This window comes from Epinephelus lanceolatus, chromosome 19 (genome assembly GCF_041903045.1).
Source record: "Epinephelus lanceolatus isolate andai-2023 chromosome 19, ASM4190304v1, whole genome shotgun sequence".
Lineage (NCBI taxonomy): Eukaryota > Metazoa > Chordata > Actinopteri > Perciformes > Serranidae > Epinephelus > Epinephelus lanceolatus.
Window position 1 is genome coordinate 20,230,254 of NC_135752.1, and position 454,480 is coordinate 20,684,733.

The following is a 454,480-nucleotide window of genomic DNA, read 5'->3' on the forward strand; positions in this document are numbered from 1 at the left end:
AGCGAGTCAATCCCCTTAAACCGCCATGTTAAAATGCCCAAATATAGAGCAGAAATAAACATGTTAGCAGCCTGGTACAAAAAATGTTTTTGGTCGCTATAGATAATTTCCCCCTTCATGACAACTATACAGGGAATAATTTCTTACATTTTATTAAGGCTTGAAGTCACGCATAATTAAGGGTGGGACGCTTTCAGTGACAGGTTGTCTGAGGATAATGTCCTTGTCTTCTCAGTCACATCCACAATGCGCTCCTCCACAGCGTCAGAAAACAAGGTCACTTCGGGCTCCAAAAAAAACCAAACCACAAGATGGCGATGGCCGAAATGCCAGACTCAAGGCTTCAAATAGGAATCCAGGAACCGATGGGTGATGTCACAGTGGCATTTGAAATCTATGGTCCCTCCCACTAAAAACATGAAAGTAACAAAATTAAAGACATTTACACCCTAAATTGATGGAGAAAAGCCACAAATCGGTGCATAAAATAAGTTTGATGCTTATACTTTTCTGGTGGACGACCCCCAAACTCCTTTTTTTGTATGTTTTCCCCCAGTGTTGAAACAAAACCTACGCCCTTGGATAAGAAGATTGAAATGATACGAGCATTTGTATGACAAATAAAAAGCTGCAGCCAGCAGCTGGTTAGCGTAGCTTAGCATAGACGGAAAGAAAGCATGGCAGTGACTCCAGGAAGTCACTGCCCCCAGTACAGAAATTCAAAACCCTCAGTGAAACCCCTATTTGTCACTTTTACATATTAGTTTTTGTTCATATCAAACAAATGGGGCTGTTAGCTAGATTTTTTAGTGTATAGGACAGGGCCAGACTCATTGCTTCCCCCTTTTTCCAGTCTTTATGCCAAGCCAAGCTAATCGGCTGCAGGCTGTAGCTTCATATCAATCCAGGCAGCAACCTGTGGGGCTGAAATGAAAAGTCAACATGGGGGTGCCCAAAACTACAGTTCCTTGAATGGCTGCTTGAGGCTGGCTCCAGAAGTGATCAATCCCTACAGACCCCCATGGTGAAATGCCAAACTTTACAGCAGATGTAAACATGTTTACAGCCTGATACAAAAAATGACAACTGTAGGGGGGTATATGTTTAAATAGCTCACCCATTTACATTTTATTAAAGGTCCAGTGTGTGGGATTTAGGGACACCTACTGGCAGAAGTGGTGAATAATACTTATAACCATGTTTTCACTAGTTTGAATAACTTAGAATAAGAATTATTGTGTTTTCCGTACAGAGCAGGTCCTCTGTCATGGAGTCTGCCATGTTGTACAGTAGTCCAGGATGGACAAACCAAACAATGGCTCTATCAGGCCATTTTGATTTTGCATTCATTGTGTTGGCCACTGTAGTTCTCCTACACGCTTGGCACATGGGAGAAGTTTCAGTTAATCAACGTCAACACTAACTGCCACTACACTCTACACACTGGACCTTTAAGGCTTAAAGTGACGCGTAATTAATAGGCATGGTCGCTTTGAGTGACAGGCTGTCTTCAAATGGCGTCCTTGGGCTCTCAGAAAGATTGAACCATCGCTCCTCCACAGCTCCACCCTCTCATCTGGCAACAGCCAAAATACCACATTCTGGGCTTCAGAACAGGAGGCCACGAGCCAGTGGGTGACATTACGGTGGGTATGTACATTATCTATGGAGTCAATACATTTATTGTACAGACAGCGAAAGTGGTATCTAGGTATCTTCTTATGAAACTCTTAAGAAAGCAAATTAGTGAATTTCCCACAATGTCAAATCATCCTAGTGTATGAATAATGAATAAATGAATGACTTCATTTAGAACCAAAATTTGGACAAAAAAAACATAATAAAAAACAAACAAGACAAAGATAACAGTGTCCGAAAAGAAGTATGTAGAAGTAAAACTTATATGTCCCTACCACTTTCTTACAATTCTTATTTTAACTCATATATTTTTTCAACAAATTCCCAAATTAATTTACAGCTAACATGCATCTATCCCCAGTCTATTTACCATCCAATTAAATAAATAAGTAATAAACCCAGTTTATTTACAGTCCAAGTGTCACCCAATATCCCAAAGTGTTTTTAAAATTTATTTATATTTGTGTTTTGTTTCAACTCATCATGCAGCCCACTCCACAAGTCCACCCCACACACACAGACTCTTCTTAGTTGTACGGACACATTGTTTTTTTTCAAAATTAAATTCTCCTCTTGAATTATAACCTGACTCCCTGTCAGAGGCTGAGCTATTGACAATAAGTTAACTGCAGCATAAACAGCTCAAAGCAAAATACCTGCTCACTCACTTACCCAGCTGAACAAATATTAATATCCTGTGTAGAGACATTCTTTTTAGAAATCTTGTGAAGACTGAGGATTTATTAAAAATAGAATCATGCTTATATATTAAAAGAAAAAACACAACTAATGATGGATTTCAGTGAAAATCCAAATTAGCTCATGAAAAAATTCCAGTGTCTGGAAATGAGCAAGCCCACAGAGAGTTGCAGGCAGCAGACATATTTATTTAAACCCAAAACAAAGCAGCCCACAACCTCAATTTTTGTTCAGAAGCAGCTGTATGAATCACTGAAATGTGATGAATGTTCAGTGCCGGCGAACCCTCAGAAAACACAAACAAACATTACCCACTGAGAATGCCTGCATCTTGCATGATGATGCCCTGTGTTGGTATCTTTCCACCCTGGTTCACACCAGATAAGTGCAGTGCGTGCTGATAGAGCCGCATGTTGTTCCACTGGTTGGTTCTTCAAGGGTTTACAGGACTGACAGGTCTATTCCCATCTGAATGTGGAGGGATTGTCTCTCTCTGCTGCACCTGAGCCTCCCGCTGGCTCCGCATTCACACAAGAAAAACTTAAAACCCCAATAACAGGCTTTGTTCTCTCTCAGATCCTACACACCATGATGGATATGGGACGGCTCAGGCTCTGACACTTTAATCATTTTCACATAGTCTTTAAAAATGTGGAAACACATGGTGAATAGCAGCACTGGCATCTGGTAGTTTCATACCTGAGGCAGTAATAGTTGCCATTTGTAAAAAGACAGACTTGATTAAAATGTTTTTTTTAAATGTTTGCATTATGTTTGCAAATACAATACTATCACCTCCTCACCTTCAAACCTGCCATTATTTTATGAGACAGGAGTGTGAGAGTCTGCTGCACATTACAACTGCAGACCATACAGTTGCAGTTATAAGTAAAAAAGCTAATATATGCCTTCTGGGTTGAAAATGGAGCGATGGTGGTCATTCAGTGGGGAGTGGATCATGCCGGCCCGAGGGCTGACACAGTGGAGAGCACCTCTGTCCTGGCATCCATCCTAACATCCTACCATCATCAAATTAAGCCTCCAGGGAGGGCTGAGGGCTGTCTAGAGAGGCAGCCGACCTGAAAGCAGGCAGGTAAGAGACATCAGAACCGCAGCTGCTGACATCCGGAGAGTCAAGATGGAAATATTGGGCGCTGAATGGAGGGAAAACACTTCTAAAATTCAAGGACTGATTCCGTCAGTCAGTCCTTGAGTGAGGGCCCAGACCAACAAAGCAGAATTCGTCTAGCACCATAGGACAAGTGAGGCAGTTCATGTAACTGGTGTACTCTCACTGGCACTTTAACAGCAATATATTCAGCAAAAAAGCTCTAAAAACACAGCAAGCAGCAGACAGACACAGCTACCATGCACTTCTACTGTAGATAAACTACGTGTCTAGATGTGTTCAAGTAAAAAATATTTATTCATGGCTGCTGGAGGCATGTTTCCTGTCTCTAATGTGTCCATCAGCGAATAATAATCCAGGATTTCGAGGTTGGACCAAATCAGATTCCTATACCGCCCTCAGCCAGTCCCAAAACATGCCCCATGTATTCGAAGATATGCAGAGGTGTACAGCAATTGATGTCCTCATTATTTTTTAATACATCACTTGAATACATGATGATGTAGAAATTCAATAAGCACTTTTTAGGTGCTCTTTTGGCCCTCATTTGGCCCACACAGGGTGGCGAGAAGAAATGAATTACATCGCTATTGGTCATGATGATTCATGATGAATATTTCATCAGGATGCCAGGGAATTCTCACAATTGCTGTTAATGACAAAGCGTGCCATCTGCCACAGCAACAGGTAATTTAAGGAATCCATCATAATCTGTTGTCAGAGACCTGAACAGAGAGTGATACAGTAACACCGCGAACAGGCTGCAGACAATACCCAAACGTCTGGTTGTCTGTTCTCTGAAGACATGCAATAAGTTTACTTTCTGAGCTCAGTATGTTGCAGTCTGCCCAGATGCCTTCCTGCTCTACTGGGAGAAATGATTATTAAATGCAATGATTAATACATTCAAGAACTGTATTTTATCATCGCATGTTAATTGAACATGTTTTACAGCACAGTGACGTCATAACCCTCCGCAAACAAACCAGTGCATTAAACCCTTGGTTCACGTATAAACAGGAATGTGGTGCAGTCTGACCGCACCAAGGACAAATGAGTGTCAGGGAAGTTGACTGAGCCAGAGCAGGTGCTCACGGTGAATGTGAATTGTGATAATGCATTTTATTATCAAATATTCATGAATCACTGCGAGGCCATGTCGTACGCCGATGTCTAATTGCCAATTACACCTGTAGCTCACAGATCACGATGGTGGAAATGATAATGAGTCCAACAGCATAACAGAAATTGCTGAAACTCATGCATTAGGTCATTTCTCATCTAGAGCCGTAAAAATAACAAATATCTTAATGAATGTGTTTTGAAGGACAGTTAAAGGAGCTCTTGTGTTAGGGGATAGGTATAGGAAGGTGAGCTCAAGAAGACTTTTATGAAGAACATCACCTTCATCCAGACAAAAACAAGAACACCAGAGGTGAAGATTAAGAGATGTATCAACAATATTGACATCTTAAGAGCCTGCTTTACGGTGGAGAAACAGGAGAAACACACAACCTTTGCTGTCAGTACATGCCCTTTTTTTGTGTGTGCATTCAGGTCTCCTCTACATGCTATACTGTCTGAATAATCCTCTTCCAGGGGATACTTGCAGTTTGAAAATATTCATGTTGAACAAATATATATGAGGCATTTCACGCAAGATTTGACCCCAACTGACAGACTGTGTGTAGACATGTATCTTCAATGTGCCAATTTTTCATCAAGTACAGAAGAACCTCCTCATTTTTTATCTTTGTGACAATTCACCTTTTAGATTATTCACTATTTTTTAAATATATTTTCTAAAGAAAAGAATAAGCCAGCTAACGTTAGCCACCCCACTGTCCTTCTCTTCATTCCCCTTGAGGGGAGCATGTAGCAGCTTGGGACACAGACCTTTGGTCAGCAGTGCCAGGTGTCACAGCAGACTGGTGGTCAGCAGCAGCACAAGTGGTGTTAATATAGACATTGCAGTCAGTGCACTTGCACTGGGGCCCTCAGGTCAGGGGGGCCCAACAGTGTGTTGGTTGGAGCAACACATTCTCACTCCAACCTCGTCACATATTGACCTTTTGGTCATGGACTTCTCACATCCACATGTGACGTGCAAGGTATCCTGGGTGTGTTGATTGAATGAATGAATGAATGAATGAATGAAACTTGAATGAATGGAACTTTATTGTCATTATACAAAACATGTACAATGAAATTGTGTTGGCTTCTCTCTATATAAATAAATAAAAACATTTAAGAAAAGGCACATATTAAAAACAATACAAGACATCAGCAGAGCAGCAGTATTAAAGTGTCAGTGCAATAAGTACCAAATTAAAGTGCAATATATAATAAATAATGAGTAAGAGAATGAATTATAAAAACGTTCTGATGTTCTGGGACACCTTGTCAAGTTCTCTTCTTTCAAGATACACTTCGTTTTCACAGGAAATTTAACATTTACATACAGTCTCTTTCAAAATAAACACACTACTTCAGTACAACACTGCGATTTTTTTTCCCTTCAACAACAAACACACATAGTTAGGTTTAGGCAACAAAAACATTTGGTTAGGTTTAGGTAACAAAAGGAGGTGGTTGGGTTTAGGAAAAAAGAACAGGGTTTGGCTTTAGAATCCTACAGGACGTGAACACTGCTCTCTTGGGTGAAGGTCGGTGTTTGTTGGACCCATCCACCACACCTCCCGCCAGCCCCACTCGGACTTTTGCTGCCTTAACTTTCGCCCTTGTCCCGTCTCGTTTCCCCCAAAAGCCGCTGAGCACTGTTAAATTATAACGGCAACCAGCCGATGTTAAAAGATGCGGGGTTTTTTTGTTACTTTCTGACGCCATAACTCACTGCCCAAGTGTCAGAATTCAATGGCCTTGAATTGAGACTAGCTCGGTAGAGAGCTGGCCCTTGCAAGAGAGTGAGAGAGATTGCCACACCAGAAATATGCCTGTGTTAAAATAAATTATTTTGATAGAAAAATGTTTCCATTTACTATATATCATTGAAAAGGCAAACCCCATCTCTGTCATCAGTGTGTGTGTGTGTGTGTGTGTGTGTGTGTGTAATAGTCAGTAGCAATCAATAACAACATTCATTCATGTAAATTAATATTTTCTTTGGTATTTTTGTCATATACAGATGAAATCATGGCTGCTGGGTAACATGTATGTTGACATCATCCAGTGTCAAGTCTTTTTTTGATCATGTGATGAGACAAGATGTTACATGGTAGCTAGTTTAGGTGCAAAACCTGGCACGAGCGCCTCTCATAATAGCCTGCACAGGGGCCTGTCGTAACTACGTTACTCTGTTAGACAGCACTGTGTCTAACTTGTTAGCTGATCCCGTGGGGAACTCAAGGCTGTCTGGTCCCCGAGAGCTCAGGTTTGTGCTGGTTAGGGGTTCATCTTTGGAGCTGCTGCCTGCTCTACTTATAGTGAGGTGGTGTGTAGTGGCAGGGAGGGAGTCGGGGGACGAACAGTGATTCATGAGGCTAAACTATTGCAAGCCTATGGCAGTCAGAGATACTGAATATTTTTTTGCTTTTTTTTTTCCAGAGCAGTTAATTAATGATTGCGATCGGGATGTACAGAGAAGTTCAACAAATATATAAAAAAAAATGCTTCTAAAATACATTGCCTACCATAACTTTAATATTAATGAGCAGATTTCTTGCAATCCACCAACTGGAGATACAGGGTTTTGTTTGGATGGTGTTTATACTCTAATATATATACATTATTTACAAGATACAAGGACAAAGATTCTCATTATTCTTTCATTATCTCGATATTATGATTTTAATATTGGTTCATCTGTCTACCCTATATGACATCTGCATCTGTTGCCCTCCCAGAAGTTTCTCCTCTGAGTGTTTTCCTTATTGTGATTTGGGTCTATATAAATAAAATTTACTTGAATTACTTCTCCACTGACTGCTATCTCAGATGCAAATGTATTGCAGTAATAATCCAAAGCACTTTTGGTACCGTGCCTCTAACAAAGCCAGCAGAAGTAAGACTCACAACAATAGGTATCTGCTGCTCGGGGAGGTGTTACGATTCTGATCACATAAATGCTGTCTGCAGTTCGACCTCATAGTTTTCTGAAACTAAAGGTTCTTTAGTCAATTACAAAAGCAATCAATAATCCCAAATGAATCTTTGACAGTAAGTTGTTTTGATGTAGGAGCCATTGATGAGATTTTTGGATCTTCTTTCTGCACTGTTAGTTTTATAGATTAGATTTGCCATGCGAAGAAAATGTTGTTCCAGTTTGTTTATTTAAAATATGACCCTTGTTTCTTTTAAAGAAACATGAATCTCATTACAAGTAGCTTAGTTAGACATCTTCTTAACTATTACAAGGAGTGGGATAATAATGCAGACATGCAACTGTATATGAATATAAGTTGTGCTCGAAAAGCAGTATGGGCTTGTTTGTGTTGCTTCTTGAATGTTTTACACAAAGCTATCTATTTCTTGATTACCTTAAGTAGGGATAATTTGCTTTGAATTATGGGTAAATTAAGACATTTTTTTCCAAACTAAAAACTCGAACTCTACTCAAGTAGAGTATATGTATGTGTTTAGAATGTACCGAGCATACAACTGGATAAATGAGATTTTGATTATACTGCACAAATTGTGTTTTGCTGTTGTTAAACATCATCCCCAGTGTCTTCAGTTCATGAGGAATGCTTTTTTTGGGTTCTCTTTTCAGCATGCAAGAAAATCACAGTATTCTTCATGAATTTAAGGTAACACATGGTGACTAACTGATATACAAATGGTCATTTTGTGGGTGAAGTATTCTTTTAATGTGGCAGAGCTCAGTAGCTCCACTAACTTGTCAATCAGGCTCAAGATAGTTTTCAAGACTCTTCCAAACTATGACCACAGGTTACAGCTTTTAACAACCCATATTCATGTTTAATGTTAGGCAGCCACCTCTAGTGCCATAGCAATTATGATAGGAGTGAAGGAGGAAGTCAGGTGGTGTGGTATGAAGAGAGATAAATTCTACATATGGAGCTGCTGGGAGAGGTTTGCCTAAGGAGCTTTTTATGTCAGAAAGGACTTTCTTGGTTAGAGTTAGGGCAACAAACACAGTATTGGTAAAATTAATAGATTTCTTCCTGAAAAGATAGTCTGCAAGAAAGCTGTCTAAGAAAACTTACCTCATGTGCAGAAGAGAATGAGGATGAAGAGCAATGTGTAGTTTCTGTTGGACAAGTAGTTGCGAGCAGTTAGCTTAGTTAGCTTGCTAAAGTATTGGCTTGTCTATTACAACAAATGCACTGTAATGTTAACACCCAGGGCCGCTGCTGGCCATTTGATTTGTTGCGTTTTGTAAGCAGAGGAAATATATTTTCATTATCAATGTTACAAATAAGAAACCAGAAATTTATAATAACAGTACATATAATACACTATAGAACTAACTACAGAACAAGCAAACGCAATCTTCTTCAATAAAACAAACAGCAGAATGGTAGGATACGAAAGGATATAACAGAACATGAATACCTTTATTATTAGAATAAATATAAATAAATATTAGGAAAAACAGAACTGTGCCATTAGTCACACTAAACAGAAAAAAGTGACCAAAACACATAATCCTTTATTCTCCACTACAGAGGAACTATAGAACAGGCACTTTTCAGCAGTTGTAGGAAGCTCTACGGAGGCACGTCTGCAAAATCTGGCTCCAAGGTTGTTACTGAGGTCATTATTTGACAGATTCTGAGAGAATTCTGCATCGACGCTAATGATAGAAAGACCACCAGATGTTCCTCACCCATTGTTGAATGCAAATATGTTTTAATGAGCTTAAGTTTCTGCACAGTGCTTGGCGAGCTCACGCTGCAGCTGTACTGTGTTCACTGAAATGGTAGTGCAGCGCAAACCGTGTTGTGTCTGAAAGGGCCTTAACTGGGAGATTAAAGCAATAGCCTACATGTAATTATGATTGATGATGATCATATTGAGCTGTTTTGGTGCCCCCTCCCGCACTGGTGCCCTACGCACAGTGTGTGCTGCACATGCCCTCAGTGGTGGCGCTGGGTCCTACAATCGTAGCTAACACAAGCAGTGTAGAGAGGAGGGTACGAATTTGAATGTTGTGGTTAAGAGCAGTTACCAACAATTCCTGCGTAGTTTTACCTTTAAGTGTACAAATTTTTTGTGGTTCGTGCTTTTCAACATATGAAATGTCATTCTCATTGTATGAACCCTTATTTTAAGATTCAGTACTAGACTGATGCAGTTGAAAACATAGCAAGATTATCATACCCTGTGTGTAACTAATTACGTGCCTTACCCTTATTGATCCCGTAGTTGAAATTGTCCAGGAGCAGGAGCACGGATGCAAAATACATCCATGAACAGGAGTCACCATGGATGCAGGGGTCACTTGCAGGTGCCAGGTGGGAGCTTCTTGCGAGATTTTGAAGTATCTCATCTCCTCGTTCAGAAAAAAAAATTACCACGAAAACCAGAAAAAAATTACCACGAAAAACAGGGAAAAAATTACTCAGAAAAACAGAAATTATCACTCAGAAAAACAGGGGAAAAAAAACAGAAAAATAAATAAATTACCCTGAAAAACAGAAAAAAATACTCAGAAAAACAGGGCTTTTTTTATTTGTCAAGTGAATGCAATACGCTTCCGTAGCTCTCTGTCCAATCAACATGTCACATTTTATCAGTTAAGTGGTAAGTAGAAATAAATAGGTCACCAGACGTTATTAAACAAACCACCCATCAACTGACACAGCTGCCATCATGTTGTCTAGAGGACAGAGTGTCGATGCTATCTCTGGCCCTCTATCCTCACTCCCTCCATTTAATCCTACAATCAGGAGAACATGGCCGCTGCCACCCGAGCAGATACAAAAACATCCTGACAGGTGGAAAACAGCTTTAAGGGTATCTTCATGTTCAGTAGCAAGGCCCTGGTGGAGGACGGGTCTCCTGGGAAACATACAGAGAGAATACGTGGGAAAAGAAAAGCTCTCTGCTGCTCTTTTATTCTATTTCTTTTACTTGTGTTTTAACCGTGTAGCAGCCACGCACACACTAACAGATATTCAGTACAGAATAACAGTAGTCATTAAGTTGTACAGATCATTACCCTCTGCTTCAGTATTGTCCCCTCACTGAACTATTTATTTCACATTTGATGTGATGGTAATGTGAGTGTTCTGCTGCACACCCCCAATAAAATAGTTTCTTTTTCTTTTTTAATTCCAATATCCAATTAGAGTTTCCCCTCTATATCCCTGGGACAGACACAGGGCTTACCCCACGGGGATTAAAGATTTTAGTTCATTTTACAGATGACAGAAGACAGATTCCTCCAGTAAAACTTTCAGCTTCCTTCCCACTTTTAAAGTGTAACAATCAGACTGAAACTTTTGTGTAAAAACACACTGTTGTTTTATTGTGGGGCCGCCGTTAAAGCGTAATGTCTTTGTGCCACGCAGCAAATCACTGCACAGATTATTCCATCAATAAAGATTTTACCACTAGGACTAAATTATTGGACTTTGAGTGGCTGCATTTGGAGTCCATCTTCATAACCTGCTGCATCCAGCAATGAAACATTAACGGCAGCTAATGACCTTCACCAAGAATGAGCATTAAGTGCACATTCATCACACACTCTGAATACATATACAAAGCTCCGTGGCTTTCACTTAACATAAATAAATAAATACATGAATCCCTCTGCTAGATTAATTTAGCTACAGTCTAATCTCAGAATGAAATGCCAGGATACACATCGCTGCAAGAAAACGTTTTACTCAAACTATAAAGTGTGAATAATCACAGATAATAAAAATAATCTATGCATATGTGGATAAACACCAGCATGTGACGTGCCGCGTGCTGATCAAATTAACTTGTTTACCCATTTGTATGCATGTTTTATGTGTGTGTGTGTTCAAAGAGTATTGGTCGTGAGAGTCGGCGAAGACAACTTTTGCTCTCTGTTCAGTCATGGAAGCCCTCGAGCGGGTCATTAACCACGGATAGTGACACGGTGGTCGGATGGCTCGCTGTTCACTATACACCAGGGGGTGACCATCAATCATGGTAAGAGGCGCAGCAGACTGACAGATGCTTGATGGGTGATGACACTAAATATGCTGTCATTTGGCCAGAGACTGAAGCCAGACTCAGTCAGCGAGCCCCGTTAAATGACTTAAGCAGCGGATGGAATCATCGTGTGGCAGGAAGATGTATGTATGTATGTATTCTGTAATTCACACTCTATTCCTCTAGAAAAAATCCCTCAGCAGTCTTGTAAAGATTAATTGAACTTCCGGGAGTAAAATATTACCATCAAGGAGAAGCTCTTGAATTGTCATTGGAGGCCAGGATCCCATTAAACGGGATCCATAGTTGTTGTGAGATGTGGAGAGCCACACTACATGCGGCTGTAAGCAAGGTCAAGGATAATGGATATCTTTGTGTATTTTACTCCTATTCTTGATACAAACTGCCTCATACTTACATTGTGTTTGGCCCAAAACCGTGACCTTGAGGCTAAACTGTTAGCCCTTGGGGATCTTGTCTTGCACTAAAGTCAATTATGTTGCGGTAATGCATTATGTTAGGTAGCATTCCCCAGACAATCAGTCATTGTCTGCACAAGCTGGTTGCACTGGCTCATCCTCCTCATCTCCCATTCCATTACACTGCTGGTGGAGACCGTGTAAGGACCATTCCTGTTTCTGACAAGGTCACCCTGCGCCGTGAATGGACAGTCCTTTGTATATTTACGGTTGCATGACTCAGGCTCAATTACGGAAACTTCTCATCTTGGTAAAGAAATCTCCGTCACCGTCTGCTCAGTACGGAGCTTCTCTCAAGGCTTCTCTGCGTAACCTGCCTAAAAATCAATATATTTTTAATCATATTCAGAGTTTGAAGATGACTTTTACTTTTTGCAAATTACACTGTACTAATGATATCTCTGCCATTCAATCCAGATCCAACAAAAGCTTCTGCCTCACACTTTGTATAATGATATCACATGTCGCTGGCAGATTGGGCGAAAGACGGAGCAGAAAGGGAGCTTTTACAAAAGGAGCATTACGAGTCTAGTCACAACAGCGCTTTGAAAAGCCAGATCAATACCATTTCTGTGACCAATTTTACAGTTCTCTGGGTCAGTTGCCTCTGGAGTAATAAAGCTGTTTTCTCCACACATCCCTCAGTCTTTGCTGTAGAGTCACTGGTGGCAATTTTAAGGCAATACGTCTGATAATCCCATGAGCATGTCAGTGTTTTCTGGTCCACAGTTGATCAACACAATCAGGATAGCTTTGGGAAGACATGAGGGCAGAAAAGTCAACAAGTAAATTGAATTGCAAGTTTCATTCTTGGCTCAGAGTCCGGCTTTGTATAAGACTGTGGCTTAGACTATTGTTGAAGAAATAAATTATCTCACAGTTGCAGTTCAAAGATAATCCAGATCTTAAAGGTCAAGTGTGTAGGATTTAGGGGGACATATTGGCAGGAATATAATGTAATAGAAATAAATATGTTTTCTTTAGTGTATAAGCAACTGAAAATAAGAACTGTTGTGTTTACGTTACCTTGCAGGTTGTTGTCCACAGAGGCTGTGCTGCACAGTAGTGTTTCTATAGTAGCCCAAATCAATTACACCAAACACTTCTCTGAATAGAGCCATCTGCATTTTCCCATCAGCCATTGCAGTTGTCCTACGTGCTGGGAAAACAGGAGAAATTTCAGTTGGTTGCAGTCTGCAAGATGCCTCTAAATCCACTTGAGCTTTATTTCACTAGTCAGCTACCATAGTTAGCAGCCCCTCTGCAGCAAGCAGCTTTGGAGGGATTTTTGAAAGTGATTTTTTCACAGTTGTTACTGGTTTAAATCACAGGTATGTTTGTTTTGGAGAGAAAGAGACCTCTGCAATTCAGCTCTTAGTAAAAACCTCCTGAACATCTAAATCTTAAGTTATCAGAGAAACCAGGTGAGCACACATTAGCAGGTGCTGGGCCAGCAGCCTGTCTGCGGCAAGCCGTATAGCATCAGTGGAACACTGATTTGTAAAATGAAACTGCATTATTCAGTGTTCTTACTGTTAAATCACAAGTCTCCATCCCACCTGCGCTCCTGACTAGACCACTCCCTCCAAGATTATAAAACTCCACCCTTCAGGTCTGTGACTTTCTTTTTCCTCTAGACATGCCGGGCAGTAGAGTGTGGATACCCGACCTGAGCCCAATGAGACCCGTCGAAACCCGACAGGCCGGGGCAGGTTCGGATAACAAATGAGAAATTTTGCTCGGGTTCAGTTCGGATTCGGCCCACTTGACATGCGACTGTGTTGTGCTATGGCCTAGTCAGTTTCTGGAATTTGCTATTTAGGTGACAACGCCTGAACACAACACAGGCCAGTAGTTACATTTCAGGCAGGAGGTGGTAAATATTCAGAATGAACTAATGAAAATGGACTATACTAGACAAAACTTGCTATCATCCATCCATCCATTTTCATCTGCTTATCCAGGGCCAGGTCGCGGGGGCAGCAGGCCGAGCAAAGCACCCCAGACATCCCTCTCTCCAGCAATGCTTTCCAGCTCCAAGACGTTCCCAGGCCAGACAAGATATGTACGGTAATCCCTCCAGCGTGTTCTGCCCCGGGGCCTCCTACCAGTGGGACCCACCCAGGAGACATCCTAGTCAGGTGCCCGAACCACCTCAACTGACCTCTTTCGATGCGGAGGAGCAGCAGCTCTACTCCGAGCTCCTTACCCTATCGCTAAGGCTGAGCCCAGCCACCCCACTTGCTATCAGGAAAGTTTAAAACTGCTGAAATCCATGCAGGTAACCATTTCAGGTAACAAACTGCGTAAGGCTTGGGTCGGGGTTGGACTTTAAAATCAGAAAGTCTGTCAGGGTCGGGCCGGGCTCGGTTATAACAGTCTTGGATTGGGTCGGGTTCAGTCAGGAAAATGCACCCCAAGCCACGCTCTACTGGGCAGAACAAAGAGAGGGCTGATGTGAGTGGAATATAGATTTTTAACCTTTAAAAAAATTACTTAATTAATCCTCTATGTATTATTTGAAGTTGACAGATTGTTTTGTGTTTATTGTTCTGTGATTCCTAAGTTTGAACTTTTTTCAAGAGGAATAAAGAGTATTGACAAAGTGGATGCATTCATGTTGTAAGTTAAATGATACCCTAATTTACAAGCATTATTTCAAATTATTATTAGGGTTTAACACTATACAAAGCAATAACATTATCTTTTAATCAAAAGAAAAAAATCATCCAACAACCACCACAGAACTATTCAACCACCCTGTCTGCAATAAAATGTTGAAACGGCTCCCTGGATCCTGTGTGTTTGAATGTGCACCCCAACATCAGATGCTCTGTGGCCAGCGGCAGCTAGGACTGAACAATGAATCAAAATTAATCGAAACCGACATTCAGAACCTCTAATCGATGTAATCTTGCCCACGTCAGTGATTCTTTTTACTTTTCCTTCTGTGTATATTCATGTACTGTCCCCTTAAAAATGGATTACTGCGTGTGTAGTCATGTGACTCCACCCCCTCCAGGGCCCTGACAGCTTGTACCAAAGAGAAATGCCGTGCTCGTCATTTGGACATATTTTGGCTTTCTCAAAGACGACATAGAACAAAGAAATCAAATGTGAACACTGCGGAAAAACTGTTTTAGTGACCAAAGATGATACCACTGATCTGTTTCAGCACTTGGAGCACAATCACGTTATTGAATATGAACAAAAAATAGATGAGAGGAGGGCATGGCACAATATGAAAAAGATTCAAGAGAATAATTCTATAACTATACAGTTTTTTTTACTTACCATTTTTAATCACCCGGTCTGTTTGTTTTGAAAATGAAAAGACCTCTGCAGATAATTCGGCTGCTGGTAAAAAACCTCCTGAACAGTGAACACTGAAAGAATCCTAACCTGGAGAAGTTTCAGCTGGTTGCTGCATCCTCACTGCTAGATGCCACTAAATCCTACGCACTGCTCCTTTAAGGAGACTTTCACAATAGCTGATCGAGCCATGTTCCACCTTTTGATTTTAATCTTGATGAATCAGCACCGCCTCAAAGGAAGGGTTTTTGGAACAGATGGATACTTTATGCAGGGGTCGGCTGTGATCCTTCCTGCCCTCCCCTTTGCCCTCACATCATGCGGGTCCTGTATGCAGTCAGCTGACAGCCAATCACCAGCGTATAAGAGCACACAATGCTGGAGTTTGTCCTTGGAAAAGCAGAGAAGGTGGACCAGACGGTGGACCAGGATGCAACAATACTTATGATTGTGATTCTGTGAAATTAAACCAGGATGTAAATGTTTTTGCCCACTAATGAAGCTGTGGAGCATTAATTTATGAGCAGGTCTTTGTTTTGTCTACAGTACATGTTTGTTTTACTGGATGCACATGCACAACACAAGCAAGGGAGCTGGTATAATATTTATGGAGGTAATGGGCTGTAAAAAGGTAGTAGTGTGCCAATAAAAGAGAATAAGATAACCTCATGCTGATGTAAACAATGCAGAGGTTTACATAAGGGCTTTATGAGGTTTGGAAATGAATTAAATATGTTTGTTAGGCCTTAAGGATGCACACAGCGTGTTTTGTTGAGAAACACTGGATATAAAAAAAATCTCTTTGTTTACAATTAAAGCTCTACAGGGTACCTTCAAGTCTGTTGCTTCTTCATTTTCAGAGGAGGAACGTCCTCTGGCTGGATTTCTTAATGAAGCAGCAGATGCTCTCATCACGGCTTCCTGGGTTCTAGCAACCCTTCAAACTGGATAAGTGCCGTCTTCCTGTCAGGATGTCCAACGTAATATAAAACAGACAATTGTTGAGGTGCCATTCAGTTGGAGGAGTTTAGAAAGATGTTGTCTCAGCATGATGAGTTTGATTATGAAACAAACAAACAAAGCATTACCCAGATAACTCCATCATGGACTGACAGATTTGTCCTGAGGATCTTTCATCTTAAGACTGCGCCACATTGCAGACAAGGCAGCATCTGTGTGGAAAGCACAGAAAGAATGAGGTATGGTTGTATGGATAGAACACAAAAAAGGTCAGGTTGGAGGTTTCTTATATTTCAGTACATAAACTTAATCATCCCTCCCTGCCACACAGGATGGACTAAAAGCAGTTAAGGTTTTAGTATGTAATAATGTGGCATACAATTCAGCACCACTGCACTTTCCAAATAGAAAATTGAAAGCTGTAAAGCTGTAATTGAGATTTTTGGGGATGTAAGTACTTTAGGAAATGTCCTTCGTGCCGCTCATTCCCAACAACACGATGATCTGATGAGCTCATTTTTCTGACATTGGCAGTTTTGCAACTTTCTCAGGTTCCTCTTTTTTATTTTTCCATCTGGACTGATATTAGCTGATGTTGTGTTTTTCAAGAAATGGAAGTTAACACGCGTGTGGTCTCCCCTGCCTGATTTCGTGTCAAACTCTCTGCAGTAGTATACATAATGGTAGGTATGTCGTAGGTCAACGGCTTTCTTTAGATGTCCTCGACTAATGTCTTTCCTGCAGGAACAGTGAGCTGTGTGTTGGCCACAGTGTGCTGCACAAAAAAGTTACTAAGAGTGTCTGCAGCCGTTAGCAAGCATCAAAACAAAGACAGACGTGCAAGCAGAATACAAAACAAGGCTGGAACACTTGGACAAGAGGACCCAATAGACGACCCGACACAGATCTGGGGCTGCAGCATAGCAACAGTGTTATAAGATTCAGAAGTGACATATATTTGAGTTACTAATGTTTTTATCAGTGATATTAACACTTTCAATAATCTGCTGAATCTACCTCTGTTGCTCTCCTAACATTTATAGTGTAAGTCTTCCTAGCTTCTGATTGGTTGGTTCAGTAATTTGTGAGTCAGGAACACGGAGGTGTTGTTGTTGTTGTTGTGAGGCTGATGAAGTGTGCAGGACAGTAAAATGCTGCTTAACTTAACATATCCATCTCCATCCTGCTGTCTCTTCTCCATCACAGTGATCCAGCCACCTTGTATTGAACCATCCCGCTACAGTATACTCAGGGAGCTAATGAAGGGGAATGAGGAGCAGGTGTGCAGATGGGAATGGCGATCGGGTGGGAACACACTGTGGAGAACTGCTTGACAAGAAGGGGGCCAGAGGGTCGGAAAACACAAAACTAAACACAAAAAAGCTACAGAAAAACTGTAAGCAGGCTGTCATCATGATGATAAAGCAGGAGGTAAATCAAACAAAAAGATTTGCCATAAATAAATGCAGGCAAAAAGCTGAGTCACTGTGACATTGTGCTCACAACAGCAATCACTTCCAGGTAGATAACTGGCAATTCGTTCTAAATGCAAAGATATGTGAAATCAGCAAACTTGTTTATTTGTTGTTGTTTTCAACCAAAACTGTTACATTTCAAGATATATAGGCAAGGAAATGCAAATTTAAAGGCATATTATCTTAATTTATTTATGCAGCACATTTTAGCAAAGCAATTCAAGTGTTCTGCAGATATTAAAGCATCAAGACAAAGTGCAAATGAAACACATTATAAAAGGACATTTAAATGCAATTAAAACCTTAATTAACAAGCTTGAGAATAGTTAATATTAGTTATAGTTGACCTATGATTCTGCTGTGCTTATTTTATATACTGTGTTTCTTTGCTAGTGTCTTTGATAAACCAATCTACTTGTCAGGGCTGCAGCACAATGTATTTTAGCCACCTAAAGAAATCCATATCAGTTTAAGTGTACGCTATATTTAGGATATTTTCACTGCTTTACGTCACACACTAATAGATGGAGACAGTGGTACCAGTAACTCCTGTGTTCTGTGAAGTAAAATTATTGTTTTCGTCAATGGAGACTGATGGCTTTGACATAACAGCTTCAGATCAGTTTCAGAAAGGGCTGTAGGCAAGGTAAAGTGGTCACTATAGCGTACACTTAAACTGATATTAATTGATACTCTGAAGTTGTCGAAAATCAGCGCTTGGGAGCAGTGACTTGCGGAGTCAGACCCTGACAAAACAAGCCATCCTTTAAAGTTGGCATGATAAGCAGCCGATTGCCGTTATTGGTTAATGGTGCTGGTGGCGTCAGGGGGAAACGTGGTGTGACAAGGACGAAAGTTGAGGTGACTAAGTAGGACAAGCAGGAGGGATGGTGGATAGGTCCAGCAAACACCAACCCTCACCTGGGAGAGCGGTGTTCGTGTTACGTAAGATTTTAAACCCAACCACGTGTTTTAGTTGTTGAAGGCAAAAAATTGTCAACTTGCTTAGTTGAACCGACATAGTGCATTTATTTTGAAGGAGACTGTGAAAACTGAAGTGTATTTTGAAAGAAGACAGTGCATGTAACAGGCAGAACTTGACATGGTGTCCCAGAACGTCATCAACCAATGCACCCAGGGTACCTTGCACATCGTGTCTGGATGTGGAAAGTCCATGACCAAATGTCGATATGTGACGAGTTTAGAGTGAGAATGTTGAGTGAATGAAACACTGTGATTCCATCTATAGGAAGAGCTGAGGAACTTACAAAGTTTCCATGACACCCAAACCAAAAATTTCTGATTGATGTGATCATAGAATACAGTAAAATGTATAGATTATCAGAGCTGTACCCTTCTGTTAGTGTGTTTTGTGTTTTGTGTGTGTGTGTGTGTGTGTGTGTGTGTGTGTGTATGTTTTGTGTGTGTGTGTGTGCGTGTATCAGAGTGAGAATACTCTGAATATGAATTTTGCATCTGTATCGAACACGTCTCACAGACTTGACACTTTATTGTGTTGGAGAGATGTGTTGTCTGCAGGGAGAGTGTCGGTCAACTGATCTGTGGCTCCAGAAACTGGCTGTACAGTACCCACAAAGCAAAATATTAAACACAAGTTGCTAAACACACTAACTTCGTGCTACATACTGACTGCATACAGTGAACTCATCTTTATGATATACTGTTCCTGCAGTTAGTGTAGAAGAAATCATTATATAATAAAATACTTGCATCACTTGCGCTTGTACCTCTCCCACATCAATCAAGCTGTGACTCCAGAATGCCACTGCTAATTAAACTTAACAAGGGCATTTTTCCCCTAAAGATATTAGTTAGGGTTTTATTTATTTATTTATTTATTTATTCATTATGTCTCCATGCCATGGCAAAAACGTTATGTTTCCCAGTTGTCATTCTTATGTCAATTCTCATTTTAACAGGGTCATCAAAACATCCTTTTTTTCATCTTCGAAACATTGCTAAGGTCAGACCTTTTTTAACCCAGGAAGATGTCGAAATACTCACTCACGCTTTTACAAATCGTGACTAATATTTACATTCAAATGTATTTGCAGAAATGCTTTTTCATTTTAAGAATGTGGCTGCATCATTTGATTCATAAATAAAATTAATCATCAATCATCCTATTTGCATTTTAATTTTCTTCTTCAAGACTGCTCATTCTTTTACTTAATTAAAATGAAAAAGAAAAAGTCATTTGAGATTAATTTTCAAAACATGCCCCAGCAAATAGATACCAAAATTCAATTTGAAATGTAAAATTTGAAAATTAAAAGGCATTTGCAGAAATGTTTTTTCATTTTAAGAATGTGTCTGCATTATTTCACTCATAAAGTTAATAATCAATCAACCTATTTGCATTTTCATTTTCTTCTTCAAGACTGCTCATTTTATGCCATAATCAAAAATAAAACAAAGAGGACATTGCTATTTCGTTTTCGTGGTCTGCCCTGCAAAATAGTGCCTATAATTCGAAAATGATTTGTCAATCCGAGCGGCGCAGGAGAGTGACGTCAGTAGCCGCTCTTCTTCAGCTCTGTGCTGACCGTGCTACCCATCTAATTTGGTAGGGGGCAGTGTGTACATTTGATATATGGATGCATCACAGATCATGGCACTCTCTGAGATTGTGCTTTCTAAACATCGTAATTTCCCAAAACTGAATAAATACCACATATAGCAACACAAAACTGCTTTGCTAGCTCAATCACGTTGTAACTAAGATATCTAACTAAAATATTTTTTTCATGGACTGTTCATTGAGTTACAGAGTTAATACGTCTGCTGACCTGACAGTCATTTAAGCTAGTAGCAAGTGCCGTGTCTCTCAGTGTTGCAGCCAATTTAGATTTGTGTATGTTTGTGTATGTGAATGTGGGTGTGTTTATGGTAGGCACTATGGTTGCTACGGGTTACCTGCACAGCTGTGGGCGTAGGTGGTGATCAGTCACCTGCAGAATCACATTACCCCACTGCTAAGGTCACTACACTGGGCACTTTGGGCTGCATGTTTGTATGAAAGGTGCTATATAAATAAAGTTGAACTGAGTTGAGTTGAGTTGGCCATCCATCCATATGTACGTCTGTTAGTCTGTATATTTCCATATGTATGTGTGTTCTATTCTCATGAACACAATATTGCAAGAACACCCCGAGAAAATGTCTTCAAATTTGGCACAAATGATGAACTGATTAGATTTTGGTGGTCAAAGGTCAAGGTCACTGTGACCTTGCATCCGTCTCATTCTCGTTAACACAATATCTCAAGACGGCCTTGAGAGAGTTTCCTCAGATTTAGCAAAACTGTCCACATGTACTCAAGAGTGAACTGATTAGGATTTGGTGGTTGAAGGTCAAAGGTTAAGGTCACAGTGACCTCACAAAACATGTTTTTGGCCTTAACTCAATAATTTGTGTGCTAATTGTGACAAAATTTCACACAAATGCCTAATGTGATAAAATGATCCAGTGAAGGCAATTTATATCTAAAAGGTCAAAGGTAAAGGTCACTGTGACCTTGCATCTGTGTCATTCTCGTTGACACAATATCTCAAGACGGCCTTGAGAGATTTTCCTCAGATTTAGCAAAGCTGCCACGTGGACTCAAGAATGAACTGATTAGAATTTGGTGGTTGAAGGTCAAAGGTTAAGGTCGCAGTAACCTCACAAAACATGTTTTTGGCCTTAACTCAATAATTTGTGCGCGAATTGTAACAAAATTTTACACAAATGCCTAATTTGATAAAATGATGAAGTGATGACGTTTTATATCTAAAAGGTCACCTTCACTGTGACATGATGATATTCTGCAAAAACACGTTTCTGGCCATAGCTCAACATCATATCTCAGGAACAGATGGGGAGACATTTGGTCAGATACTGAATTGGTGACACTAATCTCGGGCGTCCACCTTGAAACTGTGATGAGTGTATAGATCCTCTGTGCTGCTGTGGGGGAGATGTGTGTGAAGTATCATGCTTTCACAGACATGAGAAACTTGACTGATGTGCAGAGGCATACAACCGTGAGGCAGCTATTCTAGTCTTTTTTTGTTTAGCCATTTCAACACCATCCAATTACTTTTTTTTTCTGACTGTGAGCAGCATTTTCTTTGTGCATCGTGGGAGAACAGGATACAAGAACACAGGTACTGACCTAAATCAATTGTAGCAGGAAAAGCAAAGGTGCAGCTAATCTAATTAACAATGACTCAGTTCTACTCAAGTGCCCCAATAAGCTGTGACAGTGTGACAGTGAGTCAACTAGTAAACTTTTATTTCCGACATCAAGTTTGTGCCTTGTCAAAGGCAACAACCTACTTTCAGCAGCAAAGTCCTGAAACTAATTTTGTCATTTCCTACAGTGTGTATGTCAGTTCAGGAGGACTTAAGCTCAGCATTTCATATGCTGTTTTTGTGCAGTAGTGGCTGGACCAGAGGTCTAAATGTAGAAACGATGTTGTTTCCAAGCAACTGAAATACGCCTTGAAACAGTCTATAGCTATTACTTATTCGGCCCAAACATTGCATTAGGTCACATAAATCACTTACTCAATGGTCATTCACTCTCTCGGCCCTGCTGGTTTTGCTTGTCTTTTCCAGTTTATACTGCAGATCCTGAAGAAAGTCTCCAGCAGACCCTGTCCAGGTGAGAAGTAAAACTTTCGTAATGCGCACACAAGCAATCTCAGGGTTGGAGTCAGTGACAGCATCCAACAAAAACTGCCCATGCTTAAATTCATTACAGCAGAATGATTCAATTTCTGTTGGCATTTGAGGGCAATTTAAGCAAAGGCACCAGCAGTCAGTCTTTACTCTCAGCAGCTCAGGTTCTGGGTCCCTGCTGACCATGTTAAATAATATTAGTAATGATAATAATACATTGTATTTATAGACACTCGGGGTCACCCTACAGGAAAAGATAGGGAGAATAACAACAGATTAGCAAAACAAGTTGACAGTGAATAAAAGACCTGAGAGTGTGGGTGGGGTTGTGGATGTGCAAAAGTTGAGAGTGAGAAAGAGGAGCTAAGTTGTGGATGGTGAAGGTGAGGAGTAAGATCTTAAAGTCAACGTGGCATTTAACAGGGAGCCAGTGAAGGACAGGAGCGATGTGACTGATGGAGGGGGCTCTGGTGATGATGCGAGTGACTGAATTCTGGACCAGTTGAAGTTTGACTTTAGCCAAATGCATCCATGGTTGTTGGGACTTCCATTAATGGGTACAGATGACTGTGTATTTAAAAATGATTAAAGTACAACTGAAAGCTTTTACACAGACACCTATATTTTCTGTACGTGTTTTAAACAGCTGCTGTCACTACAAGCAACCAAGTGCATTCAGCTGAGAGCCACCAGTTAACACAGTCACTCATGAAACCGAACACCGGCCAAATCCATGTACTCTGATTGGAACAAATATGGCTGAATATGACAGTTGGCCAAAACACAGTAAAATGCATCCTTGTCCATTAAGTCCTCTGTAAAGTACTCAACTTTTGGGATGCCATTTTGGCCATTGGAAAATGTAGCTCAATGGAGCACAGTCTCCTTCAGCTATTCGTGCTGCTGCTGCTGAACTTTAAATCTGTTCTCTTCTCTGCTCCTGTCAGCTGTCATTTTATGTGGAATTGTTGCACCCTCCCTTCACCCCATTCACCTCAAGTCACCTTATCCAGGGCATAGGACAAGCTCATCAAAAGCCCATTCCTCTTCACATGCAAATCCTCAGCTCCATCCTAATCTCATCACCACCATTACCACTATCAGCGTCTAGACTCCATAGGGGGGGGGGTTCCCTATTCTACTACGTCTTTACCACCCTCCTGAAATAGATGACATCACGATGGGGTCTAATCGCTAGACTTTTCACATTTCTCATACTTGTGTGCACCTATGAGAACGAGTCTCTCCTGATTGAGATATTAATAGCATGTGTGGAGTTGGTACAGAGCTCATATTTGAATTTGAAAGTTGAAACTTTTCTGACTCAGCCTATTTAAATACCCTTGACAACAACTAAAAGAACCAAAGACAGCTGTAGGATATGTTCAATTAAATGTCTCTTAAATGGTCATCTTTGAGTTACTGCCTTTAAATGATCATCTGGAAATGATCGTCTTCTCAGAACTGAGTCATAAAACATTAAAATTGCCTTTCACATTGCAATTATCCCTCCGGCTATTAGTACCACAGTTTGCTTGGCTGTTTGGTCAGACAAGGACAGTCCCCATATTTTAATTTTGCCTCTTATCATAGTCTGTAATCACGTCCTCTTGATGCAGATCTCATCAAAGACAAAAGAGTGAAAACTCGCTTTGAAGGACACTCTGACTTAACAGTTTTTACCCATCTGCTGTAAAAGATAGTATCAAAGAAAGCAGGCTGTGAAAACTGATATAAAGAAGTCTCTATATGAAAAGGATGGTAGTAAAAGCATCTACTTGATGGTGGTGTTTGAATTTAGCCGCATCTCTGAACCCTCTTCTCTTATTTTTCCAGAAATCTCTGACAGATGTTTGCAGAAACACCTGTGCCTCCTCTGTCCGCTCCTCAGGCATGCTTTTAATGGTTTCTCTCCAAAATATGTCTGAGGCTGAGAACATCTAAGAGCAAGAGAGGGAGAAAAAAGTTTTGTCATGGCTTTGGAGTTACAGATGACCTTTCAAATTAACTGTTTCCATTAATTTTCTTTAACTAGCCGTGTAATTGCATACTTCGTGTTTCTTTTATCCCGCTCTTCTAAAGCTGCCTCTCTGTTTCAACACCCCCTGTCTTTGTCAAAGAGATTTAATTGGAAAAATGAGACATTGTTTAGATTCAAACACCGGGTTCTCCACAAAGGCGTTATTGTGCGTTACCATTTTGATTAACCTCTTCTTTCTGTTTTAGCAGAGCGTGTTCTTCTTCTACTGTACCGTAGCTGTCTTCAATCTCTTTGCACCATCTTCTGTACTCTCATGCCCTTCAAGCAAGACCAATTCATCTTTCCATCCTGCTAATCTGCTGTCATCTCTTTCTTCATCAGCGATTTCTGCCCCCTTTCTATCTGGCCCTCGACATCTTCAGGTTTCTATTCACCGACAAACTGTGACCCCTCTCCTTATCTTCAGCTTTAGCCTCTGACTTGGCCAAGCTCACTGAGAACCAGTGAAGAGTAGAGACCAAAATGCCAGCCACACTCTTAAGGGAATAGTTTGACATTTTGGAAATACACTTATTTGCTTTCTTGTCAGGAGTTAGATGGGAAGATCGATACTACTCGGAAGTCTGTTCACTAAACATGTAACCACAGCCAGCAGATGGCTATCTTAGCATAAAGACAGCAGACAGAAACAGCTCAGGCCATTAAATGACCATTATCAGTGATTAGAAGTGTCACACCTACTATTAAGTTCATAAGGTCATTATCTGGCCATGAAATAGCCATTCACTTCCACTATAGGCAGTAACCTCTTGTGGCCTTAATAATTATGACGGGAGCAAAGGAGGAAGCCAGGTTGCATAGTATAAAGGCTAAAAGACTATTAAGACTTTCACTCAAAAGGGCAATGTTTGTGAAACCAACTTATTTTAAGCAGAGATGCTTGTTTAAACTGACGTAGGATGGCAGAGGAGATACCTGCACACCAATACAACTGGGCTGGACAGCCACAAAAAAGGTTGCCAGGCTGAGATCAATGCCGAAAAAGTCAATTTATTTAGAGTATCTGTGCACAAAAAGAAGAGTGCTCACAGTGCAAAACATAATAAAAAGTGAATAAAAACAGCAGCAAACATTTCAGTCCTTTACTATCATCAGTGCCTCTGACATGAGTGCTTCACAGAACAGATATAGACACAGACTGATTACTACCAGGTGTGATGAATCAGTCAGCTGGTGCCACTAATTAGATGAGATCAAGAGGCCGTTTACACGTTGCCGGCTATTTTCATAAACGGACATTTCACCGTCTCCGTTTTCAAAAAGATCTTTGTTTACACTTACCCGTGTATATATACACAAGAGCATGCCAAACCTGTAGGTGGCAGTGTAACGAGAAGCTCAAGCCTTCCATGTATCCATTGTCACCATAGCAACATAGGTCGCACTTTTTACACAGGCGCAAGTTCCGGCGCATACTGTGACGTGGGCTGCCTTATAACTCCGTTTATCTGCGTTTATCTCAGTTTACATGCAAACGCGCAACCGGAGTTTTCCAAAATCTCCACTCTGGCCGGAGTTTTTAGAAAGACTCGTTTTCAGAGGAGAAATCTCCGTTTGCGTGTAAACGAAGGGCACAAACGAAGGAAGATGTCTCCGTTTATCAAAATCACCGTGTACGTGTAAACGGCCTCCAACTCTGAGGAGCAGAGGCCTGACTACCAAATCACAATGACCTTTCCAGTGAGTATTGTACTAATCACAACATCCACAAACACCAATGTATGATAGCAGAATATGAAAAGAGAGAAAATACAAAATGTGATAAAGCATATCCAAGAGGGCCCCATGACTTTAACTGACATAACAAATCTTTTTCTAAATCTAATGCATGTAGTTTTCACTTAAACCTAACAAAAGTGAAGGTTAAACCTAATGAAACTGCAGCTGTCTAAAACATTAGAAATACAAACAGCCATTTAACGGTCTGATAATGACCTTTTAATCTTACAGTAGGTGTGACAGGCCTGCTTCTGTATTATTAGGCTAAAAACCATTTAATGGCCTTTCAATAGACTGATAACATCCCAATCAGGTGTAGCAACACTGTCTTCTTATCTCTCTATCCATTTTGTGTTTTGTATGTATTAAACAAAGGTCCATACATGCTAGAAGGCAGATTGTGTTACTTTCTTTTACTTCATATTTCAGTCCCCTGCAAAACATAGCAAGACCAGAACATAGTTGGAACTCACACATTATAAAACACAACTTGCAACTGTCATGCACATTTTAAGATGAAGTTATTCCACACGGCTATGTCAGCAGCAGATCCTTTGACTAAAATTTAGAGCACAGACAAGCAGTTTAATATTCAGTTTCAGCATGGACAGGGCAGGAAACGCCACGCACTTGGCCATCTGCTCTTTTACTTGTTTGTGTTTCTTGGCATCAGCCTGTATATCCAGCTCGCACTAGCATCTGTCAGTGTGCAGCGTATTTTTTCAGTCTCTGCTGCAACTGTTAAATTTACTACGAGACAACCAGACCAGCTAGCCACCTGAGATGGGGAGGCACATGGACTCACAACAGTCCTGTGAACTATGGCAGGCACGCATATAACTATTCCATTCACGTTGTAAATTTAATGAGACTGTCGTTACCTAAGTTAGCGATAGCTGCCAGCTATCATCTAACCCAGCCCAACACTGGTCAGACAATGACATCGTGTCCCTGACTGAAAATGGTCCCGGTTGGATGCCAAAAACTGCAACGTGGTCAGGAGGCAGACAGCCAGATAGTGACAATGTCTCTATGTCCAATAATGGTCCACTCAGACCGTCTCTTACAAGGAATATTGATCATATTATTGCTACTAAAGTGAATGCATGTATCTTTGTTTTATTTAATACAATGATATTTTATTGGTTGTGAAATGGTTGTGATCAGACAGCAACACTGTGACATCCACTTTGTGTCCAAAGACTAGAATTAATCAAGCCCATTTTGTAAATATAAAAATAGATGTTTATGTACTTGTAATATATATTCCTGCATCATTGTTTTAAACCTTTGATCTTTGTAAGAGCCAAAAGTCTTTATCTGAGCAGTCTCTGATTGCACATGGGAGAAGTAACCTCAAGCAGGGATGCATCATAATATCAGTATGTCATTGGCATCGGCCCATATTGGCTTTAAAATGAAATATCAGAATCAGCCAACATGCTTTTTCTTAATTTGCACAATGAATGAATATTACATACATTGAAAAGTATTGTATTTCATGTCTCCATCTGTTACATATCGACATATCGGCAAAAAATCTAATATCGTGCTTCCCTAGCTTGTAGGGCTTTTTGCTAGAAAGTTAGGTGATGTTTTATTCAAAGCTACAAAGTCCATGTAGATACAAAGTTGTGGTGCATGAATGAAATGAATGAACGCACCAGTCAGGACACTGAAGTGTGAGTCCCATGTGGGATATTCATTCATTCCTTCATTCATATTCTGTAACCGCTTATCCTGTTAGGGGTCGCAGGATGGCTGGAGCCTATCCCAGCTGACATTGGGTGAGAGGCAGGGTAAACCCATGACAGGTTGGCAGACTCTTGCAGGGCTGACACATAGAGACAGACAACCATTCATGCTCACATTCACACCTAGAGTAACCAGTTAACCTGCATGTCTTTGGACTGTCATATTTAGCTCACAGACATCATGTAACTTTTAGCACAAAAAGCAAATATTCATAGTTCCCAAAATGTAAAACTATTCCTGGGAAGGCTGTTGATTTACTGTATCAGATGCAGCACAAAGGAAGCCTAATAATCAACATTGTCAAGGAACAGATGCTAAACATAGATCACAAGGACCTTTAAAGGGGAATATTTCAGCTCTGTGGCATGGCAAAATGTCACACTGAAACCTGTGTCACACTGAAATAATTTGTTTGAGTTAAAAGAAGGATACGCAGACTGTCTTTAGGGCGAGACGAGAGCATGCTTAAAATCAAATGGAACAGAGCCAGAGGTGAGGGAACTATTTATTAGATATGAGACACTGGGGAGAACTAAATTTGTGACCTCTCTGAGCAGTTTTGTGGTGACAGTGTCTCAGGGGAAGAAAGGGGAATTCATGTGAGAGGTCATTTCATGTGAGGGATGGTGTCTCTGAGAGTGTCTTCTCATATGGGAACAAATGCGTTCGTATCAGCGTCTGGATCACAGACAGGCAGTTTTCATGCAGACGAGTATCATCAATTTCTATTGTTCAAAATTAAAGCCATAAGTTTCAGTCTTTGGTGGAGTAGCAGGGAACTTTGTTAATGTTATTCTGAAAAGAATATACATAGTCAGGACAGCAGCACTTGAGCAGGACTGACCCATAAATTGGTATGTTGACCTACATTCCCAGATCCGCCATGTAAGCACTCAATTGTGTATTTGGAGAATTAGGTCACGAAATACTTCTGGCTTGCCCAGCAAACATCAGAGGATGATCCATCTGAGCAGAATAAGTTACATAATTTGGAGTCTGATCCCAGGGCAACAGACGTAAAAAGGCAATATCATATTGCTGTATTAAACATTTCAGCTACCACTAAATCGGTACGCAAGCCACTGAGGGCATTTGCAAAACCATTAGATATACGAACATGTGCAAATTGGAGAACGATTGATAAGGAAAAGATGATTATTTTTTACAAAGCCTGACCTAATAAAACATGAAAGTTTTCTATCAGCCCCACCGCAGAAACCCCTGGATAAGATGTGATACAAAAAGCTATTGATTATGAGGATTATAAAGGTGATGTTGGTGAATGGTAGAAAAAAAAGAGAGGAGGTTGACACATTGATAATCTGCATGGTTATTTCCCACGTGTGATGTCCTCTGAGTCAGAATCCTATTGGACTGACTCGTGTATTCCATGTATCCAAGTCACCCTCTAATAGACACCCAATTTCATGGAAATTAAAAGGATTGCTGCCTTTTGAAATGTAAATTGGGTATGCAGATTTGGGATGAATCAAAATCTGCCTCCCTAGTTGACACAGAGTGAAATAAGCTTTTCATGACCCGCTACGTCTGTGCCAGTTGTCAACTCCAGACTCATTAAGGATCGGACACAACTCCAGGACAATTTTATCGGAGAGGAAGCAGCATCATAATCATTGCTTACCAAAACAAGGCATACACTCAGAATGTAAGTCTTTGGTCACAGCTGACAGCTAATGTCTGGAAATGACTCATTTTCACACAGCATCTCTGTGCAGCATTTCCCCCTAATAAGACAGGGAGTTTTAGGGGGAATTCTTCAATGAGTCATACTCTTGGTAATCTTGCATACTGTACACCTGAAAGTTTCTGTCACATACACAGCTCTGTTTTTCCCCACAAAATGCTCCATATTGTCATGAATTGTCAAGCTCCCTCATATAAACCAAAGATTCTTTAGGACAAGGTATAAAATCTTCTCATCTGTTGCTTCACTTCTGTCTCAGTGTGCTTTGTCTCAATAATGAGTGTCTCAGTTGTAGTTGAACACCAAGTTGCGAAATTTTGCAGCAACAACTTCCCTTGATTAGTGCAGACAAACAACAGTTTCATTTTGGAGATAATTTGATTATATTGTGTAACATAAGAAAGACAACATCATTATCAAGTGAACAATTTTCTGTTCTTTGAGATCTGGCTCATGATTGCAACCACAGGGAATTTTCATTTGTGTTGATTTTGTTTAGGAAAAAACTGTACTTTTTTAAGATCTCGTGAAAATTCATCTTTTGTTTTCAACCTTCATTTTTGCCCTCCTCCACAGATTCTGTTTTTACATATAGAGAGCTGCAGGGATGACATTTCTTTGCAGGCCGACATGGAAGTTAGCGTCGCCCCTGGTTCCCTTGTCAAAAATCCGATGGGATTTTTCCAGACGATACAGGATGCCCAAATTTAAAGTGTGTTTTAAAATTTCATCTGTGCCAACCTTAATTAAGATTTTAACCCCCTTGATGCCTAGGGGTTTTGTTGTGTTTTGCTTATGGTGCTCTGTTGTGTGCTGGTGTTATGTGCAATACAAGAGTGGCTGATGTGCAATACTGCTCTGTGTAGAGTGTGTTTTTATGTTTTTTTTATGGTGTATGCTTTTCATTTCTTCTGGACTATTATTGTGAGGCAGCAATACTTGTGCAGCTCCTGAGTCCGAGACAAATTTCCCTGTGGGGATAACGAAGTATATTGTGTTGTATTGTATCGTATCTTATCGTATCATCGCCAGAAGTAAAAAGCTATTTTTACGCTATAAAGAAACTACACTACAGTCGTATGGCTGAATGTCACCACCACAACAAGGCTGTAAGGGTGTAGTTGGCATCATGACGTTCTGTAGTCTCATTTAGCCACTTGTTAGCAATCACCTTAATTAAACCACCTAAAAGCTTAAAAATTCAGGAATGGAGGATTTATTGACGTATTTTATGTCAAAGAACAAAACACTGAAATCTCTTACATTTTTGTGAATCACAGACTGCATTTCAGACATTTAACGGAAAACTCATAACTTTGAGACGAGAGAAGCAAATGTGGAGAAACGCCAACTCATTTACGTGTTTTCAGACTTATTGCTGCACCACTCTATAGTGTTGTTGTGGTACTAGAATTTCTGAATCATCCATTTTCAATACCACTGGGAAAACTGACATTGAGAGCATACTGTTTAAAATTTTTATTCAAAGATTGGTGAAATGGACCTGCACTTGCATAGCACCTTTCTAGTCTTCCAACCACTCAACGAGCTTTTACACTACGAGTCACATTCACCCATTCACACACACACATCCATACACTGGTTGCCAAGGCTACCACACATGGTGCCACCTGCTACTCAGTAAACATTCACACGCACCCGCACACCAATGGAACAGATTGGGAGCAATTCGGGTTCAGAATCTTGCCGGAGGATGTTTCGACATGCGGACTGGAGGAGCTAGGGATTGCATCGCCGATCACCTGATTGGCGGATGACTCGGTTTACCTCTGAGACACAGCCGCCAAATAAAAAAATGCTATACTATGACGATGATGACTTTTCTTTTCTAGGTTAGTAGCAGAGAACAGAAGAATGACTGTAATAAACATTGACAATGAAAGATAGCAAGAAAACACAGCTGGTACTCATGTATCAACACTGCAGAAAATGAATACTGAAACAGATTCAAATACTTATTTATATTATATTTCAATATATATGTATAAATCACTCACTTTTAAAAACACTACTGATGTATTCACTATGTAACTTTGTCACAATGTAAACACAGGCTCAGGTCTGCGCGCCAAAAATCATTTCATCTGATTTTGCAGTTAACCTGCTCCTTAAACAGGCATTGAGAATAATTATGAAGAAATAGCTAATCTTCCAGCTGATGGTCTTGTTTGCTTATGTAGATCATATAGAAGCATCAATATTATATTGTGACTGTTTAATAACCAGTTAAAAACTCCTTGTAGCTGCTTTAATGCAAACAGAAGAGCTATTAAACATGTTTACTGTGCCTGCTCATAAACATTAATAAACACAAGGTCATTGTCGGTTGGTTTGTTCGTCTATGCAGGTGAAAATAACTCCTACCAACTTTCTGAAATCCTTATCCAGTTTTGACATGTTTGACAGGTTATTCCTATGAATACCCCGTTATTGATCTCATATGGTGCATTGTGAATCCAGCAATAGTAACAATGATTGCCATCTGTGCAACACTTGGTATTCCGCTCATGCCCGCCAGCTTCCTTCCACTGAGCGGACAGTCATCTCAAAGCAAAGTGATTTCCAAACTAGACAATTCCATGCGCTCGTCTGCATAAATCTATCAGTAGGGAGATCTTTAAAAGATCTACATCTGTCCGCCTCAGCTTGACTGGAACAGTTGGCTCTGAGTTTTCCAACTCTATCCTCAAATGATGTTTTGTAGAGTAAACAAAAAAAAACAGTTTCATGAATTAATCACATTTGCATCATGGGAGATTTTCATACCTTGGGCAAAAATCTATGGCGTGAATGTGATGTTTAGAAGAGAAATTGATGATTGATGACCAAATGTAATGACCTTGGCCTTTAAGACCTTTTAGATTCAAGGTCTGGAGAAGACCCAGAAATGCTCTCTGAGGATTCACATGCCATAGCAATAAATTAATCACCCCTCCTCTTTATGTCAAAACAGGACTTGGGATGTCAAAAATGCTCTCTGTAGCACTCAAAAATGGGTCAGGTAAAATCTCTCTCTTTACTAATGAAGTCCCTGTGCACCGGGCCTCACACCTGCACAGTTTCAATTACCACAGTGGCAGGACAGGAAATCCCGACAGCGGCAGTAGAAGCGCATGCGAAGCAGCAGATGCAGCGGTGTAACGTTGTTACTCTACATTAGGAGCAGTGAAATGTATCAGCTGTGAGTGAGCTGAGTTGAACATATGAAGATTACTTTAGGAAGTTTGTATTTAATTCATTGCAAGACAATTTATGCATTTATGTATTTATGCATGAATGGTTTTCTGTGTTCATCTCCAAGCCAAGGGTTTATTTGCTGTTTTTTTTTTTTTGCTTATAAATATTTTTTGCTGCAGCCAGTCCCACTTTGGATTGAAATTCTGCTCTTGTACATTTTGTGTCTCATCGCAAGTAGACGTGCATTCTCCTGCTGTGCGACTACTAAATAAACTATATTTTTTTTAGTCTGTCCCATGCTTTTCAGCCAAGTCCCAATGCTGCAGGACTTTTTTGCACTTTTGTTCGTTTAATCTTATGCTCTTGGCAGAAAAGATCAAAGCAGTTATGCAGAAGCACATGTGTGTGTTGACGTCAGTGGGCAATGTCTTGCACAGAGAAGCAGTGTTGACAAGATGCCAGAAACACATGTATATTAAACAGTAATCAGAAATTAATCTCATATCTATGCAGCTCTTGTTAAGGTATCGAATGATTAACTTGATTTATGTACAGTATAGCTTCAGGTTTTTCTGTATGCATAATGAGCTTTCAGTGAGATGCAGAATTTGCTCAACAGATTCAATATTATTGAGTTCAATGTTTATTCAGCTCCTCCCAGACCTTTCATCTGCTTAATGTCCCTGCTCTCCTGCGGGTCTGTTATCTTTGGAAAATGCCTCTGGACGAGGACTGTTCCTGATAGGACACTGGCCATCGGTACCCGCGGGGGGGGATCAGATGCTTTGCCAGAACTCGCGGTCAGCGAAGATTATCTGGTTGTGTTTGAGCTTTACAGACTCAGTCTTATAACTCCCCGGATTGAGTCACACACTGATCTGTCCTATCAAACGGAGCAAAATCATGTCTGATTGATACTGAGATTCATTTCTGAGAGGCAGGTTTAGAGTGTGGGGAGATGGATGTGCAAAATTGCTGAGATAATAAGCTCAAACTTCCTTCCCTACAATGAATATGAAATAAAAGTCTGATTAATGTAACTTTTTTTATGACACAGCATACATATACTTTGCATTCACCATTGCAACTCCAGTGATAGATTCTAATGTAGCACTATTTCAATGCCTATCCGGTAATGTGCACATTAAAATACACTCAGTCTCTCTGGACTGTGCTTGTTGCTGCAGGATACGAGTTTGCAGTAACAGTGATATTTCAGGAGCTGCTAGGATTGTGTGATCATTAAAGATACATTAAAGGTCCCATATTATGCTAACTTTCAGGTCCGTGCTTGTTTTTGGGTTTCTACTAGAACATGTTAACGTGCTTTAATGTTCAAAAAACACATTATGTCCTCATACTGTCTGCCTGAATATACTGGTATTCACCTTCTGTCTGAAACGCTCCATTTTAACACCTGTCTCTTTAAGCACACCTCCTGAAAAAGCCCAGTCTGCTCTGATTGGTCAGTGTTTCAGGGTCTTCCACATCTGCCCTCTTGGCATCTCTGCACTGTCACTGCAGCCAGGGAGGTGACTGTAACGGTACTTTCTATCTTTAGAGACCAAACCACAGTGTTCGTTTACAATAATTTCCAGGTAGAAAATCCCTACATCACGTACATTAAATGAAACAGCACTGATCAAACACTGCCTCAGCTGGTTAGTTTTTAGCCAGCTAAAAAAAAAGCCCACTAAAAAAGATCAATATCAGTGAAAGTGTACACTGTATTTAGGATATTTTCACTGCTTTACATTGCTGTCAGACACCCTTTGCCAAAGGGAAACTGAAGCTGTTATCTCAAAGCAACCAGACTCCATTGACAAAAACAGTAATTTTACTTCTGTAACAAAGGAGTTGCTGGTCTACCTCTGCCTCGGTTGGTTAGTGTGTGAGGTAAAGAGCTGAAGATATTCCAAATATAGTGTACACAACACACTGGGTCTTTTTTGGTGGCTAAATAGCTCATGTTTTGCTGCAGCCCCTGTCCACAGCTCTACATTGTTTAAATTCTATGCTGGTAGATTTGCATTATCAAAGATGCTAGCATAGCAACAGAGTACATAAAGTAAGGCGTCTTCTAACTGTAACATCTTTAAATGTTACAGTTACAGCTGAAAGAGCCTGTTATCTACCCAGAAGTGATTGTTGTTGTTAGTGCGACATCATGATGATTCGGTCTATAGTGTGTTGTGACATCACAACTTTAAGGAAGTCCTGATGGATCATTTAAACGCACAGTTTCTGAATACTGTGTGCATTTCCCTGTGGATTGAGCCTTATGATACTCTTCCAGTATTCAGGTGCACCTATACCTGTAACCTGGATTTTGTTATGATGCTTCCCTGTACTTACTTCTTGTGTCATTGCAGTTCCCTGTGTTTTCCTGCCTGTCATCAGCCTGATTGCCTTTGTTCCTTTGTGTCATAGCTTTTTAGCAATCTTTGTGTTTGATTCCCTGGATTTTTTTTTTTATAACTTTGCCTGTTTTGGACATGTAAATCTGACTTTTTACAACATGGGACCTTTAAGATTTCACCATCAGAGGATTCTGATAAGTCTGTTTGGTCCAGCAGGTGATAATAACAGTGTTCTTATATCAAGGGGTAGTGTGTGAAGAGAGAGATGATGGTGTGCTAGTGGTTCACTGGGCCAAAGTACAAACCATGAAACCGTAACATGGGTTTGAATGTGGCCCAGGTTTGTTACATCAGTTTCAGTTTTCATCCCCGTTTTCACTTTTAGTTCTCAAATACTTCCAAAATACAATTAAAAAAAAAATAAACAGAAAGATAAACAAATAATGAAGAAATTATACAGTGCATGCAAAAAAAGTAAAATGGAGTCGACTTCCACAGATTGTGGATTAGGTAGAGTAAAATGCAGTGTTGCAATTTAAGAAAAATGTTATTAGGTGTGTTATGTTCCCTCCTGTCTTTGTAAAATAACTACAGATGCCTTTATACCACCCAGCTCCTTGCCAGGCTTTGCCAAGGCTGCCTTTTTCTTCTAATCATGCCAGATCTCATTGCACTGTCATTGAATTAAGTGGCAATTTCAGGCCATGAGAATGTTATGTGAGTGAGAAACCTCTCCTAATCCAAGCATGCAATTCTATGAATAACAATGGCGAAACTCCATTCTGGATAAGCCATTACATCTGTCTCCCTGTCTCTAATTTTGTCTTTCTTTTTCTTTTTGGCTTTCATGTCTTTTTACCATCTGCTCCCATATATGTTCTTCCCTTATCCCTATATTTATCATATCTTTAAGTTACAAATGTAAATCCCTGAACAAGTCACTCAGTCACATCTCAGGAATGCAAACAATGCGTGGTTTTTATGATGCACCTGCAGGTGATTATATTCTCCTCGTACCGCCCGGCCAATTAAGGAGTGGCATTGTTCAATCGAAGTGGGAAGATTTATGTGCAGACAGCAGCTGTCTGATTTAGATATAGCAGCGCGATTAAACACACTTCTCATGAACAGGCTGGTCTTTCAATGCAATTGCCATATTAATCTCCTCTATGCACATGAGCTCTGACATCACACAGAGACATCAGCTTCCAGGAGTGGACTGCTCTTTCAATCATGTAGATTGCGTGTGGGTAGCGGGGCTCATTTTGCATTGTGTTTTTGAATCAGGACACCCAGATGCTACTTGAGGTCATTTTGTTTTTAATTTCTGAAAGTGATATGAGACAAAGACACCGAAAGATCAAGAGAGCCCGTCCAAAGAGAAAGCATTGTCCTTTTCTGAAGCGATATGAACCCGGAGTCATTTTGAGCATCCAGATAACTGTCCGCCCCCACAGAAGTCAAGGGCTTTAGACTCATGAATGATAAGACCATCCATGATAAAGCAATCTAAAATGAAATAATGAAATGCTGCCATCTACATATGAAACGGTCAGAAAATACAGTCATGAATTCTCTTTAAAATGTGAGTTCAAAGCCATCTGAGCTTTTTCAAAATAGATTAATTTATCAACATTAAGCTACATTTAGCTAATAAAGATGCTTGAAAAAACAAGGAGCAAATGGAGGAATTCTGGCAGGATGAGCAAAACAAGCCAGTGTTTCTAAACCTCTCCCCTGCCCACTAATTTAATGAGAACTGTGTCTGTCAAAATGTCTGTCCTCTGTCGTATCCGTGTGGTTTCCCTCCAAACAAGCGAGGGGGTCACTGCCTCCTCTCACTCCATCTGTCATGTTTACAGGTAGGGTTGATTTGCTGCCACTGCAGCCTATTTACACACTTGATTATTATAGAATACCCCACTCTGGCTGGTTTACATTTATCGTCAGGACACAGGGGGACAAAATTGGGTCCCAGTCGTCTTTGCAAAATGACTAAAAAACAATGAGATATTCAAAAAGTTTCAAACTCCACTCGTGGCACCTTTATGTCATTGTGGTTGGGATGAAATCACTGCAGGCAGAATGCAGATTATTTGTCAATTTGCACATTGTTTCTTGTCAGTCTCCATTTTTCTGCGGTTGTCTCAGGTCAGCCTCGGCCTCGCTGCAGAGCTGAGTAGATTTCAACAGCTACTTTTCACATAAGTCACTCTTTTCTGTGATTATTTTGTGAATGTATTCTGTGGATCCTTGTAGAAGGTGCTGTGCCGCAATCAGATTTTGATTGACTGCCTTCTGCTTCATGGGATCCCATTAAGTTCCTATTGCTTTTCGAAAAATGTCATGCTGTAATGGGGCTCGAGATGTAAAGTCTCAGCAGCACCAAGCCAAGTTTGTGGAGCTACGGTCCAGAAAATACGACTGGGTCCACAATCCCAAACTGCGTGTCTCCTTAACTTGATTTATTTGTCTCTCTATCGAGGCAACAGTACTAAACAATACATACATAAAAATGACCAATGGCAGTAATCGAATTTGATAAAGTAACAAAAGGTGTGTAGACATAAACTGGTCTTATAGCCAGTGGCATTACGATGGACCCTAGTGCACACTAGCGTCCACGTGTTGTTTTAACACAAATAGAGACTTGACAGTGGACAGCAACAACATACATTATACCGCACAATCATCACTGCATATCTGACAAAAAAATAAATAAATCAAACAAAGACAATAGACAGGACAATAATCATTTAATTGAATAGTTTTTATAGTTTATTCATATATGTTTTATAGCTTATTTAGAAAAAGGATAACATTTTGTTTACAATAGTTACTGACTGTTCAAAAAAATAAAAAATAAAAATGAAAACCATGATGCAGAGGGGTTTGTCTTTTTGAGGACAAATATCGCAAATGTCACCATTTTTAATCATTCCTCTTTGAACACAGGTTTATTTCAAAGGTGGCAATATAAATCACTCGCACGGGTCCCCTCTCTCTACAGGCCCCTCTCTCCCAGGGGCTCCAATGCAATCGCACTGCCCATTATATCCCCCTAAATCCTACACACTGGACCTTTAAATTTTTATCAGTACAAGCCCAAAATGTCTCAAACATGTTGATGTATTCTGGTCCCAGTCCTCATATTTTCCTGTTCACTAATTGGGGAAAACAGAACTTGACCTCGTTCTTGGCGTCAGCTGTTGGTCATTTAGTTAATTAACCAACAGGAAGGAGGTTAACAGGGAGAAACGGCTGCATTAGAGGAATGAAACTTCCAGCTTTCCTCACTGGGTTTGTGAGTTTATAATTGATACAGACTTCAAATATGTTTCACTATTAATATTCTGTATTTTCATGCAGTGGGCAAACAGTAAAAAAAACATTCCTTGAGATGCAGTGCAGCTCAGATATGTGTGAGAAATCAAATCCTTCGAATTGATTTCAAGATACTTGAAAAATATCCTAAAACTAAATAACAAAGTATTTCTAACTTTCATAACTACACTAACAGGTCCCTTATTCTCCTCCCTCAGTCTTGCCTCTGCAGGTCTGTCTTTGACTGAAAGTGAATTCCTCACCTTGAGAAAAATGACAAATTATTCATGACTGCACATTAATTATGCCACAAAGAGACCTATCTTATTCAGCAGGGGATGTTAATCCAGATTGAAGCCTGACGTATAAAAACAACCTGCTGTGACTCAGCCTACGCACACACAGGTTCCTCCTGCTGCACACTTGAAGGCCCATTCTCATGGCTTTTCTTGGAAATCTACAAACAGAAACAGTTCAGAGAACATGCCTGTCACTACGGAAGAAATCCATCTCTGTCACCTGTTTGACTGAGCAGTAAACACAGCAGAACAACATGTCTACTCAATAACCCGCCAGCCGTGATTTCCCTTTATTTACTTTGTTTTGATGTGACGGGGCATCACAGGGAACTTTGAAGCTGTTGTCGACAGATAACAGATATTAGGTTGAGGGATGCACCGTGCTGTTATGTGATCTTTTGCAGCTGAATATCATAAATTGTGCTTAAACAGAGGTTGTCAACCTTTCACAAAATACTACAACCTTGCTTTATTCATTGTTTGCTCTTGGTTTTTCAATACAGACGTGTAGTTGTTGGCCCTATGTGTTGTCAGGGTCCACCCACACAGGTGTTGTCACTTCCTTTACCTGATGAGACCTCCTTTCAGCGCCGTGGCATGAAAATTATTCATTTATTTACCATTCACTGTTTAAAGAACTCTACAGAGAGGACTTCTCACATTCCTCAAGTTATTCTCTCATGTGGCAGCCATCATAAATCACTAATCATTAAGACAGCACTATGAAATGGGGATCAAAAATTAGCTAAAAGCATCTAAAAGTGCAAAAGAAAATCCTTTTTTAAAGAAACCCCACAATCAAAAGTCCATATTTTTCCTCTTACCTGTAGTGCTATTTATCAGTCTTGATTGTTTTGGTGAGAGTTGCGGAGTGTTGGCGATATCAGCCAAAGAGATGTCTGCCTTCTCTTGTTGAATATAATGGAGCAATAGATGTTCAGAAGGAAGCGTGCATCTACTGCTAGCTCACTTAGCACTACTGAGCCAGCTAATGTTACAGCTCAGCAGAGCAGGACACTATGGTCCGAGATCAGACCTGGGGTTTGCGTTGGCTGAATTCTAGTTGCTACAGTGGGTTACTGAAGACTAAATGACATCCGTGTCCCTCTGCCACCACCACACATAGAAACTGTGGGAAACACTGAAGTATAGTCACAGTCAGATATATTACTTTGCAAACTTGCTACAAAAAACCTCGTGTTATTTTTCATGGAATTACATGCTTTTGCCTGTGTAATGTTACTTACTAAGGTTTACTTACCCTTGGGCAGCAGACGCTGTATTCCACCATATCTTCTTCTGATTAGATGGCTCATCCAGCTGTTACTGTCGTTGCCATGGTAACACCCATCCACAAGATTAGTGAGCTTCTGAAGAACCACTTGTCTTTGTTTTAGTTGTGAGTTCTAATATCAAGAGTCTTTCTCAAGAAGCATGGGTCTCTCGTCCATGAGTAGATGGATGCTTCCTTCTGCGCAGTGACACAGTTGGTGGGTGTAGTTCGGTAGAAAGAAAATAGTTCCTACATTAAACTGCTCACAACAAGGTCTGTGGATTATCTTGAGTAACAGGGTCATGATTTCTGGAAAGAGACATTGCTGTTTAGTTTTTCAAATGTTTTTATTTTGTGCTTTGAGCACCACAAGCCGAGTGCCATCTAGTTCTATTATATTTGAGAGAAGGCAGACATCTCTACAGCTGATATCTCCAACACTTGGCAACTCACACCAAAACAATCTAGACTGATAAATAGCACTACAGGTAAGAAGAAAAATATGTATTTTTGATTTTGGGGTGAACTGTCCCTTTAACATCATTTTAACACACTGGTGCCCCTGTGTAATTCTCATTATATCTCCACAACTTGAACCTGATCAGAGGTCTAATCAGACAGAATTATTGAAGACACCTGTGTGAGTGTGCAGGGCTTAAATGTCTGCAGGTTAAATCGTGGCCTGATTTCTAAACAGGCGATCCTTTCAGATTAAAAACACAGCTTGGTAAAGACAGACAGGATAATCACTTTATATTTAATATAATTTTGATCTATTCAATATTCAAGCTGTGTAACTTGTTTGGCTCATTAAAAAAACATTAAACATATGGAAAAATACAGACATGTGGCAAATTTTCCAACTTTCCAACCTTTTTGGAGAGTGAGGCAGTGCATAAAAGTTGCCCTCTGGATCAGCTGAATTTTCCTGCTGCCCACATCTGATTGACCAGATGTAATACTGTATGAAAGAGTGCTGGGATTTGGAGATCACTGCAAATTTCTCCTTGAAGCTTTTTCTTGAAACTCATTTAGAAAAGCTTCCAAGCACCACGGAGCTGCATATAAGGGTGACGCATTTTGGATTTCAGATGCCATGTGTCAAGTGTTGCTGCCTGACACTCTGTGATTGATTACCCTACTGCTACCCTATTATGGATCTACTGCCGCCGTCACAGACTGTGACTGAATAATAATGACCCTGATAAACAATTAAAAACCGTGTTTGCAGCTAGAACACAACAGACGTCAGACAGCGAGGGTTAGCCTGGGTCTATCAACACGGGAGAAACTCTTTAAAGGGGCTCAACACATTGACCCTGTTCTTTATGTTTTTGCGTCCAACAGCTTGTCTGCATGTTCAGCTTATCGCAGATTAGCCAAGTAGATATGTTGCAGATGTAGGATTACAAGGTGTATTTAACTTCGACATTCTCTCCTAACAGATCTCAGGCTTATGTGGTGTGCACACCCCTGCCAAGAAGACTCATAAGAGCTAATCATCACTAGCAACACACACTTCCTGCCATCCTGCAGGAGAATCACTTGTAGTAGATCCACCACTAAATCCCCATTCATCTTAGCCTGTAGCTGAAAATGATTGTGGGTGAAACAGCAGACACAAGCTAGTCTGTGTGTTTAGTAAACATTCAACAGCTCCCCACCTCACACAGGTCTCAACTGATGCCCATAAATTTGGCTACAGGCATCACAATCCACTGACCTTGACTGCATTGCAGCAGGTAAACATTACAGCCGATCACTGCCGCGCCACAGCACAGCATGACACGGGCCGGTATCTCAACACAACAGGTCTTTTCTGAGCGCTAAGCAGGGACCCGGGGAGAGGCTGAGCCTCGGATAACATAATATAGCTGCTCGAGAGCCCATCCTTCCTGCTGAAGCACTGCACGTCAAGCCTTTCACACAGTGTGGGGAAAGTGAATAGAAAGATAAAGGAGGAGACACACAGGTCACAAACAATATTGCACTGATGCAGAGGGACCACAGCACCGAGCAGGAGGGAGGAAGAGGGGGGATTCTTCAACTTTCAAATCAGAGTCAGCATCTTTGGGGTGCACCAATTCTCTGACTAAACTGAATGAAAGAATTTCTTCAAGGTGAACATGCAAGACAGCATTTGTTCCGTACTGGCATTAACCTGGCACAGACCCAGGGTGGCTCTATCTATCACATCAGGGGCTCCATCATTTTTTAAGCACCAGAGGAAATAGCCATTTTTCAGCCTTTTGCTGGAAATACAACTGCCCTTTCATTATCTGAATTTCGACAGGTGTTACTTTTACACTATCTAAATCCATTCTGAAGTCAGTATGTTATCCATCTTCTGATCATTTCTTGTTTGATTTAAATATTAACAAGTGTCCTTTTCAAACTACAAAGCTGCTGTCTCTGTGGAGTGCTTCCTGTCCCCCATGCAAAAAAAAAAAAAAAAAGCAACAGGAAGATAAGGAGGAAACCAGCTGAAACTCCCTAGATGGCCAAAATTCGTTTGAAGCTCCCCCTGACTGCCTTCAGGAAGCTGCACAAGACACAGGAACTGTTCTCAGACGATACTTTGGGTCACATCTGTTTTAACCAACACTTAATAAATAGCAGGGATGATTCATCATGAAACAATATACACAGCGGCATGATTTAGGTTTGCTCAGTTGTACAGTGAGGTAGGTTTTGTTTGATGACATCTGCCAGTTGAAATAAATAACGCAGTGACTCTGCAGTGTTTGGTACAATCATCTTCTTATTGTCTACAATAGGACATATTATTCCACATATCAAAAACTCAGGTAAATACTTCAGGTAAATAGTGTATATTTCCTGGCAGGTATGACCGAGGAGCTCTGTGTGTTTACTATCACAGCACTGACCTTGGCTCATGACAATGCATTTTTATGTAAGCTTACACGAGTGTCTTGTTTACTTTCTGAGGTCGAATACAGAGAACTGCTGTGTACTCAGACCGCGAGGAATAGGTGTTTTTTTTTTTCTTTTTTCTTTTTTTTTATTCAGAGTGGGATATTACATTGCTTACACGAATACAACCTTAACCCTCAGTAGCATATATTGAAATTTATTGAATGGGGTGTTATTTTGTGGGCAGATGCTGTTTGCTCCCAGGTGTCCGTAGCCAACAATGCTATTTGCACCCGGGGTGAATGGCCAATGTGGCTATTTACGACCGGGTGTATAAAGCATCATGGCAGAGGCAAGCACACTAGTGTCCATAGCCAACAATGCTCTTTGCACTTGGGTGTATATTTCTGGGCATCCTGGCAATGTCGCAATATGACGTTAGTGTTAACAAGTCTATTCAGCTACTGTGCTTATGTGTATGTATACAGTGTGCAATCAGCAGCTTTATACGTCCTAAAAACTGAAAATAAAAGTCAGCTTAGGCTTAAAATAATAAGATAACACTGACTTTTAAACCCCAGAGTCCTGTGCTTAACCCATTCACCCATCATAACTTATTCCCTCTGTGGACTGTGTCACCTTTTATACTACGTCACCTGACTCTCTGGCAGTACATTTGTGAGTTTTTTCTCGGAAATTTACGACTTTAATTTCAGAGAATATCAGAGATTGGTTCGTACTAGCCCTGACCGTGACCTCTTTGCCCTAATCTTAAACACTTCCAACCTGTACACATCAACATGACAAATATTAACCAGTGACAGCCTGCAGTAGGGATGGGTATTGATAGCCGAATAGCTGCAGTGTGACTATTCTCAACCGGGCAAATAGACACTCTGTATTTTTTATGTTGTGCCTTTGTGTGTTAGCTTTGTTAGCACATCAAAGTTTACCAAAACAGATAAAGAGGAAGTAATGACCCTCTGATTTAATTTACAAACACCATTACCTCTCCACTGTATACATACACTATGACTTCATAGTTTAGTCTTAAAACTTGCATTCATTCTAATGGCCAGCAGGGGGTGCAAACCAAAGTCTGATTGTGTAAAAATTGATGAGAAAATGCCCCTCTTTTGCACTTGATGTATTATCTTAGTAAACATTCGCCTTACATGTTCATGTTTTCAGCATGACGTTCATTTCGTAAATGATTGTCTCATTTAGAGAAAAAAGATAGATAATAAAGCAGGATATGCTTTAGGGCATTGCTACCTTTTGATTGACAAGTCACTACTAAGACACTATCCTTGGATTCTCAATCAGATCTACCACTCACTCCTTCATAGCTCCACCCTCTCATCCAAATATGGTCATTTCTGGATCCAAAAAAATCAAGATGGTGATGGCCATAATGCCAAACTTGAGCCCTCAAAACAGCAGTTCACAAACGAGCGGGTGACGTCACAGTGGATACTTCCACTTCTTTTACACAGTCCATGTTTCAATATCAAATTTAATAGCAATCTGCCGACAAAAAACAGAATCTGACCTGGTGCAAGACAGAGAGCAGGGGGTCTCAACAACATCATTAGACTTCACCTGCTGGGGACCAGCAGCATATGTCATGGAAAACAATTTGATTATGTTTCTGACCAGACACAACAAAGACCAATGGACAGACATTTAAGATGAACAACAACCATTTGTCAGGTTTCTCACCTTGGTATTAGAGCTAACAGCAGTTCTCAGTCCTGATCCCAGTGCCCCTGTTTGTTTGGCTTACAGTTACCAGGTACCCTAGGTAATGTGAATAATGCTAGAGTCAGTCAACACATTTTGGATGACATTTTTAGTAATTCAACCATTTTTAAAAGCTGTTTTATGTTCAAGTCTTATCAGGTTACATCTCAAGTCACATCTCAAGTCCTTAAGGACAGAAGTCATCACGAATCACATGCAATACAAGTCTTCAGGGTCTCTAAATGCTTAAAATGACAGCATTAAAAAATTGAAAATGTTCTTCACACATCTACAGCAGAGCAGTTTGTACATCACAGAAAGGAAAACATGACCAAAATGTTACGTGAGAACATGTTAAGGGCTTGAAGATGCCATTTTCCATATTCTGCCATCAGCTTTATTTATGATGTTATATGAAGAGCAGAGACACAGATGGGTAGATTCTGTGGAAAAAAAAAACAAACAAGCACCAGAGCAAAAGTAAAGAGACACATTTGAGTGACACAGACAAAAAGTTTAGGTAGGGGGTTATGCATCTGACCATGTATGAAAATCTGCAATGAAGACTCAGAGAGAATCATTCCTGCTGCAGATTTAACTACAACAATATCTGTTTTGTAGCTTTACAGTATTTCTTAACATCCAGGGAAATATTTTGTTAGCGTGTTCACAAGGCTGTATAAGGCTGGATTGCCAACTTAACAGAGTGGGCAGCTCTCCCAGGTTTACTGCATGTCAACTGGTTTGGTCTATTTAATTAATTGCAAATTTGTTTTAGAGTTTGTACTATGAAGGTACCTGTTTTTTAATTCCCTCTGTCCAAATAGTTTTAGAGCTTATTATTTCCATTCATATTCTGCTCAGATGCATATTTCTAATAAACCTGTTTATAGCCAGGCTGGTGAAGTGGCCTTATGGATGGCAAAGTACAGACACTGATGGTCCCCAGAGGATGAAACCTACAGAGTTTGGCGATCTCCTGGCTTTTCATCTAGCAGGTCAAAATTTCCTCTTATTCTGTGAAATATCTCAACGTCTATTAGTGGGGATGCACGATAATGTCGGCATGTCATCAGTATCTTCTGATATTGGCTTTAAAATGAACTATCATAATTGGCCAACATGCTTTTTCTTATTTTGCACAATGAATAAATATTACATACATTGAAAAGTATTGTATTTCATGTCTCCATCTGCTGGTGGGCCATCAGGATAAGAGTATGCATGGGTCATATGATGTGAATTCCACTACAGACATGATTTGGTGGTCACTAAAATTAGGGAGGGAAAATGTGGAGATAGATATCGGTTATCAGCCACATGAGCTGTTACATATCAGCATATTGGATGTAGGCAAAGACTCCAATATCATGCATCCCTGTCTATTAGATGGATTGGCACAAACTCTTGATACATTTCTGCAAACCATGAACACCTTACATTTGGACGTTCCATACGTACCATATTAATGTTTGTTAAGTATATGAGCTGACTTTATCATCAGGAGATGAAAGGGACATTGGATGACGTGTCACGGCTGCCAAGTTGCAGACTTCTGCAGAACACTGTTCAAGACCAAACAAGGAAACTTGTTGTGTTTCAGCGAATCATTACTGTGTTGTGAGTGGCTTTTAAGCTCCAAAGGTGAGTGCTCTGTAGCAACTTGTCACTGCGTTTCCACTAGCTTTTTAGGCTCCATTTGTGGGTGTTTTGTGCCAACCTGTCTCTGGGGACAGTGCCACGAAAAGCTGTTAGTGTTTTTACTGAGACATTGCTGCTTTTCCTGCCAGGATTGTGCCCTCCAATTAGAGTATTTCAAGCCAACATGAGCTTGTCCCAACCATAACCAAGTGGTTGTAGTGCTTGAACATAACCACACGTTGACCATATTTTTATAGAAGCACAAAGTTTCAACGTAAACGTACACATTTAACGTATCCATGGTTTGGAGAAACGTTCAATGCCAACATTTTTTCTGGTGATTAACTTGCTTATTCCACTACTGGATTGCTTGTTGAACTAGTGTTAATGGGAAGGACATGGAACGGCCTTAAACATCCAAGCAAGTATTTCAAAGCTCTTTTAGGAAACTGGTGCGAGGACTTTTCATCCTGTTTTCAGATTAACTTAGGGGTCACATCAGACCAGGAGAGCACTTTATGTTGACATTTAAAAGAACGGCAACTTTGGTTTACTCTAAAATTAGTAATCAAATCACGACACGGGGGACAGAACCTGGCCCAGATGGGTCGACTGTAATTCATAATCACAGGTTCCCCTGCTCCGTCCAATCATCACATATTCATCTGCAGTATGTGGTCTACCACCTCTGTGACGCCCCTTGTCTACTCAATATTCTCTCACTTAAGGTGTGAACAGCTGTCCTTGCTTTTGATGGCAAAACGTATGCATCTCACGTACTGTATATACTGAGGGAAATTTTGAAGTCGTCTTTTTTTTTTTTAGCTATAATGAAAACTTCTACATGTCTTATCATTATTTTATGCATATTTTCCTGCAATTTAGTGTCACATATTTTGCATCATTGGACTTTAAATTTAAGCTCAATAGACTTGCATGAAGTTTATGATTTGAATTATGTGAGGTCAACCAGGTTAAAGCATCACTTAATCCTAAATTAACATCCAAGCAAATCAGTTAATATGCTGGCATTCAGAGGGAGAGTTCATAAACACTTCTCTTATAGACTTGGATTACATTTAAAGTCAGAGCAACGGGACTGGATCTGTCAGATCAGCAGCTGTGAGGGTCTTAATGGAACAATATGGATGCTATTATTAGTATTTACACACATGACCTTTGCATATTATTATTCCTTTACCATGAAATCAGTGGAAACACTCAATTTTGTGCCACTTAAGCAACATTCCAGCTTATAAAACATTCATTTCCTGGACTTGATATTTAGATAATTACATTTGCAAATAAGACATTACTGTGTATTCTACAGTAGGTTAAAACTGAGCTAACTCTGACACACTCTCTGTTTAATAACAACAAGGCCAAAACGCCCTTCACCAATAAACATTTTATTTTAGATAGCGGGCAACAGGGTAATCCATCTTAAGAGAGCACACTTTTTTTGTCTCCCAGGAGCAGCAGGAAAACTGCAAATTTTATACAGTTAGTAGCAGCTCGGTTTCTTCTCTGTAACCTCAGGGAAACTCTGTAACAAGGAGATACATAGAATCTTACCGTAGCAGCCTTAACTAGGCATGGCAGGTCTGTTTCGCTTTGAATTTCTCGGTGTGCATGGAGCTCTAGTGAGAGTGATACTCTGCATTTAAAGAAGATGGACGGTGGTGTCCTTTACTTCAGCCTTTTTCAAAACCAGAAACACAAGAACAGAAGTGTACGAATGGATTTAACAGTGTGTTTATCCGCTCTCATTTGCAAATGTCAGCATGCCCTGCAAACTAGCGGTCATGTCTAGATGGTAACCCAAGATTCGCAAAAACAACCACAAGATTTCATGGACCCTGTTTCAAGTGATCATTTTAACGCCAGCCATGATGCTATTCTAACCCTGAACAAGTGCTTATTGTGCCACAGCGTTGCTTATGGTAGTCCATCGTATCCAATGATGACATTCTCCTTCTTCTTTTGGTGAGTTCTGAGGTGACTATGAAGTCCAATGCGTGAGCCACAAGGTCTATTATAGTGAGGGCATATGAAGTCAGTAATTGTTGTCGCCTTGGCTGCAGTGACCATCTTCTTCCCCTGGCGCTTCCTTTCCCTCGCCTCACTCCTCTCCTCTTCCAGGTGCTGAATGCCAGCTTGGCAAAGTCTCCTCCAAAGAGGACGGTCTGTGGCAGTGCTTTCCAGCTGTGTGTATTGTATCCCACACTTCTTGAGCGTTGTTTTGAGCTGGTCCTTGTATCTCCGCTTTTGACCTCCTGCAGTTCGCTGACCATGGCGTAACTGACCATACAGCAGTTGCCGTGAAAGTCTGTCCTCTGTCATTCTGATGGTGTGACCAACCCACCGCAGTTGGTATTGAAGAAAAGTGGCCTCCATGCTCTTGGTACCAGTTCTCTTCAGGACTTCCGTGTGTGGTACACGGTCGCACCAAGTTAGTCCAAGGATGCGCTGGAGACATTTGATGTGGAAGTTCTCCAGCTGATGGATGTGACGGCGATACAGGGTCCACGCTTCACAGCCATAGAGTAGGGTGGAGACACAGATTGCCACAGCAAAATCACAATATACAATATAAAACAGCGAGACAAGAATATTTTAAAGCAGCTCTATGGGTGTAAATATAGACTGTGCAGGTAGTGCAGTTGTACTGGGCCCCCGTGAGAGAGTCGGCCCTCCAACAATGTGTTGGGTGTAGAATGGGCTCTTATGAGTGATTGCCACTTTGATAAAATTGTGTCCAAAGACAAAGTCAGTGAAAAACAGTGCAATTTGCTTTATTTGCCCTTGAAAAGGGCAAACCCATCTGTCATGTTTATTTTTTCTTTTCTTTTTTTAAAAAATATTCCAAAATAAGATGCTTATCAACAATTAAATTGTTAAATTAAATTTAGAATTTCTTATTTTCTTTGGTATTTTTGTTACATACAGATAAGTAATGATGATTGCTAGGTAATATGTACATGGATGTTATCCAATGTCAAGTCTCTGATCATGTGATGAGACAATATGTGCATGATAGCGTGCACTAGGACCCAGCATAATAGTGTGCACAGAAAGAAACAATTGTGGTTCAGCACCGTTTTGAGGAACTTTTTAGCTCCTATTTCAGAGTTGTTACTCTCCCAGCACGAGGAACCATGAATGACATAGGTGTTTAGTGATTGGTCAAACACAGCCAATGCAACACATGGAACTGCAAATTTTACAGTCCTGTTAGCCATGTGAACAGCAGCCAACACAAACACAAACAACAGCTCATAACAACAACAAAAAAAGTGTAAGAAAATGCACAAATTGACCGATTTTGACTTGTCTATACCAACCACTGGCCGGCTTGCAGTAAGTCACTATTAATGGTGCGAATGCAAACATGAAAAAAGCCCTTGATGGTATGTAGTTCTCAGGCGAGCTCCTCTCAGGGATTCCCCAGAACCGTTAGGTCCGAAACCGCCTCAAGAAGAACATCATTAACTGACTAGGGTACTTTAGTTTGAGCTGTGTTCCCACCATTACGTAAGTATTCCCCCAGTGATTGGAAGCCAGTCCTGGAGGCCATCAGAGTCCAGGCTAACGTTAAGCCCAGTTCAGACCAAAGATTTGGGATAAGACAAGTTGAAAGAGGCAACTACTTGCAATGCACCATTCTGTAACTTTCTAAAAACCTGCCAGTTCACACCAATGCAACTAGATGAGATGGTGTATCATCTCTATGCAACAACCCTCCATACTTTGTTTCTGATTTTCAGCTTTTCAGGCTTATTGTGTGGCTGAATATAATTTGTAGCTTCTTAAAATATGAATAAGGACAGTGATAGTGAAATGCTGGCTATGGTTGCGTTTGTAGTAGTGATGAAATGGCAATGTGTTCATAATAAATACACCACAATAACATAAATAACCAGCACCAATTAATCAGTCAGTGAGAATGTGTGTGTGTGTGTGTGTGTGTGTGTGTGTGAGGGGCATAAGTACATACAGCGAGCAGCAACCCACCGTCCGACACCGGCACACCATTAAGATAGAAACAGAAGGCTCAGCGGGGACAGATCACCTGCCGCAGCAAGCGAACACGCCATCTGCAGTCATTTTGACTTGACCAGATGACTTCACTACAAGCTGATTGGCTGCTGAAACAGATGATGTGCTTTAAGTTCTAAAACCAACTGATGGCGATTTTGCTGGTGGAGCTGCAGGTGGCACCATCAGCCGGCTTAAGTCAAGCTCAGACCTGCCGGTTCACATCACTGCAACAATGGTTTTGTCCTGTTGGAAATCTTTGGTCTGAATTGGGCATTAGAGGCTCTGTCCTGCTATTTGTTCGATTAAAGCATTGTTAATTGAATCAGTTCGCGATATACTTCAAACAATAATAAAGCTGAGAACAAATGGAGTTGAATGCAAATGCAAATGTGGGTCACTTGACATTTGGTGACACTATGGTGGCATTTCTACTTTTTGCCGATGACGCTCTCCTTTGGATTCAAGGGATTGTGACCTTCGATGTTCTGTGGTGATGTTTGAAGCTGAATGTGATGCAGGAAAAGGTGAATCTGGGTGAGGAGGGAGCAGTTGCCACAAGTGGAGGACTTCAGGTGAGGTATTGAGAGTGATGGGTTTGTGAGATTGATAATCAGTTAGGGGCAGCGGCCGGCAGGCTTTGTACGAGCATGTGGCGGTGAAGTGAGAGCTGAGCTATAAAGTAAAACTCTCAATTTTTACCAGTCAGTCCTCAATCAAATCCTCAAAGCTTTGGATAGTGACAGAAAGAATGCGAGTGCAGATGAGGTTTCTCTGCTGGGAGGCTGGTCTCCCTCTGGTTTAAAAAGAGCTCAATGATTCTGGAAAGCCTCAACATTGAACAACTGCTCCCTTTGCATTGTGAGAAGGCAGCTTAAGTGGTTCAGGCGTCTAATGGAAATGCCAGGCTCTGTTTGGAGGTGTCCTCAGGCATGACCAACTGGGAAGACACCCCAGAACAGAGCCAGGACACACTTGAGGGATTAAATCTCCCATCTGGCCTCAGAGAGATGAGGCTTCCCCCCAGAGGAGCTGGAACAAGTTGTTAAGGAAACAACCATTTTGCAATCACTTGAAACTGGATAGCTTTGATGGATTCTTTTTTTAATCTTAATAAAGTCTTCCTGATCATGATATAATGACTTTTATATTTCTAAAATTTCACCGACCTTTCTACAACCTCACTGTCTTGCACTGTAACTTAGTTCTGTCTTTGGCTGTCTCTAAACTGCTTGTACCCTGAAATTGATTTCTTTCTGTCTGGAGATCAGAGCATGCCCCATCCACGCCTCTGCAATCCCTTTTTTATATTGACAAACCAAGGGCAAAAAGTAAAAAAAGACACACTTTTCTGTCCTTTATCTGATCCCTCTACCAATTAAAAAGAAGACTTTCCTGCTCTAATGGACTGGAATAAGGATAAGATTACGATGACACTGCATACACTGTCATCCCACTCACTGTCGGACACTTTGTTTGTGAAGTGTTTTTTTTTTTCTTTTCAGGCACATAAACAGAAGGTATTTTCCAGCTTGAATCTTTCTCATGAGGTACGGACGATAATTATGTCTCACTCAATTCTCAGCACCCCGTCTGGATGTTTTGATTTCAAAAGTGGGTCACCTCTAAAAGTGATGAAAGTAATTAACAGTGCCCAAACAAAAGCTTGCTTCTCAATCTTATTTCATACCTGTCTATATTAGTGTATACCATCCACAAATTTGTAATGCGCTCATTTATATTAATTCATTTGTATTAATGTGAAACTAAAGCTGTTGTTGGTAGCTTTAATCTAAGGAAAAGATAACACATTTTTCACATTTACTGAAACTGTCTCTGTATTCAAACAGCACTTAATGGGACAGAAAATCTGTGTAAAAAAAAATCATATTCCTCTGCCTACTCTGTCGCCTTGTAGCGCTACTAATGGCCTATACTGCATGCGAATGAAAACAACCAATCCGAGCCGAGGAGTCTCTAATGCAGCTGTCAGTCACGTCAGTCGCTCAGTGAACTGCAGTCAATCTGTCAAACTAGGCAGCACTGATCAAATATAAATCAAGATTCTGTTGCTGCATTGCCAATGTCTCACCTCAAATGTTTTAAGAAACATATTTTGGTGTACTGGTTACTGTGATGCGGGTGCTGTGCCGGACAGTTGAGGTGAAGATGGAGCTGAGCCAGAAGGCAAAGCTTTCGATTTTCTGGTCCATCTACGTCCCAACCATCACCTATGGTCATGAGCTCTGGGTAATGACTGAAAGAATGAGACTGCTGATACAAGCGGCCAAAATGAGTTTCAGAAGGGTGGTTGGGCTCAGACTTGGAGACTGGGTGTGGAGCATGGACACCCGGAGGGAGTTTGGAGTAGAGCTGCTGCTCCTTTGAGTCAAAAGGGGTCAGTTGAGGTGGTTCGGGCAGCTGATCAGGATGCCTCCTGGATGCCTCCTGTTATAGAGGTGTTACAGGCACATCCCACAGGTAGGAAGCCCCGGGGCAGACCCAGAACATGTTGGAGGGAGTACATATCTAATCTGGCCTGGGAACGCCTTGGGGTCCCCCAGGAGGAGCTGGAAAGCGTTGCTGGGGAGAGGGACATCTGGGGTGCTTTGCTTGGCCCGCAACCAGGATAAGCTGGTTGAAAATGGATGGATGGATGTTAAGCTACAAAATGAGAAAATTTGCTCCAGCAAGTGGGCAGTGCTTGGTTTTCACTTTCTCATTTTACAGCTAAACAGTACACTAAAATATTTCTGTTTCTGATTCATATTTGATCAGCCCTGCCTAGTTGGACAGTTTGACTACTGACTGTCAGCTGCATTAGAGACTCCTCATTTCTGATTGGTTTTCGGTACACCACAGTAGATTCTAACAAATGCCATTAGAGGTAATAGAAAAAGCATGAGGCGCATGATTTTTTTGATCGATCTGTCTCTTGTACTTTTTTAAGAGTATAGTGACAGTTTCAGTGAATGTGACACAAATCTATTTTCATAAGAGTTACAAACAGTGACTTTAAAGGTTCAAAGAAAAAAAACTTCAGAGGCACCACAGATTGAAGCTTCACTTTAGACCTCCTGTTTAGCATTTACAAACAGAATCCAAATATTTATTTCATAGTTTATTAAACCCTATAATGTACTTGTATGCAGCTATAAGAGCATGGTTAAGTGCTTATTAATGTACAGTATTTTTTTGGCAATTATGACTTCTCATATGAAGACACATTTTATAATATTAGCCTGAACTTGTGTTTTACTATATTGTCTTTCATTATCTTTTCATACACCCTCCGCTTATGCATGTCCACAGGATGAGTTACAGTTGTTGACAAATATATTAATAAATATCTGCTTACAACTACATTTTATTGTGTCTTATAAACCATTTACTACATGTGTGAATACTCATTACAAATACTAAGTAGGAAAACTTAAAATATTGTTACAGAGTCTTTCTTTAATGAGCTTTTGTCTAAGAGAAAAGGTTTCATCAATCTTAAATTAAATGTGAGCTGTCATATCAAACAATCTTCCAATGTTATTGTGAGATATAAAGGCATCATTTTCAAACACAATGTTGGGGACAATAAAAATAAAAAATATTGCAGTGTGTGTTTCTCAGGTTGTGGATAAAATCACTCAGCTGAAATTGGTTTTCTATTCTTTGCATGAGGAAATGGATCAAAAGCTATCACGCAAACTTCATAAGTAACCAAATTACACCAAAATGAGTTTTTGATGTTAATGCAAAGGCTCGTCTAGTTGAATTTCTGTCATCAGCGGCTCGGAAAACAGCAGAGGACGAATATTTCATATCCATTAAACTGATAATTATTCTTCATCAACATCTTTCCAAGTGAGCAGAACAAACAACAGATTCCATCAAAAATTCAGCTTTACCTGGTTTATTTTCTGTTTTTGTTTGAGTGCAGGCAGCCTGCCAGTTTCTTATGAATCTCATGCCCCGATGTGAGTGTGTTTGGTGTGTGTGTGTGTGTGTGTGTGTGTGTGTGTGTGTGTGTCATTGAGAAAGAGATGTGTGTGCGGATGTGGAGAAGGCAGTGTGTTGCACATGTATCAAGCGTATTTCTGTTCTGGTGAAAGGAAGAGGCAGACAGGTGAAAAGAGAGATGGAGAAAGAGCGAGACATGTCGCAGCACCCTCAGGACGTCTCCTCTTTCTGAGCAGCTGTTGTCTGAGAGCTGGAGGCAGCACTGCGGCGCCCTGTCAACTCCTTCTCCCACAGAAGCCCCCGTGCATGCAAAACAGGCTCAGGCTGCCCTCTCTCCTTGGTCCTTGGCCACGCTTTTCCGCCCCTTTTTGTCTCCGTATATAACAGACACCTCCTTATTCACCCCCCCCCACACACACACACACACACCCCCCACCCCCCCCTCTGAAGCGGAGTCTTTATTCAAATCAATTTCAAGCCATCAAACGTGGTGCGCTCAGTAATAGTTACAATGCACACAAACACAACGCGCTGCAAGTGAGACAATTTTATGGGAAAGAACATTTCAAGGGCAGAGTCTGATAAAGAAAAGAAAATTGTTGTTATTGTTTTTTTGCAGGCCAGATTGATTGTGTACAACTAGATGCATCAATTCCCCTGCTTATAGGAGAAATATTTGAATATGTTCTGATTTGGTCAACCTCCTTCAACCATGAATACCCTTCGAATTTATTCCCAGCTTCCAGAGGCCCATGCCTTACCAATATTTAAACAATTTGAAACATTTATAAGCTTTATTATTTTTTATTGATGGGTTGCTCATATTCTAAATGGCTTAACAAAACAGACCAAAACTAAATCCACAATATGTCATGGTCCGTTATTTAACATGAGGAATATGACCTTGTGCATTCATCTGTTTTTAATTGTATGCAAAGATATAATCTACTCTACAGTTAGTGGTTAATTCATTCATTCATTCATTATCTGTAACCACTCAACCTAATCAGGGTCACGGGGGGCTGGAGCCTATCTCAGCAGACACTGGGCAAGAGGAAGGGTGTACCCTGGATAGGTCACCATGACTATCAGAGGGCTGACACATAGAAACAGACAACCAATCACGCTTATATTCACACCTACAGGCAATTTAAAGTCACAAATCAACCTAATGTGCATGTCTTAGGACTGTACAGAAGCTGGAGAACCCGTAGAAAACCCACGCCGACAGGAAGAGAACATGCAAACTCCACACACAAGGGCCCCAGCTAGCTGTTGGGTTTGAGTGATTTGTGGTTGAGCCCATTAAAACTGTTAATAGTTGTTTTACTGCACAAGGCGTGGATCAACCAACTTCACAAAGTGATCAGTTTCCCTGGGATCCCAGACCCCAGTGGTCTCCAAAAACCCTGAAGAACTTGCACCACCAAAGTACAATATCAACTAAAGCAAGTCATGCATATCTTGATCTTGAGTCTCTGTCTTGTAGAGTGTGTCACAGTGGAGGACTTAATATTAGTTGGTTAGTTATTGTGCTCATGTGTCGCAAATTCTTAAACACAGTAATGTTTAATCAATGGATTGAATGGCACACAGAAAACGTAGGGCCAAGAAATGTTCCAGCATCCACTCGTGAGACCACAAATATGTTCCATTTATATGTTATTATGTAGCAGATACGTTGAAACTTTATGTTTTAACAATGGTTAATGTGTGGTTAGGTCTAGGCACAGAAACAACTTGGATATGCTTAAGAAAAGATAATGTTTTGGTTTGATATACCTGGTTTTGGGGGCACAATGCAGGCAGGAAATGCAGCAATATCTCTGTACAAAGCAATCACTTTTTGAGGCACTATCTCTGCTGGAAAAAGAATGATGGTTTACTACAAAACATCCATTTAATGTTGCCTAAAAAGTCACTTGAAACACAGCAATAACTCTAAATCACAACAGGGTATGTTGTTTGTTGGTCTCGAAGAGTCGTCTGCAGCTTTATAGGCATCTCGCCTAGGTGTCATACCATCCACCACCTCCTCCACCTCCCAATGACAACATCAGCTCATATACTACCTCGCTTCAGAAACACTGTAACATATTTGTGGTTTGCAGAAACATACAATAACATTTTCTTCTAGTGACTGAGCTGCAGCATCACAGGTAATGGTTGGTTCCTGCATCTATGGGTAGGAGTGAGGGGAGGGTGGAACAAAGGGGCCCAAGAACAAGTTATTACCCTCCTGACTTGATAACTGGCCATATAGTGCAAGGACAAATGTTATGACACCGTTTGCATTTTATCACAGTCACACAATATTAGCACAGAGAGCATAAAGAGCTGTCACAAGCCGATCAGGAGGGGGGACTCGAATTAATCAAGTTGTATCGTAACAAGTATAAAGAGTTCTGGTAACCTCCCAGTGCTCACGATATAGCACTGTTCTATTACCGCACTTTCATTTACTTAATAATTGATAAGTGTCATAAGGGGCTTTAATATTTCCTGATAGACAGTTTATGAGGACAAGGGAAGGTGGCAAAACTATTTGAGGTCTTGAGCTTTGAAAGTGACAATTTCCTAACAATCCTCTGGTGTGAATACAGTTTTGCGCAGGAATATTATTCACAAATATGTCTGACTGAGGAGAAATGTAAAGAAATTGAGACTAGTAGGATAAGATTATTGTTGTTCAACTGTGTTGCTATTGTCCTTACAACGCCTGCTGATTCACCATTAGCAGTGATACCTAATTGCTCATGACTGGGGGATGCAACAGTTAGAGACAGTGGGGCTTGACAGCTTTGGAAACAGCTGCGGAGTAGAACAGGTTGGGATCAGCTGATTATACTTTAATAAAGACTCACACTGTGCCTTACAAATACTGATACACCCTGTGATTAACAATGCATTAAACACAATCAATGTACACAGAAAATGACACTATATGGAGCCGTAAATGCCACCCTAGACTGAGATGAAACAAATAAAGAGTCGTTAATGCACACACACACACACACGCACACACACACACACACACCTCTTTATTTACCCATGCTCTGATGAAAACAAAACAGATGTCAGGGATAAATGACCGCTCTATACTGGTGTTACATAGTTGACAAAATGCTGCCACCATGTGGTGAACCCTAGTGCTATATAGTTTTAATCAATAATATATTTAGCATCTAACTTTTTTTTTTTAACTTTTGTTATTTCAATGATTGCACGTACAGTCCTGTTATGAACAAGTTTCTTTCAAAGTTCAAATATCAGAGCCAGGACTGCAGTCATCAGGCTGTGATAATTTATGGAAATTTCAGATAGCAGATAGTGTTTTGGACACATTTTCCCAAAGTTGCAGTTCTGCATACGATGAAATACAAACTCAATCAAGAAAAAAATACAAGAAATAGAATAAACGTTTGATACATCAGTGGAATATTTTCTGATAAAATCAAACACTTGATAGTTCAACAGGTGCAAATCCTGCCTGAGCTCTGGAAGGTCATACGGATGAATTCATATGATTTTTTTTCCCTTTGTTTGTCTGACAAGCAAAAGTCAGTTGAAAAACACTGCAGCTAATTGTAGGGCTTGTGGTGCGGTTAATGACATATTTTAGGTGGTCTGGGTCTTTATTTAACAGTGACTCACACAGGGGACAAACTTGTTGCTAACTGCTGACTCCTCTGTGGTTTGAAGCATTCAGACTTGTTGTTCTTCAGGCCACACCCCAAATGTCACAACAGGTTTTTATCCAGAGAACAGTGGCCTGATATGCAACACACATGATGGTTGAAACCAATGCAGCAGCATTTTTTTGCCCAGCAGTCGTGTAATCTGAGCCAGTCCAAGGCACAGGGACTGACGCAGATTGTCAAATTTGTCACGCTCTGGAGGTTTTGACAACAGGTTCAGTCATGCAGTCAGAATCGGATATCAGAAGTTAAAACTTCCTTCTTTATAAAAATACAAGAAAATGCTGTTTAATTCTTAATTTCTACAGTGACTTTAACTTCCAGATCAAGATGCAAGAAGTCATCAGAATGCTACAATTAACACTGCACAATGTTCAACCTTCTTCTGTCATGAAGGGTCAAACTTTGTTCATGACACAGGAAACAGCAGTTGACAGTTTTAATCATATCAAGGTCAACAATGAACTTTGAACCTCAACTTTTAAAGGGAAACTTTAGTGCTTTTCAACATAGACCCTATTCTTCCATGTTTTTGTGTCTAAGTGACTTATGGTAACAGCAATTTTTGAAAGTGGTCCCGTAGTGAGAGAACGCTGGGGGCTGCAAAACGGGCTGCAATGTAATCCTTCAGGGCTGCCAATGTATGTCTACTCAAAGTTCTTGTTTTTACCACTGACAGGCTCACATTATTATAGGTGTCTGACAAAGAAATAAAACATTTTTCTTTACCTTTTGCTTGATCCAGTCTGTTTGTTATTTACTTCTCAGTAGGGTCCTTTCCATAATGTTGTCAGACACTTACAGTAACAATCCGAGCCTGTCAGTGGCAAAAACAAGCACTTTTACTGGACATACACTGATGGTGTGTTATTGCTCTAAAGGGTTATATTGCAGCCTGTTTTGCGGCTGCTGGCTGCAGCGTTCTCACTCAGTACTGGACCAATTTAAAAAACTGTTGTTACCATCAGTCACTTAGACAAAATAGAGCCCGGCTGAAAAATGCTTAAGTTTCCCTTTAAGCCAACATGAGAAAGTTCTTGAAGCAAAAATTATAAAGTTGAATATTTCTATGATAAGTGGAAAACTCTACCTGTGAATGCAGATCATGGGATATTAGTGAAAGCTCTTAGACAGCTACTGAATTAACCTTGAGGTGAGATTGTTTTCATATTCTCATATTGTACAACCCAATATAAAAATGGTACATTTTTATAGCAACAAAATCGCCTCAAAGAAAAATATTGTACGTCTTGTCCAGTATCACTGCACAGAGGGAAACATGGGCAAGAGGTTCATGCTTTTGACAGCACAAGATGTAAACATTAATGGCGTCCTCCTTGGCTGTGTCGTAATGTCTGTTCCTTCCTGGATTATATTGAGTAACCAGGTCATGGTTTCTGGAAAGAGACTTTGCTGTTGAATTCATCATATGTATTTTTGGCATCTTGTGAGAGAAAAAATCCGAGTGCCATCTAGTTCCATTATATTTGAGAGAAGGCAGACATCTCTGCAGATGATTTCTCCAACACTCTGCATCTCACACCAAAACAATCACGATATATGATATATAGCACTACATGTATGAGGAAAAATTTGCATTTTTGATATGGGGTGAACTGTCCCTTTAACATCTCATTAACAACAACAAAGGTAAGAGGAAAATATATAGGCCACTTTTGATTTGGGGGTTGAACTGTCCCTTTAAAATAAGGTTTTGTGGTTGTACAGTCTGTGTTTTTTGAATAAAGTTTTGTTGCAAAAATAAAAACAGGTGGGTGCACCTGTGGAGCTTGCAGGATTAAAATCAAAGCCTAAATTATGCTAGACATTCATTACATGAATATATACAAATAATTCCATCTTTAAATGACCTGTGAAATCTGAAACAGTATCTCTCATCTCTCAGTCACCTAAGCCTGTGTTATGATATCTGAGAGCCTCTTCTTACTCTCCACCTCCCCTGCCTGGTACAGTCCAAACAAACACACTCAATAGTCGCAGCCTCTGAATAAATAAAAACAGTCTGGATAAATAATTCAAACGGCAGCCTGTTGTTCCTCAATGTATGTCGTCATCCGGACGGTAGTTGCGGAAGTAGCCTGCACACGGTTTGCAGAGGATGAGACCTGCCCGGCGACCGCACAGGGAACAGAAGTGCCGTCTTCAGGTCTGTCATACATATACTCAGGTGGAGATGGATCAGTCTGAGACATGATCCTCTGACATAGCCTTATCTTTCATTTCCAACACTTCGGCTCATCTCTAACCTGTCTCCGGTCCCGGTAAGATCATCCATCCAAGAGGCATGGGTGCGCTGCAGTCCTTACCTGGTCAACAAGAATACGCTGATCTGGCGGAAAAGACCGGCTGTAAGTAGTCACCATTGGTGTTTGCGTTGGCGTTAAGCGCTTAGTTTTATTAAGACATCAGCCGGACATGTAGGATGTGTCAAAACATGAGCTCACTGCACCGGAAATGTGATTTTAATTCAGCCTAATTTTAACCTTAAAGGGGAAATCTGACCATTTTAACCTTAGCCTATGACACATGTTATGTAAACACATGATCATTATTTGCCTTTAGTCTATAAGTACATATGTAAAGCATGAGGAGAACCAGTCTGTGTGGTGCAGCAGTGATGAATAATTCACATTGTAAGTGAATGGAAGTGTAACTTTAGTCAGTTTACAGATGGAGGTGCTGTTAATAATAGATCAGACACTGCTCTGACAGCTTTGACAGAACAATTTAAGAGCGGACATGTCTATTTTGACTGTTTGCTACATGCAACAACAGCTGCTTTAATGCACCTGTAGCCTCGTCTGAAAGAGGTGGTATAGCTGCAGGTGACAGACAGCAGCCAAGTGTTTTACATAGCATATGAATATTCAAATCTGCTCTCCTGAAAGCCTCCAGTAAAACTTGTGGGTGATTAAAGAGCTATTACCATCAGACAGTCAACAAACATACTGTCAAAATGACTCTAATAGGTGTGCTTTGTGTCTCACTGTTGTTTTCAGTCTCATTGGAACAGATCAGAATCTTACACAAAAGATTCAAGCAGCTGAGCAATGAAGAAGAAACTCTGCAGTAAGCTTGTTTTAATAATTTTTCAAGCACTGAATTGAATTTCTCAGTGTCACCTTCAGCTTTCCCTTCTGTTGTCATTGGATTTATTTCTTTAAGCAAACCATCCTGGCGTCTCATCAACTTTCCTTGGAAGTGGAAACCCGCCTAACAGGCTTTACGTCTGCACATACAGCTTGCAACTTGTGGCCATGATTATATATTAGAGTATCTGATGATAGCGTATGCCACTCCTTATTCCACCCTCAGGAGAGATCACTTCAATGGAATTCCAGATCTAGCTTGCAATCCCATCCGGGCGCAGATCGTAGAGGCCTTCTTTGACAGGAGGTACAGTGACAGATGGTTTGAAAGCTGCCTGAACTTGTAATACATATTAAGCTAATAGTCAAAAGTTTGCTTCAAGTGTATGAACTGCACGACCTGAAGGCTGATGTCTTTATTTCTGTAGAAACTTTCGGCAGAACGTCGAGGGCACGGTCGAGGAGATCGGCTTTGAGCAGTTCCTGGTGGTCATGTCCCATTTCAGGCCCCCGTCACTGCAAATGACAGAGGAACAGCGCGAGAGCGTCAGGAAGGAGAAACTGAGATGTGTGTACTCAGATCACATGATCACATGCTTGACATTATCTGTGGTTGACACACATCTGCTGAACTGATAGCTGCTTCTTTTCTCTGCAGTTTTATTCAACATGCACGACACAGACAACAATGGGACGATAACACTTGAGGAATACAGACACGTAAGCCTCCTCTCACTTCTGCTGACAAAAATACATCTGTTAATGACCTTTAGGCGGTGATGGTTACAACAGTCTGGACTCACAGTCTGAGGAAATCATCATGAGTTCATCATGTGGGTTTATCTTTTTCTGCTCTTATCAGCATCGTTCGATCATTTTCAGCTGAATTTTGAAGGTGATTGAAGATGCAGATTGTCTGTGGTAGGAGGAAGATATCTAACACACATTTGGTTAGCATCGCCTCTCCAACACTTGAGAGTCAAGTGCCTTTCTGCAACACAACTGCAAACTAATGAGGCAAGAGAGGAGGCATTTCCTGCCATCGTAGAAATATTATTTTACTTTAACTTATTCACTTCTGTCCAGGTGGTGGAGGAACTGTTATCTCTTAGCGAGACACTGGAGAAGGACACAGCCAAAAGCATTGCTGATGCAGCCATGTTGGAGGTGGCCAGTATTTCAATGGGTCACATGGTATGTAAGCAGCTGGAGGATAACTCAAGATAACATTACTTTTTACTCACTGTTTGTCTATAACTTGCCTTTTCCACATGCAGGAACCTGATGAATTCTATGAGGGAATCACATTTGAGCATTTCCTTAAGGTTGGTACACAGAACACATACTATTATATAAATGTCTGCTAAAACTACTTTCTTAGCTGGTTCACTCATTTTTAATGTTATCACTCTTAAATGGGTGTTAGTAGTGGTTGTCAGTGTTGTAGATGTAGGTTAGAAGGCTCCTACTACATCAACTACTATGTTTAGAGTGCCATTATCACCCTGTTAAATGGCCGCTGGCAAAACTTTATGTCTCAGCAAAGCTGTTGTTAATGTGTGGTTATGTTAAGGCACAAAAACACTTGGTTATGATTAAGAAAAGATCATGTTTTAGCATATAACGTTTGAGGGCAGAAATGCAGCTGTAAATGCAGTGATGACTTGCTATAAAAATTCGCCCACCTTTAGGGGCAGAAACTGCTGGAAATGTTGCAACGGCTTACTAAAAAAAAAACCTGTTTGGGGCAGAAACGCAGTGATGACTTGCTAAAAAAATGCTATCCTTTGGGGATGAAACCCTGCTCAAAATACAGCAACAATTCCTAAAAAACACCCATGTTAGGGGGCAGAAACTCCACTGGTAATACATCTACAGAAAGTTCTGGGGGCAGAATTGTGTCTGACGCAATGATGTGTTGCTAAAAACACCCATGTTGGGAGGCACAAATACCACTGGAAATGCAGCAATAATTTGCCTTAATAAGACCCACGTTAGGGGGCAGAAACACCACTGGTAATGCAGCGATGAGTCCCCAAAAAACACCCATGTTGGGGGGTAGAAACCCTGCTGGAAAAGCAACAACAATTTACTTTAAAAAAAAAAAAAAGACCTACACTGAAGGGCAGAAATGCCCCTGATGTCACCCCCGTTTGGAGCAGAAACACAGCTGTAAACGCAGCAATGACTTGCTAAAAATCTCCCACCTTTTGGGGCTAAAACTCCGCTGGAAATGCAGCGACACGTCCCTTAAAAATCACCCACATTTTGGGGCAGAAACACCAGCGATAGGTCCCTAAAAAACACCCATGTTTGGGGGCACAAATGAAACTGGAAACGCAACAATGTGTCGTTATAAAATGCCCACACTGAAGGCAGAAATCCTGCTGGAAAAGCAGGAACAATTTACTAATAAAAGGCCTATGTTTGGAGCAAAAACACAGCTGTAAATGCACCAACAACTTGCGAAAAAAAAAAAAAAACTCCCACCTTTTGGGGCTGAAACTCCACTGAAGATGTAGTGACAAATCCCTTAAAAATCACCGACATTTTGGGGCAGAAACACCACTGGTAACACAGCGATAGGTCCCTAAAATGTATCCATGTTTGGGGGCAGAAACGCCACTGAAAACACAGTGACAGGTTGTAAAAATAACACCAGTTTTGGGGGCAGAAATGCTGCAATGTGGGGCCACAAACACCTCTGAACACGTCTCGATGTCTTGCTAAAGAACAATCGGTGTTGCAGTTTGACAGCCATCTTGCCTGTGTCACGCCATCCATCATCCCCTCTGCCTCCTGATGTCAAAGTCAGCTCATGTACATGTTGTCACATAATGAAAGTCACAGCCATTTAATAGCTGATGACAACATTTTGAACATGCTAGTTCTTGTAGCTTGAGGCTTCTAACATATATAGTATCTGCTACACTGATAACCACTACATACTCTTATTTAATGGTTAATTACCATACTTTGAAAGTGCATGTAAATAAATAAATATTTAGTTCCAACCCTAAGTAGAATCAGTCCTAACACATTCAATGTGACATTAATAGCAAAATACATTTTAAACAACATAAAAACCTTTTGTTTTGTTTGCTTTTTGTCTTTAGTTGCTGAAAGGCTTTGAGATTGAATCAAAAATGAACATTCGCTTTTTGAATATGGACACGACAACCTTGTGCAAGTGAGGCTGGTACACTAAACTATGCAGTGACTTTTGGGAAAACTCTGAAGACGCATATATATGGCTTCACCGTCTTTTGTTTCCAGTTTGTCGCTTGCAGTGAATAATATTGCCTTACTAATGTTTGAATAACTATGCAAATGAAATGGAAACATGTATGCTGCAGGTGTAGAAGTAGTTCATTAAACTATAAGCAATAATATGAGAATATCAGTCAAATAGCAATCAGCCTGTTTGTAGCTGAACTAAGCAATAATCAGATATCTGAAGGAACAGACAGTATGACTATGCATGCAAATACTGATGCTCGAAGAACCTTTATAAATGTCAATGCCATAAATCAATAACTCTTAATATTCAGGGATATAAAGGTTTGTCTTTAAATATATATGGGTGTGTCTAATAATAGCAATACAATCATTTGAAATGCCTTTTATTCATGTAACAAAGGTGACACTTGGTGCATGCTCAGCACACGACATTTGCACAATAAAAACCCCACAAAACAGATCTGACTTCAGTTCATTATGTAGTTCTGATAAAAAGGAAACGGGAGTGCTGTCATGCAAGATTAAATGCTTGAAGGCAGTATCTGTTTCATCCTTGTTTAAGATGCTTGATGGTAAAAGGTGTGGCCTAATTGCCCGTAAAACAGCAGACCCTCTGTAATCCAACTTATAATGCAACATGTGAGCAAAAGCTTCGGCAGCCTCATCACGTCAGAGGTTTGAATAACTTTATAGCAGAGGCTAACATAAGCTTGTTTCAGGAGCTACTATCAGCAAACTATTACTCCAAAGTTTTGGTGTGAATTTTGTGGCAAATATACAGATTTATTAGCAACATCATAAAGAACAATAATCTAATTTAAGTCTTCATTAAGGTCCAAAATCATTAACAGGCAAGTAGGGGTGAAAAAGAAAAATCAGTATGAAAGGACTTTAAGAATTATTGCAGTTGGCAGGTCTCTCTCCTCATGTTTCTTGTCAATCTCTAGTGTCACTATCAATAATAAAGCTGTCATCAGTACCTGTTTATTTTGTCCGCAGCTCTTTGCATCACTGTATGAACAGGTACTGAGTCATTGGGTGGTGTGTTGGATGTAAACTTTCACTTCATGTTTTAATATTTCCTGTAAATGCCAAATGACAGACTGTCTAGAATGTCCAAAGATACCTATCAGCACTGTGGTGCAATGTGTTCAGTCATGGGTGTATACTGCCCTCCACAGGTCAAAACATGTAAAGCATGATGAATGATAAATAACCTGATGCATTAAATATACTCCTATGTCATTTCTTTAGTTGGTGTTTTTAAGTTAGGAAATGAATAATGCACGATGCAGTGCTTTTAAACATGGCAGATGTTGGGTCATTTAGTGCAGGTGCTCATAAGCTGAATTACAATTACATTTAAAGTTTTCATTGTATCATTTAGGCTTTTTCTTTGTAAAGCTGTCCACATTTTGCAATAAAATATGACCTATTTAACTGTGGTTCAGATTTTTAATTGCCTACGTGTCTTCTTTCATGGACAGTCACATTGTAAATAGATCTGTCTTTCAGTATGGTCATCTTTCTTTGGTTCTGTGGAGAAATGTCACTGTAAATGTGCAACAGGATCCACCTAAAACACTAAAACAGCAGGTTAAAAAGGCAGCGTGCAGTGTAGTGTACAGGAACATCTGTGTGGGCTGGAAGTCCCAAGGTCAGAATGGAAGACGCCTCCTAAGGTGGTTGTGAAAGGCCGAGCTAAGATCCTGTGGGACTTCCAGATCCAGATGGTCAAACAGATGATGGATGACCAACCGGACATTGTGTTGATCTACAAACAACAGAAGAAGGCAGTGGTGATAGATGTAGCAATCCCGAGCAAAAGCAACATCAGATAGAAGGGATACGAGAAGCTTGAAAAACACCAAGGGCTGAAAGAGGATCTTGAAAAGATGTGGGGAGTTAAGGCAACAGTGGTGCCAGTGGTAATTGCAGCACTCGGGGCTGTGACCCCCAGACTGGGAGAGTGGCTCCAGCAGAGTCCAGGTCCAACATCTGAGGTCTCTTTCCAGAAGAGTGCAGTCCTAGGAACAGCTAAGATACTGCACAGAACCCTCAAACTCCCAGGCCTCTGGTAGAGGACCCGAGCTTGAGGAAGACACAAAGCCACTGCCCATGGGGGATTTTTATGTGATGTGATAAATCATAAGTAATGCGGATATAATGACTAAGTGGGATATGTGAAATTGTAGAACTGTCTGGTAAGTTCCGAAAATGACATCACTTTACTGTGATGCAGCGTTTAAAACCAGAAAAAGACAACACTTAGGATATGAAGATATCAGAAATCTAAGAGAATGTCTAGTCTTATTTCACAATATTGATATAATATTGGTATATTGCCCACCCAGGAGGAATTAGAATGTAGGAGATTCAAGTGCACAGTTTTAATGACACATGAGATGCCAATATTTGTCTTTGGTTCAGACAGAAATATTTCAACAACTATTGGAGGGATTCCCATCAAATTTGCAATGAAAAGTCAAGGTCCTCAGAGGATAAATTCTACCCACTTTCATGATTATCTGATTGTCCTCTAATGCCACAAGCAGGTCAAAGTTTCCCCTTACTCAGTGAAATATTTTCAGGTATATACCAGAGGGAGTGGCACAAAAAACAGTTAAGATTCATGGTTTCCAGATGATGCATCCTCATGATATTGGTAATCCCCTGACTTTTTTTTGTAGTGCCATCATGAGATTGAAATCTTAAAGTATGAGATAAACTGCCATAAAATTAGATCTAAACATTGTGTCCCCTTAGGATAAATTGCAATAACCTTGGTGATCCCCTAACATCTAGCGCCACCATCAGGTCACAAGTTTAATTTGTTTCAATACTCTGGTTTATGGCCAAACACCTGTAAAACCAAAGACATTCCCACCAGCCTCAGCTGTACTTTGTGTTAAGTGCTAATTAGCACGTTAGCATGCAAACACATTAAACTAAGATGGTGAACATAGCATGGCTGTAGTCTCATTGTCTTGTTTTTAATTGCGTTCATTGCGGGGAATACCTGATGGAAAACAATGCAAGTTAGAGTGAGTTTTTTCTTGACTTTGTTTCCAAGGTCAGGAAAAGTTTGACAAACTGTGCAGAAGTCGACACATGTTCACCGTGATGTGTTGATAACAGGTGGATCTGTGGTCCTGGGTTCAGTCTCCAGACCAGTCCACTTCTGTTGGGGTTTGCATGTTCTCCCCTGCTGGTGTTAAAACTATGCAGGTTAGCTGGAGTTTCTCCAAGTCAGGTGGATTAGAGTGTTTTACAGGGTCGTCTTGTTACAAGTCCAAGGTGTCTGCATTTTCACAAGCGCTGTATCTGCTGGGGTAGACATCACAGCTCTCTGTGGTCTTGTTAAGCACTAAGTGGGCAGTGAAAATGGATGAATAATGTAGACTGAAGAATGACTGTTGCCCTGAGGTACCCTCTGTGTTTGCGCTTTAAATAACGCCGAGTTATAACAGGGAACTTGATTCATGACCCAGAGTGAATCCCCCATCTACTTCCAGTTTCCTGCGAGCTTGTGATCTGAGGAAAGTTTAGTTAAGCATTACTTAATTACAGCCAAAATATTTGGTGTCTATGTTACATATATATATAAATGCGTATTGAGATGACAGGTTGGCATGCAGTGTCTGTCATACATCTATTTAAAAAAAGGTGTTTTCTGCAAAATGTCAACTTCTCTTCTGTTTTCCCCATCCCACCTTTCACACACTTGCATCTCCAGCTATATGAGGATGCAAGTGCACAAACAACACATACAGTTATCTGACCCACACACACCCACACCTTGTGACTGGCCAGACAGCCCGCCAGTTTCATGAAATCTTTCCTATCCGATACTGCCTTGTGTTGAACACATGCGTCATTCTGAGCTGATATCACACAGTCAGCGTCTCAGCAGCTTCCTGATTTTCTTTTAACCCCTCTTGATGGACTTATTCTTTGCAGAACAAGGCACATGATGCTTCCAGCACAAATGTGACTATTTTTGTATATATTTTTTACACGTTTTGCACGGAAAATCTTTGTTAAAAGTGTGGAAATGGGTATTTTGTTACTCCAACCGAGTCTGGTAAATAAGAAGACACATGCAGTGCTTAAAAATCTGTTGTGGAGATGGTCTTTTTTTCCAGACACTACCATGTTGCTGACACTGTACATTATTGATGCAACCACATTAAGAAATGAAGATCATAAAGAAGTACAGCTGCAAAGTATCTTTTAATAATTCTGCATACAGCAAATAAGTTTACATCAGCAAAGTAGAACCTTACATAACATATTAGACAAATTAAATATACATAACTCGCATGGAGACACCTTCACACTCTTTCAACAGCATTCCTCTTTTCAGAAACAACAAAATAAATATTAAATACCATAAATAGGCTTTTTTACACCGATGTACCCGCCACCTTCATACTCACACATCTTGAAAAGTCTTTATCAACCCAGTGAGTACAAGTGTTGTTGAACACTAACTGTCTAAGGCCAGCCTTAGGTCATCCTCAGAAGAGTGTGTTGAGCTGTATCCGTCTGCACACTTTGCTTTTCAGAGTCCTCAGTTCCCGAGAAACATTCGACACCAGCTCCTTGTAGGTCTTCAGGACCACGCAGCCATAGACCTTCTGCTGGAAGACGTTCTGAGGTGGAGGTAGCGTCGTCGGCCGTCCAACTGGCTCTGGTAAAGGCAGGTTTGGGAAGAGGCTCTGATAGAAGCTGTTTATGAGGGCAGCCAGGTTCCTGCTGCGAGCTGTCACACGGCTAAGCTGGGTCAGCAGTGGGCTGGTGGGTGACTGTAAGTCCGTCTGCTGCTCGTACACCCGTTTGAAATGTGGGAAGAAGTCTTGCAGATGTGTGTAGATGCTCACTATCCTCTCCGAGGGCTCCATGCCGGAGATGTTGGGATCAGGGACGTCGGGGACTGACACCTTGCAGAAGAGCTCTGACATTTCTCCCTGAGAGGCTTTCTGCAAAAACAGAAATCAAACACTAATTAAGCTACACATCTTAAAAAGAGGAGCATGAATAGCTGGGAAATTTTCAAAGCAGGGTGGAGTACTGAACAAGCAGATGAGGATTTAACAAAGCAAAATAAGATACAGCACTTTTATGCCTGTACTCACATATGTTTTGATTAGGTCAACGGATTCCTTCTGTATGAGTCTGGTGAGCTTCAAAGTCTGCTGCAGAGAATTCCCACACTGCTGGTTTCTGCTCGCTGCCACAGTTCTTGTTGAATCAACAGCCATAACCAGCAGGAGAGAGAGTAATGCTGCGGAGAAAGGAACTGGTCAGTTAAGGTTAACCTACATCCCAGCGGTGAGGGGAACTTCATTGTAACAAAGCCACAAGTGGAAGGCAGGGGTGACAAAAATAGACTTCTCAAATACTCAGCAAAGTCAAAAGAGAACAACAGAAGTCTGCTTTAATATCAGCTCAGACATTATATAGAAACAATCTGTAATTATGTTTAGATGCAACAAACTTTGTCAGATTCTTTAAATACTGGCCAGATTCTCCAAACAGTTTAAAATCTAATTACTTCATGAAAATAACTAGGCTGTGCTCAGAAACTGTGAGACAGTTGAATATGAAACTTGAGTCAGTTTCACAACTGGTGCAAGGCAGTGAAAAATAACCACAAAAACATGCACATTTACAAGAAAAGATGCACCTTTATAAAAAAAATATTTAATAGAAAAGTAGGTGTAAATAAACTTACTTGTTGCTGGTTCCATAAACTGTTGAAAATGCATGCTCTTTACATGACCATTCATTCTCCACTCAGTATCACAGGCAAATTGCACGGACTCGTCATAATCACACTCCTTTAAAACTTTTTTAAAAGACAGAAACCACACATTTGTCATAGGAGGAAATGACGTGCACTTTGTGAGGCAACCAAATTTCCCAGAATTTCCTCCTTTTTTTTTTCAGATGTGCATTTTTTTTTTTTTTGTCTTCTCTTTCCTCTGTATCAAAGAAGTGGGCAATGTCCCAACATGCCTGGTCGCACACCAGGCATGAAGGGACGTTGTCTAATTATTATGACTTGTGTGACCACACAGTGTAGCGTTTTTAATAGCACTTCCTTTTTTTATTTGGGCACGGAAAAATATACTAGAAACGTGATATATTTAAGTCGCTTGAGAAACGTGAATCTTAGAAAGCCATGTCAGGCATGCATAAACATAATTTAAAGGACTGAGGTCAGCACTTTGACACAGTTCCCTGTGGTGCTTTTTTACCGCCATCTAGAGAGTGTGGGTGTGAGGGTGAGAACTTTGGGCGCTGAGGGGAGCTCACTTTTACTTTTTCACACCCACTGATTTGTACAGTTATGATGTTTCTCATGCAGTGGCTTATATTCAGGTGAAACATGCAGGTGTTCTTTTAGAAAACACACTTTAACAGTCTAATATCAAAAAGAGATTGTGTGGTTCTTCCCATGTCTTCGCCAACTTTCATAATGCAACAACAAAACCACACTCATGCAGTTTTTGGTGCTTAGATGCTACAAAAAGTGGTGTTTTAAAGCAGAATTGGGTCTGAAACAAATGAGATGTGTCATGAAAACACTCCCTGAGAAGCAGTCTGAGATCATAATGACAGTTTTAGCTGCCTTCTCTTGATTTTTATGCAGATTTTTCTGTCATTATAACCGTTAACAACTGTTTCTCACACCACGTATGCCTCTATGCAGCAATATTTTCATGTGGGCATTTGTGCAGGAAGCTGGCAGTAACAGGAAATGCATTTCTCAATCAGAAACTTTTACAAGTGCGTAAAGGGGAGGGTCTGTTGAGCCAAAGTAGGCAATATGTCAGTGTCATCACACCACAAGTTCAAGCTTCTGATGGGCCGTGCTCGCCCTTAACAGAGGATGATTTCATCGTGACATATGGTGGTGTCGCATCCCCCAGTGACTTGTTTAAGCAAGTGTGTGAGGAGGGAGGAATTCCAGGAGGAATATGTAAACTTTGAAAATAACACAAACAGGGTTTTTCACGTGTTGTCTAATCTCATCTTCGTCACCACCACCACAAACTTCTAGAAATGAGGGCCACTTCTGCTTCGAGTCACCCTATGATGTGTTTAGCTAGCCCTCTGCAACACAGGGTTAATGAGAGGTCACGCTACAAGACAGGAACACGCTGAGAGCTGACCTGATGTCAGTGTTTTTAACCATGTTTGTTTCAAGCATCCACACTAGATGCCGCATTGCTGTCAAACCACTGACTGCTCGAGAAAAGACAGGGGGAACTCGACACACCACAACACTGTCAGCACTACTTCAGGTAAAGGCTAACCACTCTGCTGCCACCCTCGGGGCTTTCCAGTTGCCCCAGGGGATAATAGAGGGGTTGTGGTGAGGCAGGCAACGGTTGCAGATGGTGCCGCAGACGTCGACAATTCAAGGAAACTTCAGTGGTATTCTTGCCAATATATACAGTGCAGGCATGCCAAGAAAAGCCCCCAATCAACACCCTAAATCAAGCCTGTTGACCCTGATATGTGAGGAAGCCTTGAAAACACTGGAGGCTTTGCAGTGTAACTTCCCTCTCACCTCCCGCTATTATTTAAAGGCTCTGGTTTTCACAAGTTCTCTTTGACCTGCACGTGTGGATTTACAATAAATTACAGTAAACAGCATTTAAAATAATGTAGGTCACACATCAGACCGAAAAAAAGCGAAAGTGAGAAGCCCCAGTCCACATAAGTGAGAATTACAGGGAAATTCAACCACAAACAGTAAGAAATGCACTGTCATAAGATGCAGGATGTCGATTGAGACTCCCTTTTGTTTTCAACAGAATCTCTTTTATTTCGTCTTTGAACTGCACAGGAAATGGTGAATAAGGTTGTTTAGGAAAGTCCCCTTTTATTCTAACTAAATACATCTTTCTAGTAAACTTAAAATTCACACAAATTGTAAGGTTCATAACCGTTCTGAAGCTCTCAGGCAAACCTTATTCAAGCACCCCAGTAGCACTTTTATTTATGGAACCATTTGTTCGCAAGGCTTCAGTTATATGCGACCAGACAAAAAGGCCTTACTGCATATGAGAAACTTTTTTTTTTTTCATCAAATTTCAGAAAGTTTGTGAAAATGTAAAAGGCTGAAAAATCTAGAGGAGCCATTCAACGTCAGAACACACTCTGGTCAAACAGAACAAATTCAGAATTTTTTAGGTTTTCTACGTGTAAAACAAGAGCATTTATATATTGCCATCAGAAATAGAATGTCATTATATTCCTCTATTTAAAATACTTTGTTAAATTCAGGGGGACGTCTTCCACCTTTCAGCCCTGTGAGGAACATGACTGAACATTAATACAAGTCGTGGCTCTCAAATGAAAAGAGGAAACAGGTGAAGTAATACCTGCCGAACGTAACAGGGTTGCATTCAAGACCACCACATTAAACAATGTTTCAAAAACTGACCCGTGATAAAATAGTATTTATTTTTTCCATACATATACTTCATTTTTAGAGGGTTTCACTGCATGGGGTACTCTAAATATGTCATGAGCGTTTGAAAAACTTAGTAGTGTTTTGACTCAGAGGGGGTTTCAAAATGCTTCATGTTTACATTTTGTAAAAATCAATCGTCTCTCCAAGACAAAAAACTACAAGGCTAAAGGTGGTATTAGAAATTAAGCACCAAACAATTACCTTTCCATTCGATATAAATGGAAACATTGTGCAACCTGTTCAATGACCATAATGAACATGGCAAAAAATATGTAAATCTGATCATTAGACACTAATTACTCAAATGCAATCTGGACCCACACGTTGTGTTTGCTTTTGTGGAGCCGTCGATCAGTAAACGATCACCGTGCTGATATTATAAGAAGTCTGTGGTTCCATCCACCAGCATTTATACAATCTGAGAGTCTAGTGATTTGACTTAGCAATATATTGAGCTATCGTATGACCATATCTCTATATTATAAAACAAAAACGAAGCAAAATCTTTATCGTTAAGCTCTGTTATCAGTAATAGACCAGTGTCTCTGCATGTTCTAGCTATATTCTCATGTACAAATATTCATATCAAAAGTTATACAGCACAATTCTCACCATTTTCCTTTACAAGAACTTTGATTAGTGAACATTAAATGATTCACAAGTTTTAGATGAAACCAAAACAATATGGTGCCGGCCTCAGTAAATAAAATATAGAATATAACAAACACGGAACTAAAATCTGCTTCAGGCACAACTTAAATAAAGGCATTTGTGAAAATTATCATATCAAATATGGCGCCGCTTATGTCCAGTATCCATAGGCTTAAAATGAAAAAGAAAAAAAAAAAAGAAATGCTTTTATTTACAAACAGCTAAAATCTCTGACAGATTCATGCTTCACTTCACAACCTGAATTTGTCCTTAAAGTGCATGCAATAATAAGCAGTTTTACCAAGTGGGATCTTGAGTTGTGATAAGATAAACGGATTGATCAAGCTAACGCCAAATTGATCCTACATATCAAATAAAAAAAGAAAAGGTAAGAACTGTTGCCTAGAAAAGTGAGGGACCACAGTATACTGTATGCATAAGCACAATATGGAAGTATGACCAAAAGTTTTTTAACATTTTAAATGAATAAACTCTGACTTTATCCAGTGACCCCATACAGTAATATTCACATTCAGAGCATAAAATAAAAAAAAGAACATAATAAAATAAAAGTAATAAAAAAAGACAAAGCAGCTTAACACCACGGGGGAGTCCGCAGCTCACATTCCACAATGTCCCTCCATGTAACACACACATTAAGCATCATACGAACATGATGGGATTCTACTTAAACATATCAAAGTGCCAATTTTACTAAAATTTCCTGATTTATTCAATTCATACCAAAAGGAGGAAATGGCATGGAGGAAAGAGTCTGTTATTTTTAACACATAAGTTTTGAGTTACACTGACTAGGTTTTTATTGACATGTTGTTGTAGATTCTTTTGTTTTACTTTCCCCCTTCAAGTTTCACAAAAGAAGTTCTCATTGCACGTGACACCTCGATTCGAAGATGCAATATCTAAGAGAGAAGAAAAGCAATAGAGAAAGTTATCCAGCTTTGCCACCGTGGTGCGTGACAAACGGGTCAAGTGGACGCGAAAAGGGCACGGATATGTTGTCCTCTAGAGATAAATCCACTTTCATCTGTTGTCTTCTTTGGGGAAGTCCAGAGATCCCAGGCTTCCAAAGCCGAGGCTTCTACTTTCTGTGTCAAAAGCGTTAATTTCTCTGTCCTGACGTTCCAGCAAGTGCTTGATCTTTTCAGTGCGCTCCTTCTGAAGTGCGGCCAGTTCCTCTTCAATCTGTAATCGAAGGACATGCTGGGAGTTATTTTGTTACGTGAACTCTTAACTTTGAGCTTTGTTTTGCCCTGCCAGAGAGGGGGCTTTGGTGTCAGTAACTTCAATGCTTTTGCAGTAAGGTGTCACAAAAGCTCCAGATTAGTTTCCATTGGCTGTAGGTGATAGTTGTTTTTTTTTGTTTGTTGTTTTTTACCATTTTCAGACATTTTATAAACAATTAATCAATAAAAAATGAATTGTGAGTTGCAATCACCTCATAATGAACTTCCTTATTTAACTAAAAGCATATTCTTTGAAAGCCCAATCAGCAGATGCAATGGTATTTACTGAGCACTGTACTGAGCACTCTACTGATAGTCCCGGGTGTATGAGCCCTGTCCATTTTGTACATTATAGTGGCTCTTCTCTCAGATCATTCTTGGAGTGTTGGATGATAAATATATTAAAATAAAATGAAAATGATAATAATTTATTGACTATTTTAATGTTTTAATCCTCTTACCACTGACTTTTTGTGTCAGCTCTGTCTTCTGCACTAGCTGGAATATGAGAGGTGTGTTACTAACTTCAACTGTGGAGATGTGCTTAATAGTATTTCCTGAATTACCTTCATTTTAAAATATAATATCTTCGTGTCACATGTATGAAATGTTCCAAAACAATCACCTGAAACGTGCTGCCTAACTGAATTATTCAAACAGCTCAAGCCACAGATCTTGTATCGGAGGGTCAGGTCAGGTTGTCGAACTAATTGGTCATATGTGCAGGTGGCAGGGCAGGTACAGTATTGCATGTCCTGATTTGGGTTTGGGAGCAGGTCTTGAAAACCAGGCCTTTAGAATACTCTTCCCTTGGACCAGAGTGTCAGCTTTGTACACAAAATATTTCTATAATAAAATTAATTTAGTGTTCACCGTGTTCAACATATCAGTTCAGCTTGCTAATTACTGTAAGACTTCAATTAAAAGCCTAGTTAATTTTTAAACAAGTAATATTCATACTGGCTTAAATAAACAATTTGATTGTATTTCCTGATCTTTGCTGAGCAACAGTTTTGTGTGGAAGGTATTAAGCCTGTCCCAAATGTAGGCCTGTTGATTTCAGTGCTTTAAGCAAATCATAACCTGGGCTATTAATTGAAGTTATATGGTAGCACTAAACACAAAGTGCAGCTGAGGCAAAATATTGGACATTTTGGCTTGATGGTGGCCCCCTAATCCTGAGGAAGACATGAATATATGAACCAGATTTCGGGACAATCCATCCAATAGTTGAAGATTTTTCGGTCTGGACCAAAGAAGTGGACCAAACATCCAACACCACCATCCCCTGAGCCATGCCACTAGGTCCACGTATGGCTTAAAATATTTGGGGGAAAAAACTTTTTTCAATTATTATTTCTTCTCATGCACACAGCATTGGGGTCTGTGGGGCCCCTAACAATGAGGCAGTGAAGCTAATGAACAAATAAAGGCCTTTAACCCTTTAAATGACCCTGTGGCTTTTCTTCCAGCACCATTCCCATGACCAAACTTCTCAAAAAACCAAACTTCTTTGCTCTGTTGTCCTCCAGTTTGAAATGCCCCATTCATGTGCACCGCAATCCTTTAAATTCACCCTACTGTTGTAGCTGTCTACTATGAGCTTTACCAGTAGGACGAGGGTGCGACATGTCACCTCCAACTGATTCCAGAGTTCCAACCAACTATTAGGAGCCACCCACTGCTTTCCCATGCATTGCAGGTCCAGAAATGCATGTCCATTTCCCAACAGAAGTGCTGCTGTTAACATATAAGGTGTCTCTCCAGACATTTATCTGTCCTGAGGTCATTCCTTTGAACAGTATGTTGTCATGCTGGATTCATTTAAAGTATTTTAGAATGGCTTTGAGCTTAAACCTACCTTCTGTTCAAGGTGCGCTCTGCGTATGGAGACCTTCTGCTCAAGTTTCTGCTGCTCTCGCTCGTGTTGGGTCTCCATCTGCGACTTGGTTTTTCTCTGGTAGGCGTCCAGGAGCTCCATCTCTTGCTTCAGCTGCTGCTTTAGAGCTTGGCACTCTGTCTCCTGCTCTGCATCTAATCGCATCTAGAGACCCAGCAAGACAGAGGTAGTTACAAACACATTAACAACAAGCATAGGTTGGGCCTCATTTATCAAACTGCAGGCCAACAACTTTTTGCAAAAGATCTGAATTAAACAAAATGAAGTTTTCAAAAATGGATGCACATGTAGTCATGAGTGTTACCATCAGTCTGAGCTGAAGATCAAATGTGCTGTACGAATAAATACACAACAAACAAATCATGAATGAGGCCCACTTTTTGCTATTCATGACAAGATGCTTCAGGATCCTCGTACCGCTTGTGAAGCCATCATCTCATTGATGCTCTGCTCATACTGCTCAGCCAGTATGGCCAGCTTGCGTGTCTGCTCCTCTTTTAGGCTCTTCAATATGGTCTTATGGTCACCTTTGGGAGAGACCTCCAGCTGATGGTTTCTAAGAGCTTTGTACTGCTTGTTCTGCACCTTGCAAGTATCCTGGAACTGTTTCTTGATCTGCATCTCCAGCGTCTACAGAGGGTTAACAGAGAGACAAATGTTAGCGTCCTGTTCTTTCAGCTTACACACAATCAAAAGTCATCCAGTTATAGGTACAGCATAAACCAGATTTTGTCACTAGTTCAATTTGACCTTAACATGGATGCAAAATAATTCTACTGTTTTTTTTTAAATTACAGTAAACACTTAGCTACTCTCTTGCAGTATCCCTCTTATTTGATTGACAATGAAACAATTTGTGGATTAAGTGGTAAAATGATTCATGGATTTATTTGCAATGCCCTTGAACAGTTCAGTTTGCATACCTAAAGTGACCCTTCACTGCTCAACATTGTAGCTGAAGCAAACTAGAACCATCACCTTACAGTTGCAGTGGCGCACCATCACAACAGGCAAACTGGGCAAATGTTTGGGGCCCCCAGTGTCCACTCATGTTAGCACATTTTCCGATGACAGCTATAAACCCCTTTAAACATCCCATAAAGGCACTATACTGTGGACTGTCAATGCCCCAAACCCCCCTAAATGGGGCCCCTAGAAAGAAAGAGAAAGAGAGCATGAGGCGTGCCCCTGATGTGACAGTGAGGCTGCGGTGACCTGAGCTGAGGGCATGAAGTTAAACGTGACAGTGCAATGTGTGTGCAATTTAGGCTTTCTGTCAGTGAATAGATGCTACAACTCTTAAAGACCAAAGCCAAGCTTCTGTCATGCTTGTCATCTGCTGATTAAAGTGAAGAGGGCTAGCAAAGGAGGAAACCACCAGGACTAAAAAATGAAGCCAACAAAGAAGTGCCAAAAACTGCAGTTCTGTATGTGGCCACTTTGGGTTGAAGCCAGAAGTGAGTCAATCCCCATACACACTCATGTTAAAATGCCCCAACTTTACAGCAATAATAAAAATGTTTAAAGGCAGGTACAAAAAATGTTTTTGGTCTCTATTGCTAATTCTCCCTTCATGACAACTGTACAGGGGGTGAATTTTTATATAACTTCATATAACCTTTTACATTTAAATAGCACTTAAATTTACGCATAATTACGGACAGGTTGCCTTGAGTGACACACTGGCTTCGGATAGTGTCCTCGGCTTCTCAGTCAGATCCTTTCCTTGCTCCTCCAGAGCACCACCCTCTCGTCCAAATATTGTCACTTCTGGCTCCAAAAACCTAGATGGCGACAGCTGGAATGCTAAACTCAAGGCTTCAAAACAGGAGTCCATAAACAATACGTGGCATCACAGTAGCTAGTCAGCTTCATCACATGGAGCAGTGACAATCACCTGAAGCTTAATATCAGCAAAACCAATGAGCTTGTGGTGGACCACCAGAAGAACAGGACAGAACACAAAGTTGTAGCCACGACAATGTGGACGCTTCACACACATATTTAACCTGAAAGCACAAATGATCTACACGATCAAAACAGTTGTGAGGTGAACACCCAAGTTTGTGTCACCAATTCAAATGTCTCCTTTTCTGTTCCTGTGTTATGGCATTGAATCATGGCCAGAATTTGAGGTTGACCTTTGACCTTTTGGATATAAAATGTCTTCACTTCATCATTTTATCCTACTATACTTATGTGTGAAATGTTGTCACAATTAGCATTTGAATTATTCAGTTATGGCCAAAAACGTGTTCTGTGAGGTCATAGTGGCCTTGACCTTTGACCTTTGACCAACAAGATCTAATATTAAGTTCAGTTTAAAGAAATTCCCTTCAGGTGTTCCTGAAAATTTGCATTCACGAGAAAGAGACGGACAGACGGACACGGAAGGAGCAGTTGTCATGGCAACATTGTTAATGATTGTTACTACAGATTTCTGATGGGCAATTTAGAATAAGAACAGAAGATACATTTTAGGCCAACCAAATGTCAGAAGTGCAGAATAGTCGAGGGGACAGCACCTGCAGAGCTTTCATATCAAACCAATTATGTAATCCTCCTGTCATGAAACATGTCCCGTCCCTTTTAAAGACAAACTTGTTAACTTACTGAAATGAAGTCTTCTGGATAACAACTCACTAAATAACCACACAGTGGCAAAGAGGAAGTTCCACACACCTTGAGGTTTCTGGGCTGCTGCCGCTGCTCCAGAGTGTGTTTCCTGTGTAGTTCTCTCTGCCGCCGGCCGTTGTACTCCTCCTGGTTTTCCAGCTCTGTCTGGTGCTGCAGCCTCATGAGTTCAATTCGCAACTTCTGCAGCATCTGCAGCTGCCTGCGCTCCATGTCCTGGGTGGACTCGTCCTGCCGGATCATCAAGGCATGTTCCATCTCCTTCTGGGTCCTCTTCTTGTTCAGCTCCTGGGACGACAAGTTTGATGTAATGTCATTTTTAATGACAACAAATTCAGCCCCTAAATATTCTGATTTACTTTTGGGCACTAAAAGGTACCGACAAGAGCTGGGTATTTTAGCACCATTTACTACATTGCACATAGTTTCTTATAAAAGCTTGACTGCTTCCACTGGTTAAATTTGGTGTCCCTCTTTATTCCGTGTCAAGTCTTCTTCTTTTATGCTTGTTTTTGCTGATATATTTCAGAACTGAAGTGTCTTCTTTTATACACCTATGCAGATGACACACAACTTTAAATTGTAAATGGACGTACCTTTCAAATCGTCCGTCTATTCAAAGCACCTTAACACTACATGTCACATTCACCAATTCACACACAATTTCATACACTGGTGGTCAAGGCTGTCATACAAGTTGTTAATCAGTTAACCATTCACATGCACTCATACAACAGTTTAGGGAGTATCTTGCCTGAGGATACTTAGAGGAGGAGACGCCAGTTGTCCAATTAGTGGATAACCTGTTCTACCTCCTGAGCCACAGACCTCCACTTTCTTGTGGGAATTGTTTATCCAACCGAGGTGGTAAGTTATCCAGATTGTTACTTGTAATTAGGAAATGACGGCTGAAACAACAGGCACACTAAATATAATAATAATTTTAGCATGCATTTTTGTGCCTTTACTCTGTGTACCTGTACGTTAATGTTATAATTCACAAAAGTATATTCATTTTTTAATTGTGTTAGTGATGGTGGCTGACCTCTGCTGTGAAATACAATGTTAAAATGCAAAATTCTGCATTCTAGTTGTCATTTAATCTCACAGTTTAAAGTATTAGAAAATGCAATTTCTTATAAATAGAAAATTGAGAATGTTTTATAGTGGGGGAATGAGCTATTTTGTTCAGCATAACAAGGGCTGTTCTGAAGGCCACCATGTGTACCACCTTGTTAAGACCCTTTTCCAATGTGGATATCTTAACTGGTTCCAGGTTCATAATGTGACGTATGTCGTTTTATTTTTTCTCTTTTATGTCATAAAAATGTAAATTGAATACCTTGAGATTTCTGTTGAAGTCAGTCAGGGTAGCAGTTTGTAGAAATCACTTTTTTCTTATCAATTAAATGTCATGAAGTCACATTACCTCTCTCAGTTGCTCCTGTTCAAACTCGTGCTTCCTGACTAGACTCCGGCGTTTGAGGGCCCTGCAGCTCCGGTCGTAGACCAGCCTCTGCTGGGCCAATAGATGAGCTTCCTCCTCAGCCTGAGAGCGCTGTATTGTTTCTTTGTGCCTGGACAGACGCTCCTGCTTCTCCTCCTTGGGTGTACAAGGGTCTTCGCTCATCTCCTTTAACACAGACACAAATAAAAAACACAAAAATAACAGAACAGATTGAAAGGAGTGTGAAATATCTGAAGACACTCATAGAGAATTTGTATCATGTTGAACAAGCATATGAAGTCATCAACTTTGCAGTGTTTTTGTTGGTGATATTTACTTCTTTGATCTTGTCTTTGCAAAGCCTGTACTCCTTTTTCTGATTCTCTAAGAAAGTAGTCAGCTCTTTCTTTTGCTGAGCAACAATCTGTTGCTGGATCCTCCTCTCTTCTGCTGCAACTGCCTTCATCTGTGAGGACACATTCAAACACTCAAATCAGCACCCTTTATTGATCTCCTAACACACAGACTCAAGTTTGGCATGAAGTGAATTCAGTCACTCTGTAGTTTCTGCCTCATTCACAAACAGCACCTGCTGATGAGGCTGTACCTCTTTGTCTGTTTGAGCAGCGTGGCGTTTGGCCAGTCTTTCCAGCTCAATGTAAGTGTTGTTCGCTTGTGTCTCTAATTCCTTCTGCAGCCGGAGCCTATGCTCATCCATCTCGGCCTTTAGCCTGTTCTCCAGGGCGATCAGCTGCTTCTGGTGCTGCCGCCGCATGCGCTTATACCCAGACATCTGCTCCCGCAGCTCAAAGTCCTGCTCATGCTCCTGGATCTACCTGATGACCTAGACGGAGGCACACAGGAAGCAGGAAGTAAAAGAGACGGAGCAGGGAGAGAGAAACAACTGCTGTGGGGGAGACGGGGCAACAAAAAGGGAAGACAGACAGATGGTAAGTCAGAGGCTAGGGCCTAAAAACAGACCACATGCAGTTGTGCAAACTGGAAAGTAATTGGTTTGCAGATTATTGCACATCCAAGAACTTGATATAGAACTCTGATAGTCCTTCAGGGTTGACAGTGTCAGTGCCTTCCAGCATCAGTGTCACACAAAAGAGGTAAAGTTTAGCAATATACAAAGGCTCTGCTGTTTTAATAGCCTACTAGAAAGCAACATGAATTGATCAATCACCTTAGCACCAAACGTAACATTTATGATGCCAATATCAGGCTCAGGACCAATCTGTAAAATGACCATTTAAGATAGACATGTCAGAAGATGTGCAAATGCACCATTTACAACCTGACAAAAAACAAAATCTCATCAGTAACAGACATGAGGCAGAGATTTATAAGGAATAGCCTACATATAAATGCAATGCACACACATAAAAGCAGAGGCAGAGAGGGAAGCTGAGGATGGAAAAAATGACATCCATTAACAGGATCTGGTTGCCATGACTACAGATGTACAGCTGAGAACACAGACACCCCTTCCCTCCCCTCCTCACCCCCCGCCACCAGCACGCATACACGCACACATACACTGACACACGCGCGCGCGAGCACACACTCGTATTTTTTTTTTTATGCAAACGGAGAGAGGGAGAGAGAGAGAGAGGAAGCTGCGTACCAAAGATGCTGATTTGATGGTGGCAATGTGTTCACAGATCTTGCAGTCGAGAGACCGGCTCTTGTGAGAAGTAGGCCGCAGCTCTGGCCTGGTGTCCCTGTGCACAGCCTCATCCCTCACGCAAGCATGGTCCTGCAGGGGGGGAGGAAAAGGAGGAGATAGTGGGGCTGGGTGCTTCCCAGGCCCTCCGCACTCGCTGCTTCTGCTAGAGCTGCTATTATTGCCGAATCTCCCTGAATGCAGCACACATCCAGCTTTAAATGCATCCTTCCCCCGCTTGTTCCCCCGCTACTGTCTGCAAGTTCTTCCTATGAGAGAAAAGGGCATTGCCAAACAATTGCAGGCACCACCGAGAAGGCAGCTACTGGATGTAGTCGTTTTTTCTGGCGTCCTCCTCTTCCCAAAGAGGAGGAACCAAATGGCTCCGGTGGATAAGGGTTGAATTATGCAATGCCTACCATTGATAATCGGAGAAAGATAGCACGGGGATGTATTTTACTGCCACTCTTCTTTTCCGTTTCAAAATGCAAGAAATGTTTGGGAGGAAAACCACTTTCCCTGTGTTCCAGTGATCGCATGTGGTGCCATATTTAAAAATGTTGGAATCAGATAAGGCACATCCAAACATGGTTTTCCCTCGAATATGTCGCTTGATGATCCGTTTGTATTCCACTCGAATTTCTGTCCTACATTTACAGCGCACTTGGTCATGGTAGGTGGTTCTGGTGCCTTCTATTCATCTCTTTCCTCTGTCCCTCTTCTACACTCCCCCTTCCTTTAAAGAGACACCACAATACTACAGGCACATCTCGACGAGCCTCAAGTTATTTCACATAAGGATCCATCACCAGATTATTCTCTTTAGAAATAAAAATTGATTCGTGACAGCAGTGTGACATGTCAATATTTTAAAAATAAAATTGCGTTGTTATCATTATTGCTGGATATTTTCACCAACTCCACTCCTTTATTTTTAAATCATTCAGCCTCATCATATTATATACGGAGCAGCTGTATGATAACGTTTATACTTTTAGACATAAACATATCTTTTCTCTAATACTTCTTTTTTTCAGAGGGAGATTGGAAAATAAGATCCATATTGATGCAACAAAAAGATAAGAAAATGTTTTTCTCTGTGGACTGTGAACATTATTTGTATTTTTGCAGTTATGATGAAGCAAAGAGACATTAATAGGCTACATTTTTGCGTCTTTAATTATTCCTGTCATTACTTCATGTGGCCACATGAGGGCGAAAGAAACAAATATTTAAATGCAGTCACTGTTAACCCTTTTCCACTAACATGGAACCGGTTCTGGTCTGGTTCCCGCACCTACTTCTGAACTGCTCAGAGCATTTCGACCAAAAATAAGCTGGTTCAGAACCTGAAAAGTGAAGTCACTCTGATGTCATCGAAATCTGGTGCTTGGGCAGTGACTTGCAGCGTCAGAAACCAACAAAACGTCCGCATGATATGCGGGCAGTTGCCGTTATAGTTAAATGGTGCCTGGCAGCATCAGGGGGAAATGCAGCAGGACAAGGACGACAGTTAAGGCGGTGAAAGTCCGAGTACGGTGGATGGCTCCACCACAACCCGGGTGAGAAGTGCTTGCGTCCTGTAAGATTCTAAAGCCAAACCCTGTTCTTTTTTCCTAAATCTAACCAAAGTTCTTGTTGCCTAAACCAAACCTAAAGGGAAAAAAAACACGTTAATTTGGGGTATTGTACTGACGTGTGTTTACTTTGAAAGAGACTGTATGTAAATGTTAAATTTCCTGTGAAAACAAAAGCATATTTTGAAAGATGTGCATGCGTGAATGCCTGGCTGCCGTAGGCTACACCTTTTTCTGCCCTATGGCAACTCAAGAGGGTCATACTATAGGCCTATAGAACAGTCTGTCACAATAGCACACTAAAACTGATCTTGATTTTTTTTTTTTTTTGGGGTCTTTTTTACATGGCTAAAAACGAATCTAGGCAACGTTTGCTCAGCGTCATACAGTTGTGTAGCTTAACTGACACTGATTTTCTACCCAGAAGTTATTGTAAATAAACATTGTGATTCGGTCTATAGGTTCCTTTGTAGCAACCTGGATGCCCTGATAAGTCTGCGTGAAATTCTAATCCCCTTAGCAACCACTTAGTGACAGCGTACCATTGCAACTTCTTTAGATACAGAGAAAAAAATCTAGCAATAATCTAGCAGCCCATATCAGCCACCTAGACTGTTCCACTGGAATTGCATTGCTTGGCAACAGATTGGATCCATTTTTATTTCCTGTCAGCTGATGTAATTTACATAGCCTACACTGCAAAATATCTCAACCAAGGGAAATAAAAAAGAAGGAATGGTCATGATGACAGTGACAGTGTTGCAGGAGTCAATGGGGCAGGCACTGCAAATCACACTTTAACCCATTATATCTTTGTTGTTCAGTCTTTGACGAAAATTCCTTCCACTATATTAAAATACTCACAATACATGACGTTATATTATGTTCCAACCCTCACCTATGGTCATGAGCTCTGGGTAGTGACCAAAAGAATGAGATATGGATACAATCAGCCAAAATGAGTTTCCTTCGTGGGGTGGCTGGGCTCAGCCTTAGAGATAGAGCAAGGAGCTCTGACATCCAGAGGGAGCTCGGAGTAGAGCCGCTGCTCCTTTGTGTTGAAAGGGGTCAGGTGAGGTGGTTTGGGCATCTGATCAGGATGTCTCCTGGGCACCTCCCATTAGAGGTGTTCTGGGCATGTCCCACTGGTAGGAGGCCCTGGGGCAGACCCAGAACACATAAAGCATCTATAGCAACACCTCAGTTAAATCTTAATCAGAGAAATTTTGCTCACTAGTTTGTGCTGCTGTTGATCTGACTACTTTCCACTTGTGTCTGTTGGTGAGTGTGTGAGCAGGAGCTGAGGTTCATGTTCCTGAATGTGTCATGATTCTTTGTAGTCTTAACTCTGGGGTTTCATGTGTTGGGTGTCTTGTTTGCATTCTTCCTCATTTCATGTTCATTTATGTTAAAACTATTTCTTGTTTTGTTTTTTAGATTCACTCCTTATGTATCATGTGTGTTTTTATTTCCTGTCTTTGTGTGTTTCCCTGCTTTAGTCTTTGTCAGTCCCACCCTGATTAGTTTCACTCACCTGTTCTTACTCCCCCAATTAGTGCCTTTCCCTCGTTTACCCAGTCGCACACCTGCCCTGTGTTAGCCTCATTAGTCCTTCCCTGCTTCTGAGTTTTTCCCAGCCAGTCAGCTCCCTGCCTGTTCTTCTGCCTCATGACTTTACCTCACCTGAGCTGCCACCCTTTTTCTCCACCTGCGATTCATCCCTTCATCAGACTAGTTTGTATTTAAGTACTGGTTTTCAATGTAGTCTTGGCTCCTTGAGTTTGGTTATTTGATGTTCAGTTGCTGTTTCTGTGGAATAGAAAGTGATCGATTTGAGCTCCTGTGATCTGTTGTTTCCTGGGTTTGGGTCCACCTTCTCCACTCCACACCACACAACAGGATGTTTGTCTTGCTGTGGGTTATTTAAGCATCAAGTTACACCTGTTAAAACACTTACACTTAACCTGTGTATAAATCACAATTTAGCTTAAAGGTCTTATGTATGACTAAAGAGTGTATGCACTCAATATGATCTATAATACTGGAACTTTTACTGATCTGCTGTTTATCTGATCTGTTTCAACTGAAACATACAAACAACACTGAGCACATTTTTTGGCTTGAGGCCTGATAAGTCCAGTGGTTGAATTTATGGCTTGCATTTTTTTCCTGTTGATAGTGAGGTTGATGATGGATGGAGGAAGGATGACAGGCAATCTGAGGGTTCTGTATGTGAACATTGGTGATGAGGTTGCAGCAGAAAGTGACTCCATGGATGCACAGAGCTTCTGCTGGATGTGTTAATGCATGTTAAACTTTTTTAGTTGTCTTAGATGATTTCAAGACATTTTAAGCTCGTCTTTATCTAAACTGACAAATTATTTAGTAAGGTGAAAATTTCCATTGTGAGGGTCTGGAGAGACAAAAGAAACAAAGGAATGAAAGAAGGAAGAAAAGAATGTTGTTTTGCAAAACTTGAAGGGATTTTCCCACCCTGCTTGCTTTAATCCTCAGTCAATAACAATCCAAAGCAAGAGCAGGGACATGTCATCACTGCAGGCTTGAATTCCTCAAAGGACAGATTCAGGGTGATGTGTTAATTAATACAACAAACCTCATAAGATATGTGAAGAAATTGGTAGCATCACTGAAACTTTTTTTTTTTTTTTCACTTTTTTTTGTCACTTTGATGATGCATCTATCTTCTAAATCAACTTGTAATTTCATCCCATACTATTTTTATTTTCTAAATACAGGAACATGAAGGTCATGACACTTAATTTTCCATCTTTTATCATGTACTAAAAATACATTAAATCATTTTTTTTTTACTTTATTAAACTGTCCTTGAGTGATTCTATTCTATTTGCATGCAACAACCAACCACTGGCAGGACAATCAACAAACCAAGCCGAGAGATCAATCAGAATCCCTCATATTTGTGCACATATTTCAGACAAAATCCTCATTTTTCACCATATTTTCTGTGTTTAAAGCAATTATGTCCATGTCTTGATATACAGAACAAATATAACACCCTAGTTAAAGTGTAATACCAACTTATGGCACTAAGTGTCACTGTTTACTTTGAAGTGTCCTTTATCAGATCCGCTCAGCACCTGACTTTGACCCTTTCAGCCTCCACTGCACTCCAAGCTGCTGCACATTTGCTTTAAGGTTTGTCAACACATGTATGGTAGAAAATCATATGGTTCAAAACAGATTTTTGGCGCATTAGTGTTTGAGGGTATGTGTTTACAGCAGTACCTTTCAGGAAGTAAATTCAATGTGATAACTTAAGAACAGCTGACCTTCTCTCTGTCAAGGTCTGTAGATTAATGTCAACATGAAGAAATAAAATTAACTTGAATACCACAGACAAACAGGAAATAAGACAGTGTCCAGATACTGCGTTAAATATGACATTGGTGCCCTCTTGTGGACTGTTTGACCTTAATAGGATAATTTGACCACAATTTTTTGAAAGCCGTGAGAAATAGAGCAATGTATAATTGATTAATACAGATTAAAGTGGATCCTAGTAATCCCTTAATCTGCTGACAAATGCATCAGTAATGAGAAACACTATAGAAAATTACTTTCTGTCTTTATTTATATGGCTGAAGCTGTTTAATACATTTGTATAAGATTATACATGAGGACAGCTTCATTAGGCTGGTTATTCCATACATGAATATACAACTTTAAGGACAAACACACACAATGAGTCTATGCTACAACCTTTACAGTGTTTCTCTTCCTCAAAAGCAAATTAAAATTCAACCAAATTAATTGTTAATTAGATTGTCATGTTACACAGAAGCACAATGCAACCTTTTTATCATGAAGTAAATAAGATGTTTAGATATAAATAGTCTATTTCCACTGTCCATTATTGGCCAGTATTGTCATCCATAAGCTCCACAGTCCCTCAGGTCATGTAAGGTCACAACTACCTGCTGTCAGCATGTATGTTTTCGTCTAATAAGGATATTAGAAATGATGGCATGTTGTTAGGAATGCAAAGTCATGCTAGTCCTTTTCAAGAGCTGACAAGCAAAAATAATTCCTTTATTCAGAGTCAGAGTCAGTATGACGATGAGTCTGCATGTGATTTTGAAACCAAAAGTGATTGCAACATGGTGTTCTACTGGTGACTATGCACTAGTTTTGTCTTTTACATGCCAGTTGCTACAAAAAGTTGCTGCACACAGCTTGGGCTACATCCCGATTGTAGTTTCAAATTCTTGCTTACTGGTTTCACTTTTCACCGTCCTGCGTCTGCCTGATCTGAACAGGTATGACAATCTCATTGGCTGAGTCGGTGATGGATGTCCTGGGGGCGGGGGCCTCTATGGACAGAACTCCATCACCTGACAGTGAAGAACTGATGTGCTGTGAGTCTACCCCCTGCGGCAGCCTTGAAGAAATGAGGAGAAAGTTTATTTTGTCCTCTTGCCTCTTAGACATTTCACCATTTGTTTGCAATAATAAGACTTAATGCTTAACTTAACTTAACTTAACGCAATACCCAGCAATTATATTGAATTTCACCAAGATCATTTTTCAACATTTGTCACATTCACAGAGAGAACTCACTTGTATTTCCGGGTGAAGCACCTTGAAACCGATCCATGCTCATCCTGCCTTTCTTCATGATTTCCTTGTAACGAAAAACAGAAATAATTTTAAAAAGCTATGTTAAGAAAATAATGTTAATGATAAAGCACAAATTGATTAGATTCATTAGGATGTTTTTACTTAAAGGAGCAGTGTGTAGGATTTAGTAGCATCTACTGGTGAGGATTGTAGATTGTTTCCAGCTGAAACTTCCCCCATGGGCCAAGTATGAACTCCTGGGGCCATATTCACAAAGCTTCCTGTACAAAGAGCTGTTCTAAGAAAATTCTTTTGTTTTCTTAGAATTTCCCCTTAAAGTTAAGACTAGGTCCTTGTAAAGATAAAAGCTATTCACAGAGCATCTTAGACCTTAAAAGAGTAGGGAGGACTTTGAGAGTTTCGTAAGCAGAGGAGAAAATGGCAGAAAGATTAAGAGGTACGAGAAATATTCTCAAAACACTGGATGACAGTGAGTTAATGAAATGCTAAAGAGTTGATGGTGCAGGGCTAATATTTGTGGTAGATCTCATTAGAGATACACACACATTTTCCACCAACGCAATAACTCTATAACACCAGAAATAAAATGATCACAACACTAAGATATTTGAACCGGAAAAATGCAACAGTGCAGCAGTGATGACTTGAGTCTGTGTCAACCTTCCATCAGCAGAGTGATCACACTGACAATGACAACATTTTCAGTCTCACATTGTGATGCAGTTCATCTCATTTCCACTGGGTGTCCACACCTCGCAGGCTCACACAGGGGTGTGTCTGTGACAACCAATCACAACTGTTAAAAGAATGCTTCATACCCAGCAAGGGGGTCAATGACACCTCCTCACTAAGGTAATACTTTCTGTCCCTTCCTTGCTCTCCTAAATCACCCCTAAGCTAGGAATCCTCACTATTTTTTTAGGCTAAGTTAAATGTTCTCTGAGAGTGTTCTCAGAATGGTTGTGAATACAGCCCCAGGCCCCTGGGCACCAGTATGCAAAAGGCCCCACCAACTCTCCAATACAGAGGTAAGAAACACAGACTTTGTGGTGGTTTTGCCCTTTTTGTTGTTGTTGTTGTTGTTGCTCTGCGTGTCTTTGTAGTCATTACGCATCTTTTTGTGGTAATTTTGTGACTCCTTAATGGTTTAGTTTGGTGACTCTTTGTAGTCGTTTGTTTCTTTGATGTCATTTTGTGTGCTTTTTGCTTCTCTTTGTGGTTGTTTTGGCCCTCTCTGTACTTATTTTATGTATCTTTGCAGTTCCTTTGCAGCTCTTTGTGGTCATTTTGAGTCTCTCCTTTGTCGGCATGTGTTAATTTAGGTGATATTTTGCAGGTAAAAGACAGGGCACTGACACTTTGAGCCCTTGGGCCTGTGCTCAGAAGACCTGTCCAGTAATGCATGTCTGCAGAGGTCTCTTCCTCTATAAAACAAATGGACCCTAAAGCAGTTTCACGTTTACAGACTGTGTTCAGCTCGTCGCAGAAGGGCTGCTAACTATGGTGGCCAACACGGGAATCCAGATTCAGACTTTAAAGAGGTTTTTACCGGGAGCTGAATTATTTGCAGAGATCTCTTCCTCTCCACAACAAATGGAACCTGTGATTAAAACCAGTAAATAAAGCAGTTTCATATACAATAAATTCATGTTTTTGCATCAGCAAAGACACAAATGGCCCTGTGTAGAGCAAGTGTTTGGTTTGTCTGCTCTGGGCTACCATAGAATCATGGCAGTGCAACATGGCAGACTCCATGGATGAGGACCCACTCCTCATGTAGATATAAACAGCTCATTCTAAGGTAACAAAAACATATTTTTAGGTGATTATACACGAAAGAAAACATACTTATAATATATACATTATATATATACATATCCCCCTAAATCCTGCACACTGGACATTTAAGTTTTCTCACATCTCACAAATAGCACATGCAGAGTACCTGATATTTGCAAGTACCCTTCCTTGGTCGTGATTGTAATCTCCTCTGGTGAGAAGTGATTGACGTCCAGATTAATCTTCCAGCTGTCTTGCCCAGTTCGGATCTCTGACACCCCGCTCGTAAGTTGCCTCAGATCCTTTTGGTTCAACGCCGCAGGGTGCTGACTGCTGAATGGAGGCAGAAGGGGAGTTTGTGTGTACCCAGGCCAGGAGAAAGCTGCCAGTCTCCTCTTTGACCACTCTATCCAGTCCAGATCACTTGGATCCAGGAATGGAGGGAGGCCAAAATCCTGCGCAAAGATTCGGCTTGGCTGTGTCCAATTTGGGAAGGGATCCCACTTGACATCTCGGCGGAAAATGGGACGGGATAGTATTTTATTTTGGTCCCCCATATCCTAAAAAATAAGCTCAGAATGAAGGGAAAGGATGGTGAAACTGCAAAGGCTTAGAGCTCCACCCTAACAAACAAATCGAGATTGATGATTTGGACTCTAAACAATAGGGCAGCAGTATTTTTATTCCCGGCAGAAAGTGAGCACGAGGTCTGAGGAAAAGGCTGCTCTGGCATCTGTAGTGCTCTCCTCACACACTTTATATACCCAGCTGATTCATTCTAGCACTTGTCCAACGTTAAGTGTGATCTAAAGGATGAGAATGACTTGTATGTCATGAACTGTGGTGTCACTCCTCCGTTGCCCCTGGACCTGGAGAGGATAATGCTAACTATTCAGTATTTATATCTCTGGAGTGTCTGTGGCAAGTTGTTGGTGAGTGACTCTGGAAGCAGCAAGCAGACAGTTTATTCAGCAGTGGCCTCTGCAGTCTTGTCACATACTGGTGCTCATTGTCCATAGAAATCACAGCCTTGTGTTATGTGAGGGAACAGCACGTACATTCAGAGTCACACCGTAAACAACAGAGTTACTTCCAGTTTCTCAACACAAGACTGAAGGAAAAGAACTCCAAACAACCATTATTCTGTTGTGAGCATGTAGGGCAAATTACAACGTTAATGACATGTTTACATTCAGGACAAAGTGATGGACGGAGGCGCTGACGCTGTCGAGTGCTGGTGAGGAATTTTGCATCCAGAGCAACATCTTCATGGGTGTTATGTTATGCAAATAATGAAGTGAGCTTTAGAGAAATAAATCATACCATTGGCATTAGAGAGGAATGGTATTTATTTATGAGGCAATATCTGAAGCCTTTCCATCTGCACTCATCCAAAGCATCAGACCAAGATATTAACTAGATAGCCTACTAGACTATTGTTAGCAGCACCATCTTGAATTACCATCAAATAGGCTATTTTAATTTGTATATACTTCAGATCATCGTGATAACCTTGGTAAATATGAAGAAGTTTCCTCTTTGAGTCACAGAGGGATACAGTGTCTTGCAGGCCAAACTGTAGTGTCGCCATCTGACAGTCCACAGATTTTGTTACCTTTTTAGGACACATGATTTCTTCCTCATCAAGAATGAAACTGTGCAGCTTCTTACTGAAAGCATCTTATTCAAACGCATATTATTTGTTTTCCATGTTCAGTGTGACATTTGTTTGCAGGGCTTCCATCATACGTGCATTCAAGGCCCGCATATGACAAAACTGACTGTTGAGGATTAAAAAGAAAAAGTTAAAAGGACTATTTTGTTGAAAGGTTAGCCCTTTAATGTCCTCACCAAGAAAAAATGAAAGGAAAAACTTTTCCTTTGCATTTTTTGTTTGCTTATAATAACAAAAATCAATCTTAATTTTTTTTTAGCAGACCCCATAGTTTTTTAAATATAGGCCTCTACCACACAGCTGTGATGGCCCTTCATGGTAATGGTACAACAGGAAAAAAGTTACAAATCATGTTCTGTTATAATGTTAGAAATATGTTAGTTTACCAACATATACCAATTTGTGACCATGGAATTAGTAGTAATACCAGTACTACTATTATTTCCATGTATGTATTCTAGATTTTTACCATTGCAGTACTTCAAAAGCATCTCAAAAATGGTGAAAAAAAATCATGTTGATAGAATTGTTTTCATCAAATATATAATGGAATAATATTAAAGTTATGGTATTAACAACAATGAATATTCATTCATTCATATTTTTATTTCATAAGAATTGCAAATTGATTATCTTAGCATCACTACCTTTGCCATTAAAGGCCAATTCATCCATTTCACTGAGCATAGCTTTAGGCAGTCAAAAAACATACGTATATATATAAAATGGATAACATTAAATGTATCATTTAACAACAGTAAATGATCAGAAGATGTTTTATTTCTTAGCAGATTGTCAGTTTTAATTATATTAGCTTAGCTTCTCTGCCTTTACCATTAAAGGACAAATGAATTGTTTTGCAGAGCTTTTTTTATTTTTAAATTATTTGACCCTTATTAGATTTTTATTTTTTGTACAAGGTTACTCAAACCTGTTCAGTAAGACCTCTGAAACTATAATTTGTTAATAAACATGCCTACCTTTGAAAATCCCACCACGCTGAGCCTTTGTGTCTGAAGGAGGTGAACTGACAAGGCATATGATATTAAGACACAGTGACATCTAGTGGATTTTTTTAGCATGACGTGCCTGAACCAAATGTAGCTCAATCAGGTTGAGTTAAAATTTAACAAATTTTTCATTAAGATATAGTGACTCAAATTGTGCTCTACCAAACAGTTAGGATGTTAAAGGGTTAAAGCTTCTTCTGTTTTTTGATAATTATCTGGTGCATGCATAATATGGCTTCTTGATAGTAGGGCTGTGTCTGTGCTTTATAGAGCGGGGATAAATTTTGTGGCAGGTTGAAAATGTAGTCTGAAATCATTTGTATCCCACTGCAACTTTTGCTGTAAGGAGAAACTTATCCATATTCTCTAAGAGTATAGGCCTACCTCATTACAGTATAAAACAACAATAGGCCTACTAAAGCAATAAATTACCACTGCCAAATATTATTGTTGTTAGTTTTAACTGATAAATAACGAGAAAAGACAATAAGAAACATTTAAATACAAATTGTAGTGGAGTATTGAGATAAAAGGCCGGTCAGGAACATCTCAACAACAACATGTTGTTATGTCTGTAGCTTGGCAGAATGCACAGTAAAAGAAGAAAATCATAAATCACACTGAGTCTGAATTATAGTTACACAATAAACTGTATTTGAAAAACTTTATTGTCCAACATATTTAAACATAGCAAACTGTATGACAGTATTCATCAGCATTTGATGACAATGCACAAAAAACAAGCATTTCATTTTATAGTTTTTTTTTCTGTTTCTGTATATACATATATGTGTGTGTTTATATACATATATATAAATATACAGGTGGCCTGAAAAGCTGACCAAAGACTTTCTTTTTCTTCAGTAGACCAAAAACAATGATAATGGAGTGTTCAGACAGTGGCAGGTTTTTTGTTTTTATTAATGTTTCACCTTTCATGAGACTTTTATCAGTTATTGTTAACTTATTGAACAGGCTTACAGTATGTTAGAATGCTTTGCAGTGACAGTGTGTCTGGTCAAAAGTGCAACACAAGTTATAATTTAAAAAAACCAGTGCAATAATAGCCATGTAAAAGATGGAGTGAATAGTTACTCTTTAACTGAGCAGAGACCTTTGTATGTTTAGTCTGGATCATGGCTGTGCTTTACAAGATTTACAACCAATACAAGATGTCTCTTTTGTGTTATGTGTGTCTTTACCTACTGAAAGCATATATTTGTGAACGATTAATTTTAAAGGTACACAGTTTCCAGTAGCTGAGGAGTTGTGGTTAGAAGGCTGATGTCATCTCATTGTCTTGTTTTCTAAAATAAAATAAAAAAGAATAGAAACAGTTAGAGGGTAATGTACTTTCATTCTGTATGAGGAGACTATACAAAGCTTCTGTGAAACTTTTCCACATTCATTAAATGAGTTAATGAATTTAAAAGATGTTGTCCTACAGATTAATAATGCATCAGCTGAAGATACTGCACCTTTGCTTTCTCTTGGAGTGGAGTACGATTGTTGTTATAATTAAAATCAGTGCTGCAGCTCCAACAACTGAACCGGCCACAATTCCTGCGACGTTACCTGCAAATGACAAAGATGTTTTTAAAATAGAGGAAGTTCCTAGGAAGTTTCATTACCTTTTTACATTTAATAGTTAACTGCATAGATTCAGACAGAAAGTGAGAGTACATGCAACAGTGATCCCCAACCAGGTAGAACTTCGTTCTGCTGACACAGTCATCCCATGCCTGTACTTTTTTTTTCATGTCCAGTTCAGTGGAACACATTGGCTTAATGTTGTATGTCTCCTAAGTATTTTTTGTGTTGCTACTGATTAAGGGTGTAGGTTCAGTTTCCACTTTGAATTGGTGGGGGACACATTTGAATAGGGGGTTTGTGGGTCTTCTGCCAGAACATTTTGAGCGTCAAACACTTATTTTTATGCACCAATGTGCGCCTTTTATAGACCAATTTATGATGTGTATATGTCTTCAATTTTGTCAGAATAAAAAGCCTTTGTTTCTTTCATGTTTTTCTTGGGGGGAGCATTCCTCTGCATCCCCCCTTTTTCCCCGAAATCTACACCTATGCATTGGAATGTATTGAATTAAAAATCCAGTATGTTAAGTGTACCCTTTGAGTGCATGTATTTGCTTCAAACAAAGGCAAGAAAAAATTAATTCTTGTCATTTGTGATTGGCCATAATATACTTCCCAGCCATGCAGGCAGCTTAACTGAAAGCATGGTTTTTGGTATGGCAATGTCTGTTGATACGTCTGTTGTGTCCCCTTTTTTCCCCAGACTGATTAGCTGGATTGGCAAAAAATCTTGTACCAACATTCATGGTGCCCAGAGGATGAACTTTACTGACTTTTATTATCCTCTGAGATTCTGACTACAGGTGAGATTAACATTTGTAGATTTGAATGAAATCTCTTGTCAGCTTTTGGATAGACTGCAACAAATTTTTGTACAACCTCTCATTGTCCCTGAGAGGATTGTAAACACTAATGATCCCTAAACGTTTCATCTAGCACCATCAAGTGTTCAGGTTTTAGTTTAGTATGCTTAACACAGGTTTATCTCCTGCGAGTGTCACCCACCAGGCGGATAAGCCACCTAAGAGTTGAAGAGGTTTGTTTCTAAGAACACACAAGAAAACCTTCCCGAACAAGTCAGTAATTATACACAGAAAAAAAAGGAGCAAATTTTCTGTGCCAAATATGAGCACAAATACAGGCACTCAATGGCATTAAGAGCACAAAAAGTTTTTGAAAAGCAGCTACTCTGGACTGGAACAGGTCTCACTTTTCTGCATCCGACAGCTTCCCTCCTTTTTCCTGTGAAGCTGCGTGTTTCTCGTAAGAGTGGGACAAATGGCCACATTAGTCACCTGCCACTGATGTTTCTTGGATGAACTGCACACTGGCAAACATCAGTGTCTGCTCAAGTTTACGGGAAAAAGTGGCTGAGCCTGTGAACGCCACAGTTGTGACATGAAAAAGTCTCAGGCGAGCGTGAGTGACCGACCGACCTTTGGCACAGCAGCACAGCTTTTAAGCCCAGTGTCATATTTGATTGGAATGCAGCCGCAATTCTTGCTTACATAAATATCTGTATAAAAATGTCATGAGTGATTTGATTTTTTTTTAGAGCTGATTCGATGGATCAAATGATGCACAGAAGGATGCACACACACATACATTCTCAAATACAGACACATTTGCCACTGCTGATTTGTGAAGATCAGAATTATCAGACAAAACTTAATAACTTTTTCATACTTGGAATCACGCAGGATGTGTCCTGTCCAGACCACTGGCCGTTCGACTGGCAGACGCGCACTTCTGATCCTTTGAGTTTGTACCCGTCATCGCAGGACAGCTTCACCTTAGCTCCTTGTAAATATGTGGTCCCCTCCTTCTTCCCATTAGTTGGCGGTGAAAGCCATCCACAGGATATCACTGCACAGCAAAACAACAACTGTGAAGCCATGCAAATATCTATTATAATCACTTTTTCATTGTGTGTTTTTATAAACTCACCTGGCTTTAGATCCTTCACAAGGGAAATGTGACTCTGGAAAGACATTTTGGTGGCATTTCCCATTGCTGGACTACGGCCTACCAGGATGTCATACCTACAGGACAGAGATACTGATCAGAAAGTGAGCTGCTGTAGTTAAGAAAATTGTTTCACTTCAGTGCATTTAAACAAAGTTGAAGAATGCATCATCAGGAGCTAAGATATTACTTTTATTCCCTGTATGGGGCAAAATCTAAAAATGCTGCGTCCTACATTTCCTTACATGCTTTTTGTGAGACCTCTTTGCTTGGTCATTACCCATGTCCTTCAAACTCATACTTCCAATATAGAATGCAACCTTTTTGTATTCAGCAGGCCGAAATTATGGCCTGTTCTCATTCCCAGGTTGTCAAACACTGTCAGATATCCTTAACATGTAATATTGACACCAATGGCGCAACTGACGTAGTGTAAAGAGCAAGAAAGTCTGCTAAGGACAGGGGGTGGGGAGGTGGATAAGAAACACTTTAATTGAAATCTGGATCATTTCTCTTGATCCGTCTTGGCTGAGCTTTTTGGAAAAATTCCACATGCAACCACTAGGTGGTCTGTCAGCGAAAGAGGACAAACAAGTACAGGTGCAAAAAGCTTTATCTAAATATTGAAATGAAACAGGTTTAATATCCAGACTTTAAACTTTTTTGAAAGATTAAGGTTTTTTTTGTTTGTTTTATTTTTTAAAAGAAATAAAGGGGAAAAAAGACTTTCACTGGGGTATCAGTTCTTGTCACATGTTAAATCAAAAGTCAGAATTATTTTTATGTAACATTATGTAATTTACGCACAGCCCACACTGATATCACATGATGTATTTCTGTCACTGTATTTTTATTATTTTATTTATTATCTAACCCATTTTTAACAAAAATAAGTCTCACTGAGGTCAATGATTGTTTTTTTTACAACCGTACTTATTTTAACCCAAAAAATGACTTTATTTCTAAACCTAACCGAGTAGTTTTGTTGCCTAAACCTAACTGTGACCATTTCACAACATTAACCACGTGTTGCAATGTTTGTCAGCTGTGCATCACGTAGACACACTAAAGGGTGCTGGGTGCGTTGTTATCAGACACCTATGGGTGTGACAAAGTGTCAGTGACCTGGGACTGAGGACAGGTTTGATGACATCACAGTGACATCATCAGGGTTTAGAAAGTTCCCCTCAGGAGTGGTACTTCTAATGATGTGTAACCCTCCCCATATAGAGACATGACTTCATTCTTACTGAGATAGCCAACATTATTTAAGATTTTCTTGTCATACCTGCAGAACTGAGCGCCCTCTCCAGAGCATATCTCAGCTGCTTGATTGGCTAATGGATCATCTGGACTCTCAGGGACAGAAAACACCGGAATAAAGGTGTGGTCGTGTCTCGGATAGTAGAGATATGTGTTCAAAAGATAGTCTGAATCATATGTGAACAAGGCAGACTTGTTGGAGATGGCCCCTGTAAGACAGAGAGAAACATTAGACAGTTACCATTAAAAGTGCTTCAAGTTAAGTGGAAACTTTGCAACATGAAAATTCAAAGGGTGTATCCCAACATGCAGGGGACATGACCCCTAACAGGAAGCAGTATGACAAGATGAGGTGTGACAAGAGGACCTTAAACTTTGACCTGCGTGTAATTTTTCCTGACTAATATCCAAGATAATTCAGGAGTCAGGAATAGATTTATGACTACAGGTTTCCATTTTTAACCTGATAATAGTCCTGACCTTACTCTCCTAGTTGCCTTATATTGGCCTTGACTACATTTGTTTTACTTATTGATCAAATAAATCATTACCTACTCAACCATTTCACATCATAAGACAGTGAATGAGTTGCTTCTTATTATGTGGGTGGTTTCATCTAATAATCCAAATCTCATGTGATTCATAGTCTATGTAAAATATACAGATGTAAACACCACATTAATTTTGAAGAACAGCACATAATCTGCATTGTGAGATTTTTTTCTTACAGCTTGCCCCAAAGCTGAACACCTCCTCTGGATTGCTGTGGTTCTGCACAAGTTGGCCGTTGGTGAGAGCGAGATCATCCCTGGGGTCACCGTTCATCTTTCCCAGCAGTCCCAGGGTGGAGTTTTTGAAACCCTCTGGCAGGAGCACGGTGGTTGTCATGGTTCTCTCTCTCAGTCGGACTTCCACCCCGGCTCCACTGGGGAACATCACGGTCACATTTGTAGAGGACGGAGAAAACACAAACACACCTAGAAGGGAGATTAAGTCAGAATAAAGGCAGTTCTTTTAGTTTTAACAAGATGATATCGAGACCTCACTTTGAAGACCCTGAGAGGATATTTTCTCAATCAGCATCTTACTGTGTGGGTCCTACAGGAACACACACATTTATGCCAAAGTTGGAACAGTTTTTTTCATTTCACAATTCTGCAGGGGTGGAGGAAATATTTAAATCCTTTACTAAAGTAAAAGTAGTGACACAACTGTGTAAGAATACTTAATTACAAGTAAAAGTCCTGCATTGAGAATTGAAAAAGTGAAAGTACAGAAAATGTGTGTGTTGTAGCAGAAGCGTAGCTGTTCCTTCCTGCACTGTTGCCGTTGTTTAGCTCTGTTTATGGAGTTAGCACCGTTAGTTGCTAGCCGCCGGCTCAACCACCTCCATGTTGAGAACCGTATCCAGACCACTCTTACGCTTTGAATTTTGCATAGAGCCTATAGACTGTATGAACGACATGAAAGCTCCCCAAAAGTGAAGCCAAAAAATTTGAGTCTTATAAAGGTATACTAGGAACTATTAAATTCTAATTAATTTCTCCAAGACTTTCTTTTTCCATGGCTAGTTTAGCTAGACTCAAGAATAGCCACTGTCAGTAAGGATCACGAAAAAATTTCGAGGAAAAGGCGCCAGGCCGTGGACGTGTGACACACCAACACATTTTAGTTGACGGAGTGTCAAAACATTTTTTTAATTTGGTGTATAGGCAACACATTTTTACAACTGGGGAATGTATGAATTATTTTAGTTCTACAATAACAACAAATGAAAATGAAAATCTTAAAAAAATAACTTTTATTCATTTCCATACACTTGTTTGTCAAAGCCATAGGGAGTCACTGGAGAGGGGCTAAAGAGCCCCATGTGGCTCTAGAGCCAAGGGTGCTGACCCCTGGGATAGGACATGGGCAAAACTTAGAGATCAAAGTTTTTCTCAAAGATTGTGTCTGTCAATTGAGGTAGTTCTTATCTCACTGACGTACGTTTAAAGGTTAATCTCTCTGATAAATTTGGATATAACGAGCGATTTGATGCTATATAAAGGGGGTTTGATGTCATGATTGACAGTTGCATGTGCCAATTGTTGTGCTCACAATCAATGGTGCTGCTCGCAATTGGTCAGACAGTATGGGCAGAACATTGATACCGTGGAGACTCTGGCTCCAAATGATGTCACCAACACAAATTAGCAGCGTACCTGGGGTATACTGGTAACATTTTATGCAGTGGAAGGAAGTATTGAAGGAAAATTTCATAAGTAAAAGCACTCACACGCAAAAATCGACCCTGTGAGTGTTATGTTAATATAAAGTACATTGGATTACTGGATTATAATTGATACATTTACTGAATGTGTAAGCAGCATTTATTGTTGTACTTGCTCAAGGTGGAGGTCATTCTTAATACTTTGTCTTAATCACAGTGTCACAACTGTGTCCAAATTCCCATTTACTGTCAAACAAAATCTAAAAAGGGAAGACATTTTATAAGATTTTATCAGGGATACGAAAATAATAAGCAAAAAGTTGAATCAGGGTCTCACCGTGCAGGTCCATCCAACTCTGCTCAGAAAAGGAGAGGGTTCTGTGATTCTGCAGCACTTCAAGACTGTTGTGACCGCTGGCCAACCGCACCTCAATAACATCAGAGAGTTTTTCCTTCATGGCTACAGCCGTCAACTTTGTTGCTTTTATTGAGGTTTCTAACAGTGGAAGAATCAGATCAATGATGCAGGGATGAGGAATTATAATAGTGTATGTACAGTGTGTTTTAGAAATATTTGTCACACTTATCAAGTGATATTATCATTGCTGAGAAAGACAAACTTTGAAAAGCTCAGAGCCTTCAGTAACTCACCGTTCACAGGCTCTGTTCTGCCTTGGATTGTCAGCATTTTCTTTCTCGAGGTCACCAAAGTGTATTCCCCAAAGCCGTTGAAGGAGTAGCTGACACCATCAAATGTAATGAAGTGGGGATCTCCAAACACCACAGCTGGCATTTCACACAAGAATTTAAGTCTCCACACAAAACAACAATAATATTATGAAACACATAACACCATGGTTAAAGGTTGACTCACCTGAGCTGGGTGGCTGGTAACGCCTGCAGTCACTGGAGGGCCGGTGTTTGAAGTAGTAGTGGCAGTTGTCAGACCACAGGCAGCAGTAGTAGAAGCTGAGGACGTCATAGACCCAGTGGGACTGTCCAGGAATCCGAGGGGGGTTGTTGAATGGAGGTGAGCCCCAGTCGTGTGCTCGGTCTGGAGTGCTTCCCCCAATGGAGTCTCCTGTCAAAACCTGAGCGCCGGTGCTGTCATAGCAACACTGTTGTCCCGCTGCGTACCTAGGACTGTTGATAGAAACATGTCAGCAATTTAATCTAAAGTTAGGCAGTAATGCTTACTATGTTTGACATCTTACTTTAGAGTGTTACCTTGCTAACATTTTTTTAATTTGAAATGAAAACAAAGTACACCTGAGACTGATGGGAGTGTCATTAGTTTTGCAGGTATTCAGTCATAAACCAAAGTACTGAACAAAGTCAAATTTTGACCTGATAATCTTGAGGAGGACATGAAAGTGTGTACCTAATATTGGCAATAATGGGGTTTCTCAGCAGTTTCCATAACAGAAACGCTTATCCTCCAATCAATAGAAAAATGCAATTTTGACAAATCTCTTAATGTTTTCTAAACATTCTCTGAAAGTTTTGATACCTAATCACAGCATGTATTTTTCTACTGTGTTGGTGGCTTAATGTGGTAAGTCTATTTTCGAGGGATTTTTGACCATTTATATCAATTCTCAAGTGGTCAAAAATGCTTAAATTTAGCACTAAAACTATGTGACAAATACTATCGACCTAAAAGTATCTACAAAAACTTTTGAGACATAATTGAGCATGGAAATGGCCATCATATACTTCAGTTATAATGATCTAAGCCCTTTTACAGGCTCCTAACCAAAACACAATGTTTAATACATATGAATACCCAGAAAAGAGTTGAGTTGTATCTCAAATTATTCTTTAGGTGCCCAGCTTTGAGATGATGTATACCACTTAAATGTGGCATGTACTGTTGACCAATTATCTCCCCATAAACATCCTCCATCCTCCCCATGAAATCTACTGGTGTAGATTACGCATAATTTTTTTTACATTTTATTTACTGCAGTATTGTTAAAAGTTACATCAATTTTTTAATTAGTTGTTTACCTTGTAGTGTAGTACTACTTTCAGGATGCTTTTGATATATTTTTAGGTATGAATGTACAGTTATGGGCAGGTGGCTCCATTAATCAGTGCACAGAGTAAAGTTTTACTGTGTCAGGTGTCATTATTCAAGTTAAGCTTTCATAAAGAGGGTGGGTGCAGAGTTTAACCATTAGTGCACTAACTTACAAGTGAGTACAAGGAGGATTACGGGGGTATTTACTACTGTTTGCTTCTGGGGTGAGGCAGGGTGGGCCAGGTGTGGGCATTTCTTTGAGGTTATATGTGTAATTAACAGCTCAGATAAAAGAACAGAAAATAAAGATTAATTAATACAGGCTGCTTTGTAAATTAGATAAATACTTTGTGTTTCAAAGTATTGCTTTTGATGTAAATGCAGTTGTAATATTTAGAATATAATATTCTGCAAGTCTGAGTGAAGAATTCACCTTGCCTGTATCGCCCTCACACAGTGAATACTCCCAGGGTGGTATGTGCACACACTCCCCTTCTCCATATCGCAGCCATAGTCAGTCTGAGGAGAAAGAGAAAGCCACTGTGACCAAGCAGCCAACCATGTTCATATGTATACTGTAATCCAGAGAGAAAATAATCCTCATCAATACACACATGCAGATCAGAGGTGTACTACATCAGTACATCAACACATACATGCAGATTTAACACTGCATGTCACTCAACAGTCATTAGAAGACAGTAATGGCTTTGCCTAACCCTTACTGTAAATGTGTCAGATAAAAGGCATAAGATTGATGCTGAGACGTGGTCAACATTCCAAGAATGCTTGTAAAAACATTTAGGGGAGACCGCTCCTTGACTTTGAACTGATAAGCAGAGAGCATTAGTAAAAGGCCACAGCCACTGACAGTCACCATAAACACATAAAATCATTACATAGTTAATGTAGCACATAAAAACACTGTTATGATGTCTCTTTTCTGTTCATCTGAGACATATGAGTGCATGTGTGTTATTTAAATTGTGTGATGATTGTCTATTTAAGCCTGCGTTGACATAACTTATGATGTTATGATTTGGGTTTGTTGCCTTTATTATAGGGCAGCTGAAGATAGACAGGATAGGAGGAAAAGAGAGGGGAGGAAATTGAGCAGTCATAATATCTTGTTTAGACATTTGTTTCTAAAATCAAAGGGTGAGCTACCGAGGCACCACTGCCTAAATTTTAATATTTCACTGCTGGAAAGATGCAGTAGACGTAAATACTTTTAAAATTGTTGCTAAATGACCTGAGAAAACAAAGAAAGGGGACTGTGGCATTCACTTTTGCTCGAGAGGAAAAAGAAAGAAAACCGCATCTGCCAGCATGCACTTTGACACACCAGTGAGCGCTTTCACTGGCAGGTGGCAAAACACAAGCTTGGCTATTTTCAAATCATAAACAATATGCAGGTGGCTGGTAACAAATGATCTCGAATCACAGTTGAACAATATATTTCTGAACACATTTTTAGGCGAGAAAGAGGCAACACAGTAACACAATCTTGGTTCATATTTGATTAGCACCACCGCTACCGTTTTTTGGGTCTCTGTTGTTACAATACAGTACTTCACGATTTCTCACATTACAGCCAAACAGTGCACTAAAATATGTTCTTGAAGACATTTTAGGCGAGAAATGGGCAATACAGGAAAAGGATCTTATGTTTTTATTTGATCAGCGCCGCCTAGTTTTGACGTTTGATTGGAGTTTGGTCTGTGTTTGAGCGAGACCCCAAGAGCCAGGAAAAAAATGCTGATTTACATGCACTACCCATGTTATTATGATACAAAGCTGGTTGAAAATGGCAAAGTATCCCTGTAACTGCATTTATGTGCATGAGGTAATTTGAATCATCTCACAGTGATTTTGGGCCATTATTTTTTAAGGCTGTCTCATGTGATTGCAGCCAAACTTGCTGCTCTTCCCACTTACATGAAACCTCCCAGTGTCTGCTCTCGCTTGAGCCAGAGTGCAGGGGCAGTCTATGATCTCGCTGAGGAAGTTCGGCAGCTTATCTTCCAGCTTGTCCCATGCTAGACATTTATCCAGGGCCCAAACTGTCGAGTTCTGCCTGAACTTCTCCTCCAGATGCCAGGCCAGAGCGTGATCCTCGGTCCATGCGGCTTGTACATTCCTAAATGGCATGACAAATACTGTACAGCTGACAACCAGAATAATACAGTCTTTCTATATTATAGGAAGGATTGTTTAAAAGATATTGTATTATTGATTCGTGATGATTCTGAACATGTGAAATTGTTTCAGTACTCATTTTCTGCAGTATAGATACGCAGATATCAGCTGTGTTTCCTTGCTCTCTCTTATTATTAATGTTTACTACAGTCTTTCTGTGTTATCTGCTACTAACCAAGAAAATTCAAATTCATTCAGTCAAATTTGTCAATTTTTCCTCATGGTATCGATAATAGTATCAAATATTGATATTTTTCAATGTATTGTATTGAAGTTAGAGATTCCAGTATCATGACAACACTAATAGGAGGTGTACTGTACATACCACATGCCATCAGGGTACTTGCTGGGGCTGATGCGTAGAGAGCCAAGTTCCCAACTTGCAAAACCGTTCTCTGCTGGTTTAGGCAAGAAGCTAAAGGAGCCATTGTTGGGCTGATCTTTTGCAAGTGAGTACAGGTATTTCCACTCACCCTGCCAGTTGGCTGAGTAGGGTTCTCCTGCAGAGAAACATTTAACAGAATCCTTTGTTTTTACTTAGCTAATAGTCATGTGATCTACAAAGTATAAATAAACAGGTGTACTCACCTGTCTCCCTGTATCCCCAGAGCTCTATATTGACCCTGTCCGCTATGACCAAAGAGGTATTCCACGTCATCTCAAGAATGCCTCCAACATCAGGTGTACCATAGTACTGCCATTTTGTTGAGTTGACCAGAGTCGCCTTAAACTTAGCATCTAACTTGCCAGTATGAACTGCAGCAACACATTTGAATCAAATAATGTTACTGTCATTTCAACACCAAATAGAAAACTGTGTTTTAGTTTTGAGGTCGTCCTCTTAAGAATATGCAGACAGTAACTGTACCTGAGAGCCAGCTGCCAACTCTGTTGAATGTGGTGCCATTATCAGAGGAGATGTCCAAGGGAATCCATCCTGTTTCATACAGTAGCGGGGAGATACAATGGCCTCTACTGTGGTCATCCACATACCCCACAGTATTAGTACTGTAGTTGAACCTGCCATTAGATATAAAAGAATGGTCAGCAGGTTTCTATGAAGTAAATAAAGTTGTAATTTCTCTCAATCATTTAACTAATCAAAGATTTAACCAGAGCAGGTTCAAGAACAAGGATGGGTTACTGAACAGGCCTACCAGGCACAGGCCCAGGTGCACAAAGTGACAGGGCTCCTGGGCCTTCACATGCAAAGTGTCACTCAAATCAACATGTACAGAGCAGGAAGAGACACAAAATGACACAAAAGAGACATAGAAAGACCAAAAAGATCAAAAATTCCCTAAAATAGACACAAAACAACCACAAGGAGACACGAATCTACCACACAGACACAAATCCACAAAAACCAACAACTAAAAAGAGATTCAAAACCACTGCAAAATCTGTTTGTCTTGCTCCTGTCTTGGGAAGGTGGTGGGGCCCTTTGCATATCTGTACCCAGTACCCCATGTAAAGGAACAGATGGAACATTTTTCAGATAGTTTATAAAGTAACATTTCAACAGCTTATTAGCTGAGATTCAATCAGCAATTGAACTATTTTGCTTTGTCTATATGTGTCTATGTGAAAATTCAAGAACACACACTTATGTACAGACAAAACAAAACAGCTGAATCTCAACTAACAAGCTGCTGAAATGTTACAGATACCCTATAATTTATCTGTGGGTGGACTGTCCAAATTGTAACCCAAAGTCTTACCTGCATATGATCTCTGAACTATTGAAACTCGCTTCAAGGATAGTAAAATCTGTCCCACCCAAAATGGACCCAGAATATGGAAGGGCTTCCACACAGTACTCCTTATAGTCTGTACAGCAGGTCTTCAGGGACTCGCATGTTGAGTGGCATGAACATGAGAAAACTTGTAGCCCACAGTTTCCTTCACATGTCAGTCCTGTCCGAAAAAGAGATGTATCTTAAGTATGGAGTGTGGACTGTGCCAGCATTTTTTTAAAAATTGATAAATCCAAAAGCAAGTTATAGTTATAGGTTGGTATTACTTTAAACGACAGTGACAAAACACAATGTATGTGGCAATTCAGAAATGTGTGGGTACTTACCTAATGTCCTGCAGATACATGAAACCAGGAGGACAAATATTACTGCTGTTAGTCTGTCCATCATAACAGAGTGAATATGCCAGCTAAGGTTTCTGCTGCTCTCTCAGCTCCTTTCATCCCAGGTATATATACTCAGCATTTTCCTAAACCTTGGCTCTTCTCAACAGAGGCATTTACAAACATCTGTTTAATCATCAACCAGATGTCACTATGATAGGAACGCACTTTATCCTCACATGACTATCTTTGACCTTTGATATCTCACTTCACTGCCAATTAGTGCGTAAGATTTATTGAAGGACTAATTAGTTTTAGGTTGTATGTGACAGGAACTCATCTTGGCTCTTGGTCAACGTTACTCATTATAGTTAGATAAAGATTCCACTTGTAAAGACACAATTATGAAGATAATAGCTAAATATCTTATGTTTGGTGCAGCAAAAATCCATCCTGTGAAATGATATTAAAAAAAAAAAAAAAAATCATTGCAATGATATGAAAGACATGACATACTGTGTATTTAATTCATTATTAAGATTATGTACTGTGTCAGTTAAAAATATAGCAAGCTAGCCAGGCAGGTATGTAGGGGATAGCAGGGTTAGTTGGGATATTTTTTCATCAACACAAATGAATCTTCTATTACTCACAGACTATTTGAGCTGTAGTGAAAATAATTTGATCCCTGAACAAGTATGTGTTAAAAAATATTATTATTATTTTTTATCTTTTATTTACTTTTTAAGTTTTTTAGAGCCCAACCCAGGCGTGAAAGGCACAGTTTCATTAAATGTGCATTTTACCTCCTGGCCTCCTTTTTAATCCCTGGGACAGTATAGGTTCTGGGATAATATATATATGTATATATATATATATATATATATATATATAAATTAACACCTCATATTTATGATGTCACATTATTAATGTGTTTCTTTGAGTAAAATGAAAAAAATGTAAAATTATTATATTTTCATAAATTACTGAGATATGGAATGTGCCTGTCTTCTGAGTCTTAACTTCATTAGCACCTATTAGCTCAATGTTGTTAACATAGGCTACAGTTGGGTTGTATGAGGTTCATGTAGTAAACATTCACTCAATGACTTCACGATGGGTTTTAATCAATTAGGAAAAGCCTTTGTCTTGTTTTTGTCTTTTTTGTTAATCTGTAACAAGGTAGGATCTATAAGCAATAGATCAAGCAATCTGTCCTAACTGCCCCAGAGTAACTATCTTTACCATCCCAGGGAGAGCAGACACACATTGGACTCCTGTGCAGCTATCAACAATAAATCAGACAGCTAACACTAACAACAACTGATATCCACTTTACAACAATGTGTTTTTTTCTATGTGCCATAACTAAAACATTAAGATAGAAGAAAAATATACAAAAGAGCCAGAAAGTGAACTTCCATGGTGTAGATTTCAAAACTGTGACTAAAATGTGGGAAATAGTCAGAGGGCTCTCACAAGGGTGTGGCTGAGTATGAGAATGGTGAATGCCATAGGTATTGTTGCTTTCTAACTGGCTAAAAAGTCACTTTCCCAAGTGTCCCCCTGTCCCAACTGACCCTATACTGTCCCCATTAGCGTGTTACATTGCTAACATTGTGCATGGTGAACTTAAGTTGACATTTGAGAAGGCAGGGGAGCCACACAATCATAAATCAAATCCAGTCTTTACATTTTGTTACTCTCAGTCAGCATTTTTCTTCATACTATAAAGAAGATAATGTGTGCTAACACAACAAAGAAGAAACAAACAAAACAAACAAAAAAGACTGCATTTGAGCAAGCAGTTGTCAGCCTGAACGTTGCCAACTTGCTAAAGTGCTGACAACTTAGACCGATGAAAGCTTCTTTTTTTCATGAGGAACCAAGAATAGTCTTTTGAGGACTGACAATTTTCCATTTCTCTCTGAATTTAATATTTTCTTTTCATGTTGGTATTTGTGTTGTCTAGGTGAGTGTGCTGCTGATTAAGTTACAACACTGCCTTCACTGAGACAAAATTAATAATTCAGAGGAAATTACACTTTAATGCTTCATGTCCTTATTTGTGTCTTGGCCAACAAATTGGCATCACCTTGAAGTAGAGGGCAGTAGTAATATAATTCTTCACATGACATCATCACAAAACTGTGTTGGATTCCCTCTGAGGTTTCATTTAGCAACCTAAATACAATCTGAAGACCTGTAGGGCCTGCAGTAGGCCCATAGGGGGAGCTGCTACCCCAGGAACCATCTCATAGACTTTCAAACATGCATTTGAACTGTGCTGGTGTATTTTACTCTGTACTAAAGTATTGTTCACCCCAAAATTGATTTGTCTTTCACACGCAGTGCCTATCTTGATTTAATATGTTTTAATGTAACAGTACAACATGGGTGAGGTATTCATGGCTGCACACATATATTTTTGTCTATTCTAAACAGGATTTCAGATACATTTAATACAAAAAAAGATTACAAGTGCCTCTGGTCATTAAGGGCAGTTGATTTCCATGACTCTGAGCTGGGATCAGATGATTTAATCTCCAGACATTAGGAACAAGCAGACCAACTCATATTCTGGCGAGGCTCTACTCTTTGCTTGTTGTCTACTGTCTTCAACTAAGATATTGGCAGTGCGTCATTGTCATTATCGGATACATTGATAACATTGTCATAAAGATGCAAAAATTAAAACTCAGCTGACATACAACACAATTGGCAACAACCATGGAGCAGGATTACAGAACAAACACGGCTGTTGCTAGAATTTGCAGCAACATCATCCCAGATCTCTGGAAGCCTCATCTGGACCTGCTTCTCGTAGATTCCTAAAGAGGGAAGTAAACGGTTGATCAGTTGTTTATACAAATTATAATTTTACATGTCATAGCATGATCCTTTGATGAACTCACCACCATCAAATGGCCGTTCTTTGCCCTGTAGACCATAGACTCCTGACCACTCTTGAAGTCCACAAAGCCTTCTCTGCCAGGCTGGATGTCAAATCGTACACTGCAGGTTGGAAAAACAATTTCACACTAAATTTATCACTGCTATCATTTTTACCATTTTACCATTTCTTAGCTTTCAAAATAATATCAATACATAAATTCCAGATACTGTACCTGCCCTGGACCACTTTGATGGAGTTCTGCTTGTTGGCAATAAGACTCAGCTTGGTCAGGGCCTCAAACAGGTAGTCACACTGCAGAACCAGATCCCCCTAGAAGAAACAATGACATCAGTCCACTCCCTGTTAGGACATGATGTATTTATGATCCCTAAACCTGGAAGAAACAATTCATTAAGTATTGTTTCTGATATACTCTGGGGTCAGCATCACCCTAGGGCAGCTCAAACTAAACTGGGCATTGTGCTCCATACTGTCTCCAAACTGTGTCTGAATGATAAAGTGAAAGCCAATTCAAAGGGACAGTTCACTCCCAAATCAATAATATATATTTTCCTCTTACCTTTAGTGCTATTTGTCAGTCTAGATTGTTTTGGTGTGAGTTGCAGGGTACTGGAGATATCGACTGTAGAGATGTCTACCTTCTCTTGAACATAATGGAACTAGATGGCACTCAGCTTGTGGTGCGCAAAGAGCCGAAAAAATACCTTTAAAATACACAACAGGAATGTCTCTTTCCAACCAACCAACAACTGAATCATCATGCCCACTTCCTTCTGCATGATGATTCAGTTGTTGGTTGGTTGGAATGTCTCTTTCCAACCAACCAACAACTGAATCATCATGCAGAAGGAAGTGGGCATCTACTCATGGATGAGAGTCACATGCTCGTGATGTAAATGGGACACTGGGAGTGTAAAAAAAATATCAATACACTTGAGTATTGCAGTATTATGTTTTATGATACTGTATTGGCGCCGAAAAACACCATATTCAGATTTTTATTAATAGTTTACATACAAAGACTTGTGGCAGTGGTTAGTTCTGTGTTGTGTTTAAAGCCTCGACAGCAGATCCTTTAGTGTTGTAATCTAGTTTCAGCCATTTGACTCTTCCACTCCGTATTGCTTGCATAAACACAAGGAACACAGGCCTATGAAACAGGCAGAGTCATGAGGGATGTACCATTAGCAATGACAGTTTTGCTCAAATTAGATTTTAAAAGTTGCAATATATCACCTTGCTTACATTATTCTAATATATTTCCATATATTGAATCAAAATCCCTTTATTGTGATATGTATCCTATCCCAAGATTTTTTGATACACAGGCTTTGCATCCTCAAATGAGGTAAAATATTTGCTAGCCTAGTGGTGCTACATAAGCTAGCATTGTTGAATGCTTCCCTCTGTACAGTGATACGGTTGGCGGCTGTAGCTTGGTCAAAAGAAAATAGCTCCTATATGAAACTGCTCACAACAAGGTCTGTGGATTATCTTGAGTAAGGAGGTCATGATTTCTGGAAAGTGACATTACTGGGGAATTTTTCATTTTTTTATTTATTTCTATTTTGTTTTGTTTTGTTTGTTTTCCATTTGTGAGCAGCACAAGCTGAGTGCCATCTAGTTCTATTATATTCGAGAGAGTGCAATAATCTCTACAACAGATATCTCCTACATTCAACAGCTCACACCAAAACTATCTTAATTGATAAATAGCACAACAAATTAAGAGGCAACACATGTAGTTTTGATTCTGGAGTGAACTGTCCCTTTAAGTGAATGCTTTGAGTCTAAGGAATGTCTGTATTGGCTTTGCAGATTGGATAAGAATGTGGCACAAGTGATTTTGACATTTAAAAAGAGAAATATTGGTACTTTTCCAAGTCATTAGATATTTATAGATGCCATTCTGTTGATGGGCATACCTTTTGTTTGATGTCATCACATGTAACATGAAGGATCAAGAAGTTGTCACTCAGGTTGCTAACTGACACACCTTAAAAAACAAACAAAAAAAGAGTTACCTTTAAACCCTTAATCACATGTGTTTTTGTTTTTGTCTCACAGGACACCTTTCAGAGAGATGTAATCTATCCGCTGCTTGATCTTGGCCTCCTCAACCAGGTAGGCAGCTTCCTGGGTGAAGATGAGCTGCCGGAGACGAGGCCTGAACCCGTTCCTGTCGTACTTCACCACTGGCACACTGTACTGTGGGAGGGAAGCATTCACATCTTTAGAGTAGATGAAGACGGATAAAGATGTGAAGTAAACTCCAATGTTAGTTTACCTTGATGTGCTCATATCGAATCATCTGAAGCACTTTGATGTTGATGTCCTCTGCACCTTAAAACAATGACAGAAACTACTGAGAATCCATGAGAGAGGATTTCACAAATATACTGCCGGAGATACTGAAACCTGCATAATGCACAGAGCTGGTATCAATGGTCTCTACAGGCTATTATAACTATTCTGTTTGGTCAAATTGCAAGTATACTGTGCTTGTACACACAAAATCACAAAGTTAATACTATATTCTCATAAGTACGCTCCATTAAAATAAAATAAATCTGCAGTCTTACCTATCCTGGTGTCCACAAATGGTCTGCACACACTGAAGGGGTAGTTTTCTTTCTTTCCTTTGAACATGGAGCTCGTCTGTGCCTTTAACACAAGCTGGAAGCAGGTAAATAGTATGAAAACAGGAAGAAAGTTAAGTTAAGATACTATACAGTCAGTTTGTTTGGGACTCAAATGTTGCCCACAAATTTATTTCCAAAAATAAAGTTATTGTTTTATATGTAAAATGTTGTAAGTGCATGTATTGTGGTTCTTACGCTGACGCTTTTAACACTCTGTGTGACAGAGGGTGGATTGTACCTGTGCTTTCCTTTGTGGAGTGATCCCTCGAACATACTTCCGTACCATGTTGCGAATGTACAGTTTCTTCAGCAGCTGGGAAACCTAGAAAAATACAGTTTGACACCTTTACAGGGTTCAACTATTAAAAGCGCCAACCTGCATCGTCATGCATGCACCCTTATACAAAGAAACAGTTGAACAAAATGCATCACCCACCTCCTGCATTATAGGCGGAGGGGTAAGCCAAGAGTCTTTTTCAATGACTGTTTTGGGAAGGTTGTCCTTTAGCCGTGTGAGGTAGTTCTGCCTCACGTACGCCAGGTACTCACTGTTGTCAAGGGAGGCTGGCTGATTTCTGGTCATGAAGCCTTTAATGAACCTAGAACAAATCAACAGACAGGTAACCTCACAACATATACTTACGATACTCAGCATTATACCATCAAATAGAATTCTTTGTGTGAACTTACTTCTTGATGACCTTGACAGCCCATGCTCTCTTTTCACGCTCCTTTCTGGCCAGCAGACCTCTCCAGCAGGTCTCAATCTTAGTGGCTATTTAGGTAAGACAAAAATACATGTTTTTCCCCTTACCTGTAAGGCTGTTCATCAGTCTAGAATGTTTTGGTGCAAGTTGCCAAGTGTTGGAGATATCAGCTGTAGAGATGTCTGCCTTCTTGCCAGTATTACAGAGCTTGATAGGACTCAGCTTGTGGCACTCAAGGCGTCAAAAAATAAATCTGAAAAACTCAACAGCAATGTCTCTTTCCGGAAAGCATGACCCAATTACTCAAGATAATCCACAAACCTTGTTGTGAGCAGTTTCATGTAGGAACTATTTTCTTTCTACTGAACTAAATCTGTCAACCATATCACTGTGCAGAAGGAAGCGTGCATCTACTGATGGCATACCTAGGACCAGTTGAGCTAGCTAACGTTACAGCTCATCCAAGGAGGACACCATTTAGGTTAACATCTTGCGCCTCTCGTCCATGATGCACGCTTCTTTCTGCGCCGTGATAAGCTTTGCAGGTGTAGTTTGGTAGAAAGGAAATAGTTCCTACATGAAACTGCTCACAACAAAGTCCGTCCTGGTCACGGTTTCTGGAAAGAGACATTGCTGTTGAGTTTGATCAAATGTATTTTTTGACACTTTGAGCACCACAAGCGAAGTGCCCTTTAGTTCCATTATATTCAACAAGAGAAGGCAGACATCTCTAAGGCTGATATATCCAACACTCTCACAACAAAACAATCTAGATTGATAAATAGCACTACAGGTAAGAGGAAAAACATGTATTTTGGATTTTGGGGTGAGCTGTCCCTTTGCAATGCTCATCATGTCAGCCATTCACCTATATTTAATCAAGGAAAAGCATTTAGTTTGTGCTTATGAACAACTCTTGGGGCATTTAAACACTCACCAGCCTCCCTCTGTTTCCTGTAGTCTCCTTTGACTCTGTAGCCTTTGTACTTGGCCTGAATCCGTGTTGCTGCAACGATCACAGTCACAGTTTCACCCCCAGTAGTGTTTTGATGCTAAATGTAGTATTACAACTAAATGTACAAACACAGTCTCACCTAGCTTATGTTTGCAGTCCTGAAATGCATCTTCTGTTGCAAACAGAGTTCTAGGGTGCCGGATGAAAATTTTCGTCCTTGAGGGAAAGAGACAGTAAGAAGTTCTGGTACCTCTTTCAGGTGAGCCAGTCTGTGGCACCCATGTGTTAACATCTGCCTACCTGCCCATCTTGTACTCATCATATTTGTAGCCCAGGTGTTTGATCAGGCACCGCACACCTTCTGCTGCTGAACCTTTCCAGTTGGGCCAGGTGTCTGGGCACAGAGGCTTATACCTGAGCATAGAGGGAGACCGCTTAGTCACACGCAGCTTTATAGTTGATACCAACAGCAGCAGACAAAAATCAAAACATGCCAAATGTCTTCTGCGACCAGAAGAATTGCTTCATGTGCATTTTGATAGAAAACAATAGTGACAGTGCGGTCATAGCTACCTCTGGAGAAAGATCTCATATTTGCGTCGGTAAGCAAACCCGGCACGCCTGACCCTCAGATGCTCCATCAGTCCCAGGTACTTCACCTGATGTCTCACCAACACATCATCAAAGCGCCCTGCAGGGGACGCCAAAGGTCATCTAGAGAGCTGAGGGGTCAAACCTGTCTGGTCTAACTTAATGTGCTGGCTCACTGTTGGCTGAGCATACAGTAAAAAGTATTAGCTCAGCTTGGACTCTAAGATCCTCTCACAAATGGAGGATTTTCAGGACACACCTGGCTGCTTGGCTTCATTGGGTTTAATGCAGCGGACATACCAGGGCTCTTTGGACATTAGGATCTCAGTCAAGCCCACCAGGCTACTCTTAAACTGAGTCACCACCTGCGGAGTCACAGAAAGATGGTGGGTACACAAGTGTCAATGCTCTGTTTATAGAAGTTTTGTAAATGATTAAATCACTATCTGAATTGTCTCTGACCGTTTCAGGTCTCCTTTTGCTGTCTGGTTCAGTAGAAGGAAAACAGTGTTTGATGATAGCATTCTTGGACTGCCGCATGACCTTATGGACAATAAAAACACTGTATAAGCACCCAACATGTCAGACATACAACATATACCTTAATAATAATGTAATGTAAAGCTATGCTCCTCTACTTTTATATTTATACTATATTTTAAGCTCTATGTTGGTGTGTTATGGTAGCAGTACAGTACAGTAGACTAAGAGCAAGTATTGTGTAATGAAGAATCAAACACCTTTGATTTCAACCTGGCTGGTTTCATATTTAAAAAATTAGATTAAATTACCTCTTTTCCATTTCGATACAAGAGATCATTGTTTTTGTCCAAGAATCCTGGAAAAAAATGAAAAACAAAGAGAAACTTAAATTATACAAGCTAAAATTTTAGCACACAAACTATATGAAAATACACAAGTGCAGCTCAAACAATCAGTCGATTGATTGATTGATTAATTCACTGACAGAAATATTTTGATAATTGTTTTAATTATTTTTCATGCAAAAACATTTCATAGTACCACCTTCTTAAATATGAGGACTTGCTGTTTTCCTTTTAATTATTTTTGATGTATAATATTGATTTAATTTTTTCAGCATTAATACTTAAATACATTTTCCTGAATGTACAGTACTTACACACATTTACTTATGTAACATTTTCAATGCAAGACTTTTACTAGTAACAGGGTATGTTCTCAGTGTGCTTTTATTTTGGTCATATGAACTTTGACCCTGTTAGCTATATGGCCTCCAGTTATGCTAACTGTTAGCCGGAGAGGCTGAGGAGAGGTGAGTCCACAGGAGTGCTCCTGTTAATGGTGATACAGCCGCTAAATAGCTGTGTAAGTCTTACTTTCTATGTGTCAAAAACCTAGTCTGATGTTGTTTTGTATTTTAACTGTTCTTAAAAAGGTAATTTTATCGAGTACAGCACTTTGTTGTAACATGCTAGCTTACCGATCTCAAGCTAAGGTAACGTTACCATAGCAACTGGTGTTCATGCCGCCTGCTGTCAGTTATCCACATATTTCTCCATCCCTTGTGTTACAAATGTTTTGTATGAAAAATTGCATGTATTTACACCACATATCTTGTAAGAGTATTCTGAAGCATCTGTTTAGTTAAAAAAAAAAAATCAATTTTATTCATTATAAATCTTCATAAATGTTACTAGTGAATCAAATATTGTTATTTCCAGGCATATTGTTATTGAAATGAGTCAATACTGACAAAACAACACTATATGAAAATACAATTATTATTATATCAATGTTATATTGTAACTTTATATGGATATTGGTGTGTAACTGACACCATTGAGTCAGTTTGCTAAATTCCTGAATCTTCTCTGCTTGTGATAGTGTTATACACATTGTGTTGACATTTTCCCTTGCGATTTGTTTATGGTTTTAAAACATCCATTGTTGTCACATTTATAACTCTTTTTTTTACTCATGCCTGCCAGGTTAGCCAAACATTAACTGTATTTTTGATAATGTGTTTAATGCCTTTGTTGTAAAGCACTTGCTCGATTTGGTAAGTGCTATATAAATAAACATTATTATTATTATACTATTTTTTAGCAATGGGCTAGTGTTACATAGGCTCGTTTAATGCTTTCATAATAGAAAAAGACATAATTCAAAATACAGAAGTATTTCATCCCTTACCAACAACACAGTATGTAACCTCCCCAGCGTAGTGCAAGAGGCGGAAGTCCCCTCTGTCCAATGTTTTCCTCGTCTTTTGGTCTGCAAGTTTATGTCTGCAGGAAATGGAAGATAGTGTTGGGTATTATAATGTTAGTGGTCATGCAATGTGCTGGTCTGACCATGTGCAGACTTGAGTTGCAACGGTATGAGATTTCTACGGTATGATAACCATCTCTGAAAATAGTGCGGTATCATGGTAATGATAATGGTATGGAATTTATATCAATCAGAATAAGCCATAAAGGAATGAAAACTGAAGGGTTATTTTTGGTTGAGCAACCATTTTATTACTATAATTGAAAACTTTAAACATTTTGTTAAAGGGGCGATTCTCTGTCCAGTTACATTTTTTTAACATCATAGATAAGCAAATGTACATGGTATAATAACTGTCAACTTTTATATCATGATACCTTGAAACCAGTATATCGCTGTGACCCTTGTGTAGACAAAGTGCACTTTCTGTAAAGCAACAGTGTGGAGCTCACGTGACAAAATGAGGGTGACCGCTAATCTTTTCCTCCATCTTCTCCAGGAAGGTGAGATCTGTGGCCTCACCAGGACGTAAACACTCCTCGTCCTATGTGAGAGGACAAGCATCAATAATTCAGCCATGTTCCAGTTTATGGGTTAGTGTACTCTTGTCTTTCTGTTGGATTATATCTTTTTACCAATAAAGAGATGATTCCTCTGTGTTTCTCCTCCACAAGATCACAGATTATCTTGTTGTTGAAAAATGGCACTGGTTCCCACTGTGCGTAAACACACAGAAAAGCATCAGTGGCTGGGAACGTTATTTTATTATATGTAAGTTTATTTTTACACATTAGTAGCACTGTGAGCCACAACCGAATACAAAACATAAGGATTAATTGCATTATTACCTCAATCCCCTCCATCTCGTACTCCTCCTGCTCTGACTTGAGGGTCAGCTGGATGAAAAGCTGCTGCAGCTTCTCGTTGCAGTAGTTGATGCAAAACTGCTCAAAGCTAAAATAAATCATAGGCACTGTCAGTATCAGATTATTCATGTCACTCTGAATCAGCACATCTGTGCACCATCTCACCTGTTCACATTGAAAACCTCAAAACCATAGATGTCCAGCAGACCAATCACTGTTTTCCTGGAGGAATCCTGCAGATGATTCACACAGATATGAGATAATCTGCTATTGTGAAGCCAGGCCTCAACCTCATATGTTAGTGTTACTTTAAACCAATAAAATTACATTGTTTGAAAAAAAAAAAAAAAAATCAGCCCAAAGAAAAATTAGCCAGATGTGCTGTTTCTGAAATTGGGTGTTTTCACACTCACAACCAATCAAATGGCTGCCTCAGGCCTGCTAAAATCTCATAACCCCAATTTTCTCCCCTATCCCGTGATCTTTATGAGACAGGCCTGGGTTAGCAGGATTAGAAAGAGTAGATTGCTTTATTTTCCTCACCTTGTTAACTAAAGATTCATTAATCTTGTTGACCAGCCAGTTGAAAGTGCGGCCGTAGATGGCTTTGGCGAGGGCATCCCTGGCATAAACTGCATGGTCCGCGGAGAAGGGACTGAACACCTTTAACATCAGAGTAATGTAGATGATTACAAATAAATACTGCAAACATGTTAAACATATTTTATACTTTAAATTAAATTAAATAGGGCTCTTCTGAATAGTTCGAAGCTTCATTTATAACGTTTATGTTTTTTAGGGTGGTGTTCTACAGTTGTACCGAATGGACCAACAAAATATTGGCTCTAGATAGGGCGATTTGTGTTTTCACATTGGCCACTGACTGTACTTCTGCTGCATGTTTGATGTACAGGAGAAGTTTAAATTCTGCAACTTCAGCTAATGATGTCACTCAATCCTACGCACTAGACCTACAGCTCTAAAATTAAATGATACAAGTCTCCTTACCTCCTCTGTTTTGGCTTCAATCTTCCTGTGGGTTAACCCCTGTTGTAGCACCTGAGAAGGAATCCCCAGCAACTGCACAGCAAATGCAAAGCAAAAACATGTAGCACCAAATCTCTTCCTGGTCTCCATCATAATGTTGCATGGAGACAGATGTATGTGCAGTTTGTTTGGGGCTCACCTTTGACACCCAGTGCATCTCCTGGTTGTTGTTGAGAGAGGCGTATCCTCGAGCATCTGCTTCAAACTTGATGTTTCCCAGATGGAGCACACTGGCAATTATTCCAAACAGGTGCTGCATTTACACCCAAAGAGAAACGCTTCACTTGAATCAGCAGTGAAATGTATCATGCAAAGTTTAAATAAAGATTAACTGTAACATCTCACCTCAATATCACTCTCACCAAACTCTATGACAGAGAGAGCTTTCCGCACCGTCCTCCAGTCACTTTTATCATTGATAGAGCTAACTTTGGCACAATCACCCTGGAGGAGACAAAGAACAAAAACTCTGAGTCAAGAGGTTTTTGTTGCAGCCGTCACCAGATAAATGAAGTGTTTGTGTTTCTTTTTCCACTGACCTGCACCAGGTAACTGTAGTGCTGGCTGTTCCTCTCCAGGCCGAGCCAGCGCAGCAGTTCTTCCTCTCCCCCCTCCACCAGCTGATAGAAGATATGGAAGTTTCTCTCTCCGTGGTTCTGGTGGACCACACGGGACTTCTCCAGCAGGTAACTCAGGATGTGACCACCAACTGCACCACCCTGAGGGAGAGAGGTAATCCTTAACCCCTACTCAGTGCTTTGTGTGACTGGTTTGATCATCACATTGCTGTGTTGTATTATCTTGACATTGTAATTTGCACATTTCAGTCCACCTGGTGGTCAAATTGGATGTCCATGTATTTCCCAAAGCGACTTGAGTTATCATTCTTCAGGGTTTTGGCATTTCCGAAAGCCTGGATGGTATAAAACAAAAAATGCCTTATTTTAAGATCATGTTTTACTCTAAAAACGGTTTAACATGACAGAAATATTGGCACAAACATCCATGTCACTGACCTCAAGCACCGGGTTGGAGAGAAGCAGCCTGTCCCGGATGTTGTTCAGGAGTTTGGTACTTGGACAGCTGACAGCGTAGAATTGCAGGATTTTCTTGGAGGCCTCGGTCTTGCCAGCTCCACTCTCCCCTGAGATCAGGATGAAGTGGTTGTTGAACTCAGACTGCATGGTGCGGAAGACGTTGTCTGCCAGGGCGTAACTGAAAGTACAGTAACAGGTCAAAGTCATCCCCCTTAAAAAAATCAGTCCCAACATAGACATACAATCTGTCTTAACCACAATGTAGTTTTGAAAATTCCTGTGTAATAACATCCTCTCTTCCTTTACACCAAGACTTAAAAATAAAAACTTCATATCGTTGTTGTGCCGTTATCAGATGGCTAGCTGACAGAGGATAGATGAAAGGAAATGAGGGGGGAGAGAGATGGCGCGCGACCTTCAACACAAGTCCCCTGTCGCTGTGGTTCATGGATGGTACCTTGACCCCTCAACCACCATGACGCCCTGCATTTATAATTCATAAACTCTTGTCATGTTGACATCCTTCCCTTTTTTCCTTATAATGTGATAATGCTTCATTCAATAAAAAGTTTTAGTATACGTATAACAAGAGTAAGAGCCTACAGTTGCACTACTGGCTCTGTGAGGCTAGACTTGGATACAGGGGTACCTTTAGCTGAATGCTGCTGTGAGCACGCTAATGAACTCACAATAACTATGCTGATTTTCAGCTGGTAAAATGTTTATCATGGTCAAATATTAGTTTGCTAGTTAGCACTAAACACAAAGTACAGCTGAGGCTGATCGGAACAGGAATATCATTAGTTTTGCAGGTTTTGCTTTTAAAGCAGTTACAGGGATTTTCAGCTGTTTATGAAACAGTCCCAATTTAATACTGATGCATCTGAATGACCTGCATAAGCAAACAACAGCATAAGTGAGAAGATTTGCTATTTCTGTATAGTTGTTCCTACCGCCTGGCCCGAAGTGTAATTCCCCGCAAAATCAGATGACACAATTTACATCACACAGATTAGAGGAGCCTATGTTGAAATTTTCTCAGGCAAAGTTTTGCAGTGAATAAGTACATCAGCCAGTTACAATGAAACTGGAGGAGTATTTTCCATTAGAGGATTTTATTTTTTAAGTTATTTTGTGGTTATGGCTGATACTTTGACCAAATAATTTAAAAATCTGAAAGGAACAGTGATAGAGCACAGGCAAAAAAACACAAGAAGACCTCGGTCTTTCATTGAACAGATGGAGAGATTTGCAGGATTTGAATTTGCCCTCTGCCTCCAAGACAGGTATGTAAGATGTCTGTTTTTTTATTTATGAAATTCATTGTGAGTTGGTGCCATGCTATTGTCCTGACAGCCCATTATTCTGAATCCCCAGTATTACAAAAAATATACCATTGGATTAAAAGCCCATTTTTCTGACAGCCCATCATCCCAAAAACAAATGCCTTTTGCTCTGAAGGCCCATTGCTCCGAAAAATACACACACTCCCTGTGGTTGGCAGGCCTGTAAAGAGTCAACCCTGCCACAGTTTTTCCCACTATAAAGAAGGTATCATCCGCCCTACCCTGCTTCTGCTTCTACCCTGTTATTTTTACCCTAACCAATCTCACTGTAGGAATGGTTAGGGATGGCCTTAGCAAGAAAAAACATCGGCACCTGGGAACGTCCAATGATCACTTTAGGAGAGTGTGCTTTTTCGAAACAGTGGATGTATGTTTTCATGATAACGAGCTGTTGGACAACAGGGCTTTCGCTCCAGCGTATTGGATTTTATGGCGATCTATTTAAACATTTCACTTAAAACCAAGCATATCATCATCATGGTGGTGCTAGAGGAAAAATCAGGGAATCACCAAATTCAGTAGGATATATCCCCTGGGGAACATGAATGTCTATACAAAATTCCATGGCAATCCACCCACCCTACTGTGTGCAAATACACAGTATGAATAAATAAAGAATAAAAACAATCTTACATATGGGGTGGCAGCTCAAAGAAGTTCACACCCATGTACGTATCCATTTGCTTCTTGCTGTAGATGTCTAACTCTTTATATGGGTTGACCGACACCAAGAGAGTCCCAATGTAGGTCTGCAATAAGACAAGGAAAGGAAGTCATATTCTGCAAATCTTGCACATTTGATAACACAGGAGATTGTTTTTCTCCAACATAACATGGCAACAAAGGAACGCTTCCAGCAGTGTCATGTCCATGTATCACTCTGCTGATAAGTAATTTTCCTCCTCTTATCAAAAGCAATAAGTTTGGTTAATCACTTGTCATGACCTCACGAACGGCGGTGACCTTTAGATTGCTCACTCCGCAAATAAAAAGAACAAGAGCTGCTGTTTCAGCAACACAAGGTGCTGGATTCAGCAGAAGGCGCTGCAGCATTAGGACCTCAATGGGTTGAAGGTCGAGGGCGTGAAGTTTAATTAGAGTAAGAGAAAGAGCCGGGTTATCCAACATTACACCGCACATGAAGACTCACGTAAATGAGATTCTCATGGAAGCGTTTCCTCAGGTTGTCCAGGAAGGCACTCTCACTCGTGTAGGCGTCCAGGAGAACAAAATCCTGGATGCCCACGCGATCCCGAGCTGTCAGGGAGGCCTCCATGTTTCTCAGGATCTGGTTACACCGCTCCTCCAGGCTCTGCGCCCAAACAGGAACACATCAGTGACACAACAAGGTAACATGTCAAAACTGTGTCATGCACTAATGATTCCTTGATGATGACAATTTGTCGCAAAATCTACTGTTATGAAGTTATTTTTTCCCAGTTTTCATTCCTTCTGTCAAGACCTATATGTCCCATCCTTTTCCTCTGTGTCCTGTTTTCCTCAGTAGACATCAGTTTTTGTTGAGGCTGTCACCACTCAAGAACACATACACACACATGCTCACAATCAGGGACAATCTAGGATATATATATCCCAGTGGGCGACTCATTTCCAGCAGTTTGTCTGTATATCTGTGACTTCCAGGCAGAGCCCTAAGTGGCCTTGGCTACATCCTCTATGCTCATGACAAGTCTAAATTCTGCCACCACTATCTAATCTGCTTCTGTGCTCTCTTAAGAGCCATCAGTCTTGTTCATGGCAAGGACGGAACGAACACGTCATACTCCACCTACACTACAAACTCGATATATTCTACAGTTTAAAACACGATTAAACAATAACTGATGGTGAAATCTAGACCTAATTACAGACATGATAATATGTATGAGCACAGGATATGATCTGCCACTTAAAGACACACAACTGAAGGAGCGCCAGGTAAAATAATCAATGCACTTTAATTATGGTGCTATCAAAGAGCCACCCAGTATTATGCTTCAGTAGTTTGGCTCTCTTCACTGCCAAGTTGACCTGTCACCAAGTCGGAGTAACTGACACTCGCAGATCATTCTCCAGTGAGTCAACCTGCTGCTCTACTGACCCAGCAGAAAATTACAGCACAATGTCACAATAAATCGTGTCCTGAAAACCACATGTGATCGTTAAAATGCCCAACAGTGTTTTACAGAAGGAAAAAAAAAATGCAAAAAGTTACCTACCCTGGAGGTCCCTGGTGTGTGTGTGGTTGTACCTCTGTACCCTTCTTGAACTGAACATCTGGTTTTTATTGAAGGGAAGGGACAGTAGTATGACAGGAAACACTGACAGATTACAGTCTCCCCTTCCTTCAATAGGAAACCATTAATAATGTAGTGAGCACGCAACAATGGAGGAAAATCTCATTCAGAATATGTGTTTGTGCATGTGTGTTTGTTTTTGGGTTTGTAAGTTACTTTAGATGTAACTTGACCACATACAAATACTTGTGAAGAATTTACTGGATGAAACTTTTCATCAGTTCATGATTTTAAGTCTGAAACACAGAGAGTTGGATGGTGGAAGGCGGGGAAAGGCTGTAATGTAAGAAGTAATTCATCGAAAAAATTGGAACTTATTGATCCTGCTAATCAAATAAAAAACTCCACAATCATACTGCTTTTACAAAATATAACAGATATGCTTCATGACTAGAAAAAAAGTCTCTTTGTATTTGTCATATCATAGAAAAGGGTGTTTTTTTTTTATATACTGAGACAAATTTGAATTACTAAAAAATCAGTCAAAAGTATTAAATTAGGTCTCAAAATTGTAAAAGAATGAGCAGTATCCTCTGCTCTGAGATGCTGATGGTGTATCTGCTGAAGGAGCTGAGTAGCAACAGACTCTCATTTAGAAGCTAACGCTAGCTTAAAGCACACACCGATAGCAGTGAGCAGTAACTGCCAGGCTGGGTAGCCAATTCAAGCTGGAAAACTGGTACTACATCAAGGCTGTTTTGGTTGTGTTTATGTGATTGTGGCATTTAACCAAGTTGTGTATTCATGAAATTAATTATTAGACTGAAAGAGAGCTTGTGGAAGTAGTGAAATCCCATGGGCTGAAACATAACAACACTGATGCTATGCGCTCTAACGTTAGTTTTCATATCACAGGGGAGGGGTTACGTTAAGGATGGCTCAAGTGCGTCAACAAGCCATGACTTCAGGCCCACCCAAAAAATCCTGAGCATGAAACTGGCGAAAAACAGTTTAACGGTCTAACTCCACAATGCAGCATGATATAATTCACAGTCCTTTCACGTTTGAAACTAGTATTCTCTAACATGTATGTGTTCCCAAAGAAATGGCTGATTTTAATTTAGTTTTACTTTAATTTGAGGATTTATAGTTTGCAATTAGTTTACTATGTATAATGGATGATGGGGATGAGGGTTTAGGAAAGAAGGGAAGAGGATCGAGGAATGTGGCTTGTCAAAGGGGAGGTAAATGGTTAAGGTGTGCGTAAATACTTCAGTGCAGAAATGGATGCGAATGGGGCGAGGTCTTTGTTCCTGGACTTAGTTATAAAAGTTAATTGTTATACCTTTTGTTTTCAGAGTGCTGTACTCATGTTTTACAAAATGTTTGGCAGCATAAAAGACAAAAATGCTGATTAAAAAAACAGAAAATTAGATATTGCTGTATATACAGTACATATTAAATGGCACAGTTTTTCCCTCATTGGCTGAAAACAGTACAGATTTGCCTGTTTGACAGAGCAGGCCTTTTTATCAGAAATTGACACAACAAAAGAGAAAAGTCAACATCTGGTAGCAGTTTTGTGATATGAAAAATTGATAGCCTATAAAACATACTTCTAAATACCTGACATATCCCTTAAATACTGGCTTAAGGTGGTAACCTGAAAAATATTAACAGGCGCAATTGAACTTCATACCAAATGCATGTTCTGATTTCATCACAGAAGTGCTCTCTCCCAAACTTTTCAAACTTTTCTTCTGAAAAAAAGGCCCTCTAACATGCCAACAGTTTTTTGATTAATTGGGTTTTGCTGTCAAGGCACTACGTATCTTGCATCAAAAGCAAAAGCAAACAAAAAGAGGTCGAGCAGCAAGCCGCTGTGTCTGTCTCAGACACTCTGCCCTGTTGTTGGCACTCTGTGGCTGCCTGTGTGAGCAGGCTGTTGGCCAGGCACCGAGCGCTGGGCAGAGATTTTCTGCCATTCAAAGGAAACGTGACCTCTGCCAAGCACATGGCAGATGGTGAAACAACACTGTGGTGTAACAGGATGGACAGTTTTGTCAAAGAAAAGACTAACAAAATAAGAGGTGACTTTTCCTGGCAATATTACCATCTAATGTAAACTGGACAACACTCAGGATGTTTAAGATTTAAGATGTGAACACAGATGAGCATATCAGTCATATGGAAGGTAACACACAAAAAATCCCACATGAACAACTTCCATAAACATCAAATTTTGATGTCAGGCTACAGCGGAACAGGAAAGTCTATCTGACCCAGAGACCATCACCTGAGAGGGCGCTCCATTGTCCCTGTCTATCCAGTATGGTGCAGGATCCTGTTACGTAGCCACAAAGTGGCAGTTAGGCTCCTGAAAGAGATAGCGCTCCTCGTGGGCCATAGACTGACACCACACATCACCCAGGGCAACACACATTTAGGGGGCTCCAGGTGTCTAGAGAAACCTGAGAGTCACAGGCCTCCATCGTGCCAGTCATGTACAGTACCTCCTCTGTTGCTACTGTTTCACACAAGCATACAGTAACATGCTATGAACTGATTAGCCTGTGAGACTAAATGTGTGCATCGCTCACTGGCACAGAGTCAGCAAAACATTTAATTCTCGACAGTAAAATATGGTTAGTTTCTATTTAAAGCAGCATTAATTTCTTTTTTTGACCACGTGTCAGTGAAATTAGCTGAATACAGAACATTCACATATTATCCGATCAGAAAATCATTGTTATGAACCTATTAGCAAACTCCTCATTCAACAGATACAGAGCAACATTAGCATTTTTTTTAGCCGTGTTTCTGGCCACCTGATGTCCAGTAGTTACTCTCTTTTAGCTCTGTTGTTGGTCTCCACCAACTGCTAAGGGAAATACAGTACAGGCCAAAAGTTTGGACACACCTTCTCATTCAATGCGTTTTCTTTATTTTCATGACTATTTACATTGTAGATTCTCACTGAAGGCATCAAAACTATGAATGAACACATGTGGAGTTATGTACTTAACAAAAAAAGGTGAAATAACTGAAAACATGTTTTATATTCTAGTTTCTTCAAAATAGCCACCCTTTGCTCTGATTACTGCTTTGCACACTCTTGGCATTCTCTCCATGAGCTTCAAGAGGTAGTCACCTGAAATGGTTTCCACTTCACAGGTGTGCCTTATCAGGGTTAATTAGTGGAATTTCTTGCTTTATCAATGGGGTTGGGACCATCAGTTGTGTTGTGCAGAAGTCAGGTTAATACACAGCCGACAGCCCTATTGGACAACTGTTAAAATTCATATTATGGCAAGAACCAATCAGCTAACTAAAGAAAAACGAGTGGCCATCATTACTTTAAGAAATGAAGGTCAGTCAGTCCGGAAAATTGCAAAAACTTTAAATGTGTCCCCAAGTGGAGTCGCAAAAACCATCAAGCGCTACAACCAAACTGGCACACATGAGGACCGACCCAGGAAAGGAAGACCAAGAGTCACCTCTGCTTCTGAGGATAAGTTCATCCGACTCACCAGCCTCAGAAATCGCAAGTTACCAGCAGCTCAGATCAGAGACCAGATGAATGCCACACAGAGTTCTAGCAGCAGACCCATCTCTAGAACAACTGTTAAGAGGAGACTGCGTGAATCAGGCCTTCATGGTCAAATAGCTGCTAGGAAACCACTGCTAAGGAGAGGCAACAAGCAGAAGAGATTTGTTTGGGCCAAGAAACACAAGGAATGGACATTAGACCAGTGGAAATCTGTGCTTTGGTCTGATGAGTCCAAATTTGAGATCTTTGGTTCCAACCGCCGTGTCTTTGTGAGACGCAGAAAAGGTGAACGGATGGATTCCACATGCCTGGTTCCCACTGTGAAGCATGGAGGAGGAGGTGTGATGGTGTGGGGGTGTTTTGCTGGTGACACTGTTGGGGATTTATTCAAAATTGAAGGCACACTGAACCAGCATGGCTACCACAGCATCCTGCAGCGACATGCCATCCCATCCGGTTTGTGTTTAGTTGGACGATCATTTATTTTTCAACAGGACAATGACCCCAAACACACCTCCAGGCTGTGTAAGGGCTATTTGACCAAGAAGGAGAGTGATGGAGTGCTGCGGCAGATGACCTGGCCTCCACAGTCACAGTCCTGAACCCAATCGAGATGGTTTGGGGTGAGCTGGACCGCAGAGTGAAGGCAAAGGGGCCAACAAGTGCTAAACCACCTCTGGGAACTCCTTCAAGACTGTTGGAAAACCATTTCAGGTGACTACCTCTTGAAGCTCATCGAGAGAATGCCAAGAGTGTGCAAAGCAGTAATCAGAGCAAAGGGTGGCTATTTTGAAGAAACTAGAATATAAAACATGTTTTCAGTTATTTCACTTATATTTTTTTGTTAAGTACATAACTCCACATGTGTTCATTCATAGTTTTGATGCCTTCAGTGAGAATCTACAATGTAAATCGTCATGAAAATAAAGAAAACGCATTGAATGAGAAGGTGTGTCCAAACTTTTGGCCTGTACTGTATCTGTCTCCAACTGCTAAATGCTCAACAATGAACATTAGCAGGACGGTAACATTGTCTGTTGTTTGGTGCTGAGCAGGTAGCGTACAGTGGTTTCTCAGAGCAATTTTGTCGAAAAATGCTTCTGCGGCAGAGTGAGCCAAAACAGTAAAGTTGTGGGCTGTAAAACCAAAACAACAGGCTGAAAGAAGCTAAAATCGGGTAATAGTTCTTTGTGAATTTGTCACAACAAGTGAGTTCTTACACATCACATGTAGTCATTTATTTCATCGAGGATATAAAAACATTGATAAGTGCAGCTTTAAAGCCAGTACTTTGTATTTGGAATTTGAACATTGACAGTAACACGCACCTATATCCAAATATTTGGAGCTGACGGATGAACGGACTGAGACACACGGACCAGTTCTCACCTGTATTTCTTTCTCCTACAATTACAGAATTATGCCTCTAAGTACTTTGACAGATGATACAGTCACTTAAAAAAATCTACATAGTGGGTTTAAGCAGCCAAGATATACAAGCAATGTTTTTGAAATTACCTCCTTTACTTCCAAAGCCATGTGCGTCATGGTTGAATCTTGTGAGATGACCCTGATAAATCCAAATTACTTTGAACGTCAATCCTCCAGGTATAAAACTCAGACAGACACAGCCTGCGGTGACTGTTTTAGCAGCCGATGAGTTCACCCATAATGGGGTCTCTTAAAGTCAGCACCGATATTTCACCAACAATCAACTGTCTCCTCTGCTGCTCAGGTTTGCATCGATCCCTGATTCAAAAACTGTTATGGAGCAGGCCAGATACCACGGCCCAGGACAGAGAGGCTGAAGAGGAGGAGGAGGAGGTGGAGTGTGGCACTGCTGCTTCCTGCTGGGCTGGTGTCCCTGCATTGTAGGTAATGAGGCAGTAATGAGCTACCTGGCTCTGGGAGCACTGTGCTGCTTAAACATTCATGGAGCCCAGGCAGCAAACATTCATTCAGCGCTTCACCTGAGTGTTGAACGGGTACACTATGTGTTTAAGGAAGAGTGTGTGTGTGTGTGTGTGTGTGTGTGCAGGTATGTAATACAAGGATGTAGTAACTGTATCCTCCCAGAGACCCGTCCTCACCCTCCTCCCCACAAAATTACAGCACAGGTATTCGATTACTGATCTTTGATTAGGCAGATGCATTTCAAACTAATTACTAACTGCTCATCAGAGTCACATCGATTGGACCAGTTCTGGGATTAAACCATCACAGATTCTGTGACACCAGCTGTCAAAATTACATATTAGTTTCAGACCTACAGTGATGTGCTTCTGTAAATGTTATGCATGCTGCTGGTGCCATCTTTCATATAGAGAAGCTTTTGAGTGAAACCATAATTAAAAGTCTAAATTAGCGTCTAAGGGATTCATCTGTAACGTGGTGGAATGGATTTTATATGTCATATATATACACATAACTGCCACATAATGTTATTTATTAAGAATTTGTAGCATTTTCTGCCTTCATTTGAGGAGGTGTACTAAAGCACCAACAGGAAATATGGGCAGAGACAAAACAGCTCTTAAACTTCTAATATACTGTTTTTTTAAACTAAGACAGCTCTGCACCCTGGTGATTTATCTTATTTTTGTCTCGTAGTTCAGCTGGTGCAGTTGTGACAGGCCTGCGGGCAGCGTAACATTGCCCTCTCATTCCGTCTGTTTAAAATTTAACATTGTGCTTCCTGTAAGCATCAACAAAGGCATCTTAAGTTACTGCCCTAAGATCGGCCGAAACACACGGTGACATAAGAGAGCATGCTGGAAAAAAGCGTCATTAACATAATGTAATCCATTATGCAAATACTAAGGGGTTTCTTAGGATCCACTCAATCTTTAAAGAAGACCACTGTTCTCCTAATAAGCGCCCAATAAAACACACATACATGTACACACTATGCTCACCAAAGATAAGCTGTGGTGGCTACAGCTTATTGATTTACAGTGCGTTCAATAAAAACCCAGTTTGACCATTATCACGTGATGCAGACGCCACATATCTCAGCAATCCAGTGCTATGTGTTTGACATGTGCTGGTTTAACCCAGTTGTTCTAAAAATGTTTCTGTCATGTCCCCTTTCAGAGGCTGAAAAAGTTCAAGACCCCCCCCCCCCCCCAGCTACGTTGTTTTTTTTGTTTTTTTTAAACAACAGTGGGCTAAATGGGGAAGAACTATTAAAAATAATCCATGTTGACTCTCTGTGAAGTAAAGGTCAGCATGATAGCATCAGCAAATTCTTGTTTATTTTCCCTGAATAGATCATATCCATATGTTTTATGGATATGTTTTACTCCATATTTTTCCTCTGGTCATCCACATCCCACCTGCAGTGGCTCCATGACCCCTAGGAGGCCCCCCCTCCCAACTGGTCCAGCCATGGGGTCCAGATCTCTCCTTAGTCATTTGCTCAAGGTCCACACAGTTTAATGTTATTTCGCGTTATACTTTTGATTGGCGATGTCCTCAAGCTAGTTTGCTGTCTCTGTCATGTAGCTGTCCATTATTCACTCACTCTACAGCAGGGAATGGCACTTGAAAGTAAAAGCTCTGCGCTGGAAATTCACCGTACCTCAAAATACTTACTTATGTACTTACAAACTTGACATGTTAGCAAGTCACTTGCGGTCCATTCAGACAGGACCTGGGGCCCACTTTTGGACCAGGACCCACAAGTTGGGAACCTCTGGTCTATTGTATAATTACAATATAAATGCATTAGCAACCTCTGCTTGAAAACATATTTATATCTTGTGTCTTTCATCCATCTATAAAGATCTGACAATATTTCTACGTCAGAGTTTTGCTTTAAATTACACACCAAGTATTTGGCCATTGTATGTTTTACAGGATGACAAGTATCTGAGGTATCATAGTTTTTTAATACCTGTGCCAATTTCATATCTCAGCTATTAGACTGAAAAAATGCTTTTTAAATACATTTCTATTGTTAGCATAAACATACTTATTTCATTTAACAAAGAGTATAGAAAGTCAAGCAGACTTAGCATCTGAGCATTAGCTATCAATTTGCGGTGCTTTCAGTATTTAGTAATTTGGACATGATTTGGTCAATCCTCAAATACTGCTGAGATTGGGTAGTCAGCCTAAATGATACCACAAAAAATGTGGTAAAGTATCTCTTCACTTTTGCGTTCATTTCATGCCTCACTCCTGCACTACATGTTTAAAGTGATAAAACCTGATATTTTAGCCTTCAAATAATACACTGTGAGGAATTAACTCTCACTCATGCAAGAACACACACATAAAAACCTCAACATCTCAATATCACAAGTCAGGTAATAAGAGATAAATAATATACAAGCTGTTACAATCTTGTTCCTAAATAGTGAAGGACAAGTTGGATCGCAACGTATCCTCAATCCAACACTTGTTTCAATAAATATTCACGGGCCTAGTTAGTCCCAAACAACTAAACTTTCAGCTAATCCTTTATTCATGTGAGCAAACAGATTGCTGTCGACAGGGCAAAACCAGCTGTGAGACTATTGGTTTCAGAAGTGGAGCATTCAGGGAACAAATCACACAGTAATTAAAGTACAGCATCACAAAATCAGCTGTTTTAGTAATTTGTACATACAAATGGCATTTTAACAGATTAAATATCTGTTAGCAGGATGAGTAATTTACATGTCAAAATAAAAAACACACGACTACAATATTTTTGCTTTTAAGTGCAGTAGGTGTCAAATCTTACCTTTGAATCCATGTCTTAGTTCTTTGTGCAAATGAGCTCAGCTGAGGTTTCTGTGTTGTTCTGTGTGAGTCTGACCAAGCAGCTGATGTGAACGGAGGATGTGAGGACAGAGATGTATATTCTACCTGTATTTATGACCGTCCCATAATGCAGCAGCCTCAGCATGTCCCCACAGTGTCCTACTTTTCTACAGCTTTTATTTTGAGGTTGGCCTTGTTCACTTGCAGGGCGCAGAGGACTGAAAGCTTCCAACAGCCACAGACAAGATGTCCTCCTGTGGCTGTAAATACTCAGTATCAACTGGGAGATCTAACTGGTTCCAAGTTTAGTAACAAAAAAAAAATTAATGTATAGATGAAGTGGTATATACTTCCCAGCACATCACACTGCCAGTAATACGTTTTAGGCCATGTCTATGCAACATACTGTATTGGCATGTACTCTCAAGTGCTGTAGCAAAAGTTAATTTTCTAAATATATATATATATATATATATAAATATATATATATGATAGATATAAAATAAAGGTGTAATTTATAAGTATATAACTTGTGGCATGCAACTTTTCTGAATGTGGGTTTAGAGCCAGAAAAGTTAGTTCCCAGCTGAAACCAAACAATAGGTTTTTCTTGAAGTTTCAACCGTGACGACATCAGTCGGCGTGTCTTATTCTACAGTTTGTAAAGAGAGGATAGAGTCTTGTGTGGAAGTCTTGAAGTCTTCTGTGTCTTCTAATTATTAATCGTTTTTCCATGCTTGTTTTTTAGATAAAAGCAAATATCTGTAATGACAGAACCAAAGCTTAGAGGTAATCAATGTAATCTGCCATCTGGCCACTACTGTGTTTTTTTCCCGTTACACATGGTGCAACGCCCTCCATTGATGACACATCCTCGATTACAATCGTACCGCTCAAAACTAACCTGTGCAAGAACCAGAGCCAGAGTAGTGGAAAAGGGATATGAGTGCCACTTTAAGGACTCAGCATATGAATTCACTTTAGGTGTACAAGAAAGTGCTGTTGAGAGATGTCTGCCAAAATTGCTGACTTTAGCTAACAGCACTAGCATTGATGACAACTTAATTTCTGCCACACTCACGAGGTGCCACCAACTGCCATAATTTAGTAGCACTCTAAAAAATGTCAGTCCTAACCTGATAGAAGCTTGTTAGGGGGCTGCAGTTTGAAGCAGTCTCCTAGTAGTGCATTAAATATAGGTTTTTGAAAGTAGAGAATCCAAATGCTAGAGCCCCCAAACAGTACGATTCTGCAAAAAAAAAAAAAGAAGTGAAAAGTCCGAACTATGAATATGTGCTGATAATACATAGGATGTTGAATTCATGACTGTTACTCGTAATGGAGTATTTTTACATTGTGTATTGGTACTTTCAGGGGTCTTTGTACCTTGGAGACTGTACCAGTGTTTCTAAACACTACCCATTTACAAGAGATCTCATGTACTTTTCAATTTACTGCTGACCATTTTCCGAAACATGGCATCATGTTTTATATTTTTACGCCTCCACACCACTGACAGCCATGGCTGGAGGCTTGATGCTTTTGGACTGTCTGTCCGTTCCATTCTCATGAACATGACATCTCAGGAACGCCTTAAGGGAATTTCTTCTAGCTTGGCACAAATGTCTACATGGACTCAGGAATGAACTGATTAGAATTGGTGGTCAAGGTCAAAGGTCACTGTGACCTCACAAAACATGTTTGGGGCTGTAACTCAAAAATGTATTTCTTAATTATGAAAACATTTCATGCTAATGTCTAATAGGACAAAATGATAAAGTTATGGCATTTTATATCTGAAAGGTCAAAGGTCAATCTCACTGTGACATCACAATATTCTGCAAAAACACTTCTGGCCATTATTCAATGCTATAACTCAACAGAAGGGACAGAAGGGAAGACATTGGGGGAGATACTGAATTGGCGACACTAATCGTGGGTGTCCACCTAAAAACTGTGGTTACTGTATAGATTGACTGTACCGCCATGTTGGAGATGTGAGTGGAGCAACCACGTTTGCCAAAAAATACACTAAAGACCCTTTATGAAACTCCTTCAAAGTCTTCACATACAGTACATATGTTATATGAAACTAGTTGTAGCATATTGTGTATATAGCCGCTTAGCCTAAACCTAAAGCCACTGAGGGGCTACATAGACAGGCTGTTTAGTAGTTGACGCATTTGCCTGACATAACCTACTGCTGCTCATCAGGTGAAAACTGTAGTCTTAAATGAAAAACATGCAAACATCCATGAATCTGTGTTCATAAACCATTCAAATAAACACATTTTCACCATAACATTGACTTGACATGGCCCGGCATTGCTGTCAAAAAACTGTAGGTGCTCCTCCGTCTATCAACACCTATCCCTGAAGGTTTCTACATATACAGACAGACACCCATGACAGTATAGTGACCCCTACAGGACAAATAGGCATCCTACACATGCATTGTGTATATTCTATATAGCCACTGGTTTCAGCTCATTGTAGTTTTCTGCCACTAAAACACTTGTTTGAGATACTGTAGGTAATCCAGAGTCCAGTGTCAGAGGAGCAGCTGGCCTGAAAAGGCAGCCTCGTGAAGTCTGAGTTTCATGTTCTCATATACATGCAACAGGAAGTAATACTTTTACTTCTACAAGAGAATCCCCTTCTCTCCTGGGGCTTCTTGGAAGAGAGAAATTAGGCTTTTGAAAGTGTCATTACCACAATGATTGTTGTGTGTAACTATGACCAAACATAAACACAGCCATGAACTCAGGAAGAGCAACATCTGATAACAGCCACCTCCACAGTTACAGTAAGCCCTCTGGCTATTTGACCAACACCAGAAGGATGAGAGCACAACCTGCTGTTGGCTGCAGGCTATGGCTGCTAATCAGCTAGTGAGCCACAGTGCTGTAGTTGTGAGCTATACGTCATGTCAACCCCCATTGGTGAATCATGTCAAATATTTGTTCACTTACTTCAACATTGTATCTTTTATTATTCACTCATATAATCGTCTTGTAGTCAGAGGAGTAGTGTATGGACTCTGACACACACTTTGTGTTTGCCTTAACTTTTGATGAACAATTAAATGACCTTCCGCTTTGATCACTGTTATACGTATTGTAAGTCGGACTGGATAAGAACCTAAGCTAGAGTTTCATTTAACTCCACTGATTAGATTAATGTTTGTAATTGAATTATTGTCAAATTTACTTTGACAAACAGCCAATAAAACCCAGTTATATTTAAACTACTTTCAGTTCAGTTAATCCCTGCCGTAACCTGTCAGCTGCCACAACAAATGCAGTCACGTTTCCTTTTGTTCACTGTGTGAGTTGTTTCTGGCCAAAATGTTTTGGGCTTGTCAGGGCGCACTTTGCTGAAAAAAATATTTCAAAGGGAGCACACTATTTAAAAAAAAAGTCTGAGAACCACTGCTCTAGAGAGAATGTTTCAATAAATACAGCTTACCCACACTTTCAGTGTCAAAAACTATACAAAGCTCATGTCCACTCACTCTTTCACATTAGCCTAGTTTCCTGGTGTGACCCCTCCCTTTTCTTCTCCTGAGGTATTGTTCTCTGATTGGTTGTCTTACTGAAACCTGAAGTGACTGCACCAGCAGGTTTGGCAAAACAGGTGTGTGTGTAGCAGAGGTGAGAGCTATCTGAGACCAACACCAAAATGGACAGGCTGAGCAGAGGAGCCAGGATTGCTTACAAGCGGTGGCGAAATCCTGAATTGAGGTAAGACAGCATGTAGATAGGTGTATTTCTTCATATGTTTGTAATGCTAATAGGGAAACACTGAGACAAAAACCTGGTCAGCTGTGTTTACAGTGTTGCTGCAGGGTTGTGTGTGTCCAGGCTTAGGCGAACTGCTGTCATTAGATGATATATTGTACTTAAAACTCAAACTTTTGCGCTTAATATTGCCTAAATTTCTCTTTTTGATGTGCTGACATTTAGGGATGAGGGAAATTTCATTGGTCAAGGTGATGAGGACCAGGGCACAGACAATGAGATCTGCACTATATCCTCAGCAGGAGTCGACCCAGGGGAAAGCACGTCTGCATCTGGGAGTGATAAAACTGAGGGTTTGTACAACACAGTTCATTGTAGCTCGTACACTGTTTGATTCTTGTCTGTCTGCCATGTGAGGAAATGTGAGGAATACAGTCATCACGGTGGCTTTTCAGTACAAATGTATGTGTCTAATTTTTGCAAACTGAAAATCACTCTACCCTGACTATACTTGTTTTTGTTGAGGAAATAAGAGGCAACAGTTTGCATATGAATTGAGGAACAGATGTACATTGTAGCAGTGATCAGTAGATCAGCTGACCTACTATCAGCTGTAGAGGAAGTACTTAGGGAATTTACTTGGGTAAAAGCAATACCATGACGTGAAAGTCATTCAAAGTTTTACTGAAAGTTTTACTGAAAATACAGAGGTATTAGTAACAAAATGTACTTAAAATATTGAAGGTAAACATGTTCATCAGGCAGCATATTGTCCTCTGTCAAGGTTGTAATATTATATGACTGGATCAGTATTTTTGACAAATTGACGTGAGCAATCCTTCAATCTTGTAGTTGGTCAGCATATAGATCATTTTAATTGTTTATATACTTTATGATAGTTTGATACTTAACAAAGTGTCATATTTGATCATTTAATGTAATGTTTTTTTGTTGAATTTTAATTTTAAAAGTATCTACTGTGTAGTATGTGAACAAAAGGGGGTAAAAAGCACTGTATTTCCCTTTAAAATGTTTTGGAGTAGAAGTAAAAAGTTATATTTAACAGAGTACTTAAGTACAAATACCTCAGAGATGTACTGTTGTAAGTAAAACACACAGACTTAGAGTTTGTGTGCTGATCTAAGGCCTGTTAGCAACACATTTACATAGGTAAGTCTAATCAGCTTCTGTTACAGTGAGGGAGACAGTTATCAGCCAGTCTTTCTAAGGTTTTGTCCTGGCGCTTTTTAAAAAAAGAAGATAAAACAATGTATATAATGTGTGATTATGGGTGACAATCTAATCAACACAGACAGAAGTGTGTATTTAGGAGCTTAAAAACACTTCTAGAAAACCTAAGGTGATAAGACAGACTGTTTCTTTTCTCTGACGACAACATAAAAGCCATTTGTTTATCATTTTTGCCAGTAACCCGTTTAAAAGTGCACTTCAGGTTCAGGAGTGTCATTGACTACAAGACCCATAAGAATTGGGCAAAATTGGCTCTGTTCTTTTACATGCAGGACAGAGAAATTACAGATAATATGTAGTATGTAATAAGTATGAACATTTGAAATGATGCAACAGCAGTTTGGGGACATCTATGGATGTAATAATGTGTTTGAATGAGTAAACCACTTCAGTCAACAAATCAGCTGTTGTTTTACATATCATAATCATCAGACAACACCTTAGGAGGGCCCACGGACAGGCCATCGGATTTCAGTATTAGTCTGTGCACATAACATAATGAGAAACACTAACTGTAAAATAAGAAATCAAAGTATATCAGTATGTGATTTTCATTCATGGGGCCACCACTGTTGTAAGCTCCCAACTAAAATATTATTTTAACATCATTAAGAACCTTTTTGAGATGTGCGATAACAGATATTTTAACATATTATTTATGCATTATGTAGTGTTTGTTGCGATTCTACAGGGGACTTTGAACCTGCAGTGACTGTATTGTCCTTACAGAGACCTTTACAATAGATGATGTACTGGAGGGCATCGGCTTTGGAAAGTTCCAGTGGAAAATGTCTATCCTCACCGGACTGTCATGGGTAAGAATCCTAAAACATGTAGAAAAGTTCTCACTCTGACTAGCAGATATATCTCTTATGTAGCACTCTGCCTCTCTGGGAGTAGATAGCAGACGCCATGGAGATGATGCTCCTTAGTATCTTGAGTCCGCAGCTGCACTGTGAGTGGAGGCTCCCCGGCTATCAGGTGGCTCTCATAACATCGGTAAAGTCCCTTTAGGTATTCTCAGAGAAGTGTTATTCTACAGCTTGTTGATTTTGCAATGTGTGAAAATATTTGCTCTGAAGATTTTTTTTTAATTTTTTTTGCCACAGGTGGTCTTTGTCGGAATGGGCCTTGGTGCACCTTTTTGGGGGAATGTGTGCGACACGTACGGCAGAAGAGTAGTAAGTCTCATGTCTGGGTTTTCTAAGTGTTGAGCACAGCGTTAGTTCAGTGATGCCGAACTCAAGTCTATGTTTATAACCCCAGCTCCTCGTTTTCAAGCTGTGTCTGACTATTGAATGTTTTTTTCTGTTGTCACTGATGCATGCTCTGGTCTGTACACTAGGGGGTCTCTGCTGCTGCTCTCCTGGCTTATGTGAAAAGGCAGAGATCCCAGAAATGATTTGGTGTTTTTTGTACATTATTTGATGTTAAACTTGTGTGTTTTATGTACATGTCTCTGTGGTAAACAGGGTCTGACGATGTCTATGTGCTGGGCTATTATGTATGGCGTATTGAGTGCCTTTGCTCCAGTGTACGGCTGGCTTTTGGCCCTGCGTGCCCTCGTAGGCTTTGGCATCGGTGGATCGGCTCAGTCGTAAGTTCCACTGTGTCTTCCGCTTTTGACGAGATGAAGCCTGCACTGAGTGCACCAGATCATTTTAATAGCTATGAAATGATTAGCAACAAACATTCAGTCTCTTTTTAGGGTGACGCTGTACTCAGAATTCCTCCCTGTGAAGGCAAGAGGCATCTGCGTCATGCTGATCGCGGTAATGTGGTGTTTTTATTATTAATGCATGACTTTTACCTCATTCTGTTGAATCTTTGATCTGATTAAGTAAACTGCTCTTTGATTTCATTCTGTCTGATGTGTTTGTGTGCATCAGGCTTTCTGGGCGATTGGCTCTGTGTTCGAGGTCCTCCTGGCATTGTTCATAATGCCCACTCTTGGCTGGAGGGCGCTGCTCGGCTTGTCCACTATACCAATGGCAGTCTTTATTTGCTTCTGTTTTGTAAGTATACTGTTTATCAATGAAATAAATCCAGCTGGAGTGGAGCTCTCAACTAAACTTTCTGTGTTACACAGTGGCTGCCTGAAAGTGCTCGTTTTCATTTGCTGTTGGGACAAACGGAGAAGGCCATGGCGACTTTAACACGCATCGCAAACGACAACGGCAAGCCCATGCCTCAGGGGAGGCTTATCACCTGTAAACAGGTGAGGTAAAAGATAAATAGGTTCATACATTTGTTCAGATAAGTGTCGTTTACAATGCTCAATTGTTGATATTAACAAACATGCCTTCTGTAATTGTTATTTTAATTTTACAGACTAAACATGCACGGATCAAAGATCTCTTCACTCCTCAGTATCGGAAAACTACTATTCTTCTGTTGTTTACCTGGTTAGTTTGAGTAACTTTTTTTCTCCTCTCCATAACTAGGGATGTCAGTAACTTTGCTTTCAATAGCCCAATTATTTGTTTTTAAAAAGCAATTGATGTGAAATACAGGCCTTTCCTTTTACTTTGGCACTCTGTTGACTAAGTGGGAGCTTTAGTGATGCATTTCAAAGTGCTGTCCATTTACAGGTGGTGATATTTTAATGTTTTGTAATATAAATGTCTTGCCTTTCATTGAATTTTCTGTTGGCTTTGCTGACAGACGGTTGGCTGGGTACATTAACATGCAAAAACATAGTGCCCACTGCCCACCCTCTGATCTACACTGGTTAGCTAACGTTAGCCTCGAATGCTCTGTACTGCACACCACCCGGGTCAAGTGGGAGCTAGCTAGCTAGCGGCACCGCTCTTTCATGATTACCGCTGGTACCACCACCGGGACACAGATTTTCTTTTTCTATGGCAAAGGCATGACCCACCCTAATATCCTTCTGATTGGCTAGTAGTCACTGCTCCCATTGTTTGGATTGGTTATGCTTAGGCAGGAGGAGTGAGATTTATTAGGGTAAGGGTAAGAATGTCAGAGCAAGACAATCAGAGGCAATTAACAGTTGACTGTTGACATCCCTACCAGCAACTGGATTACCAAGTAGTGGTTGAAGCCAGTTGAGGGTACGTGTGTACATCTATGATGCACAGAGAGTTGGGGCAACAGGGGACCATAGCTGTTTTTTCTCCAGTGTCCGCTAGGGTGTTATCCAGCCATGTGTTAGATGCTTTTTTTTAACTACTTGTACACAATTAAAACCTTTTCCTGTTATTTTATCCAAAGGTTTGTAAATGCTTTCGCCTATTACGGAATAGTCCTGTTGACAACTGAGCTTTTCCAAACTGGAAATAAATGTGCAGGTGAGTAACAGCTCTACATGGATGAGCTCTTAACATTTGTCATGTGGAATCTTAAATTGGAACTAACACCATTTAAAAGCTGTCCTTCTCCCACGTAGCGGCGTATGGGGCCAAGATTGAACCGAAATGTAATCTGGAATGCAAATATTTGACATCAGCTGACTACAAAGACCTTTTATGGACGACCATGGCTGAATTTCCAGGTAAAATGCCCACTATTAGTATTTTTCCAGAGCTGTAGTATATAATTGAAACTGTTAGGTGAAGACCTTCATGATGCTGTCGCCAGGAACAGTTCCCTCATGCTATATAATTCATCATAGTGCATTCATGAGAAGAATCTGATTGAACACGGATACAGTTACTGTTCAATTTTTTTACAATGTTTGACAGTGTTTGCTGTGTGTTTCCCATGTTTGCTTCAGGTATTGTGATCGTCCTTCTGGGAATTGACTGTATTGGCAGGAAGAAGAGTATGGCTCTGACTTTCTTTGTGTTTTCTTTGTTCATTCTGCCCTTGTATGCTTGTATTGGGAGGTAAGTTTGTGTCTGCGTGTTTAGTTTTCATATTGGAACAGCACTATATTAAAATATGAAGGCTGATCTCTTAACTCACTGTGTCTGTCTTTCTGTCCATGCAGGCTGGGTATTACAATCTGCATCTTTATTGCCAGAGCCTCTGTCTCTGGGGGATTCCAGGTTGTTTTTGTTTACACACCAGAGGTAGGTCTACTCATCATTTTACCTCTGGAATGTTTAATTTTTTTTTTATAGATCATTTCAACTGGAAAAAAAATATCTCTCCTCTCATTAGGTGTACCCTACAGAAATCAGAGCCTTTGCAATGGGGACTTGTAGTGCAGTAGCCAGGCTGGGTGCCCTGATCACACCCTTCGTGGCACAGGTATGCGGAGGTGACCAAGAAATAAGTTCCAGAAGCATTCTGATATTAGACTCCTTCAGGCTTCACGCTTCTTCGCCTGGCTCCTCATGTCTTGTGTTTTGGTTTTAGGTGTTGCTGCGGGCATCGTTGCCTGTGACCCTGTCGTTTTACTGTGTCTTAAGTCTGTTGGGTGGCATTGTATCCCTGCTGCTGCCCATTGAGACGCTGGGCAGAACTCTCCAGGAGTCTGGTCATGATCAGGAGGCCGGAGAGCAGACGGTCGCCCCAACCAGCAACTCAAATAATACAACACATCCCTCGGAGTAGAGATAAAACAATCAGGAGGACTGAAATAAAAATAGAAAGGATATTTTGTTTACTTCAGGCAACTGTAGATGCCACAGTTGCCTGTTTTACTCTGAATTGAATCCTGTGAGCGATGATGGGTGAAGAACAACGGGGGGACAATCTCATTACAGGCCGGGAGTGATAATTGAGGGTAGGCCTACTTCCCATGTCTAATGAGAGCGGAAGCACACTTGTGCTTGGACTGGTTTGTTTACCCTCTCTTCATCAAGGCCATGAGAAGCAACGGAGGGACAATGATGATTCACTGTACGGGCTCTGCTTACAGCTGCACACTTTAAGCCTTGCCTTTAAGAGACAGAGACCTTTATTTTACATGTGGATAAAAATGACTTAATGTATTTATTTATATATATGAAGCCAGGATGCCTTTCACTAATTAAAGTTGACCAATATGCTTTCGTCTCTATTTAATAAAGTCAGTGGATCATAGTGCATGGTTCTATTCATGGATGGATTACTGATCAGGCCTGCTGAGCACAGGCACAGGGGGCCAAAGTGTCAGGGGGGCCCCTGACTTTCACTTGCAAGATGTCAAATGGCAAATGAGCACGTACTGACCAGGAAGAGACTCAAAAAGACTACAAGAGATGCACCAAACACTTTCAGTATTGTACCTTTGGAACCAAAGTAACCCTTCAGACATGGTACCTAGACCGTAGCGTTTCCACTGCAAACAGAACCCTTGAACATGGGCGGGGTTGTCGTCACTCACTGCTCCGTCCAGCACTCACTGTATTTTCTCCTTTATCAGTCTGCACCTCGTTTATCGTCCACAGAACGAGGCTGCACGCTGACATTTTCAGAACAAATAGCACAGGCTGCAGTGAGAGTCTCTCTCCATGGGATATTTAAAAATAGCGGGTATGAGCATTTAGTCCTTCTAAGGCAAGTGCAGCCGGCTGTAGCCTACAGGAACAACACTCCGCAATGCTTTTATTTTTTTCTTAGAGTGAGGGTTAGAATTTATGCAGTTCACATAATCCGGTCGCAATATTTTTAAATGCTTGAACATCCACTCATTATTAAAAGTCTGTGTCAACCGAGAGAGACAGTAAAAATTAATGGTCAGATTTGTCACAGTGAAATTTAAGGCGTGTTGATGGATTCACATCGTCAACTCGTGCAGTGAGCAACATCACAAGTAAACGTTCCACCTTAAAAGTTGCCAGCAGTTGGCACAGTGAATTATTTTTCTCAGACTACAGCTGCTACAGTTTACTAATATATGCAAAACTGTCCATGGTATGAACAGTGGCAACAAAACCAGCCACAACTCAGCCCTGAGCAGAGTGACTGTTCGCTACTGACCAATCAACGAACTGCAGTGTTCACAGCTCCACCTTTTAGTACCAGATCTGTGTGCTACTGTAGGTACCCCAACAGAGGGGGGACCAAAAACGGGGATGGTACGGCGGTCCCATTGGTACCATCCACAACTTTACACAGTGGAAACAGAAATAAAGCTTATCAAACTTAATTGCACAGTACTGTACTGCTTGGTAGAAACGGGCCTAAAGTCTCTCTTGCTCCAGTGTAGGGGAGGTTTTAAGGCTCTTTGCATATCTGTCCTCAGGGGCCCATTGTCTCATAATACACCTATGGTTCTTCTGTCATTAGAGCTGAAACAATTACTCCATTAATTGAGAAGTTGGTTGTCAGGAAACTAATCTGCAATCATGATAAAAGCCAAATATTCTTCTCAGATGTGAAAATTAGGTGTTGTCTTTGTTTTAATATACAGTACATTGAATATTTGTGTTTTGCTTGAACCACACAAGACATTTGGTGACATCACCGAGGACTCGAGATTGTGACAGGCATGTTTAACAGTTTATGATGTAAGGCTATGTAGGCTGATGATTATTAGAGACTGTAATAAGCAGATGAATCGAATGTGCATATAATGGTTATTTGGTGCCCGCCTCGACATTATGTCAACCTCACAGTGTTTCATAACACGAGCAGAATATTATTTCACCAACATTTGTATTTGGGAGTTCCTAGTCTGGCCAGTCACCTTGACAACATTGGCCCAATGACAGCGCACACGCGAACTAGGCCAGCCAATCACAGGCGTCCGCCGGAGCTGCATGTCATTTCTGCCCCGCTTGCAACCTGCACCGTGTTTTGTTTGTCTGTCTGCGCAGCAGTGATGAAATCGCGGGGTTTGCTGCTGCTGGCTCGCTACAAACGGAGGAAATCTCTCCTGACTTCCCGCTCATGAAGACCGCGGTGACACCGGAGGACGCACGGAGCAGGACTGAACGGGAGCTGCAGCGCCGAGGCTGTGGAGTCAGGTGCTGCTGGATGAGAGTCTGACTAGGCATTTTCTCCCCGGTGACAGAGACAATCTCAGCGGCGCATCTTCCCACATCCTCCTCCCCTCCCTTCTCCTCTCCTCTCCTCCTCCGCTGCCCTCCAAGCCTGCAGCCCTCCGACCATGGCCCTGGTGACTCTGCAGCGCTCCCCCACTCCCAGTGCAGCATCCTCGGCCAGCACGACCAACAGCAGTGCGGGGGAGGTAAGTGGAAAAGCCGGGGCTCGGTCTTTGTGTGCGCGGTGCGAAGAGACGCCGTGAATGCGCCTTCAGGAGCCCCTATCAATCCACACTGGGTGCTGTTTAATATCCTGCAGGAAGGGTTAACCTTACTTCCGTCATCGCTGCTGTGTGTTAAACTTGATCTAGTGTTGCATTGTTACCAGCACAGAGTTGTTTGTGGCTACTGTGGGAGCGGATTTGTAAACAAAATCCTGCAGAGGGGAGGGGGGCTGCTGGGTTTAGCTGTCAGACAAAGTGGTCATTTTGCTGCTGCACAAACATTTGCTGCGTTGCACTCAGGTTGTTCTCCCTCCTTGTTATTGGCCTTTTATGTAGTAATGCAGCCTCAGTGCTGGGGAGGAGACTTTAAAGGGGAATGACAGCAATTTTTGGAAGTATGCTCAGCACAGTTCAGTCAAGTGTTCATGAACTTGCAGAAAGAAACACCTAATGAGTGATGTCACTGAGGTATGCAGCACCTCACACACTGTTACATCACAATGAAAAAAGTGACTATATGTTATCATGCAGTCAGGTTCAGCTCCTGACAGTGAGATGTAACGTTGACTTTGACAACTTTAAGGCTGTGACATTAAAGGTCCAGTGTGTAGGATTTAGGGGGATATAATTTAACAAGTATGTTTTCATCTTAGCGTAAAATCACCTGAAAATAAGAATTGTTGTGTTTTTATTATCTTATAATGAGCTGTTTGTATCTAAATAAAGAGCTGGTCCTCATCGACAGAGTCCGCCATGTTTCTACAGAAGCCCAGAACAGACAAACTGAACACTGGCTCTAGATCAGTGGCATCCAAGTGGTGGGCTGTGGTCCAAAAGTGGGTCATGGGTCCATTCTGAATGGACCCCTAGTGACCCAGAACATGTCAAGTTTGTAAAAAACACACTTTAGAGTACGGTGAATTTCAGGCACAGGCCTTTTACGTTTCTGCTGTAGCGTGAGTTACTACGCGAGCTACTACTTAACAGAGACAGCACACTAGCTTGACGACATGGTCAAACGCAAGTATGACACTGGATCTATTAAACCGTGTGGACCTTGAACAAGTGACTCAGGGGAAATCTGGACCCCATGGCTGCACCAGTGGGAACCACTGGCTCTAGATAGGGTCATTTGCGTGTTCACGTCAGCCTCCGTAGTTACGACGAGAGCATCTGAAAAACACTGATTTTTTTTTTTTTTTAAATGTGAACCAGCTTTGTTCAGTGTTTTACCAGTTAAAATATCCGGTTCCATTCATTTTGGAAAAGAAGAGGACTCTGCGAATCATTCAGCTCCCAATAAAAAAACCTTTTTTTTCCGCAACTCTTTTTTTATTTAAAAAAAAACAAACAGACGTGAGGTCATCATGGGTGTCACAAGGTCAAATCACAGTACATTTTTCACTTAAATCCTGGCATACAGTGTCACACTTTTCTCAATGGTGTTCATACACAATCCATTCATTCCAATATTTTCTACATTTTTCCATCTCTAGCCTTAAAATAAAAGTAAGTTTCTCCACATTGTACATTTTGTTTATAATCCCCAGTTATTGGGCCAATGTCGGAGGATCAACATGGCTTTCCTGCTACTTGCCATAAGTATCTTAAATATTTATCTTTGTGTGGGACAGTTTCAGTTATTTTTCCTAGGTATAGTGTTGCAAATGTGTAGACTAAATCCATCCCAACTATCTTATGATTCTCACCTGCAATATCTTGCCAGTATGGTTCTATTTTTGGGCATGCCCAGAAACATGATAATGATTGGCCAGTGATGTTCTGCATTGCCTCCAACAAAAGCTCCGGCTCTGTAGACCTGTAGTTGCCTGTCTCGCATATCTCCGTCCAGTCCTCCTCTGTTGTATGTGCGATTCTTTCTTCCATTTTTGTTTAATATATTTTGCAGAGTGATTCTTCTGTACAGTCTCGAAATTAACTTTTTAATGTCTCCCATTATATATGCATTTGAAAATATAGTGCTAGTAAAAACTTCTTGGAGATCTGGATCTTAAGTTATCAGAGAAAAAAGGTGTGCTATGCCAAACACCTTTGGAGAAACACTGACTTGTAACATAAAGGTGCTTTATTCAGCGTTTTTACTGGTTTTAATCACCTGGTTTGTTTGTTTGTGAGAGGAAGAGACATCTGTGGATATTTCGGCTTTTGGTTAAAACCTCCCGAACCAAGAACACTAATATGTGGGTTGCAATCTGCAGACCACTAGATGCCACTAAATCCCCTTAAATCTTACACACTGTGTCTTTAAATTCCCTATGAAAAAAAACAAAATCTTAGTTCAAAACAAAGTCAATATTGAAATGTGGAGCAATGCCAGATTTGACAAACATCAGGGTTAGTGCTCCAGTTTCTAGTTTTAGGAAAGTGGATTACATGCTCTGAAGTGGGCTGACTGAACTGAGGCACAAAAATAAGCAGTGACATTCTTCCTCTGGTGAGAAGTTTGGGGATTATAAATATCACTTTCTGCACCACAGCTCACTATTTTGCAAGAGTCAGCCAGCAGGGAGGAGAAGTGTGATGTTTGGATGTGTTCTTGCTGAACTCGTGCTGTTTGAAAGCGTCTTAATGATTCAACTGTCAGCTGTGTTGCAGCTGATCACAACACTGACAGGGGAGGACCAGCAGTTGGCACTGGTACGCTTTATTCCAATGGGATGGTGCTCAACATCCAGTGTTGCTACTGTACCATCTCACATCAAGGTCCAGTCCTAAATTAACTCAACAAACGTATCTTTTTGCCCTAGTAACGATGTATCATGCTCACAGTGAATGTCAGCCTCTGGATGACCCAGACTACAGTAAGATGTGCTCAGTGCAGTAGTCTCTGTTCACTAATCCACTCTGGGGCTCAATAGGAACATTCTCCAGACTGCTGCTACAAGTATCAGATTAACAAAGATGGCTGTTGTTTAAGAACAGGAGGAAAATGTAAAACCCTCTCCCCAGTTTGTCCTCGACATTCATTTGACACTGCAGATACACAACATTATTCTGTTGCAGTCTTTTATATCCTCTGCCTCGTTTTGTCTTTCAGGATTTTGGAAGTGATGATGAGCGGAAAAATAATCAGAGGTAAGATCTGTCTGTTCTTACAGAGATGTCAAACTAATTTACAAAGAAATACAAGCTTGTTGTATTTCTGGTTTGTGGAGTATTTATACTTTTTTGTCCCGTTTATGTGATCAGTGGGCCTTCTGACCCTGGATGAGCCTGTCCTATAGTAGGAGAGATTAGCAGAGAGAGATGTTTAAAGCTGTCATTTTCAGGCTCTGATTGCGTGTTAGATGCACTACAGGTATGACTGAAACGACTCTAAAATAACATTTTAATCAGTTTAAGTAAGAACGTCATCTTAACAACACAGTTTATTTTGTTATTGAACATTTCAGGCTGTAACAGTGAGAGGGACAGTTCAGTCCAAAATCAAGTTGTACAGTGTTGGCGATATCGGCCGTAGAGATGTCTGCCTTCTCTCAAATATAATGGAACTAGAATGCACTTGGCTTTTGGTGCTCAAAGTGCTAAAAAAAATACATTTGAGAGACTCAACAGCAATGTCTCTTTACAGAAATCATGCCCCTGTTACTCAAGATAATCCACCGTCCTTGTTGTGAGCAGTTTCATGTATGAACTATTTTCTTTCGACTACACCTGCCAACTGTATCACTGTGCAGAAGGAACGGTGCATCTACTCATGGACGGGAGGTTCATGCTTGTGACAGCACAATATCTTAACATTAATAGCGTCCTCCTCAGCTGAGCTGTAATGTTAGCTAGCTCAGTGGTGCTAGGTGAGCTAGCAGTAGATGCATGCTTCCTTCTGCACAGTGACACAGTTGGCAGGTGTAGGTTAGTTGAAAGAAAATAGTTCCTACATGAAACTGCTCACAACAAGGTCTGTGGATTTTCTTGAACTGGTTCATGATTCCTGGAAAGAGACATTGCTGTTGAGTTTTCAAATGTATTTTTTGGCACTTTGAGCACCACAAGCTGAGTGCCATCTATTAAATTCGAGAGAAGGCAGACATCTCTACGGCCGATATCTCCAACATCAAAACAATCTAGAATGATAAAAGCACTACAGGTAAGAGCAAAAACACGTATTTTTGATTTGGGGGTGAACTGTCCCTTTAAACCTGAAAACTCCACGATGCTCAGTTGAACTTTGTCTTTTTTGCATATATAAGTATTAATCTAACCTTAATCAATTGTAAAACACTTTGTGAGGCTCTTTTAAAAAGTGTTATGCCAAATAAAATTGCAATGCATTGGAAAGATGAAAGTCAACAGTACAAGTAGAAACCATTGCTTAGTTAATAAAAGGACGACATCATAAAATACTTTTTAATTTCCTCTTAGTTTCTAGGTTAGATTTTTATCTTGTAGGCTTCTGGTGGTGTATATTATTTGGTCGTGTTTATACCAAGTGCTTGTTACACAGATGAGTAATTGGAACGAGGGTTTAAAGAACACACAACTTTGGCAATGACACTTTAACTGGCTCAATGTAAGCAATTAATTAGACTGTCAAAGAGTGATGTTGCTGTGATTGTTGAAAGTACTTTGGCAGCAGGGGTGTGAATCACAAGTTTCACCACTTTACATTATGATATTGATTCTTTGGACAGCTATATAGTATTTGCTGACATCACAAAGTCTGCCACAATACAATTTTGATTCGATTTATGGGCCTGTGAGTGACATGAGACGATATCAGTAGATATCCTCATTGTCTTTTTCTTGGCTGCTTACCAGTGTCTGCTTAGCGCTAGGCCACAGCAAGTGTTTGAATGTTTAGGAAGGAGATGTGCTTGGACGGAAATGGTGACACAGCCGTCCTCTTAGAATTACATAAGAAAGCTGTATCTTAAAGATGGTGATATGTATCAGTATTTAAATCAATGATATTAGATCAGTGATATTTGAACTGATCTACAGATCCGAATCAGTGTACCGTTACACCCCTGTTTGGCACGTGATGAGCTGCTTGTCTTGTCCTCAGTCCTGAAGTTTCAGAAGTATCAGTCAGGCAGTTTCTCGCTGTTGTCAAGGACAAAAACCTGCCCCAAGTGCAGCTGATTTATTGTGACAGGTTTTAAAAATGTTTCTTCTGCTCTGTTACATAACACAGAGTACACAAACTGTTGTTCCCCCTCGGTTACAAAGCTTTTCTTTGATCAACCTGTCGTCACAGAAGTCAGGATTTGTGTCAGCAAAGCTTTGGCACAGACTCTGTCTTTGTGCTCACTGTGTGTGTGTGATTGTGTGTGTGTGGGCGGGGGTCATTCACGGTTGAAAACAGTCATGTCATGCCTTGTCTTGAGTGTCTACATGAGCAATATGTTTCTGTGACTCAGTAATTCATCAGCGTGTAGAGTCTTCATTTAGGATTCTGCATGTCAGACTTGAGTTTGACGCCAAGTAACATTTCCACCGCCTCCTAGTGCTTGCATGAATGATGGTATTGTGGCAGAGCGTTGCGTAGGGAGAGCTGATTGCCGAAGCACGTGCTGTTGAGAGGAGATAGTGAGCGGAGACTGAGGGGGGACAGGGCAGCGCAGACGAGGAGACTTCAGGATTTAGAAAGCTGTCGAAGGAAAAGAGGAAGGACTTGCTTTACTAAGACCACAACAAGAGAAGTTAGAAGAGGCTGCAGTCCCCTGATCACGGACAGGAATACGCAGGTGTGGAAGATGGATGGGAGGATGTTGAGAAGAGGAAACTAAACTGGAGAGGTTTTCTTGAGATTTGAGACTGGAAATAGTCCGCCAGCTACTAGCAGGATGCATCTGGTTGTTAAACCCTCACATAAACCTATGCTGACCGTGCTGCCTCACTTTGTGGAGAAAGCTGCTCTGACTCGGAGGGAGATCTGTCGCATGTAAGTTGTAACAGCACCACAAACAAAAAGTGGATAGTCGACTTGATAGTGGACACTTTTTAGAGGAGCTGAACATTTAATTCAAAGTCTATCTATGCTTTTTTTTTTTAAATTTAAATAAGAAAAAAACGTCTGTGATCAAGCTTGGTCAGGAGTTTAAGGTTTTTACTCTGAAAATCTTTCTCAGATGTAGCGTACACTTGTTAAAGGTTAAATAATTGACATCACACCTTGTGATTCATTCACTGTCATCTCCATGCTATACATCTTTGACATATGTTTGAAAGGACCCCGTGATACCACGTAGCAGGGGAGCTGAAACAAAAGGCCTTGTGATGGTCCCACTCAGTCATACCAGGCTTTGTGTGTGTGTGTGTGTGTGTGTGTGTGTGTGTGTGTGTGTGTGTTGGTTGAGCAGGGGAATGAGACTGCAGTTAAACAAAGCTGCACTCTGTTCTGTGTGAGAAAAGACACTAAACCTCTCCTCCTGCCTCACTGCAGCCCTCATAACAAAGTCATGACCCAGAAGTTGCTGCATCCAACACAGGTCGGACAAGAGAGGGAAGTTTTGAAGGCCCAAGCACATATGGGTAGTCGCGGTGTAACGCTTGATTCGCCGTAGGTCAGCGAACCCGCTGGAGTAGAGTCTGTTAATCATGCTATAAAAACACAGGGCTGTAAAAGTCACTGCGTCATGACTCTGCTGACTTTCAGCCGCTGATGAGCCCTCTGTCCTGCTCGCTGAACCAGTGAGGACTTAATAAGTATGCAGCCTACACCTGGCTGCTCACTGTACGCACAGTATCCTGACTGTAGATGTTTTTATGTCCCTCAACTTTGGTCATTGCATTTCTTGGACACATCTCATGATTTAAAACTGGGTTTCAGCTCCAGTTTGACCATGATGACTTTATTTGCAGATCAGATGAAAATTAATCCACAAAATTTGTTTTTTGATGTTTCATGTTTTGGCAAAACATCCATCGGTTTCAGCTTCAGCCGTGCTTGGATGTTCTCCCCGTGTCAGCATAGGTTTTCTTTGGGTACTCTGGCTTCCTCCCAGTCCAAAGACATGCAGGTTAATTGGTCACTCTAAATTGTCCGTAGGTGTGAATGTGAGTGTGAATGGTTGTCTGTCTCTATGTGTCAGCCCTGTGATAGTCTGGAGACCTGTCCAGGGTGTACCCTGCCTCTCGCCCAATGTCAGTTAGGATAGGTTCCAGCCCCCCTGTGACCCCCAAGAGTATAAGCAGATATGAAGAATGAAATGAATTAATTAATTGCTTTGGGGGTTATAATCGAACAAAACAAACAATTTAAGCAATTTGAAGATGTCATTTTCAGCTATTCTGTGTAACGATATAGAAGAGTAATAGCGTTCTGAGAGGGGAATGAAGTCATACTCCCTCTGTGTGTGTTTTAATCCAAGTTTCTCTGTCAGCTGTGTGGTAGAAGATCTGGCTGAGTGTGCATGTGAGTGCATGTGAGTCTTGTGTGTGTTTGTATCCTACTAGCTAGCTAATCGCCACTGCTCTACACTGTGGTCATATGGTGATTATGGGTGGTTACCACTGATCACAGCAACGGCATTGTCGCTGAAGCGTAGCACCCATCCTCTTGTGCCAGTTTGTTTTTATCACTGTATGTGCTGTTAGCACTGTTAGCTGCTAGCCACTGGCACACCCACCTCCATGTTGAGAGCCTAGCGCAAACAATCCTGGCTCAGACTTTGAACCATACATATGCTCTGAATGTCACGTACAGCTCCTGTAAGTCACACAGGAACAGTTGTATAGACCAAATTAACAGTCAAAGAGCCTAAATAATCCCACCATGTCAACGTAAAACAGTCAGTCTGTTTTTATTACGAGGACAAAATAGGGAGTGCTACACTGGGTTAAGGTACTTACACTAACAACGACTGGCCAGCTCACTCAGTGTAAAAGTCCATGGTATAGGCAGGCAGTCCAAAAATGCACCAGAGGCCCTCTGACTGTAGTTAAAAATCCTTTATTAATGCGTAGATAAACCAACATGTTTCAACTAGAGAGTCTTCATCAGGGTGTAACATTTACACCCTTGAAACCCATTGGTTTAATTGCTAATGAGAGAATAGGTATGGAGAATGAAAGAGGCTGATTGTGGAGTTAGATATGCTGAGGCTGGCATGTAGGGGATCTGCGTCTAGATTAGAGGTAATGATGTTAGAAACATTGTCAAGTGTTGGTGTTACATTAAAAAACCTTAATGGTTTAAGATTGCTTGAAGACTAGCATCAGTCACAAGCGGAAAAAACATAGAACGATAGCTTTTGTATTGTTTTATTTTGAAAGAGTGAAGTCTGTGTAGCATTAAGGATTCAATTAAACCTGTCACCTTCTTCTTGTTTGAGCCTAAAGCAAAAATAAGATCAGTGGTGTAAGGCATGTATGGATGAGTCAAATGTACATGTACAAGTGTTGTTTAAAGTGCATTTATAAGGTAAAACTAAAGGGTTGTGAAGACCTTGACGATGAGGTTTTTGACTGGAATCTGCAGATATCTGAGCTGAGTGATGAAATGAATCAAATCAGATCAAACCATCCTCTCACAAAACACTCTCCTTTTGAAAAGAAGGAAGCATAAGGACGGGTGGTTAAACTGGTTAGACATTATTAACCTGGTGCAGGTATTAGAGTACACTGTACTGTAAAAAGTTTTTGTTAAGGTTTCAAAAGCCCTGATTGTATTTCCCACATCTGCTTTTTCCAGCCTCAGTGAGAGCTTCTTCATGGTCAAAGGAGCCGCTCTGTTCCTCCAGCAGGGCGGCAGCGCACAGGGACCAAAGACCCCCACCCACCACAAGCATGCAGGTAGGAACAAAACACGCACAGAAGAAGCTTTGTTTCTTGTTCTGTCGCTTATACTCTCAGCACAAATGAGCTCCAGACAAAAGGAAAAGTGTATTTGCTGAGGTGGCTTTTTCTCTCTCCGTGGGTTTGTCTGTGTTTATTCTAAATTGTGTTAGGAAATGTTGCCCCGCTGGGTCTGACCTGAAGTGACCTGCAGTTTGACACAAGGGATTCTCACAAATCAGTTCAAACAAGATCAAGTCTCAAGCAGTTTGCTTAAAGCTATTCCAGAGAAATATACAGTCAGGATCTGCTCTTACACTTTTTGAGTACTACTTGACATGATTATTACACAACCATGCTGCTGCTGCTGTTTGTCTGCACATCAAAGTGACATTAAAATGTGGAATAATCATGCACAATCTAAAAATAACAACCCTCTGTGAGTGTTTTTGGTTCTTTAATAGATTTCTAATCTCACGTCCTCGTTTAGCCTGAAGTCATTTGAGGACAATTGCAGGACAAGTCAGAAGTCTGCTCACATGTGACTCAGGTGTTTACCCACTAACACTTTAGCTTAGCACAGCTGGAAGGTCACAGATTTAAAACTTGTCCTCATTGAGATAAATCCATGAGCATATTTCCTCCCACTGGAGACAAAATCTAACAATGAATGTACAATAGAAGAAGCTGAATGATCAGTTTGTAGTTGACCTTTAGTTTTTCTGTTAGAAATTCCAGAGTGTGTCTCTGCAGTGAAGCCTGTCGGTTATTAAAGTGTGCATTGTTTGCTCTGTATTATTCAGTCTGAACTTGGTGATATTTTCAGCCTACCGAAGGCAGTTTTATTTACTGCAGTGGCGGGAAATCATTTTCTCTGTCAGGATTGTTGTGTATGAGCCAAATATGTCATTTCACCCAGCAGACATTGATTGTATTTACTCTGTATGTACACAGGGTGGCGCTGTGTTGATATTTGGTGCATTAGTGTGTAAAGGTAGGAACAACATTGTTGCCGTCAGGTGTTTCAATGCGGAAGGGCAAAAGGTTTTTATCCGCTGTAGAGCTGGACAGTGTGCAACGTGCTGAAGGCTGTGTGTTCAGTTTGAACGAACGATAAAAAATGGGCATTTATTCAACCTGTGTTTGGTGGTATGAATGAATATGATAATTATTCTGCAACTGAAACCTGCAGTTTATTGTCTGAACTCAACACAACCAAGGATGCTGTGGCATCAATCACGTCAGCCAGGTCAGGCCGGGTGAAACATTCATGTAGCCGCAAGTAATAGGCTAAGCTCCTACACTGTGTGAGCGTGTAAAGTTCAGTTTAGACATCCAGTCCAATGAAAAGGAATATTCCACTAATATTTCTGTTAACATGCAGCTGCACATACGCAGATTAATGTGCCTTAACATGCTGTTTGTCACGTTAAAATATGGAAAAGTGTGACAGCTGTTGCTTGTGCCAGGATTTTTTGGCGGACTTGTTTGACCATGAGAAACAACCCCCCTCTTTCATTCCTTCAGCCACCTTCTTGAAAAGGTTGTGTTGCGATATTTGCGCATATCCAAAAACTTGTTGTTATCCAAGTCTTTTAAAATGTTTAAAAGTAGGTGCTTTTCTCCTTCCGACCAGAAATGTGGAGTTTCCTTTGGGCAAGCATTTGTACTCCAGCCTTGCAGGCTGTTAGCAAGTTGATTTGTGTGCAACCCTCCCATGACAACAAAGAGAGCTGACCATAAATGGCAGAAGGCCATGTGTCACATATTCTTAATGTGCTGTATACATGTTTAAAGAATGGTATGAAAAGTTGAATAATATATCGGCATATCCCACACTTTTTAATCGCAAAACGTTCCATTCGGAATAAGGCCTAAAGGGCTTTGCACACTGAGTCTGTTTTTTTCTAAATTGTTGCATGTGGAAAACGTTGTGTCAGTAACGTTGGAACACTGACTCTGAAACTTTCGTACGTCTAACATTTTCAGAACAGGTTTGATTTTCTGCGGTTCTTTGCATCTGTCAAAAGCCTTTAGAGAGCTGTTTGACCAAGAGGCAGTGACGAATATGTAGAGGCGGGACACATTCACAACGAAAGAGAGGAACAGGTCGCACAGCTTCCTTTCATAACTCCGATAACCAACTTTCAACAGTAATATTTAGTTGGATGATGATGACGAGGAGGAGGAGGAGGAGGAGGAGGAGGATGTAATGGAGGAGGTGGATCACACACAGACAGAGAAAATGAATGTGTGGAGACAGAGAGGAAGGACAGCTCAGCCCCTTCAGCCATCGTGTCAAATGCAAGACGCCTGCAGAGAGTGGTGACAGACAGGGAGGTACCTGCAGTGGAAAGAAGTGAAGGAACAAATGTGTCTTGACATTTTGAATTTGAACATTTTTTAGGATGAAGGATTTAAAAAAACACACAAAAAACAGCCTCAGTGTGCAAAGGTCTTAATTCGGAATATCTAAACGTAATATGGTCTTTACACGACCCGTATGAAATTCAGAATAATGGTGGAATATTCATGCGCATGTAAACGTACCCTTTGAATTGCAGAAAAATTATTCAGTTTCCCATTGAGTCTGACAGTGTGTTTCACTTTCAGGTGATTTACCTCAACACCTGCAGGTCATGTTCAAGATCCTCCGGTCTGAAGATCGCATTAAGCTGGTGAGTTTGATACTTAAAGTATTTGGGTAGTATGCATTGTTTGTGTGAGTGCTGTACACATGAAGTTGATGACATTCAGTAAATAGAAAGTGTTGTTTACTGAGAGTTGGTTTCAGTTTGTTGATTATCATGCAGTCACACATGTTTACACATGACAGCACCACTGAATACTGCATGTTTCTTGCACGCTCTCCTTCTGTTTCACAGGCTGTACGGTTAGAGAGCGGCTGGTCAGACCGGGTGCGCTACATGGTCGTCATCTACACCAATGGCCATCAAGATACGGAGGAAAACATCGTCCTGGGAATGGACTTTACAGACAAGGACAGGTAATTACTCTCTCCGCAGCCTCATATTAAGTGCAGTTTAATCTGATTATTTGATCTGTTAAAGTGTAACTGTTTGTGATCTACAGTAAAAATTGCTCTATTGGGATGGTGCTGCCACTGTGGAGTGATACCAACATACATTTAGACGGAGACGGGTGAGTTTCACTTTGTCCTTTCCTAAAGATGGAGTACTTAAATCAGCTGGCTGATAACAGGCTGATTTTAAAGGTACACCTATGAATGTGAAGCGAGAGGTTGTAATGTACAGTATGTGTCTGCAGGCCTCCAGCTGTATTTTGGTTGTTCTCTGCCTTTTAGATTTGCTGCCCACCGGTGGCAGAGGAGTGAACTACATGCATTTTTCTTTCTCTGTGTGGGAACAGTTCCTGCTGACCTGTTAACATTGTCTCTGTATGCTGGAGGAATGTTCCACTGGTCGGTGTCCTGAATAGCCCCCATGAACGAGCCGTGTCCAGTCTGTTTACATCCCTCATCTCCACCCAAACTGACCCTCCTTCTCCTCCTCTTCCTCACCAGAGGCTTCAGCGTGAACACGGCAGGGCGGTCACATGTCTTCAAGCCTGTGTCGGTTCAGGCCATGTGGTGAGTGTATCCTTCGTGTTTACCTGGGATTACTGTTGTGTGTTTGTGGTGTGAAGGTACAGAATGGTGAATGATCAGATTAGCCTGGTTAGCTCAATTATGGGATCAAGAAGCAGCACCACGAAAAGGTAATAAATAACTGTTAGACATCATCCAAGTTTGTACTCTTAGCCCAGTGTGATACTTAAGAAACGTACATATGTAAAAAATACCACCAATTATGTGTCATTCCAGTCATGTCCATATGAAAAATACACAAGAAGTTCAATGATATGTCAAATGCTTGGAAGTACACTTTCTGTCATCCCTGTAAACACATTACACAGCACTACTAGCTGCAATGTACAGTGTTAACCCAATTTTTTAAATGTAAATAAAACAAACCGAATCAATTCTGCCACACACTGTCACGTCATCCATCTCAGCTTTCAAGATCTCACTCTCCTGATTGATCTGACCTCTGTAATAGAGGCAGAAACGAGGCGCGGAGAAAACAGAAGACCTAAATACCACCCCAAATCACAGAGATGCCGATTCGCTCTGTGTTTGGTGAAATGTGGTAGGTAGTTTGCAGTGAAAGTTTTGATTGACAAATTACAGAATGGCAGATTCACACAGGGTCGAGATCACAGACGACCTCCGCAATTATTACAAATACTAGTCCTGTGCAAATGGGGGTTCAGACGTAAACATGATTTCTTTGTTGCTGGAATTTGGGACTTCGTGAATATGTAAATGTGTTAGACTAGCTATGGCTCATTGGATAGGTTTCATTTGTTTGTCAGCAGGTCCATAATTTAGTTTTATAAATATTAAGGCTTCAAAAGTCATTAAATAGTCTAAAATTTGAATTTAAGATGTATTAATTGCCACAAACATTTTATCTAATTTCTTTTATCCATCTTTTAATAACTACTTGTCAAAATGAGTCAAGTTCTACTGCATGAAAGTCACATTTCTGATGTCACTAATCTTTTAGCCTAGCACTGAAACTAATAGTGTCTTTTTACTCACACTTACCTGTTGGTGAAATGTAGATTAACCTGACTCACTCTAATAGTATTTCTACATAAAAAAACAACATCTGCACAGGACCACATGTATAGTACTTACCTTTATACTTAACTTAAATGCTTGAATAAGGAAATAGATGATTTGCCAAAAAAATCAGTCTTAAATTTGGTTAAGAAATCATCCTAAAATTGCCTTAAAAACATGAATGTTAGTGACTAAAACCTGTAGACACCTTAAATAGTGCCTTGTCATTGTGTGGGTGCTCTTTATCCCATACACACACAGCATCAGGGAAAAGTACCATTATCTATAGACTGTTCAACCTCACACATCTACCAAATTAAAATTATTGATAATTACTGGTTTTACTTGGAGAGAGCACTGTTGGAAGAATATAATTAGATTCTTTATTACACCACAAATTAAGTGCACATATCTGTCTATAGCACGGCCATGTTGGAGAAGATGTGGGGCAATAAATGTGGATCATACACGTGCGTTGGCTCTGCGCTGAAATTGTACAGTTATGGGTAAATGGTTATAGTTAAAAATTTGGGCGGTGATATACCTAGATCATATGTGGTATTATGCTTAGGCAGTATGACAGGGGTTTTTTTGTTTTCTTTTCTTTTTCTCTTCCTATATATATAATATATTGTAAAAACAATAAAAAAAATCAAGTGTTAGAAAAGAAAATTACTGGCTTTGGTAAAATAACAAACAAGTACTGGGCATTTGATAATCATTTTTCACTATGGTCACCACTGTGATTTCTCTCCTGAGCTGCTCTCTGCCACTGTTTATTCAAAGATTTCAAGACCTCCTCATGCCACCTGCTGGTCACTTGTCAGAATGACCAATATACCTATAAGTCTGCAAGGGTTTTATTTGCCCTGATTTTTGATGGTAAAGCATTTTCTCTGTGTCTCTGCAGGTCTGCTCTGCAGGTCCTCCACAAGGCATGCGAGGTGTCGCGCCGCTTCAACTACTTCCAAGGTGGCATCGCTCTCACGTGGATGGCCTTCTATGAGAGCTGCATCACCTCAGAGCAAAGCTGCATCAATGAGTGGAACGCTATGACCGACCTGGAGTCCACCCGGCCTGACTCACCCACCATGTTCGTCGACCGGTGAGACCCAGCAGCCTGCTTCATGTAACATAACTGTTGTAATTATGATAAAATTCACACTCTGGTGTAATTACCCTGTACCCTGGAGGGGGATTCCAAACAGTATCTGTCATGTGGCCAAACACACCAATTGTTGCTGCTTTCTAACATGCTTGTCGTGTTTATGTCGTTAGTCATAGCATAGATTGCAAAGCTTTGGACACCAGCTGTTGTCCCCTTGTCTTCAGCTGTGGGAACATGTTTCACTGTTATGCTAATTTCCATTCAGACAGCAGCACTGATGTGTTGACTCATTATGTGCAGGCCGACTGAGCGAGAGAGGACAGAGTGCCTCATTAAAGCCAAGCTACGCACCATCATGACATTTCAAGACCTGGAGAACATCACCTCAAAGGAGGTATGTGCCAGATCAACACCTCAGTGAGCGATGTGTGTGATTGGTCCAGATCGTTTTATAATGCTGTACTTAGAGGTTTGAGAAAAAGATACATCAGATTATTGTTGGAATACACTGTGAAACTTTGTGTAGTACATAGAACCAGAGAGGAGAGCTTTGTTCTGCAGTAAAGATCCAGTGTGTTTTAGTGCTTCTCTGTGTATCGCTGTTGTTTTAGGAGCGTAAAGTGTTTCATGTTCAATCCTCGTCCTCAGATCCGTAACGAGCTGGAGCAGCATATGAGCTGTAACCTCAAAGAGTACAAAGAGTTCATCGACAACGAGATGCTTCTGATCCTGGGTCAGATGGACAAGCCCACACTTATCTTTGATCATGTGTACTTGGTGAGAATGGGTTATTCATTTTTTTTTATGCTATCTTTACCTGTTTTCATATTTCAGCATTATTTTCTTAACTTCTCCTCCACACTGAGACCCACACACTGTCACACTGTTGTTAGTACTTACCTCAGTAACATACAGTAATGCTAAGCAGGAGTTGTCAGTTTTCGTTTATAGACACAGCGTTCAAACTTGGCCCCTCCTCCGCTGCTAGGAACATTACGTTTGTTATAATGGAAAAGCTGAATCATTAGCAACCTAACTATCCGGCAGCACCTACCTGTCCAACTGAAAACAGACCAACTCTGCGTCACTCTTCATCCTTTCCTTCAGAGCTCTCCAGCAAAAGTGAAAGACAACCCCAGATTCACTCTCAAATTGGAACAAGCTTCGTCTGCTTGGCATTTCAACTCACTATATTTGCATTTTTACTGTGCTGTGCACGCAGTTTTCATAGCTTCCTTTTGGATTTGTGGTGCTTACATTCTGGCACCTGGTCCTCACTTTTTTTTTAACTTTGGCATTTTATACAAGCAATACAGTTTTTACATAACTTATATAGTGCATAGTACTTTGATCATTGTACAAAGTTTTCAGCCCCTTTAACATCTATCCAGGTATAAGATGAGTTCTCATATTCTTTTAAATCCAGATGTTGTACGTTGGAGGTTCAGGATTCAACCATCTTATTGTGATACATTTAATTGCAGCCCTGAAGAGGATTTATAATAGGTACATTTTGGCCCTCCCCTCAAACCCTTCAGGGATTGCTCTGAGGAGAATCCTGGTCCTCACCTTTTTATTAGGTGTTGACCTCACCTGTGTGCAGTTACGGGAGCTTTGCGCACAGAAACGTCCCGAACATAGCAAAATAAGAAGACAATACAAGCAGAGGGCAGATAAATTCAGCGACACATTTCTAGATGGCCATAAGTGATGAGAGGGATTAACGTAACAGTAATATTCAGCTATTATTCTGATAAGTTTGTCTTTTTGCCTCCGTAGGGCTCTGAGTGGAACGCCTCCAACCTGGAAGAACTACGTGACTGCGGGTGAGCTGAAAGTTTACCTCTAACAAACAGTGTTATCTTTATTTAATGCGAAATGTTTATTCTTATACAGGATTGAATAAAGGCTATACATGTATATTTTTTACCTGAAAGTTGCTACTATCTTTAAGCCAATGTGTCTCTGTATGATTTTCAAGTATTATATAGTCAGTGAAGCAGTGTTCATAGATGTTTAGTCTGATTGATGTCAACGTGTTCTGGTTGCAGAGTGGGCTACATCCTCAATGTTACCAGAGAGATTGACAACTTCTTCCCAGGGATGTTCTCTTATCACAACGTCCGCGTGTACGACGAGGATGCCACCGACCTGCTGGCCCACTGGAACGACACCTACAACTTTATAGTCAAAGCCAAGTAAGGGCAGAAAGGGGAGGGGGCTGTAGGATGCGTGTTTTGATAGAAAAATTATACAGATCATAAACTGTAACACTAGACTGTTACCCAAGAAACAACAGTCAACAGCACTGTGCCCCCACAGCACTTTGTTATTAATAGACGTGATCTTTAGTCATCGTTTCGAAGTCGTCACAGTTTGACTGACTCACATCATGTATTCTCCCCGAGTGCTGGAGCTGTGATTACACAGGACGACACATTTTTTCTGGAATGCCTGACACAGCTGTGAGTAAGAGAGAGAGAGAGAGAGAGAGAGTCTGGTTGCTATGCAACTGTCTAAGCATGTTAACCTGAGGTTAAAAAAAAAAAAAAAAAGGATGTTTGTAAAAATAAAATGGTGAGGCTGGAGTTGAGACATGTGGAGTGCTCACAGCAGAATCCTGAAAAACACCATTCAAAAAAACAAGATGATGAAAAAATATTCTAATCACTGTGAATATACGTGATGTGAATGAAGTGTTTCCTGTCCAATAGGAAGAACAATTCCAAGTGCCTGGTGCACTGTAAGATGGGGGTGAGCCGGTCTGCCTCTACAGTAATTGCCTATGCAATGAAGGAATACGGCTGGTCCCTGGAGAAAGCCTACAACTTTGTCAAGCAGAAACGGAGTATAGCTCAGCCGAACGCTGGTTTCATGAGACAGCTGGCAGAGTACGAGGGAATCCTGGACGCAAGGTAAGCAGGTCTACGGTTTCACTCAGGTTTGCACTTTCCTCAGCTACCTGCATCTGGGAGTATTTCTTTCCACTGTAGTGCAGCAATGAGGTTTCATCTATCCATTACACACCATCTGCTGGCATCAGTGGTGCTTTCTGAAGCTTTCTGAGTCACTTATTTTCTTCATATATGAGCTAAAGTATGATTTGCTTTCATAGTAAACAGCGCCACAACAAGCTATGGAGGCCTGGAACAGATGAGGAGGGATCAGAGGATTTGCAAGCCTCTGGTCACTGCACTGGTGGGGAGGAGACACCAGTGCTCAGAGGGGAAGAAGCCTGGGGAGGCTGTGGAGCCTCTCCTTGCAGGGGTATGGGTCTAGAGATGGAGCCTCTTGACTCTCTCAACTATAACTATTACTTCAGACGTTTGTCAGACTCTGCACTAGACAGTGAGCCCTCCACCCCGGTGCGGGGTCCCCCTCTGCTCGGTATGGAAAGAGTTTTCATTGAGATTGAAGACGTAGAGAGGGATGCCCTGTTGGAGGATGAGGGTTTCCCCATGGCCCATTTAGCCCTGCCTGGCGAGGGCACGGCAGCTCAGACGTGTGGGCGCCTCGACCCCCTGGAGGATATGAGGCTGAGGCTCGAGATCAGCACTTTGGAGGAAGAGGATGAGGAAGAGGCCAAGAAAGAGGAGGCTGAGATGGCGGCCTTGGCTCAAACGCCTGGAAATTCGGATGGGAAGAGGGCAGGGGATGAGGCCGAGAGGACGGAGGAAAGCCGGTTGGGCCTGGCCAACCTGAACACCAACAACAGCAACCGCCTGGCCGCCAAGCGCAGCTGCCCTGCAGCTTTTGACGTGAGTTAAGAAAATATACCTTTTAACTGTGGTAAAGTCATGTTTTGTGTTAAGCAATCTTGTTTTAAACCGCTTTCTTTTTTAAGCATTTTGAATATTGTGCATCCCACTGCCACTGACTATATACTGTGTTTGTGTTGCTCCGTTTAGGACAGTGCTAGCACAGGAAACCCTTTAAAAGTGAAGCCCTCCTATCAGTCCTGTAAAGACTGCCTGCGTCTACCACAAGGGCGGCGCTGTGACCGTCCAGCAGGAGGCCGTTCTCACCGCCTTAACCCCTCCCGTCACTGCACTGTCCCCACTATATGCATAGATCCGCCCGGGACCAATTTTGCCTCCACCCCAATTCTGCAGTCCCTCCAAACCCCTGCAGTTGTCCCACCTAACTTGGTCCAGCCCTGTAGTCATCTGTACCGCTGTGCCACCTGCACCCCCGGTGTCCCACCTGTCCCGCAAACCAACCACCAGAAACTTATCTCACCCATGAACTGTGAGGAGACGCCTCCTGACCACAGCTCGGTGGAGACAGAGGACATGGATGAACCACAAGGGGACGGCATGGGAGGAGAAATAACGAGGGAGGATGCAGGGGGCATCAGTGCGACTTCGGCTGAAGGTTTAGAATTACAACCTGATGGTGCAGTGGAGCTCCAGCAGCAGGCACTGGCTCAGCTGCAAATGCCAGGACTGGGTATAGAATTTGGCCTGGAGCTGATGCGACAGAGGGCAGAGCAGCTGGAGAAGCTGCCAAGCTTGGCCATGGAGGGCCAGCTCCCAGTGGGGCCCCTGCCTTAACATATACATGGATGAGATGCCTCCAGCAGGTACACTATGATGGCTGTGGGTCTGTAGATGACTGCCGCTGTGGTGTCATACCAGAAACGAAGCTCTGCTCTGACCTGTACTGTTATGTCCTGGCCTCATAGCTGCACTGTCACAAGCTGCAAAAGGCCTCTCTGTACTTTCAGAGAGTCTCCTGTCATTATCTACTGGCATTAAGACCAAGATGAGGCTGCTTGTTTTGACCATACGCTAAAGGCTTGGACACTTTTGGCCAGTTAAGGACTTGAGACTTTCCTGTGTCCTTCCACTTCTCCCTTAAACCTGACTGAGGCCGATCTGGTCTCTTCTGAGCCTGTCAGCCCCACACCACATACAGGATCATCACACTTCCCCACAGCCCAGTGGAGATGAGCGTTATGCTGCCATTTTACCCTCAACAGACAGGTTTGGCATATTCCCAAGATAGGAGACAGTGATGGTTTGTAAGATCTGGTTGTTCCTTTTTAACTACTGAGAACGCTATAGCTAGCACTTTGATGTTGATGGAAAGAGAAATACCTGAAGTAACATGCTTCTGTCAGTGTACTGTATGTTTTTCAATCCTAACTCATCAGCAGTATTCATGAAGGAGCTCAATGAATGTTTGCAGTTGAGCCATTTTGATTGCATCCAGCATCTCCTCATGTTACCGCTGATAGCTGAGTCCTCTCTAACCGTCACTTATGTTTTCCCTGCTGCAGCTGCTTCCGCACCACGGAAGGGCATTTCATGTGGAAGCATAATCATTTTTAAAAAGGATGTGAGCCTTTTTATGCCTCTTTGTAAAGCGTCGTACCTCGGACCACAAGCATCTCGAACTGTTTTGGTCAAAGACTCTTCTGTTGTCTCTGCTCAGTGGCTGGTTCACCCTGACCTCCTCCATTAAAGTTACTGTAATCACATACTTAAAGCACTCATTTAAGCCCCATGCATGACTTTGCAGTATTACAGAACATATCAACATGCTTAGAAAGAAAACATATTTAAGTCGTGTTTTTTAAATACTAAAAAAACAAAGTTTTGACATTCAAATGTGTCATTCTTCAGTTTAAGTGAGCAGCATTCATTCATCAGATGGATGATAAATTGGTTGAATTGGACCTAACCTCTCGTCTTATGCCTGGAAGAATGACAAAAAAGACCGAAGAAATACCTTTAAGTTGTTGGAATTCATTTATTTAAATGTCAGGAAACATTCAGAAGCTCAAATGTAATTTTGTTTTCCACACCTGATCTGATCACTTCCTGATGTAACCAAAGCCATATCTTGTTGCCAGATCCAGTGAATCACCATCATGATTTAAAGTCTTCTCTTACTTTTTTACCCAGTCTGCATCTCATTAGTCATTAAAGGGATAGTTCTTTTTTTTTTTTTCAGTCCGAGAAGTTCAAGTATCTCGGGGTCTTTTTCATGAGCAAGGGTAGAATGGAGTGTGAGATGGATCGGCAGTTTGGTGCAGAGTCCGCAGTGATGTGGGTGCTGGGCTGGACCGTTGTGGTGAAGAGGGAGCTGAGCTGAAAGGCGAAGCTTTCGATTTACTGGTCCATCTACGTCCCAGCTCTCACCTATGGTCATGAGTTCTGGGTAGTGATCGAAAGAATGAGATCGCAGATACAAGCGGCCGAAATGAGTTCCTTTCGTGGGGTGGCTGGGTTGAGCCCTAGAGATAGGGTAAGGTGTTCAGATATCCAGAGGGAGCTTGGAGCAGAGCCGCTGCACCTTTGCGCCGAAAGGGGTCAGTTGAGGTGGTTCGGGCATCTGATTAAGATGCCTCCTGGGCACAGGTAGGAGGCCCCAGGGTAGACCCAGAACTTGCTGGAGGGATTACATATCTCATCTGGCCTGGGAATGCCTTGGGGTCCCCCAGGAGGAGCTGGAAAGAGTTGCTAGGGAGAGGGACGTCTGGAGTGCTTTGCTTAGCCTGCTGCACCCGTGACCCGGCCTTGCATAAGTAGATGAAAATGGATGGATGGATGAGATACTTATTAATAGTAAGTGTATTACATACAGTAGATAGCGGTCAGTGCACTCCCTGTCTGCAGAAACTGACAGAGCTTGCACCCTAGAAACTCAGCTAAGCATTGCTCTGGATTAGGGTTAAAAGCAAAACTTTTAGCAACCTAAAAAATCGATATCACTCTAAGTGGACATTATATTTACAGTATTTTCACTGCTTTACTTTGCCTTTTCTATTGGCGCTACATTTTCTCAACCGTATAACTCCGCATTCCTACACGAAAACGCCCAACTGTGCCCTGCACTGTGTTAGCAGAGCATAGCTTCTGGGGTGCTAGTCCTGTCTATTTCTGCAAACAGGGAGCACATTGACCACAGTCTACTGTATGTAATAAACTAACAATAGTCCCACTTCAAAAATCCCGAACTATCCCTTTAATCTAAGCGGCTCCCACAGTAAACATGGCTCACCCAGTTAACTTTTTGGCCACAAGCTACAAAACCACAAGCTACCTTTCCCTAAACCCACAGACATTTGCAAAGGCACACTAACCATGTATAGATTTAGCACTTGAGCACAACTCTAGTATCCGTTCACAAAGCGCACAGACACGTTTCAGATCTGTAGCTAAGCAACAAATTCATTTGAGAACATTAAAGTAGTTCTGCTCTTTGCTTGAAGTGAGGAGTCCACCCTTGTGATTATAGTTTATTTGATCTAAGAATTCTATATTATTATTATAATTCCAACTCTTAAAATTACAAATTGAAATATTTATATTTACAGTGTGAACATTAGAAATTATATTCTTTATTTACAATGTGAGATTTCCTTGATTTTTAAATTCAGAGTAAGTAACTGATCAAGAAACTGCAAAGCCCAGCACTCAAAGGTTGTTTAACTCTTTAAGTCTTTTCCGCATCATTTATTTAGTTATTTTTCTACATGTTCAGACAGCTTGAGGCGTGTTTTGTTTAAATTGTGCCACCAATCCAAAGTTGCTGTGCCACAGGGTGTTGCTCTACAAGTTCCTCTGTTTGACTGATGTTGTGTTCCTCCTTTTTTTGGCACGCTGGGTGTGCTGAACAATGCCTGTTTGTATGCAGGAAAAGCACATGCGAGTGTTATCATAACTGTGTTTAAAGATCTGAGTTCTTCAGAAGAAAACTGCAAAGAATGAATGCAAATTATTTAAACATCTTTAACCATGGGGTTATTGTATTTTTTATTTTTTTTTTTGTAGATTTAGCTCTTTTTTAGTTAGATCGGTAGAAACCTCGACAGTGCACCCCCTGTTCCTTCCCCTCCCTTCACTGGACCCCAGGGAGCTGCAGGTTTGCTCCGCTAGTTAGATTTAAGTAATTTAGTTTTTCCTTTAGCCTGTTCTTTCCCTCACATGAGCATGATGTAACATAAGGCACTTGCAAAGTTGCTGACAGCATTTGATACTACAGACTATGTCCAAAAATGTCAAAAATGTTAAAATAACAACCATGAAGTTGTTGATAAATATTCAGCTAAAAGAAATGGGAAATGTTACACGGTGACAGCCTATAGAGACATGAGAGTGGCATCAATGCTGTCATCTCAGAAAGAAAGCAAATAAGCAAAATGTTGTACTCTTCCTTTAATATATTATTAATGTGTTTCTAATTTAAGCCTGTTGTTGTCAGTGTGTCGACAGGTGGGCCTGATCAGTGTGCTGGACATCCACACAATGTGCTAAGCACTAAATCCTTCTGTTTGCGTTCCCAGACCACAGCACTACTTTTGGTTGTTTGCTCCATGTTTTGAATTTGTGTTTGTATTTAAGTGCCTTAACCTTGGCCTTAGCTCCATCATAAAGCATCACAGGCGTCGCAATAGTTTCTGTGAGTGTGTTGATGGTCTGGCTTTTTGTACATTACTTAACCCTCACTCCCGAAATTTAACCGCGCTCCTTGCAAATGTATAACTCGGCACAGAATAATAACGTATGCAAACACACATAAGCTCATGCACAGCAGCCTCCTCCACCTCCCCCGAAAAACACGCATACTTGATGGACTTCCATTTATTAATAGCCTATAATAATATTGTATTTGTTTGATATTGTTGAAACGTGTGGTACACTGTATTGGTTCAATAGCTGGCTGAGGAACCTTGCTGGAATGAGAACTATCATTTACATTAAAACATTAGATAGGATCGATTTCAGTCTTTGAAATTTACCAGTCTGTATATATTTTTCTCTACAATTTGCTATGGAGTACATTAGCTTGCAGATGTGGTCGATATAAAGAAAAGCACTGATAATGCTACTGTGTATTGAGAAGTACTCATAATTAAGTTCTCGTGTTTGTACCACAGCAAAAAAAAAAAAAAAAAAAAAAAAAAGACTTTGGGCCATCTCTAATTTAAGCAAACGTCTTCAGGCTCTATTAAAAAAGGCAACGATTGAATTTTTTTATTGCATTATTCCCAGGCAGCAGGCATCAAACTGACAATCCTACTTTAGAGCCAGACGCTGAGGACTTTGTGTGGAAGGATATTAAGACATATTGTAATTTAAAACAAGGGGGATGCAGGCATTTATAGAGTGTATTTATAGAGCACAAGTCTGCCCCAAAGCATGCGAGGTTGAGACGAGTGGAAAATGTAGAACATGAAAAACCTACCTGGGCGTAAGATTTTGTTTTGTTAATTGTTTTTTTGTTAACTTTTGTGTACTGTACTGTACATTGCCAATGTTCATGTGTAATGCACTTTTTTTTACATTTTGTTAAAATGATGTCCAGTCTAATGTTTATCATGGAAATAAACCATTTCCTCTGCATAATCTGTTGATTGAGTTAAGTTGCTTTCCTGTGCTTGTAGGCTACCGGTATTAAAACAATTTGATTTACAAAAGGGATCTATATTTAGATTCCCCTGCAGAACAGTGATACTCAACTCTGGATCCAATAGGGTGCCCCGATGGCTTGCCCACCATTTTCTAATCCACAATAAAAAAAAATACATTTATTCCAGGGTGTCTGTGGGTCCTTAAAAAGTATTACAATGTCTTAAATTTCCAAATCTTAGGCTTTAAATCATTAAATAGTCTTAAATTTTAATCTGTGTGGTCTTAATTACCACAAACACTTTATCTAATTTAATTTACCCATTTTTTAATTTCTTTGTCAAAATTAATCAAGCTCTTTTGCATGAAAGTATACATTTTTGATGTTACATATCTTTAAACCCACCTCCAAACCTAATACTGTCTTTTTCCTTTATTCTTGGATTTAAATGTGGCTAAATGTAGATAAACCTAACTGACTCTACTAACCATATTTCTACATAAAACCTACCTCTGCATGCACATACATATTCATGTGTCTTGAAAAGGTCTTAAAAAGCATTACATTTAAATAATGTGTGATACCTGTAGACACCCTGTTATTCACACTGGGATTTTCTTTTGTATCTTAACTGTAAATAGTACACTAAAATCATCAAAACAGAGCTTGTTCCTTAATTTGTTTATTCACAAATTCATTTTCCATAACTGCCCATGCTGTTCGGGGTCAAGAGGGGACTGGAGCCTATCCCAGCTGACACTCTGGACAGGTCACCAGACTATCACAGGGCTGACACACAGAGACAGACAACCAGTCACACTCCCATTCACACCTATGGCCAATTTAGAGTCGCCAGTTAACCTGCATGTCTTTGGACTGTGGGAGGAAGCCGGAGTACCCGGAGAAAACCCACACTGACAAAGGGAGAACATGTAAACTCTGCACAGAGGGGCTCCCTCCTGGGGCTCAAACCAGCAACCCTAACCACTGCACAGTGGAGCAGTATTTTTTTCAGTATTTATTTATTATTATTTTTATTTTTTAAAAAAAAAGGACCCCCCCAGACCCCCTGACGAGAGGTCCTGGCTAATTAACATAACTGATGCAAAAATGGCCCCTGTTAACAAAGCTTTATTGCAAGATACAGTACATCTTTGATAATATGAATCAGCCTCTGTCTGCCTCTGGCCTTCTCTTTCTCTTTATGGACAGGGCAGAGAGCTCTCTTTATTGAGTTAGTCAAATGAAGTCGGTCTGAGATCATGGGGCAGGTGACAGCTGAAGGAGAGACGATCTCCCAGAAACACCAAAGTCCTACAGGACAACGACAGGCAGATCATCAGCCTCAGTGAGTATCTACCTGTTATCTGTGATGATTTCATGTCAGTGTTAGTTTAAGTTAATTAGATAACATCCGAAACAGTAACAGGTAAGTTGTTTGAATAGAAGTTTTAATAAATATAGTCAGTATTGACTGTTATGGTAAAGGTTATAGAAACAGGCCAGGAGGGCTTAAATGTTAAAGGTCAGTTAAAGGTTTTCCTTCCTCAGTGTTCAAAATGACATGCTGGTATGTGGTGATACTGTACATTTGTGGTTATGTTAGGTTATACTGAACTATGTTATTCAAACCACATAGATATCTTATTGTGAGCTGGTACATTGCATGAATCCACTGTGCCACTGTAAACTAGCAGTACATAGAGTATATATAATTTTATGACTCTAAGTTCTGCCTAACAGAATGCTGTACAAATTTTACTGTCAAACTAGATTAGGTGTCTGAATATCACCCTGCCATACTGCGTATTTGAATTTGACTTCACTGCATGTGATACACTTACTGCTCTAAAGGAAGGGCACAGTATTCTGTTGGGAAAAACAAAACCTATCCTGAGACCGCGTTAGAAAGCTTGCGAACTCAAAGTCACAAGTCTCTTATAAACTGTCTGCTCAGTATTAGAGAGACACAAGAACGGGAGCTGGACAGATAGATATGAGGGAGGGAGTTTCACAGGCCAATGTCACAGATGCCTCCCACTGCTGCCATTATAACACATCCATCCCGAAATAACACTTCAGATACACTAAAGCTGCAAGCGCACGCATCTGTCGTGGATCGCTGGGAGCCACGTCATAGCAAACAAACAGAAACAATGTCAGCTGGTTAAAGATGAAATCTCTGATAAAGCTAGAGGAAGCAGGTGGAGGATGGAATATGTGCCATGATGCACCAAATCACCTCATCAGTGTAATTCGGTCAGGGGCTGGTCTGTTTTTTAGCCTTCCATCCATTACTTTTAGGCCATCATTTTATTTGTTTATCCTTTGCTTTTAGCTTACTAAGTGTTTATCGATTAGGCCTACTTTTAGACATCTATTTTAACTATTATCTTTTATATTTAGCTATTTAAATCATTTATCAATTTCAGCTTTTTTTTTAGCTATTATCCTTTACTTCAAGCCAACTATTTCAACTGCTTATCCATTACCTTGAGGTTTTAATTGTTTATCCATTAGCCTGCTAATTATTTTACTTGTATATCTGTTACTTTTACCTACCTACGTCAATTATTTATCCATTACTTTAAGCATGTAATTTGACCATTATCCATTACATTTAGTCATTTCAACCATTTATCAATTAAGCTACTTTAACTGTTCATCCATTACTTCTTACTATTTCAACTACTTATTCATTAGGCCCTGTTTTTGACTATCTGTTACAGTACTTAAAGCTAACTATGTCAACTGTTCAGGGCCAGACCTACAGCACACATAAAAAAAACAAGTTACATCTCTTACATTTATTTTATTTATTAGGAATAAGAACAAAAGTTAATAAAAATCTTTTTTGGTCTACATAAAAAGAATTTTTTTTTTTTTTTTTTGGCATACCCGCCCCCTAGCTATATATTTAAACCATCACTGTTACATTTTGTGTTTGTTTGCTAGTTTTTTATGCACTCTTGACATGTGGTGTTCAGATGTTACACCAGGTCAATATAGATATATTTCTGTCATCAAATTGTAATTTTAATCTGTTCAAAGTAATTTGGTAACTCACAGTCTTTCCAATTATAAGTGCCCTGGGTAAGGAGTCACTGGTGCAGAGGACAAGAGCCATAATTAATAGATAAACAGTAGTTAGGCTTCAAGGGGAATAGTTTCATTTACATTCTGCGGACAAGCACGTTGGTTAAATAGACAGGCTTGAAAGAAACAAAGTGACACTCAACACCTCTCAGGCTTGTAATAGCTTAAGCAACAGAGTGCATGATTACAGAAGCAGGGTGAAGAGGTTCAGTCACCTCTCGCACTTACCTTTCAACCAAAGAAATCAAAGAACCTTAACTTAGCATTTCGTCTGATTCTAGATTAAGTTAAGCGTATGCTCCTGGAAAATGTACCTGATGCAACAGCACTTACACATTCAGTCGTCTGAAAGCTAAAAATACTCCGATTCCACATGCCGCTTTAAAGTCTGTTGATCTGTTTTCCCTTTGCAATAATCTCTCTGCCACCATCCATCATGTCGGTGGTTAAACTCATCCAGCCCCTGACAAACAATTCGGTTCAGGAGTCAAAGCGCTTGTGACTTGAATCATGTATTCGAGGTGACCTTTCTATAGTCCCTGTAACCAAAACAACCGTAAACATTCAGATAGTTTGAGGGGGATTCACACAAGCACGCCTTGTCCCTGGACCAGTAATTGACAGTGCATGATGTCTCACACTGTGCTGGCTCTGAGGATACATGATTACAGTTACATTAGTTATTAGACTCACAAATCACATAAAAGCAAGGCTTTGACATAATTTAAGGCGTATTAATCTAGTTTTAGAGAGCATCAAAACGATCTTAAATGACTCATAGGCCTATTTCATGTATTTGGCAGCATTTAGAGATCACATTCTCCCTGGGCTTTTTATTTGACCTTGGCACGTGACAGCTGACCTCTTATCTCACTTGTCTTGTTTCCTTTTTGGCCTCCTGACTCACTGGCAGCAGTCAGACCAGCTTTAATTATAGCATACAACATTCCTTTCTAGCAGAATAGAGGGAGATAGATAGATAGACAGGCCTTGGGAGGGCAAGAGTGAGCCGTATAGACGAACATACAAAATAGGGAAAGGTTCAAGACGGGTAAAAATAGACCGCAATGCCTGTTGTGTGATTTCACTTCGTTGGGATGGGGAGGCGAGCCATCCTCATTACGCCATTGTGACATGCTTATAAAACTGCTGCTGCGTCTTGACATTTCATTCTCCCTTTTCCTAATGCTAGGACAGAGCAACAACCATGGGCCAGAAGCTGGAGAGGCTGTCGGAAAGGGATGAAGAGTCGCTTGATAATTCAGAGTGGTCGGGGCAAACTGGAGAGACAGAACAGTCGGAGACTGCAGCAGAAAAAGATGAGAGCAGAGATCAGGAGGATGGCAGTTTTGCTACCCCTGGGGGTATTGGTTGGATTAGTGGGATCAGTGTCACCGGCCCTGCCACTGGGCAAGCAAGGGAGCTCACAGTCACTTCTGCACGTACAGACCCCCAAACTGGGCAGCCAATCAGACCTCTAGGTCAGCAGGAGCACCCTGTGAACACCAAGGGAGAGTGTGTGGGTGGAGACAGAAAGAGCCACAGTGTCACTCGGACTGCAGAGGAGTCAAAAACTGTCCTGAGCCCTAAGGAGACAAGACAAACTTCAGACAAAAGGCAAGGGTCTAGGAGTAAGGCTGTGGCCTATACTGGGACTACAGCTATGGAGGAGCAGGGAAACGGGAAGAAATCGGACCTTGCTTATAAAAAGTTAGGTCCTGACACTCAAACTGGCTCATGCGATCCCTCTAATGAGGAGGACTTTGTGGTGCTCGAGAAGGATGAGACTTGGATGTCATCTGACGGGGAACATAAAACCACTTTTGGCAATAAAGCAGATGATCTTCAGTCTCCTTTTAAAGGAAGAGTTGAGGAGAACGCTTCTGCAAGTGGCAGTAACCTTCCACAACTTTCCAAGAATGCTCCTCAAGAAAAGGGTAATGAGAAGAAAAGCAAGAGAAGATCTGACACACTTTCAGTCACAGCCGACAGCGTGGAAGCACATGCTGAAAGTTCACCCGCAGATTGTTTTGAGAGGGAAATGGTTCCAGATTTGGCCGAAGTGACAGGCAGCAGGTGTCAGCTAAAAGGAGTTGGTCATGTTGGGGCTGCCCAAACCAAGGCAACTGGGAGAGGAAGAGCAGAGAGGGAGCAAGACATGAATGACTACAGCAAGGGGGAGGTCTCTACTTACAGTAACGTGACACAAAACAGTGGCTCGGGGAAAAGATTAAGAGAGAGCAGTGATGATTTGGGAAACATGCTTAATGAAGCAGGCCAGTTGATTGTTCAGGAGGCGCCAGGAGGGGAGAAAGAGACAAAGTCAAAATGGGAACCATGCTTGGAAAAGGCAGATCCTTCTTTAAGAGAGGAACATCAATGCAAGGGAAGCCACAATGTACAAAAAACAGCAGAAGCAGATCAGTCCCATCTGAGCAGGTTTGCAGGCGCTGTCTCAAAGAGGGCTAAGGCAGGTAGTTTGTGTACCAAGAAAGAGGATGGCCAATTGGCTAGCAAAGCAGCCGACTCTCACCCCCTAAAATCAAAGCCCTCTAGCTCTGAAACACCACTTCTAGAAGACAATCCCTCGTTTTCACTGGAACAGTGTGATACGACCCACTGTGCTCCTCTGCCAGGCAATGAAGGCTGTGATGAACTGATACAGGTCGCGAGCTTAAAGAGGGAGAGCAATCATGTTTGCTTCTCTGCCGTCGTCACCCCTCCACCTGTAACTCATCTGTTGCCTGAGAAAGTCACATCAATGGCGACACAACTCGGTACAAGTGTGGTAAATTCACAAATGGCACCAGATGCCTCATGTGTCTCTAGAGATGAATCTATGCCAAAAGAAAAACCCAGAGTTAAAGGCCCACCTCCGCCTGTCCCCAAAAAACCTAAAAACCCTTTTATAAAGCTGAAAACCGCACAATTGAAGTCTGGTGATGTGCAAAGAAGAGGCAAAGATCATCTACGTTCTGAGGAGAGGGTCAAGAGGAGGCACACTTTTGATTTTCATGTTCCATACAACACCCTAACTAATCAGGACATGTGCTTGTTGTGGGACGAAAGGGGCACTTACACCGTGCCAACGAACATACGACGGCTCTCAGCTGACCTCAGCCCTTGGGAAAACCTTTCACTGGGACACATGGATGATCGGTACGGAGACATGGTCGACTTTGACTACTGCGGCCGTGTGGCACAGCTGTCTCCAGAGGCAGAGCCGCCAAACCTGGACATGTTGGAGAGAAGAATATTCCTGGAGAGACAATCCAGATTTAAAAGCTCGCCTCCTGTTGCGAAAAAGCCCCAAATTCGTGTTGCATCCAAAGAGACTCTAAACACATCTGAGGTCACATCAGACAATGAAATCCAAAGACCAAAACCTGCTCGTTCAGGGAAACAAGAAATCTACCCAGAGCTCCAATCTGCGAGAGTCATCAGTGACAACCGTGGTAACTATGTTAAGCATAGAGAGTACCACAGTAGTGATCGGGATGCAAGGCGTAACAGCGAGGTGGGTTCTTACAAGCCCGTGGCGGAAATTATCAAAGAAAAAAATCAAGTGCAAAGACATCAGAGTCGGGTCAAACCTGAAGGGGTTAAAGCTCAGGTTCGGGTGGCTGAGGAGGGTCCAAGTGTGAAAGTATCCCAGATGAAGGATGCCTTTGATGTCCCAAAGAAATCCAAAGAGAGACCTCCAGAAGTTCCACCACCTCCAAAGAAAGGTAAGGACCTCTGACTGTAAACGTTAGAGACATCAGTTCTGCACTTTTTATTGGTTCAGTGGTTTATCAGAGCATTCATACACACCAAAACTGTGGTTAAAAACATTTTTTCATTTGTGTATGAAGCCTCTTAAAAACTAATTTGAGGACTGTGAATTTCTGAAAGCTAAGTGACTTGCGTGTTTTAAATAAATTAAAAGTAATACACAAATCAATATTTGTATAGCCCTGTGACAGTCTGGGTGTACCCTACCTCTTGCCTAGTGTCAGCTGGGATAGGCTCCGGCCCGCCCACAACCCCTGACTGGATAAGCGGTTACATAAAAATGAATGAATATTTTTATACTTCATATTATCAGTGGATCAAGTGACTATGTGTAATGCGGAATTGGTCACTACCCTCAGCTCAAAGGAGATTTTCAGCCTCTTCAGCTGATTACTTTGAGTCAAAGCAGCTGGTGTATTCATGTCCTGCCAGTCATCTAACAACAGGATCTGTCTCGTTATTTAATATACAACATTTAAACTTTTAATCCTGATTCAATTAAGAGTCTGGTTCTTCTTCTCTGGTTGGGAGAGTAATTCAATAAAAACGTAGTGAGGTTTTCTCAGACATCTTTTCACGTGGCTTGAGCTGTGATTCAGTAGCATTTGGATGATTGTGGAAGACAAAAAAGACGTTTCACCTTCCTGTCATTTAGTCAAGAATCAGCCAAGTTCATCTTCTTACCAGTGACTGTACAGAATTTTTTATCTGGGTCCTGGTGTGTGTGCAGTTCGGATGTTGTCCCAGTGTTAACCTCAGATTTCTCCCACGCCCCCAAACACAAGCAGCTCAGGGTGAACCGGAGACTCAGACTTACCCCTAGGTGTAAATGAGAGTATTAATGTGTTTATCTACGGTAATAGTCCCTGTGGCAGTCTTGGAAACTGTCAGTGGTGTTTCCCCGCCTTCTGCTGATAAATACTGGGATAGGCTCCAAACTCCTTGATCTTTTAGAAATAAGCTGGTAGGAAGAATATAAATTATTTTTCTTTCATCATGTCAGACTCGTGCATTCATGATTCAAACGAGCTGTTACATTAACATCCTCCTAAAATGGGTGAAATATAATATTAAATAATAATGCATCTAAAAAAGTGGTTTTGTTTTCAGATTATATTATTCATTATATTATTCAATAATTACCCAGTAACCAAGTAATTATGTGTAACTCACAAGGTAATCAACACATTACTTGACAAAATAAAAGGTCTTCAGACACTAGGAGCCTCACATACACAGTAGTTTGACCAAAAACAATGCCCACTCATGGTCGACTTACATTTTCTGGAACTTTTTAGCTGTATCACATGGTCATCTCTGCTGTCTTCTCACTTCTCATCAGTGTCAGCTCATAAATTATTTATGAAAATTTGTTTTTGACCTTGATGAAGGCCGGGTCATACTGTTCAAACCCCTAGGAAAAAAGGAAGCAAGTGGCTGTTGAGTTGGGGTTGTTATGTCTAGGTTAAGAATGATCCATCATGCTTGTGTCACATTCATTTTCACAGACATATTCAGATCCCACAGACATTTATTTTGAGGTCTGAGACTATGTAAAAAGGGCTGGATAATTAAATAGCATTAATTAGCTCAAAAACAGTATACATTTTTTTAATTGCATTTCATCAATCCTAAGGAATGCAAATATGTCATTTGAAAGCATAATTACAGAAAACCAAAAAAGAGGGACTAATTATTAGGAGATTCCTTTGAATACTATGTGTGGGTGCATCTCAGACTATGGGGGTTTCTCATTGTGTTTGGACAGTGCAGGCTGGGGTGGGGTGGGGTAGGATGGGACGGGATGGGGCAGAGGGGGAGGGGAGGGACCATGACACAAAAGATGCTGCTGGCAATGAAAATCCACATTTTTGGCATAGCTGAAACAAAAAAGATGAATTAATGCAGGAGGTCTGCTTACAAAGACACGAGGAGGATGCAGCGAGAAACCCAGATTTCCTGCAGCCCCATCCCCATTCACAGCCTTGGGAAATGAAATCTGACTTTTCCTTTGCGCATGTGCCGTAGCCGGTCGTCAACGTATCCTATTGAATTTAATAACGATGAGAGTAGACGATTGCTAGTCTTCCGCAGGTGAGAAGCGGACAGGGGATGCTCTATTTGACAACCGGCATCCAGATATACCACTAGATTTCAAACACTGCTTCTGAGCCACATATTTGCAGTCAGAAGGGGGAATAAGTGCAAAGCGGCTGGGCTCTTCTTTTTGTGGAGACAAGGGATACTAGAGCAACGTCCTGCAGGATAAGGGCGCGCCTAAACTACCAGATTCATGTGTTGTGATTGATTACCCCCGTGCTTACGAAAATCTTGCATAGATTTAGGAGGTAAGAAAACCTGAAAAGTGTCTTTGCGTTGTGCATTTTGCATGTGGTCTGTCGGCCGGGGCTGTGCAGCATCCATTTCGCTCGCTGGATGGGTTTGAGAATGGGAGCAGCCAAAAACCTTGGGTGGAAATATCTGCACTTGCGTCAGCTGGCGGCGGTCCACCGCAGCTAGCGGCTAGCAGCTAGGCTAGGCGGCTATGCTAGCTAGCTAACTGGTGAGCGGTTCGGGTGCAGAGCACACTGGCAGGCTGGTGGAGCAGCTATACAATAATGTCACATTGTACTCTGAATGGACAGCTCTTTATGGACACACTGTATAAGTTATATAGCTACTTGTCTGATATATTAAATAAACAGCACTATCTTCAGTTTGCCTCCTTGTTGCGATGTAACGTTCCTGAGTATCAACGGCTGTTCAGACCGGACCAGCCCCGGCACAGCTGCCGAGCTGCTGGGGCAGTGCGGCGGAACACGGTCCACGATTATTCTCGCCATATTTAACGTTAAACTTCTTTATACTTAAACTATTTTTAACGAATATACACGCTTGAATAGAGCACACGCTTTTGCCTCGTTTCTAAGTGATAGTCACATCTGGAGCGTACTCACCAAAATACAAATCTGCATACCCGATCCACCCCCTTGTTCCAGGGACGGTTATGTTAGCAAGGATAGCTAGCTTAAGTTACATTTAGCTAAAGCCTTCCTACAGCGGTAACAACTTGGTTCAAATTAGTGCATTTTTAATTTAAAATCACAGCTGAGTCTCAGTATCATGCTTATATGTTAGTTTACAGCTGCTTGTCTTAATGGGGAGGGGGCTACACGCCGAGCTTTGTGGTAACATCAGCTAACGTCAGCTAGCAACCATTGTTTAACGTTAGCACAGTGCAGCTGTTTCCACCTCCTTTGAGTGATGCTGCTTATTCAGCTTAATCATTCAAAAATGCAACATGCACTTATTAAAATAAGCTCAAGCTGAGGTGAAGTGATTGTGATTGCATCTTTGGTTGTGTCCACCCATGCAGCTATCCAGACAGACAATGAAATATCACACAGAGAGGCCAGACTCCTGCAGGGATGCTCACTATATTTATATTTATATCAGAGAAATTCTCCTGCAAAGATATCATAGCATCAGTCTGCAACAGCTGGAACAAGGCAGTCCACCATCATGATGCTCAGTAATGTGCTGCTGTACTGTAGTGTGGGCTGGGTGGTGGTGGTGGTGGTGAGGTGGAGAGCAGGGAGCAGCATGTTTTGATGTATGGCATCAACTGAAGCCTGCAGGCGCTGAAGCAGCTCATTTTGTCTGATGCATATTTGGAGTGAGGGTAGCTGCTCTTGAATGGAGCACTAATATTGGCAGAGGGAACATGCTGTTCCGGTCAGCCGTAAACAGTAAGTCCTATGATGTCCAGATATTATGCAGCCCTGCAGCAGCATGATCACTGTTCACGGCTCTGTGAGGCATCGTGCTATGAATCAACTGCTCAGGGTGAGCGTTTGATTCATAAAAAAAGGTCATGTCTAGTAATCCACCTTGAGACTGTTTATTTCTCTCATATCTCAATGTCAGATGAGAGCAGTTACAGATGAAAGTGCTTATTTTAGCTACTAATACTATAGAGGTATGCTGTGTGTATGTGTTGTGGAGGGAGGATGCTGTCATGAACTGAACTGAGACTGTAAGAAAGTGGCTTCCTGTTTATGCAAAGAGATGTCTTGTGATGTGTCCTCACATAGGACTGTAGAATTTGGCTGTTATGTGGATTGAAGTGATATGGTTAGTGCCTATTTATACACTGATTTACACTTTATTTGTATTATGCACTTTTATTTAGATTTATAAGTTGAAAGTTTTACAATTACCCTACTTATATGATTCCATAATATTCATGTAAGAATAAAAAAAGATGTAGTGTCATCAATTACAGTCAGTGCACACCCTGCTCTGAGACAAGATCTAATCAGGCTAAATAACTGAAAACATCTGCATGGTTGAATAATAGGTTTGAGGGATTTAAAGGTCCAGTGTGTAGGATTTAGGGGGCTATATTGGCAGGAATGGAATATAATATGTATGATTTCCTTATCGTATAATTACCCGGAAATAAGAACGGTCACGTTTTTTGTTACCTTAGAATGAGCCGTTTATATCTACATAGCGAGCGGGTCCTCGTCCACAGAGATCACCATGTTCCACCGCCATGTTTCTACAGTAGCCTAGAACGGACAAACCACTGGCTCTAGATAGGACCATTTGTGTTTTTTTGTTTCGGCCACTAAAGTTAGCCCCTCTGCAACAAGCTGAAAAGCAAAGTGATTTTTAAGACGATTTCAGTTTTCAGTTTTCAGTTTTTTTAAATAAAGTGTGCATTATGCTACTGTGTTTAACTCCAGTACTTAAGATATAAAAATTAAAATATTAAAATAAAATATATATCTTCACTGTGATGAGACTGTAAGTGGGAAAATATAACTACTAGCTATATATTCATCAGTAGAATAACACAACAATAGAATTAGAGTAAACATAATAAATGTGTATTGTATGTTGAATTAATATGTACATTCAAGAGTTGATCATTTGATTCCCAGTAAAAATCTCCTGAACGTCTGGATCTTAAGTTATCAGAGAAAAAAGGTGAGCACACATTAGCAGGTGCTGGGCTAATGGACCTTCTGCAACTAACCGAACAGCATCAGAGAAACATTGACTTGTAACGTGAAACTGCTTTATTTTATGTTCTTGCCGGTTTTAATAACCTGAATAACCTGGTCTGTTTGTTTTGGAGAGGAAATGACCTCTGTAGATAATTCGGCTCCCAGTAAAAATCTCCTTAATAACAAATACTGAAGGAATTCTAGCCAGGAGAGAACTTTCAGCTGGTTGCAATCTGCAGTCCTCACCACTAGATGGCACTAAATCCTTCACACTACTCCTTTAAGGCTTCCATGCCTTTTGCTGAATTCAGATAGTTGGTTACTTTTTTGTGTTAATACATTTATCTGCCCTAAATCATCATTATAATCTCTAAAAGTACAGAAAAAAACCCTCACACTCTCACCTGACATTCAGTTCCAAAAACATGGGTACTTTGCTCTCCTCAAACTCTGAGCAACAGAGCTATTTTTAAATGACAGTGTTAAATCAGAGATAATATTTGATCGTGCTGATGCAGAACTGTAAAGTATCTACCGGTGTTGCTGAGGAAGATTTTGTAAAAACCCTTGTTTCTTTATCAGATCAAAAACGCAGTGATTCAGCTTTTCCGCTTTCAAAATCTGTGACTGAATGTGAAGAAGCGGGTGGTTTGGTGTGATGACAGACCTGTGGATAACTGGCGAAAAATCCTGCAGCCTGTATAACAGCTCAGTATGTTGCTTCAAACTGGCAGCTTAATTACTGCCCCGAGACACTATATTTTCCACATAATTACACAGCAAAGCACGTCACGAAAATGATGGAAAATCTTCCTCTAGTGTCAAAGACAGTTTTTTCTTAAAATTACAATAGACAGTGCTGAGGAAAGTCCAGCTTTAGGAGAATTCCCAATGTGTTAGGTTTTAATGTTTGGCTGCAGAACGGATCTAACAGTTTCCAAAGGTGTCAAAATGCCAACAGTGGATTTTGCTGCGAAAACAATTGTCCCCTCTCGAAGCAGAAGTGAGATTTATAGAAGAAACAGGAAGCGGTGAACATGCTCAACGGCGCACTGAGCCACAGTGTGATCATTAAGTGCCGATGGACGATTGAGATCATTCCCAGAATCCTCATGGAGCAGCAACAGGCCATCTGTGGTGTGCTCACAGGAAATCATGTGGTAAAAATAAAACATCTCAGCAAGGGCTTTTCATGAATGCACACCTTTTCGCTGCAACCATGTGAGTGACTCCTGAAGGTTACAGTTCTATGTCTTCCACATTTTCATGAAATGGCAATTCTGTCCTCTTACTACCTCCACATTGTTCTATTTTCTGTTAGTCACAATAAATTATGCTACTCCTAATTAATTAAACATCTCATGTAGAAAGGTAAGAAAAGGAAGTGGCTTGCTTTTTAAAAATCCCAATAAAAGTTGCCTGATTGGGATTTTTGTGTTATAACAGAAACTGCTGGGCTGCAGATTTGTGTTCTGCAGTACGCTGCAGAAGTGGAGCTAATTTAACTTTCTGAGGCGTCATCAGGTAGCCTAAATATTAATGAACACTAAAACTCTAAATTTGTGCTCTCGTTTATTTACAGTAAATTGAGCATAAGTGCTCTCCAGTTCAATTAACATCTGTAAACTGTGAAATGGAGAGATGCACAGTACATCAGGTGAAGCATTTTAACCTTCTATCACAGATTGTTGGGTGGCATAAAGAAATACCGATAATATGTTGTGCAATATGTGTATCTGCTCTCTTGGTTAATGTCACCAGATGTCCAGTTTTAACTTGATTTACCTTACTTTTTCTGCAGACCTGTACAGTTATTCTTTTTTTATTATTATATGTCAGTCTAAAATGTTAAATAATTTGATATCTGATGGAATTGTGATCAATGATGCTTTACATTTGCCTGCCAGTCAGCAATTTTTGCAGAACGTTCAAACTTTTTCTCTCTTGGTCTTGCACAAATCTGGAAAATTACACTGAGATAAGGAGGTAAACACAGCTGGAGAAAAAAATGTGTCTCATGCATAGTTTACCTCAAATGTTTGCCTGTAGGTAGAGCTGATTTGTTTCCCTATGCAGGCACAGGACCAACTCAGTCACAGTTAAATAGCATAATCTCAGATCAGACAGACTGTGCAAGCAGTAAACCAAACTAACCCCAAGGAGTCCTTGGCAGGTTCATGTTGATGAAGGAAGGATGCTCATTTTTAGAATTATATATCACCAGTTTCTTTGGGACATGGCCACTTTCTACAATGTTCACACATTTTATTTTATTAGAATTATGTTGATGAGGCACATTTCCTGGCAAAACACTCTTACTGTACTGTTACTTCTTACATCTGCAGATATGTTGCGGCGAGTTGTGCGACAGAGCAAGTTCCGTCATGTGTTTGGGCAGGCCGTGAGGAACGATCAGTGCTACGATGACATCCGCGTGTCCAGGGTCACATGGGACAGCTCCTTCTGTGCCGTCAACCCCAAATTTGTTGCCATCATCATAGACGCCAGTGGGGGAGGAGCCTTTCTTGTACTTCCTCTACAAAAGGTGAGTGACGCTCTACCACCTTTCCATCAAGGGTGGTAGAAAGATCTTTTAGGGTCAGTGACAGACAGGCGGCAACTTCTTGAGCTGAAAAATGAAGCCAACATGGAAGTGCCAAAAATTGCAGTTCCTGGAATGGCCACTTGAGGCTGGCTCCAAAAAATAGTCAATCCCTGTGGATGTTTATGTTAAAATGCCCAGATTTACAGTAGAAATAAACATGTTTACAGCCTGACACAAAAAAACGTTTTAGTCTCTTTAGCTGATTTCAACATTAGCTGCTGGTTATGTAGCGTAACTGTGGCGTAACCCCGGATCAGGCCCCCAGGAACGCTGCTCAGCCTTGCAGCCAACACTAAACACTTTGGTCGGCAAAAAAAGCCTTGTTGGGTATTTGGTTGTACTTAAAGACCCTCTAAGGAGCCAGATGTATAGTTTTTCCTGTAAGTATATTTTGTTTTCAGTGGTTTTTAAGCCTGTTTTTCACTTTTGAAAATGAACATTAGCATTATCAACCGTCCCAAACCCTCACCTATGGTCATGAGCTATGGGTAATGACTGAAAGAATGAAGTCGCGGATACAAGAGGCCGAAATGAGTTTCCTCCGTGGGGTGGCTGGGCTCAGCCTTAGAGATAGGGTAAGGAGCTCGGACATCCAGAGGGAGCTCGGAGTAGAGCTGCTGTTCCTTCGCATCGAAAGGGGTCAGTTGAGGTAGTTCGGGCACCTGATCAGGATGTCTCCTAGGTGCCTCCCGCTAGAGGTGTTCCGGGCACATCCCACTGGTAGGAGGCACTGGGGCAGACCCAGAACGTGCTCAAGAGATTATATATCTCATCTGGCCTGGGAACACCTTGGGGTACCCCAGGAGGAGCTGGAAAGCGTGGCTGGGGAGAGGGATGTCTAGAATACTTTGCTCAGCCTGCTGCCTCCGCAACCCGGCTTTAGAGAAGGGGTTTAAAATGGATGGATGGGTGGATTATCACAGTTAAGTATAGACTGTAATGCACCATGCTAACCAAGCTAGCAGCTGGCATTGGAGTTAGCACCACCATCTCGTTGCCGAATTGAGGCTTCGAAATGATAGTCTATAAACAAATGGGTGACGTGAAAGTAGCTACGTCCAATTTATTTATATAGGCAATAATTACAGAAGAGCTGTGACGTCCAAGTTTGCATGAAGTGTTCAAAAAAAGACAGATTTTATATAATCTGGCCTCAAAGGCTGGTGTTATCCAGGTTATTTTGTTCTGTGACATTTTCAAACTCTTCACATGGGGGCTTTAATTGTCAGTTAGGAATAAAAAGCTGCATGACGCATGCAACTGAAGAACAAAAAAGACAGAGGTTGTAAAGCAGAGGTACACGAGTTGTTCTGTAACAGTACACTATCATAGTATAGCAGTCGGAGCATATAGCAAATCAATCCTATAGGTTTGTTCTTGGTTAGCAGACCTTCAGCACGCTGCCGCTGTGACCCTGAGGTTCATATCTATAGTAAAAACATAGATAATCAATGTCTAAATCTGCCTGGTAGTAAAGGCATCCAACGTGTATCCTGTTACAGTTGGCTCATTGGACACATGATACTCACAGAGGGGATGGGTGCTGTGCCATTATTTTAGGCCACTGGGTTAATTGATTTACATTCACTGTATAATGGGCTGCCTCTGGAGAAGCTGCTGTAACTTTGGGACGTTCAGGTAGGCAGACGTCCAACCATGACGACAATGGATGAGGTCATAACAGTGAAATGTGTTTACAGTGTCCTTTAATCTAATTTAATTTTCTTTGGGGTCATTACAGGCCCAGAGGATGACGCTAAGCTGTCTCCTTTTGTTGGTTAGCTTGTGAATTCAGTGAGGATTTGCTGCTGAATCTCAAAGTTCAGCTCCTTTCCTCTCACAGTCGACCACCACAAGTCCTCTTTTTGCTGGTTTTATGGTGTTTGGTGTTAAATAAATATCTTTCAGTTGACTTGTGAGTGTAATATTCGAAAATATTTGCAGTGTAATGGTCATAGAAGAGTCCGTAATTGTCTTGTAGTCATGCAAAGGACTGAATATAACCTCCACAGGACCGGTTAGTTAAATGATCCCTGTTAGTCAGTCATTTCCATATCTCTCTGACAGATATCAGCGCACACTCTTTGTAACAAAGTTGTCTTCTGTCTCACAGAGTGGACGCATAGACAAGGTCTACCCTACAGTATGTGGTCACACGGGCCCGGTGTTGGACATCGACTGGTGTCCTCACAATGACCTCGTCATTGCTAGTGGCTCTGAGGACTGCACGGTCATGGTAAGGACGCAGTTAATCTCAGATGGATCACATGAGCTTTGGGTTTTTTCCTGGGTTTATTATGTTTGTGCTTTGATAGATAAGCAGTTATAAGTACTTATATAACCAATTACAGTAATTGATTTTACAACATGTATCCAGTGGAATACAAAATGTCCCGGTGCAGATGATGGGCTTGTTCCTTTTTTTATTTTTATTTTTTACTCTTATCATTTTCGATTTTTTAATATATATATAACCTTTTGAATCTTGTGACGTTAAATATTTGTTGATTCTAATATATTCTCAGTGCTTTTTGAGACTGTGGATTGTAGTATTTGACAGTAAGAGTAGCTAGAAGTGTATTTTTTATCACTTTTTTAACAATGCTGTTATTTGATGTCGTACAATTGTGGCTGGAGTTTTCCTTTGCATATATAAAACTGCCAAACTTGGCTTGTCTAATGAGACAAAGTCCTGCTGTTTGATGTACAGAACACGCTTATCATCAGCACTAACACATGAAAGCGTTAATCTACTTCCTGTCGTCCACTCTTCAGTATGAGTACTGCAGAATTATTTTAGTGAACAGATTTTTATCTGTCTTGTCTGGTATGTAACTGGTTTATTTTTCTGACTCAGGTTTGGCAGATCCCTGAGAACGGACTGGAGACTCCCCTTTCAGAGCCTGTGGTCGTGCTAGAGGGACACTCTAAGAGGGTCGGCATTGTGTCTTGGCATCCCACCGCTCGCAACGTTCTCCTCAGCGCAGGTAACATTTGACTGAGTACAGATTCACATCAAATCAATCAGTGCCAAATTACAGTACCTGAGAACACATCTGGTTGTGAAAGATGGGTTCAAACAAGAGGCACAGCGAAGCTTCCCGCAGCCAGCCAAGAGCTCCAAAAGTGTTGCTTCAGCACTGATCTGCAGTGATAGCTTTGGCGTCTGGTCTATTTTTTTCTTTATCTTTTTAGAAATAGACTAGTATCACCGTTATTTGTGATTGTGTTTTTTTAAATTATGTACTTATTCCATATAGCCTGTTTGTCAGTTGTGTTTAAACAGAGAGTGAGAGGGATAAGCAGCCACACACAAGCAGACGGACAGACAGACAGAGACAGATTAGCGGTATGAGTGATTAAAAAAGAGCAGAGGAGCAGAATCGCTTGTTGATCAGAGTATCGAGTGTGAAGGAGGGACTATGTCATCCCTACAGCTTGTTCTAGGTACCGTTGGATACCAGTACTGAATCCCAGGTTTCATTTCAAATGTAAATGGCACCCAACCCTGACCATTTGTCCACTGTGGACAGCTGAACTCCAAATCTGACCAATCATCTCACAGACTGCCCTCTGTCATGTTGCTTTGTGTGATGCAAAGAGCTTAAAATAACCTTGGACCCAGAGGTGTGTGTAGTCAGGCTGTGCTGCATGTGTCCATTTTAGGGTGCGACAACCAGATCATCATTTGGAATGTGGGCACGGGAGAGGCCATGATCAACCTGGACGACATGCACCCTGATGTTATCTTTAGTGTCAGCTGGAGCCGCAATGGCAGCCTGCTCTGCACCGCCTGCAAGGACAAGAAGGTCCGCATCATCGACCCCCGTAAAAAAAAGGTTGTTGCGGTAAGTGGAAACGCTGCAGGGGATTTGGAGGTCGGATGCTTCTAGCATGAAATATTCTTTCCCAGAATCGCCCACCAAAGTGTTGACTCGAAGCGCCCACAAACACGGCCGCCCAATCTGACGAGTGTGTTTCTGTTTTTAGGAGAAGGACAAAGCCCACGAGGGAGCTCGACCAATGAGAGCCATCTTTTTAGCAAATGGAAACATCTTCACCACTGGATTCAGCCGCATGAGCGAACGCCAGCTGGCCCTGTGGAAAGCTGTACGTCAATGGAGTGAATCTCATTCAAACATGAAATCACTGATACATCACATATTCACTGTCGTCTCTGTGACACTGGACTTTTGTAGAGCCTTGGTGTGAGCAGCTTCCTGCTTCTTCTCTGCTGCCTGAATGTGAAATAAGGATTTTTTTTCCTATCAAATTTTCAGTTTCATTACACTTCATCTCCAGTTGGGGGCGTCAAATTCAAAGGTTCCAGAACTAATTAACAGTAGTGGCAGAATATGAGTTATTCTTGTTCCTTATTGGTTATAGATGCAACTTAAGGGTGTTACACAGTTTAGTTTTCAGCTTCAAATACTGAGTTTTGTGTCTGCAGGAAAACTTCGATGAGCCAATATGTGTTCAAGAGATGGACTCCAGTAATGGAGTCCTGCTGCCCTTCTATGACCCCGACACCAACGTAGTCTACCTGTGTGGAAAGGTGAGGAGCCTTGGAAAGAAATTCAGTTTTTTTGTTGTTTCCTATTTCTAGTAATAAAATTCACAAACTGACCTTGAGCTATACCTGTGTGTCCTCAGGGTGACAGCAGCATTCGGTATTTTGAGATCACTGATGAGGCGCCGTATGTTCACTACCTCAACACCTTTTCCACCAAGGAGCCCCAGAGGGGGATGGGATACATGCCCAAGAGAGGCCTGGATGTCAACAAATGTGAAATCGCAAGGTATCAGTAAATATGTTTTCTTTTTTTATTGTTTTTTTTAAATTTATTATTATTATCTGAAAAAAATACCCATATTTTTTATTATTAAGAACACATCAGTTTAAACCAGTAGCTCTCATACTGTGGGGTGAGCTTCCCTGGATGACTTGGAGCCACTGCAGGTGGGGCATAGATTACCAGGGAAAAAAATTGCAGTGAAACTAAGCTGAATAAATCTGATTAATTCAAGGAAAACAAACAAACGAGAGTTTGCTGATGCTATCACGCTGACCTTTATATCACTAAAATGAAGCATGGATCCTTTTTTTATTAGTTGCCTTCCCAATTATTGTTAATAAATGAGTGTGTTGGGGGAGCATGAACTTTTTTTCAGGTTCTTAAGGGGGCATGACAGGAAGAGTTTGAGAACCACTGGCTTAAACTGATTTATACCTAGATTCCTTATCTCCACGCACCCATTTATTTCTGCAAAGGAGACATCCCGAGAACTGCTACTAAGGATTATTTTCTTACATGTTAATCCACCATTTTTCCCCCTCAGTTAATTGTTTAGTCTATAAAATATCACAAAATTGTAAAAAAAAAAAAAAAAAAATCACAATTTTAAAAGCCAAAGTAACATATTTAATGTCTTGTTTTGTCCAATCAACAGATCAAAACCCAAAGATTTTCAGTTCGGTACCAGAGAAGATCACGAAAACCAGCAAATTTTCACATTTTAGAAGCTGGAACCAAAGACATTTTTTGCTTCGAAAAGGAAAATTAATTAATCCATTACAAAAATGGTTGTGATTAATATACTTTCAGTTGTCTTATCGATTAATCAACAAATTGTTTTAGCTCTGGACATTATCATAGTCGACTGTAAACAAGTTCATTTTAGTGTAACAAATGAGAAAATAGGGACTGAGCCCATCTAAGCAAGTTAAAAAAAATATATATGTTTTAAAATCTGATTTTCAAAATGATTTTTGTATTTTTTTTCTCAGATTTTTAAAAATATTTTAAATTAACAGATACATTATCATATGTATTTAAACAAACTAATGAGCCTTACTAAGTTGAAATAAATATAAAAACTCTTACAGCTAAGTGTTTCTCATGCTGCAGTTTAAAGTTTTGTTGTGTGTGATATTAACCATATGATATTAATTCTCTCTGCAGGTTTTACAAACTGCATGAGAGAAAATGTGAGCCAATCATCATGACAGTCCCGCGTAAGGTACGTCTGTGTTTATATCACTGCTGTTCTGTCAGTGCTGCTTCTTGTCCTTCTCTTCTGCCGTCCTCTTCTCCTTACGACATGTCCTGTGTCCTCCCCACCAGTCGGATCTGTTCCAGGACGACCTGTATCCTGACACAGCCGGCCCCGACCCCGCCCTGGAGGCAGAGGAGTGGTTTGCCGGGAAGAATGGAGGCCCCATCCTGATCTCGCTCAAAGATGGCTACGTTTCCACAAAGAACCGGGATCTGAAAGTGGTCAAGACGAACGTCCTGGAGACCAAGCCGCCCACTAAAGCAGAGAACATCCCGACTGTCCAGAAGCACGCTTCTCCGCAGCCCTCAGTAGTGAGTATAAACATGCTGTATTATTTTTGCTTTAACTGTAGAATTTACTTTTAGTTATTATTGCTTTTGTTACTATAGAATGGTTCTTCTTATTACATCATATTATGAAGCAAATGTTGATCACATAATGTAATGGCTATAGAATAATGACACCATCAAGATTTAGATTGGCTCCCTACAAGCCTCACTTACGTGGGTACAGTCTCCTGGGAAAATGAAAGCTCGATTTACAGCATAAAGGAAGTGCATCAACTATTCTGCAACCAAAAAAAGGAAGAAGATAGTACTTTGGTTTTCACCGGTAGCTATCAATAGCTTTTCTCAGTTACCAAAGAGTATCAGAGTAAGTTCTTTGCAGTTACTGTCACCAATAGCGGAAATGGTGGATGGTAGAACAGCCAAAATAATTGGTAGTTGCTCTGCTCTGAGATAAACAGCAATCCGATTGCCTTTGTGATGGCGGCGCCAACATTAATACCATTTAAGAAAGTTGAAAAGTTTTCTGTTTCCTCTTTAAAACAGATTATTATTATAGTTCCCTATTAAGAAAGCATTGTGGGGCAACCTGTAGCTCAACAGGGGAGTGTGTGCCCCATTTAAGTTGAGTCCTTTGCAGCAGCCCGGGTTCAGTTCCAATCTGTGGCCCTTTGCTGCATATTCCCCTTCTTTCTCTCCAGATGTCCTGTAATAAAGGCAAAAAGCCCAGAAAAAATAATATTTAAAAAAAGAAAAGAAAAAGCATCTCACTTTAAAGCTTTGATTCTCTGCCCAAACCTAATTGGGCTTGATCCGGTCCACCGGGTCTGAACCAGGTTGTAATTTCTCAACATTACCCTTGGCTTGAATCAGGTCGGGTTCTTGCCAATTTTTCGGTGTTAGAGTGTTCTACTTCTATATGAAATAATCTTCAATTTAGTTTCAATTTCACTATGCTTGGCACTCTGCCACTCTGAGAGTGTGGTGCTCTGAATCGAACCATATCTTCCAAAAGCGCCCGAATTTCTGAACTTCTAGTTTGTGACAAAATGCGCTCTAGCACTCGGAGTGGCTGTTTACAAAGCACCCCATGTCGCAAATGTCTGTTACCGCACTGAAAAGACTTCAGTGACTTTAGCTTGTACCAAAAGTTTTGATATTTTTGATAAAATGTTTACAGTGGAAAGCCAGGTTTTAATTGGCTTGGGCCCAAAACTGCTGCAATGGTTGAGCTTAAACAGAAACTGTGGGTTTATGTATGGTTGGGCCTGTATTTTGGGGATCAATCAGAGCACACAGCATTTTCTTGCTGACATTTGGACTCTCTCTTTCACAGTAATTATTACGGTTGGAACATTTCACAAAAGTTATGGATCAGCACATACTCTGGTATTTAGGTCACAATTCAGTGGAACAGCAAGGGAAAATGTTAACTGCTAGAAGGCTTCATTGCCTCTAAATCCCTGCTCATTTTGCCAGGATTAACAAAATGTGTTTTGAAGTAGATCAAATACAGAAATCTTCTGTAAAAGTCTGGAAATCTTCAGCAGAGTCAGATGTGAGGTGTATAGAACTCATCCAAGCTAACTGTCTGTTCGTTTTTGCCCAGAAAATGGAAGATAAACTGGAAGAGGTACTCCGAGAGTTCAAGTCACTCAGGGACCGTGTCATCCTCCAAGACCGTCGAATTGCCAGACTGGAAGAGCAGGTTGCCAAGGTTGCCATGTAAGACGCGACCCCATTCCCGGGACCGTACGTCATTTTTTGGAGAGGAATCGCATGGACGGGGGGGTCAGCCACGGCCAAATTCTCAAAGATTCGGCTTCATTGAGCTTGGCGTCGTCCCTGCGATGAGACCAAGCCCTACATTCCAAGATGAACTTTATTTTTTCCTCATCAAGTCTCCAGTTTCACGCTTCGCCCCAACACACACAGAGAAAAAGGAAAAACTCTCGCAGCTCATGTACACAATTGAAGAAAAGACATTTTTGTTGAAGGAAAAAGTCTTAATTTTTTTTTTTGTTTTTCAAATTGTGGTAAAACATTCTTATGTGAAGTTTGTACTTACTACTCAAAAACTGTATGTAGCATCAGTATTTCCATTGTTATTTTTTGTGTTGCCAAATATGAATCGTGTGCGGCTTCATGCACTGCTTTTACATTTATTTTCTCTCCTGTTGTACATTCCAGTCACAACCTGCTAGATTGATTTAGTCAAGCTGGATTTTTTTTTTTAAAGACAATAGCTGTTGAACTTTTTTCCTCCCACCAGTTTGCTCATTGAAAACCATCAGGTTTATGAATGTGGAAGAATTCCTTCTAAAACGTTTTGTTCCTGTTCTTCTGGGCTTGAAATTTACCGTTGGGTTTTATTGGGGATGGGGGGTGGGGGGGTTGCATTTCTCTGGTGTAAATGTTGTGCAAATGTAGTGGTGCCTCTTGTCACTGTTAAGGGTCAAATTAAAGTCGCCCTCTCCAGTGCATATTTGGTGTTGGGAAGGGACCACTCACCCAGCTTGTGTTTCACTGAACCCCTGACAAACAGTTCTGTGCACATAATAAAGATTTTACACATGAAAACCTCTGTTTTCTGTTCTTTTCTTTATATTCTTTTGGCTTCTGTCTAACTCTGTCCCTGCACATCGAGTTTAGAGCCCCGCTGGTGTCAGTTACGTTAATTCAATTTCGATTCTACTGTCGGGTATCAATTTGAAATGTCAGCCTGTTAACTTTTCACGCAGCAGACGTACTTTATGTCTGAGCAGCTTTAACAGTGTTAGCATGTAGTGCTAAGAAAGAGATCTGCAGAACAGTGGTGCAATTCAACTCAGGACATATTCTTAAATACTGTACCAACTCGGGTATTTTCATTTTATGCTGCTTCATACTTCTATTACACTACATTACATTACATTACATTACTTCTGCAGATTAATATATCATGTAAATTACAAATACAAAGCGTAATGAATAGTATTCGTGAGGGTAGTTATGTATGGATAAAGAAGGTATTTGTAGGTCAGCTCAAACATTAAAGCACTCAGTCTAGAGCTGCAACTAACCAGTGTTTTCATTATCAGTTAAAGGATAAGTTTGGTATTTTTTCTCATCTTTTTGTGTGTAAGTGAAAAATGGGAGCAGCATTTTTTTTAACTGGTCTAGTACTTAACAAGAGTGTTGCAGACAGTAGCAACAAAACGTGACCACTAGGGCATATTCACACCGCCAATTTACATACACTGAAAGGGCTTGTTTTTCTCATTGACATGTTCAAGTTATCATTTTAAGTGTCTGACAACATTATGGAAAGAATCACTACAGAGATAGTATCATAGTCATAGTATAGATAGAAAAAAAAGTCATAGTATAGTATGTCGTCCAAAACCATGAAAAAAAGTCATAGTATAGTATGTCGTCCAAAACCATGAAAAAAAGTCATAGTATAGTATGTCGTCAAAAAAAGTCATAGTATTGAATGTCGTCCAAAATCATGGAAACTAGTCATAGTATAGTATGTCGTCCAAAATCATGTAAAAAAAGTCATAGTATAGTATGTCGTCCAAAACCATGAAAAAAAGTCATAGTATAGTATGTCGTCCAAAACCATGAAAAAAAGTCATAGTATAGTATGTCGTCCAAAACCATGAAAAAAAGTCATAGTATAGTATGTCGTCAAAAAAGTCATAGTATAGTATGTCGTCAAAAATCATGAATAAAAATCATAGTATAGTATGTTGTCAAAAAAAGTCATAGTATAGTATGTTGTCAAAAAAGTCATAGTATAGTATGTCGTCCACAATCATGAAAAAAAAGTCATAGTATAGTATGTCGTCAAAAAAAGTCATAGTATTGAATGTCGTCCAAAATCATGGAAACTAGTCATAGTATAGTATGTCGTCCAAAATCATGAAAAAAAAGTCATAGTATAGTATGTCGTCCAAAACCATGAAAAAAAGTCATAGTATAGTATGTCGTCCAAAACCATGAAAAAAAGTCATAGTATAGTATGTCGTCAAAAAAGTCATAGTATAGTATGTCGTCAAAAATCATGAATAAAAATCATAGTATAGTATGTTGTCAAAAAAAAGTCATAGTATAGTATGTTGTCAAAAAAGTCATAGTATAGTATGTCGTCCACAATCATGAAAAAAAAGTCATAGTATAGTATGTTGTCAAAAAAAGTCATAGTATAGTATGTCGTCCCAAACCAAGAAAAAAGTCATATGTGGTCAAAAATCATGAAAAGGGTAAGGGTAAGTACAGAGGGTACCAACAGTTTTCTTGATTATTCAGCTTATCTATGAATAAAAAACATCAGAAAATAGTGACAAATACCTGTAACAGTTTTCCAGAGCAACAGATTACAGGACCAGAGTCCAAAGATATTCAGTGTACTATCATAGAATACAAACAAAACCAATAAATATTCACAATAGAGAAGCTTGCACCAGTTAATTTAAAAAAGTCATGGTATAGTATGTCGTCCATAGTCTCTATATACAGACTCTACATTAACTGAATGTAGAGTCTGTAGGCAAACAAAGCTTTTAAAATTACTTAAACAGGTTGTAATCAAAAATGTTGCTTATTAATTTTCTTTTAATGAGCTAATCAACTAATGGCTTCAGTTCAAACACAACTTGATTCACACTCTCCATCAAAGCCTGCAAACCTCTCAGTTGGCTGTTACTTAATGTCTCGCCTGATGATGGAGCTAAAGAGGACATTAAAATGTTGATTGGATAACACTGGCTCCTCTGCTGTGCCACATATACTCATTTCAATTTCATTCTTTAAAATGAAATATAGGATCATGTTTCCTTGGTTGAACTGCTAATAACTCAATGACCTCTTAGCAGCATCTGGTTCAAACTTGAGAACTTAATTGTGTTATGCTCAAAACATTAAAAACAAATACAAGACTATTTTCATGTCACTATTTTTTGTAGGCCTAACTTTTTTTTTTCGCAACCACATCTCAGTGTGATTCATCAGTACAGGAAGTGACAGTTATGATTTCCACACTAGAAGAACATTTCTGTTTCCTCACAGGGTACAAAGTGTTAGTCCAAACTTTGTATTTTGCCTGTTGTTGCACATCACTGTTTAAAGCCAGGACGCCAAGCCGAAGCATTTTAATCCATTCATTACATGGACTTTCTGATTTTCAGCGCATTTTATTTCTGCATGTATTACACTGTGACACACATAATGTCGTCCTCGTGTAGCTGATCTGTCACTGTGGTCCACTGGTTTTTTTACCCACATGACTTGATGGCTGTAATCTCAGACAGAAGTGTGATCAGAAGTTGACATTCGAGAGACATCTTTACAGAACTGAGCACTTCCTGCTGCTTTATATAAAGTAGTGTTGAGAACATCAGGACCTGCAGAGCAAACAGCATCTGACCTCAGCTTTCCATCAGTGAGGTAAGACACATCTAATAATAACCAATAATATATAGGAGATGTTAAAACATGGCAGCTTAGCCAACGTGGGGAAATAAAAAGAAGCTCGTAGTGGAGTTGACTTCCTTATTGATGCAAACTAAAGCTGTGCGTTTCTAAGGAAGTGACTGTCTGTATCTGGCTTTTCTAGAAATGTTATATAGAGTGTTTTTTTTTTTTTTAAGTGTGTGAGTGTGAACATTTCCTGTTTCTTCTATCAGTCAGCAGTCAGCATGTCAGAGAGGATGTTCATCTCCCAGAGAGGCTGAAACGAACTAAACTTTTATGTGGTTTTAACCTCATGTCCAGCCCTGTGCTTCACCAGCAGCAAGGTAAGACACTGACCGGTTTCTCTGTGGTCGGACACATTTAAAATCTACGCTCTGGTTATATGTTTCTGCTTTGTGATCTGCTGTTTCCTTTTACGTAACGGTGTTGGATTAAGTTTACTACCTGCTCCCTAAGAATGTAATCTTCTGTGGGGATTCTCTTACAAAGGAGGGTGATTTATCAACATTATTTACTTAATGTTTTCTGAACTTTTACATTTCAAAATTTACACATCTGATTTTGAAACTTGTGCTGTAGTTTAAACAGATCTCAAATTAAAAATAAGACATTAACTGTGGATTGTGTTTGTACAGACTGCTTTTAAGAACGTTTTCGATTTACTAAAAACGTGTTTTTTCCTGTGAGAATGTGGCAACGGGTGTGGAGAAGACTCATTACCGTGTCATCATAAGATGTCACTAGCAGACACATGACACTGTTTTTCCCTCTGTGTGTGTCTTTTTATTACGACTTCTTGTATTGTAACCTGTAAATTTAAATAGTTTCTGTCATTTCAGAAGCAACAATGAGGCTACTAAGCATGAAGACGTCTCTGGCTCTACTGTGGGGGATTTCTGTTTTGCTTTCAATGGAGTCCATGAGTGCTTCGATCCCAGGGACCAGAAACAGTACATCAACCCCTGAACCGGAGGAGACAACCAAGGAGATGATCAGTGCACCTCACACTGACACTCACACACCTGCGGAGGTTAGTGTTGCTGCACCAGCAGAGACCACTGCGTCACCCAGAGTGGCAGAGGCAAACATCACTCACAGAAGTGACAGCACAAACAGCGCCTCTGGTTTGGTTGCCATGAACACTGTGGCAGCAGTGACAAGCAGCTCAGGTCCACCATTGCCTCATACCACTGCAGCAGTGACCACAGCTGCAGGTGCAACACATCCTTCCCACAACACGACAATCATAGAGACAGCGATCCCTACAGTGAATCAGATACATCAGCAATCACCCACCACTGTTCCTGCAACAGCTCCTGTAGCAGCTTCAGCAACAGTGGCCGTGTCTTCGCCGCAGCACACACCCACCACTGAGCCTGAAGTCACATCCAAGTTAGCTTCCCCCACCTCTCCTGCTAATTCTACTCTGGCTCCAGTCTTCATCCAGACCCTCAGCGATCCCTCAGCCTCTACTACAACCATAATGACCCCTAACCCCACCTCTGAGACAGCGCTAGTGTTCGACTCCACAAAAAGTGAGACATCCACTAACAGTACCGACCTTTTGACTACACGGCACGTTTCTGTGACGAGAACCCCCATCTCCACATCAGCTGGTTCAGCAGAGTCAAGCTCTACCACTCAGTCTCACCCCACCTCATTCTCACCGAACTCCACCAGCAGTGCTTCTACCCCCACTGTTTCCACCACCAATGTTTCCAGCACCAGTGTCTTCCCCACTAATGACTCAAACCCCAATGTCACCGCCACTGATGTCTTCACCACCGATGACTCAAACGCCACTGTCTCCACCACTGATGTTCCCACCACCAATGCCTCCACCAGTCCTGCAGGAATCTTGATCCCTCATGTGACCAAGAGGTTGCCAGTCCCAACCACCAAACCAGCTCCGGCAACCACAGCAGCACCTCGTGAAGTCTCAAAGAGCACCGAGGCCCAACCCTGCTCCCCCCGAGGCTTAGTGAAGAAATGCCTCATCGCCGTTTCCTCCCTGGCTGCGCTGGCCACCATCTTCATGGTGACTACCATCATCCTCTGCACTAAGCTGTCAGCAAGGAAGTACAAGGTCAGGAAACCTCAGCCGGCCACGGAGATGATGTGCATCTCGGCCCTGCTGCCCGAGAGGACTCACACCTACACGAGACAACGCAATCCAGTCAGTAACGGAGTCCTGGTGATCCACGGTGGTGCAGACAGTGACGAGGACATAGGAGATAACCTCACCCTCAGCAGCTTTCTTCCAGAGAATGACCGCTTTGTTTAAACGGAAATATGATTATTGTCATCATCAGACCTCTGATAAGACTGATTTGTCTGATGTCAGTGACGCAGAAAGAGTTGCTGTTTGGATACACTCATGCTTCCCCTTTGATGTTGGTGGTTAGGCATCGCTGCACGCCCTATTCCTCTGGAGGAAGAGATACAAAACCAACAAACACACACAGAAAAGTTGTTACGTTTTCATGTTCAGGTACCATTAACCCCATGGGGCGTTCTGTGACGTCAGGCCATCAAGTGCGTATTTACAGGCAAGACTTAAGACTTTTTGCATAATTTCACACTCACCCTCCACTAGAAACTTTAAGTTAGGATGAGGAGAGAGATCAAAGATTTTTTTTTTTAACATCCTGAACTGAGCACCGATGGTATTTCACTTAGCGACGGGAGACAGGAAGGCTTGTTTTGTCAGGGGATTACTGTTCTTCACAGACACTGTTCAGTTCACAGATGCTATTCTGGCTGCATTGAGGCTTCATTGTGTGAACGCTGTAATATGATTAATGGTAAACGGTATGTGGCTCTGTTTATGTGCACGTAGAGATGCAGCTTCTGTATTGTGATAATTTATTTAACTAATGTCCTTTTTAACGGCTTGGTAATGCTTTATTTTACAGGTCTGGTATTGCAATTATGCGCAAGAACTATGTAATTTGGTACAACGTTTCAGCGAAATAGAGACAAAGTACAGCAAATATTAGTTTAGTTAGTTGTGTATATCCTTGAAAATACCACTCATTTTAAAGCCAAGAAGATTTATTCAAAAAAGAGTAGCTTAACATTTAATAAGAACTGATTACTGATAGTTTACCGGTTGAACACATTCTGTATTTTTGCCCATAATTACTGCCGCCACCTTCAAGACTTCAGACCTGTAAAATGAGGGGTTATCAAAGATTTGGCTGTAGATAAAGTTTGTGCTGAAAATGTTCTACATAAGAGCTGAAGTGAAAAACAAAGACGAGAGGAACAAAAAAGTGAAACCATATATCGCAAAATGGCTCTGGGTTTTTTTCTAGGTGAAAAAAGGTGTTCCATTATGTGCCTCTGAATTGTAAACAGTCATAATAAAACTGAGCACTCTGTGGACTAAGTCAGTTCCCTTATTTATGACTGGCTGTATAAAAGGCTTTTCTTCTGCCCTGGACTGGATTTCATATTCACTTCCCTTCCTGCAAAAAGAAAACAGAGCCCTGAATGCTTATTAGGGATTTTTTTTTTTTTTCACGTCGAGCTATGTGCAACTGAAACAGACATCGGTGACTATCAACAGAGCTGAGACGAATGTAAACCTGGAGGATGCAGGACCTCATCTCATGCTCCTGATGACCATATAAAGTTAGACTTGTCTTGACTATCACAAACACTGCAGACTTGCCAAAAATGCATTTCTACGCATACACGATCATTTGAAGGGCTCACCAGTGTTGGGGAAGCTACACTGAGAGCAGTGTTGCAAGCTGCCAATTACCTCACACTGGAAGAAGCTGAATCACAGCTAAGCCGCCGTAGGGAGAATCTAGTTTGGTTTACTAAAACTGCACAGAAAAAGTGGTTCAAACTACTGTGTAAAAATGATTAAATGAACATGTGATACAAATTAGAAAGTATAATGACAAACTATAATACAAAAGGGTCACATACCAGCATAAATTGACACTTGATTGAGTTTATTACCATAAGCGTCAACATGTACACAGGTGGGGGTTGGGCAGGGGCATGGGACATGTCCCCACTTTCATTTTGACAAAAACCCCATAAACTGATGCAGTAAGGGCACAAATTGCTGCATAAAAATTCTCAACAATGCAGGAAATGATGTGTTTGACGCTCAAAATATTCTGGCAAAGGACCCCCAAACCCCCATTTCATATGTGTTCCCCCTCCCACCTAACTACGCCCTTGAAAATACCCCATGGGGAAAGTACAAGGAATGTCAGCTTATGACTAATTGTGATCAAAGGGGTTTCAATACAATAGAGAAGTAGTAAGTAGAAGAAGTAAAGCTAAAAATCTTCTTTCCTTTTATGGCCCAAAATTGTTTATAGTTTCAGTAGTTAAAGGAGCAGTGTGTAGGATTTAGTGACATCTACTGGTGAGGATTTCAAACTGCAACCAGTTGAAACTTCTCCCACATACCAAACATGAGCTCCTGGTTAGGATGGCTTCAGTGTTTACTCTTCAGGTGGGTATTACCAGGAGTAGGATAGCCCTGTTTACACCAAACACTTCGGTATGGTACCTTTGGAACCAAAACTAACCCTTCAGACATGACAACTTGACCCTAGAGTCTCAACTGCAATCAATACTCTCAAATGTGGGCGGGGTTGTTGTCACTCACTGCTCCATCCAGCTCTCACTGTATGTCCTCATTACTGGTGACAAAGGTGGAAGTCTGCACCTTGTTTATCGTCCACAGAATGCATCATTTTCTAAACAAAATAAAACAGGCTGCTGTCTCTCTCTATGAGATATTTAAAAATAGTGGGTTTGTGCATTTAGTCCCTCTCAGAAGAGCTCAGGGGTTTAGTGTTGCCGGTGCCCACAGGAACAATGCTCCACAATGCTTTTTTTCTTCTCTGAGTGAGGATTGGGATACATGCCATCCCGGTTGAAATTAATGTATATAAACACTTTAAGATCCACTCATTACTACAAGTCTATGTCACATAAAAAACTAATAAAATGGTCAAAGTTGTTAGTGAAATTTAAGGTGTGCAGATGGATTCACCTCGTCAACTCATACATTGAGTAACATTACAAGTTAACGTTCCACCTTAAAAATCACTGGCAGTCGACCCAGTGAATTATGTTTGTTTTTTCTCAGACTCCAGCTGCTGCGAGAGGCAGCAAAACATCCTTTCCTTTTATAGTTACAGTTTACAAATAAAACTCCACAGTATGACCAGTGGTTACTTGAGCCTCAAAACCAGCCACAACTCAGCCCTGAGCGGAGTGACCGTCCTCTATTGACCAATCAACAGACTGCAGTGTTCACAGCTCCACCTTTTAGTACCAGATCTGTGTGCTAGGTACCCCAACAGAGGGGGGACCAAAATGGGGACGGTACAGAGCGGTCCCATTGGTACCATCCACTACTTTTTACAGTGGAAACGGAAAAAATGTTTACCGAACTGAACTGAACTGAACTGCTCGGTGGAAACACAGCTAATGATCCACAGAAGTGCCTTCCCCTCCAAACAAACGGACCAGGTGATTAAAACCAGTAAAAACACTGAATTAAGCAGTTTCATATTTTCAAAAATGTGTTTTTCCATCACAGAGAGGCTGCTAACTACAGTGGCCAATAAAAAACATGAAAATGCAAAAATGCGAATGGCCCTATCTAGAGTCAGTGTTTGGTTTGTCTGTTCAGGGCTACTGTAGAAACATGGCGGTGCAACATGGCAATATTTGTTTATATCTACAGCTATGTAGATATAAACAGCTCATTTTAAGGTTATGAAAACACAGCAATTTTTGTTTTAAGGTGATTATACACTTAAGAAAACATGTGTTATATTGCATTTCTGCAAATATATCACCCTAAATCCAACACACTGGACCTTTAACTACACAAAAATGGCATAAAAATAATTTAACCACTTAAATCACAGTGAAAATATGAATAAAGCTGAACTACCAGCAAGCTGCTGCAAAATGAATTTAAACTACTGGTTTAATTTCATGTAGTTTACTACTCCCCAACACTGGGGCTCACTCATACGCAGTCAGTCATGCTCTCTCCCTGAAGTGGTCACACACACCGTATGAGTGTAATTGTTTGCCTCTGGATGAAAATCCCCTCTCTCCTGACTGTTACGGGTGTATTGTCCACACAGGAAACATTAACCTCTTCCTGCATTAGCTGGTCTCTCTTACAAGCCGACTGTTTTTCGCCCCAGCAGGCCTGCTGTTTGTCATCGGTGTCAGAGGCTGAGGTTAAGGGAGAGGCCAGACTGTCAATCAGAGGCTCCTTCTGCAGAAATATGGAGAAATATTTAGGAAGAGGACACATGCTGCTGATGATGATGTTTGAGGGTTTGTTCATGATGTTATTATAGTCATAAAGTTTTTGTTTTTCATCCCACCAGTGTTGTCTCAGCCTAGCACATCCAGTTAGCCACACAGGGGAGGGAGGAGAGGGGTGGAGAGGGTCCCTGCCCCCACGGCACTTTATAAACTCCTACCTAACAAGAACAATCTGTGTGCAGGCCGGAGAGCTCAGACACTCAGGGAAGCTGAAGGGGGAGGAGAACAGAGGAGAGGCAGAAGGAGGGATTTGTCCTCATGCTTAACGACATCTTTTTCTTTTTTTTTTTTTGCACTATCCAGACAAACCTCCAGCCTGAAATCTGAAACTACAAAAGTGGCGTGGCCTCGCCGAGCATTTGCTACTCTTTTTCTGTGCTCTCTCTCAGTTCACTTTTTCCAGACTGCTCTCACACATCCTCCATCAGAGGCGAGTCCAACACAGACACTTCTTCTGCAGTGGATGGTGAGTAAAATGTTTTCACAGAGTTTTTGCACACTCAGGAGGCATTTGGATGTTTGCTTGATGTGAGTTCACATGTCAATTTGAAGTGGCTGATGTGACAGCATCATGATGCCTTCAGAGCAGCATCCAGCCTCAGGAAGTCAGAACATGACTATTAAAAGTTTAGAAATATTCTCAGGTTGGGAGCGATGGCTGAATCTAGGTCACAGGACTTTTTGCTGAGTGAAGATTTAGTCCATGTGTGTATGTGTGTGTGCATACGACCGCCTGTGTCTGGTTGCAAAGGCATGTGTGGCCATGTGTATTTGGTCTGGGCTGAGCCATTAATTCTGAAACACAAAAAAAGAAACATCCCTCCTCCTTTTTCCTCGATGAGAGCGGAGTCTCATGTGGCCCAGCTTGCACACAGATGGAGCAGAATAAGGATAGAAGTGTGGGAGCTGCTGCCAGCTGACACACAGACCGTGCAGAGAGCTGATTGTGATCCAAATAAGAGGAAAAAACATATTTTCCCATGTACTCCTTGTCGTATCTGGCCATGCATTTATGGTTTTGTTTCCTTTTTTAGAGATGTCTGTACCACTAGGGGAACTTAAAACTATGATTTTACTTACAAAGGGCCATTCAAGGGCCGTTTAATGGGGGACACATATGAAATGGAGGTTTAGGCATCCTCTGCCAGAAAATTGTGAGCATCGAACCCTTAATTTCTTGTATTCCAGTGACTTTTTATGTGTCAATTCATCAGTTTAGAGTGCAAATATCTTTCTTTATTTCTATCTTTCATGTTTTTACCGAAGGGGAGAAATGCAGGATGCCCTTCTCCCAAAATCTACACCTCTGCTGTTCAACTCTATGCTCTGGGTTTGCTGATACTGTGCAGTATGTGTGTTCCATAGCCTCATTTCATCTGAATGAGCAAAAACTTCAGGCCATGATTCAGGCTGGGATAAAGCCAGCGTATTTAACTTTGTGGTGAATCAGCAAAGACTGCCGCCTGGGGAAGATTTTGGTTTTGGTACAATCAGCTGAACTTGCAGGAACTCAGCTGATACAGTACAGTGGAAGTTTCACCAAATGGATCATTGCTTCTCAGCAGGATTGTGTACGAGACCCATGTGCATTACCAAGGGCTTAGCTTTTGTTTCGGCATCAGTTTGGGGGGTAATTTCCTGCATTCTGGGGAATTTTTATGCAGTGATTTGTGCATTTTCTGCATCAGTTTATGGTGGAAATGCCTTAAATTATGTCACAATAAAAGCCCTCTGCTACTTTCATGTTTTTATTGGCAGGGGGACAAAGAAATTTCTACCCATAAGTGTCTTCTGTCCGACTGGATGCCAGAATATTCTGTCTGCTGCACAATAAAACAATTATTTTTTAACCCATTTCCAATTTGTGACAATGTTAAACATAGAAAAACATTATATAATACAGTATAAAATCTATGTAGAGAAATATAACTGATAACAAAACATATTTATATGTTTGTTTCATGTGTTTCATGAGCATGGACATACGTTATCCTGGCCTCCATGGAATATTTTTATATCCAGATGTACAGGGAGTCTTTGATGATTCAGAAAATACCTCCAGTACAGATCACCAGATTTTTATTTTTCAGAAAAACAGATGTTTAGCTCTCACATGTCAAAGGCAATACATGAGACGGTCTTCACATATGGCAAAAACATTTCAGTGACTAACGTCTACTGTTATTTACAGATCCTGAGGGAAACCATGCTCCCGATGGCCCTTCATCTGACCGGTCTGTGTGTGGTGTTTTGCACCAGCATCAGCAGCAGCTTGGCCACACCGCTACCTTTTTACAGTTTGCTAGAGGGAAGTACAGACGAGGAAGAGCTCAGTAACCTAACTTCCCCTCTGCCCACCAGCAACCTTTCCTTTGAGTACCAAACCACACCTGCCAGCCCCACTCATGTGGAAACTGACTTTCTGAGTCAAGTCGTGGACTTCCTGGAGGAGAACATGCTGCTTATACTCGTTGCAGGCTCTTTCATCCTTCTTGTCTTCCTTATCATCTGTGGGGCAATAATCATGAGCCGCAGGCGCAAAGTCAATGCCTACTACCCTTCCTCTTTTCCCTCAAAAATGTACGTGGACCACAGGGACAAAACCGGAGGTGCTAAACTCTTTAATGAAGTGCCAGAAAAACCCGCTCCTGAGCAGGAAAGTGAGCCAGTAGACTCTCACAGGCAGCTCCAGGCAGACATAATGAGGGCTGCCAAGAGGCTGCGCACACCAAATAAATGTGTGGATGCTGCAGAGGTAAGCGACCCCGGTCAGAAAGTAGCAGAGAACAGTCCTGAGGACGGCCCTCAGCCAGATGGCAACATCCTGGACCAGCAGCTACCAAGTCTCCCTGAGGAAAAGGAGCTGTGTGAGCACTCTGACAGTGAAACAGCAGCAGCAACAGCAGCAGCAGCAGCAACAGGAAGCCCTGAGCTGGAGACTCCAGAGCAGCCTCATCCAGGAGAGGATGATTCACAAGAGCCTTTAATGGGCAGCAGTCTGCGGCCCGCCTCTCTGCATCTTCACAGTGACTCTGCTACACTTCAGCTGATCGCAGGAGAGAAAACTGCCTTCTAATACTCCGAACACTGTCAGCTGAATGTATTTTTTGAACGCTTTGAATCCAGGAGTGGCAATTTGTGCATACGTTTACAAAAAAACACGACAGATGTATGAAGGGAAATGCAGATAAGACGCTAAATACCAACCACAGGTGTATTTTTTCCCCTTTTTTTCAGTATTATATTTTTATATTCAGTGCATTCAGTGCAGGTGGTTGCTTTGCTCAGACTGGTTGCATCTTTCATGCCATATTATAAACATGAATAGAGTAACATTATTAGCATCTGGTACAAAATATATTTCTTTTTATGGGATGTTTTGCAGAGGTATGACTCGAATCACACAAGTTGGACTTGAGTCAGACCACAGTCAAAAATTCGAGGACTTTAGAGTCAACTTAAATCAAAAAAGACTTGCAACTCAACATAGACTTTAACACCAATGACTCATGAATATGCACGGACTTGATTGTTTTCACTTGACACCTTCCCCAGCCCAATTTGAGAACAGGAAGTTACAGACATTTTTCGAATATGAGGTGAGTTAAATGCAGCGAGACAGGACAGAAACGTTAAAAACTCATTCTGCTGCTGTGGTGGTTAATAGTGCCATCTTAAAATGAAGTGTCAGAACCATTTTCTTATGTTTAAATTCAGTTGCACTTGTCTTAACAAACTTGTTAAAAAGCCTTCATGATTTTTGTAATTTAAATAATCATTATTGTTGTTTAAATGGCATTACATTTGGTGAAGAGTGCATTATGACTTGTTTAAGACTAGAAACTCAAAGTTAAAGACTTGGAACTTGCTTGTCTTGACTTGAGACGTAAGTGCAAAGACTTGCTTGTGACCTGCAAAACAGTGACTTGATCTGTGGTGGTTTGTGTGACAGACAGCAGCTTGCTCAGTGTGTCTCTCTTCACACTTCAGTAAACACTTTGTGGTATGGTCCCCAAACATCTGTACTCAAATGCAACACACTAATCGACAAGTGTTTTCCAGATATGTATTTGCATGTTTAAGATTAGTCAAGTGTAGAAAACCACTTCCTGAGAATAGCTTTGGTTTCAGGATACTTTTATTGCAGACTTGTCAAGGAAGCATGACTACATAATCATAAATTACACTTAAAACCAGTGGACCCTTTTTATTGTTTCAAGCCACGTTGCTAGGTTGCATATCAAAAGGTCAGTGCTTAGGGTGCGGATAGGATACAGCTCTGAGCTTTCATCAATATCTCCATCACACCATTTAAACTCTTCAAGCAAAACATCTTAAAATATAACAGTCTCAAAAGTAAGGCTCACCACTGTACCAACAGCCCAAACAGTGCTTTAACATTGTGCGTTTACGTGACAGGCTAAATACAGGGCAGGAGGACCACAGACTAATACATGACACCTGGTGTAACACAGCTACAGAGGATTGACGATAGTGTGCTGGTCATCAACATATTAGGTGTGCCTCATCAACACTGCAGGAATGTGAGGGTGCTGGACTACTGCTACTTCTCATCTTGACAGCAGGAGGGAAACAGTGGCTTCCAGCTCAGAGTGAGAGGGCTCTGTTTAGTTGCTGGCCCTGACTGCCTCCTGCTGGTGGTCCTGTTGCTTGAGGCGATAGTCAGCCAAGGCAGCCTTGATGGCATCCTCCGCAAGCACTGAGGAGAAACAATAAAATACATTAAATACATGTGTGGAGCTGTCTGGAAAAGAACACTGTCAGAACGTTTCACTGAAAACTTACTGGAGCAGTGAAGTTTAACCGGTGGAAGACACAGCTCTTTGGCAATGTCAGTGTTCCTTATTGTCAGAGCTTCGTCCACCTGCAAAGAAAAGCACATAGCTCAAATAACCACAGGAACCTTTCCAGTCAACGATAAGAGATAAGCAGAGCAGAATAAATAAGAATAAGTAAAGCCATGCATGACACACTCCAAGAGGCAGCGAAAGATCTGTAATGTGTTCACTCACAGATTTGCCCTTCACCCACTCGGTGGCCAGAGAGCTGGAGGCAATCGCAGAGCCGCAGCCAAAAGTTTTGAACCTGGCATCCACAATCTTCCCCTGGTCGTCCACCTCAATCTGTCAAAATGAGAGTTTTTTTAGAGTTTTACTCAAATGCCAGAGGAAGAATAAGTCCAATTTTGAGAAATTTGTGACCATTAGGGATGTTCCTGATGACTAATTTTTCATGATGTGTAAATTGAAGTTTAAACTTAGACAAGTTGAATAGTCTTAAAATAAGAAAACACTCAGAAAACAGTCAAAATTTAACACAATTTAATCTATAAGGTTAAACATTGTCCGGAAAAATATTGTTTATATCATAAGAGCCATTTGAAATCATTTATCATATTATTCAATAATAAAATTGTATTATACATGCCACTGAAATGTGTGGCACTTTGCGTCATGCATTATGAACATTGCACATTATCCTACAAAACATGACAATAACTCACTAAACAAAACAATATTTACTTTCTTAGTTAAATAATAATAATTTAAATAATAAGATTAACTGACTAGTATTTCTAGTGCTGGGTAGCAAGGGTAGCACTGTCTAATGTCGACCAATCAGGAACATCACTAGAGACCATTTCATTTTCAACCACTGGATTAAAATAACTATTCTTGTTCCTGTTCAAGTAAACTGCAATATAACATGGGAAAAAATGCTTTATGGCAAAGCTAAACTATGGTGTTACTATAATTCAGTCTTAATGGCTCTGCGTGTATAAAAAATAAGAGTGCAATCCATCCATTTTTAGTGACAAACATACCTGGAGCTTCATTACATCTCCACAGGCTGGAGCACCCACCAAGCCAGTCCCAACATTCTTGGAGTTTTTGTCCAGTATGCCAACATTTCTCGGGTTCTCATAATGATCCACCACCTTCAGACAGAGAAGAAAGGAAACACTGTGTTAGGACAAAAACAATGTGTCTAAGTGGATTCTAACACACTGTTTAAAATATTTCACAATAGAAACATAAATTTGGGAAAGTAAATAAACTCCAGCATCCTGGGAGGCTTTTTGTGTTTTAACACTATCCAAAAAGGAGTCTAGACGTCTTGAGCATCACGGTTATACAACTCCAAGTTTTCACCATTACGTAAGAGACATTGAAATAAACAGATTAGGACCGGATTTCATTGTCAACTAAATCAACTGCTGCATCCTGCCCCCTCCCCCTGGTTTCTGCCGAGTCATTGTGACTTGAACAATACAAGGTGGCTGAGTTTATATCACAAAATATTCTAAAAAGGACAGCATGTAATACACAAATTCAACATTATAGTATGAACAGTTTGTGTGTTTATGTCTGTGAGTTCTCAAAATTGAATTATCCACATATTTATCATCTTTCAGCTTTTTAAAACAAGTTTCAAGGTATACAATAAAATAGGTAAAATAAATCTCTTTATGATATTAAAGCTTCTTAAGGAACATTCTGATGTACATCTCCAAAGGATGAAAAATACACAACAGTTCAGCCAAATGGGATGTCAAATTTAAAGCCAGGCACGTCAAAAACTAAAGAAGCATTTCAATAAAAAGGTATATTCAGTTTTAAATCATTCAAACATTAAGAGAGAGCCACCTCTGTTTACCAGCATCTGTGTCCAACTTAATTTGAACATCATCGACCCTGTGTCTCCATGTTGCATCAGACAATCACATCACATAATGAAACTTACAATGAACATCTGGATATTGCTGTTGTGTAAAAATACAGCATCCTTCCACAGGTATAACGTTATAACAAAGCATTAACAGGTTTCTAGCACACTGCTTAAAGCTTATTAATCGGATGTGATTGCAGTATTAAAGCAGTGGCCATCTGATGGGCAGATTAGTGACGTCTTCAATTAACTGGCAAGCTAGCAAGACACAAATAAAATTAGTTTTAACATGCTGGCGTTTAATTAGCTGGTCTTCTGGTTACACTTCTTTTTGTTTGAGATATAACGTTATAGGCTAATCCACATGACAGCAGACTGATGTAACATGTATTTAGGACATTTGTACAGCAGGCATATTACATATTGTGGTTAACCCTACCAGGTTAACCACTTTCATCTAACTACCCGAGCCATGTCAACACTGTAACCTCCTCATGATGCTGTTATCAAGCTGTAACTACTCAGGGCTAATAAACATTAGTAAACATTAGCCTGACAGCAGCTAGCTCACGGTGACCCGGCCTCCTTCTGTAACGTTGAAGCTATAACAGACTAAATGTTTTACCTTCTTGTGGTAGCAGCACCGGGTGATGAACTCCGGAGCAGACAGCCTCCTGGTGAGGAAGGACAGAGGGCTGAGACATTTCTTCGCCACAGGACCCGCCATGTTGATCGTCAATAGATATGGCGCAGTTTGAAAGGCGAGCTTATTAAAAGCCTCGAGTCCACTACGTCACGGACAGGGGCGTGGCTAAGACAATCATATCTGCGCATGCCCAGTTGAAATGACATCAACGTCTTTTCATAACATAAGAAAGTCATGGTGAACATTCAGTAAACCAGTTTCAAAACATTTTATTTCAAGTAAGGCTGTACATTTACTTCAATATGATGTGATATCTAAGAGCTCATAGTACCTTATTTTCCCACCTGAACACTATATATGCTCAGAGAATAAAGGGTTATCTGTGGTTTTGGAGTCTCTATTGGGCTTTATACATAAAGTTGAAAATTGAAATTAAAATTAACTATGATTTTCAGTAGGCTCTATCAATCTTTCATTGTTTTAAATTAATCATTCAGTCTACAACAGGGTCATTTATGTTATGCAGCAACATTTCAGCCTCAAAACTTTGATTTTGTTTTGTTTTGATTTTTATATATTTACTTATTTTTTTAATCATATAAGAACTGTGACATGTTGAACTGTCAGGAAAGCGTGTTGGACAATTTCTGGCCCTCAATAATAATCCTTATGTGATGAGTGGACTGGTTTTTATTGGTCTACAGACCTTGGTGGAGCTGAGTGTTCTAAAAACTGTGGAGGTGACTTCAGGATAAGCAGTGGTGTAGCTGATGAGGTGGATGTACTACTAGTAGGTAGGCAGGTTACCAAGGAGGAAGTGGGTATACTTTACCATGTAATGGCTTTGTGGCTAAGAAGTGGGTATACCCTGTATACCTGTGTATACCATCTGAGGATGGCCCTCCAGCACTGCTCCCCTCTTTCCCATATTAAACAATATAGTGTCTGCTGTGGAATTCTTCAGGTCTCTGGGATCCACCATCTCCCAGGATCTAAAGTGGACATCCACCGTCAACACCATCAGGAAAAAGGCCCAGCAGCAGAGGATCTACTTCCTGTTCAGAAAGTTCAACCTGTCCTAGGAACTGCTGGTGCAATTCTGTGTGGTTGGAGCAGCCACCAGACAGGACAGGAACAGACTACATTATACTGTCAGGACTGCAGGGGAAAAAAAACATTGTTGCATGTCTGTCCTCCATTCAGGACTAACACACCCCCAGAGTCAGGAAACTGTCAGGTTAACATCACTGCAGACCACAACCTGTTTCAACTTCTCCTCTCTGTTAGGCTATAGAACACTGTGCGCCAAGACAGTTTGTTTCCACAGGTTGTCACTATGATGAACACCTAACGCCAGTCCATAGCGTCAGGAACATCTGTGTGGAATAACCTGGTAACACCAGGCATCGGCTTTACCAGTAAGTTATATTTATTTATTGATTTATTTATTTATAATCTAAATACACACTGTAAATCTGTCAAATATAATCCACACATGCTGCATACACTACATGTCATATCCACCTACCTCATGTATGCAGGCAACCTGTTACATTTATCATTCTACATCTGCACTATTGTCCGACTGTGTTCTCCATATACGTATGTATACACACTTTCATCTATATGGTTATACCTGTACATAGTAGTCAAATGTTTATATTAGTCAAAGTTTACCTTGTTCAGCGTTGTTGTCCTTGTTTTTACCTGCTGTATGTCTATATTGTATGTGTACATTGAGAGCAACAAAAGAGGGCGGAAGTTTGAGAGTGTGACATGATTAACATCATGAAAAAGAAGTGAAAGTTATTGCTCACCCAACTTTGTTCCTTTGAAATCCCTCCAAACAAAATAGGTCGCTTCCTAAAAATGGCCTCGACGAAATTGTGGTCTTTTATTATTTGCTTGTTTGGGGTTTAGGCTAAAAACTAGCAACTAACTGAAAATGACTTCAGGGACACACAGTAAGTTATGAAAATGACACAATAATAACAACAATGACAACTCTTAGTTTCTCCTAATACACACAATATATACAATCAGAGAGAGTTGAAAGTGGCCTTCAAAATAATTAAATCACATTTTGAGTATTTCATAACTTTATGGTTTATGGTTCATGTAGAAGTTGACTACTTTGCACAGGGTACATGATAAAAATTGAACACATGTACCAAAAAGGTCACTAATGTAAAATGACCTTTTCTGTGTTTGTGCGATAAAGAAGACCCTAATCTATAATTTAAGCCATTTATTATATATATATATACATTTCAAAGAAAATATGAGGAATTTATTATTTATGGTGACAGAAATGTTGCTTCATAACAGGAATTACCCAAAATATCCAAAAAAAAAAAAAAAAGATCCTCCCCAACTTCCCACAGTCCAAGGTGGCATCTTTAATTCTCAGGTATAGTATAAATATGCAAAAATGGTACAGCACTTGCACTTTAATGTATGTTACTTTTCACCACCATAAACTACCAAATGACCATTTATAGTAGTTCAGATTCGCTCAACCTGAATTACACATGAAGGCATCAGTAATAGAAACACAGTAACACTGCATACATCATGGTATCAGAGTATAATGAGATTTACTTTTGGTACTTAAGTATATTTCAGTGCTTATAATTCACCATTTAAATTGAATATGTAGAACTTCTAAATACAATTAAGTATTTTGTATCTTGTGGTTTTTTGTACTTTTACCTAAGTAAAGGATCTGAATGCTTCTTCCACCAGAGCTGAAAAGTCATATAAAGCAAAGGACAGTCAGAATGGGGTTCTTATAATGATATGGCTGCAACGGACTGTTTACCAGAATGCTACAGATTTGCTGGTCAGACGGCTTGTGGTTTTTCTTTGACAGAAAATAATTTGCTCAGCTTTTCTCCGTTACAAAACCTGCATCATGTGATTTTTGGGGAACAGTTCCCCAAACTGCATGACAACAGTCAATGTAAAATGTGGGACGAAAAACTGAGTTAAAGGTCTATGATGTGCAAGACGAAAACTTCCTCTTCCTGCCATATGCTGAACTGGCTCTCTCAGTCATCTGAAAGACTGGTCTGCTGTTAGTATGTTGTTATTAAAGATACAACACACACAGTGCTATTATCAGTAGTGAAAAATAAGATGCTATTATTCTTTTCTTAGGTGACTTCTAATTGATTTGAATTTCTTATTTTCCCAAATGACAAATTTGGTTTTAAAAGCAAGCAGGAAACAGATGTGCGCAATGGTTTATTGGTCAAAGTGCATGGTCATTACCTCAAACATTTGTGGTTTATTTTTTCTTAATGATATGAGCATAATTGAGACACTGGGAGTTCTGCCAGAAATTGGCAGAAATTTTTAATGCTAATGACATTTTTATTTTTGACATTTATCCATTTTTTATTACAGATGTGTAGTTAAAAAAATCAATAATTCCCTCCGAGGTACAACAAAAACAGTAACTACAACAGAAAATGACCCTTGAACACTGCACTTCTGGTGAAATGGTTTAAAGACACAACCTTGGTTAAGGAATGTGAGTTGATGCCTATTTTTGTGGTTGTGTGGAGGGGATCTCCTCTGTGATACTGCAACAGTGTGCTTAAAGGCTGTTGTAAGACTTGAAATACCCGTATAAACACATCACAGTAATAAAATAACTTTATTCAGTTATTTTGACCTCTTTGGCCAAATGAACTCACTCCAACAGCTGAAAAGGTTCTCATCCAAAAACACAAAATAGTATGTTTTCGGTAAGTGAGAGGAGGGCGTATTCTCACTTGTTCCATGACATATTAATTTTGATTCATCTTTCGTCACTAACACAGCCCAGGAAACAGAAGTGAGAAGTTGCCTCCTGCAGCTAGGGAAGAAAGCACTTTCAAGTGATTGCTTCTGTGTCGAGACATAACGTGAGTACTTGAGTCCATTTATACACTAAACTATATTATAATATACTGTATTATACTGTATCATGAACTTTACTGTAATATATTGTCTTGATAAAGAAATGTTATATGTAAATGTGTTTCTAAATAAGGACTCTGTGCTTCATGTTTTAGGAAAGGTAACCAGTATGGATGTGGATTATATTGAATATGGCGATTACACCCCAGACAATGAAACAGAGAGCACCACCGTCACCACAACTGGACTGCTGACTTTCAGTACTCCTCAGTCATCTCTGACACATGTTCTGGTGGCACTCAATATTCTTATATCTGTTGTTGGCCTTGGAGGAAATTCGTTAGTGATCTGGGTCTGTGGATGGAAAATGAAAAGAACGGTCATCACCACCTGGTACATCAGTCTGGCCATTTCAGACTTTTTGTTCTGTGCCGTTTTGCCCCTGGAAGTATTCTACATGATCACCTCACATTGGCCTTTCGGACTGGTCTTGTGCAAGCTCACCTCCTCTGTTCTGTTTCTCAACATGTACAGCTGTGTGTTTCTCTTAGTTCTCATTAGTGCTGACCGCTGTGTATTGATTTTGTTTCCCGTTTGGGCACATAACCACCGGACAGTGCCGAAAGCATCTGGGATTGTTGTGCTTATGTGGGTCTTTTCTGCCCTTCTAACGTTTCCCTCACTGCTCTTCAGACAAACCACAGTCCACGGCTCTGTCACTCAGTGCCACACCAATTACATGAGCCATTCCATACACATGGCAGTGGTACTGACTCGATTCATCTGGGGGTTCCTGATTCCTTTCCTTGTGATAGTCGTCTGCAGCACGGTGCTCTGCGTGAAGCTGAGAACTTTAACCATCAAGTCAACCAAGCCTTACAAAGTCATGGCGGCGCTCATCCTGACGTTCTTCTTCTGCTGGGTCCCCTATCATACCTTTGTTCTGTTAGAGTCAGATGTGGAGAACCACCGCGTGGAGGTACTTCACACTGGCCTGAAGGTGGGGGCCACCCTGGCTGCAGCAAACAGCTTCATCACCCCAGTGCTCTATGTGTTCATTGGGAATGACTTTAAACAAATCCTAAGAAAGTCTTTGAAATCAAGGATAGAGGACGCAATGGCAGAGGATTTCCGCACAGGTGGTCTCAATCACTCAAGGTCTAAGCAGATGGAAATAATCTAAAATCAAGTTGAAACCTTTGTCATCAATTACAAACAGTATTTCACTGTACAGAACATTATTATAGCAGTGCACCCCCAGAAAATGTTCACAGAGGTAGCCAGATGGGGCCAAAACCAAAAGCCATAACTGAATTTCAGGATTTCAATTATGCTGCTGTAGTTAACAGGCTAGTTAAAAAATATGTCAGTGTAAGAGTTAAGAGATCGCGTACTGATATGGTTTCCTGTTTTACCGTCAATGTTAATTATCTGATGTGCAATGTCTCATACCAGTACACTTAACATTTTTAGTTCCACAGAAATTTGGTTTTAATGTGTTATTCACCTGTAAAAACATGTCTTAGATGATTTATTGTTCTTCAAATAAGCTGGTTGTCCTTTTCCTTTAAAGGACAAATACAGCTTTATTAGAAAAAGAACAAGGAAGGAACAAAAAAATAACAGGAACAAGCAATTTTAAAAACACCACATAGAGTTCTCCAATTATTTTAGACTATTTTTGCGAGGTGGTGGTAGCGCCACAGATAATAGAGCTGGGTGACATTGACAGAATCATATGTCATGGCATGTTTTACCTCAGACATATATATTGTTTATATATGCATCAATAATTTATTTATAATGATGATAAAATCTCAAATGTCACAATATCAATTTTGCATGACACAATGATTGCATTTAGTCATTTTAACATCTTATGTCTTTCAACTTGTATAAATACTTGTAACTTGTAAAAATATATTATTTTTAGATTGCTTTCATGAGTGTGAATGAATTGCTTGTGTTAGTACGTTTGTAAACCAGTCAGCCCCAAATTAGCCACTGCAGGACAGTATTTTGAATCGAATTCATCATCATTTACAATATATTCTAATTTGGTTGGGCTGATCATGAGCGAATTGAGTTGAAATATTCATGTGGCCCTATATTAGATGTTCTTGAAAACCAAGTACTTTTAATCTTAATCCTATTATCAGTATTAGATGCATATTTACATTTTCAAAAGGAAAGTGAACAAATGAATGATGTACTAACATTGTTGTAACTTTATTCTGTTCCCTTTGATTTAAACTTCTGTCTTTGATTAAATGTAGCACTCGTAGCAAGCAGAACTGCTGAATATTTTATTTGTTTTATTTTAAAGTTAATAAAACATATCACACCTGTGCTTCTTTGTATTTCTATATTAACAGTGGGGAAAAATATGAGAAAGAAATAGCTCATGGTGACGACTTATCATCAATTTTTTATTATTATTATTATTATTATTATTATAAAAATTATTATTATTATTATTATTTACTGTGTGTCCCTAAAGTCAGTCAGTTAGTTAGTACTTTAACGCTTTCGCAAAAACAAGCAAACAAAGGCTACAATTCTACTGAAGCCATTTTCAGGAAGTGATATTATTTTGGGGGAGGGAACTCAAAGCAGCAAAGTTGGGTGAGCAATAACTTTCACTCGTGTCCTTTTCATATATCATGATGTAAATCTGTTTGTCACACTCTTAAACTTCTACTCTGTAAGGCTAAGTTTTGGAGAAAGTTGGTTAGATTAAAAAAACACATTAATATACATATATATATATATACATATATATTGTTATAAAAGTTCTGTTCATGTGTAGAGGGTTAGCTAGCTAAATCTGGATCACTCACAGAACTAAGACTAACTTAGCTCATCATTTTCAGAATCAGAATCTGCTTTATTGGCCAATATATGTGCACTTACAAGGAATTTGAGTGTGGTCTTTTGTTGCTCTCAATGTACGTATACAAAATAGACATACAACTAAAAACAAGGACAACAAATATGAGCAAGGTCAACTTTCAACACTTGACTAATGGAAAAATTTGACTACTGTACATATATATATATATATATATATATATATATATACAGTACAGGCCAAAAGTTTGGACACACCTTCTCATTCAATGCGTTTTCTTTCTTCTTCTATTTACATTGTAGATTCTCACTGAAGGCATCAAAACTATGAATGAACACATGTGGAGTTATGTTCTTAACAAAAAAAGGTGAAATAACTGAAAACATGTTTTATATTCTAGTTTCCTCAAAATAGCCACCCTTTGCTCTGATTACTGCTTTGCACACTCTTGGCATTCTCTCGATGAGCTTCAAGAGGTAGTCACCTGAAATGGTTTTCCAACAGTCTTGAAGGAGTTCCCAGAGGTGTTTAGCACTTGTTGGCCCCTTTGCCTTCACTCTGCGGTCCAGCTCACCCCAAACCATCTCGATTGAGTTCAGGTCCGGTGACTGTGGAGGCCAGGTCATCTGCCGCAGCACTCCATCACTCTCCTTCTTGGTCAAATAGCCCTTACACAGCCTGGAGGTGTGTTTGGGGTCATTGTCCTGTTGAAAAATAAATGATCGTCCAACTAAACGCAAACCGGATGGGATGGCATGTCGCTGCAGGATGCTGTGGTAGCCATGCTGGTTCAGTGTGCCTTCAATTTTGAATAAATCCCCAACAGTGTCACCAGCAAAACACCCCCACACCATCACACCTCCTCCTCCATGCATCACAGTGGGAACCAGGCATGTGGAATCCATCCGTTCACCTTTTCTGCGTCTCACAAAGACACGGCGGTTGGAACCAAAGATCTCAAATTTGGACTCATCAGACCAAAGCACAGATTTCCACTGGTCTAATGTCCATTCCTTGTGTTTCTTGGCCCAAACAAATCTCTTCTGCTTGTTGCCTCTCCTTAGCAGTGGTTTTCTAGCAGCTATTTGACCATGAAGGCCTGATTCGCGCAGTCTCTTCTTAACAGTTGTTCTAGAGATGGGTCTGCTGCTAGAACTCTGTGTGGCATTCATCTGGTCTCTGATCTGAGCTGCTGTTAACTTGCGATTTCTGAGGCTGGTGACTCGGATGAACTTATCCTCAGAAGCAGAGGTGACTCTTGGTCTTCCTTTCCTGGGTCGGTCCTCATGTGTGCCAGTTTCGTTGTAGCGCTTGATGGTTTTTGCGACTCCACTTGGGGACACATTTAAAGTTTTTGCAATTTTCCGGACTGACTGACCTTCATTTCTTAAAGTAATGATGGCCACTCGTTTTTCTTTAGTTAGCTGATTGGTTCTTGCCATAATATGAATTTTAACAGTTGTCCAATAGGGCTGTCGGCTGTGTATTAACCTGACTTCTGCACAACACAACTGATGGTCCCAACCCCATTGATAAAGCAAGAAATTCCACTAATTAACCCTGATAAGGCACACCTGTGAAGTGGAAATCATTTCAGGTGACTACCTCTTGAAGCTCATCGAGAGAATGCCAAGAGTGTGCAAAGCAGTAATCAGAGCAAAGGGTGGCTATTTTGAAGAAACTAGAATATAAAACATGTTTTCAGTTATTTCACCTTTTTTTGTTAAGTACATAACTCCACATGTGTTCATTCATAGTTTTGATGCCTTCAGTGAGAATCTACAATGTAAATAGTCATGAAAATAAAGAAAACGCATTGAATGAGAAGGTGTGTCCAAACTTTTGGCCTGTACTGTATATACATATATATATATACATATAGGCATAGACAACAACACAGTGAAGTCTGTAAACAGTTGGACAATAGTGCAAAGTTGCAGAGTGCAATATAATAATATTGTATATATAACAACTCTAAGTTCCTCCAAATATACACTACAGATGTATATATTCAGTTTAACATAAATTATAATAGTAATAGATAATAAATAATAATAATAATAATATATGATTATTATCATAATTACTACTTTATTATTATTGTTGTTATTATTATTATTATTATTATTATTATTATTATTATGATTATACATAATACTGGTGCCTGATTGGTGGAGCCTCTTGTCGTAGGCACCTGATAGGCCTGACTGAGGGCAGCAAAATTCCAGTGAACATAGTGGCCACGCCCCCTGCCTCCTCCTCAGGATCTACTACCGGTTAACGTCAACATTAGTGCTGCAGATGCGTGATGTAACAAACAGCGGGGATATTTCTTAACTTATCGCAACAAGTTTTGCTTTTTAGTTAAAAAATTACGTTCTGAACGACAGTTTGGATTAACGCTGTCGTATTTGTTGTTCGTCGCTTTGTATTCAGTTAAACCGTCACACGGTTGAACTGTCAGTCTTCTTCGTGTGCTAACGTTAGCAACTCCGTAACCGTTTCTACATGGGAGCTAGCTAGCTAGCAGCCGCTGGACTTTCTTCGATATCACTCCTTTTTTACGAGTTATTTTTTTGAAACTTCCTGTAGCGTCTTCTCCTCTTTGTTAGCCCCACATCCCCACCCACTGGGCCTCCCTATGTACTTACTTTGAGGCGCTGGCTGCCAGCGGAGTCCCCCCACCTGAACCCTCTCGCTGAGTGGATCTATCTTTAAATGGCCACCGCCGCCCCCCCTCCAGCCGCTGGCCCTGCTGCTGCGGCCACTGAAAACACAAGTCCCGGAGCCAGCAGCTCGACTGCGGCCGACAGTGGCAACCAGGACAGCACTTTTGAGTGTAATATATGTCTGGACACGGCAAAGGATGCAGTCATCAGCCTGTGTGGACACCTCTTCTGGTAAGAGCTACTGTCTGTGACTCCTGTGTACAGTTATGAGTTATTACCAACCTCAGTTAGGGTATTAGGGGCAGACCCAGATCAGTCCAGCTAATCGTACTTCTCATATTACTGAACAAGAGATGAGCTGGGCATACACTGGACTGTTGGCAAACATACTACTGGCCAATATTAGTCTTGAACAACCATCATCAGTCATGTTGCTGATGTAATTTGTGGAATTTCCCTGTAATCTAACAGTAATAGTCATGATGTAAACCACCAGGCTTTCTATGATAATACTTAAATTTGGGGATGACTTAATATTGCTGGTGTAATGTTTACAAAGTGTAAGCCTACTTCTATAAAAGTATAATCTGTAAATACAAGCCTAGAGCTGCTAGTGTGCACAACATATTAAATGTGCAAGCAAACATATTTTGATTTCATCATCTTGGTCAGTCCCATAAAAGCTTTCCAGCATTGGTAGCCAAGTCCACCCCTTCACATGCAACTCTTGCCAACGTGTGTCCAGTCAGCACAGGTCAGGGCTTCAGCATCTGGTCTGATATCAGTGGTCACAGTGCCAATTTAGTTAGTCATTATCAAAAAGAAGTTAAATCCCAAAGCAGGAAGCCATTTTTCTTTATAAAAGCTTTAACTAATTAATCATTTTCATTTGTGAACACAGTATGTTAATGTCACACTTAAGTAAATGTATATTTTGCACAGTAATATGGTTTTAGTATGCATATAATGTTTTACTAATCATACCTCCTCTCTGTGCACCTGTTCTATTTCAGTTGGCCTTGCTTGCATCAGGTAAGCTGAACCTGTTTTCTCCTTCTTTGCTATATTCAAATGACAGTGCATGATAAGAGGTAGTATATAACTAAGGCAGACAGTTAGAGCTTTAGTATCTCTTTGTCTGTCCACAGTGGTTGGAGACCAGACCCAACAGACAAGTGTGTCCAGTGTGTAAAGCAGGCATCAGCCGAGACAAAGTTATCCCCTTGTATGGACGGGGAAGCACGGGTCAACAAGACCCCAGGTGGGTCAGGCTGACTCTAAACGTCATGTATTACGTAACTACAATACACACAATGTAAAACTTAAAAATGAGGATGGCTTTTACACCATGTTGTTTTGTTTTATAGAGAAAGAACACCTCCTCGACCACAGGGGCAAAGGCCTGAGCCAGAAAACCGTGGTGTAAGTATTTTGTACAAGTACACTTGCATTGTAAAAGCATATGATTTCATGACTTCATGTATGTAATTTTCCAATGTCAGCTGTTGAGTAACATTATGCATTCATGATGAAACCATTACCGAGGATGATGTAGGTGCTGTAGTGCAAACCTGTGTTTTATTCATTAACAAAAGAATATTTCCCACTGGGATCTATTAGATGCTAAGCGCAGCGGTATAGAGACGTCTCTTGGGAATGATCACAAATTTCACTCGCTGTTGCGTCACATCTCACCTGCTCAATGTTAAAGTGTACCTCAGATGAATGTATAGCTAGACATTAAGAGAATCCACACGTCCTCATGTTAATGATGAAATGCATGTTCCACAGGGCTTCCAAGGGTTTGGCTTTGGAGATGGGGGTTTCCAAATGTCGTTTGGAATCGGTGCCTTTCCATTTGGTATTTTTGCAACAGCTTTTAACATCAATGATGGCAGACCTCCTCCAGGTATTTATGTTTTACATTATTCACCACGATCACTGTGTCTATTATCAAATACATGTTAAATAACCTGTTAAATGATTTCCCAAACAGCGGCTCCCGGGACACCGCAGCACATGGACGAACAGTTTCTGTCTCGACTCTTCCTGTTTGTTGCTCTGGTGATTATGTTTTGGCTGCTGATTGCATAAATGCACGGAGAGACAACTCGACAGAGATGCGACATAATGGCACGCCATCACGGTTTGCAATAATTTGATTTTGTCACCTTTCTGGTGTTTTTTTTTTCCTCCTTGACATGAAGCCATGTGAGATTTAAATGAAACAGGTTTTTCCAAAATAAAGATGTCTGTGTTATTCCCTGGATAAGGACTTTCAAGGTAAAGGTGGTTGCTTAACATTTTAACTTGTTAACACAGTTGCTTTGCAAAGCAGCACGCCATATTTCTTTTCTTTTTATCATTATATTTATGTCACCAAAACTGCATCAGTTAACAGCTACAAACTTCACGGTGCTTGATTCCCTGCATGCATGTCTGTGACCATATTTATACCTGGTATTAACATGCATCTTGGGTGATCGGATCACAAGCAGACAACACAAAATACAACAGTAAACGCCCACCAGGACGCAGTGTGATCTGATTATTCAGACCATTTGCTGAGGTGGTCTGGGACGTATTTGACCACTTACCTTTTGTAGTGTAAATGGTAATGCATCCTGATACTGCTGACAGAGATATGTCCAGCTGTACTGACACAACCGCTTACATGACTGCTGGGCAGCTAGCGAGAGTGTGGATGCAACAATAGTCTGCAGGGCCCTTTAACCTTATGTAAGCAACGTAGAAGCAAAAGACGCATGATAGACACAGGTGTAAATGGGAATGTGTCTCAGCTGTCCACCTATATTCAGATCACAAAAAGGCATGTTTATACTAGGTGTAAACAGGCTCTGACTGTTGTTTTTAATCAGACACATACATGAGCTCATTCAGGTGAGAGCAAGTCGAAGAGATTGTTCTCTGCTCTTTTTTGAATAATGTTTTAGTACTATCACTGTATTTCAAGATATACTCTTCTAAACAAAGTAAGACCATCAGTGCTCTGGTTGGATTTTCTTTTACACTCTTAATACCTTATGTAGTATATGATAATTTCCTCTCAGCCTATATTTGGCCCCTGTGACCCTATTTGAACCCTATACACCACTGATACTCAACTTACAGCCTGCAGGCCAAATCTGACCCGTGATAGGGTGCCAGGTGGCCTCACAACCATTTCCTTATTTACAATGAAAATAAAATGGGTCACACTGTTTTTTTTTGTACTTTTGTACTTTTTTTGTTTATATAGATCATGTGCCAGAGTGCATAATAATAGTAGACAGATCGAAGCTCCAGTAACACTTGTATTCAGAACAACTTTATTGCAAGACCAACACGTACTCTTTCATCGCCATCATGACTCAGATGAAGGCCACGAGCCAGAACATGTTGGTTATGCAATAAAGTCGTTCCAAATACTAAAAGTGTGTCTGAAGTTTTGACCTCCTTTGGCTTATTTCCCCTCTCCATGCACTTTGGAAGTAGGTGAAGTTGTGCCAGAAACACTCACCCTCAGCCCTGACTGTCCTCAAATCCTAGAGACACCTCTGCGTACACCTGATCTCCTGCGACTGGCCTTCTGTCATTTTGCAAAAGTGGCCCCGGGCAAAGCAAGTTGAGCCTCTCTGCTTTCACCTAAAGCTTTAATAGGAAATTAATTTTGGTCAGTTGGTCCTTCTCTTACTGAGTGGTCATTGCAGGAAAAGCACAGGTGTTACTACTAACATTGATGATGGCTCTGTTCTATTCAGGTGTCCCAATAAGCCATGACAGTTTGATCGTTAAATTTACTACTGTGCTTTTCCTACATGTTACAAATCAAAATGTCTTCCATGGAAATGACCATCAACAGGTTGCAAAGTATCATACAGTTACACTCTGAATACTAGCATGTGCCTCCTCCATGTTGTCTCCCTGATCTGTCATGTACTAATTTGTTTTTATCAAGCTGTACCTGATCTTATAAATTACGTCTCATCAGAAAAAAATCCAAAAATCACACACATTTTGTGAAATCAAAACGTTAGACATCATCTGTTTATTTAGATGACAATAAAAAAATATGTTAATGCATGTAAGCAGTTGAAAATATTAATTTATGAAACAGTGTTCCTCATTGAATTGTCTCATCTTTTCTCTGTCACTGTAATTAAATGTACAATACTGTAATTATTACAGAATTATTACTGAAATGAAGATTGGCTGGTTAAATATGACCCACTTTTCTAACTGTAAATTCCCTCTATTGACAGTAAAACTGTAAATAAAGCTGTTAATCAGACTTTATCTGTCGTCCTGTTCAATCTGTTCAGGCTTCATTCTCTTGTAAGCCTAATAAATACGCAAATCAGACACACTAAGCCACAGTGGTTTGGACAAATTCAACAATTTGCTCAATGTTAAGTTTTCCTTCATTGTTCATTATTTAACATTATAAAGGATGTATTTCAGACTCAACCACTTTGTGCCGTATAAAAAGAAAAATATATTTTGGTCGTTTTGTGGAAGAGGTTTTCAGAAAGCAGAGGAAAGTATAAAAATAGTCAGTGCAGCCTAGTCCTGTGTTGCCGGCTCCGGCTGTTTCTCTTGAGACTGTGGCTGTGCAACGTTGAACTCTGCTTCGTACATAATCTGCTGGATCTTTATTTTTGTCTCACACCTTTTCTGTGGAGCGAGCCGCTTCAGTGCAGGGACGAAGCTCAGGAGAAACAGTTCGTCCTCGTCCCGCGGCCTGTTGGGAAACGAGGTGCCATTGTCTTTGACCAGCCATTTTGTCGGGGATGGTGTACTTTGGGAAGAAGACAGTGAAAGAGACTCTTGCATCAGGCGTCGTTTACGTCCAGTTTTGCTGATGGGTGTGACCTGTGGGCTCGACGGCATCTTAGCCAGAACACCCAGCTGGGCCATCTGTGCGTCTTGAGACACTGAGGGGAGCTGCGTCACAAATGCTACCTGGGGCTTGAGGTCAGGTTGACTTGCAGGGGTTTTCATGACAGACTGTAGTGTCTTTACTGCTTCAGATGATGTGGTCTCTCCCTCTGCGCTGCCAGATTCGTTGTCAGGATTGTTATGGTCATCCTCGTTGCTGCAGATGTCCGCCACTCCGCTTCTCGATCCAGTGAAGGGTGCGATAAAGTTCATGAGTTGTCTGTACTTCCATCGACTCTGCACGATCTCTCCTTGCTTCTTGCTTTTGATCTCCATCCGGACTTCCTTTAAGTACCTGTCTCTCATGTTCTTCCATTTTCTTTTACACTCCTCAGCTGGAAAAATAAAATACCAGAGTGTAAGGAGCAAGAAATCTCATAAAAATTCAATGCACAGGAATGAGCAGAAAATAATACTGATAACAAAAAAAGCTGTCAGCAACTTGGACGTCCATAAAAACTGCGTGACAAGAAAAACTGACCAAATGTTTTCCCCCTAAAAAGCCATTCCCATGAACTTTGTGCAGATAAGTAGTCTGCTGCACAGATGTTGGATGAGTACAGACACCTAAATGGCCTCACCTGACAAATATTTCTTTAAAAAAAACACCCAAATAATAAGTTGTTTTAATTATCGTAAAATGATGATAGCCAGTAGAAGTGGTCTTCACATCTTTGGTTAAAAAGCGCAGCTGGGTTTCTGTTCTCCAGAAACAAAACTCTCAGTGACCCTGGCCCAGACGAGCTATGCGTGAGATCGCCAGACACATTACTGCTAAGTGATTGATTAATTCACGGCTGTTGGCGCACAGTCTAAAAAAGGCTCTCTGTGGCACATGGTTGGTCTCCGTCCTAGAATGTAATACAGCCGCACGGACAAAGTAACAGCTGCACAATGTGCTATGTAAAAAAGCTTTTGGACTGTGTGAATAAATTTGCTAGTTTTTGTTCCTCTGTGAAGTAAATGTATGATTTTTTAGACCTGAAAGTAGAATAAAAGGTTGCATACTCTGGCTCAATATAGATTTCTCTGTAATTTAGATGACGTTTCGGTTCTCGGTCTTTCTTCTTGATCAGTAATTATGATTGTTGAGGGATGCATATGGAGCCAGAGTGTGTTTAGAAATGGCCTGTGGAGCAAGACAAAAAGTTCAAGGTGTCGACCTGGCTGCTAAATTCCACAGGTCCCAATCTGCTCAAGGATTCTTGTGATGTGCTGATACCCCAGATATACCCCTAATCCAAGGTGGGGCCTCCTTGGATCGGACTTGGCTCTGACCTGTGGAGGCATGGACACAGGATCTCTGGAAGTGTCCTGTTGGCAGCAGGTCCGTTTAGTCCAGTGGGTTGTGAGGTGGGTAAATGGCACGTGCCACAGATGCTCAGATTTGGATCTGGGGAATCTGGAGGCCAGGTTGACACTTTGAGGTCTTTGTCACATTCCTTAGGCCATTCTTGAGCGATGTTTGCAGTGTGGCATGGTGCATTATCCTGCTGGGGGGCCACTGCCATTGGGGAGTACTGTAACGGTGTTTGAGTGGGTGGAACATGTCAGGTGGTATCCACATGAATGTCAGAACCAAAGGTTTCTCAGCAGAACAATGCATTGGAACAAAACAATCAAAGTTATTCACTTCACCTGTCAGTGGTTTTAATGTTTTGCCTCATCGGTGTATACTCCTTTCAAGTGTATTTCCAGTCAACAATACCTTACTACAGCCCTTGGTGTGTGTTACTTTTCTATGTTTTTTATCTTTTTTGAGACTGTCAGAAAGGTTTCTTATTATGGCTACAACTAATGGTTATTTTCATTATTGACTAAATTAAATTATTTATTAATGGATATACTGTTTGATCTGTAAATTCCCAGAAGGGAGTAAAGAGTGCCCATTACTTTCCTGAAGTTTAAGGTCTTCAAACTGTTTATTTTGATTATCCAAAACCAAAATATATTTAATTTCTTATACAATAAGACACCGAAAGGCATTTTGGCTTGAAAATTACTTGAATTATTCACTTATTAACACAACAACAGCTGGTTATTTCTTGTTGAGTGATGATCCAAAGCCAAACTATATTCAATTGACTATACAATAAGAAAAAAAGGCGTTTTGGTTTTGAAAATTACTTAAATTATTTGCAGATTATCACAACAGCTATTATTTCCTGTTGACTGATTAAACAACTAATGGTTTCAGCTTTAGAGTTATTTGGCTTTAAACAAAATCATATAATTGAAATAACACCTCTTGGAAATGTTTATCAAAAACTGAGCATTAAAATCTTCCTACATGTAGACTTTATGGCAGATCTGTTGGGTTGAGTTGCCTTAATCTGTGCAGGTGTACCTAATAAAGTGGCAAGGGAGTGTCATGTACAGTAATGCATGTACAGTATATAATGAGGCATTAAAATAAGGCAAAACACTACTTTATCTGAATAAAATTTTCATTTTTAGGCTTTAATTGCGAGTCTTTATAAAGTGTCATACATACTTTGTACAGATAATTATTTTTTATTTTTATTTCGGTGCTGTTGAGCCACCTATGGAGGTCACTGAGAGTTCACCCGTGTTCCACGCGGCCCCATCACTATGACTTGTGCACCTGATAACACATCAGGCTGGGGGCCTCCGTCCGCTGCCTCTCACATGTTTTATCCAACACACCGTGCTGCTGCCGCCGCCGCTTCAACGAGACTTCGAGAAGCTTTCAGTTTGTACGGAGCTCGCGATGTTAACGAGCGAGACGAGAAACACGCGGCTCGGTGCACTCAGCGACTCCGTGACGCGGAGCCTGTTTCCTCCTCCGCCGTGCCGTGTTGGACATGCGGCTGGCGGCGCTGTGGCAGAGCCGGACCTTGCCGTCCGGTGCAGCGCGGCCTACAGCGTGCGAGCTGCGGCTGCTACCGCTAGCACGGTGCGCGCGGCTGCATCAACGCCACGGGGCTGTACTCGCGCGGATAAAAAATAACAAAAAGCTATTTTTCTACAACAGATACGTTAAAGTCATTTATCTGCAAATGCTTTCTGGTTTCTGTGTGTTTAGTCTGTCATGGCGACAGCGGCTAAGGAAATAATAACTGGCAGTAAAGTTGTGATAAACAAAATAAACACTCAGATACTCACACGGGAGACCCAGTACGATACTGATGTTTCTCCATGCGTTTGCCCGACTTTCTGTGCAGCGGTAATTCGGCAAAGTGACATTGTACAGCTCTGGGTAATTAAATACAGCCAATATTAACTTATCGTCCATTTTGCCCTCCATAGTGTTGTGGCTGTGCGCGGACGCGGAAGCGGCAGTCTTCTCCCGCCTTTTCCGCCCAGCTGCTGCCCCAACGCGAGTTATCGCGAGTTGCGGGCTGCCTGCCGCGCTCTGTCGCTCCGCCGTCAACGGTGGGCATTGTAGTCTTTTGTCACAGGGGGGCGCACCACTCTGCACTGGTCTCTGTAGCTGCCTTTTATCATTAAAGGCTATCCCTATGGGCTGGGGGTCATTGCAGCTTTTGGAGGCAGCACCCTGGGGTCCCAACATAAATCTCCTAAAGTCACCACGATTAGCTCTGTAATCAAATAAGCTCTGCTTTTAGTGCACCAGCCCTGAAATGACACAGGCTGCCATAAATAAAATGCTTGTTGTTGAAACCTTTTGGTTACTGCCATGGTCATAGTCAAAGTCATAATTAGTGGAAGTCATACTGAGCATAAAGAGGCTCAAACATTAAAAAAGGGTTTAAAAAATATAAAAGAAAGACATATGTTTTCAGGTTATTTATAGATTTTACAATAATTTGTTGTGCACACTGCTTTTACAAAATAATAATTTGTTTTTACACTTTGGATTTCAAAATGTATGTTGTTGTATTAAAAAAAAATATTATTGAATTTTAACAAGCATGAACAGTAGCATTTCAACAAAGAACATACGTATAATATCCACCAACCCTGGTAAGAAAAATAAAATACACAAGTAATTTCAAGAATAAAATAATAATAATAAAAGTACATAAATAAATAAATAAAATAAAAAAATAACAAAATTATTATCACAGCAGTGCATAATTTGCAAAAAAAAACTTACTCATGAGTTTCCAAAAAGTCCATATAAGGGCTCCACAAACCATCTCAAAAATTAGATGGTTATCAAAACAGATTTATGTGCATTTAACAAAGATTTAAACAAAACAAAAAAATGGCTCTGCATAACAGAAGATAGATACTTAGGGGTAGGGGAGAGTTGTAACAGCACCACTTTCACCAAGAAGAGATGAGTCATGTAATAACCTGCATTTAGTCTCTTGGGTAAATGTGTGACATTTCATCTTTGCTCATTTCAAACCACCGTGTTGCCACAGCTTGCGAAACAACGGCTCACAGAGGCAGGGATGGTTGTAACACCTCTTCAAGTGTTACAACTAAATATAACTTCTTTACCTTACCTTTTCTTTCAGCATGGTAGGAGACTTGGTGAGAAAAACTGATGTGTGTGTGCTTGTGCATGTACTAAAATCTGCATCAGATGAGGTGAGGCAGGGAAAGACAGTCAGGTCTGTCCCCAGATGATACTGTCATGTGACATTGAGCAGGTACAGCAAGAAAGAGGAAAGTCAGATAGTCTTCAATGCACAGCCAGATGATGTCTTGACAGGTTCCTATACTGAGGCAGCAGACTTGTATTTTGGACTCACTCTACATGAGATACTAAGCATCTGACAGGTGCAGTTTATATTTCAGTTTTTTATGTGTATTTTTTTTTACAACTGTCTAATGTTTAAGTTGTCACTCTTATTGTTACAACTTAGCCTGGTTGTGACAAATGAACCATGGATGAATTATTGAATAGGTCTAGTGGGCACAGCCCTAGGGACCCCTCTGGCCTTCACCTGCAAAATGTCATTTAAATTAACATATACTGACCAGGAAGTGACTCAAAATAACTGCAGAAGATACCCAGGGAGTGCAGAGAGACACAAAATAACTACAAAAAGGACCAAAACAACCAAAAAAATACCTCAGAGTGACACAAAATGACCCAAAGAAGACACCACAACAACAAGAGGCTGCGTGTCACGTGCCTATGAAGGAGACATGGTGGGTCCTTTTGCATATCCGTGCCCAGACTGTCATAATCCGCCCATGAATAGAACTCCTTGTATCTGACATCAATTAATGAATTCTGTGATATAGCTTGAGAAGTTTGAAACATTGCTATTTGTATGAGACAAACAAGGCTACTTTGCATCAAAATTTGAGAAGAACACCAAAATTCAGTGAGTTGTAAGTGCTGAGACAAAACATCTTACAACCATACACTTTGTCCCCTATAAATGCATACCACTCGACTTTCAATTTCAAGAACATAAACATAAAAACATGAGTTCACGGAGGGTGATGCTGAAGCCAGACAAATAAACACCAGATCCCAGAGCTCAGTTTCAGATTCCAGGGGAAAGATATGAGAAAAAAAAGAGTGAAACAAAATATTCATATTTAGTCTCTGCAACCACATGATTGTTTTCCTTGATTCCCCCAAAGTCCCCAGGGTATCACTATCTGACAAGTGTTTTCTGAGCTCTCAACAGTTACTGTGTTTCCCTGCACTAGCAAGTCTGGAGAGAACACAGCAAGGAAGGCTGATCCTCTGCATTTCCTGGTCGCACAGCTGCAATCTGTGATTCCCCAGGAGGTTTTGGGCCCCGGTCCAGCAGTGAACAGAGACAGTGAGTTTTTTCACACATGAATAGTCCGATGCCATGTGGGGTTCTCTGCTCATTTATCATCAGTCAGTGCGTGGGTGTATTTGCAATCCTGAGTCTTCTGTCTGAATTGTACTGGTTTGATTTGTGGACTTTAATATTCGTGTTTCAGTTGCAACTCTGCCATAAAAGGGACTGTTCTCTATTTATCGGAGGAGGAAGATGTGACTCCTTGTTTTTTTTTTGTTTTATCTTGACCCTCCATGAAGCAACAGTTTTTTTTTGTTTGTTTGTTTTTTTGATCCAGCATGAGCAAAGTGTGTTATGACTGTTTTCCCAGATAAACTGTACACAACAGTGTCAGCAGTGCCAGGCCAGAATGAAAAAAGTATAAGGTTGAAAACGAAATTGTGGAATTGAAAAAAAGCCTTGTTTTTTTGTTTGTTACAGGATCTGGTAAGTGCAAACAGTGCAAAATTTTAATGAGACATGTAGAATAAAGTGATTTTGATGAAATGTCACTAATTTAAAAGGAAATTTCGGTTTATATCAACCTGTCTCCTATCGTCCTAAATTTGTTTCAAGTGACTAGTGACTTAGAAATAATAGTTAGCACGTTAGCCGTTAGCCTAGATACAGCTGGGGGCGCATAGTAGCGTCAGACCTGTTAAAACGTAAGTGAACGGGCATACCTTCAAGTGCAAAGTTAGTCAACTAAACAAGCTTTTTTCCACAAAGACCACCTCATATCTTTAGGATAAATGTCAGAGAACATATTAGCCTGAGTGTCAGACTGAAGCTCCCAGAACCTTCAGTCTGACATGGCTTCCATTGAAGGCGATTTACAAGGGGGAGGGAATTTGATTTTTTCCCTAACCAATCAGTAGAGATCAACGACTCACCCAGAATCTGACGTCATTAGTATCCATGCCTCGGGGGTGCCGAAAACAAGCGAGCATTGCCCGTTTAAAATGTCTCCGTCGTCGTGCATGCCCAGCTGCATCGCCATTAAGTCCAGTTTAGCAGCTTCCTTAATTTGGTCCTCCATTAACGCGAGTAGTGGCGAAATACCTCGATAGCATCGTTAATGTGGTCTGTAAGATCTGTAGCGGTCACCATTGTTGCTATCCTCACCAGTTACCCACCGGCGTACAGCTTGACATCAGCATGGTGCTGATTGGCTAATTGCTAGACCCCCGGCGTTCATTGGTCCGTCCAGCGTTTGGACGAGATAAATCGCAAATTCATTGAAGTATGCCAGACCAGAGATGCAAGCCTACTCAGTTGAGTGGGCGGGGTCTATGGTCTGGAACCAGGCTAAGAACATATAGAAAACGACATGTAAACGTGTTGTCTTACCTTACCGGTGTGCTGCCATGTTTGTTTATCCCTCTAGCTCTGCTTTCCAAAGCGCGGCCGAAATATCGCGAGAACAAACAGCAACAGCTGGAAGGCAGAACCAGACAGTAGCCTGAAAAGTTCATTAATTTATTTTATGAAAGATTTATAGAATAATGACTTTTTGTCAGACTTCGACTTTGTGGAGGAGGAATTTGATTTTGCAGAGTTTGATGGCTGCCCTTATTTATTTGAGCCAGAATACACTGACGAAGAGCTTCGTGAAATTGAAGAACGGAGGAGGAGGAGAGAGAGAGGCACAACAGGTAGAGGACGAGAGAGGAGGAATGGCTGCTGCAAGGCTGCGTAGCTCTGGAGATTGGTGGTGTACCTGTGAATGCTGTGCCCCAGAAGAGGAATGCCTCTGTTGCAAGGAATGGGACTGATTGCAGCCTTATCTTCAAGGTCTGGATGTGACCGAGGACGAGACACCTCCACCTGGAGTAGTATCCAGCTGGGCTTTATCTAGAGCTCACGAGATATATTTCGGCTGCACTTTAGAAAGCAAAGCTAAATGGTAAACAAACATGGCACCACACCAGTAAGGTAAGACAACACGTTTACATGTCGTTTTCTATATGGTCTCTGACATTTATCCTAACGATATGAGGCGGTCTTTGTGGAAAAAAAGCTTGTTTAGTGGACTAACTTTGCACTTGAAGGTTGCCCGTTCACTTACGTTTTAACAGGTCTGACGCTACGGCTGTATCTAGGCTAAGGGCTAACATGCTAACTATTATTTCTATGTCACTAGTCACATGAAACAAATTTAGGAGGACGATAGGAGACAGGTTGAAATAAACCAAAATTTCCCTTTAAGCTGAAATTTGGTATGTTTCCAACCCGTTGTCATCGCAGCACATCACATATCACCGCTTGGTCAATGCTATTTATATTTACATATTACATGCTAGGTATCCTCCTTTGCTTACTGTTGATGTTGCGGGATGACTTGTCGATTTATGCCTGTTGTCAGATGTCAGTTTTCACAGGAAATGTATAGTTTCTATGCATACAGTTTGGATTAAAGTCTAGGGTTTGTCAGATCTATCCACCGCCCCTTCCACGCATCCTATAGGGACTTTCCAGCTCCTTACATTATGTCATTACCGTCAGTGATTAAAACTACACTACTGCCGCGACAGGTGCCGTCCGGCCATATTATTAACTGACACCGCTCATCTGTGTATCATACTGCAACAACAGGTGCCATCCTGCCATCCAGCCAACCAGCGGCACATCATAACACTGCGAAAGGTTTCATCCGGCTGCGTTACAAACTGATGTCGGCTGGTGGCGTATCTTACCGCTGCAAAAGACACTGACAAAGCGACAGTATTTCTTGCCTTCGGCATGAGAATGAGCTGATCTGATGGAATTTAAAATAAATACAAAATACAACCATTTAAAATTGTGTGTCTCTCCCCTAAGCCAAAATAAAAAAATATAAGTCTCTACCCAGTGCTTAAAATATTATTTGACATGCTTCCCCTATTTTGCACCACCCCTTCCCCTCTCATAAATAACCAACAGTCCCTAACCCTAATAATATACAGAAAAGTGTGCCTTCAAAATGTAGCGCTACATCACGATAAGGCAGAAAAGCAATTCTTTTTTGTTCTTCTTCAGCCTCGCTCTTGTATTTTGTCACTTTATCTGAACTGGTGTGTGGTTGGCTTTTGTTTCTACAGACTGAGAGAGTAAAACAAATGAGCTGCTCAGTGTTATCCATTACATGTCACCTCAAGCTGTGTATTTGTAGGGCAGCAGTGGGGCTCGTAAAGTGTTGAACAGACCCATTTCTGATGCACCATTTGTACCAAATATTGCTCTTACAACAACAAAATGAACCTTTATCATTCTAATCCCCAGTAATGAATTTTGAACTGTTTGAACCAATGCGGATGTGGTACAATTCCTTCTATTGAAAACCACAATAACTGCGAGATAGCGATCTCACATGCTCCGCAAACTATACATCAACAATCTGGACGCTATTAAACCCAAGTGAAAAGGATGGGATGGTGTTTATTGTTATCTGTTTTCAAAAGCCCTTATAAGAGGAGCTTAAGACAGATTGTGGAAATCCATTAATTCTCTAGAAAAAAAAAGGTTTATTGCCTTGTATGAAATCACAGGATTTGTTGGGGGGGTTGAATTTAACCTGTAATAGCTTTACCTCAGCTTGTGCACATTGTCAGAGAAGTGACTGCAGCACACAGATAAGACACATGATGCATGACTGTGAATGCAAACCACATGGAGGGACGCCTTTTATGAATTACATTTGTTTTTATCCGCACTGAGTAATATGAACAAATCAATTAGTCACCACACACGTCACTAGCGAGATGAGTCACTCATTCAGCTGCCTAATTACTGTGTGTAGTTAATATGCATCGTTGTTGCCTCAACTTGTGTCATTTACTGAACATATTACTAATTTGCACAAGATCATTTGTTGATAAAGCTACATAGGAAAGTGACATTATGAAATAAATATAAGAGCTAATCCTCAAATTCAGCATAACACAAGTCTCCGGCCACACCAAAAAAAAAAAAAAAAAAAAAAAAAAACGTTCATCTTTAAATCCAGGTTTCTAATACCAAGCAATCCCCTTTTCTCTAAAACCTCAACAATAAGGATCTTAGGAGCTCTCCACTTCTCATTTTATGCAGTGAAATCTGATTTCTTTTGGAGAAAGGAATGAGGCAAGATTAACTGAATCTGCCGTCCTCCCTAACCTCTTCACAAAACTGCCCAGATTAGCTAGGAATTAAGTTTCAACCGTTTTATGTGTCTGGTCTACAGGGGGGATTATAGTTTTACTATTTTTTTCTTTTTTTGCCTTCCAATTTCACTATAAGGGCCTGACACACTGGTGTAGAGAGAGGAGAAGCAGAAGAGCAGCTGAGCCTGAACTGTCGAAAAGTGTTGTGTGTCAGTGCCCCTGTGATCATTGCTGCTTGTGTTTTACTGGAGTTTCCTTGGAGATGGATGGACTAATGAGGATGGAGAGACAGAAGTTTCCTTTCACTATTGAAAACATACTGAGCAAATATCCTAACAGTAATGGAGACAGACGGCCGTGTGGAGCAAGTGGCGCTGGACTAAAAGAGAAGGCAGTGAGTCCTGCTGGAGGCCAGACAGAGGCTGTTCATCACGCCTGCCTGTGCTGCTGCTACTGCTCCCACTGTGGAGACATATACCAGACTGATTTCATTCATGAAGGTAAGACTAAACCCCTACTGGCATGTTTTAAGCTGGTTTCTTCTTTGCTCCTGAACTTAAATCAGATCTCCTCCCTGCAGCCTGTCAGTACGGATGGCCCCCGGCTATGCTCACAGACCCATGCAGGCTGGGAGACGCTCACAGGGAGGAGCAGTCACCCGGTCAGGTGCAGAGGCGAACCAGACGTCACCGCACTATTTTCACAGAGGAGCAGCTGGATGCACTGGAGGAGCTGTTCCTGCAGAACCAGTATCCAGATGTGACCACAAGGGAGAAACTAGCACAGCGTACTCACTTAAGAGAAGAAAGAGTCGAGGTAAGACTGTCAACATTCAGCCTTTCAACAGATAACAGTCCTGTTTTCACAGAGATGAAGGGGTAGAGGAGTTTTAGACTGCTCCACCTGAGTGCTGTATAGTGCCAACTATGGCAGATGGACAAAGATGAAGGCAACTTTAAATATTTCATTTGAGCTGGATTTCACCTAATCTCTGTCATATTTGACCTTTATGCCTGTGTAGATAATTAGGTCTAATATTGTTCTACTTGTTTATTTCCATATAAATGTGCCAGACAATATAAGTAAAGTATGTCATGAAACAAGAGCATCACAACTAACATGACCTTTTTCTGCTGATAGGTTTGGTTTAAAAACCGAAGAGCAAAATGGAGGCGTCAGAAAAGACTTTCATTTGGGGTGGGAAACACAGAAAACTGAATTTTGGACTGTATATATGGACAACTACACTGAAAAAGAAGACAGCTGTGAATGTGTGTGAGCTTGAGTTACATCAATAAAAGGATTTTTTTAAAATGCCAATGTTATTAAATGTAATAGTCAGACATTTTTGTCAGTCAAATCATGTTATGGTAGACAGTTTTGTAGCCTATTTGCGAATGTGATTGTTTGAGTGCATGATTAAGGACTTGCAGTATATGCTAATACTAATCCTGAATATCTAATTTTGAATCTGTGACTGGATTGTTTGCACTGCTGTGATAAAAAGTGTCCTTGAGAACAAATAAAGTTCTTTTGAGAGAGATGGAAGGACTTCATTTTTTAAAACAAACCATAACACATTCAATTTGAAGCATCTTACCAATTTAAAAGCTGAAATGCAATGAACACATCTAAGTAGAATTTAATGTTTTCACTGTATTTAAACATCTGCAATGACTACAAAACTCCATGCAGCTTAGGTGAAAAATTGTCCAGGCCTGTCAGCAACTTTCCATCTCCATATCAGTTAGTCAAATTAAACCAGTGATTGTTAATCTGGGGGGTCAGGAGATTATTGGGTCATAATAATGGGGATCACCAGATAATTTATGTGGTACAATATAATATATTGAAATTATAGGCCTATATAAACGGTTGAAACTATATATCATATAGTAGGCTATTTGTTCTGTATGTGGGCAGATAACAGGGATCAGAGTTATGGGTATTGCTTGGTAAATACATAATCTTTTATTACTTAAACGATATTATTATAATTGTTAAAATTAAATTTAAATTTATGTTTATCAAAATGTTATCACAGAATCCTTTACAAAAGGTAATATCAGTACTGTATTCTCAAGTAGGTAGATCTGAACGAAAACACGGAAACACTTTCTACAAAAATATGATTATTACGCCGATATTTTTATGTATAGCTTAATGTATATTGCTATCATGTTTATGATAACGATTCATACATTTTAATGATTGTATTGGAAATTTTATTTTTTTTATATTGGAAATTTCCGGAGAGGCTGTAAACTTCCGGTGACATAACGATTACGAGGTTACGTACGACGTTGTTTGTACGTTGGTTCTGAAATTAGCCGACGGTAACTGTTTAGCTAGGATAGCCATGCCCACTGTTTACAGTTAGTTGCGTTTACGTGGTCTTGGGTATCTAGTTAACGTTATTTACTACATACTTTAAATACGTAAACGAGGTTTCTAAAGTACAACAGCCGGCTTCCGTTTCGATTTAGTCAGCGTTTGTCTAAGAAGGATCACCGTTAGCCGTTAGCTTAGGAGGCTAACAGGGTCTACAATGGAGGGCAGCGCCAGCGTGAGGAAAGCGCTGTCCGGGACCCTCGTACCTGCGGCGGTCACAACAGTGGCTCTGCTTCAACAACCCGAGGACAAGGAGAAGGAGAAGCTGAAAAGAAAGGTCCTCGATGAAGAGGAGTACATTGAGGTAACTAGCTAAATAACAGCCTGTTATGGTTTAGAAGACTGAGGCTAAAGGTAGTCATCAGACCTCATGATAGCAGTGCTGTGTTAGCTCTGTTAATGCTATCTTAAAAAACAGGCTAATGTTATAATCGTTACGTGTAACCAACACATATAACTTTTGGTCTTTGTCTGGGATTAGTGTAACATAGTTTGATTAAAATTGTCATAAAAGTGGCGTTTCATTCTCAGAGATAACGTTACCCCACCCCCTTTTTACTGTAGGGAAAACATAACATGGGATCCATGTCAGTGTATGAGTCATATCGTGGTATGAGAACAGACTACATATGGTCGAGGATGTTGGCAATTGTAAGATTATGATTTGATATTATGTGTCACATTAAAAATGTCTTTTATCCTGCATTTTTTACAGGATACCATCCTGTAGAGCTGACACTGCTATTTAATCAATCAATAAATAAATTGACGTAAAAGTAGTAGACTGTAATATTGTTAAACAAAAAATTCATATTCAAATTTTGTATTTTTTTTAAAAAGCCCAAAGTCCTGCTAATAGCTTTCCAGATGATATGATTTGCAGCGTATCCCTGTTTTATTGATTGTAGATAGGATGTATTTAGTTTTTGATCTGTCAAGCAGAGAAAACAAGCAATTCAGAATAATTTTTGTGGTGCCGTGTGAAACTGTGATTGGCACTTTCCTCTATTTTCTGACATTTCAAAGACCAACGGATCAACCGTTTCATCCCAAGAATAATTTGGACATGAATTGATAACGATACAGCTTTGTTTTGGGTACTAGCAAGCCAACATCATATACCTAAATTGGATGACAGTGAGACTTGACTGAGAAAATACATTGAATACAATTCTACAGTGGGTCTTTGTTGTTGTATAGTTACAGAGAAAAATGTCATTATCATCCATTTTGCAAAGTCAAATGTTCCTATCTCTACTCCCAACAGAGTTTGGAGAAGATCATCCAGCGGGACTTCTTCCCAGATGTGACCAAACTGCAGGCGCAGAAGGACTATCTTGAAGCAGAGGAAAGTGGTGACCTAGAGAGAATGAGAGAGATATCCATAAGATATGGATCATCTGTGACTAAATCTACACCACGGTCTTCTGCACCTTGTGAGTAGTAGTATGAGGAGGGAAACTGAACACTGTTTCATGTAGCTGTATTTTGCTTACAGAATGAAATATTCAGCCTGTATGAACTTTACCCTTTTTTCTCTTCATTCTTTTTGTATGTAAGATGTGACACCAGCGAGCTTTGAGACGCCAGTGGGCCATTCAGGATCTCCCTCCTCCACTCACGGCAGTAAAGGTTTAGATGGGGGTAAGTATCTAATTTATTTAAATGTAGATGAAGAATGTTCTGAGCTTATACAGTATGTGTGTCTATATGAACTCACAGATCTCAAACCCCTTTGTTGTAACTAACCTAAATTGTGTTTGGCATTAATAGAAGGACTTAGAAATGCTTGACAGTGATTTAACTCCATTTCTATTGATGTTGTTTTTATAGAAAGCAAGGATGATGACAAGGAAGAGAAAGAGCTGCCCTCTCTGGACCGCTTCCTTGCTAAAAATACCAGTGAGGATAATGCATCGTTTGAGCAGATAATGGATCTGGCAGAAGACAAGGAGAAGCTAAGGCATGCCTGGTTATACGAGGCTGAGACTGAGTACAAAGAGGTATGTATATGTAGAGTTAAAAGCATATATAAATTTCAAAGCAATTAAAGAAATGTTTGGATTACAGTTGTACTGATAATAGAGTCACAAAATTTGATTTTGAGTCAATTGAATGATGATAGTTGCATGATTTAATGACCACATTAAAAAATATTTTATGTCTGATATTTTCCAGCGTCATGAACAAAACCTCGCTTTACCACCAGCAGAGAAAGCAGCGCTTGAATGTACAAAAGCCGGACTTGAGACATGGGAGTACAAAGCGAAGAATGCCTTGATGTATTATCCAGAGGGTAAGATGGCCAAACTTGGATTGAATTTTTTTTCTTTGACATAAATCCTTATTGAAGGCATGCAATTGATCAAATTCAGCTGCTAGAGAAAATATGGCATTTATGTTTTATTATTTTTTTTATTCAGGTGTTAAAGACGATGATGCTCTCTTTAAGAAGCCACGGGAAGTAGTTCACAAGAACACACGGTTTGCTGGAGACCCATTCAGCAAAGCTCTCAACAAAAGCCAGATTCAGCAGGCTGCAGCCCTCAATGCACAGGTACATTTTTGGCCTTTATGTGCCCCATAGTTGTGAATTTATTTTCTCTGCGCGGCCCTCTATTTTTTAGATGAATAAAAGAGTGAACTCGAGTACTGTAGTTGATGTATTATGTTTTATATCCAGTTCAAACAGGGTAAAGTTGGCCCTGATGGGAAAGAGCTCATCCCACATGAATCCCCAACAGTGAACGGATATGGTTTTGAAAGTATGCCATCCCCCGCACCTGGTAAGTGGGTCTTAAATCCTCAGCATAGAAACAGTCCTGACAGATCAAACTAAATGTTCCTTTAAATGGCTCATTGAACAACTCTACCTACAGTTGGAGATTTCTGAAAGCACTTTTCTGTTCCCTCAGGTGTGGCTGAGTCGCCTCTCATGACCTGGGGTGAGATTGAGAGCACACCATTTCGTCTGGATGGATCAGACACTCCTTACGTTGAGAGGAATCATGGTCCATCATTTAAGGTAGTGAACCTTCAGTGGTAGCTATAATGTTTTGATAATGATTGATTCTTTTTTCTTAATTTGTAAAATGATGACATTGAATGTATCTTGTTTCTGAAAGATTCCAGAGCCAGGAAGACGAGAGAGACTTGGTTTAAAGATGGCCAATGAAGCTGCCGCTAAAAACCGTGCAAAGAAACAGGAGGCGTTACGAAAAGTCACAGAGAACCTTGCAAGGTAAAGATGTTTGACCTTTGAAACTTTCCTGACTTTCAACCAGCTCCACATCATCTGAGTCAAACACTGTTTATTTGCACTCACTGCGATGCAACAGAGCTGGTTGAAAATGGGCAACAACCTCTTACTGAATCTGTCAAATCCTACATTTAAAAGAGAAAGTTAAGTTTAAAGGGCACCTACTATGCTTGTCCTTATTTTCTGTCACAGATAGATAAACGGTTACAATGTCAAAGTTTCAAATAATTCAGATTCAGAAAACTTTATTGTCTGTCATAACAGAAAATCTGCTTCGAGAAGTATAATAATAAGGAACAAGTATGTAAGTAAGGAACAAGTATGTAAAAGTAATCCCTGTGAGCAAAAACCTAAGGCTTCGGAACGTTGTGAATCCTCTGTTTTCAACTGTTCTTCTTTTGCATCAAGCTGATGTCAGCTCATAGTGGAGTTCTTTATGTGGTCATCTGCTCAAGGCACACTCCTGCGAGTCTTTACATTACACGGAGTGCTACATGGAGCTACATGCTAACATCAGGGAAACATGTAATCTTGGTGGTTGTTGATTTTAATTTCTCCCCAATTACGGATCATATTCCTGCTGGAATATGTTTGGTTGTGAATATTTTTGGTTTAGAACTTTTATTGGTGATTTTTCATGGAAGAAAATGTCGCTATACTCAGAGTCATTCTTCAGCTGCAGTAATGGTGCAGAGACTCCTGAGCATGCTGACCAGTCAGAGCAGATAGGGCTTTTTCGGTAGGGGGGCTCTAACAGGTGCTAAAATGGAGTGTTACAGATAGAATACAGGTTTTCCAGCACAGACAGTATGAGGAAATAAAGTATTTTTGAACATTAAAGCATGTAAACATGTTTTTGTTGAAACCCAGAATACATGTATGAGCCTGAAAATGAGCATAACAGGTCACCTTTAAATTATTTTAGGCTGCTGGTTTTCTTTTTTAGTGTAGTTGTGAAGGAATCGTATGAACTAACCAACCAAATCAACCTTTGTGTTACAGTCTTACACCTAAAGGTCTGAGCCCAGCCCTCACCCCCGCCCTGCAGAGGCTCGTAAATCGGACATCTAGCAAATACACGGACAAAGCACTACGAGCGAGTTACACCCCATCGCCCTCGCACAGAGTCACTGGATGCAAGACTCCCTTCGGTGGCCCATCCACTCCCTCAGGAACGCCAACGCCAAACAAAGCCAAGACGCCGAGCTCTCAGGACCTTACGTCACTCACAGACAATCTGCTGCAACTTCCCAAGAGACGGAAAGCCTCAGACTTTTTCTAAGTAAGAGAAGCTCTTCTCTGCTGGCCGGGATTGTACAAAACAGACATATAATACTGTGGAGAACTTGATTATAAACTGTCCAGACCTGGTTATTGTCAAATGAAAGAGCACATCTTTCAGCTGGAGGACTGGATAAAGTCATGCACAGAGGACTGAGGAGTTTTTAGGGATTTATTTGTTACATTTTTGAGCAGGTGGGTTAAAGTAGATCCCTGTGAAATGTCCAAATTCTATTTAATTACTCGTTTATCTTATTTTCTTTTATTCCAGATGCAAGGTTTCGTAGACTTTTGTACAACTGTTTCCACTCCTACAAACATTCGTCATCCCCCACAGCCACCACAGCAGCACATGCTTAAATGTTACTAATATAATTCAGTCGCTGTTTCTGAGAATTGCACATACAAATGAGATTTCAGCTCTCAGCTCTCCATTCATGCTACCATGACATTTCAGTATTTGTCTCTGCATCATAGAAATTACTCAAACTTATGAATAAGTGTTAAAAATGGAAAAGAAAACACAGTTTCAGTGAGACAGCTCAGTGAAGGCCGGGTAAATGATGAATCTTTCTCTTTGCCCTATATTGGAAAAACTTTACAGGCAGAGCTGGGCTCAGCATCATAAATCTTTACAACCTTTTTCTGAAAATCTATAATAAAACTGAACATTTTGGACAATCAAACGCCTGCAAAAGAATGTTATACCATGTATCACCAGATGACATACTCGTCAATAGTTCTGTTCTACCTCCTGCTGCTGGTGGAGCAGAACTGTGAATAATGACTTTATACCTCCCTTTTTCAAGCAAGTGTCAAATATACAGGCTTAGTCATATTGTTCTGATTTGAAAATACAGCCAGAAACACACTAACATGCTTTCAGACTGTTTTTTAAGCATTAGAGGTCACAGGGTCCCCTCAGGCCAGATTTATTATCAGATGACATTCTGTTGTGTAGGGAAGTCAACACACACACACACACACACTGCAGCTTGATTTACGACTTCACCTCTTCAGGGGAGTCATGGGTCATAGGTCAGTGTTTTCATAACCAGGGATGTTATCCAGGAGCGGGTCAGACATTCCTTTGACTCAGTTGTGGACATCATACTTAACTCACACAAGCCTGTGTTTTTAAAACAGCAAATGTTTGATAAGGATTGTGATTTCTTGTAAGAACATATGTCCACCTTGATTTTGGTGCCGTCACAAAAGCAGTGATGGGCATATGAATATTGTTTTAAGACAGATTCACATTTTGTTAAATCTGTCTTAAAACAATATTCCCATCAGGGCCTGCACAGTTAATTGAAATATTATCAAATTACAATGTGGCCAATTGCAGGAGTTGCAATTTTTTTGATCCATTACAGATAAAACATTGTAGTGTTACAGAGATACTCCAGCCTAAAAATCATATTCCAGATGTGAGGGAGCATGTGTGTTTGGCACAGATCCCAGCAAACATCACATCATCATTGCTTTTATATACTTTTTAGTAAATACAAAATGCAAAAAATACCATTCCCAATTAAATTTCAACTTATTGCAATTGCAGTAAATAATCGCAATATATATATTTTACATGTTGTGCAGCCCTGTTTCACATGTCCATGTGTACATGACCTTTGATGGTATGCTCATGGTTCCTAACACATGATAAGATAAACCTTTATTAATCCCCAGATGGGAAGTTCGGTTAAAGTAGCACATAGACAGCAATAGTACAGATAAATAAAGTAAAAACATAAAAAATGAGAGATATATTAAAAAACTAAGGTAGAATGAGAAAAACTATACAAAAAAAATTGGTGAAAGAAATTGTAGGCTAAAGTGTCAGTGGTGATTTATAGCAGCAGAGTCAGCGAGCATACCATATAATGTGGGCAGTGTTATGTACATAAAGCCTGAAAATGGCAGTTAAAGGAACAGTGCGTAAGATTTAGAGGGTTTTTTCTAGCATCTAGCGGTGAGGATTGTCGATTGCAACCAGCTTTATCTTCTTCAGGTTAAAATTCCTTCAGTGTTCATTGTTGAGGAGGGCAGAGGTCTTTTCCTGTGATTTAAACCGGTGAAAACAAAGAAGTTTCATGTTTTAAATAATCAGTGTTTTCCCAACCCTCTCGTCACAGAGGGGCTAGGCTACTGTAGAAACATGGCAGTGCAACATGGCAATATCGGTAGACAAGGACCCACTCCCTATATAGATTTAAATGGCCCAGTCTAAGGCAGTGGTAGGGAGCCTGCGTCTCTGAAGCCTAATGTGGCTCTTTAGCCCTTCTTCAGGGGCTCCTTGTGGCTTTGACTAAAAAAAAATCATATGGAAATGAACGACTTTTTTTTTTTTTACATTCAGATTTTCATTTGTTGTAGGCCTTAAGGAATTATGCATCTCTGCACAAAATAAAAATAAATGTTTAGACATAGACAACTAAAATGTGCATCATACATCTCCCCCCGGCACCTTTTACATACCTTTAGCAGTGGTTAGTCTTGAGTCACCCCAGCTAGGCTTGCTTTTGATTCCAAATCCAAAAAAGTAAAAGTGTTGGAGAAAAAATAGAGAATTCAAAAGTATGCAGATAGATTAATTTGCTTTTACCGTAAACTCCGCAAAGTTAAAGTCCCAAATAATCAATAATAGCCAACTGCAGAGTAGCCACCTTGTGTAAAACATTTTAATGAATGCTCATTTAGACCAGTTAGCAATATAGGCCGATTCAGACTTGATAAGCAGTGCATGTTTTGCGGCTCATTATTTTGGTGAAAAAGGGCTCTTCTGATAGTTACGGTTGCCAACCCCTGGTCTAAGGTAACAAAACACTACAGTTCTCATTTTCAGGTGATAATATTTTTAAAATGAAAAAACACAACATATAATACATGCCAATATCACCCCCTTAATTATACACACTGGACCTTTAACACATTGGATATATTTTCCAAAATGACTGCAGAATTAGCCATAAAGTTCCCTCAAAGACACAGACTCACTTATTATGATAATGGAAGTCTTGGAGTCTGACCCATGGGCTCACACACAAGGTCAAATAGGTCACACTGTCCCAGGAAGAGATGGAGGACCATGAAATGGAGCCAATTATATTTTGGGGAGAAATACATATTTATGCATTTTAAGTACAAAGGTTTCTCAAGGATCCCAAATCTCCTTTCATGACTGCTTTGGGTGAAATAACTTTAGTTGGCTTGGCTTTTAGAATAAATCCCTCCTTAAGTGGAGTGATGGATGATATAAGGTCACGTAAATTCGTGACCTTGAGGTTAACTATGTCGTTACATCTAATTATCTTTTTTAATTAGCACAATCACACTTGATCAGAGTCTTGTGGTGTGCGTGACCAGCGGATGATACACCGCCCTGTGTGCCAGCAGCCCTAATTGATAAACTGCGCCAGTCACCAGCGCCGCTTGTGTGTCCGTGCCATCCGCTCTGATATTTTGGGTTAGATTCATCTCATAACGATCTCCACACACACATACACTCACACACAAATAGAGATTGGTTATCGTGTGTCACACTGGGTATAAGCGGCTAAACTCCGCCCCGACAGCTCCTCCAGCTGATAGCCTGTGTGTTGAATGTTTGGGATTGTTGTGATGGGAGGCCGCAGCCATCTTGGATCAGCGCCGCTCCACACCGAGCAGCAGGAGAGGACGGACGTTCACGGCAGCGCCAGTTAGCTAACGTTAGCTGCTCGGCCAGGTTAACCACAATCCGCGTCGCTGTGCGGTGCGGCTATGCTTCACAGTAACGTTACAGACGCTATTTTTCTCCGTTAGCAGCCGCTTTGAGAGCATAAAAATGGGTACAAAGTGTGTTAAGCGGTTAACGTTATAACTCCGGAGAGGGCGGCGGCGGCGCAGATCCTCGGTATATTTTTTAAATTTCTGGATAGAGGAGTTACTATGAATGGAGGATAAATGTTGCCAAAGGCTGACAGCAGCAGTTTCGTCCTCTTCTCTCTTCTCTTCGTCCTCACGTTAACGGACCCACCACGGACAGGTAAATACATCCAAGTTGTTTTTGCTTTGCGTACACTCCCGTGGGCTCGGCTGGGAAGTGGGGGAAACAGAGATTACAGCTGTAAGCAAAGCGGCAGGTCAGGCGGAAAGGCCCGCTGGATAGACCAGGGACTCTTGTAGTTTTTAGACCGCTGCTCGGCTACTGCTGGGCGGCGTGGAGGACCGCCTGCCTCTCGGTACTGTAGCACCAAAAATATACAAGTTAGCAAACTAAAACCTGTATCAGTAATAATCAAGAAACGCTAAAAGATTTATACAGCCCACGTAGCTATAATATATCCAATAAAAACGCCAGTTTCACATATACACCGTTCCCCCTCTTTTCTAAGCTGTTTTGCACTTATTGATACAGCTGCATTGAGATATTATGCTGTAAAGATTTATTTATTACAAAATGTGTGTGTGTGTCTCAACTTGTATAAAAAGGCGTGTAAACAATTAAACCTAGGTGTGTTTACCCACTTGGTTTGTGTCCGCTTTAACGTGAAGCTGCAATTTGAAATGTCATAGATCCATGATCCTGCATCCCAAAATCTGCCTCATTGACTCATCCTTTTGTCACACAGTAACACATATCCCAGTGAATAACTAGACAGTATTATAATTGTCATGATGCTTTGATTATGCAGACACGAACCATGATTTAGGCTGTTTAAAACATGCAAAATTCCCCCTGATAAGCAAATACATAGTGTGTATGTTTGTAAATAATCAAGCCATCTACAGTACAGGGATAGGTAGTCATGTCTGGCACAAAATGCCCGTGTGTTATGATCCAAACCAAAATGATTTCATTGAATTTGCCTCAATTTATACCCTGTACTGCTGCTTTGAATGCAAACACTTTCACAGTCCGTCCCAGATTGCTTTAAGCGTCTAGAACATTAATGCATCTTGTGGTTTCCTTTAGGCCTGATCTTGTGATCCTGACAATCGTAAGGATTGCAGAAACTGTTCCAGTTCCAGCTATGAACAAACATGTTGTTGTTTGGCTTAATAATGAGGACTGTATTCACAGCACTGCATGATTCCTATAGTTCATTTGTGTTTGCTTCTTGAGCAGAAATTAAGTTGATATTAGGAGCTCCTTTGTGCTTCATTTGCTTTCAATTATAGAGTGTAATCAAGTGTAATTACTCATCTTTTCAAAGGTGAATTCATAATGTTCTCTAATGCAAAAGAGTGAACGCAGCACCTTTTTTTTTGTGAAAAAACAACTTCAGCCCTGGCATAATGCATTTGAATAGAGTATTGCCTGGGTTTGAAACCACTCCTAGTTGTTTGGGGGACAGTATGGCCTTCATGCCAAGCCTCCTACAGGGACGACTATCTGTTTTATCATGTTTTGCACAGGCTGTGTCACAGAGGGTGTGTTTTTTTGTAGAGCTCACTGGTACACTTCGAGTGCAGGCTTCCCAAAGCTTAATGCCCACAAGACTTGGACATTCATCTTAGGAATAACCCAGTTTGCTGGAGCGTAACTCAGTTTAAAAATGTTTGAGCAGGTGTGAGCATGAAACAGTTTTCATGTCACACAGGTAGGCTTCACTTACAGACGACATAGTGAGCCAGGCAACATTGTAAATGTAGTTGTGCTATTAACACTCTCCATCTGATCTGATGGGGAAATGAAACACGTTGGACATGCTTTAAATACAAAATATGTTTAGAATCACTGTTAGTTCTCAAGTAAGTCGCACATGCAAATAATGTTCATTGGTTACTCATGCATGTATGTTTTTTACAGTATTGCAAAAGTATGTGACAAATATAAAAACGGAAATAGATATGATCATATATATATTATCAGGTCAGTTTGGTGGCTCGGTGGTTAGCTTATGTGCATGTCAGTTATACACCACAGAGACATGCATATCACATGATCATAAATAGATTGTTAACCTGATTAATGTGGCCATTTCTTCCGTGCGTTTCACAACCTTTTGCCCAATGTTATTGCAGAAGTCTAGAAATGGGAGACACAGTAGATATGGGAACTGCTTCAATGCATGCTCTAAACATTTTTGAAGAACCAGTCACAGTTCGGTTGGGCTGAATATGTCGACACAATGAGGCTGAAATCTCGCCGCACGTTTCACACCGCCATCGACTTGAGCAACCCGTCCACTGAACTTTGTTTATCGTCTGTGGGGCTGAGCTGTCAGTGATAAACCAGCTGCCCGTGTAACACAATTTGTTCTGCACAAAAAAGTTGGCTGTAGTTTAACTTTTGACATCATCCATCAACAGTCAGAGGTTTTTGTTCACCTGATACCTCGCCGACAACTCTGCAGTTGACAGTTAGGTTGCAGCAGGCCAAACGGAGAAGACTTGAATAACAGCCACAGTGATGTACAGTTTCTGAAAGACTATTGATATAAAGGTGTGAAAAATGACTTGTGGGAAACACTCTTGTTGTTGATGTGATGGTGGTGGAAGTTATTGTGCTTGGTCAAATATCAAGCTAGGTTTATGTAGCCAGATTCCACTGTGACTGGTAAATTAATTTTTTTTTTTTTTTTTTTGGTAATCATCTTTGTGACAGAGTGCATATACAGTATGTAGTATTCAGCCTTCGACATACCGTCGTTATGTTTGACTGTCTAAAAGCACAAGGTCCATTGATTTTTGTATCTTTTTCATCATTCAGCTAATTGTGCCAAGGGGAACCTTGTAAAAAGCTGGGAGCAGAAAATTTACTTTCAAATGTTGAATAGCAGAGAGGTGTTCATTGGCACAATGATGAGCCATTTATTCATAAGTACAACATAACATAACTCTAATCCTTGAGTTGTTATTAGCTGTAAATGGTAAAAAAGGTGATCCACCATTAATGCAACTGTTAAAGGTCCAGCATGTAGGATTTAGCGGGCTATACTGGCAGAAATTCATATTCATAACTATGTTTTCATTAGTGTATAAAGACCTATAACGAAGAATCATTGTGTTTTCATTATCTTAGAATGCGCAGGTAAAACAACATACAGAATGGGTCCCCTTCCACAGAGTCCGCCATGTTGTTTCTACAGTAGCTCAGAATGGACAAACCAAGCACCAGCTCTAGATAGGGCCAATTGTGTTTTTGCATCAGCCACTGTAGTTCTTGTACTTGATGGCACACAAGAGAAGTTTCAGTGAGTTGATATTTGCAACTTCACTGCTAGATACCACTAAATCCTACACACTACCAGACCTTTAAATAAATATTTAGTCTTTCATAAATCAAATTGGTAAAATAACATTATTCTGTTATTTTAAGAATAATCAGTTAGGTGCAAAGATGATTGTCTCTAGCCGCAAGAGTCTGTGAGTCAGCCCTGACCTTCCACACATTTCTGGCTCGAGAACAAGATGTTATCACCTTCATACCTGAAACATTTTGCAACATTTTGCTTATGCTGCTGTCCTGTACTGTCAAGCAGTTGAACGTGTATGTGGAGGAAATGAAAATGTTGTGGAAAATCTCAGGGGAGGAAGCTGACCGTGTCACAGGGCAGAGAGATTTCTGTCAAGCTGACAATACATTTGAAAGCCAAGGGTCTTGTACCTGAGATCCCACCAGCTGCCTGCAGATAGATTATGGTTTATTTTATGCTCTAGGTCAGTGAAAATCATCCTTTGTAACTCTGGAGCAGTAGAAATGACCACTCTTAATATTTTCCCCTAATACAGTTATCCTCAGTGCTACAGCTGTGTGTTTAGGAGCAACTATGTTTACAGTTTTGTATTGAAATTGTCATGTTAGTGCTAAAAAGAAGTGAAAGTGTCCGGTCTGTCAGACAACTCAAGGATTCATTTCCCAGCCCAAACCAAACAGCTATGTTTTTGAAAGAATAGGACCCAAAGTGCTTTCATCCACACCGTGTAAAGAAAATACACTGGTTTTAAATGTGAGGTGGTATAAAGAAAGAAAGAAATGCCCACTCACTTCCTCTAACAGTGAGCCCCAGTGTTGATATGAATCATCAGTGGCTGGGGATGATGCAGTGCGCTGTGTACAAGGCCAATTCACTGTGCCGTTATACTTCGGTGATACTGAGTTGGGGCACTCTCATAGTCTTTATTGTATTTTCCTGTCGGTTACGTAAGAGATGCAGAGGCTTGGGGTAGCCAGTGTTCACTCATTCATAGACGTGACATCCCAAAATCCAAAGCTTGTGTGAGAAATAGCTTTGATAAGAAACGATTTTTACCCTGTTTCCTTGTGGCCTTTAGTACTTCTCTATTTGTCATTCATCAATCATTAATGCAGGGATTCCCAGGCAGATGCATTACTGTATACAGCAGTAAGTGTACATGCATGTCAGGCATGTTCACTAGATCGCATTGGGCATGTTGTGGTACATTATGAGCCATCATCTTCTTCTAGTTTGTCTCAAAGCAAAAAAACAAAACCTCCCTATAAATGTGTGCAGTAAAATCTCTCTTATCTACCAAGCACGGAAGCATAGATTAGCTTTCAGGCAGCTGTGAACCACAGCAGATTCAGATACTCCATCCCAATCCCCAGGAAGTTCAGATAATGACGAGGGAAGTGCACTTCAACTTCGAGCTGATATAGAAGAGGCTTTTTTTAACCTGGAGATGCCCAAGCTGTGCCTTCAATCTGATATATCTGATAACCAAAAGTAGTAGGCTACCAGTTTCTGAATGATTTCTACTCTTGTGAATTGCCCAGCTGCAGTTATTGGAAAAGCACAGAAAGAATGAATTCTGATCTGTGCATGCGCCAGGTCTTTGTTCAAACCGCAGGCACCAGAAAGCACAAATCAGGCGTTTATTTTCAAGCCAAGTCTGCTTTAGATAAACATTCCTCAGCTGGATTAGGGCTTTGTTTGCTCGCTAGCCTCTCTGTAAGCTAACATAGCAAAGCAACAAGTCTTATTACAATGTGTATTATTGAAAAAAATATGTAAATTTTAAGTCTTTGGCTGTCAGAGGATTTCGTACATCACCATGCAGCCATGTACAAGCAAAGAAAAATGCTCACATCTCCCTGTGGTGTAGTAGTGTTTGTAACATGTGTCTTAAATATACAGGAGACACTAAATTTTCACATAAATATCCTGCAAGGACACTTAAAACAAGATTGACTTGACTTGTCATCTTTGAAAGCCATAAGCATTTTTTGCCCAGTCTATTATTCTGTATATGCATTAATTATTAACATCACATTTGGGATACGTGGTCTCTAATGTTATCCATCAATTTGACACATATTCAGGCTCGATCGGATCGATAATAATGCATCCAGTCCCAGGAGACTGAGACGGGCCTGTAATGCGTCTCAATCCACTTAGCATTAACTGAGACAAGGTGACGTCTGCTTTGTTAGACACCTTTTAGGCAGAGGGAAGACGATCGGCATTAAGGTCAACCTTAATGTTTTTCAGCCCAGATCTTAAGGTTTTTCGTCATCATTTATATTTGATAATAGCATTAATATAGCAGCAAACCTCTATTTGCTGTGTAAGGATATAGTGGAGTAATGGCGTCCTGAGCAGAGAATGAAGTCACATCACCTCTGTGTGTGTTGTAGTGTGAGCTTCTCTGTGTGGTAAGCTGGACATTTCGCGCGTGCATGTTATTGCATGCGAGTCCCTTTGTGTATCACACTGGCTGGCCAACTGCCGTTGCTTTGCACTGTGCTCATACAGCAGTTGCCACTGATATCGAGACAGCGTAGTCTTTGAAACGTAGTGCCCACCTTGTGGTTCCCCCCTGATTAACACTGTAAGCTCTGTTAGCACTTTTGCCATTGTTTAGTTTATGGAGTTAGCACAGTTAGTTGCTAGCCGCCAGCTCAGCCACCTGCATGTTGAGAGCCGTGTCCAGACTATTCGTATGCTCTTAATTTTTTTTCTTACATTTACCTGGTAGGGCAACTGGGTCAGAAATTTACTTGCCCCAAGTGAAAGTCTTTGCTTTCAAAGGAGTTTCGCCCACATCTTCAAACGTCACCCAAACTCCTGTTTCTAGGATAATTAAGATTCTCATTTGTGCTTCAGCTCATAAAATTTGTCTTTATCCACCACCATTTTCTTGCAAGTGCCTGATCGGTGCTGTGCATGCAACTCTTAACAGATATAAGAAAGAGGCAAGGTTACTTCCATCATCTGCTCTAGAAAAAAACAGTGGCTAGGTTTACTAACCCGACATGGCATTTTATTTGCCTAGGGAGGTTGGGTAATCCTCAATGTTGAGCCCCAGAGCATCTAAATTAACCATTCTGCTGGAGTTTCACACTTCTTAAACCTATTCTAATGGTGAAACGATTTAGGCCATCAACTACGACCTTATGTGGTGTTTGAAAAACAGGAAGCTCACCTCATAACTACACTGGCCTATATTTTAATTAACCTTGTTCAGCTTGGGTACATCCTGGACTTACAGTGAGCAGGATGTTGTGCAAAATGAAGTCAATAGAACCTGATAAGGCCAGGTTTGCGACCTTTGTTACAGGAGACCAGAACAAGGTTACATCTGGTGTAATGTGAGATTCCTGTTTTTGAAAATATGATTATCATGTTTTTTTGAAGGTCTGAACAGTCGTCCTGTTGGATTGTGTTTAAACCCAGGGAGAAGCTGCAGGTTAGGCTCTGAAAAGAAAGCAACTAGTGAGGCTGCACTGTGATTGTTAATATTGGGAAAACTTTTAATAACCTCTTACTTGTAGAAGTAAATCAGTCCTTTGCCATTTCAGTTTTGCAGTGTATTTCCAAGGCACGTACACACATTTGTTTTTATTCCAGGCTAATCATTAATGATTTGTGCAGCCGTCAGAACTGTAGTACAAATAAAGGCTGGTTTTAATCCCTGTATTAAAGTTCGCTGTAGGTTGTTGCTCAGTGGGATCATCAAAGCTAGAAGTCTGCTTTGTGTGTATTAATGTCACCTGGGTTAGTTGGTACACAGATGAAACAATAGTCACTTGAAATAGCTCCAGGCATTTTTTTTTTCTAAGTAAAAATAGTGTTGCCATATTTGTCAGGTGAGTGGGTGGTCCAGCTCTATTGTAGGTAAACATCACCACCTGTATCCAAGAACAGATGGTGTAATGGACCCTCTACTGGGCAAGCAACGGGGGAATCACTGAGCACTGACAAATGCCAGAGAGTTGCTGACAGTATAATTAATAGATATCCTTATAGAAAACGTATTGTTCCGTAAAAGACAACACGCTGACATACAGGATAGTCACTCTATTGTTTCTATTTGTTTCAGGTCCGCGGCTAGCTCTGGCAAGATTATTGTCAGGTAAGCATGCAGTGTATCTTTTAGTGTAGTGGCTGTCTGACATTTTTGTAAGATTATATCAGCAGCTCCTTAATTTTGAAACACAACTGACCCTTAAATATTTTCAGATGGTAAAGAGAAACCTCTCTTCAAAGAATATAAAGCCTGAAAACCACTGATTGTTTCATTATCTAAACATCTGTGCATTTTTTGTTTTTTACAATAGCAGAATTCCCTAAAACATTATTAAATCTGATTTTCAAAGTAACTTATCTAGTTTATATTTTAACTTTTTAAAAACAGCTTGACAATCGGTTTAGCTTTCTCAAATGTGATAAATAACATTAGCTGGTTACAGGGACCGTGTTTCTCCAGTCTGATTGAAATCATCTGATGAGAGATTTCAACTTAAATGTTTACATGGATGCTAAAGAATTGATCCAACAAGATGTGCGTCTACATGCCCCGAAGCTTTTAATCAGAACTTTTTTGAAACTTTTTTTAACTTGCAGTGTAACAAAAGGCTACTAAATCAAAATTGCAGAATACATTCATTAATCAAAGCTCTCACATAAGAAAATAGCACTAGCAGAGCACTAAATCAATCTAGTAGAAACAGCTGTTGCAACATGTCATTTCTGCCGCACTATGTCACCTAATGTTATCTTCACGTAGGGGGAAAATTTTGCAGAAAGAATTTTAATCCAACCAGAGAGAAAAGATCAGATTAAACGTTTACATTAGGCACTAATATTTTTTCAAATGAATAGATTATGAAAGGTTTACATCGCCCCTTTCAGCCTGATTGAAAATTCCCTCCAATCGAGACAGATTAGGCTAGTCTCATCCGAAAGAGGTGGTTACATGAGGCATTTATATTCTGATTGGACTATTGTTGTGATTATTAGTGGAATATTTGAGTCCATGTAAACAAGTTTTCTGTTCCAGAACAAAAACGGGCAAAAGTCTTTTCAGAGCCGGAGTCACTTTTTTTACGGTCCTACAAACTGTTGCCTCGGTGATGTGTACAGTATCTCCGTTGTTATAAAGAAAACTGCCGTTGCCGAAGAATCAAAGGGCAATGCATAAAATTTGCTCCGATGATAATGCAAATCCACAATATGTAACATTTGATATATCTGGGTGGAACAGATTAAGATAAATGATAGTGTGAGGTGAAATTGTGTCTTTCATACAGACACTCCTCTGGAAACGATAAGACATCCAAACGGGGTCTAATCACCTTCTCCTGACTCAACAGCCTCTGAATAATTTGTGCCTCAACATCTATGACTTAATTCTCAGAAGAACGCGCAATGTCTCTGCTTCCTGCTACATGCTCAGCAGGCAATCAGCCTCAGGCTTAGATTAAGCAAACCTGCAAGCCACAGAGTATATTGCCATAGTGACTCAAGGTTACGCTGAACTGGCTTTGTGAGATGGAAAAGTCAGAGTTTCCCTAATCTCAGGCTTAACATACTCAGAGTTTTCACTAATCCTGCTTTCTGAATAGGGCCCTGTTTGAGTCTGCTTATGGACTTGTTCCTTCATCGTGTAAGGAACATGGCGTGGAGACCTTCTTAGCACAGACTGTATTGCTGAAGGTTATTAACAGACAAAAATGTGAGTCTGAGGTTACCTCCTTCCAGTTGCCCTTATAACTAGCTGTTACTTGAAGACATGATTACAAAAGTCCTATTGTTTCATTTTCAGTGGTCTGACTTAGTAGGTTCACGTTAGGTTTCTCTGGATTACTATAAACATATTCAGTTACCAATGGCTGTGGGTTTTCTTTCCAAGCATCCTTTTTTAAGCTCTACCAATAACTTTCATGCCCTTCTATGCTTTCTCAGTATATTGAGTCAGCGAGACGTGGGCTAACATGCTGACAGGAAGTGTGTATATTTATATATACTGCTGATTAAGTTCATCTCACTGGTGCAGTGGTAGTCTTATTTGACCGTGATTTTCTCAGTTTGCACCCAGTCTCTATCAGGAAGAACACTGAAAATCAGTTTATGTATTTCATACCCCTCAAATTTTCACCAGAACACCATCTCTTATTTTATCAACTCACGTGGCTTTATTCAGTCCTCCGCTGGACTCTGACTCTAAATGTTTTTTTCTCCTGTTTGAAAAAATGGCTCAGTCACGTGCAGGTTTGACCACACGAACTCTCTTGTTGTATTTCAGAGCAGCGCTGCAGCCCTGGGCAGTTTGCCTGCCGCAGTGGGAAGATGCAATGTATCCCAATGTCCTGGCAGTGTGACGGCTGGACAGCATGTGAGGACAAGAGTGACGAGATGGACTGTCCCCGTGAGTATAGCTCACTTAAGCCCTTTTACACCCACTCTGTTACCTAACACCCATAACATGATTGATTTCTGGAAAGAATAGCAACACCCTGGACCTCTTTCACACTTGGACGATTCAGATCACAGCTGGATGGCTCTAAAAACAGGTGTGAATGCACCCAGAACGCTTTAGGGATCTAATCAAGCGACATCCAGAGATGCTCCTTGATGCGTGCAGACCACATATGAGCAGAAGCAGCCTGTAGTGTGAGCACAAATGCATCCCTGACTGAACTGAAGGACAACCCAGTCACATTTATAGTGTTTTAAACCCTGAGCACAGTTCAGTCCAGCTGGTTTACTTTACCAAACAGCTTGGATGTCGTTTTAACTCTGCAGGTACAAAAAAGTCCTCTTAATCCACCACAGGAAATCAAAATTCAAGACTAGCAGCCCCGGACTGACAGCGTCAGATGGCAGGGGGAGGCAGAGTTAAACTCTGAGTGGCTGCACATGTGTCTCTGTTTTTATTTACTGCTAGTTGATCTCTTCAACACTGCATAGACATTGCAGTGCTAAGCCTTTGACCGAAATCCTATTGTTTTCCCCCGTTAAATCCAGAGAGGCCTTATCCCCAGATCTCTGACCGCATAATAGGAATTATTGAAAGGATTGGGATCAGCATGTGACCTCCATACAGCAGTAGTCGTGCATGCCTTTGAGTTAACGTTGTACGCCTGCCAACAACACTGTATACTGATTAAGTTTATAACACAGGACTCCATTTATCCCTCAGCCAAACCACCATTTATAGAACAGGCAATAAAAGCAGGAGTTGTTTGTTAGAAGATTACCATTTGGGTTCTTGGGTTATTCGCCCATCATAAGTACTCCCCACAAATTCATACACAGTATGTTCAGAAGCAGATCTGCTGATTATTATCGGTATAAAAAGCTGAACATTATGTATTTACTCATTCCTTATGTGCTGAGTCGCTGCAGCTTCACAGAGGAAGGCAAGAAAAACCCAAACAAGGCTCACACATGCCTCAACGAGGGCTTATTGTCTGCTAAATCAACAGCATGCATGGAAATCAATGTTCTTGTTTGGGATTAGCTCTTTGTTGGATAGCATGGCAAGGTGGAGCAATTCCTCACGCTAAATCCAGCTAGACAAAATACCAGCAAAAACTGTCCAACCTTATAACGTCAATGCAGGTTCAAGAGGACAAGGTATTACAGTTTGCAACAAACACATGCTGTAGCAGACTGTACAAAAATAAGCAGGGGTGCAAACAAAAGACTACTTACATTAATGATGTACAATAACAACAACTTAAAAAATTGAAAGTAGTTATGTTTTCAGTTCAGCTAATGTGTTACTTTGGGGAGCTGAGTTGCTCGTTCTTCCTTCATAATTCAAAGCAGAAGAAACTCCTGCTATAGTGTACAATGATCTGTTTTTATAACCTGTAATTCCTGCTTATTGCCTGTTCTGTCTATGATAATTATTTCAATTAATCTAGAGAAAACTGAGCTTGTAATGCTATATAAAAATCACCTTTAATGATCAGCAGACAGCTTTCAGCACAGGTAATAATAATCAGCCTGCTTCTGTTCCTTTTTTTATTTTACTGAAATGTGTTACACTGTTAGTCTGTGTTTCCTTCTTCTTTTTACGTGCTGCTCTTCTTCCTGTTGATCTCTGAATATTTGATGCTGTATACTATGAAAAACTAAGGAAATGACAATTTTTTTGTCATGTCTAGCAACATATTTCTTGGATAAAACAGTGGATATGTTATAATATGGGAGATTCATTCTGGTGTAAATCAAATCTCGCCTTAGAAATGGGTCTAGAATTTGCTGTATGTAGACAACTAGACAATGCTGCCATTTTAGATTTGAATCACTGTAAACTCCAAGTGATACAAGAGGATACACTACTGCTTTAAAATAAACCAAGTAATGCTTTGGTTCTGCTTTTATCTTCCTCAAATTTCTATCAACTTCCTCTATATTTTTTTGAGTTGCAAAGACACATTTAAGTCTTGTCATAAGTAATGAACCTTGACACAGGAGGAAATGTTGATTCAAAGCACATTAAGTAAATAATAAGAGAGACAGTTAGTGAATAGTTGTCAGTGCATATCATTTTTCACAAAAAACACACACACACACAGAATTTAGGACTTGGAGTCACCAGGCAGAGCTGGTGCAGCACTGACAGTTCATCTAATAATCTATCAGGCTATCAGACAAATGAAATGCCTGTTTCATTACATCACAGGCTTTTAACAGGTTGCACAACACACACCAGTACGTGCGCTGGAAAAATAACTGGTGTTCCTTTTTAGTAACTAAATACAGGTTAGAAAAAAACTTGTCCACACTTCATGACCTGGAGTCTTTTTTTCCCTGCAGCTATAAAAGAGGAAAGGTTTCGTTTTGGCAACGGATATGACCAGGTAGAAGATGTCATCGGTGTGGCTCAGCCCGTGCGCTTCAACAGTAAGCATCTCACTTCACTCCCTTCAGTTAATTGTAGTTGATATTAAAGTTGTTGATCTGCATTATGCATTATGTGCACGCAGCTTGTATCAACCCCAGTGTTTCTCTTCCACCCACAGAGAAATGCCCCAGTGGGTGGCACCACTACGAGAAGACGGCCAGCTGTTACAAAGTGTACCTGAGGAACGAGAACTACTGGCAGGCCGTGGACACTTGTCAGAAAGTCAACGGCTCGTTGGCCACTTTTGTCACCAACGAGGAGCTGCAGTTCATACTGAAGATCGAGGTGGATTTTGACGACAAAGTCTGTGAGCGCAGAGACCAGTGCAAGTGAGTTCTTTATTTTAAATTTCACATCAGTCTTACAGTTTTTCTCTTTTGCTTGAACACATTTGTTCATTCAGAAGTTACATTTTCAAAACAATTCACACACAAACTGACATTTGCTGGCCAAACAAGCATATCACATCATGAACTGTTCATCTCTTCAAAGATGATTTTACTACAGATAACAAACCCTTGCTGCACTCTGCACCGGCACTTTTTAGTCTTTTTAAGATACCCTGATTAAATACTGTAGAAAGAGACTCTTAAGAAGGTTTTCTTCATTTTAGTACATTCATTATTCATTTTTCGTGCCTTTGGCTGCTTTGATCCATGCTTGCAAATAGCAGCGCAGAGGTGCCATCTTTTATAGTCGAATAAGTACTGATTGCTGATTAAAGAGTTGTGCAGAGGAGTTTCACACAGGCGCATTAAAGATTCATAATCATGCAAGCAACTTCTATCAGATTTGAATCGATGTTTTCATTTGGTTACACAGTTAATCTGATACACTTTGGGGTCTTTTAATGAGATCTGTGTTTACTGTTTGAGACAAGGGTGTGAGAAATGTGTGAAACTAAATAAAAAGTGTTAACACATTTGCAAGAAAAGGCTTCTGCTGTGATAGGAAGGTGATGATGAAGATCAAGTGGGTCTTAGTTTCATTAAGCATGTCTTAGCAGTTGAGAAAAACTGTAAGAAGTTAAGTTCCTTTATAGTTCGCAGTTTTCGTTTTTATGTCAAGTCTAAATATACAGTCAAATGTATCTGTGTGTTTGAGCAGAGGTTGGGAGTGAGAGTGCTTTGTCATAGGTTGCAGGCCATCTAGTGGCCAATGCTGGAACTTTAAATTGGTAGCTGGCTGATGCATACCCCCTGAAATGGACCTACTGACACAGTGAATTTATACATTGTTGTAGTTTGATTTGTTTGTTTGTTTGTTTTTAAGGTTTTGGGTGGGCTACCAGTATGTGATCACCAATCAGAACCACTCCCTGGAGGGCCGCTGGGAGGTTGCTTACAAAGGTGTGTGGCTTTATGGGCTTAAGAAAGTCGACTATTGCTATGTAACTTGTTTTAATGCTTAAAAATGTTTTGTCTTTTTTTTGCCTCAACAGGATCGATGCAGGTTTTTCTGCCACCTGAGGGTCTAACCAATTTTGGGGAGGCGTCTCCCACGCAGGACAACGTCTTCTGTGCCCAGCTGCAGCGCTTTCAGATCAAAAGCATGAATGAGCGAGGCCTGCACAGCTGGCACGCTGAGAACTGCTACAAGAAGTTCCCCTTCCTCTGCAAAAGGAGTATGTACTCAATTTGGCTTTTCCTTCCGAGCTGTGGAGCTATTAGTTTCCAGCCGTATAAGGGTTATTCTGGACAATGTTTCAATGTCATATTCTCCCAACAGGGCAGACGTGCGTGGATATAAAAGACAACGTTGTAAACGAGGGCTACTACTTCACCCCTAAAGGGGACGACCCGTGTCTGAGCTGCACGTGTCACGACGGCGAGCCTGAGATGTGTGTGGCAGCTTTGTGTGAGCGTCCGCAGGGCTGCCAGCACTTCCGCAAGGATCCTAAAGAGTGCTGCAAGTTCACCTGCCTGGACCCAGGTATTACCACATTCGCAGAATATAGAATTTGAAGTGGTTGTATGAGGTACTTATCCATAGTCAGTGTATTACACGCAATAGATGTTAGTCGATACGCCCCCAGTTTAGAGAAGCAGGCAGGAGTAGGAAGCTGTGCTGGGGGGCAGCAGCAAAATGTACTTTAACCACTTGAAAAAAAAATGTTAGTTTAAGTGTATGCTATATTTAGAATATTTTTATCTCTTGACCTTGCTGTCAGACAGCCCTTCCAACGGGGGACTGAAGCCGTTATATCGCTCTTGCCACCAGACTCCATTTACAGAGACAGTCATTTTAGCTTGCTGAACCCAGTGGCTGCTGGTCTACTGCTGCCTCGATCAGTTTGTTTGTTTGTGTTACTGTGTGATTTAAGCATATAACTTTAACCCGACTTTATAAGTTCCAAACTATCTTTAAGTATTTATTCTCTATGGTTTCTCTGAGCTCCTCACAGATCTACAGTTATTTTTTATTATTTATTGCAACCTTTGGCAAGTTTTTGCTGACTCTTTCAGTTAGAGTACTTTTTACACTTTTTGCAAGAAAAACCTTTGTTCTAAAATATCTGTAAAATACTGTTAAAAAATTAATCAGGATTCAGTCTAGCCTCTATTAAACTGAAGAGCTGGCATCTACCATCTACTACTAGATGCTTTCATGAACTCAATTGACACAACTCTTCACACATGAAAAATGCAGAATTCTTTTCAGAGCTAAGCCAGAACAACGTGTCCATTTCTCATACTCAAGAGCACCACAGAGCTCTCAGCGTGTGATACTCTTATTTTGTCGTTCTTTCCTCTCTTTTCCCTCAGATGGAAACAGCCTGTTTGACTCGATGGCCAGCGGTATGAGACTGATCGTCAGCTGCATCTCATCCTTCCTCATCCTCTCCCTGCTGCTCTTCATGGTGCACAGGCTCCGTCAGCGGAGACGTGAACGCATCGAAACTCTGATTGGCGGAAACTGTGAGCATTAAGCCTGTTGGACACTCACACATACTGCTCTCTAATTAATAGTAATTTGATCATGTAGTTTAAGGCTTTCTCATTGTAATTAGTCTCAGTTAAATTACATGCAGCACCAGGTTTTTATTTATATTAATTTCAAGTGCTGCAATACACAAAGCTTTAGTTTAATGTCGGTAAAAGTAAAAAAAGGTTTATTGGTGTCGACTTCTTAAGGCACCATGCTCTCAGTAAACAGTCATCGTTTATCTGAACAAGAATTCAGACTCCCTCGTAGCTAAAGAATGTTAAGGAAAACGTCTTGTAGAAACACTTATAAAAATTCAGTCGCATAAACCTCTCTCCTTTTTCTTGCACCTTACATTTGTGCTGTAAATGGAGGTTTCTTTTAAAAGGCTCATTTCATGGATGCATCATAAATGCAGTCATTTCACATCATCCTCTGTCTCTGTCTGTTTTTATTGCTCAGTGCACCACTTTAACCTTGGAAGACGAGTCCCAGGCTTTGACTACGGCCCGGATGCCTTTGGCACCGGCCTCACTCCCCTGCATCTGTCTGATGATGGAGAGGGAGGCGCTTTCCATTTCCAAGAGCCTCCTCCACCGTACGCAGCCTACAAATACCCTGACATCCAGCACCCCGACGACCCTCCTCCTCCGTACGAAGCCTCCATCAACCCAGACAGCCTCCTCTACGTGGACCTCGGTAGGCGGCAATGCTGTTATTCACGTATCTCATCATGTACTATGTTAAGCTCCCGTCTTCATTTCCTCTCTTTGTCATCACCTGCAGGACACAACGGGGTTTCCATGGTGCCGAGCCAGATGAACGCTATGGGAGACGGGCTTCAGTCCGATATTCCCAACGCCCCTGCCCCTGTGCCAGCCTCGGCGCCGTCCTCTCAGGAGAGGGAGGACTCCATAGATAGCAGCACCCTCCTGGTGGGGCCTGACACCCCGACAGATGGCCACGCCCCCGCTTCCATGCCCACGGACTGCGCCTCCACCCTCAGCACCGTAGTATAATAGGACTGTGGACGGACGGCGGGGAGCTGCATCCGGACATTACCTGCTGGTTGAGGAAGGTCATGAGTGCATTCTGCACCAAGAGAGGACGCAGCAGACGGTGGTGTCATTTGTCAAAGTGCTGACTGCAGGGAGTTAAAGTTTGTACAGACACATCAGAAGCGGCGTGCTTCTTTCAAGTGCAAGGATGCCCTCTTTCTGAAGACTTTCCTGCAGTTGGCCTTCTGAGTTTTTTTTTTTTTTTTTTTTTTTTTAAACACTGGCATCTGAGGGAGCAGAGCAGACTGTTTCTGTACAGAGAAAAAAAACACTACATCGAGGCTGCGAAGGCTGCACTTTTACTTCTAGCATCGACTAAGCAAAGCTTTTGAAACATCTCAGAGTTGGTCCGATTGGTCAAGAAGCCCTGATGTAAATACCCCTTCAGGTCTGCGCCGGTCAAATTTGTAATACCTGTGCGTCACAGTCCAGCACAAGGTTAAGAACGACAGACGGACAGTGACGCCAGCTATTGTCCCTTGTGCGTTTTTGTTTGCATCTTACTGTTGTTCAAACGGACGTATCTGTGTTGATCTGTCGGTCTCCAGGCTACAACAATGTTCTCATCGGCCCCGTCTGTCACGGCATGTCCCCAGATCTCGATTTCTTTCTTTCTTTTTTTTTTAAAGATATGTTTTTGGGCATTTTAGCCTTTAATTGTTAGGACAGACAAGTGTGAAAGGGGGAGAGAGAGAGAGGGAGTGACATGCAGCAAAGGGCCACAGGCTGGAGTCGAACCAGGGCCGCTGCGGCAACCATGGGGCGCCTGCTCTATCCACTAAGCCACCGACGCCCCCAGATCTCAATTTCTACTTGCTCATAAGAATCTACTGTGCCCTCACTTTCTTATTAGTCTGATACATGACGCTGTCTTCCAGGTTTATAGCGCATATTTGCAGCAAAAGTTTTGTAACTAAGAGGTTTAACCTTGCGAGAAAGTACGGTTAGTTTCCTGCTTGTAGGGGGTTTTTATTAGGTAATGCTGACACAAGGCATTATGTATCAAGGAATGTTGTGGTACTGATAAATATCTGAGTTTGTTATTGTGTTATTTTGATAATTTATGACTGCAGGCTGTAATCTTGATTGTTTTATTGTGGGATCAGCAAGAGGAAGCGATGAAGCTTTTCAAGTGTACGTGTGAAGACTAGGGAAGACATCCCTTTATTAAATTTGAGTCAATTTATTTGAGATAAACTGTTCCAATCATGAAGTGGTTTAATCATGCAGACAGTCCCATTGTTGTTACTTTATTATTAAGTCTTCGCTGCATAGTTGTGTATTTGCTAACTGAACCATGTTTAGTAATTCAGAGCTCAATGTTTTGCACGCTCATCCCTCGATTAAATCAGGGTTTTTGTTTCCTTTTTTTCGGGGGAGGGGAGGAGTTTGTCACATCTGGATGCTGCCCCTCTGTTCTTGATGTATTTGTATGTGTGATTCTTCACGCGATACATCTGTTATCTCAGTTATTGAGGTCGTTTTCAGCTACTGACGGAGCTGTGAGTCTTTTTTCTGTTGGTGTTGATGGGTCTGTTACCGTCCTTGTTTCTCAGTGGGATCGAAGTAAAACAATTGTAATAAAAGAGAAGTGTAAACTTGTATATCTGGAACTTGTTAAGACCCATTTTGTGGCGACAATCGCTTGATTTTACTCAAGGATGAATTTTACAAAACCTGAAGATCAGAGTCGACCCACAACCACCAGCATTCAAAACCGCTTTTGATCTGCCTCAAGAAAATCAGCTGTAAATGTGTGTCTGAATGCACGTCTGTGTATCTCATGTTTGAATGTACTGTATGTTTAAAACTTAACTTTAAAACTTTTTTTTTTTTTGTTTGTTTTTTGTGCTCAAGCTTACTTTCCCCATTTTTCTTTAATTTTCTTTTTGGCATTGACAATCCACAGCGGATTACCCAACAAACAAAATCTCATAAATTGTGGAAAAGAAGTAGCGTCTGCATGTGCGTGTGTGTGTCTGTGTGTGTGTGTGTAGGAGACAGTGTTCTGGTTTGGATTTTTCTTTTTCATCAAGTTTGTTTTGGTTTTATTTTCCAACCTGCTTTCTGGAGCTGCGGTGCATGTTTTTATCTTTTGGCATGCTGAGAGATTTTTCTTTTGATGGAAACATTTTTAGTCTGTCCTGTACAGTAGGTTCAAAGAAATATAGTTTAACATCTCCGTGTGCATCAAAAAAACCTGCCCATGACCCCAACAGCTGCATTTACACTGTAGTTTCTGTGCTAGACTATGGTGGTGTGACAACTAATTTTATTGGATTTGAAATGTTTTATGTATAATACAGCAAATGCTACATTTCATTGTCTTTTCTTTCATAGCCTTTAAATTTAAAACTGCTTCATTTTCAGTGGGGGGGGCTTGTGTTTTTCTGAGGTAGATGTACATCTAATCAAATGCCAAATAAATTGCACCATGAAGGACAACTCATGCGTCAGTGGGTATGAACACAGCATCGCACTGAACTCTATGTTGAACCTCATCAATTACGACATTTAGCCGCTCTGAGAGTCCTGCAGGAAAGTCCTCCGTCTGCACTGACCAAATGTCAAAGAGGATTAAGGCTGAGACGCAGGGAAATTCCCCCCCCCCCAGCAGTGAGATGGAGGTTGTAGGATAAATCCAATCCACAGCAATCACAAGATTCAAATAATTTAAAGAAAGCGGATATAGCGCACCTCGCAGTGACTCATAAGGCAGCAGGCGGGGCAGAGATAGCGATACCCTGCTGGAGAGCATTGTGGCTGAAGAAAAGAAGCTTTGTTCACGTGGGCCGTGTAGTGACAGAATCACATCATCTATTCCTGGATGGGAGAAATGAAGCTCTTAACGCCGTTCAGCCAAGACGACGGTGATTAAATTGTAACATAACTTTTTCATTTTTACCAGAACAGAAAATTCCCTGACAAAGGACCTAACAGAGACAAATAAATAACTAACTAAATAAATGATGTATAAATAAATAAAAAGTAAAAATAAAGTAAAATATAAAAAAAATCAAACTAAATAATTAGCTAAATATAAATAAAATATTTTTAAAAATATGTGTGTGTGTGTGTGTGTATAGATATATATATATATATATATATATATATATTTCTACATAAACAAAAATAGAGAAAAACAGATAAGTAAATAAATTATAGTAGTAAATAAATATATATAAAATAATTTAAAAATATGTAATGCATTTCTAAATACATAAAGAAAAAAGTCAAATATAATTGTAAATAATTAACTAAATATAAATTAAAATAATTAAAAAATGTAAATATATATTAAAATAAATAAAGAAATGAAAAGAAAGGAAGAAATAAGTAAATAAATTATAATTTATAATAGTAAATAAATAACTTAATATTTATAGAAAAAAACTAAACCTATCACACATATCTGAGGTTTTATAAAATTATAATCGATCTATATATAATACGCCCTTAACTCAAAGGGCTTTACTAACAGCTGCAGTACATTAATATTTGAAATAAAGAGGATGCACTTTCAGTACTTAAATATTACTGTGGTGGATAATGATTAACTCAAAGGGGAAACATTAAAAGCGTATAAAATGTTATTTCACACAGTGATTGGAGGGATTATTTTTTTCTTTAAAATTTGAATGTCTCCACATTATTATTTTTTAACTATTAAGAGAGTTACAGGTGTAAATTTCTACACCCTCCTTATATACAGCCATATATATTCCATCCCCTTCTAATTCAGTGCGCTACACATCCTCTGACGTTCCCATGAGATGAATGGCTCTTGTTGATGGTCACTGGGCATCTATGCTGGCAGCAGCAGGAGGGGGAGCAGGGGGTGAAGCTGTCCTGCATCAATGAGCCTGTTGATCAGAAAAGACCACTAGACTGGTAATGACACGCTTCACTGATCAGACCAGGAGAAAATAAAACTCAGCTTTCACCTCCAGCTCCTATTTAAGCACGACGTCTGTCACTGATCCGCAGTCTACCTCACATACCGACACCTGTCCTGAGTCACCGGGCTGTGGGATCCTACGATGATTTGGACTGCTGCTCTCCTCATGATTGTTATTTCTTACGTTAATTCAGGTGAGAGTCCAGCTCCAGTCTCAGATGGCAAAGACTGTATTTATTACATTTAATTTATAAATTCAAGCTGATTAAACAAAAGAAGAAAAATTATGCTTGCCAACATTTTGATATTTCTATATTCCAGACGACTACTGTTATGATGAGCCCCACTGTGGTGAGTAACTGATCTTATTTTATAACATATAGACATTTAAAGATTATGATCTCCTATTGAATTGTGAGTGGTCTTCATAATATATTATCAATGTGACTTCTTGGTACATAATTAACTGGCCTATGGACGACATTATACAGCTGAAACAGATTATAATTTTATACAATTAAAGTTCTGTTTCTAGCAGTTTTGAACTGTAGCTGTTAAAATGAGGCAGTGTCTTCTTGCAGCCTCTTCAGTACAATGTCTTTATCCTCGAACCCTCTCAGATTGTGTCATTTGAACAATTGTTTGCAAGCCTCAAGAGGCGAAACTGTCGAGTGCTTCACAAGAAAAAAGCAAAGATTAGAGAAAAGTCAGAAAAAGTAAAGAAGACAAAACCCACTACAAGGTCCATTTAGGAGCTGCTCTGGAGCTTTTGATTGTATCATGCAATCTTCCTCAACAGTTGGTTTGCACACTCTTCAGCTTGGAAACTGTAGCTGTTCACTTTTTGAAGGTCTGGTCTCAGAATCAACCACATTTTTGCTCAGTCTTGTCTCTGTTTCAGTCAAAGAGGACTTTAGATATTATTTTGTTTGTATTTGTTTGCTCATAGAAAACAAAGGAACACTCCCACACATAAAATTAATCTATCAAATGCCTTTTGATTATCTTATCAAGACCTGTCTCATGGTACCCTTACAGTTACACACAGTACATATATGGTAATCAAAGAGGTGACAGAAGAGGAAGCTTCATTGTTTTCTGTGGGTGTTTTTATGGAAATGTGGAGCTTTCAGAACAATCTGAGGAGTGCCCACTGTTGGCACGTTCCACATTTTATCATAAGTGTGTCATACAGTGTGGGACTCACACTTGTCTAGTCTTGACTTGGCCTCAACCCCATAAAGTGTTGGGCTGTGTCCGAACCTCCATACTGATACATATTGCTATTTAATAGGCTAAAACAGTATGTGAGATTTTTTATTATGTCCAAAACCTTAAGATAAAACCAATATATTATGGTGTTGGTGACGTGAATTGCACCATTTTGGGTGAAATGTTAGAGCATGCAAGCAATGGACACTACAGCGGCATAAATATCCCACAATGCAATGCAGTGAAGAACAACATTAATAACAGACAGTGACCAACAGCTCTGTAACGTCAATGACGCTTCCATTTAAGTGTATGTAAGAGTTGTAAGATTTTGCTAGGCGTAATATAGTTTTAAAGATATTTTTAAATTAGTGGTAGAGCTGGAGTTGGCACTGGTTACTGTGTCTACTGGTCTCAAACCAGCAAGGAGGCTCTCAGGAAGTGGTGTGGTAATCACAGCTTAGTGCGTCCGACAAGATACATACTACTGTTTATGTACACAAAAGTATGTTGGCCAATAGTATACACATTGGGTATGTAGCACAGAGTATGTGATTTCGGTCTTGGTCTTGATCTATTCTGGTCTTGGTCTGGGTTTAGGTGACTGCAACACTGCATGTCATGACTGAAAGCTCTGGAAAAGCTACTAAATGGACATTGCTGTGAGATTGTTTTGTCAGTTTCCAAGATCAAGAATTAACTTTCAGTCTTAAACTTTTAAGCCAACATGGACGAGAAGTCCTATAAGTCATAAAGTTGTTCGATAACGACTGAGAAAACTCCATCTGAGGAAGATCGTGTGATTTGATCAAAAGCTCCAGAACAGCTAGAAAATACACCTTCTGGTGGAGTTTAAGCAACATGTTGTACTGTTTCTGAGGTCAAGAATGAACTTTAGGATTCAATATTTTCTGTCTTTCCTGTCACAATAATCATCTTGAGATTAATAAACACATCTCCCGTTCGTTGGTGTATTTGGTTCTCATGTGGTTTCCCCGCCACCTTTAGATCCTTATGCATGGGGAGACATGTTCCCCTCCTGTCACCCTTTACTCGAAGAACATCACTCTCCCATTAATCTGGACTATCAGATGACCAGAAACGAATCTCTGGGACCTTTACACCTGGAGGGCTTCGATGTGACCCAAACGGGCCACTGGACGCTTAAAAACAATGGACACACTGGTAAATACACTACAGATACTGTCATGTTTGTTATTGTGTTGGCGATGACACGTTTGTGGTTGCTCTCAGTCATTCTGCAGGTTGGCAGTGGCATGTCAGTAAGTGGTGGAGGTCTTCCAGATGTGTACCACACCATCCAGCTGCACTTCCACTGGGGAGGCCTGGCCAAGAACGGCTCGGAGCACACGGTGGACAGACGCAGATACCCGATGGAGGTACAGTATGGTCAGTAGACAGCTCTACACTGTCACCAACCAACTGTTGCAGCAGGCTGGTTCAGTGCAGCCTCCCCTTATTGTCTTTTTATTTGATTCCAGATGCACATCGTCAACATGAAGTCCATCCATCCAAATCTGACAGCGGCCTTGGAAGATCCAACAGGACTCGCCGTTCTTGGATTCTTCATTGATGTCAGTTAAAATAAATTTGTTCTGTATATTCAAGCATTTGTAGCGTACAAATACATCTTGATTTTATGCTTTCTTGCAGGTTGTTTACGCAGACAATGTGCACTTTGGACTCATATCACAAAAGCTGTTCTCTGTGGCTTACAAAGGTTGGAGGACACTCGTAGAGAAAATTCTCTCCTGTCTGCTGATTGTGTTGTTTGTAACTCTGTTCTTATCACGGCTGTGCATCCTCCCTCAAGGCCAAACCACTAAAGTCAAGCCATTCCCGCTGATGAACCTTCTGCCAAAGCACAACATGAGTCAGTATTACCGTTATTATGGCAGCCTCACCACCCCTCCATGTTCTCAAGTGGTTGTATGGACTCTGTATGAAGTCCCCATCTACATTTCATGGTCTCAAGTAGGTCTTCTCAGTCTTTCTCTTTCAAAAACAACATATAAAAAGGTTTCCTGTGTGCTGCAAATAATCAGGGTTTTTATCTTTTCCCCTCAGCTGGCTCAGTTTACCTCCCAGATCTTCTCCACTGAGGAGGATGCCGAGCTGGTGACACCTCTGCAGAGCAACTTCAGACACATACACCCTACCTTCAGTCGCATCGTCTCCGCGTCCAAAGATGCCAAACTCCTCACAGGGATGGCCAGTCATCCGCTCAGGTCAGCTGTGTCACTGCATCTGCTTCAAATCGTTTTGCTGGGAAGCTTCATCTCTGGACTTTAGCGCCACGTTAAGTCCAAACCATGAAACACTGCAATGACGAGCAAAGATGGAGTCACTCAGTGTACCCCAAAATGACATTTAGATGTTTAGATGATGTCCAGCAAAAAAAAAAAAACTGTGAAGAAAAGTACTGTAAAATGTTTGTTACTAAATGTTTCATGATTGTGCCCCACTGTCTCTGCAGGATTAACTCCATTAGTGCATTCAAAAATGTAATAAAATACATCTTGTTACTAACAGGATAAAACAATGTGACTTGAGCATTGATTTGTGTTTTATGTGTGCATTTATGGCTGTAGGCCTGCACTCATGGCTTGTCCTTGAAAAGGTAGCCTACAATCCTAACATAGATGGTCTTTTTATTTGTTTTTGGTCAGACATTGTAACTCCAAAAATATAGAGTGCCCCAGGAATTAGTCCTTAACCTGGAAATGAGTTCCCAGTTCCTTCTTCCCAAAGTCAATATTTTTTTGAATGGATTTTTAGTTAGATGCCTGAAATAAGGTCTGTGGTTAACACAAGCTTAAGAGACTAACTCACCTGGTAGAGCAGGCATTCCATGTACAAAGGCTGATACAGATCCCTGCCACAGCATCTGCTGGTTCGATTCGACCCAAGGCCCTTTGCTGTATGTTATACCGCTCTTTCATCCTATATGTGTCCTGTCAAATAAAGGCAAAAAGCCCCCCAAAAAATCTTTTAAAAAGTGGCTTTCATTTGTGAAGATAATGCAAGTATAACCTTTGTTTGCCATAGAGCTTATTTTCTGCAACAATCCAAAATCATATGGAAAAATCCCATTGGCTTTTTGATGAGGGAACCAGAGGGATGCTAACTAAGTGTAAGTCTACCGAAATACGCTATCCCTGGAGCACTCGATTACAATAGCTATGTTTCCATCCAAAAGTGATTTGAATCACTGGGAAATCCTAGTGACGCCCCTGTGAACACCTGACCTTCACGGGGCCTATGGCTAGATTTGCCCCTTGGCAAATATGCGTAAGGACAGCAAATGCTGAAAGGTTGAAAACAGGCAGTTTATTTATTATATATACTGATAAATAATGTTCATATTTGTTTATTAACTGGCCCCCAGTCTCCTGTGAGTGGCAAAACAAGTTAAGTATCCCTGGTCTACAGCTATGTTAGCGGCTCTGTGAGGCTGTACTTCAGCTAAATGCTAACATTAGCATGCTAACTTGCTTTTTTTGTACATGCTAACAATGAAGATGCTAGCATGTTGACATTTAGCGGGTATAATCAGAGATATTGGATGAAGCGAGATACCCAACTCAGCTCACTTCTTGATTCAGTGACGTCAGCGCCACGCCCCCGTAGGAGACTTGTGGCAGCTGTGAATGCATTGTCGTCAATGAGGAAAATGAACGTGATCACAATTTATGGTCAATTCTTTCGCCCTGTAGTCACTAAAGTAAATATTGGGTTCATTTTCCACAAGCCACACATTTTCCCACTATTCTGACACTAAAGCTGCATTTTTCATCCGCACAGATCAAGAGAAAGTTAACTTTGTTTGAGCCCTGTCCGTCTCCAAAAACAAGTTCTCCCAAGATCTCAGGCTCTGATTGGAGGGAGAGCTAACCACGCCCACTTAGGAGACAGGAAGAGTAACCGTTTCCTTAACATTGGATAAGCCTACAGTTGGGTATCTCCCTTCATCCAATATCTCTGGTATAATGTTTTCCACCTTCACCATCTTTAGTTTAGCATGTTAGCATGCTAACTTTAGCTAACATGACAGCTAGCATACAACTTACTTTTATATTCACCAAGATGAACAACAGCTGCAATTGTAACTTAAGGCAAATATATAACTTAAGTGACTGGGAGAAAAAGCGCTGCCCAGGCTCCATAGAAGCAGTTCTAACAGCAAAAGATAATTGTGGTGCATACAAAAGTACTGACCGGAACTAGGGATTCCCTACTTCCGGCCACGGTCGCCATTTTGTAACATAGGTCTATAATTTATCCTAAACACAGTGCAGCTTAGCTACATTAGCATGCTAAGGCTAACTAAACTGCTATGGCTAACTAAGCTGCTTAGCTAACGTTAACACAAAGTGCAGCTGAGGCTGATGGAAAATGACATTACTTTTGCATGTATTTGGTCATAAATCATAATATTGGATAAAATTAAAAGCTTGACTTGATGATGGCACTAGATAAAAAAAACTCCAAATATTTAAATAAAAAACAAAACTGTTATAGTGGTGTTAGCATTGCTAAAAAGAAAGAGGAAGGCAAGTAAGTGTTGATCATGAAGGTAGGTTTAAGTAGATTTGGCTGTTGTTCACATTACGTATTTTAATAACACACATCTCAAATTTTCAGTTAAAAATAAATGCAGTACATAGTAGCATTAACTTACCTTCTCGTGTCTGCCAGCACGTGGTATTAGTGTCTTCAAGTAACATCAAGTTATAGTGATAATAATAATAATAATATGCCTTTTCCCAGACTATTTGAAATATCATAACAGGAAAACCACAGCTGTAATTAATAATTTTAATGAGGGCTGAAATCTGTTCAGCTTTATTTTACATGCAGACTCACTGATACATTTAAATGGAGCAGAGCCATCGTTAATATCATTAGGGGAGAGTGGGCTGAGATGTGCCAGTTTTTACTTGAGGTGACTTTAAAGAGAGGGCATGGCAGTAATGCATCCAACTAAAATATGTACCTTATATTTCAGGATGTGGGGCATCCCTGGGAACAACCAATTTGGATCTTAAATAAACTGTTTAAAAAATATGGCTTTCCAAAAAAAAAGTGGTCTCGTGGCACAATTTGCCCCCCGATGCGGGGTGAGTTGTGCCTTTGGAGAAAATACATTGGGGTAAATTGTGCCATTGATTATTGAAGTAAAACAGAACATTTTCATGTCATATACTGTAATGCTGTATCAAAGCAAGACAAATTCAATACCAAATTACTTATTAAAGCTTTTTTAAATAACATCAAAGGCCAGTTTTAGCAGTAGATAACATGTCGAATACATGAAAGATTGGCTAGAAGTAGGCCTACATAATATTTATCATTTTCAGGATAAAATTAAGTTAAACCTGAACAAAATCAACTGCAATTCTCAGAACCAGGCTACAACACAACATGCCACTTGTCAATGCTGCAATATTCTTCAACAAGGCCTATTTAAAATTTAAAATGAAATTAAAAATGAAGGCTCCAGGTCATAAATGTCAACTCCTGGCCAGTAGAGTGTGTGTGTGTGTGTGTGTGTGTGTGTGTGTGTGTGTGTGTGAGTGAGAGAGAGAGAGAGAGAGAGAGAGAGAGAGAGAGAGAGAGAGAGTGTGTGTGTGTGTGTGTGTGTGTGTGATGGTTCCATAGCTGCAATCTTCTTCAACAAGGCCTATTTACAGACCTTCCCCTGTTGCACCTCTCTCACTACTCTGTCCAACTCCATAAGAGGGGTTGAACCCCTGTCTGTCTTCCCTTTGTAAAGGCGTGGCATTGTGGCTTTTGGTCTAAAATCAAAAATGTCACATTATTTGCCATTGGCACAACTTAACCCAGGCCTTTTGGCACAAATCACCCCATCCCCACCATTTTAGCAAACTTGTATCATCCAGCAGTTTAGAGCTAACATCATGCTAACAGTATGGCTTAACTTATCTATAATTGTTCAGACACAACAATCAATAAACCATGATCATAAAAAATTCACTTTGAAAGGCAAAAAACAGTTTTTTGGACTTAAATCTGCTTACCTCTTGTGCCATGTGCCTATTTTCTCCACAGGCTGAGTAAAATAGATGCCTCTTCAAAAATATGAGGTCACATGACCAATTTCTTCTATAGTTTTCTAGAAACAAGGGGTGGCACAACTCTCCCACTGGCACAAACCACCCCACTCTCCCCTACTGTGCTTTTCCTACTATGACATGTGAAAAAGGCCTATTGGAGAACACAGAGCTCATCAAGTAAAGTGGAGGTAATTGTCTGCTAATGAGCCGGCTTTCCTGCGTCCAACATGCAAAGCATTCAGTGTGTGTGTGTGTGTGTGTGTGCAGTATTTGCATATTTGCCAGGATCCACCAGCATCAGGGTAACCCAGCAGCATGTAGAGAAGAAATTCAGGCTACACCGAACAACTGCAAAAACACCTGCAAGAAATAGTATCAAATATATGTGGATGCTTAAATGTCAGATCACAGTTTTACTTTTCCTTATTTCCTGTATTCAAACAATAAACATGTATGTGTTACATGTGCTGTTGTTGTTTTTGAGTAATGAGAGACATTTGCTTTCTCTCCTTGCATTGTTTCCTGTTTGGTGAGGCATTGGCTATTATGCAAATAGGCCTTAGTGAGTTGTAAATTTGTGGCTGAGGTGAGTCAGCATCGACATGACATGTTAAAATAACACAACCCACCAGGCACACACACCGTCTGTGCTGCCAGTAAACATGAGTACAAGCGGCTAACCAGAATTTGCCAGTTAAACATCAACAGCGCAATGATAAAAACATGACATCATGAGTTGGAAACAAATCAAGAGGACACAGTTGGAGTGATAAAGCTCGACCAATCAGATCACTTGATGTGGAGGTGTGTGTTCCTCTGTTCATTGCCCGCTCTCGTCCCATCCTCTCTGCTTGTGGTTACACCAACCTCCTCCCATCATGGCCTCGAGGCGGCACACTCACACACAGGCCACACTGTAAGCCTTTCTCTCTCACTGGACCGTGTGAGGCTGAGGTTTAGCGAAGGTGACGTCAGGCTGCAGATTTTCACTGAAACCAAACACAGCAGCAGCTGAATTCACTGAAACAACAACAACACAGCATCAACCAGAGGAGGAAATGATGGGTGAAAGCAGCAGAGCTGTGACCTTTTATACTCTTTAGGCTCAAGTCAAACGTACAGTATGTCAAAAAAGTTAGCAGAGGCTCTCTAAAGGCCTGACTTGAGACTGCAAAGCAAAACGTTCAAATGTCAAGTTTTGAGCTGGTAAAATCCTGGAGCATAAAATATAAAAAAGTGGTGGATGTCTGGGGATCAGACTGACCTTTGACTCGCAAACCTGCTTCTCTGATGTGTCTAATCTTCACACTAATATCAAAAGTATATATTTTCCTGTTTATCAGCCTTAATTGTTTTTGTGTAATGCAGAGTGTTGGAGATACTGGCTGTAGAGATGTCTGCTTTCTCTGCAATATAATGGAACTAGATGGCACTCAGCTTTTGGTGCTCAAAATGCCAAAAATACATTTGAAAAACTTCTTTGAAAATATCTTGTTATGACCAATTTCATGTAGGAACTATTTTCTTTCTACCGAACTACACCCACCAACCATATTACTGGCATAGACCATTTAAAGTAATAGACATAGCTACCGCACTGTGGTTTGTGGACTGCCATTTTGAAGCCTCGAGTTCTGCATTTCGGCCGTCACCATCCTGTGTTTTTGAACCAAAAGTGACCATGTTTGGACTCACAATGCTTCGCAGACAGCCTGTCAATCAAGTATTCATGCCCTTAAAAGCTCTCTAAGTCTTCCTAAGCTTGAAAAGTTTTTGTCACATACAGCAAACATCTCCTCACGATTCACTAGCTACATGTCCTCTGAATATGCTGTGGAAAAAGTCCGGCCTCTGTAGGCAGCCCAGGCTCCGCAAATGGCAACAAAAACATTTGCGTCCAGGCTGCACCAACCAGCCAGCACGAGACCAGCGAAAGCAAGCACACACACATATGAACGTAGTGCCCATGCCTCACGGTCTCACGCAAGCGTGCACATGTGAACGCGGTGCCCAGAGAGGCAGTTAGAGCTACAGGCTACAATGAGGCTAAAAGGCGAGTTAGCTCCGTTGTGTTTGATAACATTGTTGAACGTAAACACAAGTGAAGTGTTTTTGTTGCCATTTGCGGAGCCTGGGCTGAACTTTTTCACAGCATATTCAGAGGACATGTAGCTAGCGGATCGTGAGGAGATGTTTGCTGTAGCCTATGTGACAAAAACTTTTCAAGCTTAGAAAGACTTAGAGAGCCTTTAAATATGTGTAACTTTAAGCCTTAATAAAATGTAAACAGGCGAGTTATATGCTAAAAAAAATCCCCCCTGCACAGTTGTGAGGAATGACATTAGCTATAGTGACCAAAACTGTTTTTTGTACCAGGCTGTAAACATGTTTATTTCTGCTGTAAAGTTGGCCGTTTTAACATAGGAGTCTTTAGGGATTGACTGCTGGAGTCAGTTTTCGGCACTTGTGCATTGGCTTCAATTAGAGATTGCCGCGTGATCACCACGCAGAGGGAAGAGTGCATCTACTGCTAGCTCACCTGGCACCACTGAGCTAGCTAATGTTACAGCTCAGCTAAGGAGGATGCCATTAATGGTCACGAGTAGAAGTGTCCCATCCATGAGTAGATGCACGCTTCCTTCTGCGCAGTGATACAGTTGGGGGGTGTAGTTCAGTAGAAAGAAAATAGTTCCTACATAAAACTGCTCACAACAAGGTCTGTGGATTATCTTGAGTAACAGGGTCATGATTTCTGTTTTTCAGAAACTTTTTTTGGTGCTTTGAGCACCACAAACCGAGTACCATCTAGTTCCATTATATTGAAGAGAAGGCAGATATCTCTACGGCTGATATATCCAACACTCTGCAACTCACGCCAAAAAAAATCTAGACTGATAAATAGCACTACAGGTAAGAGGAAATATATGTATCTTTGATCTGGGGGTGAACCACCACTTCCTCCTACTTGCACCTTGACTATGAATACTTTTGCCTCAAGGATCAAGTATTGACCTGAGACTTGTTCTGACAGAATTAAGACTTGCCAAAACTCAGTCTGTGATTTCTGGTAACAAAACTCAATCAATCCTTCCACATAGTTTCTCATTTCTGAATCACATTACACATGAAAAGCCTCCATTATACATATATTTAAAAAAAAAATCAAATATGTACTGCTTACCTTTTCATTTTCATTTCACTTTGTCATGAGATTATTTTCAGAAATTTGTCTTGTGTCCCAAGACGTACACTGTTTTACATGAATACACATAAATATATATATGCTACAAATGCTAGGGCTTAGGTTTCATATCAGACACTTTATTCCCTGCATCCTGGTGAATATTTATGCACCAATTTCTGCCTTTTCTGCATCAAGTTATGGTGTAAGTGTCTTAAATATATTTCTGGGAGGAACCAATGTTCATGTTCTAAATATTGAGGGGGACGTGTACCCTGCGTTTCCCCCAGAATATACACCTATGAATCACATCGGACATTATGCAAAGTGGGTATGGTGGAAACAATTTATTGCTCCCTTTTGCATTCAGTGTTCGATACAGATACACTGAGGCCTACTCAGAACCCAAACTCTGATTTAGTAGACGACACACTGAAGAACTATAGAGTTCCTAGATCTGCTCAGTCGAGCCAGTGGGACTCTAAATCTTCTGTGTGATGGCAATAGAAGGAGGGGTCTGATGTAATATTACCAGCCAGAGAAGCCATTATTTCAGTATACAGGTTGAAACATTGACTCAAGCATTTGGAGTTACTGGCTGTGTGAAACATACTGGCTCTGTATGTGTGTGTGTGTGTGTGTGTGTGTGTTGTTGACAGTGAATCACATGATGAGGTCCTCGCTCAAAGCAGCCTGACACAGGCTCATTGTTTGGTCAGCTGCTGCCCACTGTTTCCATTCATGAAAAGTCATCATCACTGTGTGGGTTTACTTCAGATGATCATCCAGTGATAAATTAATCCACTTAAAGTATCTCCGGCATTGTTTGCGCCGCACCTGATGAATAAACAACCACTGTTTATGGATGTATGCAAAATTGCTTTATTTCCATGTTTTCCTTTTTCATACATTTGTTGTGTAATAAATAGACATGAGAAACAGGCTGATGCTTCAATCCCTTTTCCCATGCCGATTCTGCACCGTTTATTTTCTCCACACCGCAAACAACTTTTCATAGAATTTACAACAGAAAAAAAAAAAAACAAACAAAAAAAAAAAACAAAGCTTGACACAAGCTGAATTTCCTGCTACCAGCTCATTGCTCACCTCATATGTTACATCTCTGAGCTGTGTTCGTGTAGCAAATCCCAGGGAACAAAAATATATATATATTTATATATATTTATATAATATTCACAGTTACAGTATTTACACATTTTTAGGATTACAAAGCAAAATGGGCAGAAAATGAAGACGTTTCTACAAGAAACAATCTTTCCAAAGGGAGGTGGTGACTTTTCCTGTACACAGTGGACCTTTTTTCTTTTAAATAAACAACCTTTAAACCCTCAGATTCCTTTTACAGATCCCTGAAAATATTTTAAATACTCAGTCTTTTGTTTTTTTAAAAAAAAGAGAGAGAAAGAGAAAGATGCATCTTAAAAGTGTTACCCCTGTGACGATAAAAAAGCTTTAGATCTTCTGTACAAGTAATCATATACAATATAAACATCACTGGTGAAAAAAAGAAACTCTCCATAATCCAACTGAATGAAAAGCAATGACTGACTTGGTCTTAATGGGGGGGGTGATGATTGGCTAAGAGGGGGCGTAAAGCGGAAGTGCAAGCCTCGAGTGCATTCACAAATATGTTTTCATCTTAATGAGTTTATAAAGAAAGAACAACCCTCGCAGAGAGGTCTGCTGGGTTGTAGAAACACTTCTGTTTCGCAGGAAACATCGAACACTGGTAGAGTTATTGAGTGTTGTACTTGAAGACGACACAAACGTGATGAAGCGAGCCCAAACATCTTCATCAAATGCCCAAAATAGGCAGCAATTCTTTGCACATGCATGTCAACAGGCGAAAAAACCAACTCTTATGTCCATCACCTGCCTGCTCAGGTGAAACAAACACAGTTACACATTCATATGGCACTTAAAAATGAGAAATAATTATCTCTTAATCAGCTGAAAACTTAGTTTGACAAGTCAAATGCTGCCCAGTGGATGTAGACAGGGAACTGGTTGGATTTTTCTTGCTGTGCATGATTGGGCGGCCTTCTATGCTACGGCCTACAGGGGGCAGTGTACTCACATTCTCTCTCACTCACACACACACACACACACACACACACACACACACACACACACACACACACACACACACACACACACACACACACACGTTGGATTCTCTCACACATTCACACACAAATATAGTGTCTTTGAAGAAACAAGCAAGAGAACCACCGAAACAAAACTGAGAAACATTGGAATATCATTAATACAAATTTAGTCATCTTTAACTTCTCTTTGTTTTTTGTTGTTGCATAAACTAATAGGAAGCAGCATGATCCGTTGTTGGCTGGTGAAAGCAGGCGTGATATCCAAATATTCCAGATTTTGTGGCAGGATTTAACCATTTTTGTTGCTTGATTTTTTTTTATTTTTTCATCAGTTTGATTTACTTCCAAGTGCAGAGGAGGCAGGAGCGAGAAAGCAGGGTTGCAGTCCGGTTGGCGGGCCGCGACACTCCGCAGTCATCCCATCTGCTCAGGTGCCAGAGAGGCGTTCTTTTTTTTTTTTAATCTGGCGGGCTTGTGCGTCTCATCAGTGTTAGTAAGCAGCTGATCATGTGATTCTGTGTTGTTGTTTTTTTTGTACCATGTGTGGTGTACGTAAAGCTTATGAGACAAAGGTGAGGAAAAAAAAAAGTGTAAAACTGTACAAAGCGAGACTCGACGTGGGAGGAGCCATGCTGAAATACTGTCCGACGTTGAGAGGAGGAAATGCTGCACCAACGAGTCAAGTGTTTAAGTTCTGGGTCACTGGCAGACATAAAAAAAAATTATGCCTTTTTTTTTTTTAATTTCAAGAGCACCATAAATCGTAAACAATCTAGAGTTAAATATGTGAAAGGGGGCCGTACGGACGACGTGCAGGGTTTCTTCTCGCTCCAAAATAAAATCGGCCCTCTTCAGTTCCTCCTCATCCAGAGTCTCAACGTGTGCTTGTCTGGGGAACTTGAATTCCAGGACAGCAGGTTTCACACCCTGGAGAGGACTGACCTCACATGGACGTTAATTCAGAGTTCCCCTGCAGTTCTCTGCCCCACACAAACAGGGGATCTTCTCGTCCTCGATGGGGAACTTGTAGTCATACGTGATCTCCTCGTTGACGTTGATGGGCTGTCTGGAGTAGATCACGATCTTCTTCTGAGACTCCACCGTGATCACCTTCGCATAACAGTTGGGCTGAAAGAAAACAGAATATGTTGCTTTTAATCTTGTGTTGCTGTTTTGTATACGTGCTGCTTAAGCTTTCACATCATGAAGGTGTTGCCTTACATTGCAGCTGTGGTTGATGAAACGGGCAAAGTTGCCACACTTGGTGGCGTCTATGATAGTGTCGTGGTCGACGCGGAACATGTAGCTGCTGCCGATGCCCTCCTCTTCGTATCGCTTCTCTCGCATGTCCGCAATCACCTGTCAATGGAGAGTTGTCACTTATTAGAGGGTCTGACAGCTTTGAGATGAAAGCAGTGGATTTTTATGACACAAAAATCCACTGGGTCTCTACTTTAACCCCTTCACTCATTAACCAAACACCCCATCTCGCTATCAGTCAACAACTATTTTCATGGTTGATTAACCTGTTGATTATTTTCTTGATTAATTGATTAGTTATTTGGTCTGTAAAATGTCAGAAAATGGTGAAAAATGTTGATCAGTGTTTCCCAAAGACTAAGATAACATCCTCAAATGTCTGGTTTTGTCCACAACCCTCTCATAGAAGAGTACAGAAACCAGGTCAAGTCAAAACCTTCTATGAACATTTAAGAAGCTGGAATCAGAAAGTTTTGACTTTTTTCTTTCTTAAAAATGAGTCAAACCAATTGATTATTAAATTACTCTGTGATTAATTTAATAGTTCACAACTAATCTATGAATCTACTTGGTTGTAACCCTCTCACACATGCTGTTATGGCAGTCCGACCGTCATGTTTCAATGCAACCCCTAAAGTCTACATATAAACACGGTATAATCCATCTTGAATGCAATTATCCTCATCAAATATTTCTTCATCATCAATGAGTCTTGGTTTTCCTGAAAAGGAAAATGTGAAATACACATCTATATTTATGGCTATAATAAACTTTACGAGCCAGTTGAATGCAAGTAGATTAACTCATCTGTAAAAATGTCATCTTTATTTATGTACGCACAGACAACCCAGTTCAAGAGAAACAACTGCCTCTCACCTGTCTGATGTTTTGTCCCACATACTCGATCACCATTTCATCTGCAGCGATGGGCTCCATGGCGAAAAGACCCCAGTCGTGGATGTGCGACTTGCAGAATCTGATCTTCTTCTTACGGAACTGAAAGAGTACAGGCAAACAAAGTGTCACTTCTAAGTATCTGGAAAGTTGATATTAAAGGAATATTTCACCCTCCAAATGAGCATTTGCATGTCTTTTACTCACACCTTGTAACTGGGAATGTTTTAAGAAAATGTAGAATTCAAAAATGAAGACAATTCATCAAACATCAAATATCCTTTTACAAACTCTCACACAACTCATGCATGATAATCCAAGTCTCATAAATACAGTTGTACGCTCAGTACATCACAAACAGACAGACCTTTCTAATGGGAAACTGAATTGAATGTGAAACGTAACTATGCTCACTTCAAAGCCAGACTCCATTGACAAAACCAGTAATTTTAACCTTGCTGAACACTGGAGCTGCTGGTCTATAGCTGCCTCAATTTGTTACTTTGTCTGTGTTATTGTGTAACTTTGGTGTTTGAAAAAGGTTAGTCCAGATTCAAGTTACACAATAACACAAACTCATAACTAACTGGTCAAGGCAATGGTAGACCAGCAGCTTCCTTGTTCAGCATGGTAAAATTGCTGTTTTTGTCAATGGAGTCTGGCTTTGAAGAGAGCATAGGTAAGTTTCACTTTGAGTTCAGTTTCCTGTCAGAAAGGCATGTGATGTACTGAGCATACGACTGGATAAATGAGACTTGGATTATACTGCATGAGTTGTGTGAGAGTTTGGAAACAGATGTTTGACAAACACGGCCCTCTTTTACTCCAGTTCATCAAGACTTGTCTCCATTTTTGGATTCTTCGTTCACTGTGGAGGCATTTCTTCAGTGATTTAATGTAACTCAGGGTGTCTAATTAATATACAAATGATCACTTGGGGGGTGAAGTATTCCATTACAATACTTCATTAAAAAAAGACAGTGTAGGTACATGCAGGTGGCAAACCTCCTTTCAAAAGGTACAACTATCTTTTTGCTTAATCCTCTTTTTATTCATTGCAGGGTGAATAATACTGGCCACCGGAGCAAAGTTCAGTTTGTTTACCTTCAGCTGGTTAAATTTCAGCAGGTCACTGTCACATGCGAACGAGGATAGTAAACGTCTCTGCTCCGACCGCCGCTCCGAGCCAGCCCGGGTAGAGGCGTGGACCTGTGCAGGAATACTCATACCCTGCAGGGAGATGGTAGAGTTAGATGTGTTCACCCACAGCAGGTTGACATATATATATATGTATCACACCTATGATGTTTTACGTGCACTTTCTGCAGAATTTGATCATCACACTCACCTGTGTGTCGACCGGTGGCTCCTCTGACTGCAGCTTTGTGCTCTGAAGGTACTTTATCTTGTCCTTCTTGTCGATCTTGTAGTACCCCTCGCTACGCGCACAGCCGGTTATGTGGTCCCTCATGCCATCGTCTCGTCTCTTTTTCTTTACTCCAGGGATGTTGGTAGGTGCAGGGAAGTCAAGGAGGAAACTGAAAAAATGAGGCCTTGGAGCACAGCTGAGATGCCTAACACCTCTAAGTTCATCAGATACTAAATAGCAGACAAAACAGTTCCTCATTTTCACCACCGGAGGGGGCTGCTATGTGACACACACACACACACACACACACACACACACACACACACTACAAAACAACTATTAAAAAAGAAAGTAATACACTTAACATTTTTTAGAGTTATTTAACTGGGCTGATCATTTAAAATGATTTGTGGAGCACTTAGTAACTTTTGAACATCACAAACACACATTAAGATTATTATTATTATAGTACGCAACATTTGGTGTGAATCCGCAGACGTTAAGCAGTAAAGGATATGAGGATGGTTGACCCAGAGCGTGTCGTTGAGCCAGTCATTGCCATTATCCTGTTGGAGCATCTTATCATACGTGATCTGCAGAAGCCGTATGTCTTCGTCATCTATGCCTTCGTTCCAGATGTCATACAGGATGGTCATCTCCTCAAACTCTGAGCGTGGGGTGAAGTATGGCCGGGGAGGTGAGGTGACAGGGGACAGGCTGCCCAGCAGCAGCTCTTCCCAGCCTCGCCGCGCCCTCCGTGGAGGCTTCACGACCACAGGTGGCTCTTCTTCATAGGGCAGGAAGCCGTCCTCAGCGGGCAGGACCGTCTGGGGCTTCACCTCTCCTTCCCGGAAGTCCAGGCTCGGGTGGCTGGGGGACTTGGCGGATATCGTTTCTGTGGATACATCGCCGAGATGTGTTTGGTGAGGCGGAGGGATGGACTCAGAGGATAGCTCCAAAGACTCGTCAGCTGCAGAGACAGCTGGCGTCTTTTTGACTTTGGGTCGTCCAGGTTTCCTCTTTGATGCTGCAGTATCTGATGGCACAGGGACGTCGACAGTGAGGCAAGTGGGCAGATCTTCAGGGACACTGGCTGAATGCTCTGCGCCAGCTGACAGAGCCTGGTTAGGCAGAGCGCTGATGGGCGGCTCCTTAAAAACAGGTCTATCGTCCAGGCTCTCAGAGGATATTTTCCTATTAAGCGTCAGTGCTGCGGGGTCAGGGAAGACAGGGGTGAAGGTTAAGTCTCTTCCTGGAGTGCGGGGGACTCCAGCGCTAAGGACAGGGGACTGTGAAGGGTAGGAGAAGGGACTACCGGGGATGTGAGGGGAGCTGAGCAACAGGCTGCTGCCCGTCAGCGGGGCATCACTACCAGGTGTGATGGGAACAGTGTCCGTGCTCTGGGACTTGCCCAGACTTCGGGCACGCTCCATCAGGTCCCTGCCTGGCGTGCGGGGGATATCCTCATCTGTGGGGAGCCGGGGCCGCTGGGGGAGCTCAGGCAGGGGACCAGGGGGTGGATGAAGGAGGGAACGACCTTCTACCGCCGGGTGAGGAGGGAGGGGGAGGTGCATTAAAGATGCAGAGGCAGATTTGGGGACAGGTGTGTTTGCATCTATGTGGGGTGGGATTAATCGCCCAGGGGTGCAGGGTACTTCTTCAGGCTCTGCTTTACCTTTGGGTTTTGTGTCCTGGTCGCTGTCGGGCAGGGCACCTGTGGGAGTGGGTGGCCGAAGGTTCGCTACATGCTCCTGAGGTTCGGACTTCACTACAGGAACGCTGCCGTCTACGCTGATGTCTCGCTCTTTGACTGCAAGACAAGAAAATAATTTAACATCTGACATACTGCAAAATGATAAATACCTTTGTTGACATGTTTGAGCTGAGTAACAGCAGACACTCACGTGGGAGGCCTTTGGGTGATGGCGGCTTCGGATGCTCCATCACCTCCTCCTCAGGACTTGGAGGTCTGCGTTTGAGCTTGCTGCTCGGCTCCTCTCTGCTCCTCTGCTCCTCCTTGTCCTCTGGGACCGGTCGCGCAGGTGGGCTCGGTGCCACGGTCTCTGCCTGTGCATCCTCTTCATCCGAAGAAGAGGTTGAAGAGGATGAAGAGGACGAGGAGGTCATGGCCACTTTGCCTTCAGCCTCCACATCTTGTGCCATTGCATCCTCTTCCTTTTCTTCCTCCTCATCCCCTTCCTCTTCCGAGCTCATCTCGTACTCTGAGGAGTCTGAACTTGCTGCTGAAGAGTCTGAGCTGCTCTTGGAGGAGGATGAACTCTCAGCTTCTGCAAGACATGGGGAATAAATGAAGGAAACAGACAGAAACAAACAACCAACTGTTGCGTTTTTATATTTAAATATTTAAAGTACCGTCATCAGATGAATCTGAGGAAGCGCTCTCGCTGGATGAGTCTTCATCATCACCCTCCTCATCGCCACTCTCCTAAGAAATAATATGAGATCATAAAAATGTGTACAAAACACTATATAAACAATCCAACAGATTTTTGGGATGGCTTACTTTGCCTGATGACAGCCTATCTGCAGCCTCTGTCTCATCAGGCTCCTCCCTGTCAGACAACGACTCCTCTTCCTTTTCTGACGTGTCCACCTCCTCCTCGCCCTCGCTGTCCAGTTCAAGTGGCCGGGAGTGCCGTCGCTTTGCAGATGCACTGTCGGCATCCATTTTGGAATCGTCTGACGGGAGCTCGGCTGGGTCTCGATCCCGGTCTGACAGGAATAAACCACGAGATAAATTAGCTACCGGCAATTTCATGACACCAGGAAGAAGAAGAGAGGATAGCAAGTGTTGATGTGTCGACCAAAGAGAGGTTTACCTTCATCCTCCAGGTCGTCATCCACTGGAGTGGATGGTCGCGCTCGTTTGTTGTCCCCTGCAGCTGCAGCCTCAGGCTTTCGTTTGACCTGAACACAACAAACAACAATTTAACACCAACAGGCGGTGCAAGTTGTCGAAGAAAAAACAAACTTCCTCCTTGTCCATTTGTACTAAAAGGCACATTTCAAGGCGTACCTTGAAGGAGGGCAGGCGGATGGCTCCTCGCAGACCGATTCCCAGGCCCATTCCCTCGTAGCCCAGTCCCTCGCCTTTGTTCCAGTTCTCCAGCAGACTTGAACCCATTGTCTCTTTGGGTTTGGGTCTTTCTTCTTCCTTTCCCTCCGCACCCTTCACTGGAGTCAAAGACGCCTGGGGAGAAAAAGAATAGTTACTGTATAAACCTTGTAATTTAACTGAAGAATATAATTTTATATATAATTTTATACATTTTTGTGACTGGATTCAGTCGACAGATCAATTTCCATGAACCACACATTGCTTCAGATGTAAATGCAACTTAAGATTATTTTATAATAAGTCGATTATTTTCCCAGCTGATTCTAAAGGAGACACTGTTAACTTACTTGTTTTGACTGATCAACAGTCCAAAACCCAAAGGTGGTCAATTTAGATACAAAGATATAAAACAGAGAAAAGCAACAGAGTCTCCCAACTGAGAATGTGGCACCAGTGAATATTTGGCATTTTATTTTGATAAATGATTCCAACAATCAATTGATCATCCAAATTGCTGTTTAATTTACATGATTAATTGGGTAATCTTCAGCACTATTTAATCACAGCAACACAGCCACCATCTGTTTACAACATCACCTTTTTGCCAACATTTTTTTCCAGAATTATCAGCTGATGTTTTTAAGGTATTTCTTAAAATATAATATTTATGACTGATGTAAGATTCTTTGTGGATGTCGGATTGGTTAGGAAAAAAACATGCGCTTCATAGAGAGGTCGTTTTGACCTATGACTCTTTTTTTAATAATCTGCAAAATAAAACATGCTTTGATTGATGAATTGAGTTTATCATGAACCATTTGAGCTTCAATTGATGGCTTCTATGTAATTATATCATATAATATTGACTCTATTAGACTGTTTTGCCAATTTATTTAACAGGAGGTTTGAACAAGTATATTTTCCCCCACAAATATTGTGCATATCTGGAGAATTAAAGTTGGGCAATACAGAGAAAATCAAATATCACAATATTTTTTACCAAATACCTCGATATCAATATGCTTTTCAGAAAATGTATACACAATTATTTTTTTAAAAAAAACATCAGTAATGTGTAGGTAATGTGGGTAAAAGCAAATAATAGACCAGCTTCAACAGTCTGGTAAGTTCAGAAAATTACATCACTTTACTGTAATTCAGCCTTTAAAACCAGAAAAATCTATCTGTGATATTTTGACTTACCTTTGCTGAGCGTTCCTTCTTCTCCCACCAGTCATCAAAGGCTCTAAAAGCCACCACCTCCACCATTTTGCGGTTGAGGTCCCTCTTCATGATGGCCTTCAGCTCCTTGACAATGACCAGCAGCACACCCTCAACAGTGGCCTTGTGGGGATCCTCCTTTTTCGTCTCATATCCAGGAGGAGGAACAGTAGGGTTGAACTTTGGTATACTGGGATGCTGCCATTGTTGTCCGGGTGCTGCTGCGCCACCAGCAGGTGTAGCACCCATAGACAGGGGCGCATAGGGTCCCCCGAATGGCCCAGACGCACCACCGTCCATAAAATGTGGATAAGGATAGGGCCCTCTGGTCTGAGCATAGCGACTCAGCATCTGCTGCTGCATCTGGAAGGACATGGGAACAGAGCTCCACTGTTCCCACCGCAAGCAGTTCATCAGCTCCATTTGCACCAGCGGCACCATGCTATGAGGGTAGGGACCCATGGGTGGCAGCATATGGTGAGGCACTGCAGGGTGACCGGCCAGGTGGGGGTGTCCCGTGACGGCAGAGTGAGCGGCGAGGTGGTGATGCGAAATCGGGAAGCCGGCCTGGTGCGGGAGAGGGGGGAAGCCGGGAGGAGGGATGGCAATGGTCTGCATCGGGGATACAGCAGAGTTTATGACGATGCCCTTGCCACAGTCGCCACTGGTGATCGGAGTCCCGGGCATCTCGTCGTCAGAGATTTCCATGTCTTCTCCTGACGACTGTTGACCCTGCGTGTAAAGGGGACAGGGAAGGTCAACATCCATTTTTCACAAGATGCACAAGTACAATAATTTGCTCTTTTCATCTCCATGACAACTGAGCAATCACCATCATCTCATGAAAACCTTGGGATGAGGTCAAGAAAGCTAAGGACAAAGCTAGTAAGCGGACCTTGAGGTAGGATTGCCAACCTGCCCCTTTAGCTTTAACAAGTGTTGTAGCCAAGACCACCTTAACTGAGACCAAGTCATGACCAAGACCAGTGTATCAAGACCAAGACAAGACCAGTGCTTTTCCCACTTCTGTGTACAGGGAACATGCAAACCATAAGAACTTCTGAAATTGATCTCAAAGATCCTCATTCCCATTAAAGTTCATCCATAAAAAATAAATAAAATCCCTCTTTGTTCACTTCTTTTATTGCTTTACTGTATTTGCATATGTATAAGTGAAGCATGAGAAATATCTTGATAAAATAATTAAAATGCATTGCAGAAATATTTTGTATATTGGATTATTCCTTTGTTTTTTATGAGCAAACAAATACAAACACTAAGGAGCAGAAATCAACTTAACCATCTTTATTCCAGGGTTCATACAGCTTCAGGCAAGTTTTGAAGACTATTTTAAAGCCGATCAAAATGAAAATTAAGACAATTTTTTCACTGATGAGCCGACTTAAGGTTACTTAAGGTTAGGGTTACTGAAACATAAAACATGATTTTTTTGTCTCGAGGCAAAGATGAGAGTCGAACAGACCTGGGAAATACCTGACGTTTGTTGGGAAGTCTCATTCTGCATGTGGGATTCCACTGCCTTGATTCCCATCGTGCCAAGTTTGAAAGAACCTCTCATGCCATGCCGCAAAATCAGATAATTAGATAGTCGATTTTCATGGAATTTGCACTTCCCTTTGTCGAGAGAACAGTTTCTGCTCTGAGCGTCCCAGCTGGGAAAATATATGTGTGATGTTGATTCCGCTATCCAGATCTGTGTGATGTTAATGCGAAAGGCATTCAATAAATTGTTATTTAAAAATAACAATTCAAAGGATCGCCATTTTCTGAAGCCTTATCTTAAGATTACTGAATTCAATACCTTTTAGAACTTGTTAAGGATCTGCGGGAACCTCGTATTCAACACTTTTTTGCACAAGCAATTCAGTGATTCCCCCGCAGTTGTGGTCTTACAAGCATTCTTAAAATAAAATCCTGTGTCCTCTGTCCGAGACTGAGGCAAGACTGAGAAAAATGAGGTCAAGTCTAAGACGCGACAGAGATATTAAAAAGGAGTCTTGGTCTCGGGACCAGGAGTGATCTTGAGCACTACAACACTGGCATTAATTATGGGCATAGTCTGACATTTTCTAAGTTTAAACCAGGAAATATCTGAGCAAGCAATAAGTAAACAATATCTCCACTCAATAACAATCTGCAGTACCATGTGCTGTGGACACATTGTCGTCAGTACCAAAAGCGTACTTTTAATAGTCAGTGAATCATTCAAAATAAGAGCAACAGATGATCTCAGTGCTGATCTGAGGTCAAAGTTTTGTATTCACACTCGCGCAGTCAAACACAGCTGACCCATGTCATTGGTCAGCGTGTTTCCAAACAGAGCTGTTTGCTTTAGGCTTCAAACTCTTCGCTCTTAAAACCACAGCACAAAATGTGAGCACGAGACTTGTGCCGTCAAACACACCAGCTCTGAGTCCTCCTCCCTGCTGTTTATTATCATAAAAGGATTTCTGTCACAAGTGCTGCAGGAGTGAAACTATGGAGAGTAGAGTAAACTGAGCAAGGGGAGTGGCGTTGTTATCCAAATGACCTGTTTGCAGTGCTTGCTTTGTGTTAACTTGAAATGCGAGACAGGAGACGCTGCGGCCAATCCTGACTGTCAGGCTCGGCAGAACCAGGAAGTGTGGTGTTGAATGGGGCTAACTGCCAAATTGTGTTTTCCTCCTTGCGAGCGTGTGGTGAGTGTTAGAAAGAGGAAACAAGAGTGTTCAATTCCCCAACAGCAGAGCGGCTCTTATTTCTCCTTTCAAAGCACAGCGCCGAGTGTAGAAATACAGCAACACAGGCCAGATGGTGTTACTATGACTTCAAACAAGGAGATCAGCTTCATATGAATGTAAAGGTATTTGTAAAGCTGTGGGTTATGTTGAAAACTTTTCATTCATAACTTACGTCAACTGGATTTTTAACGTTTATTATACGCAGATTCTGAGACTATTTTGCTAACAAATACGCCTTTTTCAGGGTACAAACTCTGCTTATTAGTCATTTAAATTTGCTCTTTGAATCAAAATGAACACGGCAGCAGTCAATTGAAAAGGCAAACACCTTTTTTTGTGGTGCCTTCATACAAAGACTGTTTCCTTTACAAGGCACAATGAAACAAAAGGGAAAGTTTACTACTACCATCATGCACTGAAACTAGACCTCACTTCCTGTGTCCTCAGTGTAACTGTCACAGCTGTGAGTAAACAGCAGCACCTTGCTACTATCATCTAATTAAGACTATCAACACGAGCTTTAGCGACATTTGGAGCCCCGGGGTGCTGTTACTTAACACACTGTAATATGCACGTAATTCTTTTACATATGAACGCAAGTTTCATGCAAATACAAAAAAACACATCTGTCTTACCGTGTCCATTTTATCAGTGGGAGTGTGGCCTCGAAAATGTCCATCTTTGAGGTCACTGTTGCTCATCTTCTCCTGCACAGGAGAAGTGATTCTCTTGATCAGCAAGGCAGTTCCGGGTATCGGCTCTTCATCTTCCGAGTCTGGCAGTGGGGTCGGACTGATGTCCTCCAAGCCCGTGCTGGAGGGACGGGAGTTCTGCTGGCCGCCTTGGGAGCCACTTGTGTAAGGGGGAATTGGGGATAGCTGAGAGGACGAGGAGGAGATGGGACTCCCCTCCATTCGCACCTCAGTGTCCGAGTCTCGCTCCTCCAGGAACGGCAGCAGTTTTGTCCTTTTCCCCTTGAGGAGCATCTCAATGCGGGAATCCAGGCTATTGCGCTCTGGATCGAGCGTGGGGGAGCCAGGTGAGGGGCAGTGCTCTGGGGTTTGAGGAGGAGGGGTGGTCGGATGGGGCACGGGCTCCGGCGGGGGCTCTGGGATCGGAGGAGTTTCTGGTCTCTCCTTGACGGGTAAAAAGTCAGTGGCCGCTGCCAGAGGCGGCTGCGGCGGTCGGATGTACTCACCCTCCCTTTGGGCTGGGTGATGGAAAGCAGGATCTGACGGGGGGAACGCGGGGGGCAAAGGAGCCTGGTAGGGCGAGAAGGCGGACTTGAAGTTGGGCGTAGCAGGGGGAGGCGCTGTGTAGGTGTAGGAAGGGGTGGAAGGTGGAGGTTCAGGTGGGGTGAGTTGGTGCTGTTTGAAGGGAGCTTGTTCAGACGTCGTACTTCGGTACATGTTGCTGCGGTACTGAGGCCTCTCCGGTCTGCGGTTGTATGCGTCCTGGAACTTACTCTCATGTCTGCGAGATTTGTAACCTCCGGAGCTCTCGGCACGGCTGGACTGGTACGCTGGCGTGGACTGCCGACTGGAGAAATTGGAGTCTTGAGAGTAGGGTGTACCAGTCTGCCGTGGGGTATGGGGGGTTCCCTGGGACTGGGGTGTGTCCTGCCTTAGGCTGGAGTAGCCCGTCTCCAGGGACAGTGGAGTGGTAGAGCTGTTGGGTGGCAATGTTCCTCCAACAGCTGACACGCCGCTCTCCGACAACCTGCGGATGGGCTCGCAGGCCTTAGAGGAGACAAACAGGATCAGGATGAATCAAGGTGTCACAGGAAACATTCACAGAAACCTCTACCATCACAACTAAAAATTAAGTAAGTCTCCAGGTGTCACTTGGAGGCTACTGTATATAAATTAAGTCGTTTAAGTAGTTGGATGATTTTCGCCAAATGCCCAACAGTGTACACCTGCACCTAAAAACAGCAGCTAGTGGATCGAGTATCTAGGCACAACGCCTGGGGGATCTCGTGCTACGAGGCTAAAGTGCACATTTCAGTGGCTTTGTGATTTCAGTCCACAGGCGAGGGTCTGGATAACATTTCCTCTGTGCTACTCTACCACCTGCTGCACTGATAACACGGATCACAGATAAGGATGTCAGCTCAGATTGGTAAATTATTTCTACAAAGTAACACTACAATTCAGAAATCGGCAGTCTGACCTTGGGAAAAACCAGCAGGGACTGGACTAAACTATATCACTATCTAGCTCCCACTGCCATAGTTAAGGGAACGATTTATAATAAACTCATGAACAAAAAAAGTTTTGCATATTGTTAGAAGAGATTTTACCAGCAAGGCTTCTGCCAGGATACGAGGGGAAACTTCTCTGGCCTCCTCTCCGCCGACAGGCAGGGTCTGCGGAGTGTAGGTGCCATTCATCAGGAGCTGGAAGTACCGAAGGCGATTTTCACCTGCAGAACGATAAACACGTGTGGGTCTGATGCCAAGTCTATAAAGCAGGCTTAATGCCAGCAGGATTTATTAAAACTAATCTGGAAGTTTATGCAAAATGTTAACATTTGTAGATACACATAAGCAGTTTCATTTCTGAGTACACACTTCCCAATTATTTACAGTAGGAGCATCACAAACTATATATTGTTTTAATGCCTATATATGAACTGCAAACTGTAAAGCTAATCTGGGATGTTATGTAAAATACATACAGTAGATTTTATAATATAATAGCTCACACATGTCTTAATAGATCTGACATATCATACACAAAATGCAACACTTATTAATATTTAATTCTCATAAAGAATTAGCATTTTATTTACTTAAAAAATGTGGGAATAATCCAAGAGAATAGCACATGTGTAGCCAGTAATAAACTGCATTTATTTCACTGATTAAATAAACACAGACTGCCAGTCAAATAATAAATACTTGTCTCAAGAGGAATTAAAGTTGCAGTTCTGCATGAGTCACAAGCAACAGCAGCAGACTGAATGTTAACAGTGTTAAGAAGTGAAAAACTAACTCAAATCTAAGCGATTTCATTCAAATGCGACTCAACAGAGACCGTGCGAAAGGGAAGAGGACTCTGACAGATTGGTTTGTGTTTGTTTACAGGTCTGAAATTATGCACAGTGGGAGTACACAGCACCCTCAGCTCAGGGCTTGTGGGAGCAGGCGTACATTCAATGAAATTCAATTACCCCACGTTACCATGCAACGCACGTAAATGTACACACGTGACTGCTGTCCTACCAATAACTCAAAACAAGGCAACGTTTCACTCCGAGGACACGTTGGGCTCGTGTAGCAGGCTCGGATCGTGCGTAAATGTAGGTTACGCGTCTTTTCCTCAAATGACTGAATCACTGTTTACCTTTCGGGTCCAGCTCCACGTGGATGAAGTTTCCCATAACAGACGTCTTGTGCAGCGACTGCACGGCCACTTTGGCGGCTTTCACCGTCTCAAAAACAACTTTGGCTATTCCCAGGTGCTTTTTGTTCTTCGGGTTGTACAAGATCTCGACCTGCTCGATCTCCCCGAATTTCTTGCACATGTCGGTGAGAAATCCTTCCCTGATATTGTCGTTGAGCCTGGCGAATGTCACCTCCTTTGGAGGCACGGGGCCGATGTAGCACTCATCGATCTGGAGGGAGAATGAGAGGGATATCGTTATAGAGGTGCTGTCGGGTGAATGCTGCAGCGTGTGGGGTCATTTCTGACAGCTGTGATAAGAACAACAGAGCCGGAGTGGTTGCGATTAACATGCAAATCCAGTCAGCCCTCTGGCATCAGAGTAATGCATGTTATTTGGGTTTTAACAGCCCCTCTGATATCATAACTTCACTCCACATCCCGAAGATGAGTGAAGGGGGTGTGTCTGCAACTTTTGACAGCCCCCGTTTTCCACATGGACAAAGCTGGCATCCTGTCAGAGGAGATACCTTAAATTTGGGCACCGGTAGATCCGTCTCTTTGTACTTAGTCCAGAGACGACCGATCCTCGGATCCCGGACGATTTCCACCGGTGCAATCCCAGGGTTCTGCAGGAGAGGAGGGGGACACACAACACTTGTTATCCATCCCATTCACAACTTCACACGGCCAGAACTTGTTGCAAAGTAGTTTCTCACGGTGGTGGGTTAAAATGAACACCTCCACCACGCCGTGCAAGATGCTGAGACATGCCCGTGGCCGGCCACGACAACACAGCCACATTGTAACCTATCATGGAGGTCGGCTACTCGGTTACTATTGTAGCCGTGTAGCCGCGTCACACACGGTCCACTTACGGGCATGCTGAAAGTCTGTCCATCGTAGCGATACAGTTTGTGTGGTCCCTTCTTCAGCGCCGGGTCGATGATCAACTTGTAACTTCTCCAGTGGTGACTCCGCTTCTCCGCCGAGCCGCAAACGGGATGACTGTCCATGCCGTTCGCCAAACCTGAAACGACAGGCAGCGACAAGGAGAGGAGAGCTATCGTGAGGCAACGCTAAACACGGTCCCGTTACCAGCCCCCAACACTTTAAAACAGCCAAACGGTACAGATGCATGACTTTGGTGGCGGGGGGAACCCAGGGGAGAGCGAAAACGGGATCTATAGCGTAGATCCCAGTTACGGAAAACAGGCATTAGGAGGGCTGGAGAAAGAGGAAAAAAAGAACAAGCTTACTTGAACTCTGCTTTCTGCCATGGTCTTCGTTCAATCTGTTTCTCTCCCCTGGCTTGGACATGGTTCGTCCGATCGAGTGATTTTTCTTTAATTGATGAAAAGACGGAATCGCTCTCCTTTCGCCGCTTACATTACATGATTTAGCTTGAAGAATACTGCCTCCTTTTCGGCGAGAGCCAACACATATTGTGTGCCTCTAGTCTGTAGCTTCTGTCTCTCCCACAATACACCGCTAGGCTTGCCCACCTCCGATGCTAGCCGCACTTTCGTTACAAACTTATTCGTATCTGCTGGATATTTACTAACGATATCGCCGTATATTAAATTACTTTAATTTTAAACGACCGAAACGGCAACGTTTGTATGTATACATTATATTATTATAACCCTGGTGACAGCTTTGTGTCGCTAAACCTCTAAATCATTTTGTGTGGAATCTGCGGATTGCATTTACCCAAATGGCAAACACAAGCTAGACACAGGGGGCAATATCTTCTAAACTGTCACTAAAGGCTATTAAAATGTGGTTTTTCGTGTGTGTACATACGTGTCGTCGTTTTCCAATTCAAACATGTCGAGCCATATTTGAAAAGCAAGTAACTCCGCTGCTGTAGAGCTAGTTGTTGACTGCTAATGTGAAATGTCTCACAGAGGAGTGAGTGTAAAACGAAACTCGGTTGATTAAAAAGCCTGAATTTAGCATTCATGCTAATGCTAACAGCCGTTGGAACGCGGAGGTTTGTTGCATCTCTTTCTGTCAGTTGGGCTAATCAACACCAACAAACTAGTGCCAACCGTTGTGCTGGATGTCGTTTAAGTGTTAAACAACCGCGGAGCTTTTAATAACATTTAATTTTTTAAACATTTAACATTTGCCGTTTTTATTATATTTGTGTATATTGTCGACTTAAGTGGATTTTGCTTGACATTGCCTGGTGTTTTGCAGTGCTCGGGCAATTGGCTGGTTAACAGCGGCAGCTCGGCGGGCCAATCAGAGCGCAGCAGCAGAGGAGCTGTCTGCTATTAGAGGCACAGCTCAGGAGTCCTTCAACAGAGAGCAGAGAGAGGGGGCCAAGCGCTCTCGGCAGCCATTTTCCTAAAACAGGACTCAATGGCCTATATGGGTTTCCTTTGTTCCAAAAGGGATCTTACACTTGATTTCCTCATCTCTCACGGACTATGATAAAACTATGATTCCTCCTTTTAAAGGATTGAGAAGAAGGAAGAGAATGTGCTGGATGTAATACCCTGTGACATCTTGAGCCTTTTTTCCTCTGCCTGGAATCCATCTTTGTCTTAACTAGGTCATGGCACACCCATATAATAGTATTTATATTTCTTAAGTGAAAAGAAACCAAATGTTGTGAATAAACAGCTGTATGATTTTGGAGATGTTACATTAAGGGGGAAAACACAGTTAAAGTGACAAAGTGTAGTGTCTGTTGGCATTGCACTTATGGCCTTGTATGAGTAGCAATAAGTAAGTTAAACTCTTTTATAATCATTTTGGTATTTAAGTAAATGTAAAAATGTGAGGCATGCAGTTACTGTTATTAAAACGTGTTTACTGTCAATTTATTTATTGAGCTATCATCAATTTTGGCATCTGTTACAGACAACTTTATTCAATATGTTCACTGCATGCTGACATATAAATATACAGCCTATACAGTCCAGGTTATATACATGTATATATGCCACTGCTCCTCAGCTGATACAGAGAGCAGGCCATGGGTAACTAATGGCCTTTTGCAAAATAGTTTATTATGCTGCCTGTATTTCTGACTGTTGATTGATAACCTATTCACGTTGATTAATGACTTTAAACACTTTCCTCTCACAACAGCAACGCTTAACACCCTGGTGGCTTGTGTTGTACCCTGCCTACAACTGTGGAGACAACTTCAAGCACGGTTAGGTTTGTGCTGTCCAATTGCCATTTAAGAACCAAACGCGTCCAAAGTGTAATCATCGGCTTGACCTTGCTTCAAGGGCATATTTAAATATCTTAAGAAGCACGGTCAGGCACCTTTTGTTACAGTTTCTACAACGTGGAAAAAAAAATTAGACTGCAAAGAGGAAACAGATGGAGGGAAACTCTTAGGGTGAAAATATTTACCTCAGTACTTTGGTGAAATGCAGTTAACAGGCCTAAACGCAGGGGCAGGAGGAATGTTTTCAGCTCCATCTTCGGATCCTCTAATAATGGCATTAATAAGGGGTGGGATAGCGTCTCCTGCAAAGAAAGGAATCCATTAGCACGAAAGATAGAGAGCTCTTTTGAAAACTTTTTTTTTTTGATCAGTGCTAGGCATTGCCTCTCAGCCAGCGAATATGCATCTTCAAGCATCATCTGTGTGGGCAATATGCAAACCATCTCCTCTCTCTCCTTGAAGACAGGATTGCAGTCAAGTATAACCTCGACATTTCTAACTGAGCTACATCAAATAAAACCCACAAGGAAATGTTGTGTTTGAAAGGTAATGGATTTTGAGCTATTTCACTTCATTTTTGCCAGTTTATGTCTACATGTATACTTGTTCTAACAGAGGACAGACAACACGAACATTAATTAATTGTGGTTAAAACGTTACCAGCAAAACTATATTGACTTTTGTTAAATTTAACTGCATATTTTTTATCTCTTTGATTGATAGTGCAAACTTACAGTTAGGATTCAAAACATGTAATCCAAGCTTTAAACGAGCAAAAGAATCTTATTGGGAGAGAAATCTTGTAAATTTATCTGCTTCCCTTTGTCCAAAAGAGACGTTTTGGTGACAGACTGTGTAGGCTACACTTGCTCAATGGTTTCTCTGCTGTTCTCTTGTCTCAAAATGGCTTCTTTACAGACAAAGGAGAGCACTGTGCTGTGAAATGTTGCTGCGCCATAACTGGGAGAGGCTCGTGCGCTCGGTGAGACAGCCTCGCTCTCGGGGACATTTTTCTCCGTGATACAACAAGGAAATCTCCACACCGATCGACACTGGGGTGATTTTTTTTTTGTACTCGAATGGGTGTATGTTTATCAAGAAGTAAAATACAAGAAGTCGACGGTGCGTGAAAAGGAAGGAAACGTTATAATAAAGTGGCGCGTTCAGGCTGTCGGTTGCTGGGCTGACTCGCCCTGGCAACGGCAGTAATCCGAGAGCTCTGGACGGTTGCCATGAGAGCTCGAGTGTGTTGTTGCAACCCCCACACTGCCATATAAGGTCATCAGGAATCCTCTGCAGCAGCCCTGTTGTGTTGTATATGGGTGAAAATAACACGGGGTGCTTCGGGCTTTACGCGTGCACTCTGGCTCGAGACAAAGACCGGCGGATCACTGGCATTTCAAGTGCTGCACATCAGAAAAAAGTAATAAGATACGATTATATCTTTTGGTCGGTACAGAATTTAAAAATAGAAGTGGCCGTAGTGGTGGTGGGTGTCTATTTTTTTGTTTGGCCACTTTGGTGCCATTTTACGCACACTATTTTTAATGTGTGAGCGTGCGTAAAGTGTAGTGCTTATACTATGAGAACACACAAAGCTGCAGTCGGTATGTCAGAGGCCTGTTTTTCTTGTTATCCACTCCTAGCTCGGGCTGCCAAGTGCGCGCGTTCCTCCATTTGCAGGTCACGAGGCTGCAGACAGCATTCCTCTCTGTCCTCTCTCCAAACCCTGCTTTCCAGACCCCCACCCCCACTGCAATGGAGACTAGATTGTGAAGTAGGTTTTATGTGTGTAAAACACGGGAACATTTTTCGTTTAAATCCGCCAATGAGGTTATTTATAGGCCTTTGTTTAAAAAAAAAAAAAAAAAAACTCCCCGATGGGTTGCGCCATTCAGCTTTGCGCGCCGCTGACAGACTGGAATATTCCACACAGAGGATTGGCCTCTCTTCTGCAGGACAGCTGTCTCTCTGCACGGCGACAAAAAAACTATTTTTGACAACTGTTCTTTGTTTGTTAATTGATGAAAACAGGGGCTGTACACGTGTGGATATTTTGTACACCTTCAGGACAATTTAATATCCTTTATAGGCACCGCCATTCATATGTTAGGCTGCCAGTTTCACCTTGTAAGTCAAACAAGCACTCTGTTTTTTATTATTATAGGTATGTTTCATAGCTTGTGTTACACCATAGTGTATTGTAAAAGCATATGGGGCACATGAGAAGTGTGTGTGGCTGTTTCCGTGGAGTAAGAATAACCAGGCTGTGAGGAAACCTGCTGTACAGGCTGCCCTTTCTTTCTGTCTTTCCTTGTAGGCTCAGCTTTTTATTCTGACGGATTGTTCACTGAAATCAGGTATTCCTTGTGCTTTGTGTTGTACTCTTGCTTACTGAAGGATTTTTCCCAGGCAGATTGGTGGTACTGTATTTCTTTTATTTAAAACCTTGGCTCTTTGATAACTGCATGTATTATTAGTGTAATATTCCACAGTATGGTTTGTGATTTAGTCTCTTACTTGGCTATATTATAACATGTCTGTGTCTGAGATCTTTAAATAAATAGACTATACACTAATTTTTATGTTTTATTGTTTTGGAAGTTGTTATTCTAATGAAGTTGCATTGCAGTTTTACTTTCAAACGATTTTAGGCCCATGTTTAAAACAGTATTCTACCCTGTCATGACATACAAGATACATACTACACTAAAATACACAATGAACATAATTCATGCTGCTGGGTGACATAACTGTAGGAGCAATTTGCATTTTTGAAATAGGTGTAATTCCATTTTTTTAAATTATTGCAGTGAATGTGTGTTTTGTGGCAAAATACTTTAGTGGTTACATGTTTTCTTAAAATAGGCAAAGTAAAGGGCAGTGTCAGCTCATCCTCTTAAAGGGACAGCTTGCGCAAATTTTCACCACTCCTACCCCACTAACTGCACATTTTCCCACCCGTGACCACTGAAATTTAACCTTTAAGTTAGGCTTTGTAGCCTCCGTCAGTGTGAGTTTGGCTGCCTTTATGAAAGAAGAAATGTTCCAGACTGAGAGTGAATCAAGACAAATCTCAAATGCAACATTTGTGTGTGTTATGTAAGCTCATTCTGTGTGATCTGCTCCCTCCTGACACCCACTGTAGCTTATTTCTGTTGTTATGAGCAATCATCCACTGTCGACATATGCTGTAATCACCACGAGCATTCTCAATCATCCATTTTATGTGATACCAAGTAGTGACTCAAAGGCAACTGGACTGAATTTGTAAGCCTACATTGCACATCCATTTGATTTTGATCACTCCAAGATGCACCACATCTGGCTCAACCATCGTTCTAACACTGACAAGACATTCCTCATGCCCTAAAGCAGCCTGTCTGCCTCATACACACACACACACACACACACACACACACACATACAGCCTCTCATTAAAAAAAAAAAAAAAACAGCACATACTGTACCTCTGAATGTTATCTCCAAACCAACCACTTTTTATTTTGCTCATTTAATTAGTTTGATCCTGGTTAAAGATGTCCGTACATTGCACCCTGGGACATGAGAGAATAGTTTGTCCTGACGCCCAATCTGTGATGATGTCACCGCTGTGTTCAGCCATACAGGATGAACAGAGGAGTATGACTGACATATGGCTTGGAAATACCCCTGGGGACTCATAATGGGATGACATTATAAGAAAAATATATATTTTTTTACCAATTGCGTGAGTAAATTCAGCGTATTGACTGTTTGCTGAGGGTTTATTCAAAGCAGGGATGTTCAACTTGCTTTGAACGAGGGCCAGTTTTGCGAAATGACAGGAAGCCAGTAGCAACTTAATGATCAACATTTATAATTAATACATAAATAATAAGCTCAGACCTTTGTTTGTGGGTGTAGGGGATCCTTTCCTGGTACATTTTTTGATAAACAAGCCCTGTTTTGTGCTTTTTATCCACTTATTTACACTCAAAGCACCAAAAAATTCCCAGTGTGAATCAGTTTATTTTAACTGTGATTCAGAAAATGGTGAGCGAGACACCCGGCACCAGATCACAGGCCAGATTTGGCCCACAGGCCACAAGTTGAGTGTCACTGATAAAAGCTAAGACTTTGAACTATATGTAATCATTGATCTGAATCAATAAAAATCATTGTACCTCATACAAGAGAGTGTTTTGGTCAGTGACCATACACATTAGATTGACATTTAATGAATTACCATTAAAGGAATGTTCCATATTGATTCAAAAAGCCACCCCTGTTAATAAAATGAGTGGGCAACCCAAAATAAAATACACACACACACACACACACCATATTTGAAGAATCTGAGAGAATTAAGCAGCTACTTTTCTACCTGTCATGTTATAATGTGTGTTTTACCTAAGAAGAAGAGTAGCTAGCCTTTTACTGGTGTATTTTCCTGAGAAAGCAGGTTCACACAAGTAAAAAGCTCTAATGTACGTTCAAGTGCACACACCCAGCCTTTTCACTGTCATCAGAGCATATCCAAGCTACACATTCATGACTTTGCAGATAACAATCCAGAGATCTGACAGAAAAAAACAAAAAAAAAACACACGCTGACTTGACTTAAGCATTAGAGGTGAATATTTTCGTTGTTATCTCACATGCACTCTGTGGATGGAGGCAGTGCTTCAGATGGAGCACCCACCCAGAATCTGAAAACATAGGCTTGCAAAAGAGGAAGTGGGAGCAGCTAGACTCAAACTGCTACACATGTGCAACTCACTGTTCTCACACAGAGGTGCTTTCAGTGTGCAGACTGATAATAGGACAGGAGAGGAGTGTAGGGGGTCAATTGGAAACAGCCTCAATGTGACAGGAACAGGAAGTGGTGAGCAAAACCTGCTACCCGGTAAAACATGAGGCTTGTCTGTTCTTCTCTCTTGACGCTGCCTGTGCATCACCTCAGCCTCTCGAATGTACATTCATCAGGCTTTGAGATGTTTTTGACTTAAATGTGGAGGGAGGATCTTCAGCCCCGTCTCGCCTGACACCTGTTTGACTGTTTGGAGGAGAGATGACACAAAAAAGTGCTGGGACTGCCAATGGTACCACTGCCAAGAAGGGAGACGAACTTAAAATTGTGATAGTGGGAGATGGAGGCTGCGGGAAAACATCACTGCTGATGGTTTATGCTAAAGGTGACTTTCCAGAGGTGAGAAAGCTTCAGTGTCATGTTAGGTGCCTCATCTATTGATACTGTGTGTTCTTTTATTAGTAAAGTTCCTCTTACTATAATCAAGACTCTAATAATGTTGAAATTTAAACGTATGTCAACTCTTTATCAGTCCAAAATGATCAAAATACATTTCCTAATATCATAGAATTCACTACAAAATAAAAGTACAGCTGTGTCATAAAATGGACTTCTTTCTCCTGTGTGTCAAAAACAGAAATATGCTCCATCAGTGTTTGAAAAATATGTCACCACCATCTCTCTGGGAGGGAAAGAGATAAAGCTCAACCTGTATGACACAGCTGGTAAGACTCTTCATCAAAACTCACCTCACTTTTAAACATATTTATTTCTACTGTCAGTACATTTCACACGATGTGGAGAGGCACCAGGGTTTGGAACATACTGAGCAAAGTGTCATCGACTCAGATTGCCAAGGTGGAAATTATTTTATATATTTATCTTTTTTGAGACATGAAAGTTTGGAAATCCTCCCACTGGGTGTTCGGGTTTTATCTTGATGTCCTGACACTGACAGACACAGAGGAAGTGGTAAAGGTCGTTGTTTATGTCAGGGAATCGTCAACATTATCTTTCAGGAACTGACCAGCTGAAGCTGGATATTAATAATTACTAAAAGGTGTGGGATCACCTGTAGAGGCAAATATTGTAGTGAAAAACAAAAACCAAAATCATGTCAAATCCCCTTTCTCCTCTTGAATTAAAGTTGTGCTGAATTTGTACTTTAACATGTTGTGAATTATACCTGAGTTACTGTATTTTTATAGCCAGCGACCAATAATAGAGTCAGACTAATATTTATCATCCTATATATTCTTATTATTAGTTCACAATAAACCAAAATCACCTTAAAACAAAGGCTGCTATCATTTGCTGATAGTTTATTTTAACACTGATCAGATTATCAGTCAATGGGCCTTAATTCAGAGTATTAATATTTGTTTTTATCTTATTTAACTAGCGTCCTTCCACAGTTTTTCCACAGCTTTTTATAAAACAAACACTCAACATGTTTTTTAATTAAATTGCATTTATATGTGGCACATAAAACTATCGAAAACTGCCCCATTTTCTGTAGGTGGTACCAAAAGCTAGGTATCAATTTTGCGCCAGTGTCTATTCAGACAACACCCAGCTTGACTCCACACAGTTGTATTTCTGTAGTGTATAAAACATGAAGTTCCCATGAGAGCGGAACACTTTTAAAAGCCATTTCATTTATCAGAAAAACCCACGACACAGACTGTGCCTGCAGCTTATCTTTTGTATAATTGCAGCAGGGTGCCTTACATCAGTGTAAAAAGGAAGCTGAAGCCAGGATGTGGTTTTATATGTCTATCCTAACTTGGTAGCATTCATCATATCTTTGCACTCAGGCTGTTGCATCGAGAGCAGACAGCTTTTTGTTCACTTCTCAGGAATTGTGTGTGCACAGTTTTACATTCATCAGCTAACATGTATTGTGTGTGTATGTGTTTTTTTTTAGGGCAGGATGACTATGACAGACTGCGGCCGCTTTCATACCAAGAGGCTGATCTGATTTTAGTCTGCTTTGATGTGACCAACCCCACCAGCTATGAGAATGTCTTGATAAAGGTAATCATTACTAGGGTGCATTAACAGCGTGCCAAGTTAACAGTTTCGGGTTTGCTGTTCAAATTCAGTTTGTAAATGATTGTTAGAGTCAGGTATGTTGGTGTTGGCTGCATTCTCTTAGCTATGATTAACTCACGCAACTGAGCCTGCATGTGGACATTGACCCCCCCAGCAGCAGTGCATGCAGGGACTTCCTCTTTCCTGTAATCTTTAAGCACAAAGTGGGGTGTTAAAAAGGACACACAACATCCCAAATACTTTAATTCTTATTTTGTTTGTTTACCCAGTGGCACCCAGAGGTGAAGCACTTCTGTCGGGACACTCCGGTCATCCTGATTGGCTGCAAGACTGACCTCAGGAAGGATAAAGAGTGTTCAAGGAAGCTCAAGGCCAATAATCAGGCTCCCATCACTTACACACAGGTGAGGCTGAGTGCAGACATTTAGTGAGCTATAGGAAGAGGCCCTTTGCTTCAGGTTACAGGATGTTCACTACGACATGCAAGAGGAAGCAGAACCTACAACCACACTTAAAGGGATAGTTCGGATCTTTTGAAGAGAGGCTGTATGACGTACTTAACCATAGTTGGTGTATTACATGCAGTAGATGGTGTTGAGCACGTCTGCAGTTTGGAGAAGCAGGTAGGAGTACCACTATGGAAGCTAGACAATGTTAATGGTTATGCACTTTACAAAGCCACCAGACTCCATAGACAAAACCCATAATTTTAGCTTGCTGAACATGAGAGCTGCTGTTCTACCTCTGTTTTGATTAGTTAGTTTGTTAGTGCTATTGTGTAATTTTGGTGAATCTGAATGAACCCTTTCAAACGCCAGTGTCACTCAGTAACACAAAAAACCTAACTGATCGAGGCAGTGGTACACCGGCAGCTCCTGTGTTAAGCAATGTTAAATTACTGTTTTTCTCAATGGAGTCTGGCTCCTTAAAGAGTGCTGTAACAGCTTCAGTTTCCCACTGGAAATTGGTGTTTAATGGTGAGGTAAAGCAGTGAAAATATTCTAAATATAGCCTACACTTAAGCTGCTATAGATTATTTTTAGACAGGACTTTTTTAGGGAGCTGAAATACATTTTTCCGCAGCCCCCATTCACAGCAGTACATTGCCTAGCTTCCTTGTCGGCACTCCAGCCTGCTTCTCCAAACTGTGGACATGCTGACCGCCATCTACTGTATGTAATACAATCCACCTTTAAAAAATCCAAACTATCCCTTTAACCACAGTTTCAGTGCAGTAACAAATCTCTCTTGAGTGTACATGTATCTTCTTTGTATCTGTCATACAGTCTAATTCTTGATGTTCATGTTGGGCTGGTTTTGCTTGCAGGGCGAGGAAACCCGGCAGCACATGAACGCAGAGCTCTACCTCGAGTGTTCGGCGAAGTATCAAGAGAACGTGGACGAGATTTTCAGGGAGGCCACCAAAAGAACTTTGGCCTTCAATCGGAAACAAAAGAACCACAGGAGAAAGAAGAAATGTGTCCTCTTGTGAGGTCAACATAACAGATTCTTGAGGACGCATGTGCGCTGAGAGTGATTGGACATCAAGAAACCAAAGATGCTCTCTGTCCCTAGGCAGATGTGGGGACAGCCGTATGACCACTGGATCAGAAAGCACTTATCAGACCCTGTCAGTGAATTTGCAGGCCTTTACTGTCACAAGGAAATGACTTATGACGTAACAGGAAGGACGATTTTGCAAGAAGGGGCAGGGTGGGGTGCAACTTGAAATGCCTTCTTTCATTGTATTTTACATTTGTATGTGACATACATTATTTTTTTTACTGATAGAAAGCTTTGTGTCATTTCTAAACTAGTTTATTGAGATGTATATGTGTATATGTGTTGGAGGAACTTTAACAGATGGTTCTTGTGTTGTCAACTCAGATTTTTCCAATTGTTTTCATAATGCCGATTCAAATGTATGAATCTGGCTTCAAAGCTGCTGGTAGGTAACATATTCCCCTGACAGGATAGTTGTTGAAATATATCATGGTACTGTAGCTTTAACAGTATTGAGTAACAGGGTTAGTTCATTTCCAGTAAAACAAAACACTGAACTAGAATTTGTTTTGGAGCTGTGTCAACTTAAAGCAAGGTGGGCTCTTATCTTTACCAACAGCGCCCACTAGTGTTTGAAAAACTGCATGTGTGCAGTGTGACTGCACAATTCAGGTATTTCCACACTTGTCACACTGTACATTGAAGAAAAACTGGAATAAATGCGAATATTTTCTGTCCAATTGCACAAGAAACAAAGAAGCGCACAACTATTTTTAATGAGGTCTTTAATTATTAATATATATTTTTTTACAACAATGTACACAGATTGAGAAACTGTCATCTGTCTCGTCACTGATCACACTCAGGCACAGGTCACAGTCTCCACATGAAACGATGAAAACATTGTTTAACATCGGCTACATCGTCAAAAATGAGGAAATCAAGTTGTTTTGTGCATTCTGGCAGCTCTCGCGTCAAGTGTAACGTTTTGGTCTGTAACCCGACATGCTTCAGTTTTTCCCTTAATAAAAGTGACACAGAAATATTGTGATTCTCTCAAGCGTGATTGCTTTCTGGGACGTGACGTAGAAAACGCTACCATCTTTGGATATTTCAAAATAAAATGACCTTCTTTTTTTTGCTGTGACAGGCTGGAGGGAGAATAAGGCATAAGAGACCAGACACCACCACCACTACTACTACAACTGTTTGAACCCATGTGAACTCTTCCTGAAAACACAAATGGACCCTACTTTGAAAGCATGACACAGGAACCAGACGACACTACAGTTAGGGATGGGAATTGAGAACCAGCTCTGTTAACAGTTGCAAATTGCAAACAAAGTCAAACTAATGCATCCATGCTGCTGGAATTTTGCAACATGAAGGCCCAAAGTGTGGCTTCATTTCACACGCATGCCTTTTTTCTACTGTTTCCACACTGTGTTCAGACTTAGAGATACTTTAGCAGTTGCGTTGACGCTGAAAATGTGTGAAGGCCTGCTTTTTTTTCCCACACAGAAAACTGATCAAGCATCAATAAGGGCATCAATTAAGAATCCGACAGATAGGCAGTCAATAATGGCATTGGTATCCATAAAATTTTGTCAATTTCCATCCCCAACTGCAGTGAACTACAACAAAAGCTCCTGATTTGGCCATAAATTCATACAAATACTTCATTTAGCATGTTAATTTGAATTAGAAAAACAATGACGCAGCACATTTTTAATCACCATTATGCATCTCAGTCTTACAGTACCAGTGCTAATAGCAGCATTTGATCATAATACATTTCTGAAACGTCACATTACGAGATGGGGATGAGCAGCGTTTCGTCTGTTTCAGCACAGTGATGATAAATCTCTGCGCTGACTTCAAGTGTTAAACTGAATTTAAAACTCTACTCGTAAATAAGCGTGAAGCAAGAGTTTGAGTGTTAGTGATACATGATAAACCCACGACAGTGTGTTAGCATGATGTTTATGAGAACATAAAAATGTGACTGATAGGGAGTTCTCGTGAAAACCCGCTCTAACACTCACAGGGAACAACCTTTCTTGTAGAGACAGTACAAGTTTAATGTCTGTGTTCGTGACTTAGCCGGATCACCAACTTTAGGCGTTAGATCGTTAAAAAAAATAAATCAGTTATGGCTTTTGTAATCGCTGCCTGAAGGGAGAAACAGTGTCACATTCCCTTGTAGTCCTTGCAACAAAAAGCAGACTCAAAGAAAAGACACCAGAGGGAGATTAGTTCTGAAATTGAAGGGCAGTCAAGTATCAGGTGTGTGTGTGTGTGTGTGTGTGTGTGTGTGTTTTTGACCTACATTTGTCATGATTAGTAAAAAGTACTGGTTAGCAGTGAGATAGCACAACAGGGAGTTCAGAACTACACATAAAAAGTTAGATAATTCGAAGCGCAGTGCCAAGTTTTCCGATTTTGTTCAAGCCAGAGAGTTTGACCGGTGCTACTTCACAGAAGTATGAAGTATGTGACAGACGTTAGGTCTTCAAAGGCAAACTGTATTCTGTTCTGTCGACTGATGCTACCTGCCCTCTTTTAGTTGCATATGATTTGAACAAAAGTCTCTCCGACGGATTCATGCGCTGACACAAACACCCAAGTAAACACACACATTCTCCCCACTCACTTTTTATGTACAGGATAAAGCGACAAACTGTTCGTCTGTCAGGTGAACACCACTTTGTGTTGTGACCGACTGTGCGGCAACATTGACGACGACGAGTCACTGGAAAGCAGAAGCCTGTTGGCCAGGTACTTGGCTGGACGCTGCTGCTGCTGCCATCAAAGCCTGAGAGAAACAGTGGTTTCAGCTCTGTCTCCTCACGGCCTGTTTGCACTGTGGTCAGTCTATCAAGCGATTGTGCGTGTTGCTTCAGAATTACTGGCCGTTTGTAGGAATCTGAGGTGGGTTTTTTGTTTCAGTCATTTTTCTGCACCTTCTCCTGGTTTTTCTGAACTTTTTGGTGGACGACTTTCAAGGTGGTGAGAAAATTTCCCAGGAATAGGACGAGAAATGTCAGCGCCAGCATGAATACCTGAGAGAAAAAGGAAACAGGTTTTTTAAGGTTTTATTTAGAGACAAGTCACGACATGCATTTATCAAAACTGTAGCTAAACCTGGATTTTGAATTGTTCAAGGGCTTGGAGACGTTAAAGGTATACTTCACTCGCAAAATGACCATTTGTATATCAATTACTCACCACATGTTATATTGAATTCAGTGAGAGTACTTTGTTTTTCTTGTGTGCCTCCATGGTGAACAGAGAATCAAAAACTGTATCACAACATCCTTTTAAAAACTCTCATTTCAAGTCTAATTTCCAGTAGTTTGTTCAGTACTTTCCAAACATGCATTTTTGCTAAAACATGACGATTCAAACACTTCCGCCTACAAGTAGCCTGCCCAGAGCGCACAAGTGCTTATGAGTCTTGATTGAGAAAAGAGTTCAAACGCATGCTCATGCCCAGGCATGCTTTTCGGCCGTGCATGAGACTGTTTGTGCCCAAGTGTCTTAAACTGCAAGGTTTTAGTGAAAATGCTTGTGTTTGGGAAGTACTGAGCATACGACTGGATAAATTAGACTTGGATTATACTGCATGAGTTGTGTGAGAGTTTGTAAATGGATGTCTTGATGTTGTTGAAGATAAAGAATGTCAGCATTTTTTGGATTCTACATTCACCTCAGAGGCATGCAAGAAAAATGACATTTTCTATATGAATTCAAGATAATACGTGGAGGGCAATTGATATGCAAATGATCACTTTGCAGGTGCAAGTATTACTTTAACTAATAGGGGATAACAGTCTTCATCAACTACATCAGTCTCTATCACAGGTCATTTCAATAAAGAAATTGAGTAAAGCATGTGTGCTGCATGTGTCTGATGAGACAAACTTTCCCTGTACATCTTTTGACTCAATTTCAATGGCCAACTTAATATATCACCAACTTATGCTAACATGGCCTCAAATGAAGTCTTGTGGACACTGCTTAGATACAGCAAAATGAACAGCAGCCTGTCAAACTTTCGTTCTTCTGCCCTGATGTGCCTCTTGACATTTAAGTAATAGCTCTACTGATGCAGTCCTTACCTGCCACTCCTTACAGTCCTCAAGCCTTCCCAGGCGAAACAGGGTCACTGAGTTGTAGAGCTGCCAAAACTGTGAAAGAAGAAGAGACATTATCTTTCATAATGTTGCTGCTCGCTCCGGTTGCACAAGCTAGTTTCACTTTGATCCGCAGATCAAACAATGAATACTGGTGTAAACTGAATTGCAAAGATCAATGTCCTGATTTTAAGAGGAGACGCTACAGATGAATCCGGTATTATAATCAAAAGGAACATCTTAGACCTCTATGAACCAAGAAAGGATGTCACCCTGTAACCTCCATGGATGATTACTTAGATGTGTTTTTCTATTACAATTTTTCTTAAATTTTATGTTTAAATATGCAAATGCATATCTAATCAAATATGCAGCAATTGACATACATTTCCAAAAAGAAATCTGAAAACTGGATCAAGCCCGGTTAAAAAATCTTATTTAATTTTGTTAACATATTAGAGTCAAAGGTTTTTTTTATGAATTCAAGGTAAAACATGAAGGATAATTGATCTACAAATGATTATTTTGTCAAAGGTTTTTACAGAGGGAATTCTGGATATCTATTTTCAATATTCCATAAATATACAAATACTGTCAACAGCCATATAAAAACATTTTTGCTATGTTTTTATGAATAAAATGTTATATAAATCAGGCTATAAATGATATATGAACAAACCCATGTGTAAAAACCTGTAGAATATAGACAGGAATAAACACTGAAAGTTTGGTGTATGTAAGTGATACTGAAGTGGAGATTTGTGGCAGAGTATGGGAAAAAACTCATTTTGAGAAAATGTCCTTTAAAGAAATGTTTAAAATTCAATACATTTAAAGACAAAACATATGACATTACAGGTGATAAAGGAAACATCTTTTAGTCAATTTCCCCAGTTGATTACTTAAATTAAGATTAATTGTGTGTTTTAATATGCAAATTGCATGTCATCTAATTAAATATGCAGAGAAATCTGAACTGACATTAAAACCTAGTGTGTATTTTGGACATTTTCTTTCCACTAGCCTAAAAGAAGCTATGTTATATAAACAAAATAGCCCAAAATCTAGACAAATGACCAGTGCATATACAGTATCTCACATAAGTGAGTACACCCCTCCCATTTTTGCAAGTATTTCATTGTATCTTTTCATGGGACAACACTATAGAAATGACACTTTGATATAACTTAAAGTAGTCAGTGTACAGCTTGTATAGTAGTATAGATTTACCTTCCTCTGAAAATTACTGAAAACACAGCCATGAACATCTAAACAGCTGGCAACATAAGTGAGTACACCCCACAGTGAACATGTCCAAATTGTGCCTAAAGTGTCAATATTTTGTGTGCCAATCATAATTATCTAGCACTGCCTTAAACCTTTTGGGCATGGAATTCACCAGAGCTCACAGCTTGCTTCAGGAATCCTCTTCCACTCCTCCATGATGACATCATGGAGCAGATGGATGTGAAGACACCTTGCGCTACCCCACCTTCAGCTTGAGGATGCCCCACAGGTGCACAGGTGAGTTTAGGGCTGGATACATACTTGGCCAGTCCATCACCTTCACCTTCAGCTTCCTCAGCATGGCAGTTGTCATCTACTAGGTGTGTTTTGGGTCATTATCATGTTGGAAAACTGCATTGCAGCTCAGTTTCTGAAGAGGGGCGATCATGCTCTGCTTGGAATTCATGTTTCACTAAATGAACCGAGCTCCCCAGAGCCAGCAGCACTCATGCAGTCCCAAACCATGATGCTGCCACCACTATACTTGACTGTAGGCAAAGGACACTTGTCTTGGTGCTCTTCACCAAGGCAGCATCATGGTTTGGGGCTGCATGAGTTCAGTTCAGTTCAGTGCTAGATAATAATGGTTGGCACACAAAATATTGACACTTTAGGCACAATTTGGACATGTTCACTGTGGGGTGTACTCAATTATGTTGCCAGCTGTTTAGATGTTGACGGCTGTGTTTTCAGTAATTTTCAGAGGAAGGTAAATCTATACTACTATACAAGCTGTACACTGACTACTTTGAGTTATATCAAAGTGTCATTTCTGTAGCGTTGTCCCATGACAAGATATAATAAAATATTTCCAAAAATGGGAGGGGTGTACTCACTTATGTGAGATACTGTAATTATTTATTTGTCACCTGTAGTGTCTCCCCTTCAAATATTTGGATGAAGGTGCTAAAGCTTTAGTTTAATATTCAAGAACAGTAGGAAAACTGAAGAATGAAAAGTTATGTTTTGACTTACGTGGCCAAAAAAGAGGAATGGCAAAAGAAAAGTGAGACCTCTCCACATCCAGGACTGAAATCCCTCTGTGGACACACAAAACTGTGACAGTGACCTTGGGACACCATGACACAGAACAGCACACACCACACTGTCCTGATCCCTGTGCTCGTAACCAGTTGTACATTACTGATGACTCAAGAATCACTCAGGCATCTGCTTGGCAGCACATTGATGTTAACAGCTGTCTCCATCTCTCACCTTTACCCTACATTTCTCCAGACATGGGGTTGCACATGGCTCAAGAGTTCAAACGATTGAAATGACTTGCACCAAAAATAGCTTACAACTTACCCACTGTGAGGTCCAGCTGATTCCTCTCTCCCAGAGCTCGCAGCCTGTATAAGCAGCCGCTCTGGTAGTAATACTGGAGGAACTGGACAAAGCCTGCATGGTTGCAGAAAGACAAAAGACAGATTACAGAATAGCCAACACAGTGCGGTGATGAACAGATCGATTAGGTTCCAACTATCTAAGGATAAGGATGAGCATCACTCAATCAACCCATAAAATGGAATTTAAAAAGTAAAAAGCTGCATGTAATGTGAAGCTTTACACTGAAATGGGGTCATTATGTCCTGAAAACAAACAAAAAAGACCCGTTATCTCAGTTTAAGCTGCGTTTGTGAGGTGAAGCTTCATAAAAAAAACAAAAAACAAAAAGGAACATCTGTGTGTTTAAACATCTGACTTGTCACAAAAACCTCCAACCAGAGAGCACCATCACACTCTGAGTCCACATGTGATGTGAAAGGTACTGACAGTAACCACCAGTGTGTGTGGGAAATGACTTCACTTCTGTATTCTGGTGAGAACAAATGTTCACAGAAGAACTGCTGTATCATAAACGCAACTATTATTTGCAAACTAGCAGGGAAGTATCTGCAGTGTGACATCTCTGATCGACAGAAGTACAGTAGATTCTTATATCTAATTATGTCCACTATAATTCAATCCATTTAGCCTCAGTGATTAGTATGAGGAAGGTTTTCCCTCTAAACACTGTTTGGCCACACTGAGATGTTCAGAATGTACATGGTCTCCCTGACATAAGGTAATACACAGGAATTTTTCACTGTTGTGTAACAAACATGGTGTTGCAGGTGATCTTTGACCTGCTCTGGCCTTGGTCTACTATCACACCATGGTGTGACTAAAGGACATCTGACATGAGAGCAGAATCTGTGTAGAGTTTTGGACTCTAACATAAACAGTGTATTTTTTTTAAGAATTAGAATGAAAAATCCAGATTAAAACCCTTAAAGGTCCAGTGTGTAGGATTTAGAGGCATCTATTGGCAGAAAAGGTATATAATATTCATAACAGTGTTTTCTTTCGTTTGTAATGACCCTACAAGGATTTAAGAATTGTTGTGTTTTGTTACCTCAGAATGAGCCGTTTATATCTACATATGGAGCGGGTCCTCCTCCATGGAGTTTGCCATGTTGTTTCTACAGTACAGACAAACCAGACACTGGCTCTAGAAAGGGCCCTACGCGTTCTCCCATCGGCTACTGTAGCGTTCTCCTATGCGCTTGGCACACAGGAGATGTTTCAGTTCTGCAACCTCTTTGCTAGACGCCACTAAATCCTTCACACTGGAAGCAACTGTGGCTCAGAGGAAGAGCGGGTCGTCCATTGGTGGTTCGATCCCAGGCTCCTCCAGTCCAAATGTTGAAGTTTCTTTGGGCAAGCAAATTGCTCCTGATGGATGTTCCGTCAGTGTGTGAGTGCATGTGAATGGTTACTGAGTAGCAGGTGGCACCATGTACGGTAGCCTCGGCCAGCAGTGTGGGAATGTGTGTGAATAGGTGAATGCGACATGTAGCATAGAAGCGCTTTGAGTGGTCAGAAGACTAGAAAAGCCCTATACAAGAGCAGTCCATTTACACTGGACATTTAACCAAAGAGTTAATTACTCATTTTTTTATATACTATCAAAGAGCAACATAAACAACATCCAAGTAGAACTGAGACGATAAGTTGTTTAATCACTTATTAGTTGATAGAGACCAAATTTATCAGCAACTATTTTAATAATCTACCCAATGCTTTAATAATTTTTCAGGCAAACGTGTCAATATTACCGAGGTTGCAGCTTCACCAATGTAAGAATTTTCTGCTTTTCTTAGATTTTTATCACTGTAAACTGATTATTTTTGTTTTTTGGACTATTGTTTAGATAAAACGAGACATTTGAAGACTCCATCTTGGACTCTGGGAAATTATAATGAGCATGTTTTTACTATTTTCTGACTTTTTATTGACAAAGTATTCACCGATTTATTACGAAAAATAAGTTGCAGATAAATTGGACTAAGAAAATAATGCTTTGTTGCAACCATACAACCAGATATTAAATGGCTATATAGCGAATACAGTATGGATCAGAGTACAAAGATACATAAGTAATGACAATTCTCCTTTATCTGCCACAGCTGGTGTCTGCAGCTGATGATGTAATACTGACTGACAGCACATAGCAGAGCCCATTAAATGTCCCAAAGTGTGGCTGGACTCATGTTTGGGTATGCTGTGCACAGTGGTGAAAAATACATCATTCTCACTGAGAAATGGTCCAATCAAACGGACTACCTTCATAGATTCAATGAGCAGATTCAACACCAAACGCTGACCCTAATCTGAACAAAACCATCAAAATATTTCAGGTTATGACCCAGTTACAATGAAACAAAGACACAAATTTTGTTCCAGGTCTAGTAAACAGATTCAATTCTTACTCTGATAGATGGAGAACGCGAGGAACTGGCTTCTAAACATCTGATACATGGGCCCCTCTGGCCTGTGAAAAGACACGAGGTTACACAAACATTAAACAAAGCAACAGCTGCCTTTATTGTCTCTGAAGTCTCCAAACTGTGCATGTTTCTACAAATGCTCAAATAAGATTATTGAAACAATGTGACTATGAAATCAAAGAGAAAAACTCACCAGGTGAGCATCACACCTGACAGAAAGGTGGACACATAATGGTGAGATACCCACCAACCTTTGATCCTGAGAAGCAGAAAGAGAAGAGAAGGGAGAGATTTACAACTTACTTGTGTAAATGTGAGCGTTTGCAAAACATTAATAAATTAAGGCTGACTGCTGTCATGTCCCTTCAGTCTTCCCCTGTTCAAGTGGATCAATGACCCAACACATCGGCCAGGTAATTCTTATCCAATCATCTATACATGTACAGATGTCTGCATCATGATACTAAGAGCTTCAATCAAATATATATATTTAATTGAATACCCAGATATTGTTTGGCTCAGTGTCGTCTGTAAATAACCAACCTGTTCATAGGCAACTGTTTGATCTAAGCTTGGCTGGGATTTAGTTGGAGGCAACACTCTGTTGCTGCTATTATGTACGACTGTACTGCAGCAGCCCTCACTTAAATTAACGCTAGCGATCCATCAGTAGATACTGTCACCAGTTGTTAATGCACTACACAACTGCACTATTTCTCTTCTTCTGTGACAGCTCGTGTCTTTGCCCGAAAAGGGGGTGCGGCCTTACTGATGACATGATGACAGTCTGGTCTATTGTCACATGATACTCGTGAGGTTTTGATGGTCATGCAGCGCAGCAATAGATTTTAAGCTAGTAAAACGAAGGACATATTTTGCCGAACATTAGATATGTTTTTTATAGACATAGCCAAAACAATGCATATTCAAAACTTTTCCAAATCATTCTCTTAATTCCAAACCATTTCCAGGCCTGGAAAACTGTTTTTCCTAATTTCATAACTTTTCCAGGTTTTTCATGACTGTGGGAAGATGGTTTAAAGCAGGGCTATTCCTTTTTACTGGCAGAGGTTTTAGTGCACTCACTCACAGTAACAAGCGTAGTTGTCGTCAACTAGAGTTATCTTGAAGTTATACTTCCTTCATCTGCACCACGGCCTTTCTTCTGATGTCTGACTTCACTCTGTTGTGTGTGTGTGTGTGTGTGTGTGTGTGTGTGTGTGTGTGTGTGTGCGCGTGCACTGTGAGGAGGAGGTCAGTCCTGACATGCAGACAGCATGAGAGAGGCTGCAGCACGATGATGCATGAAACCAAAACTTTAATAAGTAACGATAAGAACTGATTACGTCGGAGCTTACAGTTATTACAGTCGTGATTAAACTTGCCTTGGGCAGTTTAATACCGGGTCTCATACCAATCCCTGCCCGGGCCACTCAGAGGTTGCTTCTGTGCCGCATGTGGCCTGCGGGCCGCTAATTGAAAAGGCGTGGTTTAAAGTTTCAACAGACTGCAGTGCCTCTGAAGTGATGTCACAACACACCTGGAGCCGTTGCTCATGAGGATGCTTTCCCTTATGGTCAACGTGCAGTAGTACCACACCAGCAAAAAGTTGAAGATTTCATCAGTGACTCTGCAAGAAAACAGAGACAATAAAAAAGTGAGTGTCTCTTTAGATCTTAAAAAGCCAACGACAATAATGATTGGGGAGGGGAAAGGTTAACTCACCGACAGTTGAGAAAGAAGAGGCAGGTTATTGCTCCAAACATCAGGATTATTGTCATATAAAGCTTGAACTTTTCATACTCGTCTTTGTAGGCAAATCTATCGGAGTAAACAGAACACAAAAAGAGCACGATGAGTTAAAAACAAATGCACATAAATCCAGACTAAACCAGTCTTTTCACGCTGTCCTCAAGGCTAAATAGTCCACATACTTTGCCTGGTTGCTGAGAAGCGTTACGTTCACATTTCCCAAAACCAAACTCAGGTACAGCCTGAAAACAAACACAGAAATAAAAACACACATAAACAAAGAAGAACATGTGAAAAATAAACGGTAATGCTGAGTGATTTGATGACATAAGTAAGTACTGACCCGTTTTTCTTTGGCAAATATGCTTCCATGTCAAAGAACACATTTTCTTTATCTTTGATTTGTGTTTTGATGTCCGTTATCAGGTTCAGTTCTTTCTCGTCACATGTTTTAGAACACCTGTGGAGACAAGACAAAATGATCATGAGTGGAGATGTAAAAAAGAGGAGAAACATCTTAGCTCTGAATGAATTAAGACACGATATATTTCCTGATATTTCTGAGAGTGATAAAGATAATTTCGTAGCTGCAGATAGTGCCGATCAGTGATACCAATACCAACATAGTATTTCATTCGATACCCATGATGTGAATAGAAGCATTCACATACTTAAAATACCACAGGCGTCTTGTGCCATACTTTCAAACATCATGGTGGCATCTTGGCACAGTGAACTGCCAACTTGCACAACACACCACAGACTACATGGGTTGTAGCTTGGTACTGGGTTATTTCAGTCAATACCTAAAAAGGTATCAAGTACTGATACCCTGCCCTAAAGATACCTTGCGTGTACATTAACTAAGGTAATGTCCACATAAAAAAGCACTAAAATCAAAACTGATAGACCAGTTATTTTAAAAGACTTCCACAAAACAAGGAAATCTTTTTCCACCAAAGTAGCCAGCTTGTATTTTCTAAACAGTGAGTCAAATTGGCCAACCACAAACAAATGATAGCCAAGTGTACTGAGTGTAGTGTAAGCAAACGTTCTGTAAAAGAAACACTGAGATTTCGGCTCTGATTGTAGAATACTTACTTGGTCAAGCTGTGCCTCAGGTCCTTCAGACATTTTCTCTGCTTACTGATGGCGCTGCTGCACGTCGCCTGAAGATTGGTGAGCTCCTCGAGTTTTTGTCTGTATATTTTGTGAGTTTCCTGGTGATCAAATAAACACAGAACATGAGTGTAGGAACATTTGTAAAGACAGAATAGTCTGCCGACTCTCAGTGATGTGCAATAAGTGATACAAATGTGCATTTCTGCAGCAACTGTATCAAAAGACAATTACAAAGCACTTTTGTGGGTGACTACAGCCAATATGGAAAAGAACACAAAGTTTTATTTGTCACAATTAAAATGTGTCTTAATCTCACACCAATCTTTGCCAAGCTTTAAGTAATTCTCAACGGACACCACTCAAAAGCTCAAACAGTCTCTATTCAGCGGAGATGGAAATGCTTCACCCCGTGAAATCTTCTTTGACCCTTGTGTCACATCACAAACAGCCCGTGACACTGTATTGTGCGGTGAAACACACATTGCAGTTCACATGCATCTATGCTGGTAGATCTGACCACAGCTTTCAGCAGCTCTGTCCTCACGTTTCCCATCAGCAGCACTGAGTGTGTCGAGGTGAGGAGGATGCACAGTCAGCAGAGATAGTCCTGTGGTCTGGGGTTAGGGACTTGCTCCCATCCCCCACAAATATGATATGCACATCTATGACAGACCTTGACAATGTAGAATCTGTGGGATCACGTAGTGTGAAACTGTCAATAATCCCAAGACCAAAAAAAGTCAGTCTTTGTAAAAAGACTTCTACAATCAAAGTTTCATTTCATCATGGAAATCTGAGAAGCTGCCTGACCAAAGGTGTTTTGTCATTATAGGCCTGCTATAAAAGGTGTTTTGGGTAGTGACGTTCAAACACACACATCATACACCATCTCAGACAATACAGACTGATTTTTTTCTAGTTGCAAACCCCCCAAAATACCTACACACTGCGATATGTGTACAGTACAGGCCAAAAGTTTGGACACACCTTCTCATTCAATGCGTTTTCTTTATTTTCATGACTATTTACATTGTAGATTCTCACTGAAGGCATCAAAACTATGAATGAACACATGTGGAGTTATGTACTTAACAAAAAAAGGTGAAATAACTGAAAACATGTTTTATATTCTAGTTTCTTCAAAATAGCCACCCTTTGCTCTGATTACTGCTTTGCACGCTCTTGGCATTCTCTCCATGAGCTTCAAGAGGTAGTCACCTGAAATGGTTTTCCAACAGTCTTGAAGGAGTTCCCAGAGGTGTTTAGCACTTGTTGGCCCCTTTGCCTTCACTCTGCGGTCCAGCTCACCCCAAACCATCTCGATTGGGTTCAGGTCCGGTGACTGTGGAGGCCAGGTCATCTGCCGCAGCACTCCATCACTCTCCTTCTTGGTCAAATAGCCCTTACACAGCCTGGAGGTGTGTTTGGGGTCATTGTCCTGTTGAAAAATAAATGATCGTCCAACTAAACGCAAACCGGATGGGATGGCATGTCGCTGCAGGATGCTGTGGTAGCCATGCTGGTTCAGTGTGCCTTCAATTTTGAATAAATCCCCAACAGTGTCACCAGCAAAACACCCCCACACCATCACACCTCCTCCTCCATGCTTCACAGTGGGAACCAGGCATGTGGAATCCATCCGTTCACCTTTTCTGCGTCTCACAAAGACACGGCGGTTGGAACCAAAGATCTCAAATTTGGACTCATCAGACCAAAGCACAGATTTCCACTGGTCTAATGTCCATTCCTTGTGTTTCTTGGCCCAAACAAATCTCTTCTGCTTGTTGCCTCTCCTTAGCAGTGGTTTCCTAGCAGCTATTTGACCATGAAGGCCTGATTCGCGCAGTCTCCTCTTAACAGTTGTTCTAGAGATGGGTCTGCTGCTAGAACTCTGTGTGGCATTCATCTGGTCTCTGATCTGAGCTGCTGTTAACTTGCGATTTCTGAGGCTGGTGACTCGGATGAACTTATCCTCAGAAGCAGAGGTGACTCTTGGTCTTCCTTTCCTGGGTCGGTCCTCATGTGTGCCAGTTTCCTTGTAGCGCTTGATGGTTTTTGCGACTCCACTTGGGGACACATTTAAAGTTTTTGCAATTTTCCGGACTGACTGACCTTCATTTCTTAAAGTATTGATGGCCACTCATTTTTCTTTAGTTAGCTGATTGGTTCTTGCCATAATATGAATTTTAACAGTTGTCCAATAGGGCTGTCAGCTGTGTATTAACCTGACTTCTGCACAACACAACTGATGGTCCCAACCCCATTGATAAAGCAAGAAATTCCACTAATTAACCCTGATAAGGCACACCTGTGAAGTGGAAACCATTTCAGGTGACTACCTCTTGAAGCTCATGGAGAGAATGCCAAGAGTGTGCAAAGCAGTAATCAGAGCAAAGGGTGGCTATTTTGAAGAAACTAGAATATAAAACATGTTTTCAGTTATTTCACCTTTTTTTGTTAAGTACATAACTCCACATGTGTTCATTCATAGTTTTGATGCCTTCAGTGAGAATCTACAATGTAAATAGTCATGAAAATAAAGAAAACGCATTGAATGAGAAGGTGTGTCCAAACTTTTGGCCTGTACTGTATGTGAAAGAGATCCTACAGGAGAGTAATACATTCACTTGAGAAAAAATATCTGCATATTTGCCCCATTTTTCTTATTTTAGAAGTTTATAATCTCAGAATCCTGAGAAAGATTTTCATGGAAAAAATCCTGCTCTCGCTACTGAGTTAACAAGAGAATAATGTCGTAAATTCTCATGTATTGAATTAACAAGATTATTGTCTCGTTAATTTAGAAACATAAGAGCAGAGTTTTGTTCCATGACAACTTTTCCAAGAATTGTGAGATAATAATCTTGTTAAATCAGAAAAACTGAGCATTCCTTTTCCTCCAGTGAATGCATCATGCTTTCTATGATCCTGACCTTTCTCATATCAACAATGTTAACATGCACGAGGCCAATTAAAGGGATATGTTACTGTAATAGTTCGCCACAGGTCAATCTACTGTGTGTACATGACCTTTGCATTAGGACCTGATGCACAGTTGTACAATATATAAGGAAGAAGCTGATTGTGAATGTCAGTCTGTGTCTGTGTAGTTGAAATATCTGCCACTGATTATTCACCAGAACATGAAAGCTTCATTTAGGAAAATCCTCCAACAGCTGACATTCACCTTCATCATCTCTCCCTAAGGAGCAGCTCCAGATTTTACATTTTGATGGCATCACACAGGTCTAAGTCTCACTTGTCTGACACCAGCATGAGGACAGGGGTGGTCGAGTTACAACACCACAGAGCACATGATGACAAATCATACCCCAAAGTGACCTCACATTATCGACTTCTTTGTTGTTTCAAGTTAGCTAGCTAGCAAATATGAGCTAGCGTGGTAGCGTACTGATAAATGATGATGCATTCAATGACCACGACGTGCTTTACTCAGGCAAAGCAACAGCGTGAAGTTGCCTTTACGACCCCTGTGTAACTTTGGTAGCTATCATTTAATATTATATCACAATTCTACGCTTTGGGGTTAGCCAAGTTGCTGTAGCTGCTCATTAGCCGGCTAAACACTAGCAGCAAGACAAGAAACCTGCTGCTAACGTTAGCGGCTGTAACATTACCACACGGATGTTAACGTTACAGTAAAGACAGAGATGATGAACATGCAGTGAAACATTTCCCATCCCTCAGATGTTGCCACCGAGAGCACGGTTATTGGCTCAAAGCTGCGTTTACGGGTGAGCTGAGAATGAATGGCGAATAGGAGAGAGCCATCCAAAGTAACGTAGCCACTAGAGTATGGGCTGTCAGTGCCATCCACGACACGCTACAGCCAGCAATCTGCCGTACATGATGTACTCGTACTCGTCACCTGTAACTGCTGATATTCCTCGTCAATTTCCTCCCACTCCGTCTGAAACTTCGGTTTGGACATGGTGGTACAGTGTCTGATGTAGCGAGGAGGACGGCTTCACTGGCTTCACCCCCGGGTCTGTCCTCTCAGGCTGACTGTCCACTCACAAGCTTCTTTAACCGGACTGCTTTGCTCTCGGCGGCTCGCGTTACCGCTGCTGCAGGGCGCATGCGCACATCGGGAAATACTGTGCGTCCGGTCCCGACCATAAACCTGAAGACACCTAAATACAAAAAATTAAAATTAAAAAAATGAAATAAAAACTACATAGGCTTCGCTTGAGCCTCTCCGACACAATTAACTATAATTTTAAATTAACTTTTAATTTATCTAAAACTACACAAAATACACGACACAATCTGTTGCTAGGATACGACGAATGTTTCAGTATCTGTCTAACATCTCTGTATTCGACAGCTACATGGCTTGAGTTGACAAACGGATTGAGTTTAAGTAATTAATCCGCTTGGACACATCTCTAAGGTACAAGTACTTTGCTCTGAATGAGTTTCTGACATTGTTATATCTCCGGTGTTGTATTAAACTGTATAAAATAAGTGACTTAGCTTACGTAAACGTCAACTAACGCAAGTGAACTAACTTATAGCTGTGTAGCTAGCGTTAAATGACAGGTTAGCTAACGTGCTAATTTAATAACCTTAATAACATTTATCTGAAATGTGGGTTCAGGGTTAGTATTATTACTGAAAAAATATAGAAATATATGGATATTATCGCGCAGCAAGTGATAAAAGTATTGCACATCAGGAAACTGCATAGGAGTGTTACGCTGTTAAAAAAGATATGAAGGGTATGGATAGAATATGTAGACATGTATATAAATATTTATGATTATGAATAAATATTATGTGCAAATAGTGTAAATTAGCTGTCGTTGTAACCTGAGGTACATAGTGTATTTGTGTCCATAGTGCAAATTAGCCGTTGTAAGTGGTGGGTGATGGAGGCAGAGACAACAGCAGTGTTAAGTTGTGTTATTCTGTCTTGTTAAAGAGGCTGACTGCTGTTGGAATGAAGGACATGTGGTAGCACTCATTCTTGCACAGTGGGTGTTGCAGTCTGTTACTGAAGGAGCTGCTTTTAAGGCCCCCACAGTCTCATGCAGGGGGTGAGAGGTGTTGTCTGTGATTGACACCAGCTTGGCTAAAATCCTCCTCTCACCCAGCTCCTCTGTTGAATCAAGAGGGCAGTCCAAGACAGAGCTGGCCCTCCTAACCAGTCTGTTTAGTCTTTTTCTGTCCCTCTCCATGCCTCTCCAGCAGACCACTTCACAGGAGGATATGTCTACATGAATGATAGGTTATGTGACATTATATTCTACTGTAAACTACTTTGTTTTTAGTAAAATGTTCCGCACATGTGCACACAGTCCTTCTGCCATGTTAGCTGACAGTGAACTCCTGTACTGAGGGTAGGGCAATACTGAGCTGTTCTCCTTTTGTAATGCGATTGCTGTACAGCTTCATGGGTTTAACATGTTATCTATGTTGTAGGGTTGTCATCAAGCCACGCTCAGCAATGCCATATTTCAAAACATCTAAAAAAAATCTGCCATTGTCAACATTGCTGGATATTAAGTCACAGAAATGTGGGCCAAGGTGCACAGTTTTCTCCGTCAATGGAAATGAATACACTGGGGAGTGGCTGGACAACAAGAAACATGGTGAGATACTTTTTGATGTGAGCTTCCATGAAACTATGAAGAAATTACTATTTATGAGGCATAACATACTTTGGCCACACTATAGCCAAAATGCTTGCTTATTTATAATTACAACTACTTTTTTGCAGGGGAGGGAATTCAGGTGTGGAAGAAATCTGGTGCTATTTATGATGGAGAGTGGAAATTTGGAAAATGTGATGGACATGGTACCTATGGTGTGCTGCTCCCAGAATCAAAGGAGTATGTGAAGAAGTACCGTGGTGAATGGAAAAATGGAAAGAAACATGTATGTATTTGATATACTGTCATACATACACACTATAACAGATGTATGTACACTGTGTGATATATTTTGCATTCTTTTTGTATCTCTTTAGGGGTATGGGACTTACTTCTATAGCTCTGCAGTTTATGAAGGGGAGTGGAGTGAGGACCATCGGAGTGGCTGGGGAAGAATGTATTATGAGAATGGAGATATTTACCAGGGAGAGTGGATGAAGGATAAGAACCACGGACATGGCTGCATCCTATTTAGTAAGAGCACTTTGCTTCACATGCATTTTTTAAAGTCTAAAATGGATTATAATTTGAAGGCAAGATGGTGGATCTTAAAATTTGACATCTCAACTTGTGTCCAAGCAAATGGAAATTGGTATGAAGGCTCCTGGCGAGATGGCAAGAAAAATGGTAACGGCAAGTTCTACTATTCTGACAAAGGCCAACTTTATGAAGGCTTTTGGGTGGATGGAGTAGCAAAGTGTGGGACCCTGTCTGATTTTGGGAGGAATGAAGCACCAACACCGACGAAGTATCTAATTCCACAGGTGCTAAGTTTTCACTGTTGATAATTTTGCAGCATTTACAAGCAGCCTATCACCACTCATGTGACACAACCAAATACCTACTCAATGTATTGTTGTGCATTAAAATATAACATATCTTTTTTTCTCTTCAAGCTACACCTGGTGGACATGCAGTTGGTTTTAAGGGAAGCCCAGTCAGCCTTCCTTGAGAGGACTGACAGCAAGTTTTCAGTCCATGACACACTCACAGACAGTGAATAAAAAGAGAAAATACATGGCATGGTGATGCTCAGTATGTTCAGTTTTGTCCAAATATCTACACCCAAATAGTTTGTTCTTGTCTGTGGAGCGAACCAAAAACATCTATTTCTATTTAAAATGAGTTGAAAACAATAGTGATATAGTTGTAACAGGTTAATCCACTTTACCTCCAAAGTAGATGATTAAACAGTAGCTGTTTTGATAATATAAGGCTTGCTGCTTACTGTTATGATTATAAAATGGGACGGGTCAGTTCCAGGGCTTATAAAACATTATCAGACTACATACAGGAAGAAAAATACCAAATGATATTACAGAATTCACTGCATTAGACCAGCTTAAAATTAATGTACACACAATCAAAGTCTATCAAAGGTGGTCATGTGATAAACTCAATACTAGTATACGTGGAATATCTAAATGACACATCCACTTTTTTTTTATAGGGACTGATCAAATATTAACCTTCACTTTATTTTCTCTAAGCTGCACTCTGACAACACTCATACCCTGAGCTGAGAGGGCCTCCTCTCATCACAACCTCAACCTCTACAAGACTGCACTTAGCAACATCCCGATACCTTAAATTTACCATCTGAACTTCTACCTCATCTGATCCAGTTTCTCAAATTTTGAGAATAAAACCCCAGTTAATTCAAATTTAAGATGTGTGAGTCAAGGGGTTTTTCAAAATGAAGCACAAAGGAAAACTAGTGTCTTATGTTAACACATTCGCAAAAGTCGTTGAAATGTGGGTGAGATTTCTTTTAAAATCTCAAATGTCAGAGGATAAATGACAATTCAGGTGTCAGGTGATGACATGTGAAAACAGATATGCATCAAGTCTACTCATGAACTTAAAATTTCCAAGTATGCTGCATAGATGTCATATATATATATATATATATATATATATATATATATATATATATACATATATGTATGTATATATAATATTCTTAAAGAGTACATTCATATTATTTTTGAAATTCTGAAACACTGAATGCCACTTGATTAAAAAAGTGTTTATTTAACACCACAGCCTGAGCTACAGATGTCAGCAAATACACTACACTAATAATACTGTAGTTTTAGCAGCTGTTGAGTCAGTCTTCACACACAGCAAGCATTACAAAAAACAATCGGTTACAAGAAATCATGTACAGAGTGAATTAGGAGGAATTAAATACTTCTGGTTTACAAAACACGGCGATATATTAACAAACGCAGTGTTCACTGACAAACAGGCACGTAAATGCAGCAGGCAACAGACAGGATTCCAAGTTAATCAGATGTCTCTGCCATGACAGATACATTTAAACAGCTACCACAGTTAAGACTTCAATTAGGCCTAAGACTCTCCAATTTCAAGTCACATGCATTACAGCAGATTTGTGAGTTCACAGTTGATGAAACTTTTATTTTTCTAAAAATACAACTCTTTCCACAAAAGTAAAATTCACAACAAAGAAGTGAGACATCTTCATTCCTGTAAAGTAAAAAAAAAAAACAAAAAACAAAAAAAGAAGCCAATAACAGCTTCTGGCTCGGAGACATCCCAAGCAGTCAGAGTTCCTTCGTAAGTGCACATCTACCATACTTCACTACGGGAAATGTGAGCTTGGAGACTGCAAGATGGAAGACTCCCCTCTGTTGTCCAGCTCGTTTTGTAGCCTGGTGAGATTAGAGAGCTCCTCGAGCTCCTGGAACTGTCTGTCAGTCTTGTGGCTGACCAAGGAGCGGTAGAAATGCACAGCAAAGACTATGAAGACTAAACCAAAGGGGACCATAATAGACGTGGAGGTTATAGCAGCAGCCACACCAGCTGACACTGTATTATTGCTGGATTTGGGTTTGACAGGCAAAAATTTGACCCAGCAGAGTAAAACCACCTCAGCTAGGAAGAGTAAAGTGCCGATAACTGTGGAAAAAGCCCATGCCAGTTCAATGTGTCGGTGCATTCGCTCATGTGGAGACTCTTTCACAGAGTTGAGGTTGTGGACATTGCTCACTGCTTCTATATTGGGCAGAATGCAGGTGCTGACCATCAGAGCGAACAGGTGGACAGCCACGAGCACAGTGGTGCAGGCACTGAAGGCAATAAGGAGAGCAGGTGGGTATGGGTAGCTGTTATCCAGCTGCACTTCTACCATGGCCACCTGGAGAGAAGTGATAAAAAGAGAACAGGAACTCTATGAACGTGTCAATACTGTGTTAAATGACTGGTTAAACAATGACAGAGTAAGAGGATGGTTAGGAGGCAATGTTACCATAGCAAATCCAGAAAGCAGAGCAGATGTCCGGCTGGAAGCCTTCAGTTTAGCCCGGCTCAGGTACAGCTTCCTCCAGGACAGTGCTTGCAGCGAGTGCTCGTTCAGACTCATGTTGCTCCTGCTATCAGACGACTGGGCGAGCAGCGCTGACGTAGTTACCTCGTTACTCTTGCGGGACACGACAGAAACAAGCCTTCAACATGCCAACAGTGTACGCTTACCAAACATGTACCCTCGCCAGCAGCTGACGGAACTGCGGAAGCGTTTTTTTTCCACCGCCACTCTCCAGCGTGTTGTGCTGCCAGTGCCTGCACCTTACATTACCCATAAGCCTGCGCGCTAAGGGGCGAACATCCGCTACGGAGGCAACTGTCGGTTGCATTTCCTCTGTTGTGCGATAGGAATCAGCCATTCGTTAACACGGATGCAAATAGCAGCTTTAATATGTAGTCAAATGTTTTTGTCAACTTAAAAGGGGTGAACGGACTATTACACCAGCTCACGTGACACACGTCACATCCACCTTACAGAGATAAGAGTCAATTATTACAGCTAGAATGAATGAAAGTAGATAAAGAGGTGTTTTCTTTGATAAACACACGCTATTTTATCGCCTCCCTTTGTTCACTACAGCAGGCTAAGCTGTTTTATAATTAAAACGTTTTGGTTTTTAGTTTCTCCCACGAACAAATAGGCACTTGTGTGATGTGATGAATGTTCCCTCTTTGTGAACCCCAGTTGAAAAGCAGTGAACTAACATGCCGTGACGTTGTCCAACAATGTTTTGGTTCCTGGCGGTGACGTAATACACAAAAACATGGTTCCCTTGTTTTGAACCTGAAAAGCGTGCTAAGTGTTTCTGTAACTTCACCACGCACGAAGATGCCCTCCCGACACTGTGCGGCTGGAAAACATTGATACGAGACGATGGCTCAGGCCGCGGAAACGTGTGCTGAATCTGGACGCAGGCTGGTGTGTACCATCTGCCGTGTTAACGTTAGCTTATGAGGCGAGATTGGCAGCGAGCTAATTAGTTAGCTAAGCTAACGTTCGCAACTGCAAAACGCTGGGATGTTTGTCAAGTCACTTAAGCTGTGCAACTTAGCGACCACGAAGACAAACGATAGCTCACTTATTTTAGGTGCTATAACTGAATATATGTTTGTGATAATTCAGCGAGTGTTTCGTAGTTAAAACAAGATAAAGCAGCCTTTCTATCAGTATAAACCTACAAACATTAAACCGTTAAAAGATAACGTACCAACGGCTGTCTTTTCCCAGGAAAAGTGTCGTTTAACGGTTATTGTGCTTGACGTCACATTTAAGGCAAAATGATGCTACTATCAAACATCTGACCCTTTGCTAGTCTATTTTTAAAGTAAATGATAAAATATATGTTAAATAATCAGTCATATTGCCTGTTTATGTACACAGAGACAGAAATAGGAGTTTGTTTTCCACGCGTTTCAGTTATGTCATGTAAATCATGTCGTTTTCAATGGCAGCGCTCCATCTGCCGGAGGATGTACGACGAAAACGAGGATCTGTCCGATGTGGAGGAAATTGCAAACATCAGGGGTTTCAGTGTGGAGGAGAAGCTTGTGAGTGACAGTTACAGCGCCCAGTTTGTCCTCCTCATGGAGGGTAAAGGTAAAGTAACACACACTGTTACTGTTAATTATCATATATATTGCAAAATGCATGTCTTCACAATAAATTCTCTCATTTAAACTTCTGTCTTGCAGACTTCTCTTATGAATATGTGCAAAGGGATGCTCTCAGGACCCCACTCATTTTCAAAGAGAAAGATGGACTGGGGATCAGGTGAGAGGCCATTTCTGTGAATTCAGAAGTGTCTAAGTTATCTTAAATTACTTAACTGTAATATTTTGCACTGTGCTATTTAAGTATCTGCCATTTTCTGTGAGAGGCTGTGACTTCTACATGAATTTCTACATTAATACATGATGTTCCTCTTTCTATTTGTACACTAAAATAAATTTTAATTCTAATAAATAGTATTTAACAATAATCCTTGACAGTGAGTGCTCATGGTGTGTATGTGTATGTGTATGTGTGTTTTTATCCATTTGGCACCACATGCAACAGATTATTCTTCTCTTACACAGAATGCCTGATCCAGAAATTACAGTCAGTGAAATTAAAGGCTTAGTTGGTAAGTGGGATGCTACACACATAAATGTCAAATGTATGCACACATGTTTACTAATGCAGCATTTAGAGTGGGTAAAGAACAACCAAAAGCATATGTGCATTTAAAGGGGGGGGGGGGGGGGGGGGGTTGGGGGTCCCCAGCTTCCCAGTTGGAGAATAAATAGGGAGGTTCAGCCTTTGGGAACATCTGCGATGACTCCTAAAAATAACATTTAGCCTCCTTCATTGCCATATTTGCTTCCAGAGCACAGTTTGTGAAAAGTAAATGCTACAAAGAAACATGTTCAAATAACTCCAAGTGGGTTTAAATGACCAGTTTTGTCAGAAACTGGACAGAATTACTACTTTTGCATAGTGGAATAATGTTTATACACTTTTTTGTGAAAATATTGCACCCTGCAGAAGAAGTCCACACCAAAACAATACATACAGTCAAAAATAATCAGGCAAAAATGAATAGTTGCAGTGTGTTCAAATTACATTAATAATATCTTATTGTTTTAATGGTATGTGTGCATGTCCAAATCTGCTTTCTCATACTGCGTATTCTGTGTGCACCTTTAAAAAATAAATATTTTTCCATTTGTTCCTGCATTTTTTATCCATTATCATTATTTTTATGTCTAAAGAAGTTTCCAATTGCAAAGTTCTTACACATTAAAAATCCAGCTGCATCAAGAGAAGCCTGAATGTAATTAAGTCAAAGCTGGACTGGGGCATAGTTGCTCCATCTAGTGGGGGAGATGGAGAATTACATGCATTAAGAGCTACTTGTTTTATGAAGGTTTCTGTCAAATGTCAACAATCCACATGCTAAGGACAGTAAAAGTGCCCAAAGGTTAATGTCCGCTTGTTTCCTGGTCGTTGCTTGCAGGAAGTCGTCGGCCTGTGGATGTCATGGACGTGAGCACTCAGAAAGGCTCTGAAATGAGCATGGCTCAGTTTGTGCGTTATTATGAGACACCGGAGGAAGAGCGGGACAAACTCTTCAACGTCATCAGCTTAGAGTTCAGCCACACTAAGCTGGAGAACCTCATCAAGCGGCCCACAGTGGTAAATTTTTTTTTTTGTAATTTACTTTTTATTGACATTCAGCATCAGACTTTTACATCTGGTACATCACTGGTACATCATATATATGTACATCATATATCTGTTGTCTGCCTTAAATGCCAAAATGATATCCACAGTGGTAATTTAACACAATGCTCTCTATTTAATGCTATAAAAGGTCTCATGAAGTTCACAGATCTGGTTCAACATCCAAAGAAAGTGTGGCTAACAACACTGTGACTGATGGCTAAATGTGCAGCTTTGCTTGTTTTCACAGGTGGATCAAGTGGACTGGGTGGACAACATGTGGCCTCCTGATCTGAAACTCAGCCAAACAGAAGCCACCAATGTCATCTCAGACATGAAGTACCCTAAAGTACAAAGGTATGAGCTTATTGGATTGTGTTTATGCTTTCACAAAAATCTCCTCTGAGCTGTATGTCAGTCTACGAGTTAAAATTTAGAAAATACTCAGAGGAAATTGCTGCTTCCTTGTCAGTAAATACGATTTCCCCTCCCATCTGAATGTCTCATCTATCGCTCCATCATTGGAGAGCACTGCATACAGTCGGTGTTATCCATCTCCTGTAAGTGCTCTTGATTGTTGCTAGGCAGCAGAGTTTTCCACAGTGGAGGATGGTTTTATAACAGCTGTAGTCTGACTGCACTGATACCTCTCAGCCAATCAGCTGTCAGCATTTTGCACATAGCTCAGAGTCAAAACCAATTGTGCCTTTCTTTTTAACCTCCCATCACACAGAGACCCTACTAACCACACTTCCTACCCCTCTGCTGACTTATATTTATTGATTTTAATTATTTTAATTGAGTAAGACTCATAGCGAGGTGAGTGCCCGTGGTAGGGATTGGGTTGTACATAATGGAATAAATACACAGACATCCACTTTCCATTATTATTTCAGCAAATACCGTCCCAACAGTTTTCCCTTCAGTGTCAGCTGCTTGGTGTCTGCACGGACGTGATACTGAAACCAGGACTTTATTAATGTCTGCTCTGTTTTATTACTACAAATGATGGTGTTTCCAAGTGTCTGGGAGGTTTGCTGCTTTTCTTTGTCTCTCGTGATGGAAAACAGAATGGCTTTTGGTTTTGGACTGTTGTTATGACCAAACAAACACTGTGAAGATGCCGTCTTGGAACTGTGATTTGCATTTTTCACTATTTTTCACTATTTTCTGACCAATTAATTAATCATGAAAAACTGAATAAATATGAGTTGCAGCCCTGCATTATTCATGGTGGCCACAGGTCCTTGAAATCCTTGAAATTGTGTTTTTGAAAAGAGACATAAATAGACAGAGGTCGTTGAAAGTGCTTGAATTTCTGTATTTTGTGCAAGAATATAATTTTATTGTCTGTCACTGTAACAGAGCACAGTTGAGAAGTGTTCACACATTCAAGCCTCTCTCTTATTTTAATTGTTGTCTGCAAGCTTCTGTAAAAGCTCTTACCTCTCATTATAAACATTCTCAGTGTTACAATAGTAACTAACCTCTGTGTCTCAAACTATATCGGGCTGGATCCTTGAATTTAAAGGCACTAGGCCTGGAAAATCCCTTAAAAGTCCTTGAATTTGATGTCGAGCAATGGGGCCTCTAGTTATTTGTCAGAATAAGAAGCAACCACTGGCCAGTTTAGTCAGTGTGAAAGTCCATGGTGCAAGCTGGCAGTCTAAAAATGCATCTGAGGCACTCTGATTTTTAATTATCTGTTCATCCTTTTATTATCTGTCTTTGGTTCATCATGTTCTCTCATGTAATAAAATAATTCCAATAAACCTTCAAGGTGTAACATGCTCAGATTTCCTCACTGGTTTAGTCAAAGTCATTTATTGCCCTGGCTGTGGGCACATTTATAATTCAGTAGGGTGTGAGGTAGTGATTTTCAGAGATCTTGGGCAGTGTGCTGTTCTGTGTGTTTGACTGACAGTGTGTTCGACAGGCAGGAGATACAGTGTAAACAGGGCTCCAGCAAATTCTTTTAGTCTCAAAAAGGCATTGAAATAATTATTTTGAAAATATGGCCTTAATTGGTATTAAAATATGTAAATCAAAAATCTTAAAAATGCTAAGATATGGGAAGAGGATTTTATGAACCTTTTTTGACGTTGCATTGTAAAATCTCAAAATAATTGGCAACATCCATTTTTTAAAAATAATTTATGGAATGCCTCTTGCATTAACGCCACGCACATCCAAACAGATGAACCAGGAACGCTCATATTTTGTTTCCAGCGGGGATGTTCAGAGCAGAGGATCTACTGTCTGCTAGCTCTGTTGTACTCAGGTCAACATGAGGAAGTGCACGTTAAACGAAAATGGGCTGCTTAACCAAGATTTTGCAATATCGCTAAAACCGGTAATGCATAAGAGGCTCTGTGTATTTTACGTGAAGTTTTTCACAACTCGTCCTGATGGGGATCAGTGCAGTGGAGTCCTACATGCAGAGTGAGAAACACAAAAATAGTTAAGAAAAGCCTCAAACAAACACCAGGGGTCTCATTTATAAACATTACATACGTACACAACAAGGCCTGAAAGAGGCGTACGCCACTTGCCATGCAAAAGTTGTGATCTATAAAAACAGACTTGATGGGAGAAACTTTGACCCATGCCTATGAACATTTTGGAGACGCAGATGTTAAGGTGGAAGCCTGATTGCAGAGATCGTTTAATATTTTTTGGTGCACACCATTTTTGGCTTTTTTCCCTATGTACATTTTTAGGATGGATCCCATGCATTGTTTTATAAATGACACCAGGCATTTCCCAGCTTTGTTTTACCCTTTTATCCACCACACCCCAGGATCAGCATCAGGATCAGTAGTAAAAGATTCCAAAAAACATTCGGGTGTGTGCCTACACAGAATGCAGACTGAGGTGTTTGAACACTGCGACAGAACACCAACCATACAAGTCAGACAAGGGAGTAGGAGACCTATTCAAAAATTGCATGTAACCCTACGTAACTGATGTTGAGTCATGTTTTTTTTCCCTTCAATTTTTTTACTGTGAAATTGGTCTTAAATTTCACTCCAAGTGGCATCAAACATGCCTTAAGCTGTAGAAAAATCCTGGTAAAGAAACATGTTCTTGGTAGCTGCAGCTTGCAAGCCAAGTCACATATGTTTGTGGACATGGGTGTAGAGGGATCAGAGCTATAGCATTACAGCACCATTTAGCATCTCAGCTGACTGTATCTTGACATTTGCTGGTAGATTTTTGAAAGGTTGGTCCGGACAGAAACTGTCACATCATCTCTCTGTGGGATGCAGGATATAATACTGTGTATGGATTTCTTTGGTAATGTGTTTTTTGTGTGCACCTGTTTGCTTAGATTTTGTTTTTCGGATAAACAGAGCTGTTCCCATCAAGCTAAATTACTGAATCATTTATCTTGGAGTCCTAATCATTCTTCAGTTAATTTCCAGAGGAGAGATGTCCCATTGTGAACAATTTTCCATGCTGTAGTGCTCTTGTGTCTGATTTCTAATGGTGTTTGCTATTGATAGCTGTTGCTTTCACCAAAACACAACTGAGATTTCTGCTGTCTCCTAATTGGTTGAGATTTGTTTTCATTTTTAGATCTTATTATGGATGTTTGTTTGTTTTCACTTTTACATCCTCACAATCTGCTTGTATACAATGTGATTATTTTGAATTATTTTGTTGTCTTGTTTTCTTTTTAGGTACTGTTTGATGAGTGTGAAGGGCTGCTATACAGACTTCCACATCGATTTTGGTGGAACTTCTGTTTGGTATCATGTATTCAAGGGCCAGAAAGTAAGTCAGTTCTGTTATCTTATGGCACCTCTTATATTTTGTGCAACAAATCTTCATTTATTAGTATTCCTTTAATTGAACATTAGAGAAGTACCCCCTAAATGACCATTTGTATATCAGTTACTCACCTCAGGTTACGTGAAATTTGTAAAGAAAACTTTGTTGACGATGAACGAAGAATCCAAAAACATAGAAGTCATAGGGCCAAACTATATCAGAACATCTGTTTACAAACTCTTCCGCAGCTCGTGCAGTATAATCCATGTCTCATTTATCCAGTCGTATGCTCAGTACTTACCAAACAGACAGACCTTTCCAATGGGGAACTGAAGTAAAAGTGAAACTTATCTACGCTCTCTTAAAAGCCAGACCCCATTGACAATAGCAGTAATTTTACCTCACTGAACACAGGAGCTGCTGGTCTACCATATCTTCCATCAGTTGGTTGCTTAGTGTTACTGTGTGACTTTAATGTTTTAAAGGTTTAGTGGTTTCACCAAAGTCACACAATAACACAAACTAACCAACTGATCAAGGCAGTAGTAGACCAGCAACTCCTGTGTTCAGTGAGGTAAAATTACTGTTTTTGTCAGTGGAGTCTGGCTATGAGAAGAGCTTGAGAAAGTTTCACTTTCAGTTCCAATCCCCATTGAAAGGCTGTCTGTTTGGGAGGTACTGAGCATACAATTGGATTAATGAGACTTGGATTATACTGCATGAGCTGTGTGTATATCTGGTATTATTTCTGAAAACCTTGAGCTCACAGTTTCAGAGTTGATATTTCCCCTCACCTGGCTGCGATTGTACAGTATAACCTCTTAATAAAAAAATCTCTGCCTCTCCTCAGGTGTTTTGGCTCGTGCCTCCGACCCCTCATAACCTTGCCCTTTATGAGGACTGGGTCCTGTCAGGCAAGCAGAGCGATATCTTCCTGGGAGACCGGGCTGATGGATGCCAGAGAGTGGAGCTTAAGCAAGGATACACCTTCTTCATCCCATCTGGTGTGTTGGCATGGTTGTTTCAAAGTAGCCAGCAGGAAAAAGATTAGCTGCCACTCCAATGAGCAGCAATGCCAAGCTTTACGTGACTATTATACGCTATATTCAGCCGTGTCAATTTGCATAAATCCTCTACATGCTCCTTATCTCTTTATATATGTCTTGTACTCTTTGTATTCAAGGGTGGATTCATGCTGTCTACACTCCAGAGGACACGCTGGTGTTCGGAGGCAATATTCTGCACAGCTTCAACATTCCTATGCAGCTCACCATCCATGAGATAGAGAATAGGACTAAGGTAGGATGCTTGCTGCATTCTCTATTCTCCATTGTGTGGCTGAGCTCACTGCAATTGAGTCAGCTCTACCTGGGACAGATCAATCTCTCCGAGAACCAGGGGAAGGTGAAGAGTTCACCTGTAAGAGGCAGCAGAATGAGAGATGTGATGGAGAACGAATCTGTTGGGTTGAGAATGAAAAAGAAATAAGGGAAAAGAATCAAAGGGCAAAATTTTGGGTAGTGACAAAAAGACAACAGATGTAAATGTCAAATTCAGGAAGGTATGCAGGTGCCTAAATGCAATAGTTATTTGTGTGTTGTAAGATGTTTGTAGCTTGAGAAGGAAAGGGGCATGGAGGGACACATACATAAAAGAAAGGTACATTTTTCAATGTGAATGTGTGTAATAACTGTAAATATATTTCTAAAATGAAAAATATGTGCATTTTTAATAATACCTTCATACTGACAAAGGTTATATAACGTTTTGTGTAGATCTGGGATTCGTTTCAGGGTGTCTGCAGGTCCTTAAATGGTCTTAAAATGTCTTAAATTCAATTTTATAAATAGTAGGCCTTAAAAGTCATTAAGTAGCTTTAATTTGAATTTATGAGGTTTTAATTACCCTAAACATTTGATCTATTTCAGTAATCCATCTCTTAATTTTTATTTGTCCAAATGAGTCAAGCTCTTCTGTGTGAAAGTCCAAGTTTCTGATGTTTCAAAGCTTTAATCCTGCCACTGAGTATACTTCTATCTATTAACTTTATACACGGATTTCTCGTTTTAAGAATTCATTTGTGCCTACTTCAATCAGGATTCTAAATGCCTCTAAAGCCACAGGGGTTGTGCAGTAATGTTGAGGCACATGGTGGTTCTGTATTGATGTGTGCGAGAGTGTGTGTGTTTGTATATGTTTTAAAGATTACTGTATGTTTGTATGTTTATATAGACCTCATGCAGATGATGTGTCAGGGCTATGATGCATCATGTACAATATGTGGCCTGTGGCCTAGATTTGTGTTTTTATTTATTAATTATTTATTCACCACGTAAGCAGCTACATATGCCAGCACTGGAGTCCTAATCAAATTTCCCCTAAGGGACACTAAAGTGTATCTTGTCTTTCTTATCTTATCTTATCTATTTCCCTGTTGGCAAAATGTAGATTAACCTAACTCATTCTAAAAACCATATTCCTACATAAGACCTACCTCTGCACGGGAACAGGTGTGCTACTTATCTTTACACTTACCTGCCATGCTTGAATAAAAAAGGTGATTAGTCCAAAAATCAGTCTTAAATTTGGTTAAAAAATATCTTATAAAGGCCTTAAAATGCATTAAATGTAATTGTCTGATACCTGCAGACAACTTGGTTTTCTTAGGAGGAAAATAATTCCTCTGTTAAGAAATCTGTGTGGTCCACCTCACAAAACTCTTAGGGCATATATTCCAATTCAGTTTGATTCAATTCAATTCAATTCAATTCAATTAACTGCAATTTAATTCAAGTTGTTACATAAAGCGCAATATCACAAATCACACTTAGCCTCAGAGGGCTTTACAGCGTACAACATCCATCTGTCCTTGGACCCTCACAGTGGATACCTTTGTTTGTGTGCATGAGAGGACAGTGTCTGGAGTGACAGAGCACAACATATTGCTACAAGTAATAATCTCTTTACTCTGCTGTTGCTGTCAGTGTCAGTGTTCTGTCTAAAGTCTCTGTCATGCTCACGCACACATGCAAAAACATGGACATCTGCAAGATTACATGACAACAGATGATAACTAGATAACCTGAGTGCACGCTAATATGAGGTGTATTCCATGGTTACACTGATGAGTTTTGTCCCTGTTTTCAGGTTAACTCCAAGTTCCGTTTCCCATTCTACTATGAGATATGCTGGTATGTCCTGGAGAGATACCTGCACTGCCTAACCAAACGCTCCTACTATTCTCAGGAGATCCGCAAAGAGCCTGTGCTAATGGGTGAGTGAAATTAAGAAATGCAGCTGCTCATTACTATCGGACACACACACGAGGGGGCATTATGTATTACCTGCTGTGTTTGCAATCAAACATGTCATGCATGCTGTGGGAGTGCCATGCTCGATCATACAAGTCATTATTTGCTCTTTCAAGTTAAATCATCTCTGCTGCTGATGGCACCCTTCCAATACAAAGACAAATACACTGTGGACACTGACGATAAGTCAACTGATATCATTATTTTTCTCTCTTTGTCCCGTCAGACTATGAGACGAAGGCAAACACAGAGAGCCCCTCCTCTGACTCCAGGAGCCAGGACATGAACGAGGACTCGTGTGAGACTCAAGTCAGGGATGGCCAGGGGGAAAAACCAGAGAAGGCTGCCCCGGATGGCCCTTGCTCTCCTGACAACCGGAAGGGCCAACACCTCAAAGCTGTTTTATCTATTGACTCCGAGGACAGCTGTAATCCTTGCTCCACCTCTCTAGAGTTCCCCCAAACCCCCTCTGACTCTCCAGCCTCGGAGTCTCAGAATAAATGGACGCATTTGACCGAGTTTGAACTGAGTGGACTCAAGACGCTGGTTGAGAAGCTGGAGTCGCTGCCTGAAAATAAGAAGTGTGTTCCAGAGGGAATCGAAAACCCACAAGCCCTGCTGGAGGACATGAAGGTAAGACACGAAAACATAACACAGCCGTTAATACATGCTACTCAATAGACACAAAGGAGTTTATTTTTACTTTTTGTTTCGTTGTCCATGGCTATTTAGGTTGTCTTAAAAGAACATGCAGATGACGATCCAAAATTAGCGATCACTGGAGTTCCTGTGGTGTTCTGGCCCAAGAAAGCTATGAAGGTAAGAACATGTCAGTTGCACTTTGAGACTTTCTTTTTGCTCTTGCACCAGATATTGCTCTTTGTCTTTATTTGGGGCTTTCAAGTGAAGTTACCAGACACATGATATGTACTTGATTTTTAGTTGATTATCTAATATAATAGAAAAACTATCAATATTATATAAAGTGAGTTAGTTAAAGTTATAGGCATGTTTGATCCCATGCACCTGTCGCTTGACTTTGTGTTGCAAAAACATTTCTGAACTTTTCACCTAAAAGATGAATATTGGGAAATTGTCTTTGCATGGTCTACAACATTTTTACTTTCTCTGATGTATATAGAGTAGGCTTGAGTGGTATTTTTTATGATATCGACTGTTGCATTTGCTACGTTCAGCAAACTCTTAAAATGCATACCTGAAATCAGGTTTCTTTCTCTCAAGTCTAGCTTAATTGCCATGTTAGCTCATCGTGTAATACACTTAACTTTAGTCAAACTTGACAGAAACAAAAACTCAGACTTTCGTAGTTAGTCCTTTTGATTGTCTAGTATGTTTGTCCACTATTCCAACAATAACCAACTCTAGTTTGGTTGAAATAAACCCTTAATTCACTGAGTTAGATGTGAAAGTATGCTGTTGTTCCCCACAGTCTCTCTTGCCATTGCTAGCCAGGCTTAAGCCTAGTTCACATTACACGATTTTCACTGTGATGTTGCGTCGCAGAGACTATCATAATCTTTTGAGTGTTCAAACCTGGTGACGTGTGTTTCTGTCAGCGGGAGTCTTGCCAACTGCGTTACAACCTGTGTGTGCACACCACAAGATTTCTCCACCGAGCCCTCGCCGACAGAGCCCCAGATAACGCGGTGATGTCACCGAACTACGTTTTTTAACTTGGAGACGACACATCATAACAGCATGGATATTCTTCCCAGTGTTGAATCAGATCTGCCTCCAGGGCCTGGGTCCAAACACAACGTGCTCCCCGTGATCCTGTGGACGCTGCCATTGTTATTGTTGCTTGCTGGCTTGTCAGTGTTGTCAGATCTTGGGAGAGAAACAAGGAACCAGGGCTATGGAAGCAAGCCCAAAAGAAGCGACTATCATGTGTTTAAATAACTTATTAGACGGATATATATATAGAGGAAGGTGACGTTTAGCAAGCAAGCCCAAATAAGCAACTCCACTTTAGAAACAAGCCCAAAGTCATGGTTAATGAGCGGACCTGGCAAGTGGCAACCCTGCGGCTTGTCGTCCTCACATTTCTTCCGTCCTCCTGCGTGCTGACGTGGGAAGTATCCCGCCTCTCGTTGGCTGATGCTCTTTGTCAGTCGTGCCACACTTCTCCAGTTTTCTAGCATGCCAGATATCCAGTCCCAGTCACAGACGAGGGGGTGACTTGCTCGTAGGCTTGTTCACACATGAGGACTCGTCGTGGCAGACTACCTGCCGACTCACCTACGACCCAAGGTGGCTCTCAAGATCAAAATCGCGGTGAAAATCGTGTAATGTGAACTGGGCTTTACAGTCCTGTAACATTATCCCCACCACTCGCAGTCCCCATGTCTGTCAGTCCAGCTGTCTGTTCCACCAGGAGAGACTGACTTCTGATGGTGTGATGTGCACTATGTACAATACATCCTCAATACAGCATCTCCATACGAGTTTAATAGGAAGAGGAGTGTTTGTGTATTTGATGGTATTGAAAATCATATCATCAGGGTTTTTAAACACCCTGGTATACTGTAATACAGTGATACCTTCCATGCCTAATATAGAGTGTAATTTATGCTTGGAAGGATGAGTGAGTGGTGATGATACAGCCACAACCCACTCATGACTCTGGTTAGTGACACCTCTAAACCAGTAACAGTGTTGAACAGTATTGTCATACAGGGAAAAATCAACTGCAAATGCAATCTTGTGTTATAAGATAAATTTAACTTATTATCGAAGAACATCTTTTTTTTTCAGTATCAATACTGATTTTTAATAAATTAAGTTTAGGACTGTATTATAAAGACTTCTGTAGTGTATTGATTCCATTACTATAGAATGGGGCAATTTTTATTTGAAGCACTACCAGGTTGCCCCAGTTTATTTCCCATTGATCCGTAGATTCAATTTTGGATTGTGACAAATAAATTCTTAGAAATGAGAAGGTTTTTTTTTGTTTACACTTCCACGCTGACACAAGTTCTTACTCTCTCTTGTCTCATTCCTACACACTCATTAGAGCAGTAGATGTACTTATTTGCAGAATTTTGACTTAACAGGCAGCAGTATTGCCTAATGAAGTAAATAATTCGTTTTTAAAACTTGTTTTTGCTGTCTTCCATACACATACTATATGCTGAATGTTGCTGTCATTTTTAGACTTCAGTTTGTGCTATGGATAAAAAATTAGCTTTTAACTGGACTGTTCTTTACTGTCTTACACTGTATGTAACACATTTTCAGACCAGATGCACAACTCACTGTTTCGCTGCTTAGTCGTTTGTTGTTACACTTCAGGCATACTTAGAACTTAAAAAGGAAATCCTCAGTCATATTTTTCAGTCAGTGCAGATGCTCATTACTTAAGTACTCCTTATGCATGTGCCTTTCGGGCATCAGTATGCCATACAAATTACCTCCTTGGACAAAGTCCATGTAAAATTGTAAAGTAGCGAGACTGTTAAATAGCTATAAACACTTGAAAGGTTGAAGTGCCTTTATATGATTCATCCTCTGCTTCCATTGTGTCATGAGCTGAGCAGGAGGCCGTAAGAGGGTCAAAAGCAAGGGCTTTTACATTCATCAGCTAAATGTAAAAAGGAAAAAAATACCTCTTCTTCGTATTTAAAGGTCAAAATACTTGTTAATGAAATGATACACTGATGTACAGTGTTCATTTTCAATGCTCTCTGATATGAGTTGCTTTATAATGTAGAGGTGGTGAAGAATTACAGCATGTGTTCAGGCATGATAGCCAAAATGTACATTTTTATTAGTAAAGTTAACTGTTTTATTTTTATATATTGTACATGTTTTTTTATTTTTCTATTAATATGAATTGTCCAAACGGCTGCATGAAGTGTGTAAGAGGTGGAGAAGCCTCAACAGGAGCTGATTGTGAGAATGTGATGTGCTGTATATGAATGTATGGAGCTGATCACTATTGGTTTCATGAACCCTCTGGATCACCCCCACCCGTCCCTCCAAAGGCCAGCTGCTGGTGGTGGGGCCTCTTTGTGTTTGCCTTTTGTAATGAGATGCCATCTGGCTCTATTGGCTGCGCGGAGCCTGCTCTCCTCTCCCTGTGATACCCATCATGAATATGACACCACCTTCTCTGCATTTCCTCTCCTCATTGGACAGAAGCAGACACCCCCCGGTACATATTCTGATGCGCAGCAGCCTCCCATTGGCCCCGTGCTTCCCAACACCCCTCCCGTTTTCCAGGGAGTGGATCCATATTAATGAGGCAGGCTCGTCTGTGTTTCCTACATCTGCTTGTGGTATTGTGGAGCTTTAGAGTAGGAGGGAGGGCTGTAGGCCAGACAGCAGTAGCAGGAGTAGAAGGAGGAGGAGACTGCAGCCATGTCAGTTCGCTGTGAGCTGGACGGTGCGTGAAAAACCAGCCATGGCCATGTCGCTGAGCGCCGATGATGAGGACTACGACTCAGACTCTGAGCAGGTTAGCACACCGAACCCCTGCAGGCAGGCATAGTGAGGCCACCAGAGGAATGCTTGTGCCAGACAGAGCAGTGTGCAGCATCACAGGGCAGCGGGGAAATGGAGCTACCTGGAGAGAAATGCATTGATTCAGTCTAACCTCTGTGCTTGGTCTTTGATTTTTGCCCTGTGCTTTTTTTTTTCTTTTTTTAATACATTTGCTGTTGGGGTGTGTGTGTGTGTGTGTGTGTGTGTGTTTTTGTCAGGTGAAACCAGCAGTAGGAGAAGGCTGTGTTTATATAGCTCAGAGCCTCAGGGCTGCTATTGGTTGTTTCACAGCAGAGGAGCAGAGGAATGGAAATTCATGTAGATGCAGAAGATTAATCTTTCATGGTTTGATTGTAAAAGCACCAGATACGCATGTTCAAATATATGTGAACCCAAAAAGGTGATGTGTCAATAAGAAAGCAGTCATTACGAAAGGAATATTGTATATTGTTCGCTGTAAATGGCTGTGAGATCTAATATGAGACTTGCTTACACAGCAAGAAACGTGTTTTGTTAATTTGAATATTTCCTCTACTTAACTCTGATCCACACTGCCTTACATTAATGCTATGGCTGCATTTGGATTTAAAAGTCTATTTTGCTTTTTTTGACATAATCATCACACATTTTTGAGCTCTGTTTTGCTCCAGTCCCACAAATGTACCTGTTCTTGTTGTCACAGCTGTTTGCACATCATTGAACTATGCAATATATGTTAAAGTACATGCAAGTTGTCCACAGTTCAGCGTCACCAGTCTGAGCAACTTCACAGTTGATTTAATACCTGATTGTACAGTATGTTCCATATCTCCACAGCATGCTCTGCAAAGAGTTGTTCCACTGATTGACACCTGCTGTTGTTCAGCAGCACTCAGCTTCTAAGTGACGACATACTCCAGAGGTTTTATTAGTGTGCAACACTTGTTCCGCTTCCGCTAAATTGGAGCCAAACACTATACTGTGTATTAGAGCAGTCATGTTTTTGTGTGTTTTTTTTTTCTCATACAGCATCAGCTTTACAACATATGCCACCTCTAAAGCTTAACAGGAAATTAATCCCTCCAAGAACCTGTGAACCCAGTTTTTTGCCAAGTTAATTGTTTCCCTATTTATTCCTAGAGGGGAAGACATCATGGTATTTGGTCCCAATAATTTGAGCCGAAACGTCATAAAAATGGGACAGTGTTTATGTCTGGTTTTGACTTTTTGTGTGTGTCTGATTTGAATTTCGTCTGCTTTCGATAAAACAATATGTCCCGTTGTTTCCGCAATCTGTGCTCAGTGTGCGCCGTCTTCAATGTGTGTTTAAGGTGATGTTAAGTACATCCACAGTAATTGATTTCCACTGTTCTCCACAGTAGCTTAAGAGGCTCCGAGCCTGTGTCGACGAACATTAAAGTCTGCTTCTCATAATGTTTCCCAGCTGAATGAGCTTTGAAGAGCCAAGAAATTACTCCATGGTTACTTGTGCTGTCCTTGCACTGGGGACACATGTATGTGCTGTAAAGTGCTGTGTGCACTACAGCTACTTCAGAATTAAAGGAATAAAAACACCTGAGCATGAGTCAGAGAGTAGTTAGAAAAGCTGAGAGGCTGTTTATTTCTTCGGCGGTGTTGTTGACAACCTCTCCTGTCATTTAATTCTGAGCGTCAGAGGGATATCTGCTTTAGAGATCACTCACTTAGCAGACAGAGAGGGGGGTTAGAGGGGATTTAGGTACAATATGGACAGCTTTCTGAAGTGACTTCTCATTTGCCTCTTACATCTGCAGTTTAAGTAACAGGTGTAATCACACAGCACAGTGTGGCTACCTGTTATTCAGTGAGCAGATTGATCATGACTCTGACCTGTTGTCTCATGTTTGTAGGAACTGGCAAAATTACAGATCATGGTGCTCAACAACAGCGCTGTGTCTTTTTCTGGCATATTTGGTCCTTTTCCAGTGTTCTTCTGGAGCAGACCTCCTGTCTGTAATCCTCACCATTACCCCCAGAACAGTCCAGTGCAGACTGCACAAGCCCTACCCCCCCAATATCTCACTCTAATCCTGTCTGGTAACCACATATCTGACTGCCTATGTCAGTCAATTTCATGGCTATTGTTAGAATAAATTATTGTAATATGCCTAAGATTGAGCCTGCTTTCTTTTTCTGTTAGAGTCTCATTACAGTTCTTATTGGTTACAAGTCTGTGTGTCATAGACTGTTCTGTTAGGGAATGGGACGTGGCTGTTGCTATGCTGACGCTAGGAAAATCTGCACTGCCGATGTAACTAAAGAAATCGGATCTTCATTTCCAAGAGCTGCAGTCTCTCTCGCACTCCTTCTCCTTGTTTATTTCATCTCATACACACACTGCCACATATTTTCTCACGTGGCATGGTTGGCAGTATTTTGACATGTGGTTTTCATGTGAAGAATACATTGTTGTGGTTGGGCTCCGAGCCCGGGAAGGAGCAGAATATATAACGCTGGAACAATAATGATGGAGATCAAAGGCATCTCATCTCCATTACCCAGTTCTATTAAATAGAGCACATTTAATGTGTAGTGTTATAAATCAGTCTGTGCGCCCCCTAACACAGAATAATAGCTCCTAGTGATCCATGTGTGAAACGTAGCCATAAGTGCAGTTTCTCTTTGAAGTAGAAACATGCAAGCAAGTGAAGTGCTAAATTTGGAAGATGCCTCCAGGGACATTCTTGATGTGTTTGTTTTCTCCTGGATGCTGTGCTTTAACAGCCATGAAAATGGTGTGTTTATTCACAGCATGAGCAGATTTGTGCTTGTGGATATGTATTGTGTATGTATACATGTATAGATGCAGGTGCTGTTTCTTTTTTCACGTGCCTGTTTGGATCTTTTTACCCAGAGTTACAAAGAGCAAAGCAAGGATTAGGTAGCGTCGCCTACATCTGCCATAACACTGACCCCTGTTGAATTTAACAGAATATTTTGAATATTTTCTTATTACATAACATGATTGTAAGTGCTTATTATTGAGCCATAGAACCGTTATTAAATGAAGTGCAGTGTAATTCAGAACATTAGATTGAGGTGCTCTTCAGAGCCTTCCTTTTATTTAAAGGGACAGTTCATAATCAAAAATATGTACGTCAAAAAGTATCCTGAGGGGCGTCCAGTGGATCAGTGGCCTGAGTTGAGGCTATAAAGAAAAGTCTTAAGTTTTCACCTGTAAATCCTGGAATATAAAATATGAATAAATGATGTATATCTGGGGATCAAACCAACCTTCCACTCACAAGCCAGCCTCTCAAACCTCTCTAACTTTAAAGGGACAGTTCACCCACAAATTAAAAATACATGTGTTTCATCTTGACTGTAGTGCTATTTATCAGTGTAGATTGTTTAGGTGAGAGTTGCAGAGTGCTGGAGATATCAGCCGTAGAGATGTCTGCCTTCTCTCCAGTATAAGTATAAGCACTCTGCTTGTGGTGCTCAAAGCGCCAAAAAATACATTTGAAAACTTCAACAGCAATGTCTTTTTCAAGAAATCATGACCTCGTCTCTCAAGATAATCCACAGACCTTGTTGTGAGCAGTTTCATGTAGGAACTTTTTCCTTTCTACCAGATTACACTCGCCAACCATAGCACTGCACAGAAGAAAGTGTGCACCTTCTCATGGATAAGAGGCTCCTGCTCGTGACAGTGTGAGATGTAAACATTAATGGCATCCTCCTCAGCTGAGCTGTAACATTAACTAGCTCAGTGGTGCTAGGTGAGCTAACAGTAGAAGCACACTAAAGTGCAGTAATACAGTTGGCAGGTGTAGTTCAGTAGAAAGAAAATAGTTCCTTCATGAAACCGCTCACAGCAAGGTCTATGGATTATCTTGAGTGACGATATCTGTAAAGAGACATTGCTGTTGAGTTTTCAAATGTATTTTTTTTGGTATTTTAAGCTCCACAAGCCCAGTGCCATCTAGTTCCATTATATTCAAGAGAAGGCAGACATGTCTATGGCTGATATCTGCAACACAAATATATGTATTTTACATTTTTGGGTGAACTGTCCCTTTAAATCTGACATTTTTGTAAGAAAAAAAAATCACTCAAACAATTTAGTATCTAGTGAGATAATGACTCTAATGCATCTGCAGGCTGACAAGTCTCATTTGTGAAAGATAATGATGCAGGCTTGCCTTCTTTGACACAGTACATACAGTACAAATTCACTTTTATTTGCCACATGCGACTACTTTACTCTATATAAGGAGCATGCATTGTATGTAACAGCATAATGCTGCTAAATATGAAAAAAAAGAAAAGATAATAATACATTTCTCCTTCATCATCAAACTAATTCATCTGACCTTTTCATCATTTTAGGTCCTTGACACTGTATCCTCTTTATCCTTTCAGCCCCGGCCTCCCAACCGGCCGAAACCTAAGATGGCAGCTTCTCCTGCATCAGCAGTCAAGCTGTCAGCCAGTCGGGGAACATCTGGTGCCAGGAGGAGAAGGACGCGCTGTCGGAAGTGCGAGGCATGCCTGCGAACGGAGTGCGGAGAGTGCCACTTTTGTAAAGACATGAAGAAGTTTGGTGGGCCGGGCCGGATGAAACAGTCCTGCATCATGAGGCAGTGCATTGCAGTAAGTTTAACGTTCATAATGCTCCCAGTGTTGTGATATGCACATGATGTTAAAGGAATAGTTTGTCATTTTTGTGAAATGCGCCTATCTGCTTTTTTGTAGAGGGCTAGAAGAGAAGATCAAAACTATTTTCACGTCTGTGTGATAAATATGAAGCCGCAGCCAGCAGGTGATTAGCTTAGCTTAGCATAAAGAATCTGCCTATCAGCACCTTTTTAAAGCTCACTGATTAACATGTCAAATCTGGTTTGTTTAATCTAAACAAAGCTCAAAATGATTTCACCATCATTTCCCCAAGACTCATCGCCACCTTGAGGTTGCCAGGCAACTAGCAAATACTCTAGGAAGTCACTGCACCTGGCCAAGAAATGGATCCAGCACGTAAAACCACAGCTTGGCGTTTATACATTTTGTTTTTTGTACGGATTAAACAAACGAGAGATGACACATTAGGCAGTGAGCTTTAAGAGGAGCTTGGAGGTTATTTTTGTTTCACCTTTTTAGACAAAGCCAGGATGGTTGTTTCCCCCCTGCTTCCAGTGTTTACGCTAAGCTTGCTGCCTGGCTTTAGCTTTCCTTTGCTTCTCTCTAATTTTGAGTACTTCGGTGTGTCCATGAGGTTGTGAGACCGGTGCTATGATGTTCAACATGGTTGCCATAACAGTAAAGGATGATTACTGGGGTGTTTCAGGCTGTTATTATGGTGGAGACATAAGTAATAGTAATATATAAGCAGCAGCAGAAGTAATAGCCACTGTAGCAATTATCACAGAGGGTCACGGAGAGAGACTGTTTGAATGTTTCAGCACCATGGACAGAGACATGTAGATGGACTGGGTTTGATTGTTTCTGCAACACACTCTATATAATCACTAAGATTCACTTTGAATGATTAATCACGATAAACAAGAGAGTGAGAAAGACTTGGCGTCTGGCCCAGTATCCCACACTTGCGGTCTTAAGCTCTTCAGCAACTGTGTCCCACTTTTAAGATATGCCAATATGCTTAACCCACTCTTGATGTTCACTTACTCTAATACTGCTTCAGAGCAGTACTCAGAGCGAAGTATGTGACTCAGTTCATCATGGTCGGATGTGTTTGTTGGTGGTAATGCACCAAACTCGTTTGCTAAATCAGCAAACAAGTTGGAAGTTGTTAAGTCAGTTTTATTTATATAGCATAAATTCATAACAAAGGATCATATGGAACAGATCTTGCACCATAATCTTTAATTATCAGAGACACATGAGCTAGCACTTGACGACAGCAGTGAGGAAGAACTTCCTTTTAAGAGGAAGAAACCTTGAACAGAACCAAGCTCTAGGTGGGCAGACATAAAGGACAGCAGCAACAGTAATAACAGTTACAACTATTATACTAATAAAAATATAATTAATAAAGATAAATATTGATTCATTCATTCATTTTCTGCAACTGCCTACCTTATTAGGGGTTGTGGGGGCTGGAGCCTATCCCAGCTGGCACTGGGTTAGAGGTGGTTACACCCTGGACAGGTTGCCAGACTATTACAAGGCTAACTAAAAATAAATATGACTAATAAAAATATGTTAAGTCTGTGACATTGAATTCAGTGAATATCATCAAGTGCAAATCCAATAAAATGTGTAATATAAATTATAGTGACAGGCTATGAAATGCAAGGCTTTGGGTGATGTTTTAAAGAGCATCAGTAATTAAAGCAATCAAAGAAAACAGTAACAACAATATATATCTTAGGGTGCTTTCACACCAGAGCTGTTTGGTCTCTTTTAATTGAACCCTGGAGCATTTCGTTGCATAGTCCGTTTCTTTTGGGCTGGTGTGAAAGAAGCTAATGGAACCCTGGCCTGAAAAGGTGGGTCTCGGCCTGCTTCCAAGTGGACTCTGGTGCTGTATTTGTGGTGTGAAAGCAAATAAACCAACCCCATGATCTTGTGATACCAAATATCTGATGTAGCATGATTTCAGTAGCTGAACTACTAATTAATCTATCTGCTTGTGAAATCTGATCAGTAGGATCTTATATTGATCTCTATGTGGCCGTGTATACATAACCTATTTATGCAAATCATTTGGTAATCATGTTGACAAGTATGCTCGTAAGTGTGGGTATTTCCCCTAATTTATTGGTCAAAAGCTTTTAAAACGGCTGTGCCTGTATCCAACTCTGTTTACTTTGTCACATAGTTAAGTGCATTAAAAAGTGTGTGACAGTGATCCCACAGCAATAAACCCTGAATCATTACTGTATGAGACACCTCCTTCTCGCCCTGTCTCTACCTGTTAGTGGTTATTAATAACGTGGAGATTTGCAGTCTTTGTGAGCTCTTTGTGACATTAAAATACATAAAAACACACATCAAAAGCATTAAAGTGCTGCATAAACTTGATCGCAAAAATCACAAAAACTGTCCAATCTGTATAACTTCACGTTTACTCCTATAGGTTATTTTGTTAAAAGTCAGTGTGAACAGGAACTGGAGCAGAACTAAAATACAGCTCAAAGTATTGTTAAATTCATAGGTAGCATGCACACAAGACATTGTGGATAGCTTACTCACTCGAGTGCGGCATTGTGATTGAAGCTTAAATGAATGGAAACATTGTCAATGACAGAACTGGGAGGAGTTGGGTGTTGTCTAGTTTGTCAATCACAATTCTGACCGAGAAGATTCGGTCTAAAAGAGGACATTAATATGATACAGCAGCCTTATCTTTAAGCCTGTGTTTTTGTCTCCAGCCCGTCCTGCCCCACACAGCGGTGTGTCTCGTCTGCGGAGAGGCAGGGAAAGAGGACACAGTGGAGGACGAGGAGGAGAAGTTTAACCTTATGCTCATGGAGTGCTCCATCTGCAATGAGATTGTTCATCCCAACTGTCTTAAGGTATTGAATATTGCTGATGGTTAAGTTATAGTCGTGATGTTACACAAACCACACCATCCCTTCACTGCTCTGTTGTGTTGCAGTAATCAGATTTTGGTTTCATTAATGATAGCGGCACTGTTTCACTTTTGTTTCTTATGATAATGTATGAATACAGTGTGTTTGGGTCAGAATGCATCACATCTGTGCCTAAAAGACAGGCACAGGCGCCTCAGTAAATCTGGCCCTCTGTTGTTCAGGTAAAAGATTCAAATGGAGTCGTCAATGACGAGTTGCCAAACTGCTGGGAGTGCCCAAAGTGCAACCATGCTGGGAAAACAGGGAAAGTAAGTATCTGTATGTGTCTGAATCATGATGTGATCAAACAGTTGACTCTGTCTCAGAAACTCGGAACCAGAGAAATAAAGTTGTGCTCTCTGTTTTTCTAACCTTTTGGCCTCAAAGCAAAAAAGGGGGCCAGGATTCAAGTACGCGTCAAACCTTCCTGGCTCTCTGCTGAAAGAACCCCGGTTAAACCGGGATTCAAAAGAGGAGCCCGACCCACCGCTGGTGGCTACAGCAACTGTTACTGCTTTGACTACCGCCACTGCTGTGAAAAGAAAGGCCGAGCGGGAGGAAATGCCGAAGAGGAAAGAGGAAGAGCCTCCAAAGAAACGTCCCCCTTTGCTGACTTTGGATGGTACGCCCCGACCGAGGCTTGAGGACAACCCTCTGAGGAAAAAGAGGAAACTTTTTGACACCAATGACGAACCTATCATTGTGAAAAAGAAGGTAGGACCCTTTTCTGATTGAAATGTTATCAGTTATACTGAATAAAGTGGAGCCATAGATGGCATTAATGATGACAGGGCTTCAGTCAACCAAAGTGAATCTTGGTCATCTGAAATTCCACCTACTCTTCAACCAATGGATGTGTCAATGGGGAGAAATAATCTGCACGTTATCTTCAGATTAACTAAATTGGCCACTGTACCTGTAGCATTGTGGGTCCACCAAAGTATTTTGTCTTGAGGCCAGCATATTTTAAAAAAAAAATTCAATGGGAGTGCCGCGTGTTTACACGATGCCCCGCTGCGCCAGCAGTGTGACGATGTGCCGAGCGTCTATTATGTGCTGAGCGCTGCACATTTGACATTTTAGTTCAACTTTAGGCCAGTCCCATTGCTTTGGGTAAAATGCTGTGTTGGTCACTGTCTCTTTCCTTTATCCAGAGCGGGGCAAGACTAAGTACTCCACCTTGTGCCAACATTTTTACTTCTGCGGATATTCTGTATCATAGCAACCAGATGCAACCAAAGCAGCTGAGTTGGCTCCAAAGCACTTCTAGCTGGGAAAAAACGCATTGGTGGACACGCAGCTTTATTATGAAAGTAACACCAGCAATTGTCCAACCAATGAGAATTATAATGGACAAGAGCCTATTGACCAACCATACTCGGGTAACATCATCATCATCAACGCTCAAATGTCCTTGTTTCTTAGCTCTTTAAGAACTTCCGAAGTTCAGTCTTGACCTTGGAAACATTAGTTGACAAAATAATCTCACCACAAGGTTCATTCAGCTCTTCTAAAACTTTTAATCATATCACAATCCCCCTATGACTTTAAACTTTACTTAAAGTGACATTTAAGTGTCTCCAATTCCATGGCAACTGGATCAGCTCCTTTTTTTTTTTTTTTTTTTTTTTACCAGGCTTGATTATTAATTGTCAGGGAGCATGTTTGTTTGGTAAACACCTCAGCAAAAGTCACATCATCATAATTTTTATATGTTTCCAGTGAAAATTAAATGCAAAAACGACCTTTCCCACTAAAACTGTGACTCATATTTAATCGCAAAATATGTCAAAAATAATCGCTATGTAATTTTTTTTTTTTGCATGTTGTGTAGCTCAAACAAGAATACATAGAGAGGAGCAGTTACAAATCAGCAGTTAAGTGCTCTGTATAAGGTTTTCAACCTTTGAGTCGAGACACTGCATTTGCTCCCGATGGGGTCACAGAAGAATTGGATTACATTAATCAGTTTGAAGCTCCCTTACTTGTCTCGAAAACAGGATATGAAGTTAACTCAAACAAATGAAAACCTATTATAATGTCCTCAAATTCATCCTGATAAACTGACAGATGCCTTTATTATTTGTCTCCTGTTCTCTCTTAGAAGAAGCTTTCAAAACCAGATGATCCTTTGACTCCCAAGCTGCTGAGGCAACTCAAGGCAGAGAATGATCACGGGGATGAGGAGGATGATCACGAGGAACACGAAGATGATGGGTTTTCCTTGGAAAGGATTCATTTAAAGGGGAAAAGTGAGTATGATGACGAGGACCAAGAAGAGGATGAGGAGGGAGAGGAAGAGGAGACAGTGAAAAAAGAACGAGACAGCAGCGCAGAGGACAAAGCCAAGGTCCTGTTGAGTCCACTGCTGAGAACATCCGCAGTCAGAGAAAGTGAACAGTCCTCCAACTCACCTAGAGCTGGACCCAGCAGCGAATCAGGAGAGGCTCAGGAGAGGAGCGCTACTCATCTAAAGGCTCGCCATCAGCGTCGACGCCTCCCCAACAAAGAGCTGAGCAAAGAGTTCAACCAGGAGATTCCCAAGACAGAAGACTGTCTGTCAAACCAAAACCACAGCTCAGTGAAGACGGAGGACGGTCAAGCCAATCACAATCGAAGACCGCTGAAGAGCGAGGACTCTGTGACTAATCACAACCGTAAACCACTAAAAACAGAGGACACAACCACTAATCAGAGCCGCAGGGTTCTAAAAATGGAGGAAGGTTTGGCCAATCAGAACAGACGCCCACTGAAAACAGAGGACAGCCTGGCCAATCAAAACCACAGGCCTGTAAAAACTGAGCCTGAGAACGAAGTAGACGACCAAAAGCCGAGATGGCCTCTTAATAACGGCAGCAGCGACCTGGGCGACTGGCTGCGACACAGGGGGCGGGAGGTGAATGAGCCGCCACGTGGTTACTCACCACTCAGCTGGAACAGAAGCACGCAGATCACATCAATATGTCCCCGCCCACTCCCCTGCCGGTCACCACCAAAATGTATCCAAATGGAGCGCCACGTGATCCGACCCCCTCCCATTAGCCCCCCGCCGGACAGACTCCCACTGAACGACGGTGAAGCCCACGTGATGCGCAGAGAGATGTGGATGACAGTGTTCAGTCACTTGACTCACAGAGATCTTTGTGTCTGCATGCGTGTCTGCAGGACCTGGAACAGATGGTGAGTACGAGGTGTACTGTGCAGCTGAAAGCACGTCGTCCACACTTCATTATACGGCGGCCGTCTGTAAAATATCTGCTGTGCGTCTCACCAGGTGCTGCGACAAGAGGCTTTGGAAGCACATCAATCTGAACCGTTGTAAGTCCATCACACCTCTCATGCTGAGCGGCATCATCCGGAGACAGCCGGTAGCTCTGGACCTCAGCTGGACCAACATCTCCAAGAAACAACTCAGCTGGCTCATCAACAGACTGCCAGGTAAATACATTCAACATGCAAGACACTGCACTGTGTTTGTGTTTATGAAAAAACAATACATGAGATAAGGTCCGTTTGTGAAGTGATATGAGAGTGCTCTTAGCGTGTGTTAAATATCACACAAAGCAGATGGGTGACAACCAGTGATACATTATAGATGGGTCTGATGGCCTTTTGCCATAGTGTTAAAGGGTAAGTTCTGTATTTTTCAACCTGGACCCTCATGTTTTTGTGCTTAAGTGACTAATTGGAAAAACAAGTTTGGGAATTGGACCAGTATTGAGCCAGAGCGCAGCAGCCAACAGCAGCGAAACAGGCTTCAGTGTAACCACTTGGGGCATTTGTGCACCGTCAATTTACTTCCACTTCCAGTTCTTAATTTTGCTTCTAACAGACTCAATTTATTATTCTAAGTGTCTGACAACTTATGAAAGGTCCCCCTACGGTTAAAAAGTAACATCCATTGTGTTTAACCAGACACAGCCGTGTTGTCTCCAACCCACCAGACTCTATTTAAATAAACATTAATTTTAACATGTAAAGAGCCAGCCTATTTTCACATCTAACTGGGTGAGTTTAGAGATTATTTCAATTAAACAAAAGTTGGTGCTTGTTGGAACAGTGTGTCGACACACCAAAATGGCTTTTCTAAATTTTATTTTGTTTCTTTTGACTTTTAATAAAATGTGCTTTGCAGTGATAAAATTACTGTTCATTTAAATAGAGTCTTGCAGGTTTGACGACAGCAATTTCGGGGCTGTTTCTACTTTAACAAGAAGGAATTTACTCTTTTAAAAAAAAGGACTATCTCTGTATTGAATCTTTCCATAATGTTGTCAGACTCTTAAAATAATCTAAGCATAGCTGTGGAAAAACAAGCAGTTTTACTGGCAAAAATTGACAGTGCACAAATTCCCCAAATGGTTGGACCAATTTCAAAAATTGTTGTTCCCATTAGTCAATTACACAAAAACATGGGAAAACAAGGTCCAGGTGGAAAAATACAGAACTTACCCTTCAATCTCGCTACATAATTATATAATTTTGATTAAAAGTACAAACTTTAATGAAAAAAATAAGTGGAATCAATCGAGGGTTTGTTTGAAGGAAATTCCAGTGTCATACAAAATTGTTATTAAGGGTGGCTGAAAGAAATCGACACAGCATAGTATCATGATATTTTTGTGTGCCAATATTGTATCAATGCACAAATGCCAAGTATTGAATTCTTTATTATATGAATTATAAATATTACAAGTACAAATTAAACTTTTGAAGGCCTACTAGAATAATGAAATCTATTAGAGTTTCAGTTCACTAGATACATTTTGCTGCAATAAAAAACATCGAGTTGAGATGGACAGACTGAAAACTTTTTATCTTATTAGATAAAACAGATGTTCATAAAGTTTTCCTTTTGGGATTAAATTTTCAGTTAAAAACCGTAAAGTAAATTGCAATATATTTTATTGCAATACTCAGCATATCGCAACATTTTTAATATTGCAGTAATATTGTATCGTGACATAAGTATCTTAATAATATCGTATTGTGGGGCCTCTGGTGATTCCCACCCTCAGTGGATTATTTTCAAATGTTCAAATGTTACCCATATTTTGTCGAACAAAGGAACATTCAAGTTATCTAAACTTTGAGTAAATATCTTTTAAGTCAACATTTGCCTCGATGAGGACTACAAAACTTTATGTACTAACGGCAGTAAAACTCCTGTTGAAGATGTCGATTTTAAATGTGTTTGTGTAGCATGTGCCGTTTTTATCCCCATATGGCTCCTCCATATGGATAATTGTATCCCCAGAGGCTCATGAATTTAGATGGTTTTACTTCAGATGCTTATCTTTGTTTCTTCTAAATGTCTTTGCAGGATCACTCAGCTAATTAGATAAGACTGTTGGTGTATTTTGTGACCTCAGATTTACGAAAACTCTGGAGACTGGAAAACTGGAAAATAGGGCACATTTCTTCAACAGACTGAATATGATTTTGAAGTAGATTTCACATGCTGTGATGCTGCTTGTGGCTACATAGAACAGATTTTATAATACTCTCAGAGGATCAGTGTGTTGCAGCTGAATGTAAAAAGTGTTTGTTTGTCCTCGGTGTCCCTGCAGGTCTGCGTGTGCTGCTGTTGTCAGGATGCTCCTGGGTGGCAGTCTCTGCTCTTTGCACCTCCAGCTGTCCTCTTCTGCGAACTCTGGATGTTCAATGGGTGGAGGGACTTAAAGACGCCCAGATGAGAGACCTGCTGTCGCCTCCTACAGATAACAGGCCAGGTACCAACCTGCTTTTCATGCACATTGTCTTAACAGTTTGAGGCTATAGTGGCTGGTTTTATGATACTTTATTTTTGTTTAAGATTTTGTAAAGGGTATTTCTCCAGGCTTTAAAAATTCCAGTAAAAAGTAAGCATACCTTGAACTATGTGTTTAGCCATCGAGACTGAGAATGTGTTACTGAATTACCGTTCATCTTTTATTTATATCATAAAAATGATTGCCTGATGTTATTTATATTACTTCTACTTTATCAATTAATACTTACCATAAAAGTTTTCGTTGACAAAATTACCACTGCATGTTACTTATAGTCTCATTTTTTGAAAAACGATAAATAATTTGATTAGGCAGCTGGGCGCTGTAGATTTTAGCAAAAGTTACTCAAACAGGAGTAAATCATGCTTTTGTTTGGGACTATTTTCAGCCGCGGATTAATACACAGTTGGTCCTCTTTTGATTGTAGCAGGATGATGCATCTGAGATTAACTCAAACTACAGCGCCCATGTTTATTGTTATGAAGGAACATGTCAACCAGTGCAACGGTCATTTATGTGTTTTCAATAGTTCTTGAACAACAAAAGGAGGACTATGGCACAGATGGAATAGGCCTTAGCAGACTTTGGATACACACATAATACTTAATTCATTGGTCAAAAAAATTAACTATTTATCTCCTTCCCTCCTTAAAAAACCCCCCAAAACTTTGTAGGTCAGCTGGATAACAGGAGTAAACTGCGTAACGTGGAGGACCTGCGTCTGGCAGGCTTGGACATCACGGACACGTCTCTGCGCCTCATCATACGATACATGCCCTCGCTGTCCAAGCTGGACCTCAGCTACTGCAACCACGTCACTGACCAGTCTGTCAACATCCTGACTGCTGCGGGGACGACCACCAGAGACTCGCTCACTGACATCAACCTGTCAGGTAGGAGCCTGTCTTTGTTGGCAGTAAGTGTGCCTGCATTTGACTTGCTCCCTCTAGAGGCTAAACTCAGAATCTAGCAGATGTATTGAACTGTCATGTCTGTCCACAGTAGATTATACTTCCAGTGAATTTATGCATCACTTCTGTTGATGTAAATAAAATATTTGTCTTTAGTTAAAGGACTACACCAGTGTTTTTTAATGTTAAACCACACTAACAACAAATAACATACTGCAGAGTGTTCTCCAAATTACATGCTTAGTTTTTACAGTGATTTCCCACCTTCCAGACAATGATTGTTTTTTCAGACATCGCTGGTTAAAAATCAACTTTGAGAGACCTGAAGCTGTGACTGATGTGAATGCAGCACAAAGAACATTTGTCACTGTTTTTTAAAGTTGCGTCAATGTGAAATGGTAAAGAATTTGCCAGTAGAAAATTATTCCTGAAACCAAAGTTTGTATGGAAGGTACTTAATTAAATAAATCTAAACACCTATGTTTTGATGTGGGAAAGTGCGCCAGTTTATTTGGTGTGCTCAGTAAAACTGATGGAGTGTAAAACATCTAGCCCGTAATAAATTTGTCTTTCATGAGGGTTTTAAAGGAACACCAAACCTCCCAAATGGTCATTTGTACATCTGTTACTCACCTCGTGTTAACGTTGAATTCATATTTTTCTTGCGTGCCTCTGTTGAATGAGGAATCCAAGAACAGTAAAACTTCTCGATGAACTGATGAACAGCAAAACTTTATCAAAAAACATCTGTTCACAAACTCAAACACAACTTGTGCAGTATAATCCAAGTCTTACTTATCCAGTTGTATACTCAGTACTTTCCAACAGACAGTCCTTTTCAACAGGGAACAGAGAGCGAAACTTAAATCTTTGCACTCTCCACTGACAAAAACAGTAATTTTACGTTGCTAAACATGGCATCTGCTGGGCTACCACTATCTCGATCAGGTAGTTAGTTTGGGTTACTGTGTAACACAAACAAACTACTGATAGAGGCAGCCATAGATCAGCAGCAGCTCCTGTGTTCAGTGAGGTAAAATTACTGTTTTCGTCAGTGGAGTCTGGCTTTGAAAAGAGCATAGATAAGTTTAACTCAAAGCTTAGTTCATTGTCGGAAAGGGATGTCTGTTTGTGATGTACTGAGCATACGACTGGATAAATGAGACTTGGATTACACTGCACGAGTTGTGTGAGAATGTAGTTTTGCTGTTTTTAAATGTGGACCCCAATTACTTAGGTTCATCAAGACTTTTTCCAGTTTTTGGGTCCTTCAGTTACCAGAGGCAATGTAGCACGAGGTGAGTAACTGATATACAAGTGGTCATGTAGGAGGGTGAAGTATTCCTTTAATATTCACTTTATGTTGAAACCATTTTAAAGAGATTGTTATCTGTGGTGCTACTTCTTGTTCAGAGGCATGAAATTATATACAGATTGTAAAATCAATTTTTTGAAGAATTGAATGCCCTTTTTTTTTTTTGCAAAGTGCACAAATGCTAAAAATAATCAGATCTTATTCTTGTTGTCTCTCTGAATACCATTAAATGTAAAAAGCAGTGAATCAAAGGGCTACTATGGAAACAGCTAAAAGCCAAAATGCATTCTGGCTCTCTGTCTCCACATTTATCCTGAAACCCTGCTCACCACAATGATGCCTTTGGATTCCATGTCCAAGAATATCCTAAAGGCTTTATTAATCCATGTGTGTCACAGCTTATGTCAGTACAGGTGACCTGTTACGCATCATTTGTTCTTTTTTCTCCTAACCCCGTTTCTCTGTGCAGTCTGTAACAGGGTCACAGACCAGTCGCTGACCTATTTCAAGCGCTGTGGGAGCATATGTCACATCGATCTGCGATACTGCAAACAGGTGACCAAGGAAGGATGCGACCAGTTCATCGCAGAAATGTCTGTGAGCGTGCAGTTTGAACTGATAGAGGAGAAACTGCTGCAGAAGATCAGTTAGGAACAGACTGTGTGACACTCACACGTGGTAAAACTACTGTCCACATGGAGGCAGCAGACGACTGTGTGCTCGTGGAGAACGTCGCTGTGTTTCATGAATACCAGCAGACGCCTGAACAGACACGAGGACGCCTCTGTCTCTGATGTAAAGGGAAGCTGTGCTGCTAAGCAAGAATGTAAAAAATGGAAATCTTGTCCTGTGAAGGCAATATTGCAAAAATGTTTCTGTTGTTGTTTGCACCAGTTTATAAGTTATTTATTTCTTTATATTGATTGTTTATGTATTGTACCATGGTCTATCTTTTGGTGTTTATAGAATATTTTTTGTTCCAATGCAAAGTTTATCGCATTATAGAGTAATATTTTTGTATCAGAAAGTGTTTCATACATTTATGTGCAGTATTGATTGCACCACTGTACAGTATCATACCATTGGAATTGATAATCAATCGGCATTACTTTTACGCTCTTTATTGTTGAGAGGCAAAGGTCTAAAGATTTGTTGCCAAACCGTAGGATGGTAGCTTGTGTTTGTGTGGGTGTTTTTTATATTTTATTATAAACGTCAGCTCCCTGTGTCTGATTGGACAAAGGTACTGTACATTTTGTTCTCCATATAACGATACCATTTGCACTGATACAGTAAATATGAATACATGAATGTATTCACACATACACTACACAGTGTACAAAGCGTATTTTTCCAACACTAAAATGTTCCGCTAATTCTACTAACAGCTTCTAGGGTTATATTAAGACATAGCTGCATACGAAACGTCTCTGCCAGTCTCCATCACTCTTTAGTATTATTGGTGCTTTGTGAAAGGAAGCGTTTTAGCTCTGCATGCGGCAAAGAAACATGTTTACACCACAGTCAATAGATTTAGTAACTGTGAAACAATATAACCATGTGTTTACTCCTGTCATTAGCTGAACTCCATATGATAAAAAAATGACTCAGTGCTGAATCATGCAAGAAATAAAAGAACCAACAGAGTCCAGGTAAAGATTTTAAATTTGCACCAATCTTTCAGATGAGTTTTCTCCCATTTGACAGATGTGACATGTGTCACTCAGGTTTAACAGGCCAAGAGGCTAAAAGAAATGTATGCTGTATATTGCAAAATTCTCATTAACCCAGACATTTGGTTACAGCACAGTGGGCAGTGTAGTGCTCTGTTTCCAAGGGCAGAGATGAATATATCTTTTTCAAGATATAAAACCCATATCAGTAAACCAATCCAATAAATCTGTCAATCTCCAGACGTTGGCTTCTGAGCACATGGTCGAGAAACGCAATTATAAGATAGTGTTGTAAGACAGTGTTTTTCAAATGTGCCATGTGGTTTAGCCTCTGCCATTTGAAGAAGCTGCAAAAACATCTTGAAAGATTTGCAGCAAAAATGGATTTTGTTTGTTCTTTTCCGAGCAAGAGATTCCACTGCAGTAGACATTCATTAACACTGGTTGTTTTCTTTAAAAATCATTTAATTTTTTTAAATTTGTTTTTAGTTAAACGTCTAACGACAAAGTACTTTGCAACCTGTGGCATCAGTCAGTAGCATTTTCATGTAAGTGTTGTTGTTAGACATTTATTCATCATAATATTTAAAGTTATATAAAAAAAATTTTGCTATTGGAACTTGTCTAATAAATGTCAGACTTGACAGTTTAATAATTTGATAGGTTTGCATTTCTTTTTGGAAACTAAACTTTTTTAAAGATAAAGTCTTTGTGAAACTTTTGAATAGCACTTGGTACAGTTCAGTGGATGGGTTTACGTTTACTTTTATTTACTTTTGTTTTTTTATTAAACCACCATGTCTCCATAAAATGTTTTAGTACATGACTGTAAATGTTCAATCTGTACATACTGTATATGTAAAGCCTCTAGGAAAAGTTAAGTCAACCTTTGAGATATTAAATTCATTTTAAATACTGAGCTGTGTACGTGCGTTTGGTCCGTTAGATTTTTTAAGCATTTAGAATAAATAAGAAACATGATTATATGTTGATACTGTAATCTTGCTGTTATTAGATTTGTATTATTATTTAGGACTGAAAATTAAGTGTATGCCAACCTTTTAAGGTGGCTGTAGATGAACAACATTATGCTTTAAGTTCACCCCAAAATATATATATATACATATATATATATATATATATATATATATTTCTCCTCTTACCTGTAGTGCTATATACAGTGCTTTCAGAAAATACTCAGACCCCCTTCACTTCTGTCACTTTGTTATGTTGCAGCCTGATGCTACATCATTCAATTTTTTTTTTTCATATTAATCTACACACACTAGCCCATAATGACAAAGTGGAAATAGAATTTTAGAATTTTTTTACAAATTTATTAAAAAGGGAAAAACTGAAATATCACATTGGCATAAGTATTCAGACCCTTTGCAACAACACCTGAAATTCCACTCAGGTGCCTCTCATTCCCCTTGATCATTGCTGAGATGTTTCTACACCTTGATTGGAGTCCACCTCTGGCAAATCAAACTGATTGGACATGATTTGGAAAGGCACACACCTCTCTATATAAAGGCCTCACAGGTGACAATGCATATCAGAGCAAAAACCAAGCCATGAGGTCAAAGGAACTGCCTGCAGAGCTCAGAGACAGGATTGTTGCAGGGCACAAATCTGGGGAAGGCGACAAGAACATTTCTGCTGAGAGCACAGTGGCCTCCATAATTCTTAAATGGAAGGCGTTTGGCACAACCAGGACTCTACCAAGAGCTGGTCGCCCGGCGAAACTGAGCAATCGAGGGAGAAGGGCTTTAGTGAGAGAGGTGACCAAGAACCTGATGGCCACTCTGACTGAGCTCCAGAGATCCTGTGTGGAGATGGGACAAAGTTCCAGAAGGACAACCATCACTGCAGTGCAAAACACATGAAAGCCCGCTTGGAGTTTGCAAAGAAGCATCTGAAGAACTCTCAGACTGTGAGAAACAAGATTCTCTGGTCTGATGAAACCAAAATTGAACTGTTTGGGAGGAAACCAGGCACAGCTCATCGCCTGCCCAATATCATCTCAACAGTGAAACATGGTGGTGGCAGCATCAACAGCATCACAGCATAAACTCTGTGAATGTTCTGGAGTGGCCCAGACAAAGCCCTGACTTGAACCCTATCGAACATCTCTGGAGAGACCTGAACACGGCTGTCCACCGATGGTCCCCATCCAACCTGACTGGGCTTGAGAGGATTTGCAAAGAAGAATGGCAGAAAATCCCCCACTGAAGGTGTGCAAAGCTTGTTGCGTCATACCTAAAAAAGGCTCGAGATTGTAATTGCCGCCAAAGGTGCTTCAACAAGTACTGAGTAAAGGGTCAGAATACTTATGCCAATGTGACATTTCAGTGTTTCCTTTTTCATAAATTTGCAAACCTCACTTTGTCATTATGGGGTACTGTGTGTAGATTGTGAAAAAAATAATAATTTAAATGATTGTAGCATCAGGCTGCAACATCACAATTTGACCAAAGTGAAGGGGATCTGAATATTTTCTGAATGCACTGTATCAATCTAGATTGTTTTGGTGTGAGTTGCAGAGTGTTGGAGATATCTGTCGTAGAGATGTCTGCCGTCTCTCAAATATAATGGAACTAGATGGCACTCGGCTTGTGGTGCTCCAAGTGCCAAAAAAATTACATTTGAAAACTCAACAGCAATGTCTCTTTCCAGAAATCATGACCCGGATACTCAAGATAATCCACAGACTGAACCACAACCACCAGCCGTACCACTGTGCAGAAGGAAGAGTGCATCTACTCATAGATGAGAGGCTCGTACTAATGACAGCGCGAGATGTGAACATCAATGGCTTCCTCCTTGGCTGAGCTGTAACATTAGCTAGCTCAGTGGTGCTAGGTGAGCTAACAGTAGATGTAAGCTTTCTTCTGCGTGGTGACACAGTTGGAGAGTGTAGTTTGGTAGAAAGAAAATAGTTCCTATATGAAACTGCTCATAACAAGGTCTGTAGATTATCTTGAGTAACTGGGTCATGATTCTGTAAAGAGACATAGCTGTTGAGTTTTTCAAATGTATTTTTTGGAGCTTTGAGCACCACAAGCCAAGTGCCATCTAGTTGCATTATATTCAAGAGAAGGCAGACATCTTTACGGCCGATATCTCCAACACTCGGCAACTCACACTAAAACAATCTAGACTGATAAATAGCACCACAGGTAAGAGGCAAAATATGGACTTTTGATTTTGGGGTGAACTGTCCCTTTAATGAGCGATTACAAAATGAAGAGCAGGGTTTTACGTCTGTGGTTTGTAGTACTGCATTTTATTGAATCTAATAAATTATCTTCTCTTGTTTACCAAAATAAAAAGGTTCAACATTCCATAATATAAAGATCCAGGATTATGAGTGCTCATGATGACCTCCTACTCTGATAATACTGTAGCTGCCCATGAATGACATCTTTGAGAAACAGCAGCATCAACAAACAGACTTACAGAGTTACAGCGTTGGTTACAGTGCATGGTGTCAGTGTCGGTTTTGGATCCGAAGCAGACGATGACAAAGAGCGCTAGAAAGCGAGAACATGACTGACGCAACTTTAATGGTGAGAGAGTGACACGATCAGAGGGCTGAGGAACTCTTCTGACCAAAACCAGCAGAGATACATTCTGAAAAACAGTATATTTTATTTTATTAGCTATAACTTTAAATCATGTCGTCTCCCAAGTAAATGGAAAAATATACATTTAATGACTTATCAGTAAACAACAATATAAGCTATGCGATTCACATAACAGCAAGTCAGCTTCTTCTTTTTTTTTTTTTTAACATACCACAGGCATACTGTACACACAGATTAGTGACATCTGAATTAACTGCATCTCATGACAAGAAAAAAAAAGTGTTTCTTTGCATAACAGGTTAAAGTAAACCGGGCTTCCTCTACGTCTCACTGTGTGATGGATATTTGGAAGGACGCCTTGACAACATGACAACAGGTATGTTGATGTTACACTCAGAAAAGAGGAAGTAGCACCTGTCACCTAAGATTCGACACATTAACGGACAACACAATCAAAGAAAGACACTTGGTAGACTTGGAAACTGAATGGTATTGCTTGGTGGCAGTTTTTAAAAGGGTATGTTTGTTATTTTTTTTCAACCTGGACCTTTTTTTCCCCTTGTTTTTGTGTTTAAGTAACTGAAGGAAACAACAGTTTTTTAAATTGTTACAGTACTGAGCAAAAGTGCTGCAGACAAAGGCAGAAAAACAGGCTGCAATGTAACCCTTCGGGGCATTAGTGCACTGTCAATCCACTTAAAGTGCTTGTGTTTGCCAGTAACAGGCTCAGATTATTATTTTAAGCATTTAAAACTTAAAGAAAGTATCTCCACAGAGACAGACCTTTTTAATTAAGTGTAACATCTTTTTTGCTGAGCCAGAAACAGCCCCGAAAAAGCTATTTTAAGTAAACAGTAATTTTATCATCGTAAAACCCCACTTTATACAAAGTCGACAGAAAGCAATAAAACTCACAAAAATTAACTTAGTTCATCTTTCTGCTGTTCCAACAATCACCAACTCTTTATTCACTCAGTCAGATGGGAAAATGTGCTGGCTCCAAACACGCTAAAATCACTGTTTATTTGAATGGAGTCTGGTGGAATTGGCGATGGTGATTTTGGGGCTGTTTCTGGTTAAACAAAGAAGATTTTATTCTTTAACACAACGTCTATCTCTGTAGGGTCCTTTCCATAATACTGTCAGACACTTTGAATAATAATCTGAGCCCGTCAGCAGAAAAAACAAGCACTTTTAGTGGACATATGCCGCAAACATGCCCTGAGTGATTGCTGCAGCTCTCCCACTCAATACTGGACCAATTTAAAGAACTGTTGTTTCCATTTGTCATTTAGATACAAAAACATGGGAAATAGAATCTAGGTTGAAAAATATCGAACTTATCCTCTAAAATTAAAGAGGGGTGAGTCTTCAAAATGTAGATAAAAATAGTACAAAAAATCTTCACTCAAGGTCCACTTATGAGCTTTTTCTTATCTTGTGGTCTTCCTAATGAAGCCCGTGAACTTTGAAAGCCCAGGAAAAAGCTAGCAAGGGGGCCTTGAGTTCAGATTTTAATAAATAAATCAGTGTAACAGGAATGTAGTGCAGCACGTGGTGTGACCAAGCAGCGTTTTTTAACATTTGTGTCTTCGGCAGAAATCACATCTGTGCATTTAAAGTAATAATCTCGAAGATTTTCTTTTAAATAAATGCTTTGTTAAGTCACTGAATGAGGTAACACAATGGTGACTGAGCCTATGACTCACTGATAAAAGTATTGCAATATTTATATATTTGCAGTATCACAAACTGGGTGTTAAGGGACACATTCGCAGAATAAATGCTGTATTACGTCACTGCTAATGCAAACTGAACATTTCCTACAGCTGCAGCTTCACATTAAAAACCATTAACTGGCAAAATACAAGTTGACTTTTATTATGAAGGGGTCACAGGAAATGCAAGATGTTTTTCAGTGAGATTAATACTGACTGCTAAGGAAGCTGAGCTGTTAGATGATGAGCTGCAGGTGACTGCACACCTCCAACTTAGCAAGGTAAACAACTCCTTTTACTGTGCCCTGCTATCCACAGACTAATGCTGTGTGCAACGTATTGAGTGTTCTTCAAAATAAGACCACATAGGTTGTTTGCACAAGCAGCATTTATGACCCATATCTAAGTTTATTGTTAGGCGGTGACTTCTTGTGGTAGTAGTATTTATAACAGGGGCAAAAAAGGAAGACATATGACGTAAAATAAATAGCAGCAGAGTCCACCGAGTGTGTTAGGAAGGTGTGGTCAAACAAACACAGGACTGTCATCTAGAATACCGGTGTTCATGTCCCACATGAGACCAAAAGTTAACAAAGTATGTCACATGACATATGTGACATCTGTCACTTGAGATATTTCACATTACACTGAATATCTATAAAGAGATATCTACATACGAATGCACAATCTGTGGGCAACAAGACAAGATTTTAGTATCGGATGTGTTCGGGTTTCTCATTGTAGTCTGAGTAGCATTGAACAATCACGCTTGAGCAGCAGGTAAACAGTCCAAGTGGAGAGGCAGAAAGCATCGGCTGAAAGCCATGTTGGAAACCATTGATTATCGTCTGACAATGACGTAGCTATATAGGCTTTTTTACTTATTCATTTGCATTTATAGGCAGATAACTGTATCGAGATCAGACAAAATGGCCGGCGCACAGAAGAAGTCGTCTTGGCCCTGACAGGCGCTTGCTACACTGGATCTTCCGAAATATTGGCCATTGCCCCAAGGGGCTTCTCGTCGTCAGACCGATAGTTGAAGGGTTCTGAGATGGCATTATATTATTAACAAACTTACTATGAAACTTATACCAAATCAACCGAGGAGTTTTGGTGCAGCTGGGACCATTTCACAACCTTAACCATGTGTTTAAAACTACAACTGTTAATGGTCATATACGAGTTATTCCATTGTCTGGTAGAGGTGCTACTTTAGAAAACACTCCTGTCGGTCATATTAGACATACAATGTGGTCGTATGGGTCGGAGGACTCAGATCAGATCGCAGTTGCTCACAGAATGATGAAAAGAGCCCAGTTATTACCTGACTTCTTTATCAAAATAATAATAATTTGTCTTGCTGCCCCCAAAAACTCTGCAACCTGCAGTATTAAGTACATATGTGCCAAATCAACCAGGACTGAAATCTTCGAGATTGCCACTTTAATTTTAGATGCGGAAACAATCACATCCTTCACTCAGCCAAGTGTTCAAATGTTTACTTCTATACACTTTATTTCCTAAAATTCATAAAAGAAAAAAAAGAGTAAACTATCACACCAAGCTTGCTGGTTATGAGATTCATATACGGTGAAATCTTAACCAAATATCGTTTAAAAGGCATGACGTTTGGCACCATGTGTGAGATGACCCGGTGCGTGTGGTGTTCGGATTAACAAATAGACATTTGATAAAAACACATGTAAGTCTCTTTTTTTCTGATATTGCACATCCTAAAGGAACACTGAGGGAGATAACACGGCGTCATGTGGCATGACTGTGTAAACCATATTGACTCTAACCCTGGGATCTTATATTTTCCCTGCTTCTCCTCGCCACACAGAACAACCCAATCTGCTTCAAGTATCCACGCGACCACTTCCTCTCCCCCCTGTGCCTCTCCTGTGAGTAAAATCTAAACAGAGAATAGAGAGTAGAAAGTGATGGCAGGGGTTTCTGCTGTGTGTTTAACAGACCAAAGAGAGAAAGAGTGAGTGTCCCAGTGCAGCTGTTGACAGTCCACCAGGGAGGAGAAGTGGGGCTGGAACATGAGTTAGTAAGGGGGGGGAAACAAACCGTGGTATGCCAGAGGCAACAGTCTGGTTTCAAGAACCGGGAGGTTGCTGGCGCCTGCTGCAGCATTAGGCCCTGCGAGACGTCATGTACAGCAGTTCATCCTCAGTGATAAATTCAGGGCTCGGACCACGTGCACGCCTGAGGGCCGCTCTGATGCACACACAGAGTTTTAAGACTTGAAGACGTGCACGGCCCGCACTACGTACTGCCTGCAGATGGGGCACTCGCTCATTCTCTTCCCACATTTGGTGCAGGTTACCATGTGACCACATTCCAGCAGCACACAGTCGATGATGGCGTCCATGCAGATGCGACACAAGTTTTCATCAGCCGCCAGCTGAGCTCTGACACCATCTGTGGATGGAAAAAAAAGTTTTTTGTCAGTCGCGATCGTTCTCTGCAGGCTCATTAAATGGTGTGAAGTTTAGTGATGTGCAGATGCTGTACAGCTGCTTCTGTCTGAGAATCAACATAACCACATGATTCACAACTGTCTGGTCATTAGCAGAAGTTCCTCTCCCCTATTTCCCTAAACTCCAGTTGGTTTGTAGCTGGTATTTAGTATCACAGTCTGGTAATGACATGTTTCATCCCAACAGTTGCACACTCAAGAGAGTTTTCATGGGGGATGGCCAGATGGAGCTGAAAATCCTGGGGTGGCACACCAAAACCAAAAGTCATCACTGAATTTCAGCAATTGTATCAGGGGTCCAAAATTGCTTTTGCTTTGTTCACAACTTGCACATGTGAAGTGTCACTTTAAAATGACCTAAAACACTGTAGATAATTTCAACTGGTTGTCACAGCTGTATGTGTTCTGTACTGCTGTCCCTTTTCCCTCCCTCATACCTGCCCAGGTGTGCTGCATTAGTTAACGATGTGCAGCACACCTGGCATGGAGGAGGTGGTTAAGAGCTCCTATGCCAGCAGCAGAGGAGAGAGGCCTCTGACACAGCATCAAGCGAATATTTCACTCGAGTTCAAGAGGCCGTTTAAACGTACACGGTGATTTTGATAAACGGAGACATCTTCCTTCGTTTGTGCCCTTCATTTACACGCAAACGGAGATTTCTCCTCTGAAAACGAGTCTTTCTAAAAACTCCAGCCAGAGTGGAGATTTTGGAAAACTCCGGTTGCGCGTTTGCATGTAAACTGAGATAAACGGAGATAAGCGGAGTTATAGGCAGTCGACGTCACAGTATGCACTGGAACTTGCGCCTGTGTCAAAAGTGCGACCTATGTTGCTATGGTGACAATGGATACATGGAAGGCTTGAGCCTCTCGTTACACTGCCACCTACAGGTTTGGCATGCTCTTGTGTATATATACACGGGTAAGTGTAAACGAAGATCTTTTTGAAAACGAAGATGGTGAAATGTCCGTTTATGAAAATAGCCGGCGACGTGTAAACGGCCTCCAATATTTTGAACTTGCGCGAAGAGGTGAATGACGCGAATTTCGCGTGTTCACTCCATTTGCGTGATTTGCATCGTGCCATTCGCGCCGCCGGCACAAATTTGCGTCTATTCGCGTCTTTACATTGACTTTGTATGTAATCTTATCGCGTGAAAAATTCGCCTCACGCCCAGTGTGAACATACTGTAACACTGGCCCAAAATAACCACATAAACACCTTTAAAACACTCAAATCCATGGGATTTATTAGAATGGAAACAAGCAAACAAGACAAAAAAAGAGAGGGCAGCAGTCCTCACACCAGAGGCCTCTGCTGCTGGCACAGGAGCATTTAACCACCTCCTTCATGCCTGGTGTGCTGCACCTCGTTAACTAATGCAGCACACCTGGGCAGGTCTACGAGGGAGGGAAAAGGGACATCAGCACAGAACACATACAGCCGTAACACTGGTGAAGTTGTAGTAACACCATTAAGGTAGTTACTGTATGTTGATCTTAGCCCCACTGAGAGGCCGTTTACACGTGGCCGGCTATTTTCATAAACGGACATTTCACCGTCTCTGTTTTCAAAAAGATCTTTGTTTACACTTACCCGTGTATATATACACAAGAGCATGCCAAACCTGTAGGTGGCAGTGTAACGAGAAGCTCAAGCCTTCCATGTATCCATTGTCACCATAGCAACATAGGTCGCACTTTTGACACAGGCGCAAGTTCCAGTGCATACTGTGACGTCGACTGCCTATAACTCCGTTTATCTCCTTTTATCTCAGTTTACATGCAAACGCGCAACCGGAGTTTTCCAAAATCTCCACTCTGGCTGGAGTTTTTAGAAAGACTCGTTTTCAGAGGAGAAATCTCCGTTTGTGTGTAAACGAAGGGCAAAACGAAGGAAGATGCCTCCGTTTATCAAAATCACCGTGTACGTGTAAACGGCCTCTTAACCACCTCCTTCATGCCTGGTGTGCTGCACCTTGTTAACTAATGCAGCACACCTGGGCAGGTCTACAAGGGAGGGAAAAGGGACAGCAGCACAGAACACATACAGCTGTAACACTGGTGAAGTTGCAGTAACACCATTAAGGTAGTTACTGTATGTTGATCTTAGCCCCACTGACAATGAATAGAAATCAAGCCCAAGGTAACTGCAGTAAGGCCTATTGTGGAACTGTGGTAGGTAAATCATCATATATTATTTTCAGCCCAAACAGAGAATAAATTAAAAATTAAATGATTTAATCCTGTTGTAAAAAATCATTGTACAGTGGGAATATTAATTGCAGACATTGCAGTGTCAGACATGCCACTAGATGGGAAGAAATGCCTGGATATACTTTGGAGTATTTAGAGGAAGAAAAGAGAATTTTTGGACAATAATTGCAATAAAGAATAAAGATATTTGTCCTCTACCTCCAGTGAGGTGGACTGGCAATTTGCAATTGCCGGTATGTTAAATGTTCCTAATAACCGACCTGTTTCTTTAATTGTAGTTAGATGTTAGCAAGTCACACAAAGCCAGACCATCACAATTATGCACTAGTGGTAAACTAGAATTACTGCCTTGTAGATGTATGCCTCTGGGCACCAGTCAAGTTGCATTCACCGCAACTTACTGGCCCCCCAGCAGCACAGAAGATCTATACACTCATCACAGTTTCATGGTGGACACCAAAGATTAGCGTCACCAATTCAGTATCTGACCAAATGTCTTTTCTTCTGTTCCTGAGATATGACATTGAGTAATGGCCAGAAAAATGTTTTTGCAGAACAATATGTCACAATGAGGATGACCTTTGACCTTTTGGATATAAAATGTCATCACTCCATCATTTTATCCCATTACACATTTGTATGAAATTTTGTCATAATTAGCATATGAATTCTTAAGTTATGTCTGCAAACATGTTTTGTGAGGTCATGGTGACTTTGGCCTTTGACCTTCAAACACCAAAATCAAATCAATTAATCAGTGCTGAGTCCAAGTGAACGTTTGTACCAAATTTGAGGAAACTCCTTTAAGGCTTTCTTGCGATATTGCATTCACAAGAATGAGACGGATGCAAGGTCACAGTAATCTTGACCTTTAACCACCAAAATATAATCAATTCATTTAGTCCCTGTGGATGTTTGAGCCAAATTTGGGGAAATCCCTTAGGGCATTCTTGAGATATCGTATTTACAAGAATGAGACGTATGCAAGGGCCCATTGACCTTTGACCAATAAAATCCAATCAGTTCATTGAATCTAAAGGAATGTTTGTGCCAAATATGAAGAAATGATGTCAGTGCAGTGCTTTACAGGAGTTAAATGTCTGATAGCTGACTGAAAGCTCACTGGCCTATATCTGGCTCCTGCTGCTCACATCTTGTATGACGGGGAAAAAGCCAATCAAGCCACAGCCTGTCTGCTGTCCCTACATGTCTGACTATTAAGTGGGCTAATATGATCCTCAAGCCCTTTATGTCAACAAGAGAGCCTCTAGGAAGCTCAACAATGTAATTACACCTGATGGAGACATGCTGCTACTAAAGTAACATGATGGCTCATCAAGAGGTAAAAGCTCTTAGAGAGTGCATTAACGACAGGATGAGAGGCTGTCCTTCAGAATGAAATGAGATGATGCACTCTGGAGAAGAAACACGAGTGACAGAACGTGGAGACACTGAATCAAATGGGGCATAATGACTCCAGTGACCATAATGTGATAATATGGAGGATGACACAAAGGATCAAGTGGGCAGAAATGTGGCAGCATGCCTTTACTGTTTTCAGACAATCGATGTGATGTACAATGTGGTCATGGAGAAGATGAAAGAGGTGCTGTGAAGTGGCTTTTTATAAAAACATCTTACCTCCAACTCCACTGTTGCAGAGAGGTGGAGGATATGCAACCACTTTATAGATAAACATGAGCAGTAATAAAGAAAATATATTAGTTCAGGAAACACTGAAGTTACCTTTTAATGTAAAACAATCGGCTTTCAACACTGAAATCACATCACCTGAGGGAGCTAAGTGCATGTAGATTTAATATGTTAATATTAGTGTTCACATTGAAACCTGGGAAATATGATTTAAAAAAAAAAACAATAGTTACCTGCAGTTATGCTCACATTTTCCACTAAAAGAAAAGGAGAACAAGTTTATTTTAAACATACAGAACACTGAAGGTCAAAATGTGAAATTTAGATGCAAAAAGATAAAGCAGAATTCGTACTGGATTTCCTGTTCTGCTCATTTTCTCTGTAGAGTCGATGCACTCGCTCCAGCAGTTCCCACTTCTCGCAGCAGCCGGAGTAATTGACAAAGTTCCTGGCGAGAATCTCTTTCAGCTGGCGCACGGAGAGGTTTTCTATCGCCTCTTCATTGTCCAGATCAGACAGCGAGGCCCTGATCCTCCTCTGTGTCGCCGGACTGACCTACAATTCACACGGGGAAGCAGAGCTGCGGTCAATAACACAGTCTGCATTCCCTGAAAGCCTTGTCAGTCCAATACTGTTTAGCGTCTATTGTGAATGTGCCAAAAAAAAACAAGTGTTGTACCTCCATGAAATTTTCAGTGGGCTCCAGGTTCAAGAGAGATGCTGTTGGAGTATCTTCCTGCTCCTGTTTGAGTAGAAAACAACACACTGAAGTTAATTTAAACTAGTTTAAAGGATCTCTATAAGACATTCAAAGCATTGAAGGAGCAGTGTGTAGGGTTTAGTGGCATCTAGTGGTGAGGACAGCAGATTGCAACCAGCTGAAACTTCTATGTGCCTATGTGAACTCCCAGTTAGGATTCCTTCAGTGTTCATTGCTCAGGAGGTTTTCTGAGCTGAACTCTAGTGATTAAAACCAGTAAAAACACTGAATAAATCAGTTTCATGTCAAGAAAGTCAGTGATTTTCCAACCTTGCTCATTGCAGAGAGGCTGCTAACTATGGTGGCTGATGCAAGAATGCGAATGGTCCTATTGAGAGCCAGCGTTTGGTTTGTCTGTCCTGGGCTACTGTAGAAACATTGCAGTGCAACATGGCGGACTCCATGGACAAAGACCCGCTCTCTATGTAGACAGAAATGACTCATCGCATACATGTTTCTGCACATGAGCCCCTGCACTGTGCTCATACGGCAGTTACTGCCGATGATGAGACGGCATCATCAAGGCCACCGCCCCAGGTTAACACTGTTAGCCCTGTTAGCACCGTTGCAGTTGTTGGCGCTGGTAATGAGCCAATGTATTAATGTATTTTCAATTTGTGATGCACTCTGAGCCAATCAGAGAGGACTCTGAGGGTGGGGAAAAGAATCAAGTTCAGCAGAGAGACGATATCGAGAAGCACGTGACGGAGGGAGAGCAGTGTGTGGATATTCGGAAAAAGACGCAACTTAAACGTCGAGGTGGACAATATTTGCAGACGAAAACACTTGTTTGTGTTGGTGCAAGTATTACTTTGCAGCTTAATTTCCTGCATGTTGTGATTTTGTTCTTGGGTTTTGCTCCAGTTTGAAGTGACAGCTCAGTCAGGTTAGACACGTTTGTTGTTTTCATTAAATTTGAAACAAAATGTAGGCGCCATTTTCATCGCAAACAGAGGAGAAAGTTTTTTCATTGTCTCTGGGGAATACAGGTACAGCTCATAGTGTATGAGACTAGTAATCCCACAGTGGAAGCACCGCATTATTATCCATTAGTCATTCACCGTAGATTGCTACTTCACATATCCTGTGGTTATCATCTGTTCTATCTTGTTTACTGTTTTCTCTTAAGTCCGATTCACATTTAATTTGGTAAACTGGAAATTTAGCCTCAACATGAACTGTGAAGAACTCAGGATCCTGTTTATTGAGGATTGAAATAGTAGCCCATCCTAACATTTAGCGTATTTGGCAACAGAGGGTTACACGTGCTACCCAGCAGCTCAGTCACCTCCATGTTGAAAGCTGTGTGCAGACAACCTCTGAATCATAGATACGCTCTGAACATGAAATAGGCCAATCACTGAGTTTAATGCTTCAATAAGAATTTAAAGGAGCTCAATTAAAACAAAATGCTTTTATGATTTATATCAAATCCCTCCACTTCAAATGTGCTGTTTGAACAAAATGAAAGCAGCACAAGAGTCAGAGTTGAATGAAGTGTAAAAATATGACACTGAACTGTGTTATTTAAATGGATGTGAATTATATGACTATCAATGCCATGGTGAAAAATACTTCACAGCTCGCTGCGTTCTAATTCTGTAAATTGGAACGGTTCAGATATCTAATGAAAGAACAGAAATGTTTAAATAGTGGCTCGGCTTCTCTTTACTCAGCGGTTCATTATTCTCTTTGAAGGTGGAGGTCGGGAATCTGCCGGATGATAGGAGAGCAAATGAAGCTGCAGAAAAGTGCAGACACTGTTTGGTGTGAGTGCACAGCTCTGTTTTATCTCAGCCATTTATGTGCTTTGAAGAGAAGATATCGTCTCTTTATTCTTTTATCTGCCTGACAAAAGAGAGCATGTGAAGGGCTGAAATAAGCTGTAAGTGTGTGATATCACGCTGGAGTGCGGTCGCTGTTTCTGTATGGTTAAAAAACAGGAAAAACCTCTGCCTCCCTGGGCTTTGGCACATTCCAGCAGCAGGCCAATCATCTTCCTCCAACGAAGATGTGTTAATAATGTATCCATCAGCGTCTTGGTGAGAGATGCCTGCCCTCAACATCATGCTTTTGCACAGGCTAGACTCCTCAGAGACAAAAACACGAGCAGCAGCCCCGACGCAAGCCAAGTGCCAAACCTCTCCGGAGCACAAAGATTCTTTGACTTGATGTTAGATCTCATTCAACCGTTTCAAACATGTGAAAGTACTAGAAAGCTCCCAGAGAGCGCATACTTCTGTCGAGGCTGCACAAGCTGCTAAATTTGTCATTTTAAGAATAGAAAATGTTGAGAAATCTTACGTCTGCATCAAAATACACATGGTGAGACAAGATTGGGTTAGATGTAGGGGAGAGCGGGGTCAGTTGGGACACTTTTGTATTGACTAAAAATAACCTTCTACTACTCACAGACTACTTTAACAGTAGTGCCAATAATTTGATCCCTGGATAGATACAAGCGTCTGCTATTAATTTCTCAAGTTTTTTTTTTTTTAAAAAAAAAGGTACAATTGTGTTTAATGTACCAGGATTGCATTTTTCCAAATACTCCCTCCCTGGGATGGTCACATTAGTGGGTAGGGCTGGGTGGGACACTTAAGACAGTCTCCACATTGAGGTTGAAAGCAAAGAGGGTGTTGCTGTGTATGAGTATGTTAAATAGCACAGGCATAGTTGCTTTCTGTCATGCTAAAAGGCATTGTCACAATTGTCTCCCTGCCCCAAATGACCCCGCTCTCCCCTACTAGATTTCCTTCCTTTCATTGCAACAGTTAATGAGGAAACCAAACCAAATATCACTGAAGTCTGTTGCCATATTTGTGAGAAAAAAATGGCACCAAAATTCGGTATATTTAGCATTTATAATTTACATAGTGGTATAAATGTTCTACATATTTAAAGTCTTTGTAAATGACAGAACACTGATAAAAAGTTAAATCAACCTGCTGATTTTTGCATTAAGATGTTTCCTACAGGCCGTCACAGTGCCGTAGTGCTAACTATTACTTCAAGTAGCAAACTGGCAATTGATCTGAAATGTGGAGTTAGGTGAATCTTGCAAACGTGTTTATTTCTGTTGTCATTTTCAGCCATAACTGTAAGACGCACAGTTAAATACAGTGATGCCACCTATCTGACGTTCCTGTTGTGCTTGTATTATATACCGTGTTGCTTTAGTTACCATCTTTGACCAATCAAATCTACTGGAATGGAAGCGATTCAACGAACAACTGTGGACAGAGGCCGCAGCAAAACATATTTTAGCCACCTAAAAAGACCTACCTAAAAAAAATCAATGTCAGTTTAAGTGTAAACTATATCACTGCTTTATCTCACACTCCCGCACCTGTGACCACATCACCCCCATCTTTCATAATCTCCACTGGCTCCCCATCCCCCAGCATATTCACTTCAAACTCCTCATCATCACTTACAAAGCTCTCCACAACCTGGCTCCCCCCTACCTGTCTGAGCTCCTCCACCAGCACTCTTAGGTCTGCTGATGCCAACCTCCCTTTTTTTGATTAATGTTGTTGCTCTCTGTAAAGCGTCTTTGAGTATCCTGAAAAGCGCTATATAAATCCAATGTATTATTATCATTATTATTATTACATACTAACTGACTGAGGCAGCAGAAGACCAGTAACTCCAGCCTTTTGTGAAGTAAAATGTTTTTGTCAGTGGAGTCTGGTGGCTTGAAGGCTCCTCTGACGGCCAAGTGAAGCGGTGAAAATCTTTTATGTTATCTTTGATTATAATATGATATTGATTTCTTTTAGGTCGGCCTTTATTCAGGCGGCTAAAAACCAACTCATTGAGGCAGTGTTTGCTCAGGGCCGTCTTATTTCATGTATGTGACATAGCGGTTTCCACCGCTTTGTTATTGTGCACAAACATCATGATTTAGTCTCTACACTACAGAAATGACAGATCAATGGAGTCTTATCTTATTTCAGGATGATTAAGGATGACAAACTTGTCAATCCCAATTTGCATTAGGATTAAACCTGTTTCAAGGTAACTGATTGAAATTCGTCCCGGTTTGATGTTTAATCTATTTTTCCGCTGGAGCTGATGAGAAAGAAATCAAGAAAACTGATTGTACTGTCGCCACACCAAAATCTATTTCAGAGGAAACTAGAAGGCACTGGTTATTTCAAGAAGCTATCTGCAACAGAAATAACACTGCATGTTGTTGAATTAGTTAAACGTAGTCTTCGCTGCACAAAAGATAAGTGGGATAATCTTATATCTTAATGCGTTTGTGAAGGTGTTTTTTCCCAGTGTATATCTACACATTTACCTCAAAACACATAAAGCACTAGAATCTGAACGCCATAGACTAAGAGGAGGAAACAGAGATAATCTATGGGGGGATGTGCTGTAGTGTTTCTGTTGTTTGGCTGCAGCTGTGATGCTGTGGGGAGTTCTCAACCTGCGCGCCTGTTACATAACAGACTCAGCCTATGTAATAGAACTAAAAAAGGCAAAGGGCTTAAGCTGCATCGCTGGCTGGTCTGAGGGCGCTGCACACACACATACACACATACACACATACACACACACACACACACAGATAACGCAGCTGTTTCCAGCAGTCACATGCACATTCTGCTGAACGCTGGACCAGTGCTGCAAATCTGAGCTTTCATATTATCAATAGAAGGGGAAAAAAATCCACCGAGATGTAGTAGATTTTCAAGGAGAAACACTTCATTCATTCAGAGCAGAGCACCGCAAGACAATAACATAGAAGACAGAACAAAGGAAAGAAAAGAAGTATGAAACACAATGAATATAACAAGATCTACAGATGTGCACAAAAGAGAATTTGTTTGTCAGGGAGTTGAAAAGACTTGAAAGAGTCACGCTGACACTTGTAAATAAGCTGATTTCACCTTTGAAATTAATTATCTCAGATAGAATGAGGACAGATGTCAGAAAAGTATGGAGTATGTAGATTAGAGAGTGAGGGATCATATGTTTGTGTGTGTGTGTTAGCACTGCATGCAGACACACACTGAGCGTCAGCTGTGTGTCTAACCTGGCTGGTGGTCCCTGAGCTGTCACTTGGGCTGAGCACTTCTCCCTGAGAGGCGGAGAGGACCGACTGTTCAGAGGTGGAGCGCGTGGCGGAGGGGGGCGAGGCGGCACGCGAGTGGGGGAGCGAGTGCAGACTGTCTGTGTCATCTCCCCCTTCATCTTCCTCCTCCTCATCCTCCTCCTCATGTGTGTCCTCTTCGTCTTCTTCCTCCTCCTCCTCGTCCTCCTCCTCGTCCTCTTCCACCACCGGTCTGGCTGTTTCCCTCGTCCCCTGATGACAGAGCACCAGGTCCACCAGGTCCTCTTTCTCCCTGCATGTGTCGGTGGGGATGTTACGCAGCAGCAGGTACTGGCGCAGGTCTTTCACTCGGAGCTGCATGAGCCGAGGCCTCTGGAAGGCCGTGCCACGCAGCAGGTGGCAGGTTGTGCAGCAGCGCAGGTTCTCCTGAAGCACCGAGCACAGGGCGCAGAAACTCTTCTTACAATCACAGCAGATGTGCTGTGGGAGGAAGAAGAGATTGAGAGCAGTCGTGATGTGATGAGCTACACTTTTTGATCTTTTTAACATCATCATTTAAAGGGACAGTTCACCCAAAAATTAAAAAAAAACATAAGTTTCTTCTCAACTGTAGTGCTGCTTATCAATCTAGATTGTTTTGGTGTGTGTTATTTGCCAGAGAGATGTTTGTCTTCTTTCAAATATAATGAAACTAGATGGCACTTGGCTTGTGGTGCTTAAAGCATAAAAAATACATTTGAAAACCTTGTCAATGTCAAGAAATCACGACCCAGTTACTCAAACTAATCCACAGACCTTGTTATGAGCAGTGACATGTCGGAAATATTTTTTTTCTACTGATCTACACCAACTAACCGAATTACTGCACAGGAGGAAGTGTGCATCTACTCATGGACGAGAGACACGTGTTTGTGATAGCGTGAAGTGTAAACCTAGCTAGCTCAGTGGTGCTAGGTGAGCTAACGTTAGATACAGTTGGCAGGTGTATTACAGTAGACTGATAAATAGCACCACAGGTAAGAGGGAAATATGTATTTTTGATTTTGTGGTGAACTGTCCCTTTAAGAAACTTTATTTTTCATAATTTCTAAATAGGCCCTGATGTCTGACTTGTGTCAGCATATTAAACTATTTATCCTCTGTTTCACTTTTGATGAATAAATGAACCATCTACTGAAAGTGATGTGACTGATTAAAGCTCTGATAAATGGGCCACATGATGGAAGTGAAGTCAGTGAATTTGCTGTTTGGACTGATGATAGTAATATTTCATTTGCATCAGAATAATCCATCAGGGCATGGTTTTACTTGCAGGATATTGTTGAGTGGGGCTGGATGATTATTCAAGATTAGATATGATGACTTGATCTATTTGTTATAATTTCACAACATTATTCTGTTAGAAATATTTTTTAATATTCTGTAATTAAAAAACTAACCATATTAATTACTGAGGTTTTTGAGTAAGTCGTTTTGTCTGACTGGACACACCAGGGGAACAAAGATTATACTTGTCATCTGTTTGAATGTTTTATGTTTAATTTTGCAAATTTTGCCACATAGTTGATTTGATTTATTTATTTAAAACATTTAAGATAATAATAATACTAATAAAATAAAATAGAATATGATAAAAAAAACCCTACAAAACAAAAACAAACAATAAATCATGAACAGACTTAAAATAAAAAACATAAATAAACATTTCATGTCTGAAAAGGAGCAGAAAGAAGCAACATGCCTGTCCAGCCCTACCCTCATCCAAAACTATACTAATACATCACAAGTCAAATATTTAATATTATCATTATTTTCCAAAATGTAATGTAGATTAAGCAATTAATTGAAAATGTAACTGACAGATTAACTGACAGTGAAAATATTAATTAGATATCGTAGAGACTGATGTCAGAAAAATAACCAAATTCATATGATCTCCACCCTATCGCCATACAGCCGTATTGTTAGTTGTGTATTTCCTAGAGTCCACTGTCTTTGAGTAGAAACCTAACCTAATAAACCAGCAACACTAGACTCCATCAGCAACAGTGGCTCATATCCTGTGTACTCAGTTATTTTCTGGGACAGAGTAAAGAAAAGAGATACAAACAATCTGTAGCTCCTGGTGATGTTTGACATTTAACAGGCTTAACACCGTCTCCTGATACAGAGCGGCGGAGTAGATTGACACTTCAAATGGGCAGAAAAGCAGGTCAGCCACGGCTGTAAACATTCCTTATCACTTGTACACAAATGTGCTCTGGTCCTCCTGAAGTACATGTGCACTCCAACAGATACTTTTCTTCAATCATGTGTTGTTACTCCCCCGGCAGGTTATTTTTTATTCTGTGAAGATATCACGCTGACACACAGATGTGTGTGTTTCCAGAAAGTCGACCTGCCGTCAGAAAGTCAAGCAGTGTGTGAATGACGATAGAGCGATGTGAAGCGGAGGAGCAGAGAGGAAAGCGGGCACTGCAGCGTTTTCATCAGTGTCTCAGTGTGTCTGACTGCCAGACAGACACACACTGCCATTAAACTCTGACATGTTCAGCTGTGCAGAGACCCTGAAAATGTCAAGATGAATATGAATGGTGCATCCTCTTAAAGGAACATGCCACTGTTTTTGCATTTCTTTTCAAATATTGTGTCTGATTTACAAGGCTGCCGACCATTTTTCAAAAGTTTTTAGGTCAGCTTACAACTTCACGCTTTACTTTTCAATACAGGACCATAACAACACTCCATTATCCATATTATTAATAAAATGTAGGCAAAGGAGCTGAATGTGACATTCAGAGCATTAATATGGCAACAAACAAGATATAGTGGAGTAATGGTGTCCTGAGCAGAGAATAAAGTAACGCTCCCTGTGTGTGTGTTGTAATCTGAGCCTCTTCTTTCTGATACTGTGGTAGATGTTCCAGCCGCACATGCATGTTAATGCATGTGAGTCCCTGGGTATGTATCCCACTGGCTAGCTAATTGGCGCCGCTCTGCACTGCACTCATACAGCAGTTACTGGTGATAACGCCATCCCAACTAATGATGGCGGGACAATGTTTTCATGGAAGTGTAACACCCACCTTTGGTTTCCCTACATTAACAGTGTTAGCTTTGTCAACACTGTTGCTGTTGTAAGCACTGTTCACGCTATTAGCAACGTTAGCTGCTAGCCGCCAGCTCAGCTACCTCCATATTGAGAGCCGCGTGCAGGCAATCCCCGCTCAGACTCTGAATCACAGATACGTCCCATATGTTGCATTTATCTTCTAAGAAACCCCTGTGGCTGATATAATATATGACATTATAAGATTTTTATTACTGATGCAAAATTGTGTGAGCAGACTAGTGAGCTAGTTTTAACTACTTTATCCATTGACGAATTTAAGGGTATCATAAAGAATGTGGTGCTACAGACATGCTTTTTTCCTTGAGAGGACACTATGTGTGAATAGTTGTTCACACATTGTGGATTTTTGTAATATATGGTGTATTTGTTGCATTTTAAATGTGTTTTGATTGGTTGCTACCTCGGCTAAGTCTCTCCTGTAAAAGAGATTTTCAGTCTCAATGGAACTTCTTGGTTAAATAAAGATTAAATAAATAAAATATAAAGTCAGGTAGTTTAGTTCAGTGGTTCCCAATCTAGGGGTTAGGACCCTCAAAAGTGTCACAAGATAAACTTTGAGGGGTCAGAAGCTAAAAAGGTTGGCAATCACTGGCTTAATCTTTAACAGGTTTATTATACTTTTTTTTAAATGGAAAATCCTAATCTGAAAAGTAATGACAATAGTTACAAGATACACGTGGTAGAGTAGAAGTACCATAAATTGGAAAGACCCGACTAAAGTACAAGCAGTACAGTACTTGAGTAAATGTATGTAGTTACTTCCCACCACTACTTTCAAGACATATGTTTGTTTCCATTCATTTTACAGCATATAAATCAGCTTGCAGAGTTTTTAAACTTGCTTGAGTATATTTTCCATCACAGTGAACAACTTGCTGTCTTTATATTCATCACATTATACAAACATAATCGTCCTCTACCTGCCTGCGATGGTCTTAATTGAGCCTGTGTCTTTTTTACCGGCTGTTAGTCTGTTCTAATAATGGCTGTCTGTTCCTGTTATTCCATATCTGTTAGCTGTTAACAGCGTGTTGCTGTAAAGCAGCATGCATGCTTAGCCAACCTTCCCTGTATGAATACAGAGTAAAGAACATGAGCTATTCCTCAGCAGTGATTTAACCCTGAAAGAGAGACAAAGTGATATAAATAATAATTGAAATGACACTTCTTGTATTTCCGTGTGAACCACATGGATATTATTTCAGAGGGTTTTGCATTAAAAAGGTTGGTTCAGTGAATGACTCAGTAATTATGAATGTCAGTGTTTCCTTGAATGCACCATGAGGAAGAGTCCCTGCTCAGAACTGCACGCAATGATTACATAATTGTGACATAGAAAAAAGTAAAAGCTGACTAAACATTGGCTGTGAGGGATTATTCCAGCACGTTTCCAGTCTGCAAGTTGAAACCATGCAGTCCGAACATCTAGTGCACAATGTACAGTGAGTAAGACATGCACTGTATGAAACACTTTTCATTATCTACTATCAAACTCATTACTATCACTCCCACAAGTCTTGTTTACCTTGCGTCTGAAGACAGAGAAGGCCAGTCCACAGGCCTTGCATAGCTGTCCGGCGCTCCCTGAGCTGGTGGGGGGGTAGGTGGAGTACCCAGCGCTGGGGGCGAAGCGGAAGGGCCCCGCCCCTGCTCCGAACCCCGGCTGCTGCGCCCGCACCGTGCCCGTGCCCATCACCTCGTTCAGCAGCCCACAGCATGACGCCCACATGGACGATGCCCCCGCCTACGGAGTACACACAGAGAAACACACACACACATTTAAAACTTTTAGAGAAATCTCTGACAGAAGTTTAGATGGATTATTGAAACATCTCTCCGGCATCATCAGTGACAGACGTGAATATCTTCTTTATGAATATTTATGTCTTGTGCATAATTTACTACACATCTCCTCAAAATTCAGTCTGCCATATCTGGAATCGCTGGAGGGATATATGCCATTCTTCTGAACAAAAATCCCTTATTTGGTTTTTTGATGATGGCGCGGAACGTCTGTGTAACACACTGGCCCAAGTCTCCTATGGGTGTTTGATTATATTGAGAGCTCGTGACTGTAAAGGTCGCAGCATCACATCTTTTTCATACTGATCCAACCAGTCTGTGAGTTATTGTGTGCTGTATGCAAATATTTCATTCAAGTTTTTTCCTTCAATTGTTCAACCATCTGTATAACATTAAATTATTGGAAAACTATTTGTATTTATACTATGACACTGATTTGAAGCGTATCAGCTAGTCCTTTGCTCAATAATATCAAAAATGGCTTAAAGGGAATCTTCTGTATTTTTTAACCTGGCCCCTATTTTCTGATGTTTCTGTGTCTAAGTGACTAATGGGAACATAGGTTTCTGAAACTGGTCCAGTACAGAGCGAGACCGCTGCAGCCAGCAGTTGCTAAACAGGCCGTAATGTAACCCTTTGGGGCAATAGTGCATCGTCTATGTACATCCACTAAGGGCCCATGTAAATGGCGTGTTTTTTGCTACCTCAAATCCATTTTTGTAAATGTAGCTATTACGTAGGTAGGCGCTCAAAAGCAAGGGCAATGCCGTCGTGGCACACAAGCGTTCAAAGCACCTGTTTTTAAGGGCATGATGGCTGCAACGTGCACCACAAGTCATGTGATGAGGAACAACCAATCACAGCTGGCAGATATCTTTCCCCTCTTCCATTAATATCAGAAGAAGACATTTAGAAGAAGACATTTTAATGCAGGGCTACTCAGAGCTTTATATCTGTCCTATGGCTTTATACACACTTAAAAAACAACACCTGCAAAAAACATGAACTCTGCACTTGGTATTTCTGGTAAGTAGGCTATGATACGGTGCTGGTGATAGTTGCTTAGCAACATCAGATGCAACGTCTCTCCACACCCTTGCAAATTTGTCACAGAGTAGGCACATGAGTAGCAGCCAGTGCCCGACCTCACATTTTTTCAGGCTTATAAAGCGACACGTGTTTTGGCCTTTAAGCAACAGTGCTGCAGTTGGGTTGCAACATAATCTTTGAGGCAAAATTTAATCATCAAGGTACGTCCACTAAAACTGGACAAGCTGGCTCAGATTGTTATATGTTAAAGTGTCTAGAAACATTATGGAAAGGAACCTAAAGAGAAACATTTTTTCCTAACTTTTTGTTAGGGTCTGTTTGCTACTGTCTTCCTGCAGCAACTCTTGTGAGACTTCAGAACGAGACCTCCCCTTGAGTGAGACTTGGTTAGACACAATAACAAGCAGACTGGATCGAGCAAAAGGTAAACAATCTGAGGGAAACAGAAGGTAAACAATCTGAGTCTGATAGTGGCAAAAACAGGCACATTTAGTGGATGCACACTGAAGATGCGTAATTGCCCCAAAGATTACATTGCAGCCTATTTTGAGGCTGCCAGCCACAGCACTCTCGCTCAATACTGGACCAATTTCAAAGATTGTTGTTGCCATTAGTCACTTAGACACAAAAACATGGGAAAATAAGCTCCAGGTTGAAAAATACAGAAGTTCCCCTTTAAGGAGAAGGAGATAGTCTCCTGTGGTATGGATTCAGAGAGAAAATGAATGGGAAGCAAAGAGAGAAGGGGGGAGATACTGGGCAGCAGCACATTATTGAGAGTGCTCTGTAGCAGTCTTGAGGTTAGAGATAATTAGACAGAAGTAGACACTAAAAGCTCCTATTAATGACAATCTCTAAAGAGATCTACGAGTTAAATTTCTCAGTCACTGCGTTATTTAGTACAATTTGATAAACAAATTAGCCACACAGAGGCAGAGGATGTGTCAGCAGTCTCAGCCACACAGCAAATATCATGTTGCCTTCCTACATCCCGAGGAAACACACAAACCAAGTTAGTGTACTTAAGTTAAAGTGTGTCAAATGTGTTTGCTGACCACAAGACAGGCCAGACACAGGGAGCAAAGATGGCGTGATGGGAGCCACGGCTCCTTGGAAGCATACTGATGAGAGGAGGAGGGAGGGGGAGGACGGCGAGGAGAGAATATGTCTTCTGTTGTTCCCCCAGCCTGCAGAATCAATAGCTGACATGAGCATAATGTAAGCCCTCTGTGGTTCCCGGCTCGATGCGGAAAACAATGGAATTCACAGGGTCCTGCCACGTCTCTTCTTAAGGCAGTGCTCCGCTCCGACTTGTCACAAACACCCTGTGATCTGACCTCACCCATCTGCTTAGGGATTCGTTATGTAATCTTAGGAGCGAGGCACTATATGTACTGTAGAGTCACGGCAAGAAGGAGGAAGTCCCTGCTGCAGTGAAACAGTCAGGATGGATTTCTAATGGCTAAATCTGTCATTAAACTGGATCATCACCATCACTTTAAATAATTTGTTTTGTCTAACCAGCAGCCCAAACCCTGAAAATATCAAATTTACAGACATATAAAAAGGGGAAAATCAGCAAACCCTTGAATTTGAGAAGCAGGAAGTGGTGAATGTCTGGTATTATTGTTTCATAAATGCCTTAAAGGTTTAATAAATGACCAAAAATCATTGTGAATACTTTTCTGTAGAGTTTCAGCACTAATATTTTGTGAATTTCTCATCTAATCCTCAGTTAAATCCACCACAAGCAGCTCACTTTATCGTGACCGACTCCTCCAGCTTCATGTGCACAATAAAACCATGATGCATAACAACTTGAATTATTTGCCCGTGGCGTAAACTTGACCTGATGTTCAGCTGCTAAAAAGTCTGCCGGGTTAGATGCAGCCTCTCCTCATATGGGTGTGAAAGCCACTAAAAGGGAATATTTACTGCATTCTCTGAGGATGAGGAGCCGCTGCAGTCTGGCCACCAAAAGTCTTATCTGGCTTTGAGCCAGCAGCACGAGGTCCCTCTGTCACTTCAATTAGCACACTGTAAGCTCTGCAGGCAGGGAGTCCCGAACAAACAAGAGACAAGTGCAAACATCACATGTGCTACTTTGTTTTGATTTTACTTTTATCTTTTATATTCTCTCGACAGCTCCATCACTCGAGATAAACCTCTGGGAGCACTGTGTTTGTGTTATTCCAATCACCTAGGACACTCTTGGGTGTCAGGTCTGAGCCAAATAATTGAGATATTTCTCACACTGCTGCTGGATCCTCAACATCAAATAGGGTCAGAAAACAGCCCAGCCCCAGTGTGCACACAGACAAACACAAACACGGAGAGGGGGAGAGCAGCACACAGTTACTGAGGCACAGATTTAAATAGAAAAATCCAAAAGGGAGGAAAATCAGCAATGTTCAGGCTTCGTGTGGTGCCGTGATCTGACCTCATAAAATTACTTTTGAGGATAAAAAATTTCAAAATTGCATCCACACAGACAAGTGTAACCATATGGGACGGGAGCCTGGATGGGGCCTAAATGGGTCATGATGTGGGGACTGGACTGTTTAACTAGAACTGAAAACCAGTCTGACACCAAGAGAGAAAACAACATCAAGTAACTTTGTGTATCTACTGATTTATCTGAAAAGTTGCTGCTGGTGGTTTGTATTTCATCAACAAATGAAAACAATGACGACAGTAACGTGATTAAAGGGGCAATGCACTGATTATACACATGGAGTTCAGCCATCACAAACAGTACTACACAGCCTGTGAAAACAGTTGTAATGTCTTTTGTGGTTCTGGTGGAGATTTCTAAAGTCGGACAAAATAACTCTGATGATTAAGCTTCATTTATAATAGCACGAGACATCGTGGCACAGGCCTCTGTAGCTGGCACACAAGCTACAAACATGATCAGAAGCGTTTATGTGCAACACGTTGTTTGTTACACTATGCTCCAAAACACCAGGTGGTACACAAATGAAATATTCTGATGATAAGCAGGAAGTCAACGAATGTTACCAGAAGAACGTGACCGAAAAAGTAGGCTGCCTCGCAACGGTAGTAACCACCAATGTACCGCCAAACATTGCATTTGTGTACTGTAATTATAACTGTCACCTACCCCAAAGTCAAAATGATTTTATATCACTTTGTCTCCGCCACTTTTTTCCCCAGTGTGTTGGAATATTTGTCCCCAATGATTGAAAGGAAATGGCCATTTTAGAATGAAAATACAGACAGTGCTGACTGACCCTTGTGCCGACAAGAAGTCCAGTGTAGTTTTTTAATCCACAAAACTCGTTCGGGGTATCGCCAGAATAACAGCTACACTTGAAGTGCATGGAACCCACATTTTGAAAATATAATAAAACTCCACTAATGCATTTCAAAAACATCAGAACAGCTCGTCCGTCGTAATCCAATTGACTTGAAAAGTTGTAATTTACTCCACTTTTATAACATAATTTCTCACCATGGTCAGTTAGCCAGCCCTGCAGGCGTGCTGTGTTTACACAGTGTTTACTCATTCTAAAGTGGCCATTTCCTTTAAGGCCATTTAACTGTCCCTGTGGTCTCTCAGTAAAGAGTCATACAGATGTCTTTACGAGTGAACCTTTTCGGGCAGTTCTCCCTGTTGAATTGAAAAGCACAGCTCTCTCAGTGGGCGCCTAGTTAAAAAAATTTGGAGGTGCATAACCTAGCGCCACGACAACTTCCAGCATTGACGCTCAACGCGAAAGGGGTGATTACATCATTTTCTGGTACATGAGGCTCCTACCAAGACCCTCTGGTGGGCATAAACCATATTTTGGGTTCATTTCGGCTGATGACGTTATTCCAGCTTGGATTTGAGACAAATTTTTAACAAGAAGCCTGCATTACAAACAGAAGGTGTGGCGTTTGATGAAAATGTATAATCCAGTTTTTCCTTATACAACAGGACTAAAAGTGAGGATATCTCTGCCTCTGCTGCTTTTATTTATATCGTTCTTCTCAAATCCACCTCAAGACCCCGTGTATTGGAAGTTGAGCACTAAATTTAGCTAGGGGTGGATGGTAAACGAACCTGCACTTGTATAGCGCCTTTCTAGCCTTCCAACCACTCAAAGTTCTCTTTACACTACGAGTCACATTCACCCATTCACACACACACATTCATACGCTGGTGGCCGAGGCTACCATACAAGGTGCCATCTGCTACTCAATTTTTAACACACTCACACACTGATGGAACGGCCATCAGGAGCAATTTGGGGTTCAGTATCTTGCTCAAGGATGCTTCAACACTGCCGATCCTCTGATCAGTGGACAACCTGCTCTACCTTCTGAGCCGCGCCGCCCATGATAGGATGATGGGGACAAATCTCTATCAGGGTGTGTGTAACCTCATGTCATGATAGTGGTTCGCAGAACATCATGACACAATACATTTTCTGGTATTAGAATTGAGAAACAATAAAAAGATGGGAATGTTTTTAGTAAATCACACCTGAAAAATTAAAGTACTTCATCAAATTGATGCAAAATTCCTGTAAATTCATTATTGCTGTGAAGCGGTCCAGCTCACTGATTTGCAACAGGCTCCACTGTGTTCTGTTGGAGATTATAAGTGGATAGCTCCATCTGTATGAATGGTACGACCAAATCTCAGATCAGCTCATGGTATTTATCTTCATATTGTCTGTTCCTAGCACATGCATTTGCAAGCATCAGTATACAGATATACCAAACAGACAGCATTACGATGGTTTTCAGTGTAATCACCCATGCACTGTGAAACAGTTTGTAGAGAGGGTCATCACTGACGATCCATCCATCATCCACTGTCTCTCTATCGTATTTCATTTCCTCTTTCTCTTCGTTTAATCTTTCCCTCCCTTTTTTTCTCTGGCATCAACTGCAAATGTCACTCCTACTGTGAAAAGTGAGCTCAGCTGCCTCACTGCTGACACCAGAGAGTAATGTCGCCACTGAAAAATAAACTAATTCATTATCGTCTTTCGTTATTTGTCTAAAAACGACGAGGACAACGGTGATATTTCATCTAAATGAGGCATTACTCAAATAGTCTGGAGAGACACGCACGGAAAACTCAAGCTGCTACCAGCTAAGTTTGGATTTGTGTCTGCAAAATGACAGATTTATACAGTTTACTCCAAAGGCAGAGGAGGATTTAGCCTGAAGAACACTTCTGGTGCAGAAATACAAACAGATAAAGACTGCTGCGGAGATCGTCCTGCAATAACAAAACATGACTGGACTATTTTACAGAAATCTGCCGTGCCCTCTGGACTCTCTTTATAGCTTCAGACTTCTTCACCTACTTTAGAAGAGTGAGTCATGAGTGCGTCCAGTCTCATTTGAAATAATCACGATCCACTGCGACATCAGTGCTACATCTTATAATTTCATGAGAGATTTGTATTTGCATCCACGATGGATTGAAAATGAAACGATAAGAGGATTTTGAATAGAAAGTGTATGTCACAGACCAAGTCATGGGTCCATCCCTGATTAAAATGGCATCGATAACTTGTACTGTGCAGCGGTCTTTCCCCGATTTGAGAAGTATGCTTACACAATTCGGCTAACACTGTCCATTCCACAGGGGCAGAAAAGCTGCTTTTCAATTTAAACCAGATTAGTCAACAAAACATCACGTCCATTTTGTTTCCCTGGGACACAGGGAGCGATGCTTCACTGTCCACCAGGAGTTAAGCACCTCTGTGCTCTTGTCCTCCACAATAATGTCAAACAGCATTCAAACTTTAGTCCTACTGCATTTAAACTTGTACAAAAGTATTGAAATGACTGCAGAAAACATACTTTAGTGAAATATTCATTGTGAAGAATGTGTCAGTCTTACTTCATTGTTGCATTGTTGTGATTGAAGCTACTTTTCATTGAGTTTGAGCATCAGATAATAAGTCTTATGTGATCACAGCCCGAACTGACAACACATTGTAGAGACTGTAAAGGCTTCATACACCGCTGGCATGTTTATTCTCTTCTCTGCACCATATTTAATGAGCTCCCTGTAGGTTTTACATGTACAACCCCATTCTAGAAATAGTTTAATATTATATAAAATATTTTTCTATGCAGTGTTGTGGAGGGAGTTCTGCAAATAGAGTAGCCAGGCATAGTTTCTCTAGTTTTGAAGAAGAAATATGCAAACTTTAAATATGTGTTTATGAATGTGAGAAGACTAAATGGGTTATAATGGAGGAAACAAGCACTACTTGGCTCTGATGGCTGTTTGGACAGGTATTATGTGGACATATTTACTCCCTGACCATAGGCAATATCACAGACCAACACACATTAGATTAAATTATATATATTAGTTTGATAAGAGTTTCTCAGACCGTGATACAGACCTAGAATCACTGATCTGTTGGATTGCCTATGCTCCAGAACAAGCATATGAGATTATTTCACCTAAAAACAGTGCCTTTGTTTTTTTCCATTGATGTCTGCATTAATTTGAGACTTCTGGAATCCTACTTTTTGGACAAGAATACTAATTATTCTTTGTCCTGAAATGCCCAACAGCGAATTAAAATCCACACAGAGGCAGCAACTAATGATTACTTTCATTCTTGATTTTTCTCTCATTTATTTTCTTGATTAACTGAGTCGTTGTTTGGTCTATTAAATGTCAGAAAATGGAGAAAAATGTTGATCAGTGTTTCCCAAGGCCCAAGATGATGTCCTCAAATTGCTTTGCTTTGTCCACAGCCCAAATAGATTCAGTTTACTGTCACAGACGAGTAACGAAACCAGAAAATATTCACGTTTAAGAAGATGGAATCAGAGAATTTTGACTTCTCCTACCACCAGGGTTGCACACAGGTGTATTGCATACAGCCAGTGATTAGACTGACATTGGTTATTTTTACCAGCCTATCCATTGTTGTCTCATGCATGCTCTGATGAAGGTTGAATAGACCGAAAGCTTAGCAATAAAGTGAAACACTGCATAGATGTAAGTGTGCGGAAATCTTTTTTCCTTTAAAAATGTACTCAAACCGATTAATCGATGATCAAATTGGTTAGCCATTACTGTAACAGTTGACGACTAATTGATCAATTGTTGCAAATCTACACAGAAGGGTGGCATTACTCCAAAACATATGGTGTATTTGAAAAGGGAATAGCTTATTTGAACAAAATTAAAGGCCGACATAGCTTTCTCAGGCCTGTAAATGTATCTTTCCCTAACTCAGGAATGGGAATTGACAACTGGTACAGTTGAGAAGCAGTTCCAAACTGTCTGATCTTTTCATCAATGCCAATGTTGTATCAAAATATGCTTCCCTGCCTCAAATAGTGTTTCCCCCGTTACTGCGTAGTGGTTAGGGTTAGGACTAAGGGTTTTTGGTCAGGTTAAGGTGGAGGGGAAACACATCTTCCAAACAACACTGGTGTTTTCTGATAGCTGCATGTAGCAAAACAATGACGTCAGACTCACTGTTTTTTATGTTTTTGGGAATCACCAGAGGATCCATGATACAATATTATCACAAAACCTAAGTCACAACACAATATCATTCCAATTTCTAATATGTTGTTATATGCTGAGTATTGTGATATATTACTTTTTCCAACTGTAACTGATGTCCCCAAAGGAAAACTTTGCCAACATCTGTTTAATCTAATAAAGTTTCAGTCTGTTCATCTCACTTCAGCCACTTTGTTTTTGTATCTGTAATATTAATAGTTCATATAAATAAAAAATCGATACTTGACACTGTGGGACGATACGAGATTGCCACAAAAAATATCACAATACTATCACCCCTACGCTGCTGGAAACTTTCAACGAGAATGTGTCATGGCGGAGAGGAAGAAACAGTCCAAAGCGTGCCTTCATTTTGTGAAGGATGACTACAGTGCTGCTTGTAAGGTCTGTAAAATGATCATTTCAAGTACAGATGCAAACACCAACAATATGCTGAGACATCGATCTATGCAACATAGATTAAAGTCCAGGAATGCCATGATGTTGACACTCACACACACTGGTGTCACTTCTTCCCATGTAATCAGCACGTCCATCACATAGGGTAAACATGTTATGATAACATTAGTGCCATGCAGATGTTGCACACCTGAGTCACATGTATATATTTTTTCTACTGTTTCATCACTATGTTGAGACAATAAAGCAGTTGCATTGATGCTGAACAGACCATACAGAAAACTGATCAGGAATCAACAAGGAAATCAACAAAGAATCGTACTGATAATCAGAATCTATAATGACACTGGTATCACTTAATTTGTTTTTATCAATTCCCATCCCTACCCTTAACTCTAGAAATGTTATGACATTTAGATATAAATATACCTGAGCAGCCAGAGCTGAGAAGCCGGCTTTTTAGCTTGCAGCAGCTGCTTGGGGAAACCCATTCGGCACACGAATCACAGTATTTCACTGTGAAACAGTACACCTGTAATTCAAAACAGTGCTTTAGCTAAAATATTTGGAAGTAAATGTACTTAGTTACTTTGCAACTCTAGCAATAAGAGAGGTTTTTATTTGCAAAATGAGGACATCCACCTTGTAGAGTCCTCACTGGTGCATGTAGTCAGCTTTAAATAAGAAGCATCCAATCAGCTTCAGTGTGGCTGCAACAACAAGTGATTAGCCTGTTCTTCATTATGTGTACACAGTTCTAATGATGATGGTGATGATGGTGATGATGATGATGGTTGTAGCGGCAGTCCTGCCTGCACCTCACCACTCACCGTGACTGTCACCACAAACCTGCCGCCACCAGAGCACCAATGACATCATCGCCATCATCCTCATCGTTATCCGTCCTGAGCTCGAGCTGCCAGACAGCATCATCACCTTTTCCTCCCTGTGTGTTGCTGCAGCCTGCCTCTGCTACACAGCACACACACACACACACACACACACGAAGGAAGAGGAAGGAGACTCCTGACACAGCTCGGACCTGAGAGGTGAATCTCTCTGCACACCGAGACGTCTCCCAAACATCCCCGCACTCCCTCACTCTCTGACCGCAGCCTCTATCTCATTAGACTGGATTAAAAGCCTGACGATGAATGGACGTCGCTCCAGCGGCTTTAGTCCACTGAACTATCACACTGGGGTCAAAGCGGGCTCATTAAAAAGCCTGCACACTGTACCTACTGTTTATCAGGACGACAGGAAAAGCATTCCCAGGCTGGTGAGCTCGCCGGGAAAATAAAAATCAGGCTGACCGAGCTGAAAGGGCAGCAGCGTTATAATATCTGGCGTCCGGTTAACAGTGAATGCTGCATTAAAACGCAAGCCTGTTGATGTAATTACAGCTGAGTGCACGTAAACATATTTAATTGACATTAGGATGGAGGTATCCCCTGCCTCTTGGTGCAACATCGTGCGTAAATCACACGAAATCTGCATCGGAAGTGAATCCCCATCGCACACGGACCGCAGTTGCATCACGTACCTTCATTGCACCTCCCGTTTGAGGAATCTGCCGAGTAATGTCAGAACGACGACCATTGCAAGTGCACAGGGAATCAAACCATTACGTCTTCCCTCTCTCTAGCTGCCTGTGTGTGTGGAGTAAGCATAACGTAATGGCCAAGAGAGCCGCAGCCAACCACGGAGCGCACGCAGGCGCTGGTATCTTTAGCAGCCAATCCGCCTTAACACATCACCGGAGTGGGCGTTCGGTGGCGTGCGTAAAGACGCATGTGTGAGCCTGACCATCATGCTATAGTCACAGCCTCGGTTTGTCCTATGTTTCAGCAACATTTGCGTTTAATAATTAAATAAAAAACACAGCTAAATCGCACTTGAATAAAATATTATAATCGAGTTATTTCTATTTTTTATCTTTTAATATTATTTTTTTATTTTATATGCTTTCAATAAAATATTCTGCACTATTGATTTAATTGCAAAAAATGTGTTTTTTAAATCATCTTGAGGAATAAATGAGTATTTAATGTTCTTACTTCAATCCCAGGACACAAAACCTCAGATCCTCTGCACCAACACATGCAGTGCTATTTCTGTTTGTTTTGTACCAAAAGTAAATGCGTCTACAATCTTATTTACCGCCATATTTAGCCTGTGTGTGCGTGTGTGCATGCTTGTGACTGTGCATGCGCGCGCACACGGCTGCTGTCTGCAGTAAAGAGATTAGAGGGGGTGTTCTTCCGTTACATGGCCGGTACCGCTGCGAGCCCGCAGGGGGCAGCAGATAGCGCTGCCACAGCATTATTATCATCCAGACATAACTGAGCCGCAGGGGAGTGAAGCTGCTCATGCTGTTCATTATGCTCTTACTTTATAATGCTGCTGAAATCACACACAACTTATAAGTTATGCAGCTGTTGCAGCACAGGAGCAGGAAACAAAAAAAAACTGCACTGAAGTTTTTAAAGTTGAGGGATCGTAATGATGCCAATGCTGCATTATGCTGCAGCCTGAGTCTGTTTAGATTCTCTGCCATTTCCAGTACATCAAACAGTGACCCTACTATGTTGATTTTATTTCACACAACCACATTAGATCTGTGGAGGCCCCCGGGCCACCCGTGACACACTTTGAAGCTTTAGATTTGGCCTGAATACTCTCCACACAGTGTTCAAAACATCAAAGTTGCATTGGAGGGTGGAAGTGTGCAAACTCTTTCTCACACTGGAAGCAGACAAAATACCAGCGGGTTATATGTAGACGTGACTTCATCTGAAAGGGTCGGTTAACCTAAATTACAACACAGAAATGGAATGTAATATAATAAGTATGTTTTCTTTTGTGTATAATCACCCGAAAAAAAGAACCATCATGTTTTTTATTATCTTTGAATGAGCCTTCTGTATGTACAAAGGGAGCTGGTGCTCGTCCACGGAGTCCACCATGTTTCTACAGTAGCCCAGAACAGACAAACCAAACACTGGCTACTGAAGGCCATTTGCATTTGTCAAGTTTTTGCACCAGCCATTGTAGTGGGCAGCCCCTCCACGACGAGCAGCATCACAATATCACAAATTTGTTTTTTCACGCAAGGATGCTTTACCAGTTTAAATCACTGGGTCCATTGTGTGGATAGCTCAGCTCCCAGTGAAAACCTCCTAAATGTCTGGATCTTAAGTTATCAGAGAAGAAATGCAAGCACACATTAGCAGGTGCTGGGTGAGTGGACCATCTGCCATGAGTTTAACAGCATAGGAGAAACCCTCATTTGTAACGTGAAACTGATTTATTCAGTGTTATTACTGGTTTAATCACCTGGGGTCTCATTTATAAAATAGTGCGTAGGGTCCATACTAAAAAAGTACATATGGACAAAAGACAAAAATGTTGTGTGCCAAAAAATATTTCTACAATCAGGCTTCTACCTCACCATCATTGTCACCAAATTCCTGTCTCCAAAATGTTCGTAATCATAAGTTTCTCCCATCAAGTCTGTTTTTATAGATTGCATTTTTTCCGTGGGAGGTGGCGTACACCTCTTTCAGCAATGTTTATAAATGAGACCCCTGGTCCGTTTGTTTTGGAGAGGATGAGACCTTCGTGGACAATTCAGCTCCTGGTAAAAACCTCCTTAACAATGACCACTGAAAAATTCAAACCGGTAAAAGTTTCAGCCAATTGCAATCTGAAATCCTCATAGCTAGATGATGCTAAATCCCCCTTAATTTTACATATTATTCCTTTAATAAACAAGACAATAACTATTATTTCAGGGTACCAGTAGTATATGGATAATCAACAATGTCCAAAACACACAGATCACAAAAACAAAAACCTTTTGCATCATAGTGTATTTAAGCACAGATAGGACAGACAACATGTAGAGGTATGAGTTCATAGTTCCAGATCAGGTAGACTATTAACATAGTTTATAAATGGGACCTTATTGAAATCGGTAATGGAGCCGCTATTCCAGCTTGATGTTCTGCATCACATCTTTGATCCATTGGAGGGGTCACATCCTTTGACTGAAATGGAATTGAGCACAAACACATTCTTTCACCTGCCTTTGTGGTGTCGGGCAGTACAGATACTTTGGTTTTATTTAAGCGGGTTTTAATAAATCCATCTCTGACATTTCTGTCTGCACTGAAACACAGCGAAGGGGAATGAAATTATGTTTGTGGTGCTAACAGCGTTGGAAAATTACATTTAAAAACATCAACATCTTTTTTTAAGTGTCCCCATTTCTCTGGATAATCCACAGAGCTCTCTGCCAACAGTTTTTATTTCCTCAGTAGAAAGTAGATCCAATGAAAACTGTCAGCGGATAATCTGTAGTAACTGGGACACTGTTTCTCCAAAGACACCTTGCTGCTGATTTTGATACATGTAATTTTTTGATGCTGTGAACACCACATGAAATCCTTTTAACTTGACCCCTTTCCTTCAATTCAACCAAGCTTTAGGACTGACACCCTATATGACACAGAACTATCAGCTTGTTCTCTCCAGCTGTTGGTAGTTTGGTTGCGAAGATGACAGTGAAGTGTGAGCCAGCCTCTGAGGATAGAGGGTGTACTCTTTGCAAACACACACACACACACACACACACACACACACACACACACATGCTGTTTTTGACTCTTTCAGTGCTTATCCTAAGCCTAACTAGAAGAAGAGACAGACCTGATGTGATCAACAAAGAGAGCAAGCCCAGTGGGCAAGCCAAATTATACATATAAATATTAAATCTGTCAGGCTTGCCCACATATAAACAGTGAGATAAACATCTGTCCTATACTAAATAGAAATAACAGCAGGTCCTCCTCTCATTCTCTCATAATATTCTGTTTCCCGTCCGGTCTTGACCCACCAGCAGTGTGGGAGTTTTGTTTGTGTCAACCCTCGTTCCTTCATTTTCCCTTCACATTTGTTTGTTTGTCATTCAGCTGTGCCGACAGAGTGTCAGTCCCCTCTCAGGCTTCACAGAGAAAATAAAATCCTCTTCTACATCGCTGGCTTTTTGACAACACATTCAAAGTTTTGGTTTTAAGTGGAACAAGTGGCCTTCTTGTGCCGAGAGAAATGTTAAGAAGCATTTTTTTTTATCAGCTACTACAGAGACGATTCAATTCATGATTATATCTATTATTGATTGAGAACTTGTTTTAAAGGACGGTTCACCCTCAAATCAGAAACATATTTTTCCTCTTACCTGTGGTGCTACTAAACAATCTAGTTTGCTTTAGTGTGTTGGAGATGTGTTGAGAGGTCTGCCTTCTCTTGAATATAATGGACCTAGATGCTACTTGGCTGCTGCTCAAAGCATCAATAAATAAATGAATATCTAAACATTTGATAAACTCAACAGTAATGTCTCTTTCCAGAAATCATGACCCACTTATTTAAGATAATCCACAGATCTTGTTGTGAGCAGTTTCACGTAGGAACTACTTTCTTTCTACCAAACTACACCCACCAACTGTATCACTGTGCAGAAGGAAGCATGCATCTACTGCTAGCTCACCTAGCACTGATGAGCTAGCTAGCATTACAGCTCAGCTGAGGAGGATGCTGTTAATGTTTACATCCTGTGCTGTCATGAGCCTCTTTTCCTCACGTCTTAGCTCCACCCTTGCAAGACACAGAGGACAGATGCAAGGATGAGATGCGAGGAGAGATGAACCAAGGAAGTATGCCTTTAGAGGAATGAGACTTCTTTTCCAATGTCCGTTTCTGATGATGGCGGCAGGTGGATCAGTTGTCAGAGGGCTTCATCAGCTGCAGTGCTGCACTATCCAGTCAATAACTGATATCCATTTGGGGGGGTGTATCGGTCAGTAAAAGCTTGCTCGAAGGCTGCACTCATATATCCCTCCAAAAGTCTCCTCTCTCCTTGACTCCTCGACTCCTTAGAGTGCATTTAGTGAATTAAGATGTCTTTCCAGATGGCAGGTGTCAATCAATTTCCCAATCAAGTGATCAAGGATAGAGGATAGAGCACTTGAGGAGGGATATTGTGATGAGCCACATGAGTAGGCAAACACTTCCTTCTGTGGTGATACCGTTGGTGGGTGTAGTTTGGTAGTTTGGTAGAAAATAGTTCTGACATGAAACTGCTCACAACAAAGTCTGTGGATTATCTTGAGTAACCGGGTCATGATTTCTGGAAAGAGACATTGCTGTTGAGTGTTTCAAATATTTTTTGTTGGCACTTCGAGCACCACAAGTCGAGTGCCATCTAGTTCCAGTACATTCGAGAGATGATATCGCCAACACTCGGCAACTCACACCAAAACAATCTAGACTGATAAACAGCACTACAGGTAAGAGGAAAAATATGTGTTTTTGATTTTGGGGTGAACTGTCCCTTTAAGCCATAAAAAAAGTTGGAAAACAGTGTTTTTTGTTGTTAAAAAATCTTTAAATTACATCTGCTCTTCCCTCTTCATTGGGAAATACAATTAATATAGAAATATGCTTCATTTAAAAAAAAGTTTGACACAAGATGTCTCCTTCTTCCCTGAAGTCCATTCACAGCAGTGAAAAGCAGCTGGAACCAGACAATGTTTGGCAGGTTTACTTTATCAGTTGTTTAGACACTAAATGATCAAAGTTGTTAACGATTTATTTTCTGATTAATGGACCACCGAAGCGCCTCAGCTCTGCACACACCTGAGATTCTTTGGTTCATTGAGTGAACACACACTCTTGAATATTCATTTTCTTCCCACACTGTCTCCCATTAGCATCTGTGCTTTGTTCTCACATCTGCTTCCCATGTTCACCCTATTGCACAACTCCGCTGGAATCCAATTCATCCACTCTGCTTCAAGTCATGCAGTCTCTGATAAAGCCGAACACGTCATCCAAATGACTGATAAATATTCACATATTTACTGGAAAATGTGTTTTTCTGAGGTGGGAAAACAAATGTTGCAACAAATGGGAAAGCAAAACTACAACTTGACACCTTCTTTGGGATGATTTTGGATCTCCTGCACATCCGGTGAATGACTTATGGTCAGTTGACTTTACAACTTAAGTTTTGGATGAGAACCAGATGACAAGTTTAAACTCTGTGCCACAATTATTGGCTTCTCTGGGAGAGAGTCCAACACATATCTGTCTCCAGGATTGTGAAACACGAGCAATAAAAAACACAAAAAGAGTGATTACCCCCCCAAACACCTTACAGCCCCCTTTCCCAAACACATGAACAAACAAAATCACAACTTGTGTATTTGATCTCAACATTACTCCTACGTAAATTCATTTGGCTGCCTTGGAAACTCCTCATTACTGCAATGACCTTCTTGGGAAGCCTCAGCAACATGTGTTCACTTCATGCAAACCCCCCCCCCACAACTCTGGCTTGCACATGAGGATTTGATTCCAGCTCACAAAAACATTCAGCTGTTTCATGTACAGACAGGCCCCACTGCGAGCCTACATCCGGTGCTGCTCTGTGCTGCCAGCAAGTGCCACTAGATGGAGTGTGTATGCTTTCAAAAAGAGCAGTCGGCTGCTTAGTGTGTGTCTGACTGAAGGAGTTAAACAATTTGTCATAAACTGGCACATCTGCAAACTGCTAAATATATTATATAATGTAGGCAATAATAAAAAGAATAAAATATCGGTGGTGAAAGACGTACCCAGATATTTTACTGAAGTAAAAATAGAAATACCACAGTGTTGGAATACTCTGGTACAAGTAAGAAGTCAAATGTAAGCATCAAAATATACCTCGAGTACCAAAAGGACTTATTATGCAGGTCCATTTCCAGGGAATGTGCATCACATTATGGATAATAATTATTTATGCATTAAGGTGTCCACATCTCTTTGATGCTGCAGCTGGTGCAGGTGGAGCTAACTTTAATTATTTTATATACTGCTGGCTTGTGGATGGATTTCCTCCCCCAAGGATCAACAAAGTCTTATCTTAAACTATAATAATACATCATAATTTATTCGCTGATTGCATGTTGCATTATTAATCTGAATTCATACTGTACTGTAACATGCTTGCTTGTGTAATTTGGTTTTTGCTACTTTATACTCTCACTCCAATACAATCTAGAGCAGGGTTGTCAAGCTCGTTTTAGCTCATGGGTGACATACGGCTCAATTTGATCTCAAGTGGGTTGGACCAGTAAAACCATTGCATAATAACCTATAAAGAACAGCACCTTTGAATGTTTGACTTTTTTTTTTAAGTGTGAAGCAAATCCATTTTGAAAACACTCATCCACTTACAAAAAAGACGATGAACAGCCTGAGATGTCCCAAGAAAAATAAGTGCAGTTTCAACAATATGTCTCAAATTTTCCACAGTCAGTCTACCAGTAATGAAACTGGCAATGCTGGCATCACCATACCAAACTAAAGTGGAGGCTACTGAGGAGGCAGGTTATTAAGTTATCCCCTGCCTTACAAACCATTTACAAATCAAACGTTTTGAGAACTGAATTCTGGTCAGGGTGAAAAGCATCTGAAGCAGTAGCTACTCACTGTTAAACCTGCTCCTGAAACCTGGCACCTCTTAGCCTTCACAAGTGCATCAATATAAGGTGTGGGAAGTCATCCAGTGGGCTTAATTGGACTCTTTGGTGGGTTGGCTCTGATCTAGAGGATAAATACTGTACTATGTGCTGCCCTACTTTTATTCGACAGCTATAGTTAGTTACTTTTCTACTTATGATTTTACCCCCACACAAAAATCCCACATAATAACATAGAAAATAAAATGCATTGTTAAAGATTGAACCAGTAGTTCACTGCCCTTTTAGCCCCTGAATATCTACAACACAAAAAGAAAAAGGAAAAACAAGCAGTGTGTGGTTGGGGCCCCTTGCCATGTTTCAGATGTGAATCTTTAGCAGTCCCACCGGAGAGATTTCCTTTTAAAACTTCTCACATGGTCTTTGTTAAATAACTGTGCGAGGCCTAGAGAGGTCAAATTATCACATTCAAAAAAAAAAAAAAAAAAAAAAATCAAAGATGAGAGAAAAGTCCAACAAATGGGAACAGATTTGTGTTGCAGAACTTTGTGTTTCTCTTTCCCTCTCCCATTAATCATCTCACAACCTCTCAGATTTATCTTGTGACCCTGTAGAGGGGGCCGACCCCTACATTTGGAACCACTATACTAAACAGCCTAACTATATATTAAGTAATTAAACCTCAACTGTATTTTTACATTGTTGTATTGGTATTTTTACTACAGCTAATGATCTGAGTACGTCTTCCACCACTGCGACTGTACATGGCGAGCCAGCAGTACAGTGTTATGTGCTGCTGGCTGAACTCCTGTCATTAAAAAGGAAGATGTGAGAGAGTTTGTACCGGGGTCAAACCACAGGAAGGAAGAAACACAAGGGCAAATGAATGAAAACATTCTCCCTGCCTCCGACATCACTGAAGCACTGTGTGTGCTAACCTGTGGCCTCTCACTGCACACACACCATGTCTAAGAATAACCAGGTCAATGCATAATGACTTGGCTGGACTGTTGGTTTAGTAAACAAGGAGTGTAATCTCTTTGAAAAATCTGCGCTGACACTTTGAGACGATCGAACTGGGTAGAAATGAGAAATGGTCGGTGAAACTCTTCGGCAATGTCACAAAAGAACAAATACTACAGTACAAGTTGTGCATTCACAAGTTCCATTTAAAAGCTTAGTGTTAAAATATTGATCGAAAAACATGCGAGCAACATTTTAATGTTGTTGCTGGTGCAGGTCGAACATTACTCTCATGCACATCTGTTCAGTTAAAGAATAACATGCAGTCCGGGAAGAAGACATGTCTAAACACTGGCTGGTTTAAAGTCTCAGTTGGAAACATTTTGAAATTTGTATATTTTTTTTCCCCCAAAACTTTGTTCATATATGTACCATATCTAAGGCACACATATCTAGTAAAAGTACAATCAGTGTTTAGACTTTTTTGAAATGTTTCTCCCAAAATGTGTGACTACTGAAACATATACACTGTAATAAAAAGCATTATGCCCTCAATGGCCACTTTATTAGGTACACCCAGCTGGTATCAGGTTGGACCCTTTTTGCCTTCAGGACTTAATTCTTGGTGGCACAGATTCAACAAGGTGCTGGAAACATTCCTCAGAGATTTTGGTCCATATTGACATGGTAGCATCACACAGCTGCTGCAGATTTGTCGGCTGCACATCCATGATGTGAATCTCTTGTTCCACCACATCCCAAAGGTGCTCTATTGGATTGAGATCTGGTGACTGTGGAGGCCATTGGAGTACAGTGAACTCATTGTCATGTTCAAGAAACCAGTTTGAGATGATTTGAGCTTTGTGACATGGTGCGTTATCCTGCTGGAAGTAGCCATCAGAAGATGGGTACACTGTGGTCATAAAGGGATGGACACGGTCAGCAACAATACTCAGGTAGGCTGTGGTGTTTAAACCATGCTCACTTGGTACTAAGGGGCCCAGTAGAAATCCAGACTCATCAGACCAGGCAACGTTTTTCCAATCTTCTATTGTCCAGTTTTGGTGAACCTGTGTGAACTGTAGCCTCAGCTTCCTGTTGTTAGCTGACAGGAGTGGCACCTGGTGTGGTCTTCTGCTGCTGTAGCCCTTCTGCTTCAAGGTTTGACGTGTTGTTGGTTCAGAGATGGTCTTCTGCAGACCTTGGTTGTAACCAGTGGTTATTTGAGTTACTGTTGCCTTTCTATCATCTTGAACCAGTCTGGCCATTCTCCTCTGACCTCTGGCATCAACAAGGCATTTTCACCCAGAGAACTGCTGCTCACTGGATGTTTTCTCTTTTTGGGACCATCCTCTGTAAACCTTAGAGATGGTTGTGTCTGAAAATCCCAGTAGATCAGCAGTTTCTGACAGACCAGTCTGTCTGGCACCAACAACCATGCCACATTCAAAGTCACTTAAATCACCTTTCTTCCCCATTCTGATGCTCAGTTTGATCTTCAGCAGGTCGTCTTGACCATGTCTACATGCCTAAATACACTGAGTTGCTGCCACATGATTGGCAGATTATTCATTTGCATAAACGAGCAGTTGAACAAGTGTACTTAATAAAGTGGCTGATATGTGTATATACTGTATAAACATGTAAGGATTGTGTTAACCAATCATTATCATAACATTTTACTTGATAAGTCAATATACAGTATTTAGTTTGCAAGGTTGAATCATATTCCCTCAAACTAATTCCCTTAACTTAACTTATAATATGCCTAAAATAATATAAAGACAAATGTTTTATGACCAATAAAACTTTATTACTACAGACATAACAATTGTTCCCATCAAACCTTAACCATTTATTTGGAAGGACAAACACTACTTATCAAGTGTCACTTAAGTTTCTATATGAAGAAGAATGTCTTGAAAGTAAGACCCCAAGTGATTTCAGCTTTTTGAAAAAAATATAAACCCAAAACAAAACATAAAAAAGCTATTAAGCCGCTGCTGTCAGGCTTTTGAACACTTTAACTGGTGCATCCTCAAAAAGTGACAAATAGATTCAATATCTTCAAGAAAAATACACACACCAGAGAGTGTTACGCAGTAAGCTCACACAAACATCAAATGAGCCCACAAGGACCGATCTCAAAGTCGTTTACACAGATGTCCTGGGGCTCGGGAAAAACAAGTGAACTCATAATATCTAAGACATTATCCCTGAAGGAAACCTGGAGACCGTTCAAAATAACACAACAGAACGGACACTGGAGAGGATTCAAGTCCAATCTCTTAGCCGAGCTCCATTGGGGAACACTGTTGTAATATAGGGAAGAAATATTCAAATGTTAGTGAGTTTTGATATTGGGAATCCTTTTTAACTCTTCAAACATGCTGTAATAGACTATACTAGTCTATATGATGAAGCTGACTATGTTTCCTCACTTTAAAAGGTTTAAAAATTAAGTATGGGTTAAAAACTTGCTTGATTGTTTGCTAGTAGCTGTTAGGTTGTGGGGTTACTGGGGTAGCACATCTAGTTCAGCTGATTTAAGGTTGCATCTGCTTCCTTGTTTTCAGTTTTGTTAGTATTTCCTGCTTTATTTTGACGCTCACCCTTGTCTCTCATTTCAGGTAATTCACTTCCTGCCTCTGTGTGATCACCTGCCTCGCCCTGATTGGTTCCACCTGTCCCTCATTACCCCTCCTCCTGTGTGTATTTAGTCCACCTGCTGCCCTTTGTCTGTGCCAGGTCATTCTCAGTTTTCTTGAGCACATGTTCCAGCCAGCTCTTCCTAGCGTTGTCTTGGTTTTTGATCAGATATTTTGTATTTTTGCATTCTGCTTCGGGCCCTAGCTTTTGGAAAGTTTTGTTTGTATTTTTGGCGCGTTTCACTGTGCACCGACCTTTATAAAAGACCTCATGTTTTTGAGTTCTGCACCTGAGTCCTTTCTTTGTTGGTGCCAGTCTGATAGCAGAAAGGAAGGCTTAGGAAAATAGCATTTTGATGCTAAAACATACTTCAGCTACATGGAAAGCAGGAAAGCTACATAATAACAATAACAACACATTTTTTATTCATTTTTGTATTTTTACGACACCCAAGGACACCCCACAAAACCAAAATAAGACAGTCATCCTCATAACAAATCTTAATGAAATTCATATACATGTAACCGGTGGACTGCGGTGTTTTTGTGTTGATATGAAGAGGCCCAGACTGTAGATATCTTTCAAGGCGATCTCCGTTTATTCCTGACAACTGACAGCAAGAGGTAAAAACAAAATCTTTCGTCAATTACAACCATATTACCTCGAGTCCCTACACACATTAAGTGACACATGAATATGTTAGCATAAAATGAACTCATAAACATAGCTTTATAGCACTTAAACACAGAAATTACTATGAGAGCGATTTCCCTCACCAATGGAGTACAACAGCAAAAGGGGAGAGATAAGGTGGGAGACATCCCTTTATAAGTAGGGTACCCCCAAAGGTGAACGTAGGGGTACAGAAGCTGAGTATCAAACGTTCCACATATTGACTATAGAGGTCTAAGCATGTCAGGTAATTATAATGCTTAATATTACAAATGTACATATGACTTTGTTACACATATCACTGCTGTATAACTGACCCTGTTACCTACAGATAAGAGAACATATTCATTAAACATACTATGAAACACCAGGAAAGGCTGACCTAAAAAGTTGACAACAGCCTTTTCAGTTTTCAGTTGCAACTTAAATGAAGAAAGTGACGTGCACTGACACAGACCCTGAGAAAGGGCATTCCACAGATTAAGGCCAGTAATACTACAGGCCCGGTCACCCATAGCACAGAGCCTGGAGGGGGAGGCAAGAGTAAGTGGGCTTCAGAGGAACAGAGTGAACGAGACGGTGTGTGCAAATGGAAAAGAATGATATAAAAACCTTGAAAATAGTGTCTCGGAGCGTTTATAGACTTTTCGTCTGGGTTGGTAAACTGCATCTGCTGATGATGCAGATTATGATGCCTGCATGACTGAAAGCTGTGAGACAGTTACTAAATGGACCTTGTGGTGAGACAGATTTCTCAACCTTTTTTTCCAAGGTCAAGAACTTCTTTTTTAACGTGTGTTGAATCAACTTTATTCTACAGGCTGTAGTTTGTGTTACCACAAAGCTGTACTTACTGTAATTATATTACAGTAGTAAATTTGCGTTGTTACCTCCCACTGCTGTACATAAGACACTGTTAATGTCTGACAATTTGTTAAGACGTGAAGAGCTTGAATGTCTGCAGGGTGTTTAAGTGTTGGCTACAATCCAGAACAGATTGCTCTGTTACCCGACACTCCTCCGCTTCTTCTTTTAGAGGGACAAACAGGGATCGAAGATGGATGGCCCCGGGCTCTCCCCCTGTGAACATGAAAATGCCTCGCTAGCAGAGCAGCTACAAGTCAGCAGGATGTTGATATTATTCTGCCCCTGACAGGTCCATACAGGGCTCCCTTCTCATCCTCACACGATATTAAAATGCTGACATGGAAACCAGCTGCTGAAAAACCCCAGAGTCATCAGACCATCCCTAATGCGCCCCTGAAGTATGAGAGCAATTACTAACTTTCAGGGCTTTATATATTATCCAAACTAATGTGTGATGGTGAGGTACAGAAGCAGCTTCGTTAATAGAAAACAGAACTCCTGATTGTAATAAACATAATCCAGGTACAATGCACAATTAATAACTTCAGATTTACCAATGACAAAAACTCCACAAAAGACAAATATTATTCAAATCATGTTTATTTTTGAAGCAACAGCAGGCAAACATCACTTTAACTTTAAAAGCGAGCCGTGATTTAATGAGCCAAAAACAAAAATTAAGCGAATTCACAACTGATTTTCAACATGGCAGTGAATTGTATGAAATTCTATCAAATGAAGAAGTTGAGATAAAACATTTATTTCAGGATGCGGGTGACTCAGTGAGTTGTTTTTATATCAACAACAACAACAACAACAACCCATGAAAACAAAGCTTGTGCATTCAGGGACGGATTCGTCCTTAAAGTGCAAATGAGTAAACATTTCATTTCTACGATCAAAGGTAGCAATTTACTCTGCATGTCCACAGTACACTCATGCACACAGGCGCACACTCTAATTATGCTCTCATAGACACACACATACACACACAGATGCACACACACACAAACCAAGCATCCTGTTTATTAATATCCCTGTAAACACAAATAAACAGATTTTCCTGAATAAAAGCATGGAAAGGGAACAGACCACATTAACATCTGTAGGCAGGATAAACTGTGGGCAGTTGTGTTCACATGCGGCAATGTTAAATCCAATCCCTCACCCCCCCAAAATAAAATCTCAAATATATTGGAACATTAATGTAAACATGCTCTCTGTCTGTGGGATCTGACGTTGCGCTATAGTAAACAGTCATGCCCGTTTTTTAAAAAAACAATACAAAAAGATGAGAACTACACACCTAAAAAAAACCGACTAGTCAAAAAAAGAAACTGTTGCAGTTTACTCATGCCACAACATGAATGTGCACGCTTTAGCACCACAGAGGAAAAGATAAAAGCAGAGCTGTTGGTAATCGCTTCATTGTCTGTGTGTGCCTTTAAAAACAGAGTGGGCATCTTTCTCGTTGCTTATGGTCTGATTCATAAATAGAATCACTCACAAACCACCAGTGGACCAAATTATCTGGGGCTAGTCCTATTTGCTGGGAAAAAAATAGATCCTCTGCTCACCATCTGTGACTAAAGGGGCCTAACGAGACCTGATAGAGGCAGTAATCAGTTCATCGGCAGCTCATCCCCGAACACTGTGTGTGTTGTCTGCATGTCCGCGTGTGTGTGTATCAGGCCGAGGTTTTTCTCCACACAGCTGCAGCATCGATGTACCAACACCAGCTGAAGCACCAGCGCTGGAGAGTTAAACTAAAATGGATTCAGTATGCCTCATTTACTCACCGAATCTCACCATTAATTTAAAGACAAATCCTGACTAAATACTGTGGCCCAACAGAAAAATGAGGATTACTTTGTGCGAACATAATCTCACTGCAGTGGAGTTCTGACTCCAAACATAAATATAGCAAAAATGTCAGTTGAAATGTTAAATGACTTCTTAAAGGTGCAGTGTGTAGGATTTAGGCGGATATATTGGCATGAATGGAATATATTATTAAAATTATGTTTTCTTTGGTGGATAATCACCTGAAAATAAGAATCTTTGTGTTTTAGTTACCTTAGAATTAGGCGTTTATATCTACGTAGGGAACAAATTCTCGTCCACGGAGTCCGCCATGTTGCTACAGTAGCCCAGTTGGACAAATCAAACATTGCTCTACATAGAGCCATTCCCATTTTCCCATCAGCCACTGTAGTTAGTGACAAGCTGAACAGTGTCAGGAAAACACTGATTTTTAGCTTGAAACTGCTTTATTCAATGTTTTTATCAGTCTGAATCACCGAGTCAGTTTGTTTGGAAAAGGAAGAGACCTCTGTGGATAATTCGGCTTCCTGTAAAAACCTCCTGAAGGTCTGGATCTTAAGTTATCAGAGAAAAAAGGTGAGCTGTAACAAGCTGAACAGTGTCAAACACTGATTTGTAACATGAAACTGATGAAGCTCAGCGTAAGTTCAATCTTGAATCTCCCTCCCACTCTCACTGCTTCCTCTAATCAGCTGTCTATGGGTGTTCCCTCCTCTAGTTATCCAATCAAACTTTGCCACGATGTCTATCAGCCAGTCAGGATGCTACTGCAAAATTTTAAATCTGCTCTCTCCTCTGCTGCTGTCAGCCGTCATTTTAGGCAGAATTGTCATGCCATTCTCCACCCCGTTCACCTCCAGCCATCGTATCCAGAGTCCAGGACAAGCTCAACAAAGGCCCATTCCTCTACTTATCCTGAACATCAGCACTTCTTCTCATCTCATCCTCACCACCTCTACCGCCACAAGTGTCTAGACCACAGGAAGGTTGCCTATTCGACTATGGATTCATCACCCTTCTTATATCACACTATCTTGATGAGGTCTAATCGCCAAAGACTCTTCACATTTTTCATTCTCATGTGCACATGTAAGAACGAGTCTCTACTGACTGAACTCTATTCAGTGTTTTTACTGGTTTTAATCACCTGATCTGTTTGTTTTGGCAGGAGAGAGACCTCTGCAAATATTTTAGCTCCCGGTAAAACCCTCCTGAACAATGAACACTGAAGAATCCCTAAGTAGGAGTTCACGCTAGGCACACCATAGAAATTACAGCTGGTTGCAGTCTGCTATTCTCACAACTGGATGCTACTAAATCCTGCACACTGCTCCTTATTGCAGGACATTTAGTTACTTCTTCAGGGTTTTCACAGAAATGGGGCAGCAGGGGTGATGTTGTCAGAGAGATCAGCTGGGTAAATGTGCTGGAGGGATGTGAATTAGTAACACTCCCCCTTTCCTCAACTGCTACTGTCGAGGTGCCCTTGTGCAAGGCACTTAAAACCCAGCTGCTCAAGTCGACAGTGGTAAATAATGGGAAGCTTCAAGGTGTGAGAGCACAAACTGTTCACTGAGAAACAGCAAACATGTTCAGTTAAACTTCTCCTGAATCAGTGAAGGTCAGATCGATCCATAAATAAATTCTGAGCGTCTGTACAACCACAGAGCTGCCTGCACTGCTGAGCTTCAGTAGTCAGAGCATCCAGAGGGACACATAACACAGTTACTTATTTTTAAGTTATTTTCAGAAAACACGTGGGTCACTGTAAGCATCTGCCACAATGGTAGCTGCTAACACAGGAGGCTAGACTTAGGGCGAGGTGATACTGAGAGATATGAGGGGCAGCCAGTCAAAAAGAAAGCAGCTCAGGGCGATCACCTCCCACAGAAGTGCAGTGGCACATTTTTTGACATGTTTTCTTCTCCAAAGCCCCAGGCTTGAAGCTCCAGCCTGTCCTCCTCCTCCTCTTTATCATCTTCCTCTCCATCCCCCTCCTCGTACAGACTGGGCTCCTCCACAGATGTCTCCATGTTTGGGTTGTAGCCACTGAATGTCTGCGCCTCCCTGTACTCGTAAATAGTGGGGAGGCTACTGCGCAAACCAAAGCGGCGCCGCAGGGCCACAAGCAGCGGCTGCGGCACGGTGAAGATATCCACATTGTTGCCCAGGTCGACCCAGGCCAGGCTGGGGAAGCTCTTAGGATCCTTCACTGCATCTGTCAGGTCTTTCAGAATAGCCACTGTCAGACGGTTGCCATTGACGGCCAGTATGGTCAGTTTTGGCAGGCAGCCGAGGTGGGGCAGCAGCAGCCTTAAGCTCTCGTCCTGCAGCTCTGTGAAGCTCAGGTCCACAGCCGACACCGCGTCACTGCTGCTCTGGAGGTAGAAGGCCACACGGTGGACATCTCGGCCAGACAGCGGGATGCCTGACAGGTTGACCACATCGCCGGACAGTTTCTTCTTCAGGGTGGTCTTTAGGCTGAAAGAGGAAAAAACAAACTTCTATCACTTTGTTTATAAGTTGGATTTTTGAGACACACAACAGCCATTTGTTAGGTGTGCTAATTCTTCAGTGCTGGCAGTTAGTTTTCCAAAAGTGTGTAAAGACAAACGATCTTTACTTAATGATGCCGGGGTTATTGATTTTAAGGGCTCTGTAATGGGGTGCCACACTGTCCCACAAGTACAGGGGAACTGCAAAGCACGCAAAAAACAAAACAGTATCCACCAGTAGAGTATGGAGAGTGTAGCAATCAATAATGTAAAGAAGAGAATTTGCATTTAAATGCGTCTCGGTCTGAGTTCCCTAAGCAGCAAATTCTGTCTCCTGGGCTGAATGTCATCCACTGAGGAGCACCAGCTGTTTTCAGTTTCGTGTGTCACTTCTTTCTCGTAAAGCCACCTCTAAGCCAGCTCTCTAAGTCTTTAAGTGCGAAACAACCATAAAAAATAAATAAATAAATAAATGACTGGAAAACAGAGTAAACAAGGCAGAAAAAGAAAATGTTGGCCCTTCTGTCAGGGCCAATTAGCAACAGATGTGTCACCTTGTTTTGAGCTGCAGTTGTAGTTTCAACCTCGGGACAAGTGTCATTTTGTAAACAAGGATTCAGGAGAAAGAAGCATCTTTTGAAAATCAGGTCACATGTGCTAAAGTGCTGTGGGTGACACGTGAATAAGCTCCTTGAGCTCATCTGGAAATTTTGAAAAATGTGAGAACTCACTAGTGTGATGCCCTGCTCTAAGGGCTCTGACACACCAAGACAGAAGAGGAATGTAAGTGAGGAACGCAAACAAACGACTATAGTTAAGAGGACGTGATCAAAATAAACTTTTTTTTTTTTTTTTTTAGCCAATGAAATCTTTAGCAGAAATGGTTAGTAATTCTTTGTGCTGTTGTTTGCTAGCGCACGGTAAATATTATTTGTTCCTGTAACACTAGGTTGTGTTGTTAATGTGATACTTTTCTAACTAGCATCTTGAATCGATCCTGTCAGATTTCTGGTTTCTCTTTTTGAATGACAAATACAGATTACCACCACCTGCTGTTATGGAGAGTTATTTCTTCTCACGCAGGCCGTACATGCAAGCTGGCCATTGGCTGCAGTCTTTGTAGTCTGTTCAAGTGCAACTTTTTGACTGTATCACAGGCAACGTGAGAAGATGCAGCAGTCAGCTTTCATCGCCAGTAGCTCTTTGATGTTGGTTGTAACCTTCTTTGATGGACAATTTTAAGAGGAAGGATCAAAATCGATGCAGCACAACCGGATATATTGTCTTTTTTCCCCCATGTAATCTCCTTCAATGTCAAAACCTGGTGTCTACATTACCCACAATGCAACTTGACCAGTAACAATCCTGTGGGAAATTCAGGTATATTGTGCTCGTAGCTAGAGATAGGAAGTGGGATAGAGACGTCAGGTATGCTAACTTCTTTCTAACTCCACACATCCAGTTTGTTTTTCTATTTTATTTAGTGGCCAGCTTAACTGACACTAGTGACCTCACTTGAGGCAGAACATGACATCATTGGTGGCAGTTTAGTAATGCTCATTTCAGACCAATGATTCCTGATGAGACGAAACCACTTTAGAACGTTGCGGAGAAAAGCTGTAAAGTGGCCATCTGAGCTCGACTAAATCTGGCTGATGGTATCACTGGCAACTCTGCTGGTCAAATCACTGGCAGCTGGTTTTAGAATATAAGGCTGGTCACCTATTTCCTAATTCAGCTTGTATTGAAGTCCACTGTCAAGTGTTCGCTTGCTGTGGCAAGTGCTCTATTCCCACCGAGCCCTCTGTTTCTGTCCTCACGATGCGCTGGTATCAGATGTGATGATCAGGAGTGTTGCTGTTGCTGCTTGCTGTATGTGCTTATTCCCCCTCTGACACACACATACTTACTGACTGATTAATTTGTGCAGCCTACTTCTATTATTGTGGCCTGTTTACTATGAATACAGTCCATCTGATGCTCATTTTGTTTCTGTTTTTCGCCGTTTCGTCACTACTACAAGTGCAACCATAGCCAATATCTCACTATCACTATCCTCATTCATATTTTAAGGAGCTACAAATTATATTCAGCCACAAAATAAGCCTGAAAAGCTGCAAACAGAGTGGAGGTACAGTGAGTTGTTGCATAGAGGTGATACACCGTCTCATCTAGTTGCATTGGTGTGAACCGTCAGCTTTTTAGAATGTTGCAGAACGGCAAGTAGTAGCATGTTTTATCTCATCTTGTTGAGTCTTTTGTCTGAACTGGGCTTTAGAATTTGAACTGAAAAGTTGGTAGAATCCTCCTTTAAATATCAAGGGGTGTGAATTGTTTTTGCGCCTCAGTTATTTTATGGATGACATAAGATGTTATATGTTAATTAAAAGGGCTGGTAGCTGGATTCTATAACCTTCAGATGGAGCCAGGCTAGCTGTTTCTCCCTGCTCCTGGTATTTATGCTAAGCTAGTTCAGTCAGTTCCTGGCAGTATCTTTATTTTTCTTGTACACACAAGAGTTGTATCCACCTTCTCATTCACAGCTCAGCAAGAAAGTACGAAAGCAAATTTCCCAAAATGCTGAACTTTTCCTTTAACTTTTGTCAGACTGTGATAAATGTCTTCTGAGACATTATGTGGGACAGACAGGAGGATAAAAGGGTACTGGATGGATGGATGAACACACTATGGAGGGATGTAAATGGGTGAGAAACGAGAGCGATAAAGGCAAGTGATCATCTATTTCAGTCCAAATGACTTGAGACAACAGGTGTGAGGTGAATCCATCTTAAGGAAAAATACGACTGTAACCACCGCAGCTGTCAGGTTAGATCATTGTCTTCCTCGCTGCCTCTGATAGCACACTGCGATCTAAAACAGCATGTTCTCCCTATACCAGAGTGGTTAAATATGCATAGGAGAGCTATAAGGAAGCTGCATGCATGTGACAGTAGCACTTGAGAGTTAAGGGCCATCTACACCACGAGCGATAATGATGTGAGCATCACTGAAAAAATGATAACATTCTGTAAACAGTGGCGCCAAACACAAGATGCGCTCCAGCTGTGTGACCCTGTTAGTTTAGGTGGATTTTGATTGGCTCTCAGTGTTTATATCAGTCATAAAATTGCTCTGTAAATGATCCCAACAATATCGTTGGCCACTGCCATTGTTACACTTTCGGTGTGGGCTCTGCCATCCACAAAACAATATTAAGTTATTGTTCCTTTGTGGTCGGCCCTTAAGACAGAACTACAGTGCATTAGACTCCTTTTGTTTTTACTGGCATGTAGACTTAGAGGCAAGACATCTGCCAAACAGATGACAATGCAGTGGAAGTGTGGGAGACTTTGTTTAAAAAAATTAGACAAACAGGAGAAAATTGTTGTGTTTGACTGGCCGAAGGTTTATCCTTTCTTTGTCTTAGTCCTGTTTGCCTTCGCTCGTCCCTCTGCCTCCTCAGGCATGGAGAGGATTATCCTCACATCTCTCTCCCCTCTCTCTCTCTGGTCTGTCTGAGAGCCTTAAAAATCGGCAGCCTGTGCTCTTTACATCTGTCACCCTTTCTGCTCGGTTAAGGCAAAGAAAAAGATCTGTAGCACATCGGGCTGTGATTCGCAAGATTATTGATTCCAGGAGTAGGCTATAATTCATCTCTCCCTCCTTCACATCCTAACTCTCGCTCACTGCCTCTCACTTTCTTGCTCTTCTATTTCTTGGCCTATTTCTTTTCTCTCCGATAATCCCACTGACTTTCTTGTTCTATATTTGATCTGCTGAAGCACCTGTAATCTCTCTTTCATTTTTCATTTTTTTCACTGGCTAATTGTAGTTGTAACTTTATTAAAATTCTTACCTATCAAAGTCCATACTAATTCCGCCTGTATGTGTTTCCCTAAACTATTTATTAAACATTATAAGGCTGCAAATAACTATTGTTTTCTATATTTAATCGTTTATTCCAGTGGTTCCCATGTTACATCTGAGGGGTTGTGAGAAGACTAACAGAATAGGAAAGCAGAAAAAAAGTATTTCTACTGCACAACATTATCCTGGTTTTTCTGTCCTTTTCTAGTCTTTGCTTTTTGCCTGTGAATTACTGGATCATTTGACATCTTCAGACAACTTAAAAGTATTAAACAGTCAGAGACAAAAAAAAGGACTGTTTGGTTAAGAGTCTACAGCCATCAGCTTTACGAGGCTACACTGAGGCACAGACATGCCTCATGCTACATGCTAACAATGACAATGCTAACATGCCGATGTTGGTGCTTCACAAAATGTTAAGGAATCACCAGAGTTGTTATAATTCATCCTGAGGGGAACATGAATGTCTGAACCAGTTGTCACGGCAATCCATTGATAAGATGTCAAAATATTTCACAGAATAAGTAAAAGCTTCGACCTGCTAGTGGTGCTAAAGAAAAAGTCAGGAGATCACCAAAGTCAGTGGAATTCATCTTCTCAAAACCGTGAATGTCTGCACAATATTTCATGGCTATCCATCCAGTGGTTTTTGAGGTTTGTCAATCTGCAGCAAAGTGGTGGAACAGCCGAGACGCCAAACCCACAACTAGTGGCAATGAAGGCTGACGGTTTTGTCTCCTCATATCGCCTGTGTCTTTGACGAAAAAGTTGCACTTGAACACGCCACAAAGACTACAGCCAACTGGAAATAACTCTCCATACCAGCAGGTGGCGGTAATCTGTATTTGTCATTCAAAGGGAAACTGGAAGACTGACAGGACGGATTCAAGATGCTAGTTAGCCAGTTAGCATATTAACAACACAACCAAGTTAAAAGAACAAATAATATTCACCGTGCTACTGTGTGCTAGTGGACAATTACACAAACAATAACAAACAATCTTATTAAAGAGCTTAATGGATGAAAAATAATCTTAACCTTATACAATAGGTTTGCTTGATCTCACGCCCTCTTGACTTCAGGTGTTTGTTTGCTTTCTGATCCATTTCTTTTCTCATGCATGGAGCTAAACCACCAATAAGAGTGATTTCACTCACCTATGGACTCTGCCACCCCAATTAGACGTGCTGAATCGGCCAAAAAACATTCAACAAGGGCCGATAAAGGCTGACTAGTTCCAATGTTGTGGAACACGCTGCAAAAACAAGGACATCAGATGCTCACTGATGGCCCTACACTGTCGGCTTAGTGCGTCAGGCCCCTTACAGATAGACATTGCCATCTCTAGAGCCATGGCTAAAAATGCATGAAACCGCAGGTTAAGTCCTCCACGTGGCAGAAAATAGTAAAAGATGTCAATCACTATTTTCATTAGCCAAAGTTAATGTTTTCAAAATGCTTGTTTTGTCTCACCAACAGTCAAAAACCTTAAGATATTAAATTCAGTTCAGTTCAATGATATAAGCAGTAAATCCTCATACCCAGACACTGAAACCACTAAGTGTTTGACCATTATTGCTTGACGAATCCCGAAATGATTAATTGATTGTTAAATAGATATTGATAAATTTTATATTGATCTAGGTAATGTACTTTTTGACTAATCGTTTCAGCGCTCAAACATTATTGACCTTGACTGTAGCATCTAAAAGTGCCAGGAAAGTCTGACAGCATCCGCAGCTTCTTGGCACACTCGACCACTGCTGTGACTTCAAAGGGTTTACTGTACCGCTGTGCAGCCTCTGCACTTTACTGTAATGAAACTGATTATGGGCATCGAATTTTGTTCTCTTGGATTTATTTATAGGAGGGTTTTCCAACTTGCGCTGAAGCCCTCCTCTCTCACCTGTGTGCCTATATTTATGTAGGAAGAGCTGTTCCATGAGACAAAGTCAGGCAGCAGCACTGTAGCTGAGTGGGTGGTGCAGGGGGAGGGTGGGCTCTAATGTGCTTTTAATGAGACAGAGTAAAGACGACTTCAGACTTCCTTCCAAATCCTCTGCCTCCCAGCTCCGTGGGCACAGTTCCACCCACAGGCTGCTCGGCTGGCTGCAGGCACAGGGGCACAGATAGCTTTTCTAAAGCCACAGCGTACAGTGTAGTCCATCACCCATAAATGATAACAACATAAACAACAAAATGTCTCATCTTGCTCCCTCTGATGTGGCTGCCATGCTCGTAGGCAGTGGTGCATATCCTCTTGGACCAGCTTAGACACAAACAACTTCAAAGGATAGTGTACCCAGATAAACACGATGCGCAGCAAGAGCGTCCCCTGCATCGGGACTCATTCGAAATCAAACATCTGAGGGAAATCCATTTATTGACATCCTCAGGAGCAACTGATATAATAGTGCAGGAATCTAATAAGAGCAGACTATCGTATGTTGAACTATTGGCTGCTTAAATGTGGGTTCAGGCAGGCTGTCTAATTGCTTTTCAAAGCCTGTCTTTCCTTGGGGATGTTGTTAACTTTTACGCACTGAACAAGGGTCCTTGCTGTTCTATAGTTATGTAAACCCCAGAGGTAGGGAATAAAACATCTGGGATTTGTGATGTTGAGACAGTGTGCAAGCAAAGAGACCGAGCTTACAGAAAAGGTCAGAACAAAACCCGAGAATGTGTTTTTTAATGAATCATTTTAATGAAACAGTGTTTTGCGATAAGGTGCCGAACAATCAGTGATTCGATCTGTGTTTAAACTGCAGCGGGAGGAGTTCATGCTGGATAACAAACCTACAGTGGCTTGATCTATCTCGCAAGCTGCCAGTGTTGATACAGAGATTTACTCAGGCAGCCTCAGCTGCCCAGCGACTATTGCAACAACTGCACACTAAACACCTCTGCTTCAACGATCTCTTCCCACAGCAAGAGTGGAAATCTGCATTGAAATATACAGTGCACACCTTTCTGATAATGTGTGAAGTGTGGCTTTTAGCACTGTTATTTCCCCCAGTATTTACCACATAAAACATACAGCGGTATATTGTGTAGAGAATATTATATAGACCAGCTCCAAAACCTCCACTTCTGTTTCAGATCTTATTAAAGGTTGTCTGAGATGGCTCTACTTAGTGCGACCAATTATCTCCTCTTCACCTCTGATGTTGGCAGGTCTGCACTGATTTTCTGTGACTTTATCTCCTACCTGTTGAGCAGCCAGTTAACACTTACCACTGGCAATTTTAACTCAGCTACTGCCCCTCTGAGCTGTGGAGAACATCAAGGCTCTGTCCTTGGTCTCCTTCTATTTCTCATCTATGTGCCTCCACTTGGTGGAATAATAAGTAAGTTGCATTACTATGTTGATGACATGCAACTATGTATTTGTAAAATCAGGGACTACCAACTCAACTTAAACTCTAAAGAAATATCAGAAATAATCCTGTTAAGGATTCAACTCGCTAATTTAGTGATAAATTTGATAACTTGCCATCCTCGCTCAAAGTACATTATGCAGTCAGTGGTCTGGCTCCAACATATACAAGTATCTTTGAGCTTTTGTGCCTTTATGTACCTGTGCTCAACCTCAGATCCTGGACAAAACTCTGCTAGCAACACCCCAATCTAAAACTAAAGGAAGTCTGGAATTTGCGGTCAGGAGCCTTAAACTCTGGAACAGCGACCCTGTTAAACTTTTTCTTGCTATCAGTGATTTCCTTTAAATCTCTCCTAAAAAATCAGCCCAGTTGTCAGAAAATATGTTCCTCACATGTTTTTGCAAACCAAGGACACATTACATTTGTATATTATTTTGTAGCAGATATGTTTAAATCTTTATTTTTCTCAACAGCGCTGTAATGAGGTTAGGTTTAGGCACAATGTTCGCTTGGTTATTGTTCAGAAAGGATCATGTTTTGTCTTAAAACATCCACATTTGGTGGCACAAAAGCTGCTCTAATAGCCGAGAAAGGTCAGAAAAAATACCCAGGTTCGGTGGCTCAAATTCCACAGGGAAATGCCGCAATGTGTCAGTGAAAAACACTCAGGTTCTGTCACTCAAATGCAGTTGAGGAATGCTGCAATGTGTCGGTAAGAAACACCCAGGTTCTGTGACACCATTGGCATTAAGAAACGCTGCAATGTGTAGCTAAAAAAAACAGGCTTGGTGCCACAAACAACGGTAAATGCTGTAAAGGACAGCCAAAAGATAACTAGTATCGTTAGTTTCAAACAGTCTGCAGCTTTTCAGGTGTCTCGCCGAGGTAACACGCCATCCACCATCCCCTCCACCTCCCTGATGACAAAGGTCAGCTTATATAATAATATATATATATATATATATATTATGCCATTTTAAAAATGTTGATGTTATATATCATATTAAATGTGCAAATATGATGTATTCATGGTCTGCAGAGATGTAAAATGTGAACATTTTCTCCTGGTAACTGGGCTAAAAAAAACCTATTACAATATGGCATTTCTGTGTCGGAGTGCTATATGAAGAAAGGTTATTATTATTATTTTATTGTTCCATTTTTATCCCTTTGTGCAATACATTCCCAGACAAGATGAAAGCCTCTCCATTTAAGGTTGGGTCAGGTCCATTGACTTCTGTAATCACTCATTTTCTAACCTATGTCTCATCAGCAGCATTACTCTGCAGCTTCTCTACTACACCATTCTGCTAATCAGTTTCCACTTGAATGCAACCAAACAACACTCCCTCTACACTTAACCTAAAAGAAATGAAGCCGCCGAGAGGTTAACATTTTAAAAAGGGCTGAGAGGGTCGGACCAACACGTACATTCTCCTAAATTAAAATACAATAACATTTTTACAAGGAGAATCATACAACCCCTCAATACTCTGCCACCTGGGTGAGAGTTAAAAGGAAATGGCAGGAGAAATTTGTAATGTGTCCACCCACATAGAATACACGTTCCCCTTCATTTACTCTCATGAATCAGTAATACATCAAGAGACGGGGGGAGTGTTAGAGGCCATATTTTTTTCCTCGTGTTCATGTGCAGTGGGATTTCATGTAACGATGTGTGCAGTGTGTACTAAGACTGGTCTTGTTTGGTAAAATAAATATGTTTAACGTTTTTACCTCTTTTTGTTTGCCTGAGCATTCAAGCTTTTTTTCAGCACTGCTGTATGATCACAGCGACTTCATTGAAGCTAGATGATTTGGTACACATTTCATAACACCCTTTACAAAGCACCTTTTAACGTTTAACTGATAGCAGTATTAGCTTTTTTGGGAAATGCTCTTACTCTCTTTCTTGATGAGCGTTAGATTAGAATATTCACGTACTGATGTTATACTGTCTCAGAAATAGTGGCGATAAATGATATAACCGCCATTTTGAGACCATTTTATGCCACTGATATGATGATAATAGCATAATAATGCAGGTACACCCTTTCAAAGACCAATGAACCTTTAACACTTGAAAATATCCAGACATTTGAATTGGGAAATGAAAAAAGTATTCAACTAATCTGAAGAATGAGTTACCACAGGCTAATATATACAAGGAAGTACATATGAAATGTGTACCTTTATAAGAATAGCCCAAAATTACACACTTTGAGACCTAATACAACTATAACAGAGTGGTGCAAATTTGAAAATTTTTAGCACTCCTGGTTCCCTCATCTGGAAGTAAATGTGTATTTTTAAATGTTTTTTTTTTGTTATATGCCTGAAATAATGACAGTGGTCAACACATATTAACATATTTTCACATTTTGTTGTATTACAATATGTCAGTAGAAACCTACTTGTGAATTTTGAAGCCTCTATGTGTCTTAAAAATATGGTTGCTAACAAGTGGTTAAATGAGACCACAAAGCGTCATCATGCTGAACATGGCTTTACAGCCTCATTATGAAGGCGACATTGAAGGCATCCGTGGTGTAGTTTGTTTATAGCCTAATGTTAGCTTTTCAGGTTTTTTTCACTGCATTTAGGCTTCAAAATATCATGAAAGTAATGTTCTTTATTTATCATTAACTTTTGTCTCCACAGAGCTTATTTTCTGCGATAATCCACAATCCAATGGAAAAATTCTATTGGCTTTTTGTTGAGAGAACCAGATCAGTGGAAACATCCAGGTTGGCCTACGGATAAAAGTCATCCTTGCAGCACTCTATCCTGCCGTTGTGCAGTAGTCAGCGAGACATTTTAAAATGTTGATGACATTCTTATGTAAACAAACATCCATGTAAACACAACGGGCAATAACGAGGTCAGCAAAATGATTGAGTTCAGGTCCAAATGTCACACAATAAGTCAATGAAGTAATTATCATGACAGGCCTAATGTACTGTATGTAAAATATGAAGCTAGTGCTAGTTAGCTTAGCATGAAGATTAAGTTAGCAAAGTTAATGCTAGAGGAGGATATACGCAACCTGGCAACCCAAAAAAAAACTCTTATGCTTGGATTATGCTATTACTGATCTTTAAAGCACTGCTAGATTATTTATCAACCATTTATTACCCATTTAAAAATAATAAATAAATAATAAATAATTTAAAATGTATAAACTCAAGCTTGATAATAGTGAGAGAAAAAATATTTATATCTTGGATATTTTGTATGTTTCAGTAATATGTATTTTTCTTGCTGGTCTGGTCGCTCATATGATAAAAACTGCAAAGCTCTGGCCAACGTCAGTGTGTTACTGATCAAATCAGAGATATAACCAATAGCATCTCAGCTGGGAGCACAAACTCTGTAATACAAATTCAAATTTGCTTTCCGCTGAGCACGCAGAGAGACACTTTTTTTTTTTTTTTTTTTTTTCAGGGAAATGAAATAAAAGCACTTGAGAAACATTGGATGTGGATGCTGTTCCACGGACCCATGGGATTGGTCAGATCAATGTCTGCTTCATCAACGCTTTGGTCTTGACCTGTTTATTCTTCAGATCGATCTAAGCTGTTTTGCCTCCAGGCATCTGTATAATACATGCGGGGTAGTCTGGCTCAGCCGTGGGAGAGCCTACGAGGGCCTAATGTAAAAACTCATCCTTGAAAAGCGAGCTGATAAAGAACTGCTCATTTATTTCTGTGCCTCTGTGTTATCTGAATGTTGCTGCAGGAATGTTACTGCGGGCTACGGGGCTGTACATTTCCTGTTCTTGTTTGTTTAACCCAACTCAGTTTGAACATCAAATGTGTGAGTGCTTTGGTACAGTCTGGCCCGTGTTAATGAGAATCCTGTACAGTCACTCTGAGCAAAAAAATGTGGTTAAATTTGCCTCAACTATGCGACTGTCACACTGATACTACGGTTCTGCAGAAAATGTGCTGGGAAACGTGAAAGTGGTGATTGCCTACACCATCCAGTGTCTTCCAGTTTCATGGGGATAATGGCACATTTACTGTGAAGGAAAATATAGCTCCAAAGCTCATTTGGATTTGGATTAAATTTCAGTGAAACATTAAACGGATGGGCTGATAAAGGCTTCCCCTATTGTTCGTCGTCAATGCCTCAACTCCGGGCTGTGCAGTGTTTTGACATCTCAGATCAGTCCCTTGCTTCTTTGAAACTTTGAATTCGAAGTTTCCTGGGAAATGTTGATGTCAACACAAAGTGAACTGACAGCAGTGATGGGAACAGCACATGTGCCCTTAAAAAGTCATTAAAAACATGGGCCACATTCCCACCTTACAAACAGCTGAGTCAAATCCGTGCAGATGTAGCATCATTATTCTCACCAGCCTTTTGTACAGGTGTGAAGGTGGAGTTTTAATTAGCCCAGAGAAGGACAGAAAAGGACTCAAGGGGCTGTCGAATCATTCTTAGGTTTCAGCTACTCCATCATGCAACTCTCATGGGCTCTTTGGATGTGAATGTGAGAAACCACACAGCATGTGCAGAACAGCACAAACAGGAGTGATATAATGTACAATACAACATACAAAAAAGTGAGAAGGAGAGCAAAAAAACATAATATAATACAACTCAATCGAAAGAATAAATGTTAGCATCATAAGTTTCTGCAAACCTTGGATATATTCCCAACCACATAATACATAATTGTACAATATTATGTATTATATGTTTGGCACGGTTAAGGCACAAAAACCACTTGGTTACAGTTTGGGTAAAATTCAGGTTTTCACTTAAAATACTTAGTTTTGGCGGCCCAATCCTCACTGAAATTGCAGCGATGTTATAGTAAAAAACAATCACTTTTCAAGGGACAACACACTCCGACCTTGTCACATATTGACGTTTGGTCATGGACTTTCCACGTCCAAATATGACATGAAAGGTACCCTGGGTGCGTTGGTTTTTGATGTTCTGGGACACCGTGTCAAGTTCTGCCTGTTACATGCATTGTCTTTTTTCAAAATACACTTTGGTTTTCACAGGAAATTTAACGTTTACATACTGTCTCTTAAAATAAATGCACTACACAGGTACAAAACCGCCAATTGACATTTCTTGTGCTAATGCATGTGGTTGGGTTTAGACAACAAAAACATGTGGTTAGGTTTAGGAAAAAAGAACAGAGTTTAGCTTAATAATCTTACGGGGTGCAAACACCGCTCTCCCGTGTGAAGGTTGGTGTTCGTTGGACCCATCCAACATCAGTCCCGCCCGTCCTGCTAGGACTTTCCTCCCCTTACTTTTGTTCATGTCCTGCCACGTTTCCCCCTGATGCCACTGAGCGCCATAAAAGGACAATGCGGATGTTTAAGGACAACTTTTCCATCAGTGTCTGACACCTTAAGTCACTGCCCAAGCGCTGGATTTCGCCAACTTTGGAGTGAGACTGAGTTGCAGGGTGCTATCCTGGCAGAAAACACAGCAATGTCTTGGTAAAAAATAAATGCTTTTCGTGGCGCCATCCCAACAGGAAACACAGCAATATTACGGTAAAAAAACAATGCTTTTCTTGTGCACTATCCCTGGTGGAAACACGCTAAAAAGCATCAATGTTTGGTGGCTAAAAAGCTGCCGGAAAAGCAGTAATGACTCCCTAAAAAGCAACAGTTTTTGATGTTTGTTGGTCTTGAACAATGGTCTGCAGTTTGGCGGGCATCTCACCAAGGTGTCACGACATCCACTATCCCCTCCTGATGACAAAGTCAGCTCCTACACTATGTCAGTTTAAAAATGCTGATATGATATGTATAAAATGTACAGATGTAACATACCCAGGGTTTGCAGGAATCTACAATGCCAACATTTTGCTCTGGCTGCTGGGTTGTATAATGTGCACATCCAAAATAAAGAAGAAAAGGAGGAAGAGGTCTTCATTTCTTTTGTAAATCTCATTTCCCTTAAACTGACACCAGAAATACCTCAAACATCCTCACACGGATGCGACATGGATTACCTCAAATAATATGTGACTTCTGACCAAAGATAAAAGCATATTTCCTGTGCCAATGATTATAAAACCTCTTGGTACAGAATGTACCATAATGCAACTGTGCAGCGTGTAAAATGCAAAATGTATTCCACGGCTGAGCTATAAATTCACCCATGACTTGATGTGATGTGACAAATTGGATGCTTAGGAGAAAAGAATACTGCGACATAACACAGAAAACAGTTTGCATTACATAACTGTATGGCATGGAGGAGTACGCCTGTGTCTGCTATAGTATGTCAAGGCACAGTTATGAAATCAGCATTAAAATGCAGGGCTGTGAACACAGACCGAGGGGCTTGATCGTTGGGGAGTGATCTGTACCAGCTTTAAAGAGACCCACACATCATCTGAAGCACACAGTCCTTGTTTCTGTTATTTTTTTAGCTCTATTCTTGAGCAGCAGCAGCCTTATCTCAGATTTACAGTTAAAATCCAATCAATGAGAGGTTAAGAGAGGTTCGATCCCTGGATATAAACCAATTAAGTCTTGAAATTCTGTTATTTAAAGCCTCAGTTTTTTTTTTGTTTTTTTTTTTTAAATTTCTGTTAAATTAAAAACACCTCCGACCTCATGTTTACCGGTCAAGACATCTAATCATTCTCATTATCTCATTATGGCCCCAGTACCCTGTAGATTGGAGCGATGGATTGGATACTGAGCTTCTCTTCCTCCTCCCCCTCACCCTCCAGGATCTCCGTCTGTACCGCGGGAAGCCTTCAATTATTCATGGACGAGGATGGTGGCTGGATCTTTAAGTCTCTATTAAAAGTGGAGGTCAACTAGAAAGCAGATTGAGCAGACTGGAAATATGAGCAGAGAAAGCAAAACCCTTCCAAAAAGAAAACGGACATCTGTGATTGCGTATATATGTTTTTCAAATATTCCTTCCCCGTGCTGTGAGATTTTTGCCCTCGCCTTAGGAGTCGACCTTGTGCGCCAGTCAGAGGTCAGGCCTGCTGAGTCAGAACCTGTTCGGCCTTCCAGTGCACACCTCAGGGGGGTGACTTGGCTCCAGAAATAGGTCATACACGTGTCAAAGGCAGATGACACATGGCTCAGTGTACGGATGCCACATGTACAGTAAATGCAATAAGGAAGAATTATCTGGCTTATTTTTCCAGATATGGCAGGGCAGCTGTGTCACAGAGAGTAGGTTTAATCAGATCATAGATGACAGCTTATTATTAGTAGTAGTAGTATTATTATTGGGGCATCACCTCAAGGTAAGAACATACTGAGTGCAACTCTGGCTCAAGGAATTTCCTGCAGTTACCTGCTTTAAAAAGCTTTGATGCCTCTTAGGTCATACTTTATGGCTAATGTCTGCATGCTAACATGCTAACATGCTCACAATTCCATCGCTAACATGTTATTTACCAGGTATAATGTTTACCATCTTCAACATCTTTGTTCAGCATGTTAGGATGTTAACATTTGCTAATGTTTGCGAATGTCTGTACAAAATGTCATGGCAATCCATCCAATAGTCACTGAGATATTTCCGTCTTGGCTACCTGAAAACCTGACCCTGCCATTTATTTAGCCACACGTATCTCCTACATGATAGGAAAACATATTCTTGCCTTTCCTTCTTAAAGTATTTAGGGGGACTGCCCATTGTTTGGTTCATATTTCATACCACTGGATGTAAAGCCCATTTGTTGGACAGCCTGCTATCCAGAAAATAGGCTACATGCTCACCCAGACAGAAGTACATGACTAATTATTATGCTGAATGACATCATTAGACCTACTCTGCCTCTGATTGGCTAGTAGTGATTGTTTCAATGGTTATGTTTAGGCAACGTTATGTTCAGGAGTAATACCGGTTAGGGTTAAAAATATCAGAGTAGGCCAATCAGAGGAAGGTCTATTGAAGTCAATCTGTCATGATCCTGGGTTTGTTCATATTCTGTTATCCTATGGACTGTTTGTGTTCCTTGTTTCATGTGGTTCATTCGTGTTTAATCTGCTTCCTGTTTTATTTCGTAGATTCTCTACTCATGTGTCGTGTCTGGTTTTATTTCCTGTCTTTGTGTGTTTTCCCGCTTGTTTTCTGTCACACCTGTCTTGTTAGTCCTTCCCTGGTCCCAGAGTCTTCCCTTCACACCTGTTCTGTATTTGTCTTGTCTGCTCCACCCTTGTTGTTAGCCAATCTCCAAGGCCGTTTACACGTCGCCGGCTATTTTCATAAACGGACATTTCACCATCTCCGTTTTCAAAAAGATCTTCGTTTACACTTACCCGTGTATATATACACAAGAGCATGCCAAACCTGTAGGTGGCAGTGTAACGAGAGGCTCAAGCCTTCCATGTATCCGTTGTCACCATAGCAACATAGGTCGCACTTTTGACACAGGCGCAACTTCCGGCGCATGTTGTGACGTGGGCTGCCTATAACTCCGTTTATCTCCGTTTATCTCAGTTTACATGCAAACGCGCAACCGGAGTTTTCCAAAATCTCCACTCTGGCCGGAGTTTTTAGAAAGACTCGTTTTCGGAGGAGAAATCTCCGTTTGCGTGTAAACGAAGGGCACAAACGAAGGAAGATGTCTCCGTTTATCAAAATCACCGTGTACGTGTAAATGGCCTCTCCATTTCCCTCCTTTTGCCCATGTCCTCCTGCTCCAGCTGTGTCTCGTCCTTGTGATTATTTTTCTGTGTATATATACCTGTGTGTTTCCCTTTGTCCTTGGTCAGTTTGTCTGTTTTCCTCCTGTGTTCCTTCTGCATTCATCCCTGTTCATTGTGTTTTTCCCATTGGTTCATTGGTTTTCAGGTTGTTTTTTGTTATGCTTTCGTTTGGACTCTGAGTTGCCTGCCTGTGCTGGATGTTTTCAATCGGCTACATTAAAGCTCGCTTTTTGTTAGAAACTCTGACTGTCTGTTGGTCTGCATTTGGGTCTTCTGAACTGACACGTGACACATTCTGCATAATAATTAGCCATGTGCTTCTTTTTGGTAAAGTGCCATTGGAGAAACAGCCCTTCAGAGTAATGCACATTTGTTTTCAGGATACAGGGCTGTTGGACAAATGGCCTTTCAGACTAATGGGACATTGTTTGGACTGTTGGGGCTTTGAAATTATGAACCTAGCAACAATGGCATGGCACAGTGTGTGGTCCACTTGACTCCCCAGCTTTGCCATCCTTTTTTGTGGCTCACGGCCATTTCTGAAGTGTTGATGGTTTGTGGTGCAAATTGGATGCGTTCTGGTTTTCCGTTTATAGTCACTGAAGTATTGACCAATTTGAGTGGAAGGTTAACAGTCCCTGTGGAGAGCTAAAGGGGAATTGTGCATTTGCAGATATACAAATACACAGATATGTAGTATGTAGAAATTGTCCAAAATGACCAGCACATGGAAGAGGAAGTCTTGGCTACATCAGATCTCCGGAAATACTGACCCTTGCCCCAGAGGTTTATCGTTGTCAGACCAATAGCTGATGGGTTTTTGGATTGTCATTATTATGACTGTGATTTATATCTCTCCAAGGACTCATAACACTTTCATCTTCTTTCGCTAAAATTTGTTCTTTGTCCTTTTTTTCGTGTATGAAATTGCAGCACTCTAGAAAAACAATATGGTCACACAAACATGCCTCAAAAAGACATAGTTTTAAGGGTTAATATGCCAGCTTACTGCGGATGAAAGGCCAATACATAGAAATAACAAAAAGATTTTCCATCATGTAGACATGACCTTGATGAAATGGACAGCAGAGCAAGCTTAATTTATAGGTCACCAACGTGTACAATATTGAAGGCTGTGAAGGTGGAAGGTGTAGTGCCTTGGTAATATTGCTGTGGCTCTGGAAGGATCATGTAAGGGAGAAGAGCTCAAAATAACAGCGAGGAAGAGAGGTAGAGGGGATTTCTTCAAAGATTAGAGCAAATTAGCCTGAGCAGAGCAGGGAGAAACTGGAGAGAGAATCCCAGTGAGCACTTCTCCGGTGATTAGCCGGTGAAAAGCCGTCTAGGGATCCGGACTAGAAGTACAGTTGTGGAAATGCAGTTAAAAAAAGTGGTCATAAGCATCCTGGCTATTATGCAGACGTCTAAAAAACTTTCACTGCTCGACCAAATATAGTCATAGCCAAGATGCCTGGATGGCTTTTCACTGGCTAATGCTTGGCGGGGTGTGATTAGGAAGTGAGAGGATGATGTGAGGTGCCACTTGAGGAAATTAGTTTTTTAGCCCATGAGCAAGGACAGGAAAAAGGTGGTTATCTTGTTTAAGGGGGGAGGATATTCCAATACTGGTGATATAAGCGAGAGAGATCAATTTGTGAGCATCATGATGCCGGTCACAGGTTGGTGTGCAGGATAGGCATTGGCCCGTAGGTGCTGAGTTGTGGCCACTGTGGCAGCCTCATACTGATTGTACGCATCGTGAGCCACAGGAAACCTCTGGAGGTAGCAGAGGATGATTTGATGAAGGAAAAATTTGGGAGGCTGAGGACAAGTCAGACCGCAAAGATCTGAATGAGCCACAGGCTGAGGGGAGTATTTTGAGAGCCGAGCGGGGAGCATGTTTCCATAGTTGAGGCAGGAGACAGTTTAAGGAGTAACCCTTCACTAAATTTTGAAAGGAGGAAAAACATAGCTGCACCGGCCTCTATGGGTGTGTTCAGAGATGTAACATGGTTCTACAGTGTGTGGGGGGAAAAGCATTTTATCAGGGCAAGTCAGATAATAAGACTTCATGGAATTATATTAAACTTCAACAATGAGAAGAGCAGAATCTCTAGTGAAGAAAAGTTGGGATCTGACATGTTATTGAGTGCAAACCTGCAAGTTTGGGCTGCAGCTGCAACATAACATGGGGAACATTGCTGGGTGTCACATCAGGATTCTTTAGGCGCCAGTCTGCTTTGATCAATCAGTCAAACTAGTTTGTACAAAGTGTTGTCTTATAGGAATACTTCACCCCCAAATGACTATTTGTAAAACAATTATTCACCTTGTGTTATGTTGAATTTAGGATGACAACTTTGTTTTACTGCCATGCCTTCATGCCTCAGATGAGAGCAGAATCCAAAAACTGAGAAAATTCTTGATGAATTGAAGTCAAAACTATATCAAAACATCCATTTCTAACTCTCACACAACTTGTACAGTATGATCCAAGTCTCATTAATCCAGTCATATGGTCAGTACCTCCTAAACAGACAGCCCTTTTTACCTTGCTGAGCACAGGAGTTGCTGGTCTACTGCTGCCTCGATCAGTTAGGTAGTTTGTGTCGCTGTGTGACTTTGGTGAATCCAAACATAGCTTTTAAAACACCAAAGTCACTCAATGACAAAAACTAACAAACTGATCAAGGCAGTGGTAGACCAGCCAACACATTCTCACTCCAACCCCATCACATATTGATGTGCTTGGTCATGGACTTTGCAAGGTACCCTGGGTGCATTGGTTGTTGGCATATTGGGACACTGTCAACTTCTGCCTGTTACATGCATTGTCTTCTTTCAAGATACGCTTCTGTTTTCACAGGAAATTTAACATTTACATAGTCTCTTTCAAAATAAATGCACTACGTTGGTACAACACCGCAAATTGATGTTATTTTTCCTTCAACAACAAATGCACGTGGTAAGCTGAAGGGAACAAAAACATGTGGTTACATTAGGTTGAGGAAAAAATAACAGGGTTTGGCATTTTACAGGATGCGAACACCGCTCTCTCGGGTGAAAGTCGGTGTTTGTTGGACCCATCCACCACCCGACCCTCCTGCCCACACACACTTTCGCCGTCTTAACTTTTGTTCTTGTCCCGCTGCGTTTTCCCCTGATGCCACCAGGCACCGTTAAACTATAACAGCAACTGGCCACGTACCATGTCGATGTTACAGGATGCCTTTTTTTGTTGGTTTCTGACGCCGCAAGTCACTGCCCAAGCACCAGATTTCAATGACTTCAGAGAGAGACCGGGCTCGATGAGCAGCTCCTGTGTTCAGTGAGGTAAAATTACTGTTTTTGTCAATGGAGTCTGGCTTTGGAAAGAGCATAGATAAGTTCACTTTACGTTCAGTTCCCTGTCGGAAAAGGCTGTCTGTTTTGGAAGTCTGAGAAAAACAAAGGTTGAACACATGGAGAGTAACTGATACACAAATGGTCATTTCGGGGGGTTAAGTATTCCTTTAAGGCAAAAGTGTGCTGTTTCGAATGGGAATAAATTAGCCTGCTGTCATAACAATTAATGATGCTGCACTCAGCTGTAAACATGAAATGTGGTGGAGCTGGGTGAAGAATGCAAAGAGTACATTTCTCCATACGGTTTATTTCACTGACAGTTGCAGTCCAGTCGTCCTTTTCGGAGGGTTTGGCTGCAGTCATATTTGTGGGATGGCTTTCTTGCTAGCAGCCAGGTGGTGGGTGTTTCAGATGCTGTTTGACAACATGACAAGCAAGCTTGAAGTGCACTGATCCCTTTAGCAGTCTATGGAGGGGTCAATGTGGTGCTGTCACTGCTGATGGAGAGGAGAGGCAGAATGCTGGAGCATCTTTGTCATGTTGAGACTGGGTTTAAGGGTCTTACGAGAAATCAGGCTGGAGTTTAGCAATATCAGGCAAAACTGCAGACCCCTCTTTCACTCAATCTTTCTCATAATCCTGGTTTCGTAACAGTTTTGTTTAACATTGTTTGCATGACTAAGAGAGCACATGATGACATTGTGCAGACATGAGGCCGAGTGTTTCCACTTCTTTGTGAACATTGCTGTCGTATTTCACCATTTTTGAACAGTGCAACATTAAATATGATGTGTTTTCAAACATGTTGAGGTGTTAAATGTTGCCAGATGTTGTTATTGACTGAGATCAGCAGAGCAGTGAGTGTTTGGACTCTGACTGCTATCTCAGGGAAGTGTTTGTTATTTCAATCTCAAGCTGCGAAGATCTGCAGATATACATGCAGACTGTTTATATTTTTTTGGCAGGTGAACATGTGGAAGTCACGCCAAAGACGCTAGCTGGCAACATACTGCTTGTTACTACTCCAATAGCCTAGTTTCAGTAACTATTAAGCTTTATATGCAGATAAATAAAACCAATGACATTTCTTTAGGACAGAGTTTGTGTGTGAGCTGTGGGAGGAAAGGCACTTTAGTCTGAACAGTGTGAGGTCTGGGTCAAATATCAAGACTCAGACAGACTATCAAAGCTCACCCACAGCTAATTACACCTGCCCAAACAGCTGTCTCGTTTCACTCTTATCATCAGTCGGCACGACCTACACGACTGAATATTGGCACTTAATCCCGTCAGCTATTCTGCGGAACATTACATTCTATGCTGACTCAAATAAAGCAAATAAAATGCAAGATGCACTTAGATTTCCTTCAATACTTGGAGTGTCTTCACTCTACAAAGCTTAACACTAAATACAAGAATTGAGTCGCGTTCTCGAGCCACAGTAATTTCTTTAAACGTACTGAAGATGTCTGTAATAGCTGCTGTAAGAGCCTCGCATCAATTACTGCCTCGCAGTAAAAACAAGCCATGAAATAGCATCTGCAATCGGAGTCCAATCTCTTCAAAATGTGCTGGAAGGGCAATTTTAGTGTCATAAAAAAATATGAGCTTGATTAATCTGAAATTCAATACCAATTACAATAACATTAAGAACTCCTCTGGGGACTCAGCAATACTGTGCTTCTCAGAGACCTGGCACATGAAGCTGCAGAGGGAAAAATGAAATTGCCCTGATAATACATAAAGTGTGACACTCTTGCTTTGCAGTTACAGTGTCATAAAAGCAAAGCAGGCTGGAGTAATAAAGCTTGAATCGTGATTTATGTGTTATCTCTTGAAGATTTGCAACCAATTGCATACACTCCATGAAAACAATTCAATTTGAGTCCCGGTTGGAGAGCAGGCTGCGGCACTTCCAGATTGATCAAATAGGCTTTTCAGTATCACTTGAAGGAAATAAGAACGTAAGAATGCAATATAGGTTATGTGATAGCTAATGCTTTTTCATCCCTAAATATGAAGAGATCAAATTGGCGATCAATTCCAAGCGAGGCGGGAAGGAAGAGGGGAAAACACGACTTCTAATCGGCAACCTTGCAGTGATTCCGCCTCCCCCTTTTTCTCTCCGTCTGACAGAGCGTTTCCCCAGAGCCTCAGCTCAAACTGCAGAACCGCTCTGTGTGGCAACTGTTGAACAAAATGGACTCTCACAAGAAGGAGAGGAAAATCCCACAGGAAAGGAGGAGAGGAAGAAAATCAATGCAAGGAAAGGGATTTTAAAGTAGGAGAAATGGAGGGGCTGAGGGGAGGAAAAGGGAAAAGGAAGAGCAGAAAGGTAAAGGTAGGAGGAGACACTGAGGAGAGGGAAACAGAGAAAGAGCCCTAATGAACAGATCAATAACAGAAAAGCATTTGAAACCATACTAACTGTGCCCTAATGCTTCATTTGATCCAAAGACTCCAATATTTGCTGGTTTTAGTGGGCGTCATATTCACAGAGAAAGGAAACAGTCTGGTTTGAGTCCTACAGTAAGTGCTGCTGCCTGGATGCTTGCAGTTGAGGCTGGGAGGGAGACAGAGCTTGCTAATGAGCACACTGGGAGAGTCTGCCTTGTTGTTCTGTTGAGTGTTATTTCGAAATACTGCAACCAAGAGACAGGGGCGGGAAGTTAACTCAAGCTGTCAAAAAAATCTTTCAATCTGGGTTAATTGCTCAGGGAGAGGGAGCCTCATGATCATCATTAGAGATGCTTTTTTTCTTTTTCTTTAATAACCTCTCCACAGATGTACCTGTTACTTAGTCTGAGTTAGAGAGCATTGTTTGTTTACAGTGTGTTTGTACAGTCGCTGCAATCTGCGTCTCTCTGTTGCTTTTCTTTTCTCACCCAAACGTGGACAATTAGTGTCTGATCTCTGATAGCCTGCAGTTAGGCGACAGTTGGTCCGAGTTTAAATCTGGCTCCGACTGTTCAGTCACGCTCCTCATCTTCAACTTTTTTTTTATTAGTTATTAGTTTCTGTTTTGCTTCAGATCATTCTCGGAGACATTTGTAGACGCAGAAAAAAAAATACTCTGGGTCACTGAAATCTCTGTAAACACATCACACTTGTCACGGGTGGTGTTTTAGATGGTGTGAGGCTGTTTTTGTCACAATTTTGCTGCTGAGAGGCAAGTGTGAAAATGGACGTATCATCCTCGTGAGACAGTAATGCCGGTTGATGATGTGATGACCCTCTATTAAAACCTGACAACAGTTTAGTTCCAGAGTGTGGAGGATAAACCTTGGGTACTAAGAAGAAATAAAGTATAAATTGACAGGTGAAAAGTTGCAATGCTAGATTTGGTTAAAAAACAAAAACCATACATGAAAATACGTCTATGTTGAACAAAAATATAAATGCAACACTTTTGTTTTTGCTCTGATCTTTCATGAGTTGAAATTAAAGATCTAATACTTTTTCTATGCAATCAAAAGGCTTAATTGTTTCAAATAATGGTCAAAAATGTGTTTAAATCTGTGTTAGTGAGCACTTTGCAATGTGGCATATCAAGATGCCGATTAAACAGCCTCATTACTACTTAGGGGTTTTAGGATGATCACAATAAAATGACAAACACAACACAATGCCACAGATGTGACATGTTTTGGAGGAGTGTGGCTTTGGCGTGCTGACTACAGGGACCATCCAACAGAGCTGTTGCCCCTTAATTAAATGTTCATTTCACTACCAAATGCCATCTCCAATGTAATTTAAGAGAATTTGGCAGCACATCCAACCAGCCTTACAACTGCATACCATGTGTAATAACCATAGACTATAGCTATAGCGACAAATTTGGCATTTTGGCTGTCACCATCTTGTTTTTTTGGCACCACAAGTGACTATATTTGGACGAGAGGTTGGAGCTGTGGAGAAGCGACGGCTGGTTCTGACTCATAGACTTTGGTGACGCCTTGCAGACAGCCTGTCGTTACAGGCAGCCACACCCTTAATTATGCCTGACTTAATACCTTAATAACCTTAATTAGATTTATACAGGTGAGCTTTATAAAATATCACCCCCCCTACAGTTATCATGAATGTGGAAATTAGCTCTAGGGCCCGAGGTGATCTTTTGTACCAGGCTGTAAACATGTTTATTTCTGCTGTAAAGCTGGTGCATGGGTGTCTATGGGGACTGACTCATTTTTGGAGCCAGCCTCAGGAGGCCGTTCGATTTGCACAAGTGAAGAGTTTCTGCATAAACTCTGACAAGCCCTCTCAGAGAAGCTCATCTCAGTAGCAGACCATTTTGCAGGTGAAGGAGCTGGATGTGGAGGTCCTGGGTTGGCTCACTAGACCACTTGGACGTAGGCCTACTGCCAAATTCGGAAATGACACTGGAGAGGGCTTATGATAGGAAAATGAATACTCAATTCATCTGCAACAGGTCTGGTTGATATTTCTGCATGCCAATAGCATTTTAGAGTGATCGTTCACTGGGACCATCCTAAGGCACATCAGTGTGGTAATTATGCTGTTTAATCAAGACCTTGACATGCCACACTTGTCTGGTGGATGGATTTTGGATTAAGTTGGCAAAGCGCTCACTAACATGGATTGAAACAAATTTATGAACATAATTTGAGTGGACTCAGCCTTTTGTTTGCATAGAGAAACTTTTCAACTCATGAAAAATAGGAGCAAAAAACACTTTGTTTCAGTGTATTAAATGCAACAAAAATGAGAAGCACGTCCATAAGACATCACAAATTAATTCCACATTTTAATCAATCACAGTCACCTTTGTTTTTCATTGTCTTTCGACATGATTTTCCTCAGGGACATGGTTGGATTTATTTCACCTCTAATTAACACATAATGATATGGCTGAATTTGGTTCAGAACAATAATGTGTTGCTAATCTAGTCACATCCTGGTATTTTATGGGAATTTTCACTAAAATCTGCTTCTGTTTTCCAGAATACGTGTGCTCTGAGTGTGTTTTGTGATACTAAAGAGAATCGTAGGTGCTGAGGCACTGAGGCCCTCTCCAAACGTCATCAGTGCTTCCACACAACTGTCATAGATATTGAATCTAAATTAACGTTATTACAGTCATACAGCTGGATCAATTCAAGCTACATAAACAAAAATGGCAGGTTACAGTTCAGCTCAGGCAAAATATGTTTTAGATAATCACAAACTTTAGGTGCAAAAATGCAGACGGTGAACAAGTGATTTAATTATGCAGACCTCCAACCCAATCTGCAGCCACTGCAGCACTAATATAGAGCTTAGATTCTCTGCCCGAGCCCGAACCCGACCCAGACCCGACCTGGCCGTAATTCCCCACCACTATCCTCAGGCTCAGACGAGGTGGGCTCCTCATAATAGACTTAGGCTATGGAACCAACTACTTATCACACCTTGACGGCGCCACTGGCCGTGCACATGTGAGATGTCGACAGTGACAACGTGTGTGTCGGCTTCGTCAAGTGCACCAAGTGCTGCACGATACTGGTATATGACAGCAAAAAGACGGGGACCTCACACTTAAGAGGCACATGAGGAGGGCTTGCCATGGAAAGAAATGAGATGAGAGTCAGCCTTCAATGTCCACGTTCGTATCCTTAAAAAAAAATGTCGGGTTTAAACCGCTCATAATTACAGTTAAAGGGATGGGCCAGGCCAGGCTCGGACAGAACATGCACGGGCTCGGGTGGGGTCGGGCTGGATTTCTTGGGCCCGATCAAAGCTCTACACTAATAATATCCATTCAGCACTATAAAGATGGTCAGACTCTCCATTATAACCACTACTCATGATGTGCTGAGACACAGATGAAATATTCTGTATGGTTGGCATTGTGTTGTTTTCCACCTCAAAGACACTGCACATTAGCGAGCAATTGCTTGATTAAAAATCAAAGAATTATGTAAGAATGACATCATATAATGAGAATAAACTGCTGTTTTTCAAATCAATTTTCATTCGTGGTGAGAATTAAAGAGTGATATGTTCCCAGTAGGGAATCATTTTAACATCACGACAAAAAACTTTCAGTCCTAATTAACACACTATCACAGATGTAACCTTGACATACTGGAGGCAAATCTTCCCACAAACTGGTGGAGGACTTCTTCCAAACTTGCTCTAGTATTTCAAAGAGGCTCCCCGGAGATTTATGAGCGCACTAATGCTTATGGTGATGTATGTGTTTACTGTGGCTGCGACTGTCCGTCTTCAGAGTGATGGCACAGCGTGTGGCGGCAGCAAAGAGGACACACTCACCAGGCCTGAGACTTCCTCCTGGGCACACTCTGTCTCGTCCACTTGGAGTGAGGGGTCAGGTGGTAAATCAGCTGGCGGCAGATTTTGTTGGTGGACTTGAATGAGTCAGTCTCCTGTAACACACACGGAGGACAAATGATGGGTGACACATATTAATCAAGCTCAAACAGTGGCTGCTCGGGGATAAATGGAACAGTTTGAGGGATCACACATTCTAACACACCAATCATCTCTGAATGTTGCATGTATGGAAAATGAGCTGTTAGATATTCACAAGGCAAAAGTAATTTATAAACTCCGGATGTCTGATCTTGCTTTCTTTCTTCCTGCAAACAACTGATGCACTGATTTCCACACAGTCACAAAGTGTTTCTCTCTTGTCCTTTGAATACAGCCGCTTCAAACATTTTCTACATAGAAACATTCATTTATTTTCCCTCTCGCCTCCCCTCTTGCTCAATGTCTCTCCTCCCCCTCCTCTCCCTGCCTTCTCTTTTCTCTCTCCCACCTCTGTCTAAGACTTTAAATGGAATGGGTTGTGCTGAGCAGGGTAAATCTAATTAATGGTACAACACGACAACAAGAAAGAGGCAATGTGGCGAGAGAGAAAAAAAGACAGGGGCAATTTACCTTAAGGCGATTAACCATTCCCACTGCCACTTCCTTTCTTGGGCGACAAACAAACATGCCTCATACTTCAGAACATTCATTGCTGCTGTTTCAGCCGCTTGGATGACTGAACACAATGTTATAGCTGCGCATACTGATTCGCAGTCAAAGTATTCTTAGAAAATGTGAATCCGTGGACTGGAAGGATCGACGAAGTCACTTAATTCTATAAGCATTACAGGCGTTAATCATGGGTCTGTAAAGCTGAGCGCATCACAACATACATTAAATGAACTGTCAGAAACTGAAGACCATGAGCTTCAAAACATTCACAGAATATGCATCTTTCAACCCTCAATATGTCCTTGAATATATAATCTAAATAAATCTCAGTGTGGTGGAAAATACTGGGCATAGAGGCAGCTGCCAGGCCTTAAATCCAGCACACTGCCTCTCTACATCCTCGTCACGTCTGACACAGTATCCTGCCACGGGTCGCCAGCCAGTCAGGAGAACGCTGCCAGCTCCTCACTTTCCCTCCCGTCCTCCTGGGCTTTCCCCGGCAAAGCAAACAGCGATAAGATAAGAGTTTCTCACAGGTGATTATCATCTGGGCTCGGTAAGTAAAAACTGGACCACAGTGGCTTTATCTTAAGGAAACCCATCTTTTCCTAAAAGAGATAAGTGCAGACTTACAGATAACTGTAATGGCTGCCGGGTCTGTGTTTTACAGCCACTCTGAGCTGCTTCTGTAGTGTCTTCACCCTTATACCAGAGTTTGAAATGTAATTTGAATTTTAATATTTTGGATTTGTGTGCTGTGCTACATGTGAATGAGCTGACTCCCATTCTGGATAAATCATGATTTACAGATTTAGAGTGTCAAAGTAACTGATGGGTAAAGACTAATGTTAGACAACTGAATGTAAATTATTAATGCTTTGATGCTGTAAAATGTTCATATCAGAGAGTGATGCTAGTCCTTTGTTTTGAATTATGGGGTTGTTCTAACTATTCATTATTGGACCATATAGTGTCATTCACAGTGGGGATGCTGGGGACATGTCCCCACCACTCATTTGAATGATTTTGTCCTCATCACTTGTTTAAAACCATTATTTGTTAAAAATGTTCTGAAATATAGCTTGCACCAAGAAATGCTACATGTAACTAACAAGACAGGAAACCTATTAACCTTAATAAAGGTAACCTAAACAAAACAAAACAAAATAAAATAAAATTAAAATTTAAATAAAATACAATTAAATTAAATTGAATTAAAATTAAAATTAAATACATTTAAATTACATAAAAAATAAAATAAAATGAAATACTCCCTAGCATACTGTGCCGATCAGTAATTTTAATAAGTAAATTCTTAACACAGTCCAAGCTTTCCATTCTTTCTCTCACTGAACATGACAGCACAAGCTATCAAATCCTTTAGAAATGATTTAAAAATTCATTCAAGTGTCATTGGCTTGAATGCAACATGCACATTTAAAGAACAAAACAGGACAGATGGGTAAATCATGCCTTCTATACATGTGTGTTACTTCAGCAGGAATAACATGAAATGGGAAAGGTTGGAGAGTATATATATATATAAATAAAATATGAAAGCAATACAGAATGCCTGAGAGCCTTAATGTATTATATTCCATTGTATTTTTATATTTTGAATTTTAACCTGCTACAGTACCTGAATCATGTGTTTTCCTTTACATAAACAAAAAAATCCCATTATAAATTGGTGCATAAAGAAACAGCAGAAAACAGGAAGTGCAGTGTTTGATGCTCAAAGTCTCCTGGGGGAGGACTTCCAGATCTTTCACTTCATGTGTGTCCCTCCCACAGTGTTAAAATTAAACCCTACACCCCTTAGTAGTAGCCTTGGCTATGCCCTTTTGATGCACCATTTTGCCCCCTACCAGCTATAATTATCTACACTGACCTTATAGCAATTCCCCCATTATGTTGCCTAAAATCACTTATGTTAAAGACATCTGAGCCTTTATGTCCCCACTCCCCATCACTGTTAAATACAAAGTAATGCCCTTGGTTTGGACTGTACCTTTAGGGACAAAAATATCTGGCCTGTTGAGCAGAAATGAACCTGATGTTTCACTTTGTAAAATAGCAAGGCCCTCCTAGGGCTTTTGAACTGTATTTGAAGCCTTGTCTTGAGTTAAAAAAAACAGCACGACCCTTTGACAACATGTAAAAACAAAAACAAGTCTTTTTGTCTTCTGCAGACCGCAAGGTGCAACATTATGACCCACAGCACAAATAGGAGCTGTGTTTTTGATGCAACTATTAACTATAACTTAGATAAAATAGATAAAATATAAATTTGGGATGGGAAAAAATCACACCTTCAGCTAAAAGAATAATACCCTTCACCTTGTCTGACCACCTTCCCCCCTCAAATAATTTTCATAATGTCCCTCACAAACAGTGAGAGGTTTCTGTTACCTGTTACAAAACAGACTTCACAGCACTCAGCGGACTCCAGTTTGATCCCACTGGACACCTGCCACCTGCCAGAGCCCTCAAAGTTCTCTGCCAAAGCCACGCTGGCCCACAAGCCTCAGTGCCATTGACCATGGCCTCAGGCCCTGTTGACCTCAGCGTGATGACCACTGGGCAGCTGCCCACTCTTTCCGATATGAAGCAACCTAGGCAGGTACTCTCATACACCTGCAGGTCCTGGAGCACAGCTGCAACCCGATGTGCTGAAAGAGCACATGAGCAGCAGGGAAGACAGACCACATGGTGCCACTGCAGAGCCAAACCCTGACCCAGTGCCTCCCACTACCCACCCTACAGCATGCAGGTGCGACCTTTGTAGCTGGCACTGAGAGGCAGTTTTCATTTCCACCTCCAGATTGTCTTCCAAATGCAGCTCCTCCACATGCAGACTCAAAAATGAAAACAGGTGGGGAAAAAAACTTCTCAGAATATATTGTGAACTATGGCTGAAAATATCTATAAGTGCCTATAAAGACATGTTCAAATGTAAATGATGATGCAACAGAAAAAGGATGGTGCTTGTGTAATGCCTTTGGAGTCTACCGGCCACTCAAAACACACAAACACAAATTGCACACACATTCATACACTGGTGGCCAAGGCCACTTGCTTCTCAGTGTTAAACATTCACACCAGTGGTGTAAGGTAGTTACAGGCCCCAGTCCATGCTGTTACGATGGGCCCTAATACATGCTACTGTGCACATATCGTCTCGTCACATGATCAAACGGAGGCTCAACACAGGGCATCAACATATATATTACCCAGCAATCATCTTTGCATCTACTGTGTACTGTATATGACAAAAATAGGGATATGCCTTTTCCAAGGGTATATATAGCAAATGGCACCTTTTTGAATTCAGTTCAGTTCTTCTTTGAACACAGGCATAATTCTAAGGTAGCAATCACTCATAAGGGCTCATTTGCCACCCAACACATTGCTGGAGGGTCTGTTATAACAGTGTACTGCTGTGGACAGAGGGCAGCAGTGAAACATATTGTAGCCACCTAAAAAAAATCAACAAAATTTTGTGTATGCTACACTGAGAGTATTTTCACAGCCCTTTCTGACGAGGAAGCCATTAACGGATTCTCCATCTATACTCTTGTCAAAGCTACCAGACTCCATTAACAAAAACAGTAATTTCACTGTGCTGAACACAAGACCTGTTCTCTCTATAGGCCCCCCAGCACACAGTTCCCAGTGCAACCACACTACCTGTACTGTCTAAATTTACGCCCTTGATTCACATGCATTCACGCACCATTGGGAGCAATTTGTGGCTCAGCATCTTGCCCTAAAAATACTTTTATACGCTGACTAGAGAAGCCAGTGATCACCATTCTATGGATGTTGATTCTGTTGTCACATATTGTTGATGTAAACCAGTGCTGTCCCATTTTGCAAGGAGTTTTGTTATATTTATTGGCTCTTGCAGTTGTACAGATGAGGTTTTGACATTCAGTTTCTCCACACTGTGTTTTTACACTTGTTATTTCTGTCAACTCTGTATATGACATCGACTGTCTTTCCTGGAAGAGCAACTCCTCCTCTGTTGTCCCTTCTGCAGTTTCTCCCTTTTTTCCCATTTAAGACTTTTAGCAGAGCTTGTCCTTATCTGATTTGAGGGTCTAAGGATCGAGGGTGTCATATGTTGTACACATTATAAAACCCTTTTCGCAATTTGTGATTTAGGGCTGTATACATAAAACTCATGTGCTGAGCCGCTCACGTTTCCCCTGTAAAACAGGAGCCAGCCACTTATGCAAAATCTCCACGTAATAAAAGTTAATATGTCACCTAAAAGTGAAGTCATTTTAGAGACACCAGAACATGCCTGGTGATCCATTATGCTACTGGCTAAACACCTACAGTATCATTTTCCATGCTTCCTTCCATGCTTCTGTAGCCGTGTTAATATTAAGAGAACTGACACTTCATTATTGTCACAGAAGCATAACAACAAACGTGACACATGCACTTGGGCATGGCTAATAAATGCAGACATGTCGCAGCTTGTCTCTCCTCTGTTTACAGTTGTTGTCCTTGTCCTGTTAATTAATGTAAAATCTGTATAGATGGTTTTTCATAATTCATGAATGTAACAGTTAAAATAAACTGGGTCGTTCTGGATTCTCACCCTTTTTGGACACTGCAGGTCGCGGGCGAGACCGAGCAGCAGCTCGTGAGAGATGGGGTCCACCAGGTTGAGAAAAGCTGCATTCTTGTACAAAATGTCATTGAGCGACGTTCCCTGGAGGCCCAGATCCTGAGGGGAAAGCAAAGAGAGGAAAGTGTTTCGGTCAACTCTTAGTAAAACTAACACGTGATGTAGAAATTCATTTGATTAAAACAGCCATGTCTGAGCCTCGCTTCATTTAATATTCAAGTGACATTTCATGGATAGTATAATGAAAATAGATTGTCAATGTTTATGAGCTTTGTTCATCATCCCCTTTCATCTTGCCCTCTTATCACGCTGAGAGCTGATAAGGTTTTGCTATCGGAGGCGTGTATTAACACCCAGTGCACTTGATTAGGGGTGGGGAGGGTGTCTGCGTGCATATGTGAGTGTGTGTATGTGTGTGTGAGGGACGTTGGGAGTAAAGTTTAAGTAAGCTAAGATATAAGTGGTGTGGTCTTTCTTTAAATATTACAGTTACATTCTCGAGCGAAGAGAATAACACTCCTGGTTCGTCTTATCTCATTTGAAGGTTTCACTTGTCGTATTGCCTGCGGGACTTTCTATCATTTTCACAAAATACTACTACTCTTAATTGTCTTAGGAAAAAAGTTTAGATTCCAGTTAAATGTTCCTTCACTTTCTACCCTCAATCTTCAGCATTCATAAGTGAAAGATTGTGTAGAACAGAGATAGGCATTGTTTAGTGAAAAACAAACAGGCTTTTTAACAATTTGAAGTGGCATCATATCTTTTGATATGAGATATGCCAATGCTAGACAGGGTTGGATATCGCTACTCAATACCTTTATGGTTTCGGTTGAAATAATCCAATACCACATAGTATTGAAATTAGGAATGTGCGCGATTAGACGTCGCAACGATTAAACATCCACCCCTTAGCTAGTCGGCACCAGAAATATCAGTCGGTTAAACCAATTACTGTTTTATTCATGTACAAGGCTGTTTAACTGTCATGCAGCCGCCTGCCACTAGTGGGGACTACAGAGCTGTCAGACAGCAGTCCCCCTCCCCGCGGTAATGCTCGAGTAAACTGGAGTTTTAAAACAGCACGGCGGGAAATAAGAGAGATTTCCTCTTGCAAAGCCAGCGCTGTTTGGCAGTACTTTGATGTAGTAAATGAATTCAGTAGCAATTTATCTTTTTGAGACGTTATATTATTTGTTAACTTTAAGTGAGTTGTTGTCAGATAATGTGCAGGGTTTACATTCATACTGCACGGCGCAAAATGTCTCTCATTTCAGCTGAAATTTAACTTATAATTTAGATATTTTGTTAACTTTAAAGTGAATTGCTATCATTTTTTGTGGGATAATCCGCAAGGTTCAATGTGCCCCAAATTTCAGAGGCAATTTATTTATTTTAGATTGTAGTGGTTAACTTTTGACTGAGTTGCCATCATGTTCACATTTGTACTGCATGGCATAAAGTGTCTTGTACTTGGGCATTTAAAATCCGACATGGTTGTTGAAGATTTTGACTGTTTTCTTGAGTGTTGACTAGCCTTAATTAAAATTTTCGTTTAGTCAACAGGGAAATTAGTTGCCAGGAACATCCCTAATCAAAATGTCTCAAGTCAAACAATACCTGCATTAGAACCTTTTTGCACCAGGGCTCTGATCCTGCACCATCCCAACTCTCCACTGGATCAGCAAACTTTCATCTCCGGAGCTCCGGACCTCTCCTCTGGCAAGTGTACCTGGTTAGCAAGAGCTAACACAGTAGCAGTGCTAACATCCAACACTGAGCCATTTCCCAATGAACTCACACTGACACCAAAACAGGTCTACTTGGCTGATAAACATTAAATAACATTTGAAACTGTTAGATAATGTAACTGTTCCCGATGCAGAGCTCACAATCCCACAGTAGCAGCTGCAACTCATACAGTCTGTGGTGTAGCGAAGTCGAGCTTGGTGTGTTTGACTGTGTTGGCAGTTTAGTGTGCTGAGATGCCACCAAAATATTTGAAAGTATGGCTATACACTACATTCACATGATGAGTATGGAATGAAGTACTCTGATTGGTATCACTTTAAGGGTACTGGTATTGGTGCTGGCATCACAATTTTTTAGAAGATCCCCAACCTTAATGCTTGATAGTTTTTTCTTTTAGGTTGATGTATATGCAGCCTGTGTTTTTAGGGTCTTTTTATTGTTAGTTTCTCAGCAGTCTCTTTGCTGAACACGATATTTATCCCGATAATTGAAATTCACCACAATCAACTTATTAAGCGTTTTTTAAAAATCATGATCCGTGACTAAATCATATCTCCTCCAATCCCTAACTAGGAACCAAGACACATGCCTGCTTATTAATGACACTTTTATCACCTTCAGGCTGTTTTATATTTGCGGAGACAATGTAAATATGTTGCATCTTCAGGTAATGCTTCGAGTGCTGACGTGTCATTAACAACCAGTGTTTGAGCCTCACCAGCATGTAGCATCCACCGCCTTTTTGGGGACGATACCAACACTGACAGAGGAAGGAGGAGGAAAAAAAACAAAACAACAAACAGCAGGGAAGATGTGAATCTGAGCAGATGAAACAAAATGAACAGAAGATGAAAGACGAGAGAAGTAAGAGGAGAAATAGTGAAAGGAAATCTCCTTTTAGGCACAAAGCTGCATTTCTCTCCTAATCCACAACAACTGTTAAAAGATGATTTACTCTACTCATCCATGCTGCTATATCAGTGACATAACGGCTGCTGCTGACTAACAAACATATTTCACTAGACCATCATCCTCTTGTAAAACTGTTCAACTAGAAGCTGCGGAGCTGAAGAGTAAATACTGTCAGCTCTATATGAACTGAAAAGCTTTTCAAACAGCAGGCTGGAGGTTGAGGCTGTGTAAAGCATGCTGTATACGCTCTGACAGCCCTAACACTAAGGGGCACAGCGGAAGCAGAGAGGAAAACTCCCATCAGCATTTTCTCCTCCTCCAGCTTTTGAGTTGATTTATTATATCGGAGCTCTGTGGGATTCCCTGACGCTGGACTATCCTCTCCGACCAGCTCTCCCTTCAATAAACCTCATTTAGCACAGACTGAGGGTACCACATGCATCCATAAATGGAGGCACAGAGGAATTTGAAGATTATTTTATGATGACGTGTGCTAACTACGTAGTGCAGCATCAGATATGAGGGGGGACTCACAGCTGAAACGAGGCACATCTTTTAAATAGATGCAGAGATTTGATCCTGTGGATTAATTTGACTGATTCCTAATCATAAAAGCATGAAATGTTTTCCTATTTGTCACTGACAGGATGCCTGCGTACTTCCCCTTAGATCCCACTACAAATGTCCCCCTGAAAGCCGCATATCTAATCTGACGTCTGCCTCATCACAAAAAAGTCTGAATAAAGCGAGGAGCTCCGAACCGCAGAGCATCATCCCACACATGCAGTTCATTAGAATCCAATTAAATATATTGCGCTGCATGACAAATCCAGTCCCACAGTCCTCTGCTTCAGTGTAAGAGACATGTCACAGCTGTCAGGTGTCCACTTTGGTTTGCTTACTTTTACTTGGGCTAAGTATATGAAAATCCAAGGTATATATTCAGAACTGCATAGTTGTGATGTGAGAAAGCACTGAGAAGCAGAAGATTCAAAGACACAAATGCGTGGCCAGCAGCAGCTATGCTTTGGCAAGGATATCTGACAAGTAGGATGAGGTCAATATCTCAGCTTAGTCAAATGTGACAGGACATATGAAGAATAGTTTCCTCTGGCACACACTGATATATCTGTGTATGCGTATGATGTCGTTGACAGAGCATGTTGCTTATATTGCTACAGTCACATAAGCAATCTGTCCCTAAAATAATGAGTAACTTTATATATGCATTACCTTTACAAAGTGACTCTCCAGTACATTCATTTTCACCAGGTCTTTATGATCTTTATGTTGTAGCTTCAGACCACATGAGCCAAGTGCCAAAAGCTTGACCTTTTTCAAATGCTCTCAGTTTGTGAGAAGCATACCAGAAGCTGACCTTCTTTAAAGGAATAGTTTGACATTTTGGGAAATGTGATTATTTGCTTTCTTGCTAAGAGCGAGGTGAGAAGATTGATATGAATCTCATGTCTGTGGTGCAAGTGTGAAACTACAGCTAGGAGAGGGTTAGCTTAGCACAAAGACTGCAGCTAGCCTGGTTCTGTCCAAAGCTCATTAATTAAATGGATAGTTCAGATTTTTTAAAGTGGGGTTGTATGAGGTGCTCATCCATAGTCAGTGTATTACCTACAGTAGACGTCTGTCAGTATGGCCCCCAGTTTGGAGAAGTGGCGGGAGTGCTGACATGGAAGCTAAGCAGGGTACTGCTGTGGACAGGCTGTAGCAGCCAAACATATTTTAGCTACCTAAAAAACATCCCACCTAAAAAAAAATCAATAAAAGTTTAAGTGTATGCTATGCTGAGAGTATTTCCACTGCTTTACCTTTCTACCAGGCAGTCCTTTTTGATGATGAAGCCGTTAATGGATTCCCCATCTAAACTACCAGACTCCATTAACAAAAACAGTAATTTTGGTCTGCTGAAAACATGACCTGCTGGTCTACCGCTGCATTGATCAGTTAACTAGTTATTAGTTAGTTATTATTAACTTAGTTATTGTGTGACTTTGGTGAATCTAAACTAACCCTATGAATTGCCAAAGTCACACCACAACACAGACAAAATAACTTATCTAAGCAGTGGTACACCAGCAACTCCTGTGTTCTGCGATGTTAAATTGTTGTTTTTCTCAATGGCGTCTGGTTTTAAAGAGAGCGGTATAATGGCTTCAGTTCCCCGTTGGAAATTGCAGTCTGACTGAAAGGTAAAGGAGTCAAAATATAGTGTACACTTAAATTGATATTGATTTAATACATTTTGTTGCTGACCCTGTCTACAACAGTACATTTCTTTACTTCTGTGTGAGTAGTCCAGCCTGCTTCTCCAAAGTGGGGTCGTGCAGACTGACGTACCCCATACGACCCCACTTAAAAAGATCCGAACTATCCCCTCAACACATTACATCCTGTTTGTTCAATCTGTACAAAAACCAACCTGTGAAAACAACTTCCGGAACAGCTGTTGTCCCCAGTCCAGTTTTTATGCTAAGCTGAGCTAACGGCTGCTGGCTGTAGCTTCATATTAACACAGATATGAGAATGGTATCAATATTTTCATCTAACTCTTGGCAAGACAGTGAATAAGTGTGTTTCCTGGAATCTTGAACTACTCCATTAATGCGAGTCCATGTCACACTTTTAGGCTATTTATTTATTCATTATATGGGACATTTTGTCTTTATTTGAATAGCGTACAGAGAGGCAGGCAGGAGGTGCGGTGAAAGAGAAAAATAAACCCTAACTCTAACCCCTAACAAGACATAAATATTTCTACCTTAATTATGTCTTGATGGATGACTTTGATCAGAGAGGCACCAATATCTGGGTGGTTGATGCATTTGAAGTTGAATAAAGTAAACAAATTAAAAATATGTGTTGTGACAGCTAACCTCGGACTTCAGAATGGTCTTCACACACCACAGAATACACCTTAATTAGTGTCTTCTCCATGGCTGCACATTGGTTACTCTGCGTGCACGCTGTAGAGCGTAATTGATATGAGTATTTGCTGATTCTTTGTTTACTAATGAATATGTAGAAGATCCCAAACTAATTAACTTAATGGCCCAGAAGGCAGATCTGTGATGGAGATACAGTGCGGGGGCCGGTGTTTTTGGTTCCTCTTTGTAATGACTTCCTCTATATGAAAGAAACCTGTTCCAGCATCCATCATCTCAAGGTGATTATCTCCAAATCCATCCGTCTCTGAGAAGGAAAACTGCTTTGCTGCTGGAGAACAACAACAGGAGATCTACTGCCAGTTTTTTTTCTTTTTCCCGTCTTGAAGTATTGTTAGTCAGACACTTGGCTTCAGCCCCAGTGACATACAACAGCGCTCTGGCTTCACCTCACTGAGCGATGGAGAGCGCATTGGTGCTTCGTTAGCAGTTTAAATGCAGAGCTGCGGAGAAAACTGCCCCTGCTCACGACTGACAAATGTACATGTTGATCTCTAAAATCTTTTTTCGTACAAGATATGACTGACTGCAGGACTGCTTCAGCAAACAGGCACAGGCACAGGCACAGTGAAGTCTTACAGGAAGAGATGCATGACTCATATCCCTCCTGCTTCACACAAATATGAATATAAAGCTTTAGAGTGAAAATTAAACTGTATATACTCAGATAATGGATTCAATGCAGAGCAGAAATGATACCTACAAATTTGTTTTCGGTTCAGACTCCTCCGACACCCGAAGCTTCTCCTCAGGATTGTTTTCCCTCTTTAATCTACACACATCTGTGTAATTTATTCTACGGCACCATACAGATGGGCAGGGAGTTTGCATGACAGGGGGCCCTCTTGATCAGAACTACTTTTGTCTGAACTTCAAAACTGTTCTCCTTTGATCAATGCACAGCTACCAGAAGGCAGCAGAAAGCTCAAGCTGAGCTCTAAAAACTATATCTTTTTCTTCTCCTCATTTGGATAAATCTTCAGAAAGTGTGGATTAGAGTGGGGAAGGTGTTACAAGGGGAAGTTAAACAGATAAGATGTAAAGGTGGAGTAAGCGATCCTGGAGAGAGATTACTGATATTTGAGTTGTGGAGTTTTGCATGTTAGCATGTGCCAGAGTTACTGTCGCTCATGCTCCCACGCAGGGGCGAAAATCCCATTTCATAGTTGAGGGGGACAATAAACAGTAAAATTTTAGAGAATAATTCCAGGGGGGGACAAGGAAAAAAAGTTGTAGCCTGTCTTTTATACAGCATATTTTACCGCAATTTGATGCTTTAATCTTCTCTCTATCTCTCCAACAGGCAGAGTGAATGTCTATACTAACTAAACTAAAACTAAAACTAAACATTTCCTGCAATTAAACTGGTAAAGTGTGCTGTGAGATCTGCCGCTGCGCACCTCACAACCGTGCGTAATAGTCACGTGTAATGACTGCTCCTCGTCTGCACGTCTTTCATGTTTCTCACTGACAGGAGGAGAGCCTACAGACAGGTACCCATACGAGCCGCTCCGCCACAACCGTGCGTAATAGTTGCGCGTAATGACCACTCCTTGTCAGTTAGACTGCACGTCATTCATGTTTGTCTCACTGACAGGTGGAGAGCCTACAGACAGGTACCCATTGCTCCGCCACTGACTGCTCTTGTCCTGTCCTCTCCCTCTTCTTTCTCTCCTGTCCTCTCTATCACTAAACTCTGAGCTTAATCATTAGCTTTTAGCTTAGCAGCACTCGTAATTGAGTAGGCTTTTGAACAATGCAGGAGAAATGTTGCAGACAGTTTATATTATCATCCTGGGCCTGGGGCTTGTTGTAACAGTAAATGGGATGTGTTGTAACTTGTGTAAGTTAAACTGTGTCTGTGTGAGTGAACATCTTACCCTGCGATGCGCGATGTGGGCAGCGGTTCCAGCCACATGCTACTGCTGCCAAGCAGCCCCGCCTGTTGGAAAGAGTGTGGGATATACCACTACTAGGAATGGGAGGGGGGGACTAAATCTTCTAAGATTTAAATAGCACATTATTGTGCGATTATAATGAGCACCGCTTACATTGTGCTTTCAATAAATACTACTGCATTGTTCAAAAATTATTAATTGTGTCTCAAATGATTCTAGGGGGGTACAGCTTTACTGAAGGGGGAGTCATGTCCCCCCTCTCCCCCCTGGGATTTCCGCCCCTGCTCCCACGTACTGTCTCTTTATACGTCCATGGCCTTTCCCCAGCCCAGTGGCAAAAAGAAAATGTTCGTATTGTAGGTTTCTGCAAACCACAGATACGTTACATTTATATGTTTTGTACACAGCATATTGACATTTCTATAGTGACGTAGTACATGAGCTGATTTTGTCAGCAGGAGGTGGAGGGGATGGTGGATGGCGTAATACCTGGGTGAGACGGCTGCCAAGCTGCAGATCACTACAGACCACTATTCAAGACCAACAATCAACAACACCAGTTGTTTTTGGGTAACCCTTCACAGCATTTCCACCTGCGTTTTAACACAGAACTTGGGTGATTTTAGTGACCCTTCACAGCGTTTCCTAGCGATGTTTGAACCAGCAAACCATGGTGTCTTTTACCAACCCGTTCCTGCTTTCCAAGACGCGGGTGTTTAAAACCAAACATGACCTTTTATTAACCATAACCAAGTTGTTTTTGTGCCTAAACCTAATCACACTTTTACCACAGCATTGTTGAGAAATCTTTAGTTTCTTTGTATCTGCTACAAAATAATGTACAAATGGAACGTATCTGTGGTTTGCAGGAATGTACAATGCCAACATTTTTTCTGGTGTGTGGGTTGCCTCTCCCCTGTCCTGTGCACGAATACGAATGCCCCCTGTTGCTGATTGGCTGGATTGGACCGTGCCACCTTCTTTGTTTGCCATTTACAGAGCCAGGCCTGTGTATGACCACCAGATTTCTTCAGCATACACTCAAATCAGAATGTGAGGAGATCTTCTCAGAATTTGACAAAAAGTGCACTGGATTAGAATCACTGACTGCACCTTTAAATGCAAGAAATAAACATACCTATAGTTGGGGGCTATGACGCTGTCAACAAAGAAGTGTTTGCACAAAGCCGTGCAACAGGGGAGTGGACGGGTTAGTGTTGTTTAAATGGTAAATGGATCTGCACTTGTACAGCGCCTTTCTAATCTTCTGACCACTTAAAGCCACCTGCCACCTGCTATTCAGTTTTTAACACACTCACACACTGATGAAACAGCCATCAGGTTCAGTATCTTGCTCAAGGATGCTCGGACATGCAGACTGGAGGAACTGGCGATTGAATTGCTGATCTTCTGATTAGTGGACGACTCGCTCTGAGCCACAGCTCCCCCACAAAACCACATCAGAGTATCAAGTGAGTTTGCAAAAGTGCTTCTTCCTATGCGGATTTATATATTTAAAAAAAAAAAACCATCTCATGCACATTTCAAACCTTCACATGGGAAACAGTGAACAATGGCAGAAAAGGAGAACAGACATGGCTTTCCACTCACTTGTGTTATTTACATAATATTTCCTTTTGCACCCTTAACTCTGAAACCTTGTTACCAAGAGGCCACAGGCTAGCATATCATTTGTTTAAAAAAGACCCAATCCCAGTCATGCACTTAAGATAACAAAGTTTGTCACAGTAGAAACAGAGGCAGCCAAGTCTTCCTGGTGTATTTTAAAGGGTGGATATATAATGCACTCAGTGTTCTGTGTTGTTTGGAGCTGATTGAATATTCAGAGCATGAACCGGCTGGCTCTGTAGCCATTCCCTTTCAGACTAAACAGGTGGTTGTTGATTTAAACCAGCGTCTCATTATAAGTGCTTCTTTTTTTTCCTCAGGAATATTAAAAGGAGGTGACAGAGGATACAGCGTTTATGTCCTCACTGGGAAGCTTTTATGAGAACTTGCAAAAAGTAGATGATGAAATGACTTTAACTTTAAAAAGATATGTTAACACACTGATACCTGCAGATATGAGCACTCCATGACAAGTGGGATTTTCTCCAGTGGGTGCCATCAGTTTTAATATAGCTGGGCTTTTGCTGGTTATATACAGCAGGGAAGTCCAAAAATACCCATGTATGTAAAGCTCTGTGTACATAACATATAGGAAGTGTGTCAGATTTATTGAAGTAAGGACACAAGTGAATAAACTGCTGTGATTTACATATTTTAAAGCATCTGCACATAGATTATCACATGAACTTGTTTCTCAATAATATAAAATCAACAGGCCTATATGACATTCAGGTAAAACAAAATAAAGTGCATTTTGACGTATGAATGTCAGAAAACTTTTTGCCCACGTGCTTATCACCAAAACCTACTCACAGCATCAATTAAACCACATTTCCTGCTGTAATAACAGCGCGAGAATAAAGTACAGCCGAACAAACTCAGCGCATCCATGATCCATAACAATGCCAGCCCTTTACCTTCCTCAGCAGTTTGAGCACTTCGGCTGCTTGCTCCATCTTCTGCTCCCGGAGAAGCCTCTGGATTTCCCGGATCCAAGCCACCCGTCTGACATATGGGCTGTGGTTGGTTTTCCGCAGCATCCCCGGGAGCTTGTCGGACTTGAGCATCAAGGAGGTAAACAAGAAGTCCCCGCCGCCACTTCTCTCGCCCTCTCCCGGGGTGTCATTCCTCTGGCGTCTCCTCTTGGGCAATTTGGTTTCTAAATCGAGACTTCTCTGTCTGGTCAACTTAGAGCCCATCACTCCTGAGAGGATGTGTCGGTGGTGGTGGTGGATGTGGTGGTGAGAGGGATTTCACAACATGAAGCCAAAACATCACACTTAACTTGCTCCTCTCTGTAAAATAGTGTCTCAAAGTTTCAAGGCTACTCTGCACTGTAACGCAGCATCCTCGTTATAATAATAACAACGTGTGCCCGGTCTCTCCGTCGTCCCCTGACTGCTCGCATCCGTCCATGGACTAGTGCCTGAGCACTCTGGCATCCTTTGCTCTACTCAGAGCTGGTGCGCTCCTCAGCCAATCAGATCGTGATTCTCGGCACAGCCTGAGAGTGAGAGTCACGTCGGAAACTGAGCTCGGCTTAGTTTTCTCGCTGAGGACCCCCACATCATAGAGCACAGGTTGTTTATGTGACTCTGAGTCAATCAGACAAAGTGGACTCCTTTAATCCTGTGTTATTGTGCTGTGGCGTCTTACGTAACAATTTCATAATACTGTAATATGAAAATGGGATAGATAGATAGATAGATAGATAGATACACTGTTCCTTTGCATAAATGAACAATTAATATAGGAACAAATGATAATTGAAGGACAGAGAAAAGAGAGTCCCAACATTTGAACATTAAAACAATATAGGTTTTACAACCATGGGCGGATTATGAGAAAGTAAGCCCCTGGGCACAGATATGCAAAAGGCCCCACCACCTCTCCTACATCATCACATATTGATGTTTGGTCATGGACCTCCCATATCCAGATACAATGAGAAAGGTTCCCTGGGTGTGTTGGTTGTTGACGTTCTGGGATGCCGTGTCAAGTTCTGCCTGTTACATGCCTTGTCTTCTTTCAAAATACACTTCCGTTTTCACAGGGAATTTACCGTTTACATACTGTCTCTTTCAAAATTAACACACTGCGTCAGTACAACAACGCAAATTGACCTTTTTTTCTCCAACAACTAACACACATGGTTAGGTTTAGGCGACAAAAACACGTGGTTAGGTTTAGGTGACAAAAGCACGTGGTTAGGTTAAAGCAACAAAAACACGTGGTTAGGTTTAGGCGACAAAAACACGTGGTTAGGTTTAGATGACAAAAACACGTGGTTAAGTTTAGGCATCAAAAACACATGGTTAGGTTTAGGTAACAAAAACACGTGGTTAGGTTTAGGCAACAAAAGCATGTGGTTAGGGTTAGGCAACAAAAGCATGTGGTTGGGTTTAGGCAACAAAAGCACGTGGTTAGGGTTAGGCGACAAAAACACGTGGTTATGTTTAGGCAACAACAGCATGTGGTTGGGTTTAGGCGACAAAAACACGTGGTTAGGTTTAGGCAACAAAAACACGTGGTTAGGTTTAGGCGACAAAAGCACGTGGTTAGGTTAAAGCAACAAAAACACGTGGTTAGGTTTAGGCAACAAAAACACGTGGTTAGGGTTAGGCAACAAAAACATGTGGTTAGGTTTAGGCAACAAAAGCACATGGTTAGGTTAACGCAACAAAAACACGTGGTTAGGTTTAGGCGACATAAATACATGGTTAGGTTTTGGCAACAAAAACACGTCGTTAGGTTTAGGCAACAAAAACATGTTAGGTTTAGGCAACAAAAGCACGTGGTTAGTTTAAAGCAACAAAAACACGTGGTTAGGTTTAGGCAACAAAATTATGTGGTTAGGTTTAAGCAACAAAGACACATGGTTAGGTTCAGGCAACAAAAACATGTGGTTAGGTCAACGCAACAGAAACACGTGGTTAGGTCTAGGCAACAAAAACACGTGGTCAGGTTTAGGCAACAAAAGTAAGTGGTTATGTTTAGGCAACAAAAGCATGTGGTTGGGTTTAGGCGACAAAAAGACGTGGTTAGGTTTAGGCGACAAAAACACATGGTTAGGTTTAGGCAACAAAAACCTGTGGTCAGGTTTAGGCAACAAAAACATGTGGTTAGGTTTAGGCAACAAAAGCATGTGGTTAGGTTAAAGCAACAAAAACACGTGGTGAGGTTTAGGCAACAAAAGCATGTGGTTAGGTTTAAGCAAAAAAAACACATGGTTAGGTTTAGGCAACAAAACCACGTGGTTAGGTTAACGCAACAAAAACACGTAGTTAGGTTTAGGCAACAAAAACACGTGGTTAGGTTTAGGCGACAAAAACACGTGGTTCGTTTTAGGCAACAAACACTTTGTTAGGTTTAGGTGACAAAAACACGTGGTTAGATTTAGGCGACAAAAGCCCGTGGTTAGGTTCAAGCAACAAAAACATGTGGTCAGGTTTAGGCGACAAAAACACGTGGTTAGGTTCAGGCGACAAAAACACATGGTTAGGTTTAAGCAACAAAGACACGTGGTTAGGTTTAGGCAACAAAAGCATGTGGTTGGGTTTAGGCGAAAAAAACACGTGGTTAGGTTTAAGCACAGAAACACGTGGTTAGGTTTAGGCAACAAAAGCACGTTGTTAGGTTAAAGCAATAAAATCACGTGGTTAGGTTTAGGCAAATAAAGCACGTGGTTAGGTTAACGCAACAGAAACACGTTGTTAGGTTTAGGCAACAAAAACATGTGGTTAGGTTTAGGTAACAAAAGCACGTGGTTAGGTTAACACAACAAAAACACGTGGTTAGGTTTACGTGACAAAAACACATGGTTAGGTTTAGGCAACAAAAGCACGTGGTTAGGTTTAAGCAACAAAAACACATAGTTACGTTTAGGCAACAAAAACACGTGATTAGGTTAACGCAACAAAAACACGTAGTTAGGTTTAGACCACAAAAACACGTGGTTAGGTTTAGGCGACAAAAACACATGGTTAGTTTTAGGCAACAAAAACACGTGGTTAGGTTTAAGCAACAAAAACATGTGGTTAGGTTAACGCAACAGAAACACGTGGTTTAGTCTAGGCAACAAAAACACGTGGTTAGGTTTAGGCAACAAAAGTACGTGGTTATGTTTAGGCAACAAAAGTATGTGGTTGGGTTTAGGCGACAAAAACACATGGTTAGGTTTAGGCAACCAAAACATGTGGTTAGGTTTAGGCAACAAAAGCACGTGGTTAGGTTAAAGCAACAAAAACATGTGGTTAGGTTTAAGCAACAAAAACACATGGTTAGGTTTAGGCCACAAAAACACGTGGTTAGGTTAACGCAACAAAAACACGTAGTTAGGTTTAGGCAACAAAACCACGTGGTTAGGTTTAGGCGACAAACACACATGGTTAGTTTTAGACAACAAAAACACGTGGTTAGGTTTAGGCAACAAAAGTACGTGGTTATGTTTAGGCAACAAAAGCATGTGGTTGGGTTTAGGCAACAAAAACACGTGGTTAGGTTTAGGCAACCAAAACATGTGGTTAGGTATAGGCAACAAAAGCACGTGGTTAGGTTAAAGCAACAAAAACACGTGGTTAGGTTTAGGCGACAAAAACACGTGGTTAGGTTTAGGCAACAAAAGTACGTGGTTATGTTTAGGCAACAAAAGTATGTGGTTGGGTTTAGGCGACAAAAACACATGGTTAGGTTTAGGCAACCAAAACATGTGGTTAGGTTTAGGCAACAAAAGCACGTGGTTAGGTTAAAGCAACAAAAGCATGTGGTTAGGTTTAAGCAACAAAAACACATGGTTAGGTTTAGGCCACAAAAACACGTGGTTAGGTTAACGCAACAAAAACACGTAGTTAGGTTTAGGCAACAAAACCACGTGGTTAGGTTTAGGCGACAACCACACATGGTTAGTTTTAGACAACAAAAACACGTGGTTAGGTTTAGGCAACAAAAGTACGTGGTTATGTTTAGGCAACAAAAGCATGTGGTTGGGTTTAGGCAACAAAAACACGTGGTTAGGTTTAGGCAACCAAAACATGTGGTTAGGTTTAGGCAACAAAAGCACGTGGTTAGGTTAAAGCAACAAAAACACGTGGTTAGTTTTAGGCGACAAAAACACGTGGTTAGTTTTTGGCAACAAAAACATGTGGTTAGGTTAACGCAACAAAAACACATGGTTAGGTTTAGGCAACAAAAACACATGGTTAGGTTCAAGCAACAAAAACACGTGGTTAGGTTTAGGCGACAAAAGCACGTGGTTAGGTTTAAGCAACAAAGACACACGGTTAGGTTTAGGCAACAAAAACACGTGGTTAGGTTTAAGCAACAAAGACACGTGGTTAGGTTTAGGCACCAAAAGCACCAGGTTAGATTAAAGTAACAAAAACACGTGGTTAGGTTTAGGCAACAAAAACACGTGGTTAGGGTTAGGCGACAATGGCATGTGGTTAGGTTTAGGCGACAAACGCACGTGGTTAGGTTTAGGCGACAAAAGCATGTGATTGGGTTTCCTGACAAAAGAACAAGGTTTGGCTTAAGAATTTTACAGGACGTGAAAGTCCTGGGTGAAAGTTGGTGTTTGTTGGACCCATCCACCACCACTCCCACCCTCCCTACTCAGATTTTCGCTGCCGTAACTTTCATTCTTTTCCCACCGCGTTTTTCCCTGACGCTGCTGAGCGCGGTTAAACTATAACAACAGCTAGCCAAGTATCATGCCGACGTTAAAGCACAGCTTTTTCATCAGTGTCTGATGCTGCAAGTCACTGCCCAAGCACCAGATTTTGACAACTTCGGAGTGAGACTGGGTTGTTTTAACAGAGATTTTGTTGTATGGCTGCTCCAAAGTCTCTTTTTTGGGGTGCTTTTGCATTTCTCTCAGTTTTCTTTTTCTTCATTGTAGTTTTAGAAAGCATGCTGGCATTGCAGAAGCAAAGGAGGCGTGACTGGTGTGTCATCTAATACAACGGCATCTGCATCTGGTTTGACATACAACATATTCGTCAGCAGCACTTTCCAAACAATAACAATGGCATTAACGTGGCAATAACAATCATTTACTGTCTCTGCTATATGGCTGCTGATCTCGTCCTCTGCTCGGAGGATAAGAAGCTCCTGGAACTCATTGTTTTCTCAATTTGCAAGCATTTTGTGGCCACTGTTCTTCTTTGAGTTAGCTGCTAACTGCTTCTAGCTACCTTTTAAATCTCCGGTGATGGGTTGCACACATAACATGTCAAAACATCACACTTGTCCTGCCCATGGTCTCATCCCTTTTATACAGTGAATCAGTGCTGTTACTACCTTTCTTGTCTGCTTAACAGCAAAACAACTCTGTCCATCACTTTGCAATTTTAATTATTTTATACAGAATGGCAAGGCGCCATAACAGCACGATATTTCCGCCTTGAACAGGGAATAAAAAGGGGCTTTTGTGGTGTTTTTGTCTCTTTTGTTGTTGTATGTGTGTTTTTTGTTCAGTAATCATCTCTTTAAGATCATTTTGAATATCTTTATGGCTGTTTTGTGTCTTTGAGGTCATCTTGTGTATCCTTGTAGTTGTTTTGTTCATCCCTGCAGTCATTTTGTGTGTTTTTTGGTTATTGTGTGTCTTTTGTAGTTGTTTCGCATGTTGTTACAGTTTCTTTGCATCACTTTGTATTCTTTTTGTGTTTCTTTGTGGCCATTTTGAGTCTCCTCTTGGTTGGTAGATATTAATTAGAGTGACATTTTGCAATTGAAGGTGGCTCTCTGACACTGGCTCCTGGGCCTGTGCCCGCTAGGACCATTCAGTAATTCATCCATGTTTACAACAGTAATATTTATGACACAGCTGGGTGTTTCATTGGATAGCATTACATTTTTAATGATATTTATATTGATTTGTCCAGCATCTCAGGTTAGAATATATATATGCAGTCTATGATTCATTATTGCTTGGTGCAGGTGGAGGCTCATTTGGTGAATTGGAAGAACTTGTATCATTAAGATATTCATGAACTTGGTTAGTTTAAAATTTATGCTCACCATAATCTTGGGTGCTATTTTTCCTGAGGTTTTGGGATACAATGTACAATACTTAAGGACAGGTAAGTAGCCATTCAGCGGTCTGCTAATGCTGAGTAAAAACACTGAAACTCCCCTGTTTAAATTGCAAAGTAGCCTCCAACTAAAGTGCATCTATCAGCTATGCAGACTGCATGAGCTAAACTTTTGGGTGTCCATTAAATAAGGAACAGTATTGATCAAGCCCAGACTGATGCGCTGGTAGACAGATTTAATCAGATACTGAGAAACATGACCTGTAACTGTGAGCAGTAGAGAGGCCTTGACAATCTAAAACAAATGGATTAGTAATGGTACATCTTTAAAGAGAAACAAACTGGCAGCTGACCTCCACGAGTTTAACTTGTCTATCTTGCTGCAGTGATGTATATGTGTACTCCTGAGTGTGGCTACAGGTGCAACAGAGTGCACTGCTCACAGTGATTTTAGAAGGGAACCAGACTTGATATTTCAACCAGAGAGGCCATACACCTGCTTTTAGACCAAATGTTATGTTACACTTTCCAAACGTAAGTGCTATATCGTAGGCAACTGGACTTGAGTTTCTTGAAGACGTTTCGCCTCTCATCCAAGAGGTTTCTTTGGTTCTAACGGACTGGTGCGGAGTCTCAGGCTTTAAACTCTGTGTAGGTGTGAATCCTTACAGAGTTGTTGAGGTTACATGTGAGCTCTGAGTTTCACAATTGTTAAGGTCCAGACCAGGTCCAGGTCCAGGTTTGAAAGAGACGTGAAAAAAGCCATCTACGTCAAACTGGAATGACCGTGGCCTACGACACCACTTATCACCCACCTACAATGCAGTCTTGACACACATCACACAAGATGGTCGGGTGGGTCAATGACTCACATGTGACCTTAACCACTCTGAAACTCAGAGCTCACATGCGACCTCAACAACATCATTAAGCGTTCACACCCATACAGGATTTAAAGCCTGCGATTCTGCACCAGTCATTTAGAACTGAAGAAGCTTCTTGGATGAGAGGCAAAACGTCTTCAAGAAACTCAAGCAAGTCCAGTTGCCTATGATATAGCACTTGTGATTACCATGACCTGGATGACTGAGAATCTTCATAATTTTTACTGTCAAAAATAATCCCAACATATTAATCAATTATTTATTTATCTATTTATCTTTTATAAGTTTTTGCAAAAAGGGAGAAAGAGGGATTTTTTTCCTCCCAGTAGTTGGAGTGGTGTGTCTCAACCATCATGAAACCAGAAGGTACGAAATATGAATTTAGGTTTCTAATTCTCTAAAAGTCGTCAAAAACTGCTGCTGGGTCAGTGATTTCCACATCAGACACTGACGCAAAAAAGCACCTTTCAAAGGCATGATATCTCAGCGTAAGTTTATAATGCCGCCGAATGGTATCAGTTTGAAACCATGCCGGTGACAATGTAATATAAGGAGCTGAAAAGTCCCGAAGGCAGGTGGGAAGGGAGATGGATGGGTCCATGGGTCCAACAAACTCTGGACTTTCACCTGGGAGTCTGTTTTTTCTAAATCTAATCATCTGCTGTTGTTGCCCAAACCAAAACACAGACTTTTGTTGCCCAAGGAAATAAAGTCCGTTTTACAGACTTTTTAAGTTTATTTTGAAAATGACTGTTTGCATCTAATGAGCAGAAACTGTGCACAATTGTATTTGGAATTGTCAGGATGCAAATGCAAAGCAGATAACATATAGAAACAAAACAACTAACAAACAAAAAGCACTTTAAGTTCAAGGCAACTTAACAGCTGCTGAAAATCTTGCTTTTCTTGACCTCCCCTTGCTGAATGTACAGACTGCAGGACAAAGTGGCCAGAATCTGATTAATTTTGCTCAGATGCGACTGTTTTTGTTAACAGTATTATGAACAGCAGAAATCACATAAAATAAAATGCTGACTTCGGTGGCCTCCATGTTTACCTCCGTACAATAGCATGCTGCATGTCTTTGTTATTGTACTTGTTGGTCAGTTAATGACCATGACCAGCGGAATCCAATATTCACCACATTTTAAAAATAATATGAATAACAAACAAAAAAAACAGGTAGCAATAAATCCAAATTGAGCCCTAACAGCCAAAATAAATGGGGCAGGATTGCGACGTGTCAGGTAGGCGGGGCAGAGCAGGGTTTTTTTGACCTGCTACACAGACTCCGTCTTTGTAGCATGTGGTTGTTGCCAGTTTGCTGTGTGTGAATTGAGTTTTGCTAAGTGATAATGTAGTTTGGAAGAATAGAGACTATATAACTGATACTGAATTAATTAACTGAATTGTTTTAAGAACAGGATGCCTTAATTTGATTGATTGAAGTTTACTGGCTGCTTTGCATTGCCTCTGGTACAATAAGGTATTAATTTTTATCCCTTTTAAATTGTACTCGTTTTTTACACAGGCCTGCGTAGTTTTTACCTGTTGCAGGATTGCAGAGTCATGCACAAAGAAAAAAAAAAATAGACCAGTTGTGTAAAAATAGAGAAGAGCCACATGATGCCTGCACAGGTAACCATGGTCAGTGTAGCAGTATCAGTTGATTATTACTTACGCGCTTTGCTGCAGGCATGCTTTTGCAGACATGTCGCACTACATCTCTGTCCCATGTCTTTCAGCCATAATGCTTGCAGTGTGAATGTAGCTTATGTGTGCTCCAGTCAGTTGCGTCAGTTCTATGTGACATCACTGTTGGGTGTGATTAGCAGTGCAACAGACTGGAAAGTCTGACGAGGGGTGAGGGTATACACTGTTTTTCATTCTGGTAATAAGTTCCTCTTTGAGGCTACAACTATGTTGTCTTTGACGTACTTCTAACAGACATTACACCGTGACGTGGACAACCTAACATTCATAAGCTTGATTTGTACATTTATTCATGAAATGAACAGAAATCAGAGAAGGACGGCTCTGTGAGAATTTGCCTCCAAAGAAAGGAACCTTGACATCAGGGGGGCTAAGGTGAGATAAGTTACACAGTGTGATGACATACTTGTATCACTTCCTACTGCAACCTCTAAGCTGCATTCTCTGTCATTGATTCAGATGCATCTTGTTAACTGACTAAAAGCACTGGGGGAATCGTTCTGTCTCTGATCCGTGACAGTGAGAGATGAGTTAGGGCTCGAGCTTTAAAAACCTTCAGTACTGTAAGCCCTGTATAATATAACAGTGGGTATATGATCTCACATTACCAAACAACCCCTAGTGGTATTGAGCATGCAAAAGTTGTATCACCTTCCAGCCTTAATGCAAATCCATGGAAACTGTAGTGAACATATGCTGGAGAGGAGGGTAATACAGTCATCTAGCAGCACCTGGTGCATCCCCATCATGCTGGAGCTAGATAATGGCGCTCACTGGCTCTGTCTGGATGTCAGGATGACACTGCCCAGCCCCACTGTCAGGTCAATGGCAATTTTATTTATAGAGCACATTTCATTACATGTGAACTCAAAGTGCTTTACATTGAAAGACAACAGATTAAAGACAATATGAGGACATAAGCAGCATTAACATGTAAGAATACGATATGAGCATTAGTCATCAGCACCAACATGACAATATACACACAAAAACATCAACACAATCAAGACACACGCGCAAACTGACCTATCACTGACAAAAACTGACCACTCAAACTGAAGACAAAGAGAAACAGTATAGTCTGTAAATAGTCTGTCAATATAAATACTTAAGCAATTAACCAAAACACCAACAATCTAATATAGTCCAGAGAAATACACATAATCTCTACAGTATACGTCCAGTCCCCTCCTCTCCTCCAGGATGTGGCAGGCACTCGGTACATTCTGATTGGCCACTTCCTGTATTTACAGACACATATTTATAGGACCCATCTTTTGCCCCAGCCTGCCAAGATTTTCCTCCAGCAGCAGCACCCTCGGCACTAGAAACTCAAAGACATAGAAATTAGAGCAACTAAAGGCAAATTAAAGTGTGACTGTACAGAAGTTAACTAAATGTGACAAATAGAAACTAATGCGCTGCCAACAACACTAAATAAACTATGAGTATGATGAATGAAACAAAAGCCATGCGTCATTATTTATCTGTTTGCTGATGTGTGTACAATATGCATGAGGTCGAAACATCAGCAAACTCAATGGGGAGAAAATTAGTGTGAACAGCAAAGAAATATAAGGCATGTGCAGGAAGGTTACAGACATTTAAATCAGCTATGTGACAGCAGGTCAGGCCATCGCATTTCCCAACCTTAACCAAGGAGATATTTTAGTTATTTTATCATGAACAAGGAATTTTCCTTACAGTTAGTTTTTGTGCCTGAATATAATCAAACCACAACTGTAGCATTGATCGGAAAACTGTTTTACGTTTTTCTGTTTTTCTAATAGTAGTTTGTGATCATTTTGAAAGGCACTTCAAGGCATATTCCACTCTGTTTTTCTCACATGCCTC

The 454,480-nt window shown here is 40.9% G+C and overlaps 27 protein-coding genes across 46 annotated transcripts; 15 read left to right on the forward strand and 12 right to left on the reverse strand.

Moving 5' to 3' along the window:
- Positions 1–60,197: 60,197 nt before the first annotated feature.
- Positions 60,198–65,902, forward strand: tescb (tescalcin b). Its single transcript, XM_078162071.1, has 8 exons — positions 60,198–60,481; positions 61,133–61,202; positions 61,449–61,529; positions 61,651–61,790; positions 61,881–61,942; positions 62,309–62,416; positions 62,500–62,547; positions 64,339–65,902. The coding sequence occupies exons 1-8, from the start codon at positions 60,418–60,420 to the stop codon at positions 64,414–64,416; spliced, it is 651 nt and encodes a 216-aa protein (XP_078018197.1). The 5' UTR covers positions 60,198–60,417; the 3' UTR covers positions 64,417–65,902.
- Positions 65,903–68,676: 2,774 nt separating this feature from the next.
- Positions 68,677–70,355, reverse strand: m17 (IL-6 subfamily cytokine M17). The gene is made up of 3 exons (XM_033647660.2): positions 70,200–70,355; positions 69,601–69,749; positions 68,677–69,444 (listed from the first exon to the last, which is right to left on the reverse strand). Exons 1-3 carry the CDS (start codon positions 70,345–70,347, stop codon positions 68,983–68,985), a joined length of 759 nt encoding a protein of 252 aa, XP_033503551.2. The 5' UTR covers positions 70,348–70,355; the 3' UTR covers positions 68,677–68,982.
- Positions 70,356–72,276: 1,921 nt separating this feature from the next.
- taok3b (TAO kinase 3b) lies at positions 72,277–83,233 on the reverse strand. The gene is made up of 8 exons (XM_033647521.2): positions 82,463–83,233; positions 81,440–81,676; positions 81,170–81,298; positions 80,815–81,018; positions 79,434–79,673; positions 77,169–77,381; positions 76,713–76,895; positions 72,277–74,810 (listed from the first exon to the last, which is right to left on the reverse strand). The coding sequence occupies exons 2-8, from the start codon at positions 81,623–81,625 to the stop codon at positions 74,649–74,651; spliced, it is 1,317 nt and encodes a 438-aa protein (XP_033503412.1). The 5' UTR covers positions 81,626–81,676; positions 82,463–83,233; the 3' UTR covers positions 72,277–74,648.
- Positions 83,234–87,668: 4,435 nt separating this feature from the next.
- Positions 87,669–91,268, reverse strand: LOC117269977 (heat shock protein beta-1-like). The gene is made up of 3 exons (XM_033647360.2): positions 90,644–91,268; positions 88,678–88,741; positions 87,669–88,498 (listed from the first exon to the last, which is right to left on the reverse strand). The coding sequence occupies exons 1-3, from the start codon at positions 91,032–91,034 to the stop codon at positions 88,339–88,341; spliced, it is 615 nt and encodes a 204-aa protein (XP_033503251.1). The 5' UTR covers positions 91,035–91,268; the 3' UTR covers positions 87,669–88,338.
- Positions 91,269–93,793: 2,525 nt separating this feature from the next.
- On the reverse strand, positions 93,794–106,651 carry LOC117269362 (sushi domain-containing protein 2-like). Its single transcript, XM_033646323.2, has 16 exons — positions 106,501–106,651; positions 106,139–106,334; positions 105,286–105,437; positions 105,006–105,173; positions 104,743–104,917; positions 104,157–104,358; positions 102,652–102,737; positions 101,070–101,338; positions 100,847–100,981; positions 100,533–100,691; positions 98,712–98,960; positions 98,009–98,192; positions 96,703–96,797; positions 96,442–96,621; positions 94,641–94,737; positions 93,794–94,469 (listed from the first exon to the last, which is right to left on the reverse strand). Exons 1-16 carry the CDS (start codon positions 106,562–106,564, stop codon positions 94,436–94,438), a joined length of 2,445 nt encoding a protein of 814 aa, XP_033502214.1. The 5' UTR covers positions 106,565–106,651; the 3' UTR covers positions 93,794–94,435.
- A 2,206-nt stretch (positions 106,652–108,857) lies between these two features.
- On the reverse strand, positions 108,858–123,128 carry myo1hb (myosin IHb). Of its 2 annotated transcripts, none has more exons than XM_078161967.1 (32): positions 123,078–123,128; positions 122,009–122,170; positions 121,492–121,607; positions 119,492–119,690; positions 119,308–119,388; positions 119,015–119,194; positions 118,821–118,919; positions 118,615–118,728; positions 118,437–118,508; positions 117,972–118,091; positions 117,594–117,661; positions 117,411–117,516; positions 117,198–117,278; positions 117,015–117,106; positions 116,485–116,579; positions 115,101–115,147; positions 114,772–114,852; positions 114,569–114,674; positions 114,292–114,409; positions 114,019–114,132; positions 113,858–113,934; positions 113,701–113,769; positions 112,747–112,831; positions 112,493–112,655; positions 112,295–112,378; positions 111,997–112,090; positions 111,702–111,751; positions 111,487–111,622; positions 111,340–111,410; positions 109,626–109,723; positions 109,413–109,512; positions 108,858–109,328 (listed from the first exon to the last, which is right to left on the reverse strand). In XM_078161967.1, exons 2-32 carry the CDS (start codon positions 122,132–122,134, stop codon positions 109,302–109,304), a joined length of 3,069 nt encoding a protein of 1,022 aa, XP_078018093.1. In that variant the 5' UTR covers positions 122,135–122,170; positions 123,078–123,128; the 3' UTR covers positions 108,858–109,301. The 2 variants fall into 2 exon arrangements, with proteins under 2 accessions (XP_078018093.1, XP_033503376.1); XM_033647485.2 differs by having other exon boundaries at positions 111,702–111,757.
- An 11,857-nt stretch (positions 123,129–134,985) lies between these two features.
- On the forward strand, positions 134,986–141,343 carry svopb (SV2 related protein b). The gene is made up of 16 exons (XM_033647486.2): positions 134,986–135,137; positions 135,360–135,487; positions 137,115–137,200; positions 137,286–137,384; positions 137,495–137,566; positions 137,858–137,982; positions 138,094–138,157; positions 138,275–138,400; positions 138,475–138,603; positions 138,717–138,790; positions 139,620–139,696; positions 139,795–139,899; positions 140,122–140,233; positions 140,338–140,419; positions 140,511–140,600; positions 140,709–141,343. Exons 1-16 carry the CDS (start codon positions 135,076–135,078, stop codon positions 140,904–140,906), a joined length of 1,629 nt encoding a protein of 542 aa, XP_033503377.1. The 5' UTR covers positions 134,986–135,075; the 3' UTR covers positions 140,907–141,343.
- A 1,721-nt stretch (positions 141,344–143,064) lies between these two features.
- ssh1b (slingshot protein phosphatase 1b) lies at positions 143,065–167,338 on the forward strand. Of its 2 annotated transcripts, XM_033647600.2 has the most exons (15): positions 143,065–143,469; positions 146,546–146,583; positions 152,144–152,244; positions 154,840–154,904; positions 155,112–155,233; positions 155,320–155,388; positions 155,771–155,836; positions 157,785–157,979; positions 158,283–158,376; positions 158,631–158,759; positions 159,762–159,808; positions 160,034–160,180; positions 160,697–160,897; positions 161,098–161,740; positions 161,891–167,338. In XM_033647600.2, the coding sequence occupies exons 1-15, from the start codon at positions 143,389–143,391 to the stop codon at positions 162,533–162,535; spliced, it is 2,643 nt and encodes an 880-aa protein (XP_033503491.2). In that variant the 5' UTR covers positions 143,065–143,388; the 3' UTR covers positions 162,536–167,338. The 2 variants fall into 2 exon arrangements, with proteins under 2 accessions (XP_033503491.2, XP_033503493.2); XM_033647602.2 differs by lacking the exons at positions 143,065–143,469; positions 146,546–146,583 and adding an exon at positions 148,968–149,392.
- A 4,271-nt stretch (positions 167,339–171,609) lies between these two features.
- coro1cb (coronin, actin binding protein, 1Cb) lies at positions 171,610–190,756 on the forward strand. Of its 4 annotated transcripts, none has more exons than XM_033646685.2 (11): positions 171,610–174,166; positions 181,573–181,772; positions 183,946–184,068; positions 184,690–184,819; positions 185,499–185,680; positions 185,823–185,942; positions 186,283–186,387; positions 186,486–186,631; positions 187,796–187,853; positions 187,958–188,200; positions 189,786–190,756. In XM_033646685.2, exons 1-11 carry the CDS (start codon positions 171,646–171,648, stop codon positions 189,903–189,905), a joined length of 3,948 nt encoding a protein of 1,315 aa, XP_033502576.2. In that variant the 5' UTR covers positions 171,610–171,645; the 3' UTR covers positions 189,906–190,756. The 4 variants fall into 4 exon arrangements, with proteins under 4 accessions (XP_033502576.2, XP_033502579.1, XP_033502580.1 ...); XM_033646688.2 differs by lacking the exon at positions 171,610–174,166 and adding an exon at positions 176,246–176,560; XM_033646689.2 differs by lacking the exon at positions 171,610–174,166 and adding an exon at positions 176,285–176,306.
- A 2,489-nt stretch (positions 190,757–193,245) lies between these two features.
- On the forward strand, positions 193,246–197,024 carry selplg (selectin P ligand). Its single transcript, XM_033646690.2, has 3 exons — positions 193,246–193,606; positions 193,846–193,956; positions 194,473–197,024. Exons 2-3 carry the CDS (start codon positions 193,926–193,928, stop codon positions 195,915–195,917), a joined length of 1,476 nt encoding a protein of 491 aa, XP_033502581.2. The 5' UTR covers positions 193,246–193,606; positions 193,846–193,925; the 3' UTR covers positions 195,918–197,024.
- A 3,109-nt stretch (positions 197,025–200,133) lies between these two features.
- tmem119b (transmembrane protein 119b) lies at positions 200,134–204,490 on the forward strand. Its single transcript, XM_033647722.2, has 2 exons — positions 200,134–200,429; positions 202,155–204,490. Exons 1-2 carry the CDS (start codon positions 200,427–200,429, stop codon positions 203,037–203,039), a joined length of 888 nt encoding a protein of 295 aa, XP_033503613.1. The 5' UTR covers positions 200,134–200,426; the 3' UTR covers positions 203,040–204,490.
- LOC117270205 (iron-sulfur cluster assembly scaffold protein IscU-like) lies at positions 204,084–207,456 on the reverse strand. Its single transcript, XM_033647723.2, has 5 exons — positions 207,279–207,456; positions 205,809–205,922; positions 204,997–205,107; positions 204,770–204,848; positions 204,084–204,683 (listed from the first exon to the last, which is right to left on the reverse strand). Exons 1-5 carry the CDS (start codon positions 207,378–207,380, stop codon positions 204,592–204,594), a joined length of 498 nt encoding a protein of 165 aa, XP_033503614.1. The 5' UTR covers positions 207,381–207,456; the 3' UTR covers positions 204,084–204,591.
- A 1,242-nt stretch (positions 207,457–208,698) lies between these two features.
- On the forward strand, positions 208,699–213,554 carry LOC117269450 (chemerin-like receptor 1). 2 transcript variants are annotated; one of them, XM_033646469.2, is made up of 3 exons: positions 208,699–208,717; positions 211,127–211,210; positions 211,361–213,554. In XM_033646469.2, exon 3 carries the CDS (start codon positions 211,375–211,377, stop codon positions 212,386–212,388), a length of 1,014 nt encoding a protein of 337 aa, XP_033502360.1. In that variant the 5' UTR covers positions 208,699–208,717; positions 211,127–211,210; positions 211,361–211,374; the 3' UTR covers positions 212,389–213,554. The 2 variants fall into 2 exon arrangements, with proteins under 2 accessions (XP_033502360.1, XP_078018278.1); XM_078162152.1 differs by lacking the exon at positions 208,699–208,717 and having other exon boundaries at positions 210,974–211,210.
- A 2,766-nt stretch (positions 213,555–216,320) lies between these two features.
- rnf185 (ring finger protein 185) lies at positions 216,321–221,021 on the forward strand. The gene is made up of 6 exons (XM_033647297.2): positions 216,321–216,956; positions 217,739–217,757; positions 217,874–217,986; positions 218,093–218,147; positions 218,517–218,634; positions 218,722–221,021. The coding sequence occupies exons 1-6, from the start codon at positions 216,775–216,777 to the stop codon at positions 218,817–218,819; spliced, it is 585 nt and encodes a 194-aa protein (XP_033503188.1). The 5' UTR covers positions 216,321–216,774; the 3' UTR covers positions 218,820–221,021.
- LOC117269939 (uncharacterized) lies at positions 220,741–224,988 on the reverse strand. The gene is made up of 2 exons (XM_033647295.2): positions 224,790–224,988; positions 220,741–221,998 (listed from the first exon to the last, which is right to left on the reverse strand). Exons 1-2 carry the CDS (start codon positions 224,929–224,931, stop codon positions 221,289–221,291), a joined length of 852 nt encoding a protein of 283 aa, XP_033503186.1. The 5' UTR covers positions 224,932–224,988; the 3' UTR covers positions 220,741–221,288.
- A 2,279-nt stretch (positions 224,989–227,267) lies between these two features.
- LOC117269165 (homeobox protein goosecoid-2) lies at positions 227,268–233,112 on the forward strand. Of its 2 annotated transcripts, XM_078162097.1 has the most exons (4): positions 227,268–227,383; positions 231,626–231,989; positions 232,070–232,305; positions 232,630–233,112. In XM_078162097.1, the coding sequence occupies exons 2-4, from the start codon at positions 231,752–231,754 to the stop codon at positions 232,705–232,707; spliced, it is 552 nt and encodes a 183-aa protein (XP_078018223.1). In that variant the 5' UTR covers positions 227,268–227,383; positions 231,626–231,751; the 3' UTR covers positions 232,708–233,112. The 2 variants fall into 2 exon arrangements, with proteins under 2 accessions (XP_078018223.1, XP_033501877.1); XM_033645986.2 differs by lacking the exon at positions 227,268–227,383 and having other exon boundaries at positions 230,852–231,989.
- A 719-nt stretch (positions 233,113–233,831) lies between these two features.
- Positions 233,832–239,295, forward strand: ess2 (ess-2 spliceosome associated protein). The gene is made up of 10 exons (XM_033646170.2): positions 233,832–234,184; positions 235,148–235,316; positions 235,441–235,524; positions 235,714–235,883; positions 236,059–236,176; positions 236,304–236,437; positions 236,564–236,666; positions 236,796–236,905; positions 237,006–237,121; positions 238,142–239,295. The coding sequence occupies exons 1-10, from the start codon at positions 234,038–234,040 to the stop codon at positions 238,419–238,421; spliced, it is 1,431 nt and encodes a 476-aa protein (XP_033502061.1). The 5' UTR covers positions 233,832–234,037; the 3' UTR covers positions 238,422–239,295.
- A 2,749-nt stretch (positions 239,296–242,044) lies between these two features.
- Positions 242,045–260,937, forward strand: dgcr2 (DiGeorge syndrome critical region gene 2). 2 transcript variants are annotated; one of them, XM_033647078.2, is made up of 11 exons: positions 242,045–242,447; positions 249,692–249,724; positions 251,897–252,019; positions 254,422–254,508; positions 254,628–254,838; positions 255,782–255,858; positions 255,951–256,133; positions 256,238–256,441; positions 257,275–257,427; positions 257,897–258,133; positions 258,221–260,937. In XM_033647078.2, the coding sequence occupies exons 1-11, from the start codon at positions 242,366–242,368 to the stop codon at positions 258,451–258,453; spliced, it is 1,623 nt and encodes a 540-aa protein (XP_033502969.1). In that variant the 5' UTR covers positions 242,045–242,365; the 3' UTR covers positions 258,454–260,937. The 2 variants fall into 2 exon arrangements, with proteins under 2 accessions (XP_033502969.1, XP_033502971.1); XM_033647080.2 differs by lacking the exon at positions 249,692–249,724 and having other exon boundaries at positions 242,092–242,447.
- A 1,449-nt stretch (positions 260,938–262,386) lies between these two features.
- car15 (carbonic anhydrase 15) lies at positions 262,387–265,987 on the forward strand. Of its 4 annotated transcripts, XM_033646544.2 has the most exons (8): positions 262,387–262,584; positions 262,712–262,741; positions 264,611–264,787; positions 264,857–265,002; positions 265,105–265,197; positions 265,277–265,343; positions 265,437–265,597; positions 265,691–265,987. In XM_033646544.2, exons 1-8 carry the CDS (start codon positions 262,533–262,535, stop codon positions 265,913–265,915), a joined length of 951 nt encoding a protein of 316 aa, XP_033502435.2. In that variant the 5' UTR covers positions 262,387–262,532; the 3' UTR covers positions 265,916–265,987. The 4 variants fall into 4 exon arrangements, with proteins under 4 accessions (XP_033502435.2, XP_078018174.1, XP_078018173.1 ...); XM_078162048.1 differs by having other exon boundaries at positions 264,611–265,002; XM_078162047.1 differs by having other exon boundaries at positions 265,277–265,597.
- A 9,468-nt stretch (positions 265,988–275,455) lies between these two features.
- setd1ba (SET domain containing 1B, histone lysine methyltransferase a) lies at positions 275,456–292,455 on the reverse strand. 2 transcript variants are annotated; one of them, XM_078162222.1, is made up of 18 exons: positions 292,339–292,455; positions 289,839–289,990; positions 289,491–289,589; positions 288,922–289,192; positions 287,877–287,998; positions 286,210–287,313; positions 282,816–283,565; positions 281,571–281,744; positions 281,374–281,461; positions 281,058–281,266; positions 280,907–280,979; positions 280,438–280,821; positions 279,051–280,343; positions 278,513–278,679; positions 278,269–278,394; positions 277,147–277,266; positions 276,232–276,369; positions 275,456–276,138 (listed from the first exon to the last, which is right to left on the reverse strand). In XM_078162222.1, the coding sequence occupies exons 2-18, from the start codon at positions 289,974–289,976 to the stop codon at positions 275,965–275,967; spliced, it is 5,430 nt and encodes a 1,809-aa protein (XP_078018348.1). In that variant the 5' UTR covers positions 289,977–289,990; positions 292,339–292,455; the 3' UTR covers positions 275,456–275,964. The 2 variants fall into 2 exon arrangements, with proteins under 2 accessions (XP_078018348.1, XP_033502726.2); XM_033646835.2 differs by lacking the exon at positions 292,339–292,455 and adding an exon at positions 290,220–291,393.
- A 2,271-nt stretch (positions 292,456–294,726) lies between these two features.
- rhof (ras homolog family member F) lies at positions 294,727–301,549 on the forward strand. The gene is made up of 5 exons (XM_033646837.2): positions 294,727–297,344; positions 297,583–297,670; positions 298,873–298,982; positions 299,270–299,404; positions 300,328–301,549. Exons 1-5 carry the CDS (start codon positions 297,207–297,209, stop codon positions 300,490–300,492), a joined length of 636 nt encoding a protein of 211 aa, XP_033502728.1. The 5' UTR covers positions 294,727–297,206; the 3' UTR covers positions 300,493–301,549.
- On the reverse strand, positions 301,272–316,656 carry tmem120b (transmembrane protein 120B). The gene is made up of 12 exons (XM_033646836.2): positions 316,463–316,656; positions 312,553–312,671; positions 311,795–311,911; positions 311,634–311,693; positions 311,425–311,520; positions 311,240–311,329; positions 309,893–309,958; positions 309,682–309,743; positions 307,235–307,327; positions 306,902–306,966; positions 304,625–304,693; positions 301,272–303,565 (listed from the first exon to the last, which is right to left on the reverse strand). Exons 1-12 carry the CDS (start codon positions 316,523–316,525, stop codon positions 303,449–303,451), a joined length of 1,017 nt encoding a protein of 338 aa, XP_033502727.1. The 5' UTR covers positions 316,526–316,656; the 3' UTR covers positions 301,272–303,448.
- On the forward strand, positions 315,926–319,269 carry morn3 (MORN repeat containing 3). Of its 2 annotated transcripts, none has more exons than XM_078162223.1 (6): positions 315,926–316,077; positions 318,019–318,188; positions 318,317–318,474; positions 318,566–318,722; positions 318,828–319,012; positions 319,145–319,269. In XM_078162223.1, the coding sequence occupies exons 2-6, from the start codon at positions 318,044–318,046 to the stop codon at positions 319,250–319,252; spliced, it is 753 nt and encodes a 250-aa protein (XP_078018349.1). In that variant the 5' UTR covers positions 315,926–316,077; positions 318,019–318,043; the 3' UTR covers positions 319,253–319,269. The 2 variants fall into 2 exon arrangements, with proteins under 2 accessions (XP_078018349.1, XP_033503598.2); XM_033647707.2 differs by lacking the exon at positions 315,926–316,077 and adding an exon at positions 316,748–316,987.
- Positions 319,270–320,262: 993 nt separating this feature from the next.
- Positions 320,263–321,929, reverse strand: orai1b (ORAI calcium release-activated calcium modulator 1b). Its single transcript, XM_033646862.2, has 2 exons — positions 321,523–321,929; positions 320,263–321,411 (listed from the first exon to the last, which is right to left on the reverse strand). Exons 1-2 carry the CDS (start codon positions 321,634–321,636, stop codon positions 320,857–320,859), a joined length of 669 nt encoding a protein of 222 aa, XP_033502753.1. The 5' UTR covers positions 321,637–321,929; the 3' UTR covers positions 320,263–320,856.
- Positions 321,930–322,316: 387 nt separating this feature from the next.
- Positions 322,317–354,514, forward strand: kdm2bb (lysine (K)-specific demethylase 2Bb). Of its 6 annotated transcripts, none has more exons than XM_033646858.2 (21): positions 322,317–322,497; positions 323,031–323,175; positions 323,271–323,349; positions 323,655–323,701; positions 324,575–324,753; positions 325,031–325,137; positions 328,464–328,557; positions 329,405–329,558; positions 329,738–329,853; positions 331,702–331,828; positions 332,092–332,498; positions 332,598–332,684; positions 340,755–340,985; positions 343,727–343,870; positions 344,110–344,196; positions 344,306–344,641; positions 346,032–347,107; positions 347,202–347,365; positions 349,498–349,659; positions 350,373–350,591; positions 352,394–354,514. In XM_033646858.2, exons 1-21 carry the CDS (start codon positions 322,453–322,455, stop codon positions 352,573–352,575), a joined length of 4,188 nt encoding a protein of 1,395 aa, XP_033502749.1. In that variant the 5' UTR covers positions 322,317–322,452; the 3' UTR covers positions 352,576–354,514. The 6 variants fall into 6 exon arrangements, with proteins under 6 accessions (XP_033502749.1, XP_033502750.1, XP_033502751.1 ...); XM_033646859.2 differs by having other exon boundaries at positions 346,035–347,107; XM_033646860.2 differs by having other exon boundaries at positions 344,315–344,641.
- A 5,640-nt stretch (positions 354,515–360,154) lies between these two features.
- Positions 360,155–386,672, reverse strand: rnf34b (ring finger protein 34b). 2 transcript variants are annotated; one of them, XM_033647559.2, is made up of 8 exons: positions 386,547–386,672; positions 375,749–375,967; positions 371,073–371,570; positions 365,945–366,007; positions 365,619–365,820; positions 365,499–365,522; positions 365,254–365,295; positions 360,155–361,338 (listed from the first exon to the last, which is right to left on the reverse strand). In XM_033647559.2, the coding sequence occupies exons 1-8, from the start codon at positions 386,550–386,552 to the stop codon at positions 361,154–361,156; spliced, it is 1,239 nt and encodes a 412-aa protein (XP_033503450.1). In that variant the 5' UTR covers positions 386,553–386,672; the 3' UTR covers positions 360,155–361,153. The 2 variants fall into 2 exon arrangements, with proteins under 2 accessions (XP_033503450.1, XP_033503451.1); XM_033647560.2 differs by lacking the exon at positions 365,254–365,295 and having other exon boundaries at positions 360,710–361,338.
- Positions 386,673–399,266: 12,594 nt separating this feature from the next.
- On the reverse strand, positions 399,267–444,496 carry lrrc75bb (leucine rich repeat containing 75Bb). Its single transcript, XM_033646166.2, has 4 exons — positions 443,913–444,496; positions 433,818–433,946; positions 428,534–428,646; positions 399,267–402,987 (listed from the first exon to the last, which is right to left on the reverse strand). Exons 1-4 carry the CDS (start codon positions 444,192–444,194, stop codon positions 402,384–402,386), a joined length of 1,128 nt encoding a protein of 375 aa, XP_033502057.1. The 5' UTR covers positions 444,195–444,496; the 3' UTR covers positions 399,267–402,383.
- Positions 444,497–454,480: the final 9,984 nt, after the last annotated feature.

What these genes read in the sequence shown, in the direction of transcription:
- LOC117269362 (XM_033646323.2), bottom strand. Translation starts at nt 106,564, where the DNA reads ATGATGGACAGACTAACAGCAGTAATATTTGTCCTCCTGGTTTCATGT. An exon ending in ATGTATCTGCAGGACATTAG is followed by an intron (nt 106,335 to 106,500) that starts GTAAGTACCCAC and finishes TTTTTCGGACAG; the next exon opens with GACTGACATGTGAAGGAAAC. An exon ending in AGTTGGCAGCTGGCTCTCAG is followed by an intron (nt 105,174 to 105,285) that starts GTACAGTTACTG and finishes GTGTTGCTGCAG; the next exon opens with TTCATACTGGCAAGTTAGAT.
- LOC117269977 (XM_033647360.2), bottom strand. Translation starts at nt 91,034, where the DNA reads ATGGGGGACCAAAATAAAATACTATCCCGTCCCATTTTCCGCCGAGAT. An exon ending in AGGGTACTTGCAAATATCAG is followed by an intron (nt 88,742 to 90,643) that starts GTACTCTGCATG and finishes TTTCGTTACAAG; the next exon opens with GAAATCATGAAGAAAGGCAG. An exon ending in TGCTTCACCCGGAAATACAA is followed by an intron (nt 88,499 to 88,677) that starts GTGAGTTCTCTC and finishes CATTTCTTCAAG; the next exon opens with GCTGCCGCAGGGGGTAGACT.
- LOC117269165 (XM_078162097.1), top strand. Translation starts at nt 231,752, where the DNA reads ATGGATGGACTAATGAGGATGGAGAGACAGAAGTTTCCTTTCACTATT. An exon ending in GACTGATTTCATTCATGAAG is followed by an intron (nt 231,990 to 232,069) that starts GTAAGACTAAAC and finishes TCCTCCCTGCAG; the next exon opens with CCTGTCAGTACGGATGGCCC. An exon ending in TAAGAGAAGAAAGAGTCGAG is followed by an intron (nt 232,306 to 232,629) that starts GTAAGACTGTCA and finishes TTCTGCTGATAG; the next exon opens with GTTTGGTTTAAAAACCGAAG.
- orai1b (XM_033646862.2), bottom strand. Translation starts at nt 321,636, where the DNA reads ATGAGTCTGAACGAGCACTCGCTGCAAGCACTGTCCTGGAGGAAGCTG. An exon ending in TGCTTTCTGGATTTGCTATG is followed by an intron (nt 321,412 to 321,522) that starts GTAACATTGCCT and finishes ACTTCTCTCCAG; the next exon opens with GTGGCCATGGTAGAAGTGCA.
- lrrc75bb (XM_033646166.2), bottom strand. Translation starts at nt 444,194, where the DNA reads ATGGGCTCTAAGTTGACCAGACAGAGAAGTCTCGATTTAGAAACCAAA. An exon ending in TGCTCAAACTGCTGAGGAAG is followed by an intron (nt 433,947 to 443,912) that starts GTAAAGGGCTGG and finishes CTTTCCCCTCAG; the next exon opens with GATCTGGGCCTCCAGGGAAC. An exon ending in ACCTGCAGTGTCCAAAAAGG is followed by an intron (nt 428,647 to 433,817) that starts GTGAGAATCCAG and finishes TGTGTGTTACAG; the next exon opens with GAGACTGACTCATTCAAGTC.
- rnf34b (XM_033647559.2), bottom strand. An exon ending in GCTCAGGGACCACCAGCCAG is followed by an intron (nt 366,008 to 371,072) that starts GTTAGACACACA and finishes CTACTCAAACAG; the next exon opens with GAGCAGGAAGATACTCCAAC. An exon ending in CCACTGAAAATTTCATGGAG is followed by an intron (nt 365,821 to 365,944) that starts GTACAACACTTG and finishes TGTGAATTGTAG; the next exon opens with GTCAGTCCGGCGACACAGAG.
- ssh1b (XM_033647600.2), top strand. Translation starts at nt 143,389, where the DNA reads ATGGCCCTGGTGACTCTGCAGCGCTCCCCCACTCCCAGTGCAGCATCC. An exon ending in CACCCACCACAAGCATGCAG is followed by an intron (nt 152,245 to 154,839) that starts GTAGGAACAAAA and finishes TTTCACTTTCAG; the next exon opens with GTGATTTACCTCAACACCTG. An exon ending in GAAGAACTACGTGACTGCGG is followed by an intron (nt 159,809 to 160,033) that starts GTGAGCTGAAAG and finishes TTCTGGTTGCAG; the next exon opens with AGTGGGCTACATCCTCAATG.
- car15 (XM_078162046.1), top strand. Translation starts at nt 262,533, where the DNA reads ATGATTTGGACTGCTGCTCTCCTCATGATTGTTATTTCTTACGTTAAT. An exon ending in GACGCAGATACCCGATGGAG is followed by an intron (nt 265,003 to 265,104) that starts GTACAGTATGGT and finishes ATTTGATTCCAG; the next exon opens with ATGCACATCGTCAACATGAA. An exon ending in TCTACATTTCATGGTCTCAA is followed by an intron (nt 265,598 to 265,690) that starts GTAGGTCTTCTC and finishes TTTTCCCCTCAG; the next exon opens with CTGGCTCAGTTTACCTCCCA.
- morn3 (XM_078162223.1), top strand. Translation starts at nt 318,044, where the DNA reads ATGCCATATTTCAAAACATCTAAAAAAAATCTGCCATTGTCAACATTG. An exon ending in GGAAAAATGGAAAGAAACAT is followed by an intron (nt 318,475 to 318,565) that starts GTATGTATTTGA and finishes GTATCTCTTTAG; the next exon opens with GGGTATGGGACTTACTTCTA. An exon ending in CGAAGTATCTAATTCCACAG is followed by an intron (nt 319,013 to 319,144) that starts GTGCTAAGTTTT and finishes TTTCTCTTCAAG; the next exon opens with CTACACCTGGTGGACATGCA.
- setd1ba (XM_033646835.2), bottom strand. Translation starts at nt 290,280, where the DNA reads ATGTCCAAGCCAGGGGAGAGAAACAGATTGAACGAAGACCATGGCAGA. An exon ending in GACAGACTTTCAGCATGCCC is followed by an intron (nt 289,590 to 289,838) that starts GTAAGTGGACCG and finishes CCTCTCCTGCAG; the next exon opens with AACCCTGGGATTGCACCGGT. An exon ending in GCTCTGGGTCAACCATCCTC is followed by an intron (nt 278,680 to 279,050) that starts ATATCCTTTACT and finishes ACTTCCCTGCAC; the next exon opens with CTACCAACATCCCTGGAGTA.
- LOC117270205 (XM_033647723.2), bottom strand. Translation starts at nt 207,380, where the DNA reads ATGGCGGGTCCTGTGGCGAAGAAATGTCTCAGCCCTCTGTCCTTCCTC. An exon ending in GGTGCTGCTACCACAAGAAG is followed by an intron (nt 205,923 to 207,278) that starts GTAAAACATTTA and finishes CTCTGTCTGAAG; the next exon opens with GTGGTGGATCATTATGAGAA. An exon ending in GAGATGTAATGAAGCTCCAG is followed by an intron (nt 205,108 to 205,808) that starts GTATGTTTGTCA and finishes TCATTTTGACAG; the next exon opens with ATTGAGGTGGACGACCAGGG.
- svopb (XM_033647486.2), top strand. Translation starts at nt 135,076, where the DNA reads ATGGACAGGCTGAGCAGAGGAGCCAGGATTGCTTACAAGCGGTGGCGA. An exon ending in TCTTTATTTGCTTCTGTTTT is followed by an intron (nt 138,401 to 138,474) that starts GTAAGTATACTG and finishes TGTGTTACACAG; the next exon opens with TGGCTGCCTGAAAGTGCTCG. An exon ending in GGCTTATCACCTGTAAACAG is followed by an intron (nt 138,604 to 138,716) that starts GTGAGGTAAAAG and finishes TTAATTTTACAG; the next exon opens with ACTAAACATGCACGGATCAA.
- myo1hb (XM_033647485.2), bottom strand. Translation starts at nt 122,134, where the DNA reads ATGGAGGCCTCCCTGACAGCTCGGGATCGCGTGGGCATCCAGGATTTT. An exon ending in GAGGAATCATCTCTTTATTG is followed by an intron (nt 117,107 to 117,197) that starts GTAAAAAGATAT and finishes CCTCTCACATAG; the next exon opens with GACGAGGAGTGTTTACGTCC. An exon ending in TTCGATATGAGCACATCAAG is followed by an intron (nt 111,623 to 111,701) that starts GTAAACTAACAT and finishes TCCCTCCCACAG; the next exon opens with TACAGTGTGCCAGTGGTGAA.
- selplg (XM_033646690.2), top strand. Translation starts at nt 193,926, where the DNA reads ATGTCCAGCCCTGTGCTTCACCAGCAGCAAG. An exon ending in TGTGCTTCACCAGCAGCAAG is followed by an intron (nt 193,957 to 194,472) that starts GTAAGACACTGA and finishes CTGTCATTTCAG; the next exon opens with AAGCAACAATGAGGCTACTA.
- LOC117269939 (XM_033647295.2), bottom strand. Translation starts at nt 224,931, where the DNA reads ATGGAGGGCAAAATGGACGATAAGTTAATATTGGCTGTATTTAATTAC. An exon ending in TATCGTACTGGGTCTCCCGT is followed by an intron (nt 221,999 to 224,789) that starts GTGAGTATCTGA and finishes TTATTTTTCCAG; the next exon opens with CTGAGGAGTGTAAAAGAAAA.
- rnf185 (XM_033647297.2), top strand. Translation starts at nt 216,775, where the DNA reads ATGGCCACCGCCGCCCCCCCTCCAGCCGCTGGCCCTGCTGCTGCGGCC. An exon ending in ACGGGTCAACAAGACCCCAG is followed by an intron (nt 217,987 to 218,092) that starts GTGGGTCAGGCT and finishes TTTGTTTTATAG; the next exon opens with AGAAAGAACACCTCCTCGAC. An exon ending in TGATGGCAGACCTCCTCCAG is followed by an intron (nt 218,635 to 218,721) that starts GTATTTATGTTT and finishes TTTCCCAAACAG; the next exon opens with CGGCTCCCGGGACACCGCAG.
- m17 (XM_033647660.2), bottom strand. Translation starts at nt 70,347, where the DNA reads ATGACAAATGTGTGGTTTCTGTCTTTTAAAAAAGTTTTAAAGGAGTGT. An exon ending in GTTTATGGAACCAGCAACAA is followed by an intron (nt 69,750 to 70,199) that starts GTAAGTTTATTT and finishes CTTTCTCCGCAG; the next exon opens with CATTACTCTCTCTCCTGCTG. An exon ending in TTGACCTAATCAAAACATAT is followed by an intron (nt 69,445 to 69,600) that starts GTGAGTACAGGC and finishes CTGTTTTTGCAG; the next exon opens with AAAGCCTCTCAGGGAGAAAT.
- rhof (XM_033646837.2), top strand. Translation starts at nt 297,207, where the DNA reads ATGACACAAAAAAGTGCTGGGACTGCCAATGGTACCACTGCCAAGAAG. An exon ending in CTAAAGGTGACTTTCCAGAG is followed by an intron (nt 297,345 to 297,582) that starts GTGAGAAAGCTT and finishes TGTCAAAAACAG; the next exon opens with AAATATGCTCCATCAGTGTT. An exon ending in CTCCCATCACTTACACACAG is followed by an intron (nt 299,405 to 300,327) that starts GTGAGGCTGAGT and finishes TTTTGCTTGCAG; the next exon opens with GGCGAGGAAACCCGGCAGCA.
- coro1cb (XM_033646685.2), top strand. Translation starts at nt 171,646, where the DNA reads ATGGGCCAGAAGCTGGAGAGGCTGTCGGAAAGGGATGAAGAGTCGCTT. An exon ending in TCCACCACCTCCAAAGAAAG is followed by an intron (nt 174,167 to 181,572) that starts GTAAGGACCTCT and finishes TTACATCTGCAG; the next exon opens with ATATGTTGCGGCGAGTTGTG. An exon ending in AGCTGGCCCTGTGGAAAGCT is followed by an intron (nt 185,943 to 186,282) that starts GTACGTCAATGG and finishes TTGTGTCTGCAG; the next exon opens with GAAAACTTCGATGAGCCAAT.
- kdm2bb (XM_033646858.2), top strand. Translation starts at nt 322,453, where the DNA reads ATGGCTCAGGCCGCGGAAACGTGTGCTGAATCTGGACGCAGGCTG. An exon ending in TTCATCCCAACTGTCTTAAG is followed by an intron (nt 343,871 to 344,109) that starts GTATTGAATATT and finishes TCTGTTGTTCAG; the next exon opens with GTAAAAGATTCAAATGGAGT. An exon ending in CTATCATTGTGAAAAAGAAG is followed by an intron (nt 344,642 to 346,031) that starts GTAGGACCCTTT and finishes GTTCTCTCTTAG; the next exon opens with AAGAAGCTTTCAAAACCAGA.
- dgcr2 (XM_033647078.2), top strand. Translation starts at nt 242,366, where the DNA reads ATGTTGCCAAAGGCTGACAGCAGCAGTTTCGTCCTCTTCTCTCTTCTC. An exon ending in TCAGCCCGTGCGCTTCAACA is followed by an intron (nt 254,509 to 254,627) that starts GTAAGCATCTCA and finishes TTCCACCCACAG; the next exon opens with AGAAATGCCCCAGTGGGTGG. An exon ending in CCTCCTCTACGTGGACCTCG is followed by an intron (nt 258,134 to 258,220) that starts GTAGGCGGCAAT and finishes CATCACCTGCAG; the next exon opens with GACACAACGGGGTTTCCATG.
- LOC117269450 (XM_033646469.2), top strand. Translation starts at nt 211,375, where the DNA reads ATGGATGTGGATTATATTGAATATGGCGATTACACCCCAGACAATGAA.
- taok3b (XM_033647521.2), bottom strand. Translation starts at nt 81,625, where the DNA reads ATGTCTGGGTATAAGCGCATGCGGCGGCAGCACCAGAAGCAGCTGATC. An exon ending in CTGCTCAAACAGACAAAGAG is followed by an intron (nt 81,299 to 81,439) that starts GTACAGCCTCAT and finishes GTGTCCTCACAG; the next exon opens with ATGAAGGCAGTTGCAGCAGA. An exon ending in AGCAGCCCAGAAACCTCAAG is followed by an intron (nt 77,382 to 79,433) that starts GTGTGTGGAACT and finishes AACCCTCTGTAG; the next exon opens with ACGCTGGAGATGCAGATCAA.
- ess2 (XM_033646170.2), top strand. Translation starts at nt 234,038, where the DNA reads ATGGAGGGCAGCGCCAGCGTGAGGAAAGCGCTGTCCGGGACCCTCGTA. An exon ending in CTGAGACTGAGTACAAAGAG is followed by an intron (nt 235,884 to 236,058) that starts GTATGTATATGT and finishes GATATTTTCCAG; the next exon opens with CGTCATGAACAAAACCTCGC. An exon ending in CTTGATGTATTATCCAGAGG is followed by an intron (nt 236,177 to 236,303) that starts GTAAGATGGCCA and finishes TTTTTTATTCAG; the next exon opens with GTGTTAAAGACGATGATGCT.
- tmem120b (XM_033646836.2), bottom strand. Translation starts at nt 316,525, where the DNA reads ATGTCCAAACCGAAGTTTCAGACGGAGTGGGAGGAAATTGACGAGGAA. An exon ending in CTCATGAGCAACGGCTCCAG is followed by an intron (nt 309,959 to 311,239) that starts GTGTGTTGTGAC and finishes TCTGCTTCTCAG; the next exon opens with GATCAAAGGTTGGTGGGTAT. An exon ending in CGCGTTCTCCATCTATCAGA is followed by an intron (nt 307,328 to 309,681) that starts GTAAGAATTGAA and finishes GCAACCATGCAG; the next exon opens with GCTTTGTCCAGTTCCTCCAG.
- tescb (XM_078162071.1), top strand. Translation starts at nt 60,418, where the DNA reads ATGGGTGCGCTGCAGTCCTTACCTGGTCAACAAGAATACGCTGATCTG. An exon ending in TCTGGCGGAAAAGACCGGCT is followed by an intron (nt 60,482 to 61,132) that starts GTAAGTAGTCAC and finishes TGTTGTTTTCAG; the next exon opens with TCTCATTGGAACAGATCAGA. An exon ending in CATTTGAGCATTTCCTTAAG is followed by an intron (nt 62,548 to 64,338) that starts GTTGGTACACAG and finishes TTTTGTCTTTAG; the next exon opens with TTGCTGAAAGGCTTTGAGAT.